The sequence below is a fragment of the Seriola aureovittata genome, chromosome 8, assembly GCF_021018895.1.
Source record: "Seriola aureovittata isolate HTS-2021-v1 ecotype China chromosome 8, ASM2101889v1, whole genome shotgun sequence".
Taxonomy (NCBI): Eukaryota; Metazoa; Chordata; class Actinopteri; order Carangiformes; family Carangidae; genus Seriola; species Seriola aureovittata.
The window spans coordinates 7,514,037-8,079,242 of NC_079371.1; the positions used below are offsets into that span (position 1 = coordinate 7,514,037).

The 565,206-nt window shown below is 39.9% G+C and overlaps 30 protein-coding genes, 2 long non-coding RNA genes and 2 other non-coding genes across 68 annotated transcripts; 17 read left to right on the forward strand and 17 right to left on the reverse strand.

The window, feature by feature from the left end:
• Positions 1 to 10,526: 10,526 nt before the first annotated feature.
• Positions 10,527 to 153,579, reverse strand: LOC130173537 (uncharacterized). Of its 5 annotated transcripts, none has more exons than XR_008828440.1 (8): positions 152,818 to 153,579; positions 151,678 to 151,763; positions 128,525 to 128,755; positions 102,635 to 102,858; positions 89,229 to 89,377; positions 88,726 to 88,880; positions 65,873 to 65,934; positions 10,527 to 11,092 (listed from the first exon to the last, which is right to left on the reverse strand). It is a non-coding gene; the product is annotated as an uncharacterized LOC130173537 (long non-coding RNA). The 5 variants fall into 5 exon arrangements; XR_008828443.1 differs by lacking the exon at positions 10,527 to 11,092 and adding an exon at positions 65,204 to 65,273; XR_008828442.1 differs by lacking the exon at positions 65,873 to 65,934 and having other exon boundaries at positions 152,818 to 153,577.
• Positions 120,876 to 170,016, forward strand: tnmd (tenomodulin). 2 transcript variants are annotated; one of them, XM_056382905.1, is made up of 7 exons: positions 120,876 to 121,126; positions 124,163 to 124,297; positions 148,378 to 148,518; positions 156,000 to 156,107; positions 162,276 to 162,435; positions 164,146 to 164,240; positions 168,353 to 170,016. In XM_056382905.1, the coding sequence occupies exons 1-7, from the start codon at positions 121,001 to 121,003 to the stop codon at positions 168,560 to 168,562; spliced, it is 975 nt and encodes a 324-aa protein (XP_056238880.1). In that variant the 5' UTR covers positions 120,876 to 121,000; the 3' UTR covers positions 168,563 to 170,016. The 2 variants fall into 2 exon arrangements, with proteins under 2 accessions (XP_056238880.1, XP_056238879.1); XM_056382904.1 differs by having other exon boundaries at positions 120,882 to 121,126; positions 162,273 to 162,435.
• A 3,310-nt stretch (positions 170,017 to 173,326) lies between these two features.
• On the reverse strand, positions 173,327 to 212,359 carry elf1 (E74-like ETS transcription factor 1). Of its 3 annotated transcripts, none has more exons than XM_056382842.1 (10): positions 211,587 to 212,359; positions 184,143 to 184,490; positions 183,641 to 183,697; positions 180,252 to 180,426; positions 179,413 to 179,517; positions 179,102 to 179,263; positions 178,890 to 178,973; positions 178,009 to 178,201; positions 177,435 to 177,794; positions 173,327 to 176,471 (listed from the first exon to the last, which is right to left on the reverse strand). In XM_056382842.1, exons 2-10 carry the CDS (start codon positions 184,212 to 184,214, stop codon positions 175,658 to 175,660), a joined length of 2,022 nt encoding a protein of 673 aa, XP_056238817.1. In that variant the 5' UTR covers positions 184,215 to 184,490; positions 211,587 to 212,359; the 3' UTR covers positions 173,327 to 175,657. The 3 variants fall into 3 exon arrangements, with proteins under 3 accessions (XP_056238817.1, XP_056238816.1, XP_056238818.1); XM_056382841.1 differs by lacking the exon at positions 211,587 to 212,359 and adding an exon at positions 201,260 to 201,607; XM_056382843.1 differs by lacking the exons at positions 183,641 to 183,697; positions 211,587 to 212,359 and adding an exon at positions 201,260 to 201,606.
• A 249-nt stretch (positions 212,360 to 212,608) lies between these two features.
• On the reverse strand, positions 212,609 to 212,680 carry trnae-uuc (transfer RNA glutamic acid (anticodon UUC)). The gene has a single exon. It is a non-coding gene; the product is annotated as a tRNA-Glu (tRNA).
• Positions 212,681 to 213,601: 921 nt separating this feature from the next.
• On the forward strand, positions 213,602 to 217,909 carry LOC130173583 (ubiquitin-conjugating enzyme E2 A). The gene is made up of 6 exons (XM_056382981.1): positions 213,602 to 213,785; positions 215,538 to 215,618; positions 215,839 to 215,864; positions 216,323 to 216,412; positions 216,551 to 216,639; positions 216,848 to 217,909. The coding sequence occupies exons 1-6, from the start codon at positions 213,742 to 213,744 to the stop codon at positions 216,974 to 216,976; spliced, it is 459 nt and encodes a 152-aa protein (XP_056238956.1). The 5' UTR covers positions 213,602 to 213,741; the 3' UTR covers positions 216,977 to 217,909.
• A 55-nt stretch (positions 217,910 to 217,964) lies between these two features.
• nkrf (NFKB repressing factor) lies at positions 217,965 to 223,157 on the reverse strand. The gene is made up of 3 exons (XM_056382980.1): positions 222,782 to 223,157; positions 222,275 to 222,399; positions 217,965 to 220,993 (listed from the first exon to the last, which is right to left on the reverse strand). The coding sequence occupies exons 2-3, from the start codon at positions 222,363 to 222,365 to the stop codon at positions 218,721 to 218,723; spliced, it is 2,364 nt and encodes a 787-aa protein (XP_056238955.1). The 5' UTR covers positions 222,366 to 222,399; positions 222,782 to 223,157; the 3' UTR covers positions 217,965 to 218,720.
• Positions 223,158 to 224,367: 1,210 nt separating this feature from the next.
• Positions 224,368 to 240,831, reverse strand: septin6 (septin 6). 7 transcript variants are annotated; one of them, XM_056382745.1, is made up of 11 exons: positions 240,682 to 240,830; positions 238,712 to 238,826; positions 236,393 to 236,588; positions 235,480 to 235,666; positions 233,809 to 233,970; positions 232,931 to 233,027; positions 231,160 to 231,328; positions 230,902 to 231,034; positions 230,592 to 230,782; positions 229,065 to 229,111; positions 224,368 to 225,609 (listed from the first exon to the last, which is right to left on the reverse strand). In XM_056382745.1, the coding sequence occupies exons 1-10, from the start codon at positions 240,709 to 240,711 to the stop codon at positions 229,108 to 229,110; spliced, it is 1,284 nt and encodes a 427-aa protein (XP_056238720.1). In that variant the 5' UTR covers positions 240,712 to 240,830; the 3' UTR covers positions 224,368 to 225,609; positions 229,065 to 229,107. The 7 variants fall into 7 exon arrangements, with proteins under 7 accessions (XP_056238720.1, XP_056238713.1, XP_056238714.1 ...); XM_056382743.1 differs by lacking the exon at positions 224,368 to 225,609 and adding an exon at positions 226,954 to 227,866; XM_056382741.1 differs by lacking the exon at positions 224,368 to 225,609 and adding an exon at positions 226,954 to 227,871.
• A 1,700-nt stretch (positions 240,832 to 242,531) lies between these two features.
• On the forward strand, positions 242,532 to 245,091 carry pttg1 (PTTG1 regulator of sister chromatid separation, securin). 4 transcript variants are annotated; one of them, XM_056383515.1, is made up of 6 exons: positions 242,532 to 242,672; positions 243,256 to 243,348; positions 243,457 to 243,596; positions 243,734 to 243,815; positions 244,194 to 244,373; positions 244,938 to 245,091. In XM_056383515.1, the coding sequence occupies exons 2-6, from the start codon at positions 243,261 to 243,263 to the stop codon at positions 245,018 to 245,020; spliced, it is 573 nt and encodes a 190-aa protein (XP_056239490.1). In that variant the 5' UTR covers positions 242,532 to 242,672; positions 243,256 to 243,260; the 3' UTR covers positions 245,021 to 245,091. The 4 variants fall into 4 exon arrangements, with proteins under 4 accessions (XP_056239490.1, XP_056239489.1, XP_056239492.1 ...); XM_056383514.1 differs by having other exon boundaries at positions 242,539 to 242,647; XM_056383517.1 differs by having other exon boundaries at positions 242,539 to 242,647; positions 244,194 to 244,355.
• Positions 245,092 to 245,188: 97 nt separating this feature from the next.
• sowahd (sosondowah ankyrin repeat domain family d) lies at positions 245,189 to 247,481 on the forward strand. Its single transcript, XM_056383513.1, has 2 exons — positions 245,189 to 245,476; positions 245,728 to 247,481. The coding sequence occupies exon 2, from the start codon at positions 245,850 to 245,852 to the stop codon at positions 246,864 to 246,866; it is 1,017 nt and encodes a 338-aa protein (XP_056239488.1). The 5' UTR covers positions 245,189 to 245,476; positions 245,728 to 245,849; the 3' UTR covers positions 246,867 to 247,481.
• Positions 247,482 to 247,729: 248 nt separating this feature from the next.
• On the reverse strand, positions 247,730 to 250,747 carry rpl39 (ribosomal protein L39). The gene is made up of 3 exons (XM_056383518.1): positions 250,628 to 250,747; positions 250,213 to 250,316; positions 247,730 to 247,914 (listed from the first exon to the last, which is right to left on the reverse strand). Exons 1-3 carry the CDS (start codon positions 250,628 to 250,630, stop codon positions 247,866 to 247,868), a joined length of 156 nt encoding a protein of 51 aa, XP_056239493.1. The 5' UTR covers positions 250,631 to 250,747; the 3' UTR covers positions 247,730 to 247,865.
• Positions 248,909 to 249,042, reverse strand: LOC130174148 (small nucleolar RNA SNORA69). Its single transcript, XR_008828549.1, has one exon. It is a non-coding gene; the product is annotated as a small nucleolar RNA SNORA69 (small nucleolar RNA).
• An 827-nt stretch (positions 250,748 to 251,574) lies between the features above and the next one.
• Positions 251,575 to 255,111, reverse strand: upf3b (UPF3B regulator of nonsense mediated mRNA decay). Its single transcript, XM_056382855.1, has 10 exons — positions 254,875 to 255,111; positions 254,501 to 254,607; positions 254,305 to 254,411; positions 254,105 to 254,203; positions 253,761 to 253,871; positions 253,616 to 253,659; positions 253,320 to 253,508; positions 253,067 to 253,224; positions 252,664 to 252,985; positions 251,575 to 252,572 (listed from the first exon to the last, which is right to left on the reverse strand). Exons 1-10 carry the CDS (start codon positions 254,983 to 254,985, stop codon positions 252,435 to 252,437), a joined length of 1,386 nt encoding a protein of 461 aa, XP_056238830.1. The 5' UTR covers positions 254,986 to 255,111; the 3' UTR covers positions 251,575 to 252,434.
• Positions 255,112 to 255,697: 586 nt separating this feature from the next.
• Positions 255,698 to 257,480, forward strand: ndufa1 (NADH:ubiquinone oxidoreductase subunit A1). Its single transcript, XM_056382857.1, has 3 exons — positions 255,698 to 255,946; positions 256,066 to 256,155; positions 257,387 to 257,480. Exons 1-3 carry the CDS (start codon positions 255,845 to 255,847, stop codon positions 257,405 to 257,407), a joined length of 213 nt encoding a protein of 70 aa, XP_056238832.1. The 5' UTR covers positions 255,698 to 255,844; the 3' UTR covers positions 257,408 to 257,480.
• Positions 257,481 to 257,861: 381 nt separating this feature from the next.
• Positions 257,862 to 261,889, reverse strand: nkap (NFKB activating protein). Its single transcript, XM_056382856.1, has 8 exons — positions 261,283 to 261,889; positions 260,795 to 260,875; positions 260,562 to 260,626; positions 260,376 to 260,471; positions 260,240 to 260,282; positions 259,957 to 260,157; positions 258,954 to 259,103; positions 257,862 to 258,653 (listed from the first exon to the last, which is right to left on the reverse strand). Exons 1-8 carry the CDS (start codon positions 261,729 to 261,731, stop codon positions 258,479 to 258,481), a joined length of 1,260 nt encoding a protein of 419 aa, XP_056238831.1. The 5' UTR covers positions 261,732 to 261,889; the 3' UTR covers positions 257,862 to 258,478.
• A 503-nt stretch (positions 261,890 to 262,392) lies between these two features.
• Positions 262,393 to 267,773, forward strand: zbtb33 (zinc finger and BTB domain containing 33). Of its 2 annotated transcripts, none has more exons than XM_056382031.1 (2): positions 262,393 to 262,411; positions 264,282 to 267,773. In XM_056382031.1, the coding sequence occupies exon 2, from the start codon at positions 264,284 to 264,286 to the stop codon at positions 266,198 to 266,200; it is 1,917 nt and encodes a 638-aa protein (XP_056238006.1). In that variant the 5' UTR covers positions 262,393 to 262,411; positions 264,282 to 264,283; the 3' UTR covers positions 266,201 to 267,773. The 2 variants fall into 2 exon arrangements, with proteins under 2 accessions (XP_056238006.1, XP_056238005.1); XM_056382030.1 differs by lacking the exon at positions 262,393 to 262,411 and adding an exon at positions 262,564 to 262,952.
• A 1,040-nt stretch (positions 267,774 to 268,813) lies between these two features.
• Positions 268,814 to 287,321, reverse strand: tmem255a (transmembrane protein 255A). 5 transcript variants are annotated; one of them, XM_056382036.1, is made up of 11 exons: positions 287,252 to 287,321; positions 283,380 to 283,478; positions 278,534 to 278,676; positions 277,823 to 277,885; positions 275,049 to 275,138; positions 273,415 to 273,480; positions 273,146 to 273,234; positions 272,882 to 272,954; positions 272,313 to 272,480; positions 271,939 to 272,085; positions 268,814 to 270,279 (listed from the first exon to the last, which is right to left on the reverse strand). In XM_056382036.1, exons 1-11 carry the CDS (start codon positions 287,271 to 287,273, stop codon positions 270,136 to 270,138), a joined length of 1,104 nt encoding a protein of 367 aa, XP_056238011.1. In that variant the 5' UTR covers positions 287,274 to 287,321; the 3' UTR covers positions 268,814 to 270,135. The 5 variants fall into 5 exon arrangements, with proteins under 5 accessions (XP_056238011.1, XP_056238012.1, XP_056238015.1 ...); XM_056382037.1 differs by having other exon boundaries at positions 272,313 to 272,475; positions 272,883 to 272,954; positions 287,252 to 287,318; XM_056382040.1 differs by lacking the exon at positions 287,252 to 287,321 and adding an exon at positions 280,880 to 280,964 and having other exon boundaries at positions 283,380 to 283,743.
• On the forward strand, positions 286,371 to 292,622 carry atp1b4 (ATPase Na+/K+ transporting subunit beta 4). Of its 2 annotated transcripts, XM_056382042.1 has the most exons (10): positions 286,371 to 286,447; positions 286,994 to 287,051; positions 287,269 to 287,337; positions 287,984 to 288,200; positions 289,778 to 289,906; positions 290,037 to 290,141; positions 290,478 to 290,677; positions 291,201 to 291,257; positions 291,369 to 291,461; positions 291,573 to 292,622. In XM_056382042.1, the coding sequence occupies exons 3-10, from the start codon at positions 287,272 to 287,274 to the stop codon at positions 291,732 to 291,734; spliced, it is 1,029 nt and encodes a 342-aa protein (XP_056238017.1). In that variant the 5' UTR covers positions 286,371 to 286,447; positions 286,994 to 287,051; positions 287,269 to 287,271; the 3' UTR covers positions 291,735 to 292,622. The 2 variants fall into 2 exon arrangements, with proteins under 2 accessions (XP_056238017.1, XP_056238016.1); XM_056382041.1 differs by lacking the exon at positions 286,371 to 286,447 and having other exon boundaries at positions 286,870 to 287,051.
• Positions 292,623 to 294,292: 1,670 nt separating this feature from the next.
• Positions 294,293 to 306,655, reverse strand: lamp2 (lysosomal-associated membrane protein 2). 3 transcript variants are annotated; one of them, XM_056382032.1, is made up of 9 exons: positions 306,486 to 306,654; positions 303,811 to 303,926; positions 303,013 to 303,223; positions 302,758 to 302,919; positions 302,426 to 302,661; positions 302,181 to 302,300; positions 301,159 to 301,213; positions 300,853 to 301,023; positions 294,293 to 295,650 (listed from the first exon to the last, which is right to left on the reverse strand). In XM_056382032.1, exons 1-9 carry the CDS (start codon positions 306,529 to 306,531, stop codon positions 295,508 to 295,510), a joined length of 1,260 nt encoding a protein of 419 aa, XP_056238007.1. In that variant the 5' UTR covers positions 306,532 to 306,654; the 3' UTR covers positions 294,293 to 295,507. The 3 variants fall into 3 exon arrangements, with proteins under 3 accessions (XP_056238007.1, XP_056238008.1, XP_056238010.1); XM_056382033.1 differs by lacking the exon at positions 294,293 to 295,650 and adding an exon at positions 295,786 to 296,895 and having other exon boundaries at positions 306,486 to 306,655; XM_056382035.1 differs by lacking the exon at positions 294,293 to 295,650 and adding an exon at positions 297,082 to 299,886 and having other exon boundaries at positions 306,486 to 306,655.
• Positions 306,656 to 306,884: 229 nt separating this feature from the next.
• cul4b (cullin 4B) lies at positions 306,885 to 318,512 on the reverse strand. The gene is made up of 20 exons (XM_056382029.1): positions 317,149 to 318,512; positions 315,817 to 315,932; positions 315,587 to 315,690; positions 315,376 to 315,445; positions 314,342 to 314,415; positions 314,090 to 314,252; positions 313,800 to 313,889; positions 312,059 to 312,141; positions 311,909 to 311,976; positions 311,611 to 311,729; positions 311,297 to 311,489; positions 311,094 to 311,198; positions 310,897 to 311,007; positions 310,705 to 310,790; positions 310,189 to 310,296; positions 309,966 to 310,079; positions 309,766 to 309,871; positions 309,462 to 309,634; positions 309,222 to 309,374; positions 306,885 to 308,125 (listed from the first exon to the last, which is right to left on the reverse strand). Exons 1-20 carry the CDS (start codon positions 317,636 to 317,638, stop codon positions 308,030 to 308,032), a joined length of 2,622 nt encoding a protein of 873 aa, XP_056238004.1. The 5' UTR covers positions 317,639 to 318,512; the 3' UTR covers positions 306,885 to 308,029.
• Positions 318,513 to 318,748: 236 nt separating this feature from the next.
• Positions 318,749 to 321,833, forward strand: mcts1 (MCTS1 re-initiation and release factor). The gene is made up of 6 exons (XM_056382046.1): positions 318,749 to 318,935; positions 320,016 to 320,168; positions 320,268 to 320,365; positions 320,448 to 320,581; positions 321,401 to 321,468; positions 321,567 to 321,833. Exons 1-6 carry the CDS (start codon positions 318,925 to 318,927, stop codon positions 321,646 to 321,648), a joined length of 546 nt encoding a protein of 181 aa, XP_056238021.1. The 5' UTR covers positions 318,749 to 318,924; the 3' UTR covers positions 321,649 to 321,833.
• A 1,082-nt stretch (positions 321,834 to 322,915) lies between these two features.
• Positions 322,916 to 326,858, reverse strand: c1galt1c1 (C1GALT1-specific chaperone 1). Of its 2 annotated transcripts, none has more exons than XM_056382043.1 (2): positions 326,692 to 326,858; positions 322,916 to 324,599 (listed from the first exon to the last, which is right to left on the reverse strand). In XM_056382043.1, exon 2 carries the CDS (start codon positions 324,583 to 324,585, stop codon positions 323,629 to 323,631), a length of 957 nt encoding a protein of 318 aa, XP_056238018.1. In that variant the 5' UTR covers positions 324,586 to 324,599; positions 326,692 to 326,858; the 3' UTR covers positions 322,916 to 323,628. The 2 variants fall into 2 exon arrangements, with proteins under 2 accessions (XP_056238018.1, XP_056238019.1); XM_056382044.1 differs by having other exon boundaries at positions 326,587 to 326,858.
• Positions 326,859 to 329,817: 2,959 nt separating this feature from the next.
• Positions 329,818 to 332,800, forward strand: urp1 (urotensin-related peptide 1). The gene is made up of 5 exons (XM_056382048.1): positions 329,818 to 330,011; positions 330,260 to 330,385; positions 330,499 to 330,539; positions 331,290 to 331,395; positions 332,319 to 332,800. Exons 1-5 carry the CDS (start codon positions 329,909 to 329,911, stop codon positions 332,348 to 332,350), a joined length of 408 nt encoding a protein of 135 aa, XP_056238023.1. The 5' UTR covers positions 329,818 to 329,908; the 3' UTR covers positions 332,351 to 332,800.
• Positions 332,801 to 332,831: 31 nt separating this feature from the next.
• clic2 (chloride intracellular channel 2) lies at positions 332,832 to 337,367 on the reverse strand. The gene is made up of 6 exons (XM_056382045.1): positions 337,095 to 337,367; positions 335,441 to 335,550; positions 334,723 to 334,848; positions 334,509 to 334,609; positions 333,979 to 334,160; positions 332,832 to 333,482 (listed from the first exon to the last, which is right to left on the reverse strand). The coding sequence occupies exons 1-6, from the start codon at positions 337,146 to 337,148 to the stop codon at positions 333,321 to 333,323; spliced, it is 735 nt and encodes a 244-aa protein (XP_056238020.1). The 5' UTR covers positions 337,149 to 337,367; the 3' UTR covers positions 332,832 to 333,320.
• Positions 337,368 to 341,211: 3,844 nt separating this feature from the next.
• Positions 341,212 to 346,615, forward strand: si:ch73-335m24.2 (protein eva-1 homolog C). 3 transcript variants are annotated; one of them, XM_056382107.1, is made up of 9 exons: positions 341,230 to 341,373; positions 341,517 to 341,570; positions 342,437 to 342,642; positions 342,777 to 342,900; positions 343,766 to 343,918; positions 344,164 to 344,307; positions 344,392 to 344,463; positions 344,551 to 344,631; positions 345,781 to 346,615. In XM_056382107.1, exons 3-9 carry the CDS (start codon positions 342,490 to 342,492, stop codon positions 346,164 to 346,166), a joined length of 1,113 nt encoding a protein of 370 aa, XP_056238082.1. In that variant the 5' UTR covers positions 341,230 to 341,373; positions 341,517 to 341,570; positions 342,437 to 342,489; the 3' UTR covers positions 346,167 to 346,615. The 3 variants fall into 3 exon arrangements, with proteins under 3 accessions (XP_056238080.1, XP_056238081.1, XP_056238082.1); XM_056382105.1 differs by lacking the exon at positions 341,517 to 341,570 and having other exon boundaries at positions 341,212 to 341,373; XM_056382106.1 differs by lacking the exons at positions 341,517 to 341,570; positions 344,551 to 344,631 and having other exon boundaries at positions 341,215 to 341,373.
• A 1,306-nt stretch (positions 346,616 to 347,921) lies between these two features.
• On the forward strand, positions 347,922 to 366,885 carry ocrl (OCRL inositol polyphosphate-5-phosphatase). 6 transcript variants are annotated; one of them, XM_056382837.1, is made up of 24 exons: positions 347,922 to 348,481; positions 349,056 to 349,135; positions 351,633 to 351,724; positions 352,075 to 352,113; positions 352,485 to 352,598; positions 353,956 to 354,153; positions 354,323 to 354,557; positions 354,965 to 355,105; positions 355,228 to 355,329; positions 355,431 to 355,545; positions 355,695 to 355,811; positions 356,047 to 356,228; positions 356,591 to 356,702; positions 357,206 to 357,315; positions 357,568 to 357,703; positions 357,867 to 357,977; positions 358,173 to 358,338; positions 358,912 to 359,147; positions 359,880 to 359,903; positions 362,066 to 362,185; positions 363,168 to 363,252; positions 363,588 to 363,715; positions 363,844 to 363,955; positions 364,624 to 366,885. In XM_056382837.1, exons 1-24 carry the CDS (start codon positions 348,428 to 348,430, stop codon positions 364,746 to 364,748), a joined length of 2,934 nt encoding a protein of 977 aa, XP_056238812.1. In that variant the 5' UTR covers positions 347,922 to 348,427; the 3' UTR covers positions 364,749 to 366,885. The 6 variants fall into 6 exon arrangements, with proteins under 6 accessions (XP_056238812.1, XP_056238810.1, XP_056238809.1 ...); XM_056382835.1 differs by having other exon boundaries at positions 347,923 to 348,481; positions 352,078 to 352,113; positions 354,932 to 355,105; XM_056382834.1 differs by having other exon boundaries at positions 347,924 to 348,481; positions 354,932 to 355,105.
• Positions 366,886 to 367,032: 147 nt separating this feature from the next.
• On the forward strand, positions 367,033 to 383,769 carry vimr2 (vimentin-related 2). The gene is made up of 10 exons (XM_056382840.1): positions 367,033 to 367,287; positions 368,020 to 368,164; positions 368,316 to 368,474; positions 368,675 to 368,794; positions 371,484 to 371,579; positions 373,817 to 373,948; positions 376,290 to 376,421; positions 379,110 to 379,220; positions 379,392 to 379,516; positions 382,732 to 383,769. Exons 1-10 carry the CDS (start codon positions 367,178 to 367,180, stop codon positions 382,772 to 382,774), a joined length of 1,173 nt encoding a protein of 390 aa, XP_056238815.1. The 5' UTR covers positions 367,033 to 367,177; the 3' UTR covers positions 382,775 to 383,769.
• Positions 383,770 to 391,879: 8,110 nt separating this feature from the next.
• LOC130173532 (uncharacterized) lies at positions 391,880 to 444,332 on the forward strand. The gene is made up of 3 exons (XR_008828439.1): positions 391,880 to 392,295; positions 395,344 to 395,424; positions 444,138 to 444,332. It is a non-coding gene; the product is annotated as an uncharacterized LOC130173532 (long non-coding RNA).
• On the reverse strand, positions 403,532 to 425,669 carry apln (apelin). Its single transcript, XM_056382893.1, has 3 exons — positions 425,073 to 425,669; positions 411,191 to 411,363; positions 403,532 to 408,017 (listed from the first exon to the last, which is right to left on the reverse strand). Exons 1-2 carry the CDS (start codon positions 425,137 to 425,139, stop codon positions 411,197 to 411,199), a joined length of 234 nt encoding a protein of 77 aa, XP_056238868.1. The 5' UTR covers positions 425,140 to 425,669; the 3' UTR covers positions 403,532 to 408,017; positions 411,191 to 411,196.
• Positions 444,333 to 475,560: 31,228 nt separating the features above from the next.
• On the forward strand, positions 475,561 to 488,262 carry xpnpep2 (X-prolyl aminopeptidase (aminopeptidase P) 2, membrane-bound). The gene is made up of 21 exons (XM_056382104.1): positions 475,561 to 475,713; positions 476,258 to 476,319; positions 476,877 to 476,987; positions 477,093 to 477,156; positions 477,815 to 477,919; positions 479,118 to 479,204; positions 479,372 to 479,515; positions 481,252 to 481,353; positions 482,406 to 482,487; positions 482,692 to 482,893; positions 483,888 to 483,977; positions 484,287 to 484,396; positions 484,538 to 484,615; positions 485,144 to 485,215; positions 485,329 to 485,389; positions 485,803 to 485,872; positions 486,050 to 486,154; positions 486,309 to 486,368; positions 486,500 to 486,576; positions 486,707 to 486,796; positions 487,737 to 488,262. Exons 1-21 carry the CDS (start codon positions 475,659 to 475,661, stop codon positions 487,935 to 487,937), a joined length of 2,028 nt encoding a protein of 675 aa, XP_056238079.1. The 5' UTR covers positions 475,561 to 475,658; the 3' UTR covers positions 487,938 to 488,262.
• A 1,844-nt stretch (positions 488,263 to 490,106) lies between these two features.
• sash3 (SAM and SH3 domain containing 3) lies at positions 490,107 to 498,533 on the forward strand. The gene is made up of 8 exons (XM_056381984.1): positions 490,107 to 490,278; positions 492,605 to 492,700; positions 493,995 to 494,129; positions 495,362 to 495,497; positions 495,707 to 495,864; positions 496,263 to 496,475; positions 496,607 to 496,751; positions 497,683 to 498,533. The coding sequence occupies exons 1-8, from the start codon at positions 490,222 to 490,224 to the stop codon at positions 497,958 to 497,960; spliced, it is 1,218 nt and encodes a 405-aa protein (XP_056237959.1). The 5' UTR covers positions 490,107 to 490,221; the 3' UTR covers positions 497,961 to 498,533.
• A 9,425-nt stretch (positions 498,534 to 507,958) lies between these two features.
• On the reverse strand, positions 507,959 to 533,500 carry zdhhc9 (zinc finger DHHC-type palmitoyltransferase 9). Of its 3 annotated transcripts, XM_056383161.1 has the most exons (10): positions 532,957 to 533,500; positions 532,615 to 532,836; positions 523,930 to 524,090; positions 519,400 to 519,558; positions 517,633 to 517,770; positions 517,129 to 517,177; positions 516,154 to 516,256; positions 512,694 to 512,797; positions 512,286 to 512,388; positions 507,959 to 511,292 (listed from the first exon to the last, which is right to left on the reverse strand). In XM_056383161.1, exons 2-10 carry the CDS (start codon positions 532,776 to 532,778, stop codon positions 511,107 to 511,109), a joined length of 1,167 nt encoding a protein of 388 aa, XP_056239136.1. In that variant the 5' UTR covers positions 532,779 to 532,836; positions 532,957 to 533,500; the 3' UTR covers positions 507,959 to 511,106. The 3 variants fall into 3 exon arrangements, with proteins under 3 accessions (XP_056239136.1, XP_056239135.1, XP_056239137.1); XM_056383160.1 differs by having other exon boundaries at positions 532,615 to 533,500; XM_056383162.1 differs by having other exon boundaries at positions 507,959 to 511,271; positions 532,615 to 533,499.
• A 5,350-nt stretch (positions 533,501 to 538,850) lies between these two features.
• On the forward strand, positions 538,851 to 543,796 carry trmt12 (tRNA methyltransferase 12 homolog). The gene is made up of 7 exons (XM_056383143.1): positions 538,851 to 539,037; positions 539,203 to 539,371; positions 539,476 to 539,674; positions 541,115 to 541,265; positions 541,390 to 541,499; positions 541,792 to 541,949; positions 542,829 to 543,796. Exons 1-7 carry the CDS (start codon positions 538,985 to 538,987, stop codon positions 543,204 to 543,206), a joined length of 1,218 nt encoding a protein of 405 aa, XP_056239118.1. The 5' UTR covers positions 538,851 to 538,984; the 3' UTR covers positions 543,207 to 543,796.
• A 1,504-nt stretch (positions 543,797 to 545,300) lies between these two features.
• sytl4 (synaptotagmin-like 4) lies at positions 545,301 to 558,590 on the forward strand. Its single transcript, XM_056383142.1, has 18 exons — positions 545,301 to 545,439; positions 545,534 to 545,597; positions 547,743 to 547,934; positions 549,444 to 549,659; positions 550,431 to 550,540; positions 550,742 to 550,853; positions 550,964 to 551,131; positions 551,816 to 551,930; positions 552,015 to 552,105; positions 552,202 to 552,296; positions 552,689 to 552,781; positions 553,253 to 553,431; positions 553,796 to 553,898; positions 554,399 to 554,560; positions 555,820 to 555,925; positions 556,019 to 556,127; positions 556,224 to 556,432; positions 557,604 to 558,590. Exons 3-18 carry the CDS (start codon positions 547,816 to 547,818, stop codon positions 557,750 to 557,752), a joined length of 2,136 nt encoding a protein of 711 aa, XP_056239117.1. The 5' UTR covers positions 545,301 to 545,439; positions 545,534 to 545,597; positions 547,743 to 547,815; the 3' UTR covers positions 557,753 to 558,590.
• A 2,718-nt stretch (positions 558,591 to 561,308) lies between these two features.
• Positions 561,309 to 564,595, reverse strand: atox1 (antioxidant 1 copper chaperone). Its single transcript, XM_056382982.1, has 4 exons — positions 564,436 to 564,595; positions 563,535 to 563,610; positions 562,285 to 562,438; positions 561,309 to 562,156 (listed from the first exon to the last, which is right to left on the reverse strand). Exons 1-3 carry the CDS (start codon positions 564,439 to 564,441, stop codon positions 562,314 to 562,316), a joined length of 207 nt encoding a protein of 68 aa, XP_056238957.1. The 5' UTR covers positions 564,442 to 564,595; the 3' UTR covers positions 561,309 to 562,156; positions 562,285 to 562,313.
• Positions 564,596 to 565,206: the final 611 nt, after the last annotated feature.

The following is a 565,206-nucleotide window of genomic DNA, read 5'->3' on the forward strand; positions in this document are numbered from 1 at the left end:
ACTCCACAGGGTACCTTTAAATTATGCAGTGTGCAACAATCTCACATGGACCATTTTTCCATTACCCACCTTATTAAGTCTAGTCAAACAGCAGAGACACTAGAAACAGCTTCCTCCAGCCTCTCCTGCAGCTACACTGTTAAACTTCCCCATCAATATGTGTTTATACCGCTGTCAGTGCTGCAACCTGGGTCCTCCTCTGCTGTGTCTCTCAGTGATCACGAAGGTGGAACAAGTCTACACTGTTTGTGGGTGAGCCATCATGGCCCCTAGCAGACCTCAGGATGTACATTCAACGCATACTCGTGTACTTTTTCTCTCCTCGGCTCTTGACTGATATCTGGGCTGCACAGGACTGCAAAAGCAGGATCATCTTAAGGTGGATAAAGAAGGACTTTCACTATCATAACCCTGTGGATTAACTGGTGCCTTCTCTATGCTGATATGAAAAAGCACTGCATTGCAGGCACAGCATGAGGGTACTGCAGGCAGAGTATGTAAGCCAAAGGTGCATTGTTTGGCATTGTATCAGTGTGAATAGGTGACTCATAGTTTCTTGTTAGTTGACTAGTATGACATTTTGACAGTTCTTAATTTAAAAAGAGCTACTGTATATAGCCTACACAGTTTATTTATGGTTTAAGTTGTTAATCAAAAACAGGTGACAATTTATGCTCTTTTTCCATTTATTTGTTGTGACGACAAGGCTCGCAAAGTGAGTACCGTAACTATTTCTGAATACTTTGGGAATGCTACTAAGTGGTAACAACAAGATGTGTTCTTTTGCTTCACATTCTCCCAACACGACAACAGACCCCATAAGCCTCTGAACCTGCAACTGTGAGATACAGACTGGTGACAAATTAAAGGAAAAACCAGCACAAAATGTGTCAGTAAGGTGTTGGGCCACCACGAGCCACCAGAACAGCTTCAGTGCTCCTTGTCATTGACTCTACAAATCTCTGGACTGTACTGGAGGGATGAACACCATTATTTCAAAAGATAGTCCCTCATCTGGTGTTTTAATGGTGGTGGTGAGTTGACATCTGGTGACTGTGAAAGTCACAGCATATGATTCACATCATTTTAATACTTAAAAAAAATCATTGACTCCACATGACCTATGGATGGAGGTCATTCTATTTCTCCACTAATTTTCCAGGTTTTTCTTTTAATTTGTCACCTGTCTGTATTTTACCCGCAGAGTTCCTGCAGAGTGTCTTGGTGAAGTTAGTCGCCACTGGGAGGCAGTGGGACATGTCTGCTAAAATACTACAGGAAAACAGGAAAGTGACTCATCATGCTCTTCCCTCTGCAGCTTTGAATAAAGTTCTCTGTAAAGGTGACCTGCTTAGGCAATGTTCCAGCTGGACCTCAGCAGGTTAAAGTGCACCTAATAACCTTTGGTGTGAATGACAAGTGGTAATACTTCACTGCACTGGCTGTACCACTGCCCACTGTGTGCAAAACTCATTGACAACTCTCTGCTTAAGTACTCCTATAACCTATAGTCTATTATATATCCTGTCAATGGCGGTACTGTGGCTTTTCCTCTCTACATGAGATAGTTGTGAAATATGGGCTGTCTATGTTATATAGCATCAGAGGCACCTTCCATGAGAGCACATTCATTGATTTGAATCCAGTGTTCTCATATGTTTCATTAACTTTTGCAAAAAAGTGATTGATTTCAGCAGTGTGTGTGGACATCTAGTTCAGCTGGAGGCAGTGGATAAATTGAATTTAGGTCTCAGGTTGATAGACTATTTGTTTACAGTATTTACACTAGCTGTGGATTATTACATGGGTTGCATGTGTGTATGTGTGCACAAACAGCTTTACACATGTCAGAGTCAATAGACATCAAGTCTGCACATGATGGGTCCTAAGAGCACTTTGTTTTTCTCACAGAGGGCTCCAGCCGTGGATTCACTTTCACCTGCCTTGACCAATTCCCATTCCTCATCCAGACTAATGCATATTAAACTGCCACATCGCCGGTGAGGAGCAGTGATTTCTGCCATTACATTGTAAACAAAAGCGCCTGTGAGTGTTATACATCAGCAAATCAGAGGATGATGGACAAATCATCTGTTTTAGAGACTAATCCCAGTGACCAGAGCAACACTAAAACCTTAATTCTGCATTTTTGAAACAAAAGGCAGCGAGGCCAGTGTCCAGCAAAAAGCGCCTGGCCCCACCTAACTGGAAGCTCACATCCCCTCAGTGTTAGATAAGGTTGTAATAAGATATAGTCAAAGCCTGGCAACTAATCTGATATTTCACCTCAGTGAGAGATAGGGAAGATATAAAAACGTATTAGGAGTGGGCACTAAGAGGATTAGAGTATGGAAACGGATGTGTGCCGGCGTTTTAATCCACTCATGCTTAACCCTTTCAAGCTGCCCAATCTGCTACACGCAAACAATGATTATTTAGTCCTGCTTTCGATGGAGCCTTTGGTCTTCTTTCATACTATTAACTCTCCACACACACACACACACACACACACACACACACACACACACACACACACACACACACACACACACACACACACACACACACACACACTGAACTGCATTCCCAAAAACACTGTCCCCCTACTATCACCTCCCCCCAACATCAACATTACACTCCACACGAACAACGGGACTAATATTCCCATACAATGTAGAAATGTGCACTAACATCTGTAAATCTGTTCATAACATGCAATAATATTTTTCATAAGGTGCAATAGCATTTGTACAATAGTAGCTGATATGCCACTTGTGTGAATGCCTGACCTGAACATTAAAACCAAGTCTTAACCACAGCCCTGGAAGTTGTAAGGACCAGTCAAAGTGTCCTCAAGGTTTCAAAGCAGAAATTGTCCACACAACCATAGAAAGACACACACACACACACACACACACACACACACACACACACACACACACACACACACACACACACACACACACACACACACACACACACACACACACACACACACACACACACACACACACACACTTCTCACCCTCACACATTTAATTTGGTTTTGTGAGAAAAAGGTGAGCAGCAGACTGACAGAGCTCAGGTTTGATTAAGATTCTCTGTCCTGTGACAACTCAGCTCGAGTCTGTGTCTCTGGTGAATTACTCTGGATTGAAGATTGACATTTGGCGGTTGGTTTAGCAGCTGCCTGTGTGTGTGTGCATTTGTGTGTGGGCTTCGTTTACATGTGTATTTGTTCATTTTCAATCTGTGTATGTTCAGGCAACCACTCGTGTAGTCGTGTGTGTTGTAATGTTTTACATACGTGCGCATGCACTTAAACAAGTCCCTGTCTCTGTGTACACCAAGCGCTTAGTGGCTTAGTGCAACCTAATCTCACATAGCCACACTTCGAGGACGTACGATTAAGTACAACCAGACTGTAGAGGGCAATTAATCTTTCTTCCGCATCCAGACAGGAGCTTTAATTTCGGGGTGAGCTGATCACAGCCAATGTGTGCCGTGTGAAAGGTGAAAACACACATACTTGACCTTTTGACATATGTTAACGCTGATATTAGTTTCAGGGGGGCAATAGCGTCGAGGAGCCTTCCAGGAGGGATTGCTGCAGTCAAAATGAAGCCATCACTCTGGGAGAGACAGCTGTTACGTGGGATATGAGCAGTCAAGCCCAAGAGAGCAGTCATGTTCTGTCATCCAGGTCTGCCCTGAAGGGTGGCGCTCAGCAGCCCACCGATCGTCGCTGTCTATCGGGACATGACCCTTGTGACTGCACAGCGAGCTCTGAGGAAGCGTGTGTATGTAACCTTACAGAAGGGCATGGCCATTAATAAATTTTAGTCTGTGGTGGGTGGTGAAGACAGGGAGAAATAACAGGTGTCAATCTTCATTACATGTGATCTGCCCGCTCTCCAAATTCCAAATTATTCCCCAATTAAGAAGAAAAATGAAGGCAAGGATGCTCCTCGGATTTGACATCCTAATTAATTACTTACATCACATGAAGAATTGACTCATACTTCATGTCACCTTGGAGCCCTCTCCTGTGTTTTGCATTGCAAAATTAGTGAAGGGAGCTCACTGTAAAAATAAAAGTTTTCAAAGTGCAGAGGGCTTTAAAATGTTTTGACAACTTATATATAATGTAATATAATGTAAGGATCCGATATAATTATAGTTATCTGCTTAATTATGTGTATGTATGCATGTGTATCCTAGCTGTAAAATTGTATTTGTCAAGCTATTTACAAAATGCATCAGTAAGTGACAGACAGCACACTGGTTCAGAATGTGCCTCAGAGTTGATTGTGAGGCATAAAACTTCAGCAGCCATGATGGCAGAACTCACTGAAGATATAATTGGCTATACTGTGAAATGGACTCGGGTTTTTATTATCAAATCAGTTGTGGTGAATTAAAGCAGTGTCTTTCATCCTGTCCTCTCATTTGTTATTTAGTTCCCTCTCGCCATCCCTCCAGCAATTCTATCCCAGATTGTAACGGGCAATTTCATTCTTACAATCAATTACAGGTTGATTGTGAATGGTTTACTGTGAGGGGAAAAATGTGAAAAAGATCGGAAATATGATTTTTACTTCCATGGGTAACTGTACCAATACAAAAAAAAAAAAGAAAAAAAAGATTTTATGACTGTCTCTTGCTGTCCTTGTCTTCCTCTCACTTTTATACACACACACACACACACACACACGCACACACACGCATACAAGTCACCGAAAATATAAAGTTCTTTACTGGCAGCACAACAGATTTTTGCATAAATTTAACTTTTCAGTGTAACTGGTGTCCTTGTGAATGGCATAGTGATAGTTTTTCAGCATTACAGATGGCTTGAGAAAAAAAACACCCTGAAAAAAAAAAAAAAAAAAAAAAACTTCCCTCATAATCATGTCTGCAACATGACAAGTGGAGAGGAACATTGAGCATCATTACAGGACTTGGCTCTCTCCACGTACAGTAGTACATCAGTCGAAGCGTCTCATGCGTGCTGAATGTATGTCATTCTAGCTTAGAGCCGACGCCCTCCTTTGGTGCAATTTTTACACTTGGCAGGGTGATTAACGCACGTGATGCACTAAATCTGGGTTGCCCAGAAAGCACCAGTACTAGATAGAGTGGGACTCAAAACTCTTTTCCTCTTTTGCCTTCTGGCTCCTCAGGCTCATACTGTATATCTGTGGGATTTTCTTTTCTTTTGATGATCACTACTAAGCAAATATTTGCTCCCTGAAAGAACAGCCATGTTGTGTTATTTGAATTTTGAAGACTTCCCATGTGTTTGCTTGTCTGTGCACTGTTGAGTGCTTTTCAGAGCCAGGAATGAGAGTTCGATATTTCGTTTTTCTCTGCTGTATTTGAAATATGAAATTTAAATGGTTGCACATAACCTTGCAGAATTATCTGCAGAACCTCGTGTTGAGTGAACACTCCGTGAGCTTCAGCACTTGTCAGTCTTCCTGTGTCCCTGACTCAACTGCTTAGCAAATTGTCAGACAAACCTACAAAGAGAATTATGGGCCCTGAGGGGTCTTGGGGAAATTGCACCACTGGCAGTTTTATCTGGGGGAGCTGCAGGGCCTAGACAATGCTCCACTTAAGTATGATGACAGACTAGAGGGGATGTACCCAGGCCCTTTCTATAAACTTCACAAAACCCTCACAGCTGAAAACTAAAACTCCTGGCATCCCCTGCTGAAGTTGTCGCTGTAGGGCAAAAGTCAACTACCATAAATTTAGCTTATCAGCCAACTTGAAAACAGAACGCGTATAATATTTCTGGATATGTTCCATTAGCAAAGTAAATTTAAATTTCGCCAATCTATAGTTTCATAGCAATATACAAACAGTCTTTCCATTCATTTGAATAGTGACACGTAACCTCACTCCACAGCCTTGATGAATACTGCACGTGGAAATCATCCATCACAAGTATGGGCTCTTTCTTGAAAACAAATCAAGCTAAAAACCCAGACAGTTGACTTACACGCTGACAGACTAGAGCCAGCAGGTCGGCACGCACTTGCCTTTGGTATGTTTACATGTAGTCTGCTGCAGGGGATCATAACAGAGTAAGATAGGCCTCTAAATGCATGCACAACACATTCAGAGGAGCGTATTCACTTTGAAGTGGTTATTAATACAGAGACAGAAAATTCCTGCAGGGATCAAGATGAGACACCAGAAAGACACAGTAGCACATCGCTGCTGCATCCAAGGAAGCTAATTTTTCTTCCTTTGCTAGGTTAACATGTTGGTTTGATGTTTTTGCTGCTTCTGTATAATTTGAATTAAACACTGCACATGATAGCAGGAGAGAGACCATATGTGAATGAGTTTTCACTGAGGTGTTTGTATATTGCACTGTTTATGAGGGTGTTTCTTACTTGTCATATTACCTGTCACATTTGTAATGAAGCTCTGGCTCCAGCTCCTCCTAAATACATTTCTCCCTTATTTATGAAACGTGCATTCACGGTGTTCTCTGTGCCGTGTATGCAGAAGTTTCTCATTAAACACAGTAATGAACAGAAGTATCAGCAGCGGGCAAGGTGTTTTATCAATACCACGGGCGGAGAAGTGAACCAGACTACACAGCCTCACTTCTGACACTCAACAGTGAGCTAAGTAAGTGAACATTGGACTTTTCCCTTATTTCAATACTCGGAGTGGGAGAGATAAACAGTGGAATGAGGCTGACTGTGTGTGGTGTTAGTGGAGCCTCTTGCTGCCTGCCCTGTCCATGGTGATGAATAATGAATGAGCAGGACAGAAGCAGTTACCATTTGGAGACAGTTTCCTGATGAATGATTACTGGCTCCATTGGGTCTGTATTTGCATAGGAGATGAAAATGTCGAGAGGAAGACACATGGCTGTTACAGTAGTAGAAGCTGTAATACTTTTGACTGCTGAGCAGGCAACTCTTCTAATGTTATAATCAACTAGCATGGCTGGTCATAAGAGACCACACATAAAACAGAATAACTGAAGATGGGTGAGGGGTGCATGAGGTGACATTTCAAATGAGATGTATTTATCTGTTATGCTATTAAATGGGTTGTCTGCTGCAGCAGAAATTCCGATTTATGTTTGTACCATTCTGTACAGCTGTTCCTTTAATAACCACATTCATTACTGAGCGACAGTTATTAACAGAGCGAAAGGAAAAAAAAAAAAAAAAAAAAAAAAAAAGCTCTGCAGCTGAGGTGAATGAAATTTCTCAGGAAACACACATAAAGTCCCACCAGAATAATGAGGTTAAAGATAATGATCACTTTTGCGGAAAATGAAACAGAAGCAGTTGATTCATTCCTTCGCAGACAGATAAAGCCTGACTGCCACTTATTTTACTGTGGCCATGCCACTGTGTAGCAGTATCTGCTAGTGCTGAAGTGAGGGAGATAAGGATTTCATGGTCATCGCGTCTCTTCACAAGGTGGTTATGGGTGCTGTAAGGTGTGGGGGTGGGGGGATATGAGTAAGGAGGTGGGGGGTTGTATGGCCTCTGTCTGGCCCTGCAGGGTGAGATGGAGTGTCCCTGTCAATGTCAGAACTCTGTTTACACCTCAGCGCAGCCACCTATGCCACCACTTCTTGCCTCGCCACGCAGAATCTTGCTCGGTTTGATCAGCTTTTTGAGTTGGCTTAATCTTGTCAGGCCTGACAATGAAGGCTGATCTCCTCTGTTCTTCTTAGCAGTGGAATCAGCCTACAGCTCACCCTATTCAAACAGGGACTGAGATTCCCTCAGAATCCGTAATCATTTCTACGAGGGATTTTTGGATGTATCAAACATTCTCAAGTAAAAGCACTGATCTGCATTCATCCCTACCATAAGCTGGCCTGGCTGAATACAAAACGGCCCTGCTAAATTCTGAAAGCCACCTTTTAAAAGTGCCTAAGATATGCATAAGGGGGTAGAATAAGAGAGAGAAGTCATCTTCTTTTCTCTCTCGTTGAAAAGAGATGAGGAGACAAGTGTCTTTTAGTGCTCTCAGGGTCGGTTGGAGCTAAGAAAAAGACAGAGAGGAAAGGAAAAGCACAAGAGAGTAAGAGAGAGCAGAGAGAGAAGAGGTGGAAGCTATCATTACCACAAGGCTACTTAAAAATCCTCCATTGAGGGCACTTAATAGCACCATTTGTAACAGAGGCTTCCTTTCACTACACACCACGTCTGAAAAGTAAGGAGACGCTTTACATGTGGGTGGATGTGTATAGAGAGGACAGAGTGGATGTTCTGCCGCCCAGATGTGTACCTTTTTTGACAGAAAAGAAAGTCAAATGCATGCCACATAGCAGGCCTTTGTGTTGGCAGGGAGCACTACCAGCCACCGCCTGACCCACTCTGCTGTTCATGTATTTAGCTGCTGATGTAAATTACAAGGACAAACTGCCAATCTGCTCGTTTTAAAACTCTCTCTGAATGAGAGTGCCAGCATTAAGTGACAAGGATCATTACTTGTAATGTCAGTTTTGAAAATGTGGTATATTATATTATATTATATTACACTATACTCACACAAGTTTTTAAAAAGTTAATGTGACATTAACTCTTGCTAAATTTCTCAAAAATCCCTCATGTGTTAATGAGCAGAGCCCAGCCCCTAAATCTTCAAATCTTCATCATCAAATCATTTTTGAAATATGCCAAACATTTGCAGGTTCCATCCTCAAAAATGTGAATATTTGCTGGTTTTCTTAGTCTTCTGTCATAGTAAACTGATTATCTTCTGGTTTTGGACTGTCAGTCGGAAATGACGAACAAATTAAACATGTCAATTTGGCCTCTGGATAATTGCAGTGGGCATTTTTCTCTATTTTCTGAAATTTAATAGGCAAAAACACAAATTGTTAATTGAGAAAATAAGTGGAAAACTAATGAATAATGAAAATAATTATTAGCTCAGGCCTTATTTCTGCGATTCCATTATATTTCATGATGCAAAATGTATTACATGGTTTTCAAATGAACTCACTGCATCTTAAAGCAGTGGCCCCAAAAATTTACAGCATCGATGTAAGCAAAGATTTTTTCAAAGTGCGGGCATGTAACTTAATTTGACAGTACATGGATTCACACTTAAACTGATTCATGAGTGGGGATTTGCCAACAGCTAGCAGTAACTCAGCAACAGCAACTAAAATATTTGCCAAGGCTGTTCTCTTAAAGACCATATCAAGTGAAAAATGGAGCACCTATAGCACGAATACAGTAGAGCTTGGGCCAAAAAATTCTGAAGAATTATGCTCAGTGTACATTGGTGCTGAAGCAGGTCCCATTTTATCTCCTGTCTTCCTTTAAACACATTGAGGGTTTGGTTTGGTCACGCATTCAGGAGCATGACATTTCTAATTGACATCTTAGATACTGCAGCTTGAGGTGCTTCACTTCCATTCCCAAGCAAACATGCACACAAAGGTATAGTCAGTTCAGCTTTAGCACAACTAAGTATGGGCACATTTCTACTGCACACTCAGTATGTTACAGCAATTATATTCTAATTATAAGCACGGATTCCTTTCCTCAACAGTGGAGAGAAACAAGTAGAAAGAAAGAGTGAAACCTCTTTCTCAACAGGTATAATTTAACAACATCAGTCCTGCCTGTCCTGGGTTACATTAACACTGCATGTGAAAGCTGATCTGCCTTTTTCGCCTCCTCTGTGACTCACTGTTTTACAAGAAGAATAACAGTGATGAAATAACACTGTGAACAGTTCAATCACGCTGAATCTGGCTTGTCTGATTCTGTACAACTCCCGTTCAGGTATATAATCCCCAATTCAGTACTGTACGTGTCTGATATGTTCTGATACAGCCTCCGTCTAAACAGTCATATTAAGTAACAGAACTGCTCATCTTTTTTAAACCAATGAGACTAAAAACTAAAAAAGGCATTGTGCCATTGCTGTATTTTGGGCCCAGCGACGAGATTCTGAGAATATACTTCATGGCAACAGTGTTACTTTTGTCTTAAAAAACTATTGCAATATTCGTTGACAACTGCGTCAACACTGACCTTTAAAAAACAAAACCTATGATAAAATGTATTGCAACTTTCATCAGCAAATAAATATCTCTACTTCAGAAAGTGATTTAGCTGCTTGAACAGTTGGCACTAATAAGCAGCAGCAACTTCCACTTGCACTTCGGTAACATTATGACTCCATTGGTAACTCTAGCTTCAATCTAACAGATTTACGGACAGATTTACGTTAGTGAGCTGCAGTAAACATAACATTACTAAGGACTGTGGACGCAACATAGGCAGTACTTTCACTAAGCTGTATCTCGTTTTTATATCAGCCAGAGTTTGGAACTATTTACTATGGTGAGAGAGTCTACTGAGTTACAGTCTGGTGTCAACATATAAATAGCATCTTTTCTGCAAACCTCACAATAGACGAGAACACCTGTACAGCGAGTGACTACACATCAGATATACTTCACGAGCTTGGAAGAAATAAGCATTTGCACAATGAAAACTGGACTAAAATATCTTTATTTATGTTGACTAAAACTAGACTAACAACACTGTAGCTACATGATTGAAATGTGACAAAAATCTATGACAAGAATTACATCAAACAGGTGCCATACTGATCAAAGCATGGTACCTTTCATAATAATCTTATTCATTGCGGATCTCATTTCATACATGTATGTAAATCTGCATGAATATCCCAGGTTGGCGTTGTTTTGCTCATGCAGTTCAGGAGTATGACCTCTAAGGCTGAAATCAGAACAAAGCTGAACAAAAATAACGCAGTCGGTCTTAACAACACCTACCAATGCAGGATGTGAGCAGTAAATCAGAATTCAGTGAGCAACGGATTCATTATGAGCATAGCTCTAGAAGCTGAAGAGGTGCATTAACCATGAAATAAATGACTTCCTCTCAAAGAGGTGGTGTTTCATTCAGCTTTGGAACAGTGTTAGACTTACCAAGGGATGACTCAGGGATCTGTGCTGTCACCTCTCTTGTTCATTCTCAGCTCCTCTAATTTGAAATCCACCTCTGGGCTTTGCCACCTCCAGGACTGTCTCTCATTCCTCTCTGCTGGGATACATCTGTGACGACAAGAAGAAGAAGACAGTAAGAGTGTGGAGGAGAGCTTTGTGGGGTGGTGGAGGTGAGCAATCTGCTGCTCATTGTGTAACGTTATTGATGGAGCAGTTAAGGTTTTTCAAGAACCTTGGGGTGCATATCAATAACAACCTGGACTGGGCCAAGGATCATAGGCTGTCATGAAGAGTCAGGTTGTGTGTTGTTTAACCTCCACTGTACAATATAGACATACAGTATGTCTGTGTGGTCTTTGCATTGAGATATTTCTGGACCCGCCCAGCATCCTAAATAATTACATCTATATCACACAATCCTGCACCTCACAATTTACATGTAAAGCCAGTGTTCGGTGCCAATGCAGGAAGTAGTTTGTTTTTCAATGTAGCAAGGCAAAAAGCAGGAGTGTGGAGGTCAAGGTGGTGGATCAAATCTGCAGGGGAACAGATGTCTCCTCCCTTCACAGACCTACAAAAAATGTTTGCCTGTTTATTTTTTCATGACCACAATCATTTCCTAACTTTAACTAAAAGTTTTAGTTTCCTAACCTGTAAAAAGTGAGTTTTAAAAATGTTGGTTGACGTAAAAGAAAGTCCAATAGTAATGTTCTAGTGAGGTTTGCAGGACACACTCCTGAAGTTTTCCATACTCATTACCTGAACTCAGATTTTAAATCAAAGGGAAATCTTTCAGAGAAGAAGAAGAAAGAAGAAGGAGGAAATAAATTATAGCAGCTACTTCACAGAAATCACAAAAAGAAATGAGATGTGAGAAAAAATACAACAAAAAGGCCAAATTATATATAATAACTGAAATGGACTATACATATATATATGAAACAAAATTAAATAAAATGAAATAAGAAATTCAGAAGAGAATAGACACTAAGGATACGGCTATAATATTAACTGTAATGTAGAAAACTGTACTGAATATATGTGCAATGACAGTACTAATGAATAGTCAGTTAAGTAGCGGAAAACATGAAAATAATACAAAAGAAGTCACTTAACAAATTAATGACTGTAAACTCACAAAACAGAGAATAAGACAAATGGTGGACGGTTGAGATTAATGGTGGAAATGGGAGATTAATACAGGAGTCTATTACATATAACATGTTTTCTGATTAATGTTATCTTTCATTTTTTTCTCCACCTTGTTGAAAGAGCAAACACAAAAGGAATCGGTCTGTCAGCAGGAAAATGAAAAAAATGAAATTACTCTGTGTATAATATCAGTGTATTAAATAAAATGTGAGCTATTATTATGCTCATGGCCTGGTTTCAGTATTAAAAATCATCGTGCATTCCCACTTGCCATTCAACACATTTTGTCAAAATGTGCTTTGCTGCACTTAGTGCTGTAGAACCGCTTATCTTCAGGCTAAAACTGTTTCACACAGGCAGCAGAGAAAAAGAGGCATATGCCACAGGTGATTACTGAAGCTAAGGGGCGCGTCAACTTCTCTCCCTCAACTTTGGCCATTGTTCTGAAGCAGGCAGTTGAGCGGGAGTCGGCTCCACAGGTTGAGCACAGGGGTTAGATGTCGGAAGCGCTGGGCTCTTCTGGCTTAGAGGCGTAGGTCTGCGCAAGCATGTAAAATTGGCTGTGAGTTCAAAGAGAATCAGTGAGAGCAGGGAGTTGAGTTGAAACCTGTTATTTCTCTCTCTCCTTCTCTCCCGCTCTGTTTGATTCCGACTCTCAAGCCTCTTCTAATGATGACTCTATCTGCCTCCCACTGGAAGGCATAGGAGCAGCGGCCTCAGGGTCTGCAGCATGAAGGTATCAGAATCGCAGCTCATGCTTTCCTCTATCTCTGCTTTTCATATCAGCCCTCATTTAGCCTTGAATATGCACAAGTAGAATAACTTAAGGATGTCCAAAAATTTGCTGTCTTATACTCACCCCTGATTATCATCAAGACAGTTTTTTTTTTTCTTCCTTCAAAGCTGTCAAATGGATACGGATATGAATGTCAGACATTTAGGGAATGGCTGATGGATTAAATCTAAGCGCAGCGATGAGCAGAATCTGTGAGCATACCTGTGATGGAAGTTTTTATAACAGGAATAAACTGACAAATGACAAACGCTTTGATCCACTGCATATTCTTTGATGACAGCACATGCATGATGACGTTTGCTATAGGGCATACGCCAACACTTAATCCTGCTTCTTCTTTATAGAAGGCAAGTTGGGTCAAAGATTTAATGGGTTTAGAAACACAACTTGATGCTATACTTGGTGCCATTAAAAATAGTTTATGACACAAAGGTGAGCCATGCTGGGAAGTAGTAATGCTTTTCATTCTAGAAAAACAGAAAGCAGTGCCATCTCCATGAGGCATAGTTTCATCTGCCACTTCTTTCCACCTGCCAGTAATTAGCTTCACCAGGACGGCGTAACATGCAGATCCCATCCCGCTCTGTGCAGGTGCTCCAAGCAACCGGAGCAAGTCACAAGTGGGGGTACAAAGATGAGAACCCTTGTTGTCTATGTTCCCAACCCAAAGTACTGCCAATTATGTTTGTCTCAACATACGAGAGCTAGCCAAAATTTTCCCCTCTGCATCAATCATGTGCTATAGAATCAGTGACAGCAATACAAGCAGAGTGACTATGTGGTCAATCAAAGAACATTTCATACTTTGTAGTATGAAACTCCAAAGAACATGTCTTTGCATAACGATCGTAGGAGACAGTGCACCAAAACAGCGGTGAATTATTCAATGAATGTGCAAAAGAAAAATTGATACCATCTGTGATTACAGAGGGTGGTAATCAAAACTAATTAACTCTTACTGTATTATTTAAACAGTTAACAAACACAAATCTAAAGCCATTAGATGATAGCAACGTTAAAACAGAACACGTGACGTGCCAGATCTGCTACGTTTATTCCAGGTATTCATTATAAATGGAGATAACTAATATATATATATATATTATATATATATATATATATATATATATATATTCACTGGCTCCAGCTTGTAAATGTTAAGATTTGTTGCTTTTCTTTGTCATACACGCTAGTAAAGTGAAGATCTTTGTAGTTCTGCAGTGTTGGTCGGACAAAACAAGACATCTGAAGACAAATGTTGAATCAACAGATTAATCAATAACAAATACAATTGGTAGATAAATCTTATAAAATAATGGTCCAACAAAGACATTTAGAGGGTGAACCATACTTTAAAAAGCAGTAACTCTGCAATATTCACCCAACTATATCGTCAACATAGCTCACCGTCATGATTTTTGAGCAGTGGTTAAAAATGTCAAACTGTATTTGACTTTGCCTTCCATGGCTCGCTCCCTCACATCCTCTTGTACAAACACTCAGCATCTGACAGCTGATTGATATGCACCAAGCAGCAGGCACACTCAACATTTCTCCAGGAATTTTCAACTTCACTCATTAAAATGTCTCTTAAAAAGTTGTATTACAGTTGCTAAACTCAGTTAATTGGCCTTTTTGTAAGTTCTGCCTTCTTGTGTGAAAAGTGCAGAAAAAAAAAAACATTTTCAGGAAGACATGGGAGTGTGTTTGTATTTGTGACCTTGCTCCATTCTTAGTCAAGGACTGATTTGCCTAAACTTTATTTGCAAAATGCTTGTGGGTCTGAATTTAATTCAAACCAAATTAAAGTCACAGCATGAAAACTCTCTAATAATTGCAAGGGTTCGTCTTTAACAAGTGAAGGTTTTAGAAAATACCTCATTCCATTCACCCTTGGTCTAAATTTCCATTTAACAGAGGGACCTGTAATACAGAAAGTAGGAGATGAAGAGGTGCTCTCAGTTACTGACAAGCACAACACTCAATTCAAAAAGCAAAACCAGAGATGCTCGAGTCCTTCCTTAAGCCTTTGTCGAATGACCTTGCCAGACTGACAGGCAGTATCAACAGCAGGTTCTTGGTTGTGATATCTTCGTGTTTACAAGAATTGCTTGTATTCCTTTTTTCACTGTGACCACAGCTTTTTTGGTCTAGCAAACAGTTCTTTCAAAGGCTGCACTAACATAATTCCCTCTTCGTTGCAGTGGAGGATAGTAACTATAAAGACTAACTTTGAAAAACACCCACTTGATTTGTTTAACTTGATAGCTGAAGCCTATAGTAAGCCTATAGGTGGCTTTGGCTGAACTTGGAATTAATTGTTGCACAGAACGAGAACGACAATCCCTATCTCTTCCACTGCAACTCTGTCTACTACAAATGACATATATACAACCAGAGGTTAAAGTGGGCCGGGACGATTTAATATTAATATCAACTGTTCCGGCACCGTTGATTAATAAGTAAGTAAACAGAGAGTGAGACAGTTGAGCAGATACACACAGGCAGAGAAGCCCCTCCCCATAGATCATCACAGAAGGCATTGGTCCTTTTAACTTCATTGTTGCAGAAGAAGTGATGCCCCACTTATCCAAGAACACATCAAAAGCTCAATGTTGTTAAATTCAGGAGGTTATTATAAAGATCAGCTCTATGGAGCAGAATCACTTGTTGACCAGCATGTAGAAATGTGCTTCTGGTGTGAACAGCCAGCCCCTCCTGCTTTTGTTGCCTAAACCTAAATAGGTGTTGCTACTAGCAACAGAAAATGAACAATGTGCAAATTACAGAATGCAGCTTCTTTGTTACAAAACCTTGTATTAGAAGTGTTTGTGACCACATCCTAAGCCTGGACAAACCTGATGATACCTGAAACCTACAAAGACCGGACCAACCACATGCGAGGTTGTTTACACCAACAATGCCAACAGATTTTTTAGTCTTTGAATGAGTTACTACACTGAATGACTGGTCAGTAACAACTGGCTTCTGCCAGTATTCAACCTCACAAATCCCATGAAAAGGCAAACATGGCATGTCCCCTTGCCATGTCAATCATAGACGGAAAGCAACAGCTTGCAGTTTCTGGTTAATCCGGTCGTGTGTAGGTCTTCGTTTGATGCTGTAGAGGCTTTCATTTTCTTACCACAGTTCAATCTGTTTTTCCTCTATTTCAGCTACTTGCCATTTTGCTTTTGTGTATTTACCTGTACATCTCTGCAACACATGAACATGAGTGACGTTAACAGTTGCCAATATCAGTTGCAAATATCAAGTATGTTTAAAAAAATATTTAGCATATGATTTTATCTTCTTATTGACACAGACTGGAACAGTCCTAGTTCAACTGTCTGATCTTTCTTTAGTCTACTACAAGATCATGAAGAAGATCATTTTAAGTTAAATTGAACAATGTTATTATTAGGTTTGAGGTTAAGCATATAAAAACTTGATAAGATACTACATTTAGCAAAATAACTAACTCATTAAACATTTTGCATCTAACTGTGGGAATGTGTTTGTTATAAGCTCACAGTTTCCCAATATTTTCTCTGTTGTTTCCATTTTCATGTCCCCAGATTCTCAGATTCTCAACAGTTACAGGTTGCACAGTTGTTGGGAACTTTTCATAGCTTTAGATTCAGACTTTACTCCCAGAGTTCAGTAAGTTTTATTGAGCGGGGCAGAGATATTAAACACCCTCCTGCCCCAGCTCACCTGGCTGAGGCAACCGTTTCCCCTCCTCAACTCTGTAACAAGCAAACTGACTGCAGGTGAGGCATGGGGTGAGGAAAAAACACTAATACCTGCAGGTGAAAATACTCAACTCTGTTGCTCACACTGGTTCAAGTGAGGATATTTTGACATTTATGTTGTGTTACTCTGGTCTCAAAACAGAGAAAGATTATCCCTGTCAGTATTTTATTTTCTATAACAATGTGGACATTTTCATTGTTTTTTTTTGTTTTTACATAAGCACAAAAATCGTGAATGAGGTGAGTGAATTTCTGCACCTTGCACTTGCATATAATTCAGAGATAACAATGTCACAATATTGCAATGGCTTATATTATGTAAATGCATAGACTGAACAATATCCCAGAGCAGAGTGGACAAATTAACTAGACAATCAAACACTAGGTTACAAAACTCACCTAGACATTTATAAAACAGCAATAGAAACAGATATATTTTGGTAGTGTGGAAAAACATGTACACTACAGGATGCACAGTCATTGGAAACACTGTCTTTTCTCTCTGTTATTAAGATATGTTTATCAGGTTTGTAGAGATGTACCTCTTTATTTGACAGGGGAATGTTGTCATGACTTCCATAGATGATTTATTTTTATTTCTGTTTATGTTACATGGAAAGTCAATGCTGTTTTCACTGCTTACCAAAAAGTAAGTCTACCCCAGAGACACAGGCAACTTTTTCAGTTCCCTTGCTCTAATCATTAGAGGCAAAGAACAAGGTAGAGAACACAGTATTTTACGCCTTAATAATACATTGCCACTATTAAGATCTTGTGCAGCACATGCATCAGCAGTTAATCCTCAGAGGCAATGATGATTATTCCACGGTTTCACACATGATGACGTGAAGACAAGTTATAGCTCTCTTATGTATAATAAATATATAGTTAATTATAGCGCGCTTAATACAACAGTGAATGAGAACAGTCTGACCTACATCAGTCCATCATAGAAGGCTGTAATCCAACTATTTATACATCACAATAACAGTGAAGACAATAACACATACTGCAAATCATGGATCTCTCTCTATACAGTGAATATTTCTACAGCAGCGCAATCCCTTTTGTATATGCTCCTATCCTTGTATATGCTGCTGTTTGATGGAGAAGGCTAACCACTAACATCGCTCGCTCGTACCAGCGCCTGGGGAGGCTGACTGTATTTCATGCTCCCACTACAAGGGCTTCCAGCAGTGTACCAAGCAGAGCATGTGTGGTTTATGAACAACATGTCGGCGTATTTGATTTCTTACCATACCGCGCTGGCCTCTCACTCCATATCACCTCACTGCCCTCTCCCACACTCACAAAAGAAGCCACTCTACCCAAGCTTTTCTAAGTCAACAGAGGTTACACGCTGAATTCATTACGGTTGCTTCTCAGACAGATCGAGCAATTACCATGTGAAGGTAACTCTCAGTGTTAACATACCGCAGTGTTACTATAGTATACATGTTGCACAAGAAAAAGGGGGTGGGTGTCGTGGCTGGCTGGGAGGCTGAGATGGCTGCCATACATGTCTTTCCTCTAAGGCAGGTGGTGAAAATGAGGCCTGGTGCTAGAGTGGGGAGATTGGATGTGTTGCTTTGAAGCAGAGCAGGATAGCTGTCAGAGTCAGTCATGGATGGGATGTTCCTATCCACAGCCTATTAGAGAGCTGTTTATCAATGCAGCTGCCAATCAGGCCAATTCTTGGTTTGCCCATTCTAATCTGGACTTCATAACTGCTACATATGGTGCGAGTTCTGTTCATTATGTGCGGCATGGCCTCCCCCATTCCACTCCAAATGCAATCCTTGTGAGGCTGCAGGTAAAATGTGAATGCCACAAGATTGCAATGGTCCTGTCTGTGCAGATGGTCACAGGTGTGTGTGTGTGTGTCGAAAAGGAGAAGGACGACAGAGTGGCACAAAAAAATAAATAGTAATAAATAGGGCTGGGCAAAATTATTTCAAATCAGTATCACAATTATTTCAAACTTTTACCTCGATTACGATGAATGAACTATTAATTTGGCGCTTATCGACCTTGCTCTTCTTTATTTCAGCACTTTTTTTCATATTCAGCAATGTGATTGTGCCCCAAGTGATTAGACAAATTGGTGCTGTTGCCTTCGGTCGTTGCCAGCTCTTTGCCCTGCTCTCTACTGACTGGATTCAAGGAAGTTTATATTCTAGCAACCACTACATCCTGAGCACAGCTGATATAGCATTACCTTTGCCAATGCCATCTGTTAGTCCACACCATAACAGCCTTTTTTTTCTTATACCATTAAAAGTGAAGTGTATTGTTTAAAAATTTAAGCAAGTATATAAGCCAATCAGCGAAACGGGATTATGTTGGGCGGCATCATTTGTGGCCACTGTGCCTCCTGTCAGTTGTTGGTATTGTTGTCGATATTGTTAAGATTTTGAGAATGTACAAAAGCCATACACAATTTCAGCAGCACAAAATTGTCTATAATTATAAATATGCATTAATTCAAGCTTTATTTATAATGTTAATGTTTGCCATGTTCTTTGCTAATATGATCATTATGATACTGCGATACTTTTTAAAAAAAAAAGCTCACTAGGGAACCCTATGACACCGGATACCTCTCTTGATCTTTTTACTGCTATCCGTGTGAATAGACAGGAACATGAGCTTTTCTTACATTATACAGTTAATATGAAAAGTGTGATAGGAACTTAATTCAAAATACATTTTACAGTAGGAAAACAAAAGGTGAGCACATCCGCCCTTCAACTGGCCATTGTTGGATCGCATCGCTGCTATTAGCATCAAGTTTAACTCAACAACTTTCTGCCGCCGACAAGTCGCTGAAACGGCTCTGCCCACTGTCTCTCGCTGTGCCCTCTGTTGCTCTTTGTCTTCCAGCACTCATTTAAACTGAACGGGTACCACTGTCTTTGTCTATTGTTTTTTCTCTGGGTGAAAGCACAAAGTGAGAAACACTTGATTTATAAATATGAAATGTTGTTTGACTCTTCTGTAAATCTCACTTTATTCAACAATAATGAATCACTGATATCATATACAGCGGGTGTGTGGATCACCCCACTGTAATTTGTGTTGTTGTTCCATATATGTTTCCTTCAAATGAAACTGTCACCACTATCACTTGCGTAGTTTCATCAGGGATTTCTTAAATTTCAACTTCTGTTGTTTCTCAGCACATTGCTGAGCGTAGACCTATAAATGTAATCTCAGTAGGAATTTGGACCAAGCTTGCAGTGGTTAATAATTCAACTCAGAGCTGGAGGCTTGCATTGAGGTGAACTATGCAGCAGTCTTGTTAAACATTCATGTTCTCAGCTGTGCCTCGCCCCTGGAAGGCATTTGACCGCTAGAGCGATAACTCAAAAGGTAAAGGCTTCTCATAGATATTAAAATCAATTTGATGTCTGATGTGTCAGATCTGCCACTGCTCAACCATTGGGCCACTATTGTTTCTTTCTCTCCCTGTTGCAAAGCCAGTGTCTATGTGTGCTTGCAGGCTACATGTATATTTACATTTGTTTGTGTTGCATATTGTTAACTATGTCCATGTGTCCTGTCAATTTTCTATAGAAGTATAAAAAAGGTTAAGAAACTGGGGGACATTTGCCAAATGACTACAAAGCCTTCACATAAAATATCAGAGCATAGAGAATAATAACAAGGCGTGACACCACTAGCTAGGCTAATACACCTCATGCTCAGCGTCATTAGTACATGATCTCAGCTGGTGGGGCTTTTTTCTGGCAGGTATTATTTAAAAAAGCAGCTGCCCTTCACTCATGTGTGAAGGAATGTGAATGAGAAATAGAGAAGTTTAGCTTTCATTGTAGGCAACAACAATGAAGAATCAGCAGGGTGGCAATACAGACACTGCTTGACTGAAATAAATTCAGGCTCTACAGTCACAAGTGACAGCTGCTACATATGATTTCAAGGTTTGTCAAATGTTTGTTTCTGTAGCACTGAACAAAAACAACAACAAAAATATTGAAGGCAATAATTGCTTTATGTTTTGCTTGGGAGGAATGCTACATAAGTTAAAGTACAGGTACATCAATATCAATAATGGATGTGGTTGAAGAGATTAAAGGCGCCATTTTTTTCTCGGACTATAAAAGATATAGTGCAGCATTGTTGAACTGTGTCTCCTTTACTGCAACCCAGAGCATGGTCATCAATCATGCTCACAGTACAACAACACAAATTAGTTCTTTTTGGGTGGCAGTGATTTATTAGAACGGCAGCTGGATATGCAAGACTAAATTGTTTTTCTGCACTTTCATAATTCATTTAATTCTCCAAACAACAATTTTCTGGCAGGTCAGTGTTGTGCTCAGGGTTTGAATTTTTCAAAATAGTAGCTGATGTAATTGTTTTTTGAACTCCCTGACTAAGGAACTGAGCCTGTGGCTACTAGTAACAACTGGTAGGTGATGCAGGCAATTTGGCACAGTCCTCCTCATATCTAGAGTACCTTTGCAGCCGTCTTGCAATATGTTTATTTCTAAACAAACAGCGCACAAACAGCTAATTGCATCCCAAAACCACAGCTATCTCTGCATACCAGCAGTTAGTGACCCAATTTTGATCTTTTGTCACATGAACATCAGATACATTCATAACACATACAGTGACTGCTCTGGATCAGATGCGTATAAATAATGTGTGAACAAGATAAAAAGCATTTTCCAAATGCAGGGTGTGTATTTGCCAAAAAATTGCTGTCACTTGTTAGAAAAAAATAAATAAATAAATAAAATGGAGATTTTCGACCACCTAGTGAAGCTGCAGGGCAACTTGGTCTCCTTGAAATTACATTTATGTAACACTAATTTGTTTTGCCAAATATCTTTTGGAGGAAGCATAATTGGTGTCCAGATTCTGTACAGCTTTTTTTGTTGGAGTGCAGGAAGGCCTGCCTAAGTCACACCTGTGGTTCGGTTTAGGAACCAAAAACTGTTTTTTCAGTATTTATATGTGTAACCATCAGCAGGCATACTGGACCTTCGTTGTCATAGTAACGACTAGAAGGGCATTCAGCGAACACAGATCTCTGCCAGGGCAAATATCCAAAAACCTACATACTCGTACATACATACACATGGTACAGGTTGTGGAGTGGTCATGGTAAAAAGAAACTGATGATGATTACTGGTTTCACACAGGAAATAGACAGCTGAACCATCCATCTACCCCAACCCCCCTCCTCCTAACGCAGACTTTGTTGCTCTGTAAACTGCGTCAACTAACTTCCTCCTTTGCTCCTGTCATAACTACGGGTAGCTATGGGTCGTAATGAACTACCTGCACAGATGACCCGTGGGATCACTTTTAAAGGACGACAGTCTCCTCAGGCGCTATGATGCCCCAACGTTCCCATTTGCTGTCCAGCTGGGGACTTTTGTTGCACCCTCTTCATTGATTTCTGTCATCATCTAATATAAGGCATTAAAATGGCAAAAACACTTGAATTATAATGAAATTAGTAATAAATTAATTATTAATAATATTTTTTTCCTCATTATGTTGATAAAAAGCATTACATTTCGGTCACAGTGTATTTGCTGTTGAAAATTAGGAATATATAAACATTATCATTTCTACATGACTGGGTTATGTGGGGAGGACAAAAGCATATTTTTTGATTGGTAATTTCAAATAACAAGGAGGAAGACAAGTAGTTAGTGTCTGGCCATGAGTTACAGAGCTCTGCCACTCTTCCAGATGACCCTCCAAATTAAGAATCCATCTACAAGTCCTTTAACCCAAACCCAGCTGACCCCCCAGCTTGAATTATTATTTCCATCTTGTTTGCAGCCACTACAGATGGCAATTTGGCTGTGCACATATGGAAAGCTTTTATCTGAAATGTATGCTTATGCATTCTGGTTTGAGTGTAAACACAGGAAACATGACTCACATTTAAAGGATAGCTCTGATGATATTCTATATTTTTCTTAATGGTTGCCAAATTCATCCCACCTACTTGTTTTGTTCATGTAGCCAAAGCCTCATATGGTTTCAGTGCACTGTGCCATAGACTTCCATGTTGTCCAAAAAGTATTAAAATTAGATTAATGAGCCACACTGTTGCGCTGGGTGACATGTTCCTTCATTACAATAAACATGTGCACTGTGGTTTATTTTGACTTGTTCCCAAAAACACCTTCTTGCTGCCATACATATTTGCAAGCACTAATTTCATGCCTGAAAATAGCCTCCAACAAAACCACTATGTACCCCTGTCTGTGTTTGCCAGAAAGTGCAGTGCTGATTTCAGAAATTACTGAACCTTTTTTTAAGTTATAGCTTGTATTCATAGAGATTTCTTTAGCAGGAACAAATGGGCTTGGAGGTGATTGCCACAGACAGGTGGGGGACGTCTGAAACTAACATATTGTTGTTTTTGGTCTTTTCATGACTTTTGGCAACAACAAAAAAAACAAACAAACAAAAAAAAACTACAACAGCCTTTCCAATAAAGAAAAAAAAAGTCAGATACTGTGTAGACATAAAATCCGAACACTGCATACATTCTGTACAAGCTGCTCCTTGTCCCTCTATTGCTAGACAGAGGAAGTCTGTCTAGCAATATTGACTTTCAGGGCCAGGTCTGTTTGGAGCGATTGTGGATGAATTCTAGTACATTATAGTAGACATGTAATGATCATTATCTGTATAATGGCTCATAGTTGGACACTCATTTTATTCACAATCCTTTTGAACAAGGTTTATAGAGGGAACAGACTATGATTGAATCCATAATGGAGGATATAAAATACTTCTATATAAAACTACAACTTTATCATCATCATCAGCGTCATCACCATCACCACTATAAATTTAAGCCCTGATCACAGACTTCTGTTTACCTCTTATAAAGTTGTCAATTTATAATCGTCACGATATAAAAATTCTATAAGGATGACATGAGTGAATGAAGCTATTGCAGCATCAGTGCCTTTAATATAAAATTTAAATATTCTTCACTCTCAAATCAGGAATATGCATTTGCCTCAAATGCATATTCCTGACTCCCCAGTTCAGAATAGATTTATAGCAAAAAGCCAAACATCAGGCTTAACAGCAGAATCAGCACATTCCATTAACATGTCCCCTGTTAATTCCCTAGAAACATCCCCATTAATGAACATCCATAATCTAAACTGCAAACACGGGAATATACTACATGTCTCAACATACTTGCATCTCTGACATGTTTGTGATAAAAGCTTTATTAATTATGGTATCACAGATGTTGGCCACCGACAGTAGAATTTTCCTGGTAACATTGGAAAACATGTATTTTCAGCGCTTTGAGGTGTGGGTGGGACCATTTGATGGAAATGCCAAGAGGAATGCATTTTAACACCAAGGCTGTCAAATCTAGATATGTAAACATATGAGACTTCACACACTGACAAGGGCACAAGGGGAGAGATCCATCACACAGATGACACCCCGGGATTGTCTTTAAGCTTTCCTGGTGTTGCACACATAAATTAACCTGAGCCAAACTTGGATCAGTCACTTGTGCTGTGGGCGGTGATTAGTGTTTGAACACAAACGTTTTGGAGGGGGGGATTATCCCTGTCAGCCTAGAGAAGACCCCAACCTTCACCTCCACAAGGTGAAAATCTTGACTTTAGGAAAAGGTTGAATCGAAATTCTGTTCATGTCTCACAATCAATAAATTAAAACCAGAGCTCTTAGAAATTTACTGTCCTGTTGTTAAATTAAATCACCCAACATTACGATCATATTCCAAGGTGAGCCCTGAGAACTAAAACGTTTATTGCCATTAACATTTATTAAAACCAATACGTCTATTCCTCTCTCTGAGAAGCCCCATTTTGCCAGTTAACATATTTTATTAAGTATTGATTACAGTTGAAATCATCAACTCAACTAATATTAATCAGCAACAATTTTAAAAATGAATTAATTAAATAAAAAGGAATAATTAAAAGCAAAAACATATCCCTCTTGTATTGTTGAGTTATTTCTGTGCTCAGGTTCTTATGTAGTTATCTACAATAAGTCTGTCTGTGCCACTTATGTCTACGCTGCTTCTTGTCTAATTTTCTATGCAAACCTGAAACAGAGCTTGTATTCTTTTATGGTACATATCAGTGTTAACTTGGTAAGCTTGACAGGGTTTTATGAGACTTGCTGTTGTGAAACTGAGGGACTATTGGGTTTACACATCCTCTGCATGGTGTAATTTTTGCCATTTGGTGAATGTGGGCAGTGTAAATTTAACGCCCTCCCTCGTTTCTTAGCTTTGCTTTAATAAAACAGAATATACGATGGAGGCTATCAACATACAGGGAGGTAATGATTTGCTTTCTTTCATTCAAGTAAAGGATTATCATTGACTATGAAAATGGTTAGTTTCTGTGGCAGATGGTGCAATAACACAAATTTATTCACCACTACAGCACACCATCATAACATCTCTCTCTCCCTCTCTTTATTCATTCATGTGCTCTCTCTCTCTCTCTCTCTCTCATCACCGTATCCTATCCTTTCCTTTCCTTCCCTCTTCTTTCCTGTGTTACAGTCATGTAGTTCTGTTTATCTTTCTTAATCTTCTGTATCTGTTCTTCGATCACCTTGCTCATTCACCCTTACCGTCAAACTGATGCAAGGCCAGGTAACTCATGAGGGAATTAACAGGTGAAATGTATGCTCTTTATCTCAAGCACCGCTGTGCTGCATAACGCCCTTCCCTGCACAAGCCCCGCCAATATCGTTCTCACACTGCGCAAACAAGAAGTTTATATAATTAACTTTCAAAGACATTGTTGAACCAACGCTACATTATAGAGGAGAAGGGGAACTAAGCGCCTTTCCCCTCTAACTCCAGGGGATTAAGGTAATGACACAGGAAGACAGGAGTAGACAGGTGGCCTGCAAGAAGTCTCCTCCTCTTTCGTACAGTAATGAAATTGAATTATAAACCTCTGCTAATCTCTTTCACAAAGGTTTGGAAGATATTCCTTCACCTGCAGGTGTGCCAGAGTCCTCTAATCAGCACAACTTATAAAGTCTGATTTACATTTCATGTTAGACTCCTCTTGCTTCCTGCAGCAAATACAGTGATGTATCTCTGAGCTTTGCCTTTGAAAGTGTATTATACATGTCCAAATTCAACTCTATAGGTTTTAAGACAGAACTCAATGCTTCTGGGAAGAAAAGGCTAAATCAATATTTAAAAATTGAATGCAGTTTTTCTTGCCCCTCCTAAAGCTCCATTTCTAAGTACATCATGATAGCTTGACATTGCATTGGCAGCATGATTATATACCTTAGCAACAGGTGTTGGGGCTACGCTTACACCTCATATATAGCCTCCCTTCTACATATTAATAACCATAACACTCACATACACAAAGCTGCATTTTGTACATTGCATAGTGTATACTTTCACCTCCATATGAATCTACAGGGGGTTGAGTGTCAAGCACCATGATTCTTTAAATTTAGTTCAAGGCCATGCCAGTCAATGAGGTGAGCTCCTAACTGTCAAAGCCTGTGAGAGAGAGGTGGAAAGAGACAGCAGAGCACACACAAGTCTGCAAATGGTGGCTGCAATATTCTGTATGGAGGAGCACCTCAGCATGTTTATACTCATTCAGTGAGACAGGTGTGGGCATCTTGAGCCTGCCTATGCCTATGTTTCTCCTTGGCTCTGTAAGCCAGCCCCATTCATCATCCTCCAACAGCCCTGCTCTAATTGGGCTGCATCCCCACCTGCTGTCACTCACCACCTCCTCCACATAGAGCCGGAAGAGATACAGATGTACCTGGTCCGGCACAGCCCTGTCGCAGCACACCAGCCTCGGCATTTGAATTGCATATGTGGGCAGCTGAGCCCCAGCAGCTACACTGAGCTGATCCCAGGTACTGCTCTCTCCCTTTCTCCCCATCGGTACCTGTCTGTCCCTCTATCCACAGTGGAGTAGAAGCCGGGTAATGATGTGGCCTATCAGTTTAACTATAGACAGTGCTACAACACTCCAGGGCTGCAGGCATCGTCGTGGGTACCTCTGTCCCCCCAATATAGCAGGGACATTAGACATTCCTCCTCCTTGGGTACCATGTCTCTTAAAGTTTTGCAAGGCCTAGTTTCATAATAGCTCTTGTCTTATTTGAGTGGAGCCTGCCACTTCAGATAAGAATTGCAGATACCCTTTAGCTGCCATGTAGAGCTAGAAGACATCTAATGAGCCTTTGAGATTTGCCTGCTAAACCTACCATAAAACGGCGTGCATGGAGACATGGCTTCAATTTGTCTAAAAGGAATTACAAGGTTTCAAGTTTCAGCATATAGACAAGACAGCAACCAAAAGTCTCATTTGCTCAATTTGATTTTATTAATAAATAAAGGATTACCTCTTTTGTTCAACGGAAGATTGGGTTAAGATTTGTAAGAGCTTGGCTTTGTCTAGTTGGGCTAACCAAGGGGAGATTTGCATTTGTTCATTCTGTTCCTTTTCTTCATTCTGCATTCTGTATACTTTAATTTGCAAATATCCTTGTCCATCCCCATTAGCTGCTGACAGCAGCAAGGAGGGGTGAATGTTATGCGAGTGCAGCACAGATAGTCCATTGAAAGTGACAGTGGCTGACACCAAAAGTTTGGGCATGCCCAATATCATTTCATGGTGTATTGTCCTGGTCTATGTCAAAATGACTTAGCTGATATATTCATATTCATAAAAAAGATAGACAAGCAAGAGAAAGAAGACTTTGACAAATGATTGTATGGCTTGTGTGTCCTGCTCAGGGCTTACACAAAGGCATGTGACAACAAAAAACTAAATGGGATGAGGCAATTCTCTCACTCTGAACTGGTTTTTATGACACTAATTTGTTTTCCCAAATACGTTGTGATGGGCAATGTAATTGCTGCCTAGATTATGTTCACAGGCCACGTTTTTGTAATGTAGGAGGATGCAACAAGTCATGCATGGTGTGGTTGGGTGTGTTACAAAAAAAAAAAAAAAAAAAAACATTGGGGAAAGATTTTAGTTTGAGTTAAATGTTAATATAATAAGCACGTCTTATGCCTCAAGTCGCTTTTGAATTTTTTAATATTTAAGATCAACTAAGAGACCACTATCTTTCCCTACCCTGTGCTGTAAGTGCCTAAACAAAACCACAGAAGTGTTAATCTTACTTCAGTGGCTATGAGCAGATAATACAGGAAAAACAAATGAACATTTACTGATTAATGTTAATATGATGTTGATAAAATTTATAATTCAGGGGGCATTACATTATTTGCCGTTGCAAATTAGTACTAAGCTATATTAACATGGTTTCTATGAAACAGTGTTGCATTGTCTGATACCAAATTCTTGTGCTCACTTGATATGATTTTTATCAAAACGAGTCCTCCACATGAAACAACAAAAAATGAGCATTTTCTTATCTGTGCCCTCTTGGCAGGACAACATTTGTCAGTGCCTTCTATAACCATAACAAATCACTGTTGGAAAAATATATGTGTCTTGGTGAACTTCAAACAGGTTTAGTTGATGTACTTACAGTCATAAACAAGATAGACAAGCATAAGGACAAGTGATGTGGCTTCTGTATCCTGATCAACAAATAATGGCTGTGAGTTTATATGATTATAATGAAGAGGACACCAAATAGATTTGACTTGAACCCTCTCTATGAGTTCAGCTTTTTAAATACATAAAAAACTAAATAAAAGAAACTGCAGTGAAGAAACACGAGTATCCTCCTACTTTTAACTGTAATACACACTTCCTGATGGGACCTTATGCTGCTGCCATATCCTGCTTCTTAACTTTTGAGACAGGAAAGTTTGAAATGTCAATTTTTATGTTTCAGACTACATACACATGAACACTTTTATGCTTCCTGGAGACAACATCATTATGGTTTAAGTGATCTAACCATAACGACGCATCAGCTGCACAGACAAAGCACAGGATGTTGACTTTGAATGTAAAAACATGGTGCAGTAATTTCAGCTTGCTTTGTACTGATGGAGAACGTTCTGCAGGCAGCAGGTACATGATAAATTATACAGTGATTTGAGAGTCTTGGGGTCTGTCCCCGTGCCCACATTTGTGGTATTTCCGCCTACTTGTGTGACGTGTTTCCATTAATTGCGGATAGTGCACAAGTACCTGTTAAGACTGCGAGTAAGTGGAAGATTTTCAGGACACACTTTGTTAATGAGGACAACCTGTTGCTCATGCAAATACATGGTCACACAACGATGTTCTTTCCCTCTTACATTTAAAACAAATAAAGTAAGTAATTACACACTACTAATTAACTAAAAAAAAAGCAACAGAAAAAGCACACAGAGGGCTAAAGGAGTGAAACAATAACGTGATTACATGGAGAGCTACTGTATACAGAAGTTGTACTGTGCAAATAAAAAGGGGCAAAAAGAAGATTATTTGACAGACTGGTTCCTTGTGATAAAAAAAAAACAAACAAACTTTAGAGTAAAGCTTATAAGACATATTTAACCACAACAGTAACTACATTTACATTTTCATTTGATATATGCTTATCAATAAAAATCTTTTATCAATGAAATTTGGAAAGATTTTTTACAATAAGTGACGACCATCTGTTGAGTACAAAACAGATGAATGTTTGGATGTGAATAAAAGAAATCTTTAAATGTTTGTGTCTTTCCAGAACGCAGAACCCAAAGTTCAAAATCAAAATGAATCAGAAAATTCTGAAGCAGGATAAACATTATTTCATTTTTTATCACATTTCTTCAGTTTTAGTAGACATTTGTTATCGCTATGCATTTTTACTCATAGTTGCTCATTCATAATCACCAAATTATCTCTATTTTTTCAGCCTTGCCAGTACAGTTTTTATTGCACTTCATAACTATGGGATATGGAATCCATTAATCGTAGGGTTGGTACTTTGATCCTTGGCTCCTCCTGTCTGAGCCCCAAACTGCCCCTAATTATATAGTACCATATACATATGGTTAATGTGTACATTCGGAAGAATGAATCTAATAACACAGCATATCATTGTATTCTCACTAAATCCAGCACATCATGAACTTAATTAGTGTTTTCATCTTCAAGTTGATTATTGTTGGTTGGCAAACCAGCTTATAGAAGCGTTACCACCAGCAGCTGCGCTGGCATCCAAGTTTTAAGATATACCTGTCTCAAAATATGGCTTCAAGAGTAACAGTGCACCAAGTGTGCCCTAAGTATAAATTGTATTCTGCCATTTCTCAGGGACTGAGCTACTTAAGTGGTGGCATAAACAGTGCATCACAAAGTGTTCACACCCCTTCAATTTTTTCACATTTTGTTATGTTGCAGTCTTATACTAAAACAAAAACATATATATATTTCTTCCCTCACCAATCTACACCCAATACCCTATAATGACAAAGTGAACACAAAAAAAAAAACTGAAATATCACATTGACATACAAATTCAGACCTTTTGCTACAGCACTTGAAATTTAGCTCAGGTGCCACCATTACGCTTGATCGTCTTTGAGACGTTTTCTACACGACCTGCGGTCAATTCAGCCAATTGGACATGGTGTGGAAAGGCACACACCTGTCTATATAAAGTGTCACAGCTGACAATGCATGCCACCAAGCCATGAGGAGGAAGAAACTGTCTGCAGAGCTCACAGACAGGATTGTGCTGAGGCACAGATTTGGGGGAAGGCTACAAAAACATCTCTGTTGCTAGAAGGTTCCCAAGAGCACAGTGGCTTCCATAAGTCTTAAATGGAGGACATCTGGAACAACCAGGTCTCTTCCTAGAGCTGGCCGGACAGTCAAAGTGAGCAGAGCTGAACTGACAACTGAGTGACCAAGAACCTGATGGTCACTCTGACTGAGCTCCAGAGATCCTGTTTGGAGATAGGAGAAACTTCCAGGACAATGACCCTCAGCACACAGCCAAGACCACGAAGGAGTGGCTTAGGGACAACTCTGTGAATGTCCTTGGCCCAGCCAGAGCCCTGACTTGAACCCGATCGAACATCTCTGGAGAGACCTGAAAATAGCTGTCCAAAGACAGTCTCCATCCAAGCTGACAGAGGACGAGAGGATGCGCAGAGAAGAGTGGCAGAAAAATCCTGCAATCCAGATGTGCAAAACTTGTCAGGTCATATCCAAGAAGACTTGAGGCTGTAATCACTTATACAGGGTCTGAATACTGTCAATGTGTTATTTCAGTTTCTACTTTTTAATAAATTTGCAAAAAAGTCTGTTTTCATTTTGTCATTACGGGGTATTGAGTCTAGATTGATGAGTAGTCTGAACACTTTTTGAATACACTGTACAGAAGTGCTGAGACCACAAGTGCAGGTAGTGGCACCTACTGGACCAGAACTCCTGCAGGTTCAGTCTTCCAGCTGACAGCATGAAGCCAGAATTAATGTTTGTACAATGATCAAACAATGCAAGAACACTTCCTTTGCACCAATTTACATCATTTCCGTGTAATTACAGCCTTCAATCAAAACTGCTTGTGTGTGTCTGGCAGAAGCAAAAGGAATGAAAGTATTTCTCCCTGGTGTTCTACATTTAGTTTTGTTGTTATTTTTTCTCTGCAGGTGCCCAAAGGTACAGTCAACATCGTACATTATAATTTATCACAATTACGTAACTTTGTGTGGGTGCATTATTATTACAGATGGTAAGTAATCAAGTCAAGCCTAGATTAACTTTATTATACCAGTGGGAAATTCATATGGTCAGTGGTGCAAACATTTATACATAAAGACAGTAAACTGTACACAAAATGGCAAACACTACGCTAAACAATACATCATCCAGAGATAATGCAGCCCCATCATCTGCTTCTAACCCTCCCCAAACACACAAACTGACACACAAAGGAAAGAAAAACAGCTGCACAAGTCTACCCCCACTTACAACACACACACACACACACACACACACACACACACACACACACACACACACACACACACACACACACAAAGCAGTAGTGCAAACGAAAACCATAATCATATGAATAAATTAATGTGTGACAATGAGATAGTAATACCAAATACCAACATCACACTGTGCAGATTTAGTGCCAGCTGTTTAACACATTAATAGGAACAAAGAATTACTGAAACCTTGCTGTTTTGGTTTTACATTGCATTATTCTGCACCTCTAACTCAGCTCTAATTCCTGAGGTAGAATATGAGAGGGTCACCAGAGAGGATGGATGAGACCAAAACACTTCCTGCTACCTTCAAACTCACTGGCTGCATTAAACCAACGCTTAAAAGCCAAAAATGGAACAGATGAGTATTTTGTTTTAGCATATCATTACACATCTGCTTTGATATTCCCTTTAAAAACTATGATTCAGCAATTTTTTTTAATGTAGTCAGTTTTGTCATTGCTGTAATTATGATGTCCCTCTGTGACTTTAGGTATAAATTATGTTACTGTGTCAGTTGCGAGTTATGCAATGCAAAAATGGGTAGGGGTCAGTCATCACTGGGAAATTGGACCCTAGAAGAAACTCTTCTGTTTGAAGTGCTGTTCACTCTGTGGGTGAGTGTTGCATGTGCGGAGATATGCTAATGAGGACATGCTTTGATTGGGCCACCCACGTCAGTGACTCCGGCTGACAAAGGTGCACAAGGCTGCATCCGCCAGCCTCATTAAAGCCCTGTCCAATTATAGAATAGTAATTGATCATCTGCTTTGTGTGTTTCTGCCCTCTCTCCTTGTCTCCAAAGTATGCTCGAGGTCAATTTAAAATGCATCAAAGCTGTTACATGGTTAAATCCCCACAGACAGTTGCTGGCCTCCCTTGGCTTTTTGTTAAGCTCATACAAGCACCTGCGTACTAAGTGTTGTCCCTGCTTTCCAGTTTATCACCGCCTCCTCTTGCATCGTTAACACGAATCGTAAAACTCCGGGGACTCGAGGGTGAAATATGAAGGGCTCCTATTTGACTGTTTGTAATGTAGAGTGGGTTACCCATTTCAATTCTGTTTCTGTAAATAAGGCTACAGTATAAATAGGTCTTGCTAGAAATGATAAATGTGACTGAATCTGTAAATTCTCTCAGATAAAAAATGTTGAAGCAAGTAATTATACTTGTTTTGTATGATATAGTGGTGCGATCATTGTATGTTTATGTGTTTATCTTACTGAAACACAGGGACCTGTAAGAGTGACTCTCTGTCAGTCAACCATGCTGAAATCATACTTTGAGCCAGTATTCCCTACCTCACCCAACCCTCTCCCGGTCTGTTGTTTCAAACTGGGAGAAATGATTTCTTGTTTTCCTTTTAGATGAGACAGGGTGCCATGGGATCCTGAACTCTCCAGTGCAATAAGGAATAAACATTGAAGTGAGCTTGTCACAGCTACCGACAACCATCAGGATGTCGAAACAGCACCGGCACAAACATGCCACTGCCTTCAGATCTCCATATTTAGATACGTGCGCTGTGAGTAAGCGCAGGAAGCAGCTGACTTTCAACAGACTCAAAGAGCCTGGGTTTCCATATTGACAGGGACTAAGTTCAACTGATTCTTGAATCAATCAGTGACAGAGGTCTAATTTATCTCTCAATTAGATCTCTCCTGCTGTATTTGCCTCAGTTTGCCATAATTTGTATGCCAACCGAGATGGCTCCACTGCTGCCCCATTATGAATAGAGACACTGCTTTTGTGGTCTCATTATTAAATAAGTAAGAGGATGAGGAGGCAGACAAACGTTTTTAAGCCTTGTCGGAGAAGACGCCATGGCCATTAGAGGCTGAGCATTAACAACAGCAAGAAACAACACAAACTAGAGGGGGGTGGGGGTTGAGCTGGACAAGGAAGAAGAAGCTGTAATTACGGTAATATTGCCACCTTGTTATTGTAGCCTGTATTGCATGAGATCTGGCTTTGAGAGTAGCTAATCGAACACACAGAGGCAAAGATACAGTCAGCTCATTTTGTTAATGCCTTACCCAGATTTCTGTTTTGTTTCTACAGTTTATTCTGCACTATTTATCAATATTATAATTTATTGCTGCATCAAAACAAAGGAATGACGAATGGGAGTTAAGAATCATCTCTGGACCTCGTAACAGCCTGGGTATCGTCAATGGCAGGACTGAATGCATTAAATGCAATATGAATTGTCCCTTTATTGATGCCATTCATTACAATGATGAAAGCTCTTGGTAATTATCAATTTTGTTTAAGCACATCTGAGAGCTTTGTGTGGCACACTAATGGACGCCACCGGTGAAGCCAGTCATTCAGATTTGTGTCAACGAGTCATTAAGCTGCCTTTGAGGGAAGTCAGCAATCTGATCCATCATGACAATAATGAGACGAAGATGAACTCATCAATTTCACTCTCCCAAGCACTGCACATAGCTTATAGATAACAGTCACAGTCTATTCCTCCATGACTCACTCTACTTGCCACTGTCTTTCACCCTCTTTGTAACATCTTCACCTCTCCACAAGACTTTTCTGTCTCCTCTTAACCATCTTTTCTGTCACCTCTTTTTGAAGTCCAACTTTGTCACCCAAGCCACTTTGTTACTATGGTCATGTCCATTTTTGTTTTCTTTTCCCCCCTCCCTTGCAGAACAAACAAATGGATACATTTCCAGCCAATGTGGCATCTCTCCTCTCTTACGGCAGCATGCAGACCTTGTTCATATTGCAAATTTGCACACATTCATTCATTATGCTTCAAACAACGCATAAAAAGAAATACAAGTAGAGAAACAAATGTGTGTGACAAATATATTTCTTTCTGTTTTTGGTGTTTTGTTGAGGCATTCCTTGATTTGAGGTTTGAAACTTAACCCTGTGCTTCTGCATAAGCATCGGAAAATGAGTGAAGGTATGAAACTACAGGAAAAACAGTGGTTTGAAAAAGTTAATTTGTTTTCCTGCGTTCATCTTTTCCTCAACAGATTTACTTCATTTAAAAATGATGTTAAGCTGCCTTAAATTGCTTTGTTTTGATATGAAATTTCTTCGTGCAGTTCTTCATTCTGCCTACTCCACACACTACCTGACCTCAAAGGCCACCTTAATATGAGGTTGTTCATTTAGCCTTTAAGAATTTTGTATCTACCTGTGACCTCAGGCAGCTCCTGCAGTTTCCATTTCCTCAATCTGCAGTTCATCATGAAGCTGGCTGATCATAACCAGCACTTAATGATTCATGAACACAGAAACTAATGGAGTACTTTACACGTTGTAATCGAATGAGGCCATTATGGTGAAACTAGCTGCTTACTGGGGACTTTGATCAAAGAGGGACTCGGGGTATGATCATGAAATGCATCAGATGTGGAGAGATGGCACAGACTGACATCAAGCTTTTGGACGTAGGTCCACATTAGCATGTCTTTGAAAGAGAGGGAGCTTGCTGGCACACAAGGTCATAAAACTGGTGAAGTCTTTCCAAAAGCAGACTCTTCAACTTGCCAATGGCTTTTCAAAAGCAAGAAAAAAGATTGTGAGAAGGTCCTGATCACAATAGTGAATATAATTAAAGAGGAGACAGCAAAAGAGGGACAGAACTGGGTTTCATAATGCCTTGGTAATCCTCTTCCTCACTATCATTTTTTCCAAGACAAATTCTTGCAAAAGATGGTCTTGGAATTCACAACGCATATGACAGCTGGCAATGAGCATTCTTTGAGCATCTGCTGCTGTGGTTGAGGTATGGTTATGTTTAGATGATTAAAACTGCTTAGTTAAGGGGATATGGTTTTCATGGAGAAAAGAAATGAACAAAAACCAACACTGACTGTTGGTCAAAGATTGCCCTTCAAGGCCCCGTCTCCAGTATCACGGTCAAACATGTTGTCTGCCCAAACGTCCACCCAAGTCTCCTCCCATTTTTGGCTTTTTTTGTGGCAGCAAAGCAACATCACTCAACCTCTGTCTTTGCATCACAACATAAAACAACTAACAACCAATTTCAACAATAAGAATGCATTTTATTTATAGATGCCTTTCAAAGAACTCGAGGATACCTTACAAGACACTGTTTAAAAACAAGCAACTGCCTAATGCATCAACATCATAAAATCAAACAAAGCGGTAATAAGTTGATAGAATTAATAGATGTAAAACCATACCATAACCAATAGAGATGAAAACCTGACGGAATATGCCAATTTGAAAAGGTGAATCTTGAGACGGGATTTAAATTAGGAAAGAGAGTTAATAATTCAAATTTCGAGTGGGAGAGCTTTCCAGAGGCGAGGGGCAGAAGCACTGAAGGCTCTAGATCCCATGGTAGTTGAGCGGGCAGATGGTGTGGTGAGTTGGACAGCAGAAGAGGGCCTAAGAGCGCAGGGGGGTAAGTAGTTATTAACACATTCAGAGAGACATAAAGATTATGAAGGGCCTTAAAGGTGAGAGGCAGAATGTTGAAGTCAATGCGGTATTTAACAGTTAAGTTGCTGGAGAACAGCTGCATTCTGGAACAACTGAAGTTTGTGTAGAGACTTGAGAGGAAGAACAGAATTAAGATGGTCAATACAGGATGTAATCAGGAGTGCTGTTAGGTGTAAGCGACGGATGAATGCGATTTAAATTGTGCAGATGGAAATATGCAGACTTAGTAACATCGTTAATGTGCTCTTTGAAAGATAATGTGCTGTACAAGATGACACCCAGACTCTCAACCTAAGGGAAGGGAGGAACTATAGAATTGGCAATAGCCAGAGAGAAAGTATCAGGTTTGGCCAAAGCAGATTTAGTACCAACAAGGAGAACCTCCGTTTTATCGCTAATGAGTTTGAGAAAGTTGGCATAAGAACCAGGGTTTTAATATCCAGAAAGCAATCAGAAAAAGGAAGTGGGCGGGAACATGAAAGAAGGCTTGTTGGATAAATAAAGCTGGGTGTCATCTGCAAAACAGTGAAACTAAATGCTGAATGTCTTGAAAATATAACCCAGGGGTAAAATGTACATAATAAATAGGAGGGGGCCCAAAAAAGAGCCCTGAGGAACACAGCTAACTGGAAAGGACTGGGATTTGAGATTTTTAAATTGAACAAATGACAACAATATGGCACTACACGTATCATTTCATTGAAATTGCTCAAATCTTTTTGGAAATAAGCTTATTTGCTTTCTTTCTAAGAATTGTAGATCAAATCCACTCTCACTCTGTCTGTACAATAAATATGAAGTTACAGCTAGCAGGTGGTAGGCTTAGCTTAGCGTACACACTGGAAACAGGGGTAAACAGCATTTTTTTTCTACCTTTGGACAGAGCCTGGCTAGCTTTTCCCCTGCTGGCTATAACTTCAGATGTAGCATACAGAGAACGGTACATGTTGAACCATTCATTTAAGAATTATCAACAAATGAACATTGCTGATGTGTTTTTTTTTCCATATGGGAAAATTGGAAAATTTATCATTCATCACAATGAAATTGTGAGAATGATAGAATGATTGAGAACAAATTCTACTTTGTTCTCAAATGTCACACCCACAACAAGTGTAGCGCTGCTGTAATGCCAGCTATCACTCTGGTGGATAAGCTGTCAGATCATGTTCAAATGAGAATCTAATTTTGATGAAATTATTTCAAATTTGCAGCAAAATCTTAAATGAAATGGCAGAGACACTGGTTATATGTGAGTATATATAGAGTAGTATACTGTATATAAAGTAAAGTCATATATTTTCAGTTACAGGTAATTTGCTCTCCACAGTTTACCTGACCCACATGTCTAAACTGTGGGAAGAAAACATGGGCAAACAATACAAACTTCACACAGAGCACTCCACAAATGTCACACACCTTTCATATATTTACTTTGCAAAGTCACACACCAGCAGTCATATCTGTAATCATGCTGCCACAGACACACACGAAAATTCATTCACCTCCCTCTCTCTGACTCTTTGTCTCTCTCCTTCTCCTGCTCTGCTACATCTCTTAGCTTTGCACCCACTTCTTGGGTGCCAGCACTTGTTGGAAGGAAAGAAGTGTTGACAATTGTCTTCTCCTGCCTTGTCACCAAACAACTTTGTCACACTTCACTGCCAGCTTAATTCTCAGACATCCCCGTCAAGAAATGACATTTAATTTTCACACCTCCTCTCTCTGCTATTCTTTCTTTCATGAATTTTATTTTGGGGCACACCCCCAGTGCATTGACTGTCTGGCAGTATCGATATCTCTGACAGTATGGGAGTCTTTAACTCACATGAACACTCCCGCTATCTTTGTCTTTCTTCCACTTGCAACATATTTTAACAAAGGTAAGTTATCTTTAAAATACAATGTCACTTCTACACTGCATACACCTACAGTATATCATTTATCCATCTATCTATACATGACTTCTTGCATCTCTTTCTCTTCTTTCTCTCTCAGTATAAATTATATTACAGCAAGTGACAATCACTCATTAATCCTTTTGTTTTATAGGTTTCGGAACACAAAAATGCCTTTTTACTTCTTTATGTTTTGTAGTTTCTTTTTTGCAATTTATTAGAGAGATAGATAGATAGATAGATAGATAGATAGATAGATAGATAGATAGATAGATAGATAGATAGATAGATAGATAGATAGATAGATAGATAGATAGATAGATAGATAGATTCACATGATTTAGAAGTGTGTCTTTGTGGCTATTTGCTGCATTTGAAGGAGCAAGGAATGAACACTTTCCCATCTCTTTCTTAGCCCAGTAAATTAAAATGCTGCTCCACTTCTTAGTTTTCATAAGATTAGAGAGACTGCATGTCCTAGTCTGCCGTTTTATCCTCCCCTTTACATGTAGGATGAGAGCTTAACTTCCTAAGGGTTTCCATTTTAGCCAGGATCAATAGCCAAGTGTTCATTGGCCAAAGTGACTGTGGTCCTCTGTGTTCAGGCTTCTGAGTGAGCCATGGTTTGACAGTGCAGCCCACAAGAGCAGAAAATAGAGCTTAGAAGAACTGTGCCGGTCTACCTCAACTCTATTTCCTCTCCACAAGTTTCAGGCAGTTATGACAGGTCCTTTTCATGGTTTAAGTAGGTGACTGGAGGGAGCTGATCCAAATGGCCAAAACAGCCCTTGGTTCATTATCAAGAGGCCTAGAATTTGAGATTATAGGTGATTACACTCATCCATCCCCTTTTCTGAAAAAAAAAAGAGAAATCTGTTTAATCTCCCTCTCTGGTGCAGCTTCGGAGGGCGCCCAGGGACGGCTGGCATCCATCACAGGCCTAAAAAAAGCACAGAACATACGGAACCAGGAGGAGCCCTGGCCCCGGCTTGCGGGGAAAAAGGCCAGTTGGCCAGCGAACAAGAGGTGCTGGGTCGGATCGGGCAGGGGGAGACGCCACTTGGCCGCAGATCACAGCGGTCAGTGGGGACATCGTTGGCCCGCCGGCTTGCGTGGGGAGCTCTCATGGAAAATGTTAGGGGGGGGAGCTGGGAGTTCAGTGTTGACCTTAGACTCTGAGCTGCACTCACAACACAGCAGCTTCCTCCTTCCATCCACTTCCTCACCACTTCTGACAGCCTTGAGTGACAGCTCTCAGAGTTTCATGTTTGCTGCACTCTCACTCCTACGCTTTCTGATGGATTGTCAATGCCAGCATGCTGATTTAGTGTGAGGGTCATTCACGGGAAAATTTGAAACATAGTAATTTTTTTCATTTAAATTATATTTTCCACACACTTTGTAATAAAACAGTTTACACCTTTCCTTTCAGAGGAGACCCTGTTAGAGAGGCTAACAGAGGGAATCCACCCACAACATGAGTGTTTCACTACGTTGTTTCTTGTTTAAAACCAGTCCTTTGAATCCATGTGTGGACTTATGGAATGGGAGCCTGCTGAGCAGATTCCATTTAAAGTTTGAATTGATGGATCATATTGATCACCTAGAGAGTCTTGTTCTCATTAAATGCTGCCGCTTAGGTCAAGTTCACACATAAACCCTCTCGTCAGAGTAATTCCATTTCAACAGGGCATTGAGCTATTCACAAGACATTTTGGGAACTGTGAAACACAAATAACAAGGTTTTAATTTTTTATCTTTGGCAATTTGGCATTTATTCCTTGCTTCCCTGTTTGCTGTTTCATAAATGTTTATGAAGGAAGAGAGATCACTAGCATATGAGCAAACACTAGAGAGTGGTTAAAAAATCATTACAAGCTGGGCAAGGCTCTGTGAATGAAGTTTTGATTTCTTTTGTCATTTAGAAGGAATAAATAAGGGTGAAACCAGTCAAAATTCTATAGTGTCTTCCTTGTCTCTGATGCGAATACATTTGGACTCATAGCTGCATGTGAATCCATTTTTAAAAATTATGCTTTTTTTCAGTTTTTTCTACCACAAAACCACTACCTTTATCTAAAACCTTTAAAATAAATCAAGAGGAAACAAAGTGGTTCCAAACCTTTTTGGCTTTTATCCCCTTTAAGTGAAGCAGTGAGTGTCCACTTCCACAGTTCTACCAAAGAGTCATTTTCCCCTGTGAACTTCTCAGGTTTCATCTACTGTAAATGTTTGTCAGAGGATGAGGATAAAGCTTTGTGCAGTTTTTCACAATAAAAAAATAATTAAAAAGTTAAGATTAAACTATTAACTATTAAACTTATATTACACACATACATACACAGTATATATATATATATATATATATAAATATATACTGTATATAGCTGGGCAGGTTGCTGCTGCTGAAAACAATGCTATGAGAGCAATCAGAGTGTACCATATAGGTAAAGATAGGTGTGATTGGAACTGCAGTTCCCCCTTTCACATATAAGTGGTCATGTGATCAGTTGTTACTATGAAAAATAATTATGGGTGCTTTAATAAAAAGTCTGAAAAAATGAATATATCTATATTTTTTTTACTACTTTCCTATCCCATTAATCACCTCACAACCCCTTTCATTTTTTGTGTGACCTCTTGGGTGGGTCCCAAACCATCATGTCACAAAGCCGATTAATGCAATACAATCACATAAAAACCAGGTACATGCTGCACAGTCAACTGCGTGGGTTGATTTTAAAACTTTCTCTGGTCGTTATTGAACTGCTCGGGCCATGACTTCTGCCCTGTGCAGTGATCAGCAATGTAAAGCATTTCTATTCAACATATATACTGGAATGCTGCAATCATGCTGCACTGGCATGTATTGGACAGAAAACCTGGCATTCATCGTTTTCGATAGGAAAGCAACAGTAAATCCATAAAGTACCACCTACTGTTCTGCAGACAGAACTTGACAACAAAAGCTGAATCCTCCCAGCCTTCACTGTCTACAGAAGAAAGGATAAACAAGAGTAGAAGGGGAAAAAAATCTGACAAAATGAATGCAGCCAGAGATGTTTGTGCAACAGCTCATCTTGTCCTGTCGTCCAATAAAGATAGAGCAGAGAATAGGCATGAGCTCACTTTATCCAAGTTTCTATTTCAGGTATTAAGGAAAAGATTTGCAAATGAATCTCAGCTAGGTAGAGCTTCTAATATCCAAATATTACCTAATCAATCTTTTAAAATGAAACAGAATTTTCAAGTAGATTTTTTGTTGTATCAATATGCGTATCAAACACCTTTTCACAGGAATCAGCGTCAAGATTATGTACACTGCTCTTTATCATGCTATAGATGACAATTATCTACGAGTTCAGTGGTGTTAGTAATGATATAATTAGGAGAATGACACTGTTTTGATAGTTTATACTGATTGGTAAAGATATCTGTGGCATACTTATGCACCAGTTACCAAGATACAAGAAGTCTGACCAAGACATGCTCTGCAGAATTACTAAAAGATAACAAAGGATGCTGATCTCGCTGATCTGCAGCACTGAAGACACTGATTAACATACCGCTTGTCCTCACTTAATTGTCTTGTTACTCTGGCACGACAGCAGATGATCAAGAAACAGAGGTGACCGACAAAAGTCCCTTTGTACCGCGCCATCTCAAAAACAACTTCTCTCCCCTAACTCCCTTCCCCACCTGTCAGCGTGACACAGAGTGAAAGTCAGGTAAGGACTCTTTCTGCGGGGCATCACAATCACAACACAGATGAGGGCCAGACCACACTGCTGGGAGGAGGAACAGCCCTCTGACCAAAAACGGTGCTCATGATTCATTCATTACATCGTTAACAGGTTTCCAGAGTGTCAACAGCTTGTCTTTGAAGTGATAATCTTAACATTGAGGGTGTCCTTGAATTTCTTCCCTCCATTAAAATGGTTAATGGGAGATGATTTCTATAACTCAGCAAGGAGGAGTTCCCTGAGCCTCCTGTTAGTTAAACCATGTCTAATAAATCTTTAGGGAAAAGACAGAAAATATGGGAAGCTCTTAGAATGCTTAGGGCATTTCTTTCTCAGTTTGCGTTTGATAGCATGTGTTCCTCTCACTATATGCACCAGCTTATGTTTTAATAGCTAATATAGCAAAATTCTACAGCGAGTAAACACGCTGAGTATGGTGTTTATGATTATGAAACAGTATACAGAGTAAATAGCAAGGAATTCAATTTAAAATACATAATTAGCTGATTTTTGGACATTTATTTCATAATTATTTATTAAAGTTATGAACAAATAACATCAAACATGTCTGTAACGAGTCATCGAGACATCCAGAGGAATAGCATCAAAAGAGGTTATGCTGACATATGTTTACATTCAAGTGACAAAGCCATCTTAGGAAATAATATAACATGGTTGTGAAACAAAAAGTCCACAGGAGGCCGGCACGGTTGGAAGAGTGAACAAAATGTTCAACGCAGAAAACCTCTTTCGCTTCCTGTTTTCTATCATCAGCCAAAGTTGTTTTTTTCCCTAAGACTACGATTATTCCAGAACATTAACCAATCGTCATCTTTTCCTTATGTTAAAGAAGCTGTTTCCGTGCTTAAACTTAACCAAACATAATCCAGCGTTTCATCAAAAATGTTTTTACTTTTGTAACAATTTTGGAAAGCACTGACAAATTATGTCACCTTACTAATCAATGACAGCATATTTTGTCTTGTCTTTGGGACTTCATAACAGACGAAAGGAGACCTCATGAGAAGATCAAAACTTATGACTAACCTGCAAGAACAGCACGAAAAGGCCACATTTAGTCACAAGAACAAATTAGCAAATCAAGGGAGGTATAACTGCACTAAAGGGAAAGGATGTCCCAAAATGTTTCCTGGTTAAGTAAATCGCTCTCTAATTTATGTGTTTCAGGACAGCAAAGGTGCAACAAAAACACCAAGAAAAAGCAGAAGAATCAGTGTAATTCTTCCAACTAAAGAATCACATCCAACCAACAAGCAGCCCTTTCCAGTCTGAGCAAAGAACCCACAAACATCACGATCAAATTATGCTCCCAGAGACACTGACATCGAGACTGGTTATCTAAGTCAATACTGCATGCCTTCTGCAATTACAATATAGCAGGTGAACAGTTCAGAAAGGTGTTGATTGAACTCAGTTCAGTTTTTGTTTGCAGTTTATCTGTCATTGCAGTGTTGTCTAGTATTGCACTGTACTGAGGTTTTTGTGTCATTCTGTTTATTCCTTTATGTTTAGGCTCATAGCCCATATTGTCAGAGCAGCACGTCTAAAGCAGAACTCAATTATAGCTGTCTTGTACAGTAACCGTTTTGGAGCATTTATTAGTAGATATAGAAATTAGATTCAAAGAATAAGACCATCAAAGAGCAGTCTTGAGACCAGACATGAGAACAAATCCAGAAAGGACTACAACACTGTTACTGTTCAGTGGACAGATAATCATGTTTAAACAAAGCAAAAAGAAAACGAGTCATGTTCCCAAATATTGTTGTTAATTTCAGAACAAAGCATGTTAGTAGAGTCAACAGAAGATGAATATAATGGGAACACCCAGCTTAAAATCTGTCACATCAAGGAAATCTTTTAATACCAGCGCAATTTATTTCAACTCTTCACCCTAAAACACTGATATAATTCAGTGTGTTACTCATTGTATGATTAAAACAGCCAAGAGCAGTGGTAACGATTCCCCGCAGTAAGCATAATCCAAGCTTATTTCAAGCTTATGTTCTAAGAGGGGACTTTAAACACAGGCATATGGTGATAGCTTTATATCATACTTAGTGATCCCAGTGGGGGTTCTAATCAATAAAGGACATGCTCTTCAGATGTACAAGTCTATGTTTTTTTGCATGAAATCCAAAAACGAAGCCTCTTTGCTCGAAGAAGAGTCAACTCTGCCGTCCACGCTTTGACATCCAGGGAACTGAGCAAATTAAGCAACTGTCATAGTGTGGCTTTTAATCATTTTGTTATGCAGTGATGAAACAATTTATAGCCTGGTTTGTGCTCAAATCAGATCGAAGAAAAACTGACTTGTATAAAATATATAGTGTAAAAAGCATTTTAAGTAATATGATAAAGGAGAAGACAGATAGTGATCTTTTATTGTACCCAGATTTCTTGGAGATATGCTCCCCATAGGACATGGTGTATGTTTAGTTTAGCTGGAGGTAGGGGTTGATTCAGAGAGGGAGATAAGCTCTGCTCTTCATAACTGGGCCATTTAGTCCCTCGTGACCCAGCCTCTCTGCCTTTGGCAAACACATCATTTTATTGTGACCCCAGCCGGCAGCCAAACAGTCAGCCTATAAGCCATCAGTAATGAAAAGCACTAATTCCAGCCTAGTGAACACAAGCGGAGAGGCCCAATTCATATTCATGTGCTGAGCTTCTTCCTTGCACTTCGTGTCAACCCATTCATCCATTCATTGGAGTCAGACCACCCCTAGCATATAGCATCCTCAATTTACTTGACAAGCAGAGTAGCCCCTCAAGGTTCAGCTCGACTAAAACAATTAAATGGCTGCAACTGTTGTAAAACAGGGGGTGGAATGATTAGGCTTTCTCTGTAGTGTAGCCTCAAAAAAAATAATTAATAAACATTTGAAAAATTAAGAAATCCTTTTTTAATCTTTAGATGATATCACCGTATGCTTGAGTAGTTCTTACATAGCAAACTTGTCATTCACATATAGTATGACATTTTGTAAAGGTTTGGTAAATTACTCTGCGTCTCATCCAACTGAGACACTCTCTCTTATGTTTTTAGCCCAAAGCTGGAGATTAAAAAATGAATCTACAATTCCCCTGTTTAACGATCACACATGTTTAAAGGTATTATGCACCCACAGGAGACTTTGCATGTAATAAAGTGTGTATTCTCAGCCGGGTGCATTTGCGGAGGCTAGACATGCCAGCAGGGCTTCAAAGCCCACGTCTGGGTGATTCCAACAGCTGTTTCTATGAGCCTGGGGAGAAAGCGTGTCAAGTAGGATGTCTTCTGCTGTCACAAGCTCCTCAAGGTGTTTATTAAAAAAATGTTAATGCCATCAACATAACACACGCATTGAGATTTGGCCCTTGTGACAACGATCTGGCAGTACCCAACTGTTTCCGCTTGTGGGATGGTCTGTAAGTGTGTGCCGGTTTTTCACACCCACACAGCAGGAGGTGTTAGTGGGCAACATACTTCACTGAGGTCCCTGAGGCCACATGGGATTTGCTTTAGATGTCTTAATATCTCTAGTGTAGGGAAATATTGATTAGGCATCCGAATTTAAAGGGAAAGCAAGTCGAATATTCACTTTGACACGAGTGCATATACGCATGCTGTCCACAAACACACACTCCCTCCCTTTTTTTCCTCTGTTTTTCTCCAAACCTCAGTATATAATGTTTTAATTATTCCAATATTCTATTGTTTGATTCATGCTGACTATATGTGCAAAGAAATCTGTTAATGATATCTCAGCCAACTGGAGTCACGGCCTGACACTGATTTAGCTATGTCAAGTGGAATGCCAAGTTTAAGGAGATTTAAGTAATTGATGAATTTCATCGACCTCTTTCAGCAACCAAGGAATTGCATCAACATCCATGGGCCTCTTCCAAAGCTTGTGGTAGCTTATACTGGAAAGAAATATAAAAGTTACATTTTCATTACAGAAAGGTAGCTCATCCAACAGAAACGCCTGGAGAGGAGGTAATATATCACATCATGATCAATATTTTTTATCATAAAGAATTCTTCAAAGAAATCTCACTTTCATGTCGAAGTTGCTGCAACCCATAGCTCCAAATTCTATGTTCTTGTCTAAATGCTTATTAATGTTAAAGTAAATTGAGGGATCTCAGAGCCAGAGATGTCTATCTTTAAAGTTCCCAGTCTGGTTTGCACAAGTAACATTGTGTTAGTTACTTTAAGTCGCAAATTACCTTTGAGCAAAGTGTGATGGTTATTTTGTGAGTTTTTCTCAACCTTCCCTCTGTGGTAGTTATCTGTAATCTTCAGTAAATCTTGTGCATGCTTCGCTGTATGCATTGGTTCCCTTTCATATGTTTGACTGCAGTGAACATAGTGTATTCACCTTTCATGATAGTGAGAGGAGTTTGAATCAGGCTGAGTTTCTCCTAATGACCACTGTCCGATGTGACCGTTGATGTGAAAAAGCAACATATTTACCTGTGAAGAGGTTTCAAGCATGACTATTTGTTCTTTCTCATGAATGTAATTCCTTCCATTAAGCAGACATCTCCTTAAATGCAAAATTATACTGTTTTGTTCACATTATGCCTTTATGCTACAACTGTTTACATTTTTATTAAATTCAGGTCTAATGGATGATGATGTCTCCTCATATTATCTAATATAATGGATGAGGCATTTGATATTTGCCCATCAAATGTCACATGGTTTAATTTTTCCTTGGCCAAACAGCTAATGTTTGGCCAATGCTGCAGAAATATGCAAAGTCTGTTTAATTATGGTGAAAATGTTAAAAACGTGCTCGACATTGTCCTAAATTTATCATCTTTCTTGTTATTAAAATGAATTTTAAAATAACCCAAATATGTTTACTCCCATTCTAATGGGTTTGCACAAGATTTGGATTCAGAATTAAATATTATGTTGATGAGCATGAGGCATTGCCACGAGCAAAGTCATATCATCTAAATTTAAGGGTTGGGTGACAAGGTACTTGACATGATCTTGTCCCCGTAGGCTCTGAAACAGCTTACCGGAGGGCAAGAAAACTGGCTTAACCAGGTACGAACAGACTAAATTAAACTATTTCTATCCGACTTGTATATTATTGTGGTGGAGGAAAACTACTTTCATTTTTATGAGCTGGCAGGATTTTGTTTTTGAGCAGCTGACAGACAGTTCCTATAAAGGCCCACGGTGGCAATTATGGATGTTTACAGTTTTGTTACAACCACTACACAATCTCTTGGCTCTAAATTAAATCAAATACATATACACGTACACGCATACATATACGGTATACACACACACACACACACATATATATATGAATGTAATCTTATGAATAAATGGACTTATAATTAGCTGATCTGAGAAGAATATATCATCCTCCCTAATGGCAAGGTTTGGGTTAATACAATACTATTGAGAGGAAGAACAAAAAGCACACCCACACAACACACACAGGCCATAGAGGCGCTCAGCACTGCAAACCCACAGCCGTCACCTGCTTTAACAGTGTCATTACTGTGACATGTGTAAATACGCAACATTACCACTAATGAGGACAGAGAATAGGCTACCGTGTTGTCAGTCTCATCATGGGTGCCCTGATCAGCTCAATACTGCATGGCATGTTCACAAAGGAGCAGACACTATGTCACAGGTAACACGGACGGTTCATTCAACACTGTCTGGCTATCAGCGGCGGGTTGAGAGCTATATTCATCAGCCTGGCGTTAATTAATGCCTGCATGATTGAATGTGAGCAGGGACGTGCGGGAGAGATAATGCACACCTACAGGTACAACGTTGGCTCCACTCAAAGATATGATGATTAATTCATTCTTGTCTTCCGCTATAGAAATTAAAATCAGACACGCTGTATTTTTTGTGTCAAACGCTTGGCGAACAAAACAGGAGTCATTCTGATAGTAATTAGAAGCCTGTAGGAGAATGGCATCGCATTTATGTGATGGAGACAGCTCCAATGTGCAACCTCGCCCACAGAGGACTGAAGATAGACAAACATACGTGTGTTGTCCCTGACTTGGAGCTCTTTGATTGTAACAGATTGGCAAGGAAGGGGGCTATTTGAAAGTGGGTCTCTGGAACACCAGCTTTGAGGTTAGGGTTAAATGGGATTGCTCCCTTTGAATCATTTTAGATGACCCACCGCAGCTGAGTCTGCAGGTTGTCCCGCTTGCTTTAAAGCGTATTATGCGCCTGAGATTGAGCAGAACTCAGGGCTTATCACACACACACACACACACACACGCACGCACACACTGCATCTCAGACACTAGCTGGATGGTAGGTGACAGTGTAGCCAACTCTCTAGGGGATGGAGGAAACTGCTTTAACCAAATGAAGTCCCTGGGAAGAGGAGGTTACTGGGAAACAAGTGTGACATTGTTATTTCAAGAATCAGCGTCAGTGACAAGGTTTTCTCCAATCTATTATATTCACAGACTTTGTGCAGTGTACAATTAGTAGTCTTCTATCTATCTATTTATCTGGAATCGACACATACTGTATATGAGTGCATTATTCTGATATGAACAGATACAAGCAGCATCTGAGTTTTTGCAGTACTATTTGTTTTTTCCCCCACTGACCTGTCACCCCATTGACACAGTTTGACATACAAGTCATAACTCAGTTAAATCGAGATACACAGACTTCACACATTCACAGTTTATTATCAGATCACCCTCTTTAAAGTGCAGCTGACCTTTTATCTTAGATTGGCTAAAACAGCATGACTTTGATGTAGATTTGCCAAAATGTAACAAATAGGCTAAAGGCTAAAAACGCAGAGAATAGATCATTTTAAGTTCAATAGTCAGACATTCAGCCAGGTTCTCTCCAATTGACTTTTCATCAGTTTTCACCAGATTTGTTGTGTTGTGCAAAATAAAGCCTGACTGATGCTGCACAGGTGTTCAGGTATTGAAGCCTGGCACCTTGGTGACTTGACAAGAGACAGAAATGGATGAGCTGTTAGCAGCCTTATCAAAAGTGCAAGCTAAATAGCCTAGAGAGCTTTCTAACTTTCAAACTAACTTTTTTTTTTTTTTAATTCTTTCTATTTCTCTTCTTTTTCTTTTTTTTATTCTTTCTATTGCATCCACAGTCTCATATTTTTAAATTATACAGTGTGGTCTTACAAGCTATTATGGCCCATTTTTTCAATATTTTTTTTCAGTAACACTTCAAACCAATTTCACATTTATCTGGGCACCCTCAGATTATATAGACATACTGTATATAGACACAGTATGTATGTACATACGTATGTATGTATGTATTATATGTATGTATGTATGTATCTGTCTGTCAATTGACAAATTCCCCAGTTTGTGTTTGAAATTGTTCAACAGTAACAGACACTGTGGTGTTAAACACAAGCACCAAACATCACCAGCACACCAGACACACACACACATGAGCCCTGTTTGTAGCTGTTTAGCGCCACATGAGCTCCATCTGTACTCAAAGCCTTCATAGGTGACATGTGGCCTGTCCATTATTGCTCTATTAAAAGCTGTGTGTGTGTGTCAATGGGTCTCACGCTGTTCCATAGCAAATATGCATCTTGTATTCTGGCAGAGAGATTAAGGATCAAGCACAGTGGCTTCTTTTAATGTCAGTCTCCCTTTGATACTGATTGAGATTAAATCTTTCACAAAGTAAGTGTAAGATGATACTGTATAAAAAAGGGTGATGCCCCTGACATTTGAAAGAACTTCTTTTAACTATAATGGTATTATAATTATTTATTAAGAAGTTTTGTTAAGTTTGCACTTACAGCACGTCTTGATTTATTCTTTTTACGCCTAGAAAACTTCCCTCACAATCTTTTTAAAAATTTACTTCAAGTTTTTTCTCTCCTCCACCCAACCCTGACCTTTGTTTTATACTCAAAAAACTCATCTGCCTACCTGCATTCACTTGTGGATTCAAAAAAAAAAAAAAAAAAATGCACATAGTCATACAGTCTGACACTTACTGACACACTCTTACATACACAGTCACATAGGCAAACAGACATGCAGCACCTTTATTTTCTCTCTCTGTTTCATCTTCCCCCTGGGTCGTCCGTCAGCCTATTTTTGCCCTAGCCTGTTGCTACCTGAGGGGCGGCAGAAAGGTGGTAATGGAGGGCTGACTGAGGCCTGTCACTTCATGCTCTTTCACCCTGGGGACTCTGAGTGGGAAAGTAATGGCCAAGCCTGCCAGATGTAGCAGTCACTTTTAATCAAGTGCACGGCTGTCACTCCGCCTGTATTGATCCCTGTGAAGTCCCCAGGCAGCCTGCAATCGGACCAGTTTCTACACCACAACAACTTTCCTCTCGCCTTTCAAACAGCACCCCATGTGGTGGCATCTTGGCCAAGTTAATCATAATCCAGCTCTGCCGTGAAAAACAGCAACCACAGAAAACAAGATCGGACAGGGTCGTTGCCCCTGCATTGTGTGTGTTACTCACACACCATCTCCCAGTGGATGTCGTGATTTCATGTGAGACAGATACGGTATTTGCATGTAATTCATGTGACTGTGCATCTTTGTGTCTGTGGCTCTACATTGGCGCATTCATGCATGAGTTTGGTTATCTAAAGGCAGCATGCCTATTAGTGTTATAGGCTTAACGCATTAAAGTGCGTGAGTAAATCCTTCAATCTTCACATTGTTTGGATGCGAGGTTTCCTTTAAATATGGCCAAGGTTAAGTGGCCACTGTGAGGCTATATTTGTCTTGTCTTCCCCTCACTCAACAATAACGCACGCTATGGTGAGAGTGGGTGAGAGTCAGGATTTGGCACCTGACTCTCTCCCTTTTTTCCAGAGATCTGTTGCAAGGCTCTGGTTTTATTGTTCATTTGCTGAGGCCACAGGGGCTGACTATTACTGGGTCATAACTCGGCAGGATGATGAGGGATGAATTCTAATGTGAATCCATCACCAATGGGGATAGGAGGGAGGTGGCGGGAATGAGAGATGGAGGACTCGTGGGGGAGATGGGAATAAAGTATGTCATGAGCACACACACAAGCATGCATTCATATGCAAACATAGAAACACACATATAAACACAGATGTATGCAGGTGCATGCACTGCCCTTTCTTAGAGTGTAATGGTCAAACTGCTCAAGTTTCTTTTTATAGCTTCATTCTGTCTGGATTGAACTGTGTCAACTTGTTTTTTTCTTTATTTCATTCAAACTATAACATAAAGAAAGTACAACTGATAGAAGAGGCATATAGTATGGAGGTCATTTTTCTTTCCTGTACAGCACTTTGCTGATTTTCACTCATCATCCAAACTCCATTCGTGTGTAAGGATCATGGCTGGCTGGAAAAGAGAGGAGAGCAGTTGCAGAATAATCTGCTACACCATCCAGACACATGGTTGACTCCATGTGGTAAACCTCACTGACAGATGCTTAGAGTTAGAGTAAAAGGAAAGGTGTTAGGCAATGACATGTGAAATAGAGGGCAGACTGTCGAGCCCCCTGCATTGCAGATGTACTCCACTGCACCACAGTGGACAGACAACACTGAAAAAGGCACTGTGAAGACACACTGTAATTTAGCAAAGGATGATTTTTGTGACCTTTCATATGGATTTGGGAATTTTTATCTTCAAGCTTGACACATGAAGCAACATGTAATCTTGAGATTGGAAAATGTACTACAGATGTAGAATAACACAAAGGACAAATAGGAATGTATAATTATGCTGCAGTCAAATGTGACAACTACAGCTATAAAGAACATCTCATACAGAATGTAAATTCACTGGCAGATGTTATGGCCTCAAAATGATGATTATTTTATTCTGCCCTTATACAGGTTTCTGCAACAATGAGTTACAGTTATCCCGAGCCTTGTATAGGGGCAGAATAATTTCAAGTTGTAGATTTTTAGTTCCGTTTAGATTAAATTTTAATGATCCCTGTGGGGAAACTGGATTGTTGTAGCTGAGGAGAATAAGATATAGCTAGTAATAATAATATAATAGACAGTATAATTCAACAAGTCCCCACCAGCTGAACCTACAGAATATAATGTAGTAAATGAATAAAAATCATAGATTGTCTGCATTGACAGGTTTACAGGTTGGAGTGGATTATAAAGTGGACATCACTATTTATTCTCATTACAGGAGAACAAATGCACAGAGGTACAGTATACCCAGTACAAATATGCATATGCTAATATACTATATAATTTAAGTCACTGTCATCACATTTGAGATAGAGTTATGAAGCAAGACAGATAAGACATCTTATTTTTCCATCTATAAAGTTTGTTCCCTGTTCTTTCAGCCATCAGATTTTTGCTCTCTCTTTATCAGAACATCTTGTTATGTAAAGCACATCACAGGAAATTTTCTGTCATCTGCACAGCTCCAGCATAATGCGTGCCATCACGGGTGACTTTGGGAGAATGCAGGAGGAGCGGGGTCTGTCTTTGGGATTTGCAACTGAAGTATCAACCCTTGCTTTCTTACAATACACTGTTGCAGAATCCCTCTCAATCCCCTTCATGGTGGAACAAAGATTTTGCAATGCAGCTCACATTAAGTCAGCAGGAAAAACCAACAAAAAGACATGACTCCTCCAGTGCCTTCTGTCTTTTCTGCAGGAAACAGACCGATGGCTCTATTAAAGAAGCGGCACCATACACCCTGGGTGAAATAGCTGTCAGATTTGTCACTTCCAAATGACATACCTATTAGAAGCTAATAAAACCCCTGAGCTAAGATGAGCTAGCCGGCACAAATCAAGGCTACAATACAGAAGCAGAAGGATGCGATCTTGAGGTGAAAGAGAGAAGGATATTTCTTTGCTTTTGCGTAAGCTTTTGTTTGTCTGCTCGGCCCCTGTCAAGTTAGACAATGCAGTTCCCTGAGAGTCTAATCGATGCTGCAAATGTCAAAGACTGCCTATGGTTGCATGAGGCCAAAACATGACTCTCAGTGGGGTGTTGTTATCTGCTGGACAAAGACTTCGACAGCTGATGCCCAGTCCTGGGGTACGGGCCAACATCTACAGAGGCTTTATCTTATACAGTCTTCTCATCCACTCAATGCCAATGATCCACCCTGATCTAAGAGATGCTGTTAAACAGGAAAATCTCTCTGTGCTAGCTGCTTCTCTATGTGAGATGCATGTATGATAAGAGGCAGGGGTTTTTCAACAATTGGCACGTATGTTAACATGTCATTTGGCAAGTATCAGATTTACAGTTTTAGAGATTGCAATTACTGCTCAGACAGAACTACTGTCATTTCACTGGTAATTATGTTTGCTTTGTGAAACCTTCATCATATTGATTTGTTTACATGTGCTGGAATGCATGCACACGCGCACACACACGCGCACGTGCGCACGCACGCACACACAAACGCACAGACACAAAGCCATTGTAATTCAGGGAGCATCTACAGTGGAGATTGCATTGTCGTGTCATTAAGACAGCCCCCCAAGGGTACTATTATTGTACAGATGCACAGTAAAATACTCACCCGTGCACACACACAGCACATGCAGCCGGGCTATCTTAATTGGCCTTACTCTCACTAGAGAGTTGTATTTTTAAGATGTATTGTGGATTGAAGACCAAAATTGAACTTCCAAACCTTCACTGTTGTGACGTAGTTTTTCGATATATCATGGCAGATTTTATCACTGCAATAAAAGTAGATTGGTCACAGTACTGTCCTTCCTAAAGCAAATAAAATTTCAGTAGTCTTGAAAATATAATGGGATGTTATAAATTTATTCAATCAATGCATTGATTAGCAATTATACAATGGCGGCAGACCTGAGGACCTGAGCATTAAATGTCTCATGTGCTAAAGAATGATGATATGAATAACTGACCGTGAAAATAGTGGATAAACCTACAATTGTCACCTGGTTTGATAGTGGTACAATGTTTTTAAAAATATATATTTTCAACATTTATCTCTGACCGTCATACAGTTTTTTTATTACATCTAATTTGGGATAATTTGAAATTATCTTCCCTTTTTCTTTGTCTCTGCTAACCCCGCTGTTGGCCTGAGGAGGCTGCAGGCCTGGACATGATACGTGTTAACTTCGTTTCATCTGTCAGTGACAAGTTCTACCTGGAGGGCATAGCACCCTCCTTGCAGGTACCAACCAGTAGGAGTCAGTAGTGCAGTAACAACAGTAACAACTCACAAATTCAGTCAGTTTTGTCTGTTGGAATGCATGACCAACTGTTTCTAGTTCATTTTCTGCTGCTTTGGCTAAGTCAAGTCATTTATATAATCAAAAATGGCAAGTCATAAAATTGCCTCAAAAGGTATACAACACCCTCTACCCTCAGTCCCTTGGTCAACCACTTCGAAAGACTACTACTCTACTACTCTTTGCCATGCTGCGGCTCATGGCAAAATAAACAGTGAGAGCAGTCAAGCCATACATAAAGATAAACTCATTAAAAAATGTCAATTACTATGTTGAAAAAGACAAAGCTCGAGCGCATTTAGTGTTGACAAGCCTGAGTTACCACTGGCTCTACTGAACTGAATTGGGGAACAAAAGAACTACGACATAAGAGCATAAAGAACCTTAGAGAAAAGATAAAATTACAAAAATCAGTCGAAACTCTCAAGTCCTGACTGTGCTTATATCTCCATCACAAATTAATGAAAGTTTGACTGACAGCATATTTTAACAAAACATTTCACATGGATTTTTACAGATAAAAAAATGCACTTCAGAGTAACAGCGTTTCTAAATAATAATAAAAGTTTTTTAGTTATGCTCATTTGTTTTGTTCAATTTTTTTTGACTCCATTAAGTTATAACAATTCACATTGCCTTAGAATGTTATTATTTACATCATTAATATTAGTCAACAGAACAATATGAATTTACTTATTACAAATAACATGGACTATATGATCATCCATGTGTTTGAATATAAAATATACTTCCAATTATTTTTCAAAAACCCTGCCTCAGGATTACCAAATACAAGAAACAACATCCATTCTCTTCTATCTATCCCAGACTTTCAGTGCCGAGGAGAGAAACAACCGGCCTGTTGCTATTCATCTCTTCCTGCACTGGAGGGACTCTAGGTGATAAATTCCACTCTTACCGAAGCCCATTGGCAAGACACCAAGCACATGTTGTCCCAGAACAAATGCTTTTAAAAGTGTATATTGCTCAGATTTTAGTGCTGTGTTCAGTTTCTGATACCTGCTTCAATCACTAGAGTGTCGCATTATCATCCGTCATTGCTTCCTCTGTACTTCAGGCTGGCTGATTACCCCATCATCCTGCCAGACTTTGCCCACAAAACTGAAACTTGTCCAAGATCATGACTTATCGAAGAGCCCAAAGATCCCAGATTGGCCCCTTTGAGAAAGAGTTGCCTCTTTTGGCCAAGAAATAATATAGCGCATAAGCTCCTGTCACACTTCACAATGCCTCGTTCTTATAGTTCGGTTTTCTACAAATTAAACAAATAAGATATAACATGTTAATCAGTGAACATTTCAGGTGCTGGTAAGTGGATTTCGTTACCTTTGGATAGACCAAGGTTAGATGTTTCCCTGTTTCCAGTCTTTATGCTAAACTAAGCTAACAGCTGTAACTTAATATTGAAGGGGCAAATATGAGAATAGCATCAATCTTTTCATCTAACTCTTGGAAAGACAGCCAATACTTTTATTTCCCAAAATGTTAAACAATTCCTCTTAATGTGGACAAATCCAGACCTGTAGCAGTACAAAAGCTTAATGGTAAAAAGTGGTGATTCCCATCAAAATGACATAATCTACTATCTGGATTATATGGCTTTCCCATGGATTAAAATATAAACAGCTGAAATCTAAGAGCTTATTTTATATTCATATATCACATTTATTCATATCGGCCATGTACATTTGTAACCATGACTTTAAGCAATAGCTATGATTTTAGTATGCTCAACCACCCATAAGCTTTTACACACGCGTGTCTAACTGGGGAAGTACTAAATCCACCCAACATCTGCCTGATGTCTTGGTGAGCAGACCATATTCTCCCTTGTCCATCCTGCATCAACCTCTCAGGAGACCCCTGGCCACCTGTGTCACCCCCCTCCACACACACACACACAACACACACACACACACACACACACACACAACACACACACACACAACACACACACACCACACACACACACACACACACACACACACACACACACACACACACACACACACACACACACACACACACACACACACACACACACACACACACACACACGAGCAGACACACACGATCTTCCTACCCCACCCTTCCACCACATGAATAATGCATAATCAGACAGTCGGCAGTGAGCTAATGAGTCAATTGCTTAGAGAGCCTGGAGAGACAGACACCCGTGCGCTGTGATGGTTATACCAAGCCGTCCCCTTGCTCAGGTTGTACTCGGCACCAGATGTCCATGGTGCGGGGTGATGAATTATGGGTCATGCCTCCTGCCCCTCTTCTGCAGTGTCACCACATTGGGAGGCAAGAGCATGTGGTTTGGCCCATGTGGTTATGTATATATCTATATATATATATATATATATATATATATATATATATATCTATATAGTGCGTGCGCCTGTCCGTCTTTGCTCAAGGATGGAGAACCATCTATATGCACATGCTATGGAAAGGTTGGGATCATTTAACTTTGACGCTTTCTCTCTGTTGAGGGCCCAGGAAATTTCCTCTGCAGCCACAGCTTATGTTCTGTGAGCATTGGCACCGCAGAACATCTGAGAAAAAAATACATGTGCTGGTGATATGATAAGGACTAAAACACAATCTGCCACTGAGCATGCAAAAAAGGAAGATACATGTATGAAACATGCTTATGATAGATGATCATTGTTTACACATGCGTGAGTGAACAAACACTGGACTGCGAATATGTCATCATCTCAATGCTGTGTTTTAGTGCAGTGCAGCTTTCTCTCATCTTCGAATCTATCTCTTCATTTTGCATAACTCATTGGCAGTTTTTCAGATGTTTGAGGGCACATGCTTGACCTTCTAATTCCTGGGCCTGTGATACTTCTTACTGCCAAACAGTGGCTCATTCTCTATTCAGCCACAATTTGAAAAGCAATCTCAACGATCTATGATCTCATGATGAGTATGCCAAAAAAACAAAATGCAAGATACTACCAGACATACAGTACAGTTAGGGGATTTAAAGTGTGACCAAAGCTTTCCAAGGCGATGCTATTGAAGTCCCAAGCTCTTATGACAATTACAGCCAATTCCCTCTCCAAGTCCGCTCAGCCACTTTAACAGTCTCTCAGAGCGAACTTCTTCCAATGTCAGAGTGAAACACTGTGTAAAGAGCAAGATTTCATTAATAATCCTTTCAAAGTGAAATGTCTGCCTTTGCAGTTTTAGTGTGATCCTACTGACAGTCAGGGCAGACTGCGAGGCCAAGTTGTAATTGGGGTGCTTGAGCCAGCATATAATGCTGCAAGAAACTGTTTAACATGTTTAAACTTAGGCAAGTACCGTTAGCATTCTCGGCAGAGATTTTATAGCCATACAATGCATGGTTCATTGACCAGCTACAGAAGGTTTCCATCATGATTCAGTTTATTCCTCACTGTGTTTTTTTGTGATTTTTGCTCACAATAGTTGTAGCTGTAAAACAACCAGAGACAGAGCTGGAATATAAATAGGGAAAGATCCTGAAATAGCTGTTTGAATATAAGTGTAGTATACGCTGGTCTATTAATTCACTGTATCATAAATGATGTTTTCCTGATTTGTTATTCTTTTGCCAACTCTACATTCTTCAGTAAGGATGAGCAATCATACTGTAAAAGCATCGGTGAATGGCACTGACGCGGCTTTGAGACTCACCACAAACAGTCTTTCTAATGGGTATACCATACTCTAACAATTAGTGGAGAATCTCCCCTGTAAATATTCTCTGCGCCAAACTGTCTGGCTCCTCCTGACAGATCTTTATTAGCTTTAGGTGCCAGGAAGATGTGCATATTGATTACCAACTGCTTCAGCTATCTCACTCCAAACATCTACATTCTTCTGATTCATAATTCAAAGCAGCCACTCATATTTAGATGAGTCCTGACAAACTGAATATTTTATGATAGATAGCACTACCAAAATAAACACGGCTGCCAAAATAATCAAGCACTGGACTTGGTTATCCATAAATAAAAAAGTAAAAAAAACTGCACACCATGATCTCTGTCTGTGTCCCATTACAATGCCGAAGTTGCACGAATCAATTTAGAAAATTGTAAGGGTTTTCTACATCCTACATAATGACTCACTATTTGACAAGACAGTCCTTAGTTTGTAGAGCTTAACTGTCACCCATGATTTCATTATGTATGCAACAGTCATTCAAAACTCACACAATCAACATGGCCTTTATCTGTCTATTTACTTTGATTTTTGTAAATGGAGTTCTTGATGCTCCACCACCCTTCACTCTGAGCCAAATCAATGGTAGTTAACATCATGTGATTCATAGCTCCACTGTAGAACTTTATCACAGAGGGCACTTAATTACTTGGAGCTTCATATTTGTACTCAAAGGACAAACCAGCACAAAGGATTTGTCAACTGACTCGCAGATAGTCGGTGAAAAGTATCGCTAATTAATTATCACTTATTTGCACTGCTGCTCCTGATAGAAGCAATCTCCAGATGCAGGTTTCCGAGTGATTCTTACAAATATGTATCAGGTCTGTTATCAGATATTCAGGATGGTATTACTAGGAACTGCATGTTAGAAAATTATCTAGTACATGATGACTGTATATGTAGTGCATAATGACTACCTTCCACTGCCATAGCAAACCACACTTGCTCATGAGTTGTAGTAGCTGGCAGAGTGATATGGTATGGTGGTGTGTGTGTTTGGATATCAGTTGGAAAAAACTTCACACTCACTGAGCGACGCCCATGTGATCCAAACAAAACTTGGAATGATTTGATCGAATCCATCTTACAGTAAAATGATACCCTGCCTGCATATTATGTTTCACATGGAAATACAAAGCGTTACAGAGTCTCTATTTCACTTGGCCTTTAAAGAAGCCACCGTACTGATCTCCATTCAGTTCAGGATCAGTGAATTGGGCTGAAATCATGCTTAGTACCAATAACAACGTACTTGTCATTGTACAAGCAGGTATCAAGTATCAAGCAAGAATAAAAGGATCAAAAACACATGTAAAGTCACCAAGTTAAAGAACGAGAGCGGTACAGACGGGAGGCCATCAACTCCTTCACATCAGATTCAATTTGGTTTCATCTTGACAAAGATGACCTACAAGCAGGTGAATTCACAGGGAATTTAAGTTCTTCAGTCTATTAATAAATCTTGTTGTATTTCAGCAGGTAAGAAAAATGTTTTAAGACTGGTAATATTCTATATTTATGTTATTCTCAAAAAATCCCATGTATGGACAAAAAAAAAAACTACAATATATTGGTTTATCTATTAATATTTTTCAACACTCATGTCTATGGCTCTCAGCCAAGCATATTTGTTCCTTCTGAAAATGTGAATCTTTAACGAGTCACAAATATATAGTTTCATTTTTAAAAACGGCTTATTAATTTCCTAAAACAGCTGGGCACATTACTCAAACATGAGTAAATAGCATATTTGTTGGAGAATATTTTCAGCTACAGATTTGGTAAACTGTTGAGTATTTACAGCAGCAGGACACTGTATGTGGGACTGGCTCAAAATAAACTACAGTTTCCATTGTCATGGTAATGTTTTAGCATGTCACCCAGTGTAAGAGTGTGGCTCAGTGATGTGTTTTTAATACTTTTCGGAGCTCTATGGAACAGAGGAACAAAAGAAAACTTCATTTCTGGTTTTGATATTTTCATGGGATTTGTTGTGAAAAAGAAAAATGTGTAATATCACCAGGCTTATCGTAAATTTTAGAATGTCAGTACAAAGATCAGTGAAAAGATCATACTATACTGTATCTGGCACTCTAATTCAATAGAAGCTGTCCTTCTGTGCTCTTGGGCCGTGTCACTTCTATGAATTTTACCTTTGCTCCAGTGCTGACAAGTGCTGAGGTGGGATTCAACAGTCATCTAACCACACAAAACTTTTTGGGTTACAAGAGCACCTGAAGGATGAATCGCTGCCTTATTTGGCTATGCGTCATTCACCTTTCCAAGCTGGTTGCTCTCCATCATTCCACGGCTCTTTTTTATTCAAAGCTAGTAATTCAAATCTAATATTTGCAGCCAAGTGAATATCTGGAACATATTTTTATGGCTTTCATGAAAGCTAACTCAGAGAATACATCTTTCAAGTATGAAGGGAATGTGAAGCAATTTCCTGATGTTTGTCTGATAATATGGTTCAAGTAAAAATGTTTTGTAAAGAAGCGCCGCAGATAAGAATGTCTTTTAACTGTGGCCAAATCATAAATGAAAGCTACAGAATAGTGTGCTATTAATTTTGAAAACTGGGACTGGTCGTGAAACAGCTGTCCTTTTAGTCGAAAAACAAATTATTATTATTATTACTATTATCATTTTTATAATAAATATTATTATCATTATTATTATTCTCCATGTGAACAATAGTAGATTCTGAGAAATGTCAACCAAACGATAGTTGGACTTGTAAAATTGAAATGCTAGCTGAGAGGCTGTGGTTGTATATGGCCCAGCAGTGATTTGAGCTAAATGCTAAATGCTAAATAAGGCTAGCATGTAGACATGCTCACAATGACTATGTCAACATGCTGATGTTTGGCTGGTACAATGTTTTCTATGTTCAGTGTTCACCATTTTAGTTTGATCTGTTAGCCTGCTAACATTTGCTAATCAGCACCACACACAAAGTACAGCTGACTCTGATGGGAATGTCATTACGTTTGTGGGCATTTGATCATAAACAAATGTCATGGTAATGCATCAAATATTTGGAGATTAATCACAACCTCAACCTACTGGTAGAACTAAAGACAAAGTCAGGGGATCACCAAAGTCATTAGGATACATCATCTGAGAACCATGAACATTTTGAGCTCATTTATCATGTACATGTAGAGATACTTTAGGAGATGGGTGAAAACAGTGTTCTGCTGGTGGAGCTGGAGAAACACAAAATTTAATGACAATCCATCCAGTAGTTGTTGAGCTATTTCAGTCTGGACCAAAGTGGTGGACCATCTGACAGAGCAACACTGCCAATCAATCAATAGAACCGCACCGCTAGTGTGGCTAGAAACACAAAGGAAGAATAGAGCTATTTGTGGTGACACCCTCTGTAACTCTGTCTCTCCTCTCTGCTCGTTCTGGCCCAGTGTTTTCCTAAATTGTTCCTAATGGCTTTTATAATATCTGTACAACACCGTGAAGACACCACAGCAATCCATACATATGCTTTGATGAACAAGCAACTGGGAAGTGAACTGTCATATTCTTTGCACAATGTGACAATTAAAGAGACATAAACTGGTACATAATGTGAATCTTCAGAGAAGATCAACAACTAAATGTAAATGTTTTGAATGAGATGTGCACACTAATACAAAGAAACTGGTGTATAAATGGATGATTGCAGTAACACTATAATGATGCACCGGAACCACAGATGTAGTAAAAAGTCAATTCAAATGTTAAGATGTAAAACTGTCCTTCAGTCAGTAAATGTGTCATTCACTTTCCTGAAGAGCTTTTTTCTTTTAGGATTCAGAGTCATCGGATGATTCTGGGTCAATACTTGCCTCTAGCGATAGAATTTTTGTCATATTTAATGACATGAAAAATTTTCTTTAACCAAAAAGGGGCTTAGTGTTCCAAACTGCCCACGACTTTTCTTTGATATGCCCACATGCTGTGGGATCCAGCTGAATCATTCATGATCAAATATGTATTTTATATAAATGCACATTTCAATTCTATTTGTCAACTCATCAGTTCATTTCATCAACCACAATCTATTCTCACATGTTCCATGATAAGCAATTGGTGCAGTGTTTAGTATTGCACTTCAAAGCAGTCGCCTCACAACAGTATCGCCAGTACTTTGATGTGACTCATCACATTCCCAAACAAACCACAATCCACTTCTTGCCTGAGTACAGTGAAGCAACCAAGAATAACATGGCAGAATTTAAGCCAGAGACAGAGAGACACCACGTACACAGGGAGAATAATATCGACAGCACAATTAAATATCAGCCATGTTTTAAATGATGTGATAACTGTTCAGTGACGTTATCCATTACTGCTTACAGCCAAAATCCAATGCATGAGACACTGTAACTGTGAAACTCACCCATTCACACACTGCTCAAATTCAGCTCAACATGAGCCCCCGATGGATCTAATTCTGCTTCAGTTTACATTGTCATTTCATTTTCACCAACTTTTTTTTTTTTTCTTATCCACCGTATGAACAAAGCTTGTCTTATTTCCATCCTGTCTCTAATAAACTGTGTAATTTTCTGTCAAACTACAAATACACCAATCTTTAAATCGGTGCCTCTTTTATACTGACATGTCACCATGCTAATCCATGTCAATTTAATCATATTTTGATCAAAAGAGTAATCTGTAAGATGTGTTTTTAAATCAGCCATAACACAAAGTACCTGATGTTTTTGTCACTTAATAGTTTATCACATTCTCAGTGCACTGCTTCAGCAAACTATTTTATGGGTGAAAAGAGGTTAACTTTTCCAACAGATCAAAAGGATTTCCTTTCACTTCTCAGTCCCCGTATGTTTGATCAAGTTGTCAGATGCCACAGCCATCATGTTTAGACGTTTAGTGATGACAGAGACAGCGGCTCTGTGAGGCAACCTGGTGACATTATTAGGAAACACTTTATTTTATGGGTCTCATTATATCTTTATAATTCTCTAGTGCTTTATCCTGAAAGAGAACTATGGTATTAGTTATCAGGAAATAGAGACAATGATCTGAGATAGAACACACAGTAGGCCCCACCTGTCTTATTTGAGTTCTTAACAAAGTCGCATGGCTGTGTAGGGTCTATAAACAGTTGCTGTTTTTCAGAGGCATTTCCTTGAAACAACTAAAATCTTAATGAATGGAAAAACTAATAGAGATTTATTTAAACCCAAATAAATAATAAATTATTGGAAACTTAATTCTTAATATTTGTTAAATTGTATGCTTGCCAGTCATTTAACTTTACACAGAAAGAGACATTTTACATATTTGCATGTCCAGCTGACATCCTGACTAAAAGACTCAACATTATGTTGAAATTAATGTGACTTTACTTATTGATTTAAGGTAGAGTGACAAGATATATTAGGAACATGCCTGAGAAATTACAATAACATAACAGTTTCTCTGACCATGTTATGCCAACTTGTATTTTTTCTTTAATACTGGCAAAGGAGGAACTGTCAGGTTTTAACATTCAAATCTGAAAACCAGCCTCCAAACATCTGCTCTCTGCTTGCTCTTCTGTTCATTATCACTGTCAGCACAGACCAGGTGCAAAATAACTCTTTACAGTAAAAATCTTTAACAATTTCATATGAATGCATTTCCTGTGTGCTACTCTATGATACTGACTGATATAACAGAGTTGCAGTCCAGGTTATGCAAAAGCTTTTGGTATACTTGCTTAAGTTGGGTATGTGTTTCCTGTCCATTGTGCCACAACACACATGTCCTGTGGTTTGTAGGGGGGTGATGCATATCTTTATGACCTTAAGTGATAACAGTAGTCTGTGTGGAAATGGAGATTTTCTTTAGTTAACATAAACCACAACACTTGCTAAACAGTCAACCACTGGTATTTATAGAAAGTCAAACTTTATCAACAGAAATTCAAGAAATAATCATCACCAGTCTAACACTGTTTAATTAGGACTATCTTGGGAAAGTGCTAAATAAATCAAAACAAACTGGCAATGCAATAAATAAGTTTGAAGGCAACCAAAAGGACAAGCTTTTTAATCTTGTATCACTTGTGTTCGAATAATTTAGTTTCTCACTTATTCTAAAGCAATTATTCGAAGACATGGAAATTATTCAAAAAAAATAGTAACAGTTTCAGTTATGGACCTTATACTTATACTTGGACCATATAATTACAAAACAAACAAAATACCCTGCTAATAAACTAAACTAATGTATGTAAAAAAACTAAACTAATGTAAATAAACTAATGTATTTGCAAGTATCACCAGTATTCAGCCGCACCCCACCCCACCCCACCCCACCCCACCCCCAACAAAGCTGATGTGAACTCATCATCATTAAAGATCAACGCACCTTATTGTTTCATCACAATAATCCAAAGTGTGACAGAGCAGTTTACCTGTCCTTTGCAAAATCTGTAAATCAAATGTTATTTGGTCCCTCCTGACCACCAGAAGCAGTGATTATTATCAGCAAGGTTAGAGGAAATCATGTCCCCAATAGGCTGATGTTGGCACATCAGATTCTGCCATGATATGGAGAGTACCAGCACGGATACTGGGGAACTGTCAACAGTTCACAGTCGAGCCTGAGTAGCCTCACCACATACACATACAGCACATAACAGCACATAACAGCTTGCCTGCTAAATCTGATCATAACTAACTCTTCTATGATGGCTATGGAGTCCACTGAACTGTTGACCTGTAAGTTTTATTCCAGATGGATATAATGTATCCGGTCCTTGTAGCTGATCATTGATATTTAAAGGCTCTGTCATCTTGAATGTTTTTAAATGCTTTCACAAGTCTCTTTTGGTCATTGCTGGCAGAGCGGCCTGCAGGTCCTCTGATGTGAGCACCACACCCATCACCAGAGCCCAGGACATGGAGACGTGGACATGGAATGACTCTGAACAAAGCATGGGTGCTGTTTCAGATCTGTGCTGCGCACCTCCTCCCCCTCACATTGTTGGTGAGCAAGGTCATATGCTGCCAACTCACTGGCCTGACTGGCATGGAAAGCAGACAGTCTTTTGGGGAGAAATGAGGAGTTCCTGCACATGCACATTTGGCTCATGAACAAGGTGTGGAGCTTATCCACATTCTTTGCTGAGGCTTTAGCAAGAAGAAAGGCCGTTTTGGCAGACGGCCCCTTTGACTAAGGCTTCCCCTAGGGTTCAAAAGGGAGCAGACAAAGCGCTTCTAGCACTCAAAACTTGGCTTCAGTACAAATCCCACAGTGGAACTCATAAGGCTTCTACCACCAAGTCCCCTTTAGAAAACAGATAAGAAGTCTGTGAGACCATACAGTTTGGTTTCACACTCCACCATGTGGGCCATGATGGTGGCCACATGTACCTTCGAGGTAGAGGCTGATCTATTACCATCCAGCAGAGAGTGCAGAAACTGCAATATGATTATCAAACTCTCAGGAGCAGGTCCAGCTATTTAGAGGCCAAAGGCACAGCCATAGAGAGCCTGGGTCTGGATGAAAGGTTGCCGTTTCTGTACGAGAGTAGTTTCTTCCTCATGGGGAGGTACAATAGTTCTGAGGGAAAGAGCACATGTAATAAAGGAAATCATCCCTGGCCAGCAACAATCTGTCACTTTGTCAGTCTCTGATGTAATCAGAAAGCACTATGGCCTCTCACAACCCATTGCTAGCATAAATCCATTTAGCTGGTTAGCTGGTTAGCAAGAAGTACAACTTCACCTCTGCTATATGTCACACTTGATCAGATTTCTAAAATCATACAGAGCAGCAGAAGGGTTGTAAATTATTCTGAGGTGCAAGTGAAATCTCTTTCACAACTCATCACATTTTCGCGACAAGTTGAAGAAATTGTGTGTCTCACATTTTGTTTTCAGCGTTTTCAAGATTTCCCTGACCAACAAAAGACACAAACCAGGTAACTCATATTCATAAGATGCACAAAGATGTCCTCAACCAAACAATCAGTTATGTCTTTGAGACCCTAATCAGCAGCAGCAAAACAAAGAACATCATACACAGTCTGCATATACAAACTTCAACTAACTCTACGCAACTTGATGTAATCAGATCATGTTCAAAGTAACTGCAGCAACAGTGGTTTTACTAAAGAAGATGGAAAGTTCAGTATGAAGGGAGCTTGAGAGCTTACATACCCTGGAGGGTATTGCTGCATGATGTCATCCTTGGTCACACATGATCCTTAGAAACTCTTGACCTGCATGAGGGCAGAGGATGGATAGTACCCAGCGTTAAGCACTGACTGTGGCACTTGGGAAAAAATTGATGTAAGAATGTAAGAATTAATGGATTATAGCACACATACATAAAATGAACTTGAATTTTGAATATCGATGCTCTCTTTGTGACAACCAACTAAATTAATAAAAAACTGCTTTCTTCAAACTCTGAGCTTGTCATCTATTAAAGATCAGTCAGATGAGCAAAGGTTCACACTTGAGACCGTAATACAATATTGAAGAAGTGTTTTTTCAGAGTGAGTCATGATTGAAGTCTCTTCTGACCAATTGTTGCTTTATTCACACCACTGGTAGCAAATGACTGGTTTGTATGTTGTGAATTGGTGTTATGGTATGTTGGAATTTAATATTATGTTGTCTGTTGTCTATGTGATGTAAACCCCCCTTAAAAATGTGAGCTAACTGAACTTAGTTTAAATAGTTACTTGTTTTAAGAGTTTTGAAAATGTGAAGCTGAGTTAACTAAACTTCAGAAAACAACAAACTCAAAATACTGAGTTTAATTGACTGTTTAGTCACACATACAGTCATTACAGACAGTTTTGCTTTGCTTTCCTTTTCCATTTTCTCAGTTTAAAGAGTCACTGACATGAAGAACTTACAGCTGCAGCTGTTGAAGCCATTTTGTACCAAAGTCAGTTTACAGACAACATACAAGGCTGCTCGCCTTTTCTTTGTTTATTTAGTTTGAGTGCACAGGTGGGGAGTGAACTCAATATTAACACTCATTGCAGTTTGCATTGCTTTAATTATTATAAAAACAAACAACCATGGCTTAATTTAACATTCATTAGAGACAAACAGCAAGTTTCCATCATGATTGGATTCTTCAAACTATAAAAAATAAGAGTATCTGGAGTTTTAACTCTCAAACAATGCATGCTGAAGAGTCTGTACTAGTCTTGTTTCTTTAAAAACTAACAGCAGTTCATTCATTCATTTCATTCCAATTCAAAAGACTTCAAAAACAACTCATGTTGTCAAGAGTGGTCTGAAAATAAAAACCTGATATTCTATGTTGAATTAACTTGAAATTAACAAAACTTCATTACATTAAGTTAAGAAGAAAAGATTCCAGTATCATGTCTCACATTGTAGGAAGAATAGCTTCAGTTTTGATTAAACTGATGGAGATCCTGATAAATGAAATGAAATGTTGATACAGCAAAACTGATGGTGAAAGATTACAGTGTATATTCTCAGGGACTGTTTTGTTGTTTAACATTTCTTTTACAGATATGCTCAATTTATTTCACCATAATCTTGTATTCTGGACTTGTACACATCTATACTTAATGAGAAGTTCACTCATCGGTGGTAATTTGTCCATTCAATATATATGTCAGGTGTGCAGAGGTTAGTGCTTTTCTGTGTTGCTATATCAAATGTTTAATGCACTACACTGGCAACAACATGAGCAGCAAGTCCTCCAAATAAAATGACAACAGATATTCTTTGTCCATGTTCTCTAAAACGACACAAACAAGCATTTTCCGTTCTGACGCCTCTATCAGCAGGATGACATCATTCATCTGTGGCTTTCAAAACCATTCCAAATCACTGTTGAAAAATAAGTACGTTTAACTTTAACACAGTAGCTATGAGGGATGGTACAAGAACACATACTTTGGTACTAAGTTGGTGGCAAAATTGTTTTTCTACAGTACTTAAAGTACAGGAGGTACCGTAGAGGAGATTCTTCTGGGACTGATGAGGGCAGTGTAATATCCCTACAAACACTAGTCTGATAACAAACTTGAAGAAGACGACATGCACAGTAAACAACCACAACATGTGGAATGGCACCAAAAGGTCCACCGCAACCTGTGTGTGCATGCACGGGTTTTAGCACACTGTGTGTGCAGCGGTCTCTGTTGTTTAATGTTTTTTGCTGTGGTGTTGAATTTGGTATCAAGAATCACAGAATTGTATTGGTTTTGGTACAAACTACCACATTTCTGGTATCACGATATCCCTAGCAGATATACTGTATATCTAAAACGGCAATTCTTAAAGTAATAAAATACTTATAATAAGGAACAGAACAGGGTATACAATATACATTACACTGGATATTAGAGCCGATTCTAATATGCAGGGATATGAATACTTTTACTAAGAAGCAATAATGCAGTAGAAATGCTCCGTCAAGTCAAGTTACACAGTTTTATATATATATATATCGGCCGATATATCAATACCGGAATTTTTTTTACTCCCTAATATTGGTATCAGTATCGGCCCCAAAAATTCAATATCGGTAGGGCTCTACTGGATATACATCAATTGACAGGTATAAAAAGCATTAAATGCGTGTTCAGGCATATGCAGCACACACAGATTGTAGCCAGGGATGTTAGTGCTGTAATGCAATGGAATAATATACCATTAAATAATAATGCTGAGCACTGTAATGGAAATGCTTGCAGGCTAAAGTGCCACAGTATAAAGGTTTGGGCAAACACTGAAGTAGTGTGGGAATGTGTAAAAACCCTTACAAATAATAAATCAAGTAGAATACACAGAAGCATTAGAACTTTGTCTTCACACTTTCTTCCCTGTTTTTAAAGGATAAGTCTTGTTCTCTTCAACTTCTGGCTTATTTTCATAGTTTTCACCGTCAAGACTGTTTTTATTTCACTGTGGAGCAGCACTCAGCTGCAGGGAGTGCTGCTCTCCAATACACACCTACAGGGTCAATGCAAACTCCCAACAGATAAATCCAAAAAGCTATTAAAACAAACCCTTTCAACACCATAAGATTCAAGGCTGATTTAACTGCAGTGAGAGTACAGCAGTGGCATAGCAGTGAATGAAACTGCTAGAGCGTCTCCAACACATCGGTACAGAGATTGTACAAATAATTTGTACTTCCCACACCTTCCTTAACCCCAGGTTGCTGTATTTGTTTTTGCAGAATACAGTCTGTTATACCCTGAAGATTCATATCCTTAAGTCTCAAGTCTTCTATTTATGTACTTCCACTTCATCACAACTGCACAGATGTGTTCAAATTTGTTGTTGTTGACGTTAATAAGCCATCTTTCTGCCAACTTTGACAGTGATTTGATGACGTATAATTACCAAGTTATTTTGAGTTTCATTATAGTGTACTGCACAACGCAAGTGTTGCCATTAACGTGCTGTATTTTTCTGTTTATTCCATCAGACGACTGCTCAGCTACCTGATGAAAGCTTTATTGTCACATAATCTAATTTACGGCAGAGGAACGTGATGTTCACATTATTTGTGTGCAACCTGCACCTGCGAGTGGTGTGCTTATTTGACCTCTTAACAGCACGGTAAACTGTGACTGCTTTCATTTCCTACCAGCAGAGAAAACACTCAAGAGACATCTTTGCGGCTATTAGACTATTGCTGTTACACAACAAAATTGAACAGTAATCACAGCTTGGATAATGACGATGATGATGAACCTGCCATAACCTTTAATCACACGCCTGCAGTGCTATGTGGCTTAATTTTGGCTAAATTACGTAGATGGGCTGAGACTAAGGTCTGGGCAATCTTTTCAATTATTTTTGAACAGTTTGAATTTTAGAACAATTTCAACAGCTAACATTTTACAGGTCTCTTTAATATACCACAAAAATATATACTCAATGCATAGACAGAGAACAATGAAATTTTTTTTTTTGTGTGTATTTAATGAACATAATTGTTTTATAAACACTTTTATTAAATATATGATTCAATACTGAACTAAATGGAAGATGTATTTCTTTGTATCAATTATCTAATCAATAACAATCAACCACAGATCAACTATGTAATAATAAGGCTGCCATAGTAAAGGCGTCTGCAACCTCACAGATACAGTATTTGTATCAACAAAGCTGTAAGCAGCTCAGTCACGAGTGGAATCAAAGGAATTAGTCCTTGGGCTTGTCACAAAATAGTCTACCCATAACTGTATGTACCCACCTTTGAAGACACTACAGACGTACACATACAGTTATATCACGTCTCTCACATATATACTTTTGTCTACAAGTATTTTGAAGTTAGAAGGTTCAACAGAGAACTATACCGCCTTATTTCTGGACAAAATTAGCTAACAAGAAGAAAAAAAATTGCAATGTATTACTATGTAAATTGCAAATTACAGTTCACTTGCAAATATGTACTGCTAACAAGAGAAAACATGCTGGATGATTTTTCCTCTGCTGCTTTACTGAGTCACACACCATGAAGCTGCATAAGTTTAAAAACTACTGCTGCTACTTGGTGAGAGGGGTCGTCACAAAATCTTAGTTCTTGTGCCTGACTCCTCCACTTCTCTTAACATTTGCCTCCAAGGACTAAATCCTTTTGGCTTGGTCTAATTTATTACTGCTCTAACTCTGTCCCAATACATCACTGAAATGAGAGTTTTATTTTTTATTTTTCCTGCATTTGAAAAAGGAGGCTGTGATGCGGCGTGGCAGAGCCCTTTATGAAACCAGCAGAGGTGACATGTTCTTCCTGGAGCAGAGAGGGAGATTTCTCAAGTTGGCTGTAAGCATTCGCCACATTATAACTCCATAATGTATGCTAAGCTGTGTCTTTATGAAGGCAGTATTAATGGGTGGGGTCGGTGTAACTGCCTTAAACAAGGGATTAGCCTGTCGCTGATGAGTCGGGGCTCTGTGATGGGATTATTTACATTGCTCTGGTGGCAGGGCGCAGGTGTCATTAGAAATACAAATCCCCTAATAAATTTCTGAAATGGGGGGAGTTTCTCAAGTAAGGGTTGGATTGCAGAGAGCGCTGCCTGGAACAATGATTGTGTCATCTACAGTCTCACAGAATTTGAAACGTTAATCTGGCTATATTATGAAGTTGAGAGTTAAAAAGTTTTGCTTCACTTTGTCACCAGAGTGTTTCTTGATTGGCTGAAAGAGTGAATTAACAATGTTCTAATCAGAGCAATAATAGCCTATGCTTCAGATGCTGTGAGTGGCTGAGGCACCTGAGTTACAAACACTTGCTGGGTAAATACAGTAATCCGATCAAAGGACCCCGAGTCCTTTTCCTGTTCTCATAATTCCCTGCTTTTAGCCAGGCGCTGGCTTAGCATCACCTCCCTTGGTAAATGCATATATTAACATTCCTTTAATCCTTAACAGAGGGGTGATGATAACACATGGACACTTGACAGAGAGCACTCATCCTTTTCTCAAGATTAAGTATCATCGCTTTAACTAATTGTTTCCTGTCCACCCAGTAGATATAATTTAGCAACCTTTATGAGATAAGCATAGCCTAATTATTGGTTGCATTATTAGCTCATATTACAGCACTTAATTCATCTGTTACCACCGCTCAAAGCTGAAGGCAGTGGTTGTTTCATTACTGTTTTAACATCAACATCACTCTTGAAACAGAAATAATTTATTTTAATTTTATAATTATTTATTTATTTATTTTTGCATATAATAAACACTGAACTGAGGTCTGAATTTCCTGCTTTGCTTCAAGTCAAACCAACTACTAGAAATAGACATACAGGTCCACAGTTGATTAATTGATGACTGATTCTTTTGTCAATCCACTAATCAACTCATCAAATAATCATTTCAGCTCTATACACATATAGCCTATCAAGGCTAAATATGTAAACCTGTCATTATTTACCTTTATAAACTATATTGTACTAATACCTAATCAAAGATCAGTTAATGCTTTTAATGATATGATTTTTTCACTAATTAAGTCTTAAGAATCATAACCCATTGATTTTTTTATATACATTTGTAAATATGTTTGACCAGCTTTAATGTGAGCTACTTACAACCGCCACAGGATTGCACAGAGAAGGCTTATGGGCAAGATTGTGACTTTGCCTAAAACGTAGTCTCACGGTGACATTAAGTGTTCTTAGTTTGCTCTTAAGAAAATCTCAGCTTAATAAACTGAGAGTAAATAAATTGGTTATGGCATGCAGAAAATCATCAAGGAAAGAAAAAGTTTATTTTTTAAAAAATGCAAAATTCAGTGAAAACAAAAATTCCAGCAGCAGCTTACGGCTCTTGTTGTCTTTCTGCTGCATTTCTTCACTGTTCTCAGTCCAAATGGGGCCCATAACTCAGAAAGACACAGTGGGAAAATAAATACACTTCGCAGGGGTGAATGGTACTTCATGTACTGTAGAAAATAGAGGGTGGGATATCAGGGTGTTTGGCAGGTAATTTAGCACTTTGTATACAGTGTCAAACTTCACTGGGAGAATAGCTCAGATGGTGTGTTGTGAGGGTTTTCCCCTTGCAGTTCATGTTTCATTAACTTCAACTCTGCAGCTTTGGGACATTTTTGTAATTTGCACCAGTTGATTTAAATCAAGCCATCACTGATCACAGCGACGAAATTTACCCATTACAGTCCTGGTGATCAGACTGTGCTGAAAATCCTGCACACTCAGCTCAAAGATCACTCAGAATTTCAGATTCATGTTCCAGAGTACAAATGTAATTTCTCCCTTTCGTAGTACGTATCATCGTTTATCCACAAAAGCTTGTATTAATCAAACGTCCACTGATGGGGAGTGAATGGGGAGTTTAATTAAGTTCTGCTGTGACAAGTGGGACAACCTGCTAATTAATCAAAACTGACAGAGGCTCGTATATAGTCCATGAAAATTATGGGTAGGCCTAATACAAGTTTACATGTATTGCTGAAGTCCCAATCAAAGTATTGTTTCCTGGTTAACTGTGATTAAATTTAACTGGTAAACATCCTGCAAGCTGCACACTGCAATTAAAATAAAATAAATATTCCTTGAAAAGTTCATTTGTAATACCTGAAAAGACATTTTTTATGGATCATATAATTGCAGAGATAATAGTAATATGATACATTTCATATCTTCAGTAATTATCACAGATTAGCTGAAGACTAATCAGCATTAAATTTCACATTAAAATTAAAATGGAAGTGGAATCATTTAGGTCCCAGAAATCAACAGTGCAATGTCATCACATAAAACAGAGTCAAATCAGTAAATGCACATATCACCTAAAAACAATAAAGGGGCCAGATCACAGGACAAGACAGAAATGGGACACACACACACACACACACACACACACACACACACACACACACACACACACACACACACACACACACACACACACACACACACACACACACACACACACACACACACATACCCATGAAGATCATTTTCACATCTCTGTAGTCATCAATTTGTCTATTACAGTAAGAGCAGCAGAAGAAAATTGTTTTGTGCAGTCAGACTATGAAAGAGACGGTTCCCTGTTATTTATGTGAATGAAATCAGACTTGCAAAAGATAAATACGAAAACTAGAAAATCTGCCATGCAGCAATCTGGTCAAAGGGACAAAGTGTGTATTCTGCAGCCACAATAAACAAGTTGCAATTTACAGCCTCCTTCAGTTCAGCAGCAACCCAAAAATGCTGTTTGTGGCAGTTTGTCATAATTGTGTTTTTCTAATCATGCATAGTAATTCTCTAGTGTTCACATTTTTTGGTTATTACCCTAAGCTTTTGATTTCTTTGTCTTCAGCCTCCACTTGTTATTTTGAGTAAAATATTCTTGCATGAATACATGATATAGTGGAATGTGCTTTTGCCTTGACTAAATGCAGTCCTCTAAAATAACATTTTTTTAGTACTTTGATTTTTTACAAACAAGTATTTAATTTGTTTTCTCTCCTGAGGAAAAATTAAGAGCGGAAGTTTCATCAAGTTCCATCATGGAGCACTTATCATGCAGACAAGTTATTTTTGTACTTGTATTTTTCATCAGTACAGTAATAAAATGTAATAAAATGTTGATTCAATATGATGGTAGCACAGTGATATAATTAAAGAAACACAGGGGAAACTATTTGTTTGAGATAAATAAACAAGGTCGTATAAAGAGTTAGTTGACACACATACAAGACAACCCTCCAAATAACCAACAGAGTAATGAACTGTAATCCTGAACTCTAAGCAGAGACATTATAGGAGAATGTAGCATGAGAATTTCTACGACTGTAAAGGCTGCTGAGTGACACGGAACGAGGGAGGGATGGGTCAAAATAGAGCACAAAGGGCCTTGTTAATGTGCAGCCAATGACAGTGCAGGGTGAAATTTTAATTCTCTAGGTCAGAGTGACAATATCACTCAAAAACAACTGACATCCCACAATGCATGGAGGCTCCCAGTGGTGGATTTAAACAACAATAATGCTGAATTAGTTTGAACTTCTGCTGGAAAACTGCTCATCACCATATTTCAAATTATATAATTACAGTAATTAAAAACTCCTCAACTGAATGGGACATAATTATTTTCACTGTTACATATAGCAGGACTACATCAAGTGTGGAAGTACTCAAGTACTGTACTGACAAAGCATTTTATCTTACCACTAAGAGTAATCCAAAGTCACGCTAAAAGTTTCTAACTAAAAGTTTTCTCCTAAGTCCTATTCACAAAGCTACTGAAACCAACTTTTAGTAAGAAAAAGCAAAAGCTCCTAAAACAAGAGTGAGACTCCATTGATATGGCTGATGTCAATTTTCATGAACGAGCTCGCTTGCAGGAGCCACAGCAATTGGTTGATCAAAGACAGGCGTGCGCTGCTTAAAACACATGCGCAACATCCTGCAGTAATAATAAAAAAAAAACACTGAGAAATAAACTAATACAAATTAAACTAACCGATTAAAGGCTGTTTACAAAAGTAGTGCATTCTCGAATATGCATCTGTATGATAAGGTTTGTGACGAACCGGGAGAATTAAATTTTACAATAAAAACTTCAGAAAAAAAAACAACATTCAATTCTATCACTAGAGAAATAAAAAAAAGTTCACCTGTCAGAGACTACATAACTAAACCTAACTGGCAGCCTATTAGCCAAAGTCTGTTGTACCTGTACCTGTTGTAATACTGTGGTCCCGGCTGTGGGTTGAGGTGTGAGAGGATATATCCACTGTCCCCACCGAGTGACATCCAGCTGGAATATGATCCTTTCAAACAGCTGCCTCAGGTCACCCTCTATTTAAGATCCATGACTTGTGTGTTTATTCTGGTCACTTTACAACAATGTCTAAAAATGTACAGGCAGCACTGAATACAACCTGTGTGTTTGTGGGTCTGATTTTGTTTTCCTGTTTGCAAATACCTCCTCCTCTTGTGGTGGTGCAATAATTTTTACGTGTGTCCCATCTCTGGCACGATGACACCGGGTAGACTGACCCTGAAGCTACTTTATTTCTCTGTAGTTGTTGAACATCTAAAAGAAATCGTATGAATTGCCCTATAATGTCGGGTCAGAGCACATTTATTGTTTGGTGAATAGATCGGCTTTTCTCTGTTGCCAAGCAGCGCAGCGTTGCCAAACACTTAATTTCCGCACTGATCGGGTTGTTTCGGTTGGTAGGAGACGATATTGCTTCCTTCACAAGCTCCACAACAATCATTATTCCCTTGAGATTGAGTCGGTATCTTTTAAGAAATTCAGCATCGTGTAATGTTTCCAAAACACTGCGATGTGGAATGACAGCGGCCCTTTTACGATTCTTTGTGATTTGGTCTTAGGAGTCCTCTTGACTACTTCTAACTTCTCCCAGATTTAGGTGCTACTTTTAGCGCTAAGTGGCTTTGTGAATTACTATTAGTCAGAAAAAGTCCTAGTTTCTCCTAAATCGGCAACTTAGGAGCTACTTTTAGCCTTAAGATGCTTTGTGAATACAGGCCCAGATCCCTTACTTAAATTAACAATACAACAATGTTAAAACAGTGCTGTAAAAATTCCTGCATTCAAAATCCTACTTCAGTAAATCTACAATAAACTGTTCAAAAAGGTAATCTGACGTGTTTTCAAATCTTTAATTTAATAGACCACAGATTGTTACAATTAATTAATGACAGCAACAGACAGGTGTTTTGTTTTGGAAAGGGGTTTGACCACAGTTTGAATGAGGCGTTCTACATTGAGGGTTACACGGTTCCCATCACTATCTGACATTTCTTGTGAAAACTAGGAATTTAACTCTGCTCTACTTCTTATGTAAGTTTACTGAATATATTTAGTATACATTCTATATAGATGCCTTTTGGCAAGTCATGAAACAACAGCCTGTACGTTACAGTTGGATATCTGCACAGTGTAGCTCTAAAAACTATCAATAGACTCACCCAGTGAAATGTCTGGTGCATAACGTATTATTACAGAGAAAAACCAAAATAGCTCCAGTAAGCAATATTTTTCATATATTATTCATATGTCTAACATTGCTGTGAAACTGCCATCAGATTAAGAATTCATACTTTTCTAGTCATCAGCTAATTTATCATAGTATAGTGTAAAAAAATACTATAAGTAATTCATCTGTTATCTATGAATAGACAGACAGACAGACAGACAGACGGATAGATAGATAGATAGATAGATAGATAGATAGATAGATAGATAGATAGATAGATAGATAGATAGATAGATAGATAGATAGATAGATAGATAGATAGATAGATAGATAGATAGATAGATAGAAAGAACTGTGTTCAGTGGACCTTTAACTCTGAGATTACTCAGTATGTGGCTGTACAAGATGACCATTTTCTGAGATGGAAGACAAGCACACTCAAAGTCTCATGAATTTGTCTATCCCCCCTCCTCTGCTCTTCACTCTTCCTTGATATTGTATCTGTGCAGGCAGTTGCCATAGAAACATTACTTTATTATCCAACTACCCCTTACTACCATTTGGGAAATACAGTATCTTTGTCTACTTACACTCTAATTATGTTTGTATGAATACTAAGCTGGCTCTTAAATAAGTACAAGGTGTCAGACAGCAATATCACAACTTCCCCAAAAAAAACAAACAAAAAAAAAGAAAGAGCCGCGTGATGTGCGTGTATTTAGTATATAGAAAGACGCTTGTGTCTTCGTCTCCTATTCCCTTAGGGGATTATCATTTTTATTTTACACTCTTGTACTTGTCTTATTTTTGTTATTTGATTGAGCTACTTTTTACCACCACACAAAAGAGGCTGGGTGGTGGTGAAGTGTTTCATCTGCTTGTTTTTTGAACGCTGTCACCACATCTCACCTGTATCAACACGGGAGCAAGTGTGAATAAACAATAATGGAAATACACTGGTAAAATTTCTTCATTTCTTCTTCCTCATAATATAACTTCCCAAATCAATAGTAATTAGAGCATACACAGGGGTTGTAATCTAAAGCACATCGTGGCCCCTAAGGACAAAACACACAGAGGCGTGAGCAACAACATTAACAGGAATGTATTTCGTTCCTAAACAAAACCACAGAAATGCGCAAAAACATGAAGGAAGGGAGTGATGGACCTAATTTGACCTAGCAGCAGGAAAAAAGTTTTCCTATCAATGTTCATTGGCAGGCAGTGAAAACAAACAAGACCAAGACTAAAAGAGAGAGCCAGAGCTACATGGACGTCCCAAGAGGGCAGCAGAAGGCAATACTTGTGAAAATTCTACTTCTGCTGCCATTTTCTGTCTCAGACTCTACTGCTTCCTGCAGTGCTCAACAACTGTTTCAACATCTACGTACCACCACGATGTGAATGCAATGATAACATTTCACAGAAGAATATTTCTCTAAGAGTATATCATCTCAGACTGTTATGCAAGGGAATATGAGGACGATCTATGTGCCACATTCCTGGCAGGTGTGTGCTGAAACCCAAATACTTTCATTGGAAATTGATGGCTCAGCGAGAGACAGGCTAGCTTTTGATCAAAGCGCAGCAACTGACATCTCAACATATGCTGGATGAATTATTAAAAATACAAGTGACCCCTTGTGAAGAAATAAATTGCTGCTCCTCCTGCATCCGCATATGCAATATGTCAGCTCTGGAGGCAAAGTGGAGGTTATTTTTTATTAGCTTAAATCAGAATGGCAGCCTGTCACTCCAAACGGATGTGCCATGGAAGGCTGCAGCTTGGCTATACATCTGTAAAGATATGCTACCATTCACTTACTGAGGGTAGGGAAGCTTCAGAGATAGTTAGTGTTGGATATAATGATCAAACACATTTATATTACTGATGGTACTCACAAAATTTTAAAACATTTAAACAGAGTCGATTAAATTAACTGATACATTTGCTTGTGAATCAAGTGATAAAAACAAGACGGATGAGAAAATAATTGGAATTATACATTTGCTCTTAGATTTTCACTTGTTTTAATAGAGACATAAACTGATCCCATTTGAGAGGATATGAACTGATAAAGCGAAAACAGACTTCGATAAACCTCTTACAACTCAAGACTGCATTTATCACTCAAGTGTGTGCTGACATTAACGAGCTGTCACGTGCAGTGGCAAATGTGTCAAGCATGAGTCACACCTCGTGACACTGATTTCTGATTTCATACCTGATGTCGACTGGTAACATGTTACTGGTATTGGCTGTCTAGTCATTTAGTTTTATTAACTACATTAAAGCAATATTTATCAGTAATAATATCTATTTGTTGCTTCATCACTTATTATACTGTACCTCAGTTAAGTACCACATCAAAAACCATCTTCAAAACATTTGTAAAGGAACATGCAGCCAAAAAAAACAAAAAAAAACAATTATCCTATGATCTGTAATAACTGGAGTTGGGCTGTCAGCTCCCTGATAGGTTGTAGTCGTGGCCTATATTTGATGTATGGGTCAGTCTAGATGTTAAACAAATGGTGATGATAAACATCATAATAATGAATACATCAAATTTTCAATTACACATTTATCAAATCAAAGTTTTTTATCAAATCAATCCTGACTTTTTAAGTCAAGTTAAGAAGTACAAGCAAATATATCTTTCAATATAGTTATACTCCATCACTGATGCCTCACTATCACATACGACAACTTCAAAACATTTGTACAGAAAATGATGGAATGTTTAGTCGAGGGGAACTTGCAAGAAGTTTAAGATTAGTGCTGAATGATAAATCATGTACGCCTCAGTCATAAAAAAACATATTAATCAAATCTTGCTTTTATCAAATCAAGTGAAGAAGATTGAATGAAAATTGTTTATCTTTTCAATATAGTTTTCTCCCATTTGTTTTTAAATTTAAGAGAAAATGTATCAATTGGATTACACTTTTATCAACTCTTGAAATACACCTCTCATTCATTTGGAGCATCATGTGACCTGAGCTGAACTACAGTGTAAATTTTGAATCTGTTGCATATTAAATCTGTGTGCCCTCTGTTCAATCCATTTTCTTAAATGAAAAACCAGACATTGAAAACAAAAAAAATACTTATCATTAAGTAAAGGCCTTTATTGTTAACCAACTTTGTATTGTCTGAAGTGTTAATCTTAAAAAACGTATCCTGCAGTCAAGTGAGCCGTGCTTTTAGGAAAAAGGGATGTTATTACACTAGTCCATGCACCTTGCAGAACTGTACACAATGAAAGTGTAAATGAGCAAATATTTTCCCATCATAATTATTTAGGAGCAGTGGGTAGTCAAAGCTTAACACCCAGGGACGAAGTCTACTTTTGTGGCCAGTGTCTTGGCAGGAGTATTCCTAATACCCAACATGCACGTCTTTTGGGGTGGGAGGACACAGTTTGAATGGAGCACACGAACTCCACGCACAATGCGCAAGCTCTCCTGGCATAGAGACGACAGTGAGCCACTGTGCCGCCCAAACCCTGTCTGTTTATTTATACCCTCGCCCTGTGAGTGTGACTTCATGTCGAGTGACACTCTGTGGTGAAGTTCGAGCAGGAGGCGGACTGCTTTGGAAAAGAGCCAGAGGTAGGGACAGAGACAGCAACAGAGAAGAGACAGAGAGAGAGAGAGTTGGCAATTTCACGGTGATCACTTAAATTTTCAGACAATCAGAGCTTTAATTCTGCAGATGAGGAGGTGTGTATGTGCTGCTGATTGCCATTCACACCTACAGTATCCTTCTACAGCTACATTTACAGTGAGAAGGTCCACTGGAGTAGTCAGAACACCTTGACAACAGCTGTTGTGGGAAGGGCGAGTGCCGCTGTTGATATTTTCTCTCTGTGAAAATACAGATTCAAAACCTTCCAGTTAAAATCCGCTTCAGCCCAATACTCAGGTGTGACACGATTCATGCTGCAGGTAGAAAATGCAGAAAAAGACCTGGAAGTGTTTTCTGCTTATTGGTTTTATCTGAGCATAATGCAGGTATAGCATGATTACTAATGTTTATCAAAACTAAAAACGGACACAGCACCTTTGCTATTTCTCTGACTTGCTCAGTAAATAAATGTCTGAAACCTGATGTCACATATTAATGCAATGCGACAACACAAGTAGGAGACCTCCAGCACAGGCACAGAAGTGTATGAGACTATAATTTATGCTAAGTGAAAAATTACCATATGTCTCCCATAAGAGCAATGGTGAATCCTGAGCTTGCTCACAGAGGGAATGGATTGGCCTTCTGTTGTTAATCAGCTGTTGTTTTAGAGGTTGTGTCAGATGGCATAGATTCTGGCTTCCTGCTGGATAAAATATGTGAGTGTGCATGTAAAGATGGCTTCATAATCCAAACCAAGTGAACCTAGCAAGTAGATCAAAGGAAGCAGCTGATTTAGGGGATAGAGGATCACCCACTCCCTGTCTCTCTAGCTGCTTTTGATAGGGGCGGAACTGCTAAAAGACGTCTGACAATACTTCAGAGAGAGCTGCCAGAAGCACACCTGTCTCCATAGAGTCAGGCAGACTCCTCTTAGGCTCAGACAGTAGGCTTACCGAGATATGGGTATAAGTGGGTGCAATTTGTAGCCTTGACTGCCATTAGTGTAGAATGCATCTGAAGCCTCCATCACAAATGATCCAGCTGGACACATCGAATCAGCTTCAGAGGTTGTGAAACCAGTGAGAGAATTGTTCACTTCTGTAGCTTCTCTCGGGGCCTCCGTGGGAGGGAAGGCGCTTCAACAAATAGACGTGCCATAAATTGTGAGGAGAAAAGGTCTGACAGATGAACAGATGGGTTCAGTATATTACTCTCTCTGCCCGTCCACCTTCGCCTGATGAAGAGAGGTGAGGAGCGGGAGAAGAGGTGGAGGGAAATGATCTGTGTCAGTGCATTAGACCAAATTGCTCCTTCACCTGAACATACAAATGAGGCCCAATGGCGTGAGCAATGTCAGAGCAATTAGAAATCGTGTGTTTAGAGGTTAGATCTCTTCCTGCCTCTAATCTCTCCTGAGTGCACAACCCCAGTGGAACAGACAAAGACAAAAGGCAATCTTTAGAGTAATTGATATTAGCAGCCTTATTGAACTAAAGGTCTGAAAACAAACAAATAACTTTACACAGTCCAGAATGCAAATAATTCTGGAGACTTTCGGGTGGAGTTTGACAGAGTGCAAATTGTAAATAGCAACTGTTTGTAATTTGGTTCTATCAGCATCTCACATTTGTGTTATTTTCCATTTTCAACAGAATTTAATAGAACTTAAATATTAAATCATGTAAGTAATTTTATTGTGCGTGCAATTTATTTATTTTAGATCAACGAGTAATTCCTTTTATGTACTGGGTCTTGGTCAAGCAACCATCCTTTGGCGTTTCTTAGGACAAATTATATCAAACCTATGCACTCACAAAGAACAATAACTGACCAAGCAGTCAAACATCCATAAACATCTGGCAGACAGGAGAAGAGAACAGATATCTTGAAGTCGCACTACGGTCAATCAATAAAAACAGGCCCAACGGCAGTGGTCGGAGAAGTAATCTGATAATTGACTTTATTAAAAGTACCAATACCACTCCACTCCAACAACAGGTCATAGTTGAAGGTGCGTTCACACATGTATCTTTGTATGCCTCATTTTCAAAAGTTATCACATGGATTTTTGATTTGCTAAACCGTTTGTTTGTCACAGCCAATCACAAATTGCAGTGAAGTCACCAAACAGGAAGTGAGGTCTTATCTCAGCAACATTTTTGTGTATGAAACGTCAACTTCACACATGGAACCCATCAGGTAGCTCAAGAAATCTGGTGTCCTTTGCCCTCTAAAGGACACTGCAGTAAGAAATTTAGCATTTTGCCTTATAACTGTTGACGCATTTGCGTTAAAATCCAAACACCATAGAAGGACCCAAGGTCGAGACATGGCAACTTTTCATGTCAACCTAACTGATGTGGTCACCACTTCTGTTTTTATGTAAAAGTGTTTTATCGCTATTCCTTGGACAAACTTTGTCCAATCTTCACCAAAATGTGCACTCAGACTAAGCCTCACAAAAATTATCACATGGATTTTTGATGTTCAAAAGCATTCAACCATAACAGCCAATCCAAACGGCAGCAAAGATGCCAGAGAAGTCATATCTCAGTCAATCTTCATTAAACTGACATGAAACTTGCTAGTTGGTTACAACCATGCCCTTGACATCATGACATCATGTCTTCATGGCAACTCTGGCCTGCTGGGCTGCTAGACCCCAACATTACTGTTTGTAGCTAAATTATTTGATTATTGATACATTACAACATAATCAGTATATTAATGTTGTAGCTATAGCAGCTGTACTGTTACTGTGGGGAGTTTCTTTACTAACAACACATACAGACTAGGGCTGAACGATTTGGGAAAATGATCTAATTGCGATTTTTTTTTTACCAATATGTCGATTGCGATTTCATATGCAATTCTTTTTTTAAGTTCCTTATCTTCTGTATTATTCAACAAACACAAGCAATAAATCATTCTATATTAGACCTAACACAATATCAGATAGATTAAACATAAACTGTTCTTTCCTTGTGCTGGCTGCAGTGTTTTCTGCAAGCCTTTGTGGTTAGAAAAATCGCGTTTTATCATATCGCGATATTATCGCAAATGCGATTAAGTGTTCAACCCTAATACAGACACAGGTCTGCAGACAGCGCACAACCCTGACAACAGCCAAGTTATTCGCAGAATTAATGTTAGTTACATCAGCTGATGTAACTGGGCTCTGGTGACATTTGTCAATTCAAGTGCCAAAAGCAACAGTCAGCTAAAAAAGCCGCTACCTTAATATTGCGCTGCTCTAGATTTGTAAGCATTGGAGCTTAATGAATCTGTGTATTTTGCCAGCCATGGTGTCAGAACTTGGAGTGACTTACATCATACATACAGTGAAATCAGAAGACTGGCCTTAAGGAGAGCGGCACTGTAACACTAGGAGGCGTAGGTAGACAAAATACAGCAGAGAGCAGTAAATAAATGGTTTTCATTTCATTGGGTGCATTTTAGCATTACCTATCCTTAAAATATGCCTAAATCAGTCCTGATACAGATCCTTAGGAACATTTTGGGTCATCTCAACCTGTTACATGCAGTATTCCACTTGATGAACACAGTTTAGTCCTTTACTTTTTCCTTGCTAAAAATCCATAGCCTTTTTCAGACCCTGCCTTCTTCCCGGCCACATAATGACGTACATTCATATCTGGGAGCTGCCATGCACAAAGATGACTTTCTGATATCAGCCATCGAGTCATTTCACTTGAGCACATAGTAGTTAACTGCCTTGCTCAAGGGCACCTCAACATTTGCTAGTGAGAAAGAGAGAGCAGTACTTGTTCATTCTACCCTTCGAGGTGTTGGGGGTGTCAGGGGTTTAAACCAATAACCTTCCAATCATGGACCCATTTCTTTATGCTTTAGGCTACTACTGGCACCAGAAATCTCAGTGCAATTATCAGGTCATGAAGATGTGTCTCACAGAATTTTGAAAAGAAGTGAAATATGCTTAATTTCTCTATTTGTCACATCATTCAAGGAGGCCATCAGGCGGTGAATTTAATCTGCCTCTCACAGAGAAGAGTTTTGCTGATACCTTTTGACAAGGGCAATGTCTTATCTGTAGCTGACGAAAAGGGTCATCATCTGTCTTAATGGATTGTAACAAACAGGGGGTGGTAAAAGGATGGTTTTATTTGGCAACAGGTTGAAAATGTTCTACCTGTTTGAAGTGACTAAATTGCCTCAGGGGGATATTAAGGTCAAACAGTGGGGAAACAGAATTTGCCTGTTGTTTGAATTTTATAATAGAAACGGTGTTTAAATTCTGTAATCGTGGACAAACCTTGAGTAAACTATAGCCATCTTATTGTTGTTTTCTTTATACAGATTTCACAAACACATTTCTTTACAAACTCAATTTGGTGTAGAGTAGTTCAAGGTAAATTTTCCAATCTTGTGAAAAATCATGTAAAGAAATGTAACATGAAATAAAATTCATGATTTCAATCACTTCAAAATGGGAACATGCAGTGTGTCCTAAACCCCCCCCCCCCCCCCCCCCCCCCCCCCATCTATTCAGTGAAGAAAATGTGTCTCTGAGTGATGTAGGGGTTTAAGTGAAAATAAAACAGTAAGTGTAAATGTCAAGTGTAAACAAAGGAAGGTAAATATATGAAGGTGTTCACAACAACATTGTCTGTCATAGCTCAGCAGTTGGTTATGACTGATTTATAGCTGAGTGATAAGGGGAATCAAGAGCAGCAGTGCAAAATCCCATATACAGCATGCTTTGTGTTTTTCCACTCTATCAGCAGCCATGTCAGTTCTCCTCGGCACTTATCAGGCCACCTTGACAGTGACAGAGACTTGTTCGTAGAACTTACCTTTGAATAGAGAGGAGGAGATTTTCATGGCATTTTATAATTTCTACAGTAAACTGTCATTTCCACTAATAAGGTCAACAGCTACGATAACGCTCAATATTAAGTAACAACACAATGACAAATGTGTACGCTGGCTACTACTAAAAGTAAAAAGTAGAGTGGCTCAGTGTTACAGCTAGAGCCCCTGTACTCAGTGTTGAATATTTAATTTTAATAATCTTCGCCTCTTGTATAATTATACCATTAGATCCTTCCAAACAGTGGGTACACATGTGATCTTCCCGTTGAGTCCTTCCAAGCCCTGAATTATTTCTCTCATTACCATCACAGATTGATAAAATCACAAGCTCTTCTTAATATTCAGTTTACTGCCGTATATATCTGTATGTCATTGGGTAATGTAATAAGAGTCCTTGGGAATCACTTAGCTGAGATGATAACTCAATTTCGTAACTTAATATTGTCTCTGTGCTCATGCACAACAGGGTGTTATAAAATGCCCTACTTTTTCGACATTAAAAGCACACACTCTCCACGAGCACATGTATAATGAGCACATTATTAAATTTGTTGGTTTAATGGCTGAACTACGCAATGACATGTAGAAATTTCCAATTCACATGTGGCAGGCATAATGATGATTGCTAATTTATATCTTGTAACTCCATCATTTAACAAAAGATTTCTAGCACCAAAGATCATTTATTGGCATTTATTTGTGGCTTTGTTGAGTTAAAATATATTAATTGTTCTAATTGCAGTGTATGTCAGTCAGCACTAATGAATAATGGTCTGTCTTTGTGAAATGAAACTCTGAGACTGTTTATTTCTTTGGGTGACATTTACCTAAATGCCACATATCTGCGCTGCTTCTTCTATGTGGTATGTAAATGTAATTTCTCTCAAATATCACTAAACAGGACACATTTTCAGTTATGAGGTTTTTCACTTGCCATTGTGAAATTGACCATAAGTAAGCATTGTGTTTATGGCAGATTAAACAACATTTATTACTGAATGTAAAACTACATCAGTGGTTCACTACTTTTCTGTGCTTGTGACCACTTGATACAAATCTACATCTACTTTTTTTTAATCTACTCAACACAATTTGCGTCCATGATTTGTGAACAGCTCAATCAGTAACACTTTAGTTAAAGGCCCCCTATTTAGCATTTACAAGCACATTTCATGAATGGCTTTTACACTTTACTGTATGATGTTGTGAGCAGATATAAGGGCCAGTTCAGTTGTTATTAATGTGCAGTATTTTTAATGTACAGTTATAATTACTGTGTTAATGTACAGTAAACATAACTTCTGTTTTAAATACATATTTCATATAATTACAACTGTGTTTTACTGTATTGTCTATCTTTATAAATTCGAGTCATAGTTGATGAAAAATACATGGATAGACAGTGATACCTGTTAACAACTGAATTACTGTGTGTTAAAAGCCAGTTATCAAATGTTAATATAATGTGTACAAATGCTAAAAAGGTGGGTTAAAGTAATATTTTACTTTTAAATAAAAGAATAAATCATAACTTTGTTTTTCATTATCTCCTGTCTCATAAGCGCACATAATGGTCCTGACCCCCAGGTTCAGTACCACTGAAACGAACCTATACTTAAGTCAAATATATTGAAAATGATCACGAAAAGGCACTAAAACAATATAAACTAAAAGACAGCAGTGTGTGACATTGTTTCAAGGACTGGTCACCTTTCATAAACACTGCTCAATATTTCTGATTTATTACTGATTTATTTTAACAAAATAGTCACACGAAAGGCTCAGCTGATGTGCTGTGCTTTACCACCCGATGGCCTAATAAATTTTTATTTTGCTACAACCCCTAGCCAGCCGAATAATGCGTGGTTAAATGAAGTAATCATTTTTACTGGAGACATCACTCACGGGAAGATAGCAGGTAGGTATATCACTTCCCACCATATGGTCATGGCTGTCAAGCGTGGGCCAATCAGAGAGCAACAATTTGCCACAGTGTTCCATGTTGTGATTAAATAGTTCCAAGGACGGCTCCGGCACACAGGAAGGCTCTTTGACCAGACTGATACTCATCTCCGGCTACAGATTGGAAGTGGTGGTGGCACAGCTATGTGGCTCTCTCTGTCTGGATTTGTTATGTTATTCTTTCCCATTTTCCCCCACAGGCTCACTTTGCAATAGACTGTTATTTTGGTCTCATGAATATAGAAAATTTCAACTTGACTCTCAACTCTGTTCAAATCATAAAAAGTACAGAAAGGAGAGAGGTATGAATATATTTCCAAGATGGTAAATCACAGAGAAGTGGGTTGTGAATAATAGAGTCCCAGAAAATATAGGTTATTATACAAGCAATATATATAGTCCTTTGATGTAATAAAATAGATTAAATCTGATAATGTTTTACATTCTTACATATCTTATATTTCTTACATGCTTTATGTATAATATATTAGTATTGTTGGTATTGCATGTTCTCAACACTGATTTTGTGATAACATGCAACACCATGCACAGAATAAACTGTATCTCATATTGTGTATATGCAAATATAACATTGGCAAAACCTCACATCGTCTGAAAACAAGAATTATTTCTTGTTTTTTCTCAGCTGTATCAGAGGAAGGGAAATAGCCCCTCCAGTGACAACACATTTCACAAGGCAAATTTGAATACATTGCTATTGAAAGAATAGAGATTAGTTGTAAAGGCAGTGACATTGAAAAAGCTCTTTTGAAAGAAAAATTCTTTTTCTGGATATTCACTCTTATAACCTTACATCCTGATGGTTTGAATAAAGAATACTGCTTGGTGGGCTTCCTGTCATTTCTGCCTTTTCATTAAAAAAATTAAAAAAAAAAAAAATATATATATATATATATATATATATACACACATACATAGGACTTGGATATAATACAGATTACAGATTATATATAATTCAAGTATCATATCCAAGTCCTTTTTATACACACAGATGCCAGTTTATTAGGTTTTATACTGGGGCTAACTGTTCTCTTAAATGGGCAGTTGAATTAGTTTCAGCTCATTGTTTAGCTGTGTGGGCCAGTTTAAATCGCACCATGCTCATCGTGTTGTTTTCAGCTGCCACAGCAGGCAGCTGTTTTCAGTGCTAAAGCTCTAAAAACACACTGCACACTACCTGCTGAGCACCAACCAGCAGAAAGACAAAGTTAGCGACTAGCTGTTGAACGTAGTGGAACATTTTGCAGCTAAAGAGCCATATATTTCCCTCAGGACTTGGTAGAGACCAAAAACATATTGAAAAGAGAATCAATATTGACATTGCATTTGACAGGTGGCTTGAAACACAACTCTAAAGGAATGATAATGTTGTTTTCCAACAAAGTCACTATAAACTAATATGAAGATTACTACTTGTTTCTGCTGCCCCCAAGTGTCCCGAAAATCACTTAGAAGCTTTAGGGTGATATGTAGCAAACAGATTTGTGTCCACACCACAGAGAAACAGTGCATATGTCATAGATACATTACTCACACTAATGATCATTTTTGCATTCAAAAATATACACAGCACTACAAAGCTTCTACTCTGATACAGGTACAGACCACAGGTACAGACACAGGCTACTGATGACACTGACTGACTTCATGTTTTCATCAGAGATTACCAGTGCATCAAATACATGATTTACACAGTTGCATCTATTACTAAGCAGGCACAAAGCAGCCTTCAAGGCCTCGTCATACAACACAGCTTCAAAAAATAAACAAGGATGAAAAAATTCTCACAAGCAACCAGCAGACCTGGCAAACAGGCTTATCCACAAATCGTAGACCATTATGGTGAAACTGGGGAAATTCAAACTTACTGTAAACCACATAGCAATGTGTCTAAGTCTCTGCATGCTACATAGCATAACAACTTAATAGACCGACAAACAATGCACAGTGCACAGTATAACCTTCAAAACATCAATACACAGCAATGACTTAGAGTAAATACACAACAGGTAGCCACATACAGACAGGTAATCATGAGGAAAGAAGCCATCTAGCAAGGACACCAAGACAGTCAGCAGGTGTTTAACTCACCGTGTTTGATGTTGAAGCTCTTTCTCTTTTCTTTCATGGAGGTGAAGTAGTCAATATCCGAGCCATAGTCCACTGGATCCCACTGCACTTGCTGTTTGTTGACAGAGCTCACCTCTTCTCTCCCTACCTGCGCTAGCTAACAACCAACACTGAAGCTATGCCAACAAAAACACAATGTTTATATTATTAACAACACTGAAAAAACAAGCTAACGCTCCCGGTTGTTTCACTCAAATGATGCTGCTAAGTTTCTTTGTGTTTGTTGAGGGTCCAGAGTATCACAGTCTTCACAATTTTACAATTTAAAACTTCACCTAGTTTTCCTGATAAAAATTTAAAAAACACGTCATCACTGGCCCACGACCGTTAGAGTGCGTCACCACATTTGAACGGCACAGCTCATTATAACTACGCTGTAGCAGCTGGGGAAGAGCTGGCCACAGCAACGAAATAATAAGTGTTTGTAATGTGATGAAGAGAATTATGACTTGATTTTTACTCACTTATTTACGTTTAGTTTTTCTGCTACTCCCGATAGGGGTCGCCATCCGTAGTTGATATGGGGAAGTTATGCCGGATGTACTTCCTGAGGCAACCGTGGGTTCATGGAGGCGGGAATCGAACCGCCAACCTGCTCCTGAGCACCATCCCTCTAAAAGTAAAAGTAGATATTAACATCCAAATATACTTAAAGTATTAAGAGTAAAAATAGTCATCATGCAGAATGGTCCATTTCAGAAAAATATGCTCTTTGAAAAAATGTGACAACTTTTTAGTATAGGCATACTTGAATACTTCAATACATGCTAATTTTTAATTAATTTGGTTAATAATTTGGATTAATGATTGGAATCTACAGAGTAATTACTAACTAAATCTGTTATATAAATTCAGTGGAGTAAAAAGTACAATATTTTCCATTGAGATGTAAGGAAGTAGAAGTAGAAAGTAGCCAGAAATGAAAAAGAAAATAAGTACCTCAAAATACTACTTAAGTACAGTACTTTCCCCACTGTACTTTCCCCAAATGCACAAGTTTATTTCCACCACTGGATACCTTGGATTCCCGACCCCACTATCCAAACCCCCACATCTATTCTATTCTATTTGTCTGAGATTTATTATAAACCACATCAGTTTTTCCTTGTTTTGAGTGTTAGATAATGATTGGTTGCTCTATGCAAATGTTTTCTTATTTGCAAGGTGCAAACATGCCCATTATTTTAAATGGATGCACTTGTATTTCTGTGTCATTTAAGTGGCATCAGCACGGCATAGTTATGACACTGATGAATGCTGGACTGCCACCAACATTTTGTCTTCTGCAAATAAAGAGCCTTCTCGTAACAGTGCAACCGCTCTCCTGTCATCAGTCTTTCTTTTTTTTTTTCTACCACCCGCAGTTAATAAACTTGTTCATGTATGCTTTCATGTTCTAACATTTCTCAAGTCCACAAGGAAATGTCAGAGTCATGAGGCACACCTACAGTACACTTGTCACTGGAGGAGGGTGCTGCAGGCACAATATTACTACTCAGAATATCTCTCTGCCTGAATACAACATTAATAGTTTGGAATAAGGTTTTCCTAAGAATTTTTGGAAAACGTGTGTATTAAAATTTTAACGTTTTCTGTTTTATAAGGCTGTACTATTGCCTTGAGAGACATCAAAAGTTTTCAACACATCAGCTTGGATTAGTTATTTTAGTGACTTAGTCGCCTGAGACAATTTAGTGTTTGGATTGTGATTTTATGCTCAAAGATTAACAACAAAGAAAATCAAACATACTGTTTATAGTAGCCTCATAGGTGCTTCATTTTGAAAGGCAGTCCAGGTACTTAATTTGAAATTATAAAAATGTAAATCATGTTCACGTTTCTGAGCAGCTGGTATCTTTATGTCACCATATAAATGATGTGAGGTCAGTCACAAGAACGATTTATGCACAGTAAATGATAATCGTTGAGTTAGTGGCAGCTTTACAGTATAAGAGAACATAAAATATGACAGAATGAAAAACACTGGCTGGTGTTATCATTCTGTAAAATCCAGAGATGAGATAAGTGATTTACTCAAGACTGTATCCACAATGTGTGCTTGTGTTCCCCCCAAAATTAATCTTCAGGATTTTGCAGATAAATGGGGAAACCGCCTCTGACACTAAATGAAATGATTTAAGCTTTCATTGGGGTAGTCAGTGTGAATTTAACCTCTGTAAAGGCCTTGCTTAATGTTTTAGACCAGATAAGTAGCATTAGCCAGAGACAGCTTAAGAGTTCAGACCCATGCATGTTATTGGAAATCAGTTTCAAGATGATAGGGGCTGAGAGGGAATATAGGGATACTGTATATCTTATCTGTGAACCTCGGGTGTTTAATGGGCTGCCTATAGGATTATCGCTAGCCTCAGCAGATGTTCATTTCCAAAACATATGTCAAGGCTTAAGCCGGGTGTAAACACTACCAGTGGACAGAGTTTATCAGTTTTGGAACAGGCTCCATATTTACAGCCCCTAAGCAGTTAAGCGGAATATGTCAGTTGCACAGGCCTCTCCAACAACTACCCCATCACCTTAGCAAGACTGGGCATGGGCTGGTGAAGGCATGCTTCATTAAAGAAACAAGCTTGGTTCATACTGTTGATTTCAAGCTAATTTAGCATGATTCAAGAAGGTGAACAAAATCTATATCATTAGGGTTTTCGCAGCCAAAATCCGATTTTTTGTGTGTGTGTGTGTGTGTGTGTGTGTGTGTGTGTGTGTGTGTGTACATGCCTGCTGGGCGTGAGCTACCAGACAGAGACTCCCATCTGGTTGCACTTCAGTGAAAGGCTAAAAATGCCTCACACAACTGCTTACAGAATTTCAGAGATTGCTAAAACTCTGTTTCCCATTTTTCCCCACAACGGCCACCTCAGTCTCATTAAAAAAGTCGTTGAGTCTGCTCCATGAAAACCTATTTTGTGATTCCATAAATAGCCCGCCTTTTTTTTTCACAAAGCACGGACATGCTGCTTCACAGAACAGCTAAATGTTATGAGGAACCTTTAGCAATCCTTCAGATAAATGGTCTGGTTTCTCCCCCAGAAACTGCTGGTACTTTGTAGCTCCCAGCTAAATAAACATGTCTCCACAATGTTTTAAGATTCTAACCAGATATAGAAATAATAGACTGCAATCATCAGATATACTGTAAGAGGTAAACAGCAGAAGAATTTCCAAGCTAATTCTGGATTGAAAAACATCAAAACTCATCCACGACAATGGATGCAGGGGAAACACGCAGTAATGTTTGTTATGCCTACAGCTCATGAAAACTCATCCAAGTTGGGTCTAATGGGTCTAATGAGACCTGAAGAGAATGAAGATGGTTTTCATAAATATGTTTTTTTTTGTACTAAATGTAGACAGTTGTATCTCTCCAGTGACAAGTTTAAGCAATAATTTTGCTAAGAACAAACTACAGTAACATCTGCTCTGATGTGAATGTTAGAGAAATATATTCAAGCAGGGTTTCAACTTTGCCATTTGCTTTAACCTGTTGCAGTTTTTGTAAATGTTGTTATTTGTATTATACCCCGCTAATACCAATACTTCCACTATCGCTGCCACTGTCAGACAGCAACATAATTGTATCATTTCACTTGCTTCCAACCCATGCTTCACACTAAGGCCATAACAAATACTCAGTTCTGACCAGTTCAAGGATGTTTATTGATAACTGCACGGATATGACATAATCACTTCATCAGTATTCTACATTAATACAATGACCATGGCCATTTACAAATACAGACACATATACATTAATTTTGGCCGTTAAAAGGTCACTGCTTCTATTCACGGTATTCACAAATAGATTACTGTGACTGCAGATGCTCTCATTGCAAGGTAAGCGCACTGTTTGACAAACTGAGCTGAAACTCCTCTCCTGATGAGCACATCTTGTGCTGTATGGAAGTTGTTTCCTTAGAGAAGTGTCTTCAAGCTTTATTTTGCATCATTCTAGGGTTCTTTTCTTCCAGTGACTCGTGTGTGTGTGTGTGTGTGTGTGTGTGTGTGTGTGTGTGAGACAGTGACACCATCACTCAGGTACTCAAGCTCAAAGTCAAATTGGGAGCTGGCTGTCTTAGTCAACAAGCCAGCAGTATCTGGAGGCTTTAAATTAAAAGAACTCACAGGATGATTAATTGAAGGCAGCAAAATATCTGCTGTTTTGGTTTACACCAAGGCTCTTACACAAAGATCCATCACCATCTATATTCTATATTTTTGTGCCATGATAAATGTTCCAAACCAAAAATAATTTGATCATACTAACAAGTATTGTCTGTGTGGCCAATGCCTGATATAGCTTATTCCTCTGTCCTCTGCAGCCAACATTGTTGTCAATAAACTATTAGAAACACATCAATGAGCCACTGTTGTACGGGGTGATGTTTTCCTTCATTACTATGAGCATGGGCACAGCAGTTTATTTTGACGCAATCCCAAATTCACAGTTCTGCTGCTGTAAATACCAGTACACCACTTCTGTATTTCTCCGTTACTGAAAAAAGACCCCAACAAATGCACTATTTATTCCTGTGTGAGAAACATTTACTGAGGTTTTTTTTTATGAACCTACAGTATATGTTAGTGAGAGGTAGGTATTTTTAAATTTTTAATTTTATATTTCTATTTAATTCAATATTCATTTATTTTCATTTTAATATAAGATATTGAGAGACAGACTAATGAATTGTTGGTTTTGGTCTATTCAGGGAACTTGTTCACAAAAACAAAAATATAGAATATCACTAACCTTCATTACCATAACCATTCATTTGAAATCAGCTTCTGTTCAGACATATTCAATATAATTTAAAAAGTTGACTCCTTGCCATATTTGGGGGCATTTTTTCATGTCTGAAATTGAATTCAAAAAACAATTTCCAGGTATGTCACAAAATTGACAGCTCGACTGTCAGACTGACAAATAACATGGACAGAAAAAAAATCTTAGAAGAGTGATTCAGATGCCCACTGGGAAGAATCAGCCAGGTCAGTTTCAATTCAGAGACTCTTGAGTAGGAAGTGGAAGGAACCTAAGTTGTCAAGGCCCATGTAAAGTGATCCCTGTGGGCATTGAGAAGATTAAAAACTCAATAATGCCAGTATGATCATGTAAGAGATCTTTTGTCCAATAGAGTAGATAGAATCAAAACACTGCTGCAAAGCACAGTGGATATCTTTCAGTCACTTGACTTCTTGATGCTCTTATCACAGAGCTTGATCTAGCAGTTTTTCCTGTTTCAATCTGTCTCCAAAGTGTATGGTTCTGTCAGTTTCTCACACATGATAAAATTATTTCTTAACACTTTTAAAGACTCTACTTCTCAGTGGATTTTTTTCTGTGAGGCCTATGGGCCTGTAGGCTTTCATTCCAGCTAATTGTTATCCCATCTGACTCTTTAATTAGCAACTGCTTTTCTGACAGAAGGAGTGCAGTGTTGGGTTTGAAAGAAAACCTGCATACATGTGGCATGGGGTGTAACTTTGGGCTGCACACTGACATATATCCTCAGTTTCTTATTTCTTGTCTCATTCCTCTCTCTTTTCTGTTTTTGATGATTGCCTCAAGGCAAGCTGGTATTGTCTTAGAGAAAACATGGCTGACTTTGGCCAGCACTTACTAATTTGAACTGGGCACTTTAGTGGGATGAATCCAACATGAAGTATTCATTTAGAGAATTCTACACGAGGCCATAGCGAACTGAAAGCTCAAAGTCAAGTTAGGAGCTGGCTCAATGATTCACTCATGCCAAATGCCAAGAAAATGATAGCATCAAATAGTCCTATCTCTTTTATGCATTAAGTTAATTTGGCTTTGGTTTTATGTTCAGGCATTGGGTAACGTCTCTACAGCTTCCTCCTCTCATCAGTAAAAAGAAATATCTTGTACTTGTACCCTTTAGCAGTAGGCTAAAGCACAATTACCCAGTCCTTTGTCTTTGTAGCATTAAAAATTTTATCCTTTGCAATTTGTTCTAAGAAAGCTATTTAAAAAATGTGAATGTTTATGGATATTAACTTACGAAAACGACTCCCTATCCCACCGCACCCCGAATGTGTCTACAGAGTATTTGTTTCTGTATGTATGCAGATGATACTGTTTAACCTCTGTAATTTTGCAGATTCATTACAGTGATATTACCGCTAATTAACTTCTTTGGTAAATTGTCTTGTAGAAGTAAGATATATTGGAGCAAGAATAAAGCCTTGTCTCACTGTTTTTCAGGTGTGATTTTTTTTGGGGAACCTGTATTTGCAAAATGAATCACATGAAATACTCAGGCAGCAACTTACAAACCCTTACGTTTAAAATGTTTCATTTGGTGGCCCATAATTCATTAAGACTGTCAAGGGTGGTTGCAGTAAAAGGATGACCATCCCTCTGTCTGATCAGTCGAGCTAAATATTTAAACTAAACCCAACTTTAAACAACCACAATCTGAGAATTTAATATAAGAAGCTGACCACATCTAAAGGGTTTGAGTCGAGGCGGCTGTAGCTGTTACTTAAATGTTAACATTTCCCAAACTGACAACAATGAGGAACCATAGTGACGGTGCCACCCCTGCCTGTTTGTCAGGACATATTCCTTAGTATAGGTTCTGCTGGTAGAGGCACCATCCTGTATGCTCCTTATCTCTGTGTCTCTTAATGGCCTGCATCAATTACTTTGCATGGAGACAGGATTTAAATATGACCCTGAGTAGAGAAATCACAATTCTGCCATAACCTCCTCTAAAGGTGTTAGATATAGGGTGATACAACACAAGATCTTGGGTAATGCTTGTATTACTGCTGTCAAACTGTCTGAAACAGCCGACACTTATTTTGACCTGTGCTGACATGGCTGACAGTGCTGTTGTGGCAGCAGTGATTCCTTCTTTCATCTATTATGGGAGTCCGCAGAGGTGGGAGATTTTTGGTCTGAGATAAGTTCAATAATGGGTGAAATTTATCATGACAACTTTCCAGTTTCTCCTATTGTGCATTTGCTAGGTCAAAGAGTTTGAAGTAATGCATATTGTTAAGTGTCTTTCACCTTGGGCTGTCTCTCAGCCAAAAGAGAGATAGTGATGAACTGACGAGAATCTTAGAACCAACCTGATGTGCAATAAATAAAACTCTACCTCGATTTGAAATCTGTAGCGTTTGTTTTTCAAGACTTTAATAGAAACTTGGGCAGCCTTTGGAACAAAATGCAGGACAAAATTTGACAAACAACTTAATTTAGCTATTTATACTCTATACAGATGTACATAAATTAAATGACTCTGTATGCACCCTCCTGCACCCCAAATGTGTCCACACTATATGTGTTTTATTGTGTATTAATGGGATGAATAGTGTCATGTCTGGCAAAATAAATTTCAAAAAGGACTAGAACGTTTCTTATCAGCTACAAGCTTGGCAAAGCAAGTAAGTGGTCAGGAAAAAGTAGTTCCTTGGCTACAACACAACCGCACAATGAAACTCGGCTTTATCATACATTACAGTTATGAAAGCATCATATTACGCTTAGCAGATTCAGAAGTCTAATCATTTCCACTCTGTCCTTGTCCTTCACAAATGAATAATGAGCATTAGCCTCTTTTCATTTCACAAATAAATCTACCACGGGTACATCCAAGTCATTAGAATGCATGGGGGAGACTGAAGAAGGCCAGCAAAAATATTCTAGCTTTTTGTTTGGGTCTATGCTTACTACTAATGAAAACAAAGTTTATTATTACTCTGATTAGGAGTTACAATGGGAAAACCAGGATCTGTGCCACATTTGAATACTATTTAGGATAATATTTATTTAGGGGTGAGGGGATTGTCAAAAGGATGTCTGACCAGCAAGGGAGTTCCTCCGTACCCCCTTAGAGAGAAGCTGCTGAAGCTGCAAATGGTGCATGAAAACCATAATTCTAGCTTGGTTAAAAGAGAAGCATTTATAGGTTCGTATGAATTTTTTTTTCAATGGTCTGTTCATCATTCTACAGGAGAGAGAGAGACAGAGAGAGAGAGAGAGAGAGAGAGAGAGAGAGAGAGAGATAACAACAAAGTCTAAAGTGTAGAATTTACTGATATACCTAAAAGCTAAGAAAAAATTCCAGTTGTGGGATGTCACAGACTAATGCTCATTAATGGTGGTCAGTTCAGTATCTGGCTGAACTGATGGTTTCTCTTTTAATGCTAATGATGTACTGCATCTGTATTAGTCTCAGTTACTTTTCCTCATACACTGGACTTTGTTCTTAAATTTCAATGCAATTTCCAGGTCTGACTTAAGTAAGAAAAAAAAAAAAAAAGCATATCTTCTTCATGGTGTTGCTGTTCAGTACCAGCCGCCATTCAGAGCCAATCAGCAAGTATAGCTGGATGATTACACAAATCCACAGAAGTGTGGAATTGGACAAATTGGAGTGTCCCCTCACCCGGCTCAGTGCTTCTTATAGTGTCAGGCTAAAATTGAACTTCTCCAAGGCTAATTATATAACAACTCAGAGTGGCTGCACCCAAGAGTTATGCAGAGAATTGAATGTTACAATGGACAAAGACACATAATGACAATCAATTCCAGAGCGAAGAAGTAACACGGAGTCGCTTTCAAATTCAAATCAAAGTGAGCTCTCGAGGATGCCTCGGCGGACGACATCCATATGAGCCCTTTTAACTATCTATTACAAAATTGCATTAGCGAATGAAAATCTTTCATCAAGATCTATTGTTTGTAAAATGTGACCCTACATTTTCAAATTAATGCCATATTGTCACAATTCTTTTGAAACAGAAAGCAGAGCGGTATACACCATAACTTTTAATACCGTATATGGTACGTTTCAGCAGTTTGGGAGCCTGTGATTACATAGTATTCTGTGGTTTGGGTTAAACAAAGGACTTTACGTGTAAAAATAAAAGAATCTGTGACTTGAGGAAACAAAGTACCGATTATCTGGCATGAGTGCACAGAGGTAACTGAGAAACAAGTGGAAAGGAAAATACAACCTTAGAGAATTATCATTGCCAAGTACTATGCAGCAACAAATAGCAATGTAGTGATTAAGGACAACATCAGCCATATGACAAATCTGAATAAAAAATAAGTGGATGTTGTGGAAGATGTTTGAGTTTTTTTAATCATGGTGTCTCTAATTCAATAACAGAGAGCTTTAAGATCAACAGCGAAACAACATGCATTTTGAAATATCATCCCTTTTTTTCCCTAAAATCTCTGATCTCTAAAATAAGTCAAATGCTTAGAATCAGGTAAAGTTTCATATTACTATTATACAGACCATCTAACGACACTTAGCATTATTACCCTTTATAGTATTTCCCTAGCAGCTCAGTTGCAAAGAAAAAAGTGAAAGAGAAAATTGTTAAGCAAAGCTTCCTTTGCAATAGTGTGTGTCGCCATTCTCAATCCTTTTGTGCTGTCGTACATTAAAACACATCAATGCTAGAGCAGAACCATGGAACACCTGCACATTTACAGAGAGCTTCAAATCCAGCTAATAACAATAATGGCGGTCAGTTAAAAGGTGCCCAGTTATTTGCATTATAATATCTATGAGTATAAAGGCATGTAGATACGGTTCACTCAGATCTGACTCTCACTTCTCCATTTATGTGTCAACTGTCCTGCAGTGCAACGGCCTGAGAATCTGTTTTTTCTGAATCCCTCTGTGAAAGGGTTAAATATGTGTTTGATGAGTAATTCTGATTTCAAAGAGAGAGTTTGTACATGGTCCCGTGTTCATGCAAAAAAAAACAAACACACACAAAAAAAAAACCCAACATATACTGCTGGCTTCAGAGCAATACCAATTTCATGTGCTGCAGTCAGAGAAATAGTGTTGTGTTTCTAGCCACAATAATGAGTATTAAACTTTCATGCTATTTCCAATTCAAATTTCTGGAAAAGATCGCTTGTATAACATATTTACATCATCTAAAATTTATATATTATGGTAATATGACTTTGACCTGTGGGTATTCCTCTTCAAAACTTCAGTTGTCAATTCACTTTTACCATCATCTGTGCCCTGATACATTCACCCTCTCAAAAGGAATGCAGTCATATCCAGTCATTGACTGGCATTTCTATAGAGTGATATTATATTTGCCTTCTCTGCTTGGCCAATATATTATTAAAGCACGTCTCCCAGAAGACCACTCCGGCCACAAGGTTTCTATGGTTACCACCATTGTACCAATACCTTTTATGAGTTCTGTGGACATCACCTCCTAATTACTTTCAGAGAACAAATCCTCATCTCAAATATATCCAGCTTTATTTCTAATCATTATAGGGGATGAAAAGGGTGTGAGCTGTCAAAGGTGGGCTGTAAGTATCACAAAACACAGTATGCCCTGTGGTTGTGCTCAAAAGTGAGATGAGGAGTGATGCAACTAGAAAGAAACTTCTCAGGATAACAAGTGTTGGGCTTTAAACTACCCTTCAGATAGTCAGTGTTACATGAAGGATCATAGCAATGATGCAGCACAGACAATGTGTGTCCTGGGTGACACTCTCATGAAGAGGAGGCTGAAGTCTGCTCCACTTCAGTTTATAGAGCTTCTCCCTCCTATAAAACTCAGCTGCACTTGGAAGAAAATATTTTCCTGTTCTAGTCACACCCGGCATGACCCAGAAAACCAGATGGACGGCCATGATTGATTTCACCTGCACCTGTTCCATATTCAAAGAGATTTTTACGCCTATAATTTCATACATATACAAACCACAACTTTTACTGAGAAATTTTGGGGTGTCCTGGTGATCTTCGGTATTTTTCATATTATATACATATATTATTCACATCCACAGCTAGAATATATTATTACTATTTACTCTTGTTGAGTATGCCCAGGTGTTTCAGGATGCTGTTTAGCATTTCTTTAAATTGAGACAATGTATTTGCGACCAGTTTTTAAAGATTTACATTGGAATCAATGGGCTTGTAGCTGAGAGACAAACTAACACACTGTTGGTTTTGGTCTTTTTGTTGACAGTGGAAGTAAATATAGACTGCTCCCAACCTAATTGTTTATGATGCAAACCATATCCTCTCAATGTCTTCTGTTTGACTCTGGCTGGGAACTATTGTTGCCCGTCATACCCCTCTCTTCTCCTCCCCATAATTCCTGTCTGCATATCTACTGTCACTATCCAATACAGGCAAAAAGCAAAATGAAAATAGTGTGAAATTGTCCTTATAGAACAAAAACATGAATATATGCAGTATAATAAGTATGGGAGAATAAAAGGAGGGCAAGCAAACAGTAATATTTTACAATACAGTGACTAAATTAACAATAAAAAACAAAATCCTGACAGCGTTTAATTAAAATCCAACCTAAAATCAGACAATGAGATCTTGTCAGAGCCTGGGGGCCTAAATGGATAAAAGGTAATTGACTCTCCCTCAGCTGTGTCAGGACCAAACTATACTGCTAGTAATTTCCCATGTAAGATGTTGCATCTCATATCCTTAGCAGCAGAGGTCACAACTCTCTACATTTTTATGTCAGCAAGGGAAGCTAACGGTTAACCTCCTCTGAGTATGAGTATCAAGTTTGCTGCCAACACAGGGCTACAAAGTTCTCCTGAAATCTGCTGACTGTGCTGAACTCTGTAATGACTATTTGGTAGGGCTTCCGAGTGTGAGGGTTGAATGCTGGCCATTGGAAGTAGTCTCTGACTGGGTCTCAACTGTGCACAGAAATTGCCTCATGGACCCACAGTCCGCACTGCCGTATTACTTGTGTCACCACACATACACAGAGCTGCCAATCTCACCATCAGAGCACATTTTCAATTAAGATTTTTATGACAGTGCAGCAGTTGTTCCTTGTGGTGCCTTCTTTTTTTCCTTTTTTCTTTTTTTATATACGTTTATTGAGAGTGAAGTCTAGTATGCACATCTCATTAGTGAATGTACAAATATAAGAATTATTGGTGTTCCTTGTGGTGTTAAACCATGAGTTTGTTTAGTCATCAATTCCTCCAGAATGTGAGAAAATCTACAATCAGCATCTTTTAATTAACAGACTCCAAATTGGTCTGAACTGCTGACATTTGCAGGTGTTCACACGTTTATTTACTGCAGGACTCATAAGTTAGCCACATAAAGTTTGGTTTCGGAGCTGAGATCAAGCTGAGATCCAGTGTGACGATGGAGTGATATATCCTGTCCCTCCTCTACCAGGTGTTGATGTACGCTGCAGCTGTCTCTGCAGCTGGGCCTTGGTGGTTGAAATAAAGGAAGACAACACTCTCTCTGCGTCCTCCAATGTTCTTATCAAACAGAAAATAAATCACAAACCATCGTAGTTATTTAGACTGTCCAAATGCATTTACAACACATAAAACACCTACTCAACACGGAGGGGGGGGGGGGGGGGGGGGGGGGGTGGCGGCATGACTGTTAACTGCAAGTATAGCATGTAGATTCAGAGACGATGTGGTTTCATAAATATAAGGAAGTGGTAGCTGGATTGTTCTTCTGAATTTCTGATTTATTTGAGGATGTGTTTTCTGTCAGGATTCAAGGCCGATGCTGATACACAGATACCAGACGCCCTCTCAGCTTCTACTATTTGCTGCATGTGTACAACCGAAAAAGCAGCTAATGCATTGGTGTGACAGCCGCATCATGTTACAACGAGACATGCTGACATTTTCAGCATAGTATATCTCAAAATATGTATATTTGTAACCATATACCACCGCATTACCATATTGGCACATCCCTTTCTCTGACATTACAGCAGTAAATACTGTCCATAAATACCTGCCACTACTAAGTTAGTGATGTGTCATGCATCACAAATGACAATCATTGTCACTTCAGATGAAGTACTTAAGCAGTAATGAGCTACAATCAGGATTTGATGCAATCAGTCAGCATTTTGAAGCATCATTTACTTTGATTTTTTTTTTTTTTTCCAAATGATGGCTATTTTTTTCTATTGCATAAGATAATGAACGCAGTAGAACTTTTCATGTTAATAAATTTTGTTTTTGACATATAGAACTTTTTCTTAAGGGGCGTCGTGTGGCGCAGTGGTCTAAGCAGGCGCCCCATGTGTAGAGGCTACAGTCCTCGCTGCAGTTGGCCCCGGTTCGAGTCCCGCATCGGACGGCCTTTACAGCATGTCATTCCCCCTCTCTCTGCCTCCTCATTTCCTGTCTCTCTCCACTATCCTGTCCAATAAAGGCGCAAAAGCCCAAAAACATATCTTTAAAAAAAAAAAAAGAACTTTTTCTTAAATCCAACAGCATTGCTCCATAAGTAATGTGTGTTATGTGTTTGTCCATCAGAGAACATCTAAAATAAGTAAAAGTCTAAAGTCAGTCAAGGAGCAAATCTGCCTGTTTATGTGTCATTTTATAAACTGAATGTCAGCCAGTGAAATATTTTTCTTTTATCAGTTTTGTAACAATTTGACTTAATATTTTTATGTTAGGTTGTTGTCTTAAAAAAAAAAAAACAATAATAGTAATTAAAAACACATGAAGTCACGGAAAATTACTTTTCAAAAGTTGTCCTTATTTACATTTTCCCTCCCAGTGGAGTGGTTGGTGGGGCTTGTGTGTGTGAAAGGAGGTGGGGAAGTGCGAACAAAAGTAATGAGAAATATTTGAAATTATTATTACGATGTGAGGGCTGCCCCCTTAGGGAATGATAAATAGTCTTTGTAGATGGATTCGACCTGCTACCTGGATTTTTAAGGAGCCCAGCCCATCTGCATGCGCAAGTGGACACTTATAACTGGCATATAATTATCGACCAAGGATATAGCAACCTTGCCTGGGAGTGTGTATGCTTGTATGATGCGAGACTTGTGAAAGTCAAACAGTTACTTATGAGTTGAAGGTGCATGCCAGCTGACATGAAAAATCTGGTTTGTTGGCCTCAGGGCAGCGAAGAATGTTGATGGGGGAAGCTGGAGGCTCGTGATTACTCCCTGAAGCATGCAGCGCTCTGCATGACGAGCTGCCTCCACATGACTCGGACATCCACAGTGACCTCTAGACAATGGTCATACGTTAGGACAGCCTTCGTGAAGCCGAGAGACGGAAATGTGCTGGTGAGAGAGGGAGGAGGGAGAAGTGTTATAACAAGTAGATCAGTCAGAAATGTGGACAGCTCTGTGCTCGATCCACCTCCATGCATCCAATCAATTACTGTAATTCATTCCAGCTGTACCCCAGAGAGTAAACATTGAGCAAGGAGTATAGCAGCTAATGATGGCACCTCTAGGAATATGAATATTTTTCCGCTGCTCAATACTTGTCTAAATCTTCATCATTATTTTGTTGGTCTGGGCATTAGCACATGACCTGAGAAAAATTTAAGTTTCTTCAGAAAAAAAAAGTAGGCTTGTAAGCTCAGTTTCAGTTTTCAGTTCAGTTTTTTTGCAAAATAAATCTCCAATCTGTTGAAATGTCAAATATTATCTGCATGCACTGTGTATTATTTTCCTCTCTTATCATGCATTTCTATTTTTTCAAACTAGCTCAGATTTCCTGCACAATCTAATAACAAACGTATCATTAAATTAAATGTCTCTTGGTTCACAAACGCCAAGAGATATATTTAAAAGTATCAGAAACACCCTCAAGACTCTTTGGTTTGTGTCTGTGTGGGTGTTTCATCATTGTAAGAACTTTTGTCTTCGGTATTGTCCAGCATGATGGCTTACTTGTGCTCACAGAGGAAATAACTCAAACGAAAAGGTGCAGGGATACAGGTAGGAAATTGGGTCTCAGGAGAGTATTTTAGATGTATTGTGGAAGGACCGGGAGTCATGAGATAAGTCAATTTCAATACAAAGTTTCTGACAAGGTAATGGATGGAAGTGAAGTTGCCGGCAGTTGGTAAGCCCATGAAGAAATCACCGGCTGCTTAAAATGGACAGAACAGCCTCACTGACTAAGCTTTACTTTTCCATAGGAGTCTATACGTGATTACATCTGTTTCACCAGGTATTCATTAAGTGTTTTTCTTCCTTTAATGGTCTGCTCTGTGCAAACAAATAATCCAACTACCAGCTGTTGAGTTTTGACGAGATAACAGTAAGAAAACAGAAAATGGGTTGTCCTTTAATTGGCGTCAGTTGTGATGTTTAGACTCCTTGGACATACCAAAATGTTACTATGTTTGCCTTAGAGAGTGAAAAAAATGTCTGAAAAAACTGTAAAAAAAAAAAAAAAGAGCTCCAATAAATAAAGCCAGTGTCGTGCTAATCATGGTTTAATTACATCACAAAGTAATTACACAGCAATTATAGCTCCTATTATTTCTGAATGAGCACATTTAAAAGAGAGAATACATATGAGTTGATTAAAATTATACATTAGGTGAGGAAATGTTATAAAGTAAATCGCTTTGTCCCTTTGCATGAAATATAGTTTAATCAGTTTAGTTCCATTTGATTAAATTCACAGATAAATTAGTAACGTGTTCCTTCTCCCATGTTCCCACTCTGTCTTTGTTCCCCTGTTGCACCGCTGTAAGAAATGAACTGTTTTTACAGGAGCTGTACTTCCTGTTATTACAGCACAAGCAGCACTTCAAGGTTTTTCAGATGCCTATGCACTATACATTATCATTCTGTGCATACAAACATAAACATCTTGGCCTGATATTGGCCTCTCAGTGAGCTCTGTGATGTTTATGGTTCTTATACAATCTGCTACAGCAACGGGGAGCCATCAGCTGGCTATCACGGAAGTCATGGCAACAACTACAATGAGGGAAAGCCGGAAGAAACAAATTAACAAAGCGCCACATACAGCATGAGAGACCTCGTTCAAAAACACAACGAACATCGGCATTAGTGTCGTCTTTTTTTCAGAATCTGCTTCATGGATGCAGAGTGCCGCAGCCTCAGGCCAGATCCTTCATTAAAAAGAGTGATGAGTGTCAGTTGGGAACTTGACCAGTTGAGGGGGAGGAGGAGGAGGGCAAGACTAACAATACACTTCCTGCCTCAAGGCAAAACGCTGTGGATTGGAGCTTAAACATATTCAACAAGATTTTACAGCAGAATTTTTGATTTGCTTATTACCAGAACCCTTTCTATGGTTATCTATGAAGAATACATGCTTATTTTAAACACAGTATTTAGCATTTATACACAGAATGTCTGCAAATATGTAAATAACAAATGTTTTCTTTATTGAATTAGCTGATTATTTCCTCAATTACTCATTTTGTGTAAAAACATCAGTTAGGGATAGAGTGATGTCTCTTAATTGCTTGTTTTGTTGGACTAACAGTCCAAAAGCCAAAGATGTTCAGGTTACAATCATATAAAACCGACAAAGCAGTAATTCCTCATATTAAAGAAGCTGGAACCAGTGACTGTTATGACTGGCATTTTGGCTTGAAAAATTAAATTGACTCAAACAAGTAGTAATCAAACTAGTTGCAAATGTTTTGTTAAAGGAGCTATTTGTAAGGTTTGCTATTGCTACATAGCCAGTGTTAGCATTAACAGCTACCAGTCTTACAAAGAGCATTGTCTATCATTGCATTTACAATACAAAAGGCTATACTACTTCTTCAGGGCAGACTCTTGGTGATTATAGGAATGAAGTTTGATGATGAACTCTCAACGTTTCTTCTAGACTGGTAAGTAAACAGCTGTTAATGCTAACGTTAGCTGTGTAGCAATAGCAAAACTTACAACTCATTTAATGGACAACTAATTTTAGCTCTACGAACTATAATTTAATCGTCAGCAGATATACTGATATTTTTAAGTATTTGTTAATGTATTAATAGATTTGTAAGAACTATAATTCTGCCTGTGAAACATCCATACTTGGTGTACGCACATAATATAACATCCAAAGCTCGGAAGAAATCTAGTTAAGTCGACTTTGTGTTAAGAATGTTTTTGTCCAACTAGTTTTTGTGAGGCCGAGAATGTCTGATTTTTAAAGCTTCATTACCTTTGAACACATTTATAAACTGTTTCGTGAATGGTCTGTACATGTGTGAAGGCTGAATAAATGTTTTAACACACTGCAAGGATTTTTTCATACATCTGATCGTTAAATGTACAGTTGAGCCTCTTCAAATGTTAATGCTCTGTTACTTTTTATCTCATGAAGTTAAAAAAAGGAAAATATGAAACAGTAATTGGCTTGTGCAAACGTTTGGGCACGCTACACAACACTCAGAACTTCACTCATTAGGACTTGTAAGGCAGGTCGTTGTGAATTGTCAGCTCGTGACATTTCCAGAGCTGATAAATTCTCTGACTCTTCGAACCTTGTGGTAACACTCAACAACTATGGGTTCCTCTGAGCAACTGCCCGAGATCTGAAAAGGAAGCTAATTGATACCTACAAAGAAGAGGAGGCAATGAAAAGATATCAAAGTGCTTCCAGATTGAAATTTCCACTGTCAGAAATGTCATTAAGAGATGGCCATTAAGGAGAACCGTGGAAGTAAAAACAAGATCTGGAAGACCAAGAAAACTTTCAGATCAAACTACACGTCTGATAAAAAAATAGACTGCAGTGGAGCTGCAAGGCGGTTTAGCTGACACAGGAGTGGCAGTGCACTGCTCCACTGTGCAGAAACAGGACCTACATGGAAGAGGCATCAGAGGGAAAACTTACCTGCAACCTCATCACAGTCAGTTTTTCAAGTCTGTAAAGCAACATCTGGATAAGCCAGAATCGTTTGGGCAACTGAACTCTCTAAAATCAGCAAAGGTTTGTTTGGAGAAAAAAAAAAACAGCATTAGATGAAAAGAGCACCTTACCAATTGATAATCATGGGGGTGGAACTATTACCTTGGGGTTGTGTGCACAGATAGAGGCAAGAATGGATTCCACTAAATATCAGCAACAGGATGATGCAAAACAGACTTCAAAAATCCACCAAAAACTACCTGAAAAAAAAACAACTTAAGCTCTCACAATCCCCCTGATCTGTATGTCAATTGAAATTCTGCTAAGAAATGCGTAAATAGTTATCAAATGTGGAGCATTGGGTTATTTGATGCTAGAAATTTGATACAATGAGACGAATATGCACAATGATGTTGGAGCCTACCTACTATTTTAGACCAGCTTTAAGTGTCTATGCAGCAGACAATGATCATTTCTAACTCCATGTTTCTATGATAAGGATATTTTTGATGATAGAAACCATCTTTTCTAGCTTGTGCTTACCTCTGGGTGTTGCATCAGTTAAAATGTTGGAGAAACCCTGAATTTCTTGGTGGCTGTTTCATCACTAAAGTCTTCCATTACTGCACTGCTGCCATTACAGACACTTCTGAACTTTATTACCCTCTTGTAATAGCTCTAGGAAGGTCATTTTTATCAAATATGCATAACCAGTATGCATTAAAAGTTCAGGTAACACTTGGATAGTCTTATACTGTCATTTGGTGACAAAAATCCATTGTTAAGACTTTGTAACTCTCTTAAGTTCTAGAGGCCGAATTACTTATGTTTGTTAGGGTTTTAGGTGAGTACTACTAAAACAAAGAAAAACACAGTGGATGACTACAAGAATCAGTCTTCTTTTACTCCCTTTACATGTGTCAACCCTAGCGTTCCTTAACCTTCAGTAGTAACTGAACATAAATACAGAAGAGAAGAAGAGCCGTAATTTCATTTTAAACTGTATGCCTAATTTAAATTGATGAGGTGAGTTATCACTCTTCTGCAAATTAAAATATAGTTGTGTGCAGTTCCTGGCTTCCTGTGATGAAAAGAAGAGAAAAATGACTGCATTAAAATTATTTAGAGCCCCTCTTTGAATTAGGGTTCTCAGAAAGTAAAGGTCCATTTGAAGAGTCCATGGCCTCCAAAATACCTTGTCTTTAGAAGCAAATCATGATTATTAATATGCAATGAATAGGTCATTTTTATCCCACTCTTCGTACGCACAAAGATAAATGAAGGTTTGCTGTCTATTTATCTTGAGTTGCTTCCAATTCATTTAGTAAGGTTTTATAAACGCTGCGGTCCACATCGAACTAATTCACATAACAACTTTGAAAAAAAATGTTTGAGTGTGACTCTACATTGACAGCTTTACAACTGCTATTACCTGTATACCGATGGCCAGACCTCTTTATCGGTTACAGTAAACAGATTATCAAACATCTTCATTTACATTAACTGATAATTCAAATAAAATATGACCGAATAAAAACATAGATTTACACTGTCAGGCCACACTGAGAGTCTACTGGCAGAGTTGAAGAGAGGGTGTGCCAATGAAATACCACCTGTAGTACTGGCATCTACGCAGCTGCGTGGAAGCAGCTTGAGGTGTAAGCTTTTTGCTGGACAAACCAGAGTTTCTGTTGAAGCTTTCAATCAATCAACGCAGGGAATCTTTCAACAGATGCTCTCACAAACCGTCACTGGGAAACCATAGTGTGCTGCCAAAAGCAGTGCCACGTTCGTACAGCAGAAAATCAGTACAAAAGTGCAGTTTTCGCCTTAATGAGCCCAAACCATAAAAAAGTAAAGTAATGTTAACACAACACAAAGATTTTAAAGCTCATTCCACACGGTATAATATAATATAAACATTAGGTTGCTATGAGTTGCTGGGTTGATCATCTTGGCTTTCACCCAAATAAGAACAACCATGATCAAAACTGCTGCATCAAAACTGGGCAAACTCTAATTTGAAACACTGACAAGTGGTGGTCAGTGGCAAAATATAACCAAGTATATTTAATCAAGTACTAATTTAAGGTACTCCATTGTATGTTTACCCCACTATAATTCAGAGGTAAATATGGTACTTTTTATACGTTTGATAGCTTTAGTTACAAACTACTTAACAGATTACTTTAAATAAGATATGAAACATATAATGATCTTAAAGAATAAGATGCATTGTTATAGATTGATCACCTGAAACTAAGAATTGCAACAGAGCCCGCCATGTTGCAGCACCTTGTTTCTACATTAGCCCAGAAGGGAAAAACCAAACGCACTCTAGAAAGGGCCTCTACATTACCTGAGCGCCACTAGGTTCTCACTTGAATAAGGATTGGTGAGGGGTATTCAGAAGGTTGTAATCTGCAACCTCGTTTAAGGTCTACCAAACACGTTGAATGCATCTCTTCCCTCATTTAACATTTACAGAAACAATTTTGGAAGAATCTAAAACCTGCATTATTTACATCCTTCATCATTACATATTTGCTTGTCTTCTTCTTCCTACTGTCCACGCTGATGACAGTGCTGCTGCTGTATTTACATGTTGAGGTGGCACCTGGGGGGCAGGGGAGAGGGGTGAATGTAACGTCGCTTTGCAGTTTGGTGGCGAACTGTCTCTGGGTACATCTGAGATTTTGTTTTCACAGATTTTGTGGGGGGGGGGTCAAGTGGACAGAACTGTTGAACCTCTTTCTTTCTTCCAAAATTGTGTATAATAGCCTACCAATCTTTGCTTTCTCTCTCTGTGCTGTTTTACTTCACCACCAGCAGAGGTGGTGGATAGATCAGGTCAAATAAGGTATTCTCTAAGGATAGTTGCTTGTTCCCCTCATGTGTTTACCCTTTTGTAAACTTTTTTGTCTGCAGAAGCAGAAAACACAGCTTCGTCAACAGAGCAAACACAGTTAATAAATCACTGTTCTGCCATGTCTCACTTACATCACTCTACCTCAAAAGACCAGGTTCAACATTCAATCCATTTATGGCTTATTTCTTACTGATTCTTCATTTGAATTGAACAGCCAATTTTAAAAGAAATTTAAGATACGGAAGAATTAAATTAATAAAAGGCTTTAGTCAACTGCTGTAATTACATGCTGTAATTCAGCCAATGTTCCCCTTAATATGTACTTACCGCTCAAGACAGAGAAGCCTTTCTGGAGATGGCGGGGGTTAGTTCTCGTAATAGTCCAGTTTTCAATACGAGCATTGCAGTTCCCTACAGCGAATCAGCAATAGTTGCTTAGGAACCACTTCCCTCTTCCCATGGAGCCCCTTCGCGGGAGCTCTCTGCACAGCCGCAATTTATTCTGCTCTCCTAAACCCTGGAGGGTTTAATGTTCTGTGTGCTGTTCACCTCATACTATTTTAACTTTTGTTTCTAGGAGATTATGAGCATCATTTAGCTAGTTGTTGTTTACTTTCATCACTGGAGATCCAGATGGGTCCTCTGTAGGGGATTAAGATTACAGGTAGCAATAGCTGCGAGTTATAATCCAATTAATGCATGTTGTAAGATGATGTGCGTGCACTCTCTGCATGTACCATCTCATGATGGAGCCTTTTGTTCAAAATGAATGATGACAGATTGGCATCATATTGCTCACATTCACTACATTGTCTGTGTTATCATGTTAGAACTCAGATAAATCACAGTTATGTCCAGTTGTGTCTGCATTGCCTGAATGCAAGACGTTAGATCACAGTTTGGCAGATGCTGCACGTGCTTGTCGTCACAGTCCACCAGGTGTAATGGTGATATCACAACAGAAGACGTTTTCACAGACCATTTCATCTTTGTTCACTTCAGTAGCTCAGTGCTCACTTTGACACATTGTGCCAGCTGTGTCAGACTGGTTTATGCTTCAAAAAGATCGTTCTGATCAAATCTCACACGTTAGAATTTAAGTGGATAAAAGCTACCACATGTCCAATGACTGCATGTGGCTTTTTAAAGTTAGTAAAATTCAGGAACCTGAATTGTTTATCATTCGATTCAAAAGCAAGATTCATTTTGATTCTAATTCGATACTTAATACATTTAGTTTTTGCTAAAATTGTACAGCCATCAAGTAATGACGCAAACATGTGACTCCCTATTGTTCCTCAATGTGTCACATAAAGAAATATGAGAATTGTGTATTAAACGTTATTAATCATGAACTGGGATATTATTTAACGCTAAAGAAATTGCTGAACGCTCCACTAAGTTTCTGTAGCTAGTCGCTAACTTTGCCTGAAGAGTCAGGTTATAATTATCTGTGGGGTTTTCACCATGAGAGACCCAGCATATCATATTGCACATAGTCATTTAATCCATTGTTATTATAAGATATTAATTATAAGTGCTTTAAGCAGATGCAGTGCTGTTAATATGGGGGAAATCCATTAAATTGTAATAGATGGTAATTGCTGTTGCTGTGCAGTGATCTCCTAAACTGTTTGGTCAAAGTACAAAACTAACGCAGTATTAGAAATGGACCAGATGTCAGGGTTACTGTGCTACATTTCATAAAAAAAACATTCAACAACTTTTGAAAAGAGTCATGAATAGTTCAGTTGATATAATTTCATATTGATTGTTGCTGAAGGGATTAATTTTGTTTCTTTATTTTACCAGATGGATGTAGTTGAATCAGCATAATTCATAATTAATGGATCCGTGCAATGAATGAATCATTACATCCCTATTGATAGTGATTAATTTTATTAATATTTAATGACTGATGAGAAAATGGTCTCGCAGCAATGAGTTGGAAAAGATCTGAAAACAAGTTATAGTTTAAAGGTTTCATCTTGTAAAACACAAGCCCATTAAACAAACAGGGTCACATTTAGAACTAGTTAGATTGATTACTCCTTTCTTTCCAATAACACATCAGGTGCAAACAATTAACTACTGATTTATTAATGGATGTATAATCAATATTTTTAGATTTAATGAGTTCAGGTAGTATTGTATTACATGGAACCAGATTCAGTAATTTTTTTTTTATCACCTAGGTGTTTGTAATTAGGCTGCCGTTTCTCACTAGTTTATCAAGCTGTTGTAAATTAGCGTGTTTGTTTCTACAGTGATTCATTTGATTTGTCATTTTGACTAAAGGAAATTGTAGAAATGAAAGATTAACTTTAATACTGTTTGTGACTTTGTAGCTCTTCCATTTAATTTTTGACTATTTACCAAAAGCTCTGTTGTTTGTGTTTGCTGAATACAACTGACAAAAATGCAAAAACAACATCAGTCAAAGGTTGTTTGTCATGTCAGTTTCAGCACGCAAAATATTCTCAATCTTCTCTTTTATATCAACAAATATCCACTGCATTTTATTTAGCATTCATTGTCAGTGACAGAAGATGAAATATTATGGTAACTAATTCAATGTTAATCTATTACAGGTATCCATAATCTCTAATAAATCATCAGGTAATTGATCATGATGCTACAACTGTCAGCAACACAAACTAGACAGATAAGGATGTACTAGACTGTATGCGCACGACCAGTCTACCGTGACAAGCAAAGTTTCCCGTACTGAGCAGAATTGTGCCCATAATAACTCCACAGAATAATAAGAGCATAATAAGTGAAGCATATCTTCTGACCTATATAGAGAATTTCCTTTCCCTCTGCACCAAACAAAGCTTCTGGGGCCTTGTGGCTAATCACTGCCCTTTACCTGTTCTCATTCATCTAGAGGAGTCAATTGGTCTGCTTCTGCAGGGTGCAGAGGTAATTACGATTTGGCTATGACTTGCGTGTGGCTCTATTGTCTGACTCTTTGGCACACACGCTGGGATATTGGGGACTTGAAGCTCAAAGCTCATTCAGGAGAGTTCCACTTTGACTACACTACTCAATGTTCCTCCAGAGAGCTCTGCTACTAACTAAACAAAGCTCAGCCAAGATGAGTCAAGATCATCATGGTGAAAAATACCTGCACCTATTTTTACCTTTCACTCAGACTGCTTTATTTGTTGAAATACCATTTTCAATGCATCCTAAGAAGCAGAGTATTTTCTCTTTCACTGCTTCTGTTCCATTTATGGGTGATTGAAAAAGTTGCAAAGCAAGAAGAACAATTTCACAATATTGCTGTCTAGATAATTTTCACAGATCTGCCTCTCTTCAAACTCAGAATTGTATTAATATTTAATCGCATTATAAATTGGATGAGGAATACAATTATGTAAGTAAATACACCTGTCCCATCAAGCAAGAAATTGAGAAAATCCCCCAGCAAGTAGCTTTACTTTCAAGGTAAGATTTGGGAAATGAATGAATAAACTTGGGGAAGATTTGCAGCGCCATAATCCACATTCCTATTCATCTGGTTCCTCAGTATGTCAAACGAACTCCTTAGAGATGGTGCATAGTTATCCCTCTGAGTCCTGTTAGAGGTTATAGTCCTCTCCTTTAACATCAGGTATGGATAGGTGGAACAATGATATGCACAATAAAATGCACAGAGATGAACATCTGAATTTATAGATATATATAAAATGTTTAAAATTTCAAATTTCAAAGTTTAGGAGAAAGTAATCCTTAAGAATTGAAACACATTGCACCTCTTCCTTAAAATAAATTGAGAGGGTGTTATGAATTGCACCTCAAAGTGACTATAATTTATATTATTATATTAAAAAAGGATCACATGGTGCTCGTAGTGACAAAATTATAATCCAACTGGGCTTGTAAATGAATTGTTTTGGTTTACCCTCACCACTCTCACTCTCAAAATAGATGCTAGTAATGTTGTTTTTTACACTTAGTATCTGGTTATTTATTCCACATGACTAATTAATGGACTGTTTACGAGGAAAAATACTCAGACAGTCCTCAGTCAGATGAAGGCAAAAACAACAACAACAAAAAATCACATGACATGTGAAGCGAATCAAGCGTGGTGCCCGGAGTAGATTTGTGTGACGTATTTTAATTCTGATGGACTCAAACTTAATAATTAACAATAAATACTGAAAGCTGAAGCTACATACTGTATATTCTGACAAGCATTAAGAGCATTTTGTTTGAGAGTGTTGCTATTTTGCTGGGTCTCACTGAGTGTTTTGCACTTAGGAATTTGAAGTAGTATATCAGCAGGATGTGTCAGGCGTTCGCTACAGTCTGCTGAAGAGCCAAGTGACTCCTGGGAAACGGAGCTGTGTAAACTTCCTGTACTGAGGTACACTTCCTTCCTACCATCACTGAAGCATGAGGAGGATACTGAAAAGATGACGGATGGAAGCTCTCAGATCTTTCATCTAGACCTAGTCAAGATCTGTGACTGCCTCCTCATGATGAGCCCATTCCTGCCCAGCTCGACTCCCCCCCCTGTAATGAAAGACTGTGGTGGTGTAGCTGCATCGAGGCAGCAGGCGGATAATCAAATCACACAGGATTATGTGTCACATTTGACCTGTATGGGCCCAGTTTCTGGACTCAAAAATGGGATTCAATCAGTTTTTTTTTGTCTGTCTGCCTGTGTGTTTGTGTGTGTGTGTGTGTGTGTGTGTGTGTGTGTGTGTGTGTGTGTGTGTGTGTGTGTGTGTGTGTGTGTGTGTGACAGAAGGAGTGAGAGAGACAAATAAATTCTCAGTCCTGCTCAATTTTGCCATTTTATTTTTTCTGTATTTCTATCTCTCTTCCACATATTCTTTCTGCATCTTTTTCTCTTTCTTTAGCTGTGACACTCTCCCTTCATGTGGGAAGGGACTGTTAATGAATGTGGATGTGCATGTGGGAAATGAGTGGGTTTGCACTACTGCTTTCTCTTTGAGTGACAGAAGCTCGACAAGGCTTTAGAGGCAAGCTTAAGAGTTAAAAAAAAAAAAAAAAAAAGCAAACAAGGAACAGCTTTTTTCCAGATGGTCACTGCAAAATAGAGCAATATATACTCGGCAAGTTTGGGGAGGCAGCGCCTGCCTAAAGTATTACAAGTCATTTTGAGCAGAACTGTTGTCTGATGGAAAACTGTTCTATTTATATAAAAAAACAAAACTCACAGGATCCAACTTGGTCTGTTGGATTTGTAATGGGCCCTGCTGTTGGTCACAGCGCTCAGTCTGTGTTTGCGAAAGTGACAACTACAAAAGAGGAAAATTCCTATCAAAGCTATCGGGCCTGAAGCATGAAGAGGATAGAGTAAATGTTTATTTTGCGATTCTTCCTGGTTTGCTATGGCTGCTCCCATCAACCTCTGCTCTAATCTGTGAGTATCTGGTATGCACTCCAAAGTAAATTGCTGTTTATTCTATTCTGTGGGTGTCAAAGCCCCCGCCTGGTGCTGAATGCTATCGGGGGAATGAGGGTCCCAGGATGCTCAACTCTGCTGCTGACACAACACTTTTCTTGAAAGACCTGTCGCCTGATTTACCCAAGCAAAATGTGACAGTAATTGTGAAGATTTATATCAATGGGAAAGAGCTGACGAGGTCCCACAGCTATCAGATCTGACAGACTTAATATGTGCTCAAATGTTGCCTGCCACACTAAAGGCTTGCAGGTTGACCAATTTTACCCGGAATGTTCCACCTCGGGTGGTATTGACCGAGCCGTCGTTTTTCACTACTGTTAATCGAGTGTGAAGTGGAACTTGTGGGTTGTGAAATTGTGCTTTTAATAAACTGGAATCAGTTCAAAACATTTTATCTCACTATTTAGCTTTTGCTTTGTATGCCATCTGACATGATATGGGAAAAAAAGACTGACAGGTGGTTTAAATAAATACACTAAACATAGGCGTGCTTTGAAACTGTATCCTTCACTCCCTGTCATAAGATATGTCAAGATAAAATTAAACATGCATTATGTGTTTTTCATGTCTTAATGCAGGTGAACAGGTGGCATGTTATAACAAAGATGCCATCAGCTATGCAGTGCAGAGTGTTAACAAAGCGTGGTCGGTAATGATGGCCATATGATGATAAACACACAATGTGTGACACAAAACACTGAGTACATGGAGTTCTCTGGATAACTCTGTACTGTGGATTACACAGTGGATAGAGTCTGTATAGCAGATAATGATGAGACCGAGATACTGTGTTAATGAAACATTATATAATGATTGGTCCCCTGATATGTGTCGTTCAACAGACTGACCACTTTCTTAATGAGGTCACTCTCAATCAGCTGATAAGCGGCACAAAATTATTAGCTGCTCATTAATTTTTTATGACTTAAATATCAGGTACTATTTTTGAGAAGGTTAAATTGGTCCTTCTTTCAACCATTCCTTTAACCTCTATTTAAAGAGTACAGAGTGGTCCACTGAGAGCAGTTTACCCTCTTTTGCCTTGGGCACCCATAAACACGACAATAAAACCAAAAGCAAAAATACAGCATTCAGATAAACATTAATCCTCGCAAATCGGCAAATGGGAGATAAGGATAAAATGGTGAAAGGGTATAAAAGGGCATCAACCCAGCATTAAGTAAAAATCTGAACACAGTAATATGGGATATGGCTTCTAGTTAACTTTAATGATCTGCAATTCTCTAAAAAATAAAAATAACAAAATCAGATCTGCCAAAATAAAACAAATCAGGTGCTCCAACTTCCTGCTGCAGTTTATTCCATCTGAACAAGGCAATCAGGAATCTTCTTATCTATTATATCTATTACTAATCAGGAATTCCCAGTCAACAGTGGCATAGAGTTAATCAGGAGTGACTCATTAAGTGATCAATATGTCAATTCGTAACTGTAACTTGTAATTATTGACTAGTCCTCATTTTAGAGTTATCTGGAAACTCTGATTACATTTCTCTTTACTTGTTCCTCAGAAACTATACTCTGTTTTGTGCACCTTATTGTAAATTATTACAATAAATTTCAAAGGTTATTCATCAGTGAAACCTAGTATTCATATTTATTGGTCTCTTTAGTCACTAGCTGAGAGAATTTTCCTGTTTTATTGAATGTTCACTCACAACAGGCATGGGTTTTCTTTGAACTTAGAAATGTTTGTTCCTTTAGTTTGATCCATGTGGGAGCGTGATGCATTTGAACTTCAGTGGCACCAAATAATTATACCTATACACCTACACCTAATAGACAATCTAAAGTTGCATGTTGTACTCCCAAGAATGAGACTATAATGGGAAAATAACACAAAACTAAAACGTTTCTCAAGGACTGATATTAGATAACCAGAAGTAACTATATGAAAAGTTCAGCATTAAGGAAAGAAACCATGGAGAACTCATACCAGTATCCTAAGAATTGCAACTAATGGTTTACGTCCAGTACCAGTGGAGGAAGTGGTTTGCCCTATATGTACTCAGGCAGAACGTAAAGGTTACTTTGTGGTCTAATTAATGCATTTATGGGGAGAACTGTTATCCAACCACAAGATCAAATGTGTATATAGGCAACCTGATCTGAATGGCAACACTGGGAGGTGGAAAAAGCCAGCTGTCATAGAGAGAGGGGAAACTACTCGGTTATTGCCGCAAATAGCTGAGTAACAAATGAAAAAAAAGAGAGCTAAAGACAGAAGCTCAACTCTTGGCTCCTCTCTCACCTCCACACAGTTAAAGACAATCACAGCGTGAAGTGTGTCTGCATGTCAGATCACTTCGGAAAGTTACAGAAACGTTTAGACACAGAATTCCCCTGATGTCGGAAAGGTTAGGGGATTCCGACAAGACGACTTAAGGCTGTGGAAGTCAGGATAGTGGGTGGGTGTGTAACGTGGGAGACCAAAATTTACATCCCTGACCTGATTGTTACTTGTACTATCCCTAGCCTGGACTGCAAAGAGTGAGAATTTAAAACTAATTTGACTATAATCCAGGGTTTTGCAGAACTGTCCACTATTGACCTTGTTTTTCTCAGAGTAGGGTTGGAAAAATAAACCCTGGCTGCTGCATTTTTAGCTCTTTCAATATGTGCCTGTTGGTAGTATTAACACCTGAGAAGGTAATTTAAAGATTTAAACAGCAGGCCATCATGATGTGTCATCCCCTCACTACATCCTTCATCTGACTCCTGCCCACGACCTTCATCATAATATGTCATCATCACAATCTTTCTCTCCCAATCTTCTTGCTGTCTGACTTCACTTACTTCCAGTTCTGATGAATCATGGCACAGAGCTCAGTGTGGTCTATAATACTGTCTTATTCTACAGAGGCTGGAAACAAACCTTGACTTGCAGACTGACAAGTTACTAAAAAATAAAAACTGTTTACAAGCCATGAGTCACTGAAAACTGATTAGATCAACCTACACAAACCAAGCAAAAATGAAAAAACTTTTGCAACACAGCTCTGACCAAAGGGAAAAGGGAACTGCAGGTGTGATCACACCTTCCCCGAGTCACAGTGACATTTTCAAAAACTATTAATGGCACCGTGTACTATATGTATGGGAGAAATAACTGGGAACCATCGGATGACATTATTAAGCCTGCCGAGAACTGAATAAAGTTCTGAGGCTGCCAATATCTGAAGAGCTTCAGTTTCCTCATTTGTTATTTAACCCCTCCCTTGTGGGCCCCTAAAACTGGTTCAGTACTAATTGCATTAAAAACAAGACTAGGTCAAAACCTAGTATACCACCGGACCGTGTCGTCGGTTATTTGCATTCTGCCTTGTGGCGGTGAGTTTCAGCCCTTTGTCTGTTTGCTTCTCTCCTAATCAGCAATCCAGAATTTGAGTATGGTCTGTCTCTCTATATAATAGAATATTTCAATCAATTTAGCTTTGTGGTTGCTCCTTGCACTGTCCACTTTAGCTGCCAAAAACACACTGGAGAGGTGATAGCCAGTCATATCCAATCAAGGTAACCGTCTCATCTTTCACCTCTCTCCAAGATCTTGTATCTTTGCACATTTCCAAAGCATATGTACGTGTCAATGCATTTAATGCATTTAGGAGAGCTTAGACAAAGTCTGCCTCTCAATGATGGTAAGCAATGAAGCCTGTGTAATATTTAAATTGTGTTTCTCTATCAGTATTACTGCTCAGAATAGTGTGTTTTCTATAACTGAGGGTCAAATATTTTCTTCCATCTGACTTTCTATCTGCCTCTGCTTTCACATGTGATCAGTAAAAAGAATGAAAGTTTCATAAACATGAGAAGTCTTTTTGGTATGGGTTGTTTAAGGATGTCTTCCATGAAAAACACATTTGGGGCCAAGATGTTTTTTGGTATGTAATGTCTTATTTGTAAATAGCAGAAAAAATGAGAATTTTTTGAAGAATATTTACTCTTCAAGTCCTCAAATGAATCCATTGTTCCTCCTTCATAGAGTTTGATAAGCTGGTTCAGACCCTTTTCCTGTTGGAGCCTAAACACTAAATCCAGGCATGGGGGAGGGAGGGGAGGGGGGTCTGGATTCTCCATATGGGAGCCAGAAGTGAAAAATGATTCTTAAGTTTGAAGCAGACTTTTATGTTATTCCATTTATGTTTTCAGAAAAATAAAGTTCATCATAAGAAGTTTTACCTTCTTATGATGAACAAAGGGGGCGGTCCTGTAGTGTCAGTAGACCACAGTTTCTCCATATCAATACATGTATTTGTAACATATGGATTTTGTCTTCATATATACTGAATTTGTGCTGCCCAATAGTATAGCCACATGTTTGGGCTTCTCATTCCCCCTTGTTCTTTGCCTCTCTGTAATTTATATCTAATATAATTACCATGCCAAATTCTGTTGGGAATTGAGTTTCCTAACAACTGTAATGGGTGATATATTCATTTTGAGCACATTTACCCTATGTAACCAGGAAACAGATAGGGTTCTTCCTGAATGTACATTATGATTGGTTTAAGCTTTTTAAAGAGAGGGATCAATTCTTCTTCTCAGGTATGTTTTCCCCTTTGGTGACCAAGGAACAGGAAAGCCACTAGCTGGAGCAGAGCCTGCCATAACACCAATGTGCACGGCTTCTGTTTTCAACAGGTTCACTTTAAAACCTGATGGGATGGTAGTATCTATGTCAAGTAGGACATTTGAGGTTTTAGCGATCAACTGGATGTTATGTTTTCACTTTCCCCGTGAAAGCTTTTATTGCAGACACAACTGCATTATCACACAGTTCGCTTTTCCCAGCCCTGGGATATGACCATGAGAGCACAGCGGTGGCAGGTGTAGCGGGCTTTCGTCATCTACCCTTGTGGCCATAGTTACAATAATAAAAATGCGGTTAAGGGTGTGGAACAGTCATGGTTCGGCTAGGTTCAGCACAAAAACTTCTTGATGAGGTTTAGTAAAAGATCATGGTTAGGGTTATTTCTTTAGGTTTGAGGATCTACGTCGTCATGGTTACATCAGTGAACGCACAGTTGAGGTTGTGGAAGGGTAATGGATAAAAGAAACAGCAATGAGCAGTTTGACACAGGAAACAGACAGCAGTCTCCTGTGATCCATCCACCCCAACCTCCTCCTAACGCAGACTCCGTTGACATGCATACTTCGTCACCCAACTTCCTCCTGTGCTCCTGTCATAGTTACTGTTTTAATTACGGCCACAAGAGGTTGCCTAACAATAAAACCTCACTATTTCTTTTCAAATGTTTTATTTATATATTTCTTTTTCCATTTTGTTCTGCATGCACTCCTGATACGAAATGTTTTCACAGCTTTTTGTGACTTTAAATGGTGGGGAGCACATTGTTCTTTTTAACGCTGTACGGTTTGTCAGGGTGTGTGAGGATTCAACTGATTCCAAATTAGGCAACTGCATGTTTAAGGGTTTTAAAATCTCAAGCTGTGCACATTCTCTGAGAATGGACTATTAAATGAAGTAGGAGACACCTTATGTGCAGCAGTTACATTTCTGAATTGAATCATATTTTTATAGATTCTGGAGTTTTCAGTGATGGAGAAGGCGTAGATGTCATTTTAAGAAATTGTAATGAGATAACTGTACTTTTTCGATGGGAAAACCATTTCACAGTTATTTCACGTAGAGAATTCATATATGTCTCCAAACATATATCATCAGGGATCATAAAAGTTATTGTCCATAGAGCACAGTCTTTGCTTCATTTCTTTTTTAGTTTTGATTGTGTAAATTCTCTTCATTTATAAGGTTAATTCTTTTGTTATGCTGCTATTCAGTCATTTCAGCTTTCATTTTCCTGTTTCCCGTTTGTTGTCAAGTGTGAAGCCTGAATGACTGAGGAACAAAAGCAGAAAGAAGGTACTTAAACTCTTTTGATACTTCAGAAAACAGGAGTGAAAAAAATCAGTATCTGCAGTATAATTTTTTTTTTTTTTCTTTTTTTCACCTGCAAACTTTGTGGCTCACGAACAGCAATCTTTTGAAAGTTGTGCACCACTACAGTATTTTTATCTCATCATAGTATGTAATTTATTCAACAGAGGGTTTGTCTTTCAGTCTGAATCCATTCGTGGCTTTCCACCTTTGAAATGGGAGCAGGCAGGCAGGAGAGACATCTGCTTTGCTTTTAATGGGTATCACAAATGTTTCAGTAATTCCACTCCATCTGAAACTTCCCTCCCCTTCAGCACACTCCCAAATTGCAGCAAAGGAATGACTCTTTGCCTTGCAGAGCGTTGGTATTTTCCCCAGCTAAGAGGTTCGGAAAGATTCCTCCTGAGTGCTTGCATCATGGAAGCTAGCAGTCAATCCAGCAGTCAACAGATTCTGTGGAAAGATGTGAGTGCATTTTTTTTTTGTTTTGTTTTTTTAATGCACTTGAACTAACTGCACAAATAATTAAAAATAAATTCCTCATTTTATTGTTTTTATAAATTCTATTACAAAACTAATTTTAGGTCACTGCAGTGTCAAGAAAGATGGCAGCACCTTTAAATTTTTACAGCTTAATAAATTAAGTGTAGGTGGCAGCAGTAGTGGTTTAAAGGTGAAAAAAATCCTGTGATATCTAAGTGCAAGTAAAATATGTCAGAAGTCTAGCTTTTTTTAAATCAAAAAGGAGTGCCGTTTGGTCTCTTGCTGACTGATCTGAGTTTTCTCAGAAAAGTAATTTTTCCATCTAATTCCTTTTGGCTTTTCACTTCAGCTTCCTCCCTTTATTTCCACTTTTATATTCAGTCTCACCTGAACCATTGTATTTGCTTTATATCTTTATATCCTTGCTTCTCACACACAAGCAGCATTCAAATATACACCAAGAGTTGCCTTATTTGAGCCTTTATTATTGAAGAGGGGGGCGAGTGGGATTTTTGGCTCTGAAATCCCTCTTCTTCTTTCTCTCATATTTCACTTGTTGCAGAAGTTCAGAAAAAAACAGAGCAATAGGGATAAATTCCTCCACAGCACTGTGTTATTATGTTTTTAGGTGTATATTAAAAACTAAGCTCTCTTACTGTCCATAATAGTAAAGCAACTTCTCCAGCAGATACTAATCATACACATACTGAGAGTCATGGACGGAGAATGAATATGATTAAGAAATCACCTGTGGCTTCTTATTTCGGGATATTTTCTGCAGGAATTCAAATACTTATAAGAGCGTGCCCAGGTGTAATAAACTACATCCTCTGCTTGTTGCTTATGCAGGCATACTTCTCTCTTTTTTTCTTTTTTTTTGTTGTTGTTGTTTTCTCGAGAAAGTGCTTCTTCTTTGCATGATAACAGCAGGGGGCTCCGGGCACTCTTCCTCACAAAGCTCAAGGCGAATTTCCAGGCTGATTCTGAACTCCTAAACCTTTAAACACTGGTTGGCAGCTGCTGCACACTCAGACTGCTCACTCTGTCTCCATCCATGCCTTTATTTCTGTCTGTCTCTCAATCCCACCTCCTTCCTCTGAGCATTCGATATTCAAAGCGCAGGCAGAGAGAGGTTTGTCCTCTAGTTAAGTTTCCACTGCTTATGCAACCTGCCACAGGAGAGCAGAGAATTTCAGCCACCGTTTTCTTTTTTTCCCTTTTTCTTTTCCCCCCTCCACTCTTAGAAATTTACAACGTAAGGAATTTCTGGCTCTGATTGTAGCTCTCTGTTTTTCATCATGCCTGAAGAATGTACAGTACTTTGATGTGCCTGCAGTTTGTGTGGCTACTGTCTCTAATATGTCAAATGAAGAATGACGAGAATGTAGATTTCATTAATGGCAAAGATGTGGTTACAATTTTCTAGGTGGCTATTTTGAACAATGTGTCTTCTGTTCATCCTCAATGTCATGCTGCTAATGTACCAAACAGACACTCAATCCATATTTAAAAAGGACACAGTGTAAACCAGTGTACAGTAACTATAATCCATTAATGCTAAACCATATTTCCATCAGTCAGTCATGCCACCCACATACTGCATTTTTTTTTAAATAAAAAGGATATCTTTCAAGACTATTTTGGTTTATTATTTTTACAGTATACAAGTCCAAAGGTCACAAATGTCACTGCCTTATACAAAGAAGTCGGCATGTAAAAGGTCTGTGAAGTCTAGTGAAGCTTAACTACTGTAACAACTTCTGCCACAATAGAGAACTAAAGCTGCTTTATCATTTTAAAAGACATGAAGATAAGCAACACCAATTTTGCTAAATGAAGTTGGTCCAGTTTTTTTTTTTTTTTTTACATATCTGCTTGTCTGTTGTCCTCTGAGACCTTCAGAAGTGGCCCAGTATGAATGAGAAGCTTTCATTTTCTCCCTGTTGGAGCCTTGGTGGAACAAAAGCCTGTCTTTATTAATTTGTGGCCTTAAGCTTGGGGAATTGACAACAGCAGGCAGAGTTTTAATTTGAGGAAAAGTTTAATAAATGTAACCTTTCTGTGCCACTTGTAACAGTCTGTTCTTCCCTGCGCTTGGTGTAAGGATGGTTTTATTTTTGTCAGTAGCCCCACTGGTGGATAAGTTTTGCAAAACGAAATGGCATCACTTTGTATAAAACGTCATTCTGATAAAGACAGAAAAGACGGAAATATACATTTAACGTGGAAATTATGAATTAAAGGAATACATTTACATTTTTTAAATATGCTTAAAGTGGTTATAATCAATATTTTTAAAATAATAATGTAAGTGATGCACCTTCCTGATAATTATGGCCTAAACCTGCAGCTCCCTTCAACTCCCCTCACTTTACCATTTTGGTTTCCTTTTTATTTTTGGCTATCGCTGTTTTGAGAAGAAAAATCTAATAAAAAAAAAAACTACTAATACCTCCTGAAACTACCCGCTCAGCACCAAACAGCAGACAGACACAGATAGAGAGCAGCTAGTAAACACAAACAAGCATTTAGCAGGTAAAGAGCCAGATATTTCCCTCAGGAGTTGGTATGAACCAAATACAGAGATAAAAGAGAGTAAATATTTAGAGAGTGTTCATCAGGTGGCCAGAAACACGACTCCAAATGAATAATAATGCTGCACCGTAACAGCTGAAAGTATGAAAAGGTTCGCCGTATCAGCTTACAGGGTAATGATTTGTCAATGTTGTGTTCACAACGTATTTCTGCTGCTACAGTGACTGTGGCTACAGCTACAGCCAGCAGTCAGTTAGCTTTGCTTAGCATTAAGACTGGAAACAGAGGGATACGGATCGTCTGGTTCTGTCTGAAGGTAACACCACCTGTAAAGCTCACGTGCTGGTAGGCGGATTTTGCGAATCATACATACTGGCATGTAAGTGGCATCATTTTAATTGTTGACAATGATATCGATGAGCATATTTAGCTAAAAATACTCTGTTAAGTGAGTTTTTATATCGAACCTCTGTTTTTTTGCAGGTTGAGATGGTAAAGGAGAAGAAGGCCAAGTACCACACCTACCAGCGAGTGGCGCTGGCTCTGGCCTTGGTCTTCCTTGTTTTGGCTCTCTGTGTTTTCAGCCTGAGGTATCTGTGGAGCCCCAGTCTGGGGAAGGTAAGACTAAATATCACTTCCCTGTTTATTATCACCTGTTTGTCAGTCAACACACATATTGCCACTGTCTGTGGAGGTGTGGTCTTGATGAGAGACAGATGAAAGACATGCTGGGTTTCCACATCAGCAAATCATACAGGTTACATCAAAGGAAAAAAAATACACAAATGAGGAAAATGGATGGCCACACAAAGAGCCAGAGGCAGTCTCTGCAGTCTGTATTGTGCTCTGCGAGATTAAAAGATGTGTGGGCCATGGAAGAGACAGCTGTGTTTTGCTCTGCTCGTGTTTTGGCTGTCAGATCTGTAATTTCATGAATTCTTGGACCAAACCACAAACCACTTTTTACTGTTTCAAATGTTGTCTTGTTGCATTTATCTACTCTCTGCTCACACTGTAAACATCTCCTCACAATGACGGATCCTGATGACTCAAAGCTGACCCTAATTGCTGTTGACCTGAGTGGCTGCAGCACAACTGAAACCTCTTGGCAATGTAATTGGGATAAACCCTTGTCCTGGCAATTCATCTTGTAAAATCCAATTCGATCACATTTGATGGAGAACATTTTCACTCTGCTCCTTTCCCTTGATTTTCCCAAGAGGCCAAAAAAGCTAATTTACCCAAGCTGGAGGGAAAAGTACATCAATAATTTCACATTCAGAAATTGGATGCTGTATACGTTCTGGGCACAGTTGCGAACGAGAGAATGATTAAAATGAAGTGATGGTTGAAAATTACCACATATATTTCAAACCTGAGTGCATAATTCTGCTTTGTCTGTACTGTAAATGCCACGAGGTGAACAAAGGGAAATGTACCGTGCAGGATGTTGCTTGCCGTTATACCAACATCTTTGTTATGGCTAATAAACATGAACTCAGACTAACCTCTGCTACTCATCTTCTTTCTGCTTCCATTAAGATACATATTTCAACTGCCAACAGTCACTTCTAAGCTCCCGTTAACCATGGTTCATCTGCACTTCCTATGTAGACAGTATTGTCCACATTCTCTCCTTTCAACATAGATATGAATCAGCTTTGAGCCATCTCCTTTGTCCTTGTTAAATATTTCATGCCGGAGGTAGAGCAGTCATTATTTCCACTTTAATAAGCTGTGATCATTCTCACGTGGCACAAAATGTGTTGATGGCAGAGGTTGCCCAGGCGATGAATATCAAACCTGCAGACCCTGAGTTCTGCTTTAATGGGGTCTTGAGGGGGAGGCTCATTCTCCGGCCTCCACATCAGTGAGTGAGATGGAGCCACTTCAAAGGAGTATCTCCTGTCAGTCAGACGGGAAGGAAGCTCCCACAGACAGAGTAGGACAGTAAAACTCAGGTATGTATCCTCAGCAAAACTCTCCAGGGACTTCTCTGAAGGTGGAGGAATGGGTTGATATAGTCGATGGAGGGATAGATGGAGGGATGGATTAATTCTCCTGCATTAATGTGGAAGCCAGCATCTTATTTGGTGAACGGGTGTTAGGTGCAATGCAGCAGGACACTTCTTGACTCACCAGCTAATCCTGAGCAGCGTCTGGCACCTACATGTATAGACTCTGGGCAGCAGAGCACAGCAACTGAAGCCAAGGGAAGGGTACATAATTTATTTTAGGAAACAGTTGTGTGGGGGGGTTGTTTTTTATTCGAGCACAAAGATTAGCATTTTGGTGACTACTCAAATTCAACTAAAGTGTAGCGCTTTGTGTCAGAGTCCTAAAACATTAGGAATTTATCAGTCTTGATACAATAGAGAGATACATACAGTTTGTAACCATGGTTCAATTATTTCTCTAACCCCAGGCAGCTCGGACACATGTTCAAATCAAGATTAACTGGAGAGCAAGTGCATGTGTGGTCTTATGTAACCATTGTGTGTCTTACAGGCCAGTGGTGGAAGGAGTACTGAGATCTTTTACTTAGCTAAAAGTAGTAGTGCCAAAGTGTAGAAATGCTATGTTATAAGTAAAAGTCATGCATTCAAAATGTTACAACAGTAAAAGTACAGAAGTACTAGCAACAAAATGTACAAAAGGTAGAAAGGCTCATTCTGCTCAGAACAGGCCACCTCAGAATAATGTATATTATATTAATGGATTGTAATTATTGATGCGTTAATATATACATCACTCAAATGTTGCAGCTGTAAAAAGTGAAATTGCTATATACATTACATACTGCTAAGTAGTTCATGGAACACCCCCTCCCCCCGATTAATAAAGTCTGATCCTAACCCACAATAATACATCATAATCATAATTTTTTACATTATATTTTTATTATTAATCTGAAACTGCAAAAGGATTCAGTAACTGAAGTTATAAGTTTCCTCTGAATTGTCGTGGAGTAGAAGTATAAAGTAGCAGTGACTAATCAAATCATTTATTTTTCAGGTTTAAAGAAGAGAGAAAAAGGGTTTGCAGCTTTAAAACCAATGGAAGTGTCACCTTGTTCTCGAAATTTTATATAACCATTTGAATTCTATTAAAGAGGTTGAAATTCTCTCACCACAATGGCAGAGTCCCACATGCTTTAAGAAAATTAGACTTTTAGGACTCAATAACAAGACAAAAATTACTTCGTAAGATGAAGATTTCTTAATCTACAAAGTAACCCCAGCAATCAGATAAATGTAGTAAAAAGTACAATATTTCTTTCTGAAATGAAGCAGATTAGAAGTACAGAGTAGTAGGGGGGAAAAAAGCACAAAACATATTAAAGTGGTAATCACTGAAAAGGTAAAGCTTTGAAAGTCTGCAGGAACAGATTCACGAGTGAAAAACAAGTTTGTAGATAAAATTCCTGACGTGGTCTCTTTCTCAGTTTGAAATCATACTGTTTCTTCCAGCTGCTTTGACAGATTCTGAGCACCTGAGACTATGAGAGGCGCAAACTGGCTGTTAGACTCAAATCCTTTCCACAGTTAAAGACAAATGAAAAAGGTGGTGGAGCACACTAGGAAGTAGTCTAACATTACTTAGAAGGCTGTGTTGAACAGTACGGCGCTTTACTTCCAGGTTTAATACAATTGATACTCTGCTCTCAGTTGGACTTTTCAAACCAAGTACACAAACCAAAACTGACATATCTGAGAACCCACAGCTTTGATGATAACAAACGTAGGAAGCCCCAATACTGCCTCCAATCTAATTACCAAAAACATTGATTACAACATTAGTTCTGCTCTTAAAACTCAGTTCTTGCATGCGCTCACAAATCCACTTCGTGCTTAAATTAGTCTTGTGCTTAGACAATAGTTTAACTTATGGACTGGCATTACAAACAATTACTAAAAGCTGTCAGTCAACAGTAAGACGAACACACACACTCACATTACAAACTAAGTTATATCACATATTACAGTGCTTTGACCTCAGCCTTCTAATTAGAGGTCAAAACCACAGAACGACTTCAGACACGAACACTTCACATCTACTCTGACCTCGTGCCCCCGGCTTTGTATAATAACCACAGAAAGGTAATTTGCTCTGTGCATTGTATTTCAATATGACATGATACCCGCTTGGGATCTTCTTTTAATTACCTGCAAACATATGTTGTTACAGAGGCCTGGGGAAAATACTTTGCCATCATTTTCACTGCTTGCGTGTGTGTGTGGGCGTGGTTGTGCTTATGCATGCATCAGTGTGCTTTGTGTGTTTCGGTGTGTAGATTAGGTGCCCCTGCATTCTCTTTTGGCTTACGGCAAATTTCTGTTTACTATGTGCTCATTATTGTTCTGGGCCACAAGTCTCACTAGGGGATTTTGCCTCCTTGTAAATTAATCCTCTGTTATTACCAGTTTACATCAGCAACTCCGTGAAAATGGAATCTGGCTGGTGAATCCAACAGAAAAGTGAGAATAATTTGCCTTGATGAAATTATTTCCAAAAATTATTTCAGAGAAAAAGCAAAGTCTGCAGTTTGCTGTGTGTAAATGTTTGAAGTGTACAGCATCCACAATCAAAATTTCCAGATCATTAGATTTGATATATTTGGGGCTATTTTTAATTCATGAGTCACTTTGAGCAAGATTATCTGCAGACCAGCAGCCAGGCACACAGTAATTGTGAACCTGTAAACACTGTGAACTGGTTTTTCCTGGGGTCCCTTGAATAGCTCACAGGTGCTGTTGGGCTGTGTGGCAAAACTGCCTGAGAAATACATGAATGTCATGCCTCAGGAAAGTGCTCCATTATTCAAGCTGAAATTGCATTGCTCACCTTGATGCCTTCCCTTCTCCAGTCCCAAGGTAGCTGCTGAGTTGTCGCTCCTGATGGCCTCTTAAAGGCCTCACTGTCAGGACCAGCTTCTTTAATGAACACTGCTGCGCCTGCTGCTTTTCCACTGGTCACAGGTGTATGGCTTTCAAGGCCTGGCCCCCTTTGTTTATTTATTGCTCGTAGGCTGTGTATACCCAACAGTCCCCTCCTTGTCGAGATGTCAACATGCAACTGGGGAGGGAAAAACAAGATTTGATCATATGATCTGATCTTCTTGTCGTGCAAGTGCTTTTTTTTTTTGTTTGTTTGTCTCCAGGAATAAAACAAGATGCTAACTTTTCCTCACACTGTTTGTTTACTCAGTCTCGTGTGGAGGAATTATTATTCTGGGGAGGCAACAGGGCTTATCTAAACAGCTGATCTGGCAGGACCTTTTCAGAGACCTGCCCCTCAGTCTATAATCTTTTCTGATTTTACACGTCAGGCTCATTCATTCATTCATTCATTAGCATGCCAGTGTCCACCGGTGTTCCTCCCAGGCTTTTAAAGTAGGCCACTATGGGCCCCCTAAGATGATGCATTATTCTTTCTACTCGGGGAACAGTCAGGAGGAGGGAGGGGATGCAGACTGGGAAAAACAAAAGAGAGTTGTTTTAGTGGAGTGCCTGAGGTAGGAAGGCTTCATGGTGGTTGTGGCACATTGCCTTCTTCTGAGACGGTGACTGCTACAGAGAGCGTGACAGCACTGCAAAGCCCACCGGGAGTTATTTATTGTTCCATAAAGCATTTCTGTGTGTCTGTGATTTTCTTTTTAGAAGCTCGAACACATGGGTGTAGGAAAAGATCTGCATCTTAATTGCCAGTACTTCATTTTGCCAATCCACCAGCAGCTCATGTGCAGCATGTTGTATGTACAGTGCAGTGTTTAAACAGACACAAATGCTTGCCTTTTTTCTTTCTTTTTTTTTCCTTGCAGACTCTGTTTCTCTCCCTCTCCGTCTCACCAGCGTGACTGCCAAGTAGACTCCTCTGCTCTGTTGTACAATTTAGAATGTGATTGAGCTTTCACATCCACTTTCACTCTCCCAGTAAGTCTGCAGCGCTTATAGCCTCGACACTGCATTCACAGCCACAATGCTGAAGCAGAGGAGTGAACAGCGAACTGGAAATGCTCAGTTCATCTGTCCTTTCTCAACACATTCAAGACTGCAGATCAAAAATTTTTGCCTTGTTGATCTATAGTCTGATGAATGATGAGTAAATCTCTGTTCTGAAAAATGCCTGTCAGTGTGCTCTGCTATATATCTGTCAGCAATTAAAAGGTTGCATTGACTTTTAGTGAGTTTGCACCATTAGTCACCTTGCTCAATATCTGAGAAGAAAAGCGGCATCCAAATCATACTTGCAGGTCTCTGTCTGGCGCTCAATCTAAACTTCAGGTTAAATAACTTCAGCCTTTTTTTAAAAGTGAGAAAATGAGAACTTGCGGCAGCTATAAAAGTTGGAATATTAGCTAATTTTAATGACATGCATCTAGACCTACCAGGCTTGTTAAGGCTTTTTTTTTAGATTGGTGAAATAAACATGAAAAATCAGCAAAAATAACACACTTTTAAAAGAAGGCTCTTTCATCCAGAGAAACGTCAAGTGCTTCCACAGGAAATGAGCAGAGTAAGCCAGACAGCTTTGTTTTTAGAGCTGTAATGAACCTCATTAATGATGAGATATTCATTCCAGATATCACCGATCCATAAGTGACGGAAACAAAAATGACATGCTGACATACTGGAAAATGCAGCTGGTGGGTTCTTCCACCGTGATTTAATTCAGTTTCATATGTGACGGATCAAAAAAAGGAAAAGGCTTTTATATTAAAGGTGCACTGTGGTTTGTTCTCGTAGACAGTTTGCAGTACACTGATATACTGTATGAATGCACAACACACCACCCACAACTGTGCATGAGTACATTTTCTGCGCATCATTTTGCCTGTACTAGTAGAACACAAGATACAAACAAAACAAGGACCCACTCATCAAAGCATCGCTGCATAGCGCCGCCAGTGGTCAAAGTCTTGCAAACACTATAGGCCTACAGTTGAATGGGCACGTGTGATGAGCTTTTTCACAGAAGACACTTTGGCCCTATTACGTGCTGCATTGCATTATAATAAATGCTGGAATGGAGTCTTCATTAATTTTATAGTAACACTGCGGTTTTCCTGCCATAAATCAAAATGTCCGCTGTGAAAAAGACCTATGCATCTGATTCATTTGGCAATGATTCAGACTTGTCATATTGATATTTAAGGTGTGTTGATTGATTCACGACATCAACTCATGCACTGAATAACATGAAAGTAAGCATTCCACTTTAAAAGCAGCTGCCGGTAGCCTTTGAGCTGAGACACCATGCAAAGTGCAATGATTTTCTTTTATTAAATAAATAATAAATCTGATACGCACTGGTATTTAACTTTTTTGAATAGACTAGCCCTTCACCCTGTGTTCACAGTCTTATTAGATGAATTTGCTGAATTTCTACTGAGCATTTGATTCAACAGACAAAACACAAAAAACATGTAATTTTACTTTGCAAAAAACCTTTGCTGAGAAATACTTTGTCAAAAGAAAATTTTATTATTCAAATACATTAATAAAATGTCAAAAGAAACACATTTTCTATTCCTAAATGTATGTTAATTGTACTTTTATGCTGTGATTCTTCATTTTAAAAATATAACCTGTAAAAAAACAATAATTATCCTATTGAAGTAGGATGAGGTTTGACTGCATAATGCTTGTACATTACAAGCATTGGTTTGAAAAATACAGTCAAGACCATAAGTAGTCAGAAGTAGACATTTATCATTCCTCAGGCTCTGAGCCTCAGCACATTCCCTTTGAAATAAAATAATGGATAATACATTAAAGTGCCAAGTCTCATCTTTAATTTGCGTAGCTTTGCTACTAGCTAGCTCCCACGCAGACAGAACTATGTGGGAGGTATAGTCCTTTAAACACATTAAGCCCAAAGTAACTGGATACTTGGCTACTAAATGTTTCTTGGGCAGCTGTGTGTCATTAGTTCATCCACAAAAAAAGCTCACGTGGCTCAGAGTTGTCATTTGGATTGAGCTGAAGTAAACATGCCACAGCCCAGCTGAGGGTGAGTGTGGCTGTTAAGGGAGGGGGCAAAAGCTCAACGCTGCAAAGTAAAGGGCTCCTGAGGATTTACAACCCAAGACAAACTGAGAGCATTATGCAAAATGGAATATGGCGCAATAATAGTTTCATCTCCATCCTGTCATATATATAATGTTACAATGTCGGAAGTTCATATTAAACACGGCCAAAGTGTCAATTAATAAGGTAAACATGTATTATAGTGATCCCTGAGACAGAAGCTCAGACTGCTCTGAATGCTTGGTTTCTAAATGTTCTTTCCACTTCTGTGACAAGCTGATGGATTTCTTTATACATGCACAGCTTGTTCTCTCAAAACATTCTACCTGAGTAGTGTTATAGGTATTTTATGTAGTCCAACATGCAATACAGTGCAGGTTTACTATACAGTACAACAGGGTGATATATATAGAAAATGTTGATATTATAATCAGAAGTAAATCCACTCCAGCACGAAAAAGATGAGTGTGAATGTCACACTGCAATTATTGAACCAAATAGGCTTGTGAATTGAGCCTGGACTGATAGTGCTGTAGCTGTGTTTTATATTACAGTGGGGCAGCAGCAGCAAGGCATCAAACATCAACATCTTTCCGATCAACAATGTGCAGCCTTAATGTTTGGTAGGATTTGATGTGCAAACTGACTTGCAGCTAATTGGTTTCCCACATACTTCGCACTTGTCCAAGTTTTATTCTCTAAAGTGAAGACACACTTTACCACGTCTATTTTTCACACTGGTGGCACCTTATTCACGCATGCTAGCTTGTTTTGCCTATGAAGTTAATTGTATTGAGTAAATTTTAGACTGTCCTTGATGCGGGGGCACACCGGGCGCTGGTCCGGGCAGATAACTATGTCAACCCTAGCAGTATTACTGTAACCTGTTCTTTTTGTAAATAAATGAGTACTTGGACAAATAGCACTAGACCATGAAAGTGAAGAAAAGAAAAACTTCAACACTAATCAGTCAAATCTAAAAAATAAAGAAGCGTATTTAGCTCTAAGGTTCACTGTCAGCATAGTTTCACTTTAGTGTCTTTTGTGTCCATAAACCAATTAGCATTTTTCTTTGGCATGAAGGAAAGTTATAAGAAACATGCATGAAAAGAAACAAGAGATGATCTTGAAAATGTTATTTCAATAAATTCAACTTTACCCCTTTTATTATGAGTTTCCATGACCTTACTAAAAATTCAGACTTTAGATATCAGCCAACATGAAATCTTTTCTGCCTCTAAAGCGAGCATAACACAAACAGTTAACAGTTAACTACTGCACTTTAGGGGTAATACTTCAAATACTAATGCATCATGCTAATTAGCAATATTGGTTAACCCTACTATACACTGTGTCCCTATGTTGTAGATTCAACTGGTCTGTGTCTTTTTGTTTGTATAGTGTTATGATGTGAGATGGTCCAGTTGCTCAAAGAGCCACTTAAAAAGTAAAATGTGTGATATTTTGAAGCATCTAATGCTCTGAAGTATTTGTGATTTTCTGTCGTTCTTGCTGGATGTGTAGTTATCCAGCACTCATCACCACAAGTATGATGGATGACAGCTGCTGTGCGTCTACTGTGTCTCATTTGCCCAGAAAATGTACTTCACTTTGTCAGCCGATGGTGATAAAGCTTGTCAAGATCGTTTTCCTGGTATTCGTGGTGGCAGCAGGACTGACCCACTGACCTGCATGAGCAGCTACAATATGGATAGATGAAATGGATTCAGACTCCTTAAAGTACAGTGTGTCCTCTGGGCTTTTGTCCCTCGCTGAGATAATGTGGGGCTCATTAGCCGTCTGGCAGGAACAAATAATAGCCTTGGTGAAATGTTGTAGGGTTTAATTAACAATAATGCTGTCATACACTACATGTTAATATCAAAAATAATTCCTGCTTAAAGACAGATTTTTACACATCAGTTTAGTTTGACAAAAACATCCTAACATGTTATTTTCATATCTTCAATAATCAAAAAATATCTGATTATATTTCTTATATTTGTTGCTGTAATAATTATAAGTTTCACATGTGTACAACACATGGTGCTGAGCTGCAGGTGGTAATTGCGATTCCAGGCATTTTTCGGAAACCTGCAGCAAACATTCGTTAATTAAAGGAAGAAAGTCCTGTCTGTCATTTAGACCTGTGCATGCAAGATGAATCCAAAGGTCACTGATGCTTTTATAATACTAGTAATCCTCTGTCCACTTCCCCAGTGTATATTCACCTGCTTTCATCTAATCTCACCTGAGGCTAAATTAACCATGTGATCCCCTATAATTTCGAAGAATGTAACAGTCCAGTGATTGACACTGTGACATACATCTACTCTCTGTTTACAGTATAACGGTGGTGCTTTAGTCAAGACATTCGTATAGCTTATGAAAGGCTTATTTTTCTGTCATCTTTAACTGTCTGTCAGTTCCTGTGCAGCAAAATATAAAAATTCCAATATGATCATCTTTACAGTTATTCAACCCTTTGGTTCATTTGTTCTTAATTTGTTTGGGGTGCTAATTAATTAAACATTTCCAATCATATTATTCAGACTTCATGTTCATGTTATAGTTCAGGATTTTTTTTTTTTTTCTCCTGTGATGGACAGAATTCAGGCTTTTTCATTGCAAGCTCCATTTGTGACCTCAGACCGCCGTATGTTACTCAGTGCTGTAGTCACACAGTGTACTGCATTCAAACCTTAACGGAAAAGTCAAACTTTTTTTTTTTCAACCCATTATCCAGTAGCGGTTTGCATCACCAAATAAATAAAGCTCTCTGTAATCAATAAGTTGTGAGTACTAATCATTGCAAAAACTGCTCAATTACACTCTAAGCAAATTGTTAGTGTCTTCATTTTCCAACATTTGACACAAACTGGACACAAAGAGCTTGTTAATGAGAGTGACAAGGGCCAAACAGTCAAGGAGCCACAGTTAATGTTTATACTTAGACCAAAGAAGCCTTCTCACTCCACGACACTGAGAAAGCCTGTTCCTTTACCTCATTTAGAGAAACAAAAGTCATACTGGCTGCTCCCTCTCTTAATTCTTTGGTCCCCACCAGTGGCTGACACACTGAAAATCATTCATTTGCTCTTTCAGAATGCTAAATTTGCATTTCTCTCATCAGTGGCTGACCATCATGGACCATGTAGATTTGTTAATGAATTGTGCTGCAAAACTCAGTCAAATTATGATGCTCCTGATTTTTTTTTTTTTTTTTTTTTTTAAATAGCATGAGACAATGTTAAGCTGTAAAAATCACAGACCCATACCACTGGGAGCATAATGTGTTGTGTTCCCCCAGTGTGTCTTCAAAGTATTTTTCAGTGTTATTAAAAAGAAGGGCAGACTGGCGCTGACATGCAACCCACACAGGGGCCATGGCAACAGACCAAGAGCTTCTCATCAGTACCCATAGTCCCAGTGTGATAGGCCAGAGTCTCTGCATAGGACTATCACTCCCTCTTTTATTGTGTCTTCAAGGCAGGAGCATGGTGTAAACAATGTTTGAACAATTATGAGCCTGTGTATCTCCCAGCAGCTCTGTTAGGAATTGTTCTAACAGTACACCTTGTTACAGCCATAGCCGGCTTGTACTATATGTTATAAGGCACAGATGAAGTTGTAGAAGTCGTTGTGGGCTTGGAGGGGGCTTGGAGGTGGAGGGGTATCAGCTGTATTGTGTTCATAAACTAAGAGGGGTGGTCGCACTCTTGTTGTAGCGATTCCAGCTTTGAAAATCCTGACAAAACCATGGATGTCTGCTGAAGCTGCTGTTATTGGTATTTGTAGCAGAAACTGTATCTTGGCATTTTTGCAGTAAGCTGAATGTACACTGGCTTTTAATGCTTTCCATGCACAATTTATGCATAAGTTGGCACACAGATAAATGCACTACACATACAACTGATAAATAGCAAGGTAACTATCTATTGTCATCAGTTGGTAAATTGCCAGTGGATTTAAATGCATCCCATCCCCAATATTGAGTGAACCCAAGCAAATGGAAAACATTTTTGCCCTTCTGAACTGCGAGAAGTTCAGTCTTCACTGACTTTTAACAAAATGTTACTGCTTTTTTTTTTTTTTTCCTTTAGTGGCTTAAAAACTTTCCGGTTGTTGTTAATGTCGTTCATCTGGCCAAATTATTGCCTTGTGTCTAAATGATCCAAATAGCAGCCTTACAGCTCTCACAAGCTGTTTCTTAAATGCCACTTAGCTGCTGGATCCCAGAGTGTGCTCCTCTTGATTTATTAGGAGATGGAATGGCTGAAAACCAGCAGAGCGACAAGGAGACATATCCACTACAGAGGTCACTCCCTTTGTGACTGTCTGCCTCATAGTTCAAAAGCTTCCAGTCACTGCTTGCAATCTTTTGTCTGCAGAAGTCTGTTTCAGATTCTGAGATATGCATCTGAATGCATCGGAGTCTCCAGGGGATACCTTTGATGAATATTTCATAAACCACAACGGCCCTTTTATTACAGGAGACCGGTCGTATTCAAATAACGTGTTCACCTCAACAATAAGCAACAGGATTCATTCAGCGCTCCTGACAAGGAGCAGATTGTTCCTCAGCTCGGCACAGTGGTTACTTGGCAGGAAAAGGCAAAAAGAAAAGATGCAACATGGAACAATGACAGACGGGAAAACGAAATGGCACAACACAGTCATAGCCAGGGCTTTTGTGTTGTTTAACTTCATTTAATTTTTTACTATGTTTGTTTCCACTGTGGAAACTACTTTGGTTTCATGTTGGCTTGTGGAATTTGGGTGATATTACATCATTTGTCATGTCCCGAAAAGGTGGTTTAACATCATCTTTAAAAGCCGTGTGAAGACCCTCTGTTCTCTCTTACAGTTGGCAGGTGAAGATAAAAAGTATACTCTTGGAAATTTTGGAAGCCCTTTTTTCTCCATGTTATTGAGGTGAAGAAAAAAGCCAGTATTTCCTCTTTCTTGTTTATCTGGGCCTTGGCGAAATTATTTAAAAAATGTTGAAAGCAGATCAAACACTGGTTAAATTTAAGTTTGCAGCATTTAATTTCCAGCCTGGGTGAGGTCAGTGTCACATTCCCTTGAGGACATAACTTTGTGTCTCGAAAAATTTCAGCCATATTTTTAGAGCACATGTGTGTTATAGATTTAAAAGGTAAAACTACAAGAAAGACAAAAGGGTAGGAAAATATTTACTTTTTAAGCAAAAAGTCGAGGGAAACATTGTATTCCCTGAGCTATTGTACAACTCCATTTTCACTTTGATTTTATATTGATATCAAAGAAACACACAACACATCGAAGAACAATATGTCCCAGTACCCGAGTTTGTTTCACAATAGAGTGTTGACCAAAACTAGTGAATAGCTCCCAAAGTTCCCCCTGCCCTCCTCCCTCCTGAACGCAGCTCTATTATGGGCACAGTAACACGTATCAAGGTGATTTATTGCCAGAAAGAGCTCAAGTTGTTTAAAATGACTGGTGTGATTAGTCATATATGCTTCAGAGCTGAAAAAATGGTGCACAGTGCTCCTGTAAATTAACAGCAGCTGCAGACTGTAGTCGACCACAGCAAGGTGGTCAAACGTGGTAAGCGGCAGAGTCGCTGGGGGACAAGAAGAGAAAGTGGGTCATTACACCCCTTTCAGGTATGAGTAGGTTGACAGTAGAGAGAGGTAGGCTACATTCAAGATTCAGAGGCTCTGCGATGAATTGATTTAAGCAATAAAAATAAAACAGGAGAAGTATGATAGTCTGAGGGTTCTGCCAAGATTCCACTTGAGTTACTGCACAAATATGTTCCATATAAGCCCTCAGATATCACCATGCTCCATTATTCCTGACAAAAAGGTGCTCCTGCAAGAACCTTTTTCTTTGGTTGCTGGGTTTTTTTTTGTTTTTTTAAAGCATTGTTTCCTCTTTCCTCCACTTTTTTAGCCCATAAAGAGCTCTCCAGAAAAAATTTTGACCAAGCAGTCCAGCCAGGGAACTATTTTCAATGGGTGTGTAGAATTTCTCTAAGGATCTTTCAAAGAATGGTTTGACATTTTGGGAAATATGCTTACTCGCTCTCTTTTTGACAGTTAAATGAGAATACTCATACCACTCTTATGTCTGTCCATTAACTACGACGCAGGAGCTAGGAGGCAATAAGCTTAGCTTAGCATAAAAACTGGAAGCGGGGGAAACCGCTAACCTGGCCCACTCCAAAGTGTACGATCATCTCTGTAACTTATGTAACAAAACCAACGAGCCAATATTCACAAGGTTAGACCAGGGTCTGAACATCTCCCTCTAGGTCTCTTTTTATGCATTCTTTACACAATCTCTTTTCATGTGAACAACCAAGTGCAATATTCTGACTATCTTCCAGGAGAGACTGTCTGAAAATGTGTGCAGTTATTCCTATTTTCTAGCAATATCACGTCTCCTCCGTCTCTATGACGACTGCTCATCACTCCGCCTTTGAGGATGGCTGTTTGGAACAACACATTTGTTTTCAGAAAACACCAAAGCCTTACATCCAGTAATATCTTTTGTAAGTTCAGTTTATCCAACATGTCAAGACTCTGGGAAAGTCACTGCTCTTGGCCAAAAAAAATTGCGACTCCCTGTAAGCAAACCTGTCTCCTAAAATGAACATTTCTATACAATTAAACTGTGACAGCAAATACGTATTTTACAAAACATAAATGGGACCGGGTTATGTTTTCTATTAACATAATGAAAATATGTCATCAATTTATGTATTTGAAACATAATTTGTAAAAGACAGGGTTTCTGTAAAACCACAAACTGTCATTTTTAGATTTTTGTTTCTATAGGAATTTCAAAAAAGGAGATACAACATGTTCATTTGTGAGTTTCCAGGCTTTAAGCTAATCTAAACTAACTGTTTAGCTCCACACTTAATGCAAAGACATGAGAATGGTACTCTGTGCAAGACACATTTCCCAAAATTCTGCACTATACCTTAAAATGTTTGGAGAAATGATGATCGACATTAAAGTGCTGCACTTATGTGAAAACACCTGTCTGATACCAATGTGACTGAGGGCAGAACCCATAGCACTTGAGCCGTTTTTACAATCACTATGCTCAGATAAACAATTATTTTTCAAGGAGGTTGTTGATAGACTTACAGTAACATGCTTTTCCAGTCTGCTGCACATTAAAAGGAAAGAAAATCATCAAAAGTATCATCAGTTTGGTGGTGTTACTGCACTTCAGGGGTGTTTTTTTGTGATGAAATGTCATAACTCACTTTTTGGTAAATGCACTTTCCTTTAACCTGTGGCGGCATTACACTCTGGTCTTTTGATACTTCTGTCAGCGGGGCATTTTCAAACCTTTTCTTCATCCACATGGGGATTTGTGTGATTATTGAACATCAGTGCTAAATGGTGAGACTAGAAAGAAGCTTTTGCTCTACGCTCCTGTGAGACTGACTCCTAAATCTGACCTTTATCACTGATGTTTTAGGTGGTTATACATGTTTCTGTGATTAAACTCCACTTGAGCTCTGCTGGAAATATCTGAGAGGGACAACACACTGTCAATGTGTTGGTGAGTTATTTTCTAGAATTAGAAAGATACACTATCAAACAACAAAATTGGCTCAGAAGGGAGGTACATTGCCGGTAGCTGTTTGTTTTAACCGTGTTAATGTGGTTTAGGAGGATGGCTGCATTATGATTTTGCAGCTTGACATGTTCTAGCATAGTCTTTGAAAGGCTAATGACCTCAGCATTTTCTTTAACTGGCCTTTGGCATTGGCAGCTGCAAAACATTTTAACATTAAATTGATGCTTTAAGTAATAGCTTGTGAATTCCCCAAAGCACTTTAACCCTGTGCCAACCTAGTTTTAGCTTTTCATTTAATGCTACATACAACACGTAGTTGGATTGTGATTTTTGAAAGGCTTCCAAAAGCATTAAGATACCACAAAAGATAGGAGTTCAAACTCAAGTGTGCCACATCAACATTAGCAGCACAATGAAAAATACGTTCACATTATTTTTTATGTCAGTGTAGTGAGCAGTACATATTCAAATGTCAGTAGATTTTCGTTTGAACATCCATTGGTGTTTGTTGAAGCTGTTGATAGAACATCTTGAGGATAAAAGAAGGCGAACGTGGGCATCGTTACTTAACTGCTTGCATCCAGCTATTTACCTCCACATATAACAAAACCACTGCTAATTACAGTGCAAAGTTTGACTTCCTTACAAATGTTTATATTTAGAGCCTGAGTTTGCGCCCTTTCATTACACACTGACTGGGCACACACATACAGCTCCCAGACAAAAGTCAAGACAACATGCTTTGGCCTTATATTTGGAGGGTGAAAATTCCACTGAATTTGCTTCCAAGAAAACTGGTGGTTGTTAATCTCCACATGTTGCATATCTGCACATATTTTAGTGACTAAATATAAAAATGGGCAAGGAATTACATTGACTAAATACTATTAAAATGTGGACAACTTCAAGGAAGGTAGTGCTTTCAGTGAACGAGGTTACTACTACCCCATAGACACATACACACCGGAGAGCCTCTCACAGCAGAGTTTGCAGGCTGAAATCATTTTCATTGTCAATCACCACCTATGTAAATGTACTCATCATCAAAGACACTGAAACAAGCAAAAAAAAAAAAAAAAAAAGGTAGATGTACCATCACCATAAAATGGCTAATGCACAGCCACATACTGTATTTCCACTAGTTGCAACATGTTGCACCGTGCTGTATTCTTCTTGCTGTCAGGCTGTCTTCAGTGAGATTGATGTCATGCACTGCCAGTGGGCTCATTTTACCATGTACCGACTAAGTTGATGATGCATTAGTGACTGACCAGTATTTTCTAAATTGAATTTTCCTAGCTGGCGCCTGTCCAGAACCAGCTGCCTGTATTCAGCAGGCATCACCAAACAGCAGACTGCATGTGTTTGGCAGCCGGAGACCATTCTTACTTCATTTATCTGAATTCTCCAGGCCTTGGGAGTTGACAGGCTTGGTAACCAGTGTCCACAAGCATAATCCCCATGGTCTCAAGGCACCACACAATCAGATCCCTCTCTCTCTCTCTCTCTCTCTCTCTCTCTCTCTCTCTCTCTCTCTCTCTCTCTCTCTCTCTCTCTCTCTCTCTCTCTCTCTCTCTCTCTCTCTCTCTCTCTCTCTCTCTCTCTCTCTCTCTCTCTCCGTTTCTCTCTATCTCTCCTTCTCAGATTTTATATAAAACCTGTTAAAGTCACCTTGCGAGCAAAAACACACACACAAATATGCATACAGTGCGTGACAGTGAATATAGAAAAATATGTATTCAGATGTGTGTGGACCATCTGCACCACTGTTTATGGGTGGGAAAGCTATACCTGCTACAATTATTCCTTTGCGGATCATCATTTTCAGATTAATATCTCCATAGGAACCTGCTCCGGCTCTTCTCTCAGTATAATGTGTTAAGTTTCACAAAAAAATACGAGAAAATTGCAGGTAATGAAAACAAACCTGGTAGGAGAATTCTTGGAAACAAAAGTGTGTGTGACTGTGTGAGAGATTGTGTGTGTGTGTGTCTTTAATTGTCATTATTCTAGGGAAAGATTAATTATTCTGGCAGAAACTGTGTTTGCTTCTATTTGTAAAAGGTTACACCTCTGCAGTGGCAATTTCCAAAGTGTCTAACAGAGATGTTCCATTTTTACTCCTGAGAAAATGAGAAACTCTAATAAAAACAACATTGCCAACCAGAGTGCAACCAGAGTACTTGGGAGACATTAGTAGTTCTCATGTGACTGCCCATGTGAAGAGACTTGAGCTCTTAAAAATAAGTCTGGTGCAGGAGTGCTGGAGGACAAGGAGCCAGCAGCAGAGACAAGGGACGGAGAGAGAGAGAGAGAGAGAGAGAGAGAGAGAGAGAGAGAGAGAGAGAGAGAGAGAGAAAGCTTCCTCTGCATCACTGGCAAGAAAGCTGAGTTGATCAACTGACTCTGCTTTTCCATGCCCAGCTGTTCTGATTTTAAGCTCTTCAATTAAAAAAAGAACTCCAAAGATTTCCTTTATACCTGGGAGACAAAACTCATTACAGAGGCATTTCTCTCATTTTTGGTTCTTTAATTCATTTATCAGACACTTGACACTTGTGTAAGAGGTAGATTTCACTGCAAAATATTGCCAAGTAAGATTACTATTATAGTAGTACTTAAGAGATGTAAAGACTGGACAGTAAGGATAAAAGCGGTATAAATGACAACAAAACAAACCTTAAATGTTTAGAGCAACAATGAGCAAAAACTGCTGACACACTACAATAGAGAGGACCTGGAGACCTCAAACTCTTAGTGAGTCAGCATCCAGACAGCCTGACTATCTGCAGTTTCATTGTCAGCGCATCTCAGGAATCTCCTTAAATTTAGACACTGAGAAATGTCAGCTTCTTCCAATCAAATATAGCTAAATATTCCATTCACTGGCTATTTAAAGCAGCTCTCAAGCAGGAAACCCCCACTGTTAACCACCTAAAGGGACAACAAGCCTGTAGTTCCTATAACAAATTATGGTCAGTTACTTATTAATTATCTACAGGGCAAATTCAGTGACTCTCAAATATATATATATATATATATATATATATATATATATGTGTGTGTTGCTTTTGTGTTGTTTTTGTCTATAATACATGCTTGCTGATATATTTGACATAAAACCTGCCATAATACATAGCTTGTTTTTGATAAGTTTGTCAAACACAATTTGAAGCAACAATTCAACATATGTTTTAAAACCAGCGAGGACCTTAAAAGGACTAAAACCCAAAGGACAGAGTGTTTGCCGGTGTGACTGTCTACACCGCTGCCCACCTCGATCTATCACAGAGCTCCTTATGGCTCCCAGGAGGTCCGGTGCACTGTGCAGCCCTTGCACCACCCCACCCACCCTCCCTCCCCCCCCACCCTCCCTCCCCCCCACCCTCCCTCCCCCCCACCCCCAACCCCCACCGCAATCACCACCCCGACGTGAGTGACAGGCATCCAGTTCCACCTGGCTGGAGCCTCCATCTCCTAACCCTCAAGGACAACTAAGAGGACATATTGTCATCAACTCATCTCTCTCATTCCCACGGCCACCTCCTCCATAGATGCACATATGCACACACACACACACACACCACACACACACACACACACACACACACACACACACAGACACACACACACACACACACACACACACACACACACACACACACACACACACACACACACACACTCTCTCTCTCCACACGAACACACACACACACACACAGCCAAGTGCGACCCACTCACCTGTAACAACATCTACGTGACCTTTGCTTAATGTCCTCGGGTGCCACACCAGAACCTACACACAAACAACCTGCAGGTCTGGCTGTGCCTGCCACTTCTCATTCACACTGCAAGTCTGTGTTTGAAACCATCTAGGTGGAGGTTGTTAAGAACCACTTCAGACAGAAACCTTGAACAGAGGAAATAAACAGGGCATTGTCTGTGAAGGCTTCCACACAGATCGCCTCACACTCCTGAGCTTGAATGTTTTCCTAGCTGTGGAGATCTGAATTCTTTATCTCACACTATACAACAGTCTGAGGCATCTTACGATGTGAGAAAAGACCAACTGTTCCAGAGGGATATTGGACATAGTGGAAGGCAGTTTTTCAAATAAATAACAAGGTCTGGTTCGCAGTTCTGTTTCTTTGGCAATCAATGTGCATTTCATGGTGTTAGGTTGTTTACTACGTAACCTTTAAGTGTTCAAATAAACTGTTAAAAATAACAATAACATAACATCCAGAAGACGTCATTGTTGTTACTGTTTTGCTTTCTTATAAACTAACTGCACTTCAACGCTGTTACAAGTTGTTAAGCCGGTGAGACAACAGGGAGTCAGTGCCGAACTTCAGATTAGTGACTGTTGCTTATGGCCGCATAGGAAACCTAACGTTCATGGGAAAATCCTGGAAATCATGAAATGTGATTTCAGAAAATGGCCAGGTTTATTTACAAAGACAGTTTCTACTGAAATAGTGGTTATCAGAAGAGAGGCAAAGAGAAGAGATGTTATACTTAATAAGGATTGTTTTTGTTTTTTTAAATAAAGTTGTTAAATGAAAACAAAGTTAGTCCATGCAATGTATAGTTTTAAGTGCATGTCTTTAGTTAAAGCATTACAAACTGGTATTTTAACATTAGCTATGGAAGATTTATGTGTGATAATTGTATGTAATTGTAACCAACCTGCAAGAGTCTGCAGTTGCTCTGTATGGAGTGTTTTAGCATATTTTAGCTCAGTGTTTTGGCTTTAGGGCGCACAACTTTACCGTTTTGGTTCATTGACATTGCTCTCATATTGCTGCTTTCAGCAACATTCGGCACCTTCTTTCAGCAAAGAGCTCTGGTAAACCTGCTGTACACTACTTGTTCAGCAGGCCAGGCAAGTTATATTATCACTAGCTGGTGAACACAGTGAAGCATTTAGCCACTAAAGAACCAGATATTTCCCTCAGGAGTTGATGGAGACCAATGACAAAGCTAAAAGGAGAGTAAATGTTGGACTTACATTCATGAGGTGGCCAGAAATATGACTCGTAATGGATGTCTAATGGTGCAACAATGTTTTCGCTGGTATTGTGAAAACCCTTAGAAAGAAAGGACTCCACACAACAGTGCATCAGTATCAGAAGAAGACTTCAAAGCTATAACAAAGGCGCTGGATCTCAACACCCCGCAGAGGCTGGTAAACAAAGAGTGGTGTGACGCTCAACTACACATGGGCATAGGGGAAATGAGGGTGATCGGCAAGCTCAATCCCACATCATTCACCATCTAAAGAGACGAAAACACACTTAAGTATACAAGGCTGGTCTTCAACAAGCATACAAAGAATCACAATGACCCACAGGAGAACAGTAATGTGAGCTCAAGGGGATTCATGTATGAACAGCCTGCCGATCCTCACGTTTCATCCACCTACCCTTGAACGCACCAGCCTTCCATCATCACCAAACAAGAAAATTGATCTGTGGTGTCGACAGTGTTTGGTAAGTAGGCCTAGTGCATATTCTTTTGGCTAAGATTAGGGCAACATAGACTTATTTAAAGATTGTATTGAACTAATTATATGACCTAAGCTACATCCTAAATTTAAACAGTGTGATTTGCTGTCTGTTACAGGTACACGTGAGAAACGAAAGGCATCAATCATCTTGCAACAAGTTGCTCCAACTATGCAACAAAGCAGGAACGCAGAGGAAATACACTAACCACTGCCTCTACAGCATCATGAGTCATAAAATATCTGATGCCGTTCTTGACACAAATGAAATTATGGCTACAAGTGCAAAACCTCTCCCCAGAGCTATTGGTGACCGAAACTCAGTGGCCAGAGAGAGCGGAGCAGTATCCTCGCCATGCCAAGCGACTGACCTCCGCCTAACAAAAAATGCAAGCATACAAGCAGTTTTCAAAGTCATCCTACTGATGCTGGACAGTGTGGTGGCACAAGAAATGGCAACAAACAATTCAAAATAATTTTTTAAAAGCAATACTTCACTCCAGTCTGTAATATATCATCAGACCGTCTTGAGCTATTGCTTAAATGTGTGTCTCTCTGACTGACTTAGTAAGTGGTTTAGAGATAAGATTTTTTATTAAACTACATGCCGGGTGTGATAATAAATAAAAATCCTGTCTACTGCAGCTGTAATATCACAGTGGTATAATTGTTTAAAGTTTCACATGTATTAAAAGTCTTTGTAGCCAAAGTAGTCACACAGTAGCCTTTCAGAGCCCTTGTAAGTGAGGGCAACATAAATTGGAACCTATCCTATGTGCTGGCCTTTTATCTGCCTGTTCTGTGTCATATGGGAAGCTAATTAACTTTCACAGCTTTAACTTTTTTGCAGCCAAGTGAAAGTTTCCATTAATCAATATTAAGAACTGGTACAAGATGCGTAAATTATGAGAAAAAAAAAAAAGTCCTCACAGTGCATATCTTTAAACAAATGTAGGATATAAATAATGAGAATCAGCAGAAAAGGAAAGATTATTGTCATTACAATGGGCCAAAATGCTGTGTTGTGCTCTAAAACCCTCCCTCTAATGCAGTATAAATCACACTGCAAGTTTCCACAATGTACTGAAACATCTATAAGTATCAAAAGAGGCTATACAGAGGCCATTCATTTCTATTTTCAGTATGCCAATTATGGTGCACAGCAGCAGCTTTGGATATTGAACCAGTTGAAGTCAAACTGTTGTAATACATTATTATCTATTTCAACCTGGTGCGGTGGGGAGATTCTCACTGCTGGATTTTCATCAAAAGTGATAGCCTGCTGAAAATGTAATTCACTATTTTAGTATAAATCAATAAGCCTCCAGAATCTATTCCCCCATTCCACCTTTATGTTAATATAAAAGATATGCCCAAATAGAACTTTAATTCACCACACAGACTTTCAGACTGTTTAATAGCCCCAATTTTATCCATAACTGCTCAATTGACACTTAAATTTCAAGCCCATCTTAATTTGGCTTCTCCTGACAATTCTAAGTTCTACTTCTCTTTGGAGCCATGGCCACTGTGACCCATGTTAATGGAGATTTATAGGCTAGTGCCATTCTAACAGTGATCTTCTATTAAGAATTATATCCCATTTGATCCTTATCACTCTGTTCTGCCACCACAAAAAAAAAAAGTCAATGCTATATGTGATGCAGTGTATTTAAATGTTCTGGATCCTGTATAGAAGAAAGCAGACACAAAACATGTTAATGCTAAACATGTTAATGAGTTTTAAGCGAAAGCTAATTTTGTGTTAGAGCGTTAGAGGACATTCAGATGTTTCTGATGAGGGATATAAATCCTGATGGACTCCCATCTGAGTGTATTCATTAATCATGCGTCTCATTGGCGAGGGTCTGATTTGGCACTGAGACAGATGAAGATGAACTCAGCAATATATTTCTCATCATAACACAACCCTCACATAAATATTAATAGCATATTTTCAGCTGGTGGGCATGAATCGTTTTTCAGACGGGGAATTTTAAGAGCTATCCATGCGTGTCCAAGAACAGTACATGAGCAAGCAGTTGTGATAAACAACACTGCTTTAAGGCAATAGTGAAGAGAGGGCTTTAACTGTACTGGAGACTCAGAAGGTCTTTATTTTATTTACTTCTTCAGGCAAACTTCTATCAATAAATTTTCTTATTTAACCTCACAGCGTCTCAACACATTATAACAAGTGATCGTGATCACTGATGTTAGTTTATGAATACGGCACTTTAAGCAACTCAGTCATTTTGGAATTAACTGTCATCTACAGCTTTGCTATGAGGAAAAGGCCTTTGACAGTTTAAAGCTCCTATAGTCAATATCTTATATGAACAATGGGTCAAATGGGTATGTGCAATGTTAAAGGGGCTGCTTTTAGTCCAACAAAGAATTATCACCCAATTCTGCAGTTTCCCTCAGCTCTACTAAGGGATTTTAACATCTTTCAGTTTATTGTTTTGGCTTTACTGTCTGCAGCTTTTCCTAATGTTTTGGATTCACTCTCACCAGGTGCAGCAGGAAGCTATATTCAGCTAAAAGAAGCTCTAAAAATCCACTGTACACCATCTGCCCAGCATTAAATGGCAAACAGACAAAGTTAGCAAATACCTGGTTAACATCGTGGAGCATTGAAAGAGCCAGATATTTCCCTCAGGCAGAGCTAGAAGGATAGTGAAAATTGGACCTACATTCATTTGGTGGCCAGAAGCATGATTCCAAATGCTAATGTTGCTCCGGGTCTGCTGGGTTTATTCATACACAACTGAATACTAACATGTTCACCATGAAATCAACTTGTACTGCCTGCAAGTAGTAGTAAAAAATCCTTAATTAATGCAGGTTTAACATTTTACAATTTTTTATATTATGTATGAAACAGGTATTTTCAACTCCTAAGTATAATTTTCTTTTCCTATCTTATGTAAGCCAGTTAATCGGACTGAAATTCAATTTTGATTCACTACATTATTCACTCTGACATCCTGTTAGCCGTTTGCTATTTATTTCATGTTTTCAGAAGCAAGAGGCATATCTGTCCACTCATCATCATTTTCAGTCAAGCTGTGGTGCAGGTTGCAAAGAACAATTAACTTTGTCCATCACAATGACTGAAAAAATATTTTGATTTGAGGGCTGTTATTTCATTAGTTGATTTACAACAACCTGTACAACTGTGTCATTCTCATTTACACTTTTGTGGCATTTTTCTGTCGTTATTTTTCATGGATGTAGCTGTTTTTTTGGCTCTGTCACAGGAAGATGATGTCTCGAGTCTTAATCCTGCATATAAACAATTGTTTTTCCAGCCAGGGAAACAGCTGTCAATGAGAACAACGCCAGACTTGTTTGAATAGCTGAAACAATCTGAAATGTGGGCAGCGATTTGGGGGGGGGGGGGTGATCTTGTGTTCAGCTCAGAGCTCTTAAATGTTGGCCTAACTGTAAATGTTTCTACAGATCTTTTAATATTCTTTGGTACAAAATGACAACGTGGCCAATTGACAGATATATCATTGTTGAATTGCTGCATTACCCACAGTGGTGAATGGTTGTTCGTGTCATTTCAGGTGTATGACCACCAGTACAAAGCCGTGTTGGATGGCGTAGAGACAGAAAGTATTTTGGAGATTGACCCAGGTCAGCGCATTGAGATCTTCAGAATGGGAAACGGGAGCGAGGAGGTACTCGAGGTACACGACTTCAAAAATGTAAGTAAAGGTTAAAGAAGGCTGTGTGAGCGACTCTTCTTTTGCAGGAAAACTGCTGCTGTAATTGTGTCTTCTGTTCAATTCAGGACGGATTATGATGTTCACCTCCAGCCCTTTTCAAAGAGGCGGTTGACCTGGGTGATAACATGGGATGGCATAGAAATAGCTCACCACTTTCTGGGACATTTTGTGTGTAATGTGTACACATTTTATGCTTTTATGCATTTCATTTAATGCCAGTCAGTCCCACATGTCATTAAATACTGTTTTAGTTAGGAGTTAGGGGTTGGGTTTGGGGTTAGACAATAGAGAAATGACATCCCGAGAAATGACATGCAGTGAAATGACATGCGAAAAGCAAAAAATGCTTAGTAATATCACACAAAATGATTTAAGAAATTGGTGTGTTACTCAAATGCTATTTGGTGAGACCAGGCTGAGCTGACAACATTTATCCTTTGTTGAAATCATATTTTCTTTTTCAGCAGTATTTTCTCCTGCTTTGTCTCTCTCGCTGAAAAAAGGTGTGACAAACCTTTGACACGTTTGGAAAACAAAATAATGGAAATTATTCTAAGTGAGGTGTACAGAGACTGGAAATACACTTTTAAAGAATATCGTGCATACACATCAGTAATTGATGCAAAATCAGCAACTGTACTTTGTGTGTTCTAAGTGCACACGCCTCGCCCCGGGAAGAGGGACTGCTAAAAGACTGCTAATTCTATACAGAAACTTCCTCACAGTAAAGAGACAAAACACCATTAAGAAGCCCATCTCTATTTGTTTCCTACACCCTTTTTCAACTGTAATTTTGTCTCCAGCAGAACTCATTAATATACCTTTCATTCCTAAATCCTGCTCGAGTGTGCAGGAGGTTATACATGCTGCACCTCAGAGAAGGGTGCGTTCTGCTTGACTGGGTAATGAATGCTCTTACTCTCACACCATTATTTACTGTGAAATGTTTGGTTGCAAGGCTGAATGTTACAGGATACACCTCATCCCAAACAAAACCCTGCATTGAGTTGTTATTGTTTTTGCTACAATGGACTTTGTGAATCTAAAATGACTATATGATGGAAAACCAGCACAGCGCCGGAAAACCTTAACCTCTGCAATCACTCTATTTCTCTCTCTCTCTCCCTCAACAAGTCCAGTATGTGCGCGTGTCCCACATACACCCCCCACCCCCACACACATGCACGTACGCACACACACAGCTATGCATAAACACAAGCGTCTGTTGCTCTTTCCACTTCCTGTTAGTAAAGCACCTCCCCTGAGGAGATTTGTTTGATTCAGTGTCCCACCGTGGTAGACTAAGAAACAACCAAGTGAGCAGAGTAATTCAATATTGTGATTAAAAAAAAAAAAGAGGAAGGAAACCCACACAAAACTTACAATAAGGTTATATTAAGTGGCGGCCTCTGCTCTGATGTTAGAATTGATTTAGTTTAATACAAAAAAAGGGAATGCTGCATGTCATTACAGGGACCAAAGCCACCTCAAAAACAATCTCCATCAAGCCTGAGGGCTGTGTGAGGAATGGAAAATGAGGGGATTATACCACCAGAACCGTGTACCAAAGGCAAAATCCACTCACTATTGTTCCAGGCCAATACTAGACTAATTTTAATGGGAGAGACAAGACACATACTGAGACACAACCATCAGAGCCATTTTTACATTAAAACACAGGAACATGGGAAAATTGTCCTTGTCCCGAGTTTTGGGTTAGGTAAAATGACAAACTGCGCTTGTGTTACTGCACAGGTTAGTTTTTATTTTTAAGCCACAAAACTACATTACAGTTAGGGATGATGCAACTAAAACTATGGCAATTAAGACATTTTGACACATGGTTAAATCAGTAAACCATTTGCTAAAATGCTTCTTTTTACTGTCACTCATTCCAAAAACATGGACAGTCTAACATGGATGGAAAAAAATATCTGTCTTTGGAGAAAAAGTACACATCAGTAGTAGAGTTACCTTTTTGAGGATCATGCCACAGTGTCTTTTTGACAGAACAACTATGGGGTGCCTACCTTAACAATTTCCTCCTCGACAAATAGTGTCTTCAAACTAAGTGAATCACCATGATCATGCCACTAAAGAAAAATAAAAGACTGGACACTGTGCTATTTGCATGTCACTTTCATCTTTCCACCTCTTTCAGTTATTTATTTATATATATTTATTTATGATATCTAATGCCAGTATTTAACAGTACGGCAGTATGTATTCTGGGTAATTTCCTCAAGCCAGGACAGCAGCATTGCTGACCTACTGACCTGCTTCACAGAGTGTGTGTTTAAGGGGTTCAACATGTCAATATGAGAACCATCTAGCACTGTGGTGTCCTGTAAGCCAATTTCACTGTGGGAGAGTCCTGAGTCCTTGTGAATATATCCAGATTGCGCAACTGCAAGCCTCTTATAATGAAGGATGCTTATATTTGATTTACAGATGTTGTTAATGGTTTGTGTAACCGTTCTGACCACACTTGGCGTTTCGTATTGACCACACTTAGTGGTTCTCAAGGTGTGGTTGAACCGTCGGTTATAAATTGAAATCATCTGTGAAATCAATTTAGTGTGTGGTCAACTTCACTTCATGTCATTGCAGTGACCAACACCTAGTTTTTGGTGTGCACTAACCAGACAACTCTTGGTCATTTTAATACTCTGCGGGACTATGGGAGGAAACCAGTGGACACAGAGCCAGAGCTTCTTGCTGTGAGGCTTACCACTGCATCAGTGTGCCAACCTGTGTAAACAGCAGTGTAGACAAAACAGGCTGAGAAACAGCCCCCCCAAGCTGTGGACAGTCCACTAAAACCATAACCTGCCCCCTCCAAAACAACTACCCTGACCTCAAGTGCAACATATATGTGGGATAATAACTGTCAATGTTTACAGCATTTTTATCTGACTATGATGATCTATTATATGATTATTTATTACATTTTAATACATATATCTTTTATATGCTGCTTTGTGGGTTGCTGTTGTTTTATTGTGTTTTCATATGCAATGAAAATCAAATATCTCTATACTTATCTAGCTGCAAGCCTCTCATCACAGGTACTACTGATTCATTTATGGTTAATACCACACTGCAGCAGTTGTCAGTCTTGTTGTTTGAGCTGCTTACCTTGGTATCTCACCTGAAGCTTGAGGTACCCAACATCCATAAATCGGCACAGATGCTGGAGGAATCAGCAGCTGAATGCAGTCAATCTGTAATAAGTAAAATTCACGTAAATGTAATGTTTTTTTCCACAGGCCTCGTTTCTCAATGGATTTAGTCACTCTCATAGATTCTCTTGTGTAGTAACCTCAACCTGACAGCTAAAACCTACAGTAGCTGGTATTTCCCATGTGACTTTGTAGTCATTTAATATCTCACAATCATATCAGCATATTAGTTGATCCTGTCTGATGTGGTAGGTAATTAATTAATTAATTAATTAATATCTAACGTTAATTTTGTCAGCTAGTTGTAGATTTAGTCTTAGTCCTGAGATCAAGCGTCCATGTCATATTTAGTTAACCTCTTCCTTTACATTTTTAGGCAGTTAAATCAATTAAGACAAAATCAAACAAGCATTTTAGTTTCGCTTGAGTCCAAAAAACACTAAACTTTTATGTCATCAGATTAGTTGACAAAATGTTGTGAACATTTTAGACAAGACCAAGACTGAATATTTCATTTAAACTTCAGCATTTTGCTGTCAAATGAGATTTTATACATAAGATTTTAGGCAAAGAGAAAATAACAGTGACAACAAGCCACAAAATGACAGGTTCTATGATCAAGAATGCAGCTTTGCAGACAGGGTGTCTGGTCTGATGTTATTAATTTAAGCAATAAATCCAGACATGAAAGAAGATAAAACAGTGAAGTCCAGAAGGATGCAACAACATTAGCAAATCCAACTCTTACAATGAGTCATTCATTGATATGATGTTCTGCTTGTATCCAGAAATGAGAAAACCCGTCACAGTTGAAAAGAGCTCTGTACAACAGCCCTGCAGTAAGTCTCTCTTGTCAGTTTTGTTTGGACTGTGTGATGGATTCAAATTAGGGTCAACTAAGTTGGGTGTGATTTAGCATGGATTAGCATGCTTAACAAAACTTAGCTAGCTGGTTTACTGGCTTTTCAGTATGGCTAAACCCCCATCTGCAAATAAAGTTAAAAAAAAATGCTCCGTTGTTGTGAGAAACTAACACATAACGTTACACCGCTGACTTTAATAGTAGTTTTCAAATTATTTAACATCTTAACATCACCTCAGTTTCTGTGTGGTGCCCCTTGAGGTGTTTCTTCAGGTCTTCTCTCCCGACAATAACTACAAGCTTCCTCAAGTATCTCCAACTCCTCCTCATTATATTTAAGGTGGGTGCATTTATCAACCATTTTTTTTTTTTTTTTTTTTTTTTTACAACCAAGCCAAACTGTTACCGCCTCGTATCTTTCCCGTTACCGTCTGATGTCTGAGCCGTTGAGTTTTAGTGCACAGCTAGCTAAGCTAGCTACTAGCGGTTCGGCGGTGCGTTCATGGTGCCGCTGCAGGTGCGTGTAAAACCACCGGAAGATGATTCCGGCGCACAGGAAGCAAAATGTGCAGCGCAGTCATCCATTTAAAGAAGGACATTTGGATTATTTCTATTTTTGGAAGAAAAACTGTGTAAACTATGTCATCTCCAAACAAAAATATTCAGATTTCTTTTTATGTGTAGTCACAATTCCCACAATCCCAGCAAAAAATGTTAAACTTTGGTTGAAAATGCAAATCGGGTTGATGTCAAAATCCAACATTGGCTAATTGACATTATCAAATTTAAGAGACGTTTAGCAGACGTTGGGTTTTGACTAGAATAATGGTATTTTATGTCAAGATGGCGTTAGCATGAGACATTTGGAAGACATTGGATTTTGGTTACTTACAACACAACATAATCAAACCAAATAACAATGTCAGCTGTCATCAGTGTTCTACATCAAATTGACTTTGGCACTGGACATTGTCCTGAATGAATGAATTCTGGTCACCTGATGTCACAACCTACATTCAACCAAATATCAACATCTAACGATGGTCATCAGCTGTGTGCCTGCAGGGCTGCTTCTTTGACAGTCACTAAAACCAAATGCTGTTTTGTAGGTTTATACTTTTTTATGTTTTATGTAGCCAGTGCTTTCTCCCTTTCAGATAGCCTTTAGCCATGAGGATGTGATGGTCAAAGGGGAATTAGAAAAAAAAACGAACCTTTCTTTCTTCTGTTCAACACTGTACTGCATCCTTTTTTTCGGAGTAAATTATACGGACACTACAAAAATCCCCTCCGGCGTTCATCCATCTAAAAATCTTTGGAGCTTTTTTGAAATCCATGACTGCAGGAAAACTACAGCTAACGTTGAGGATAGCCTACAGTAACATAAGATCCTGCTTGGATTTTGGGGTTTATTGTGATCACCTTCACTAACAGTAAATGTGTACAATCTTGAAAATATGAGATTTCTATATTTTAGTTTAATGCAGGTACAGTAGACCCAAGATTACAAACAGACACAACCATGATGATAATGAGTAATATATAACATTTATTGTATTTAATTTGAAAATATTCTGATTCTCATTTTTCTCAGCTGTTCAACATATTGTCATTTGAGCCACAAATATTGGGATTGTAGGTTTTGGATATTTCTAGAGTAACAAATGTCCCTTAAATGGAGCGACGCCTGCGAGCAAGTTCAGGCAGTCAACACAAGCTGCACTGCTGTACACATGACATGCCTCACTCTCCACAATCATCTACCAAACACAACATCTCAATTTGGCGGTCTATTTAAGCTTCAAAATTTTCCAATCTCCCCATTTGTCTGTCAATGCCCCACTGCCCTGCATCAGTATTGCTGGCTATTCTTTCAGCCCTATTCCACCACCTCAGCATCCACCCGCAGGCTCCGGCTGAGGGGGTGGGGGGTTGCGATATCTGCTCATCACTCCCCCAGTATCTGTACGTAAATATATCTGCAGGGAGCGAGGAGGTTGGAGCCAAGACACCAAACCAGTCTGAGTTGTCAGACTAAAATACAGAAAATAATGGCGATATCAAGGCATCGACCAAACTAATACATGCTTACATGACTTTAGTTCTTTATTCACAGGAGCTGAATGATGCATGCACTTTCATGTTCTTTATTCTCCTGAATAGACGCAGATGAGCATCTTGCACATGGATACGCCAAGTGGATATTTCAACATGGTCTGTTAAAATGACATCGCTTTTCCATTTGTTATCCCTGCGTTAATGTGTCTTTCTTCATTTTCTGGTTGACCAACCCCAGTAATCATTGTATCTCATCACAACATTGCCCTCTCCTCTTCTGCTACAGCTCACCAATACAGTAGACCCAAATTAAACTGAGACTCATCACAATCAAGCCCGGCATAAACATTATGCCTTTGTGCTTGAGACTATTATTGTCCCATCCTTTTTCTGCACAGATGAAATTACATGCGGTAGATTCTGACAGGCCTCACTTTGTATCATGTCTTGTGCGGCTGGTATCTGGTTTTCAGACTGACAGCACCACAGAAAATGTAGAAATAGCACCCACATGGTCAAGTTAACCGATTCAAAGGAGATGTCATAGCAATCACCGTGTTACTGTAATTAAATTTAGATTGAATCAAGTCCATTTTCATGGTACCACTCATACAATTTTCAGTTGATACAATTTTAAAGCAGCCGTGGCAGATGTAGATCCTGCCGTCTGTTCTAATACAGTGTGCTGAATGAGCAGCTCTACTCTGCAGAAAATAAATTGGATACAATCTGATCTACTGAAAGTCTTTCAGACTTATTCTGCCTGAATATCTTAGATTAACATAGAATGGCAGCAAGAGAGAATTAACAGATCTTTCTTGCCTTTTGAGGCTCCATGTGTCAGAGTGAATAGAGCTACAGTCCACATGGTGGAGGATCATCAGTGGAGCTGAAGAGTGACTCCACACTTGACTGCGCAGATTAAGAGACTGACAGGGACCTATGACATGCTAATTCAATGGGGGCACTCTCTGTAGAAAACACTTCATTCTCAACAATGTCACTTGGCTCTCCTGTGCGACATATCCTACTATGAAGTATTAAACAGCCACTATGGAACACCCCCGCCTTTTTACTTCCATTCAGCTTGAAAGCATGAGTTGTGTTGCAAGGGCCAAGCGCTGATCAACTTCATACCATGCCAAATGGAAAAAAAAGAAGATCAAAACACACCTCTTCTCACTCATTAGGTTTTAACTTCTCTGACTTTTTAAGAGCTTTGATTATGAGCAAAAAGCTGAGCGTTTTAAAACTATCGCCTCAGTGCTTATGGGATATCCACATCACAGAAAGCTAATGAATGATACATATATCTGAATTGCTGAGTATCCCTTCATTTTCTTTTTCTTTTTTCAAAGGGAATCACTGGGATCCGCTTTGCCAAACATCAGAGGTGCTACATCAGGACCCAAACTAGGAAACTACCCACGGTGGCAGAGGTGGAGGCTGAGGACACGGAGTTACTGGTATGCCTCTTCCCTCAGCTGTCTGTACCTCAGACTCTCTGTAGTCCTACAGAGGCTGTCATGCATATTGTAGGGAGATAACCAGAGTAGAGCAGTGTGAGCACCACACAAATCCTCTGCCTGTCCATCTTATCCTATCACCCCTACCCCTCTCACTGAAGAATAAACTGGGGTTTGTGGTGCCTGTGAAACCGTCAGAAAGCTGCCCACAAACCCACAGCCTCTTTGTGGCTCACATCAAATAGTGTTTGCTGTCAATCTTGAGCCAATATTAATTTTTAATCATCTCCTCCAAAGGCTCTACCCAAATAGCCTAAAGGGGGAAGGGTGCAAGAGAGCTCTGAGTGAGAGGTAAGCCATTAAAATGGTATTTTTTAAAAGATGTTTTCTTTGTAAAATTCACGAAGCTCCCTCTCCAAGTTTAGAGTGATTCATTTTACTTTCCTGAGTTCTTACAGTTGTATGTGAACTTCAGCAAAAGGAGCGGAAGAAATTCAATCAATCAAAAATTCCCAATTTTTCAGTGTCACAGTGCAATTCACTGAGTGAGTCGTATGTTCAAAGAGAAAATCCTTCTCAAATGTCTCTACTGCTAGCATGCTCTCATTTACATTTCACATTGTAGATGGGAAGAAGTAGCTGGCAAATATCTCCCCGCTCACTGTTTCATTTTAAAAACAGAATAAGCCAATTGTCAGTCCAAGCAAAACCCAGTCTCGGTTTCAACTTTAAGAACACAAGCTGTTACACCCAAAAACCAAACGCAGTTTTGCTTTTTTTTTTTTTCTCTCAGCTTCTTAATGTCTGATCCACGTTTACAGATACTAATTGCCCAGGCAGCACCATATGTCCATGCCATTTCTGTCTTCTTTTGTGCACTGTGAAGCCTAATTGGCTTTATTCACAGCTCCAGAGTGAATTGTCTACGTGACGTATACAAGGCTTATACCTTGGAGCTCATACCAGTAGTTACAGGAGCCCATTTATAATCGCCATTAATAAAATAGACCTCTATGCACCATGTTCTAGAAGATATTGATTCAAAGGGTGTTTTAAACTACGTTTTACATTAAGTTTCTCTGCTACCATCAGGACACCAAGTAACCTTGAGTCAACTGTCAGACTTGGTAACTCCTACAAGTTACATACTAACTTGTTATCTCAAGTACGTTTGGCGGAAAGCTTAATTGCTGTCTTGTCCACAGTCTGTGATGTTAAATGCAGTTTGGACTCAGAAGCAGAACTTGGAGACATGATGGTAAAAAGTGATTGTAGACTAAAAAAGGTGAAGATGTCAGGAGTTGAACCAAAACGGACGATGGAGCGGGGTAGGCAGGAAAATCCAAATCGAGAGGCCAGGGTGTGGTAGATGGAGCAGGGCAGGCGGGCAAACTGGGAATAACTGGACCGACAGACGGAAGACGAGCTGGGCGAGGCGGACAGGCAGAGAGGGCTTGATGCAGGGGACCTAAGGCAGAGTTCAGTTTCAGGTTCAGGTCACCACAAAGAAATCAGTCACAAGACTTGGAAAATTTGGCCATAGCGCCGTTACCACAGTGATGACTGGAGCAATCTGTTGAAGAGTGAAGAGCTGCAGGTGCTGATTACTGGATCCGCTTCAGGCGCGTGGGATGACTGAGAGCAGGAGGACGACCGGATCGGCACACCCAGAAGACACGCACACACACACACACACACACACACACACACACACAGGGAGATAGACAGCCTGGGAAGACACATGAAACACTAAGGAAGGTGGGAAAACAGATAATAACATAATAAAGGTTGATGGTACAAGGTGCTGGATTTTGATACTGAGGATCAGGATTCACATTGTGTGTGATTAGGTTTAGGCAACAAAGGCACTTTGGTAATAATGCCTTTGTTGCCACAAGTGGATTTTATACTGCAAAAAAAAAAAAATATATATATATATATATATATATATGTATATATATATATATATATGGTGTAAATAAATGTTTTGGAGATACATTTTGCTACTTGGGAGATATGCTCATTAAAAACATTCCCTCATTATTCTGATAAAAAATGTAGTTTGGATGGCATTACACTTTTTTAAAATAGTTATTTATTACTTATTAATATATTTATTTCCTTTCTTGGCGAGAGTCAGATGAGAAAAATCTGTTTACCAGCACCACTAAACCTTACTAATTAATATGGTATATTTCATTTGTTTACTCCATAGAAAAACCATATTTGAAAAAACAACACATTGTGGTCTTACGGTGGGTTACTGGGTTATTTTTGGCAGGGCACAGTAATTTGCCTTTCTACTTCACAGTGATGACCCCAAGACACCACAAAGCCACAATGTGAAACAGATTTTGTTCACAAATTTGTGATAATGTATGAGCGGACTAATGAGAGAGAAGATGATGTAGATATTCCTAGAGAGCACTGGAATATCTGCTTATATTGTTCCGGCTCCAGGAAGAATAACAAGCTTATAGGTGTGCACAGGACCACCATCTGTTGACAGACATGACACAGTGGGATTAATCTTCTCATCTAAATCTCTGCAAGAAAGCAAATACATGTATTTCACAAAATGTCGAACCAATTACTCAGTTCATGTTTTCAAAATACCATACAAATGCCACATATCTCCCTATACTCCCCTCTGCCAGGAAGTTTATTTTTGGCATTACTTATTTTTTTTACTCCCACTGTATACTGCTGCTGATATTGCTGCAGAGGATGTTTTCACCACAAAAACAGAGAAGACAAGAGAAATATAGTAAATATCAGGGAGGCCATATTTAGGTAATAAAAAGTGACCTTGGTCTGACCTCACCAAGGTCTCTCTTCACATTAGAGCATCCATCCTCTGTGAAAATCCACCCACGTGTGACCCTGGAGAAGATCAGCACAAGTTCATCCTGGGGTGGTGAAACACATGAAGCTCACAGGGGTTAAAGCCAAATGTTAATGGGTCCTAGCTTAACCCAGCTGCAGGCTTTTAGGAGCGAGGGCTCAGAGCAGCCGCGGCAGGCTTTAGAGGCGAGGTGAAAAACAATGGAAAAAACTGCGGAAAAACTGCAAGCGGCTGATAAGGAAATGCAGCCCCTGTGAGGGAGAACCAGGTGACGAACATGATTTGTTTGCCAGGATTTTTTCCTCCCTTTTCAATTTGCCTCCTCTATGAAATGTCTAAGGGAGTAATCCCAGAGCTTCATTCCAGTTCCCCCACTCTGACATGGAAATCGCCATCCGCCTCCCTCACACCCCTTAACATTGTCAATGGATGCTGCTTGCTCCATTAAACAGCCACTTAATATGGATGACCAAAGCTCACCCTGCAACCAAAAACCTCCCACTCAGACAACAACTGCAAACGGAAAAACTGTGCACTGAGGAACAACATCACAGCAGGGGATGTGTATACACCAAAGTCGTGCAAGAACACAGCATGGTTTGTTTTAGCTCATATTTGTCTGAATCAAGATATGAGCTAAGTCAGTGATAGGGTGACTATTCTGCAACATGAAATGAAAGTTTTCAGCTTCTCTGGTAGCTGATGTATTCAGTCATAAGGCCTGGTCACATCAGAAAGTAGCACAGTGAAAATCATCCACACGTCTTTGCAAAATATGTGGTTTCAAAAGCTTTGTATGGTAGTGAATACTTGCATGGCTAGTTTGTAAACTACTGCAACTGGTGAGATAACTGCTAACCTGCTACCCACACTAATGCTAATCAGTCACAACAGCTGTCTGGGATTCTTTCTGCTTTCTCTGTATTGAGCCATTTGATGAATGTGGACAATCAGACAATAGTCCTGTCTCATAAGTTTCCTTAAATGATTCCTCTGCTTGGGCAGAGCAGTTTATACTCTGAGAGGACAGTGCAACGCAACTAATAAGCTACGATAGCTTCCCCCATTTTAGCCTGTCTAGCTGTCTGTTCCCTCAAAGGTCAGCGCGATCAAGACAGTTTGCTATTTCTCGATGCAAATTTGCATATCAAAGTTGGGCTGACGAAATTTGCACAGATTTGTCCCCACTAGCAAATCCACTTATAATTCCATTGAGATGAATTGATTTCTGCCGTGAAGTTTCACTGTTGTAAACGTTGTTGTGACCAGGCCTTTAGTGCCCCTGAGCAAGTAACAGCACTCTCATCGAAAGTCACTTGAATATGGGTGTTAACTAAAATTTACTGCACCACATAATAACAAACTCCCACCCCACCTTCCCACCCCCCCGCCAGTGTTATGCGCACTTTGTGAAAGCTCTAGGGTATCATGAGAAAAAATCTTTGCTGATCTCTGGCAAACATAACACCACTCCCAGCAATGTGTCATGTAGACAGTGTTTCCCCCCCTTGGGACACAGTGGCGGGAGAGGGTAAATTCATTAACTACAACACAACTGGTGTATAATTAAGTGGTACACTGTAGGCGCAAAGCTACACACACCAGGAGCAGGCCACACAAAACAAATTACCATCATTCCCAAAGTCCAATACTTGATAAAAAAAAAAAAAAAGATGCTTGTAATATATCATAATGATATATCATTTGTCAATAGCTAAATGGAAAAGCCTTTCAAAAGAGTGTATAAACTGGAAGACTGTAATCATGTTGTCTTTGTGCTTGTCAACTGGCATTTAGAAATCCCCACCCCATGCTAAATTCCTGACCTTTACCACTTCCCCCCAGGCGCTCTCTCCTACAAGTTATTGGAGTCGTTTCTCAACTGTGAAGTCAAAGTCATGTTGTGAGCCCCGTGTCGTGACCTCCATTTACTTTCCAGAGAAGACTCACTTGGCTTCAGTGGTTAAGATGTCCAATTAGAGAGTGCTGTTTGTGTTCCTCAAGTTTGATTTTAATTTCTGCAACCACGGGAACGGTGAGCGTGCCAGCTCAATGTCAGAGTACCCCACCCGCTGCAGCACCACCACCCCACTACACCGGTCCTCCGAGTCATCATTAGTCAACTGGCCGGCTCTTAAAAGTGAGGGAAAGTGTGTCAAAAGCTAGGGCTAAACACCTGCCGCGCCCAAACACGAGCTTTGATGTGACAGAATGTGCTTAAGTCTTTTTTTTTTTTTTCTTCTTCTCTGCAGGTCACAACTGTGTCGCTCGATGACAAACAAGAAGCAGCACAGAAAGCGAAATTCTAATTCAAGCGAGAGTGACAGGGGTGAACGGGAGGGAGGGGGCGCAACCCAATATTAATGATTCTTGCTCCCACTATAGCCCCAGGAATCTACGTCAAGCTTAACTAATGTGCAATTAAGCTTTAGGCTGGGAGAAAATCACCTTGTAAAAACATTTGTCAAGTGAACTGTTTTTCTGTTCTGGGTTGCTAATTAACAAGGGAATGGGAAGAGGGGTTTGTTTGTGTGTGTATTTACATATACATGAAGAAAATAAATATCTGCACTGTTAGGGGAGAGCATTACCAAATCCCCTTCATATGTCTCTATTAGACAACACTGACATGTAGTCCCTATCATTAAGCAATAATAGTTTACTTTACAGCTCATGAACTACAGTATCAACAAATTAAGCTCACTGATAGTGCTGGCTGCCAAGTGAAGCATTGTGGTGGAGGGGGAGGGAAGAGTGGGGGGTGGGGGGTTGGGGGGGTGAAGGGGAGAGGAGGGAGGAGAATGCAAGGCTTTATTGTGTCTGTCACATTAAATGATATTGCAGCCACATTCAGAGTAATGAAGACCACTTCTAAAGTCATTTAAAAGTCAAATCATCACTGTCTGTGAATTTCAATGAAGTATAATAGAAAGAGCATGCCGGAGGCTTGAGAAGAGGGTGAGAGAGAGAAAGAAGAGGGAGTCAGGGCAGTGGGAGTCAGGAAGTTGCCGCCCTCTCACAGGAAGGTGATAGATAAAACGATGAGGCAGGAGCTGCTGCGTGGCTCAGGGGAGGAGAGTGCAAATGCAAGACTGTACTTTGTGTGGGGGCTGGGCATCTTAGCAAGCTCTGACATGCTATATTATATGTGTCTGTGTGTGTGTGTGTGTGTGTGTGTGTGTGTGTCTGTGTGTGTGTGTGTGTGTGTGTGTGTGTGTGTGTGTTTGTGTGTGTGTGTGTGTGTGTGTGTGTGTGTGTGTGTGTGTGTGTGTGTGTGTGTGTGTGTGTGTGTGTGTGTGTGTGTGTGTGGTGTTTTCTAGCAGGTGGATGAGACTGAGGCCATGGACATGAAGGTGGAGGACTCCCAAGTGTGGATTCCTGCGGAGGAGCCCATCGTTAATCCAGCCTTCCTCCTTGACTCCAAGATCTGGGAGATTTGCCAGGAGCTGCCCATCCACTGGATTCATCCCTCCCCCCTGAGTGGTGAGAGCAGGGGGCATCAATGCCTCTAAATGCAGACTATTAACTCTCTCACTGGAGGGCATCCCCCACTGGCCACATGCAGGTCCTTAGAGGTTGCATCATTTCCCAACCATATGAGCATCCAGCCCAGGCTGCCCTCTGCGTGTCTGGAAAGTTGAGAGACTGATGGTCAGTGGTGCAATAAGCATTACGATCATTTACGTGGGTAGAAGTATCAATATTTGTACTTTTATTACTAAGTGTAAAAATACTTCATTACAAATAAAAGTCATGCACATTTTACTTCAGTAAAAGCACTGAAATACTATCAATAAATTGTATTTAAAGTATAGTTAACTACGTGTTACTGCAAAACAGCCTCTTTCAGAATGTAAATTGCATTATTATCACCAGTTCATTAACATGTAAACTAGTTAAGGTGGAGTTGATTTTAACTACTTAACATAATGATTATATTTTGGTTTGCACTGCAAAACAATATCCACCACACTAAGTATAAATTAATTAGCTACTGAATCCTAAATGTATGTTTTTCTTAACCAGGACTCTATTTAAACTATTTCTTAAAGCAGCTTCAATCGATAATTTTTATAGTCATATTGTCTCACATAGCAATGTAAAAACCGGGTGAAAGAGGTCACTCATAGTGATGAACCTACAGAGAATTATCACCTGAATCTACAGCTCCCCTCAGCTTTATGGAGCTTTATAGTGAGTTTCAGCCCAATGTTTAGCTGTCGGGCCTGCAACTTTAATGCTTTGTTCACCCAATGGTTTCATAGCATCACTTTTGGCTGCACTAGGCAGCTGTTTTCAGCAAAAAAAAAAAAAATAACCCTGTAAAAACCCACTGTGCACTGCCTGCATAGCACCAAACAGCAGACAGACACAGTCAGCTGGTGAACATAGCGGAGCATTTAACAGCTGAAGAGCCAGACGTTTCCCTCAGGAGCTGGTAGAGACCAAAACAAGAGCTAAAACAAAGTGAAGATTAGACTCCCATTCACCAGGTGTTTAGACACATGATGGGTGATAATGTTGCTACACGGCTGCTGGATGTGTGAAGAAAAGACTGTTTGCTCATAAGTTATTCATATCAACTTAAAAGATGATGATAAGTGTTGGACTTTAGAACCAAGAACGACGTTGAGCTGTCCGTGTTTTTCATGTGCGTCAAGAAAAAAAATAACACTTTCAGGTTTAAATAATATAAAATGTCTTGCTAAGATGAAGATTTTTGCAGTGCGTGCAATATATGAAATGTTAATCTACTCCAGTCATCAGATAAATGTAGTGGAATAAAAAGTAAAATGTTTCTTTCTGACATGAAGTGGGGTAGAGGCATATCTCAGTTTCAGGTAAAGTAAGTTGTTAAAAATTGTACTTAAATATAATACTTGAGCAAATGTGCTTAGTTAGATTCAGTCATTCATTCTTTCTCAAAATGACTTGTAGGCTTTACTAATTAGGATCTGTGGAAATTGATTTGTGTGTAAGTATCACAACAGCAACAACTCCATTCTTTGACAGAGGCATGAAAAAGCTTGGACTGAATTCCAGCGTATTTCTCCTGAATGGTAGTAATTAGCATCAAGCCACTGGGAAAATAGAATGTACAAGCCAAAATTTAATCTAAGAGCTTTCTCATTTTACATCAAACAACAGAAAAACAGTCGTAAGTACATACACATCTCCTCTCTGTGTGTTCAGATGTGGAGGAGGGAAACGTTGACACACCTGACGCAGAGGTCACAGGTCAGCGATTCACCCGTGATGTCGAGGACCACGTCGCCGTCAACGACTATGTAAGTGGGACCCTCTGCACCACGTCACCCGGGACCACACCATGAGATACAGTAGAGCGACTTCAATCAGCCCCAGCTCTGCCACGACTCTTTCTGCATATAAATCGCTCACTAATTGATGTTAAAACTGACTCTGTGCACCAGAGGGCATAGCAATTGCTCTATATATCTATTTAAGTAAGGCCAGTTCATTGAAGACTCCCTTAATGTCTCTCCATTAATTGAGAGGAATATCCAGCCTTTCAAAGGCAGCAACTTGTGCCTCACAGCTCCAGTTAGTGCCTTTTTCACTTCCTTTTTTCTGAGGCAGTGGAAAGCACTGTACAAAGGCACACTCTCAAGGTCACTCATTGCTGCACAGATAAGTTACATTTATATATAATGCTATAATTATCAAAGCATATGAAATGAGTGGAAAGGCCTGGTGGCATATTTTGGTGTACTGCATGTAAACCACTCAATATTGTATGATTAATTATCCCTGACACTGAGGGAAAATCACATAAAGCAGTATATTACACGGGAGTTATGCACTCATACGCCATACAGAAAAGCAGCAGTTGCACACTAAAGATACCAGGAACATATACAGGTGCAAAGACATCCCACACACACGCACACACACACACACACGTTCAGCACTTACAGGTGAATAGCCACTAAAGCTAAATTCAAGGATAATGAGTCAGGCTCGGTCTGTTCCTCAGAGCTGTGACAAACGGTGGGAGACATGCAGAGAAATGAGACGTCCTATAATGTTGACATTTATCAGGCACGTCCCAGAAACACCTCCCGCTCAACTCTTCAATTTCCCCTCAGCTCCTCTGTCTTCTCCCTCATCGTCTGCGGCAGGAGATGCAGCGCAATGCAATTAAAACATACCAGGGGATGAAAAACTCGGCTCTCCTTTTGAAACGCTCTGCCTCTATCAGCTGAGTAATGCATACCACTGCAATCCATTCCAGCAGCACATCCAGGCTCTGTTTGTGGGTCCGGTGATAACAAAGGCTTTTGTGGCCAAGCAGAGGGCAGGCAGCAGCCTGTAATTGGGAGTCTGAACTCTTGCTCATGCCAGTAGGATGCCACATGTGTTAGCCAAAGCTTCTTTTTTTTTTTTTTTTTTTTGCTTCATCCAGAGCTCATGTAAATGTGCACGCAGACACAAATCATACACAGTCTGCTAATCACACTATTTCTCTGTCTGCCTACATCTTTTCATCTATCATACTCACACACACGTAGACACATTAAAAATATGCATTCACTTCATCTGCATTTCATAAGTCTGAATTTCAGTCGCACCTTTCCATACGGCGCACACATGTAAAGCAGAATACTCGCTGACAGAATAAATGCTGACAGATATATGAAACTGACCTTTGCCACAGCTGTCGTGTCAGAGGTGGCCCTGGAAATTTTAAACTGAATAACTACCATCTGACAAGGCTGAAGGGATGGTACCACTGTCCTTGACCCATACAGCATGGAAGGACTTCCAGAATGAATCGATCTCGCACACATACACATGTAAACGTGTTTGGTGTGTGCTTCTGCCTGCACACAAGTGTTTGTATTGTGTGTTAAACTTGGACCATCCTCACAAACCTCTGGGAGACATGTTCAGGGTCAGGCTAGGTGGCTGTTCATGCATAACAGAGGTGCAAAAAGCTGAAGGAATTCAAATCTATGAACGCACGAGCTGTTGGTGCCTCCAGAGGAATCTCTACACTGAAGCTAAAGCTCCTTATCACTTTGGTAAACCAGCAGAGTTTACTGAAATACATGACTATCTCCTTATTCAATTACATCCAATTTCATTGTCATTCCAGCTCACTGCAGAGCACAGTGAGATGAAAATCTGAGATCAGGACATGCAGCAAAGCATTTCATATGTTACACTGGCCTGTGTGTCTACATGGAAAACCCCTTTTCTGAATACAAAGCAGGGTATGAAACAGAAATGTTATCGCTACTGTTTGGATGCCAGAATGAATGTGATGAGCTCTGCTATGAGATTTAATAACACATCCAGGCATGAGCTCAAGCTCATGAAAAGCGGTGATCAGCGTGTGTGAAATAACACCAACAAGTGTGGAGATTAGAGGAGTCGTGCTTTGATTCGTTACATCTTATTGAATGACTGATGCAGTTTTCTACTTTGCAGACTCATTCATATCCAGCGCCTCATATTATGCACGGAGGTGTCTGCGCGTGGGCGACTGTGTGTTTGCATGTGTATACGTGAGCCTGAGTGTGTGATGAAATCAGATGCAGCACGGGGGTAATGGCTTTTACTCTTCATTAATGCTGCTTGTTTGCGAGTGACTGCCTCAGATTTCCCAAGGTGAACCATTCTTATCACTGTAGCATCCCACTAGAGACGGCAACTCAAAGCCAGAGTGATTAATATGTACCCTCCGTTTTAAAAGGATAGCTCTGATTAATTGTCTTTAAGGTACAATGCTGCCCATTGGCTATTTGTTTTGATAAACACGACGTCATTTGAATAAAATATTTCCTTCATTTTCCGAGCCGGAGCCCCAGATTTCGTAACATCCCAGTTTGGGCTGCGAGGAGCAGATAAGATTATCGTTGGTCCATTGACAGCTTTCGTGTTGTTTCCATAACAGATTGTTGCCCGGAAGCTGATGACCTGAAACTTGACTGAAACAATAAATCATTAGCAGCCTACCTGTGCTTGTCATAGTAATAAATCAAACCCCGGCTATCCTAGATATCATCTGTCCCACCCTTTCTATGTGTTATAAGTATGTCTCATGAGTGTGTAATTTTACTCAATTTATCATAACATCAAAGGCGTGGGTTACTTTTTTATAAGTCATGCTTGATGGATTAAAATAAAGTGTGTGTAAAACCACTGTAATTGACTGCACTGACTTATACAGTAGATGGAAGAAAACCCCTAATTCCCATACTAAATGTAGCAGGGGACCAGAGGGGCTCAGCCATGTGTTCCTGTGGGTCCTGTCCTTAAACAATTCCTTAAACAATTCCCGCACATTTTCTACTCCCAACAGTGGATGTGTTTTGTTCTGCACTGTTGCATGTAGCTCAGTTATTGTAAGCGCTTGCAGAGAATTATGCCAGTTTGTTCTGAATGTGAAGTCAGCGCAGGCCGTCGTCTCCTGGATCCGAGCAGTTTAACGAGACAGCGCAGGATTGTCTCCGAGGATTCATTTACTAAAAGAGATTGAAATGTGGTCAAATGCATACTGAGGGCAGTTGCTGCCTCAACTCGCACGGTGAGTTAAGTGGCACTTCTCCGAACCCCATTTGGAGTTGCTCTTGATCAAAGGCATGGCACTCAGCCCCCGTGAGTCTACGAGGGCATGAACCAGCCAGCACAATGGAAAAATCCAAGGGCCATTAATTCTACCCAATTTACCTTTCGTTTGGGTTTCATTTGGCCCCTCTATAAATTCAGAGGCAGCCAGCAAGAGCAAATGAAAGAATCCTTGTTAGGCGATCATTACTCTGCTAATTGCTTTAGGAATGTGCCATGCACTTAAAGTCAAGGTCAGGAGGAGGGCGCCAAGACGTGGGGAGCTGTAATTTGAATGCTCTATTGGAGGAGGGGCAGCCATTTTGGTGCAGAGTGTGGGCTTCGGTCGAGGGAGTTAAGAGGTCAGAGATGAAAGAAATAGTGTAATTATGCTGGTAACTACCAACGTTAGAGTTTCTTTGATTGAAGACAGCTCTGGAGGAGAGGCTATGAATGCTGGATTCAGAGATGGCACACTGTGCAGCCAGCAGTCGTGCTACCTCCAGTATAATAGAAAGGTCAAGGGTATTATATCATGTTTTATGCTCCTGGAGCTTAAATCAAGCTCGCTCATTCTCAACGCTATCTTGATCTCTTTGCCACACTCATCATGCAGGACACAACTTTGCATTTTCATCATCACTCCTGATCTTTTCACTCTTGTTTGGGTTTTACATATATTCTGCTGACCTACAGCCAAAGCAGGCTCATCAATTCACGCCTTCCGCTCCTCTTCCTCCTCCTCCTCGTCTCCTGCCCTTGCCTTGGGAGAACTGACATTTGTCATGTGTGCGATTGTAACCCCTGCCCACTCCTGTGTCCTCTGCAGAGAGACGTTGGAATCGAGCTGGATAACCGTCTGGATGACCGCGGCTACTGCTGCCAGCACTGTCGCCGTGGTTACCGCTTCTGCCGTCGCTACTTCGAGCCCCTGGGTGGCTTCAACCCGTGGCCATACTACTACCAAGGAGGCCGGGTCATCTGTCAGGTCGTCATGCCATGCAACTGGTGGATCGCCCGTATGCTGGGGAGGATCTGAGGACAGTGTGCATCTGTCTGGGATTCAAACTGTTGATGTCATTGTAGGTGCAAATTCTCCTTTTGATAAATATTCCAGACCCGGTGTGAGACCAAAGCAGCCAATTACACACATAATTATTATCCAATTTAGCCCATTGAGTATTAGCCATTCTAAACAGTCTAAATGGCATTTAAAGTGTTGAGATTGTTTCTTAAAAGTCACTAATCATTTACAACTGTCTAATTTTCTTTGCTTATCCACCTGATTGGTTTTCTTGCTTGACCCTGTTAAATTAATGCAATTTAGTTTGAAAGATGTCACCAGAAACTAATGTGCCCTAAGAAAAAAAAATACTTGAGTATTGTCTGTCCTTACTTTGTTGTGCTTCATTTATTCTACTTTATAGGTTCAAAGGAGTTGTTCTTCATGTACTGTAGTGTTTTGTTTTTCTTGCTTATATAAGTATCAGACAAACCTGTCCCTATAAGTGTCACAGTGACACAATATACAAACTTGCTTAAGTCACACAGCACTTCTTTGATGCTCACCCAAAACTAAAATAAACTACGACACCATGAGACATCAGATATAAAATATGATATTACACATACACACTAGAAGAAAGCTATATGCAACTTCAAGACTAAACCAGGAAAACAGGCAAAAAAAAACAAGACAAAGAAAAAAACAGATAATAATAGTAACTTGCTGAAGCTTGTATTATAAGAATTATTCTCAGTTTTTGGTATCATGTCAAACTAAGGAGGTACAGTATAATTAAAGATGCACAGACCTCAGCTGTCTTTTGTGATGCACTCACTGTTGTGTTATCCTCCATTGTGTTCACTGTTGTTGCAGTCCACAGAACGCTTTAAATAGTGCTCCAGTTCAAACAGACCCTCCTCTGCCGAGGCGATTTTAATCTGTAACACCACATCTCAATCTGTCGAGCTGAAACAACTCTCATCTGTAACTAACAGATAAGCAAGCGCGATAGGCATTTGTAATTGATGTTCTGTCATCAGAATAACAAGGTGCATAAATGCCCGAGAGTATTCGAGCTATGCGAGATATTCAAAAGTTAAACAGAGAGACAAAAATGGAGCGCTCCTGTCATACTTTGCTTTGAAGTCTTGTGTTTTCTTTCTCTTTCCTGATTTTTTTCCAATTAAAATTTCATTGTATGAATAATCTCAGTTGTCCTATCATACGAAACAATAACATTTCCTTGAGAGAAACTTAACGCCCTGGGGTGTTAGTATGAAATGTTTGAATCTGACTCACGCAATGAATAGACAGATCTTCTCTATTCTCCATTAGTCCCATTGCTCATTAGCAGAAACATTTAGTATCAAATTAAAAAGAGTCTTGACAAGAAAAAGATATATAGGCTTTCATTGTTTCCATTTAATAACCTGAGGCTGTCTTAAGTATCTAATGCATAATAAATCTTTGTTTACGGTGATATGAAAGTATCATGCCTGCTATGTAAATCTGGACGTTGACTCATGTTGGCTCAGTGTGATATTAATGTCAGTAATATCAGTAATATTTGGCAGCGAAATGGATTTTGTGAAAAAGAAGGGGAAACATATTACTGTATGTAAATGTTTTATGGATATGTTCATAAATGGAGTTCAGACTGCAACCATCTTATTTTTAAATCAATAATGTCAATGGCCTAAAGCAACATGTCAAGTAAAAAATAGTGGCATGAGTTAACAAATGCAATAATTGCAAACATACTTCAAATAAACTGACAAGTGTACTGCAAAGCCCCTGAGGCTGTTCTAAAAAGTTCATAAAATCAGAGTTTATATAATTCATTTCCCACTATTTTCCCGCTTATCGCATCAAATCATTGAGTGTTTATTAAAAAGAATGCATTCAGCGTGCTGCTGCTGTTGTTGTTGAGCCTCCGCACTCACAACGTCGGGAAATTGTGTAAAGTGTTATTTTTTCGTAAGATGCTGTTAGTTGTTAGTTGTCTATCTGGCGAAGTCTCTGCGGACTCTGAGGACTCTTGTGTAGTCGTGAGAGTAAATTGCCATGGAAGCCCTGAGAGTCGTTCTGAAAAGGGATGGCTCACCCTGACTGGAGAGGCTGATACAGATATTACAGCTGGCTCCCTGAGAGCTCCTCATGCCTGTTGGGACAGAAGTCCAATATTAACCATGAAAGTCAAACTTTAAAAGTAGAGGCGTCTCACAATTAAAAATCATCACGGAGGAGACCCAGAAAGACGCTGGATGGTGACACTGCAGCTGCACATGTGTCAGAGCAAAAACAGAAATTGATCACACTCCAGTTGTTGCATGGTAAAAAAAAAAAAGAGCATCCACGTCTTGGTATCCGGTACACAAATCTACAGGTCATTGAACGCATCTTCAGGAAACAAGTTGGGACCAATCTACAGGAAAAAAATCTACAGTTTTTGGCATACAGTATTCATGGGTTTCTTTTTAAATATTCAGCATCTTCTGATGTAAATAATGTGATGTTTAGCAAATTAGCTGATTTAAAGGATCTTTAGTGTTTGAATGTAAAGGCTGCTGCAAACATGTGGAGAGGATAGGAAAACAAGACCAAGTCGGGGGAATTTTTTTTTTTTTTCTTCTGAAAATGCAAAACCCTGAACTACTCAAAAATACAAGATCTCACATTATTGATGCATGGCTTTTTAAAACCCATACATCCACATAAGAAGAGATTCATTTGCATTCCTACCATGTATGAAGCGGTTCAATACTGTCTACATTAGATATGAAGCACATCTGAGTGTGTGACTGTGAGCCCCTCCCTTGTAGACAGAATGAAGGAATATATCATTTCAAATGAAGCCCTGCACAATCTTTCTCATGCATTTTACACTGTCTAGGAAACTCCCCCTCCAGCACTTGTTTGTTTATCACTGTTTTGACGATGAGAGGAAACAAGATCGACTGCTCTGCAAGATAAACAGAGATACAGAGCATCAACCAGGTTAGCGCAGTCCAAAGGATTTCGCCTACCTGGCCTGAGGAATGGCTGCTATCACTGCAGCTCACAAGTGAATTAATTCCATTTGTTACTTAACAAAAATACAAGGAAACTTCACTCCCAGCTGCTTATTTTCATTTCAAATAATCGCTATTTCATTTAGATCCATGAGTTGCTATTCTGGGGCAGAGGAGAGTGAAAACCAATGTATGAGGAGTGTCTGTATTTAGATTAGTGACCTGAAGAAATAGTTCTCTGCAACCCAGACTGAGGCTGAGGCTCAGCTGAGGACACGTGTATTACCAGTGCCATCTTGTGTGTAGAGAGGTGTACTGCTGCAATATCAAACCAGACGTTCTTTTGTCACCATTCCTGTTTTACATTATAAAACCACTCTACACCCTCTGTCCTTAAATGCATTTACTTTTGACTCTTTCAGAAAGCCAGCAAATTTTAAAGTGGTCTGTTTAAGTGTAACCTTGGCTGCAGGTTGTCAAGTTAACATCCAGCATAAAGCTGCAATGGCCATGAGACTGCAGTTATCAACTCCCTTTTCTCTGTAATGTTGCAGTCAGTCTGGTGACCTGATGGTTAAATAAGCTCTCCCTGTACTGTTCCTGCTACAGGCTGGAGGCACAATAATGTCAGCCGTCATCCTTCAACTGCTCCCACTGTGAGAGGCAGCATGGCACAGCAGTAAACACTCGCGCTGTGTCAGTGGCTGCAGGCGACACAGAAATAGTCCTGCTCTCCCAGGACCCGGCTCCTGCTCCATCTTCAGGGTCTCTGATTCACTAACCAAAGGAATAGCACAGTCGTAACAGCTGTTAGTAGCCTTTCATTATTTTAGTAATCCATAACAACCTGCGTTTACCATATGGCAGCCGATCGATGAACCGCTGAACAGAAAAGCTAAGGGTCTGTTTAGATGTAATGGAGGATTGTGTGTTGCTGAATGAGAGGCTTGTGCAATGATTTCAGACTCAATTCAAACCATTTTCCCATCTGCAAAAGGCTCAGGAAGATGTTTGCTGGAGTGAAGAAAGTTTGAGTGCTGGTTGTGGGTGCGCTTATGCCTGGTTTTTCTGTGTGCGTGCGTGCGTGCGTGCATGTGTATGAAACCTATGGCAAGTGTGTGGTACACAGCTGTGCAGTGTGTGGGTGTAGACAGAACTAGGCACAGTAGGCAAGCCCTGCTGCCAGACAGCTTCCTCAACACCACCACCCCACTCCTTGACCCTGAACACAGAAACACACACACAGTCAATCCAAGCCAACGCATCCCCCCCCCCCCAGCGCGCACACACACACACACACACACACACACACAACATAACATATGCTTTAACAGAACCAATCCAAGGGCAGCCTAACCCTTCCACTTGCCAACCGCTGCCTAAACATACGCACATACTCTGGTCTCCCAGCGAGCTGTGGCGAAAAACTCGGCCGTTGTCAGTCAGTTCTGGTGGATGTCACATGTTTTCATCCACCCACAGCAACTGGAGAAGCGCTGCTCTTAAGTACAGTCCAATCAGTCTCTGGCCTGATAGTGGCTTCATTCCAGTTTCCTACTTTTTCTCTCTCTTCAGATGCCATGTGGTCGAATGTCTCCCAGAGCCGCAACAGCTCAACAACACGACACAATGGTTTCATTATTGCAACAGTAGAAATTAATTGACTTAATTTCTTTCTATTTAAATTGACTTTAATTTTTCCAAAATGTCTTCTATGGCATTTTGTCTGTTATCCTCACACAATTTCAAAACCACTTTATCTGCAACAAAACAACAAATAAAGGTCTTCAGTGAAGATTTTGTTTTTAATTAGTACATTGACTTTTTCTTAAAAATCTATTCTATATTTAGCAATTTAGCATAAGGGAGGCCATTGACAACCCGAGACAAAAGAAGCAACAAAACATGAGCAGTGGACATACCTCAACATCTCACAGACAACAGTGATTTAAGGAAAAGGCAGGGCAGATATAAGAATGTATAAGAAAAAAATAAAAGCAGCAGATTCCCTCTCAAGGATTGACAGATTTCAATGCAAATGTAACCCAGTGTAATTATTGATTGTCAAAAAATAAGTATACATTCAGAGTGTCTTTGCAGAATCAGAGCCCTTTGGCTGATGTGGGGTTGTGAAGCAGCGTTTAACTCCTGTCCTTCGGTGCCAGTGCAGATGGAGGTCAGTGTGTATGAATGTCCTCACTCTGCAGCTTCAGTCCGGGTGGAAAATACAACCAATTTAGCTTTGATACCACTCAGGATCAATATGGCTTCATCCCCAGCAGGGCCGAGGGGGCCAATCGGATGGCCTGGCTGGCTGGCCTGGGGTGTCCTTAACAAAATGGGACAGCAAATAAAGAAGGCACAGACTCGACTGACCCGAGAGCAGGAGAGGAGGAGGAGAGAAGAAAGGAGACAAGAACACACGAGAGAGGAGAGGAGGTACGATGAAAGGGGAGGAAACGAGACGAGAGAGGAGAGAAGAGACAAGAGCCGAGGAGATGAAGGGAGAGGTGAGGAGAGGAAGAGAAAAGATGAAATGAGAAAAGAACAGCACTCGTATGTCTTTGTACCAAATAACTAGACACTTCAGATATGATTTCAAAGACATATTGATTGATACATCTGACACTTTATGAATTAAACAGAACATCATGTTTGTAAATGCGTAGCCTCGACTGCTCGACTGTTGAAAAGGGTAAAGAGGTATGTCCGCTGACAGGGGGAAACAAAAAGCACATTCAGAACATGTTTAAATCAGAAACACAACAGAGGCTATCTACAATAAGAGAATATAACAGTGAAATAATGATGATGCATTGAGCACTGGGGTCCAAAAATCAAGATAACAGCAAAGTTGATTATATGGAAAGCTATACAAATGATAAAAGTTGGTCTTACAAAAAAAAAAAAAAAAATATGCATCCTTGTATTAACGTTCATATTCTTTGTATTTTCCCTCATGTTTACACATGTAAATAGAAGACAAATGTGTCATTTTTATACAGAATTTAGAAATTCACAAAATAAATAAATTCGCTGCGGCCTTAAAATTGAATCTCAATTGTATATTATATGTATATATATATGTATATATATATTCATATATATTCCATTTCATATAAACAGGGTTTAAAAGGTTGGAGCCTCTGAAGAAGAGGCTGATAAAATCTATTTTATCCTGCGTACTCTCTCTTTCTCTCCATTTTTGCCTTTCATTCTTACTGTGCCTCCAGTCTGCAGCTCTATACAAATAGTTGATGTTGGACTGTCCTTGGTGGACAGAAAATGCCCATTTCCATAGTAACACAGTGTTTTAAGGCTAGGAGTAATAGAGAGCAAATGCATACCTTTTGTTTATATGAAAATAAATGAGTAATAAGTTCTTAAAAGTCTGACAGTCTGAAAAGCCATTTAGTCCGTTTTTCATCTTTTTCCCCCCGACGTTTCCAAGAAAGAGTCTTGAGCTGTTTGAACTTCCTGTAAGGCACTCTTCATTAAACTCTGAGGTGTGTGTTTTTTTTTCTCCACATTGGACACCATGACACAACATCCACCCATCATCCATGGGAACAAAAAACACCCACAGTCACTCTGCATGCTCTCAGAAGTCTGATTTCATTGCACCATTTGGCATTCAGTCCCCGGTTTTGGTCCGTTGCATTCTCCTCTTTAAACATACAAGTCCAGTGAGATGTAAAGTAAGAAAACTACTAACTGGCACATTTGGTAGACAGAATCCCTGGTTTATCCGATGGCTGTTCTCCTGGGGGGGGGGGGGGGGGGGTGTTTTGTGTGAATGTGAGCGATTTCCGTGTCTCTGTTTAAGTGTATCTGTATCTGTGTGTGTTGGGGTTCATGTCTACAGATTATAATCTCTAATCTGAAGTTTCTTAGAAAAAACTCAACACTAAACTTTGATTTTTAAAATTAGGCACATGGTCACAAAATATGTGAGTAAACAATAAATCCTGAGGCTGACCTGAGCAACCTTTAAGAGCATAACGCTGCAAGATCCCTCGCTTCTGATCAGATCACTGTGGTAAGAAAAGAAAACATCAAGTCTGTGGGCAAAATGGATATAATTGTTGTTTTTGGTTCAGCTTGTGCGCAAGAGAGTCTAGGCCTCTGCAGGCTCTGTCTTTATCTGGATAAAGTTTGCAGGCAGCTGGACAGACAGCGGCAGCTCCTGCAGGCCTTTGATTCCCTGCTCCGGCTGCAGGGACATCTCCCCACGCACTTCCAGTTCCTCCACAGGAGTCAGGCCCTCACCAGGGCTGCTACTCTGGGAGGAATGTCCATTAATTATAGTTTCACTTGCAGGCTCCTGGCCCTGACTTTGACTGGTATCAATAATCACAGTCCTATACTGCAGCTCTGCCTCCCCTACCTCCATCTCTTCCTTCTCAAACGTATGTGCCGTCAGTGATGGATCACCGTTCACCATCGACTGGAAGTAGCTGGGGTCCAGCATCTCCTCTTTGACCTGCAGCCCCGAGAGATCGCTGGATTTGAGCACGGTGGCAATTACGGTGCCGGGCTGCTGTGCCACCATGGTCTGGCCGCAGGTGGTGTTGATGGCGACCAGGCGGGGGAGACTGTTGAGGTTGGAAGCGGTGGAACTAATGACTCCTGGAGGGGAAGTGCAGGAGGAAGTGGTGGAGGAGGAGACAGTGGAGGAGCCCAGACTGGTGACCAGGAGCTGCTGCGGGAGGCCATCCTGCAGGCTATTGGCTCCACCTGCTAAAGAGGCCGTTTGGATGGTGAGCACATCTTTACCACCTGCTGTGGTGGAGGGCATGGTGTGGAGAATAACCTGGGGAGGGGGGGAGTGGTTGGAGTCCCCGTTGGCCAGAACAGTGGTGAGGGGAACAGACTGAAGAGAGCCGGAAGATGTCAGGACCATTGGAAGTGACGCAGGAGCAGTGATGGTCCTGAAAAGACAAAATGAACTAAATATGTGCTGGTGTTTCTTCGTCTTCTCTGACAGAGCTGTTGTAACTGAATATTCAGCTTGCATCTTTGCAAATATAGACAAGGATTATTTTTTAATGGAACCCTGTTGAGAGAGTTACCCGGTGCACAGTTATGATCCTAAACAGCAGAACTAATGCCCTTATTAATATTACAAATGGCATTGTCAGCTGCACCACAGAAATCATTATTCTCCTTGATTCCTAACTGCAGACAATGTTTAACTGCTCAGACAAAAAGCCAGATGACTGACAATACATTAATAATACAAGCAGTGGACAAAGCAAACAATGGAATCGAAAGCAAATCCGTACAACAACACAAACTGCAGCCTAAAAACATCTCCGACGGTTGGTGAAACAACAACGCTTTGTTATCAAAACATCCTGTGGGTTTGGAATAGAGCCTGTTGATACTGATACAGGTTCATACTGATGCACGAGCGTTAGAAAATTCAGATCACAATACATTGACTGACATGAATTTTTCTTTAGATAAAGACATAACAAACACAAATCTTTTGGGTAAGGATCCTTTACAGGAACAGTTTGATATTTTGCGAAATACAAAAGCTAATTTGCCTTCTTGCACTGAGTTAGATGAAGAGATTGATACCACTCTCGTGTCTGTCCGTTCTCCAATTAGCATGTTATATTTCATTTAATTTAATTAGTACAAAAACCGAAGTGTAAAAACAACATGTTGGGGTTTGATCAGGTGTAAACTCCTGGAACTATTTCTTGGCTGGGAACAGTAACTTCCTAGAGCCTTTTTGTCAATGACAGCAGAGCCAGACTAGCCGATTCCCCCTATTTACAATCTGTATGCTAAGCTAACTGAAATGAAAGCATTCTTCACTTAACTTACAGTCACTCTCAATATGATTTACAGCGTGGAAACAGTGGGTATTGTGTTCTTCTTACCTCATAGCTTGTGCTGGATCTTGGACACCTGACACTTGATTTGCGTGCAACACATGAACAGACTGAAGGAGATGCGCGGCGTGTCCACCATTAGCTTCCTGGTATAGACATTCATCATTAGGCTCCTTCTTCATCTGCTTCACTGAGACTTGGTGCTGACCATGAGCCCGTCCGTGCCCTTTGGAACCTCCACGGACCACAGACCTCCCATTGGTAGATCTCTGGTTACCGTAGCCGGCGTTGGCGTCTGAGCTCGTGTCTTCATCCTCAATCACAACCAGATCAGGTGGCATCTCCTTAAACTGGTACACCAGCCGCTGCCCCTCCACTTTAGCCAGGATGCCTCTTTGATAATAGTACCTAGAGGAAAAAGCAGATAAGGAGCTGTTTAACACGTTATAGACATGATCATCATTCAAATCTAACAGCCTCATAAAATCTTAAACCGTCACTCTGGTGTGTTATTATGAACATGTCTGTGGAATCATGTCTGCAGGGTTCAGAGCTAAATGGGAGCTAATGTGCGTGACAACGGCGCTTTGGAAAATGGTGCTCATCTGTATGTTCGTCTTACCTAAGAGCTCTTCCCATGGTCTCATAGTTCATGTCAGGCTTGTTCTTGTGTTTGCCCCACAGCTTTGAAACTGCTTTGGAGTCCACTAGCTTAAAGATGCCTTTCTCCCGCTGTGTCCACTTGATGTATTTGGGACAGGTGTTTTTATCCTGCAGTAAAGCCAGAAGGAATTCCCACAGGTAGATGGTGTTGCCTGCAAATTCAGGGAGGGGGGATAAATTAAGTCATGTTTTTTACATTCAAGCACAACGTACATCCATGGTGAGGCCTTAGAGCTGTGCTACAGACATCTATCTTTCCTTTTATTTTTTATAGCAATTTTCAGAGTTTTACTTAAAAATATTACATGGCAGCTACAGGGTTACAGGAGAAACGGCTTGTGTAACTGTTGTGTGTGTGTGCATGTGTGCCTTGGAAGGGAATTAATTATACCAAGCCTGGGAGTAGATTACTCTAATTTGCAAGATACTGTGGCCAGAAGTGGTTAAAAACAGCATCGCTCCGAGCAGTCACTTGAATCCCAGACACGGTGACAGGGTGATGTATATGTGTGCAGCTGAACCTGCCGTCTCCAGCCCCCTCCTCTTTGTGTCACACTGTATGGTGCAATGAGGGTTCACATCAAGCAGCACTAGTCTGCCTCTATCAGTGGAGCATCAGCGTGCCCTCCAGCCTACAATCACTTCTGTTTCCCTGTGAAACACAGCACTCTGAGAGTCCCTCATCCATTAACTCGGCCAGATTCAACCCGGCCGGACTGCAGGGGTTGAGGACTGCTGTTTGCACACTCCACAGGAGGAAACAGAGCGTACACAAGAGGGGGAGAGACCTTGATTTTTATTGGCTCATTACAGAGAAGCGGACTAGTTAGTGAGGCTTACCTTTGCCCTCTTTGGTCTTCTTCCTGAGTGGCAGGTTAGGGGTGGTGATAGGGGAGCAGGGACGCACCGCCCGCGGCTTCCGGACTATGATTCAAATTGAGGGGTAGCATGTTAAAAGGTCACAGTGAAATCATCCAATTACTTACAACACTGAAACTTTATCACAGGAGATCATTGCTGTGTTGTAACAGGGAGGAGGAGCACACTGTTACCTTTGCTTTTTTTCTGAGGTTTTAATGAAGTTTTTTGGGGAATCTCATCCATGGATGAAGTGTCCTCATCTAGGGACACGTCAAGGGCACTGTTGTCCATCCGGTCGGGCCTCAGTGGGGTATATGTCAGGTCTGACTCCAGCAGAGTGCCATAGGAGTGAACTGAACGTAAATAAGACAAATAGGAACACAGACAAACCATGAATACACCACGAAGATCGAGTCGAATGCTCCAGATATGATTAATGTGGGATCAAAACTGAAATATTTTTGCACTATTTCTGAAACCGTAACAATGCAAATGAACTTACTCATACGTTTCTCATCCAAAATGTTGTTTGGAGACTCCATGTTGAGAAGAGCTGCTGCAGCCTCGTTTGTCTCCATGCTGTCCTCTGCACCTGAGACCGTTGTTTCTGTGCAGCAGACAAAGACAAATTCATGAGGTCCCTGCAGGTTACTTTTTTCATATATTGTGGTATTTCAGTTTGTCTGTGTCTTTATCAGATACATCAGATATATCTGAAGGAATTAATAGAATTTTAAAGGTGGCATCAAGATCTATAAAAAATTAATGGTACAAAAAAAAAAAAAAAAAAAATAGGGAAATATTGTAAGTTTCCAAGAAAGAACGAAGTAATTTGATAGTAATTTTAGGAAAATATGAATGTCTTTCAAAGAAAAGTTCCATTTAAACACAAATACTTATTCATTCATTTATCATCGGAAAGGTTGTCCTTCATGTATGCTGAATTATCTGCTTGCATGTAGACAAATTTCACATTTTTGTATATTCAGGTAACCCACTGTTTACTCATTAAAGACTCTCTAGGTTATGCTAGTGATTAACTGTAATTAAATAATTGAAGAATGTTTTTGACTCCTGATAATTAGTATCAAATTGCATTGTTCTTTCCCTGAAACGTTTTGGAAATTGCGGAGCAGGGCCCCGGTTTCTGTGATCCATCTTAAGACTAAGATGATCCAGGTCCAGGTAAAGTATATATATATATATATATATATATATATGGTGAGATTCACATTTATTTCATTAACAATTAAAAAATAAATAGATTTAGCTGTGAATTTAGACGTAAACAGATTTTTTTTTAAGAAAGGTAGATAAGATAGCAAAGTAAGATATCTTTACCTGAGAGGTCCACCCCTCCCACCAAGATGGATGACTCCTCCACCACGTGGAGGGTGGTGTCCACCATGATGCCATTGGGCACTTCATCCGACTCCAGGCCTGAGTAGACCTGCAGCAGATCGGCTGCAGGCACCTGTTCAACAATCACCGCTGGGAATACTGATGGGTCGTCCAGCTAAATGGAAAGAGGACACACGGACACACACACACACACACACACACACACACACACACACACACACACACACACACACACAAAGATACACACATAGAGAAAGGTATGAGATGTCGCAACACCGGCGCTACAACTGGGAGGCAAGGGACAGATGGTCTTTGCGAATACATACGTGTAAATCCAATAAAAACACCATTAATTCCTCCACTACACATCATAAATGCAATATAAATACCACAGATGACATCAGATTAATGTTATAACCCGATCTGGTCTCTTATTTTTATTGCCTTGTAAAATATTGTAGATTCATACTCAATTTCAGCTAATATGGAGGCGCATAGCATGGAGGAAAGCTCATTTCTGTGGTGTTGCAGCAGCCCACAGGGACCCGCTGAAGAAGACAGGAACCAGATGTTTGATTTGGCCTACTTCTCCTGAGAAGTTAATCTTATGCTCAGAAATTATATAAGCCCAAATGAATGTTAATGGATCAATCATGAACTGCAGGCAAACGCCCCCTTCATCATGTCCTAAACGTGCTTTGGGAATTCCAACCTTGCCGTCTCATTTCAGGCACGGCACAGCCTGATGCAGAAAAGGAGCAGGGGGAGTTTGGTCCAAACCACGGAGGAACAACTAAGAGGCACAACAGACCAGAGAGCTCCTCAAACACACACGTGTCAAGAGTCCTCGCTGGGTGCTTGGTTCGTGTCAATGTGAGGGACATGGGGACTAACTCAGTCCTTTGAATAAGTGGGTCATACGGTTCCTCTAAAGCTCTCATTTTGAGTTTTTTCTGGTTCTGGTAGACTTAAGTGAGCTGTCGCTTTGTATAAAATACATTCAGCATCGGAGGCAGAGGCGGATCTGATGCAGAAATCATCAAATTTAATTACATTTTTAATCCATAATCATGATTTTAGTTTTAAATGAAAAGGTCACCTCGGGTTGCAGTTTGATTCAAAACCACTCAGGGTCAACTGACCACCAGGAGATGGCAGCAGACTACACTACACTACAAACTGTGCACAGATCATTTCTTTTACCATGTCGGTGCCAAGCAGCTAATGAAACTGCTTTGGCTAAACCAGAGTTTCTAAATGTGCATCAGAGTGATCAGAGAGCAACTTAAAATGCCACCAGGCACAGACCTATCTGAAAAAACAAGACAATTTGATTTACTGTTGTTTTTCATTGGAACTTGTCACAACACCCTCATGTACAAAACACTGAAAAGCAGAAAGAAAGAAAATGTTAACCAGCAACCAGTTTTTTCTCTTTAAATAGATGATTGTGTTATTCAGTATTTTATCTAAATTTAAACCAACCAGACAATGTAGATGAACAAAAGCACATTCTTACAGTGATGGTGTGATTAAAGGGGGAAATAGACAAGACAAAAAGGTGAAGTAAGAGAAACATGAATAAAGGCGTATCTGTCTCTTTGCACAAGTGTCCATTGTTGGTTTGGACCTCGAGGCATACCAGGTGTCTGGGCCTTGAGTCGTGGGGGTGAGAAGAGGGGGCAATAGAGCCAGATACACACCCATTTCAGCTACACTTTAACCAGCAGACTAACAGACTGGCTCGTTATTTGGACATTGTGTTAAACGGTTAGTCCTTCTAAGCAGCACCGGCAGTAATTAGCCAAAGCTGTTCATTAGTTGAACATATGCTCTGTACGTACTGTAGTGTAGGCGTCTGTGGGTATAGAGCGAGATTTGGAGGATCAGCAACAAACACCTTGTGTCATCTCGGCAGCGAAACCACGAGGCCTCCCGGGGCTAATAAAAACCCATGGTTTTGCTTTGACTACAGGCGCTATCAATGTCTCACTGATATACACTGAATGTTTCCCATTAATCGGAGTCTTTGGTAGACATATTATCAGATAGCTAGACGGGGAGGTTACCACATCTCCTCGCCTGAACTTAAATGATGTTTGCTGTCCTTGTGTGGCATTTTGACTGTTGGTCTGCTGAGCTCATGAAACATCGAAACGACACCTCCCCCCTCCCATGAAACGCTGAGTCCCACACAGTTTGCTGACAGAGCGAGAGACGTCTGGAGAGGCTGTCTCTACAGATCCTGTTTTTGCTGGGAACACCTTTAGACTATTCTTGTGTTGTCATGTAAACCAAGTTTTGATTTGACAATTTGAAAAGCGTTTTGCGATGCATTAAGAACTACGGAGGAGAGAAACTTGTTGTTTAAAAGGCGTCACATTGTGAAAATGCGGGGCTCTCAGGGAGGACCGTGAGACATGTAACACAGTCTGACAAATAATATTCAACATCATAAAGGTTTTAACAGCTTCTTCCTCTTTGTTGACTTGGATAGTGTTTCTAGTAGGGAAACAACAAGTGCGATAAGAATCAGGTCGATTTGCATTTTTGAGTTCCTCATTCTGCCTCTAAAAGCAACAGCATCTGTGCAGGTTGCCCCCCACCACCACCACCACCGCCACACCCTACTCTCTTCTGCTTTACCTGCTCAGCCACAATGGAGTCCAACTGTCTGTACACTTACAATACCCTCAGATTAGCAACAGTTGACAAAGTATTTCTGCCTGCAGCGTGAAGGATGCCATTATTTTATTTTTTTTACCTAAAAGCCAGATACGTTTGTTTATGTAGCTTGAAACTTTTATTTTTTATTTCAAATTAAGAGAACAAATTGCAGAGCTATCTGTAGTTGAATCAGAGATTGTGTACAAAATAACAAAGCTAAGTATCACCCTGCAGTCAATACATGATACACCCAAGGGAGCTACTTATTGACTTAAAAACCAATACAGCAAGGCTAATCATTAAAGAACCTACTCTATGATTTCACTCAGCTCCAACAGCTTTATTGTAGCCTAAATAAATCTTTACAACAGCCAGAAGAAACAAAATGGCCACTGCGGCACTACATTAGTACAGTGCATTACAGTGTGTTGTTCCTTTTTAGGGGTATTTTCAGGACTTGGTAAATAGGGGCATACTGCTTGCATAACAGGCTAAGTGGGTGCAGCAAGGAACAAAACCGTAGCCCTTGAACAATGCAAGACCTTTTCGTGGAATTATCCCATGCCTTTCAAGCAGCCTGGTAACTGGTCTGTCAGGTTAGGCCTGAACCGGTGCTATTCAGGGATCCAGTGACAACTCGTCACTCTAGATACACACATACAAACACCGGTACACATAAACACACATACATCCACACTTACAATCAAGCCTGCTCCACAGGATTCAGACACGGGTGTGGGGATGAGATAACTGCACACCTGACCAGGCAATGAAAAGACACATAGGCACAGGTTCACATCGTATCCACACACAGTAACCTTTCTGTCATAAACACATTCACGGCCAAGCCCCACCCTTTCCCTCCCACGCACCCCAGCCTCGCTGCAGGTTTTTCCTTTCCATGTCTGTGTTCCCAACAGCCCACACTCGTCCTCCCAGACCTCCTCTCTGCTCCATCCTCCCCTCCGCCTGCCTCGTTCCCCAGCATGTTCTCAGAGTTGAAGATCACAGGCCCTGAGTCACAGCTATTCCTGCCCCAGTGACCATGCTGTTTACACAAGTTTTGTTTGTCTTACATTTATCAACAAAATCACATACAGTACATCTGGTTAAAATGGCCCAAAGGTCTTTTGATCAAATAAAAAATATTGATTACAAGCCCCTCAAAAGTTTCAGTTGTGGCTTCTCCACTGTCATATATACCTGATTGATTTCGTCCATCCCATTGCTGGCGAATTCAAACACCAGCTCACTGGGCTGCACCGCAGTCGTCATGGCGGTGGAGTTCAGAGGGCAGGGAGCAGCCTGAAATATCTCGGCCGTGACTACTCCGGCTTCTGTCTCTGCACAGAGAGCGACTCAGCTTCGCCTCACAAAATGGCTTCCCTGTCGTCGTCGTCCTCCTCCTCCTGTTCTCGAACCCGCGGCGGTTAGTGCTCTGAGAGAGAGACCACGAACCGAGTTTCAGAGGAGTGCTGTGGCCCAGGTGGGAGCAGCCTCGTCCCTCTCTGACACGGAGGCTGGGTCCCGCTGCGCCTGGAGCATCTACACCTGGCAGAGAGAGAGAGAAAGAGAAAGAGAAAGAGAGAGAGAGAGAGAGAGAGAGAGAGAGAGAGATAGGGGCTAAGTTTATTTTCACTGAGAGACAAGAGAGGCAGGGGGAGCAGAGACAGTACGGAGTAAAGTAGTAAAGATGACAAGTGTTTCTGAGGCCTAAACTCATCATACAAATAATAATAGAGGCTTAAGGCAGCAAACACATATGACACTGACTAATTCCTGCCTCCCTGCTTGACAAGCCCTCTAATAAACTCAAAGCAAGATCAAGGAAAAAAAAACAGGTTTCCCTAATGCTCAGTGATGTGTTGTAATTGTTTTAGAAAGCTATTAGAAAGATTTTTATCTTATGTTTACTATAAATACCTATTCTAACTTAAATATCCGAGATGTGATGTCGTCCTCATCCGTCTGCTCATTTTAGGCTCTGAGGCCTAAAAACTGAAACTATGGACAGGGAAACAGATAGATCTTCTAAATAATCTAGGGCTGCATCACACTACTATTTTCATTATTGATTAATCTGTCAATGCGCTTCTTTGCCTGACAAACAATTGCAAAATCACTACTTACTATAATGTAAGACCAAGAAAAGCGGCAAAATGTCAAATCTGAGAAGCTGGAACCATCAGCTGTTTGGCATTATTTCTTGAAATGTAATTTAAATCAATTATTACAATAGTTGCCCGTTAATTTTCTGTCACTGATCAATTAATCAGTGTAGCCATAAACTAAGCACAACAACATATTGGCACGTAATCAGCAGGAGAGTACAGTTTATTCTGATTTAATCACTAACGCCTCTCATTTCAGAGCAGACTCCCCTCAGCGTACCACCCTAGATCATGAGGAGACGGGCTGATATTATGATCACATGAAGGGGTGGTGGGGCAGAGAGGGTGTGAACAAACCCTCCCTCTATACAGAACTACACACACACACACACACACACACACAGGTGAGAGATCACTCGTTTGATGACGCTGTGGAAGCCCCTCTGTGCTGACCCTCGGGGAGTCACTGTCATCACAGGCAGCGGGGGAGAGAAAACTGGAGGTCGTGTGCTTGTTAGTTTGTGTGTGTGGAGGTGTGTCCCAACAACCTGATACCCAAAGGCAGGTTTGGGGACTTAAGGATGGGAGGGGCTGATGTTGATCAAGAGACCCCAGGGCCAAACACACACACCCCCCACCCCCATCTTTCCCACAGACCAAAGAGCTGGCAGGAGTAGAGAATTTAGAGATGGTAATGTTTAGTACACCCCCTCCAGAACACACACACACACACACACACACACACACACACACACACACACACACACACACACACACACACACACACACACACACACACACACACACACACACACACACACACACACACACACACACACACACACACACACACACACACAATCCCTGTTTTTTCCAGTGCTGCAGGGTGGAGCTTATTTGCTTTGAAATGCCTGTGTGACTGACAAAGTTGCATACCAGGCCAAATTGTATTTAGAAGGCAGGGGGTAACAGGAGGAGAGGTAATAGAAAACGAACACATGGGCCAAACAAATGTTGCGATTTAGTTTATCTTTCTGCTAAGCATCCAGACAGAATATTAACATGCGGCCGGGGTCTGGAAAGCATCAGTTTGGGAGACAGAAAAGAGACTAGTGTTTCACTCCAGTCAGTCTCTCTTGCTGTCTCTGCTGGGCAGGGTCCATGTCCACTCCTGCCAGAGCTGGATGCTGCTGCCATCTGTCTGGAGTGCCCTGGTCCTCTTGGCATATGAGAGTGTGACAAGACATTACCAGTCTCTAGCAGAAAAGAGGGGATATACTGTATGGGGCTTCCAAATGGAGGAAGATGTATAAATCATGTAGCAAAGAAAAAAAAAAAAAACGTGGGTTGACATGTGTGTGCCTTATCCATTTATAATTCCCCATAGACCACACTCACATATTTGCAGCAGATGCCCTCGTGTGCCCTCTGTGAAGCTGGACCAACACACCCCATGTGGGATAAGGCAAATGTGCAGCGGTCTGTATCACATGGGATCACTCTGCAATTGCCCTGCCCAGCCTCACTGCCTCATCCCAGATCTGAGGAGATACTATCACTAAACCAACAGGCGCTCTCTGTAATTGAGCATCTTAGTTCCCCTTTTGAACTGTCACAGTTTGTGTTAGAGTTACAGACATTTATGGGGCTGATGGTGTGAACGTAACGCTTGCGGGCTTGACTGTGGGTAAACGATGAAAAAAAAACAGCAACATTTTAATTAACGGGTTATCAGATGACATGGAGCAGACTGTTATCAAATCTTAAAATCATCATGTTGAATCAAGATAGAAGTAAACAGTATGTCTTTCACTCTCCGTTTCCCGTGTCTTGTGTGTTGTCTGCTTCATACTCCAGTGTATCAGACTGTGTCAGTGTTTGCATGTGTGTATTTTGTATATCCCTCCTGTCAGTGCTTCATTGATCGGGATGGCCCAGTTGGCATGGTGCTAACAGCAGACAGGGATACAAGAGAGCCAGCCATTAGTCAGACACAGTCTGCACATTATCCCCAAGCACATGACAACAGCTGCCTTGTCCCAGCACAGGGGCAGGGTTGTAACTGCACTTACTACGTCATGAAGAGGAGAAGAGGAGGAGAACAGCGAAGGGAGGGATTTCACTGGGATGTTAGTCAATGCGTAATAGTCCAAAGAGCAAATAGACTGCCTGTGACTCGCTCTGGGTGGGGCCTTCTTTTGACAGACTTCAGTATTTTAGTGTGGTTACCAGGCGGGGCATCCTGCTGAGGTCTACAGCACGAACTGTGTAACTCTGGTGTCCAGTATTTAAATCCAACCAAACACATGTGCTGCATGTCATCCCCCTTTCTCTGCCTCCCCTTGTAATTCCTGCTAGTGCCTGCTGGTAAAAACTTAATGAAGGTAAAATGCCATTAAAAAAACCTGCTGAAACAATTAGATAATTACTTAATAGACATATCATTAAATAACTATTCTAATAACACATTAATCATTTGCTTTGTTTGTTTGTTGCTTGTTTTTTTTGGGGGCCCGTTGAGGGCAGAGGAACAAGCTGTACTTAAAGTTTATCACCTCGGTTGTTATGGTGAACAGTCTCCTTTTTACACATCCAGCAGACACTGAGCATCAGCATTTTGCTCCTAAATGCTCCACTATGTTCACGAGCTAGTTGTTAACTGTGTTTGTCATGTACTTGGTGGCGAGCAGGTAGTGTACAATCAGTTTTTAGAGGGAAAACAGTTTTTGGGTCGTAAAACCAAAACAATGAGCTGAAAGACGTTAAAACCTCAAACCATCCCGTGCGATGCGAGGATTTAAAGTTCCTTTTCTGACTCTTTATAATAAACTGAATCCATTTGACTTTTTTTTTTTTTTTTTTTTTACTTTTGATGAAAACAGTTGGTAGCTGACTCTTTGTGATAAGCATCTGTTCCTAATGTCTGACATTATGTACAGCGTCAACCACCAATTATTTTCATTATTGTTTAACATAATAATTTAAAGATTATCATTACTACAGTCAGCTGATAGTGCGCCTCCATCCTGGCCCCGTCGTCATGTGATCATGCTGATGTCTTTTTTAATCAATCTCCTCTCCTGCGGCAATTACGACTGTCTGTTATATATGGCAGCCTGTTGTGCAGCAGACTGAGGAGGAGTATGAAGCAAACATTGGCCTACTCCACCCCTACAGCATGGTGACTGCCAGTCGCAATAACAACCAATTAGAGTCAGGATTCATGAACAAATGGAGCATTCCCAGAAGGCCCTACTTCCCCCGCTTTAGTCTCTTCAGCTGAGCTCATTGTTGACCATGAAAGGAGGTAATTTAAGCCAATTGAATGACTATGCAATGACTCACCCTGCATGTGGTGAGTGCAAACATTGATGCAAGAAAAGGACCAGGGCAAACTTTACTTATCAGCCATTTTCAGCTCAGGTTACAAATATGCAGATTCCCGCAGGTGACATTATTGTTCAGCAGTGTACTGGGAGGCCTGTGATTCGACGGCACAGGACATATGGATGGCTGCTGTCACAGACAAGAGAGGCTGGTATTCTTGGTATTTGAAATGTTTTTTCCCCGACTAAAAAGGTAGAGACGGTGCAGATCTGACTGGTAAAAACTGAAATGGACATGAATCAAGAGTCTTCCCGGAAGGTTTCAAAACTGACAGAAGCCGTGATTTTGTTCTGAGACACATTTCAGTAGCAACAGGAAGAAATCTCAGCCTTACATGAGTCCTACAAAGGTTTAGTTTTCCCAGTTCAGCTGTGCAGAGAAACACCAATGTGCAAGATGGCAGAAAATGTGTGGGCTTACCACTGCCATGTTATTGAATGGTTGTCAGCACAGACATGCTGTTTTTGCAGGATCCTCCTGGTTCCTGTAAAGGAAATGACTCAGTGATATGAGGCTCAAGCTCATTCCTGAAGCCCTCCGATAGCCCGTGTAAGCATCACACCATCCTGGTCATCATTTCTGGACAGCAGTTCCCATTTTCAGCATGTTTTACCCAGATGTCCTTAAACTAAGCACCAGCATGTAACAATAGCATTTTTAGCATCATGGAAAATTTCTCAAACAACCATTTCAGCTGAGTAAAAACACGGCTTTGACCAGAGAAACAGAAAACAACATACTCTGTATATTCTGCATTTTGAGATAAGACAAAACATTGTAGGCAGTGTTGACTGAATTATTAGGAGTTGTATCAACACCAGACAAAACACGCACAGAGCTGTTTTTCACCACTGCTACAGCACTGTCAGCAGCACCAAAACTGTTTTGTATACAGCATTTTCTGGGCATCCTACATTTTACTCACCACCCAGCATTGCACAATACAGCATGTCTCACCATGTTTCAAACTGCAACTCAACTTTATTGAAGTGAATAAAGGACTGCTTTCAGTGCAATCCTGAGGCCACACCATGCGTGTGGCGATAAAATGGCAGAAACAGGCACAGAGGCAGGCACAGACGCTGCTTAACAGCGTGCAGCTGCAGAACACAAGGCATCAGAAACACAGACAAGAGGGCACTGCGTCCGAGCCAGCACCCACTGTGTCTGTCTTACACTAGGAGGCATTTGACTCTGCCGTGCCAGGGCCAAATGAAGACTGAAGAAGAAAGAGGAAAAAAAAAAAAACGTCACCTCGAGCATAGGCTTTCAGAAAGAGAATGGAATTTAATCTCATCTCCTGCAAACCTTGTACTTTTCCACTCAGGCTTCAGGCTGTGGGAGAAGGACCCGTGCCTTCCTGTGACAACAGTTGTTTGTGCCAACCAACACTCTATTAGGTACACCATTTGGCATTATCTTGAAGATTAGACAGTAGCTTTAGTAGGATAATATGGTCTTGAGATCTCGGATGAAAGTGCAGTAATGTCCCCAGAGTTACAAGTTCACAAATGTCCTCAGAGACCAGATTCCACTTCTTTTTTGGTCAGTTTTCACTCAAATATGGAAGAGAGACATATCTGAGATGTTACAGGCTGTTTTCTGCCCTATATGTATATATACTCAAACATGCCCTTCATCACAATGTACTGGACTTTCTTGTACAGGAGAAAGAGAAATAATGACAGCCAGAAATAGCGATGTGACATGTTTTAAAACTGGGTAGAAAAAACACCCACAAAATGACCTGTGAATCTTGCACTCATAGGCACAGCATCACTGAGCAGTGGCTTCTGCTGCTTCCTGTCTGTTAAACCACATTCAGAAGAAAATTTCTTCCTCTGTGTAAGAGCGGAAAGTTCTCAACTCCCCCTCCTTCCTTCTCAAACAACATGCTGTTACTCTCGTAGATGTGACTCTTGTGATAGAGACAGCGTTTCCTACATGAGTAGCATAGTGACTACAAATATCTCCACCGGTGACGTAAAAAGACAAAAACGATTGGCTTTCAATTGGACGGTTTTGAGACAATGACTGAGTCTTGTATATTAACATAGAATTGTACATTAACAGTGTTTCACTTGGTACACTCACCGGAAAACATGTTTCGCATGCAAAACTCTTTTCAGCACAGAGACCCATGATTATAATTAATTAGAAAAGCAAACTGATAAGGCCTTTCAGTACACTGTTAGATAGATTAAATCATAGACACCATTGTATTATCTTGGCTTCTGGCATCTTCAAGCCTGCTACACCGTTTAACGACAGTGATGGTGAAATTAGGAGGATCACAACATCACTCTCAAATCCCCACCTGCCACTTGCAGACATCTCTTCCCTACAATGCTGACACAAGGCCTGCAAACACAGACAGCATTACTAACCCGCCACCATCCCTCCACTCACACACACACATACACACTCACAAACATCCCTAGCTTGGCCCTAAATTCTCAGAATGCACAACAAAGTTCCTGTCACACAGTGTTCACTTATAGGTCAGATCGCAGAGAAAATTATATCAGTACACAAATGAGCTGTCTGAGCAACTAGAGCACCCCGCAAACTTTTTATGAGCCACTAAGAATAACTGCCCTGAAGCACATTCATTAACTATATAAAGAAATTTTATCTGCTGAATTAACTTCTGCTTCTAGTTAATATGAAGAAATCATAAGCCTGGAGATGGACCCATACAAATCCAAATCACAATAAATCCTTCAAAACTAAACAAGTGTCAAGTTGGCTCCATTATTGCCGCCTTACCCGACGCACAATGAATCCAAAATTGGGTTTTGTGTCAGAGAAGCATGTTTTAACTTAACAGATGCATTAAAACTGCTGCCAGCCGCCTATTTCTATTATGTGGCAACAGGCCACATGTCACAGATAGGAAGAACCATTGAAGTTGTGAAAACAGGACAGGAAATTGCAGCAAAGTTTTAGAAAAGACATTTGCAACCTCAAACATCACAGTTTGATCTGCTGTGTGCTGTTCTGATGGCGCAAAAGCCTGCATGATTTGATTAAAGCATCTGGACATTGTCAGTAAGATGAAGACTAACACTGGTCTGGCAAGGTGCATCAATGGTGATGGAAAATGTCATGTTTGTAAAGAACTCAAGGCAACAGAATCTCAAAACAACAGTGCTGTTGAGGTTAGTCTGAAGCCGGATCTAAGCTCTAACACCATCAATGTTTGACAGTGAAAGAAACAGTGAGAATCCCGCCACCTCAATGTTTTCTACTTTACTCATTGCCAATAAAAAAAGAAGACAGATTAAAAGTCAGATATGAGATTTGTTTGTTGGAGTTTGGCAAATCCAGGTATTTTCACAAAAGAAGTGATCAAAATGAAAGTGATTATAATTTTTTAGCCGGGCCTGTCTATCAAAGGTCAAAGCACTGACCCAGCTGCTGAAAAAAATGACAATGTTTTCTGCAAAATAAGATGTGCGAATGCATATCTTAACATAGAAAGACGCAACGCTACATCACACAATGCTATTTATCGGGTTTGTGGGTTTGTGTGTGTGTCAGAACTGTTACAGGTGATACATTTGAAGAACAGTACTAAATATTTTGAGCGTCCATTTTTACTTATAGATGTAATTTGTATATTTGGTCATATTAGAACCTGCTTTTGAATGGACACTTCTCATCATAAAACATGTGGTCAATCAGCAACAGTATCAGCTGCTGGCCCTCTTTATGGGTACTACTTATTTATCATACAGTACCAGCACCAGGACCATGTCCACTTTCCTCCTAAATGAACTAGCTTAAATTAACTAGGTTAAAAAGAATCTGAATCTGACAGGTAATAGTAGCTATTACTGCTCACTACATCCTCTCTGATGTCTCAGCTCAATTAGACCATTTCTTCAATTTCAAAATCACAGTAATTCTAAGTAAAAAACACAAAAGCTAAGAACAAAAAACATGCAAGTCTGTGCATGTGTGTCAGTTGCCTCAAACTGCCCTGCTGATTCCTTTATTGCAGACATATTTGAAATGCTTCATCCTGAGTCTGCTGTTGTCTCGGCTGCTGTGTGCGAGCAATTTAATGCATGACTAGACTGGAAAAGCTAAATTCTCTCCTTTTTATACAGTAACTGAGCGGCCTAAAGGCATTAGATATGTACAGAAGACAGTCTGTGAAAGACAAAATAAGAACAATTTATCTAAATCTAAACTAAAAACATAATAACCAAGGAGAAATTCAAGTCCTGAAGTGTTTCTAAAAACATCATTACTGCGCTGCACTTATTCACACGCCCATCTCTGATGTGTTTACATTCATACCAATACTAACATGTCACAGCACAGGTATATTGCCAGCAGCAAGAGAGGACATCATACCCAGAAAAATACCAGCAGCATACTCTCAACCAAGCTGAAATAAAAACAAGGTGAAGGACAGCATTCCTAATTCTTTCTTAAACTATAAACCAGCGTGACAATTTCACTGATGATAACAGCCATCACCTTATTTAACTTCACACAACTAATTTTCTTGAAGGGAGAAATACCACCTGGAGCTTATATTTGTATGAACCTTGCCAAGATACTTTCCACAGCAGCCTTGCACCATATTACTAGGTACATGTTCAGATAGAGCACTGGCATCTCAGGGCTCCAAGCCTGAGTCAAGGCTGGGAACAGGGGACCCGGCTGTTGCAGAGGAGACTGCATACCAAACAGGTCTGGACGCAAGCAGGCTGATGTGTCCACCCTTAGTCAGGTATGCAGCAATATGTAACAGACAACACGCCTTGAGAGGGAACGGAATCAAAGAGAGATGAAATAATCTAATTTTTCTCTGGCTTGTCATACAATATGGGATCAAGATTTTCTTAAAGGAATAGTTCAACATTTTGGGAAACGCTGCTCTGCTTTTTTCTGCAGTTAGATGAGAGGATCGATTTGATTCCACTCTCACGTACGAACGGCACATTTGCTGCAAGCAGCTGCCACCTTAGCATAATGACAGGAAATAGCTCTGTTCAAAGCTAACCAAAAACGCCTATCCCCCCCTCTAAGCATGGAACCTGTCGATCTTACACTTCAGTTTTGTATAAATTAAGCAAACGAAACAACAGAAAAAATGCTGCCTGTAGGCAGATATATGTAGGCAGAGCCAGGGTAGCTGTTCCCAGTCTTTATGCTGCACTAAGCGTCTCCTTGCTGTAACTTCATATTTACAGTACAGGCCCTAGAGTGGTATTGATCCTCTCATCTAACTTTTCTTGGCAAGATAGCTGGAAAAGAAAAGTTTATTTTCCAAAATGTCAAACTATTCCTTTAAATCCACTATCAAAAACCGTTTTCTGAAACAGAAGCAAAAAAGAGACAGAGAAATTGAAAATCTCTATACTTCTATTTGTTATGTATGCTAATATTCCCTCTGCTGGAAAGGTTAAAACACCATGAAACATGTTAATTTGCAGCTTTAGCAAAGCTGTTTTCAAGATTTCTGCAGATCAAGCTTCGGTTTAACAGCTAATAACAACTAAATCAGCTCTTCTCATCTGATCCCCTGTAAAGCCTCACAGACAGGACCACTCACACTGAGAAAGCTTAGCCCCTTCAAGAGAGCTTATCTGATTTCACACAATTGGATACTGGGTCAGTGTGGTATTAAGTATCACTGGCCAATGTCTCTATCTAATCTCGAAGCAAGTAAACGTGTGCCCCACTCCTGGATCTCAGGACAGAAGTGCTGAGTCATTGCGTTTCCTGATGTCAGGTGAATACTTCAAAATAAGGTGAAGGGGAAAAACTGTTGCTCGTTGACTAAGCTCCCACACCTAGAATACAACTCCTTAAGTCATGACAAATGTTTGAACTGCATGCTCTAGGTATTACAACATTACTCGTGCTTCAGTCACTCGATGTTGTCATCTTGACATGTTGTGCTGTAACTATGTCTCAACTGCACTAATAATGTAAAAAGTGGGATTACTGTACTAATACCAACATATTAAACTCAGTTCATGTATTTCAGCTGCTGCTAACATCAATCAAATGTTCATTTCACCTATTTGAAGAAGTGTTTGAGCTCCGTGCAGGAAGAAAAAGGACAGCCTGTCCCGCCTGGTCAATATTTGAGGAGGCTTTATGAAATACACTCGTTTATGATAGTCAGGCGACGAGGAAGGCGCAGCAGGAGTGCAGGAGATGAGGACAATAAACTACCTGGTTATATAACTAAATAATTACACGGTGTTATTGTTTAACCATTAGAGATCGGTAATAATTATATTTGGGAAGTAGAAGATGAGCATATAAGTTTAATTAAAATGGCGCTAAGTTTATCGCTCCTTCAGGAAGATACAGAAATCCATGACACAGTAACCTTTGCTTCAGCACTGCTTTGAATAAAGAGGCCTGACAATCAGCCTCCCGAGGGGCTGGCTTTATGTTGTTCTGACGAGAATCACAATGCAAAAACGCAAAGGTAAACAAGGAGTGGCTGTTGCTTAGGAACAAGCAGAGGGAGAGGGCTTGTAAAGTGGCTCTACGGTACAAGACAGAGAGAGCAGGTGGGCCTCATTCAGCTCAGCCAAGGCCCAGTCTGTTTGCGAGGACACATGTTGAAGACCAAGCCACGACAAGCATAAACAGACGACCTCTGACTGTGGAGCGAACTGTATGAAATCAAAGCAATTCATTGAATAAAAGTACACATGCTCACTATAGCACCGATGGTGGAATTCGGTAGTTAATCCACCCACTTTACCCCTTAGGGGAGTGTAACCTCAACTACCTACACATGGGCCAATTAAAAAGCTTATAGAGAAAGAGAAAGAAATGCATGTAGGCACATCCTGCTGATCCTACAATAACGTTGGATGAATACAAGTCACTGCAATGTACAATAATGACTTAATTTCATCTTTGACTATGCTGAGAATCACATTTTTAATCCTTTTAAATTAAAGTAAACATCTAGTTAAGACATGACAGGATTAAAGTAAGTAGCCATGTGTTTAACCAAATACATTACGCATCTTTGTACAAGCAAGGACTCACTGACAACCTGGAAAGTGTTGCTGCCAACAGCCCCAGAAACATGAGTTCAGATTTTAACAGTAGTGACATGATAGTACAATTAAGTTGAAGTGAACGAAGCAGCAAAAGTTTAACATTTGCTTTCTCACGAAGAGGTAGGTGAAAAGATTGCTATCACTGTCATGTCTTTGTGGTAGCTATCTAAAAACAGCCAGGAGACATTTAGCTTATCTTAGCGTAAAGACTAGTCTGCCTATTAGCACTTCAAAAGCTCATTCCACTCTTAATGCTAAGCTATGCTAACTGGCTGCTGGCTATAGCTTTATATTTAACAAATAGATATGAGTGCTTTCAATCTTCCCATCTAAATCTCTGCAAGAAAGCAAATAAACATATTTCCAAAAATGTAAAACTATTGCATCTGGTGACAGAAATTAAATTGTCACTGTCGAGTTACTTTCCCCCAAAATCAGTCAGTTCTGCATGTAGCTCTGTGCACTGATGTCAAAGGCTATAAATGAAAGCGAGAATTCAGAGCTAAAACTACAAGCAAGAGATAAAGTTAAAACAGGGGCAGGGCGAGCGTTAGTGGAGTATGTTGTGCTCTTCATATGTCAAACTTGTGGTTCACCAACTTGTGTATTCACCATACAAGCCACATTTCATGACAACTTTTCATGAAAAAGGGCCCCATCGTCCTTGTAAATGTGGCACTTTGAGGCTCAATTTAAGTATTTCACAAACACGCAGGAGAAGGTGATGAAAGGAAAAAAAGTGACATTTGAATGATATGAAAGCAAAGCATAAAAAGGAAAAGCAGGCAAGGTTTCAAAGCAAAAATAAATAATTGAAGAAATAAATAAACTTTCTGGCCTGCACAACCAAGACCTTTCCACTGAGACAGGAGTTCAGCAGATTATTTGAATGCTGGAGTCATTATGGGCATGGCCAGTTTTCCATATGACAGCCTGCTGCTGAAGCTTCCAGACACAGACACCACTGCAGCTGGGTGTCTGGGACCAAAGCCTCTGAAAACCATGTGGGAAATCAATTTCTCTCTGTGCCTGGGTCAGAATACCTCTTTGTACCAAGTGATACTGCACTAAAGCCAACACGATGTTTAAATTAGCATGAGGGAGTGTGAAGTAGTTGGCAGGAGACACCAGCTCAAACTTATTTCACTGAGGATGTCAGTTTTACGTTCACATCCATCTCACAATTGAGAGCTTATTTTGTGCATGATGGAACCCTCACGCAGGGTGGAACCCGTATAATTGGAAAGAAAAACACCGCTCTGTGAGTATGTTTTCAGGCCACTGCATTATATAGTGCTCACAGTTTATAGCTGTCAACTGGCAGTTAAGAAAGTCATACATGTATCATATTCCTGTATTTACACATTACACAGTCACAGATGACCGTGCTTCAAAAAGAGAGCACAGCTCAACAGAAGCAAGGAATGGAAATTCTTATGAGGCTCTGCATGCTGCTTTTATCTAGAGCGAAATACACTTGCACATCAAACCTGCCTCCACCCACACAAGCTCATTGAGCAGCTTTTATGACAGATAAACTTTTATCAACATACATTAATTATCAACATTTCCATGGTAAAGTTATTCGCTTGAGAAAATACTTCAGTATAATAATAAACTTTAAAGTTAGTTGCATGAACTGCAGCCACAGTCTCAAAACACTGTTTGGTCATTACAATAAATCATGATTTAAGTATCTTTCATGGTTTCTTGCTTGAGTTTTACAGTATCCACTAACAAGCAGAGTCATTTTTATTTAGAAATTTATGGGAAGCACTTTGCATCCACTTTTAATTGTAAATCCAGTATGATCAGTGGTGGAAGAAGGACTCAGATCCTTTATTTGAGTAGAAGCATTAGAGCCACAGTGTAAAAATACTTCACTACACGGAAACAGCCTTCATTCAAAATGTTTCTAAAGTACTCATTCGGCAGCAGAGTAACCCTTTTCAGTGCTGTTGTATTATATATTATGTTATTAGCTTATTATTACTGGAGCATTAACATTTTAATGTTGTAACTGGTCAACATGTAGCTAATTTTAACAACTCTCAAAAGTCATTACTGTTTATCGTTTTGTATGCAAAGCCCTAATCTGAAAAATATCTGTGCAGATGTCACATACTTGTGGTGCAGCCAATATTTATATATTTATAGATCCAATATTTCCCTCTGTAATGTAGTGGGGTAGATGTATAGAGCAGCATAAAGTGCAACAACCTTAGTAAAGTACCTCAAAATTGTACCTAGGTACAGCGGTTGGATAAATGTTTGGTTACTTTCCACCACTGAGCCTGATACACTGTGTTGAACATGTGATAAGTGAACCTATTTGCAGCCATGTTAACGACAGAATCTGCGCCCTGACCAGCATGGTACATTGCATAACCAGGAGTGTTATCAAAAGGTGTGACCTGATATTCCACATATCATCTCGCTCTCTCCCTCACACACACACACTTTCTTTCTCTCTCTCTCTCTCTCTCTCTCTCTCTGTGTATCTGAAAACATGACGCTCTTGGCTGTTATGACTCACATACACCGGCCCAACTCTGGAGTCTCAACCAGTACGGGCTGGGACTTCACAACTTTGACAGTTTCTGGTGGTTTTAAGGTTTGTTCATGTTATAAAATAGAATGTAAATATGCGGCAGAGTTTTTATCAAAATGAAAGATGTGAAATTTTTTGAGTTACATGGTGTAGAGTGCACTCAAAGTTTTGTCACTGCACTGTGCATTAAAATAAAAATCACTGACAAGACGTAAGCCATCCAGAGTTGGAACAGGGGGGTGGTTATATTGACTGAAAACCCCTGTATTACATCACATCCTTTTCAGTTCTCAGGAAATAAATCTGAAGAAAAAGAGTCAAGAAGAAAGAAGCATGATCACTGCTTTTCTGATACTAATCAAGAAACATTTTTCAGGGATAAAATGAAAGTTGTCTGGACAGAGAAAGACTTCACACTATGTTTTTTTGGACTCAGATATGATGATCACATCACTGATTCGACATGTACTCCAGAACAAGAGGCTGCCAGTCCCAGCACGCTCCGAGTATGAGACAGTTGCAACATACGGAGACAGTTGCTCAATCTATTTAACTTTATTTATCAAGGGAGGGTTTTCCTGAGTGTACCTGCAGCACATGGACACAGATACCCAAGTGGCTTTGACCTGCTGAGTAAAGCTATGTCTTGGAGCACCTGGAGATACAGTGCAGTGCGACGGTAGCCGTTAAGACGGAGGAGAGTGTTACACATTAACTTTCCCCACCCAGATTTTCCCAGCTGGTCACAGGAGCTCAGACTTCCCGTCACAAGCGTACTTCTCCAACCTTTAAGCCTCCATCCACTCCAGAAATAGAGAGTGCTATGGAAATTAAAATGGCAAAGAAGAAATGGAGAAACTGACATGGAAACATGATGCAAATCCATCCATCCATGAGTAATATAATACAGCCAAGAAAACCATCAAAACAGGACAGAAGCTCTAACTCTGCTTTCTCATATTAACATTTTCCAGCCAGGTGTATTAAAAGATAACGACCGTGGGCAAACAAGATGTTTATCTACTTATTCACTATGAGTCAATTGGTTTCCCGCATCCCTTTCAATAAATGGGACCATTAATCAGAAATGGTGAATGATCAAGCTGATATTTCATTTGTTCACAAAAATCTGCTTAAAGAGAAAGAAATAATTATTCCAACAAAATATCAGTTCTAACTGAAAATAAAACTATTTCCCCACTTGGTTTTCATATTAAGTCCAAGCATGGTGAGTTAAAGCTTGTTTATGCCACTGTCTGTCTATCAGTAAAATAGTAAGTCTGCACAAATGCACCATATTTGCATTGTTGCTGCCAACAGATATGTAGATATGTATAGAAAGAAAGAAATACTTTTGATCCTTTTTGTGATAATGAACAGTTTGTATCTGACCACGTGAAACTGAAGCTGCCTCCGCGTTTATTCCATTCCAGGCAAAAGTGTTTGTACCTGACCATACAAAGTTGACTCTGTAATATGAAAATGAATAAATCATCCATTTTTACATATCTCGGCGCGCTGGCGCTCTAGTAATAAACTCCACCTCGCCTCCTACTCCTTCTCATTGCAATGCCTCAGTCACCTTGCCCAAGCCTAATGATCTAATTACAGGTTAAGACTTGTTGACTTTGTATTGAAAGAGGAGCCAACCTGACACTACTGTCCAGCCCACCCCCCCCCCCTCTTCTCCACACCAGCCTCTATGTTCTCTGAATGAGACACACACAGGGCTTCAGTAAACAGAAGCTACTATATGAGTCCATCCTCTGAGGCATCAAGGCCTCATTTACAATCCAAATCAGGGTGGGCATAAAGCGCAATGAAAAAGTTTGGTCAAACCTAAACTCAACGCAACAGAGCCATTCACTCACTAAGTCATGTGCTGACGCTACAGCAGGTGTTAAATACAAATACAGAAAGACAATTAATTTGCTCTTCCAGTGCAAGGTCGATTGATCCACACCTAATAATAGTTCAGTAACTGATCAGGTTTACTGTAGAGATATCTATTTGCTATCTCTGAAATAATCTGTTCTCAGTTGCTTTCTCTTAGGCCCCAACTGAAAATTACGTCAGACATTACATCAACAAAATCAATTCTGAATGCCAAGCCGATGAAACAATCACAGGCTTAGGTATTTTGCATATAACTGCATAAAAAAGTCTGACCAAAATTGGATGAAAATGTGCAGCCTGCACTGGTTCAGGGCTTTTCTAGGATATCTAAAAAAGCTCTGTGGTGTATGCTGAGGCAGCATGGGTGTGAAATGTAAATGTTGCTTAAACTATCCTCCTGTTCATTCTGTGAAACAGTATGTGCACATGTCTTCTGTGGCCAACAAAGTTCAGGGTAGATTTCTGATGAAACAGGAAGCGTGCTTTTATCTCTGCTGCACTGAGCAACTTTTAGAAACACGTACTGAGCAGCATTGAGAAGAATCATTTAACCGGTTGATGGGGGGGAAAGTAGACGTTAGAGAAGGTCAGCTTACACAGGCATGAAAGAGGAAGCCAAATCCGGTGTTCAAACTTCCCAGTGAATTGAAATGAAGGCCTTCTGGGCCTCTACATTACAAGATTTCTAGTCTGAAAAGGAATCATGAATCAAAACTGACATGATGTCTATTTACTGATTACTACACCAAGAAAAATACATGTGGGCTTGGTCAAGGGGGTTGCAAAACACTGTTCCCGCCCTTGCTTTAACACACCATATAAGGCAATAATTCAATATTGCAATAAAAGAAAAGCAGACATCTCAGCAAAAAAACAAAATTCTGATTAAATTTTAAAATGAGAAACACAAGATCTCAAACCTATTACTTGATCTCACAAGGCATAAGCCATAAAAAGAATAAAAAAAAATATAAAACATTTTTCTATGTGCAACTTCACATAAAAACTCCTGTAATCATATTATTATGAATACTGGCTGATTTGTTGAACATCTGATACACAAGTAGGTTTGGGAGAAGTTAGCTAGGGGAAAAGACAAATACCTGCATATCAATTGAACTTGCATGACATGTTCAAACTCCCGTAAGAGAACCTCAGTATGTCAAAGAGTGCAAATGAAAATGCTTCGACTAAGTCAAAGGTGCGCATTATGTCGACCTAACTACGGAGCTGCCTGTCCACTTACAGATACAACTCCCAAATAAAAAGTACTAATAATATTGTAAAGTGTGAAGAGGAGGAAGAAAACTATTCATCACTAACCTCAAAGACACAGGATTCGGGTGACAAGGTCCATAATAGCAACCGAACAAGTGTCGATCTTCGTAACCAATGAAAATCAAGAGAAAAATAAACAACAAAAAGGCGAAACAAAGAATAATCCAAGGATAAGGCTGTCTGAAGGTGTGGACCACTGGCCAGCCGCACACGACTTTCTCACAGCGACAAAACAAAGCTGAAGAGGAGGGGGGAAAAAAAGACAATGCAATGGCTGCTGTTTGAAACAGAAAAAGGAGAAGTGTAGTGAAGCAACTTGTCCTCTCCCTATGAGTCACGCAGCACTGTCGCCATTGGTAAGGGAGCCCTGAGGCAGAGTGCTTTCACCTGGCCAATCAGCAATGAGCATTGGCCCTGAATGCAAACCCTTTCAGGTGAGTTCTACTCTACTCAGGGATTGGACGGGGCTGCAGCGGGGGAGGGGAGAACATAGAGATCCAACCAGAGGGCCACACCTTAAACAGCATGAAAGACGATGGACGGGTTTCTCCTGCAGAGGCAGAGGAGTGCTGGAAGTGTAAGTAAACAGTTGGACAGGTATGCACTCACTTTAGACTTTGCCCACACAATATGGGCCAGGCAAGGTGATTAAAGTCTGTGTGGCAGCTCAGAAGTAAAGTTCACATCTCTGTGTGCCCCATTAAAACATTTACAATGAATTGTGAGTCTATTAGCCGTGTCGGTGAGCCAGTTAAGCTGCTGACTTGTGGGGGAGTTGTTCTCCCTGCCTCAGAAAGCCCCATAAAACAACTTCCACCGGTGGGAGGCAGAAAGAAATGAAACTATGAAGTCAAAAGTGTTTAGGTATGAGCAAGTGCTTCACCACAGAAGCCCAAAAAATCTCTTTCTCCTCCTCCTCCTCCTCTTCCTCCTCCCCCTCCTCTTCCTCCTCCCCCTCCTCTTCATGATTCAGTGATCATGATCATGGGAAAGCTCCTGTTGAGAACAATCATCACATGCCAAGTTTAACTCAAGTATCCGAGCATTTATGTCTGAAATTTGACAATGAGGTGTTGAAAATGTGCACAGTTCAGCTCAGTAGGCGACACACATCATTTTTACCTTGTTAAGTTCACTGTAGGTAGATATAGATGAGACTTGATAAGAACTTTTATCAGAAATGATACTCAAGCAAACAGGAAGTGGTGGTCTGTGGTGAGTGTTGAGCTCTCTGTCTTCACACTCTTGTCTGTGCATCAATTTATACATGTTTTCCACTGAAAACCCACATACAGAAGCAAAAGTCAAATATTTAAATAAAATGTGTTTTAAAGGGGAATTGTTAGGGACAATTGTACAGGACTTGGAGACTGATAATTTAAAAAAATGACCCCATTAAACTCAATTGCAACTGCAGCAGGGTCTGTTTGTCACGGTTCCCCAAATCACCCTCTCAATCTCCACTGAGGGCTCTCATCATCACATTAATTCTTCCTGGCCTTGGTTCAGTACAGTTCAGTCGAAAGCAGCTGCTTGCTTCAGAGCAAATTGATAGCCTTGCTTTGAGGGAAAGTTACACCAAACAAGCTCCATTTATCACCGCCTTTGGAAATACTGTCCACAACCCCAAAGCTTTGGTGGAAACTGTCCACTTCTTGTGATATAAACTCTTAAGGCTAATGCACTGCAGTGCTACTAAATCCAGGACAACTATGTAAACATATGAAAACACACACATGCATGTGCACAAGCAAATTTAATTCCTATGTTACTCCACTTGTGTAAGCCTTACAGATCATTTGAATCTCTGAAGTATCTGAGGCCTAAAGGAGAGCTGCACAAATTTTAATATTCCCATCAACATTAGGGATGTGTTACATCAATTTAACAGATGAATGAATGAGAAGCAAAAGGCTTGTGCTGCCAAGATGTTGCTACAGTCACCGGGTGCTTTTTTTATCTTGGCCTTTAGTTTAGCCTATTTCCAGATCTTCTCGATCTTGAAATTGAAATTCCATTCACATTCTCACACAGATTATCTACTCCCAAACAAAAAAGCAATCAAAGGAAAGGAAATGTTTGTAGTACACTGAGGAAATGTTTGAAAGCTGCAGCTCTAAACTTTGACTGCATGCTTTTAAATTCCTGAAGCACAAATTCAGCATTATCTCTACAAAGTTGAAACAAAGAGAAAACTGCAATGAAATGGTGCCACGTTCCAGTGATCTATTAATTGCGGGTAATCAGCTGTGTACAAGAACTATTTAACAAAAACAAAGTCTTCAAAATGGCTGGCATCCAAACAGCTCTTGACTCTTTCAATGAATACAGATCACATTTATTCCACCATGTGCCAGTATCCTCAGAGTCAGCGAGAGCATTGTCTTTGTAGTTTTTTGATTAGAGGAGCTACAAGGACGGAGCTAGAGGAACTACAGCAACATGCGTAGGTAACACGTCCTGTTAGCGTCTCACTGAGCAGGACAGAGAATCTCTATCTGCAGTGTGCAGATAGAGATTCGCCAGCTGAATATTCATCCTAATCATACGGGTAAAATACATCCAAGTCAACACTGTGTATTACAGTATTTTAGTATCTCAGAATAAAGTCAATGTGTCAAACAAGCTTTTGCAACCATCTAAAAATACAGTATCTGTCTTCAGTCTAATGAGCTGGATACATTTCAATGGATGGCATGACTCCAAAAAAGGAATTTAATTTAATTCTGAAATGAATCTGTAAGAAATCTTATGACATTAGTTTGAGCTCTGGAAACTTGTGATGAGTGTTTGTCATTATTTCAGGCACTTCATAAACTTTTACTTATTATCCTTTGATTAAGTAAATGTCAGATAATTAATGGTGGAAAAAGATAGATTGCAATCCTATTAACTATCTACTGTTTAAGGTCTGAAACACACAATGCTGAACCTTTTCTGTCAAAAACAGTTATCTCTCGATTCAAATAAGAAGAAAAACCACAAAAAAATGGGGGAAGCCTCAGGTGGAGCAAGAGACGAGGGGTTCCTTTTCCAGGATCAAAAGACATGCAATAGACTCACCCAGATTTGCAAAAGAAATTACATCCACACGCATCCACGAACCAATAAAAGTGGAGATGTTTAAATTGCTGTTGCTTCAAGACATGTCAGGGGGATCAAATTAAATTCGTCCCGCAGTTCAAATACACAAAAGGCCTGTGTCACACAATGCATTGTGTTCTTGCTTTATTCCTACACTGGTGGTGTATTAACTAGAGCAAAAAAAAAAAAAAACGCCTTGATGTGTGATCAGTGCAGAGCCATGTGACCCAGCAGACTAACTAAAAGGACACACCTTTCCTTTGCAGGCTAAGAATAAAAAAAGGGTCACTGGTTACGTTCTTGTGCTAATTCTGCAGAACAGAAGCCAACAACAACAGATACAGGCCTCAAAGACCCCATTTTCTGTGGTATGCCCCCATTAAAGGGCAGAGCACAGCAACACTTTGCACTAACAAGCAGGTGTGGTTGAGCCTTGTGTCGGTGGATTCCCTCCAACCCGAAGGAAGGACACTAGATCAGCATGATGTGAATGTTATTGCTTGTCTATCCAAAAACCAATGTCATCTTGAGCTGCTCACATATTAACACTATTATAAATCAAGATATGCACAGGTATTCTTATTCATCTGACAATAGTTCAGTTATTCACATTACTACAGACATGATATTATCCAAGCCTGTATGCTTAGTTTAGTCAAATGTAGCCCTCAAATAAGACCTGTGCTCACCACTTTAAATAACTTTGCTTTCACTATGTTTCCCACTTCAAAGACACATTTTATCAAGACATGCCCTACAAATTTGTACTAGCAAACCACTCCACTAAGAAATGCAAGGCCTTCAAGTTCAAATTCAGTCAGTAAAGAATTATGCTGGAGGACTGAGGACTCATAAAGTCTGAGAAACACTTTAAAACAATCCTTGACAGGATGAGATATGGGAGCCTTTGGAGGACACACAGAATTATTTGAGTTGCTCAGAGGTCATCTGATGGCTGCTGTAGCTGCTCAACTACAGAGCGGGGAACTTTCAGCTGACGCCGTCAGATCAGACTCCAGTTAAGAGGACAGAAGTGCACCCCACAGGAGACACTGACTGAGGTAAATAAGAGGGCAGCAAGGCATTTTAATTAACAGGTGTCAGGAGTGGATTGATTGTGAAAGACTGAACGCAGCCACGGTGATATGCAAATATAACAGTTATTTTGTTTTAAGCACATGCCAGCTGGTAGAGATCGGACTTTCTTTTGCTAGAATTTAGTTTGTTGAATAAGCTGACAGCTCATAGCGCCATGAAAACATTATCATTCTCGGACAGTGACCATCCCTGAGCTGAGCCGGGATGTAATGTGATTCACTGTGCTGACTGTGTATGACTATAGATATAACAATCCGACAAAGAGCTGTGTAGGTGTACAGCTATACAGACAATGCTTTCGGGGTGCAACAGCTCAGCCCACTCTGTGTGAGTGATTCATTGGCACTTTTGAGCAGAGAATGATGCACAGACCACAGTCCTGTAGCAGACAGTGGTCATGTGGTGTTCAGTTTACCTGACTTAACTCAAACTTATATGTGACAAGAACCATGTGCAAGCAAATGACTTCCTGGAGAGATACTATAAACGAGGGATGTCATGCACTGTGACGACCCCTCCCACACTGCTTGTGGCTCCTTGTGCATTTTTTTCTTCTTCCTGTTTAGGAGGCTGTCAGAAGCTGTGTCCCAATTCAAGGACTGCACCCCACAGAGGTTGCATTTGAAGACCGATTGCATTACAGTGGCGCAACTAGGCTGTCCCATTTCCAGCCTTCTTTTCCTGGACACAAAAGGCTCCAACGGGTGGATCCTTCATTTTTAAATGTAAGAATTGGGTGTCAGTTCAGTTTAACAGCGATGAACAACTGTCAAAAAAACAAGGGCCTTACAACCTCAAGTTTCTGTCAAAAAAAAAAAAAAAAGTTAAGTGATGTCAAGGTTGCTAAAGCGACAGGAGCTGTGCTTTGTGACGTGTCGGTACGGGCGGGCACAGCTGGGGATGCAAAGCAGAAATCCTCCATACGCCAGACCGTCTCATTTTGGATCGGTCTTTGCGGTCTACGACAGTCTATGAAGGCCACGTCCTCCGAAGGATACGGCCCCCTGAATTGGGAAGCGGCTACAGCGGTAGAGTTGTATCAGGAGAATAGAGCCATGAAGGCTGGAGAAATCAGTTCTCTCTCTCGTCTCTCGAACATTTTCCTTGGGAGGCCGTTTAAAAAATTTGACAGAAATAAAACAAGAATTTTTACCTATATACGCCAAAGCTGGACAACTAAACAGTTTTACCTCTCCTCTCCATCATTAATTTAGTAACATAATGCTGCTTGAGGCTGTATCCTTTGAAAACATTTGAGACACGAGGCAGTAGAATTAAACTCCACAGAAAATGACCAAATCCACCTTTCATGCTCTGTGCCCCAGGTGAGCCTTTTTTTTTTTGGTGACAAAGATGCATTTTAGTGTCAAGTGTCAGGTGTATCATAGCGGTTATCACAACTCACGTGTCTATCACCAAAAACCAACAACTAACAAAATCCAACTTGTTATTTAAAAGACATGATATGAAAATTGTATCAATCTTGTCATCTAACCCTCAGCAAAAAAGCAAATTGCAAAGTGTTTTTCCCAAAATGTCAAACCATTCTTTTAGTTTATAATACAACATACAGTCATTTTTGATAAGTAGGGACTAGTTGGAGTAGTAGCAATAGGTGTACTGCTGCCCAAGCTCCATACAGACTGCAACTCATTAAATATTAAATACACAGAACAGGCCAACCATCCAGATCACCCACATCGCACCTCTGTGAGCTATTTTAGCTACCTGCAGTCAGATACCAGCAGGAAGGATCTCGTTACAACATCAAATCACTGACCACATTACTGTTGTTTCTCAGGCAGACGTCTTATAATGAACAATCACTGAGGTCTTGAAACGCCAATCTGTGTCACATCAGCTAATTCAGGGCCAAAAATGAGCATGTCTGCTCCAGTAATCGCCAACAGCCAGCAGTTTTTAACCCGAGAGCCCTAGTTTATTGGTAGCTCATTATTAATAAAATGCCATGAGGCCCTTAGAGCATATTGCTCTGTCACTCAGGGCCTAGATTATAATACCCATTGGCTCCATGCAGTTAAATAATTCAACAAGCCGGAGGGCTGCCTGTCATGTTGAAATTAACCCGTAAGAAAAAAAAAGACAAAATGTACTGATGGTAAAGACGGACAACTGCCTGTCAGCAGATGTGATCAGTTTTCCAGAGCTCACTGCAAATTCTGTCAACTGTGTCTTTGCTTAAATTAGTCACATTTGTTTAAAGTAAAATAAGGAAAGATCACTTTGCGTCTTCTGCCAAAGCTCACTGTTTGAATCCAAGCAACACTGGCTGAGCTGCTTCATGAAAGACACTCACTACTACCTCATTAGCTCTAAGAGACATAAAAAATGACAGGGTGACATATCATTATGCACCAAAGTTGCAGACAAAGCCAGTTTCTATTTTTGTGAGGAACTATTTTGTGTGGTCAAAGTACAGTAAGAGGAACATTACAAACCAAGCCACTCCTTAATATAATTACAGATACATCAGTGCTACAGCTTACTACACTATGTGCTTACATGGACCTCAGTGGGCACCATAAAAATGTCTAAGTAATGTGGTTAACTAATCTTCTGATGTCAACATGCTGCCAGAGTGAACACTAAATACTCTGATTCATCCTGGAGTACTTCTTCCTGCAGACAAATTCATATGCTGAGGATGACTGTGTGTGTGATGCAGGCCAAATATTATATCATGATATGAGGGATTTCATCTTTTTCATGTGTATGAAATAATGTGAGGTGTTATTTAAATCTTTCGTTTAAAGCAACAGCTTGATATTTTGGTTAAACGCTCACCTTTTAGCCTAGAGCTAGCTTAGCATGGCATAAAGGCTGGAAACGGGGGGGGGGGGGGGAGACACAGTTAGTTTGGCTCTGTCCAAATGGTAAAAAAAAAAAACAGTTTGTCAGTATCTATAAAGCTCATTTACATGTTACATGTTGTTTGATTAATCCAAACACAACACAAGTGTAAGCACAACAATTTGTGGATTTACAGGCAGAAATTGTTACCTTTGGACAGGCTAGCTGTTTCCCCCTGTTTCCAGTCTTTATGCTAAGCTAAGCTAATCGGCTGCTGACTGTAGCTTCATATTTAACGTACAGGGATGCGGCTGGAATCGATCTTCTTGTCTAACTCTCTACAAGAAATCAAATAAGCATTTCCAAAAAGGTTGAGCTATTCCTGTAGGTAAAACTGTGAAACTTCAATTTGAATATGGTCTATTCTTGCGTGATTATCAACACAAAGTCTTTATTATCGCCTCATTTTGTAATTTCATGATTCCTTAATAAATTAATCTTTGAAGACAGTGTTACGATGATGCATCAGACTAGCAATTTTTGTTTGTTTGCATAGTTCATATTACAGTTTACTGCCCACATCCTGAATGGACTGATTTCATAACTAACTAACTCAAGTCAAGTTGTTCTAATTTACATGCTAAACATAGTTTGACAGTTTTAACACTGGATCACATCATGACAACACACAGATTCATGGAGAACTAAGCCATAACGGCCCGTTCAAGTCACATGCTTGTGAGACAGGCAGCATGAGAGAAGAATGAGGTTACAGGTGGAATTTCCCTCATCTCGCCTTTCTCTCTGACGTCATGTCCAGTGGCAGCGGTTTACTGCCGCTGCTGCCTAGCAATCAAACATGTCTGACAAGGTGATACTCAGGTGTCGAAAGCCTGGGGTGGTGGACAAGCAGCGTACAATTAAGGAACTTTGCAAACAGCAGTTCCCCTGCAAGCCCTCAACAGAAAACAGGCCAACACTGGGTACTTTTCTACATGTAAAAAAGGGGAAGTTCAACAGTTCTATTTCTCTTTTCACAAGTCGGTTCCTGCATTTATGCAAGTCATTTCAGGTTTCAGCCATCTCATATGATTGTTTGTTTAGTCAAAGCATATGAACATTGCCATCTTGTGGTTATTTCTTCAGCACCAAATCATGTTAATTTACACCTAGGAAGAAAGGGCCTTGATGTAAAGATGTCATCACACTCTTTTTAAGCTTGCAGGAGTTAGTAAGCAGGTAAACTTTACTTGTAGGTGCACGTGTGGGCACTTAACATTAAAGCTCTGGGTAAAACAACATCATATTAGCTCTGATATCGCTGTTGCAGGGATGTAAACCACTGGATTCCCTTTCTCTTGCCAGGCCACTCTGAAAGCTTTTGTGAAACTGGAGTGCTGCTTTCTAAATAGGATAAAAGCTCAGTTCTTCTTTTTGTGTAGCCGAATCAATATTCAGCAGCCCATTAAGGCAGGCGGGTACATCTTGGACAAGAAGAAGAAGTGTCTAATGTCTGAGGAGCTCGTCATTACTAAAGGGATCACAGAACAGCTCTCCATTGTTGTTCGTGGTCATCATCACACTCCTCAGCTGCTCAGACTGGTGATAGTGACATCACTGTCACAGGATGAGAAGGCTACCGGGAACTGCTTTAGCCTCAACCACACTGTCTGCAGAGTGCACACACACACACACACACACACGCATGCACAATTGACCATATCACTCAAAGCCTGTGCAACATTAAAGCTATCAAAGCGGAGAGGAAAAGGGCAACAGAGAGGCTGAACGTGTGGGCAGAAGCATGGCAGGACGAGGTCTCTAAAGCAATGGCACATGCTTGAAACAAACAAGACGACTCCACACTGGAGTATATTTGGAAAGTCTTGTTCTGGATAATTGCCTTCAGTGGATTGAAGTTTCCAATTATCCACAAGCCTCTGACAGTGTTCCCACCATGGGAAGACTGAAGGGGAGGGGAGAGAGGGTGGGTGAAGGGTTGGTGGGTCCAGCTGGTCTGACAAGCTCAAAGCTCGTAACTCTCCCTTTCCCTCTGCGTCACGGCCGCCTCCTCTGAAGGGAGCTACTGCAGTCGACCAATGAGATTGTGTTTGTCTGTCCCATGATACAAGCATCTCAGACCAAAAAATGTAAACATCTGGCAAACATTTAGACTTGCCACAGAATTGGTTTGATCAACAATAAAAACACTATTCTGTCAAACATGACAAACATATATTTGTAAAAATTGAGAAAAGCAGTAAACATTCATTCATATTTATTCATCAGAGAGATCCCAATGAGGATTTGAGACTCGTTCCCAAAGCAGCTCTCTTCCATTTTAGTGGATATTCTCAGTCTGAGGCTGCTTCAGTGGAGTAGGTGGATACACTGTGGGGACGGATCATCTAAGTCTGCAACTTATTTTCTCACAGTTCACAGTTTCCTAGAGCCCAAGTTTATGTATTTAAATAGTAGCTTGTTTCATTCAACCAATGACCAAAAACCAAACGATAATCAATTTTGTGGTATTTTTGCTTACCAATGATTCCATTACATTATCAAAATTGTTGCAATACATTTTCTATGGATTGATTAATGGGTTAGTAGACCAATCATTTGAGTTTTGATACCAATTAACTCTAGTCTGAGGCAGAAGATGTACCAAAAAGAAATATATTGTTCTCAATGGTCAGTGATACAGTACATAGACATTTTGTAATCACAATCCTGGAGCCAGTGCCACAGCTAACATCCCTGACATGGGGTCAAAACCATATTTCTGAGAATGGATGACAAAACGAAAGCTCTTTGTTCATGTCAAACCATTAGAGCTATAATGAATCCTCTTAAACACAGCTACTTACAGAAAACTGCAATTACATTCCTCGTATAATTGTGTCTGCTATATGATCTGTTCAAATTGTCAAGCGCGCACACCCACACACACACACGCACACACACATCAGTGCAGTCACATGCCGGCTGACTGACACAAAGGGGAGTCACTATAATCTACTGAGTAGCAGGCAAAGCAAAGCCTGCGTGTATCCCAGCGGCTACGGCTAACATCATGAGTTGAGTCATGCCTCTTGAGTTGTAGCATGAGTACTAACCTTACTTTTAAGAACTAAGTGTGTCATTCTGGCAAAGTGCAATGAAAGGCCTCTAGTAGGATATTCAGTATGAATGTATGATCTGCTAAAAGTCATTATTTCAGATAAGAAGCTAAAAATGTGTTTTTATTTTTTTTACACCCTAAAAATAACCACAAAAGAAATGTTAGAAATGACAAGACATAAAGATACAAGTTAAGTTATAGTTACAAGAAAGTAACAAGTATTAAAAACATGCTTTTAAAAACCCTCAGTTGACTTACCCTGTGAACAGTTTTCATCGGCAGAACATATTTCCTGGGACTCAAAAACAGGCGATAAGTGGCTGTCCTCGTGAAACACGGCGATGTTAGAAAAACATTATTATCCTCGGTGCCAGTTGGAGACAAAACGGTGCTGTAGCTACATCATCATCATCATCATCATCGTCGCACAGTCGCCGGTCCGCTTCCCCCTCCCGCTGCTTTCGTGTGCTTCCTGACAACTAGGTTGCAGTTTTCTCCGACAGGGGCTGATGCGTGGGGAATTCCTAGCAGTCACATTTTCCTGGGAAATGATTGGCCCGGACCAAAGTTTGGCTGTAGCCTGGTGGTACTAAGCAAGACCAGAGGATTCAGGACAGGGTTTGGTGTTGAGCAATAAGCACGGAGGGACAATGGTGGACTAAAAGACGTTAGGAAAAAAAAGGTGTTTAGTGTCCGCGTCATATCCCATTGCTTAAAAAAGTACATAAGTGAGCAGTGTCATCTACCACCAGTTGCTGAATGGATTTTGCACAGTAAATTAAAAACTGTTAAACGATCTGGATATCTAAGCGACAGTGGGCGGCTGACGGTTAATATTTTAGTAAACCGTCACGCGGTAACAGGTGTGGCTTTACCGGCAAACAAACAGCTCAACACGAACTAGTCAAATGAAGTTGCGGACAAAGAGAAGAAAAAAAGAAAGTCCGTTGTGCAAAATCACGATGGAGTTTGTTGTACAACATGAGACTACGATTAGTAGGAGATTTTAATGGGAATAGGAATCTTACGGGAATGTCCAAGCCCTGGTGAGATGAGAGCAATTGAGGTTAACTCCTAGGAGGGCGGGGTCTGCAGTAGATTCCCTGGAAATTATGACTGCATGTTGGTGAAAGCTGTATCAAATAACCGACAGCTAAAACACTCAGCATTTTGGCGGTAATTATGTGCTACCAGATGCGATAATATGACATATGTTTAGTGTATTACTACATCAAAGACTAATTCTCGTTGATGTTTATAGTTTTGGACAAAAGAGGTAGTTCCCATACCGGGAGTCGAACCCGGGCCGCCTGGGTGAAAACCAGGAATCCTAACCGCTAGACCATATGGGAAGATGGTGACAAACGTAAAAATTCACATCATAAATTTTCAAATTTATATCCCTTCTGATGCCCTAATGTTTGACAGGAATAAAGAAAATGTTAAGACATTAATTTTATTTTACTGTTGTTGTTCTTCTTCTTGTGATATAAACTCTATTTTCAGCTTATTAAGTACAACGAGCTATAACTAATGCAGTCTAATGCAGTACTCTCATAACAAGAAAGCTTGTAAAACGTTAAATGTATGTGCTTTATTCAATATTTTATTTCATAATCTTGTTCACTGTGATACTGTCATTGTAATGTATTATTTCTGTCTCAACGCAGGGCTTTCTTGTTTATTGTTGCTATTATTTATTAATAAAATGAAAAGGTGGTAGTTTCAAGATAAATTTAAGGTGACCATGTCATAAGTGCTGTGGCATATTCATTTACTATAGGGTTCTAGGTACCATCTAGTGGTCTTTTAATGTTACTGTAAACTTGAAATCAGGATGTCAGCCATAAATATCTTGTATTACTAGCAATCACGGGTTTTACCAAAAGTAATTAACTAACTAAGGATTGGATTTATCGATAAATAGGCAAAGATAAAAATGTATTTAAGGATGAAGAAACGGATAAAACCTTGAAAAAACAAAAATATTTGACGTGTACAGAAAAACTAAATATGGGTGCTAAACACATGACGTAATTTTCGCTGGAATGATACAAGTGTAGAGACCGGGTCTTGTCAACTACATAAAACATATTCTAGCTTGGTTTACATCTACCTTAAATTGGTTTACAGAAGTAAACACATATACTTGACAAAACCACGCTCAGTGATACTGTTAGTTCGTGTTAATGTGGCTATACAGCTCACTGATTTAGAGTCACTTGACGTTAATGCCCTCCTTCTAGTGGAAGTGGTAGCGCCCTTAGACTAGCAAAGGCAGCCAAATATTTGACAAACTAGCAATCGTCAGCTAGCCAGCTAGGAGTTGAAATAATACGTCGTCAAAAACACATTTCCCTACACTTGAGCCGCTGAGGTTTATGCCAAGGATTTAGGTTTGCGTGTAAACAGGATGTCAACTCCAGCAAGACGACGTTTAATGAGAGATTTTAAACGGTAAGCGAAAGGAAAACAACAGAAGTGGCTGTGGCCAACCTTACCAACCTGAGGCTAGCTTGTTAGCGTTAGCCTAAACGGCAATATAAACTACAGCACAATCAAAAAAAATTCACACAGATATATAAACACTGGCGGATTACACTCGTGATTTTATCATCGCCGAGTTTGCCTACTGCTAATTTGGGTAGTATTAACTAGATAATGACTACTAAGCTATTGACAGGTATCGCTAATTGTTCACATTACTGGGCGCTGACACCAGCGTCAGCAAGGCAGCCTGTAATATTAACGAAACGTTGTGTAACTAATGCTCACTGCTGGCTTTATTTATGTTTATAACTGTTTATTATATCTAGCATAATCACTTCTGCCGGGGCATTCCACGAAACAGCTAATGGCTGTGTTCATGTATGATTTCTCTGGGATGTATGTGTAAGTGGCAATTGAAGATGTAGCTTAAGTCATTGGCCAGATGGCCTTTCACAGCCAGATGAAACGTTTCGGTAGATGTTAGCTTTCCAAATACACCCTGATCCAGGGAGCTCCTATCCCCGGACCTTGATAGATCACTGTCTAAGCCTGAGGATAAGCAGCCATCTGCCATGCAGTCACTCAAAACTTGCAGACACTCAGCAAAGTCAACTGTGGCACATGGTTTCTTATCCCTGATCCACACTGTGTTCGAGCTCACCAGTGCTGGTGGTCACAGAGTCCAAAACCTAATCCTGGGCGGCTCACTGTCAAACTCAACCATCACAGTATTTTTTTAGCAATGTGACTAATGGACAAAACTTTGCAAAACAATCATTAGGAATGTGGTTATAATGACCACGCAGATAAAGGCATCGTTCATTTTCACTAAATTAGACAATGCTAATTATTTTACCACTTTACAATATTGCTTCAGTATGATTGATCTGTGATTACAAAAACAAATAGTCCAGGTGGATATCCAAGATCTATCTATTTAATAACACGTGTACAGGACATTTGCATGTCTTGGAAAGTCTGAAAGAGTATTCAAAAAGGCATCAGAAAATATACAAAACTAGTCTTAAATTTCATTGATCTTAAATATTTTGCCCACCTAAAGTTTAAATATAGGTTTTTGTCTGTGATTTTAGCAAAACTTGATTTAAAAGCTTATTAATTGCTTATTACTTATGTGTTTTTTGACTGTTAATTGAGGTTGTGTTTAATGATTTAATTGATACATTTTTAAGAGTTAAATGTATATGTAGCTGGGAAGTACTGACCAAAAAGGTGATAATAAATGTCAGCAAAATAATAAACAAAAACTATTATAGTCCTTGTTATCCCACTGGTTTTTATTTACATCTTCATACCTTCACATGACTAAGAAAAAATGTATTAAATTACATTCTGTACGGTATGAAAAGGTCTTCAAGATAGGTTGTTGAATACTAGAGAAACCCTGCCATATTATGTTGATATACCACCCAGCTGTAAGTCCTAATAGAGTGTTTGTCATTCAAAAATATCTAATGTTAAATATGCAATATGCTTAGACATACAACTTAGGGTTTACATTCCTGTTTAATAATCAACAGGCTTTTGCTGTTTGCTAATGTGTACAAGCTTTACTCCCACTTTTTAATATTATTGATTACCTACTCTGTTGACCACATAACAGGGGAATGACACAGTGTGTCTAGTAGTGTAATGGGTTTAATTTCTGTACTTAATGCTCTGTTTGTGATACCACTGTGCTTTTACTGGATCTGTTAGACTGCAAGAGGATCCTCCAGCTGGAGTTAGTGGGGCCCCATCAGAAAATAATATCATGGTATGGAACGCTGTCATTTTTGGGTAAGTCAAGTGGATTTGTTAAACACTGACAGATGAGTGTAGATATTTTAATAAATAAGTGATTTGTATTTACAGTATGTAATTTGCAAAAGTATTCACTGCTTGTCTTTGGACAGTCTAGTTTATGTCAACAGGTTCTGAGAGTATTTTAAAGTATATGAAAAGTTCATATGAGCTTTTTGCTAGTTGATCTAAGACCTGTCTATTTCCTGTCTTTTAGACCGGAGGGAACACCTTTTGAGGATGGTAAGTCCTCTCTATAGCACTTTACATCCAAATATGTATCCTTCAGCAATATATGTCTTTCAAACCCTGCTATGACATTAATCCATCAAATATTAATGATGATTCAAAGCATTTGCTTTTGGAAGTTGCATTGTAGCAGTGGATCTGGTTGAATAGATTTTAGCTGGTGCTTTGTATCAGAATGAACATAAGATTTAAATTGTTTGTGTGATATTAGCTTAAGAACATTGTGGGTGTCCACCTTTGTGACTTGGATGAGGATCAGATCACATTTTATGACCAATTAATGCAGAAAACCAGGTCATTCCAAAGGGTTGACACACTCTTTCTTTCCACTGTAAACATCACCAAAACAACCAGATAGACAAACTGATACAGGCATTTTCTATTTGGCTTTATTACTGTAATGCAGTGTTATGTATTTCAATTCATACAATGCCATTACTTCTCCCTTTTAGGAACCTTCAAACTTACCATTGAATTCACAGAGGAATATCCAAATAAACCTCCAACAGTGCGATTTGTCTCTAAAATGTTTCATCCAAATGGTATGTACTTCATTGCCTGGGGTGGATAATTGCTCTAACAACATTAATTACAGCCATTTAAAATTATAAATGTGGATATGTACTTGTTTTCTGTATCACCTGTCTAAAAAAAGGTTTATATTCTGTATGCTCTTTCAGTGTATGCAGATGGCAGCATATGCTTAGATATACTTCAGAACCGTTGGAGTCCAACCTATGATGTGTCTTCAATCTTAACTTCAATACAGGTAATTTAATACTCCTTTATGCAGATAAACACGTCATGTTAATGCAAATTAAGAAAATTAAGAAGGGTCCATTTTGTAGTGACAAAGAAAAACATCCACAACCGAGTAATCTATACATGTGATGATTGTCCAGTTCTGAAATGTCTGTGTTATGTACTAAAACTATTAGAAACTGACCCCACTGACGTTCTCTGTTGTATATTTAAAGTCTTTACTGGATGAGCCAAACCCAAACAGTCCAGCTAATAGCCAAGCAGCCCAGCTGTACCAGGAAAACAAGCGGGAATACGAGAAGAGGGTTTCTGCTATTGTTGAACAGAGTTGGCGTGACTGTTGACCCCTGTTAAAGTTCAAGTATGAACAGTGTCCAGCCCAGAATCAAGAAACCACCGATCAAGAAAACAACTGATCTCACAGAAATAAAGATACACATCTTAAAATCCTTCTCAGTATATTTGTCCCATAATTGTTGCTAAGTTTGTATGCTGTTGTGTTGTGGCATTCACTCCTGCCGGATGCTATTGTTGGGCAATAGCGTATGTTTGTTAAAAGTTAATGTACCTTGTTATATCTGGGTTACTTGCTACATGCCCCAAGTCTTTCCTTTTTTTAAGGAAAAAAAAAAAAAAAAAGGCAATGGCCGGTCTCTCAGTTGTCACTTTTCTACCTGTTTTTTTAAACTGGCTGGATGATTTGGTGACAGTTAATTAGATGTGCTTGCTGCGTGGTTTGCTGTGTAGATACAACAGTTAATATTTACAACAACAACAAAAAAACAAAACAAAGTTGTTCATGGGTGTTTTCCTCCTGTTTCAGTGGGGTCACTCCTTTTGGTTTTATTTCTTTCTGCCTTTTGAAAGCCTTTGAGTGGGATTGAAAATAAACCTGGCATTGGCATCCATCCCTCTAACAAGTTGTCAACTCAACAGATGCCTTTCTCTCAACTGTACTTGTAAACCCATGCCTTGTATTTCAAAAATGTTCTAGATATTGGTGAACACGTACGTCCCTCTTCAACACTGAAACAAGACATTAAGTACCCTTTCTGGGCACTTAACTTTGTTTCATGCACAGAGTTTCATAATGCTGACATTTAAAGGCTGTGTGAGAACATTTTTATGCTATTTTACAATCTTACAAACCAGCTCTCATAATGAGCTGATTGTACTGTTTAAACAGGATGGTGTCTCTTTTCAGATTATAAAACTTTGCACTGGTAACCCATGTAACAAACTGTACATTTTCTTGTAAATAAAATAAATATACATCATTTGTTTTTGTTTCTTTTTTAAACTTGCAGTACAAAAATATCCATCTGAACCAAGTTCAGCCTGTTGATCAGTTTTAATTTATTCAGATTTTACAGCTGTGAAAACAAGCAGACAAGTTAACTGTACTCACACAAACCAACACATCTGACATTTAACAAAGATCACAGCTTACAGTTTCCATGTGAAGGTTTTTCACGTCATGGATGCAGCTTGTACTTGTAGAATGATCCCAGGTGTTGAAAGAGCAAACAACATTGCAGGTATTTCTGAATAGAGATGTATCACTACAGTGAGACTGGTATGAGCACCTAGCTACAGTTTGATAAAAATGCCTCTCTAATCCTTGTCTTTCATGAGTCAACTGTCTACAGTGTTCACTCACGAGCAGTGAAAAGCTGCATGTTCTGCCTGGTTCCTTAAATAGCCACGAAACAAAAAAATAATTTTGGTGACAAAAACATTGTTAAGTCATTTTTTCAATTCATGAAATAACTGGAGCATCATCTGGACATGATACCACAAAGCACTGAACACAAGCTTGTGCAAATGTGAAACAAATAGGATGTGGAATGGCAGGAGACAAAAAAAAGACATTAAATTATTTATCCTACAGCTCCTGCTAAAGTACATTTCATGGCAAAGGAATGCAGAAACCACAGGTGATACCTGAAAGATTCTCATTTGTTAATGTGTGTTGTAAATTTGTCACACACAAGTATAAACAGGAGTTACACTTGAATGTGATTTGCTCTGAAGTCCAAGCCAATGACATTTTTTTGCCTTTCTGTCCCATTTTGCTTTGCATGCAAATTAGTGAGAAGCCTGAGGTTTCACGAGCTCATATCGTCCCACCTGTCCTTCCTGCAACAGCTGACCGATGAGCTGGTCTTTGTGTACTTTGCGACTGACAACAAGGAACCGTTGTCGTCCTTGTCCGTATGACTTGCTTCGTAGACCGTATTTCTGAGATATCTGATGGATCTGTTTGCGTTCATCGTTGGTGAGGTCAGTGGAGAAGCGAAGGTCATCCTGACGGTCTGAACTGGCGTAGTTACGAATGATGTCCTCAATATCACGCTTGCTGAGCTGATTTCCAGGTTTGTCCGTGTCCATACCCAATCCTTCTCTAGAAAACTGCTCCTTTACTCTGATTGGTTCTGCAATGCCTTCACCGTCTCGGCCCAGACCGCCACCCTTCCAGCCCATCTTGCGGAGCAGCTGGTTTCCGATATTGTCTTCCTTTATCTCCTGTCTTGTGGCCTCCTCACCTGAGCGAGCCAGGATCTGGGACCGGGATATGGCATCGCTGTGACCCTCCTTTCTGAGGTTGGATTTGACCACAGCCTGCGTCTGTCTCAAGGTGGCCAGAGCCTCCATTGCTGCAATGTGCTTCACTATTTTCTTGGGCCCAATTCCTGCAGCCACATACTGTCCTTCTAAGTAAACTTCACACCTCCAGCGATGATCAGGCAGAACGGTGAACTTGTAATCCGCTGTCACTTTATTAAATTGTGCTGTGTCATTAATGATACAGATAGCATTGTCAGAGTTTTCCAGGATAACCAACTCGCTCAAATGCTTCTTTTTGCCACTCTGTTGCCCAAAGCGTCCACCAGAATCTGACTGGTTATTTCCTCTGGAGTATTGTGACTGTTGATATTGCTGCTGCTGCTGCTGCTGCTGTTGCTGCTGCTGTTGTCGTTGTGCCTGGTTCATGCGAAGTTTTCTCACCGCCTCTTCAGCCGCCGCATGCTTTGAGCTCTTTTTAGTGCCTGTTGACTGCGCCACCAACTCATCCTGCAGAAAGACGCTGCACAACCAAGCACTGTTGTTGGGGAGAAGGTCAAACTTGTAGTCTATCTTCATGCGATTAAAAGCCGCAGAGTTGTTGAGTATGCAGATGGCGTCATGAGCATTGTCCATAACCACAAACTCTGTCCAGTGCTTCCGTTTGTCAGGCTCATATTGGCCCTTAGAGCTGGGCGTCGGTTTATCCTCTGGGTTGCGGAGCGCAGGTAAAAAAGCCGGGGTTGGGCTGTGCATCTGGCACACAACTATGTCATTGACTATTGAGTGTCTGTATTTGCGCTGCACGACACGAACTTCGACTGGTTTCAGGAAGAGTTTTACAGCCTGCTCAGAGGCTCTGTCCCTTGCTCCATTTTTACTGCCAGAGTATCCGGTAGCAAGATACACACCCTGACATCTCAGTTCACAGGCATAACCATCTGTCGGTACTTTCCTGTTCTTCGGTAGGTCAGCTTGAGGAATATCCTTCAGGTTGACGTAAATATACTCAGGGTTGGTCTTGCAGGCCTGAATGCTGCGGCTCAACATGAAATTATAGTTTGGCGAGTCACTTCCAGTCATAAACATAGGGTCCCTAAAAGCAACAGCCAATGCAGATGCTACATTGGCAATCAGCCTTTGCTTATCATCTAATGTTGACTGAGATACTGGAAGAGGCTGCGATGTAGAGCTCGACTGAGTCGTGGTAGGACTGCTCCTGCCCGGGCTGTTGTAGACTCTGCTGAACGGCCTGCTTGATGATGGCCGGTCCTGATACCCGTACCCCAAACCCTGACGTCCTGAATCCCAGCCTCCTGATCTGCTCGCTCCCCCATATCCATTGTACCTATGAGGCTGAGAATAAGAGTCTGAACTTCGAGAGGTGTGGCCTTCATACTTGACTGTGTAGTCCTGCTGTGTTTTTGCCATGAAGTTTGAAGTGGAGCCACGTCCTCCATAACCTAAGCCACTAGTACTACCCGAAGAAAACTCTCTGTCTCTGTCCCGGTCTCTATCTCTATGAGAACCCCAAGAGTCAGAACTGTACGATGGCACTCTGTCAAAAGCGGGCCTCAGGGAGGAGGAGCCCTGTGCTCTGCTGGTGCTGCTGTAGGAGGAGTGTTCAGAGTCCCACTGTCTCACACCGTACGACTCGCTCCTCCTGCGCTCCTTATCGTTCTCCTTCTCGTCGGTGCCGGTTCCTCCACTGCTTCCACCACTGACAAAGTGAACAGGCTCAAACCGAGGTCTGGAACCAAATTTTGACACAGGCATTTTCCTCATGGGCTCGTCTTCTACAAGGAAATCACAAAGGTAAACCGTTAGAAAACCTGAAAGGATGTTTGATTTGACTTACGGCACTTAAAGATTAGTCACTTGACAACATGATAGAAGTTCAATGAAACTTGTTTCAGAGTGGGATTTCAGTAATTTCTTCAGACAGGATGTTATGGTAGAACTTAATGGCCTTGTTTCTTAAGTAGGCAGGCACATCAAAGACTGTAAAGTGGGCACTGATAGACTAAAGAGCACTTGCCTCCTCAGTCATCCCCAATTATAGAGGAAGCGAATGTACATTTATATCCCATCCTGTCAGGTGATACATATCTGAGCCTATGAAGGATAGTGATCTGGTGATAGTCTGTATTGTCTGTGAAGCCAAAGCTTAATATGTCATATTGCTGTGTGCTATAGACCTGCACTGTTGTTCAAAAGCTACTAGAGGCACAAAAACAAGCCACACGGGTTCCTTCATTATGATGAACATTAGCACTGTAGTTCAATTTAAGTCATTCCCACATAAAACCTTCTGATGCTGTAAATACTCATTAGAGCACCAAATCTGCAGCTAAAATTTCTCCTCTCTTGCAAAAAACAACAGTGCCCCATTATTCAAGGACATTATATAACATCAAAATCAAAGTTTGTATTTGTGGCCCATTTTTAGAGATTTACATCTTCAGTATGTATGAGAGCCACAGACAGGATGAAGGAATCGGGAGGTATGAAGAGACAAACAAACACTTGTGATTTTGTTTTTTCTTCTTGGGATTTCTTGACAATAACAAAAATATACAATATTGTCAACCTTACCTTTATTTATGGTCATTATTTATTTTATTTGATCATTTTAAAATGTTCTATTCCCTTTCATCATATTTGATCTGATTATTATTTTTTGAAACTTTTTAATTGGTTTTATTGTTACTTTTCATCATTTTCATTTCCAATGTGCATTAGTCTCAAATTGACTTACTATTTACATTTATCTGGGAATATTTCTGTCTTGTCTGTTGTAAGAGCTGCAAAATTCCAATCAACGGTGTTGACATGGCAATAAAGTAATATACATTTGAACTGTCTTGTCTTGTGATTTGCACTAAACCACAAAATGTGCTACACAAATTATACTGGAGAAAACTCTTGACTCAACCTCACAACTCATGTTACTGCTGCTGCTGCTTGTGAGCCTGGCAAACCTTCACGTTTCAGCAAATCAGATTCAGAAATGTGACATAAAATATTTCTGGGCATATTTGAATACAAAGATGTATAGAGAACAGATCAACACTCACTGCCATCAGAAGAAGTAGGTCTCTTTTTTGCTTCAGAACTAGGACTTGGGTCAAAGGAGGGCATTTCGACAGTGTCAGTCCCTTCTGCCATCACCAGCACCGTCCAAATCAAATCCAGGCCATACCTGTTATTGAGGCCAAAGATATAAATCAGGTATTAAGTGAATGGATGAAATATACAAGCACGAACATCCGGACATAATAAGTTCACACTCCTTACTGCCTACAGAGGCTAAAACATTTCATAGAAAACAAACACCCCCTGCCAGCAGCATGCTGTGACTGAAATACAAACTATGTATCTGGACTATGTGTATTACACTACTAGACATTTACTAAATATGATGTTAACAGCTGGGGAAACAGCTGCATTTTGTGCCAACACAAAGCCTGGACAGAGTGACGCAGTAGGCCGACGGGGTCCATCTCTCATAGGCAAACACGTTTATAAAGATAAACATTACAATTGTCAACATGTCTCCTTACTTAGCTGCGCCATATTCTTACCTTCGGGTGTAGCCTTTGGTCCAACTTATATCGCTGTCTTTTAGCTGAGCAAGAGACAGTGCATTTATTTTTATGAGTATTATTATTATTGTGCTAGCCCGGTGCCTGCTAGCATTAGCCAGCTAGCCTCTAGCTAACTTCAGCAGCCACAGCCGCTCATACAGTTTTCTATCAGACTCAGCTTCTTACACAAAATTTACATTCAGATTCGTGTCTTTTTAGGAGACTTTCCGAGGCCGCTAGTTCAAATCTCCTGAGTGATAGAGATGCTTATTCAGCTAGGAAGCAGGAAGCATCCATTTTCTGGTCCGGCTATAGTAAAGTCATGGCGGCTGCCACCGCACTGACCCAGAATGCTTTGCCGCCGGACAGTTCAGGCTGAGCGGGCTGCTGTCAGTGCACTTCACGCGTGTAATGTTCCCATGTGGTTTACAAACGAAACTGCTCATACAGCACACGTCTTACTGCAGCAATATGCAAAATATTGCCCTACGAGAGTCGAGCTACAGTACGTATCACCAGTGTCAATCAATCTGAAAGCAACCATCACAATAAGAGCAGTACAAAGTTATGATATTAAGTACTATTTACTGCAGCTAGTATGTATATCTGCGTATACTGATTCTGCATTAATTATTTTTTGCTCCATTTCCAAGAAGTGTTCAGATGCTTTACCTAAGTTCTGTGTAAAAATAGTTTTAGTCGTTAAGTGTAGAATGAGGATGCATTCAAATCATTTTTATTAATCAATCAACTTCAAACTGCAATAAACTGATTTTCTGATTTTTAAAGCACCAATTCTCCTGTACATTTGCAGTTTTGCAGGTAGGTTGTTCCAGGCATCTTGGAGAACTTGTTCTTCTCTCTCTGTGTCTTCTGATACTTGATCACAGACTGACTCCATGTTGTTGAGATCAGGGCCGTGTGTGGGCCAGACCATCTGTTGCAGGACTCCTCGTTTTTCTTGTCTCTGAAGATTGTTCTTTGTGACTTTGTGCTGTCATACATTTAAGTGTAAGCCACATTTTAATGTAGGTGGTCAAATACTTATACTGTTTGGTGGCTTAATCAATGTCAATGTAATCAATCAAAGTGATACTATACAGCATGATGTAGGTCAAGAGAAAATTAACACCCCCTAAAAAAAAAAGTCATACAACCATGTTATAATTCTCAAATAGTTTGGTGAAATCACATAATTAAAAATAAACTTAAAATGTAAATTCTAATTAATATCAGGGATTCAAACACATCATTCAAAAATGTTTCCTGTTTATTATAGTCAGCTTTCTCTCTTTTATGCCCCTAAGGTCGTATTTATTGTGCTATATGTGAATGCTCTAAATGAATTATGTGTGCTTTAATGATTTTTATGTGTTAACTAGTCTGAGGTGCCATTTTGGCCGGAAATAATGCATCTCGAGATTTCCTGTCTGTTCCTGATTTACTTTCATAGATTAAATAAATACTTCACAATACAGGAACTGCTGAACTGACTGAACATTAAAACTGTCAAAAAGAAGGTAATGAAGATTATGAGAAGGGTAAACCACCGGCTTTCTACACCGTGAACGAAAGACAAAGGCTTAACATGTTTGGATCACATTTTTTATTGAAAATGTACATCAATGGAATCAAACTAAAGTAAGATACTGAATAATTTGTAGTGTGGGCGAGTTTTTGACTACAAGAGGTGATGACTGATACTAGAAAAATGTATGGCATTTTCTGACACCAAAATGTTACTTCACACTCAGTCACGTCCAAAGATCAAAGGTAATAAACAACAAGTCTCCACTTCAATACACAAAATATATCCTTATAAATTATATAAATGCATGAGTATTTTTTTTAATACTCCTATCTGGGATTCAGTTCAACTCCACCTTATTCTAATATTTGGCAAAATGGGAGCTGAGATCATAGGACAGAGCAAATATACATTAATAATATGCACCATTTTGAAGAAAACAGAATTGAAGGTCAAATAGACTGCAAAACTGAGTTAATAGGGGATAAAAACAAGCAGGTCAAAGGTCACAGCAGCAATGAAATAAAAAGATGCATGCAAAATATAGAATAGGTCTGTGAATATTAAAGCACAGTGTGTAATAAAAGGCCATGACATGTGACCTCCATGGTATTCAACAGTGACATGTAAACATGGGCACCATAAAATTAAATGCTGTGTATAAATATTGCTTTGGCTTTTGCATGATTATGACTCTAATTTAATTCTGCTGTTTAATTTCGATATTCAGAAAACCTGAAAGCAGGAGATTTTAATATCTAACTGAGCTAGATTCAAGAAAGCAACAGGTCTACTCATTATACTTAAAACGCATTACACACAGTGCATTAAGTGCTTCTGTCCATGAGTTTTTGTTTAATCAACAAGCCTTGATGTTTTAGTATTAAGCTTTGTATTAAGAATCCTATTGAAAAGATGAGTGCATAGTGCAGATCATTGCAATTTTATTTCAAGTAGAGATCAAATAATGATGTCAACCTATGAGTCCTGGAAATGTGTAAACCCCCACTGATGACTTCTATGAACTACAAGAGTCGCTTTATATACATTAAGACATAATAGCAGATCTAAACTGTGCCCGGTTCCCAACCTGCCAAACTGGTTTAGAGCTTCATTAGGTGGTCAGAAATACCATGCGAGTCCACATAAGGCCATATTCAACAAAAAGGAGATGTGATGGGGGCGGGGGGGATATAAAAGGTTCATACAGCGAGAAAAACAGGAAGAGGTAAAGGGTGCTTAGTTCTTGCTGAAGTTGCAATCCCCTCTTCAGGTGGTCAAGACAGATTAAAAGAAGCTGAAGAGACAAAGAGAAAGAAAGCCAGCAGTTAGAGGAGTTGGCAAAGCAGAAACGCTCATAAAAACTTAAGGGCCAGAGTCAAAGATTTAGAAGTGCATCTGATATCAGAGAGAAAATGATCATAAATACAAAAACAAGTAGTAAAATCCCTATGGTTCTACAGTCAATCAAACAATACATCAAGCATTAATAATGAGAAGATATTGTGCCCACTGACGATGCTGTGTGAATTTTTATAAGAGTGAATAAATCTGGTAGGATATGCTTTGATTCTATGACTGTCTACTTATCCGTGGTTCATCTAAAAGTAAATGTGCCATTCAATTATTACAACACAAGAACAAGTGTGCATGTAAATCTCCATCACAACTGGAAAAGGATGTTAGTCACAGCACAAAACAATACACACATAAGCATAAGCAGAGGCAATAAAGCAAGAATTAGATTGCTCAAGGTGAGGTTAGAGCAGCAGTGAAACAATGAATACACATTAACCCATATTACTGAGCAGGTAATGATTAAGAAACCCTGGTGGATGGTGTCCACAAAGTCTCTGGTCACATTTGAGGTACTCAGTACCCACAATGGCCGGTCCCTTAGCAAAGCTTGAGGGTTGAGGACCTACTCAGTGCAGAGCCAGGGATTACTGCAAAGGAAAGTGAAACCACACAGACCAGTGAGCTGAGCATTAGGAGGGAACGGCTCTACTCTAGATGCATTTTGACCCTGATGTCATGTGGAAGCCGTGTTTTTGATGCAGATGGCTTCAATCCAAGATAACCTTCTCTTTCACAACACAATAAAAGCGACCTTGAACCTCGAAGTGGTTAAAAGGCAAGGAATAACTGAGGTGACAGATGCTCCGTGATTCCGAGCAAAAGGAAATAAACATACCTGAAGATTTTGAATTCATAGGATCGAGAGCAACAAAAAATTTTGACTTTGAGACGTTAACCAAAGCTGTGAAAAAAAGGGGGACATCATCAAAGTAAAGCTTATTGGTATCAACATTCATTCACTGTACAACCACTTTACCCATGAGGTTCACTAAACTTTCTTTTAACCTCCTAATTTACAACAATATGTGTCATACACAATGATTATGGCCACAGTTGTAACATTTGGTGTAAAATTGGCCTTTATTTTCTTTTGAAATATTTTTTTCTTTTTTTTTTTTTTTTTATGCGTAACACTGATACAACAACTCTGGTCCCTGCAGGACAATGGACATCATGATGAATGATTTTAAATGTGCCTTCATAATAAGTAAAATAAAAGGAAAGTTACAATTGCACTGACAACATTAATATATACTTAAAAAAAACATCACATTTGTGTGTAAAAAAAAAAAAAAGTGCAAATGTGAAAGCTAATACAAATATGCACATAACACATGACAATGAATGAGGTATGGGAGAAGTGGCAAAGAGATTAGGCTCACATCTACTCATGCGTCAGACTAAAGTAAAACAACATCAGCAAAGGGACATAAACACCAAATAGAAAACTAGATCTCCAATTCAGTCTTTACTTTAAGTCCAAAACCTGGCCGTGGTAATAACTAGTGGAAGCTTTAATGTTATAATTCATAAAACTTTTCACCAGTTCAACCAAGAATAAAATCTTAAGGATTATAACTTTAATCTAGCTCAATTATAAACTCATTACTAACTACTAACAAATGTCGATAATTGTTTGCAGTCTCAAGGTATACAGTTATTGCAGAGACTGCTGTTGCACTGAGTTAACATCAGCTTAATCCATCCTTGCATCAGTCTCAATTGTCTTAATTCTTTCTTCACTGTACTCTACGGCAGGTCTTTGACCACATGTTGGCTACACCTCTCAGGTCCCAGTGTCTGATGCATGTTCCTCTTTAGACTCAATACATTTTTGCTCATCACAACAGTAGTCATGTATGTTAATATTAAAAAAGCTCACTCCATCATGCAATGAATCACTGAATATAAAACAAATACGGAATGCATTTTTTTTTTGTCAATTTGTATAAAAAGACAAGCTGAATAATCGCTTGTACAAACCAAATAATACACAAGCATCATTCAGCAAAAACAAGTGATGTAAAACTAATAGCAATGCCCAGCGTCTTCCACAGAGCAAGGGAGAGGGGCACATGGAGGGTTGAATTATGGGGGTTGGGTGAGGGTGGGGAAGGGGTACAGTAAAAGGATGATGGGGTGGAAACTCATTCACAGCAGGATGGCCACAAGGGAGCACTTTTTCTACAGGGATCCTACGCTGGAAATGAGAGAGAAGGGCTGTTATTGCTTTCTTTGAGTTAAAACATCATCACGACACACACTATTTCACATGGGTGACATCACATCAACATTAGTGACAACAGATGGTATTTAGAGGACATCATGCTTTCAAGGCAGCTCAAAAGGTTCGAGTTTACAGAGGTGAGGGTGCAAGCACAATCATCTCCTTCTTTGAATCAGACTAATAAATGATTTTTTTTCTTGCTCCTGAGTCCCCGAGCTTTAAACAATGAGTCCGATTGTCTTCCTCATTGCTCAGTATCATCAAACAGCAGCTTGTTTTCATCTGTTGTAACAGTCTTGCGCTGCTTGAGGAGTTTACAGATTGCGAGACAGATGTCTTCCTTCACTTCTACCCTCCCCACTGGTCGGGCCTCAACAGCATCTCTCTCTGTGGATTTTGCTTTTGTATCCACTCAAGAGGGAGAGGTGGCTGAGGGGGGGGTCGTCATATGGCTGTGAGATCAACAAAACATGTCATGTCTATAAACAGAGATGGGCCCTGAGGCTGTTTGCTCCTCTGGTGTGACCTGTTAGTCCCAGTTCAGCCTTGAATGGCTCTTTGTGTGAGAGCAGGAACGGGTGGGGAAGGACCCGGGAGGGCCACAAAAAGGAGACTGTTGTGGATTTAGGGAGGCAGATGGGGAAGTACATCAAATGCTTGTGTGGGGATATAATAAAGTGGTTGATTTAGAAGCTGGCACAGGGATAGTAAACACTGCCAGCAAGAGGATATGATGGATGCGGATGTTACCAATGATACAATGTAGTATTGCAACACCGCACGCATTTCTCAGACCGTATTACATTTAAACATCTCTAATGGGAAAATCAACTGCATGTGAATTTAGATTTCGTTTTCACATTGTTGTTTAAAAAAATAATTAATCAAATATCAAAATCATTGCAGATTAATTTTCTTTTGATGGACTAATTGCTGCAACTCTAATTTTGAGAGCATCCATATACTGGATTAGATATTGAGGGTTGAAATGCTGCCTTTGGAGCTTTATTTCAGCATGTAAATTAATTATAATCATCTTATTCTAGCTAGCATTTAAAAATATTTCTTTATTCATTTATAGATTTCTGTCTAACCAATCAGTGATACCTCATTTATATTTTTCATAGCTGTTTTCGTGGTGGTGTAACTCAAGAAGGGAGTCTTACCAGGAAAGGTGCCTCATGCAGCATGCATCAAGTGTAGGAGGAGTTAACTGGAAAACATTATGGATGCAACATAGGTGACACATGCACTCACAAGACAGATTCACATCTACACAACAGGCAGTAATCAATAACTGTGTCTGCTGGGGACTGAAAAAAAACACTAACTGTAACCTGACACATGAACATCATTATTATTCAGTTAACATTTCAAGTGCAAGACCTCTGTGGTCTGTTTTAATCAGTGACCCACAGACAAAGTTAAAGTTGCACAGTTGCCACTTTTAGAAGAGAAATTTTCCAGGCAGAGCTCATACAGAGAAGAAGTTGGCTGTGAAGAGAATACATTAACAGGGAAGAAAAATAAAGCAACAAGAACCTTCTCAGTGCAAGTGTCTTCTTCCTTTTCTAACAGGCACGGAGTCACATCAGCTTCAACACAGAACCAGGAGTTCATTACCAACATGAAGGGACCAACAATGTCAGCAGCACATTGCAACCATACTTGAACACACCTGGCTGCAAACACTGCCTCCTGTACAGTCATGATTTCATTAAAACATATTAACATCAACTGTTAGAGGGAACAGGAGAATCAACGTCAGAAATACCAAGAAATGGAGAGATTAACAGACACATGAACACCAGGGTATTGGCCATTGAGACACTAACTGATGAAATTTCAATGACGCAACCGAAACAGTTACGAACTGTGATCTGGAAAAAAATTGACTTCATTTATCAGCTACTTTTCTAATGCAACTATGGAGTAATTAGTAACAAATTGCAATAAAGTTGTTTACACAAATCTTTTTTTAGTATCTAATTTCACGACCTGCTTTGCTTGAGCCATCAGCAACATTTAATTGCAGAGTGATGATTTCTGGTTGGAATTCATTCACCAAACTCTCCAACAGCTGGCTTTTTAACTATTTAGATGAGGACTGCATGTAATTATCTCCAGACTCCCCCTCTCTGCCCCTCTTAATTTTCCAAATTGGTAATGGATTTTAAGTTCTGGTCAGCTTGCCAAACTGTATTCTCTGTTATTATAGCCTAAACTAGAGCATTCATCTGCCTTTCGGATATAAAGGGCAGAGTGAGAGTCTGAGAGAATTTCTAGACTTAGCCAGGGGCTCTATCTGCTGTATTTAGAAATTATACAAGTCTCAGGTGGTTTATAAATGAGTGGTGACAGAGAAACAAGAGGTACTGATGATATTAATGGCACAGACCAAAATAAACCTCCCTCAGCAGCAGATGTGCACATTGTGGACTGAAAGCTCCAGGAGTTTACATATTTGTCAGGACACAGCTACACATTTTGCTGGCAAGGAATAAAGTATGATGTATAAAATATGAACCCCAACGGCTTGGAAACAATTTATATGTGTCTGTGTAGTAATGTAAGGCCTTGTTCCACCCAGGTTCATAGCATGCTGACTTTTCCGATTCTCATACAAGCAAAAGTGGTCTCCTGCATCTATGGTGTAAGGATAGAAACACAGGGGGAAAGAGAGCAATACTTACTTTTTCCTCTCTTTGTCCCTCTTGAGTGTGGTGGAGCCCCCTGCCTGTTGAGCTTGGTTCTGCAAGAGCTCTGCCGCAGTCTTTTTCTGTTTGAACGTGTTGAGCTCGTCGTCCAGGGACTTCTTCTTCTCCTCCAGTTTCTTTTTCTCGTCCTGGTGGAGCTTCTTCAGACGGTCAAACTTCTCATGCAGCTACATGACAGGGACAGAGGAAATGTAATTTTGTATTAATGAAGACGGGAACAGAGACCTCAAACAAAGATTAGTGCATGGTTTCACGATAGGGTAAGGTTCAAGTGAAATAATGATACCTCTTTTTCTGCTTCTTTAAGCTCCGCCTCCTTCTCTTTGACTCTTTGGACAAACATTTGCCTCATCTCTTCTTCTTTCTTCTGCAGCTCACCCATGAACTCGTTCCTCTTAGCTTCATACGTCTCCTGCAGACTAGCAGAGGAAAAGAAATAAAAATGAATAAGAAAAACACTACACTGAACTTTGCAACATGAACTAAGCAGACAAAAACTCAAACTGGGTAGAAAGCAAGAAGATAAAAGAAAATCCAAGTCAACCTGAAGGGCTTGCTGTCAGGGTCTGTGTCCTTAAAGCCCATCTCCTCCAGCTTGCAGCGCCGGTAGAGCTCATAATGGCGTGTGTGAGTCTGCTCTCGCAGGTCCTCCATGTTCACCCTGATCAGCATTTCTCGCAGTTTGACGAAGTCACAGTGATTCTCATTTTCCACTGTGATAAGACACATCATAGTGACACATGACACATTTTACATAACACATTAGATGGTATCTTGCTCATTATGGGTTAAATATACTGCAGAGCACAGCAGCAGAATCAGAAACACTTGGATCTATTAAGGTTCATATTGTGTAACAGCTAATAATCTAATTTAATGTAGAAGAATTCATAGGCCCATTCATACCAGCAGCACCAACACAAAACAGAGTAGTGCTCATTTCCTGTGGCTTCTCTATTGATTTTATTACTTGACCGAGTTGAGCACCACACTCCCACAGACTGTGTGACATCATGTGAGTACACATGTATGCACGCAGTCAGTCTGTGGTAAACAGACCCAATGTCAAATAAAGCCTACGCCTAGAAATATTATACAGTGCAGTCCGTAAGCATTAGGACAGTGATATGGTTTTCATTGTTTTGGCTGTAATGCAGCACAATGAATTTCAAATGAAACAATGACTGTGAGGTGAAAGTGCTAACTTAGCTTTAGGGTTGTTTGAAGGTGTTCATATACACACTGAGTAAACAGCTTAGAAATCACAGTTTCCCCTGTGCTGGTGCTACAGTTTCTACACTGATCATTTGAAGTGGATGCAAATACCATATTTAAGCGAAAACAAATGACAGTCACCACTTCAACCTCAGAGACAACAATACATTTTAAATCCAATTTCCTGGATTACAAAATTAGAGCTGAAACTGTTAATCAAGTAGTCAGTCAGCATAAAATTAACTATCTTGAGAGTTGATTAATCATTAAAGTCATCAAGCAAAAAAGCAAACCATACTGTGGTTCCAGTCTTTTTCTGTTTTATATCATTAAGAACTAAATATCTTTGGGTTCTGGACTTTTAAATGATGTCACCTTGAACTCTGGGATATTTTGATCAGCATTTTTATATTATTTTGTGACCTTTTATAGACTAATCAAGAAAGTAATCGGCAGATCAATCGCATATGAAAATAAAGTTGCAGCCCTATACACAACCAAACCCAATACTGTCAACATCATTGTGGACTGCATTGCATTTAAGCTCTGTGTGCTGGATAAGCCCTGTCCTGGCAAACCACCCAAACACCTACATACGTACACACACACACACACACACACACACACACACACACACACACACACACACGACAATAACACCATACATTTAAAAGCTGCGCAGTATGAGGCTGAAAATCAAATCAAATAGCTCAAAATCAGTTTAACCTGAGTTATATTCCCACACATTTCAGATCCTCTATGAGCCAACAGAAGTATTGACACTGCTGTCTACTGGCAATACATTACATACAGTCCATTATGGATTGATCAGGTAGGTCAATAAGAAATCAATTGAAACATCATCAGTGACATAAAATCACTAAATCTGCAAGAGCTTTAAGCAAGGATCTGCTGGTGCACTAACACACAGTGTAATGTCAGAGAGGGTGCTCCAGTTAAATGAGATTATATAACTGGTTATCAACTAGTTTGCAGCAGCTGATGTAGCTGAGGAGAAATATAAGGGGAGGGAGTAGCGGTAGCAGCTCTGACGAGAGGGAGCACACTCATTTCCTGCACAGGATGTGACCCGGGCTTACCCTGCACGGTCCCCCAGGGGTACTGCCGGGCCTTCACCATCTTGTTCCCAATCTTCACTTCCTCTGTGCTCCCCACCACAGCGAACGGCAAATGGCTCTGTGAGGCAGACGGAAAATCAATATCGTATACTGTCAAACCTGAAACACCTGAGTGGGTTCACCTAAAATTCTCTCTACGAGCCACCATCTATCCCTAACAAAACTGCACATGTACTCGCTGCAGCTCTACTAACATTTCATTAACTCAAAAAATACTAAGTATTACTACAACTATCTCATTTACACATCAGGACAAAGCCTACACACAGCTGATGATTAATTCCCAAGAAGTTGTAACGTCACTGAGAAGAATGTGTTATTGTATTTACATGAGCTGTTTTTTCACAGACACCAAGATACAGCTCTGAAAGGAAAACGTATGACAAGGTCAGACTGTACAACAAGAGCCGAGGGGCAACAGTCAGTTAGGGAGAGTTAAGGCATTTCCACAGATGAGACATCATGAACAGCTAAGTAAGCCTTGGTTCATCCGTCAGTGGATACAGGCCCTTTCCCACACTGCAGGCTTCCTGCAGAGTGAGCGGGCTGATTGTGCTGCTCTGAACACGCTCCTCCCCGTGTGGGGCAGCTTCCTGACAGCCTGCGCAGACACAGACGATGACTGTCCTGATTCTGCATCACATGTTGTTTATGCCGGTACCACATAACAGAATTTATGTTGAACTTAGAAACTACGAATAATGTGTGCAGATGTATTTCCTAAAGATTAAAAAGAGGATTCAGTCTTACCAACATGACATGACTTCATGCCACCACCATTACACCATATTCTGTGTAAATGCATGTAATGCAGATAGAGAACCAGTTGTGAGCCTTACGTTCATGGTGGAGTTGATCTCTGCCACAGACTCGTCATCAGTGGGGAACTGGTAGATCTGCACTCCATTGCTGACCAGCTCACTGGTGATTTTGATTTTGAACTTGGCCAGCTCGCTCTTGGAGATGGCATCTGACTTGGCAATGATTGGGATTATATTGACCTGCAAATTGAAAAATGATGATGATAAGGTGTAGACAGCGCTTTCAGATATGCAGCTAAATATAGAGTGGCTTCTAACTGTCTGTCAGTGGTAACTTTTTCTCACCTCCATTTCTGTAGTCCAAATTTGGAAAAGAGTTGGTGTATTTTTAAAAAGGTCCAAAAGGTGAAACACATTACAAATGAAATAATTCTGGTCTTTCAGGTTAAGTAACAGAATAAAATATACCTCTAATTATTTCTTTTACCACTTCCAATCACTGCTTGCCCATGACTGTAGCACTAATTTGAATAACCAGTGCCCTTTTCACCAGGATCTCTGTAAATCAGGCTTTTGTGTAATGCAGACAATTACACATTCTTAAGCACATGGATAAAAATAGTACAAGCAGCAAAGGGAGCACCAGACTCCCATCTCCTGCTCTATAGCACATAAAAGCTCTCCAAACATGGTGTTACGACTCAGGCTCAAATGATTTCAACAACATTTATGCTATCCATGTAATCTAAACAGAAAAAGAAACACACAGAGATAGGGAGGAGGGAAAATAACAGGCAGGGTCATTCTCATATATGCACTTACAACTGGCTGATGAAAAATGAGACTCCCACTCCCACACAACTATTTTGGCAGTGCCATGTCACCTACACAATCCCACATTATTTGCTCTCCAAATGTGGGCCCCTTTAATTGATAGCAAGGGATGCTGAGGGTCATGTGAACAAAAATATTTTACTGGATCTCCGAGTCTGGCGAGGATCTTGCTCAAAGACACTTCAGCAGAGTATTGTTTGAACGCCCCCCCTAGGTGAATGTGTAAACAGAGGAGGCTCTGCTCTGGATCACGCTGTTGTGAGCGCTTGCTGGAGGGCACAGCTGCTCTGGCAAACACTGAGCTGGCTCTTTGTACAAAAGCCAGGAGGTCCATGCAAATAAGCTACTGTGGAAAGGACCTCACAAAAACGAGGCAGCAGTCACTGAACTGACTACATTTCACAGCTGACCTACACCGATGCAGTAACAAGACCAGAGCCAATTTACATGCAGGCAGAAGCCCTGAAAAAGGTTTATGACCCATGACTAGAGTGGATAGATCAAATGCTGCAAACAGCAATGCAGTGCCAAGGGATTTACCTACTATATCTCTGACGTGCTACAGCAAGCTAATCCATGTTGACAGGCTTTGTAACTGTTATTTTATTATTTTATTTTAACGTCATTCTGCTGCAGAGCAAATGTCCTTCTCACTTAATGCTAAAATTAACAATTCAGGCACCATGGCTAATAAACTTGTAAATCTTATGCAACTGCAAATTAACTGTATAATGCTTTTACATCATTTTCAAACCCCAACACGAGCTGGGATTGATCTGGAACTGATTGATAACACCAAGAATTCATATCCCCAAGCTTCCACATCAAACAACAACAAATTCTGCTGCTAACTTAAAGATATAAACATGGCTTCTGGCTGATGATAATAGCTTGATAAAGTGAAGTGAATCTCACCTTGCTATCAAGTTTTTTCATTGTCACCAAGTCCAGGGATTTGAGCGAGTGTCCGGTGGGAGCGATGAAGTATAGGCATGCGTGGATGCGGGTGTCGTGGTAGCTGTGTAGCGTGCGCTTGATTTTCAGTTCCTCCTGTAGATATGCTTCAAATTGGGCATCAATAAACTCCACAATGGACTTGTAGCTGTCAGTAAAGGGAACACAGAAACATGGATAATTTTAAGCATTTCTTCACTCATATTCTGTGTATTAGAACATGTCCTGTTCTGCTACTAAACTATAGTGTTTTTAGAGTCATCTGAATCTGTGCAAAGCATTACAGTTACAGCATATCAGAAGTGCAGCTACACTGATTACATGAAGGCACAATGTGCCCTTTAATGGTTCCTCTTTATGTAGGAATCTGATACCTACTCGTATAGTGGAGTGTGAAACCTGGAAACAAGCGCAGCCTTCCCATTATAAAGAACTTACACATGATATTATTCTCTCCCTAAATTTGCCTCAGGAGCAGAGTTGGCAATTACATCTTGGAGGGCAAGCTTGGTAACAAAATCTAGCAGAACCAGTGCTGTGATATACCATTCAAACCAGGAAAGAAAGCCATCTACATCCGATTTATGCTTTTAAACTTGACTTGATACTATGAAATTACTTCAGATGGAGACCTGATTCCACATCCTAAGGGTATGTTTGCAGGATCAAGATTGAATGAAACGTGAGCTCTGGGAAGGATTAAAGCACTCACAAGATTCTCTGTATGTCAGGAACGCTGTGTGCACAGTCAACTTTGGATTTCTGACTACAAGTTGCAATAAAGCTCACAAGGACAAAATATAAAATAACCCAGAGAGCAGAGATCAGACCTTTCCCTCTCTCAGAGATGTGACAGTTGTCCAGACTTCTTTACCTGTCTTCTTTATTGATCTGGTCTCCGAAGCCCACGGTGTTAACAACAGTCAGTTTGAGGCGCACGTTACTCTCCTGCAGTTCATAGGTGTTGGACTTGAGTGTGACTCCCGGTTGGTTGTGCTGGGTGGGCTCCCCCTCAAACTTGGTGTTGAACAACGTGTCCATCAGAGTGGACTTCCCCAGACCCGTCTCACCTAGGTTACACAGAAAAAGTGTGTCTGTTACTGGGACACACTACAAATCTTGATCTTGTGCCCAGTCATTGGTTACTCTTTTTACTACATGATTAAAATCAGTGAGGTGGTTTCCTTCACACTTAGCGGGAAATGTAAAACATTTGAGCCTGCATACTTCTAAACAAGTTTGTCAGCTTACGGATAGTAAGATGCTTTTATTGAACATCTATTTAATAAAACAAATAAAACAGAAAGACTACAGTTGTGTTTAATAGAGCGAGCGTAGATTCAATATGACGTTCTAAAGATACAAACTACAAAATATATCATTTTCAAATGTTAGGATGCACAAAAATAACAGAAGTTAATGTATTCTGACATCAATTCGCTGTCAGACGACTCAGATTCAGCGCTGCCTCTGTAAGAAAAGCTATTTTTATTCATCATGGCCTGACCTACACTCTCAGCATGTTAAGCCATTTTTTGTAGGATATCTTGCAGTGTTTCCAATCTTTCCTTCAGAATTAAAAAGTATGTGTTGCAGCAAGTCTTATTTGCTGTTTCTAAGCTCAGTTTAAGTCACTGTGGCGATGTCTCTCATGCTGAAGGCAATTTGGTATCTTATATGGAGTAGCTCCAGGCCCATGTTGGAAATTACAATATAAACTAATGTCTAACATTTCCAAACAATTTTTATGAAATCACAAATAACAAAAAAAGTGTGTAAATGTAGATTTTTTGAGCCCAGTGGAACAATAAATATTAACATTTTTTATTCACTACATAATTTTAGACTACAACCAAATTATAAATCCAAAAGACCACATTTCTTTGCCTCAAGCAATGTGTGTACTACTTAAAAAAGACAACAAAAGCTGTTAGTCTCCTGCATCATCTTTTCTTCCATATTCTTTAATGGATTGTACTAATGCTTGTCTAGGTTGTTAAGAAAATCAGATTGTGGGCAACATAATAAGGTAGCTATGCAGCTAAGTTTTTTTAAATTATGAAAAAACACAAGTGTTAGCCTTTTCCACTTTTTACTGCAACACAAATAAAAATGGCCTCAGTTTATCCACAAAATAACAGAGATGTTTTAAGCTTGGAGGGGGATCAAAACCATGCCACTAAAAATGGCCGACAGGCATTTCCTACCATCAAAATCTTTAAAAATATAAACACAGATTGTGTTAATGTTACTAGTGCTCTAAATAACATGTCACAGAAATAAATAGCATACAAGGTCTTAAAGAAACAGAAATGGTGAACACTGTCTACTGCTCTCTAACCAGTAGTAAAAAGTAAAAACAAAATCAGCAAAGTTGATCTATAAACTATAAATCAAGAGTGCAGAAAGTGCTACAACAATTTGCTTTCTGCCAGTCTGTATATTCTAAAACAAATGAAAAAGAAATAAAACATTACCAAACAAAAGGCAGATGAAGTAGAACACTGGATATCAACCGGTTACACATTTCTAATTTACAGATATTAAGCTGACTCGTCTTTTCTTGTAAAACGGCCAGTGTAATCGGTAACACCATCTGTATAACGTAATGTGCTTAAACAGCATCAGAAGCTACAGCTTCCAAAATGACCATAACATTGAATCAATATCCCTCTAAAACAGCTTCCACACAAACCTAACATTACCTCCTTCAAAAAGTTATGGTTTATTGCAGGACTGTTGTATTACATTGCATTAGTTTTAACTGGGTGCACCTAATAAACTGGCGGCTCAGTGTATGTGAGTGAATAATTCTAGCACATAATGAAGCTGAAGTGACTCGTTTGTCAATATATAATCAAATGTACAGGCAAACATTCATCACTGACCAATAAATCTTGCAAGAGGCTTATATTCTGCATAGGATACTCAAATATACAGTATAAATAAGGTTGTTGCTAGTACTGCTGATGAATAATGTCATACTAAAATCAAATAACTGCCTGTAGACACTTCTGAATTTCCTATCTGAATGAGAACATCATACTCATCACAGTAACCAACATTGAGGAATCTAAGCAGCTCAAATATTGAGGAAACTGCTTTGCATCTTGTGATAAAGCCTGACTTTCATTAAGTCATCTTTTAGCCTGAGGAGGAAGAGGAAAAGCATTTTCTCGCATGATACACTCACCAACACAGAGGATGTTAAAGCAGAATCCGTGGTTGACAGACTTGTTGACCAGCTGGTCAGGCATGCTGTCAAAGCCGACATGGCCTGCCAGAGGGACAGCACGAGCCCCTTCACCCTAAAAACAAATTAAATCAACATGTAACATCAGGTAAATACTTAGCAATAACTTAACAGCTTAAGAATTGATATGCCTTGTTAAGAAACCATGCTCTCACACTTTAAAACATGTACAAGACACCCTTTAACACTCTGTAATTTCGATTTTCATCTTGGTGATTGTCGTTCTTTGAAAAAGTAACATTATATAACTGAATAACACACAAGCTAGACACAATTTCCACCGTATTTGACCATGTTAGACTGACTTCAGGTGCAACTGACTTCCTGTTTCCTGAGCTGCGACTTTCTTTCCACCGTCGAGACAGTTAGTCGAGACTAAAACCACAATGTACTTATAAGGAAAAGTGTCACTGTTGATATCAAGATAACTGTAAAAACAACAAAAAGCTTTGAGAGTAAATATATAATTTAAAATCTAGTAATGTGAAATTATAAAAATGACAAAATAAGAGCCATAGCTCTTAACATAGACAGCATTGTGTAGTCCTGTGGCGTCACTCTGATTTGAACCCTAAAACTATCCATTTTTGGCCAGTTGCACTTCCATTCACTCTACCATTATTGTGCAGTCCATCTCTGGACTAGAGTGACACTAAAAACCAGAGTGTAAAAGCACTGTTGCTACATGTGTGTGTGGGCGTGTGGCTGGCAGTGAACACCTCCATCTCTGTGAATCTCATTTCTGCAGCCTACGTCTACATTATGAGGTGCAGGAAAGCAAAGAATTTAGATTATATGGCATAAGCAAGAGCTCTCAACCAGCTAAACCTCAGCCAACCTGCCATTATGTGGCTTAACATAACACAGTGTTGCTTTCCACTGTGGTGAAGGATTGTAGATAAAAACGCTCCATTAGAGGGTCAGTTTAAAACAACTGGACACCCTGTTGGTGTTAAACAGTTGTGGATTATTTGGATAGTTGAAATTGGGTTTAAACAGCTGAAGGAGTATTTGGGGTAATGTTACTTGACAAACAGCCTATACTCTTCAGCTGCAAGTGCAACATTCCTGAAACCATTCCTGCTTTTCAAGACACTCACAGCCAAGTTACACACTGCGGGTTTTCATTCACAGAGCCGCAGAGGGACATCAAATTGCAAAAACCTTGCTATTTCCGAGCACTCTTTATGGGTATAGTGGCTTCCTCTCTTTGTTTTAACCCAAAACAAAAACCAAGCAAACTTTACACATGCTTTTCAAATTGTAGGTCTAAATGCCTATAAGCAGCTAGAGTCTGTTTTAGAAACATTTCCTATGTACACCAGACAACGCCCGACTCAAAGTTAACGGGACTTACATGAAACAACACAACGGAAATGAGCACCGTAGCTGTACTGAAATGGGGGCGTTCAGAATGAATGGCCTACCGATGGCAGTAATACGTTATCATTTTAACGTGAGATTGTACTACACAGTTTTAGAAAATTTCACCTCACAGAACAAAATTTCGTTTGAAAGGCAATTTTAGCTAACGATACCAGCATAGGAAATTTGCAGGCATTAGCTTATATAATTGAAAATATTAGATTGAAAATGTGTTAACAGAGAGCTACGACCGAGCAACCCTGGGCCTTACTTTAAAATTGGCTGTTTTAGAATATGTAGAAATGCATAATAGGGTTTGTAATAGCTACCAGTGATTATAACTGGTCTAATTTAGCTACGCTACACTGAATTTTGGATGGAATAAAGGCAGGAAAACGGTTGGCGACCAGCTAGTTCTCCACATTGCACTCACTGAAGGAACGCGATAAAATATATATTTTCAACATATGCTGAGATTAGCTAAGATATTTCATGAGATGTGTGATGACAGTGAGAACAGCATCCTGATAAAACGGGCTACTCACCGCTTGCCTTGCTATCTCAGTTGACGCCATGGCTGTGGCCGTTAGCTGGAGGACGAAATCTTTGCTGCTCTTTAGCAAAGGAAGCCTAGTGGGAATGTACCACTGTTCAACAGGCTATTTTACATATTATTAAGTATTATATTTTGATAACGTTCCTAATGCTGAATGTTGTTAAACAAAGACAAATGTAAATTAAAAATACGCCAGATTCACACCCGTCCATATTTTGAAATGATAATGTTTAATGAGCACTAGCCACTGAGCTCCCCCACAGGATGCCTGCATGGTCTCTTCCTGTGACAAAGGCAGTGAACCGCAGTCAATGAACTAATGATTATTTAGAAGCGAGTAGCTAAACCAAAAATTGTGCTTTGGACTAGTTGGATTTCTCTACATTCAATCAAAATTTAAGATTAATTTAATAGAAATAGTTACATTTGTTTTTGATTTAGTTGATGGCCTCGTTATGTTTATCATCCCTACATTGCATACAGCACTGATCCCATATTGTATTTGTATATATGTTACACAGTGGAGAACAATATTCATGTAAGATAAGACAGAACTTTGTTAATCCTAGAGTAAAGACATTTCTAAGTCAAATCGTAATACTATGTAAAATAAAATAAACAACACCCCTCCTATGAACTGTAACAACACCCAGACCAACTCAATCCTCCCCATGGGCAATACAGGCCTGCATCCACTACATGCACAGTAATGACTGTACACATTACTTCAACTCTCTGTGTCTTACAATCGAGTACACTGTTTGGAAGAAGCAACCCTCATTTGTTCACAGTAATGTCCGCAACAAACATCTTGTTCACATTTTTACACATTTTTACAGATGAGCATCTGCTAATGAGCCAAGTTGTTGCTGTTAATTTGTAGTGTCTGTGTATGGTAATTGTGCAGTTTTTGTTTTTTTTGCACCTATTTAGTGTTTTGTACTTGTCCTTAATGTTGTGCTATTGTCCATAAGGCATTTGTTTCCCTATATAGGTGTCATACATATGTGTGAAAATGAGCTGATGAATTGAGGAATTACAGTGAATTTACCTCTAATGTCAAGTTTTCTAATTACATTACTAATTATATTAAACCCCAAAATCTAAGCATGTTCACTTCAAAAACTGTATGGAATAGGATATATACCTAAGGGGAATTCCTTTAGCAGCGATAGAGTCAACAGATCATGTGTTTTATGACTGTAATCTATAAAACATTTTGGGTTGATGTTCATTACTGGTTGTTTTCTAGGGTACTTGAGCTGACAGATTTTACAAGGGAAGATGTCATTTTTATATCATCTTGTATAGGCAAGGACATGAACTAGTCCTAAACATTATTATCATACTTCCTAAATTACATTTGCATATATCAAGATTTGGGAAAACTAAATCACCCTTTCTTACCGTTCATAGAGAATTTTTGTCACTTCCTTACATCCTTAAACTTCATGGAGAAAAAAAAAATAGCGAAAGACTGCAAAATATCACCACTGACTTTGATCCATCTTAAAACCTCTGGTAAATTAAAATATTATATAGTCTCATGGTAACTCTTTTCTTAACTGGACTTTTATTTCGCTCTGTCTGGTGCCTTTAAACACTTGTTATTTTTACGTTGTCAATAAAGTTTTTTTAAAAAGAGTAGTAAGGTCTTTATTGATCGATGAGGAGGAATATGTTTTCAAATAGATATTATTTATCTAACTATGTTTTGGTTATATAAAGTGTCAACTATTGGAGATATTGATATATCATTGTATATTATTTATAATAAAATGGCAACACAGTTTGAGAAACGCCCATCGAAGTCATTTTATGTTACAGCGACCAATAGGACGACGGCAACGAATTTAAAAAGGAAACGCGGTGGCTGGTCAACGTCACAGCTTCATATGAAAACAACTCTCTGATCTCTCAACAAGCAGCAGCCAGCGTCGCTCAGCACAGCTACGGTAAACTTAACAGCGGTGTATCAAGGTTATTGTTGCATTTCTCAACACTTTTACTTCATACCAGTAAGTTTTACTAACCAGCGAATCTGCCACGCGACTAACGTTAACTAGCTAACTGATATTCGACTTGATTACGAAAATCAACGGTTGATTAACTTGACCGAATTAAACTGACTTTGAGCCAATCGAAGTTAACCTCAATAAAGTCTTAAATGGCAGCGGATTTGTTATGTTTACGGTTGGCTTTTTAAAACTAGTTAAAACGCCTCTTCTAAACTGCTTGTAACAGTATGGTGCTGGCTAGCCACAAATGTTACCCTATGTTTGCAAAAATCACACAGACTTTGTATCACGTTTCTTTAGTCGCTGCCATGTCAAAACATCTAACTGTGCTAAAGGCAGGACATGCAGCAAGACAGTAGCGTGAAGTTAAATGGAAAAACCTGGATAAAGACGAGACAACGAGCTTGTATCTCAGCAGATTGGAAGCTCATTACTAATGTTAGCCAGCAACAACTATTACCTGCCAGATTGGCCATTAGTGTCAGTGCTCTTTACTGTTACTTGCATGTTGGGGGTGAGATGCTAATATCAGCTTGTGTTCTCAGATACAATGGCCAACATAATCTTTGCAGAGCAGGAAAATGCACATCTCCACGCACCTACACTGAAGATGAGACAGCGACTTCAGTCTGCCCCAGGTATGAAAATACCAATGTTGTGCTCAGATTTTTTTTTTTTTTTTTCTTAAAGCAGTCATATTGGTCTGTGAATAGATATGCAATATCCTGTGTTCTTTGTCCCACCAGAGAAACTTTTGAAATCTCCTATGATTGCCAAAACCTTAAACACTCCTCTGCCATCTGGTCGTAAGGCTTTTGGTGCTGTCAACAAAAAAAACCTGACCCCGGCTCTCAATGCACAAGAGAAGAAACTACTAAAGTCACAGGTCGGAATAACCCATCATCTATTAATTTAATATTTATTATTGATTTTATTAATTAAAACTAATGGCAGGCTGTGAAGTAACCCATTTGCGCTATACCTCAAACTATAGATGCACTAACACTATATTTTGTTCCACAGGAAACCCAAGTCAATAATGCTGCTCAGACCAAAGCGGAGGAATATCCAGAAATTGAGAAGTTCATCCCTTATGACCCACTAGGTAAAGGTCACCTTCACTAGTAACAGTTTCACAGTTGAGCTCGTTTTCCTTTTTGATTCTACCAAAGGTCATATTTTACAGTAATACAAGTTCATAGATGAGCATTAGATGAAAAATGCTCAGAAATTACATAATGTGTAAATCCCACTGCAGCATCACATTGGCTTTGTCCATTAACGGTTTATTCCCTCAGGACTCAGCCCATTGATACTAATCTGTGGTGGCTGTACAAGAAAACTTGCACATGCCAAATGCAATTTGTTAATGATGACATGTATAAGCCTCATTCACCCTTGGTGTGGCTTTTTTTCCTCTCCTTTGACTCGTACTTTAAACCATTGGTTTTGCTAATGTGTTGTCGTCCCCCCCCCCCTGTAGAGTTTGTGAAGTACAGCATACCCGAAGACCTGGTTTGTGTCAGTGGCTTTGCGCTTCCTGGATTGGCCCGTTTCCCACAGGCTCCACATCTCTATGAGGAGGACCTGGAAAAGTTTGCTCCTCTCCCAGACTTGTCACCTGTAAAGATGCCAAAACGTTCAGGTATCAAAGTCCTATTAGGTGTGTGTGTGTGTGTGATTTATTGTGTGTATTTCATGTTACTCAACCCTTGTAAAGCAGAGTTATAGGTTGGTTCATCCATTTTACAATCATTTTGTCATGTTTTGGACATTGCTGCTGCAACTGTAGTACAAAGGAGTTGAATGGTGTTGCTTAACTGCATTAAAAAATAACCAGCAAATTTCCTCAATGATCCTGGTTACTGTGGATAATCCAGGTCCATGTTTAAGTTTTCACTTTGTCTCAAATTAATGGTCCCATGCATGTTTGTTAAACCAACAAAATTGCGTTTATTCTATCTTCAAACACTGTACCTCAAAACTGGGGACAATAGCAGAAACTATTATGTGGCGTAATAGTTAAAAACAGTGAAATGTTATCCTGCTATGAATGAAGGCCACATTTACAAATAAGAGCCACATTTGGAAAAACAATTTGCAGCACTCTTTAATATGTGACTACTGTCTGGCAACTGTGGTTTAAGTATTGGGCACAGGTTGGAAACTACAATTATCATTAACTAAAGTTATCATTAACCTACTGTATCATTAACTTCTCTTCCAGATTATTGCTCAGAGCTGGATGCCTTTCTTCAAACACTTGATGAGCTGACTATTGAGCTTCCCCCAGAATCCATTACTGACTGAATGTAAATGCATGTGTTTTTTTTGTTATGACTACATTTTTATTTTCACTGAAATAAAGTTGTTTTTATGTATCCCTGCTGTCTACTTTATTTGCATTGATCCAGTCTGAAGCTCAGCTTTTTAGTGACAGTCTGTAAAAGTAGCAAGGAAATGTTCAGTGCATTACTTCCTGCTTTTTTTGAAGTCCATCAGTGGTCACATGTGAGGGATTCTCGTCATTGGTTTTTCCAGAGATTAGAATGAACTTTGTCTCGGTTCCTCTTGTTAACGAAAGAAGAATTTCGCATTGAATCTGTGCCTCAATATTTGGGATAACTATTTAAAATAACGATTCTTATACTTATCAGTTTGCATATAATGCTAGCGGGGACTGAAACGCTGACTGGCTGATACAGTTCGGGTGTATGTGTGTGTGCTTTTATAAGCGAGTCGGTATGCGCCTTGGACAGAGAACAGGTGAGTAACATTGAACGGGCAGCCTGAAGTCTGAAACGGGCGACTCGGTGCAACAAATGTAAACTGTAAAAATGTTATGGGATTAAAAGGAATAAAATGAACGTATTTTATTGGCAAAATTAGGAACTTCCTCTATCTGCATTAAGACGCTTAAAATAGTGGTGCATTAATGAAATGTTTTAGACGTGTGTGTATGTATGTATATATATATATATATACTTTAAAAATAAACTTTATCTCCCATGGTGCAGGGAGTGAATCCAGCGGAGTGGAGGGAAACCGTCCCCAGGCTATAATTTGACACAATCTTCAGGGTGTTGTCTAAATAAAAGGAAGTAGCCTTGAACTCCTCGTGCACGGAGAGCCAAGCAGTATGTATGAGAGCAGATCGGATGATGCTGGATGTGACTCAACTGGATCCGAACCAGCTGTCAGCGATGCCGACGCCCACGGCAGCAGGACACTCACACAGCGCTCTGTTGTGGAGCGACTGTCGAGAAATGGCATGCAGGTCATGCCCAGTGCTTTCGAGCGTAGGTCGAGGCTGCAGAGGCAGCAAGAAGTCGCTGACGGCTCCACACCGGGAGGTCTGCAGAGAGAGGCTTCGGAGAGAGGGTCGCTCACACCCGCTATGCGTAAGAAATACCTCAAAGAGTTGCTTTTGAGCAACCCATCACACAGCGGGTTTAGCAGCGTACTGTCCTCACAAAGTCAGAGCGTGTCCTCCGAGCAGGACGCACGCTGGGCTTTGTATCCGATGGAGCACGCATGGATGCTGTCTGCGGTGGAGGGAAACTATGAGACCATCCTGGAGTTCATCTCTGAGGACCCCCATTTGTTAACCAGGAAGGATTTTATCAGCGGGTACTCAGTCCTGCACTGGTTGGCCAAGAGAGGACAGGACGAGACCCTGCTCAAACTTTTGCGTTACTCTGAGGGTGCGGGGATCCCTGTGAATGTGAACCTGCGGGGAAGCGGCGGCCTCACCCCGCTGCACGTCGCCAGTATGCAAGGACAGTACATGATCATCAAGCTGTTGGTCGGAGCTTTCGGTGCCAACGTCGATGCGATGGACTACAACGGGAAAAGAGCCTGGCAGTATCTGCGGGCAGACGCCCCGCCGGAGATGAAGGAGCTGCTTGGGGCCTGGGATGATGAGCACAGCTGCGGATGTGCGCAAAATGTCAACAGAAACGTCAACGTCAACAACAACAGCAGCAGCAGCAGCATCAGCAGCTCTGGCGCAATGAACTTGACCGCACATGATGAGGTCGATGCTGGACAGACAGATCAAGTGAACTTCTTTGACCGGACTAAGAGAGGCAGCTGGAGATTTGGGTCTTTAAGGAAGCTGCTGCCCTCGTTTTCATTTCTTGGAAACAAAAGCTGATATATTCAATAATCTGCATTATTCCCCAGCTTGTGGTTGCCAACCTGGGTCGAGGGGTCACAATCTCCTTACCAAGTCATTTACTTGCAGTTTGAGTCCTTAAAAGCGAATATTCCTTTTCTTCGTGTGTAAATGTTTCCTGTATTTTCGAAGATCAAGTTTTTCCTTCATTCCAGAGCAGCAACCTGTCTTTTTTTTTTTAATATATAAAGAGAGAAACTCATTTCTGCTAACCTTTTATTGGAAACAGAAATGGCTACTGTACTTGGAGATGTTTATTAATCATAGACTTGATAAAATGGAGATCAAGTAACAAATACTCGATACTGTCACCTCTAAAAATTGAACAATGTAAGAAGGAAAACTGAGCATAACTCATGTTCACACTGAAGCCATAACTGATGAGGGGTCACTAAGTAGACAACTATCTGCAGAGATCTCAAGCTAAAGTTTGGGAACCACTGCTTCTCCAGGATAATCCAGTTCGAATACTGCTTTCCAGAGAATCTAAAAATACTGTCATAACCCTGTAAATAAGAAACCTTTATTTTGCATTTAATAAAAAAAAACAAAACCCACTGAACCTAACTTTAATGAAATACCATATATTCTGAATTTATTTTATTTCATTTTGTGCTACTGCCCCAGTTCTGTCAAGTTTTAATATTAGTAGTTGCTGATGTGGCCATGTTTTTTCCAGTTTGAGCACTTTCAGTAAACAGTTTGTCTTGCTACTACAGTAGGCTTCTTGAATAGCAGAGCTGTCAGCATTACACCCTCCTTGGTTTGACTCAACAAAAAAAAAAAAAAAACCTGCCTGTAAATGGATAGTTCAGGGGGAAGAGACCAGACAACAGCTACAATTCAAGTTTGATCACAGATCTTTTATTATCAAACATGACGAGATAACATGGCTCCCTCCCTGCGGTCGGGCCCAGCAGCTGGAGGTCCTGGCAGATGTTGGGATGGAGGGACACTGGGATCCAAGGATCCTCATGTTTACAGGCCGAGCTTGGTCCTCCTCCAGTGTCTCCTCTTGGAGTTGTACCTGAAATGAAACAATGTAAAAGACAAAACTTGTCAAGAACATTTGGATTTTCACAAAGGCAAAAAACAAAAACTAAGCTAACTGACGACTAATTTTATACACCAAAAACGCCACTTCTGTCCAACACGAATAACCTCCTTCCCAGTAAGAAAAAAGTAAAAATAACTGCGCTGCCCGTTTTTTTTTAATGCAAGTTAATTTTATCATCTCAGCAATTCATTTTCCGGCCAGCAACTATTTATGGAGACACCAAAGGAAATGCTCAAATGCAATAAAGTTTTCACAAACATAACAGGGAAAATTTTAAATTCACCATTCACCTCAGTTTGAATCAATTTATTCTGACCTGGTGGCTAGTACAAACAAACAACTGTTAATCTGAGATGAAGGGTGAAAAATAAAGCTCGTCATATATTTGAAGTGATTAAACACAGTTCTGCATCATGAGCTGTATAAGACAACGAAGCAGACATAGCAACTTGTTGCAATCACCTCTGAAGTCTGTTGGTTGTGCAATTCTTGCCATTAAGCTTTATTTCATCAGTGAATACTAAACTAAAGGATACAATGCACCTGAATCATTACCCCCAAAATGTGAAGACTGAATAGTACAAAACTACCAAGCACATCCAGATAAGGAAATTACCTTGGGACCTTAAATTAAGGTCAGGTTCAGTTGAAACCATGCAAATTCTGTTGATGCTGCTCTAGTTTCAGAGGCCACAAACCAACCACATCTGATGCTGTGTAATAAGTATTTAGTCACTGCAAAGATTGATGATTCTTTAGTGAATGAAAAATGCTTAAAAATCTACTTGTAGATCCCTTTTGAAGAAACAGTTACAACTACAACTGACTGTCCACCGTCACTAAATCACTGCAGCAATTACGAGAATAGTTCCCGACCATAGTAATTACAGATACAAGCTGATACCAGGGAAATGCTTCAGGATGGCAATTAAGTGGGCAAATCAGATGTTTGAGCAAACAGTGCAATGTTCAGCTACAGAGCTTCCTCATCACCAACACAGTGAGGAGTAGTAAGAGCTCCACAGCAGAAAGATGCTCTCAGCAGGGTTAATGACAGCACTCTACTGCAATGAAGTGCTGCAATTGCAGACCTGCTTTACATGACATGGACTTCCTGTATTAGTCACTGAGTCATACATATTTGCACTTAATGATAATGTATAGACAATTTAGCAATACTGAAGTGCATTTAAAAAAAAAAACCCATTAAAACAGACACCAAACTCTCAGGTAGAAGATTTCACCTCCACACTCCCTACAGCTTTTTCAATGCATGTTAAAATCTTACTGCTGAAATTATTCATAAAGTGAGTGTTAATTGCAAGTAAATATAGCAGTGCAAGTTTAATAGGTCTACCAAGCTTAACTATTGCATGCAGTCTAACACAGCTGTGCAATAAAGCCTACTGTGATGGTGGTTAAACTGTGAATGTTCAATTTATGGCTATTTTGAAAGTCTGACTGCTGAATAATGCCTCCTCTAAAATTAACATTAAGTTTACCACACACACACCTCTTAACTGTTTCAAGAAAAACTGACTTAAATCCTTAATGAGGGTAGGGTTTACTGCAGTGCTGATTTACCAGAATGCATTAACGTAAGCTAAGTGTTCCTCAGAAACAATACAAGTGTAGTAGTGTGAGTGTAAGTGGATGAATATATTTAGAACTTATGCAGAAGTGACTTGTTTAATCAATGTAAAAAAAACAGGCAAAAAAAAGTTTAAAATTTTGCACAAGGTTTGTATTTTGCATACAGGAGTTAAATGATTAGTATTAAAGTAGGAAGGAAAACCAAAAGGGCCAATGCATTCTACAGTTACCACATTTTTTCAGTACTTCCCAGCAGGACACACCAATAACTCCTAATTAAGTTAGTGATTCATCAATAGCTTAACCAGTTAAATTTAGTAAGGCAACACAATTTTTCTCCAAACCAATACTTTTCCATAAGTGGACAAGCTTCCTGGCTACTGCAGATAGATGAGTGTTTGCTACAGGTCTGATGATTTTGACTAAAACAAAAAAAAAGGCAACAATCTTACTTTTAGTTTTTACGTCTGCAGATACAAAGACATTTATAACTAACTTTAAAGCTGAATTCTGCAGAGTCTGGAGTTGACCCATAGATGTTTGACTCAGTGAAAAGGCCACTGCTTACTTTCCATGCATAGCAGCTACTTTTCATCTGGCACACAGTACAGCAAATACAGAAGACAAAAAATACACACACACACACACACACACACACACACAGAGTAAACTTACCTGATCTTGTTGCCAGTTTTCATTCTGATCCACTGAGGAATCGGCCTGTTCTGTTTCTGCTTCTTAGCGAGGAAACGCTTGATCCTGAAAGTCTTGTGGGACGACTAAGAACAACAAAAAGCTCCATTAACACAATGTCATCACATTAACAACTTTTCAACCCAAAGCCACATCTTTACCTTTTCAAACTGACGTATTTACATCATTTGCAGAGAGAAACTGAACCTAACATGCGTAGCACGGCATAGAAGCTAACAGCTAACATCAAGTAACCGTTTTAACACGCTCATACGCCATCACTTCAGACAAACATACACACTTATAAGGCACCACTGAGATATTTATTAAACACTTGAAGTATCGGTGGTGGTTTACAGGGGTTTCTCACATGGATGTTTAAAGATTTTGTATTTACCATTTTGTCCACTGTCCTTTCCCCACTATGGCAGTGGTCGAAGAGAGAGAAGGAAGTGACGCGGGCGCTTTTATCCAATCAGCGCCCAGAGAACGGACTGTGCCGTCTGCAGACAGCGACACCTACTGGAGGCTTCTTTACATTCAGCTCAGCAGCTGAGGCGTCACCTGCTGCATGTCTCGCCTCAAGCTCCCGGATCCCTCATTTGTTAAAGAAATTAATCTGGTGAGAGTGATGGAAGAATAATTCAATGCTTTACTTAAGCTTAGTACTAATACCACGCGGTAATAATACTCCATTACAAGTAAAAGTCCTGCATTGAAAATGTTATTGAAGTCAAAGTACACACGGAAATATAGTCAGGAAAATGAGAAATATCCCGTGAGTGTTACTAGGGGTGCAATCGGCGGATGCGGTCATGCAGGCGATGGGTGCTGTATTTTATACACTGTGGCGATGATGAAGATGCATTGTAAATAGCCAACCTGTAGTGAGATAACTGGTGTCATTTGTTTTAGTATTGAGTTTATGTTGATCATTCAGTTCATTAGTGGATAAACAATGGATTCCGCATCTGTGTATTAGAACAGACTGTGATGTTGGGTGTGTAATGCTTTATTGTAATGTAATTTCCTAGGACGTTTCCTGGACATGTGTAACTATAAATCTGGAAAATAGACTGAATTACAACTTGCAGAAAATATAACAGAACACCTAACAATGAACATAAATAGTTTAGTTTGTTCATCTGAACAGGTAATTCCTTGGACTGAAGATTGAAGTCTAGTTTCAGCAGTTCGTCAGGCTTGCCTAAAGCCTCTGATTGGTGAAAGAGGTGAACAATGAAGTGCTGAAACGTTTTCAAATAAAATCTCTCCACCCTTGAGTTTTCTTGTATTTTAAACCTAGGCAACTCCCCACCAAAGAGTAAAAAAAGACACACAAGCTTAAGCAAAGACCTCTTTTATTTCCAGTCAAAAGTGGCTACTGTATGTTAGCATCACCAGCTATGATATGTTTTCATGCTGATATGTTTTCATGTTCAGTTTAGTGCATCACAGATGAATTTTTCAATGGAATTTCAGATTAGAAAAGGGGGAAGGCCACAGGTTGATCACTCTGATTGAAGTGTTCATGCAGGCATGGCTGTCACATGGCAGTCTAGTCAGAAATGGCTATTTCTCCTGTCTCCTCAGCATATATTGTTCCTGTGAGACTATTATAAGTTTATAGACCATGGAACGTTTTAATAACAGTTCTGCACATACACATACATAAGATGTCTATGTGTGCACTTCAAACTGAAAATGGCAATGATACAACAGAAATCTCTTTCAAGACGGTGTGGAAACAATATTGATGAGCTTGGCAAAGTTGACATGTTGAGTGATTGGGAAGTTTAAGACCTGCAAGGTTATTTTATACCTCCAGAATGTGATTTGGATTAACAAGTTAAAAGCTGATATTTGCAGTGTGAACAATTTCCACCAGAGAAACAATACTGAAATAAGGTCACTTTGAGTTCACATGGTCCAAGAAAGCTTTGGCTTCACCTAATGTTCCCTACAGCCAAACTCTTTCCAAAGGTTACTGTTACCTTTCCTAACAAACAAAACTAATAGAGGGTCACATTCAGGCACAAGGAGGCTCCACCCTCACACTCTGCCTCTGAGACTGGGAGAGCCAGATGTAGCCCTGCTTCAACTGCAGTGCACGTTGCCCTGAGGCACCACATCGCTGCTCTGAGCCTCACAGGCCTGTCTACCCTCTCCTCACCAAACTTAAAATGCCATAAGTAGAAATCTGCTCAGTCATCTCCTTTGTCAACCACTTTCTTGGTCTCAGTGTCTGGCTTCCTGTCAGCAGAGTTGGATTCAGCTCCTCCTCCTGTAGTACGATTGCGGCTTCTGGCCCCTGGCTGGTACAGCTGAATAGCAGGCCGATCCTGATGCACAGACAGACAACACTATTAGAAACACTAAAAAGGAAGAAATGATGGGAAATTACTTGATAATTTGAAAGACTAGAATAGTCACCTTATTTCGTAGCCGCTCTCTTTTGCCACCATCATCCTTCTTGTTGTCTTTGGCGAGCTTCTCCGGCCTCTCAAAGTGAATGGATTCTCCAACATTTTCACCCTTTTTCTTCTCCAAGGCACGGTCTTTTTCTTTTTTCACCTCATCCTCCCGCTTCCGGCACGAGTTTTCTCCATCGTGCTGTTCTCTCCTTCTCCGCCGCTCTTCGTCCTGACGCCTGATGCGCTCCTTCTCTTTCTGCCGCCGCTCCTTCTCTCGATCGCGCTCTCTGTCTCGATCTGTGTCACGCTCCCTGAACTCCTTTCGCCCGTCATCATCCGCTCTGTGTATAAAACACAAATGTTACAGTATTCTGCTCAAAGTGAGCAATGTGTTTTCAAATAAAATGACTGAAGCAACTAACTTCCTTCCCCGATCCTCCTTATTTTCAATGTTCTGGCGCCTCTTATGATCAGCACTTCCCATGGATCTGTCCTCTTTACTTGGCTTCTCTGGTTTCTTGCTCTTTTCCTTTGGCTTCTCAGGATCAGCACCTTCACCTCTGTCTGGCTTCTTCAAGAGCTACACAGTTGAACATAAAGAGATATCAGATCATAATGAAATATTGGAAATTAAACACAGTTGTAAACTGCTACACTCCACTGCAGCACACGCACCTTAATTTTTGGTTCTTCTTTAACTTGGTCCTTGTCTTTCTCCAGCGGTTTCTCAAGTCTCCTCATCTTCTCTGCCTCCTTGCGCTTCCTTCTCTCCTCCTCCCTCCACTTACGACGCTCCTCATCCCGCAGACGCTTCCGTTCAAGCTCCCTCCTCCTTCTTTCTTCTTTCTTTTCCTCCCTGATTCTCTGAATGGAAGTGTATCAGGACATGAGGTCACCCTTCATCATGCAATTTAACATAGCTAACATAACAAAAAAACATAATAGAACACCACACTGTTGTGCACATTTACCTGTTTATTCTTCAGGAAGTCCAGCAGAGGAGTAGTTTTTTTCCCTTGAAGAAAGAGAAAAGGTATGTTTAAATTATCCTTTGGACAGTGTGTCTATTTCAACATATATACAATGATGTCTCAGGTCTATTTTTAATTGACCTACCTACAAGTTCCTTTGATTTTGCCTCAATCTCTTCCAACAGGGTCTCAGGTGTTGATGTCAACTTTTCTTCATCTCCATTATAATATTCCAGGAACCGCTTGTAATCAGGATCTTAAAGAAAATGACATGCGAATACAGATACAAGATTATACACAAATAAATCAACCTGTTCTTCCTGACTTTTTTCCTCATTAAAAACTGGCAAATCTAACCATAAACATGCAGTACATGGAGCAAATGGTTGATGGTTATGCCACTAAAATATATATTCATTGAATCTAATTTCTTTATTACAATAAGGCAAAACATGCAAATTACTTTTAAATATCAGTAAATATCTTTACCTTCAGTAATTGTTCCACATTTTGCGTCCTTTTTCTTACTTCTTTTCTTGGCAGTCTTTTGAAAGGGTGCAAACTCTACAATGGCAGGATACTCCTGTCCTGTTGCAGACAAGTGATATGTGGACAAGGGTGAAGGCTCAATTCGTTACTGATAAAATCCTTAGGTTTGTTTATTTAACTCCAATTCATTATCTTCATACCTCTGTTGTCAATGAATACATATCCATCAAATCGATCTCTGAAGAGGACTATATCATCCTGATTTTTGAAATTGATGTAAGCCCTTGCGAAGAGGTGAGGGTAAAGGCTGAAAGGACAGAAGAATCATGTCATGGCAAACTATTAGAGGCGCTGGTAGTATGTTTTAAATGATGAAAAGTATTTGCAGCAACTCACCTGGTGTCGTTGGAGAAAAACTCCAGGTAGTCCAGCTCTGGGAGAGGTTGCAGCTGCTCCTCCAGCTCCTCCTTGGTCAGACTAGGTGGTAATCGCCTAATCACGATCTGGGGAAACATTATTCACAGTTGTAGTTATTAGCACAGATGTGAGAACAATCAGACTGAACAAAAGAGGGCAACAACTGGCTAATATTAACTTAAAGTTGGGTGAGAGTTAGTCTGGTTTTAACTGACTTTATCATTCACAAACTGCGTGTTAGATTTGAAAAGCACAGCCAGTCAAAAACTTGCCGTTACTTCATGAAATCATTATAAGTATTCATAACTGACTGGTTTATAGCAACCGAAGCTAACGTAGCTAGCAAGTTTCACCTTTGTCATGGCCTCTTTCTTTTCCTTGGACTTCTCCGTCTTTTCTCCATCTTCACATTTTATTTCCACTTTTTTCTCCTTCGGTCGAGTGTTTTCCTTGTCTTCCTTCATGGCTGAAACGCTACTTCGTCGCGCGGTTGAATTTCATCTCATCCCGCAGACTTGTTTACTTTTGTAGCAAGTTAGCCGGCTAGCAGCAAGCGAACTAACCGTAACTTCCTCTCTGACGGTTGGGACTGCAATTCAGTGTTCCCACCCGAGGGGAGCGCTGTAATTTAAAACGAACGTACACCATGAACTTCTAAATATGATTAAATGTATTTATTTTTTGTCAATATTATTATTTTTATTTTTTAATTTGACTGTAAGGCTATCTTTGGTTGTTTTTTTTCTATTGAAAAAAATTAAAAGGTCAGAAAAATAAAACTTCCTTTTTATTGACTGCCCTTCAAAATAAAAGGAAGTTGAACTTTTGAGTAGATTATTTTGTATTGGTGGAAAGTAACTATGTACATTTCCAAATACAGTACTTAAATTCAATTTTGAATTACTCATACCTTACTTGGGCATTTCTATTTAATAACACTTTATACTTCTACTCCACTACATCTCAGAGGGTTTTTTTGCACTGTTTACTCTTTATTAACGGATATACTTTTCAAATAACAATTTTACATTTTTATGCGTCCATATCTATCATTTTTCTTTCGTTCTTGTTTTGTTACTTGTTCTGAGTTGACTTACTGTGATGTGTTGATATGTCGTCTTTTGTCAGAGCCAGAGCTGACGCTTTTCTTTTGAAAACTCCGACAGGAAGTGTTTTTTTGTTCTCTGGTAGAGGAGTTCAGGTCATCCGGGCGGTCGACATTTTGTTAGCTTCTTAGCAAAATAAACTATCGAGGGTAGTCTCGGGGCAACTTGGTTGTCCTCAAAGTTGCTCTCAGTCGTCTGACAGTTGAACTCTGTAATCATGTGGTATGAAATTCTGCCTGGCTTCGCCATCATGACCGTGTGTATGATCATTCCTGGCGTCGCCACCGCACAGATCCACAAGTTCACCAACGGAGGAAAGGTGAGAAGGATGCTGCCTGCTAATGTGGCCCTGACCGTGCTAAAAAACGGAGTGTAAATGCTGCAAGTCTGTTTTTGTACGTTCAACTGCTTTATTAAAGACTCACGTGCTCTCTGTAGGAGAAGAGAATCGCTCGGGTTCCGTGGCACTGGTATCTGATGGAGAGAGATAGGCGAGTGTCGGGATCAGGACAGTACCATGAATCCAAGGTGAGAGTCCATGTGTCAAAACCTTTTGCAAAGATGTGCATATTTTCATATGTGTATTAAAAATACACATTTTCCCTCTACCCAGCTCTGTATCGACTGTCTCCCATTCATCTATGACATTAGTTGTTTTATTAAAAATAAACAACAACAGAACAGACGAACCACACAGATGTGCTCATTTTCTAAAGACACATGCACAGGTATTGGTACGTCAGCACAATAGATAAATTGACTGGCACTCGTGAGACTTGCTTTTAACAAATAATAACACCTCTTCTGCACAGCTGACGCATACTGATGACGGAAAATAAAGTAGTATGAATCCTATAGACCGCTTTATCAGAGTTAAACTTAATACTGTGTTGAACAGGGTCACTTGGTTCAGAAATTGTATAATTTCTCATAGAAGACCACTTCATTGTAAGAAAAGTTCTCTCTAAAAGTGTGAATGGCAACTAATGTTTTCATCAGGGTAATGTTAGCACACCACTCTTACTTGTGTAAAACAATCCACACAAAATCAAAAAAGTATAATGACTTATGATATTGCAATTAGCACCTACTCCTGAACAATGAGATTACAACCTGTCATTTTTAGTTAGATCACTGAAAATCGATGCTAAAATCCCAAACGGTACAGAAGGCAGACAAAAAGTAAACAAACATGGAGATTCTTGAATGGATTATTGTATTATGAAAGTATTGAAATGTCCTGTTACTGACATGTTTTTAACTATACAATCGCATGTAAACTGACAAGAAAACATGCTTAAACAAACTTAATTACCATACCACAGCATAACCTTGTAATCAAAGGCCCTGCACACCTATACAGGTGTTAAATATTTGACTGATGAGACCTCCACTCAGGTTGCAGGTGGACAGAGCTACACTAGAAATCACTTTGAAGTCACCAAGATTCATATTCTAGTGCAAATGTTTAGGTATAATTTGTTCCCCCTTCTCAGGCTCTAAAATACCAACAAGAGGAAATATAATATATAATAAGTGAAAATGGTGGACCAAAGGTGTGCAGGGCATAGAAAGTAGATGACATGATCCCTGTGATATATTCTCAGTCTAAGCATCACGATTTTCATACAGTAATCATTGAAACTATCACCATCAATCTAAAAAAGCAAAAACCTGGATGATGGTTCATTGGTTTATAAATTATTAGTAACATTTAAGACACTGTAGTTCTGATTAATCTTTTTTTCTTTCTCAACAGGGACTCGAGAACATCCACTGATGACCAGGAACATGAAGACCCTGATGAGAAAAAAGTTCTTTGTTGTACATTAAAGGATTATATTTAACATTCAGCTGTTCGTTTTTTCGGTCTTTTAAAGCGGTTGTTCCTGTTATCAATTAAACTGTTCCATACTGGAAATCTTTTGAGGCTTGGGTCATATGTTGAAGCTAAAAAACAACTGACAAGAGAGCGGGGTTCTAACTAAACTAATGCTTTACACCTGTTGTCGATTTTATACTTAACATCTGATAATCCAGTGTTGTACTGGAGGAATATATCAATGTCTGTTGTGAGACTCGACGTTGGTTATCATACATCCTAAATGTCTCTTCCTGGTCTTGAAAGCTGCAGTCAACTGTTGAAAGTCTAATCGTATTGTTCTGATTGAAATAAATAATTTATTATTGAAACTAATAATTGATAACTCTAAAAATGACAAATTAATCAATGATGAAAATAATAATTTTATTACAATCCTCTCGGTTACAAGAGCCAACCCTGTTGAAATACTGCCATGTCCAAAATATCACACTATTAACAGTTAAAAACAGGATCCTCCAAGGAGTTGAAAGAAATCGGAGAGGTCATTAAATGATTAACAGACTAGAAAAACAGAAAAAAACATGTCTGCTACACAAAAATATATCGATATTTTCAGACATTTCCCTCTTAGGACATCCAAAAATTAAGCTAAAATTAAACAAATTGACACTTTAAGAAGTTCGAAAGTTGGGAACGTTCATTTAAAAGAAAACCACAAGATGACTTCATAGTGAAAATTTATTTGCCATTCTCTTCGGGATGATATGCAAAAATTTACAAAAGAAAATTATAGTTGAACAGCTGAAATGAAAAACTAGTTCCAGTAGGTAAATAGGATGGAGACAAATAATACAACTAAATACTTCTCAGAGTCTCACTTCTACACATTTCTTTACAGTTAAGATCCTCCCTCCACACTGTACATTCCCCTTACGCCTCCTCCCAAAATAGACACCTGTAGTCACAGGACAAAGTAAAGGTGTCTGATAAAAGGTCATCTGAGAGCAAACTGTGGAAACGTGATGTTCACTTCTCCTCCTTGCCTTTGGTTTTCCTGTACACCATTTCCCTGAAGCTCGACAGGATCTTGCTCTCTCTCTTCCTCCTCTCCTCCTGGTTGAAAGACGCCAGAGCTCTCTTTTCATCTGCGCTGTAGATCTGGTTCTCCTTTCTCAGACGCACAGCCTCCATACGACGATGTCTGCAGGGTTACGTGTGGGAATTGGTCAGTATTACATGAAGAATAGATGGATGGTTCTTTGGTTTACATTCATTTTAACTGTGCCACAACTTCAAACGTACTATCTGAAGTTACTGGACCATTCAAAATAACTGCTTAAATATATTGAAGTTCTCAGATTTCTTCACTGAGATTTGAAATGAATAAACATATTTGTGAAGAGAGGCATCATGCTGATACTTGAAATACTGAATTGCTGCTGCACAAACCGTATCATGAGCAAGGTGACAGTTTTTAATCCGACCTCTAAGCTTCACGTACCTGCTGCCGCTCATCACATAACCAGACTTCTCAAAGTTTGCGATCTCGTCGCTGGTGAGACCGATCTCTCCTCTTCTCGGGATACGTTTTCCTGCTTTCACGTACTCTGCCATCGCAGCACCTTCACCTGGCAACAGCGCATGACCGAAACTAGAGGAAGAGAAAAATGCACTTGGTGAACAAGCTGAATGCTTTTACTTAATGAATCAGAAATGTCAAAAGTTAGTTAGTTAGTTAGTCAGGCTGCGGGATATTATATTTCCTATATGAAACAAATGTTTGAGAGTGTAGTCTCTGTGTGTATGAGATGTAAATACAGATTCTAAACTTAAACATATTGTTTGCTTTTTCTTGGCAGAGTGAAGATCGGTTCATACAGCTGCTTTTAATGTTAAGAAGCTGACCTCTAACAATTATTTGTATTATCAATAAATCTGCTGATTATTTGGTCTATAAAATGTCAGACAGCGATAAGCGCCCATCACAAGTTCCTAGAGCCCAAATTACATCTTCAAACTGTTTTGTCCGAAACCCAAAGACGTTCAGTTTACTATCACAGAAGGCCAGTTAATTTAGTGTCAATCCTCTAATTGATTAATCAACCAGTCTTTTCAGGAACAAAACACGTAAAAAAAACAAACAAACGTAACAAAAACGTATTTTGTTTTCCACTGTAACAAGTGAAGCTGAAACGAATAGTTGTTCGAAGGAAACTGGCCACAGTGTTTTGGACTATTTGTTGAACAGAACAAGACATCTGAAAACGTCAGCAGGAAAACTATTTTCTGGTCTTTTATAGACAAACCCATTAATTGCTTGATCGAGTAAATAATTGGAAGATTAATCAGAAATGAAAATAACTTACCTGTAGCCCAATATACAAATATAGAGGCTAGACCTACGTTTTTTGTGCTGTGCCTAACAGTGCTGTGTTTTTGTTGTGAACACTTTAATCACAACGGCGTAAACTGCAAGAAGAGGAGTGGATGTCAAACAGACTCACTCCAAAGGCCTGTCGTCCTGGGACATATGGGTGAGTGGAGCTTCAGGGCCAACCATGTGCTCGTCCATGCAGGTCTTCTCCACCCACATCACCCCATTGGGATCCTCCTCTTCCTCCTCCTCCTCCTCAGACTCCTCGCTGCTGGACTCACTGGACTCCTTACGACTCTTCTTCGCCTTCTTCTTCTTGGACTTCTTGGACCTGTTAGGAAACATGTGATGCTTGGTTAAATCACCTCCTCCCCCTCTGTTTGAGTGAAGCACGTAGTTGCATTCACACTTACTTTTTGCTCTTCTTTTTCTTTTTCTTCTTCTTTATTTCTTCTTCTGCAAGATAAAAATGTGACAGCTCAGCTTATAAATGTGATGAAACCGACTGTTTTGAGCTTTAATAAATGAATGTAACTATGACTGTCTCACCATCTGACTCTGACTCCAGCTCACTGTCCTCGGAGTGCTTTTTGTTCTTTTTCTTCTTGGATTTCTTCTTCTTCTTCTTTTTCTTCTTCTTCTCTTCTGTTAATGACAGACAGGATTCCTTGTAAATTCAATCGATACACCATGTCACTTCAATTTATTAATGTTCCCACACTTCACAGGCAGTACCTTCTGAGCTTGACTCTGAACTGCTGTTTTTCTCATCTTCTTCAACTGGTGTGAATTCATCAGAGCTGGTAGAAACAAAATAAGAAAAATGTGACGTACAGAGGGGTGATCATCCGCTGTGAGTACAGTACTGGAGAGAAAATTACACTTTTAAACCAGCAAGTCTCATACTCCTCCAAAAACAATATCATACACTGAATATGTTTCTTATGATGGAGAGATTCTTCACTTACTCTGGTTCTTTCACTCTTGGTGAATATCCCCACACTTCAGGACAACCCAACTCACCGATCCTCTCCCTCTCTTGAAGGCGCCTGTAACATACAGACAAACAGATGTAGTTATCTAGACAATATGGGGAAAAAACCTTTCAAGCAACATATCAATATCAATTCCTATATTCACTTAAAACCTAAATAATGTATCTTTTTATGGATCAGCAGTAGGGAAGTTCAGCAATTTAACATTAGCAATGTCAGACAATATCCATATTGATATTGTGATACTTATTTCAACCATACTGTCTAGTCCTAAATGGCAATTTAAGATCTAGTTTATTACACAATGTTTTAACATATCCCTTTAGGTTAGGGGTAAATCATCCCAGTGTTGTAATCACTGGGATTACAACTGCTATTGACTGTTTGAAATACATTATTTTTTACCTGGCAAGGTAAATTGACCCTTTAATAACTAATCAATAAAATAATATTTGGTTTACCTGGCGATAAAGGCTTCTTGTCTCTGTCTCTGAGCGTCGTCCCGCTGCTGTTCGTAGTAGTATTCATCTCTAAAGCTGCCGTGTTTTCCCGGAGCGTCCCGCTGCTCGGACCAGTGGTTGTGACTGCTGCTGTTGTTGTTGGAGGTGTTGTTGTGACGCTCCCTGGACCGGGACCGGGACCGAGACCGGGACCGACTGCGACGAGGGCTTCCTATACGAATCCGTCTGATGTTTCTCGCCTCTCGGAATCGACGCTCCCGCTCCTCGCGTTCCCGCTCCCTGTTCCGCGGCTTCGGGAGTTTGGGCCCAAAGCTGTCCGGGGACAGGCTCCGCTCGAGGCTGTCGCTGCGATTGCGGCTGCGGGAGCGGGAGCGAGTCCGGGGTCTCCGAGCCCGAGGACTCCGAGGCCCGCAGCCGCCGTCGGAGCTCGACCTATCCGACAGAGGCATACCGACCGACCGCTTTAGATTTAAACGCCACAAACAAAAGTTTAAAAACTGTTTTTAGAGGAAGGTATGTAGACAAATTCACAAACTGCGATCCTGTGTTTTCCCTTTTCCTATGTACGCAAGCAAAACAAGCGTCCGTCCCCTAATAGAAACCGGGTCTTCATAACCATGCAATACACATAGTTCCGCTTCTACTGTGTTATAAAATATTTTAGTTTATCAGTAATGAAATAAATATATACAAACAAAAATAGGTATAATTACACACTTAAAAGATTTCCTTATTATTTCGATTTTATTTAACCCTAAAGAAAATACCAATTACTTGTTTATATCATGACGTTACAAATGCAACCTTGTGTCAGATGAGCATAATAAATCTACTTTTTATGTTTCGTTTAACTTTATTCTTTAACTACCGACTTTCACTTGTAATTACATTGAATGTTAGCTGTGTATTTTACGTGCTTTAATGTGCTGTGAGCATATATTTTCTCAGATTTTTAAAAAATCTGTTCCTATGTCTATAAAATACTTTTGTAAACTTTTTTTTGCTTTGCTTGTTGAACTTTCTGTGGGACAGGTGGTGACTGTATTTACATGGGTGGTGTGAACCTTTTGGAGCATATTTGGTTCAGCACTTCATTCCTACAACCTGAAACCAGGAAAGCATAAAACAGGTCCGAGATGACACAACAAATGTTTTGAGAAAATGAAACTATGTGATGCAACTATCAGTAGAGAGGAAGATAGTTTCTGATTAACTTCATGCAGACTTCAGCGGCAACAATTTGCCTTCAACGGGACAGATTTGGAGAAGAAGGCGTGAACCTGAGCGGATAAACACAGGAAATCTATTATGTGATGTTTGAGATAGTAGGAGTCTCTACGCTTTTATTTTGAAGGTGAACCGGTAGTTATCTAAAAAGAACACAATTTTCTACTGAAATAATATTCGGACAGTTTTTCATTGTTGTCTTTTCTTCTAACGTGAAGCCAAATTGTTGTTTATTTTATCATTATATCATTACAATGCTGTATGGTTTGAATTTTGTGTGGGTTAAAGCCACACTACGGCGACTCCTTGTGGCTGATCGGTTAGCGGGGAGCAGCAGGGGGATCCTGTCTGCCGTTAGCCATTGTTTGTAGCCTGACAAGTTACTATCTGCAGGAGTTGGTGTCTGCTCTGCTTAGTCTTGGCTGAAAACATCAAGGTTGCAGGTAAACAGGATTCATTTTAAACCCACAAGCTCGGAAATAATTATGCATCCATTGTGGTGCTGTGTGTGTAGCTAACAGGATGCTAGGCCGCGCTGTGCCCTTTCATTAAAGAGGAAGAGTGAAGGAGCTAGCGTTACCTTTTGTTAGCTGGCTAACGACTGCGTTTAAACACACCAATAACAATAATAACAGGCTCCTCAAAGTAGATAACCCCCCCTAAAGGTAAACAAACGCACTTCTCCGCTTTTGCGACGTCACGCGTGTCTAACATTTGAGCTAGTTACTACAAGTTTGGCAAACTAACGTTTAGCTAATGTCAGCTAACGTAACGTTATTGTTTTTGTTTCCTGATTTACAAAACTATCATTCGTAACATTTGTTCACATTCGTGCCCTCGTCATTCCTGTTTGCTTCAACGTCTCATAAAACTTGGAATCATTTCTTTTAGTAATAATGAATTTGTAACTATCCCTAGACAACAGTTAGGTTAAGCTAACAAAACTGCCCTGTATTAAATCACGTCTTGATTAAACCTTTTTGAGGTGTTTCTATTATTTTGTCCACCCTAGGCTAAATGGTAGAAACAAATATCAGAATAATGCAATATAATGCAAGAGCACCACAAATTGCAGCTTCCATCTGCATCTGCATCAACAGCCAACATCTGTGAAGTTATTTCAGCACAAGCTAAATATCATAATCTATTGTTATCTGCACTTTTGGGTATTGATAATAAACTAACAGCTGACTGTATGTGGACCCATAAGTTATAGGAAATTGCAACATAAGAAAGTTCACAGTCAACTAGTTTGTCCAGCAGAGGACAATGGCATGTTTTTTTAAAACACAAATATCAACATTGGGCTGAGAAATCTAATTTAGATTATCAAACATATTTCTCAGCACCTCAGACTACAGCCTAAATAACTTTGAGCTTGAATCAAAAAACCTCTAAGAAAATTTCCATAAAACAAACAAGCAACCTTCATGCATGTAGGGCTTGCTGCAGTGTTAGACAGTCATAGTTTTAGCTAGTTAATCAATGGAAACTGAGTGTATATGTGCAAAAGAGAACTAGGACAGAGGTGTTTGAAATTAAACTTCCTTCAGCAAACTTCCCTGATTGTTATATTTTCGACAGCTGGTTGAGTTTTTAATGGCAAGACAGTTTAGAACTGGAAAAGCCAGATGTGGGAATGGCCAACACTGAATTTTAGCCAAGTCTTTAACTGAATGTTTTGTTGATCCACTAATGTAATTAACAGACTTTTGTTGTGCATTTATTAGTGTGATTCTGATTTGTTCTCTATGATTTTTTTCTCTCTACAGACATGCCAAGTCTAAAGCTGATTTCTGCGACCGACACACAGTATTCAGCAGCTGTGCTGAAGTCAATGAATGAGCAGAGAAATCATGGATTATTTTGTGATGTCACTATCATCATACAGGACAAAAAATTCAGAGCTCACAAAACAATCCTGTCTGCCTCGAGTACATATTTCCACCAGCTCTTCAGTGTAGCTGGACAAGTGATCGAGTTAAACTTCATCAGAGCAGAAATCTTTGAGGAGATTCTCAATTACATGTACAGCTCCAAGATTGTCCGTGTGCGCTCCGACATGCTTGAGGAGCTCATAAATGCTGGACAGATACTGGGAGTGAAGTTCATTGCAAACTTGGGGTCACCATTATCACAAGTTAAGGGTCTTCCTGGTTTGTCTAAAGAGGCTGAAAGCAAAAGTGACGCATCCACAGAGATGATGCCGATCATCACGGAGTCCTTCTCAATATCTGCAGAGGAATTCAATCAGACGAGCAGACCTGCAGATAATGACGAGGACTCGGACAGTGATGTTATGTTTGTCTCACAAACAGATGCTCAAACCAGAGCAGCCAATCAGAAAACCAACTCTGGTGAGATCATTGATGTGGATGTAACTGATTCAGAAAAAAATGTAGCATCAAAGCAAAATGAAGAATCAAATCATGCAGTTCCAAAACAAAAAGAAAAAGCCACAGCCACCGTGAAAACACAAACCGCAAAGACTCCCAGTATCAGTTGTCATAACCCCAGTTTGCCAGACAGCAGCCCTCTGCGCAGTCCAGACTCCAGCTCCAATAACTCGTCTTCCCCTGCCAGAGTTTCCTCAGGAAGTGCTCCCACAACACCAGCCAGGTCAAGCAGTTTCACCCCCGAACCTTCGAGTGCCTCTCAGTCCTCTGAAAACAGTGATATAATGGGAGTCCACAAGAAACAAGTCTCTACTTCATCTCAGCAGGGGAATTTCAAATTAAGGCTCTTGGATGTTTCTGAAAATCCAGCTAATCAGCCTAACATTCCCAAATCAGCAATAGCAGCAAAAAAGACAGTGACACTCAATACAGCCACAGAGATTGATTCCATTTCATCAGGCTGTAAAGTTTATGCCAATATTGGAGAAAATACTTATGACATTGTCCCAGTGAAGGAAGATCCAGGTGAGGGAGGCTCTAAAGCCAATAAAGGGAAGAGATCGTTAATGGCAACACCTTTGAAACCCTTTGATAAAACTTCCCCCCCACCGAAGGCTGGCCCAAACAAGAAGAGGACCAAAACTGAGCTTGAGGATCACTACGAGTTGATCATGGATGGGAAGACTTTTTACGTGTGCATCGTCTGCAAGCGCCCCTACGTGTGTCTGACGAGCCTCCGCCGTCACTTCAACACGCACTCGTGGGAAAAGAAGTACCCTTGTCGCTACTGTAACAAAGTCTTTGCCCTGGCCGAGTACAGAACTAAACACGAAATTCACCACACAGGAGAGAGGAGGTACCAGTGCTTGTTGTGCAATGACATGTTCATAAACTACCAGTTACTGTCCACCCATTGCAAACAAGTCCACAACCAGGATCCCAGCGGGAGGAAAGAGAAAGACGACGCAGACAACAACTTATACCGCCTGCTGCCGTGTAAAACGGTGCAGATGAAGCCGTACTCATGGGCGAATGAGGGGCCCGGGGTCCCTGTCATCTCTGAGGATGGCAGCTTGCATCACATAACCACCGATGGCGAAGACGTCTCCTCTTCCACCCAGAGCAGGATGTTGAACTGGGACGACATCTTCATTGAACCTGACGCACACCTGACGCCCGACGCCCAACCCCAACCCCAACCCCAACCCCAACCCCAACCCCAACCAAGGTCAACCATAAGCACTCCTCCACAAGGCGCCACAGAGTTTGACTTTGTTATACCAGAGACCTACTGAGCAACACTCGCTGCTCCATTACCTGTGCCTTTTAGGTGCCCCCGCCCTTTTTTCCTCTTTGGTTCCATGTCATCAATGTTCTTCTGTAAGTTTCAATAATGGTGTCAGTGTGAGGTCCCGTCACAGTCTTTCCATTTAACGAAAAGATTAGTGCTGTAATATTGTACTGAATGTGGTGATGAAGCAGACCCACAGTTAATCAATGGTGGACTCTGAATTGTGAGTCAGCTGAAGATTGCACCAAAACAGGAAAGAGATGCTTGAATTTGTCTGTCGTGCCAGCTTCAACTAAATTGAAAAGGAGATGAAGCAAATAGTTGCAGTTGATGGAAGTGTAATGTGACTACCTTTTATTACTCTGCTTTTGTATTAGCATTGAACTTTGGTATCATTGGAATAAATGATAATGAGATTAGCCACTAAACAGAGAGGTGGTTCACATGCAAATCAAAAACTGACCCAGAAAAATAGGAGGCCCTTAATGCAGAACTCAGTAGCTATAATAAAAAGGCAAAAAAGGTAATGAACGGTTAAATCTTCGCAGTAAGAGACAAGTTATAGCTGTCGGAGGCTCAGACCAATGTTGATGCCTAATGTCTTTTTGGTGTTCAGCTACAAATTCTGTATCAGCCAGGAAATCTCAGCTGAAGGATCTGAAGCACAAAGCACTGAAATGAAACATTTAAATAGTGCTCTGACTTGTTTCAGCAATGATTTTTAACATTTAGGTCATGTTTCCGAAATCAGTTTATGACGTTAAGCAGCCCACTGAGCCCCATTTAATAAAATAGAAACGGGGTTACCTACTTTGAATGTGAAACCTCAGTTGACGATTATGTAAGCAGGTGACCTTTTTTTCTGGTCAGGATACATTAACGCATTTCTGATTTGTATAAAATACATGATGTCTGCCACAATGGAGTAAAACAAGGTTGTTCAAATGCATCATCAGCTGATGCATCAATCATGACTCGGCCTTTAACAGACACAAGGGTTTGCTGGAAGGATCGTTCCTGGTCTCCATTTGAGACCTAATTCTGTACAAGAGAATATGATCTGAAATATATTTTTTTTATTATGTTATTGTTGGCGATCCCACATGTGGGTATTGTGGCAGGGATGATACAATGCTTATTTAATTTTTTCAGTGGTTGGTAAACAATTATGGTTTCCTTTTTGTCCATTAAACACCTTATGTTTTATTTTGATGCACCTTCACATTTTTGTTTATCATGATTTCCATGTTGTTGTTTTTTTTTATATGAAATGTTATTTTAATGCCAAAATCTGGTGGCTTCATACTGTAGGCTAGAGATTTTGCATACAAATGTGATGATAGGATTGACATAAACTGAGGATTATTTCAGTCCAAACAAATAGCACTTAGTGTTCGATCATGGAGAAGTTCTGTTTTGTAACATTTTTGTTTTTTCTTTCTTTTTTCCTTTGTGTCAGAAAGTAGTGATTGGTCAGTATGAGTAAAAAAGTAGTGCTAACGTGGGAATCAATTACACTTCTTGTCATTCAGTAAAATCATGCCGATTTTCTTTTTTAATAAACAGATTAACCTTGGTGTGTGATGTACAGTATATATTTGTTTTAACTTCACTCTTTTTTTAACTCAGATGTATTTATTAGGTTTATAGCATAGATGATGAAATAGATATTAAATACTCGGGTCTGTTGGTATTTACCAAAATGTCCCTTTTCTGTGAGTTAGCAATGAGGATTATGTGACGATCAATAAATTATTTTACTATTTTAACATAACTGTCTTGCAACATGAGCCTATAAACATCTGCTATTTTATTTACTGTGTTTTGTCATTGCAGTGTTGTACTACCTCAAAATTAGGGCCACAAAACACTGATTAGCAATCACTTTGTCTCCCACAATGAAAGTGTTTTTAGTTTGTTTTTGTGGTTAAAATTAAACCAGTATAAGTGACAGTCTTGTTATAAATCTTACCTTCATGAAGGTTATAATGTTCAGTTTTTGTTGATTGAACTTTCTGATCGTTTGAGGCTGCGAGTTGTGCTGCTGTTGGAACTGTATTGCGTAATACCAGAGGAGTTTTTTCTCAAAAACTGAACATTATAACCTTCCTGAAGGAAGGATTTATTGCAGGGCTGTATTACATCACATTAGTTTTAGCTAGAATTCTTTAATAAACCGACACCTGAGTTTTTATGAGTAAAATAAGTCAGAAGTGATGGAAAATCCTGTTTGTTCAAGAGTTGAATTCACTAATGAAACATAATTTCCTGTCCTGTACCTTAAATATAATGTTGATTCAACCATGACAATTCCTCTTGACATAATTTAGTTAAACAAGATAAAGAGTCTATGACCATGCTAGGAGCTCTCAGGCGCAGTGGAGCTTTAAGCTAAATGCTAAATAATGTGAAAGCGCTAACATGCTGATAGTTCAACATGATAAAACAAAAATGTCGATCTCATTTTGGCAGTAGAGGAAAAAGTCAACAGGATAACCGAAGTCATAAGTGGGTTTCATCCTCTGGGAACCATGAATGTCTGTGCACAACTTCATGGCAGCTCATCCAACAGCTGCTGAGATGTAGGAACGAAGGGGGGGGGGAGAAACACGCAATGTGAGTTACACAAAACAGTTTTTAATGGCAAGACAAAAAAGGAACTGACACTTTATCAGCCCCTGAGAATGTGTGGTTTAAATTATAAAAAGCAGTGATTAAAGCTGACAGAGACTGGTTTCATGGACATGGAGTAAGTTTACACTTCTGCCGACCGTTCTTCATGATCTCCCATCTCATGTCAGTGAATCCAGCACTGACTGTTCACACTCAATCTTCTCAAATGAGTGACAAGGACAACACATTTCAGCTCGTAGATGTGACATTAGTACTACTTACAAAGAGAGAGACATACATATGCTTACCTGCTTTGCAGCTTTTTAGTGGAAAATACAATAAATAGAGTTCAGAGTGTAATTATTAACTGTATTTCTTCAACAACTACTTTAGGTAGAATAGCTTATTTTTTCTTCATTAACACTGCTCTGCAAAGTTCATCACACATTGATCAGGATATTCTTTAACATAAAGTGAAGAGTTGATAAATAGATACCAAGATCTGTTTGCAAACCTTAGGCCTAACTGCTAAAAGAGCTTCTGTATATCATACTGCTGTACATACATTATGAGCATGTAATACCTCCGTTACTGCTAACTTTTCCTTAGATAATGTACACTGACACTTTCAATTGCTAAAGGAACGACGGCTTGGGCCTAAAACTCTAAAGTTTTTAATTTAATTCAAGCTGATCCAGAATCGGGAAAGCTTTCATCTAACTCTGCATTAATCTGACTTGAGGGTCGCAGCTGTACTAATCAGTCCAGGTCCTCACAGTGAGGATGTTATCATCAGTACCACTCGAAGCAGGAAGCATTTACACTAAAGAGAGGTGAATGTAAAGCATGAGCTGGAGGAGAGTTAGTTTTTTTTGTTGACCTTGCACAGAGTACATCCAGGTGACAGAGTGCTGCAGGGCAGGAAGTCCATTTGCATTAAGGCAGATAGATGTGTAAACAGTCCTGGCTTTGAACTGGTTGTATCTCTTGATGTGTATGTGCACGCACACACACACACACACACACACACACACACACACACACACACACGCACGCACGCACGCACACACGCACGCACGCACGCACACACACAGTGCAGGCCAGAGTGTGAGTGGCGCCCTGGGAGACAGACACTCGCTCCCTTGTGTTGGGCTGAACTCAAAGTCCGTGTACTCTGTGGACGTCCTCCTCCTCACCACCTTCCCTTCACTGCAGTTCTGAACGATTGTGAGGAAAAGCCCAGAGGCGTTGTGCATTCAAACCACTCATTCAGCATCTAACAACAAGCTAATAGCGCTTGAGGTGTTTTCTTTGCTCGAAGCCGTCTTACGGGCTGTACGGTGGGGGCTTCTCATCAGGATGGTTGTGAGGAGGGGAGTAGCGTGGAGGGACCATAGTGGGCCACAGGTGGCTCGCTCCAGACTGGGAGTCATCTGACAGGCCGGAGGAGTCAGGGAACATGAAGGAGCCCTGCAGGAAAGATGAGACGTTTGGTTTCAGAATAACAACTGAGTAAATCAATCAATCAGTTTATTTGTCTACAAAGGGAAACTGGATAAACACACTGCAAAACACAGGATCCTACTAACAAACCAAGTAATGTCTGTCTGTCTGCTTGACTTTAAACTTGGCGGGTGTGTTGCTGAGGACCTGAGGAGGTGCAGTGTTAGTGGTTGTCGAGAAAATTGAAATACAGACAGACAGAGATCCCTCCACCAGAATTTTATAGAAGTTTCTCCATCTCCACACGGGATCTCTGGATCTCAGAGTGACCATCAGGTTCTTGGTCACCTCTCTTACCAAGACCCTTCACCCTCGATTGCTCAGTTTGGCTGGGCGGCCAGCTCTAGGAAGAGTTGTTCCAGACGTCTTCCATGTAAGAATTATGGAGGTCACTGTGCTCTTGGGAACCTTCAATGTGACAGAGTTGTTTTTGTAGCCTTCCTCGGATCTGTGCCTTGACACAATCCTGTCTCCGAGCTCTGCGGTTCCTTCCTCCTCATGGCTTGGTTTGTGCTCTGATAAGCATTGCCAGCTGTGAGACCTTATATAAACAGGTGTGTGCTTCTCTGCATCATGTCCAATCAGCTGATTTTATCACAGGCGGACTCTAATCAAGGTGTAGAAACATCGCAAAGATGATCAAGAGAAATGGGAGGCAGCTGAGCTGAATTTCGACGGCTGTAGCAAAGTCTGAATATGTTTGTCAATGTGATATTTCAGTTTTTCCTTCTAAATAATTTGGAAAAAATTCTAAAATTCTGTTTTCAATTTGTCATAATGGGGTATGAAGTATGGACTGATAAGGGACGAAATGATTTTAAAATTCAGTATAAGGCTGCAACATAACAAAATGTGTTATTATTATTGCTGTATATCGCACTCACAGTTCATATCATAGCGCCACAGTATCATCACTTCATCTTTTAGTCCAAGTGAATTTCCTCAAAGCGGTCGAGAGATATCACATTCAGGAGGCCAAAAATATGTTTTGTGCGGTCACAGTGACCTCGTCCTGGAAAAGTATCCACCACATCCTCCGTTTGAGGAAGAAAAACAAGGAGAGGTGGGAGAGGGAGACTCCCAGCTCTCAGCGGCTCAGCAGCTTCCACCATTAACAGCTGTATGCCACATGGCTGCACGGTGGTCCTCCACAGAGATAAACAAACCCTTGCCCATACTTGGGCCACATGCTTGTGTTTCTTCTGGCCCAGTATAAGGGGCATCTGGCTCATACACAGCATGACTGTCAGATGCTACTTCCACATCTGCAATAAGAGCCGGATGATGTTGGGTATCTGGGCCAGTGGTTAGCACTGCGGCCTCACCGACAGACCTCAGGAAACCGGCTGGGTAAGAGCCCATTTCCCTGTTTGACAGTGCGAGAAGAATACTAACAGATAACAGAAGATGTAAGGACTGACCACTGACTCCTTTATTAAAACACTACACAAATTCCGGGTTAAAACTGACATTATAATCCTAATATTGCCTGATTAATTTCACATTTTTGGATGAAAGCCACCATCTGAGCTGGACGTCACTGATAAAACAAATGCCAACAATAAATGAATACTTGTTTTGATGCAGGACAAATTCTCAGTCTATGCACATCATGCAGCACTGTACCTGCAGGTCGTAGGCAGTGTATGGCGGCAGGCAGGGGGCAGTGTTGTAATAGGAGTTGAGAGAAGTGGTGGGTGGAGGAGGCTCCGAGGGGACGGGGGCTGTGATGGCCTCTGGTTCAGATGAACTCTCCGATGCAGGAGAGGGAGTCTGACAAAGAAGTATTATTTAGTATCTTGACACACAAACACTAGACAAAGAAAAACACACATAGAGCTGTGTGAATCACTTATACATCAGCCAATACTGACAAATGCATCGTTACAGTTCTTAAACATAAAATAGCATCGGGCTAATTTTCACACATTTGACAAAATTTAAGCCGAGCCATCCAGTGGTGTTTATTGGTGAATATAAGTATCATTCACTTGACGTACCATGTCCTTGAAGCCTCCCAGCACTGCAGCCGTTATGATGCCCAGGAAGAGGGCCACAATGTTGAGGATGGTAGCGGACCACAGCAGGTGATAGAGGTGCACCACGTCCTGGCAGCTCCTCACATCAGTGTATTCATGGTAGCCTCCAATCACCTCTACACGGCTAGCCCAGTGGGTGGGACAGAGAGGGAAACAGCCTACGGTCAAGCCACAAACGTCACTGACAGTTTTTTTTTTTTTTTAAATGCAGGTACATCAACCACCACAACAGGCTCTGAGCGTTTGGTTATGAAAGTGAAAAGGCAAAAGACAGGATTTGATATATGGTTGTAAAAGTTCAGATGGTTTCAGTCTAAGTCTGAGAGGAGAAGCTACTGAGAAGATGCTGCTACAGGCTGGGAAACACGGATGACAACATGGATGAATGTTTGGTCAGACTCAAACAGGACATGCAGAGGGAATGGCACCCTATGAACACATTGCTATTGTGGGTTACATTAAAAACACTTTTTAAAAAAATATAGAGTTGATCATGAATGGCTATTATGGGTCTAGAAAAAAGGGACCTACTTCCAAATCATGGATGATTTCCTAAACTTTTTCAAAACATCTTTATTCTGAAGTCCCATAAGAGGATGTTCTCTGAAACAAAGGTTAAAAGAAAAGAAACATTCTTGTTCTAATACGTTCAACACTGCAATGAAAGAAAAATCTCCCACAAAAATGGCAGAGCAGTACACATCAAAAATCCAAACGGTCAAAGCAACACAGCCAAAGCAAGTAGCCACTGATTCAGAAGCTTCGTCAGGTGCTCGAACACTCAGCATACTCACTTCCCGCAGTTGTAGAGGTCGCAGCAGTAACAGGTGTTGCTCTTCACGCGCAGGTTACAGGACGAGCGCGACATTGTCTGACACGGCACCTGAAGGTCAAAAATGAGTTTACAGTCCCTTCACTTTGGGTCCGCTGCCGGCTAAGCACCCGAACAACGTCCTGGCTAAAACTACTAATGAGTAAACAAAGAGTACAGGTCGGAGATATACGCTGAGGAGGAAACTTTCTTATTTCTGTGAACTTGAAGAGAAAAAAATGTGTTTCTTACATCACGGTCAGATGCTGTCTCACTGGAGTGATACTCACAACGGCCGGCATACAGAGGCCTGAGGTCCTGCAGTGCGATAGACATCAATTTTATGTATATTTCTGACATGTGAATTTTCTTTTTTTTCTCTATGCTTTCTATTTCTTTTGTGAAACCCTCACGAGAATGCAGAGGTCAGGTCATCCAAGTTTTATGGTTTATTGTCACATATAAAATCTTAAGACTTCCACTTCTTTCAAAAAATACAGTTTGGAAATATTCAACTACATTTCCTTGTTTCTACATGCTACACATTTTAATTTCACTCTGCACTGAGTTCAACTTCTTCACAATTTAACTACTTAATCACATTTTCCTGCTTTTCTAGAAACATGAAAGAAAGCTTGATTTTAATAAAACCCCTGTAAGTAAACGTTGCTACCTGTGGGTTATCTGCGAAGTAAAAGAGCTCCATCTTAACCTGTGAATGAGGAGCATTTGACTGGATACAGACACTTTGGACCAGTGTTTCTTAAACTACAGGTCCCAGCTCAGTGGGTGGGTACTCACATGAAATCTTTATATCAACAGAATTTAGTTGTTTTCATTTACTTTGCAGAGTTCAAAATGCTCCATTAATAAGTACCTATATTTTCTCCAAAGACATTTTAACGCTTGCAAAACAGTGCAAAGTTTTCTCTTATAGTTGGCACATTAGCAAACTCAGTCACTAACTTAAGTGTTTGTTGTTTATGATGTCACAGTGAAGTTGACCTTTGACCATTTGGATATAAAATGTCATCACTTCATCATTTTATTCTATTAGACATTTGAGTTAAATTGTGTCATAATTGGTGAGTTATGGCCAAAAACATGTTTTCTGAGATCACCTTAAACTTTGACCTTTAATCACCAAATTCTAATCAGTTCGTCCTTGAGTCAAAGTGAATGTTTGTACCATATTTGAAGAAATTCCCTCGAGGCGTTACTGAGATATAGCGTTCATGAGAATGGGAAACACAATGCCTCCAGCCATCAATCACTATAAATCTGAGTATCTGAATGACTGTTAATGTGAATATTAAGATGGTTAATTCTGTATTCATGAAGGTGGGTCATTTAATTTAAATTGTTGAGATGAGAAAGTTTAACAACGTGTCCTTTAAAACCCACAACCAACTTCTTTTCCTCTTTCTCTTTCATTCAACAGTCTGTCTCTGTGGAGTGCAAAAAACTGTTTGGGAGGAAAATTTCCATTTTCCATTTCACCGACACAACGGGCAAATAAAAAAACCTGCTAATGGTGCTGATCTCCCTTTTCACCCAGCCCTAACTTATTTTGGTATAATTGTTTTAAGAGTGCATTAGCGGTTATTTATTCTTTTATGTACTTTGCATCATGGAGAATAATCTCTACCACAAAATATGTCTGTCTCTGTGAGAAGGGTGTGGCGGCTGCTATAGGCTGCCATATGCAAGCATTGCCCTTGCAGATGGGAATACAGTTTACTATATTTGTAATGCGGACGGAGTATATTAAGCTATAATGGAAATAGCATTGATTAATAAGCTTGTAATAAATGGGAGCATAAGTGTTATCCTTATCCATAATTTATGAGTTTAGTTTAATAAGTAGAAGCTTCATTGATACTCACAATGTGCCTTGCAGCAAATACTCCATCAACAATAGCACAGCAGAAGGCAGCCACCACTCCGAAACTGATGAAGACAATAGATGCCACTAACTGTGAAAGAAAACAGAGGAGCATCAGCTTCATCACTCTTCATCATGATGTAATGATTTTATTATTGTAGGAGACTAGAAACTAAATGTAAACATGCACTATTTTATGAGTATTTTTTTATTGCTCCCTCACACCACTGTACTGGGTTACATCTGCAACACTAATGTGTATTATATGAATGGGACGAGGGTGGGGGGGGTTGTGGGCTGGGTTAAAGGACAACAGTGACAGAGCGCAGTGGTTGTCACCTACAGTGGCTTTCACCGCGGTCCGTGGCTGGCACGGTGCCCGGCTCTTTTATAGGCACTGCAACCCCTTAATTCTCCTCCTTTAACTCCTCAATGAGAATCAGCATGTATTCAGTTACACATCACCCCACCCAGTCTGCAGCTACCCCAGCTCACAGGGGTGAGGCAGTGCAACAGATTCATCACTGAGCTGCGGCTTTGCCAAGACCTCTGCGATCACGGTCCAGCTGGTAACATGAAAACAACTCGACCCCGGGGGTTCTCGGCAACACATGTTAAAGGTTTGACGGACATGCCAACTGTTAGTTGGGCTGGTTGATGGGGTCGTCCATCAACACAGTTTCTTCTGCCACACTAAGAACAGTTTTAGTTATTTCAACTGAAAGATTTCTGTATTTCTGTCGGCCGTCCTGTTACTGGTCTGAAGTGGAAACACTTGATAAATCAGCATTTATCAACAGTTGAATTCAAGTCTGTTGTGGGGGTGCTGTCTTGGATATTTGACGTTATAACAAAATTCTTAGGATTTGAAACCATGTTTTCAGGGGCTTTAAACGTCAAGATGTTCAAACATGACAGTGATAAACACTTAATGACCAGCAAAGTCATACGTCGCATGAAAAAAAAAACAATTTAGTGTGACGTTCAGCAGTAAAGACTTGATAAAAACAGCACCTACGAGTGTCAGAAATATGTCTTCATCAGTGCACACTTTGATTGCTGGTCATGAAAAGGTGGAAATGGAAGCTCTCCTTGCAGTTTGCTGCTGATTTTCTGCTGATAGGATTATCACTTGAATCACAATAACGTTTCATGTCAATTATGATTCAGCTACTTTCATCCACTTCCAAGTATAACAATGTGCAAATTCTTCTTCTCACTAAAAAACTGGGTTGCAACTAACAATCTTTGACAATATGAATGCATCTGCTGATTATTACCTCTGCCAAGGAGGTTATGTTTTCCCCAGTGTTTATTTGCCAGCAGGATTACACAAAATGTAGTGAACTGATTTCCACCAAACGTGGTGGAGGGATGGGGCATGAGCCAGGGAAGAGCCCATTAAATGTTGGTGCGGATGCATCTGCAGGGGCAGATCCAGGAATTTCTTTTCCCTTAACATTGCGAAATAGGACATTTGTTGGTCAGTTTCTCAGGAAATAATGTATGGATCTTGATGTAAAACAACTAATTTAAATATATTGATGTATATTATCATATATATGGATGTAAACTGTTTACATCCATGTCTGTGCAGACTTATATAATTGGTGAAGACTTTAATAAAAAGCTATTTAAGTGTATTTTATCATAACTAGCATATGAATTCTTGGGTTATGGCAAAATTGTATTGGTCAGAGTGACCTCACACTTTATGAGTCATAGTGATCTTTGACCTTTGACCACCAGATATCACATTCATGAATGGGTATGTGGACAAGCCAAAAACAAAAACCTCTGGCCACGGCTGTCGCTGGTGTCGAGGCATAAAAACATCCATCACATTTTCATAGAGATCATTTGGACCAACAGTCCAAGATCTAAATACAGTTGTCTGCAAAAGATTGGGAGTCCCTGGGTAAATTAATCCCTGGGCATAGAGTTTCAAAAGTACTACACAATGACATAATTACTCTAATATTTTTCTGCTTATGAGATCATGAAACAAACAGACGCTGAGCATTTGTATTTGAAGAAAGACTATTTACATCAACAAAATGTGGAATTTATAAAACCTGTACATATTCACATTTAAGTGGTTGGAAGCAGTTACTAATTGATTCTCCAAATGGTTGAAGGCTGAATTAGTTTTCTATTGATCAACTTATCATTTCAGCTCTCCTGAAAATGCAATGATACAAAAATCATGTGCCTCTATTACCCCAAACCACAAATAATAACAACACGTTCACATTTTATGGGAAACAACAAACCAGAGGTCGTCTGGTGTAACGTGCCATAACTCACTCACTCGTGTCACACATACACCAACTGCAACTCCAGGCATCCCAACTCTGCTGCATTATGGGAAAAGGTTTCACGATACAAACTCATACTTCATTTCAGCCCCGACAGTCCCTGCCCAGCACCTCCCACCTGCTCCTCTCATCTGCAGTTTCCTTCTCCACATTCCAGTGTGGACATCCGCCCTCTTCCACTTACACCCTATTTCTATTTCTGGCTGCATCTCCCCTCAAGCCCAGGATACTTGCTCTGATACACAACGTAAACCTCCTCAGGCTTAGCGGGACTCGCAGTCTGGGTCAGTTCTGCTGCTCACATTTTCACTTTAACAACATAATCAAGCTGGAGGATGTTGGAAGGTAATTGGGACTCATGCACAGTTTAATAACAGTGTTCTGTGACTGTAGAGACAAGGAGACACCGAGCACTGAAAGTGATCTCAATGCACAGCGGTAATATAAATCCTCTTACCATCTGCCTCTTGTTCTCTATCAAATGAGCACCGATAATTCCCAGAAAAGAGCCAAAGCCCAGCTGAGGAGAGAGAAAATAGCTGTTAGGGCATTTATCTAATTTGACTGTAAAGCTTTGATTTCATAGTGCAGTTAGATAAATCAAAGATTTAAGTGTTTCTCTCGTGCTCTGGGGAAGCATTCAGCATCTTTACAATATTATTAACTATTCACTTTTATAGGTGAGTAAAATACATTGAAGATTAATTTACTGTGATTTGAGTTTGTTTTCAGTTTCTCTCAATCTTATGCAGCATTTTAATATTATTTCTTTCTATAATAATATAATATAATAATCTGAACTATTAATCTGATGAATTTAAGGTTAAAGTTGTGAGAGGCATCTTTACATTAGATGCTTTCCCTGTAGCTCTTTACATGAGGCAGAATGTTAAAAGCCGAGTACTGTGAAGAAACAAATTTATGGACTGAGAGATGCTTTACCTCACTCAGCCTCTAATGACAGTGATGCTGAATAATGAATGTGGGGAAAATTCACCCCTCGGAGACCTTCAGTAATTATGTTCATCAGAGTCCAGGAGCGGGAAGAGCTCACTGGAAACACTCACACTTCACTCACACGTCACTTATAATGAAATCTGACAGGGAGCAGGCCTGCTGCTGCTGCTGCTGCTGCTGCTGCTAACTGTAGGTGTGAATGTGCACTCACAATGACTCCTGGGTAGTAGCCGCCCACTGTGATGTTCTGCGTCCTGGTAGTTGCTGCCAGGCCAAAGATGAGGATGAGCACAGATACGATGAGCAGCATCACCGTCACTATTATGGATTTCCTCTTCCTCCTCTTAAAGGAACCTACAAGAGAGCAGATTAGAGAACATTACGGCGAGTATCACGCGGCGACATGAGCGGTAAAGTGATGTAAGACTAGAAGATGAGCCTACAACTACAGTCCAGACCATAACTATTTAGAAAAATCGGGCTCTGCGCTTCTGCACGTTCAATATTAAATAAAATAATGGATATTAGATCAAAGTGCCAAGTCTGATCTTTAATTTGAGGAGCTCTGAATCAATATTGAAGGGACTGTGTGGAAGATAAAGACCTTTTAACACATAATGCCCGAACTGCGATGGTTCATTAGTAATTGGAGACTTGGCTTCTAAATGTGCAGCTGCGTGTCGTTTCAACATTCGTTCATACACATAAAGCGCCCAAACGAGTCTCAGAGTTGACTGAGAGTTGCCATTCAGATAAAAGTGGAGTTGTCTCTCAATATGAGCAGAGAAGATCTGATCATACAAGTGAAGAAGATAATATCAATACCTATATCAGAGGTACGTGGTTTGCCAGAATCAGGCCTGGGAGAGCGAGGAGCACAAGACTTGTGGATGAGCAGAAAATCATCGCCATGGTGATGAAAAATCCCTCTATGACAGCAGGTCAAAAATGGGTGTAGGCGCCAGCGGACATGTTTTTCTTTCAACGATCAAGAGAGGAAGTCATGACCAGCATGGCAGAGGATTCATCACAAAATGTAAAAACAGAGAGGCCGGTGCAGTTCACAAAAACACACAAAAACAAGTAGAGGAACAAAGATCTATGGGGAGATTAAACAAAAATCAACCACTATTAAAATGATGGAAAGAGATATGGCTGCCAATGGAGCTGGTACACTGGCATTTATTGATGATTTCACTGCTGACGGAGGCAACAGGATGAATGCAGAGGAATACAGGCGCATTCTGCTCAGATTCAGCCTCACGCATCAAAACTCATTGGAGTATCCTCAACATACGGCTAAAGCGACCAAAGAGCTGTTGAGGGTGAAGAGGTGGAATAACCTTGACTGGCCGAGTCAACCACCTGATCTCAGTCTGACTGAGATGCACTCCACCTGGTGAAGACCAGACTAAAGGCGGAGACCACTCAGCGAGCAAGAGCTGAAAGAGGTTGCAGTGAAGAAAAGGGAGAGCATCAGGGAGTCACATGCTGCAAAGGACTTCACACAAAATATCAAACATGGTGATTTTGTTTTGACTTCATGTGTATCTGACCTTCAAACATTGGATAGTATGTGCTAAAAAGGTTATACATCACATATAGTTCTTTCTATGTTGATTTAAAGCTAAGACTGTGTAACCGGCTGTACTGTGGGATCCACCACAGGCTGTGATGTAACATGGGAAGTAGTTAAAGACTAATGATGGGACTGGAGTCTCTCTGGCTCTGTCCCTTTGGCCATCAGTGGCTTTGTCTAAGAGTAAGGTATCAAAAGGGGAAATAACGTCCACGATCACAGCGCAGCTCAAAACAAAGAGTCACATTTCTTGAGTATTTCTTATGACTAGATTGTTCCAAAAATAACTTACAAATAACTTATCATGTTTCTCATGATGGAAAAAAATCCTGGCGTCTCGTTTCAGTAAACAAAATAAAACTAATTTTTATTTTCTTCTTAAATCACACATTGTTTGGTAACATGAGAAATCTCTAAAGGTCTATTTGAGTCTATAATTTGCTGCAATTTCCAATGAAAACGTTTGTTTTTGTTTAACCTGGAAGCATGTGATAGAAGCAGATTTAACAGTAAAAAAAATCATCTGTGAGCTTTGAGACACAGATCATATAATCACAATGCCCCTCATACCCAGTCAGCTTTCTGCTGTCATATCTACTATATCCCACCATGATCTCCATGACTGTGTGCTCCTATAATTAGTAGTATGTCATCAGTAATTCTAACAAGAAATTTAAAAATTAGTTTTACCTCATTAATGCGCAAATTTACTCAGCAAGGCGTATTATTATTGTTGAGTTATTGTGTTCACAAGTCAGTTTCATCCTAATTAGGCCAATTAAGTCATTAATTAGAGAAAGATATTTCATACCAACATGTTTGTCTTTGCTACATATCTGGTATCAACGTGAACTTGTTAGCTCAAGTGTTAAGGACTCACAGATATTTCTCGGGAATCAGTGTTCTCTCATTAATATGCAAATGTATGCAGCGATGCACACCGAAGTCTAATCAGCTGACTTCCTCCATCTGGTGTACCTGTGGTGTAAGCATGACGCTTCTGCTGTGTGTTGTTCTGTTCAGAAGAACAACAGGGAGCTTTGCAATTCAGAAGTCAGATAACCTAAAAATGTTAAAAAAAAAAAAAAAATACCATAAATTATTTAATAAGACAACCATGAACTAAAAATAAAATGTACCTTGAAGAGCCAAAGGTTTACCATGTAAGAGTCGAGTAGCCTCTGGGATTGTGCTTCTTTTAAACTGCTCAGATTTAAAACAGATCTGTCTGAATCTCCTCTCAGAGGTCATTCATCTCCTCAAAGAGAGGAGCTGCTGCATGAGAGTCATCTCTAACAATATTCAGGGCCTTCTGCTGACGTCAAACTTTAAAAATTGAAGAGAGAGGCTGGCGGGAGTGGCCAGTAATTTTAGATGCAGCGTTAACTACTTTCTCTGTTGTTCCAGCAGTAGTCACTCCACTAAACCAAACTGTGATAGAAAGTTTCACCTGCTTCTGATTGTGTGACAGAAAAGATCTGTTTAGTTCAGAGAGCTCATCACAGAATGACAGATCACCTCTATGTTCTGTTTTATCAATCTGTGGGATACGTGGAGCTGGAAGCCACAGACAGACAGACTTCATTGCTGCTGAATACTGATGCTCCAACCTGGAGATCAATAAGAAACTGTCAGATAACTCAGGAGCAAAGTACTTCAGTGTCTGTCACTACACTGAGAGGATAAAACATATGGTCTCCACAGTGTTCACACAATGAACAACAAAGCCTGTAAGATTAATCATCTAGAAACATATGTACAATCTTACAGAGCTGGGAGTTAAATTACAACAATAATAATGTGATGAGGCTACATTTCCTTTGGGGTTGGGTTAATTTTAATACTGAAATGCAGTTTTCTTTTCCTGATCTCAAATGCTAAATTACAGTTAAATGAAACATTGAATGGGGATGGTTTGCATCAGTGTAATGAATCATGAGTGCCTCTGTTTTCATATCACATTCTTGCAGTTTTAATCTCACAGACCACATCTTTACTAGATTAGGTCAAATATCATATGGAAATGCCAGTCATTTTCTATCTAATATATCATATGATCATCAGTAGAGGTTTTAAGTAAAACATTCTTAATTCATTGGATTTTATCGTTATCTCCCGGCTCTACCTCGTAGCAATTTTGCAGGAAACGGGATTTGTAACTCAGAATCATGCATGGCTAGATTGTTTATTATGTGACTTCCTTTGAAAACATTACTACTGTAGGAGTCGGAAGTATACAGTCAAGTATAGGGACTGTTATTTGACTACTGCTCACGTAGAAGTAAAATGTCATGTGTTTAACATTACTCACAGTATTACTCCATGTAACAGAGTTACATATGGCCAGGGTCACATAATCACTTAAGCATGATTACACCACTAACCACTCCCTCTCTAGTTCAATGATGCTCTGAAAACAGGGTTTCCGCAGGGTTCACTAAGTTCAATTCAATACGTTTTAAGACCTTTAAGAAATGTAATACCTATTTCACAGCCAAAGAATAAAATATATAAATAAAAACCAATACAGGTGATAAGGCCTTGCATTATTTAAGTGCCTGAATTTATCAGTACTTCCCAGCTGTATATAACAATAATTCCCATTAAATCTGACCTGGATCTGGATAAGCAGTAGAAAATCGATGAATAAAAGAATGGATGGATTACCAACTTGAAAAACAACAAATTTACATATGAATTTTACATAAATTCAGTGGTCTGTGGCATATATAATGAACTAGAAAACCTGTTTAAGTCATTTGTGAGTGCAATTTCAGACATTTGAATACCTCCTACAGCCTTTAATGTTGGAGAAAACTGAAATCAGTGCTTTTTTAAAAGCCTTTTCAATGCCTGAAGAGGTGACCACTTAGCTTTCTCAAACACTGCCTTACAACAAATAAGAGGTGTAGAGGTCTGGGGGCAAACTAACATGGATGATCCCACTATTTGTGCCACAATAGCAAAGCTGTAGACTATGATCTTCCAGAGATAGTTGAGTTCAACAATCTACTACTATCTAGTGAAAATCACCTGTTTTAGGTTACACTAATACGTACAAAAAATATTCTCCATCACATGAATGGACCGTTTTTATTCCTTTAATTTTTATGGTATCAGCCGAGCATCCTGCCAAAAATCTGTGTCAGCCAGTTACCAGAGCCAAACATCCAGGCTGCTGTGGTTACTCAACGTCGCCGCACCTGCAGTGACGCGCTGCGGCCTGGGCCAGAAAAAAAACACGGTCTGGTGATGCAACGAGTGTTTTGTCTGCTTTTGTGAGGAGGAAAGCGGCTGTTCGTGTTTCCAACCAACAAAAATAAGACACGTGAACGGCCAAAATATTAACCTTAGTGTGTATTAGCTATTCAAAGAAGCTTTCAGTGCTCGATAAACCCCCTGCAGTGTAGTAAAATGAGTATATTATTCAGTTGATAAAAGCTGCTGCAGACACGGCGTTGACCTTGCACACACCTACCCATGCTTGTTTCTGAGAGAGTCAGTCCGCTCGATTGAAGGCTCTGAGCTGGAGGCATGCTGGCTTCAGGATGTTTAACGTAGTCCAACGGACGATCCTCTTGCAAAAAAAAAAACAAAAAAAACAGTCACGACTAAATGTTACACGCTATATATTTGGAAGCTAAATGTTTACAATCAGGAGCTAATGCAGACGGTGCGTTCGTTTGCTGAGGCATTCTTTGACAGCAGCCCTCCGTCCCCGCTGAACCCCAGTCCGTCTCATTCACATCCCCGCGGCTGTTGACACGTTTCTCTGTGTCCGTCCTCACGATGTGTCGGTGTCGGACAGTTGGTCGCTGCTGCTGCTGCTGCTGACTGTTTGTGCGCATGTCACAAACACACTCAAAAACCCGTTACTTTACGTTACTCGTTCCAAAGCAGTGTGACGATACTGCGATACTCAGCTAATTATCAATTTTTCCCTGATGTACGTGAACGTTTCACCAATAGGTTCGTTACTTTCCGTTACAAACCTTGTAACGGTCGTTTTTGTTCACCTGCACCTACATTTACAGATCAGATGATGAACCGTCAATGTAGTTTTATTCACCCAATACTATCGTCTCTGTCGATAAAATTCAAAATACGTGTATAAATTCACCAAGAGACAAACCTTCCGCCATTTTTAGGATTATTGGCTAGTGTCGTAACTTTAACGGTTAACCTTCCAGGCTTACGTTACAAGATGAATGACTACAAGCTTCAAAAAGAAAAATGGGTTTGTGATTTTAAACAAATCCTGTAAATTTTCACTTTGTATTTATTTTATAGCAAATACAAGTAATGTTAGAAAAAATAAAATAAAAAACACGTCCCTGATATAGGAAAGTAACGGTAATCTGTAACGGGTCCCTGGTCACCAGAAAGCGGGGACGAAAGCTTTGAGTGACAGCATCACATGGAGTCGGTTAAATCAGTTTTGATCTGTTTAATGTGTTTTATCCTGCTGTCTGTGTTTGATACACAGATCTGGAGCTACTCATCCTGGTTTTACTCAGCTGCACTGATTGGGGAGAAAGTAAAAGTTGTGAGCATCGAGCGCCGCCAACCGTCAACAGTACAACGGTGCGTTCATGAGCTACCGGGCATTCAGGGAGCAGCATATGCATGATTCAACAAGATGACATATGCTGCCTTCAAGGACGATACGTCAGGTTTGAAATCCTAAATACGAGTTTTTATACAAAATTCTCCCTGTCCCAAAAAATAGGAACTCGTGCGTTTTTTTTTTGGTTGCTGATATTGTACTATATATGTTTGCAGCCTTCACTTCACTTTATAATTAACACGAAAAAATCCAAGGCAAAAATGAGGGTGAAAAAAAGTGTTAAAATAAGCATAAAATACATAAAAAGTTATTATTGCTATTAGTTTACAACACAGGTCATGGGTATATTATGTCTCTTACTTACCTTGTAATTTAATTGCACTTGCATAGTTTCTATTTTTATTTTCATATTTCAATGATTTTTTTTTCTCTCTCTATTTATCTGTACTTATTTATGTCCTGTGCTCCTGCAACACCCAAATTGCAACCAAGATGTATCTTAATCTCATTTAGCCACTAATATGTTGCCTAAATTATCATTTTTAATATTTTTTCTTTATATGTACAGTATGTGTGTGTATATATATGTTTTCTGTGAATTTTCCATCTTTTAAATAATTTCAACTTTTAAGTAGGGTACTTAAGTTATGCTTATAATAATAATAATTATATATATCTTATATTTAATTTATTATATGGTGTAATTCATTAAAAATACTGAATTTAGTTAACGCAATGAATAAATAAATACACAGAAAAAACATTCTGCAGACTTTCTGAGGGGTGGTTGCAATTACAGTGTAAAACATGGGCACACCGTGACCCATTCATCTGACAGAAACATTTACCCCCATAACTGACATCATGTGTCTTTAGTTTGTAAAAGTTCAATATTAAACTCTTGTGGAACTTGCAAATGTAAAGTCTGTTCAGAACTAATAGAGGCATCTCTGTGTTTTGTGTGGGCTGCAAGTAGGGCGCATCCTGTGCATCATATACATAGAATAATAATAATATTAATGATAATAATAAACTTTGTTTATAGAGTACTTTTCATACAACAGATGATGCTCAAAGTGCTTGACAATAATAGATCCCTTCTTCCCACATTGCTCCCAGGAAGGCTGCACAACTAACTGAGCAAAGCTGCAAACTGTCACAGGCCCCCAGAACTCCAGGCTTACTTTATCTGAACTCATTTGTGAAGGTTTCATTGAAAATATGTTTTGGGAATATGCAGCGTTGAAATATCCAGAGAGGTAAGGGCTATAAAGCATGTCTTGCTTTATAACTTGATCTTGAAAAGGGTCACTGTGTCAAAACATAGTTTGAAGACTGTCATTATAACTGTTCTGTGTTTACATGTTGCATAATCTCAAATCAATGTTTATTTGAATTACCAGACATCAAAACTGTAACCAAATTTCACATTCACAGAGAATAGGAGAAATTAGTAGGGGCCTTGCAGCTCATTTCGGCCCTGGGGACCCCCTACAGGTCATCCTGGCTATGGATCAAAAGGCCTGCCCTAAATGCTCATATACCCCACATGCAGGTACAAATACAGATATTTAACTCCAGCAAAGTTGTAAAAGTATTTGTAAATCATGATTCTGTAGGTGCATGAAATGAAAGCTTTCCACAGGAGGGGCTTTCCCTGCAAAATGTCCTGCTGAATCTCTGCTTCTCTCCAAAAGTCTTTGTATCATGAGAACAATCATTGGCCTTAACTGTAAAATACGCACATAAACACGCGCACACACAAACAACGTGCACGTTTTTTTGCCGCGCAAATCTCAAAGAACAGATTTTTTCCATGACGCAATTTCTCTTTTCATGTAAAAGAAGAAGAAGAAAAAAAAACACCCTCAGATGTTCCCCCTCTCACTTTTACATGGGGTAACAGAGCGTTACGTGCCCGGAGTGCAGATAGGAGCAGGATGAGGACTAGTTGAACTTCACCGGAGTAGAGCTCAGGGGTAAGTAGTTACTGTGGGGGTGCTGGCGTTGGCAGCAGGTTTAGTACGCATGCATGTGCAGGGACAATACCGAATGACTGATATTTAATTTATGATGCTTTTGTTTCGTGTTAAATGAATCGATCAATAATAATAAAGATAATAAAAGATAGAGAACCCCCCCCCCCCTGATTGTTCTTGTGTCTGTGTGCACGTACAGTATGCAGCCAGGCAATGATTGACAACAGAGTCTTGTGTTGGGATAAGCTATAAATATTGTATTCAGGCTTTGATTCAGTCTTAGCCCAGCTTAGCAGACAATGGCTGATGGTGTGCGTGTACAGAATGCACTGCTGTGGTCCAGGCCACTGCCAAAACGACTCTGGGACCAAAAAGAAAAAAAAGCACTCTGCATCCCACCCCCAGTTTTTCTCTGTCCACCGTTCATTCACTATGATGCGCGCTTAGTTGAAGGAGGTTCTCCAAACCCGGTTCCCTCTGCACGCCTAAAACTTTCTAATGAAATCCCCAAACACTTTTTGACAAATATTATTTTTTTTCCTCTAGGGGTCAAGAGGTTTTTCGACATATAAATCATCGTTTTTTACTGAAAAGAAAACTTCAGGTATGTCAGATTATTCATTGAAATTCTATTCGTTACAGCTACAAGAGTTATTTCTTGTGTCTGAGTCTAGTTTAAGTTACGTAGATAGCTTGGCATTGTTGTGAAAAGTATTGAGATTGTTGTCGAATTTGACAAGTGAGCAGATGTAAAGATGCGTTGCTCTAATTCAGTGGGGTATGTGTGATGGGTTTAACAAGTACCTTTTCTTTCTGTGAAGAACATGGAGCCCAGTTCCACAGAGGGAGGAGCTGAAGAGACGCTCCTTAAAAATAATCCATCCACTCCTGTAAGTGCTGACATTAAACAGAAAACATCACTTTCTAATTACTTTATTCATTGAAGCAGATTAAGACATCTTTTCCACTAGCACTGACTTTTTTTTTTTTTAACAGTAACATTATCATTAACACAATAATCAAGAGATTTAAATTGGCACAAAACTCAAAGCTCATAGTAGAATTTTAAACATTTAACAGCAGATTCTTTTAAAGGTCAAGTTTTAACAAATGAAGTGACTTTTCGGTGACACTCACAAGTGTCCTGTGGCTCCTCTGGGATCTGTGTGTCCTTGCCTGCGGATGCTGAGAGTCAGTGAGTAACATCTGGCTGTCAGAGTCACCCTCCAGCTCTGCTGTCTGCAGCTGCTGCTCCAAGCAGGAGGGTCCACTCAGAGGAGGTCAGCTCTCCCAACGAGTGCCAGAAAGGTCACCAGCGGGTTTATAATTTGCAGAAACAGGGGACAGGACCATCAGTGCGATGTTCATTAACATGCAGTGCACTCTCTGGCAGTTTATATTATCGGTCATACTCGGATCAGAAGGCATGCCATTTTTTTCCTGCAGTGATTTGAAAAGAAAATAGGCTGACTGCAGAACTTAGCAGTTGAGAATATGTGTGGTGAGGGCTTTTTCTCTTCTTCTTCTTTCCACCAGCCTCACAAAGTGATACTCAAACATGGACAAGAGCTGGAAGAAGAGCAGGAGGAGTTGGCCGAGCACCAGCCTCTAGAGCAGGAAGACCTGAACTTTGAGAGATGGAAGCGCAGGCCGATACCCAAGAGGACGCTCCACCAGAAAATAGACGACTTGAAGAAATACCTGTGGAATGCAGAGACCAACGAATTCATGGGTCGCTCTGGAAAGAGCTGGAGTGAGTTGATGAAAAAAAGAGGTTCTGTGTTGTTGGGGTATAGGGGGGGACGTTTGGATTAATGCAAAAGTACTTTATTTATTACTGCATGTGTCCTGTAATTACAGATGTAAAGTTGAGTGCATTACAGTTGAATCGTCTTAAACAGGCTTAAAAGCAGACATGGTGTTTGAATTTCTTTAAAAGAAGCACTCAGGGACAGTTTAAGAAGTGAGAAATGTCTTTCCAGTCCAGTGACTCTGCTCACTGTGCTGTGAGTGAGTGTGTGTGTGTGTGTGTGTGTGTGTGTGTGTGTGTGTCCATGCTCAATGTTTACATAGGTGCATGGACAATTCAGAGTGTCCTGACAAAAACAGACTGCCTGGGGACGTGTCCCCAGCGGGAGCGCACTGTTCCGGTCCTCGCATTGGCCAGGAATCACATTCCTCTACATCTTACCATGCTCTCCACAGCCTCTTTCCCAAAGCCTTAGCGACCTCATCGCTGAACTTAACATGCTTATGGCCCCTCAGTTGCAATGAAACACGTAGAGATGCTCATCTCTTCTTTTTCCATAGAGCTCGCTGCCAAATCGAGCCTTGGAACCCTTTTGGCAGAGGTGACGGACTGGACGAGTTTGTTGAGTCAATGATGATGGAGCAGCCTCTTGGTATTCCAGGGTAGCTGTTATGTGACGCTGTTGAGCCCCCTCCCTCAGTTCCACTGTACACAATGGCAACCATGATCCAACTGAGTGTAGAGAGAATATCCAAGGAAAGTGTGATACTTGCATAAGCTGCAACGCTGGATCCCAGGCAGAGCTAAGAGCACATTTCAGCTACATAACCAGTATGTGCACACTTGTGGAGGAGTGGGGGCCCATGTGTCTGCTGAAGAAAGGCTCTGAGTTGAAGTCTGTGCTGTGTGTCCTGTGAGACAAGTGTGTAAGAAGGGGCACAATACCAGAGTGGGGTGATTGGGGCTCCTTGGAGCTGGCCGGGCCTCTATGGCTGCAAAAGACCTTCACTACGATGGCAACCGGAGGTTCACTGTGTTCCTGAGTGAAAGGACAGCTGGGAGAATTCTCACTGGGCTGAAACAGAAAGGCCTTTGTGGCTCTGGGGACGCAAGGCTGGCTGCAGCAAGTCCCCTGTGAAATTGTCTGCACAGCAAAAGCCATTTAATTTAGGACACGTTTAGCTTGATTAGTTGCTAATGGACTGTTAATTGAAAATTACAGAGCAATTCTAGTTCTCAGGGTTTATTTATTGGGGTTTTCAAATAAGCTCAGTACAGTGGATTTTATACCAAGATTATTGAGTTACTTGCAGGGCCAGACATGAGGGGGGGGCTCTGCTTTTGTATCAGTAAACAAATCAGTGACTGTCCTGATCAAGGACAGTAGCTGGAGTCCAGACAGACCACACAGTCTGAGAAAAAAATGATTTTTTTTTATGGCTCATTGTTTTCCTCCACTCGGATCAGAGTCATAATCTATTGAGAGACGTGAAGTCTGTTATGTAAGCCACTTTTGCACAAACACTGCATCAGAAACATTCACCCTAATAACTCTTTTCTTTTTTTTACCCCTCTTTCAGGCCTCATCCTTCTCTTCTACGCTGCACTTTATATGTTTCTTGCAGCCATGTTTGGTGGCTGTATTTTTTGCCTCATGTGGTCTATTAGTCCCTACCATCCGACCTTCAATGATAGAGTGATGCCACCAGGTAAATATAACCCCAAACTCAAACCTCTCCTCCGTCACTTTCCTGTCGTCTCTCTCCTCGACCATCCTTCTGTCTGTTGCTTCTACTTGAGTCTCAGCACAGTTGACTGTCTCTGGGTCTCCACTGGCAGGTATGACGATGGCCCCACACCTAGAAGGCCACGACATCGCCTTTAACGCCTCTGATCGCAAATCCTGGAAGAAGTACGCCAGGTCTATGGATGAATATCTACGACGTGAGTCAGTAGTGATTGTGTGGGATCATGTTAAAGCTGGGAGGTCTGATGGGGTTGTTGAGTTTGTACGGGTGCGCAATGAGTTAATCCTCATCTTCATTACCTTTGTCCCCTTTTTCCATTTGGATCTTGCAGGGCATGCTGGGAAGGGAAGCCTCTTTGTGGGCAGAGTGCAGCCATTCAATGCCGTTTTTTTTTTCACACCCCGCTTTTGTCAAGCTTCCTTAATCAGAGGCCTGAGTCTGGCATGGCATTGCTGTTGCAAAGGTTTATTTATGCCCTCCTCTCTCATTCTCCCTCCCTCTCTGCCGCTCTCTCCCTGATCTTCATTTTCAGCATATAATGATGGCGCTCAGGAGAGGAAGAATATTCGCTGCACACAGGACAGATACTTCATGCAGGACGACTTGGAGGAGAGTGCAGAGCGGAAAGCGTGTCAGTTTAAGAGGTCCTGGTTGGGGGACTGTTCGGGGCTGCAGGACCCCCACTATGGCTATTCTCAGGGAAGGCCATGCATCCTCCTTCGAATGAACCGGGTAAGATGAGTGTCAGTCGCCAAAAGCAGTAAAACAGCGCACTTTAAAGAGTACCATGATGTATACCAGCGCGAATAACAAAAGAGGGAACATCAATCAGCAGGCACACAGTGTGTGACTGTACTGCTGAGGCTCACCGTTTTTTCAGTCAGTGACATCTTGTGGCCAATCCAGGGAGAGGGTGACGAGGTTATGAAGCCATTTTTGCACCGTTGTGTCTTTGTCTTTTGAATTTAGTTTAGTTAGAAATTCACTTTTACATGTGATTTTAAGTATTTATATATATATATATATATATATATATGTATATATATATATATAAAGAAAGAGGTGTTCATGTCCACCCATTGCAGAATTTTAAAAAATGAGACGTTTCAATTTACCAGGTCTTGTCTACCAGACGTCCACTGTCGTCCAGTTTGAAGACGCAACAAATACAAACACAGAAACGCAAAAGTCCTTTTTTTCTTTTCTTTTGCCTGCATGTTGACACTTGTCTCTTACTGCTCTTACTCTTCAATAGATTCTTGGTTACTTACCTGGCCATGGCAAACCAGTAAATGTGACTTGTGGAGTAAAGGTACAGAAACCATCAACACTTTTACTTTTACGTCAATAATATTCAACATGTCTGAATATGTCATAATCGTGTCATACAAACAAGCCTGAGTCTAACTTTTTCCTCTTTCAGAGAGGACCACCAGAGGCCTTGGGAGAAGTCCAGTTTTATCCTAAAAGCATTTTTGACCTGAAGTACTACCCATACTATGGGAAGCTCAGACATGTGAGCGAGAATTTCATCACTGTGGATAACCGCTGTGGCACATAGACACTTTTATTTAAGTCTGAAATAACGCCTGTCGGGTGTTAATCTTCTGTGTCTTTTCTGTCTCAGGTAAACTACTCTTCACCGGTGGTGGCTGTGCGTTTTGCAGGGGTGCAGTATGACACTCACATCCAAATTCAATGCAAACTGAATGGAAAGGGCATCGTTAACGATTCACCCACTGACCGCTACCTGGGCAGTGTGACCTTCTCCTTGGAGGTCGGTGCGTAAAGCGAAGATATCGCTGCCAGCAGGATGCTCCTGTGACAATGAGGCTGGAAAATGTACAAGGAAAAAAAAATTATGTTGAACCATTATTTTCCATGAAATATGTAATTTCCCTCTCCTCATCTTTCACTTAAAATATCCGTGTCTTCTGCTGTGAAACAAATTCCTCAAGAAGTAGATATTTACTCTTGTGTTTCTGTTGTATCTTTGTACCCTGAGCGTGTTACTGGCACCTGCACCCACAACAAACAGTGCTGAGCACAGGACGAGTGCGTAGAGTGAGTTACAATTGAATTCCTGATATTTTGTAATGATTAGCAAGATTAATCAAACTAAATTACACTCTGCCCAATAGTTAGCATTTCTGGCTATGCAAATCCAATTATAACTTAAAACATTAATAGGCGATTAGAAATATTGTTTTGTCAGGTTAGATTATGGTTTTGTGTGCACATTTTGTGTGACAAAGTGTACTAATTTGTTTTGCATTATATTTTTCAAACATGTATATTGTAAGAATTCAAAGAAGTATCATGCAAACACTGAAAGCAGGACTTGTACTGTACTTACACAGTAAAAAAGACATAATAAATGACTGCAAATACACTATTAGTATATTTTTGTTGAATAGAGCAGAATTTATGAACAAGTATCACAAGCCACTTCTTGCCTTCTTTTGTAAAAACATTTGCTTTTGAAAATGAAATACTACACAAGACTGATCAATAAAGGACATACTGTACTGTGAAATAGTTTGTGAAAGGTCTGTACCGTTTTAAGTATAACTATTTTGTGGTAGTATTAATCCTGCCTGAACAGTGCTACTAAACTTGGTATCAATGTTGTATTTATTCCTATTATAGTTCTTATAATAAATACAATGTTCTGGTATGTACTGTAAGTTTTCTTCCACATGGGGCTGATAGTCTTCATCAATTGTGTATTACATATTTTCTTAAAAAGCTTTCAACACATCTCAACTCTGTAATTCTCAGTCAAACACTGACTCTCACCAATCTTATGAGAACTTTTAACTGATGACGTTTCAGAAAGTTACACATTACTTCAGTTTTCTGTAAAACATGGTGAAATACAATGGATTTTCATATGCTCTAAATTTATCATTGGTGTTGACAGTAGTTTTTTATAGAGCACAACCCCTCTCAAATAAGTGTGTTTCTGTTTTATAACAGGTTATGTATTAGAGTCTAACAGACCTCGCCTAATAAAGAGAAAATGTATTTTGTAAATGCACAGTTGATATAACAAGAAATACTGCATGTTCTTATTTGGTGTGACAGACGACTGCAGCCGAGCTAGCGACTGTGCTAATTAGCAGTAAAGACAAACTACAGTTGAGGATGATGGGAATGTCATTAATGCAGGTATGTGATCATAAAACAAAAAAGTATTGATGGTCATGACGCTGAATAAAAATGAAAGGGATCACCAAAGTTAGAACAGTTCGTTCTGAGGGGGACATGAATGTCTGTCGTTAGGGTTCCTCCCCTGGGCACTTTGGATACCCGAGCACACTTTCATGTCGATCCATACCATAGATGTTGAGACATTTCATTTAGCCTTTTTCAGTGTTTCTGCACGGTTCACCAGATTAAATTTAAGACCCTTACAGACCTTTTTGACACCACACTGAATGTAATTTAACACCTGTTTCACAATCCTACTGGCCAAAGTATGAACTTATGATGGGAAACCAGCTGGGACAATAGGGACTACAATTATTTATTATTATATCACATTTTTTATATACTTCCCAGCAGTATATAATAATAATATTATTATATAACAATTCTAATGATATATTTGATTCAATTAATTAATGTGACCTCGAAAAAAATTATTCTTTCTCTTTTCAACAACTGAAGGAAAATTAATCAGAAACTACTTTAATAATTAATCTTTCAAGTCCTTTTTTTATGCAAATATTTCCCCTTGAAATGTAAATATTTGTTGTTTTTATGGTCATATACAATAGTAAATATATGCATGTAGATGGACTGATGGATGTACAAAACAAGAAATAATACAGGAGGCGAAAGATAATATTCAAGACTTTTGTGAATTAAAAATTAAATAAGAATTTTAATACCTTCTATGGCCTTTTTTTTTTTTTGGGGGGAAACAAAATTCAAAGGCTTTAAAGACTTTTAAAGAGCTGTAGATACCCTGATTTTACAAACACAGCAATGAACAAGTCAAAACAAGACAAAAACACAACAGCTAACCGTCTGTCTTCAAACTAGTGTCGGTAAATAGTCCGGTTAGTTCATTGACCCCCGTGACCTCCGGGTCAACTTGCATATCTGCCTTCGTTCCAGTAATAGCTGGAGTGGGAGTCAGACCTCTGTGCACCGTTACAGGTTATAAAAAGCACGTTGTCGACCAAAGTCGAATGGACAGTTTGAGCCGTCACAGCAGTTCACTCAGCAGAGGGAACGTTAAGTTTACAACCGTTAACCTTTGTGTTGAGTTCTGTCACAAGACGAACTCATGCTCTTCAACTCCACAGCGTCTGTTCAAAGAACGACAGTGATACAAAACAAGAACGAAACTTTATTTAATTTGTTCCCCGCTTGTGTTGAACAAGCTCATCATGTCACATTCTTCATCAGATGGAGACAAGCTTCAAGCAAGCAAGTCAGAGGTGCACAACAGAAAAGGCACGAAACTGCTGGGGGGGGGGGTGATCGAATGAAGAAAACTGAGGATCATATAAATGAAATGGTGTGACGTTTACTCGTCGTCTCCGTACTTGAACTGCTCATGCTGTTCATGTTCCTGCACCATCACATGGAGGGTGGTGCAGGGATCTCACTCTAACCCATGTTTAGTTGCTGAATCCAGAGCAAATGACGTTACATTCAATCAAACTTGATTCCTGGTGACTGATGTAGTTTTAAATTTAACCCAGGTCTGAGACTCACTACTCTATTGCCAAAATTTGCAATATGTTAAACTTTTAAAATGACATAAGATGATAAAGGAACAAAGCTATGATTAATTAAGCAAATACTCACATGTAAATCTTTTAGGAGAAGTGTGAAAATAAAAGTCTTAAATCTTCGAACGTGACAGAAACATAAAGACATAACCTCAAAAATTTCCAAAAAACCTGGTCCCAAAGTGTCTTGATAAGTTAGTGTCCCTTTCATCAAGCCTTAATTAAGTGACTATGTGCAACAGTTTCATTTAGTTTGTTAATACATGTTACGTGATGGTTAAAGAAATATGAAAACAGTGGCGTCTGGGATTCGGGTGACAACAGTGGATCTATTAGCTTGCTCATACATTCACGTCATCAATGTCATTCATTCTATACAAGAGAGTAATTTACACGTATACTATTATACAGCACGGAAAGCGAGAGGGAAAAGCCTCTCTCTCTGGAGGGGGGAGGGCTCTGAGGGGAGGAGGTGGACGGCTACTCACAGCCATAAAATTTAATTTTTTAAAACATGCAGTCTATAATCAAACGATGCAATATCGATCATAAATGTCTTGGTACTTGATTCAGTCATTGCCATCAAAGCAAAACAAAGGAAACCAGTGGGGTGGTTGCTGGGATAAATTTTAAACTGGGTACGAGAAATAAGCTGAAGGTTATTTTTAGGGAGACGCTGCCTCACGGGAAACAGAAAAAAGCTCAAATTTGAGATGCTTTTGATGCACTGACCGGCAGGAAAGTGGTCAGGAAGGTGCTTTTAAGAGATGTGAGGGTTGGAAAGGTGTGAGAGGCAGAAAGCAGCTGGGTTGGATTATACAGACTGGTAGCCAGTGCGACTCTTCCTCCGGCCAATCAGGTAAGAGATAAGCACAAGGATGATTAGGAAGCTGAGCGCCACACCCACTGCAATGGGCACCAAAAAGCTCAAATCAGAGTCCAGGAAGCATTCCTCAGCTGACAGACAGAAAGAGGAGACAGAGACAGCAGGTTAGTGGTTCAGTCAGCAGAAAACACGACTCAGGAGAAGGACACAGAGGGTTAGACAGAGAGGGAAAGCGGCAAGACAGCAGATCAGAAACCTACAAAAAGTGGAATCAACAATTTAATAAATGTCGATTAGAGGAAAGGGTTATTAAATATTCCAAAAGCACAGAAAGGAAATCACTCAAGTGGACATGACTTATTATTCTCTATGAGCAATAAAGGAACAGGCCAATATCTTGGGAAATACACAAAATCATTTTTAGCTGAGAGTAAAAAGAGAAGAGCTTCACTCTCTTCGTTCAATATGACACTACAACCATCGGCCAGTTAAGCTTATCTTAGCATAAAGACTGGTGACAGACAGGAAACAGCTGGCATGGCTCCGTCCAAAGGTAACAACATCTGCCTGCCAGCACTTCTGAAGCTCACTAACATGTTGCATCTCGTTTGTTTAAACCGTACAAAAATTCAAGTGTAAAAGTGCACAGAAACACAGGTAATTAAACACTGAGATCTGACAGATATACCATGATTTAATTAAATAAAGTTCTGCAGTAAGACGACCTGTATAGCAGCCATTAATAGTTTTATAGCAAACAACTGTAGCTAGTGTGTGTGTCTGTTCTCCAGGAAGCCCTGAGGACCAGCGCAAGGATCACATGATGCAAACCAGCACCAAAATGACAGTGTCTGTAAAACGGTGAATACATTTTTTTCGGAGCATCAAAAACAACAAATTATTCTCAATATCATCAGATTTTTATCCATTTGGTACGATAACAATTTTGAAAATCGATCTGAGTCGTTTCATTAATAAATAGTCCGAACCCAAAAGCTCAAACATTTAATTTTTACACAGCTGTTTTCATCTGGATTAAACAAAGAAGTGTATTTCCCAAAAGGTTGAACTCTTCCTTTACGAATACAGTCAGGCAGTCAACAGCACTGAACACTACATGGAAACATTAATACAACACATGTTGGTAACTTTTCACAATTAGTTAAAGGCAGCGAGGTAAACAGGCAGCGATTCACTGACTATCCTTTGTATAGGATAAAGATCTGAATTTAACTAGAAAGACTCGTAGCCGGTGGCCATGTTTCTCTTTCTCCCGATGAAATAGGCCAGAAGAACGATAAGAATGAGTACAAGCAGGGCAACTCCGACAGCTATGGGAACAAGGAAGCTCTCCCCATCGGCCTGGCAATCCTCAGCTAGACGAGAGTGAAGAGAGCAGAGAGGTGAATATTTTAGAAGAAGACTTCAAAACAAACAAAAAAAAAAAAAAGTGGTTAATGTGTAGACAGCAGGAAAAGAGAAGTAGCCTGCTAACCAAGAATTTAATGCACAAACAGCAACATAGAACCATTTTGAAAAAGGAATAAACATTTACTCAAGTGTCCAGGACAGTATTGCATTTTTATTTCCATAAATCTTAAAATACTAAAAAAAAAAAAAGCCCCACTTCAATCTGACACACAATTTGAAACCCAATTTATTCTACGTGAGAAAATGGAGATGAAGTCCGCAGTCATTTGTATCCACATATAACACACATTAACTGATCATTAAACAAGATGGTCTTGCAGCACAAATTCCCTTTGCTGAACAGGTGTGTGTGCAATGTTCTCAACTGGACACAGGGAATAAAATAATGAGCCTAATGACACCGCGTTACAGAAATGGCATCTTAACAGTGTTAGTGTGTTAATGAATGTACAAAACAGAAAGTTATCACTGAGAAAGGCACAACTGTCGCTATGAAGAACTGGAAAGAAGATTTATTGAGAACCAGGGATATTACATAACCACAAACATTTAAACTGGTGCTGCAAAACCATCTTTGTAATTAAGGCGACTGAGTTTGTACAAAGCTGAAATACACAAGACGGCAGCAGTCACAAGCAAAAGTCAAATCTCATGTTTGATTTAGAGCCATTATCCATACACACATACAATATCCTGGGAAAAGCTGATTTTATAAGCAACTTAAAAATGCACAAGTTTCTAGTCTTTTTCATCTTCAGTGGAGTTTGCTGTCTGCTTCGCTCCAGAGTCAAACAGTACGCAGCAACTCTACACAACTACTACCGTGTGTCACATTGGCTTTTTCTATTATTACAAAAATACACATGCTGGGGCTTGCCTACATCCCTGACACCGCTTCACTGAGACCTACACTGGTTCAGAGAGTTAAAAAGGCCCTGAAAAGCCATTTTCATCATCTTACGGTGAGTGACTGCGTCCTACATGGAAATACAATTTTCTGCCAAGAGTTTTGTCTATTTCACATGAGATTATTTCATTTATTTCATTGCACTAATCTGGATTTTCTAATTTACAGTTGTGGGTTTTGTTGGCTTAAGCACTCCCACACAGTGCTGAAGAGGCAGATCAGCTGAGATTGTAGAGGAATGGTTTCATATTTTTGGAACTGCTCTTATTTACTTTCTTCATAGGAGGATTGATACCACTCTCCTGTCAGTATACTGAACATGAAGCTACTCGTCAGCCTAGCTGTTTCCCCCATTTCTCTGATTCTTGCTTGATCGGTCACCAATATTTTCAGGGTCTTTAACGTTCCCTGATCCAGCTGCAGCCCTCAGAGCTCAGGCCAAGCCCAGGCCTATACACAGGTGAAATTATGTGACAACAGTCTCGACATAATGCAAAATATAAAGAGCGTCTTAGTGCATTTATATGTAAATATCCTCGTTTCAGAAACATCTGCACTGAAAGCGAACATCTACACAATGGTACTATCCCTTTACTAAACCTAATGCCAAAATATATTGTGGGTGGAAAAAAAAAAAAAAAATAGTTGACCTTTCTTGTCAGATTTATTCTCTGGTTGGAACATGTGCAAATGTAACAGACCTTTTAAAAGGCAGACATTTTGACATGGTTTAGCAGGAAAAGCACAGGTGTAATTAAGAACATTAACAATGGCTTCATTCCATGTAGTTCTGTCAGCTCCAGGGCCTTTACACAGCCAGCATTAAGGCCATTGCAGCTGCCAGGGCTTTTACTGCTTGATATATGTTCAAATGCCGTCTGTGAAAAGGGTCTATTAATGTTCAAGCATCGCAGCCTTTGATTTCACATTCTTAATATGATTGGAGCCACAAAATCAGGACAATAATTCCAATGTTTCTCCTGCTCTACAGGGGCAAACATGGGCTAAAGCATATTTCCTTTGACAACCCTCTAAATGGAGTAGACCTTCATCCTTTGTAATGAATTTCTTGGAGCAAAGCAAAGAGCTGATTTGCCATCTTCCTTTGATTTTTTTGTGAAGGGATTGCTGTTTAAATGCTGTGAAAAAATGATCATTCGTTTATATCTCAAAGTAAATAATTATGGGAATGAAAAGTCGGACCATAAAAAAGGAAGCAAAAAACTAAAATGTGCACAAAAATTAAATGATGACAAATGCAAACAAAAGGGGAATGTCTGCACGGCAAGTGCAGGATCCCACTGTAACAAACTTAAACTGTCACATATCTTATGCTAAAAATGTGTGAAAAATCCAGGGACTTTTGTAAATGTAGACGTCCTACAGTACCTGTATAACTCCAAGATCTCCATATGTTGCATTCTAAACCGCACTTTTCATATGACTGTGATTACTTGAAATAAAAAAAAAAGGGTTGTGTGGATCTTGCACTTGCTCAAAAAAAAAACAAAAAAAAAAACACAACAACAAAAAAAAAAAAACACACAACAAAAAATGAAAGACAAGACATCCAGAAAACAACAAAAAGGAACACAAACATTGGGGGTAGACAAGTTTGGTCCTTGAGAATTCTACCAAACCCTCGATCTTTACATGGATTTTTCTTATTCTTATTTCTTACTGTAGCATCATTAAAAGGTAACTGCAATTCAAAAATGTTCTGAGTGCATTTCATGTCTCATCATGACCAATGACGTCAATACCAACAGACAGTAAAATCTATTTTTCTGACAGTTTTCCCAGCAGATATTTTATTTTAGATTTTGATTTCAATAGATTTTAAAACCCAAGGACCAGGCTTGGGAGCCCCGTGATATTTCATGAATGATTTAAAGGGTCTGGTATCCAACATAAGTCTTTCTTCGACCAATCACGTAAGCGATCACTACAATGAGAATCAAGCCAGCCAGAGCAGCGCCAACAATGATTGGGATTAAGATGCTGGTGTCATCCAATGAACATTCATGGGCTGTAGATAAAAAGAGAGTCAGTCAACAGGTGGATCAGTGATTTTCTGATTAACAACAAGAGAGAGACAAGAGTGAAGCAGCAGAACAGCAGTTCACATTATCTTTAAAGACAGCTGAGCTTTCCGACTGCCCAAATACAACATTTAACCGTCTGTACTCTGAGGCTGTCACACAGCACTGTGCTCACTGAAGAGATTCTGTCGGACGAACTTTGGATGTTTCTGAACCGATCAGGAAAACAGACTTCCTTTTCATGAAGTTGATTCAATGTGCCACAGGCACAAAAAAACAAAAACCAGATGTCACTTGTTTTTCTGCTCTGCTTGATATGTATAAGTTGATCATCATTATTATTTATGCTATTGAATTGGACATAATGATTGTCACAAGTGTAAATCTTACACTTTTAACAAATAAAATAGATGTTTAGAATTTGAATAGACAAACAAATTTAAAGCATTAAGTTTTAAACATAAAAACAATCTTAAAATATTTTCTATCGGGAAAAGTAACTGCATTGCAAAGGACTATTTATTCCTATCTCGCACTGCATCGCCATTTCTATTCTCTTGTTCCGTCTTATGCTATTTTTTTTTCTTCTATTTTGTTTTACTTTAGCTTTCTGTGTCTTCTGTAAAGCACTTTGAAATGCCTTGTAGTTGAATAAACTTGCCTTATAATAACTACTAATAACTACAGTTATTATGAAAAAATGACCTTCAAACTAACATCCTGTCTGCACCAATCTTTAAAAATGACACCTAAGCCTTTTAGTGGCACAAACCCTAACAACACAATCCATTTTGTAGCTTCAAGCACAACAAAAATCATCAAGCTAATTTCATCCTGTAATGTCACGATTCAGAACAAAACCACTTTCCCGGACTCTTTAATATGAAACAGTTTGATCATGGCCTTGTCAACAGTGCAGGGTCTGTTTCAAGAGACGTTAAAGAATAACCTACCTGTACTGAAAACACCCTTTGCGACTCCAAAGGGCTGCACTCGTAGGTTGAAGGTGTAGAGGGTGAGCAAGCCGGTGATGGTGTAGTTCTGCTCCTTGTTACACATGTAGGAGCTGCCGAGAGCCGCCTCCCACAGACTCAGGTTGGTGTTCCCCTCAGAGAACTCCACACCTTCAAATAAAAACGCACAGATACGAAGAAAAACATAAACATTAGCTTTCTTCTGAGAGAGTGGTGCCTGGTCTTTGTGTCTTTGTGTGTGTGTGTGTGTGTGTGTGTGTGTAGAGATGTGATTCTTCAAATTACCAGAGCTCATCTTCGTGGTGAAGTTGAGAGCATGTAGACGGAATTTTGCTGTGTCCTGTTAAAAGAAAAATACAAGTTTAGAAGCAGAAGGATTTGATCATTTTGAACAAATGAAAACCTCGCCCTGGCAGCTATCTCAGCTACCAAAGGCAAAGCTAATCACAGCATCCAGACATCCAGGATGCAATCATTTCCTTTCAACCCCTAACCCTTTTTTTGGTGATGAGTGATACTGATATTTTACATTTATCCTTTTTGTTGCTTCCTGTCTAATTCTGTGAAGTTATATAATGTTAGTAATTATGCTGTGGTAAGTATTTATCCTTCTAATTCAGTGACTCCAAATCCAGGACACATGGAGAGATTGTTTTGCTCTGCAAATTTGAAAAAATTAGAACATATTTGTGTTTAGGAAGAAAATGAAGACACAGATCAGATTACAAAGTCGGTGTGAAGATGATCAACAAAAAAAGACAAGAGAGACTAACTTCAACCAGGCTTGAAAATACAATTGAAAGTTTCCACAAAACCTTCCCATCTAACAAATGGGTAGTTTAGCGGATCTGAAAGGGCAAGGTTGGGAATCACTGATTTAATTAACAAACAACTTTTTTTTTGTTATCACAATCCCTGTCGGCCATGTGTATCCCAACCCATCATCCTGTTTCATATGAAAATTTAAAGCAATTGTTCAAAATTTTGGATAAGACACCGCTTTCACATATGTATGTTAAACAGGTAGCTAGAGCCAGCAGCTGCTTCGCTTAGCTCAGGGGTAAACACTGACCTGTGTCTGTCAAAGTAATAAATGCACCTACCAACACCTCTAAAGCTCATTGATCAACATCTTATATCTCATTTGATTTGAGTTGTTGTTAATTGCTAAGCAGAGAGAGTTTGACTAGCTTTTTCATGATTCCAGTCTTAATGGTTAAGGAACCAGCTGACAACTGTTCCTTAAAAACTACATCTTAAACATATAAACACAAATGGATATTAACAACATATTGTCAAGGACTTACATTGGTGAAGGTGAACATGACGGTCATTGTGTTTGAGGTCAGCTGCAGCTCACTGCTGTTGACTCCGCATGTTCCAGAGACTTTGGTCACGTTGGGCTCGAGGTTCATCTCCTGATATTTCTGTGCCAGAGGGAAGAGAAGGGATTCAAATCAGCAGGGTCTGTGGAAGAACATCTGTACATCATCTGGAAAACATAAAGCTGTAAGAGGATTACAGCGTTATAATTCTGTGTTTATGAACATACCTCTCCTTGCTTGAAACCAATCCGCAGGCCAAAGTTGGCTAACAGACAGGCTGTGCTGTTACCAGACTTGATGCTGTAGTTCCCAGTGATGGGTGGGGGGAGGGTGGGGGTCGGGGTGGTGGTGGGAGGCGGGGCAGTGGAAGTAGAGTTTGTGACAGGAGCTGCAGTGGTTGTACTGGTGGCGTGAGTGGTGGGGGGAACAGGGGTCGTGGGTGTATCAGCTTTACAAGAGGTGACTACACAGGGAGAAAACAGACAGAAGAGATCATCCATATAAACCAGAAGAGAAATATTACAGCCAGGATGAGGTGTGTTGCTGCATGTACACTTACTCTTTTCACTCTTGCTGCCGTTACTGACAAAAGCTTGTATGAGCACGTTCCACAGTGTCATATTAACAAAATCAGCCCGTATCACGTCTTCACTCTTGCATGAGTAGCAGGTATCCACGCCCACATTTGTAATCTGAGGTTTCACGGTCACAGATACAGTTTCTAAAAGAGATTCAAACACACATCAGCATCAGTGCAATGCCCTTCATCCATGTGCATATTTTTTTTGTAGGCACTGTGAAGTGCAGAAGGTACCATTTGATAGAGAATCAGGGAACTGAGATGAGTCGCTGAGATTGAAGGAAACTGTGATGAAGTCTGCCTGGTACATTTTTCCACTCATGCTGAAGTTCATGCTGAAGGAGTGCCCGTCTCCGAAGTCAAGCTTCAGCAATGAGCTTATGTTGTCACATTTACTTGCACTTTTTGTGACATCATTGGGAAGTTCCATCTTGACTGTTTTATTCTGAAATGAGAGCAGAGTGTAAATTTATTCAACATGTATATATAAGTTTAATGTTTAATTGTTTAAGAGCAGACTCGACAGATTACAAGGAAAAAACCTTTTAGTGCCTGTAACAGACACATTGATGCTTAGCATAATTTTAATTTGTGAAAAAATACTTGCCTCCAAGCAAGTAACTTGTACTAAAGTATTTTAATTGTTCCCCTGTAGTGCTTGACAAAAATAATTATTCTTACAGAAAGTCAGAAAATTCTCAAAATTACAAATATTTCTGTGAGCTGCTTTCATCAGAACAACACAGGACATAACAATTGCAGGATATGCAACAGGAAAACTAACTGAAATGCTGAATAGCAAGAATCAATTTGCTTTGTCATGACACCCCTTATTTCCCCTTTCCATGTTGACATTTGTTTCCACAAGAGTTGTCTGACAGTCGCGCTTGTTGAGGTGGCCTGAGGAGAGCGAAGCTGCTTTGCTTTACCTCAATTTCAGAAGGATGCAGTGTAGGCTAATGTAAAGATACCCAAAACAGTTGGTTATAGAAGAACATCTGGTGGTCAGTGGGCCCAAGACCAGACACTCACCTCATTGCCCTTTGTTTCGTACGAGACTGAGAAGTTGACCATCAGATTAGCATAGAGGCATAACTTGTCCTTTGAGTCTGTGACATTCACCTCAACACCATGTGACACATGGAAGGCTGAAACACAAAGAAAAATTACATATTTTTTTTCTAAACCATATCATTATTACTAATAAAAGTTCATTTGGGATTTAATAAATAGAAAATCATGGACAGTTCATAAGAAGTCTGTCTGGTCCAATATGAGACTAATAACTCACATTTTTAGGTAAATGATCGGTAAAGCAGAATCACAATCCTCCAGCTGCCATTGTTTCATCTTCACAACAAATGTACCAAAATACTACTTGGAACAGTGAATTTCCCATTTTCCAAATGCTACAAATGTTGGCACAAGACCTTGATTTTAGGTAACTACTGTAAATAAGTGAACAGCAGCCAATTTCACTCTGTGAAATATCCCATACAACTACTTTAAGGCTGAAGATAGCCTAGTTTACCTGTCATACAAGTGCATTTATGAGCCATTTCCTATATATATATATAAGGACTGCATGACCTCAGGTTGACTGAAGTGGACAACTTAAACAGACAAACACTATACAATGTGACAGCAGAGAGGCCAAAGTCCATTCAGATTAAGAATATGGTTTTGACAGCATGGATTGTCGTCAACTCAGCAACTGTCTGCCACAACCCCAGGTAACATAAAACATATAACGCACATGAAATGAACTAAAACTCACGAGTGATGACCTAGCTATAAAAATACTGTATTCCTCAGGTCTCACGGAAAGTGATCACAGGTTCTGGTGCACTGCAACATTTTTTATTAACATTCTCAGTTAAAAAGAGATGTTGACATTTGCAACATTATACTTTAAAAAAAGAGTTTGTCAGTGATAAATGTATGTGTGTCCTGTTATATCTTGAAGATATAGTCCATTTTTTCAAGCATTGATAATATCGCAGTAGTAGTACTTGAGATAAAGGCCAGTTTCTCCATACAGTTTATTTTGTTGACAGCTGCAGTCCAGTTGTCCTTAGTTGGAGGGTTTGGCTGCAGCCATTTTGATGTGATGGCTTTCTTGATAGCAGCCAAGAGGATTTTAAAGAGATATTCATCCTGAGCCATTAATGTTCTGGGATTTTGCACAGGTATAATGTGACAAACTGTGACATACACAGTAGTGTAGTTTTTGGAGTTTTGTATCCAATTACACATTAGAGCTGAAACAACTATTTCTCCTGATCGACTTAGAAGTAAACTATTTTAGCATTTCATTCCCAGGCTGCATGGTAAAAACATTTGCAGTTGCAACATAGCTGAAATTCCCATGATTCGGTCACAGAATATGGTGTAATATTAAGTATGTTTCCATGCACATTAGTGTCCTGGTTTTGAGTATCCTGCATTGATCATATTTGGGATACATACACGCCACTATGTTCTGCAACAACAGAGAACATTAAGAATCGTACATAAGGTATTCAATGCCACAATAACCTGGTTGTTCATATGTGCAAAACTCTCGTCAGTACCAAGACCAGGATTCTCACATGCATGAGTACGCACTCTGTGTATTTGTCTGCTGAAGATGAACTCTCTCAGAAGAACTACCGCATTTCGAGCAAACTATAACATATATGAACAAAACTAGTTAACAACAGCGCAGCAAATAACTACATGTAACAGTAGCTTATATAAACAGAAGAATCTCCAGTTAATTCATCATTTAAAACGTTAATTTGGCAAGTGATATGGTTTATAGTGAGGGCTGTTTATAGTCATAATCTATTAATCTTTCTATGTACTTTTTGTGCATTTAAAGTCAGTTAGGTTGGCTAATTTGCTAAATCACATAACGCAAGCTCGAAGGTAATTCGTTCTAGCTGTACTGTCACGTGCTAACTTACTGTAAACCTAAGACGGCTGCCAATGCTATCTTGCTAATGCTAACTATTTCAGCCAGTTGACATAAGGCTTTTAATGATGTGAGAACGAGGTTTTAAACACGATGGGGTTTTAATCTTAAATAAAGTCTGTGTGGCTATCGTTAAACGACTCGAGGAGTTTAATATTTTATCATTAACTCGAACTTAAGCTTTCAAAACAAGTGCTACTCAATCGGTTACGCTAACAGCTAAGTTAGCTAACTGACCAACACAATATGAAATTACAGCAGTTTTAACATTCAAGCTAAATTGACAGTTATTTTTAATGTATAGTGTGGTTGTCATACGGTGGTATGAAAGGATAAATAGTAGTTAGATAGATGAATACGGCTTTTTGAGCTACACAAGACCGTTTGGCTGTGCCAGTTTTATCTTGTTGACGTAGGAAACAATTAGCAATCAAGCTAAGCTACATTAGCACAACATCACGACTGGACTGCTCCTCCTTTAACGAACAGCTGATGGTGCTTTTTAAGGCCTGTAAAGTAAATTCAGACACAACAGAGCTGCTTTATGCACATCAAAATTGAAGACCAGTGACTAAAAATAGATGCTCTTTAAATCTCTATTCAGCAGCATTTAGCCAGAGCCCAGCAGCACCAGGCCCGTAGAGTCCCATAAGTTTAATCGCGTCACTTCGCAGAAACGGACTGCCATTTTTTATTTTTTAAATCACTTTTCGCAGTTGATTCGTAGATTAATTAATGTGATGATACATACCGATCCCACAGGCAAGGAACAAGACAAATGCAGCATGTCGGGACATGGTCGCCAGGTAGTTTGGAGTGTCAGTTACCAGAGAGAAGGTGAAAAATGCCCGACAGGGACGCTCAGTTAGCGGTGTTTGAGCTGTAGCAGAGCCGCCGCCGACTGTACCAGGAAATGTAAGTCAGATGACAGGGACCAGTGTCAAAACCACGAAGAGGTGTGGACTACAGTCTATCTTTAATTCTCTCTCCCCCCTTTTACAGAGTTAATTATTGTACTGTGTGCAGTTTTAATGCTGGCAAGAATGTAAATGTTTAATGGTTTCAGTTTAAAAAAATGCTTACTAATGGGCGGTCTTCATTCGAAGACAATGATATGTTTTTTTAGAAAACAATGATTAATAAAAGAAAATCTGATTGAAACAGTTGTTTTTAATCTGAAGCAATAAATCTAACAGACTCATACAAACAAGGGCATGTCTAATCAATCATATTTTTCCCTCATGTTTTGAGGCGATCCACTCCCACTTATCAGCAAAGGCCTGCAAGCCCCACTGGGAGACTTTAAAAAATATAGTGTATGTATGTGGTATGACACCAGTGAAGATGGGGAAATGGGCTCTGATGGCGTTGTGCTTTTAGTATACTTTCTAAGGGTTAACAAAAAACAAAAAAGCAGTCGACTGTCAGATGGGATCATGTCACTTTTGTGAAGTATGTACAAACAAGTACAAATAAAGAACAAATGAGAAACTTAAATGCATATACTTGTACAACTGAACTGTTTTAGCAGCTTAAATACACCCTATAACAAAAGAAGTGCTCCTTTTTTGGCACAAACTGCTTTGAATGCCTTTTGTATTCATTATTCATGATCACAGCTTTGTCAAATGGCTGCATGGCCTTAAAAAATGTTAAACTCTGCCGCAGGATCACACATTTGACACAAATATAGTCCAATTGTCAATTTTCTAATATGTATGTTAGTCTGATAGTCCCACATTTGACACACCTGAAGAAACAAGAATCAGTTTAATTTTTTTGATCCTTTTTTTTTCTCCAAAGTGTGGTACATTTAGAGCATTGTTAGGTGTGTCAGCATTTGCTTGGGATACTGAGTGAACAAAAAGAAAAAAAGTGACTTGATAACAAAGAGCATATTGATTCAAACTATGGACAAAGAAGAATCTAAGTTTGAAAATAAATATTTTTCCTCTCCATTTAAAAAAAAAAAAAAAAAAGAAAGAAAAAAAAAAAAAGAGCAAACGGAACAACATCTGAGTGTCTTCTTTGTCTGTCCACGGTAGCCCAACTCTCTCAGAGGCATTGAGAAATATGGACAATATTCTCTTTTCAATGGGCATGCAGTCCACAGGATCACAAGACCCCTGACAAAAATCCTGTGGAGCAGTATCCATTCACTTGTCGGTCGCTAGGTTGAAGATGATAATGGTTAACATCCACTGGAGCAAAATATTTTAGAGACCGATCACTCAGAGCAGCTTTCAGCCTGACTGGACTATCTGCATCTCTTTTTCTCTGTCGTTTTTTCTTTCGTTAAGCCACATAGTTGTACTGGTTGGAGTTCTCCTTGTCACGTTCCATATAGTCCCTGTCAATAAGAGACTCTATCCTCTTCTTCAAGTCAGCAGGCTGGAAGAGAAGAGGAGGCAGAAGTATACACATGAGGTACAGGCCAACATTTTTGGTTAATTTTATTCTCTTGAGTTGTGACGCACACATCACAATGAAAAGCAGATTCATGTTAGCCATAGCACTTTCCATAAAGATCCCTTTTGTACAAGCTAGTTTTGATCTTAGCTGGCAAAAATGTCTTAAATCAACTCTTAATTTAACTCTAACAGTACTGTCAGATAATGGGACCTGTAGCTTATATGCAGGGGGGTTGCTTCTGTAAAATAACACCCATGACAGCCTGTACACTTGTAGATCAAAAAGAAGCCCTAAGAGAATTAAACTAAATTAAGTTTCAGATTACTTTAATTTATATATATATATATATATATATATATATAATAAAAAAACCTTTATAGATTTACTTTATAAACAATGGGTGCATTTGTCGGCTGAACAAGAAATAGCACTATAGAAATTTCAAAGATATACATTTAGAAACAGTGTCCCCAATTTGCCGCTTGTCCACCAGGGAGCACTGAAAAGTTCATTTTTTAACTGTAAAAAGTTTGTGGTCACAATTATTTAAAAAACACAAATTTAAGGGAGACTTATCAAAAGAATATGTCTATGTTACATGTAAAAAAAAAAAAGAACATTGGCAGATAAATCACTATAGGATATCAAATATTGATATTGGTCTCTAAAATCCAGTATTTGATCCTCAGATGTTTCTTAATTTCCAATAATTTGCATGATACAAAAGTTAATTTGGCAAATGGTGCAAATTCATAACTTTTGAAACTGAAACAGCTAGTTTTCAATTAACAATAACAAATAAGCCCTGTGACCCTGCACAGGACAAAGTGGATATAGAAAAAAAGTTGAGGTTGAAACTTGAGATTTAAAACACTGGCTTCACTTCCACATAAAATCAATGCAACATTTCTCATAAATTAGGCTCAAAGATTGTGGATTTTTCTTGTGGCCTGGGTGTTTAAGGAACAGACCATTTAATCTCTCTCTGCTCATTTGCTGTCATCCCTCTACTGTTGCTATATAATAAAAAGGCAAAAGGCAATCCGAGAAAAAGATTCAAGGGTGTACGTATCACCTTGACGGGGAACTTGAGCTGGTTGTACACCTCAGACATCAAGAGATTATGGCTCAGAGTCTTCCTCATCTTCATGATCCGCACAATGGCAGCATCAATCTGATACTGACGATCCTGAAAGACCCTTTCTGTGGTACTGGCTTGCTCCTCCACCTGAAGGAAAAGATGCAAGTTGAAATAATTTCCCAATATTCTGACAATATTGAAATTGGGGAAACTACTGTAAGGCAACAGCTGTACCGTTTCTTTCATCTGGATCTGGTTTATTTTGATCCTGAAGAGCTTGTGTTTGAAGTCATCATTGCAGGAAAACTTGTCCCCATCCTCCACATCTTTGCTTTTTGGGATTTTAGTAAGGACTCGTGCTTTTCCACAAGCAAGTGACTGCAGCGTCCGGCGCAGTTCACTGTCCTCTGTGAACCAGCAGACACAAATAGTGTTTTAGATCAGTGGTGCTGAATGACGAATACTTCAGCCCTTATTTCTTCATCAAAAATCAAAGTGCTATCAACCAAACTCTGATGTGATGTGTGATGACACAAACCTATTCCTGTTGCCAGTTTGATCTCCTCCAGGGTGAACTCTTCTCCTTCATTAAACATCAGTAGCACAAGTGTTTGAAAAAGTGACACCTGCAGCTCCTTCTTGCCCTTGAGGGAGAAAAATCAAAGAGAACACTTATCATTCGCTCATTCACTTAGTGAACAAAATACAACTGAGCATTATTAGAAATTAGTTACTCACCTCCTTAAATTCAGCTTTTAACACACAATGCCCTAGTGTTGATTGCCACTGCAGCTTCCTGCCACTGTGTTTGCCCAGGTAGAAGGTCTTGAAGATCTCTTGCAGTCGCACCATCTGGACAAAGATAACAGAGGCGTTACGAAGCACCACTCAGTACATTTATTGCATGGCAGGGTATAAAAACAGCATGCTCCGAAAATTTCAATATTTGCTCAGCACCAACCTCAGGAGGCAGGTGCACTTCCATCGGGACATAGGTTGGCCAGTAACCCATAGTGAGGATGTTGACAGTCAACTCAATGTTGCCAGGAATGTTTTGGCACTGCATATACTACAGGAACACAAATAAGTGAAGACTTATTAGACGCCAAAACACTGCAGTGGTTTATAATATCATATGAAAGGGTTATATCAAGTATGAAAAGTTAATAAGGGGTGAATAACTGTGACGATTGTCAGATAAACAGTAGAGTATGTGTGCTTGGAGGTACAGCTGAAACCACTGATTAATTGATTGTGTGGACACATTGAAAAATAATTACCAACAATTTACATAATCAATTAAATGTTAAAGTCACTCTTTCAGCAAAAATGCCAAACAACCCCTTATTCTTACTTCTTCATTGTGATAATCTATTTTTGCACAGTTCATCTGATAAGACAAGACGACAATTAAGCAATTAATCGAGAAAATAATTAGCAGATTATTCATCTCCATGTTGATATTCTTAGAGATTACCTGTTTGAATTGCACCATGATGTCTTTAGAAAGCTCCATATCCTTGAACATCCCCTCCAGTTTGCTGGTGAACGCTGCTCCACATTCTGAGGAAAAACCAAAAGTTCACCCGTCAATGTAGGTTCAGAGTCATGATTCCCACTTTGTTATTTATTTCACATTTCGTGCGTTTGTGTATATTGAAAAACTAACCATGTTTCAGCTTTGACAACATCGATTTTTCAGCATCAACAGAAGCGCTTTTTCCAACCAGCAACCTCTTGGCCAGATCCTTTTTGTAAAAGGCCTCAAAAACATCTTTTCCTACAGTGACAATACACGATTACATTAACAACATCCACAGAGGGGAAAAATAACTCAACTGAAACAAATGTGTCAGTAAATGTTACCATAGATGAATCTAAAGATAATCATGATCTTATCCAGCATCTTCTCCAGTTCTTCATCTGTTGCCTCTTTGTTTCCTGCCCTTAACTTTGAATCCACGTGTTTTGCTGTAAGCAGAAGCAGATTTATAGTGCATGTCATTTCTTGAAGATTATGATTATATTCTTATTTTAGTTAGAAACGGGGAAAAGGCTAAGATACTAACCAATAAGCTCTGCAGGTTTATTTGGCCGTTTGTTGATGAATGTTTCGAAAGCCTCTTTCATGGCATTGACAAACTTCTCGTTCTTCATGAAGCAGATGTCGATGATGTGATCCACCTTATCTTTGAAGTCCAGCAACTCCTGCACCATTGTTTTGTCTTTTTCTGGATTGATTACGATTGTGCTTCCAAAAGCCTAGATGTTCATTTTCAAGACATTGAAAAACAATGGAAAACGGTTATCAACGAATCCTGAGAGCTCCGCACCTTCACCCTTCATTATGTTCAGTCTTTCATCACTGTTAATGCTGTCATACCTTTATGTACTCTATCCAGTGTTGCAGGAGGACCTGAACACCACCTCGCACTCGACTGAAGAGCTGATAGAGAAGAGATAGATCTTGAATTCTGTTCTCATCCAGCAGGTGAGTCAGCCCTGGAAGATTGCAACAACAGAAAGTCAGAGGTCAGAACCAGCTGCTTTTTTATACTTTCAAGTCCCAGTATGTAGTCAGACAGACAGGGCTGAATATGTAACGTATCTTAGAAGACATTTATTTACTGCTGTAATGCCACACATGTATACATTTATAGAAAGTGTTTACTGTTGTGTACCTTTCTGCAGAGTTGCACTGAGATGTTCACCCAGCAACTGCTTCTCCACCGTAGCAATGAGTGGTTTTCTGAGAGGGAAAAATACTCAGGTTACAGATGAATCTCTGTCATTGTGAAATTGAAAACTGAATACTACAGTCTCACACTCACTGTGTGCTCTGGTCTAGATATGTGATGACTCTGTCAGCCTCCTCCTCCAAGCGCTTGTTGACATGATGGAGATATTCTGGTACCTACAAAAGCAGTGACATTTACACTGAGAATATACTTTTTTCCAATACATCTAATTAGGAGTTAACAACAATATAACAACAACAACAACAACAACAACATTTGTATAGCACTTTTCCAGAGAAGAGCTCAAAGTGCTTTCCAGAGCAGAGAAAAAGCATAAAAATGGATAAACGGAATCAAAAGCTCTCTAGAACAGTTGTAGAATAAACTGAACATTATAACTTTCAGGAAGGGGGATTTACTGCAGGACTGTTGTGTTAGACTGCAATAGTTTTCACTAGGTGCACCTAATAAGCTGGCAACTGAGTGTGAAGGACTGGACAGGAATCAGAGGGTCTGCAGCCTTAGCAACAACAACTGCATGGAAGACAATTATCACACTTTGAATCTAAGAATGTAACCATAGTGAATAATGTTCAAATATTATTTAAACCACCATCTATGATCAAATAAATTCTGTTGATACAGTCTCGAGTGAATATATCTGAAATTGAAAAAATGTTTTAAAAGATAGTTCTGGCTCATGCTGCTTCATTTCCTGAGATAAACTAATGTCAGGTTCAGGAGTTCAAGTGTTGTAGTTTTTACATATTAGCACTAAAACTTAATAAGCCGTTTATTTGCAAACCTAAATCTTGATTGTGCCAATAGTACAATTCATACATGTAGAGAAATCCCTTAATCCACAGTATCGCAAAAATAAATAACCATTTTGCTTTCACTGCAAATAAATGTTTTTACAGCTGCAGGGAAACATCAGAGTCTGAGCTGTCCAGTCTTGGATCAAAACCAGAGACATTAAAGATAAGAATGAAAATATTACTCAGTTCTGATGCATCAGCAAGTAAGCAAAGCCATAAGTTGCAAAGTGAATGTTTTTCTATAGTTATTTTTATCGAGTAAAAGGTTTTCCAACTGAGCCTTCAGTCAAAACACAATGTTTATTGTACCTGCATTGTATTTTGATCTACTGAAGCTTTCAGAAGTGGAAACATTTCTGTTATTCCCTCTTCTATGAAAGATTTCTATTTGTGGTTTTATTTGTGTGGCTGAGCTCTGTATTTTTCAAAATGAGCACAACATACTTTCTTTCCATTTCATTCTGAGGTACTTGGACTGAAGCCTGCTGTTACAATCCATGTTTTAGATGCCTTAATATTTGAGTGATGAAATTGTAGTGTAGCTGCACTGGAAATATTATAAGCAGGGCTGCAACTAATGGTTATTTTTATTGTAGATTAATATTATTATTATTTTCTTGATTCATATATTAATTGTTTTGTCTATAAATGTCAGAAAATATTGTAAAATTCCCATTATAATTACCCAGAGCCCAGAGTGAACCACTTAGACCAGACAACCAACTGAAGATATTCAGTTTATAATTATATATGACAAAGGAAGGCTTCACATCCTCAGGTTTAAGAGGCTGACACTAGAGAATAGTTGGAATTTCGATTGACGATTGATCGAATCAGAATAGTTGGTGATTCATTTTCTGCTGATCAACTGATCACGTAACTTACAAATTGTTTCAGCTCTAATCACCAGGTAGAACAAAATTGTCTATATTTGACCAGCTAGTCTCTGAAATGAGAAAAAAATTCCACCGACAAAAAACAAACTGTGCCCCGAGTATCAGGGGCAAATAAATCACCTCTCTCTCCTGCATCAGCCTCTGTCCCTCTGCAGCGTACAGGCGATTAGTTTCCTCCAAAAAGCGCTGCTCAAAGGAGTCTTGATAAATCTGGGGAAAGAACACGTTTCATTAAATCCATTTGTCAACAGGAAACTGACAGCTCATCACATCCCTGTGCAGCTGATAATCACCGACAACACAGCTGCCAAAACCACACTGTCCTTTGAAATCCATGTGATGTAGGCTTTCAAATGTACAAATTCATCACTTCATGTCTGGATCATTGTTAAGATAATAATCAAAGTTACCTGAAGGTCAGAGAGCATGCTCAGCAGGCTCCTCAGCAGACTGCGGTCTATCGCCTCTCCATTTCGCTCCCTCTCTATGAGCAGCAGAATCCCATCGATGGTTTTACTCTGGACCTTCAGATCACTGATGATGTAGAACCTGAACAGCTCCAGACCCATGTCCCTGCAGACCAGAGCAGCTTGTTCAACACCCACTTCAACAGAAATCAGCCTCATACTCTTGTACAACAGTTAACATCAGGGATCACTCACCAGATTGATGGCAGCATTGAATTTTGTAAAACATAGGTGCGGTCCAAAAACAAAAATATACTCCTAATCATGATCTGTGAAACAATGACAAACATTCAAAATGAGCAGAAAACACCACTGACATTCTTATTTAACTATTTTCTTTAACCAAGTTTAAGGGGCACTCGACCGATTTCACACGTCAACTTCAGTTTACACGTCAAAGGGAGAACTACTCAGCCTGGGACAATTGTTGTCTTCTGTGTCTCTGAAGGAGCTTTCTGAGAAAACAACCCTGATCTTGAAAATTCAGTTATTTAACAGAAAGCATGTGTTACAAATTGGGGGTGTGGAGCTGCTGATAGACCAAACTACAATCCCAAATTTCACACTGACATTAACATTTTTGTTTGGAGTTTTGGTGGTTTTTTTTGTGTCTTCAAGGGGAAGTTCTTGCATGTCAGTCCACGTCCTACATGTATTTCTCAACCTCTCGTTTCTTGATTATAACACACTGCTGGAGCTGCCCATGGCTACAGGTTGAAGAGGCGAGACACTTGACAATGTCTTTCTTTCTGTCCGTGATGGGGGTATCACTGTCTAACAGATACTGTTGCAATTATTCAACAGTTCAGGGTCCATCTTCTCTCCAGTCATTTCTACTCCCCATTAGTGTTATTGCATTGTGTGATGGGCAGTTTTTGCTGGGATATTCCCGAATGCATTGCACAACCTATCAGACTGGCTCGTCAACATCAAAGATGACAGATGCTACTGAGCTGCGTTATTGGAGGTGTAGGATCCAGCATGTTTGAACTGTACGAGGGACGAAAAGTCAGAATAACTCGGCTTCTGCTGCTATGAGTTTGATCTGTCTTTTATAACATGTCTCTCATAAATCCCCCAACTTTGTGGAAGTGAAATAATAAACCGTTGGAATACCCCTTTAAACATGAAAAGTAAATAACAAACAAACTGCATGGAAGGTAACGTTATGTTAAAAGACTTTCAAGGGATATGGCAACTATCACCTGACTTAAGGTTATACAACATACCATTTGTCTGCAGTGATCCTGCCAGCACTTGTCAATTTTCTTGAGGAAAAGCACACTGTCCAGGGCATCCGTGAGAACAACGTTAAGGCAAAAGTGTGAATTCATTCAAGAGATCTGCTTTAAACAGTTTAGCAGTTGGCTAAACTAAATTAAATACCCGTGAAGATTCAGTGACTGGAGCTAGGGATGACACAGAAACTGTAAAGGATATTCTCTGAACTGATCAATCTGCGCCTTGATGTGGTCTTCACACACGGCCCTCAGCTGTTTGTAAAGTTTGGCAGATATCTTATGGGAGCACAGGTTCTCAACAGCCTGAGGGGACAAAAAAGTGTAAACAAATTAGTGTTTCTATATCAGTGCAAGGTATGAACATGACTACACAGGAGCAGCTATCCAAAGTGAGCTTCCTCTGAGAAGTCAACAGGCCTGCAATCATACCTGGTAGAGCTCCTCTAGATTGTACTTGATTGAAGTGCTGTTCTGTATGGCCTCCACTGCTTCCTTGAGCTTCTGCCAGGTCTCCTGTGTGTAGTTCTCAGGCAACTTGGGCTTTTCTGCAAGAAAAAACAAGAACACAAAATGTTCTGACAACACTGTCAACTTCTGCAGGCATTGAATGTCTTACGGTGGACTTCTCTGGACCATCATGCTGTGTCACAAGTGTCAGCAGGGCTATTTAAAAACACCTGTGTGTGTTTCTATTTTAAGTACAGCTGGGTGATGTTGACAAAAAGTCAGATATGTGTATTAAGAATGGTACGAGTGTGTCTACCATGAGATGATTTAAATTCATCAATGAAATGCTGCCACACTGTTTATATATTGGCATCTATTCCTGAATGCATTAGAGCCAATCAATATGGCTTTCTTATTTATTTTTAAATAACAGTATTTTATCCGTATTGCCTACTCCTAATCTGTATGCTGTATTGTGTTATTAAGATGTAATGTCACCTGGATTTTTGGTTACTGTAAGATCATATATGACGATTAAAATGTAGTCTTTTGAAGACTGTGCTGGTCAGTTCAGATACAATTTTCAGAAATAATATTATTATGATGAACAAGTAAAGAGAATGAATGAATCACTGCCTCTATTTAACTACTTGGTAATCAATGACAATTTCCCAAAAATAACTCATCTGAATGTTTTGTGACAGCCTGTGATCGTTAGTTGTAGCCCGAGTGTAAATATGTTGTGACAGTTCAAATAGCTCAAAAATTATTGTCACATCATAGATGTGAAAATGATTGGTAAAAAAATATATGCAAGTTTGTCACTTTTGCCCCGATCATTTATGTTCTTTCTGATTTCTTATTTTCTCTGTTTTATATCACTGTAAACTGAATATCTTTGATTTTTGAACTGGCAGTCAGACAAACTATGACATTAGGTGACAGGCATTTTTCACTATTTCCTGTCATTTGAGTGATAAAATGATTAATACAGAAAATAATCTGATTAATTGATAATGAAAATAACTGATAGTTGCAGCTCTAGCCCTTAGTAATAGATGGAGGGATTTATGATTCATTCACTCATCGAAGTACTTGATATTTTGGCACTGAATTGTATTGCAGCCTTTAGGGCCAAGAAAAGACCATCACAAATACCCTATTTCGTCTTATATAACGGTTTTACAATGCAATGCCAATTAAGGACACCTTCACAGAGCCTGGGGACTTGTTAGAAGTTGAAATTAAGTTGCATATTGTTGCCACTGATAGTTTTGGAGCTTGAATCACATCATCCAACAATGCATCTGCTACCTTTGAAGTTCTTGATGACTAGTTTCTTGGCAGCACCAGGTTTACTGTTGGAGAAGGTGCCGGAGCCTGCGGTTTTCGTCAGTCCGTTTGCATGGTGTCCCACGCCACCGGGCAGGAACACGGCTTTGCTTTTGTTATTAGAGCACGAAGCGGCGGCGGCGGCGGCGGCGGCGGCAGCAGCAGCAGCAGCAGCCTCCTCAGCCATTTTCACATCCAGTCCAATGAAATCCACTGAATCCTCAAACCTCAACTTCTTCTGAATGTGCAGCGGAGTGGGAGAGCAGGAGGAGGAGGAAGAAGAGGAATTCAGGGTCTTGGGAGGCGAGGGGGAGATCGTGTCAGTAGTGTCTTCCCTCTCTGAGCCGTTTATTTTCCTCTTCTTCGGAGATGTGATGTTACCGCTGTCGTTTTTGACATCAGTAGCCGCTGGTCTAGCCTCCTGGGTTGGCGGTGGTGGGGGGTTAGGGGAAGATAAACCTGTTGGAAACATGAAAAAACGGGAATACTAATTCTTAACAGCCAGTCTTCGGATCCGAAACTTCCAGGCTTGCCGGAGAGGGGACGAGTTCAGTGTCCGGGAGCTTTAATCTACCTTAACGCGGAGAGGTTTTACACGAGTCCTTTATCTAGTATAAAACAGACAATAAATTGCAAACTACACAGCTCTACTTGAACCTAGCCTGGTCTCTTTCTTGTTATTGCTGGCAGAAGAAGAAAGATGGTTGGCTATTGCTTCCTCTTTTTGCCTCTCTTGTCTAACCGCGTTGTGCAGTCGTTCAGTTAGAGCCGTTAATTAAAGCGGTCGTTAAAGAAAATTATTTACAGAAGAAATGTAGCTACTGCAAAAAATATCCTCACGTGATAGTAAAACATCCGTAAGTACACACGGGAAAAAAATCGCTCATAAAAAGCTAGTTCGTGACCTCACCGGAAGTACTTTGTACAAAAGTACTTTTTGCACAAGCGTGTTTTTTTCATTCTTTTTTTAACCGACTACAGTGCTGTAACCGTCCTGGACACAAGATGGCGCCAGACTAACGCCATGTTTGATGATATTTTTTTCTGGTTATGAATTTGCCATACACGAATTAATGATGGAATTCCAGTTTTCAAAGTACTCAGATCGTATAGGCTACTTTAGTACTAATACTACAATATAAAAAGTATCCCATTACAATTTAGTCCTGCACTCGGTATGTACCAACACCACAAAATAAAAAGGTATCTGCTCCATTTCAACTAAAAATACCTTTATTTATTATATTTACATATTAACTCAAGCACTAGATTGTATTATGACCTCCTCAAATTCAAAATATATTATCCGTTCACCTCGTAGAATATTTCTCAACTTTTTATTTTTTATGTATCTTTTTATTTTTTTATTTTTTCTATTTTAATGCATCAATTTGATGTGTATGGAATATTTATTATTAGACTCATCATTGACTTGTTTAACTGTCTGTGAAAGACAAAAACTGAAATCTATGATGACTTTATTTTTTGTAAAGCTAAATATTTCAGGTACAGAGGTTACCTAGGTGACAGTCGAATTCAGCCTGACCTGCCGTGTAACGTCAAAAACTGTCGTGAAATGACACAACACTTACACTGCTGCTGGCCCTCCGCTGCAAAACAGGCGTGGAACTGCTCTAGCATTACTCCACAGATTATTTGTGTTTTGTAATTTGCTTGTGTTTACCATATCCGATCTGGTGCGTTAAGTGCGGACAAGTTCATCACTATTGAGGAACACGGTAACGGCGACCACCGAGGATGTTTAAAAAGTAAGTTGCTGAGTATTTCCATGTTGTAGCATTAGCTAACTGCAGCTAGGTGGCTAACGCTAACTGATTAGACATCCTCTTTTTGAGCTTGATGGTTTGTATTCAGTCAGTGAGACAAGTTGACATGAATTATATTTCATGAAATCCCCTGTTATTGTTTTACAATTGGCTTGAGCCAGATCAAAAACTGGACGTTTCTGAACATGACAATACCGCCATAAATCCAAAAATCATAATTAAGTCGTGTCATCTTGAGACAAGTGGAAACATACGGGCACATCTCTCCACCCGCTAAGAGTAATTTCACTTTGAAAATTAGAATCACATAGCTACTTGCATTCATAATCACTCATTTTAATATGTACTATTAAGGTTTCAAAACTGTCTCCTCTGTCAGTGTGTATTGAAAATAAAATTCAGAACTATATTACAGTGGCGGAAGTATTCAGATCCTTTACTTAAGTAAAAGCATCAGGACCACACTGAAAACACTTGAGTAAAAGACCTGAGTTCAAAATTCTACTTGTGTGAAAACACAGAAATATAACCAGCAAAATGTACTTAAAATGTTCAGTGTAAGTACTTATTTTGCAAAAAGTGTTACATTATAGAGCCCTCAAGGTTGTGAAGGTGATATTTTGTCGTCTGAAATAAGATTAAAAACAGTACTTCAGGACTTCAAGAGCAAGATGACTTACAATTTCATCATTTCATTGATGACCTCAGGTAAATCCCAGCAGAGCTTTGCACTACAACCTGAGCAGGTCTGATCAGCCACACACCAGTGTGAGTGTGCAGGGCCTTTAATCCATAGTAATGTACAAGTACTCAAGTAAATGTACTACTTTCAACAACTGCAATATTAAGACTCTGGAATTCAGTTGAAATAGGGACTGTCTGTATAAGATTTAAATAGATCCATAATTGTTTAAAGGATTTATGTATTCATGTATCTGTTACCTTGGGAACAGTAAATAGGCAAATTAACATTAATTAAAGGCCCATTCACTATCTTTTTCCAGATCGCTCAGCTGTATCTCACATCTCTCATGGCCTCATTTTGCATATTGTTTGTTTCAGATTTGATGAGAAGGAAAATGTTTCGAACTGTATCCAGCTGAAAACATCAGTGATCAAAGGCATCAAAAATCAGCTGCTGGAACAGTTTCCTGACATTGAGTCATGGCTCAATCACATAATGCCAAAAAAGGACCCTGTCAAAATAGTGAGATGGTATGATGTGTTATTTAATTTTTCTCATCAGTATCTCATACACAGTGTCATTTTGTGTAGTGGATGTTTTGCATTTCTTTGTTTTTGTTCTTCCTCCAGCCATGAACACATTGAAATCCTGACAGTGAATGGAGAGCTGCTTTTCTTCAGACAGAGAGAAGGACCATTCTACCCAACACTCAGACTGTTGCATAAATGTAAGCTCCACTAAGGCCAACTTGCTGACTGTTGTATTTGAATTGTCTCACACTGATAAGAAACTCCTTTCTCTTTTCATAGATCCTTTCATTCTCCCACACCAGCAAGTAGACAAAGGGGCCATTAAATTTGTCTTAAGTGGAGCCAACATCATGTGTCCTGGGCTGACGTCACCAGGGGCTAAACTCTACACAGCTAAAGCTGACACAGTAGTTGTATCCTTTTATACATGATGCTGGGCAACTACCCAGGGGCCCCAAAAGCCACAAGTTCACTCCATATCATTTCTATCTACATAATTTGATTAATCACAAATTTGTTAGAACTTTGCACCACTGAAGTACAGTTTTGTCTTGTTAGATGGACGCTGTATGAAAATCTAGTTTCAAGACCTTCATTGTTTTAGTTTAGATTGTGGTTGTTTGTTGTAAACTAAAGAGTACTGTAAGGCTACAACCAACACTAACACCATCAAATGATTTAGTGTTTTAGATGTCAGAAAATAGTGAAATATGTTGATCATTATTCCCTGAAGCCCAAGCTAATGTATTCATATTTGTTTGTATTGGCTTTTGTTTTCTATCCAACAGTCAAAAACCCAAAAATGATGTATGACAGAAAACTGACAAACTAGCAAATATTCATATTTGAAAAGCTGGTGCCAGTAAATATTTTGACACTTTTGCTATAAAAAAAAAAAAAAACTTGTCGTTTAATTATCTGTCAATCAATTAATCATTCCAGCTCTAGTAGTACTGATGTGTTTCTGGGTTCATTGGGAAGTTTCTGGGCCCAAATCTCATGTCCTGAGGCCGTCGAGATGGTTAATCCAGCCATGCACGTTGAGGCTGTTTGATTTTTGCACTCTAGTAAATGTGTAAGATTGTTCTCTGCCATAAGAGTTTCTTTCTTTTCTATTTTTACAATACTGAAACATATAATCTTCCAACATATTTAAGAAATATTCTGACATCGCCAGTAGCTACATTTAAATTCAAATTACCAACAAGTTTGTCCTTAACAAGAGGACGCAGGCCATTATGGCAGAGGGAAAACAACATGCACTTTGCGTTGGTGTTATGAAGATGTCTGCAGAAAGCATGTAAGCCTTGTGTACATTTTACAGAAGAAAACATTTCCTGTCTTTGCGTCTGTCATGAAGATGCATGATCTTAATCTGTATCTGTCTTTTGCAAATAGAGAAAAAGTCAACAAGGGAATTGGAATCGAGAATGTTCACTATCTGAATGATGGATTGTGGCACATGAAGACGTATAAATGATGACATCAACACCCGCAACACCCACTGCCCAACCCCCCCACCCCGCCCGGAAAGTGTGGAGCTCTTGACGGTGAGGCATGTGCTGCCAGTCAACCGTTTACACCTGCGGACTTAGCTGCGTAACTTGCTGAAGGCTTTGAATCAGTTGCCATTATGCACAAATAAAAGAAAGATCTCGCTTTAAACATGATTGTCATCTGGTATTTAATGCCCATGTTATTGTGTTGCCTGTGATTATAGAATTTAAATCAAATGATAAATGTGACAAGAAAGGCTAATTCATTACTTCAGGCTTATCTTGATTATCAAGTTTTCATGCATTGAGTTAGTATATTCACCTGTGTCTTCAACAAAACGAAGGGTGTGAGCGTGTTTACACACTGACTGACAGGGTGGCATATTTTCAACTGGTTATTCTGCTCCTCTCTTTACTGAGTACAACTCAACAGTCTGGTTTCTGTCAAGTTAAATTGGCATTCACTCAGTTGGCAGTTTATTAGGTAACTGTATAATAGTTTATAATCTTGCCTGACAACAGCAAAACGTTATTTTGCAGTATGTGTTAAGATATAAACAGTGGTGGAGGAAGTACTCAGATACTTAAGTAAAAGTAGAAATACCATAGTCTACAAATAGTCCATTACACATAAAAAGTATTCATGCAAGAACGCTCTTTCAGAGTGTAACATTTTTAATAATACGTATTATTGGATACTATAACTTAATGTAGTTTTTCAAAGTGTAGCCAATTTTAGGTACTATATACACTACTGATCAGTTTAACAGCAAAGCACTGCATCATATTTTTTAAATTGAGTGTTTTGCATGTAAAATCTTATTCTGAAAAGTACCTAGTAACTACAGCTACAGATTAATGTAGTGCAGTAAGAAGTCTCACTGAAACGTAGTGGAGTGAAAGTATGAGGTAACATTAAATTAAAATACTGAAGGTACCTCAGAATTGTATTTACGTACTGGATGTAACAAAAAAAAGGGTTTCCAGTGTAACTAGTAACCAAGGCAGAATAGAAAATAGGGGCCCAGTGTGTGTGTGTGTGTATATATATATATATATCTATATATATATATACACGGTATATATGAAGCGTTCAGCTTAGCAAAGCAGTCCTTTAATTATAAAAAAAAAAAAAAAAGTTACCCTTCAGCAAAAATCATTCACAGTAGGCTAAAGGTAAACCTCATTAACACCTGGAAGCTACTAGCGTTCTTTCATCCTCATTCCCACCCTGCAATAGTCAGTCAGTGATTCATTTTATTTACTTTTATTACCCAAGTGTTTTTTTTCTTTTTCTTTTTCTTTTTAAAAAGGCATCATATGGTGAGTCTGAAGCCAGGTGTTTTTAAAATATCAGTGGAACAATTACACCTCCGTCCTTTTTTTTTTTTATATGTGTGACAAGAAATATACGTTACTCACTCATTAATTAAGCAGTGAAGGCCAATTCGTAATATGTAGAGATAAACAAGCATTACATGACAAGAAATGCACTTAATTTAGAACTGGGTTAGAACATGTTTGATTCAATTCTCAGAGGAAAGAAAAAGTCATTCATAATGTGAAGAGGGCCGAGCAATTTGTTAAACAGTTAAATAATTTCAAAACAGTATCACTCAATAACTAATGCAGCTTTAAGACGACAAAAAGACAAACATTTAAGATACATAACAATATTACAATAACCAAAACTTCCAGGTAATCTTATGTCACAGGCTTGATATATTTCCCAGTCATATCTTCATTCAAAAGGACGGCACTCCCATCAGCTGTGTACCTACACCACAAAGAAATGTGGTGCTGATTGTGCCAAGTGCAAAAGTTACAAATATACATAAAAGTGTTGTTCCCACCCAGGATCAAGTTTTACAAACAGCATAAGAAAACCATCTCCCAATACCGAGTTTTGCCATCACAGACGCAAAATAATTAAAATGCAACATCCAGCTTGAAGGAATAAGTCTCTAGTCATTGTCTGATCCTTCAGGAGGGTAAAATGTTAACGAGTCATGAAAATCGTGCCCGTAAGGTCGGAGTCTGTAAACTCCAAACATCATGACCTGCATTTGATTTGGTGACATCCCGCTGAATGTGACAGCCAAGTCGGAGCAGCAGCCCTCCACCACATTGGTGGGGTTGTCCTTCATGCTGTCTGTTATCAGGCTGTCGACACTCTTGCTGTTGAACAGGCCCTTTCCGTGTGCATCTTCTCCGTTCTCTGCAAACACACCTGTATATTTGAGACACACGGCCAGCTGCTTGTCATCACTCAGCTTCCACAGGGCTCGTCCTCTCTCTGGACATTTGTCTTCGTCCTGAAACACGTGAACCAGCCTTTTCAGAGCTTCATAGCTTAGAACAATGCCACTATCATACGCCACATACTCAAGCTCCCCTGACTTCATAGCATTGCCCAGATAGAAGGGCTCACTGGGATCCTTTGCAAGCACCAGGTATTTGAGGTTCTCAATGATGGCAAAAGTAGTCGGTTGTGCCACAAAGAACCAGCGCAGGTCGCCGGCATTCTCATAAGCATGCTTCAGAGCTTTACGTAACCTTGCCCAGTCATCTTTTTCTTTCAGGTCTATGGCCTCGAGCGCCTTAGAGGACTCTGAGGTGTAAAACACAGCCTTGTCACAGTGTTTGCTCCAGGTGTCCATAGCTGTGGCCCAGTAAACAAGGATCTTTGGCTGTACCATGATGATGCAATAAACCCGGACTTGATTGCTCAACTCCTGCACCTGGCTGTCAGAGAGGCGATTCAACTCGTCTTTACTTGGGGCCTTGACGTGATGATGATGGTGTTGGTCCTCCGTCCTGGACTCTGTGCTGGGGCTGAAACTACCCAGGAGTGACAGCACCAAGCAGAAGAGGCCTCCCATGAGCATCCCCTTCATGAAAGAGCCTCCCTCAGACAACATTTTGGCAGCAGACACTGGAAAAATGGGAAGATACATTATTGCGGCTGTCAGGAAATTCAGTATTAACTTATTTAGAGCTGAAACAATTATTTGATTAATCTAAAATACTGGTGTTTTTGACAATCACTTAATCTTTTAAGTAATCTTTCAAGCAAAGAGGCCAAACGCTACCTAGTTTCAGCTTCTCATTGTGAAGGCTTGCTGCACTTCTATGTTTTATTTGTTTATAAGTTGGACTTTGGAGTATCATCAAACAAAATGACTTGAACTTGAAAACATAACTAACTGCCACGAAAGATTATTTTCTTCAATTATTCTGCTGATTGTTTTCTTGACTAATCTTTCAGTCTATAATATATCAAAAAATTGTCAAAAATGCTTGTTAGTTGATGCCCTTTTCCTATTTGTGGAAAAACACTACACGGCAAGGAACAAAAGGTGACTCAAAATTGAATCAGACTTTGTGTTTTATTTGGCTGGAGACAAATTTCTGTGCACTGAAAATTTATCCACTGCAACTATCAACTACTTTCACAAATAATCAATAAACTGGAATTAAAAGTATCAGAAAATTGTGAAAAATCCCCATCAAAGCCCAGGCTGACACCTTTATATTGTTTGTTTTGTTTGACCAACAGTCTAAAACCCAAAAATATTCAATATACAATCATTTTAAACAGAGAAAAACAGTAAATTCTCAGATGTGAGAAACAGTAGCCAACATGTTTTCTGCATTTTTTGCTTAAAGAATAGCTTTAATATTTAATAAATTGTCAGATTCATTGTCAATCAAATTATTGATTAATCACCTCAGCTCTGATCCTGATCCCAGAACCTTAAGTGACATGTTGAGATGGTTTGTTTTATTTGAGCCTCAGTCCAAAACCCAGATATCCAGTTTGCTATCATAGAAGACCTTTAAATATTCACATTTCAGAATCTGTAACTAGTGATTATTTGGCACTTTTGCTTAAAATGTGAAATAACTGAAATGATTAATCTATCATCGAAATAGTCGCAGAGTCAAATTCTGTCTGTCGACTTATTGATAAATCGACTTATTGTCTTAGCTTTAACGTAAATACTGCTTTTTGTAGTCTGCCAGATTAATACATTATTTTGTATACAGCATTGTGGTTCTGTGCTTCTTTAGATCTTTAGGTAATATTAAGCCATTAATAGTGGGTGGCACTTGTATTGTTCAACTCTATTCTCCTGAAACTTATTTCATTGCGAGTTAACCAGCTCAGAAAAGTCATTCATAAAATGTAAATCTGTTCGTCTTTTATACAAACATTGCACAAATATTGTGGGCTGGCCTTCTTATTTGATCTCATTACTACTGTGTCATGTGTTACTAAATGTCATTCAATATCAGCCAAGGAAAGTAACTAAGTACATTTACTCACGTTCTTATGTACAATTTTGATGTGCTTGTACTTTACTTTGTATTAGTATTAGTATTTCCATTTTCTGCTGTTGTATACTTCTTCTCTACATTTCAGAGGTAAATATCGTACTTTTTATTCCACTAGATTCCTTTGATAGCTTCCGTTACCAATTACTTTGCAGATTCAGATGAACACAAAATATAAAGTAAAAATAAAAATAGCCCAATAGCCATGTCAGAAAAATGTCAAAAATTTAAAAAAAAATTAAAATGATTAATCAATTATCAAAATAGTTACTGATCACTGTCGGTTCTATCGACTAATCAATAAATCAACTTGTAATAGCCTACTACTATTCTACTTGTATGAGTATTTCTACACTGTGGTGTCGGTACGTTACTTAAAGTAAGTGACAGATGTGATTTGCTGTTGGGCTTCGTGCAGAAAAATGCCCTGTGACAAGGTAACATTGACATTTCAGGTTGATCTGGTTTAATCCGTCTGTTTGAAGTGTTTTCGCATTTTTAATGTCGACGTTTAATTTCTGAAGGAATAACGCTGAGTTTATATAACTTCCTAAATACCAGCGATTGGGATTAAGTCGCGTTACCTGTGGCTAACCGTTAGCTTTCATCTTCTTATCGTTACGTTTCACGGCTAACTGTGGGGTCTTGTTAGCGACATAAATACAAGAAATAAAGAGTATTTACTCAACCTAGTTAGGTTAAAGCTGCCGCGTCAGGTGCTGCTCCTGCTCTGCTCGTCTTTCAGCTCCCACGTTTCCTGTTCGGTGAGGTGCTCAACGTCAGGCGAGACAATTATTAATCAACTAGGTGGGGGCATGATTCACAACACGACTACAACTTCTTCTGTTTCCTCGTATTTCTTCTTCTGCTCCTCCTCTTCTTCTTTGAGGTGTTAACGGCAGCTGGCAGCCTCGGTGTGGTGTTACTGCCCCCTCCTGGAGTAAACTCGCTCCTACAGGCCGGTTCGTCAGGGCCATAGACTGTAGGGGCATAAAGTTGGATAATGGAATAAACTGACGCTGAATTTAATTGCACGTCTTCATTTAATGGGACAATAACACACGCAAGGCGTTAACAGCGACCAATGGAGAAAGAGCTCACAAACGTCAACATACATTTGTACTTAGCACAAGAAGGACAACAAAATTAGACAATACCCCCTAAACTGCATTTTTCATTATACAACTTGAACAACTGCAGAAGAATTATATTTCATGCACGGACCCTTGCTTCTTTGTCTACACGTTACCTCAGGGGTGCGCTGATGTATCCAGGCTTCTTTCCTTCATCCTCATCTGACGACCATACATAATTTAATACAAATGTTATTTCAGTAAATATATTCATCTTTGCAAAGTTTGTTACAATCTAAGAGAGACAAGTCCCGGTGCTATTATACTCTATATCAGCATGTCATGGATTGCCTCTCGTCCAATCAAATGAATTCAGAAACTAACTGTTGTATATAATTGTATGTTCTTGCTGAACACTAAATAAATTGTAAGGATTTTTTAAGAATGTAAAATATTGGAGATGTAGGGTTCATCTGTATCACTGGTTGACTATTCCTTCTGTGAGGATTCCTGTGATCAATCAGCCATCTTCTGCCTTGTCAACCTCAACCTCTTAGAGTAATGGAGCTAGAAACAACCTCAGTGGGCCCTTTCCTCTTTAAATACCTCCTCTGTCACGCCCATACAAATAACTATTCAGTAAACATATCCATCTGTATTTAGATCATTATTAATCAGTCACAAATTGTTTAAGACACATATAAGACAGTCTGCACAATTTGAAATCATATTTCATCCCTCTTTTCTCAACCCACTATAATTAAGCTTTCACTATGAGGTTTTAAAACATGTTGTGCTCCCTAATGTGTGTTCTCTTTTGGAAAACAAGCGGTGACACAGCAGATGAACTCTTCCTGATTAAACACCACAGCTATTTTAAGAGCCTTCGCTTACAGAAATTGACCGTACTCTCTGTCCGACTGGATTTGAATAATTCACAAGGAAGTGAGGACACACAATTAAGTAATTTGCCCACATTTGTACGTATGCCATGCTCTATTATTTTCTCAAATCTTTCCTTAGATATTCACTATTGGGTATAAACAAATCAGTTCATTTAAAACTCAAGCTTTGTCATAGAGCAAAACAGTCAGTTTGAGTATCAAAACTGTGTGATCTCAGTTTTTGTTTTCAGGTCAACGACAGAGGAAGTCATAATGACTTTAAATACACATTCCCCTTGACCACGATAAACACATCAATATAAATCATGAATGGAATTTTAATTGTGATAGTTTGTTATTGTTTTGTCTTACTGCCCCTCTCTAAATGACTAATGTGTTTATGTGACTGGTATGTCAGTTTTAAGGTGACTGTTTGACCTCAAAGCCAAACTCTGCTGTGCCTCTGCCTCCTCTCGTTGACTGCACGGCGGCCAGATGAATCAAAAGTTGTTGTTTTCAACAGAGCTGTGGAGACAACCATATAAATCACCTGATGCCACGTACATTCATCTGAAGAGCATTTGTGACCTTTCATTTTGACAAAAAGCCCTTGGGCCTACAGCCTTGTTGAACAGGTAAAACTCCAGACTGCTTTTGATCTTTTATATTTTTTGGAATCATTTACTCTTGACTTTGTTCTTACATTTTAAACATTTAGAAGTTAAGTGATACGTTCGTTTTTAAATCTCACATTGTAATTTTCTGTCCTCTCTTGACGCAAAAGTACAATGTTTTGTGATCAAATTAGCTGTTTTTCAGGTAGAGGTGAATTTTGGATGTAGCACCTGCACATAATAGATGTGTGTTAAGAAAAAGCTTCCTTCCTCAGGCCGTCGGTACAATCTGACCTCCGTATATCCTCTGCCTTCTCTGCCACATTACTGAATCTTTTACACTGCCCTGCACACTGCACATTTGCATTTGTGACACTTATTAGATATTAGATGGTCCGCCATGATATTTGTTACATATCCATAGTGCCCAGATGATGTGTCCTAATGACTTTGGTGATCTTCTTACTTTTCCTCTAGCGCCACCATGAGGCTGAATTTGTGGTCACTGAAATATGGTGCATGCCCCCCTGCAGGATGACTTGCAATAACTTTGGCAAATGCTTAACTTCTCATCCAGCGCCATCATCGCATCAAAGAGCTAATTCGTCCAACACTTTGGTTTATGACCAAATATATGTAAATGTAATGAATGAATTCCCATCATTCCCAGCTAAGCTACGTTAGCATTTAGCTCAAAGCAACACAAGTGCAGCCTCACAGAGCCTCTAGCATGGCTGTAGTCTCTTAGTCTTGTATATTGAGAACAAATGGAACATCTGTACAAAGAAATGAAAGGTTCAAATTTTAACATTTTTTTTTTAATCTACATACCCTCTTCCCCCTTCACCCACCCCTCCAGCATCTTCCCCCTTATAACTGTTTGTACCTTTAGCTCAGGATTACCACAATGTGACCTGTTTGCTCTTTGGACAGTCATAATTAATGACCTCAGAGATGTTAATCGTTCAACTCAAAGTGACGCGGAAACCTACAGTGAGATACTTCCACCAGCTCTGTGATCGCAGACATGAGCAATGACACGAATTGGACATAAACCATCAGAGCTCCGCTGGACAGCCGGTGATTGCTGCTGCAGAGTAAACATTTGTTAGGCCTCTCTGTTCAAGCACAGATAGGCTCCGGCTGAATTGACAGGGTCCCCTAAATTGTGTCTATGACGCCTGATCCATCCCATCTGAACCATTAAGAAGGAGACTGGGTGTGATGATAATGTATTGATCAGGTTGTGATGGATGGCCACTGAGGGTATATAAGTGAAGTTCTCAGTCGGGCTGAGGTATAGTCCAGATCGGGTCATCTAAAGATAGAGGCACCATGCTTTCTGTAGCTCTGTTTTACCTTGTAGCTGTGATTTGTTCTGCAAGACGGACACATGCCCTACCTCTGTACCCTGATACCAACCTGGAGCCACAGCCGGGTAAGACTCTTTCTGAATAGTTTTCTCATTTTTTCTTATATATTCTTTTAATTTTACTGAAAATGTTGGTTTGCTTTAGGTGAATTATACCTTTTAAAACTGACCTCTTGTCATGGGCAACACTGGCAAATTCTTCTGATTTGCTGCATACCAGTGAGGCATGAGTTCAGCTGGGAGAGCAAACTCACTGCAGAGGTATTGACGTCCGAATGGCAGAATGATGAAAGGAAGTTGTTTTATTTCAATAGATTTCATTCAGAAATTAGTGTCAGAGGTCGAGGATGGGTCCAACACTGCCGAGGGGGAGCAGAGAGAGAATAATCTGTATCCTCTACTGATGCAGCGCAACGGAGGCCGAGACTCTTGGAACACAGGTAAAAATAATAACGAATAATAAATAGATATTCGCAGTCCAAAGACAAATGAGTCAAATATGATTTTCAAAATAATGATATTTCAACTTTTACTACTACTTTTTTTCCCACAGGGGCAAAAGGTTCAGCACAACAAGATAAGTTTGCGAACATGGTAAGGCTGATAATATGCATCTGTCCTCACCAGTGCAATATGTAATATAGCACTATATATAAAATATTATCGCACAGCAAATTAACTTAAGTAAAGTTAACTAAAGTGTTTCAAGGAAAAAAGGAAAGAAAAAAAGTAAAATCAAAAAATGAAATCATTAAAATATAAGAAATGATTGGGACAGGACAAAGAAGAAGGTAAATGTGAAGGATTGAATTGGAAGTTTATAAAACTGTTTTACTAGAGATTTAAAGGAAGTCACTGAGGTAGGAAGATGAATTTTTAACAAGAAGGCTGCTCCAGAATTTGAGGCTTTCGCACAATTGGCAAAATCTTTTAAACCCCTTCTTAAAACTTATCCTTAAAAAAAAAAACATTCTAAACTGAATAATATCATTTTATTGTTGATATTTTATCCGCTCTCCGTACTTTTAGTCGCCTGAAACTTTTCAGTTTTATTGTGCTGAATTGTTTTACGTGGATTTTCCTACGCAAAGCGTTTGTAACTGTTTTGAAAAATGTTTTATAAATAAAGTAGATATTAAATATTATTATAAATGCATCTCCTTTAGCTTTAAGCCTAGATCACAGGGACTGGTAATACAGGTTTGTTGCAGGTACACAGGTGCTTTAAAATTAATATCTGAAAATCAGTTCTAAAATCAACTGGGAGCCAATGCAGAGAGGCTAAAATTGAGACTATGTGATCACCATACATCTACATATATTTGTTGTTGTTGTTGTTTTCAGGTTGAGGACCTCAAAGAAACGGTTTTGAAGCTGGCAGCGGCCGACAAACTTCGCTCTCAGGGTTTCCTCAGATCAGAGCAGAACTTACCAAAAACAAACAAAAGAGGTGAGTGACTGATTCTTTTCTATCAAGCACAAACCACACCTGCTCCTTTTACGCTGTCACTGACGAGGGCTCAGGCATTTAGTCCTGACGTGAGATCACCTAACAATACCTGATGTGATACAGGATCTGGGCTGACGTTATTATAATGCAATGAACTAATCAAAAGGATGTTTAACTAAGGCTTGTTGTGCTTGTGCTATTTAAAGTAGGAAAGGTTATTTACACCTGAACAGGCAGAGACTGAACCAGAACATTCTACTCAAGTAGAATAAGTAAAGTATATAAATATATATATATATATATATATATATATATATATATGTATATATATATACATATATATATATATATTTATTTATTTTTTATTTTTTAAGAGAAATTGAAACCTAATGCTCACGGATGACAGGTGCAATTAAAAGTGTGTTTTAACCAATTTATTGAATGTTTATATTCTGATTATAAATGATGAACAATGGGAAGTAAAATGTTACTAAATATAAAATAGCAGAGGTACAATACCAGCACAGGATGATATGTTATAGGAGTAAAAAATAAATAATAATGTGATTAGTTTCAACAAAATCACAGATTTCCTTCAAAGGGCTTCACAATCTGCACAACATGCAGCATTTACTCTTAGACCCTTGATTTGGATAACGTTACAAAATAAACCCTTTAACAGGGAAAAGGGGAGAAAATTCATGAAGAGCAAGAGAGGAGAGATTATTCTGACAGACATGCAATAGATGCCGTGTACACAGTGTATATGGAATATACACAAGAACCAGAAGTAAAATTACAACATGGTTAAACAGATTAAAAAAAAAACATTAGGTAAATATTAAATGAATATATAAGTGCATAAAGAATGTAAGATATCCTCAGCTTTGTTCCTAATTCTTCACCCTCTGATTTCCTGAAAGCGTGTTTCTGGAAATACTGTGTGACCAACTAGAGCGCAGCAGCAGCAGCAGCAGCAGCAGCGGCAGCGGCGGCGGCGGCGGCAGCGGCGGCGGCAGCGGCGGCGGCGGCGGCAGTGGCGGCGGCAGCAGCGGCGGCAGCGGCAGCAGCGGCAGCGGCAGCGGCAGCAGCAGCACATCTGGTGTGATTCTTGCAGGGCCGGGGCGGAAACGCCTTCACTCTCCATCACCGTTTGTGTTTCCCACCAAACAGTATATTCATCGTCTAAACTGTATCAGCAGAAAATATATTTTTGGAGTTGTAAAATGATCTTTTTCTGTGGCTGAGAATAAAGTTGAATATCTGAAAAGTCATTTATGTGACCTGCTTTCGGTTTTGAATTTTAAGATAAATATTTATGGTTTGAGATGTAAAGAAGGACGATGAAAGTCAGGATTGTTTCTGCATTTTTTCCCACAAGGCAGCATTAAAGCACTAGTCAGCACACACCAAAACCAAGAAAAACAAAACCAAGATTATGATATTATTATTTTATTATTATTGTGACAGTGAGACAATTTAATATCATAATCATTATCAAACTGTATTTGTACAGGGTTAGATACAGAAGTGTATTTCATGTTTTACATTAAAATGAACTGTTTGTGAAGGTGCTGCTCAAACTAATAGAATCATATATATTCTAATGAGGGTGTGTTGATCATAAAAAACTTATATTTATATTTACACTATAAACAAAAATTCTGCTAAATTACATCAACAGTCAATTGCACATTTGGCCTTTTCAATGTGGCATAAAAATACCATTTATCTGTGATCGACTATCAATAAATAGTCAATACATACAACCAATAAAACATTTTGTTTTAGCATGTCCCCAAGTCTTACTACGACATCAGGTCAAGCTTTTTAAGGTGGACTAGTGTCTGATTCATTGCCACAGTTTTAGCGCCCTCTACAGATCATCATACATGGTTACACTTGGGAAAACCAGTTTAAAAAGTTTACTTCCTCTTGTTGACCACACTCAAGTAAGCCTTCTCAATTTCAATGTCTGCCGGACACGTCTGTTTGAACTCCTCTCTCTCGTAGGCGTTCTGAAGGTATCGCCACACACCTGTGAACTGGTCGGGAATGTCAAAGTCGCAGTACTTCTTGGCAGCAATCTGAAATAAATGGAAAGGAAGATCAAAATGAAGCGTTTTGAGAGCGTACCTGCAGGTACAGGAAGGTCAGAAAGTGACAGAAGTACTCAGATCATTTATCTAATTGAAAGTATCAATTCCATGATGTAAAAATACTCCATTACAAGTAAAAGTAAAATGCATATAAAATACATACTGTTCAGCATTATGTTTAATCTACAAAAGCATAAAGTAGTTGTTAGTGTTTTATAAAGAAAGCTGCCTTGCCTATTAACAACCCCAAACAATACTTTTTGTACGGAGTCAGGTTGGGAACCCCAGGTCTAATCTTTCTCTAGCTGTCGGATAAATGCAGTGGAGTACAAAGTAAAACATTTCCATCTGAAATGACAGTTTAAACAACTAACAACCAACAGTTTAAGATCCACTCTATAACCCAGCTGTACAAAAAAACCCAAACTACACTATACCAGAGAAATCCAACAAAATCAACAACACAACTGATGTGATGTCTCACCCTGATGACGTGCAGCTTGGGCAGCAGGTTGCAGTCAGCTAAGGTGAGGCGGTCGCTGTCCAGGAACTTCCTCTTGGAGACGCTGATGGTTTCCGTCGAGTTGTGGTCAATTTCCTCAGGGAGGGGGGAGTTCAGGTAATCATCCAGGCGTTTAAACTCCCGCAGCAGGTTTTTCTCATGGACTGGAGAGTCAGAAACACAGAGACACATTGAAACGTGTGGAAATTAAGTAAATTCACTCAAGTACTATGTTTAGGTATAAGTTTTACTTTACTTTACTACTTTTCATCCCACTACATTTATTTGACATGTATCTTTAGTTACTAGTTGGGTTAATAGGTTAATCTACAAAACGGTACAAGCTGTTTAACACCCCAGCCAAAGGAAGTGGCTCAGGAACTGGACTAATTTGATTATTATTTATTATTATTTATTATTATTTATTTCTAAATCATTTCAAATTTCAACAACTTTATATACTGTTTATATACTATGACATTATGAGCTGTTATATGTTTAATGAATCTTACAGGCGTTGTTTGGGCTGTTCTTTATGAAAGCAGAGAACTTTGCAAAAATGTCAGCACCCACGTCAAAGGACTCTTTGTTCAGCGGGCTGAGATGAGGATACCTGCAGGGAGGAGAAGAAAGGAGAAGCTTGGGGGTAAACATGTGCAATGAGAATAAGCCATCATCAAATTCATACTTCTTTAATATTTGTACAATGATTAAGCCCTACAGTACCTGGGAGGGGCCAGTGTTTGTTCAAGAAACTCCTCGATTTTGATGAAGTCTGTTTTCAGGGTGCCGTTGTAGAGGAGGAAAGGAGGGTTTGTCCCTGGGGCCAGGTCCTTCAGCTCTGCTGGTTTCCTGGAGAAGACACAGAAAAAGATGGACAGAGAAAAAGGGACAAGGAGGGAGGGGGTTTGACTTGGTTATACATGTCTTCATTCAGTGCTACGATCAGACTGTTATCAAGCATGCGAATCCAGAGAGCCTGTTGGTTATCGAGGCTGTCAGAATCGAATGGGGCACTCTGGATTAATGATTTCAACGTTAGCTGTTGGTTTAGTTATAAAAACACACAGCGCTGGGAGTGGTCGCTGATTTCAGAGGCCCGCTGTGTGTGCGCTCTGAATCATTCAATTATCAGCATCCTTTCAAAGTTTCCTGATCTTATTTGCTCACCGGTAATGACCCTGAGAAAGTCACACAATAAAAGGCTCAATTAAAGAAGGTGTTTGTCTGAAAGCCACATAGAGCTCTTTATATTTTTGAGTTTACAGGTTCCACCCTCTTACACCAATTGACAAGTGAGAAATGGGTTGGATTACTGAAAAAAACTTCTCAATTTCTCCCTCGTTCCCTTTCTTAATAGAGTCCTGTGTGAAAGTCCCCACGACCAGATGCTCAGGAAGTGTTTGTGTCACAGAAGAGGGGGGGGGGGGGGGGGGGGGCTTACTTCCTCATGTCAACAGTGGTCACTGTAAACTTCACTCCTTTCAGCCACAAAACCATGAAGAGCCTTTGGCAGAAGGGGCAGTTCCCCACATTCTCACCATCATGTCCAGCCTGAAAAGCAAAGAAAAAGTTTTGTTAGGACATTTATCTTTATGGTCAAAACGAGCCACAAATGTCCAGCAATCACAATATCTCTCCTCGTCTCCTCTGCTGATAAACAAGTGAGTGAGAGGCATGTCGGGGATATTTAAAGGCAGTTTCCTCCATGTAGAGGAAAAGCAGGCATTGTGTTGTTGCAGAAAACAACAGACGCCAACATTCACACTTCTCCTTCAGCCAACTCAAAACCATGTCAACACTGTCTGGTTACAGCCCCTCCTGCATTTTTACCAGACTCCAACTTTAAACCATATTGTTGTCAACATGTGGATGTTCAAGAAATAGTATGATATTTTGGGAAATGATTTACCTTCTTCGTGAGAGTTAGATGAGAAGATTGACACTGCTCTCGCTCTCACTCTATGTTTGTACAGTAAACATGAAGGTACAGTCAGCAGCTGGTTAGCTTAGCTTAGCATTAAGGGAAAATAGCTAGCCTGGCTCTGTTCAGAGATAACAAAATCTTCCTTCCAGCACTTTTAAAGCTCATTACATAACAAGTTATCTCTTGTTTGTTTGATCTGTACGAAAACCAAAACAACAACGAAACAATTTGTGCCGGAATGTTTCTTGGCTCGGAGCAGTGCCCGTATCCAACCAAGAAACAGTCCAGCACAACCAACCCCCATGAAACCACGACTTGTTGTTTTCACACTTTGGTTTTTGTACAGAATAAACAAATGTGTGTATAGGTGGATGTTGCTGTCTTCAGACACAGCCAGGCTAGCTGTTTCCCCTCGTTTCCAGTCATTATGCTAAGCTAAGCTAACAGGCTGCTGTAGCTTCCCCAAAATGTAAGTGATTGAATGTTGAATGTTGCCGTCACGAGGAGACACGATGTTCTGTCTGTGTATTTGTTTCTTAGATTCATTTGACCTCGTTTTATATGTTAGAAAAAAACACAGTGTCTGTACTGATACCCACAACTAAAACAAATTTGTGTTCAGAGCATGAAAAAAAAGAACACCTGGTGTATAGTTTAGTGTTTGGATAAAAGTGGTATGATATAGCTGACTGTATCTGAATGTGTGCGTAAGTTAAGTGGGTGTGCCAGCTTCATACTTGGGGCCAGTCACCCTGCATGCTCCTCACTCCCTCTGGGTGTACGATGATAAGGTGGACTGTCTGTCTGTGGCCAGAGGTCGCTGATAAAAACATGACGTGACCCTCAGCGAGAATACAAACACTTCAACATCTGTAGCACATGGTATCTGGGGATGGCGCCCATCAAAGTGGGAGTTGTCCTCTGATTGATGCTGCTCATACAGAAACTTATTGTAGATCTCTGCCCTTTTACAATACTGATAAGTGAGAAGCAAATCCTCGTGTGACTCCTTTGTTTGCCTATATATTTTTTCTCTTAGATAACAGTGATATCTAACAATGAGCAGCACATTCTTTTGACAGTGAATTCAGGTGTAATTGGCTTTTGCCTCACAGTTCACAGTGAACTTTCTCTTGCAAGTAATTAGTGAAAATGAACAGAAATGACTGACCTTAATGAACAACTCGATGCTTGGCTCCTTGTCAGAGTTCTGCCGGAGTGCCATCTTGTCCCAAAAAAGTTTTATTCACTTCTTTTTTTTTTTTTTTAATTCCTTGCTCCAGGCACAGCTTCTGCTTCTGTCAGCGCAGCCTTAAAATATCCACAGAGCGGAGGAGGAAACTGATAATAGTGCCCCTGAACTGCTCTGGTTTCAAGTGCCTTCGTGGTCGTGGATGTCAAGGGGAAAGTGTAACACCTCACAGCTACTAACAGGCTATCGCACTGAACATACTTTACCAGCCAGAGGAGAGGGAGGATCCAGAGAAATGGGCGGTGTACACACTCTTAAATACCCCAAGCCATGATCAATGAGACAAGAGCTCAAAATAGTAGGTCCCTCTAAAAAATTGCAATATACAGGAACTGATAAGAGGATGTAACTCAAAACACATAAATTCGGACAATTCATTTGGGCCAATTACATTCCATCCGTGTTAGATATGGAGGAAATAATAGAGGATGACTCTTCACAGAAAGGCTGTAGTTAAATACAAAACATCCCCTGTGTATCTAGGGACACTGGGAAACAGGAGCAACGACCTAATCTATTTTACTCACAGGAAAGTTGCTTTCAGTCTCACGTCTGTGTGACTTGATAAAGTACAATATATCTGCTACAGGAATGTTCAGAAATACCTGAACATACAAATTATTCACAGTCTTCAAAAGTGTGTTTTTACATTTGATAATGATTGATTATTTGTTTATTTTGCTGCTATTATGAAGTAAAAACAAAAAAAAGGGGTATTGTTACAGTGTGGTATTTTCTTCACCGTTGCTTAACCACAGCGAGTATTTCAATGTCATACCAGTTTCACTTTATGTCAAAGAGATTTATCCTGGTTACTTTTGCTCTTCTACCTTTATATAACCTTTATTTTAGAAACTTATACTAGCATTGTAAGTAAATTAAAATACGCACCAGTCTACATTTTTATTGACATAATGTTTGTATTTTTGTTTAATGCCATTCTTACCATATTTTTTAGTCTTTTGTAACTATTTATTTTTTATTATACATGCCTGTTTGTGTCTTTATTGTGTTTGCCTTCCCACTGAAGGAACACTGTTTCAATCCCCTGTATGCTGAGTACTTTAAATAGGAGGATGACAATAAGTTTTACCTTGACACTGACTTTGAAATGGGTAAAATTAGCTTCACCTTGACCAGCTACAACATTTAAACACTGCTTAAAGTTTCATGCATCAGTAGCAACAATCCAACAACAGAACACGTAGTAATATACTGTAACACAGAGATGGCTAATTCTGATTACTTTAACTTGTCATCCTGTAAATTTAACTGATAATATGTAAATGATTTCACTCAAGTATAACGTTGTGTTATTGCTACTTCAACTGAAGTAAAAGATCTGCATATTCCTCCCACTACAGAGCATAATGTATATTTTGCTTATTGTACGACATCTTCTACTTTACTGTAGCTACAGAGGTCGGTTGAGTCAAACTATTATTGGATATTTCAGGGTTTTTTTTGTGAGTAATGGGGTGGAGTAATGGTGGCGGGAATCCCCCCTTGAGTGTTAAGGGGCATTGAAGGGGCAGAGGTGGTAGTTTGTTTTGATTTCTAACCTGTTTTGCATGAGATACAGAACAAAGAAAGAAACTATTAAAGTCTTGTGCTTTCCAGTCAAAACCATTTGATCATTCCTTCTTTGGAATACAAACATTTTCAGAAGTGGTAATAATAATAAGCAACGGTGTGTAAAGCTGATTTGGTGAAATGAATTAATGTGACAGTTAACTTCCATCTCATGACTACGTCCTGGGCACTGAGGGCTCACTTCAGCATGGGTGCTTCTTGTAATATAGTATCATTTACAGTAAGTAGGGGAAGGGAAAATTTATGACAAAATCCCCAAACTGTGGTGTCGACTTCCCTAAAGAAATACGACCGACAGCTCTGGTAAGATTATGCAATGCATTACAAGGAATTTAGCAACAAATTACTCCAGAAGATACAAGGCTCTGAGCCACGTTCGTGCCTCATTTATCCTGAGAGGATTAGGGGAATTTATATCGCTGAGCGGGAGGATGAAAAACAAACCAATCACACTGAAATTCCAAAGAAAAACATTCAACCATGATAACAAATATACCAGAGGCAGAGAAAGCTGTAGAAAAAAAAAAACATCCTCCTCTCTCTGTTTAAATATTTATAAAATCAGGGAGGTTTTGAAACTATCCTCAGCAGAGAAAGCCAGAGCCGACAGCTTTCACTTCCTATGGGAGGTAAATGGAATTTTACTGGAGTACAAGTGGGAGTGTCACCTGCATGCACACCATTAAAACGTGGGCTTCGCCTTTTGAATGATCAGCCTCCATTATTACTTCCACTCCCCTGCTATTAGAGGGAGTGTTTCGTGGAGCTAGTGTGATAAATGACCGGGAAACTCATTTTGATTCACCACCATCAAGTGGCTGCAATCACTGATACTGTCCCGAGCTCAGCACTGTATTATGTGTCAGTGTTTGGTTGGTATGACAACAGCCATCACAAAGGTGTTGAGAAAGAGAGGATGTGTAAAAGGGAAATTAGGGTTAAAATCATAGCCTTTATAATCAACTGAAACCGAATGATTCTGGCAACACAGAGAGGATCTTTAGTAGGTGAGATTTCCTGAGTATTACTGGAAATAGCTGGCAGCTCTGGAAACACGTGTCACGACAATGATCTTTCGCTTCCTCTACTTCAGACAGAAAGATAGGAAAGCACAACGTCGTGGAGGAAGACACACATATCTCCACTGGCCACACACAGCGGCTGGAAGTGACCTCCTGGAAAAAAAGAGCTTTATCTCCATAAACAGGCAACCCTCGGTGTTGACCACTCCATGACAATGAGACTTGACTTTGCCATTACACAAACACGCACACACACACACACACACACACACACACACACACACACACACACACACACACACACACACACGTAAGGTCAAGATGTTGTCCTTCAAACTGGATAAAAACATGATGGTGAGCCACTGCTGCTCTGTAATGGATTCAGTTTCTATATAGAAAACACAACTCATGTTGGGGAAATTTGGGATTGCTTATTTGCTTTCTCTCTGAGAGTGAGATGAGAGGACTGATACCACTACCTTGCCCGTGAGGTAAGTACACAGCCGGAGCTGGGAGGTGATTCGCTGGTCGCAGGGGGGAAAACAGTTCGCCCGGCTACCTGGTGGCTTAAGGCTGACGTATACACTGTGACTCTTTTAGTCAAGAAATAGCTCCGACACATACACCAACCACGTCTCACACTACAAACAGGCCCTTATCCTCAGCAGACATTTTGACACTCTCGTAACACGAAAAAGCAAACGTGTTACTATTAACATTTACAATGCCTCCGTTCAATTCAAATGTCACAGTAAGTCATGACAGTGTGACAGTGAGCCAGCATAAACAACGCCCACACCCTGAAACTGAAGCAGCTAAATGGAATTCAGCCATCAGTAATTTTAATATTTACACCTACACCATTTTCCTACTGTGACATGAAGAATACCAAATGTCATTTTTACATTTCTCTTTGTGCCCAGATTAAAAAACACAAGACACAATGTGTTAATCTGGTTTAGCGATATTCACTTTATGTGTTGTGTGTTTTGGACTTTGGACAGAGCCAGGGTAGATTTTTCCCTTGTTTCCAGTCCTCATGCTAAGCCACAGGCTGCAACAACCAAATCAAAAAAGAGTCAAATCACAGGTTGCTGCAGCCTGTGTGGTTCAAGTACGAAGATGATTTATATCGTGAGTTTAATGCCTAGTGAAGATCTATCAAAAATATTGCTTTTTAAATAAACACTGTGCTTTTATATTCACAATTTCTCCTTTGATATTTAATGAAAGTTACAAATTAAATCCAGATACATGTCTGTCAGCATCTGAGGTCATACAACATCATCAGCCAAAGCAGCACTGGAGTTCAGCTGTCAGCTCTGTTCAGTTAACTGTGATTTTTTCTTTCATCGTTAAAGGGGGCTGGCTGTTTCTTGTAAACACAATGGCACCATTGACCTACTGACCGCTCTCTCCCAGTCAGTCAATTGCACAACAACTCATTACAACCAAACCCTGGGGTCTGTCATGCGGGATATGCACGATGACAGTACCATGGAGTTTCTGCCGGTCTTTCCGTCTTCTGCCTCTCCTTCTGGCTCTGAAGATGCACACCGCACATGCGGCTCCCGATTTCTCTAGTAAGTGCTTTGTTTTTGACATCAGGAAATGCTTCTGTTGGAGAAAGTAAAAATGCTGACCGGTTAATTTTCAGTTGTGTAGGAGGCTTCACAGAGACATTCAACACTCCCTAATTTATCTGCACATCCTGCTTTCCAAACAGCTGGTGCAGCTCATGCTGAGGGACCAGAATCAGGGTGAAGAGGCTGCGGAACAGGTCCTGAACTAAGATCGTCACAGAATAGGACATGATACTCCCACAGTGATAAATAAACTGCAGTTGACTTGGGTTTATATTGAGCTGTTTTGTTGTTTGGACTGTCTGACTGATAACATTATGTCGTCAACGATGATATATTCAGACAAAGCCAAAGGTAGCTTTTGTCTCAACCACTATCATGAGCATTGGAGGGTATCTCTCTATCTGACCCTGGCAGAGATCTCCATTTGTTTGTGTGGCTGCAGGCTCTGAGGAGCCTCATTGTGAGTGAGTGCCTGGTACTGCCTCACATTTGCTCCACGAGGTTTCAAACCGCCACTCACACACACACACACACACACACACACACACACACACACACACACACACACACACACACACACACACACAAGACACAGGGGGCTGAGCACAGGAAGCACACATGGGAGGGGAGGCTTAGTTCAGTGTCTATGTGTCATTGTCATGGATGTTTGTATGTGTGGTCATAGTCCAAATAACGTCTTGGACAGCTACAGCCAGTCACTGAGACAACACCCAGGCGACAGCCAGGACTCAGCTGCAAGGGCTAAATAAAGCAAGTCACACTGCTGACTTGCCAACTATGAACAATGAAGGACCTCAAAATTATGCATTACTTAGTACTGATAACTGGGTCTACCAGTCATTTCAACTTTACTACCATGGAGAGAAAAGCTATTAATAAATCAAATCTCAATCAAACAGGAGTTATAAGTGGGTGACACATTAAACCACTGTGTTTGAGATTAGAAACCAACTTTTGCTTTAATTAGCATCATACTGTGGACTATACCTGCTACTAAAACTAATTTAGTGAAATTAGCTTCATCTTATGTTCTCTTTAGTGTATCTTCACAGTATTCTGAAGAACCACACGGCTCATGCATGTGAAGGAGACATGCTCATCATCGAGTGTCCCTCCAGGACGTCTGTGGCAGTCCTGTCAGCTTTCTATGGACGGCGTGTTCCTAATCAGCACTTGTGCCCCTCTGCGAACACCAACACAACTGTGGAGGAGGACACGGCGTGCACTTCACCAATTGCCATCGAGGTATCCAAAGCCACAGTGAGACGCATGTGAACTCAGTCTGTGTTTTAGTAAAGCGCTCTGCCTTCTTAAAATGCTGTGATGAGTGACTCACGCTGCAGATGACGGTTAGTCAACATGATTTCTTGCCTCTGCAGAAAGTGCTGTCAGAGTGTCAAGATCGCCGTTCCTGTCACATCCCTGTCCTCAGTCCAGTGTTTGGGCAGGACCCCTGTCCACTCACCAGCAAGTACCTCCTAGTCTCCTACAAGTGCAGACCAGGTAGGCCACTGAGATGTTAAATACGTGGGCAGTGATATCACCAAAGCACTAATGATGAGCGTGCCAACCTATCAGCCGGTGGTTTCGTGGTTTTGTTTATGTTGCTTAATTGACAGTATTAATCAAACAAACTGTGTGTCTTACATGTTTAAATCTATTACTGAATGTCCTTGGATATAGTTTGACAATGTTTGACACTTACTAGTTTTGTACCAGGCTTTTAACCATGTCACAGAGTCTTCAACAGATTTTGCTCGGTTGTCATGGAGATATTCTGTATCTGTAGACATGTGAGCTCAGTAGCTGTTATGATTTCTTCCATCGCACTTCTCGTTCAAGATCATGTGATATCATTGAAAGCTATTGGGAAATCCTGTAAGAAGTCCTTGACTTAGTATTTTTCTTTAGACATCCACTAGTTTCTGACCATTTTAGTAAAATATAAAAAGCAAATAACAGATAGGCGAGATAAATCAATCACAGTTCAAGGGTAGGGTCCCAATTTTTAGTCTGTTTTAAAATAAGTACATTGAAATGTTGTGTTTGCCTGCTGTAATGATTCCTCCTTTTTATACTGGCCATTAAAAGAACATTTGGAAAAACAAAATCCGGAGTTACTGTTCTGTGAAAAAAAAAGTATGGCAAAGTTTAGCTGAATACAATACGAGGCCTCTGATATACACACATACCACCCAACAATAACAACTTTGATAGCAATACAAGTAGACATGATTTCCACTGTGCTGGAGCAGCAGAAACAAAATAAACAAATATAAGTAGAAAATGTTCCTGAAGTTGCACTGGTACTGTAAATCCATTTTTTATGTCCTCACTTGTAAACTCATCCGTGTCATCTGTGTTTCAGAGCACCACCGCACAAGACTCGTGTGTGAAAATGAGCGTCTGAGGCTGATGTGTAAAAATGAGACCGTCCTCGCCATCTACTCAGCCACGTTTGGACACCTTCTGCATGGCAGTCCTCACTGTCCTCACGAAGCTGGATCACAAAATGACATGGGTCTGAAACAGGGCGCTTAAGCATCATCGAGTGGCCAAATAGTGGAACAAATATCAATTGAATAAACATGGAGGAGAATAATAAATAATTTCTGTGGCCTGTTCATTTATTAGTATACATTAATTTGTTAAATTAATCATTCATAATGTTGCAATATTAGAGATTAGACATGAAATCAGATCATAATATTACAATATTACACTTATTTCTGCATTCTATTCATCATGCATCTCAATTTATTACAGAGTGTCTGTCACCTACGGCCCTGAGGAAGGTGTCCCGCAGGTGTCACGGCAGATCAAACTGCTCAGTCCTGGCCGATACTCAAACCTTTGGGGACCCCTGTTTCCCCGGCACCAGGAAACACCTGCGGGTGTCCTTCACGTGTGGTGAGTGACAAGGGGACGTTACTGCGTGTAACAGATGCGACATGGTTTGCTGCATTATGTAAAAGTCTCTCATTTCCTCTTCAGTTCCCCGGTATCTTCTGGAAGATGTGGGCAGAGGTTCAACCGATCCTTTCATGATTTCGGACTACACACATGGTGAGAGATAAGACTGAATGTTCACAAGTTTTATAGCAAGCAGCAGAGTTTGACTGGTGTCTGAGCCCAGACCCCTCTCACCTGCAGGTGGATGGTACACTGGCCCCACCTACAGGCCTCAAAATGTGCTCTTAACCAACTCTCTGGAGATCATTGAAAAAATTTTGGGTATGTGCACTGATGCCTGTGGACCTCCGGCTGGGGCTACATGTACAGTTCATTGTTGTAGATCATACTTTAAAGGCCCATACAGGTGTTCTTGCACATTATTTTGCACATAAATACTTTGTATTGCTGCTCACAGTTTTCTTTGGCATGCCACAGATTTTTAGGTGGATGAGTGCAATTGATCTTCTTATTGAATCCCTTTCCATTTATTACAATATAAAAACATTTGATTGCACATGACTGAAAGTTGCTTATGATATGTAAATGTTCATAGTGAACATTGAATCCTTTCATTATTGTAGCCTTGTGCATGCAGTTGAAAGCCTGATGTGATATTTACCGTATTTTTATTATATCTTAGGTAATTTTCCACTTCATAATATTGTACAGCTGTTCAGCACCAGGGTACAATGAGCCTGCATTAAAATTAGTTGAGCAATTCAAATATCTTTGAAAGCTGCGTAACTCTACTTCAAGAAAATATAACCTGCACCACAGGCTTTGCCCGATTTTTGTATAATGTTTGTTGAGAGAAGTGTCAGTGTGGGTTGTTTCAGAAAGCACAGCCTCTGTTTTTATGTGGCGGATGAACAAAACATTAAAGTTTAAGCTTGAGCTCCACCAGAACAGAACTTTACAGTTGAACTTAACCTGAAAAATACCATGCAAACAGATGGCAGATAACTGTGAGCAATGCAGGGGTTCACTGGTCCTCTGCGCCCAGTGGTATCTCACAATCCGTCAATGTGGAGACAGTATTAATGTGTGCTTCAATAACACATAAACAGTGTTTTCAACTCTATCACTCAGTACTAATAATGTAACACTTACACAATATATTAAAACAACTCAATGTTCCCTGTGAACACTTACCTATCTTCAGCTGAAGCTTTTGCAAGTTGATTTTCATAAAACACTGATAAGTGAACTCAGCAGCATGCAGACTCATCAATCCGAAACGCCAACTTACTACAAAGTACAGGATATGTGATTGTTGGCTAACACAAGGCAAAAACACCTGTATGGTATTTAAGTGGAAAGTTTGGAGCAGAAGACTGCACCTATAACAGGTGTGCTAATTTGCTGTGTGTAATACCAACATATTTTTGAGCTACTTAGACCCATAATCCTCTCTTGCCTCTCTTCCAGGTCTACCAGAGAAAGTGGCTTTGTATTTCGTCTCCGGCATCTGTGCTGGTCTGATTTTTCTGCTCTGCGTGTTTGGTCTGCGCTCCACACTAGTGAGAGATGTTAAAGATCTGGTTTCTGACTTGAACTATGAGCTGAAAGCATCTCGCAGACAGCGCAAGGAGCTCATGGAGGACCTCTACGATGATGAGATCTCAGACACGTCGTCCTTCTGTCGACTCACGCAGTCCTACCGCACAACTGACATCTTCAGTCCTTCCACGTTGACAGTAGAGATGGTTGATCGTGGAGTTGAGCAGACAAGGGATCTGCCCAATGGAGACATTTGGCCACACCGAGACTCCAGCCCTTATGCCATTCACAAGATTAAAACCTACAACAATTGACAGAAGTCATGTATTAGTGAAGCTACTTTTACAGCATGTTCTGCCATACAATTTAAGTTGCAAACTGACATTATTCTACTTAAATGAACATTTGTTTTACTTTTAAATGAACATAACTGTGCCTCCATATCTGTGTTCTGTCATTCATAAAATGTCATAAAAGATAATGAGTCAAATACATGAAGTCCTAACATACTAGGTGATTAATCATTATTGGGACTGACATCTTTACATTCATTTCAAATGTGATATTATTTTATAAAATAACACAGAGGTCTGAGCTCATATTTAGTAATGGTGTTGTACTGGACTGCACCCCCAACACACCTCACACAGTGTCACCAGGACTGAACTTTATGTGCTTTGTAAAGAGAGATGTTATGGCTGAGCTGTTGTATTGCATTGCAATAGATGCAGGTTTACCTAATAAAGTGGCCACTGAGTATACAGTTTATTGCAGTGTAAGTCCTATTAACCAATAAAGATTGTGTCAGTGGGGTGCGACTGCAGAAAACAATGCCTCTGTTTAATGTCTAGTAGTAAAACTCTGTGCACCACTCTGGATACAATCCATCTTGCTGGACAGTATCTGTCAGACAGGTGAATTCAAGGGTTATCCAGCAGTGTATGTTATAACCTAATGTTAAAACCACATTGTGGACTGTAGATCTAAGAGGAAATTGAAAAATCAACTTGTTGGGAAAACAAGCTCTGCAGAGCATATGAACTCATTTAGAGATGTGTAATTAAGAAGGGTTAACCACAGGTTGCAGAGGAGGATTTGTGACTGGGAGGCCACTTTGGAAGGATGTAACGCCTGGTCTGAACTAAAGTTAAAAATAGCTCCACCTTGAGTTGCTACAACAATAAAAAGCTGCTCACACATTGATGCGTCTGTACTAATAATGAAATTTAAAATAATATATTCGTCACAGGGCCAGTATTTGGCAAAATGAGCACTTTTACTTTTGGTATTTTAAATACATTTTTCTAATAATACTTTTGTTTTCAATTAAAAAGAATTTGAAATACAGGACTTTCACTTATAATGGAGTATTTATTACATTTTTGTATTGATACTTTTACTTAAGTGAAGAATCTGAATGTTTTGAGGCACTTATACTTTAATTGAGTATTTCTATTTTAGGACACTTTATACTTATATTCCACCGCATCTCAGATGGAAATATTGTAATTTTTACTCCACCATAATTATAGTGCAGCCAAAATTAGGTACTTTTTACATACAAAACATATTACGAGCTTATAAAATATGTTCTGTTGTTTTTATCGATTAGTCTACTCAACAGCAAATACAAGTACAGCTGAAATGATTAATTGACTGACCAAAAATGAATACTTCTATGAATTATTATTATTAATTTTTCTTAGAAATGACAAATATTTTATGATTCTAGGTTTTCAAATGTGGTAATTTGGAGGTTTGGTTGGACAAAACAAGCATTGTGACAGTGTCACTCTGGGTTCTGCGGGCATTTGTCACTCTTTACTTAAAATTAAGAAACCAAACAATCAGCTGATAAATGGAGAAAATAGTCAGGTGATGAATCCATAATGAAAATAATCATTATTTGCAGCCTTATATAAGTAGATAAATTCCACCATCAAACATATGTGTCTTAGATGAGCATGACACGCATTAGCTTGAAAGACATTGGTAATTATGAATTTACCACATGATGTTGCAGATGTTCTTTGACGGTGTTTATGGGACAGGACTGAGAAGCTGCAGCCGGTCTCTGGCCAACACTCCGAGGCAGAAGGTGGCGTTATCTTTCCTCATACCACCGTTAAAAATGAAGCCAATGAAACCGAACAGACGAATAACGCGGCAGGGTGAGGGAGGGAAGAAGTGGGCAGTCCACATACCAAACTGTCTCTGCTATCTACGGTGCTGAATCCGCCGCAAACTACCTAGCTATGTAGTCCGACCAACCTGTCTCCTGACACCGAGCTGAACTCAAGAGAAGCCGGATATTTGAAGCTTTCTGCCGGTATGGCGTACACTAACTGGGATATTTCGACTTGTGCCTGTTGAAGATTGTGACCCCATCCGACAGTACCAACAACAGCTGGCTAACAAGCTAACAAGCGTTAGCAACCAACTGCTAAACAGCTGTCACACCGGAAAGGCCGTCGCCGTCGCTGCACCGGGTGGGGATTTAACTTTCCCTGCCCATAACGTTTGGACCGAACCGACAGAAAGTCGCTATAGCCACTGATAAACTGCTATTTATTTTATGTCGGTAAGAATGGATACTTCTTTGGGAATATGCAAGGAGGAGTGCTTGGCAATATCCTTTTTGAATTAAGTTATTAGGAGTCTTTTCAGTTTGCTTTAGCCCTTTGGCTAACGTTAGCCCTCAGTTAACGTTAGCAACTCGGCTAACTTGAAATCATTTGATAACAAGATACGTGAAAGTTAGCTGTATTTTAGTATCTAACAATGAAGCTAATGTGACTTTAACAACCTGATTGTTATATAGTTACAGTTACTATTTGATTCAGCTCACTACTAACTACGCCACCATGACCACCAGTGTCTTCTAATTAAACCCACTTGTTATGAACAGTCACGTTAGCCATGATTTAGTTTTAATTTAGCTACAGTAGCTGCCACTGAACTGCTTTCTCTCTTATGTCACATTTGTCACATTAATTTGCCTCCTAATTTTCAATTAGCATGGCTTCTTCTAACAGATATCATCACTTCTGAGTCTCTTCTGACTAACCACACAGATACTAACTCAAAATGATAGTTAATAGCATCTGTATGCGGATAATTAAAATAAACACCTCAGTGCTTGTGATGTGTCCAAGCGCCTTTCTCATTCTCATTCACAATAATTCCTTGATTGTGCTGCTCACACTGTGAGAGGTCAGGAGCTGAGGTCTGGCCAGAAGGAGCCCAGACTACTGTCACTAATTGAGCGCAGTGGAGAGTTTATGTAAGTATCAGAGAACCTGGTGACTGAAAATTAATGTATTTCTGTCAGGCAGTGGGTAAATCCAGTGAGATGTAAATTTTTAAATTTTTTTTCATCTGAAGCATCAGCTTCCTTCAGGTTCTGCTTTATTCTGATGAAATCTAAGTTTTCGACAGCTCTGTGTGTGTTTTGAAGTTAGTTGCTGGCTGTGATAGATCTGAAGTGTCAGCGCAGGCCTCTTTATTTGGGGACTGTTTTATATTTTCAGTAGTCTTCAAATGACATGCACCAAATAGCTGTTCTGGTATTTACTAAGAACTGAAATATTGTGTTCAACATACAAATGAACTTGTGTCATGGTAGTTTCAATAGGGTGTGAACCATGATAAGGGAACACTGAATAATAGACAAGATGATTTAGATTGTACCTTTTGATTATTGTATTTTATGGCTGGTTGTCTAGTCTTATCTAATGAATAGATTTTATAGCAAGTGGCTTTAGATAAGCATTATATTGTTGGAGGCAGTTGTTGTGGCTAAATCAAATATGTAAGGTGTATTAGTAAAATACCAAAAACTGAAACATTTAGTCTTTTTCCAGATGAAAGGGCAAGAATACCTGGCCAAATGCAGCGCCTGTGCACATGAAACAAATGTTGCATCACAGAAATTTGCTGTGTCAGGTGTCCAGTTGCTGAACTGAAAGAAATTTGTTGCTGCAGGAATCATTGAATCTTCATTGACCTCCTCTTCAGAGTCAGTTATGGGATAGTCCTGACCATGGAGCTGTAGTGGTTTAGTTCGGTGTTACATCAACAGGATTTTAACCCAGGCCCTCCAGCTGATGGGGAGGGCTCTCTACACACATCACCCTACTGCCCAATCAGATTTGCTCTCAGCTGGGAGTCATCCGTCAGTCACATGCACAAAACCTGATGCTGTTTTCATGTCAGCTCTAGCATTTTTTCATTTTTGTGAACGAGGATGTTGTGGGTGACAGCAGTGGGTATGTTAAATCATCAGTTTTAGTTCTGTTTGTAACAGGTTGTGGCGTGCACTAAAGCGAGGGAGAAAGCAATTAGTCCCACCAGTAGCCAGCTCACTACCCATTATTCAGAATTCCTCCACTTAGTCCTGGACTGTAATGAGACTCACATGGGCACACAGGCTACGTGCTCAGCTAACTGTGTTAAAACCACACACACTAAACTCAGGAGCAATCCTGACAGGGAAAATAGTCAAGAGTCATGGAACTCAGGTGATATCAGGATTTCAGTTGGTGTGCCACGGATATTATAACATATCTATCATCTTATGAATATTATGTGATATAAGTTGACTGAATTGTGTGGCACAAGACACTTTTGTCTCAGGGTGAACAAAATGATAGAAGAAGCACATTATAATACAAGAGCCCTGTAGTAGATACCAGTGTGAATCTGACAGTGTTTTGTTTTTCCTGAAACTGCCTGAAGTGGTTTTTGAACTCATTTTGCATTTTTGAGCTTGTATATTAGTGTTGTTAATTAAAGATCAGTCAGTGTTGGTGAGGATGTACTTGTACCACCTGTCATCCTTGCCATTGCAGTTTTTCCTGTGTTGGCAGTCATAACAATTTATGATTTTTGAGCAGACTTTGCAGCTAAAGTTATAAACAATAGCCTCAAGAATAAACATCAAGTTGAAGCAACATACCTGAAAGTCTCAGTTAACATGGACACCAATTCTATTTCATTTATTTTATCCACCGTCTTGTGGAAGGGATATCCTCCGTCGTTTGTTGTCATGTAGCTTACAGCATCAGAAGGGCCCTTGCTGATTCTGCGTAACTGTGAGTCCCTCTGACACATTTAGTGCAGCGGAGCTGAATCATTTCCCTCTCAACAGTAATCAGACTTACCGTGCAGTGGACGGGAAATGTGGGCAGTGCCCAGTGTGCTGCTTTGACCCTGGCTGTTAGTCAGCCATTGTTAGAGCGAAATATGACCCTGCCTACATTAACTCACATCACTGATTTGAAGCTAGTTATATCGACTATTTAATGACCCAAAGCTGAGCTCCTCTCAGTTTGCTCCAGGTTCTTACAGTGGACCAAAATTTGACTGAAACAGAACGCCTGCTAGTTCATTTTGTGCCATTGTTTGCTTATTTAACGAAAATAACTGAACTGCTAATTCGACCAAAGGAGACTTTTGCATGTGGGCATGTGCAAGATTTCTGAAAATCTTAAATTCACATTTTAATCACTTGATAATTATGATCTAATCCTAATAGTACTTCCATATTGCATCTCAAATGTTCAGTTTTTCTAATATTTTCACATTGCATGCTGGATGCATGAAACACAGTTTTAATTGCAAGAGAATGGCTGTAATGAGAAAAAAAGAGAAATCACTGCTGCTTCTATGTCTGTCTTTGTGTTTTTAGATGTTTTTCTTAATAGTCTTAAATGATACTAAAACATCACAGAGCTGATGTTAAGTGTTGTTAAGTGAGAGTCTATGCTGTTCTCATCCAGATTGGGTGTTTTGGCCACCCCTGAAGCTGTTGTGTCTCGTCCAGTGGCTCAGCTGTCTATACCCATCAATGGTAATTTTGAAATTGTACGAGGTAAGTGACTTTTCTTTTTTTTTTTTACCTGTTTCGGGTATGCTTAGTATAATCAAATATCCATGATATTTGAAGTTGCCAACAGCTACAGACTATTCTCCATTTCTGTGTTTTGGACTGCACATTCTTTGAGCCCTATGTATAGTAGTGTTACTGTTGACTCAGTGTCATTGCACAATGGTTTAAAAGTGGAAGTCCAGGGGGTATTCCCTTTGCACTTGGAAGACAAAATTTTAAAAATCAGCACATGACAACTAGAGCCTGTGTATGACACCACTGTGGTTTACTACCACAACAGACCTTCACACTGCATAGGCACTTTTTAAGTTCTCGTTCCTCTTTCGTTTCAGAAGCTGAAGAAGCTTTTCTTATTGACTTCGCAGTAGATTGTAAGTATATTTTTCTTCTCTCCATATTAGATAATTCCTCTTTCGACTTGCGTTTTCAAAAAGATTACATTTTGGTCTTTCAAGTAAGCTGGAAAAAATAAAAATGTCCTGCATTGTATCAACAAGAGAGCTAAAACATGGCTATTGCAAGACGGCCCCTATTCAACCGTACTACATTTTTAGAGCATGCCCTCAGCTAAAAGTCTTTATTTGGTAGCAGACATGGGTCCTGAGTTACCAAGGCTCACTGAAAGAATGCTGAATTGGCTCATTGTTAAATCACTTTGCTTTGTATTTGAGACAGTCTGTATTTCTAATGTGCAAAGTCTGAATGTGCCCAAGATGTTTGTGTTTTCTGTACCCCTCTAAAGCCTTTGTTAGGATACGAATTAAAGGCGAAAAAGCCCCAGAGCTGCTGTTGGAACTGCAGGATGATGATCGGACTCAGACTTTCTTCGCTCAGGTGAAGAGTGCTCAGCAGCAAGGTAAGGCTCCACTGTCTTTCAACAGACCAAAGCAATTGGATGATTAATTATTTAATCACTCATCTAACATTTATTTACAGAGAGTAGATAACACCACTCGCTGATTCCCTGTGTATTCCTGCCACATTGGTGGAAGGATTAATTTTTCTGCCATTTTTTTTAAAATCAGGTCCATCTTTAAACATTCCAGCCCACCTCTGTGAATAGAGCCAGAAGGGAGTAAAGCTCGCGTCACTATGCTTTCACTATCCCATACTCATCAGTTGAATGAGCAAACTTGCGTAACAGTTTTTTCCCCACACCAAAATAAATTACTAGATGTGGCAGTGAGTCCAGTGTGCAATGACAACATCCCTGCAAAGTAGTGGGAATCTTGTGAGAGCATTTTGAATTAGTTGATGAAAAGAAACATGATATATTGGGCAAGGGTGGTGTTTGTTTTTTTGTATTATTTATTTATTTTTTTGTATGTGCTGCCTTTTTCTTTTTTTAATGGATATTTGATCTATTTATGTGTTCAATATATTCAAGATATTTGGATTTTGAGGTTAAAAGCAATTGCATAGGAAGATTTGCTTCTGTAGCATGCTGAAATAAAGGATTCATTAGTAGTAGTAGTAGCAGCAGTATCCAAAGACAGACATGTTGGTATGAAAAATCTTTGCTAATTAATGACCTAATTAGCTTAATTAGGAGAAAACTGACTTGTGAACCAGCTTGCTCCATACATTTGCATAGTAATGAGGTACAACAGATTTTTGATAACTTTATTTTCGTATTCCTGATGACAAACTACTAGAACATACTGTACATGCTCTTTTGTCATGGAGATCATAGCAGAACATCACTTGGCCATCCAAGTGCCTCTTGTTTATGTGTATGTAAACTGTGGCTAATAATAATATGTTTTGAATCTGGATCATTGAGGGGTACTGAGTTGTAATTACTTCTATACTGAGAACCTGTTCATCCAGTTTCACTGCAACTACTATAATTTGCTGATTCATTAGTTAATAGTAGTAACATCTTGTAGTAATAGTCGTCTTCAGTTGTATTACCAACCTCTGCTTCCTTAATGACAACATAGCTCTTGTGGGTGTTGGCTCATTTTTATCTGAGCTCATATTTACATTGAGAGAGGTCAGCTGGAACAGGATGTGAATTTACTTAAGTAAAGTCTAAGGTTTCATAATTCATATTAGCTTCATAGTGGCTTTGTTTGTTTTTCTTGAGCAAGCTGTAGCTGTTACACAATTTAAGATAATTCCTGGGATGATGTTCCTACTGTTTGAGTGAAGTTGATTTGAGCCTGGATCATTGTGTGCTTCCCTCTAACAATGTTGTTTAATCTTCTCAGTGGAATCCAAACTCACAAAATCCAAAGCGATGGAGCCCCTTGTTCCAACAACCCCGAGAGGTCCAGTCCCCATCCCACCGCAAAGAGCAAACAAGACTGTTAACTCTGTGGGCTCTGAGGGAGTTAACCCATCCAAATCTGCCAGTGCACTGCCTCCCAAACTCAACAATGTCACATCAACAAATCAGACTAACACAGGTAATATACAGATACTGTGTTTCCAGGAAAATCAATCAGTTAAGAAAAAAAGATGCATAAATGATAACAAAGCCCTCACCATAACAGTTTCAGTTATAATTTCTTCCAAATTAATTTCTGTTGCTGTTAGATTGAATCCTCTGTTTTTGAACTTTCTTTTTACTTGAAGATCCAGTTCAGTCGCTTGCCTCAGACTTTGGCTTTGAAGATAACTTCAACCACACTCTCAAAGTGGAGGAAAAGAAGAACCACCAGAATCGAATAGTTGCCTCTAGGGAGCCTCCTCCTGTTCCCCCTCTACCTCCTCGCAAAGCCTCCTACACTCCATCCACTCCTCTGCCTCCTACACCAGTCTCTAAAGAGAGGGCCAAAGACAACTCCTTAATCACCAACACCAAACCAGAGTAAGTTAACCTGTCAGGACAGCAGAAACACTGGAGTCTGATATTTCATTACAAAGTATATTTATATCAGTTTAAATGGTTTAGATTTCATACAGTGGCTTCAGAAAGTATTCAGACCCCATCAATCTTTATTCCATTGTAGATTTCATTTTAAATGGATACAATTTATTAAAAATCAAACACTGAAATCTTTCATTTACAAAAGTATCCAGACCCATTGCTGTGGCACTCCAGCTTGTGGTCAGGTTTATCCTGCTTTAATTTTCCTTGATGTGTCTAGAACTTGATCTGAAGCTGATCTGATCTGTATCCCAAATTGGAATAAGCCCAAAATGTTGCTGGTGTTAAATTATACCAAATTTCTTCCATTCCAGTCATTTTAAGTCAGGGTTTGACCGTGTGGACAGGCCACCATCTTGGTGTGAGAGCCCCACCACAAACAGCATGAGACAGGCCATGTTCTCCAGCCAGGCTGGACAAAGAGAATACCTCATCAAACACCGCCTGGGGAAGAAGGAAAACGAATATGTCGACATCCAGGACTTTAGGTGAGAGGAGCATATGTTTGATTTTGTATTTATGTGATTATGCAGGGGAACTTGTAATTCAAAAATACTGCAGATTGCTGCTTCTGCCACCACTAACCCTTCACTGTGTGTATTGTCTTTAGGTTTTTCACAGGAACGTGGAATGTGAACGGCCAGCCTCCGGACAGCACCCTTGCGCCGTGGCTCTGCTGTGACACAGAACCTCCTGATCTTTACGCTCTGGGGTCAGTAAGAATGAATTACACCACTTTTCTGACTATGAAGTTGTACAAAGTTGTCTTCTTTTCTTGCTTTAATATCACCATGACTTTGTTTATGACTTTAGTTTTCAAGAATTGGACCTGAGCACTGAAGCTTTCTTCTACATGGACTCGTCCAAGGAGCAGCTGTGGGTGGAAGCTGTGGAGAGAAGTTTGCATCCAAAAGCCAAGTACAAGAGGGTGGGTAGGAGAAATGCCTCCTTAGAATTAAATCAGTACTTTTTAGGACTGTTGGATCTTCGTGTTGATGAAAGCATGATTTGCATGTTAGTAGGACACATGGAATAGGCACTAACTTGTTTTGTTTTTTTTAATTTGTATTTCTACAGGTTCGGATCATACGACTAGTTGGGATGATGCTTGTTGTCTTTGTCAAAAAGAATCTCAAGAATCACATTAAAGAAGTGGCTGCAGAGCACGTGGGGACAGGAATCATGGGGAAAATGGTTTGTACACATGAAATTTAGACCAACTGCTTCAACTAATAAAATAATAAAATAATAAAAGGTTTTTTTTGCAGTATTTACTGTAAACTGCACTTGACGTCTGTTTGATTTATGTAATATTAAACATGTTTATTCCTGCATTAATTTGCCTAAATTAAAACAAGAGGCTGTTTAGATGTCAAACTGACATCCTGTGTTATTTTTCTTTTATTTAAATATCTTTTTTTCTTTGCAGGGGAACAAAGGAGGTGTGGCAGTGAGGTTTGTTTTCCACAACACTAGTTTCTGCATCGTAAACTCACATCTAGCAGCACATGTGGAAGACTTTGAGCGCCGCAACCAGGACTACAAAGACATATGTGCCCGCATGACCTTCCACTTACTGGAGCACCCCCCTCTCAGTATCGTCAAGCATGAGTGAGTTCCTCCGTCATTCACGTTCAGTGAGAACAGCTCTGGATGAATGTGCAAAGTCTGATTTCACACTCATTGGTTGTATTTGTATGGTCAGTCTGAGGTTATATTCACATCTGACTGTAACTGATTTGTTTTATTATTTTATTTTTTACATACAAAGATGATTTTTTTTCATAATTTCCAGTATTTTGCTAAAGTTCTTATTACTTAAAACACTAACTTAGTCAGTGTTACTGTCTTCACTAGCTTTACAAACATACAGACTACAGTTTTTCTTGACTTGATCTTACTGTTTGTGAGGATAATCATATTCACTATAAAGTTGTGCGTGTATTAATTCTCTGTCTCTTTTTGTGTTTCAGTGTTGTAATCTGGCTTGGGGATTTAAATTATCGTCTGTTCATGTACGATGCGTCTGAAGTCAAACAGCTCATTGCTCAGAACGAGCTAAAGAGGCTTCAGGAGGTTGATCAGGTGAGTCTGTGTTTTCTCTACATTTATTTGTTGTTCACTGACAAGCAACAGCTGAAAGAGGAAACAAGAATTTTGACTGTACTTTTAGCTAAATACAGATGTATTGGCCCTTATTACAGCTTGTGTGTCTATAATTGCCTACAGTTTTAAAAGTGTTGAATAATTTACCACATGAGTGAGTTTGACATAAAATAATTGAGTTTTGGACTTTTGTAAGGCTCTTAGGCTGTAACTCTAGTGTAGCTGCACAGTATAGGAAACTATGGTAAAATATGCTTGTTTGTATCAGTCATCTGCACTTGAGTTTGGAAATACTCTGGTGTGAAATGTTACCTAAGTATTGCAAACATCATTGTTACATGTGTTTAGGATTACTGTAATTTGTTATGATTACCTCATTAACTCAGTTTATTGTGACCGTAATTAAGGATTCAGTAATGAAGGATTTAGTTTTTAGTTTTCAGCAACTAATACTTGACAATGTTGCCACTTTTTATGTGTAGCTGAACATTCAGAGGCAGACAAAGAGAGCCTTCACAGACTTCATGGAGGGAGAGATTAACTTCACTCCTACGTACAAGTATGACCCCAAAACAGATCGATGGGACTCGAGGTAAAAACATATCCCTGTATTGTATCTGTTTTTTTAATGATTGAATACACAACTTACTCCAGGATTTGTACTGCTTTTGCCAACTTGTCCTCGCTTTTTCTTCTTTGGAATCCTGATTACATTTTGCGAGTAAGGAAGCCTTTTCTGGCCTTTTCCGGCTTTATCATTACACTAACAGAGTCAGCAGTACTACATGTGAGTCTGATGTCTGACCCATGACTTTGCCAATGAAAATGCAACTGTTTCCTGCAGTGGGAAGTGCCGTGTTCCGGCGTGGTGTGATAGAATTCTTTGGAGGGGCAACAATGTCAAGCAGCAAAAATACCGAAGTCACATGGAGCTGCAAACAAGTGATCACAAGCCCGTTAGCTCCCTTTTCAGTATAGGGGTAAGACTCTATATTGTCAAATAAAACACCTTAAACTGAAACTTTGGTTAAAACATGCAAGGTTACGATATTAATTGTGAGAATATGTAAGAGTTTGATATAATGAATACTTTTTTATTGATTTAAAATCAATAAATGTGTAACAAATGTGTTTGTGTAACAGGTGAAGGTTGTAAATGAGCAGCGACACAAAAAGGTGTTTGAGGAGATTGTTCGAGCGATGGACAGAATGGAGAATGATTTCCTTCCATCTGTATCTCTGAGCAGGAGGGAGGTAAGAATGAAGTCCTCACATACACATGGGCTGATCATAATAAACATCTGTATTATGTTTCCTCATCCTGATATAAAATCAGACACTAATTACTTTTAAAAAATCAAAAACCAAGTAGTCTATGGTAGTCTGTTTTGTAGGATGAAGTTACTGAGAGTCTGTTATTAATGTTTCTTCTTTTTCCTTGTCCTTCAGTTTACATTTGAGAATGTCAAATTCCGGCAGCTTCAGAAGCAGCGCTTCCTGATAACAAATGACGGGCAGGTCCCCTGTCATTTTGCCTTCATCCCCAAACTCAATGACTCACAATATTGCAAGCCTTGGCTGCGTGCCGAGCCTAGTGATGGATTCTTAGAGCCCAGTAAGTCCTTTTATCTTAATTAGTCCCTTGTGTTTTGGCTTGTTACCTCAAATTGTAGATATCTAATTATGTAATATCTTACTTATTGGAAATGCAAATGGGATATTATAAATTTAGTAGTGTCTTAAGGACATCTTTGTACTGTAGCATGTTTACCACTGAATATTGTGAAAAATCAAACTAGAGTGACTTTTCACAATATTCAAAAAAATTAGGTGTTTTCAAATTGTGGAATTCTCATTTGCAGTATTTTTTCAAATTAATTTACAATGCAAAGGAGTAACAAAGACTAACAGCTTGTCTGATTCCTCAGTGTGCTAATTCCCCTCACATTTGTAAAGTTTTTCTACCCTCATTTGTGAATGTATAACAAGACAACTAGTAGGGAAAAGTGGATGATTAGTGCTCCTGACAATAACAGATAAATAAGGCACAGTTCAAAATATGCATGTTTCCTTGCAAGATGATGTTCCTTTAGTTTGCAATAAAGAAACAGTGCAGAGGCAGCTCCTCTGACAATGTTCTCATTATGCTTCTCACAAAGTTTCTCTGTGAACTTTTCTTCCCGAACAGCTGAGACCCTGGAGATCTATCTGGAAGTTTATGTCAGTAAAGACTCAGTCACACTGCTGAACTCTGCAGAGGACGCCATCGAGGACATTCTGGTGCTCCATCTGGACCGTGGCAAAGACTACTTCATTACCATCTCTGGCAAATACCTGCCCAGCTGCTTTGGCACCTCGCTGGAGACTCTGTGCCGCATGAAGAAGCCCATCAGGGAGATCCCCATCACCAAACTCATTGACCTGGTGAGGGAAAGCTAATACAGTGGTCATGAAGCTAAAAATACAGTCAGAACAATTTAAAGTAGTAGGTTTAGTGAACAAAGGCATATTTTCCTCAGATTAGTTGAAACCCTGATTGTGACACCTAAGCTTTCCTATGCACAGAGGCGTTCAGCTCAGATTGTAATCTGATGGCTGTTCCTCACTCTGGCTTCACCACCTGAAACCTGGGCGGGGACACGTGAGGACTTGTTCATTCCCTTAGGGTAAACTCAGTCACAGAGAGCACCTATATTTGGAGAGCATAAAATGTCTGTATATTTCTGGCCATGAGGGGCCAAAGGAACGAGGAAGTGGCAAAAACATAGGAAGGGAGCTCCTAAAGAACAGGCAAAACTGACTCAGGTTAGACCCACTTTAGCCATTAGACTCCTCTGGTCTTAACATGATCACTTCTGTCTGCTTCTGTAGTGCTATTTTTGACTTAATCTGATTTTTCTTTGGAATATAGTGTTACTATCATTCAGCACTCCTTTATTTCTACTAAACTGTCCCATTTTCATTCTAGCCTGGTGTATTTGATCAAATGATTTATGCAAAAACAATCCATAATCTCTCTACTTTCTTGATTGTGTTTATACATAGCACTTCTATCTACTTTCTTCTTTCTTCTTTTGTTTCCCTTCATCGCCTCTCGTTGCCTTGATCATTCCTTTCCAACTCTTCACTGTGGTTGTGGGCTGACTTCTTGCTCAGGGAGAGGACAGCTACATGGAAAAGGTAAAATATTAACACTGATACTGATCAGGTCAGAACAGGGTCAATGTATCTGTAGACTTCTGAGGTCAGGTATTTGCTTTATGACACTTTATTGACGCCCTCAATTGTTCACATCAAAAAAAGAATCTGGTTCAGGTATTTTTAGAATCAGGCATATAACAACAAACAACTTTGACCTTAAAGATTCAAATACTACAGTACAAATTTTCCTTAAGTCATTGGACCATTAACTTGTTATTCTGTTGCCCAACAAGGTGAAATGAAAAATTTCTTTATTTGCTTTCTGAGAGTTAGATGAGAAGTTTGAAACCAATTTCATGTCTGTATGTTAAGTATGGAGTGAGAGCTGGGAGGTGATTCGGCTAACTTGGCATAAAGACTGAAAATCAGAGGGAAACAGCTAGACACGTCTAAAAGTCATACATATACTTACAACACCTCCAAGTGTGGTTCAGCCTAAAAACGGCCCTGTGGTAAAACAGTGAAAGGGGCTGTGTTGCTTCTGGCACCAGTGAGACAAGATATCCAATACAGGAAGTCTGAGTTACAGGAAGTTTGAGTAACAGATCCATGAATGTGAAGGCTTATCAGATACCAAAACCCTGCAGAGTGGGTTATAGTGCTCTGGCACAGGGTTTTATGACTCTGGAAAGTCATGTTGGTGGCAGTTATTTAATCTTTCGTCGTGAGTATCGTGACGCAAACAATACAACAGTGTTCACGTTACAAAGTAATCTAAATATTTGATTGCAGTGCCTTGCTGAATGATGTTACAGTGCAGTCTGTGTAAAGCTGAGCCATACTCAACTTTGATAGAATGTCTGTGGACAAACAGAAATACAAGCACAACAATTTGTGATTTTTCAGTGGAGGTATGTGCTTCAACTATTTCTTTGGTAAGTTTTAGAAGTGTTGGTAGGTGTATTTTTGACTGTAGAGAGAGCCAGGCTATTTTCCCCCTGCTTCAAGTCTTTACGCCAAGCTATGCTAACCACCTCCTGGGTTCAGCTCCATACATGAGGTACAGACACAAAAGTGGTATCAAACCTCTCGTCTAATACTCGCAAAGTCAGAAAGGATGTAAGCATATTACCTAAATGTTGAACTATTCTTTTAAGGTACAGTCCTGTTCAGCTACAATATTGCACACTGAAACTTTACTGCTGTTTACAACTGTTACAATGTAGTTGTACAAGCTAATATGAAAACTGAATCAGTGTATACTCACCCTACATTTCAGAAAGCTGACAAGGCTATCACAGACCAGACCAGACCAGTTTAGTTAATCTGTATGTGTGGATCAGTCAGCCATTAAATCTCCCCTCACCCACTTAGAACAGAGTGCACCAGTCCAGTGAAAGTTAGACACACACACACACACACACTAAATCTCATTTCACAGCAGGTCACCCTCATTGCACAGTTCCTTCATACACATGATTAAAGCTAATGAGAAGTATTAGATTCTGTTCAGCTAAGCTCAGACACTCATTTGAAGCCTGGCGACAAATCTCTTCTTCCATTTGATAACTTGTTACTGAAACAAAATAGCTGCATGAGTGAACACCGAGTCATTCAGAATATATATTTTTCCCCGTTCCTTTACAATGTAGCAGGTTAATAAATTTTATGTAACAGCTTTCTTGGATTTGAACCCCCCCCCCCCCTGGAAGTTTCTTCACACTGTAAATATCCTTAAGGATCACAGGAAAAGCTTTTGTGTGTTAAAACATTTTAAAGAATATCATATTAGTTCTGCATGTTCGCATCATCCCCCATTAAAGGCCTACTCCAGTCTCTGCTGCCTTAATGTGCAGCCTCAATAGCTGTGGTTATTTTTGGATGTCTCTCATGAGTCTCGGGGATCCATTTGCAGAGACAAAAAGAATGTGATATCCAGCTCTTAGTAAAATGGCTCTCCTTCAAGTTTCCAGACCCCTGACTGCTGCTCCTACTCCATCACTAATTGATCAGATGTGTAATGTGCAGTCATCCCACTAGTCACTGTTACACTTGATCAAAGCAGTATGACCCGCATAGTATGGGCAATAATGTCATGTATTCAGATCATTTTTCCGGTATTTTTATTACTGGAAATTACTGGATCTAATGTCTCTGCTACAATTTGTCAATGTAAAACATAGGGATTTTTCTCCTATCAGGAAAAGTCAAAGATGAACTTCCTGATGGTGGATGGTGCGAGTACTGAGGACAAACCTCTAAAGATCCCCAAGGAGGTGTGGATTCTGGTCAACCACCTCTTCACCAAGTCCTGTGATCAGGTGAGAAGCCGCCAACTAATAACACAGTTGTAAAAATGGTAAAACTGCTGAACTGTGAAGGAGAGGGATGTAGTTTTTGGCTGGAATGCAGTGATGTCATGAATTGAAAGTAGTTGTTCACAGCGGTTTTCAACTACGTCCTCAGTTTCACACATTGACCATACACAGCCCACTCATACACTAGGTTTTGACTTAGTCTTCTTTGAGTAATTGTTGTGATGTTAAGTTGACTTTTGTAACTTTTAAGCAAGTGTAGTACCTGTCTGAGCTTTCATGTTTTCTTCAGAGGAGTAATACATGTGAATACCGCCTATTGTGTAATATATTTTTATATTTTCTAGTATTTTTCACACAAGTACTTTTGAGTACATGCTATGATAATATTTTTAAAATGCCTTTTGGTGCTTTTAGAGTCCAAGAGGTTTAGTGGATAGATGCATTTATTGTTCATTCCACTAAATGACAATGGTCTAATTACTGTAATACTTAAAATCCCGCGTAGTCTAGTCTTATATCATAATACCAGCTTTATAATCCATGTACTTATATTGTGCAACATGTTGTATTATGCACCTTATGTTGTAACACTTGAGGTATGTTCAGGCACAAAAGTGAAGGGAGTTTTTGTTTTGTATCATTCATGCAAATTTGACCACTGGATCATTTGTGCAGCCTGTGGTGATTTGCCCCAAACTGCTGATGTACCGGTTTCCCTCCTGACTCTCATTTTACCTCTTGTCTCTGCATGTTCATGAAGAAGATCAATAAAGGCCTGGAATACAAGGCAATTTTTTTTCACCTGAGTTGATAACATTTTCACACTGCCCTGGGCAAATTTGCATTTAATGGCATTGTTCCATTAACTTTTCATGTAATTGCACCGCCTCTAAAACTCGCCTCACTTCGTGTCTGCACACATGTTAGATGGGTTCTTGTGAGAACTATTTTAAATGTTCCACATTTGTCTTTGTATGTCTCTCAGGAGGACCTGTTCCAGACACCAGGGTTACAGGAAGAGCTGCAGAGCATCATCGACTGTCTGGACACCAGCATCCCAGACACCATCCGTATCCTCGTTTATGAAGCCAGTCACTGGCCCACATTTCACCGAGACCCAGTCTGGCAATCACTGCAAATAAAATTACATCATACATTCATCATACTTACTCAGTTAACACATTGACCCTGTTGTGTCTTGGTCATTAGAGTGAGTTGGTATGACCATGTTGGTGATAACAGTAATAATAATAATGGTCAGGTGACACTGTGATGTCCAAATTGAGCGAACAGGGTTATTTTAGATGACTTTGTTAGGCTTTGAAGATGATCAAATGGAAAATTTGTGGTCCAAGGCACACGTCCAGCCCCATGTTTGCTTATTCTTCCCTAACTCATCACGTAGCTGGTTGTAACCACTCTGTAGCTGAGGCTCTGTTGATCTTCTTGGAGGCCTTGCCGGAGCCAGTGGTGTGTTATGAGCTCTACCAAAGGTGCCTAGACTGCGCTCATGACAGCCGCCTCTGCAAACAGGTACAGTGATCACTAGTTGTTTGTGTTTAGACTGCAAAATATGACGTATAGCAACTTTAGGAAATGTGTGAATTGTGTGAATGCATTTTTCTATATGACTAATCTGTCTGCACTTTGATGAATTACAGTTGATCTCCCAGTTGCCCCGGGCTCACCGCAACGTGTTTCGCTACTTAATGGCCTTTCTAAAGGAGCTTCTCAAGCACTCGCACAACAACAACCTAACAGCCAGCCTCATAGGTATGACATAGACAGCTCCTATCTTATGGTTACCATACTTTGCTTAGTAAACAGTTTAGTTAATTAGTTATCAAGTATGTTTAATATTTAAAATATTTAGCCTACAGCCTGACTGTACCAGATTTTTCTTTTAGACTATTCGGATGTGGATGCTGTATTGTTTAAAAATAATCATCATAATAATAATCGATAATAATAATAATAATAAAGGCAGCTTTTTGATACAGATTTCTTTTTTAGAGATGTGTGACCATTAAATTTACGTAGCATGACTTTTTACAGTTGAGAAGTTCTGAAATGATGTCCAGCCGCAACTGTCCTCTTCACCTTAAATACATTCACAGGCAAAAGATAATGGAATTTAATTAACCTGCCTTTAAAGGTCACCACTAAATAGTAGCAGCGTTGTGGAAGATACAGTTGGTATTTTAGAGCATTACTTAATCTTATGTTCTGGCAGTCGGGCATTTTACTCGGCATCTTTATGGTAGCCATCCCACTAAATATCCTACTAATGTGACATGAATGTTTACTGAATGTTGAACTGCTTATATCGACTCTACTGATCAGAGAGCATGTGCTATTGTTTTCAGGTGTTTAGCTTGATAGAAGACAAAGTTAAAAAGTCTTTTTATATTTAGTTAAGCATTTTTCTTCTTGTATTTTAGCTACCCTCTTTGCCAGCCTCCTTATCCGTCCACCTCCCAACCTGGTGGGCAGGCAGACATCGCACGAGCGGCAGAAAGCCATCGACTTCATTCTGGGTTTCCTCATGGCGGGAGACGAGGAGTAAGCGAGGTCAAGGGACCCTCATGGCATCAGTCGGGTTCGGAATTTAATTCCCAATCTGGCCCAATTTTGGCACAAGACCTGGACCTGTAGGACACTGTGTAACATGATCCACTTGGTATTTTGTCATCTTTTGGAGACCAATGCAACTGTTCTGCACCCTACCTGTCACAAATTCCCATGATAGAGGTACCCCAGACTTGAATTAGAACTGTGATGATTTTGCCAAGTGTCATATCTTCATTAATAGTATGACCACTCACTGGATTTGGGAGCACTTGGCAGAGGTTTGGACCGATGCCTACGCACTTTCTGATGACCTAAAGGACCTGTGCCTCGAGACTAGAGTTGTCCTCGTCCTCAGCTGACGCTCCTTATTGTAGGTGCTCATGCCAAAATCACCCCTGAACAGTGAGTGGTATGAATGTGAAAACACTATGTATCCGTAGATACTAAGAAAAAGACTCAGTTACACTAAAGAAAAGGAAACTCCTGATGTTTGATGAAGTAGACTGAATACAAGTATACTATTGAAATCATTAAATAGTTTGAAATGGGTTAATCGTTAAAAACTGTCACTAAGAATGTTTAAGCTTAAGATAAATCATGACAATCATTCATTTTGCAGCATTTTAGTTGAGGGGGACAACGTTAAGATATCTGAAAGAATTATTTCTTATGTTCATTGTACTTTAACTGTTATTTATATATTTTTTTTCTTTCAAGTTTGCACCACCTGAACAGTTTTTGTTTCTTATTACCGTACGGTTTATTTTCATTGCATTGTTTTAAAAACGTTTTCATTGGAAATATTCATCAGTTGTTTTTATCATCCTGTTATAGAAAACTCTTTGTCGTGAGTGTGTGCTGTGTTTTTGTGTAACTTCAGCCGTGAGCCTTACATCTCGTTTTGCTAGTTCCTCTTGAGTTACAAAACAAGTCTGTTAACACACTAACTTCCTGGTCAACCAGAATCGAGTGAAGAGTCACCCTCTGTGGTTCTCGATGTCTTAAATGGTGTAAATACTGCAGTGATCGTTACATGGGTATTTGACTGTTGGTATGGTGGTGCAAATCTGTGATGGTGTCTACAGTCTGTCATGTTTGTCATGAAAGTGGTAATGTTAATGTCTGTGTTTGTTTACATGTCTTTTTCCTCACTTCTGCCTCATCTGAAAGCTCATTATTCATCGTTTTACGCCTGTGTGATGCCAAGACACAGCCGTTGTGTTCCTTATAGTAAATCCAGATGAGTAATACTTATTTTAAGTGATGCAGCATTTTCTGGGTGCAAGATTTAGTGGCTCATTACTCTGCAGGATACAGCCTGTCTTTGTGCAACTTTCTCATTTGTGCCACAGAGGTTTTATTTTTTTCCCCTAGTCACTGTTGCAAAACCTGTCATGGTTATTGAAATAAGGAACTTCTGTGCTGTGTAGAATGAACAGTATTTCCTATTTAACAGTTTTTCCCAGTAGATGTCAGCATTAGCTTTCACAGTTGACAAGAATATTCACATTTATGAAAGTGATTTACTTTGCTCAGTATTTCCTGCAGTGTAGTAATGCCGGAAAACCCCATAGATTTTCTCCTCAGATGCTCCAGGAACTTCAAAATATTTTATCGTTGGACACGATGTGAGCATATGACATAATGTGACAACACTGACAATCATGGCACTAAAAAGGATAAGCCTGTTGGCCTGAGTTGCTCCTTTCTTGCATAGTTTATTCTGCCTTATTGCCATCGGAGCACTAGATTCTTCTGTTGGCCTTAACTGAAATGAGCTTTGCCAAAATGTGGCTTGGGCCTGAAGGAATAGTTCCTGGTGATTCAGATGTGGGAGAACCATTATACAATAGCATTTAGTTATTCACTTTTGTCTGTAGAAATATTACCCTCATCATGTCAAACAGAAAAATCAGTATAATCAATAACCTCTGATTTTAAGTGTTGTCTTATGCCACCGTACCAACTGATGTATTTGTGTGGATTCATTGTGCTTTTTGTCTTCAGTTTCTGTTCATAAAAATTAAGGTACATTTAAAGGTACGCAAGGAAACACTTGCTCCTGTTTTCAACTTTGCAGATTTTTTGGTACTTTTAATTTATTTAACAGAAATAAAACTATGTATAAAGTTCTTTTGTGTTTCTGTTCAACATAAATTTGTGGGAATCTTGTTTACCTCTTAATTTTAAGAACAACAACAACAACAACAACAACAACAACTGTACAATGGATTTCGGGGCTCGTTCCTCATGTGCATGTGAAATTGTTACTGGCTGATGTTCACACTATACTTAGTCTCCTCAGTGGCTGCTGAGAGATCTTTCACCTCAGTGCTACATTCTCATTCCCTGTGAATATAAAACTCCCACCATGGTCCCGCTGTCTCTGTTTGCCTGTAGCCCAGTTTGAAGCTGTCCGAAGTCATGGCCATGCTCAGAGTGTCTTCTTACCGCAAGCTGTTTGAGGATGATAGCCGGAGTCGAAATGGAGGCTTGGGTATGCAGTGTGCAGAGCAGTACCGGGCCTCTGTCAGGTCAGTCTGGGTTTCCGAGGGGCGACTTATTTTGATCTAGACTTAACAAATTTAAGATATTAAGATGTTAGTGACAAGTTCAAGTGTCGTTCCACTTATAGATATATAGATTTTAAGATGTGTTTGACCAGCAGCAAGTCAAGTTCGTGAATCTGGGACGGGTCGTGATTCTTAAGGTTTACGTGTACTTAAAGCTGTTTGCTCCTAAAGGGGTCACACTTTGCTTTAACCCAGACACTTTACAGCATACAATCATTTAATACTTTTTTTATAACATTATAATGTAGTTGTAAGCTGGTGGAAGTTTCTGTCTGTACCCATAAGTGGGGTATAAAAAGATAATTAATTACAATATAAAAACAGTTGTAATAATAATACGACATATTAATAAACTAAAATGATATTGTGTACTAAGAGGAACATTAGAAATCACTTAATAGATGTTTAAATAGTACTTATAAATCCTAAGTAGGAGTGGCTAAAGTAAAGTGTTAGCTATGAGCGACCGTTTGAGTGGTGATGACAAATGCCTTTTGTGCTCATGGAAAAAATATGTCATCAATGTGTTCACTTCCTGTCATGGGCAGGGCAGAAATACTTTTTGTTTTAGTTCATTTGTAATGAATGTATGACTCTACTCTGTGTGCATACTTGAAGCTGGGTCAAATAATCTCCTCTAGGGTCCTCCAAAATATTCAGTGCAGTCCTTGGTCCTTTGTGTCCTTCTCTCAGGGGTGCGGCTGCTGATGACTGTGACTGTGACAAGTTAGACTTCTCAGCTGCCAGGTCTCTCAACAAGGAGGGTCTGAGCCGGTTTGCCCAGGACCGCACCATCATCGCTGCCCTTAATGACCGCCTGGTCAGGCTTATTGAACTGGTGAGGACAAACGGTACTCCTGCTCCCAGTGACACATCAGCACTTTATTTCCCCTCTGCTGCGTCATGCCTTTGTTCTTGGTAAATGATGCAGTGAATCTATATATATTTATACATTTACCTGATCTTTTCCTGTTCTCTGTGTCCTGTAGGCCCACTGTTTTGAGAGAGACAATGAGTCTCTTGAATGTCAGATAGTGGAACTAGAGGAGAAGCTGAACAGTCAACAAGCCTCCTCCAGCATCACCTCCGCTGTGGCTCCACCTGACTACAGCCTGGATGCAGTGGTGGAAAGACTGCGCAAGGAGAGGGTAGGGTGCTGCTGCTGCTGCTGGGTGTGTCTGCTGCATGTTCCTCTGTGTGATGACATGCCTAAGTGAAGTTTTCCTAGACAGTCCATTGCACGTCTGGTCCTATCTCATACATTTTGCTTCAGTTTGTACAGTGACAGGCAGCCCTGATTTATAACCTTGTCAAGATCCATCACCGTCTTCACTGCGTCTCCCTGCAGGATGAGATTCTGTGTGACACTGAGGAGCTGCAGAAACAGCTTGAATGTCTGAAGAAAGGCTACGAGGCGGCTGCACAGCAGAGGATCTTCCTCCAGCAAGAACGACAAGATGTTGCTGAGGTAATAGTTGTCAACACAATACCAACCGTACCTGGCAGCTTCTTACAAGAAGACAACTCAAATGTTAGTGGAAGCCAGGGCTGGAAGAAAGCTGTGAGGAAGGTAGAAGCAAAGTAACAAAGAATGTTAACAACTTCCAGAGTTTTATACTTTTCGATGTATTGTAAAGTGAAAAACAAAGTGCGACAGGTTTCTCACTTTACAATAAGGATTAACCCTGCAGTTATAGATCATAGGAGGTCAATAGCACTGAACACTTTCTAGCTTTCATATTTACTCAAACAATCGAGTTATAATTCATCCTTGGTGATTGTGCTTTCGGTAATAATGGTGGTACAACAAAAAAACAGAGAAGAAATGAAACCCAGGGCCACGAAAAGAAGATTGCCAAGCAGTGGCTTCCGCTCCTTAAGCTTATGTATGTAAAAACTGAAACTCAGATGAGATATCATTGGCCTGTTGTAATTGTAATTAGAACAACAATGTTTTAGTGCAGGTTTGGTTCTTATATGATGAAGTTTAGATATAAAGTTCAAGATGGTGATGTTTAAGTTGAAAATAGACGTGATAGGCGTTATATAAAGTAATTATGATAACAGTGTTAATAAAGATAAATCAATTAGTCAATAAAAAATTAGGTTATTTGTAATAACTTATAACCAGAGGTATGCTTGCACTGTACGTTATCAGACCTTTGCTGTGATAATGTACTTTAAGCACTAGATGGCAGTGTTGTCAAACGTCTCCCTGCTCCTTCTCCCCTCGGCCTCTCAGTGAATCAGCTGAAACTCGGCACAGCTGCTCCTCTGTAGCGCTACCCAATGGGTGTTGATCACCAGCAGTCACACAGTCTGGGCTGGTGGCCCACTGCAACCTGAGCCGTCAACTTTTTCAAACCCCCTCCCCTCCCTCGCTCATGCCAGAGGCCATCTCCTCTCGGCTGGACCAGATGCGAGGGAGGCTTTAATTTCTCCCTTACAGATGTAATGCAGGCTGTAATTCGGTGCCGTAATGTTCCTGCTGGCTCAGTTCTCTGGTTCTGAATTGGAAGCAGCTGCAGAGTGACAACACTTGGTGGGGAATCAGTAGGGAGGTAGAGGAACAGCAGAGATGCGGAGGAGAGGAGCGAATACTACACAGCTCAACCCACAACTAGCTGCAGTTCTCTCAACATAATGGTCGACTGACAGTAATGAAACAAGGCACGTTTGGTTTATTTTGAAGCATACTACTGGCTATTGTGTTGCTTTCCTCCTGCCAATTCTTCTCCGTTTTCAGGGCCCACAAATATCCTCTCTTCATTGTCTCACTGTGATTTTCTTACATGGCCAGATGTTGGGGGTTGTGGTAAAACACGCAACAAGTGAACTGAGTTAAACACTTCACCGGAATTGAAATACAAATACAAAAGAGTGGATGAATGAAGAGGCAAGCTATTTTTACATGTATTAAGTGCAGGTCTTGAAGGTGAAAAAAATTGGTCACACACACACAAAAAAAACTTTTAGGCAGAAAAAAAAGGAGAAAAAATAAATGAAAAGCCTTTACTTAGTCAAGCATAATAGTTAAAATGTCGACCAGTTTTAACCTCACAAGGCAGAAAAACAGATGGACACTGGATTTTGAAAAGTTGATGAACCTTAAAGCTGCAGCCATCAATATTTTTGTTAAAAATGAATCAAATGACAAGGTATAGTGCGAAAGGAGTTTTTCATAGTGACGAACCCACAGAGAATTATCATCCAAATCTGCAGCTCCTTTCAGCTCTGTGATGCTTTAAAGCATTGTTCAACTCATCGATTTGGTTTCAACCTGCAGCTCTGACATTTTCCAATGTCACAACGTGGAGCATTTAGCATTTAGCATTTAGCAGCTAAAGAGTCAAATATATCCCTCAGGAGTTGGTGGAAACCAAAACAGAGCTAAAAGGAGAGTATTAAATATTGCACTTACGTTTGAGAGGTGGACAGAAACACGACACCAAATCAATACTAATCTCGCTCTCTGGGATGTTAAAAAATAGGCAACTGTAACAATTTGCTTGCCAAATTAACTTTATAAGGCGTAAACAGCTTGTTCTGTTGTCCCTAAGTAGCCAAAAACTAATACTGCTTTAAAGTTGTACAGAATGTGATTTACAACAAGTTTCTCTCCAGCTGCTGATTGATATTTGAACACAGACAGCAGCAGGGACTTTTGCCTGCTGCTGTCCATCAGGGACCCTGCCACCCTCCCAGCAAGGCTCCACAACTTCACCACCAAACCCTCCCTGTGTGTGTCCAAATGTAAATGCAGGCACCCACAGTAATTGCATCCAATGCCAATTTATCTGGTTCTTTAAAAAGAGTAGATGAGCAGAGAACCCCTGCCGGCGAATGGATTGGTGGACAGGGCTTTTGTGTCTACTTAGCCTCCGTCTCATCTTCCTCCTCCTCCTCCTCCTCCTCCTCCCCCTTCCTCTGCATTGCGGCGTCTTCTTGCTGTTCAGTGAAACAGGGTGAATGTGCTGGTGCTGATAGTTTTTAAAATGGGTGTTCAGGGTGGAAATAAAAGCCTTTTCCACTTTATTTCAACCTGTGGTGTGATTTACTTCCCAAACTGCTTAGTGCTCCTCTCAGACACCTCCACAAATTAAGTTGAACTTCTTTACTTTCAGCCCTGTTCTCTGTTAACTTGATTTTCTTCTCAGGAAGTGGATGCTGTGACAGCAGAGTGTTTGGCGCTGAGGGAGCAAGTGGCTATCTACGAGGAGCAGCTGGCCAACATGGAGGCCCAGCACAAGACGGTGAGAGGGAGAGAAGATATATAGCCGCAGTGTGATGAAACAGGGAACAGTTTATGGCCTTAAAATGACTCTAAATGTAGCACTTAGGTCAAACAGGAGTGTTGGAGAAATGCCCAGACCTGTGGTGACAAACACAACTGTGATGACCCCAGTCACCTTGCTGAAGAGTTGTAGTCGGACGTGTCAACAGGAACATATGGGGAGAGGATTAAAGCACAAAATATAGTAGTAAACCGTGCAACAAGTCAGAATTAAACCCTTTTTAATGTTTGTGTTCAGGTGGGTCCTTATCCCAGTCTCTTAGAGGAGTAGTAAGACATTTGTGGAAGAACTCTTATTTGCTTTCTGACAGAGTTAGATGTGAAGGTCAACACCGCTCTCATGTCTGTGTGCTAAATATGAAGCTACAGCCAGCAGACAGTTAGCTTAGCTTAGCATCAAGACTGGAAACAGGAGAAAAATAGCTAGCCTGGCTCTATCCAAAGGTAATAAAATGTGCGTACTTGCACAATTAGAGCTCACTGAATAACACATTATATCATGTTTGTTTAATTCATACAGGAACTGAGGGGGTTGTGTGCTGGACTATGTCTTGGCTGGAAGTTACTGCTTCCAGCCAAGAAGAAGTCCAACACAGAACCCACCATAAAGCCACAAATGTTTTTAAACTAGGGTTTTTATAAGGATAAAAACAAACAAGGTGTGACATGATCATAACTGAGTTTTAGTTTTGACAGAGCCAGGCCAGCTGTTTCCAGTCTTTATGCTATGCTAATATGGCTGTCTGCAGGAAACAGACAGAATGCTGAGTGAATTTTAGACATGGCGCGAATCCATATGCAGTCAATGAAAAGTTGCAAATTGACAAGAAAATGCGTCCATGCAAGATGAAAATGTTTCAGCTTCGCATGTATCCCAGGGTTTTATGAGGAGACTGGAGGGAAATGATAGGAAGAACCACAGTTTCTGGTTTTGAAGTTCGGTTGTGAACTGAACACCGAACACAGACACACTCCCACAGACATGGCTGGTGTATCTAGTTAGCTCATAGCTAACGTTTGTACAATTTGTACATTTGCTTTTTGGCTTGACTTATTACAAATAGCCCAGCGGTCAAATTCATGGGAATGACACAAGGCAAAAAATTTGCTTCACTTTATGTCCGAACAAGCATTTACATTACAGTACGGCAGTGGTATCAATACTCGCATCAAACTCTTGGCAAGAAAGCAAATGAGCGTGTTCCCAAAATGTGGAACTACTCCTTTAAAACAGGCACATGTTTGCAACTATATACAACAGAATCACAGCCTATATCGTATCCACACACCCTGCCCTCCCCTCCTCCTTCTACAGTGTTCTCCACATCACCAGGAGATGACAGACGCGCCCCAGTATCAGATCTAGAGGCTGTAGGCAGAGAGAGAGAGAGAGAGAGGCAGCTGACGCTGGAGCAGCTCCATCACTCTGTGTTTTTCTCTGCAAAGCCAGGCCGCCCGGCGTTTAACACACTCCCTCTGGGACACGCTCGATAACTCACAGTCCGGGAAATGCAGCTGAATACCAAATGAAAACAGAAGTTCCCTTTGTTTTATTAACTGTTGTTATTATCAGCACCTCCAGGTACCCCGTGTTCCCCTGACAAATCGGCAGCCATGTCGTTATTTAGGTGGAGGAAAAGGAGAAAAACGTCAGACTGCCACTGCAGCTCTGTAACAGTTCATTTTCTCTGTAATGGATGTGATGTTTTTGTTTAACTACATATTAGAAGCTGTAGACATACATGATGAAGTCTTCAGTGTATGTGTAAATACATGAAAATGTACCGTGTGTTTGCATTTGCAGTGGAACAAGGTTACAAGCCACTCAAGCGCTGTATTTTATATTTGAGGTACTTGTACTTGGGTGTTTCAATTTTATGCCACTTCTCTGCTCCACTACGTTTATGTGACAGCTTTAGTAACTGGTTACGTTACAATGTAAGATAAACTTAATTAAGATATATTTATAATTTAGTAAGTGTTCACATGTTTTGTATGTAAATCTGAAGTAATTACAGCTGTTAAGTAACTGGAGTAGAAATATACAATAGCATAAAATGGAAATACTCAAGTAAAGTCCAAGTACCTAAAATTGCACTCAGGTACAGTACTTGACTAAATGTCCTTTACCACTGAGTAAAACATAGGAATACTTCTTCACCACTGTGTATTTGGATGTGTGGCATGTGTGAGCAGGAAGTGGAGAGTCTGATGTATCCAGCTGACGCGACTACAGGAGCGGTGGCAGCTATTAGATTTAGCAGCCCTGACATCACCCCGGCCTTGGATGTAAAGGAGTACTACTGCCAGCTGGCTGAGAGCCTCCAGGTACGACACACTGTAGCAGAAAACACATAAACATGTCATGAATTGGAAGCCTTTGTGTGCTGAATGCTTTACAGCAGCATGCCTGTGTACGGTTTTAGAATCATAGTCCTATTTCTGGCTTACGATACGCTCACACGAGTGGACTCAGACAAAACCTCATACACTCCAGTAGTGGAAAGTAAGTATTTGCTTGAGTACAGTTTTAAGGTACTTGTACATTGAGTATTTCCATTTTGTGCTACTTTATACACCTACTCCGCTAGATTTCAGAGGCAAATATTTTATCTGTTAGCTGACAGCTATATATACTAGTTACTTTTCAGATGAAGGTTTTGAATTAAAAAAAATGTGATAAGATAATAAAATACATGTTAAAGATTAAACCAGCGGTCAGCTTGTCACGTTTCAAATGTCTGTATTCAGGTTTCCATCCAAATGTAGCTCAAATTTTGACTGAACTTCCACAAAGCAAAAGAAAAATGGGAATGTGCATTTACATCCACTAGTGTTGCAGATATTCAGAGTTGAGTGCAACAACATCAACAGCTGTTGGTATTAACTTTCCAGTCGGATGCCATTAAACTATTTCTGAGGAAAAGGGCACAATGAAATTACGTAATTAGAAGTGCTAGTCAAACCCCAGATGGTGGAAAACAATGCAGAAAACAAGGTGGAAATATGAGATTTATGTTTGTTTCATGTTTTAAAGTCACACAGATCTGATTTTTTTGTCTGCTGCTATTAAGTTGCTCCAGTAGATGTTTACGTCAAATGTGTATCAGGCTTAATTTGCTAACTCTGTTTATATTGCACTTGCAATTTTGTTGCAACATTTGGACTTTTATCTGACATTTCCACTCAGGTGTTTTAAACACAAATTAAAATTGTATGAAAGCCGGTGGATGAAAACGCACATGAGCTGTTAGTTGCACCAAATATGCTTCCATAACTTTTTAAATTATTCAATATTTCACAAAAAAATAAGATTAGAGAAAAATCAGAAAAATCAATACGATACAATTTGTGTAGCAGAACTTTTCTTTTTCTTCTTTTTTCTCCCATTAATCCTCCAACGAGCCCTTAGATTTATGTTGTGACTCTTTGGAAGGGACCTAACCCTTAGACTGAGAACCACTGGACTACACTTTCACATTTGCTCCGCCTCCACTAGTTAAAACAATAACATTTCACTTACACGTGGATGCATCAGTATTAAGAAACCAATAATGTAACATACTGTATGATAATATATCAGTCGCACGAGTACTTTAAGTTTATTTGTACCTAAAATAATCTGAGTACTTCTTCCACCACTGATACACACTATCCAGAGCTGCCATCTTCATCCTCCTACTGACCACTTGATCTCTCCTATTTTCACCACGTCACCCTCTCTCTCCCTCTGAAATGTCCCGGTCGGCTCCAGACGTAAATCTCATCTTTCACAAATCACACAACGATACTCCCACTTGTTTTCTTTCCCTCTTAACACAACACCAGGGAAGAACTTGAGAATCAGAGCTGCAGTTATGAACCTGAACAAAATACTTTTGTCTACCTGTGTGTGTGTGTGTGTGTGTGTGTGTGTGTGTGTGTGTGTGTGTGTGTGTGTGTGTGTGTGTGTGTGTGTGTGTGTGCGCGTTACAAGCGCAGAGGTGCTGCATTGGGGTCAGACTATAGCTCCGTCGGGTCACACCCCCTCTGGGGCGAGGATGTCTGTCCGGTCCAGAGGTCAGGGTTGTAATCAGACTGCTGGCCGCCTTCCCAGGCTCCTCTGCAGCAGTGGAGTGGACTGTGTGTGTGTGTGTGTGTGTGTGTGTCCGTCCCCTTCATTTGGAGTCATGGCAGCAGGGCGTATTTATATATTTGTGCGTCTGTCTAGATACATAGGTGTGTTTCTTGTTCCCCCTGAACCCAGTCTATTTACTCTCTCTCCCTCTGTCTCACTCCCACTCTGTCTCTTCTCTCGCCAGCTGGACACCGTCCTGTCTGTGCCTTGCCTCGATTATGAGACGCAATTGTCTTGATGCTAAAATGATTGCTATTGGGTTTGAACAGTAATGGTGATTGCTGGCTGACTCCCACACACCTGTGCACCCTCATGTTGCTCATTTCAGCTACACTTGTTCCATCTAATCAGGAATGTGGCGTACACAAGGAGAGGTTTAACCATCAGCCGGTATGAGAGGCTCTGATTGTTCTTTGCTCCCCTGCCGAAGTGCACTTCACTGCCCAAAAGAGAGCTCTATCCCCCATGGTCTTTTGCAGACTGAAAATGAAAGGTTTTTATACCTACCAACTTTTCATGAATGCACTGACTCCTCACCGTCTGTCTTTGCAGTACAAGTGTGGTGCAGCCTCCTCTGCTGTGGCTCTCAGCGGTAACGGAAAACAACTGGAAGTGGGGGAAGCTGTAGGGGCAGCAGACAAAGACTTACCAAAGACCAAGAACATCAGTGAGATGAAGGTGCAGGTGAGTGGACGTGGACGATGTTTTAATCACTGTTTAAAGGCTCAGTTCACGCAAATTACGCTTACATCACATTAAGGCAGATTTAGGTTTTGGTTTTATTTGCCAAGATATTGAGGTGATTTCTTTTTCACACACCTTCCATATCCCAACAATATGTCAGAAGAGAGAAGGAAGAAAAAGAAACCAGCCCTAAATGTCGTGCAAGTTGTGTGTACAAGCAGCTGGTTAGCTTAGCTTAACACAAAGACTGGAAACCAGTGAGAAGCAGCTAGCTAAGTTCTGTCAACCTACCAGCACCTTTACTTCTCACTAAATAACACATTATAAGTTGTTTGTTTAAGCCATCCAAAAAAAAAACATGATGTAAAAACAACAAGTTGTGGTTTAATTTATGTTAAGTTAGCTAGCTGCTAGTAGCTTTATATTTACTGAACAGACATGAGAGTGGATGATCTAATCCAGCTCTCTGCTAGATAAGCAAATAAAGCTAACAAGTCAAATAAGTCCATGTCAAATTATTGCTTGAAGACACACTGTAGTCCTTAAAAACCACTGACCTGTGAAGTTGTAAGTGTTATGAAGTTTATTCAGAGAAGTTAGGATGATGTGCCTTGAAAGAAATGTAATTTAATTGTTTAGATGTAATTTCTCAATGCTATGAGCACCACAAACAAAATTACTGTTGGAAGTATAAATCTAATCAAATGAAAACAAAATCGTCTGCATGGCTATTTACTGCTACTGCTAAGTGACCCCTTAAGCCTCACATTTATACGTCATTTAAATCCCTCAGTTGCTACCTACTGATTCAGATCTTCCCATAATACGTCTCCCACCTCTTTACTGACAAAGAAAAGAGGAGTCTTGCAGCCCACAACTGGCTCTGTGTCTGCCATCAGCTCTTAAATCAGACATAATGGTGCAAATGAATGGTTTCCCACAGTAGGCCAGGGGAGTGGAGAGCAGATGAGTGACAGCAGAGCAACAGTGTGGGAGATCCTGCTGACCAGAGTGTTTACTCTGTGGACACTTTCAGCAGGAGATGTGAAGGGCTCGACTTCAGCTCAGACAGGATTTATTGCCCTCCGTGTCCTCAGTTATTAAGTACAGTCTTTCAGAGCAGCTGCAGCATCATAAAAGTCTTAAAACTTCACACACACACACTGACTGGAGACTTCCTCTGCAAATGGAGGAGAGGAAATAAACCTTCATCGGATATTTCTCATCCAGCCAGGAGAAAAATGCCTTGAAAGCAACTGGGCTTTGAACAAAGGACACAGCAAAGTGAAGCACCAGGAAATTATGACTCAGGTAAAATCACAGAGTGACTCCAGTAAACAGAAACTACCTCCTCTTCACATTCGTCTCCTGAACATCCATCAGTGGTCAGACCGCAGCTGACACCTAACCACATCTGTAACAAACATGGTGGTTTGGTTCTCATTACTGTGGCTGCGGCTCTACCTCCAGCTCTTTAAATAAACAGTGAGCCTCTGTAGCAGAGCTCTCCCAACATCATCTACCTTTCTCTAACATGCAGCACACGAGCCCCAGCTCTGCTCAATCCAGCCTGACGGATGGACAGCACGGCTTGATCTGCTCTGTTTCCTCTCTCGCCTGTGATGGATGCCTCGGGTCTGGTTTCTCACTGAGACACAACATGGCCAAACAAACAGACTGCGGTGAAATCAGCCCTGACGCAAAAAATGTATATAATGGGGCAGGCACCGATGGGGTTTTATGCCACCACTCCCCTACACAAACACACACACATACACACATGGCCAAGCCTCACTTATCATGCCATTGAGAACGGAGGAGTGTGTGACTCGACCAGGTTAGGGAGTCGTCATCAGCCTGCGAGTGGTAACTGGCCGGCTCGCTGAATGACGAGCAGGACCGCCTGGATCCCCATCTGGCTGTGACAGCTAATTGTTGAATCTCTGTGATTCCTGTAATTACTCACGGCAGGACACCACAGCCTCGGACCCCGGGGAGGGAGGCTCCTCAGTTAGCTTGTGGTAGAAGTTAAGTAACCTGAGCTCAATATCTCTTGCTTTTGTCTATATAATATTGATAAAATCACTTTGTGATCATCACCTGATTTTGCAGTTCCACTTTCTTTGTTCGCCTCTTTTAGTTCATTGTTTTTGGTTTTACAGCCCAGAAATTCTGCTCTTATCATCCATGTTCCCAGCAAAATGAGTTAGGCAGCTGTTAGCGAATAACAGTGAGGAAAAAACCAAATATCTGGCAGCTAACTCTAACCCTAATATCTAGCTAAATGAAAAGTAAACATGGGAATTACAGTTGCCAGGTGGCCTGAAACATGACTGAAATGAACACTGCTCCGTGTCTGCTAATATGTTTGCTATCACCACAACAAGTTGAACCTCGTCAGATGTTGGGGTTTTCAATTATCAGCCGCTGCAGAAATCAGGTTTATGGACAAGTCTATTGTTAAACCGGAGTGCCCAGGTTCATGCACTCTTGAGCAGGAACCCTGAACGCCTGCCAACTCCAGGGCTGCTGCTCTGAATACGACCACGAAGGGATCGATTTTATAGTCTGGCATCTTTACATTATTACTAACAAGATAATTAAGCAGAGATGTTTTCTGTGAGTCAGTTTCAGGCAGTGGTGGGTATATTTTAAAAGAATTACCTCTCTTGTCATGTGTTTCTGTAGATTTCAGAGCTGGAAAAGGAGCTTGCAGAGCTCGAGAAGTGTAATGAGGAGCTGGAGGACGAGATTGAGATGAAGAAGGCTGCATACATGGACGAGATTGCTGAGTTGGAGGTATGAGAGTGGACTGATTAATGTAATCATAGGCTGTAATGGACCAGTGGTTTGGACTAATAATGTCATTTAATCTCATCTACTGTGTGTGTGTGTGTGTGTGTGTGTGTGTGTGTGTGTGTGTGTGTGTGTGTGTGTGTGTGTGTGTGTGTGTGTGTGTGTGTTATTCAGTGTACTATAGATGAAATGCAGCACCAGGAGGCCGACCTCGAAGCGCAGATGAAGGAGCAGTGTGAAGACTACAAGGAGCTGCTCAGTGAGAAGATGGCCAGAGACATGGAGATTGTTGCCTACAGGTTAGAGACTCTGACAGTCTTTCCTGTTTGACTGAAGCTGCTCTGAATTATAGATGTTCTGGTCTTCACAACTCAAAAAACTCAAAAACTACACACACAATCAGATACGCTTGCAAACATCAAAAGTGAAGTGCAATTCTGAGGTACTTTTGTACTTTTTACTGCTATACAGTATTTACAGTATCTGATGGCTGCAGTTACTAGTTACTTTTCTGATTAAGATTTTATAAGAGCTTATAAGATATGATGCAATGCTTAAATATTAAACTAACCAGTAGTGTATAAAATACCTAAAATTGGCTTCATATTGACAATTTACAGCATTTAATATTAGTATTCAATGATTTAATGTATTAATAATATTATAACACACTGAAAGATGTGTTTCTGCACAATGAGTACTTTTACTTTAGCTACTGTGGGTACTTTTTGCAGGAAATACTGTTTTTACTTTTACTGGAGAAACATTTTGAGTGCAGGATATTGTGCAGTATTGGAATATTTTTAGATGATAGTATTTCCACTTTAACTTAAATAAAGGGTCTGAGTAATTTGAGTTAAAAAAAAAACTGCAGAAATTAAAAAATTGGATTATTACATCTGACTATATTACCTAAAATATACTGCGCTGCTCTTTGTTGATGTAGGTTGGTGTGCAACATCATGTCTCTTAGATACTGTAAATTGTTTAACGATGGGAAGATATAATTGATTCTTAGCTCCCGGGACTTACTTTATGACCATAATTACATTTTAATTTAAAGACCTAATATGCAATAATAGACCATGATGTATTGGTCACTTCTCTTTTGCACATCTTGTAATAAAGAGCCGCCATAAATGCAGCCATTACAGTGATTACTCCATCATCATCTTAATTTAGCTGCAGGTTGTTTTTCTTAAATGAGACCCCTAAAATTTAAGCACACACCTTATGCTTTGTACAATACGATATAATAATACCAGAGACATGAGAAGACTTTGGGCAAATGAGGTCTAATTTGTAGTGAGGCTGTCGGTCAACAGGATGACCTGAACCAGCACTCTGGGGTGGGGATGCTCAACCTTGTCTGATGGACAACATGGAGGTTTTCATTCCAACAAAAACACTAAACTAACTGACTTCACTGATTAGTTTTTCTTCTCCTGTTAAAGGTGCTGTCATTTCTGATTGCAATTAAAACCTATAGACTCTGAGCCTTCCCTGACATACTGTATATTGTAGATTCCCATCTTTGCAGTAGGGGGTGAAATGAAAACAGACGTCCCCTACGGTGCTCGATAAAGTGCCAGACATTATTTAAACCTGTCGAGGAGAATGAGCTGTCAGGGGCGAAGCACGTAATGATCCTGGGATGATTTCATTAGATTGAAATCAGCTTGATGCTCTGTTTACGTTTTGACATTCTTTACATATGAGCTAATCTTAAAGCGCACAAGAAAACACAGGTGGAAATGTGCAAATGACGTGTTCACTGTCACCGTCCGTCCTCCATCATCAACAAGAAGTCTCTACAAAAGCATCACTGTGAATAATACGAGGAGTATTTCCGCAAGAGCCTGTGTATAAGCCCAGTATTGTCCAAGCATCTCATATAGTGTCACCTGGACATCCGCAGTGTCTGTAATGAGGTATTTCTGCAGACAAAGGGCTGACATCAGGGGTCAGAGGAAACAGCTTCTGAATCTGATGCAGTTTCCTGTATTTGACCTTGAAGATGTTTCATGCCATTCCCTCTGTTCACTGAGGTTGTTTAACCATCTGCCATCCTGGTATGTGGAGTGACGCACTTCAGCCGTCTCAGCCCGCTGCTGCGGACTTCCTCCTGCGGGCCTCCATCGCCCATCCGACTGCATGTGACCCCCCAGGGGGCCCTGCTGCAGGCCCGAGCTCAGACCCTCACAATGCCTCATTAGAATGGGCAAAGAGGACCTCACACTGTCAGCGCTGTGTGCTGGGCCTCTGCCAGCTCTTCTCCACGCCAGCCTGTTAATGTCAGCACCCCCCTCAGTTACACACATTTCCAAATTCGCCACAGTTTTAATTCCCTCTCGTTACCCAACAGACTGTCCCAAAGACATTTAAGGCGCAGGAAAGGCACACAGTCAGTGCCAACTTTTTTTCCTCCCTCTCTTCATTTACCGGGTGTTTTGTCATCCGTGATTAAAACCATGAATAAGAAATGAAAATGGTGGTTGTTTATTCTCTCCGTGCCGTGGCAAACTGTCTGCACAACAGACCCTAATGACCCCAGGCTGCCATTACCGGGTGGCTTATGGCCTGTGAAAGCATCTCAGAGCGGTTTGTGCAGATGCGCGCTGCTTTTGTTCACCGCTAATGTGAACCATATTACACTGTAATTCATTCAGTGGGGTCTGCATGACACAGCAACAAGTAGCTCAGCTGAAGACAAGATCCATTTTAGTTAAGTGTACATTTAGCAGTGGATGACTGTCGGGCCTGTTTTAAAGCTGTTATACTCAAACGTTTTTTAAAAAATGAGCTTTGTATGAACTTTCAGCTCATTATTTTTGTTTTTCTGGCCTCTCACCACCGGTTCACTCTCACTGCTCTCATTACTAGTGTTTCCAGATGCAGCAGGCAGATGTTTTCTGTGAAATTGCTTTAAAAACCTGCTGTGTTGGACTTCCGGATAGCATAACAGCAGCATAAAAAGAGAGCTCCCTGACACTGAGATGTAAAAGCCCTCTGCAATCAATAGTTTAACAAGGATGGGATGTTGTAAAATTTTATTTGAAAGGGCATTGATTATGACGAGAGGAAAACAAAAGAAACTGACTGAAAAAGTGGTGTTAATTGCCCAGGAAGACGGTTTGCAAACTAAGCTAGCGACAGAGCCGACTAAGCTAGTGGCAAACCTGGAAACAATTTTACAGCAGATGAGGGTAGAGACTGTGGAAGAGAATATTGATAACCAGTGAATTATTGGAGTTATTCCTGAAGCACAACGTGTTTCTTTGTCTTATATGGTAGTAGTTTTTTTTCATTTTTCCCAGTTTTACGGACCAACGGACCATTAACTTTGTTAATGAAGTGATTAATTGAGAGAATGATCTGCAGATTCATTGATACTGAAATAGCTAATTGCTGTTTGCAATAAACCTCAACAATGTTCTGTCTCTCAGGTAATCCTGGACCACAGCTACTACCTGCTCACCTGTACTTTGTGTGTTTATTTATTTCTGTGGTTCAGGAGTCTGGTGGAGGAAGAGGAGGAGAGGCTGTGCAACCTGTGAAATGAGGCTGAAGAGTCAGACTGGCCGGCCGGGGTTTGGCTGGATGCTCCCCTCCCACACATGGATTAGAAAAGCAGACAAAAGAAAAGCATGAAAACCAGACCCAAATCAGCACTAGGATGAAGCTTAAGGTACCAACGCAGCAATTTGAGCAGATGTAAACTTATCATGACAGATTAATGCTGTCTGGAGGCCTGAGCCGGGCCATTGATAACAGGTCACTGGCGGACGACCCCGAGACTCTCAAGAACGATGGAGCTGTCTAAAACTGGGAGGGAGGTGGGAGGATGAGGGCTCCGCAATGAGTGTGTATCCATTCAGTGTCTGGCAGTGATATTTCCTTAAGTGGGTTTTTATCTTCACCAGCTCACTGATATGTTTCATAAATGTTGTCCCCTCTTTGTCGAACAAGTCTCAACACACTAACACACACGCAGACACGCAGACACGCAGACACACACACACACACACACACACACACACACACACACACAGACACACACACAAGCTAACGTGTGCGGCTCCGTCAAGTCATTCTCCCTCTGATACCACCTCGTCCATCACCCAAACTTTGTCTGATTACCAGCTCTTAACCCTTGACCCCGTCACTGTTAACAAACATATTGATATCCTCTCCTCACTAACTAAAAGTGTCTCACCGTCCTTTTGCTTTTACAGTCGTGCGTTCATGTTGGTTTTACATAAAACTGTGTTTGCTTTTCAAATGGTTCATGAAGTTGTTTTTCTGCAGCTCTTACAAACCGAGCACCTGGATCTTTCTACAAGAAAAGCTTGTGTGATTCATTATTCCTTCTTTGAAAAGCAATGTCCCAATTTGCTGTCATTTGAGAAATAAGCTTTTGGTATTACAGTCCTTCGTAATGTTTTCCTTATTTTCTACGATCTGTCTGTGATAAATCATTTCTGCTTCCTGCCTCTGCACAAGTGTCAGAATGTGCTTCAGATTTAAATTAAATAAAACTAGTTGCATGAGAGATCACCTCATACTGTGCGATTTCTTTTCTCAGTTTCATGAGAACGGCTTGTGAATCCTAGAGCTTTAAGACTTTCCCCACGCTTTAAAACGATGCACAGAGCGGAGTGATTTATGTTCAGTGATCCTTCTTTCACTCATCTTCATGCTTAACTTGAGATTTGAACATTCCTAGCTATTTAATGATCTCAAAGGCTTGTTAGCTCTGCCGTAAAGATGAAAAATGCTGCTAATAACGGATCAGATAAGATTAGCCACACTCAGTGAACTTGTGGTGATGAGGAGTTAGCCTCTGTAATAATTGAGTTCAGTGTCTGGAGAAGGGGCTGGGGCTCGGTGGTCGCATGTGACTTGTTTAATTGTCCCGACATGAAACATGGCCGGCTCAGCAGGAAGCCGCTGTGTCTGTTTTCTCAGGACTGCGGAGCTCAATCAAGACCTCAGAGGAGAGGAGCTGGAGGACGTTGTTTTCCCTCAGCGCTTAACTCTGTATCTCTCAAATCAAAAGCCAACAGACCACATGGTGTTCCTGATCCCATGTGGCGGCACCGTCTTTACCTTGTGGCAAATATGATGAACATGAAATATCTTACGAAAATATCTTAACAAAAAAAAGAATAAGAGAAAGGAGAGTAAATGTCTTGCAATAAGAGTTGTGTTTTCCTGGTTAATTCTCTGTACTAGAATAAATAAAAAAACACCTAAATATAAAATAATATTCTCAAAAAATACAAAGCAGTGAAGTAAGTAATGTATTGGAAATCACACAATATCTATAGAAACATTCATTCTCCTAAATTAGACCAATATAACAGTGAACACCCACAGTACAACATAGCATGACAAAAAGCTCATGATAACCTAATTTAACACGGGATAAATAAACGGCCTATCAGGGTGTCAAGATCGAGACTCTCATAAAAGCAGAAACTTAGATGTTGAATGACTTGTGTTTGGCTTTGGAGCGTTGGTATTTCCAGCTTCTTTTATAACACAATTGAGTATTTCAAAGACTCTTGATATTTGCGAGTGTGGTGACCCCTGCGCTCCTCTGTGTTCCTTTGCCCCCATCACACGTCCTTGACAACTGAGAAAAATGCGCGTTAACCCCTCAAAGCTGGCCGGTGACATTGAGTGGCCCGGGGCAGGACTGTGGCACCTTCGCTCCTTGAAGCTGGACAATTTGATTTGAGGGCGGAGATTTTCAAAGCTGAGTCATGCATCAGTGGTCAGCCAGCGCTTTGGCTTTTCATCCCACTTTTTTTCTTTTCTTTTTTTTGCCTTGATGGTTTCTGTGGAAGAAAGGTGGCGTTGAGAAAGCTGCAAAAAAAACCAAAAAAACTGACCAACAGCAACAAACAAAGAAGTCACTGCTGGGATTAAGTGAGAGTTTGGTGCCTTTGGTGTGAGATTGATTGTTTCAGTATTCAGTTCACTGTTGCTGAAAGAAAACCATTTTTACACGACATATGCTGTGGACATAACATCCCATTAACTTCACATGGTGCAGGAATGTCCTTACATTAAGAGTGGCAGGGTCAGGCTGATAAATTATGACATCTGAGCTCATTGTATCATTCGACATATCTTCAATCTGAAGCAGTGGAATCTGATTAAGGCCTGAGGTAATGCTAACCCAGGTCAGCTTGCACGGCCCAGCTCACATAGTTATACCTAAAATACTCTTATCCCAGCAGGTTCACTCAGACAAATAAACACTGCCTTCAATGAGGACAAAAGTAATTTTTTAAAGTCTCTTCATGACAGCTTGCATGTAACGAACCAAGCTGGTGTTTAGAAAGCAAATAAATAAGAGAGGACGGGGTTGAATCAAGGAAGAAAATAAGAACAGTGAAAATATACAAAGGAGAAAGAGCTATTGAGAAAGTATTTCCTTAACAAGAGGGGAACAAATAATAAATTATGGGGCCCCTCTCCCTTGAGGCAGGACTGGCACGCCTGAGGGTAGCAGGAAGTGGGCATCCCTCTCTCTTTATAGGGGTCACGGACAGACTTCAACTGTGGGAGCATCACAGGAGACAGAGCCCGAGTCCTGAGAGAAAACTGCTTAACGAAATGTTTACACACACACACACACACACACACACACACACACACACACACACACAGTTTATATGCTTTGCAATGCTGAATGAAGATGGTGGTAGTGTGACCGTATAACCCCCAGGTCCCCCATCATGTCATCGCAGTAGTTTTCTGCCCTTCTCATATCTGTAGTCCCACTTGGTCTGTATAACTGAGAGTCTGCTGACAGCCATGACCCCACATTCACCCCGCGCTCCCCCTCACGTCAGTCCCAAAGCAGGTGGCAAGCACCACCAACACGAGACTCCTCATCTTGATCCGCCATCTATGTGAATTTGTGATACCTTTATTTCTTGGCAAACACTTCACTACCTTGTCTTGTGATCAGGAGATAAAGCAAGGCAGCTTTTTTTTAATTTCCCCAAACTCCACACAGTGTGTTAGTCACGGCCAAAGTTGATAAAAGTTTCCCTTTTGTCCCAAAGTGTTCAATTAATCAACTTCACAGGGTGTGCTGGATGGAAGCGGATAAAAGTCTGGGCTACAGGGAACAGGAGAAAAAAATAGCCAGCATTTGTATTCTGCTGCAGTGGCTTTCATACCCATTAAAGGATGTTAGCATTTTTTGAACATAGTGACTTTATTGTCAGCTTAGGGCTTACACAGATCCAACCATTTGCTGTATTGGATTTTTGGCAGAAGGCCTGCGTGGATCTTGGCCACCCTTGAATTTAGTTCTCATGTTAAGCTTCACCTTGTCAGAAATGGGCTGCTCCCTGCACTTACCAGACATATAGGAACATATGCTTTGGTTGTAATGTTTGTTATCAGTTAGACAAAAATCATATCGCACGGTTGCTGCAAGAGGTCTTCCCCACTGCTGTAGCACTTATACTGATGATTCCTCTGGAATTTCTCTGCTGATGGATGTTATACTTATATTATAAGATAGTAGACTTTAAGTGCATTTTCAGACCACCAGACTAGCCCTCAATTTGACATAATGTACTGCAATATACTTGTATGTAGATAAAATTTGGCCAAAACATTTATTTTATTTATCTGCATTAACAGAGGTTTTGGCCACTCGGGAGCAGCGGTACAGAGTGTAAACGCTGACATTATCAACTTGTTATGCTGAACATGTGTTTCTGTTCATCTGATGAATATAAAGTACGTCCAGTATTCACTCTCACGCCAACTCCTGAAGAGAATATCTGGAAGTATCTTCAGCTGCTAAACGCTAGTGCTAATGTGTCGCTAACTTTGTGGTGCTGGGTAGGTAGCGTAGTGTACAGCGGGTTTATCAGTGGGTTTTCACTGAAAACAGCTGTTCAAAGCAGTGAGACTGAACTAAAATAATAAAGTTGCGGTTCCACAAAACCAAAACAACAAACTGAAAGAGGCTGCAATGCTCCAAAGAGCTGAAGGGAACTGCAGATAATTATCTATTCATCACCACAAGCAACAGCTTTCACATAACACATAGACATTTGACCCCATTCTTCATATAGAAATATTGATAAGTGCAGCTTCATATCATTAAAAGCTCTCCTGTTTGGATTGAAAATGCTTTGTTTCTCTTGTGAAATTTCAGAGTTGATGAAAACATTATTTCTGTTACCATCCATTGATTCATTTCAGCCGACAACCAATTCCTCTTCCTGTGGCTCAGAGGACCTGGAGCCAGAGCACCAGTAGTCCAAACTATCATAATTTGTGCTGGGAATAAGAAATCACATGTGCCACAGTTTAAGTCTGCAGTCGTAGCCTGGAGCAATGGCTGGTTTAGAATTTGGAACAAACTACGAAATCATTTTCTTTTTGCACCAGTCATTCATCTTTTTCCCAGACACCCAGACATCTCAGGCCTGCTTCCTCTCAAACTGACATTACCTGCAGGTAAGCAACATTTTCCATTCTTGGATCACATGTAGGTTTTTTTTTTTTTTACCTTGTATTTCAACATACATTAAAATGTAATCTGCTTGTATGTTGACATGAGTTCCAGATTTCGAATTGAAACTTGTCTTATTTGACAAAAACCTTTCAGTGTCATGTAAAGGACAACAGCATATAGGCACAATTGAGATTACTTTATGATGTTAAGTTTGATTCTGCAACATTATTTGCAATGGGTGTGATACCTCAAATAAATACTCCTTATCTTTGTTGTATTCCAATTTAAAGTAGACTCTTTGCTCAGCTTGTCTCCTGAAACCTTTCTTCATAAGTGACCATTAAATGGATGGGTGAGTGTTCAGCCACCAGTGAGCCTCGGTAGAGCTACCACAGGGCTATATTGCCCTTGTGGCGTTTCACCTTAGAGGCTCACCAGAGAACCTGTCAGGCCTGCGATGTTTTACAGCTCAGTTTGCAGACAAAACACTTCACAACCAAATCCCCTCAGCAACATCTGCTGCCAATTTAGCTGTGGCATTCCTGCAGTCTGTGCTGTTTAATATTCACAGGGGTTAGGATCTGCCGGGACAGGGTTGGATGGGGATGGTGGGGAGGGGCAACCAGTTTCTACAATCCTTTGGTCCGTGGTCCAGACATGGTGAAAAATGAGGGGTTAACAAAGAGTGAACTGGAGCAGGAGCGGGTTAACTGGGCTAATTTGCAGGGATAATAATGGTGTTCATGCAAGGCCTTTTGGGAGTAGCGGTGTGGAACACAGACCTGACGGTGCAACCACACAGGAAGTTTACAACATGGCCCGGCAAATCAGAATGTATTTAATCATCAAACAAGCAGTGAGGAGCTGGCAGCAAGGCCAGGGCCAGCAGCCATCCTGACGATGAAGACAAATGTTTGGAGAGGGGACTAGACAGAGAGTGCCAGATCTGCACCTCAAAGATTTCATGGCGCTGAAACCCCTTGATTTTATTGGCACAACATTTACTTTGCCCACTAGCCTTGAGCGTGATATTAACATCATATGTGTTTTTAATTATCCTCATGTGAGTACCTGAAAATATGTTATTGTACTATGAAATAAACAATAAACCTGGATGCATTGCAACTTTGAGAGGAAATTACTTGTGAATGGTAGGACTAAAAAAAGGTTTTTTATTAGCAGTAATCAAAGTATACTGCATACATAACAGCACATGTGCTGCCTGACTTGGCTAAGGGAGAACAATAACCCAGTAAAATTGATAATTAGAGCCCTGGCCTCCTTAAAAATGACCACACAACATCCTCATGAATTTTTATGGATCTATCCCAGACACTGCTAACTTTAGAAACAAAGGAAATTCAAACCAGTTTCCTCCTTTTAGTCCCAAATTTATCTGTTTATATTTATTTCTGTGAGAAAATGTATTTTTGGTGTATATTATGTTTTAGGATATACAATACCTCGCAGAGAAGGAAACCTTAATATGCAAGAAATAATACATACTGAAGTTCAACTGTATTTGTTTCAGTGGGATGTAGTCCTCATTTGTGGGAATATTTACTTTTCATCATGTGCAGAAGCTATCAATATCTCCCTTGATGTTTTGGGGTGAAATGGCAATTTATGTGAAAATAAATTCTGTCTATATTTTGCAGCAAGTGACGTTGTTCTCAAATGACTGCGCCCACCCTGTTGAGAGGTTGGTATTTCAGTGGTGGACGCAACCGGGGCTGTCTAATAACCCTCTGAAAGGGTGAAGAGCATCGTGCGACACCTCTGCTGCTCCCTCACAAAAGGACACCCCTTGCCATGGCAACTGCATAAACATCTGTCTGCCTGTTCGAGGGAGCATCGTGAGGGAATATACAAGACTGCAGTTTTTATATATAAGAAGAGACTCAGTATACTCAGTGTATATGTCCATATGGCTCCTCAGTGGTGGAGCTACATGTTAGAACAATGATCTAATATTTATGCAGGCTTCAGTGTGTTTTGTGGACAGTGTTGCACATGTGTGACATGGACGTGTGAAATTTGATGGCAGGTGGTGGGAACCCATACATAATGTCCTGTTAAAGGATCGATACCAGTCTCATATTGGTATGGTTAATATCAAGCTGGAAACAGTGGGAAACAGCTAGCCTGGCTCTGTCCCTAAAATAACAAAAAACCGTCAGCCAGCACCTCCTGAACTCACCATTTAACACGTTTTATCTTGTTTGTTTCATCCGTCATCATCATAATTTATCATTATTAAGAACAAGTTTTGGGTTGTTAATCATGCAGAGATCCATCCAATGGACTGTTTGACTCGTAAACACTGGAGAAGTGCTGCAGAGAATCGTATTTGCAATAAAAAGACTCTTGTCATTGTTTGAATGCTTTATTAATTACTTACATTGCACACAACTAAATAACTTTTATTGATGGCTTATTTGAAAGTGGGAAACACTTTGACCAATTATTACTGAGTTTATTAAGATTTAATGAACTTAACATTTGTAAATACATAATTGATGTTTATTACTCTAATGCCTTACTAACAGTTATAATTACAGACCTGATGGTTCATTAAGGGAAAACTCTTGAGCCTTTATTAATGACTTAGGCAATAATGATTTGAGTGTTCATGACCAAACAGCATTGATATCACAACCTGCTAACCAAAAGGTTCTTCTTGTTAATGGTTCATAACTGATCTTCAGACTTATAGTAACTGATTTATTAAAGCCATTAGTCACAACTTAAACGATGACTTATTAGAAACTGCACCCCAAGCAGCCATTTCTCAATTCAAACTTCATACAACACTCATGATTCTGTCTTTCCTTCATCTTGTAGTTGTGTCAAAACACATTTCGGGGATCTGTTGATGCATGGCATCCAAGACTCATTCACGCCCTTTAACATGTTTTACATTCCCACCTCATGCCTCGCATTACACCGAGGAGCAATTGGCTTGATGCTGACAGAGTCCCTAAACATTCAGTGTATAAGGAAGAGTTTACTGAAATGACCTCAGGGTGACTGGTATGCATGCAGTGACCTCATTTAAAAATGTTTAAGCTAATTTATGACAACATGATTTATGGCCAAACAACATTAACTATGTAAGTTGTGCAACTGAAGTACCGGAGTTTCAAATGAGTACTTCTTGTCCTAAAAATATTTATGGTACACAAGAGCATTGTTTGTTGCACAGTAATGGGATACTGATTCACATAACTTAGTTCATATGAAAATTACCAAGAGAATTGACCTTTCAAAGACAATCCGAGTACTTAGTTTTTGCTGGGAAGTCTTTTTTAACTATTAATATATATTTTATGCTGAGTCCTGCAGACAAAGGCACAACAATCTGAAAAATACATTAACTATTTTTCTAACCCTAAACAGAAAATAATTTTGATTGTCTGTCAGCGCAAAAAACTTATACTAAAGTTATAAGTTACCATTAATAGGCTGAAAAACAAGTAATCCATATCCAAGAGCAGCCGATCTCTATCTCTACGCCTCAGTTGTGTCTGGCTTTTGCTTTCATATATTGTCTGGACTGTAAATGAAGCAAATCTAATGGGATAATAACCTGTCAAATATCCACGTAGAGCACAGAGCTGTTTTTCAGGAGTTGGTGAGTGTGTGAAAGAGCCAGAGGTTTGTTCGGGTGTCTCTTTTGTATCCTTTTGAGTTGTGTTGCTGGCACATGGTGAAAGGTCTATGGAGAGCTGCCAGCGGCTGAGGTCATTATAGTGTGAGTTTCTAGTAAACTGTGACCATGAAGTTACTTTCCCTGAAGCAGACACTGCAAACAAACATGCAGCCAGGACTCTGCTGTATGTGGTTTGGATTGGAGTCATTACTACAGTTTGAAAAGTTATTAGCAGCAGCTAAGAGAGATTGTCCTTTGAACCCAGAACCATAGATGTGGTTTCAAAACCCTGTCCCATGCTGAGTATCTTTGAGCACAAGTCTTCCTCCTGCAAATGGTCTTTTCTGTATGACTCATTTTTTTTCCTACTGACTATTATTAGCCCCCCCCCCACCACCACCTTCTAGCGCCACCATCAGGTCAAAATTTCAATTTCTTTGATACTTTAATTTAAAACAAAAACACCAGCAAAACTAATGACATCCCCATCAACCATCACTCATTCTAATTTTAGCCTCATTTTCTATCAAATTTGGTTCAGAAATGAAAGGGTTACTGTCCTAAAACCCATGAAAATAGAAAATAGTTATCCAATCAGATTTTTCAAAAAGGTGCGCTCACTGTCCCCACCCGATCCTCCCGCGGTAAGAACTCAACAGAACTTCGTATTTAGCATACTAATTAAACATACCCAAAGTCCCCCGGCCGGAAGTTGAAAAAATTGGAAGAAGTGAAGGAGAAGAAGTCGCTCGACTGTCTGCAAAGGAGTTCAGATGATGATATGCACAACTTGGGATACTTTCGTTAAAGCTTTTGATCAGCGGATACGGACTAAACATAGGAGGAATGGACAGACAATCGGACCGCTTCAAAGTTCAGGAGTTGTCCGGGTACTTTGCATGAACTATAAACTGGTCGCCAGTGAACAGGTGGGTTGTTTGACGGCTTGACCCCTCACTTGTATTTTTGGCTGTGTCTGTTTAAGCTTCATGTAGAAAATAGTAAAAACAACTAAATTTGTGGCCAAAATACTGAAACCCTTTGTCTGTTTGGGTAGTGGGACATGAAAGTCATGTCCTTCAGTTTCCTATTGTGGGATGATCCCGTGTGTTCGGGGGCGTTGGCAACCATAGCCTCAGCATTTCACTCAAGGCATCGTTGTTCCTGCAAGTAGAAGCCCACATAGCCACTCAAGGCTTATTTTATAATGAGGAAACCTTTATAATAAACAAAATCACAATGATCATACAGAACATCATCATTCGCAGACAACATAGCCTTTGTTATTTTCCCCTTCAGTATACAGTATAAGATTAGTCACAGAGCAGTTGGCTAAATTAGGGAAAGACTGTTCTTTGCTAAATACTGAAAAGATCAAAACTGACTTAAACCATGATATACAACATGTTTACTTTTTCAATATTTAACCAAAAACAGAATCTGTCTGTAACAAAAGTGTTTATGTTGCCTAAACCCTAACCTCGTGTGGGACCCTGGATTTGAACCCTAGTCTTTGGTGCCAAAGTCCTGCACCTCTTGAGTCTCTTCCTTACAACTTTTGTGCAGTTCAAGAACAGAGCATCTCCTCCACTTGAAACAAAAAAACAAACAAAACATTGCCAGGGAACATAATCCATACAGCAGTTACATTTCCTTGAAAAATTGGCAAAACAAATTAGTAGTATAATAAAAGTAATTTCGAGGGGACAGGGGTTTGCATGCTGTACTCTATGTATCGTTCAACTTATGAATCTCTCCTTGTTTTAAAATTTCAAAACTTAATGCTGCCAGCCTTACTTGAAATTAGCTGCTCTGCCACAGAACAATAATTCTCTGAATAAAACGACATGAATGTGACAATTAAGTTTGTGAGCTGACATGTGATTGAGGGATTATTTCCTTGAGGCGGCTTCCATCGCTTCCAGTGGCTGCCAGGTGACTGACAGAGAGAGAAGTGTAGAATAACACACATTCTGACACAAAAACAGTCATCTCATTCATAGTGGAATAATAATAAAAAAAAAAAGTTAATCTTTTCTCTGTGATGGATTACAGTGCTTGAGATATTTTGTCAGTGTCATGTCAGTGTTGTTTTTATGCTGCAGTATAATGAATAAAAGCAGATGTCTTCTCTTTAAGGTGTGCCGACATCAGTAGGAATAATGTAAAGAGACACACCAGTATTATCCATTAAGAGAAGCCTTGCTTCGGTAGATATTGCTCAGTGGAACATGACAGGAAATTCGGGAAGGAAACAGATGATGTCTAGCAGGGGTCTTGAGCTGGTTTTGAACCTGTGATGACAGGAACACATGGCGTTCACCTCCTGCCCGCCACACAGAGCCACACAGACCTATGATTTATCTTTAAACCAAAGTCGAGAATGTGCCACAGAATTTTCTCTCTCTATCTCCGCTAAGCCATGTGTTTGGTGCACACATACTTGGGGATTTTCAAAGTGCCTGGTCTGGTTTTATGGAGAGTCCCCTTGGACTGAGATTACTTTTAGAATTTTTCTGGCTGTTGTTAGTCTAACAGAGGTCATGTTTACATGAGTGAAGATGCTGTTGAAGGGATGGCCCCATGTGGGCCATCTCTGCTGGGCTACAAGGCAAGTCTGGGCCTTTTAATGGTCAAATGGATGTACATTTTTCTTTCATCACATTCTCTGAGGTCATTGAATGTAACTCCTCTGTGTTTAAGTTCAAAAATTACTGCTAAATTACCCAGTTGTGATATATAGCACGATATCTGGTGGAATGTGATTTTCTTCAGTGTTTGTGGGTTAGTTTACTCCTGCACATCTGAACTTTTTAGATGTGAGTCATCTCAAATCATCTCTAATCCGGTGTCAGCCTTATCAGCCCATGTGTACACTCACTGGATACTCAGTGCCTTCCCCCCACTGTGTTTTTCTGACAGGTGATTGGCTGGCTGCGGGTAGATCCACAGGGGTTTTTCGTCTAATGTTTACCTGTTGCAGGCAGATGTTCTCCAGGAAAAGTAGGAACACATTCTGTGCTCGTGTCAGTGCTCTGTGTACTCCCACAGACAATGATGTAGTGTAGCTGAACTACCTAAACTCATGTCATTGAGTGTAAACCGTGGGTTGGTTCAGTTTGGATTTTCAAAGTTGTTTAGTAGGGTAGATGAATTATATGCAGGAGTCCTGTACACTACAAGAAAGGTGTGGACACAGGATGACATGTTGTTTATAAACATGATTTGGAACATCACAACTCATGAGACCAAGTCTGTTTCCTTCTGGATCAGTTGGTGGGATGCTCACTAATAATGATCTATATTCAGCTCCTTGTATGATTAATAATCATTAAAAAATATAAAATCTTTTCGTTTGTCAGCTACTGTATGGTGATAAGGAAATTTCCCTGGATTTGTCATGAATGATCCATACGTTGCAAGTCAGTTCTGTGCGTGCCGCAGTCTGGATTTGAGTGTACAGTAGTTGATGTAAAGTAACAATAACTCTGGACTTCTTGTAGTGTGGTTTTTGGCACTTCTGGCCACCATTTTTGTTTGGATCAGGAAATAGATTCACAAGTTTGGAAACAAGTTAATAAGTGTTTTTTTTTTAAATCATGGACAGGATTTGTTTTCCTTATTCTCTCCAAGTGGTTGGAAGAGTCTGAGTGTTTTGGAATTTGGATCTCTTGTATCTCTTCTGAGATTTTCCAAGTCTTTCAGGAATTTGTCTTTAAGAAGAGTGCATGCCCAGCTCTGTGACCAAAACACATTGATAATACATGAGAGAGCCAAACAGGCGGCAGACTGTAACAACATCCACGACATGGCTATTGTCAATTGGCTTGAACCTTAAACTGAAGAGGACCGCCCACTGTGTTTTTTGGGGGGGGAAGTTGCATAAGACTAAAGTATAAAAATGACATGACATTGTTATATTACCTGCACTCAACCGCCAGTGCACCTCATATTAAAGCAATGTGTGCTCTTTTCAGCATGAACCTGCCGGGTTGATCATTTTCTCCACCCTCCGGCCTCCTGACTCATCTCCACTGTGTCTCCCTGTGGCATCCACGGTCAGTGTGCTTTGTATATTGCTGATGTCTGTGCTTACTAGTCTTACATGCAATGTTAGCCAGAGATGTCACCTACCCACACACACACACACACACACACACACACACACAAAGCTCCTGTGCTCATGTACATATACACAACTATATGTGCAGAAACAGAGAACACAGAAGCGAAGGAAAGAAAAGTCTTCAGGCTTTGTGTTTGATAAACAATTCAGTGAAGATAATTAGTTGATAAGACATCACTTTGATTTACTGTGGGGACTCGACTGTATCTGTTGCCTGCGAGCTGAGCCTCACTCACAAGCTTTGTATTACCATATGTTGAATTTTTAATCAATTATTATCCTGAAGGAGAAATGGGGAAAGTGCAGATTCGCTCCAGTGGGAATGTATGGGCAAGGACAATTCTGTGATATTTGCATACGGCTCATGCTTGCACTCTTATGTACAGTTCGAATGTGTGCTCCTATATGGCTTGAGCAGCTATCGAAAAAAACTGCTGTCCGCCGCTTCTTAAGTAATCTGTAGCTCTGACCGCGCAGACAGCCGGCCAGTTAAACGTGCTTGTGGCTGCTGCTGCTGCTTGATGTGTGTTGGGCTTCACACAGAGGTGTAGATGGGAGGACAAACTCATCAGGGGAAGAGATGCTAGGAAAGCTTGGCTGTGTCTAAGAGTGCTGTGTCTGTGTGCTTCTCAGCTGGCTGTGCGAGCAGATAAGAAAGGAGGCAGGAGGAGAGCTGCTGATTCTGGGTTTATACCCCCCCCCCCCCCCCCCCCCCCCCCCACTTCTCCCAGTCTGCCTTTCTCTATGCAGCTGCAGGTCTGGGAGCTGACCTGCATTAAGACATCAGAAACTGCCTGACGGGCTAATAGGAACGGTTTTCTAGAACATCTTCAAAAGCTTGTTAAACTGTGGCGTTTTGGCAGTGATTTAAGGAAATCTGCTATTATGGTTTAGATAGAGTTCACGTAATCTGTGCTGGCAGATGAGAAATGCCTGGACATCAACCAAATGCTTCCTTGATAATACTGATGTCTCTGTCTCCACACTAATGTATTTATTAGATGTGTAGAATGAAACCCACAAGCCAACATTTCTTTAGCCCCATTATTTTTCATGTAATATGTTAATTTTCAATGCACTCGAGACTGTCATTACTGGAGAGAGCAGCATTGTGTCAAGATTTCATCTCATTTCTAACACACTTTGTTCCTCTAAGACTTACACTTCTTTTTTATTGAAACTCGCCTAAAGGATCCCTCCTGTTTTACTGTAACCATTTTGGTTTTTATTGTTTTCTGTAAACCCTCTGATGCTGATGGGAAAATAGCTCTGGCTTGGAGTGGTCTCGCCAGTGGGCATCTGACAGTGATTTGCTGATCCTGTGCAATTGCATGATGGCTCTCATCCTCTAAGGCCACAGGGCCCTATAAGCCAGCCAATCACTGCCCCTCAGCACTCTAATGTTGGCAATTATAGGTCAGTGTGTGTCACGACATCATTGTCTTCCCTTTGAATGGCTCAGTCCCAGCTCCCACTGCAATCAGTTATGTTTTTCTCTTTGCTATTTAAACTGGAACTGAAATCCAGTAAGAACATGACCGCCATTGTCTGAATCATTGTTGTTTGGGGTGTTTGAGAATGCCAAGTTCCAGGCGGAGTTAACGCAGTAATGAAACTTTGCTTCTTTTCTACTTGATTAACTTGAGAATTTTTATGGGAAAGAGCTGAGAGATGCAAACCTGCAGCCTGTTGTACCAACTGAATGTAAGTTTGACCATAAATTGGAGTGTGAAGTTAACACTAACCGCTATGTTTTAACAACTTGGTTTCATAGTAAACTCACCACTTTGATCATTTACATCATCTATAGCCCTAAATTTAACTAAAGCAACATTAAAAAACATTGACACAGACTGTGATGTTTCATCTAATGCATCGCTTGGATGAGAGAGAGAATCATTTGTGCAATCACGTGCGCACTAACAAGGTGTTTTTGTCCGTTGCATCATCACCAAAACACCAAAGCAAATTCCTCTTAAGCTACTAGGCAATAAACCGGATTCTGATTCTGATCGTTATTAATCAAGTGTTTATTCACTGATCACTTACGCTGTAGTTTTGTTTGTTGTTTTTTTCCCCACTAATGCGTGGATCATGGTGTCATACATAAAGATGGTTGTAAGTTATAAAATCACATACAAATAATAAAAACACAAATAAAAAAAAACACAAATAAAAATTCTGCCAAAATCAACATCTAAACAGTTCCAGGTTTTTGTTACAAGAAACCTTGTGTGTCATTGTTTCCCATCTCCAGGAGATGCAGCTTGAAATCCCAGTATACAGCAGAAAAGCAAGCGTGCACATCAGTGTCATCATAAACGTAAAGAGACGTCGTCTGTCTCCGGCACTCTGCTCCCGGTGTAAGTCTCTCATCCTTCTGCCTTTACAGCAGATTATAAGGAATGACTGGCACCTTCTTTGGGAGGTTTACAGTTTAATAACTAACTTGTATGAAGCAGCTCGTCAGTACCCAGTTATAGCGCAGCTCCCACACAGTGAGCCTTATCTGAACATAAGTATAGCAACAGCCTCCTGTAGTGACATTCAATGCCTGTCATGTCTTCACAACTGCATTGTCTAATTTTGGCTTCTACATATTTATGTAAATATTAATTTAGTAGTATTGGTATTTTTATATACATTTTCACGTCTAAATAATATCTTTCTAAATATCGTCTGCAGGCTCAGACAAAAACATTCAACATCTCTCAGCAGTCTTGACTCCTTGGAGACAGATCTGGGAAATACCTCGGGGGTAGTGAAGTGACTCATGTAGCTGTCTGTCTTTGAGTGAGTGTTTATCTCTTTGAGTGTCCATGTGGCAAAGAAGTTTGGACCGTTAACGCCTCTGTGGTTGCTTGGCAGCCCACGAAGCAAAGTGACGCCTTCCTGACAGGGTCGGCTCAGCCCTCAGAGACACGGCCTCTTAACTGGCCTTAACAAGATAATAACGCGGCACGGCTCCCCTCATCAGAAGCAAATTGTTTCTTTAAATGCTTTTGGTTAGGGGCAAAGAGGAGTGAGCTTTACTGATGTGATCTTGAATGGAACTCATCAACAATCTCTGTAAAGTCCAGGATGTGCTATCAGATAATCAGTGCCCTGCACACAGCTGATAAACAAGTCGTTTTGGGTGACACCCATATGATCTGCTCACTCACTTCCTGGCTCTAAGCACGCTATGTGTACATGTGTATGTAGAGTGGTTAAAGATAGGGCTATCAAAGAAATCTTGAAGGACAACTGGACTCTTTCGATTTTCGTTTGAACCTGTTTACATCCTTATGTTGTTAAAAATATAACTTGTAGGAAGGCATGAGGAAGTGTTAATGTTGCAAGTGTCTGAACAATAGAAAACATTCCTGTCAAAAGTCAGTGGTCAATGAAGTTTTAGGTTCGTTTTTAATATGACAGCTCAACACAAAGGCTTTACAATGTCACATAAATTCCCTAAGGATTTTTTGTTTACCACCTCATATATGGCCGTAAAGATTTCACTAGTGTCCCCAGACCTCCACATGGACAACTCGCCTTCATGCTCGTGTAAGTACGATTCACAAAGAATGGTTGGGAGGCGGGTGCCAACATTTCTCTGTCTAATAGGAAAGGAAGTGTCCTCTTGGCCCCAAAAGAGGACACTTGAGGAAGGGCTTAAGGAAGCCTTACAGTTTATATCCTAAGTCCATCCGTCATCAATGGGTAGCATTCTAATGATGGGAAAGTTATGACCCTGATTATATTAGCCTATGGGCCGGTGCACTCGCTTTGTTCCTGGCCTGTGAGCTAAAGCAAATGTGGCTAAGCTGCACAGTGTATAGAATAATCCTGAAGGAAGTCTTGGCTCACCGACAAGAGACTCAAGTTCAGGGAAAGGTGCAAATGAACCAAACGCCATCGTCATGTTTCCATATTGTTGTTTTTAAAAGTGCAGCGGAAGTTCAAAATTACAGTAAATTCCAGACACATTTGAACAGTCGAGGGGAAACTCTTGGTAACTCATGCAGCTACTAGCTCCTTTCTCTATACGTCACCCCCATCCAGGTTCTGCATTTGTCTACCAGCTGCCCCCCCCCTCCTGTGTTTGCACTGGCTTTGTTTTTATGACCACTCCAGTGATCCATCGCCACTGCAGAGCTGCTGGTGTTAACACAGCTGAGGTGCATTACACAAACTGTTGTTCCTGCCTCTTACCTGGCTCCAGGCTCTGTTTGCAGTCAGGGGTTTTTGTTTATGTTCACTTCAGAAGCAGATGCAGACTTGTGCATGCACTTTCTCTCAGACGCGCATATACAGGATGTGAGCCACAGTACACTATTACTGCAATGACACTCACTCACATAAAATGTCCTGTCATTACAACCTGCCTGGACCCAGCTGTCCACCATGAAGTCAAATGCAGAATCAACGATCAACCAAAGGTGGTTTGTTAAAAAGAGAAACGCCACTCTGCTGTTTTGATTTTCAAAAAGTTGGCGAGGGTATTTATTTTTTATTTTTTTGCTGTTGAAAAAGCCAAAAGAGTGATGAGTCTGTTGGTCAGTAAATGATCTACAACTAGGCCCGTTATTTTCCGGCTCTGTACATAGCTTATTGACTGCTTACATAATAGATAACACTTGCACAAATAATAATAGTCTGAATCCCTCAGTTAAACTTTAGAGCTGAGCAGCAGTTTGTCCTGTGTGTCAGGCTGTGACATTAGCACAGCAGCTGAAGGAGACACTAGTGTCAGCAGGATCAGTGTAGGTGATATCTGACATCTTCAGCATTAATTGTCACGCATGATTTACCAGTTGTTTGTCATTATTATCACAACTAAGCAGTTACCACCAAGTATAATTCCACTTTTGAATGTACTGATTAGAATAATGAGAAACTGGTCTGTCCGGGTCGCCTACTGCTGCGTCTCCAGTTTGTGTTCCCATCTCTCTCTCTCTCTCTCTCTCCCCTCATTTCCTGTCATGTCCCTACTGTTGGCTAATCTAATAAAAGGTATAGACTGTGCCAAAAATAACTAAATACTAAAAAAGATTACGAGTGAAAAAGTTCTTTAAAAGATCACAGTAATGTTTTCAGTAAATGTGAACAATAGTAGATTGAAGTTCTTTAAACTCGACTTAAAATCCAAGCTGAAATGATTTGATTAATCAATTTGTTGATCAACAGAAAATAAACTTGATAATTAAATAAACTTTATCTTTCTAATTAACTGACATTTTTTAAGCAAAAATGGGGAAAAAAATTCATCATTGTGACGGTAAATTGAATATTTTGGTGAACATACCATGTTGTGATGGGATCACACGAGCTGCGACGCCCATCGACATGTTGATGTTCCGACTCATGAGCAAACACACCCATATCTGAGGTCGGCCTACATTTTGATCTCAACCACACACCTGCAGAGTTTCGTGACTGTACTTTGCACGGCTGTGACTGTATCGCGCTGACAAAATCTCTCCACAGAAGAGACAGACAGACATATAAACACCTGCCAGAGTCAAAGCCGCCTCGGTGGCTGGTTCCTGCTGCAGTAGGTGTCTCCAGGACCACATTTTACCATGATACACACACACACACACACACACACACACACACACACACACACACTCACACACACACACTCACAAGGTGAAAACAATACCAGCCACACTGCGTTAAAAAATGTTATCAAAACACCTGCTCGTTGCATGTGTGCTTAATTTGCAATCACAGTCCGCACATTGTGTATAATTAGAGTCCATGGAGACCAGGTGGTTGAGCGACAGCAGTGAGCTGGGTAACATCAATCAGCGTGGGTTTGTCAGCGGTTCTGTGGGCTTTGTTGGTGGTATTGTGGGAGAGCCAACTGCAGTAAAGGTTTTTATGATGTGGCAGAAGTTGATTCTGGGACTCTGTGCCAGGAGCAAACCAGATGTTAGTCCCTGCAGTCTGTTTCTGTTTCTGTGTGAACCTACATACATACGTACGCACGTATGTATGTATGTAGGTTCACAGGCATGTATGTAGTTCCAGGCACTGGAGGCGCAGAGCAGCAACATACTTCCAGTGTGTAAATCCCACTGCTTCTCTTCTTTCTCTGGCTGAAGACATTGTTCCAATAATTTCAAGAAGCTTGTGAGAGTTAGAAACTGTGTCTGATGCACATTATCAACAGTAACTCGCTCATCATCCTGAAAGTTTTATTTTTTCCCTCACAACAAACCCAATATACCCAACGTCTCCTTCACCCTCCCCCGCTCTGCCAGCAGTGCTCTGGTGGCCGGCAGGCAGTGACACACATTCCAGCAGTGACAGTGAACAGGGCTGGAGCCACTTTCGCAGATGGACCTTGAACTCTTTTAAAGGGACGTCTGGCCTTGCAGTTATGCCCCACCGGCAGCCCTTGCTGCCCGGCTACAAACTGTAACTCTATAGCCTCATTGTCACGCTCCATATCCTCTCAGTGACCCCGAGCCCAATTATACAGCTGACCCAGGCTTGATGATATAACCTTGGGTGTCTTTTGGGGGCTGCTGGGGCTCAGGGGTGCACCTCTTGTCTATCATGACATGTCAACTTGGCGCGTTAACCAGACACTTCCCTGAGTGGTCCCAGTGGGAGATTTGGAGGAAGAGTGGCTCCCATGCAAAGCCCAGGACATTTCAGCACATTGCCTCACTGAGGCTCTTTCAGATAAACAATGTAATGAGAAAGTAACATATGTGACGTCAAATGTACAATTTCTTGTGTAACTTCTTTAAAATGCTTCCTTGAATATTAAGCATTCACACCATATACTTTATTGGTAAACACAGGAATCTACACATATTTAATCGAAAAGGAATTAGAGATTCTTGGACAGTTTTATTTATTAAACATCCCCAAAAAATAAAGATTTGTTTTCTGATTATTCAGCAGTAATGACTGGAGGAGCCTCCATTGTATGTAGATGTGACATGTATGCACGCATCTCATCTATAGATGCATCCAGAGTCTGCATGCGTGCTCAGCAGCTGGGATGCATTAATATGTAGCATGCTTAGTATGCACTATAAGCTCTAGGAAGGCTACCTGTCACTGGTGGAGTGTTCCTTAATGGATGAGGAGTTTATTTACATTTCCAAAGGCATGCGCATATTGCAACGGATGAATTTCTCTACGAGACTCGACTGAAGGTAAAGGTTAATGGCCGTGGCATTCAGGTAAACATGTTGCTCTTTTCTGTCCATCTCGTTGAGTTTCAGGTCGGGTCCAGCGACAGCAACGTTAAAAACACAAACAACTGGGCTGACTTGAAGTAAAATAAGCACTTCTGTTGAGTAATGTGAAGGCTGATGTTTTGTGATTAGAGCATCCCATTTGAATTGAACAATCGTGAGTTGGCTTGTTGATGTTACTAGGCTGTGTCACTTCCTGCACTGAACAGAGAGGATGACAAATGTCTCTGCCAAGTGCAATTTCACTAAATGTCAACAGTACATTTCACTCCATTATCACATTTATACTGTTCATTATTTCACCCCTGTCTGTTGTTTTTAATAATGACTGCTGGAGCCTCAATATAAAGTACATTTACATTTAGTGGCTTTATGGTAATGTCTGAAATGCCACGACATCTATTTAAGTATTTCCATTAAATTTAATACCTATTGCCCAGAGCATGAATCCTAATGACTTGGGTGATCATCTGACTTGTCATCTAGCACACGCAGTAGGTCAAAACTGTCAGGTATCCAGCTGGATATCTCCACCTCTACAAGATTGGAAAGCACAAACCATTGTACAGATATTCATGGTTTCCAGAGGATGAATCCTAATGATGGCGGTGATCCCCTGACTTTTCCCGTTGCATTAGGTTGACATTTTGTGTTTTTGAGGGAGATGTCTCTAAAAGTGTTGGATGGACTGACATGAAGTTCGGTGCAGAAATCCATGTTTCCCTCAGGATGAATCCTGATAACTTCACCACCATCATCATGTCATGTCAGCATGTAAAAGCATGGTAAACACTATCTGCTTTTTCATTTGCCAAAAAAAAAAAACATGACACGGTGTTTTCTTAAAATAAGATTTTTAATATTACTTATTATCATAAAGATATATTTACACACTTTACAGAAATAGAAAATAAAAACACAAAGCTACGCATGAAAGGAAAAAATAAAATAAGTACTCCAAGAGCTAAAGCTTATCTTTTATAAATTAGAAACCAAAAGTTCAAATATGTACACAGTATTTCAACCATTTCTGATACACTTGTTTTATTTATTTATTTATGTCATTTATTTTTGCCCAGTTCAACATCAAAACAGAGACAGGGACTGTACATTTGGCCTGGTGAGTAATATGAGCACACACCATAAACAGAATATACGTTTCAGGAGTAATACATTGTCTTTCAAATGGTATCTGCTTGAGACCTAGTAACACTGTTGCGATGGTGTGTAAGCCTACAGACTGCATCTCTCCTCAGATTGCTCTGAATGTAGCTGATCTTGGACACAGTGGTTAGATAGATGGAGAACGACGTGTCGCAATCAAGGCAGGAGGGGCCTGTGCTATTCTGGGTATGGAAGTCTCATTTTGAGGCTCCAGGATAATGACAGATCATAGTCATTTCCCATGGGAGATAAAATCTAGTTATCCTTTGGATTGCCCAGCCGGTGGAAACGTGTGAATGCATTGGATTGAATATCAGCCACTTGATCCTGCAGACACCCACTCTGAAGGCCAACATGATACAGTTTGATGGGCTTAGAGATTCACAAGGTAAAATCATGGAATGTGTTGCGTGCCAACTCTGTTTCCATTTTCTCAATGAATGAAACGTTTGGTGCAGTGTCATTTTAGAGAAACTGTGTCTGGTAGAGAACTGAGTATAGAATGACGATAGGATGAAAAAAAAAAAGAAAAACTAAAAACCTTGTGTTTTTCTGTGAAGTTTTTGTGTCTATAGCTATTGGGAAACAGAGCTCAATGGCTAAGCTAATATTTTAAAACCTTCTGCTAGCTTATTCTCATCTCCATGAGTAACACATATCTACCTCCCGGCTCACCCCTACTCCTTACACACTCCCAGCCAAATGCATTTGGACAAAAAGAACTAAACACAATGGGGCAAGTTCTCAGCACAAACATTTTTCTACCAGGAAAACATGCTAACAAGTGCATAGGAACATTACTCAGGCCTTGTGATGGTCACAGAGAAGAGGAACTGGAGAGGAAACATTGAGAGGATAGGAATCGTTTCTCTTGTGTAAGCCTTGCTGGAAAAGACCATTAAGGAAAATGGTTTTGCTCCCCGAGCATAATGTATTGGTTTACCATTTCAGTTTGAGCCTGGACGTGCTTGTCCTTCCACACCACAAGGCCCATTAACCTGATGTGCAGGGGAGGGCTGTGGGCTATGATCTACAAGAAAAGAATGCCTGAAAGCTTTCACGTGTCCACGACATATTGTGCTGCAGACTACTTTTCTATTTTGTTACATCCACAAAAGATACAGCTTGTCACACTGTATTCAAAAAAGTAAGCTTTGGACAACCAGCTAGACAAGAATCAGACAAAAAAATTGTCACAATACACTGGAAAACCATTCCATATCAAGAGACTCTTGTTTTCAGGGTGTATTTTTCCAGCAGCATAATGGAATTGCAAAAGTGCAGCCTTGCGAACCCATACAGAGAAGTCTTGGAGCAAAGCCACGTCTATTTGTTGGGACTTGTTGACACTGGAGGCTTTGGATCAGTGGGATATTTGGCTTTTGGTTTTTGGATTCAACTGATAACCAGACCAAGATTAAAAAGGGTACTCGACATAAACATTGGTTTGCTCTGGTCTCTGAAAGGGCAGCATGGCTGGTGCAGATGGTGAGGATACATTCATGAAGAACAGTGCGGATACAGACGTTGCTCGGCTCCGTAACAAAAACTTCTGAGATGGGGGAAATATTGATTTGAACCCCTTGTCATGACCTAGTCGACTTCCAGCATCCCAACTCCTGCGGCTTTGAACTTCCATCCCCAGCTCATATCTTCCTACTATCTTCCCCAATAATACATGAGACATCCTGAGCAAAGCTGTCTCACTCCCGAGGAGCATTAATGAAATCTACATCTCTGTCTAAGCGGATATGAAAAAAAAAAATGGTGGAACTGAAATTATTACTCTTCACAGTGCCCTAGGATTTAATACATTTTTAATCAAGGTGAGCTTGGCTGGGTGGATTACCACTGTGATTTTAGATGCTCTCTTAATAAAAGCTTCTCATGCTGGGACTGAGAAGACTCTGCATTTTATTTTAATATTTGCATGAGACATGGCGAGAGGGAAAAGGTGTTGGAAATCTAGGTTAACCTGCCAGTTGCTTATTTGGTCAAAACCGACTGACGGCGTAAAGTGTTTGATGATTGAATCGCAGCGGATTGAAATCAGATTTTCACCTAAAATCTGAATGGGGGGAAAAAAAACCCAAAACAAACAATATAATTAGGAAGTCGCTCCGCACACCTAATACACAACCAACGATTGCAAGGTGGCTGCTCTACAGGTTACAATCCTAATATGTTACATGGTTACACACTGAATCAGCAGGGGTTTTGGGACTGGGAAGGGGGAAGGGTGTGGTTTCAGTCTAAGCCAATTTAACAATGAGCTCAGACTAAGTGGCCCCGGCCAGCCTTGGGGAGATCCATCTGAGAAAGATTAACTCTAGGATTTAATGAGCGTAATGATCAAAGCCACGACCACCTGTGCTGTGGAAGGGCAGACTAGAAAGGCAACTGTACCCAACATAGTGTAGGGAACGGATCATGACTAGAAAGGACTGAATCTGGATACATGGCTATATCGGTGAATACATACAGGGAGAGTAAAGATACAGTATACGAAAATATGCTCATATAAGCTTTAAATGTACTGTATGTTTGTGTTTTGTTAAATAAATGCACAAAATAGACTGCTCTAGTACAAGCCTCTATCACAGCACCCTGAGAAAAAAGAAATAAAACTACTTAAACACAGAAATAAACATAAACAGTAATATATTCCAGTATGATGGAAAGGCATAGCATTTTGTCAGTGAAAGATATCGGTCAAGGGGTCAAACCAGCCTTATGCTGAATATTAAAACAGCCAGAGCCCGAGTGTCAGGCTGATCACTGTGGCGTATTAACTGAGCTGTTGTTTGCTTTGAAACCGTTTCCTGTTTTTTTTTTTTTCTTTTTTCTTTTTTTTCTTTTTGGTCTAATTTAACTCGTCCTCCTCGCTAACATTATCTCACGTGGGATTTCTGTTTGCAGAAATTTAAAATGCATAATGTGTCAGTGTATCAAGACTTCAAACAAGAGGTAATGTGTTTCTCCCTAACCTTTCATTCCTTTGTTCCTGGCAGCATTGTGGAGAAGGTTATTATTTGGCACTTCATTAAAAGGCAAGGCGGCCTGTCGGTGGAGCAGACCGCCACTGCCAGTTAACAGTCGTGTAGAGCGGCTGCGCGGGGCAGCAGTGTGGTGCGAAGGCTGGGGATTGGGGACAGGATTGGGATTGGGATTTGGGGTCAAAGGACTCATCCAAGGTGGGGCATGTTACAGTAACCTTGAGCGTGTCAGTAAACCCCTCCCTAAGGTGTTAATGAGTTCAGAAACACCAGAATAGCTTTGGATTAAAGAATCTCCTAAACGAAGGAATTATTCTGTCACTTAAATAGATTGTTTTGACAATATGTGCTCTCTTTTCAGTCCAACTTTACTTTGCACGTGGACGTACTGTCATTAGGAGGTACAAAGCACCGTTAATGATGATAATTAAGTGATGGTTTATCATGGCGTTCAGATGTGACGCTCTTGCTCTTCCATTTTAAACACCAAAACCTTGGATCCCTTTACGCAGCGGACATCCAGAGTATCATAAGTGAACTTAATATTTGCTATTGTCAACTATTAAAACTGACACTGCCCTTCTGCATGTTCAGCGCCCTCTCCCGCAAGTAAAGCTGTTAAGTAGCTACACAGCAAAGAAATCAGCGGCTGCAGTAACCTTGAATCTGAGAGATGGGAATACCACATCATGGAGAAGTGACAGATGCTTTAAGACTCAGATTGTTTTGACCGGGCTCCCTCTCCACCACATGTCATGCAAAGTGTGTGAGACACTCAGGTAGATCGCTATGATTGGGCTCTATTAAGCAAATGATAGGAAAATTGAAAAAAAACAAAAACAAAAAAAAAAACACTTGGGAGAAGACAGAGATAGATAAGTAGTGAGGGAGTGAGAGAAAGAGAAAGAGAGAGACAGAGAAATAGAGTCTGATAGCTCGGGCTCAATACCCCCCACCCCCCTTCCCTGCCCCCAATTCCTCCTAGAGCTGAGGGTGAGCGGCTTGTCCTGATTTTTTTGTGGACAGAGTTGCTTGAAGAACCAGCAGGTGCTATGGACATCACTCTTCAGGCTGGGCAAGCGTAGGCCCTTCGTTGCAAGGCCCCCCAAGGCAAAGGAAGAGCATAGAAATCAGAACCTGGGGGAGGGCGCTCAAAGCAGTGCCTGCAAGACAGAGAAAAATAACAGAGAAGAGGCACCATCAGTGTGTGTTTATTTTCTTTGTATTCCTAAAAATCATTTCATGAGTCATGCAGACATTTCAATTTCCTCTCCAATAAGGCCCCCCCCCCCCCCCCCCCCGCAGGGAGTTTCTACTAGAGCTTTCTCTGTGTTTTACCTTTTGTTATCTTGCTCTTAAAAACTAGAAGAAAAGGTTCGGACATGTTCCAACCAGATTTCACGGTCTTTGATAGAAGAGTGCAGCAGGGAGTAAGAAAAACAATTGTATATCTCACTGTGGAACACAAGCCCAACCTTATACTGTGCTGGGGGCGCTGGATCGCTCCTTCACAATGAGGAAATCTTTTATCTTCCCTCGCCCTTTATCTTCTCCTGTCCTGTGATAATCTACCAAGATTTCAGGCGCTGTAAGCTTTGTTGCATGACAACAAGGTTCATTCAGTAATAAGAGCCTGCTCTTGTTTCAAGATGGCATATTTCCATGGTCATGTAAGGCCTCAAGGACTGATGTACGCTATATCTAATCTCTATTGAGTTGTATTGTTGTTTGTTGTCATCCTTTGTACTGTGTGGGTCCACAGTATGATGTCAGTGCCTTGAAGTCATAATGCATCACAGAGTGAGTGTATGGGAGGAGTTGCAGACCTGCTCTACTTTTTTTTTTTGATGGAAAACTCTTCAGAAGACTCATTCACCGAGCTTTCTCACACTCGGGTCTCAAAGGGTTTTTCGTAAATTGCTTGCGGCTTTAAATCTGTAATATCCTGTCGTCTTTTAGACTGTCACTGGCATGGCTTAGATCCAAGAGTTGTAATAGCACGTTTGGATCTGAGTCTACTCAGATGCTCAAAGAGGAATGACCCGGGTCGCCATCTTTCTTCTCAGTGGCGTTCACATCTGGATTGTGTAATGATGAAAAGTCAAACTTTGCCTCAGGTGTCTTAGAGAATAAAAGATGAGCTGCTTTTGACACTGAAATGGGGAGACGTCACTAAAAAGGATAGGGCTGGAGGACGGACACTGTCAAGTCGATCCTTGTTCTTAATCTTTATTTAAGAACACAGCTCAGTTAAATTAAGTTTAGGGCTGTAATGACATCTCCACATACACTCTGTCTGCCTGCAAGTCTCAGCAGCCCTCAGCTGGACGTCTCCATTGAACTCTAGCTTTGATCAAACAAAATGCATCTCCAGCTGCTTCAGGAGGTGTTTTTCTCATCATCAGCTCAAACTGAAGGAGGACGCAGGATGAACAGAGCTTTTCAAGCTAAAGTGTGTGAAGACTGGCTCGTTTTCTGGATTCATGCTTCTCGTGAAGGCTTAATTCCTCCGGTGAGACGGTGAACAAACTGGGACTGAATTGTGAAGAAGACTTGTAACTCCTTGGATCATTTAGTCTGTGACAGTTGGTAGCGTTATCTGTGAAATGCAGCTAATGGGCAGCCTGATTCCCACTCTGGTCAGGTTGGGCTAAATTGGCACGGCATGCAGAGAAATCCTTGAATGAGGTGAACTATGAACTTTGTAAGAATGAGAGGAGCTAGAGTGGGAAGCGAGCAAAAAAAAAAGAAAAGAAGGAAATCTTCAGCGTGTTGTGGTTTAAGTGGTGTTTGCAGAGACAGCTTTGTGACTCACTGAGCCGTTCACTTTTAAAGAGCTTCACAACTTCCTGAAGCTCCCGGTATTGTGTGGCCAGCTCTCTGGCACTGAACACAAACTCTGACCGCTGAGGATTCTCACATTTTATTGGCAGGCTGAGGAAAAGTTGGACGACCTGTGTTGTCCTTTAAGTGCACACTGACCTCACTTATTGTTTTCAACCTAGTTGTGAGACTCTAGAGTCTCGTATAGAAAGCAGGACTGAAAGAACTCTGACCTTGACCATAAATAAAAAAAAAAAAGAATAAATAATGATCCATAATTCGCCATAGATTGTAAAACTCATCTGGCAGTTTTAGAGAATAGAGCTTTCTACTTGTATGGCTTTGATCCCTTTTCCTGAAAACTGATTAACCATGCCTCGACACTCTCTGGCTGCAGCCGCCTCTCACTACGGCGTTAATTTATGGCGGACCTCTGCAGGTCAATGTTGTATGGTCAGCACCTCCTGCAGGGATATTGTGTTTTGTCAAGTTTCCCTGTCTCTCACAGCGTCTGGGAGAGACATGTGAATGGGTCCCGTGCTTCTTAATGCAGGAACATGATTGTACTGCTGTTGCTTTCTATTCACAGAGATGTGTAAACATTAGCAAGCGCAAAGAGAGTTTTAATCTGTATATACTGTAAATCTGATAATGTTGTTTAATTAACTCTATATGCTTTTGTTTCTCAATGAAGCTTGATATGTTTCTGTAGACATACAGAGAGTTTGTTTTGGTTGAGAAAAGAAAATCAAACTGCGAAAAAGGTGATAAGTAAAATATTATCTCTGATTTTGGATGAAAGAGTTTCCACACAAAACCTTGTTTTACTTGACAGCTAGTTAAACATTCCTGGGAGGAAAAGCATTACAGCCAGGAAACCCAACTCTCCAAAGTATTATTTTTGGAAAACGGGTTTTAATTGACTTAATCAGGTGGAGAGAAAAGATTTATGCTAGTTGAATTGATTCAAAGGTTAGGTTTCTAAGAATAACCGTCTCCCATATGAGGAAATAAATGACGTACCCTCAGAAACAGTCTCTCCTACTACAGAGGCATTCAAGCTGGTAGGCTAAAGTCCAATAAGCTGTTAAGACATGCACTTTTCTCAGTGCCAACAATAACATCCTTGTGTTGGAGCTGAGTCTGGCTGCGATGGTCATTAACAGTTTCAAGTGGTCCTGTAAGAGTTTGAGTTTCCCATTCGTCATCGAAAACATCCAAACTGATTCTGCCAATAAAGTATAGAGGACTCAACATCATATTCCTGGTAAAGATTCCTCATAGAAATGGTTTCCTCACTAGTCAGCAGTTATGATTTAATATATCGAGAAGTGCTTTTGCTCTTATTTTCTTGAGAAACGTAGCTCTTACTTGAAAGTTGGACAGGGGCAAACACAGCGCGGCAGGCACATGCTTATTCATGAGAATCCAATGTGGGCAGAAAGACTTTTACCGTGTGACACTGACCGTTTTATCACGAGCGTCTTGTCTCCCCTGACTGCTACAAACTCACCTTGCTCTAGAACGGCATGGGCCCCTTGTGGGAAAGACGGGGCCGTGGGCGTCTCCTCTTCCAGCCGGCTGGTCTGTGGGTCTGACCGCCCCTCGCAGGGCTTTGCTGGACCATTTTTCTCACTGTAGAGGCCTCTTCCAGCTCTCTGCCATGCTCCATGGAGGCCATGGGACCTGGAGGACACGCAAACACACAGAGGACGGACCAATTAGATTCGACTTCACAACCTCCTCTCACCAAAAGTATCACATTTGACTTGATTATGGAAAATGTGTAGCAAGACCCAAAGAGGGATCGCAGTGGTAATGGATGAGGAAACCAGAGACATGTATAGATAAGTGTGTGTGTGTGTGTGTGTGTGTGTGTGGGCCTGTTTAAGCCCACCCAGTGTTGTAGTTCATCAAGTCAGCGTTGTGGAACCAAAGCTCAGCAGATAGACATAGCCCAAAACCCTCGTGTCTCATGTCTCTCTCACTCTCCCTCAAGATTACAAACACCACACAGCACCAGACCTTGTGGAGGTGCATCCTGTCGCAGTGTTTGATCCAAGATTAGAGATGAGTTTAATAGCATAGTGTGTCTCTCAGAGAATGTGTGTGAAAGTCTTAGGTGTGTGTGTGTGTGTGTGTGAGAGAGAATGTGTGTGTTTGAGAGTGATCCCAGATGTTCTCAGTCATCTCTCAATAAGTGTGGCCTGATCCCCTTAAGCCCCTCTTTTCTAAATGGTTAGGTCCACCTCAAGTGTCTCTGTGACCTTTTAACATCACCTCCTCTCTGAAATCCAGGGATTTTTCTTTTTACATTTTGCAGCAGATCTTTAGTTGCAAAGGGGATTTTTAGTGCAAGTGATCTTTCACACTACACCCGGATTTTTAGTCCAATAAAATTTGAGTCACAGCAGAGCAGGTCTTTTTATTTGGACACATCGATGTGGTTAGATTTCTCAGCGATCACACGCTGTATGTATTTATAGAGCAGTTCGTTTTTTAATTCTAATAACCTTTGAATAATCTCATCAGAATGTAAGTTACTGAATTGGAGCTGTAAAGATGTAGTTGACTTGGAGCACTCACAAGAGACACATTGGAAAAACAAAAGTGAAGCAGCGGAGGCCGAGATATATCACGACTTTCAGCCCCTACATGGCTCAAACTCTGCAAACACTGGACCCTACATTCCTCATAATTTAATTCAATAGCGTCTGTCATTAGATCCTCCCTGTCTCCTAAATAACATCAATCTTTACATCTCTACTTTGTAGTGCAGACTTTAATGTAGTCTCAAGCTCAAACTGGAATAACCCTAAAGAAACCATCAGGGTTATTTTTTTCAAACTTTAGAAAGCTGCCTTTAGAGCCAGAACATATTGTGTGACAGATTTCACAAGTCAAGTAACTAAACTTTAACAATGCACTTTTCTCACTCTTCTAAATTAATGTCATCTTTCCTGATCTCTTCTGCGCTTCTCCGACCTCCTCGGAGCCAAACTACCTCCTTTTCTCAAAAGAAACTACAAATCCCCATTGAGTATTTCCCATCAAAAAGCTGATTGACATCACTCACACAGGGTCATGACATTCCTGTGTCCTCTCCTCAGAGACACTGGCACCATTTTCAGAATTCCCAAGAGAAAGACCTTCCTTAGGTTTACGGGGGGTGGGGGGGTGAGGACACAGCTTAAGATGAAATCGGCCGGTCGACTGCAGAGGTTTGGAAAAGCAGCGAGAAAATACTGAGGACAGCGGTTGAGCAGCTTACAAAAGCCGTGATAATGTTAAATTTCCTGGATCCTTAAGATTCTCTTCATCAGTCAGAGTATTTAGTTGTGCTGAGTGGTGATATTACAGGCTGTTATATGAACAAGGCACAGCTGTGACCCTGAGGACGTCGCCTGATTGAAGCATTCTCTACGAGAAAACTGTCTCTAAAACCTGCCTATGGCATTCAAAACACTCAGGCTCATCTAATAGCCGCGATCAGTTAGCTTGAATAGAGGGTGGCTTTCTTCAAGAGCAGAATTCAAGACGCCATTAGAGGGAAGGCATAGTCTTAATTAATGACCAGCTGTGGCATATTGAACGTCTTTAAAAGAACTTAAGAGGAAAATAGAGAAGGGTTTTTAGCTTTCAGGTTTAAACAATACTGAACTGCATGATTGAGCCAGACAGCTTGTTGAATGTTTTCAATGTATATCCCTGAAACGCCAGACATCTCAAGTTCCATTTCCACACTAATCTTCTTCTGCAAGCACATTACACACTATATTTGTGGGCGAACAGTGGGCTAATTCATTTGCAGCGGAGGGGTGGGGTTGGGGGGAGGGAGTCTCTGTTGCATATTTCCGCATCTAAAGCCCATCTTTGCCCCCAGGAGCACTAATCTGCGCATTATCCCGTTGTTATTGTTCCAGAGACGCAGCGAATGAGGGACGTTCACACATTCTGGAGGCTCATTCAGCTCATTTCTTTCAAATCCAGGGTGGTTGAATGTTAGCGCACTCAGTGTCTGAGTAGATTTTTGGGGCTAACAGAAGTATTATTTGCCCCTGATACACCCTCAGCAAGCCCAGGCTGTAGTCTTCGATATTTAAGGTGTCCGTGCTCGAAGCAAACGTTTTCCTCAGAAGACAGAAGCTGTTTTACTGACGTCATAGAAAGGAGTTATACTATAATTGTTCAAACGAGGGTAATGGTGCGTATTTCTGATCAGAATCTCTTCACAGATTTTCATAATGCTGCACTTTGTGGTGAGAATGGAAAAAAGCGCCAGAAGGAACTGTGTGAAAAATGACAAAAATCTTTAAATGTCTCAATGATACCTGCAGTAACTACAGTGCCACACTACGCCCAACTGCAGCTCAAGTTTGAGCAGCAGGCTAGTTTAACAGGTGCTGCAAACACACGCACGGAGTCGCGCTCAGTTGCTACGCGCACACACAGATACATACATGCACTGCAATTCAAGATGGTAAAGTAATTGTACCTCGGCTCACACAGCTCATCCGCCGTTCCTCTAAGGGTGGCTCAGGCTGTCATAACCCCTGGTCCATAATGAGACAATTTAGATGTCTCCTGCCATGGCAAGCTGTCAGCCACTGTTCGGCACCGGGGTTTGAAGGGAGAACATCTCGTGATTTTCCTGACAAATATCAACCCGTCCAATCTGGCTACAGGATAGAAAAGTGTAATGAAAGCTGCTAAAAATAACCCAGGCCCCAGTGATAACGCTGGTGGTATAGATTAACTCTTGCGGTCTGTAGAGAAAGCGTCGCGGTGTGACAGATATGACATACAGCAACAGCTAGTTTTGTATCTCTACCCATCTGTAGTGGAATACATGCGGACCGAACGTGGCAGCGTGTGTTACGGTGGATAAGACCTTTTGATTGTTTCCATGGCAGACCCATCATTGGATAATGCATGTTTCTTCTCCATAAACAAAGATATCTCGGATATCTTATTGCTCTGAAATTGGATCCAGTCTCTGTGGTATCCCATTTGATCTTTTCCCATGAGAGATTTCCATGTTTATGTTGAGCTGGTAAAACAGTAAAATGGCAGGATAACATATGTCTCATAGCACTAAGCGCCTTATCTCTACTTCTGATGACCTTGGAGCCCTGGTTTCGCCCTCTTTCCACCAAATCTCAACACTTCTGCCCCCACTTGGTAATTCCCTAATTAAAGTTTAATAAAGGGGGAATGTCAGGAATGCCTGGTTATCGCTGCTACTGCTGCTTGCATCACCACCCAAGCCTCCTTAAAAAAAGGAGCAGGGTGGAAGAGGAGAGGTAGAGGTGGTCAGGCAGGGAAGAGAGAGTAGTTGACAGCGTCAGAAACTGGCCAGTCTCCAGACTAATGATGAATAGCTGGTTGGCTGCTCCCTAATTCCCCGCCCTAGTTTCACCACTACCTCCTAAGGTGATATCTGTTATGTTGTCTTTTTCAAATGGCTGGCTCTCCGTCTTGTAATGGCCCAGTGGAAAGTGGAAAACTGACAGCTTATCCCTGTTGATTCTGCAACAGTCCATCAGTGGAGCCTGAAGAGATATACATCTTCCATTTGTCCATCCAGTCAGTTAGGAGAAATGACTGTCCTCTGGTTTAATGCCAAGTTCATCAGCTGCCCTCGTGGCTGGCAAGAGCAAACTGTATATCACAGTGCTGTGTGTCAATGCAGGAACACAGACAGCATGGCAAATGGGGCCTGAGCTGCTTATTAATAGCCGTAAAGCTGATTTGTGTGTATCGACTGCCAAAACGGCAACATAACAAATGTTTGCACTTGTAAATGTTGCAACAGCATAATGGTTTTTCTGCCACTAGGACATAAGAGATTAAACTATGGCGGCCTGTGAGACTAACTGTAGCAACAAGTACGCTGAGGGCTGTGTTCCTGCTTTAGAAACTGTTGTATTAAATGTAAACATGCACGATCAAGCGTGGCCTCCAAAATGTAATCCTTGCTGCGTTTAATTTTCTCTGTGTCACTGCAAATTGATTTGCTGTCCTCTTGAATCTTATCTGTTTGTTTACTTGTCCTGCTCATCACTCACAGTCACACTGATTATGAATCAGTTATGTGCCATCTCATTGATCTATTTTCACACTTGGCTGAGCTTCTCAAGAACATTACATTTCTCCTCCTCGTTTTTTTTTTTTTTTTTTTTTTTTACATTTCCTACATCACTTATCTGACACCTCTGTGCCATGAATCCCGCTCAGTGCCGTTTGTACAGATGTATCTTGGTGTGTAAACAAACATCGGGGTCGGTGCTGGAATAAGTCTTGTGCAAACATTCATGGTGCCCACAGAATGAATCCTGCGGACTTTAATGAACCTCTTTAGCACCATGATCAGGACAAAATTTAAATGTGCCTAATGCTTTGGTTTATGGGCAGATATCTGCTCGACTGATGACATCCCCATCAGCCTCACCTGTACTTGGCATCTAGTGTTAAATAGCAAATGCCTACACACTAAACTAAAATAGTGATTGGGGTAAACATTATACCTGCTGAACATTAGCATGCTAGCATCAAGTACAACTGATTCCCTTCCTGTTAACATTGTGATCGGACTAAATCATAGACCCATCTGAAGCTCTCTCCATCTTTTCACAATAACACATCATTTTAACATGCTATAATCACTATTAATACAATAACATTCCTTAACAAGATATTCGGATGTAATGACGGATTGGGTTTCTGTTGCATAAATAAACCAGTGACTACCATTACAGCATTTTCCAGACATGCACAGTAATATAAAGACAGCAGCATTATTTGTGTCTACTGTATATGGGAGGTGGATGTAGCTTATTAAATGTGTGTGTAATCCTTATGGGCAGCAGAACAATATTTGTGTTAGTGGGAGAGAGGAAAGAATAAATACCCTGGTGTGTGTAGCCATGGTTATTACCATGACGGTGGAGGAGCAGGCCTGCTGTCTCCGTTGTATGCCTCCCTCCTTCATTCACTAAAAGGAGAGGAGTAGCTTTAGCTAATGAGTCCCTCTATAGCATGCCATTACCACAGACATACTAACCCACACAGCCAGACAGAGACATGTCATGGGCAGAGATGCTTCCCACTGCATAAGCACATTAGGGGATCAGGATTATTTAGCCATGGATGGGATGTGTTAATTGTGCCAGATACAAGCCAAACATTCTTTTAACCTAGAATAAGTCCCAGCACTGCTGCAGCATCGTACTGGGGATTTGCTAGCTGCCTGATAGCCTCACACATTCATCCTGCACATATGGAACGATGCCTAACTAAGGCGGATGTCCCTTGTTCAGGTTTCACAATCCAACATTTAGCGTCGGAAATGCTGCTTATCGCAAGCCTACCAGTAAGTCTGGGCCTTGGCAGAAACTGGTACCAATTGCTTGCCGACTTTCAGACCATGTTACCATGGCAGCCACCATGAAAGGCGCTCAGTTTGGAGCAAAAAGAATGACATTGTCAGCTGAAAACGACCAGGTTCTCAATTTAAAAATTTCACTGAATCCACGATCAGCCCTCTGACTGTGTGCCTGCATGTTTTTAACGTCCCCTGTGGATCACTGCACTTGGCTTCTGAGTGTTCCTCTCAGGGGGTGGGGGGGTGTGTGTGTGTGTGTGTGTGTGTGTGGGGGGGGGGGGGGGGGGTTTGTTTTGGTTGTGAGCACTTTCTTTTGACTGTTTGATATTCAGCATTGTTGTACTGTGATAATGCTAGGCTTGTGGCCGAGCTGAAGGCTGGCTTTGTCTATACAAACTCCGCTGAGGAAACCAAAGTGCATGAAAAGTTGCTCCTATTACTGCAGCTTTTAAACTTAACCCCCTGTCCTCCCTGCTCAGAAATCAACCCCCCCACTGTCACTAAAGGTTCAGGACGAATTAAGAACAAACTGTCCGGCCCTCTAGTTTCTGGCTTTCTGCAGATGGCCCTTTGAGTTAGTCAGCCGCCTGTGAAGTGTGGCGCTATATATGCTCCTGAATTAGAGAGTGTATGAAATGATGAGGTGTGAGACTGCGTCCTCTGCTATGATCAGAGCGCTGCGAGTTCAAAGGGACGGCAGCAGCATTGAGCCAGCTAACGAAGCCGCTGACTCCCCTCACCACTTGACTGCCTGTTAGTTTATTCACAATGCCACTCCAGCTGAAGGGGTGAATTTGTGGCTATAAGGTTACTGCAGGTTGGAGCCTATTGAACATGAGAAGTCAGGGAAGCAAATGTAAAATAACTACAAGGGGAGATTTCTTTTCACAACTTCCTACTCCTGTAGGTGTATCAAAACGGCGGAGGGCAGGGGAAGGAGAGATGCTGCTGCTGCTGCTGTTTCCGTTAACAGCAGCGGGCTAACTCTATGCGCATGGCAGGTACAGTAGGTAGGTAAGGCTACCAACCATTGCCCTAATCTCCAGAGATTGCATGTCAAGGGCAAAGGGATCCTCCAACCATCCGTTTCCATGGGCACGCTAATCAGATGTGAAACACAGCCCCTCCCTCTCCGGTGTCACCCCCCCCCCCCACGCTGTGTGAACCTGCGTTCCTTCTCCCATTTGAGATGTGGGAGAAACAGAAAGAGGCAGAGAAACGTCACAGCGCAGGGTTCACTGCAGCTTTTAATGCCTGAGGGGACATCGCCTCTCCCCACAGCACATACAGTACTATTAAAGGAAAATAGCACCAACATTGCATCAGACTGTGTTATCTCTCATCCACACCAAAGAATACAAAACAATGGCTCTGACGCTCAGAGCCACTGTGGATACACAATAAATGACACTGTAGGACTGGGATAAAAATACCTCTAGTAATAATTGTTAAATAATAATAATAATAAGTGTTGCTGTTTGGATGGTCCACTAGTCTTGGTTTAACTTGCACCACCTTTAAATATGTCCAATGAATAGTGTCGCCTATAACATAGTTTTATTATTGACATACTGAGCGTAGGTTGTGCAGAAAAGAAGCCCTTTGGTTAAAGGCTATGCAGTGAAACTTGGTAAGCAATTTCGTCACACATATTAAGTGAAGGAATAAAAATCATAAAGACTTTTACTGACAGGCTCAGCTGTGCAGTGCTGCAGGTGAGCTGCAGATCAGTGTTTATTGGTCCTCGGCGGCGTCCTCTGTTTTCACCGGCTGTCAGGATAAACTGTTTGCCTGATGTGGATGCATGTTTATGAATTCCATATATTGTTTTGCTTTTTCTATTTTTCTTTACAAATATTTGTTTATACTCAGGGGCCCTGACGGCCGGGTAGCCCAAGTGAATGAGACAGAGCGAGGGGCCCTGTCCCGATGCAGGAAACAGTCTGAGGGGAGATCCACGCTATTAGTCAGTGGCAGATCATTAGATTGACCAATGTTTACGTATGTGTGAAATAGTCTCCCAGGGACAATAACGTTTGTGATCAAAGACAGAGCAGTTGTGTTGAATAATACATGATTTCTAAAATGAATGATTTCTGTGTTGTCACAGAGGGGACCCTGTTGTGTGGAAGATGGAAGAGATCTTACAATTTCCATTTTCAAGCATTTCATTTAAGGCAACAACATAAGGTGCATGACGGTTTGAAACCTCATGAGATGCACCACCACATCCTGTAATACGCTGAGAATAGAGGAGACGTGCACATCCTGTTGCCTGAGGCTTGGAGTTTAGACAGATCCCAATGGGGGCGTCACTAAATGAACCCCAAATCTACTAAGTCCCTCTCCACCATCCGCAGCCCCAATCCGCACTGTGATCTTCACAGCAATGAAATCCCTTGTCTGACTTAGAGCAGCCTAACAACAGCCAGCTGTGCAGCACTTTTAGCTACATATGAAATCTCACTGATCCATTATAGCGCCTATAGAGGTTTGACGTTAATGGCGACAATACCCTAAACCATATTTATTTGATTCTCCAAAGTATTTCACTTCTACATGCGTTTTTAGCTGCTGAAGTATGAATTTCTACCACAAATGACATTTCTAAAGCAATACACAGAAGCCATATTTTTCCATTCTGGGTTCCTACAAATTGAGAACGAAAGTAATTAAAGCACCTGCATTCCTAAAGACCGCAATATTTATTCTGCGGTCTGACAGCCCCTTAATAAAAATGTCCACTCAGATCTTGATCAGGAATCTGATCTGTTGGGACAACCGCTATAAATGTAACACTTAATGTTCAAAAAGAGAGTCATAAATCACTTTAATATTGGATACTGGTGGAAAACAGAGCAGTTTTTGAAAATATCTGGCTCTAATTAAGTTGTAAGGAGCGCCCCGGGCTTGAGGATAGGGTCTGGTGATCACATGAGGCCTCGCTAATACAGGACACCCCCCCCCCCACACACACACACACACACACACACACACACACACACACTACCCCTTGCCCAAACCTCCAGGTTGTGCCCTCAAAACTCAAAGTGGGGTCTGGGCCGCAGAATGGAGTCAGAATTTGATTTACAAGTAATTCAGCATATTTAGCAGAACTGGTTTCTTCCTTACAGCCAAGAAGAGTCATCATGTCATTATTCCACATATGATCTGTGTAAAGCCGAGCAAGATCACCAGCTGTGAGTTTGTAGATGTAGCTGTGACTTCCTTCACCATGGAAAGCTTACACAACCTCCCGTCTCCGAGATAGCCTCTCTTCCTGTCCACCCTTTTATTTTTCTGTCCCTTGGCCTGTCTTTTACTCCCCCTCACGCTTTTTCTTCCCTTCACTGCATTTACTCTCTAGGGAAGATCTAAGTGAGTAGATTTATTCATTCAAAGGGTTCTGAATTACATTACAGCAGCGCAGCAGTCACATATGCCAAAGTCTTCAACAGCTGAGCTCTCCGGGGAGTGTTAGCCCAAAGGTTAGCCTTATATCCCTACCAAATGAGTTATGATTTTTCACTAAATCTCTTCCTCAACTCCCACCCACTCCAGAGCAATTGTGAGTGCCATTCACCAAGCTCACATTGGGTGATATTATACAGATGTGAAGTGGTTTATCGCAGAAAATTCTCCTCGTTGAAACCTACAGCTACACTCAGTTGCATTTATGAACTGCAGGGCTGGGCAGTATAAAATCTAAGATAAGAGTTTTTTTTTATTTATCATTAACGATATATTTTGATCTACAACTTGCGAAGAGATAAAATAACCACAGGGGAACGTCCAACAGTCCAAACGCCTGATAAGTCAGAAGACTTAAAAATCATTTTATTTAATTTATCTGCCACACTAACCGTAATGCTGCAATTACACAATGTCGGCAGAAGGCGAATGAAAACCTCCTGTTCAAGATGGTTACACCCACAGTAAATCTTGCAGTCACTCCATTTATATAGCCGGAATTTGCTACTTTTGTGGTGTTATGTGTTCGCAGTGGTTCATCAAAAAGTAAAAACAGGTACAAACATACAGTGTATATCTACTTTTCTGGATAGCGCCAGCTTCAGACAGTTTGTCGACGCGTCTGTGGCTCCTTTCGCCATCGCTGTCAGAAATTCCCAATTTAATTCCTCCTTGGCTGCTCGTAGTTACAGTCTGAACAATATGGCGTGAATACGGCATAATGCATCCAGAAATATTAAATGCTTTGCAACCGCAGTATGAACAGTAAGGCAAAATCTCTGACACCTAATAAATTTATATCATCTCGTGTCATATATACTGTCAAACGCCCGCTCCTAAAACCGTGAGCGGATCATAATAACATAGTACCACTGCTACTATTTAAACCCACAGAGGATAAACAAGAAATAAATCAACAAGAGGATAACAAATCACTCTTTACCCACTTCCCAAACTCATAGACTGTTATGAGTGTGTGTGTGTTTATGTCTTTCTATGTTTGTTCAGAAGCATTGCTATGAGGACCATCTGGCTGATCCTCTTCAAAGGGCTGTTGGAGGGTTGAGACTTGGTTTTTGGGTTGTGTTTAGAGTTAGGTTTAGGTTAGGGTAATGGTAAGAGCTTGGGATGGGCCTTTAGATGTGATGGTTAACATTAGATGTGTCCTCACAACTATGTGTGTGTGTGTGTGTGTGTGTGTGTGTGTTTTCTGCAGCAGAAAAACTCCACTGATGCTGCAGGCTGCTGGCTGTATTTTCTCGTAATGCTGCATCACAAGGAAATCCAGGTTCTTCATGAGATGGATTTCATCTTACCCTGCGTGTGTGCGTTTTGTGTGTGTGTGTGTGTGTGTGTGTGTGTGTGTGTGAGTGACATAAACCCAGCTGGTGCTCACAAGCTCCTGTGCCTCAAAAAAAAAAAAAAAGGCTCTGTGATTCTCCATAATCCTCTAATAACCTTTCCACTGCTTCTCCTTTGACACAACTGTTTGCCTACTGTTATTATGTTATGCCTGGACATCTGGAAAAGTTTAGCTGCTTTTTGTTCTCTCCACGGCCACCGTAATCACGTCCACAGGCACAAACACCCTCTTTTATATTAGAAAACCTGAGATTATGATTTAAAGCTTCCTGGTTACCGTTGGTTTAGAGATCTTAGATGTTGTTTAACTGAATAATCAGACCTAGCTAAGCACACGTTTTATGCCTCTAGGTGTCTAAATGAGTGGCTGCACGTCCTGCAGCTCTCCTCTTTCTCGCTGTACTTTGCCTTGTAACACTTGGTTGAGCATCTGAGCCAGGCGGGCTACAGTGTGTATGCATGCTGGTGCCACAGAACAGCCAGCCCCAACAATACATCAAAGTTTAATATGGAATAATAGCATTGCTGACAGCTCTCATAAAATCACCTCCCTTCCCAAGCAGACGATTTCTCTGCCAGATAATGGCTCTGATCTGGGCCTCGTGCCCTGTTCGCACTCACAACTGCCTCACCTGTTCAACCCAGGCCGTACAATTACACTCTCTACGTATATGTGCGTGTGGGCAAGTGCGTGTCTGAGCCAGCTGCTATTGTTTTTATCCTGTCAGTCCCTGGGTGAGGATTGGCAGGGTGTTTCCGTGGCGGAGGAAAATGAAGCTTTGATATCTTCTACGGGGCTGTGACAGACATGAGAATGTTTTGAGAATAAGGAGTGTTTATATACCAGTCTTAAGAGTTACACAGGGAGGAAGAGTAATCGGCCTTGGGATGAATTATGGATACCACATGTCTAAAGCTGGAGCCCACTCCTGAGCCAGAGTGCTTTTCAAGGATGGGTAATTGAAGTGCACTGCTAAAGGATGCTAATATTACATAGAGAAGGCCACAGCAGCTCTTTTAGTGTACTGGATGAATATTCTAAGTAGCATTAGGTTGTTGAGGTGAATTGCCTGTTGCACTAGGAGTTCTTACTGATATGCATGTGCATCCATAAATACAATCAAGACACACTCTCATGTACACTTCCCCACCCTATATCAGCCGGATCCAGGTCTATATTCATTGCTTCCTGCAAGTGCACACACACACACACACACACACACACACACACACACACACACATGCTCTCTCTGTCTCACTCTCTCTGTGTATCTCTCTCCTCTTTCTCAGACACACATGTACACACACAGATGCCTGAGAGAGAGAAAGAGACAGAGGGAGAGAAAGAGAAAGAGAGAGAGAAAGCCCACTGAACTGGAAAAGCGTTTGTCTCAAGATGAAAGGCTTCACACCCACTGCCTACATGCAGAGCCTCTTCCGACACCTTCCCGCGACAGCGCATACTGTAGCAGAGGCTTGTGCTACGCAGGCACACTCCAGCTAGCATCCCTCCCCACACCCATCAACGCCGCAACACACTTGCATCCCTTCCTCTCTTTCACTCCCTTTCTCTCTCTTCCTCCCTGTCAATGGAGCTCTGGTACTACAGTAGCAGCCGGGGAACAGAGAGGCACATAAGCGGCATGACTTAAACAACGTTGAGAAGGATAAGCTCCCATGAAAGCCCGAGGCACAGCAGCCTTGTTTTCCCCGTCGCTGGTGTAGCACGGTGGGCTCTCAAGCATGGAACATGCTTAGCCACACGCAGGGCGTGAAAAACGACACTGACCATGATGCTAGATAATTGCTTCCCATTTACTCATGTGCTGAGAGCCTCAGACAAAAATAGCATGTCGCTGTAACAAATGTGCTGGGAAGCATGGGAACTGTGAGTGCTGTGGCCATGGATCAATACACAGAGTGGACAGCATCTTGCAAGCATAAAGTCTACACAGCATCTTAGAACCACAGTTCTACAGCACCTAGCAACATACAGCCTATACAGCATCTTACAGTATACATATCCCTAGGCCTATATATTCCAAGATGCAGTGTATAGAGCATCTTACTGTCATAGTCTATGCTACATATTGTATTCTCTATATCCTATCACATATAGTCTACACAGCATCTTCCACTTGCACAGTATTCAAGATAAACACAGCTTCTGTCTGTGTGTCTTCCAAGCCACTGTAGTTGGTGGGTAGGTGATAATCCCAAGAATGGTCCAGACATTTACACAGGCCTAACTGTTGTTTTTTCACATCACAATGTTACCTGCATCACATCTGCAGACTGCCCATCGGTCTCCAAACTAACCCCCCAGCCCGTATCTCAGAAGGCATTTATTCCCATGAGCCATCAGAGAGAACATGCCCTGCCCCTGTATAATTGTCCCAAATCACTGTTTTTGTTCCAAATATTAGACATTTTAGGTTCACACTGGAATTGATATCTAGTTCAACAATGGCTCCAGAGACGCAGCAGCACTTTACGGAAATTTACTGTGACAGGGCATCAAGACTGAGCCCCTCCAGAGACGATCCATGCACCTGGGATCTGTGTTCCCCTCATCGATACGTACAACAATTACAGTCCTCATTATCATCACCACAGGAGGCACGCATGCATATATAAGGCGCTGTGTTGCCCTGCTGCTCATTCATAGTCATGTAATAATCATATAGCACTTGGGTCAGATGGAATACATCAAGCCATAAATTAATCAGATTCACTCCACCTTACAGAACATGTGCCATGCATATCATACATTTCATAACAGCCACCACATTCACCTATACATCCAGCCAATCTATCACTCAGGAATAGCTCCACACATGAACGTCCATCAATAAAAACCTCTTCATATTTCATCTCCAAGTCTTACAAGCTTGCATCAAGGTGAGGCAGGGAGGAATATGATCAGTCTAAGCCAGAAACCACATTCAAGTTTAACATAAAAGCCATGGCAGTACAATAGCAGACAGTATAACCACTGCAGTGCAGTACTGTATACAGCCAGGTGCTGATATTCCTGCCTTTTAGAGCCCACACAAGGCTAACCATGCTGGGTAACTGATCAACTACAGCTGCCTGCTGGAGCCCAAGGCAAACAGAGAGAGAAATAGAAAAGCAAAGGGAGACGACCGGCGACGAGGCTGGCCGCTCCTGTACTCACCAGCACTGGCAGAACACAGCAGAGACACCAAGAGCACAATCACCAGCGTCAGGATCTTCACATTCATTTCTGCACTCCCCTCTGGCTCTCCGCTAGTCACTCGCTGATATACTGTAGTGGTGTGTGTGTGTGTGTGTGTGTAGATGGGAGGGAGAGAGAGAGAGAGAGAGAGAGAGGGGGAGAGAGAGAGGGAGAGCAGCTGAGCGAGCAAGAAATAGAGAGAGAGAGAGAGAGAGACTGTTTGCTCCCCTGTGTGTGTGTGTGTGTGTGTGTGAGAAGTGAGTGTGTCAATTTGTGGGAATGTGAGTGTGAGTGTGTATGTGGCGTGTGGTGGCTCCCTGACTGTGCCTGTGTATTTGTCTAAATGCGTATTTGTATATCAGTGTGTGACAGCGCCACTCCAAGACTGAAGGCACGTCTTTATCTGAGCTCTCCCACGGAGGTGTGTGTGTGTGTATGTGTGAGTGTGTGTGTGTCTCTTCTTTTCTTCTGTCAGAGAAACGACAACATGAGCCAAGTTCAGTGGAGCTGTGAATGTGCTGGAAGTCAGCTTGCAGGTCTGTCTGTCGGCGTGTGTGTCTGTGTGTGTGTGTATGAGTCCTGTTTGCCTTGGATAAGGAGACTAGTTGGTCATGTGGCTTATGTATCATTGACTCTGTGGGTCACGGAAAAGCCCCCCCATCCCGCCCCCTCTGCCCCACCATCACCCACCCTCTCCACCCCTTTTCCACAAACATGCAAGTGCACATGGCGGAGGAAAGAGAGCAAAGGGAGGGAGGAGAGGGGGAGCAGCGAGGTGAAGGGTGGGGGGTGCATGCAGGTTTATGATAATACCCAAACAGATGCTCTTGTTGAAAACTCTTTGAATTGCAAACAGGGCTGCTTGCCAGGAATCCAGGAATCAAAATACCAGCTTATGAGGGGAAGTAGATGAAAGAAGGGAAGGTGTGAGATGAGGTTCATGCTTTCCTGCTTTTGTATCTGCGCCAGCTGTATAGACCTTTCTTCCTCGCACTATTCTTTACCCACAGTGGCGCTGGCAGCCCTGTCTTGCTAAAGGTATGGCTTAAATCATTCGCACCGTTTGAAGTTAGTGTCCGTGACACTGGGAGTAACCGCAGGAAAAAACTTATCAGACTGCCTGATCCCATCGCTCGCACTGTTTGTTCCACGGCCCCTGAAGTCATTTGTTTTATTTTGTTACACAGATTATATTCTTTCCATGAACAAAAGCAACAAGAAAGCCACCACCCTACACGTCTATAATATAAATCCACTTGTGTTTTTTTCATTTGTTTATCAGACAATAAACAGGAAAGGTTGCATTTCTTGCTGTGAATTGTGAGAACTGTGAGCAGAAACTAGATGTACAACAACTTTTCTTATCGCGTTTAACCATAGAGCAACATCAAGGCGACAAGTTTCTACATTCCTTCTCTACAAGAAAGTAATTCGGGAAGGGCTATAAATTTTGTGTTTTACACTATGCATACAAAATATGTAAACCTCCACGCTCTTACGACATTTTAGACTCTGCAGATCTGGTCCGTCGATCCTCAAGAGAAGAGCCAATAAATGTGAAAATAAATGGATCACCACACTGAAAAGAAAAACATTCAGGTCCATGAAGGAAATATGCTAACATATCAATTTAATGGGGATAAATATAGGTATTTTGTGATATACTGTTTACAAGGCATCAGTTCACTTTTGGGCCCATAGATCCAAGTCCCCAAAGGGCTGCAGTGACACATGATGGATAGGCCGCCTTTGGTCAAAACCTCCGAAAACACACCCCCGCTACAGTCCTCCACACAACCCCTTTTCTATGTGTTGTCACTAAACAGTCACTTTAGTGGCGTGGACCTGAGTAGAGGGGCCCTGTGACCCTCGACTCTGCAGCCCCCGCTTCACACAGCCCGGCCATTGTCTCCTTAAGGCTCCAGGTCCCAGAGGGCAACATGTCTGTGCCACCCACTTGAGATCCAACAACAAGAGCACCTTCCATTTTTACATGCAGCACTTGAAGCCTCCACTTCATGTGAAGCAATCCTCTCACCTCAGGGGTGGCCGAGCCCCGGGGGGCTAAAGATGCTTATCCAAGCCTGTCCTTTTTTTAGCTGAAAGATAATTCGCCTTTGAAAGAATCCGTTCATGGCATTTTCTCAGAGGTGCTCAGTGATCACTGACAGAAAGCATGGGCAATCGTTTATAATGAGAGATAGTGGGGATTATAGCGCCATTACCAGCCCACTTAGTAGTTAGGAGTAGTTAGAAGTAATTCAAAATTCAATCTAATCCAACATTCAGGAATAATTTTAAAGCGATGTGGGATAAGTGCCTGCAGAGTTATTTCACATTAACAGTTAATGTGCATGAGCTGGCGATCAGAACTGAAACTGAGGCAAATATCCAGAATATGCTGACTCCAGGTGCAACCCACGATAATTTATGACTGTGGATTTGAGAGTCATTAAAACGTCCTATGGACATGGATAAGAATGTGTGAGACATTGTAAAGTTGGCAGTACGGCCTCAAACATTTGCACTCTGTTAGCTTTAATTGTCTTAGCTTGAAGCAAAGCCTGTAATGAAAATGTAACAGATGGTGTTTCCTCAGAGTGTGTCAGTGGACTGTGTGCCATGACGTGAGTGTAAGCCAGTGGAGGATTGCCTTTTTACATCCAGGGATGTGGAGCGAGACCTGGCAACATGACACGGGCGGCAACAGTCAGGAGGCAGCGTTACAGCCACATGTGCCTCAACACAGGAAACACTTGGCTGTTTACAGGAAGTGTTTGATGAAAGAATGCTGTTGATGTTTGAATTTGGTCACTGGTGACGACTTTTCCTGATTCCTGGGTTTTTAATAACAGGCCGACATTCCTAAGATAAGTGTCGTACAGATGAGGAAAAAAGAAATGTATCTTTGCATGTCCTTTGAGCTGCATTTCCATTTGTAATATTAGTCAAACTGTACTGCAGGAACTGTCAACAGGTGGCCTCTCAGCTGTGGCTAAATTAATCCCCTGATCTCAGAAAAGATTTGCTGCATTATTTACTGTATTCACAATTAATGTGTTTCCTGTTTATCATCCGCTTCTATATAAAGCTCCTGATTTCTGAAATGCTAATGAAGTGTGCGGATGTTTGTTTGTATTGTTGTTTTGATGATTGAATGAGCGGTGGCAGCCCACTCCTGTTGTTGTTATTGTTGTGGAAGAGTGAACTCCACACTTCTGCGCCCGCTTCCATTTCCCCAGCATCCATCAGATGCAGCGCACCTTTATTTATTGAAATGGAAAACAAATCAAATCTCCATCCTGATAAGAGTCACAATCAAAGTCTTGAGTAAATGCAGAATGTCAAAAGAGATCAGGTTGTTGTTGCTAATTAGCGTCTGTGGAGAGATCAGCAGTGGGAGAAGAGAGTGTCACATCTTTATTAAGACATTTTCTGGAAGAGATGAGAAAATCTGAGGAGTGTTTTGCTTGTCTGAAGCCTTTAACATATGTGATCCTCCCCTCAGGTGGCCTGTGCTTCATATCATGAAATGTCAAGAATCAGAGGCTTTGGTGGATTAATTTATCGGCCTGTAATCGTGACATTATCAGCAGCACTGCAAATTCAGCTGAGAAATGTTCTGGGCTTGCCAAAGCCCCCTGGAAGATAGGCCAGCAATTTTCTGTCAGTCTGTGATTCCCATTCCGTCGTATTGCCTCAGAGCCACACACATTTTCTGCAATTTCATACTTCCATGAATAGAGTTCCTAGTAATCATTAAAAGACTATTGAGAACTGCTTTTGCCCTGAAATGCAGCAGTTAACAATTATCTTAAACAGTTTCTGCAAAACACATATTTTTTGTGCAGATAACATGGTGAATCATTGGGTTTCTGACTTTTTTGGAAGAAATTATGACGAATAAAAGTCTGTTTCTCCCTAATTTGAGCACCGGCTGGGGTTTATCTCCTCTGATGTTGGACAGACTCTGAACTCAGGCATGAACTGAGAATAATCACAAACCCCTTGACATCAGAGTGCTGCTGGTCTAGAGAGGAAAGCATTTACACAATGGTAATCATCTAAATATAAATTCACCCCTTCTTGTCTCTACTTTGACATATTTATCCTCTGTAGTGTAATTTTAAATCCAAAATAACCACATAGAAATTATTACATTTTTCATCATGAGCTTCCAGATAATTTTTCCTACTGCTCTTGCTGTGCTGTTGGGTGAGTCTCAGACAGTTGTGTCTATAATCAGTCCAATATGGCTCATCAGTCTTTGAACACCAAGTTTGCCCGTAGATCAGAGAAAGATGCGTTGTGAGATGACAATTCAGTGTAACTGCCTACAGATGAAAAGGCAACTTTATTTCCAGGGAGTTCTTTTCACCAGCAGTTTTATTAATCATAATATCCCTGTCAGGTGACTTCCATTTTAGCAGATTTGCAGGCACAGAGGGCAGATTTTTATCCTGTGATGTTGCACCTGCAGGATATAAAAGCTATGCACACCACAGAGTAGGACTCCAAATCATGAAATGGTCTTGTATTTTACTGTACATTTGTCACTCTGGTTTGCAGCAAGGGCAGGATCAAACTCAAAGAGCGTGTACAAAACACGCTTCACACCCTCATAAGCCTGTCAAACTCAGATTCTCCATAGATATTGTAAGACAACAAATAAGGGATGTCTTTTGAATCCGTCTGCACTCTGCGCTGTCTAATCGGTAATAAAATCTAGAGGGTTTTTCTCCAGGTGGCAGGTGATCGCAGCTTCTGACATCACCCCCAGAGCTCTATGTTTCACTGCTAGCTTTGAATGCCTCTTCAATACTCAGAAACCGTCTTAAGTGAGACTCTCACTTTTAACTTTGCCGTACTCGTCGATGTGTATTGGTATGTGCAGCAGAGTGGGAAATCAGTGGCAGTACGCCAGCTTTTCACACGCTCCCATACACATAAAAATACCAATCTTCTGGTCCCTGAGTGCACTATTCTTCAGGAGTGTTTTTTTTCTCAGTGTGTAGAAGATGCGATGATCATCCACCCTTCCTTTACTGTAGCAGAGGATCAAACAGAGTCAAAACAAACTAAATGGAGGAGCTCTTGTATCCAAAGTGGGTAACTGCTCTCTTCCCCTCTCATATTGTTGTAATTATCAGAAGTTTAATCTGTCTGAATAGTGGCACGCAGTTTGGAAATGGCTGATTTGTTTCTTATGGATGCTGTTTTCTTTTTCTTTTCTTTTTTTTTTTAAATGCTGGGGACCGAGCATGCTGCAGCTTGGTCTTGCTGACTTGCAGCGAGACGGAGAAATGTGACTTGACAGATGAAAGATAAGGAAATGTTTTCTGGGGGAGAAGACAGACTCTGAAAACAGACATGAGGTGTCTTTGAAAGCTGACAAAGCCTGAATCTGTACTGTGAAGTGAAGGAGCTGTAGATCAACGTTTGCCAGGACCCAGCCCACTGAACCTTTCACTAAATTCACTTATTTCTTCCGCCTTGATACAAGTTGTGGGATGTTTTAAGGAGCAAAAGAAGTGCACCTTCAAAAAACAGTTCACTGTTGTTATTAAGACACTATTTTTCTGTAACAGAAGAACCTGAACTCTTAGAGCCCTTATGCTTCTCCCCATTGGTAATTCTACATGTGTACGTTGAAGCAATAACTCTAACACAAACAAATCTCACATTCAAACTACAATTTCCAACTAGAGAACATGATCTGACTATATGCTCTAAGCTTTGCATATTAATGGAGAGAAACTGATCTCCTTGAGATCACTGTAGCAATCTTCTATATTTTTGTTATTGCCAACAAATCCATTCAAAAGACCAAAGCCAGTGATAATTTAGTCCACATCTCAATACTTTTCTCTCCAACTTTCCCAGCTTGTCTGTGGCAATCAGCCAAGCCCACTGGTTCCTACTGACGATGTAAATCTTTAAAAATAGGTTGTGGATACATGCTTCCATTTTGTTTTCTTACAAAAGGCTAAAGGATTTCCTACAACTGGAAACTGCAATTTTAAACAAACATTATTCAAATGTGACTATTTCCAGTCATGGGTTTGGTGAAGGCTTTAATGAAGTGCAACGGTGTGGTGCACACGTGTTAATCCAAATCAGATTTTTCCTCTCAAATCATAGCCCCTGATCGATAACTAACGATGGAAGGGACAGACAGCTGGAGAGTCCACAATGGAGAAAGCCACCATCACCTTTTAGCTGTGCTGCACCATTTCCTTTTCTTCAACCCTCCTCTGTCGGAGTATAAAGTGCTTCACGCAACAGTAATGGTATGCAGACAGTTGAGACAGGAGTATAGGATACTTTCTGCTTTTGAATAAACTGTGTGAATTTATTGTGCTGTTAGCGACTGAGCCCGAAGAGCTTTTTCTCCCCTTTAATAATTCAATAAGGAGAGATCAGTTGGAAGTGTATGAATATTTAGTGAGGTAGCAACAAAGAAAAGTTTTGGTGACTAGTCTCTGACGGTGTAAAGCTTCTTCATTAAGCGTAGGGGACCCCCCCCCCCCCCCAGATGCTGCTGGTGGTGTAGAGCCAAGGTGGGTTGCACAATAGTAGGTCTGACAGAGTGACAGAATTACAATGATATTAAAAGAAGCAGCCAGGGACTGATCGGCGTGGAGAATGCAGGCAGAAAGACCATTGGTTAAGTATGGTGACATCAAAATTGTGAATATAGGGAATTTGAAAGCGTGGGAAAACGGAAGTGACAGAGAAAAATAGAACAGAAAGAAACGGCAGACACTCACCCATAGAGGTATAAAGGCGGAACATGATCTTTCTTATTGAACTTTTGCCAAATGTTCATTTGAATGAAATGATGTACTGTATAATGAGAACAAAATGTCAGGGGGAATAAACAGGCCGGCACAGAGAAAATATACAGAAGCATAGGAGAGTATGTGTGTTGGCAATTACATTTGCAGCTGCAAAAGCTGACCAGCTAGTCCTGTGAGTAATTACTACACCAAGCTTCTCACATACTGTATTTTGCAAAGTATGGATAAATTTCACTGTGCCACTTTCTGTTGTGGCCAGGCCTTTATTCTTCATGCTTTAAATGTAGTATTTGTAAGAATGTGAAGCAATTTACATGTATTAATCACTTTTTATTGCCAATGTGTGAATGGTTTGCAAACTTAAATAATGAGACCTTCCCAGACTTTTTCAGTAGCCCACCTCAGTGCTTCTCTTCTAATCCCCTACAGCCCCAACAGTGTGCAATGCTAGCTAACATTATCTTAGAAATGAAGTCTGTTAACATCAATAAACAACCTGCACCCAGCACAACGCCCTCTCCAACACAAGCTCCACGTAAGCTCAAAAAACAAAAAAAAAGTTTTCTCTTATGAAGCCCATCTGGCCAAATTGGAATATGACCAACGTTGAGTGAAAATCAAGGTCAACATCAGCTGAGAACAATATTATGCTCTATAAATCCTTTTCTAAAAAAACACATGACAAACTTTAGTCAAACTTTAGCCTCGCAAATCCAGACCTAACACTTAATTTGGAGAATCAAATATAGCCTCAAATATAGTTTGTTGTTAAAATACAATCACGTTCAGTTTTGCATAGTCGGACTTTACTGGCCCTATTTGTGTACCTGCCATTCGGGGTGCACATAAGACTGTGCTGCGTGCGTGTTCCAGTGGATAAGTCCAGGGTGTAGATGTTCTTTCCATGCACTCCTAATCCCATTCAAAACCCCACATGGTCTGGCAACAATGGAAGAGTAGACTGCTCCTTCTTCTTCTTCTGCTTATTAAATTGGCACTATCCAAACACCATATAGGGCTGAATTTCTTTCCCAGTCCGACCATCAAACCATTGTTTTGGCCAATGCCCACGATGCTCGCTCATGCCCATCTAATGCTGACTGCAGTTTACTTAACAGCCACTGGTGCCAATAATAACAAGGGTTCTCTAAATGTTACATGTAGAGTAGAACCTATAAGATACAGAATTAATCTTAATACCAAGCATATGATCAGAGAAGACAACTACAGCATGTCGGCAGGGGAATATCTAATTAATGCGCAACATGGCTTAATTATTGGTTTCATAAGTATCATAGTTTAATATGTGATTATGGATGGACATTACGCAGCTCAAGTGCCTCTTATTCCTACTATGATTTAATTTTTCCATACTTAACAACATACTGTAATGGTATACTGCTTCTTACAGCTGGAAGACTTTGAGTTGCCACAATAAATAAAGAGAGGAAAAAAACTTCAGCCAGGAACGACTCCTTCAGTTGGATGTGAGCAAGTAAAGAAAAGTGAGGGTTACTTAAAGAACAAAGCGGGGAAACTCTGGCAATGTTTTGAAGTCACTGTTCTTTTGTCTCTTATCAGTCTGTAAAATTTCTCTTTGATGTCTTGTCACCTTTTCCCATCATGAATTCTCTTTGCTCTTTCCGGGAAGAAAAATCTCCACAATCCTTCATTTGAAAACCTCCCTTTTTATTTTTCTGATATGTGCAATCAAAGTAAATTATTCATGGCCGCATAGACGATAAATTTTAAGCAGATCTGGTGACTATTTCCCCAGCTGCTATTGTTATGAACAAGAAGAGGAAAAGGGCAAGAAAAGGCAAGTTCATTAATGACACGTTATGTTTTATGGTGGACTTGGAGCTTAAAGTATCCTGAGCGTAATTTGTTTCTGTTTTATGTGAGCCACCCCGGTCTCCACCTGCTTCGGTCGGGGTAGATGAAGGGCATTTCTCGACATGAGCTTTGAGACCCATTAAACAGGCTTTTATATGTACCTCAATGAAATGCAGATGGAGAGCATCGACACTTGAATGAAAGCTCATATTCCTTAAATTCTCTCCTTTATTATTTGGTTTGCTTACTTGACAAATAGTTGAACACAATATTTACAGCTGGCATCGGAAATCAGATTGGAAGAGTAAAATAGTTATTGAGGCTTCTCTGCCAACAAAGTCTACTTCCCATTAAAAAAAAAAAAAAAAAAGATATATGGTTGTTTCTTTATGCAGTGACTATTTTAAAGAAGTTATGACTGTGAAAGTTTAAAAGAAAAAAAAGACAAGACAGACAAACAAAAAGGGAAATGGAGCCAGCGAAGGATATGCTGTCCTTTGTACTTTTGGCATGTTGGCAGCACTTGATGAATGGACGTCTCTGAAGGAACTGCGTCTCTTCACAGGGAACGCCTGACCTCTCTCAGTTACGTAGCAACTAGACGTTTGTGGTAGGAATTGTATTTCACATCATTTTTATCTATGAATGCACACAGCCATAAATCTAAAGCAGACGTGTGTTCCATTATGGAAGAGGGATAACATTTTTTTTAACTCTTTCTCTCTTAACTCGGCGTCTTATGTTTGGGGTCAATTGAACAGTTCCTGCTATTTGGTTTCACTCTCTGCCAGACATTGTTTTTCTGGCATTAGATCTGACACAGCCCAACAAATGGCTAGTGCCTCAGTATAAACTCTCCCCACCAACACACAAAACACATGTACACACACAGCCACTCTAGCATATCAACACTGGGAGGCTGGAGTCTTTCACACCAGAGCCAAGCCTTTTAGCGCTGTGATGTCGACACGTAGCTACATACAATTAACACATTTTCACTGTAACAAATCACTAAAACATTTGTTGATGCTTTATTTTGAGAAGAAGGGAAGACTTCTAAAAGTCTGAAAATGCCTCTAGATAAATTACACTTTTTTTTCAAAACACTGACTTTGGTTCAGCTGCTTCAGGGGACCTGAAAGTAATTATGAGAAAATGTTTTGTGGTTGTTACGCAGCACGTCAGCCTCCCCGCAGATTTGACTAGCTTTACATTTCCTGTGTTCACTTATTTTGCAGTACATTAATCAAAATTTTATGAGGTAAAGTTTGATAAGAAAAAGTACAAAAGGTATGAGGAATGAACTTTTTAAAAAGCACATTAAAGTTGTTTTGTCACATTTGGTGATTAGAGAGCTACAAAGAAATCAGCAGTCATATTAAAAGAAGTCTCCGTGGTTCTGAGATCGCCGTCCAGCTCTGTGATGTTGTACAGTTATGAGTGTGACACTGATGACCAGGCTGGTATTCATAGTGCTCTGCGGGCTGGTATGAATCTTTCTCTGCTGTATGTTGGCGTCTGTTTCTCCTGCTTCAGGTTTCAGATGTTAGAGACATTTAACATTCTCATCAAACCATTACGGCACACTGCGAACTCCGCAAATGAACCCATAGACACATACCGTACCTCCCCACCCTGCTCACAGTCTGCAGTCTGGATGGGCAGCCCAGACAAGTAGGAATTACATCCATATTGGGCTTTGGTGCATCCCACATTTTACATCCAGTTCAGTGCCAGTGCAGGAAGTAGTATACCCCATATGTAGCAAGTGGAAAGTAAAGCTGGATTTATAGTTCTGCATTAAAACTTACGCTGTAGCTGATGTGTGCTTCTTCAAAAACGTAACCACATGTTGGGGATGCTGAGTTGATGGAGATAAGTGGGAACAGCAATAACTGAGTCTCAACAGACAGCTAACAAAGTGATTACACTGCAAGCCTTCTGCTCACCTTGATCACAGCTGAATGTGGCACAGGTTTTGCATGCTGTTATCCTCCCTCCTGTTCACTCCGAACATTAAAAGAACCCTTACATAATGTGTTTAAAATGTAATAGATGCAGGATGCAAATAGAATGAAACAGATGCAAATCAAGTATATATCTTCCAGAGTTACAGAGGGAGTTAAAGAAGGAATTATTTTTACAGAAACTAAGAACATCCCAACCCTGATCTTTTGCTAACCTTAGCCATCCTGTAGCTGCCATGTGCAGATACTGTAGAGGGTTTCTGCAGAATCGCAAAATCTTGTCTGGCAGTAAGGTTTGGGTGGTAGTGATAAACGAACATGATATGATAACATTTTGTGAAATTAGCAATTCCACAACTTTTATACATCATTTTGTATACCACTTGTGTAATTGCTTAGGTTTTGGGTTAAATAAACAGAGGATGTTTGCTTGAGTTTTTGGAAAGGCCTTGTTTTGGGTTGAGATCCTTCACTCAGTCTCATGGTTATACTGTAGCTGGGAATTAAACCCAGAGTCACTGGAGTAGAAGACAAGTCACCCACTCACTACACAGTCACTTACAGTGCACCACATTATTTCTACCACCTGTGTACAAAGCGTTTTTTGTCAAACTTCACATAATCTGTTTGTGCTCATTCAAGAAAAGTCTTGCTTTTGAAGTATGTAGGACTGGTGCATGAAGTAAACAGTCAGATTTGTATATTTTCTGTCAACACTTCTCTTGTAAACAAGGAACAAACCAGCAAAAACAAACTGATACATGTTTGCCCTAATTCTGGAACTTACTTCTTTTGAACCACTGTTTGCGGCTGAGTGGTCCAGTATCTGCATGTCTGGATTTCAGCACCACCACTAAAGCTCTCTGACAGCTGAACAACCAGAGGAGGTGGCGAGGTGATTCAGTTAGCCTGGGAAACCGGGCCGACGATGCTCGGTGAGGTGACCAACGTGGCAGCACATTCCCCTTCTCTGATCGCCACTTCAACTGGTTTAAATGAGCTGAAGCATTTCACCCTGCTTGTCCTGATGTGTTTGTGATCAGACACCTCGCTGCTCGCTCATTATCTGGACACTGAGCCTGCTCTGCACCGTGGGAGGCTCTTCAGCTCAGATAAGGCTGGTATGCTCCATGTTTGGTGTCACTTTAAAGCATACAGTGCAATGAAAGTGATCATGCATTTGTTTGAAAACCTTGCTCTCCCTAATTTTGGTCATTTTCATGAAAATTCAACATTGTGCAGATACTAGTGACAGAGTTGTTTTGTGTTGTTTCTATTCAGTAAAGATTAATACTAAAGCTTCTGTAAAGAGAGTAAGGCATCATCTTCAGATTTCTGGAAAAACATCCCTATCATTCAAATGGGTGAAATAAGCTCTGTTTTGTGGTTTTGTGACGCATTTTCAACCCATACAAGGTCGTTCTCACAGTGTGCCTCTGTGGCTTGCTTGAATGATTTGTTTGCTCTACATGAAAGAATTGGGGCTGAGCTGGTTTCTGCAGATGTTTGTTCACCTTGGTACTGCTTCAGAAAAAGTCTGAGAGAGACTGCTCTCTCTGTGGTTGGCAGTTTGTAAATTAATTGATTTATTTGTCTTGGGAAGATTGCACGCATCACATATTTGGAGCAATCAAATCAGCAATTATGTGGCTTCAAATTTCATGTTAGCATCCAGCTGTGACAAACTCAGCTGTCCTCAGAGAAGTCTGGCTGGATTTGATGTCTGCTGTACGAGGCTGATTGCCTGGCATCATGACTAAAGATAATGCAAAACAACGATTTGTTGCCGACACGACAGTTGTTATTAAAATATGTGTGTGTTTTGTCACGTATTTCATGATAAAATTCACATCTTCCACCAGTTGATCCACGATAATGTCATTACTGAACATCTTTGGCAATTAAGCGTTAAATGTTTGACAATCTCTTCTCTTCTCTCTGCTCTCCAGCTGGAGGAAAAAAATATGCACTTTGGGGAAAACATTGAAGCATCAGTGAGGAGCAAGTCAAGAAAATAGCAGGAGATGTAATTTATTCTGTATTAGATTACATGTGGGAGTGGCGCTGTGTATTTTCTTAACTGTACAACATGGACAATTTTTCTCTAAATACATTCAGACAAGTGAAAGCTTGCTGAGAAATGAAATGATAAAAAACGCATCTTTTCTGGTGTCTATTTTTTACTGGGGGAAAAGACTCTGACTTTTATATACAAAATGTTAAACTTATGACTTGTTGAGTTTATGACCCATAGTGGCTCAATGGAGCAACAATCATACAGGTTTACATCAGGGTTTCAGTTACTGAACTCGTTAGCAAATTTAAAACACCTTCAAAACACCACCAAGGTTGACAGGAAAATTAAAAGTGAACTATTTTAAGAAGCAGATTGTGTTTTCGCTTTTGTGTAATCTTTAGCTTTTCCCCATCATTAGTGCATGTGATAGAATTTTAAGCTTCATGATTGGCTGTTTCTTGCCAAAATGCACCTTGGGAGTTGTAGTTAACTTCCCCGTCGAAAATTTGTAGTTACTCAAGCTTGCACCTAGATTTTCTTTTTTTTTTTTTTTTTAAATCAATGAACCAGATATTTTCTAACACAGTTGTTAATCTTTTGTACTGATGATTGGCGAGTTTCATGCAGAGCTTCAGCTTCGTGTCATGTAACACTGTCTATAGAAAAATGAACGGGACTTTTCTTATTGGAACCAGGGAAGAATATAAAAACACTCATGAAACTGTTGACAGGATTCTTCTAATGTGTTTATGTCTCAGTGTAAAGTCTATGGGACTCTTTGGGCGTACAGTATGAATGAGCAGTTTTCACTGGAATGAATGGGTTGCATACTGGAAACCTGTTTCCAGCTTTCATAATACATCTGTGAACATGATGCAGAGGAGAGAGCCAATGTTTCAAGAACATCTTACCTTGAAACGTGGAAACATATTACCATGCGGCGCGTCCAATTGCTCATTTTAATGGTAAATTAAACTGCCATTTACCTCAAAGACTTGCCTTTTCTATCAAATGTAACTGTGGGTAAATTATATCCCTCAGTTTCAAGCTGTTTAATGGATTGAAAGCTGGTTATGGTAATGTGCCAGGAGATGTAGCAAAGTGCCAGCAAACGGCAAAGAAGAATAATTTAAGAAACCAGTTTCAAAATATAATATATGTTTTATTCTTCTTAAGTTTGTATTTATGTCCTTTGCCTTTTCTTTTTGTGAAGCACATCTGCTTTTGAAAGGTGCTACACGGTATAAATAAAGTTGCTTATGTACTTTGATAAGGAATGAAACATTCAATAATATTTTTTTAGGTCAAGTGAAGGATACATACAAAGCGTTTTGGTGAAAAATACTACATATAAACATAACTGTTTGTTTACAACAAAACTCCACACGGTGCATTTAGATTTCATTCAACTGTGACTTTGTAAATCTTTAGAACTTGAAACTATTTATTGCTGTATTTATTATTAATTTACCAGTTTGTGCGACCTAAAGATACCCTGCATAGTTTTTATCCACTTGCTATGGAGCATTGTTTTGATAAGAGGGTCACACTTTTTTATTTTATTTTGTATCTCATGAAGATCACTGAGGCTCGCGTGCATGTTTCATGCTCTTCCAGTTTCACGCTCTAACACTGAGCACCAGTTACCAAGAGAGGCAGCAATGTGTCAAGAAAGGCAGGGGAGAGGAAGACTGTGTAAAAGTGAACAGGATGTAAATAATGTAGGTTTCAAAATACAAAAGGAAAGAAATGCATTGAGCACTTTCATCAGGCCTCAAGGATACACTGTGTTCTGATGAGAAAGGTTGCATATGAGAGTTATAATGCATTTCAGCATGAGCATAAAAAGACCTACCTAAAATTATCCAGGAAAAACAATTAGTATTGATCAAAGCTAAGCTGAGGTTTCCCTGTTGTCTAATTCAAAATCCTCTGCTGCTTTAATGCTCAAGCAGGTACGGCATCACATATAACAGCCCAAGGGCAAACAACGATGGGGGTGGGTGGACGAAACTTTGGTGTGGGCCATCTGTGTGCTATTTAGTCCAGTCCCAGCAGTCATGGCTGCTTAATTCAAAAACTGTCAGGGAGTGTCATTAGGTGCAGCCATTTAAAAGCCTCAGATTTCATTAGCCACAGGAAGGGCCACATTACCCTCAGGATTAATGTCAGGTTTCGCGGTTCAGTGCTACAGCAGTGGACTGCATTAATGTGACTGGGTTGACCCTCTTGTTTAAATACACCCCAACTCATTAAGCATTATGTAGACCAAGAGCAGCCCTTAAATAGCCCGTGAATTATGGACATTTTGTACAAGCAGGAATCTTTTTACACCTCAAAAATCTCAAAAATCGCCCACCACTTCCTGTGCAGGCTAAGATTCAATCACGGAGAACTAAAGCTCCAGCTGAAGGGAGTTACAGTATCTGCCGTTCCACAGCCAAATGTTTTGTTTATACTCTGTAAGGCAGCATTGCTCCCAGTGTTGCATCATCATGGCTGTTTCATAACAAGTTGTGCTCCACTGTGTCTTGATGATGTGCGGTGGGCGGTGTGTGTTGTAGAGGTGACGCCATGCTGAACATGCCAGGAACTCTCCTGTCAGGGAGCCGGAGTCATGAGCTCGCTATCTGGAGGAAGACACAGAGAGCTGAGTCACATCACAGGGAAATGTCCAGAAAACGATAACTCACTGAGGATGAGCCGAGTCATGTCTCTTCCTGTTTTAATTGGGCAACATGGGCCCTTCAGCAGCCAGTGACCACAAACTGGGAGTTGTGTTTCTTGGATGGTGAAAGTGTCTTAAATTTCAGCAGCTCAACTGCATTTTCTTGCAGGAGGTTTCAATATCATATATAACTTCCTTCGCTTAATAACGAGCATGAAACTGTCAGTACTGGTGAAGCAAACAAGGCTTAATCGAGCAACGTGCACTGCTTTCCGCAGCGTTGCTACATCATGTTGACATCTTTCCAAGGCTGGAGTCTGTGAATGTAATACATTCTGTCCTCCGGAGGGGCGGCGGGACTGTTTGTTGGGGGGTCACAGAGCCCCTGTGTTTCATCACTTACCTATTCATCACAATGTCACCCAAGTGCCTGCGTGTCAGGACTCTGCGTGTGCTTTACCAGGTGTGAGAGCGGTCTGAATTTTCAGGGCTCTTAATCAGGAAATGATCGCAACCAGCCATGATTCATGGTGTGGTCTGGTTGTCATACTATATATGTTGAGCTGCAGAAGCAGCATCTTATGGTTGAAATTTATACTCCTACTCCTGAGAGCTGTATCTGCACCAATGGGATCTGTTTCCTCTGCAGTGTGAAGGCCTGAGCTCACTTTCCAGAGTTTTGACAGATCTCAAGAGGCAGAACAATATAAATGTTTGAAAGGCAGTTTGGACTCAATTCCTTTTCATCTTTTTCCCTTCACACGAAACCTGCAGAGTGTTTTCTGTGTCAGCCAGAGGGGGTTAGGCCTGTGTGGAGCAGCTACGGTACTGCCATACCGCTGACTTGGCAGTGAATCCATTTTTTGCAATTAACACTTTGTTTATGCTCTCACTCTGGTGCCCAGTGGGCTCTGAAGTAAGCACATAATCCTTAAAGTGGTTGGGGGCATCACTGTTTAATGCCCTTTATTACTTAAGTGCAACTCAACATCTCTGTCGCAGAAATATATACAGTCGAAGTTAGACTCAAAATACACAGCAGACTTAACTTACTGTCAACCGTAGACTGTTACCGCTGAAACCAACAGGATATTGAGCTCATTTGTTTTGTCAGATTTAATGTAGTTTTGGTTCATAATATGGGGTTTTATTGTCCTCATCAACATCCGCATAGAAAACCAGAGATTTTATGCTCTGTGGAAAATGATCCCTCAAGAGTAACTTGCTGCCTCACTGAGTTTCTCAGACAATTGTTTTCAGGGTTTTTTCTCCAGGAGAGTCATTAGGTAGCAAGATACTAGTGTTACTCCCCTTGTGTTGACTGCTCCTCTTCATACTTTCATTGTCACTCACCATTGGTATATTTCATGACACGATTTCACATTTTGAACACTGCAAGCGCAAAGTAAAGATTTCAGAGATGTTTACGTTACTCGACAGTTGTTCAGCTTAAAGCGGCCGTGATTGGGGACCATAGGAAACTAGTAGGAAAGGGGTTGGGACACTGCAGACATACATACAGCCACACACACCCTGAGCCACACAGATGCAAAGAGAGAGAAAGAGTTACTAGGAAAAAGATCAGATTTTGACGGCGATATGAATTTTTCAGAATTTCATGCCAAATATGGGTCCAAAGTGAGGTTGGTTATCGATGTAGTTGAATCTCAGACTCGGTTTTTGATACAGATTGGATAATCTTTGCACTCATGACGTTTTGCCGGATACTGCGTCGAGCTGCTCTGATGAATTACTGTGAACTGGACGTACGATTTGATCAATCAATCACCTGCTGGAGCTGAATAACACAGATCGCGACCCACCTCTTCTCTAAATGAATATAGTAACTGGTGATGTTTTACATTAGCTCGCGATGTTCCTTCCAAACTTGCAGCCTTTTTGCTGAGCAGGTCATAGTTTACCCCATAATTATAGAATAGTTAGAAAACACCTATAATATAAATGATTTATGATTGTTACTCCTTTATTCTCTAACTTCACATCAAAAAAGTACACTGTAAATTGAGATGAATTAGACTGCATGTTGCGGTGCGTAATCTAAAGTGTTACCTATTTACTTGATGACAGTTTAAACAATCACCCTTCTCATTAAATATGTGGCCTTTTCCGTTTGATGTAATGCCAGCGCTAGTCTTCCCTGAAGGATAATAAGTCTAATATATTTCATTAAAATGTAATAACTGATGTTAGAGGAGAAGCTTTTTATTTCAGGCAAGGATGGGCACCCCCACTGTAAAACATCCAGGGAAACTCTTTCAGTGCATGCTCATTAGACATCCACCTCCTCCACTACTCGTACGATCCTACAGTTTCAAGTTTGAAACTCCATCCTGCTGACGTGAACATAATCAATACAAAGTTGTCTTCCTTCATTCAATCATAACTCCTTTGTTATTGCCAGAGCAGAGGGTGAAGTGGAATTAAATACAACAGCAGGAATAACGTGTTCTATTATTTGCTGTACTTTTTATGTAATAGACTGGGAAAAGACAATGTTGTGAACAGAAAAGACCTTGACCCACTTTTAAACAACAAAGCCGAGCTGTGGGAAATGAGTGAAGGATCATTTAAAATAGAGGTGAGATGACAGAAATACAACCAAAAGCCAACAATGCTAGTATTTTCTTTCTTGTATCTGAAGGCGTTGCCCACAATTCATGTGCTGTTCACTACAGTGGAAAAATCCTAATGATGACTACACTTAAGTATGAAGAGCTTATTGAGTTTTCCCCCTGGAAACCTCCCCAGTGCATCGTTTGGAGCTGTGCTGTAGGCAGTCACTGCAGAGACTCCAATTACTGACCAAGTCCCACTTGGCTGGCTTCTAACTGTGACCAGCAAATTAGAAAGAGAGAGAGAGAGCGGGAGAGAGAGAGAGAGAAAGGGGCAGAAAAAGCATTTAAAAGGCAAGACGAAAGTTTTTGGTTGCAGCGCGATACTGGCCTCCAGGAAGCCAAAAAAGACCAACGTCAAGCGGAGTTTAACAAGTGCATTGCCTGAGCAGAGAGAGGGAGAGATAGGCAGCTCTTTGTTCACGAGTTGGACACGCTCCAGAGGCATGCTTCATAGGATGTTCTTCGATAATCCAGCAGTGAGCGGCTGATTTATGACCTGCATTAATGTTCTGACTGAACTTCCTGAACAGAATCTTTTACCGCGACCAAGCCACACGGAGAGAGAGAAAAATAACATTTAACAAAAATGTGGCTTTTCGTCAGGATGTGGAGTAACACCTGCGGTATTGAAATCGAACTGAAATTAAAATTCATATTTGATAAGAAATCTGTACATATAACCTAGGTGATTTTACTTGTCTACTTAATTGTAATCACGAAAAGAAAAATTTGACAGGATTCAAACTTTATCTGTCTGCAGTGGCAGCGCCCCCTACAGTCAGTTTTTAACTGACAGTGTTTCAGTTTAGCTGCAAAGATTAGTCAGTTAATGAATTTGTCAATCTAAAGAAACTGGCAGCTATTCTGATTATCAATTAATTGTTTACGTGAAAATGCGAAACACAACGGTTAATTTAATAACTTTGGATTTAAGATATTGACACCACGTCTCCTGCACGACATTGTGATGGACAGTTTTCTCTGTTTTGTGAATCCATTAATTGACAATGAAAATAATTGTTAGTTGCCACGCTACTTAATTTCCAGCAGCCACACAGGCAGCAGACCAGTTGACCCTGCAGATCAGTAACTCTGTGTCATGACTCTCATGTGGTTACAGGTCTGTCTGTTGCTGTGAGGTTTGGCACGTCTGGACCCATGAAAGAGAGGCAGCTATGCCCCCTCCTCCCCCTCCAGTGTCCATGAGCTGCCCGTGACTCAGTAGGTGTTGAAACAACTTTAAAGTTACGTCATTAAAGTTACGTCACTCGCTTTTCCTCAAACTGTTGTGCCTTCCAAATAAATGAATGTAAAAATGTAATCCAGCTTCTTTCTGAGTGCCTGAACAGCATGATGGGTCATGGGCACAAACAAAATATGTGCTTGTTGAAAAAAGTCTTGTATCAGTGTTGGTAGGCAACAGGGCTCAACCTACAAGGAAAGCACCAAACCAATAGGTCACACTTGGCTGTCCAAAAATGTTTTATCCCATTTTCAGAAATCTAATAAATGTGCAGTATCCTTATATTTTTTGAATCTCCTTACACAAAAAGTGTGGAGAATTATAATTTCAATTTGATTTTCAGCCTATAGTGCTGCCTGCAGTGGTACTGTAATAACAGCAGCAGGTCACAGTAAGATTTCACTTTCATGGAGTACGTGCAGATCAGTGCATGATGTGATACCGGACCAACACTGAGGATTCTGTGAGATAACACTTCCCGTCTTTGAAATGCTTCATATGTCTGCAACATGTGGGAGTCACTGTGTTTGAGTGAGGCCTTAAACCACATCACAGTTGTGATGAAGAATAAAATGAAAAAATGATTCAGCCCCTGCAAACAAAACCAATTATCTCGGGGTTCACAGGCCAAGAGCAGCTGCCAGTTGTAAAAGAAAGCAGAGGACTGTCATCTTTTTTTCTTCTTTTTTTTTGTCACTGAGCACTTTCATGGGATCCCAGGCACTTTCATCCCATAACTTATTTCAGTTCTACTGTTTTGACATGATATTGTGTTTCCCAAGACAGGAGCTTGTACACTCGGGAGGGGAGATGGAAGAGTGGATGTGCCACATTTGACATTGAAGTAAGATTACTCTGTTTCCTCCAAGCAGACACACATTAAACAAGTGGGAGATCAGGGAAGCAGAAAGGCAGATGAGAGTGTGTGTGTGTGTGTGTGTGTGTGTGTGTGTGTGTGTGTGTGTGCGTGCGTGCTCTTCTACATGGGGCTTAAGAGGCAGAAAGGACAGCTGGTTCACTCATCACTACTTTGCTGTGTCTTGGGCTTTCAAAATCCCCAGGGACAGATTGTTTCTCCTGGAGAAGTCCTGTACACTGTATAATAACTGGTTAAAAATGGACAACAGGATTTTTATAATGTAGCTCAAGGTGCTTTCTATTTTTGTACCATAACAGTGTAATTAAAAACACAACATTAGCCTGAAGATATTAATCATGACTCTGTGGACTAATGCTGGGGATGGACATTTTATTGTGGCCTTTGGGATATTTTTACTTGTCTAATAAATCTGGTCAAAAACTCAACGTTGCTGCTGTGAAGCTTTCCATTCTCACCTGGCACACAGTATGTAGTTCACAATGAAAACGGCAGCACTCAAAAATTCTTTGCAATTTTTTAAACAATGGGCCTTTGATTTGACAGAGACAAAAGCAGCTGGCAGATTTCATCAGCTGTAGCTAGCTTCCCTAATTAAAATGCTGTTTCCAGCTGACTCGTAAAATGACAATCTTGTAAAAGGGTCTTAAATATGCACTCGTGGCTACATACATGATATCGAGCTAAAAGACTGAAGCTCAAGCTGCACGTTCCAAAAAAGTTTCTGCATTGCAGCATAGAACTAGTTGTGCTGTTTAGCTGCTTAGCTCGGATAGCTACGTCTTCTTTTTTCTAACACTTTGTTTTCCCGTTTAGCATTAGAAAAGAAAAGGCTATTAAGATTAGCACTAACTGAACATCATGCTGCGCAGCTGGCTGGGGCTGCTGGAGTGTAAACTTCCCCAAATCCAGTAAAGACCATGACAGAGACGCTAACGTTAGCTTAAACTCCAGCACTGCCTTCGACACAGTGAAGATCCAAAGCTTGACAAGTGTAGTTACAGTCGTTAATCGAGGGAGGGGATTAACAATGTTTAGTTACGATGTTCTACAATACAGAAGTTAGGAATTTTTATGATTTGCCACTTTGTATAAATAAGCATAACAGTCGCAGTCCATTGATTTAATAACATAATACATACTTACCATACCTGTGATTTTGTCCTGTGAATATTAACAATGGAAAAGGCTTATAACGTTGCATCACAATTTCAGCCTTTACCCCGGTCACTGGCGTACTGTAGTGTATCTGATCAGTTAGCAGGTGACGTTTCATGTAAGCAATACCAGCTCAAGAAAAGCAGCGAGTCAGAGCTATTCCTGGGGAGGATGACATACTTTCTCCTGTTCGGACTGGATTTCTTTGCTCGCTTATCTTCATTCTACATCCACACTTTGCACAGTGCAGGAGCCTAAGTTTCTTCACTCCCACATGATTTGGTGACACTTTGATGAATCTTTTGTCATCTTGCAGTATGTGTTCAGCTCTCCTTAAAAGGTTCAAACTGGTGTTTACCTTCTCTGTTGCAGAGAGGTCTACAAATCTCAAGTTTTTTTGCGTGCAAATGATAAGTTAGGTTAAAGGAGTAAAGTAAACTGAGGCTTGTAGCATGTGTGAGAATATACCATAGGCATTAAAAACATGTCTGATCTGAGGAGACACTGTTGGTGTAGCAGATGAGTTTGACTGACCTGTTGAGGTTATCACTCTGTCTGTTGTCACTGCACCTCTCCCAGTGATGAAAACATCCCATTGGCTCCTCACGCATGGCTAACTCAGACCCATCACAACAAGTCTGTCTCTCGGGGCCTGCTAGACAGCGTGTGTGTGTGTGTGTGTGTGTGTGTGTGTGTGTGTGTGTGTGTGTGTGTGTGTGTGTGTGTGTGTGTGTGTGTGTGTGAGATGGCGTGGCAGACGAGGGAGTGATGGACTAGAAGTGACATACGACCCCTGAAGCAGCCAAGGATTAATGGCCTCAATAGGAAAGCTCCTCTAGAAGGATGTGCACGGGTAATGAGGACTTCCACCAGCCACAGTGCATCCATCCATCTGCCCTTCCGGATCCACCCTCTCCTGCAGCTGGAGATTCCAGATGTGAAGCCACCTGTGGAAAAAAAAGGGGACACTGATTTCCTGCCACAGAGGCAGAGAAGATTCCTCCAAAACACACATTCTCGTCTCGACACTGCCCTGATGGTTCGTGTTCAGGGAACAACTTACTTGAGTCAAGGGCACCTTTGGTGGTCTGAGCAGCGATGGTTTTCAGGTGAGGGCGGCCTCCTCGGTGGCGTGACAGTTTGCATGCAAAACTGGGGAGGCGAGAGATATAAGACACTGCAGGGACTCCGGTCAAGGTCCAGAGGAAAATGAGCCATAGAGACTGTCACTGGGGTATTCTGACATTTTGCCCCATGAGCAAGTCTGAAAAGGTTCAAACACCAACTGAGAAGTGAAAGCGGCAGCTGTAAATATGAGTCACCTGCATGAGAAGACGTGTTATTCTACTTTTAACCTTCAGAGGTGTGAATACATACATACATACAAACCAGAGGAAACTACTTGTGAAGGCTTGGCATGTGACAAACTGAGTGTAATCAGAAATATTTCTATCTGGAGTATCATTCACTTGAACTTGGCTGAGTGAATTTTGTCCCAAAAGGGGATTGTTATTGTCTGATTTTGACTAAAAGGGAAGTGAATGAATTTTGGGAAATCCTTAATTTTAAAATGTGAGTCTCTGTGTACACTATTTTTTAGTCAGAGAACCTTTAAGCAATACTTATGAAAAACGGTCAGTTAAGCCAAATCACAAAAATAAAATCTTCCATTTACTCACAGTGGTATTTACTCATGCTGATAGTTTTAACCTCTGAGGCTTCTGACTCAAAAGCAATGAGCAGCGTTTTTGACCGTATGAACAACAGTTTGTCTGGACGATCATCACTTAAAGACCAACTCCTTTCTCTTTTCATTCTCCCCCCATTGTTGGCTCAATCAGCTCTGCTCCGTATCAGATACTGAGCTTGCATGTCAACAGATTCATCTCCATGACAACTGAGCAAATTCCATCCGATAATGAAGACCATGTGGTAGCGTCAAAAAGCCTAATACGGGCACCTTGAGTTGGTGTGCTGATTAATCCACAGAATTTACTGTAACCTGTTTTTATTGCTTATTTATTTAAGAAAATATATATATATAATAATTATAATAAAACATAATTGCTCAGATCTTTCAGCACAGATTTCTTGAAGAGAAGTCAGATGGAAGACACATGAGCATCATGCTGTCACACAGGTTTCAAACAAAGCGTGAGGTTGTTTAGAAGAGAAAACATCAGCTACAGTTTCCAGAGTTAAATGTTGATCGACCATGCGTCTGCTGTTTTGCGAACACACACAGTTTTCTTGTTTTATTTAATCAACATTTGTGCTTCCGTGGTGTGTTTGCTTTTGGTTTCCACATAAAATACTTTAGATAATCTGGCTAAACTGTTTCTTATTTATGTTGCCCGTCAGAGTTTGTTGTAGAAATGGCTCCATTTTAGCAGATCTCAGCAAATACTTGTTATCATAACAAATAAAAGTGATGTCCAGATTTCTGAGCAAAGGTGCGATAAACTGGAATAAGCCATACATTAACGTGTTAGCTCCTTGCTGCCAATAGACCTGACCTCCAGGACGACGCCTGTCACTTCTTGTCGTTCTTCAAGCTGGGTTGTGTTTTCCTGTTGCCTCAGCGCCTCAAACAGCAATCACACACAGGAGGTAGATGAGAGTGCTGCCACAGGACGTCACGAGGTGCCAGGAGGCAAAACACCCGCTGTCACTATCTCCAACTCTCAGAACCAGCATGAAACGCACAAGGTCAAATAGCCGGGGCGGCACTTCAGGTCCCAATCTATTAGATTTTTAGATGCTCTGCTTTTCACCGAGATCAAATCACTTCCTGCCAACCAGATTAGAAGTGCAGGCGGGGGGGCGAGGAGAGTGCTAGCAGGCTGATATTAAAAAGGACTCATGATGCTGACAAGACTTTGAACAGGAGCGAGCTACACATTCAGGAGAAGAAAATCTGACAGAGAAATTGTCCCTGTGACTTCAGTTAAAGTCTGTGTTTCCTTTTCGTGTCGTTTGATTGGTGTGTGCATTTCTTGGCATGTCTGAGTTTATTTTAAAACTCTACAGTCCTAAACTGACAGTCAGAGTTTGTAGTCACATTAGTGTTAGCGTTGCAAAGTCAAGGCAGCACAAGCATTACCTGCTCTGAATATAAGTACACTGAAAAATGAGCTCACCTTTGATTATAATTGGATATTTCCACAGTTTAGAGTGTAAGATCTTTATTTAGCACATATTAACATACTGTAACAATTATGAGGTGAGAGGTTTAGAGTTGGCCAGTTTGTCTTGGCCACATTTGTTTATAAATGATTTGATGTGATACTCATTCAATGTGAAAATAGGTTAATCAGACACTGGGTTAGTTGTGTAATATTAGAGGCACAGGGTGATGCTGCAGTGCAGAGACGCCTCGATTCATAAATCCTAAGTGCCTAAAATGTTAAATGGAGCATACAAGTTCCCTAATGAAGAGAAATGTAACCTCTTCATGTCCATTTCCTTAAAAAGCTGCATTTATTGATTTGTTTTTGTTTTTTTCTTTGGAGGAGAAACAAGCTGTAAACAAAGCACTGACATACTTTCACCTTATAAAGTTAATATGACAATTGTGTCAGTAAACAGTTGGCAGACATGGAGCAGCATGTGTGGAGCACCATTTGTGGCTGTGTTTCTGGCTAACAGATGAGTGTAAATCCAGTGTCACGTTTAGTTTCAGCTCTGTTGTGGTTTTGCTTGGTGCTGGCAGGTAATTCTCAGGCGGTTCCTCAGAGCTGCCTGCTGCTGCTGAAAATGACGAGAGCTACCACAACAGTAAACTTACCAAAACAATGAGCTGAAAGACGCTGAAATGCACAGCAGAGCTGAAAGCCAGGTGTTAATACTCTGTGGATTCATCACTACCAACGACTCCTTTCATATTACATATAATATAATGCAATATAATAAAGCCAACACATACTGTATATTAATCAATAATAGGTCATAATACAATGTGGTTGTATGTATATAAAAAAATACATTTTATTATAATATTTAAAAGCATCCCAGCCTTTGCTTCTGCTTTAGGAAACTTGACCCTGAACTGTAGCTTCATTATCGAATGTTAGCTTTGTGTAAGTGTAAGGAGGCTTATTTCCTCTTGAATCAGTATTAGAACATTATGTTCCCTTTGTAATCTTTTTCTAATCTAAAGTATTTCAGCATGTCCAGTTGGTCTTAATCCTACAACCAATTGATCCCTCTTAACTAGTTAATTGTCTAATTGTTTAAATGCAGACAGTGAATAAGGAGACCTCCGTCTTCCTCCACCAGCTCCTGAAGAGCTCACATGGGGACGCGCTCACTGGTCATCTGTCCCACTGTCCTAAACCCAAAACAAACTAAACAAAAGCCACCAATCAGAGTCGCAGGGCCACTTAAACAACCAGGAGCAAATGGACTGATTGTAAAACGGAAGCGTATGTTTGGCTAATAAGTCTCAGCTGTCCAGTCAGTTTCACTCATGTATATCTCCTAATCTGGTGATGGCTCTGTGAGGATAAGGCGGGGGGATTTCAGAGGCGATGCAAACAGACAGATAGCAAAGTGCGTGGCGAAGGCCTGGCCCAGGATGTCAGTGTTCAGGGTGGGTGACAGTGTTATTCCCTGCCATCTGTTTCCCAGGCGGCGGTCCAGCAGTGCTATGTTGAATGCACAGGCATCAGGGAGTAAGGAGCAGCCCACCATGCCACTCTATTGGCATTGCAGCATTTCATATTAACATGACGGTATGTGCCGGCCTCCCATGCCTGTTTGGAGGGGTGAAGCGGGTTCGGTTCAGGCTACACACGGATATATAAAAAAAGCCCTCTTGCACTCAGACTGCCCATCTGTCTGTCGTCTGTCTGTTTTTCATGTCTGTGGCGTTCTCTCAACTCAAAGAAAAAGGACTGGCACGGCCACAATTTGCTCCACATTGCTGAGCTATAGCGTTACAGAGAGAGAATGCAGAAAAGAGAGATTATTGAATTAGTGTAACTGCAACTGTTTGTTTTCTCTCTCTCGTCTTAAAGCTGCCGCTGTGTGTGAATTTCCCATGAAAAGCCACTTCAGCTCTCTTTTATGAGGAAGAGCATGTTGGTGAGCGGCGTCAGTGTTTGGTGACACTGCAAATGCCGTGAATGGCGTATCATTTTCTGTTTTGGTATGTTACCCAAACAGCAAAGGAATGTTATGAGAGCAGTGGGGTCTCATCACTCAACCTTTTATGAGAAGACCTCACAAAGGCCCAAATCACTCTTTCCCTCTGTCTCTGCTGTCACCCTCAGGAAAAGTGAGCACGCCGTAAATCACCTTGGCAGCTCTGTGTTTTGAAGCGGCAGACTGCCCGTAGCCAGTGTCATTTTATAGGTTGTTATTTTACTCAATGATGTAGAGGGGAGCGCTCTAAAATCATGTTGCTTTAAATGCTGATGTGTTTGCTTGAAGTGGTGAATCAAAGTCAGGGATGAATGGACACACATCTACAGAAACACGACCCAAAGTTCACGAGGGAACCTCAATCCAACCTTTGTCCAGAATCTGAACCTCGAGGAATTCAGTTAACTCTTTTAGTATGGAAAGCGGAGGCTTTATTGCATTCTTCGAGGATGTGAACCTGAACGTATACGTGTTAATTTGCATTAACATGCGCTTTATGTACAATGACTTACTTTGTGTGAGAGCTCATGGGAGAGGTTTAGAGAGAAAACTATAGCAGGTTTTGGTTTGGACCGCTCCTGCAGAGTCTGGGTCACGTCCTGGGTGTCAACGTGCAGTGATAAAGAAATTGAAATTGAGTAAAACTGGACTTTTACCTCTGGGGCCTTTTTATTGGTTTTCGCTATTTCTTTCACATGTGCATGATAAGATTTTCTGTTTGATTGTGTCCCAAAATATTTAGACACCAAGGTAACGTGTCATAAGTGCGTGCACACTTGCATGTATAAGTCTGTACAAATCCCAAAACAGGCTGTTCATAAGCTCCAGAGAGCGAGAGGTGGATTATTTCTCCCTCATGCCCTTTGTTTGAAGAAAAAGGTGTTGACTGACAGCTGAGTTCCTGGACCCTACTCAGCCAGGGTTCAATGCGGATGCCTGGCTAATGAGGTCGACTACAGGGATTATAATCAGGCGGGGAATATTAGTGTTCTCATGTGTCAGTCAAGACGGGGAAACCTCCCCGTGTTGCAGTGTCAAAACGAGCTGTTCAGCTTCCGATCGGTTCATATTTATCAAACAACAACACAGAGCCGCGTCACAGAATCCCCAGGGCGGCTTTAAAACGTCTCAAGCCTGTGACAGTTAATGGAGGAAGAAGTTATGGTGGGAAATCTCACCATGGGTCCAATTCCAAGGTCCTGGCGGACTCTGAGGGAACTCCAAAACGTACAAATTATCTCCTGTTGGCTTTTTGGCAGTAAAATGTGGTGGTTTTAACCTCGCAGTCTTTAACCTCACAATAATCATTCAGTGAAAGGTAGACTTCAAGCTGAGACTGAATCCCCGCTTTGCGCTGAAACGTATTAATGGGCATCACGTTTGACCTTCTCCAACCTCTGCGGCGCTCACCTCTCCCTCCCTGCTCAGGCCGTTCTTAAAGAGCAAAACAGAGAAAGAGATGAGAGATGGAAAGAAAAACATAAAAAAAAAAAAAAAAAAAGCCAGACTCAAAAGAGCGATGTGACATATGGAAGCCATCGCAGGCCTGAACTCCCATCTGTGTCGGCAGTCGTGGCCTGCTGGCACCCACCAGTCACTGCACAGGATGGGAATAATCCAGGAGAGAGGATCCATGGAATTGTGATAAGAGGAGTCAGAATCCCTGGAGGAAAAGATCTCAGCATTTGGGAGGAGGGAAGAGGGGAAGAGGGGGGATGGGCTGCGAGTGTAGGGTGTTATTGTGAGGTGCAAAAGCTCCCTGGCGTTCGCAGAAAACAGGTGCCCAACAGCTCAGTGGGGTTCAGCTGGGTTTTTTAGTAGGGCTCAGTTTCTCACGTTTCTGCCTGCAACAAATACCCTATACACGGCCCGGAACTGCAACACTATCGCTTCCTTGTTTTCACATCAGCCTCCAACAAACTGTAAATGTAAGTGGCGCATTCCTTCGCAATGAAATTTAAACAGTTTGTAGTCCGTAGCAAATGTGCGTTTCCTGCCATTGATGAGAAACACTTGATTTACTTCTGTTTGATTTCTGTTTAGATTGCAGAGGCAGTTTTCTGGCAACGTAACAAACTGGAATAAAGCTAAATGAAAGACATAATTGGAAGAGGAAATTGGTTCCTCGTCTTAATTTACATGTTTGCATTGTTGAATTCGCCTAAAGGAATGAATTACAAGTGTGTTATTGTAAGCCTCAAAGTTGGGCTGAGAGGTAATTTAGGAGTCTCCTGACCACATTCATTCAAGCTTCATATCCTGGTTCACTGCAGATCTAATCAGCAAGTTGAATGATATTTACCCCCTCCAGTCATGTTCTGTTCTGTTCTCGCTCTAAAAATGGCAACAAACAATCAGTCAAGGTAAGATAAAGTTAATGCATGGAAAGATTTTGGTAGCAGGTGATATTCAATTAAGCGTGTACAAATCCCAGGAATTGCCTTTTAGGTTTTATAAATCCGAACATCTTTTCCTTTGCCAGACCTCACTAACTGGCACAGTCCAAGTTTTTTTTGTCTGTGAAAAATTTATTGTAAAGCAGTAAATTTTTTATCACCCCATTTCAACGGACCCCTGGTGGTATCTGTGGAGCTGTATCAATCTGAGAGTGAATGCCCTTCAGCATTTTCATGGGCATGCACCTCGGCGTACACAAACACACTCCCACACTGAATTTACACAATTTACAAGACTCGAGGATCTACAAAGGCCGACATCTCGTGTACCATTGAAACATATATCTTTTAGAAAACAAATGAGCCCTATGCTTTCAAGCAGCAAAATAAATGCAACATCTGATCTTGTGTGACAGTATGGTCAGGTCTCTTGGGTCCTCCATCCTGCACAGCTCAGCACTGCCCCGAGGCCACGGAGGGCAGGACCTTTCAGATTTAACACCTCACAGACATGAACACCTGGGATTTATTAGTGATTGAGCTCATGTGGCTGGGTGCAGACAAAAAGTCTTGGCCTTTGTCTGGAACAGAACAGAAAAGTTGTAATTTTCTGTCTGCTTCCCTTTTTCCTTCTTCTTTACCTGCGTTTCATCTGCCTCCCTGCTGCTCGTCCATCCTCAGTATCCTTGTGGGGAGCGGGGGGGAGTCTTTTCAAGCTTGACTAATGTGGTTCAGATAGCGTGCAGGATGACGATGGGGGAGCACCTTGATCTGGGCCATACTTTGTTTGTTGTGGTGGCTTTACCTCAGTAGATCCCACTCTCCTTTTTTCGCTGCTCTGCTTCAGCGGTTCAGTCAAATGAAAGAACAGCTGCCTGACCTCTTTTCAGCCCTGTTGCCATGGTCTGGATCCTACGACAGAGCATCATGTCTAGGCCATCTCCAACAGGATGCAGGCCTTGTCGTCACTGCGGTCACCAACGCTTGCCTCATGTCCCGGCTGCTCGCTGTAATCAAGCGCTTCTCTTATCGTCAGGAAGTATTTCTGCAGGAGATTTTTTTTTTTCTGTTTGTTTGTTGTTTTTAAACTTATTTATTTCCTCCAGTGCAAACAATAAGTCAACATCCTGAGATGGGGAGGGGAGCGTGCCAGTGATGTGTGCAGCTGGAGGTGACACAGCATGCTGTGGTACAGTAATGGAGTCATCCATCAACAGGCCCCATTAAAACACCTTGACAAGCCAGCTGAGGCCACTCCAGTGGCCATGGTGACCAGTCGAAAGGTGGATGTTTGTTCTCAGCTGCAGAAATACTCAAAGACAACAACACTGAAATGGAACCGCTAATTTGTTTGCTAAATAAATGACTGTATTACCAGTCATTTATGGTTGCTGGGGAACAAAACACGAGGCTAAGCTTTGAGAGAGGGAAGGTGACCCTCTTTAAATATGTGTATGTTTTTAAAAAGTCGTCTGGAACAGTAACGTTCTTCTAGTGTCTAATGCAAAATCCAGCTGATGATTAAAACTGAACCTAGAACTTGTGTGTTTCATGATATAATAATCAGCTGAGGTAATAGCTGTTAATGATGTTAGTTGTTAGACAAAACACTGAAAATGTGTGAAAAAGCCGTTTTATTAAAGTAAAAGTCTGGGGTATAAAACAGCCCTTTGTTAATTTGTATATTAGAATAATAAAATAGAAAATAAACGACCCCTACAAATATATTCAACTAATTAAAATGACTCTCTGAAGGTTAGAAAAGTTTGTGGTCATGTTTAGGATTAGGAAAACATTGTGGTTAAAATATTGTTAAGATATAGTGAGTGAGTGTCAAAGTCTCAGTCGCAGACTCAACCAGCACCGTAACAATGGCGCAGTTCTTCTGTCTTCACCACTGAGACACAGTAATTTATCACACGGTCACAGAAGGTCACCAGTGAGAAAAATGTAAACATACTGTACATGTACGTTGTTGTAAGGGTTTGTTGATGCTGTAGTTTTTCTGCTCAGTAACAGTCTTCCTTCACATGTGCTGTTGCTGTATCACAGGCGATGTAGTAATCTTGATATGATGTGACAGTTAAGATGAGTGATTGATCCCTTAACCTTCATCATCAGTCAATAGTCATTACGTGAGTTTATGCAGTTCATCCAGCAGATACAGGACAACAGGGACATGCCATACGAGCACAAATCCAACCCTCATCCAGCGTTTAGCTTTGTTTTTGGCCTTTTTAGTTTGCAAAACGTTCAGCTCTTTCTACAGCAGCTACTTGTTTACTTCAGCACTGGGCAGGTCGTGTACAGTAAGACAGTCCGCCTGTGTGCTGGGAGCAGCTGCCATCGTTAGGGTGTGAGGGTCTAACAATAAACAGTGTCTCAGTCTCACACAGATAAACATTGAGAATCTGTACATGTATTTGCTCAGTTTAGACTAATTAATGTTGCTTTCATCTGATAAAAACACAGATAATTATTTAGTCTTTATTTGATTCCATCAGGTCTGTCCAATGATAGTGAAATAAGTACAAGACAGACAATAAAAGGAAGGTACAGCACAGCAGGTCAGCAGTCCTGTGTTTTATGAAGAGAAATAAAATCATAAATCAGATGATTACTTTACAAAAACCAACATGTTTCTGGCCAAAATTGCTTTTTTTTCTGTCCTTGTTGCAGTTTAAGAGCTTTGTTGTTTGTTCCCTGCACTTTAAGCCCTCTGAGAATTCACTCAAGCTCAGATAGAGTAATTATGTGCAATTTCAGCTCTCAAGCCCATCTCCAGCAATCACCATGGCGATATTTAAAATGTGGTTAGAGTCAGACAGCAGACACAGAAAGTGGTAATATGTTCCCTTTTCTGCTGACTGCTCTTTGTTTAACCAATTTATAAACAAATACAACCTTCTTCAAAGCCTTTCCACCGATTTAAATGAATTTTTGCTTCACCACAGAGACAAACTGACAAACAGTTACGACCGGATGGCTTCAAATTATTGTATTGTCTGCTTGGGGCAAACATTGAATCCCTAAAGCCCTGTAGTGGGGTGTTATTCCGGCAGCTTTCAGTTTTTATTTTTATTAGGGCCCGGCTGAAAAAGTCCCAGCGAGCCCCAAGTGTGTAAACTATCTTTGACCAGTGATCAGGATCCTATTCAGAGGACCGTATCTCCTCCATCTGCGGCTTGTCGACAGGCATCCTCCTGCATTCCAGTCCTTTTGTTTGCAGAGGTAGGGGAAGGACATTAATGCGTCTTCCATTGACTTAACATCCTTGGAAAGTCCGCCTTGGCCTCACACCTGCTGCCTATAAGCCGCTGGAATCTCTGGCCCATCACTGCTGAGGATGTGCTGCCTGGAAAATATGCGGGCTGCTCAAGGCCCTCAAGGTAGCTCAGCATGCGTCGAGGAAACGCTGAAGAATGTTAACCTGGACATCGCCTCCACATCCACCGGGACGGCCAAGAATGCAGCCATTGTTTAGTGAAAACAGACTCTTCATCACTGATATTGAGCACCTGTAGACTTAATATACTTTTGAGCTCCATTGTGTTGTTGTTGTGCTTGTTTTGACTGGAATGTAAGGGTTAGGGTCAAGAGGTTGTTGTGCGATGGCAGAGGTGTGATTGATTGTGGTTGTTTATTAACACAATGAAAAATTATGTGTTGGTGAAGGTTGCCAACACAAGCAGAGCAGTATCCTGAGACATACAGTATGAGATAAGCACATTCATAGGTTTGTTTTCAGCTCAGGGCGCAATTAATGTGAAAAGGTTTTGAACTTTACTTTCCCTAAACGTAAGTCAAACTTAGTCGGTTGTGTTTCGTTGGCCAGAAAACCATAAAATCTAAGCTAAAAGGTTCACCTACTAATGAGTCAGGGCTTGTAATTGGTCATATGAAAACACCTGAGCCTGTTCCTCAGCATGCAGTCTACGGGATGAGTTTCTCATTGCACTTCCATAAAGTTGTGGGATTTAAAAGAGAAATATTTTCTAATGGTCAAAACCAAAGCAGCAGAGGCCAAATATCCTTACTTTGAGCTTCTAGTATAAGTTAAAGCTCCAAAGCAGCTGGATCCTACAATTCCCATAATGCAACTGTGTCTTTCAAACTCCGAGATAACCGTCCTCCACACCCACAGAAGACATAACACACACACAGCTGTTCGTATTGTGATGGAGTAAACTGAACTGCCCCTTTTAAACTGAACCATCAACCGATGACACCAGGATTATGTGACGGTGTCATTTTCACTACTACAGTGCGTCTCATCATCCTCACTGTGGCTGTCATTATTCTCTCCTGTTTGGAGCAATGTGTCTAACAGTGCACTGTGATGGCTGCTGCATTTGATTGAGACATGATATAAAATCTCACACGTGGACAGACGTTCCAGAGGAAAGAAGAAAAGCCTGTTTGAGAAGCTGTTTGACTGACAACCGGTTCTGTCGCAGCTCTCGCGGAGCCGTACAGCTTTTTCCTTCGGCCCTGTCAGTATGTGTTTGAGCGTATGTGACGATGAAAGCCAGATGATACCAACTGTATTTGACTTTGATGGCACCTTTCCGAGGCCCCACATCACAGCTGGTGCTTTATCTGAGCTACAAAAGCTGCTGCCGCACATCTGATCATCACTGTTACTGATCTACTTTGTCTCAGTGGAACTAGCTTAGAAAAAGTCAAACAATAAAGAGATGCCGTTGAAGTAATATGAGGAAACAAATCTAGAGCTATCAGCTCTTAAATCTGCCGAAAGACTTATTTAATATGACAAATATTATGACAATATTTAAAGAGACTCACTTCCTGTTTAATATGTAGTGAAAACAATTGATTCTTAAAATCCTGAGATGCAGGCCGTCGCGCTAATTTATTAAGAATTCCAGTTGGGTCTGAATGTCTGTAACAGAACCACAAACACCTGGTTTTGTGGATCTGGAACTGGTTTACATTATGAGTCCAAGTAGACTCATAAGCTTCTCTTATGAACGCTCTGACAGCTCTGCAAAGCTCAGTACAAGGCTCACATCCCAAAACAATTCCCTCAGACAGACAGAAATATGAACATATGAAATACGACAGAAATGTGAACACAACAAACTGAATATAAGACAGACCTAGCTGACTTGTTGAGGTCGTGGATTATTCAAAATATAATGTTATCACTTTCTGTGAGAACGTGTCTTTCGTTCTCTTTTTAACTCCACTGTCTGGAACATGGCGAACATGCTGTCCCCGGGCAAAAAGCATGTTACACTCTGCAGGTCCTCACAGAATTGCTGAAAGGTTAGACATACAATCAGGGAATTTTCCATGATGGGTTGTAGCAGCTCAGCAGGGGTTCAGATCCCCCACTGTTACAGTGTGTCATGCCTTTCCCTTTCCTCCATGACCCCCAAACCCAGAAGGTACCACACTGCTGCGCTGCAGCGATGGCTGCAGGATCTCAGAGGGGCCTCTGGTAGATTTATGAGCACCATGCTTTTGTTTAGCCAAGTCGTCCTCCTCATTTTGGCTTCGCTGTAAGAGACTACAGGGTGAGATAATGAATCTGCAGACAGCACAGAGGTTATGGATCCACAGAGAGCTGCTCCTCGCTGGTCACCTGGTTTGACCATTTTGTGCAGTTACGGTTGTGGTTGTCATTTAGTTTTAGTTTAGAGAGAATTGCCTTGTTGGTAGATAAAGCTCAAATACTAAAATATACTGTAAATATGCTCAAAAGGCTTTTGAGACTGCAACCACAAACAAACTACATGATTTAGTACTTGGGTTGTGTTGTGGTAAATAGAGAACATCTGTCAGATTCAGCAGCACCTCCAGATTTATTTGTGTTCCTACACTCACTTTAGATATTACTACTTGTGCATCAGGAGTGTAAGTATCAGCTAATGCAAACTCCTGCATGTGTAGTCAGTTTCTTTATCCATTTCATCTCCATAAATTTGCTGTTGCACCTATTTAAAGGTTTTGTCAGTTTTTAGCCTCTCTAGCAGCATGACCTCAGAGATGACAATCAGAGGTTTCATTCAACTTCATTTTGATGGACAGGGTCATAAAAATCCAACGCCACATGTCATTTTAATTCTAATGTTTTAATGATAATGACACACAGCATTTATGATGCATATGAAGATGAACAGAGACACCGACCGCGCGGCCACTGTTCATGTCAACACCACACGAAGCAGATGAATGATGACGTTGTAGTAAACTGGTCTAAAGCTGGTCTAATAAAACAAGCTATAGAAATAGATGACCTCGTGCTCTGGGAAATTTTAACAGGCATTTTCTGAATATTTTATAGACAAAATCAGGAATTAGTGACACAAAAGTATATATTGCCAATTTGAAGTGTTGCTACATGCAGATATTCAGAATATAGAGAGGATGTGTTCAGTTCCATTGTTCAAGTCCAACACGCAAAGTCACTCATCATAAATGAATCATTAACACACTGAGTCTGCGAGGTTGCAACACAGTTACAGCCTGTACAACAATGGCTCAATCGACCTTTATACCTGCCTATTTTTCAATGTATATATTTACACAATGCATTCCCTGTCACTGTCTTTTATATATTCAGTGTTATGCTTGGCTTGCCACACTGTCAGGGGTTGACAGTGTTTGAAGGCTGAAATAACATTTGTTCACCGCGATAGAGCCTGGTAATGTGGGCTGGTTTAATCACTTTAAAATGTTAGATAAGGGTACAGTGAAAGGTATAACTCAGTATTAGCACAACTCAAATGCTCTATAAATAGTATTTGTCATCAGAGCTGGGAGAAGAAGGTGTTTGAGCGAACAGGCAGACTGGATGATATGTCGACTGAGGTCACCGTGTGCGTGCCGACTGCAGCGGCTCCATTTTTCCACCGGTCACTGCTGACACTCATAAATGTCCTGCACATGACAGGGTTGCAGCAGCGCGGTCTCATCGCCCAGGGGTTTGTTTTTATTCTCCTCCTCTTAAAATCTGTGCTTTCAGCCATTATACAGGGCTGAATTTCACATAAATTGTTTTGTTCTTGAGATAAGTTTAGCCAACTAAAAGTGTCCATTTTAATAGCGTACAGTTTATGTCATTCAGTATCATATTGTTGGATGGTGGAACGATTTGTGGCATTCACATTCATATTAAACACCAAACCCATGAATGTTTTGTTCTTTTTCTGTCTCCAGTTTATTCATAAAGTAAAAGGAGTGTTCTCTCTCCCTATATGACTCATCACGGATTTCATTCTTACTCTGAGGTGTCGTCTCCAAGTTTGTCTACCAAGTTTGCTCATTATCTTCTTGTTACATGGCTGTTTCCTTGGAGGATGATAATGAGATTTTTATTCTTTCTAACAAGCAAAAAATAAGACCTGGCAGTGTTTTTTTCTTCTCCTTTTCTTCCTTTGCTTTCCAAATATGTTGCATCTGCATCAAAAAAAAAAAAGCAGCTCATGGGCTTAAAGTTGCTACTGACAGCAGCCTCAGCTCTGTTTCACTGTTCAAGCTTCGCCCCCAACCAGAGCACGTAATGAGCCAACTTGACTGGCCAAGTTTGACGTGCAGTCCTCCCTTTGTAATGGGGTCAGAGCCCGCTATGGTGGAGCAGTTTACAAGTGTCAGAGGGGAAAAGGAATTTGTGGGGACGAGGTAAAACGCCCGTAACTGAGAGGTGGCTGCCTTTTACTGAAGGGTCAAGAGGTCAAGTTAGGCACCGCACTAATCCCCTCTCAAGCTTATTATGAGCTCCTGAATGTGAGGACACGAGCTGCGCAAAACTTTACTTTAAAGTTGAACCGAAGCTCTCCATACACTCTCATGGTTTCAACTGCCATATGTGGAAATTGAAGAACCCTGGTTATCCATCTAGTTAATCCAAGTTCTTTGTATTTAATGCTCTACATTAACGTATAAATACATTTAAACCTGCAATGACTTCTTTAGTTTAAGTAGCATCGCAGTGTTTGACAGACAGAAGATGATTTTAATGACTTTGTTGATCCTCTAATGTTCTTCTAGTTTTCACTTATTCACGGACACATCATCAACATCTTAATTAATGGTTTGGCACCAAATTTTGCGCAGACATTCATGGCAGACGTTCCCTGACCATGATTTATTGTACTGATTTTGATGTTCTCTTCTGACTTTTCCTCTGTCGCCACCCTGAGATGGATTGGCATGACATATGATGCAGATGTTCATGTCCCCCTCTGAATGATGTGTAAAATCTGTGATCCTCCAGCACTGTCATCAGCTCGAGTCCAATACTTTACAGCACAAATGACGTTCCCATCAGGCTCAGCTGTACTTTGTGTTTCGTGCCAATGTGCAAACGTTCGAATGCTAACACAATGAACCAAGACAGTGATCACGGTAAACATACCTGCTGAACGTCAGCATGTTAGCATCGTCATTGTGAGCATGTTAGCATTTAGCTCTGCTGAAGACGGCCTCACCTTGCCGCAAACATGGATGTAGCCCCTTTTAGTTTCACTCGTTCGGCCACTGTTGAAAATACAACAGTGACATATTGCCATCCTTTGATATGCTCAACTCGTCAGCAAACATTTTACACATGCAGTGGATATGAAGCAGCATTATCATCCATGTGAAGTCATTTTCTGGCCATGTGAGGAATGTGCAATATTCACTCTCCTTTTAGCTTTGTTTTAATCCGCCTATGAATATATTTAGCTGCTTAATGCTCCACTGTGTCCCCCAGCTAGGTGCTAACTTTGTCTGTCTGCCATTTGGTGCTGAACAGGTAGCTTACAAGAGGGTTTCAGGGTGTGTGCCTGCTGTGGCTGAACGATACTGTTGGAGCCGCGAGAGAGAAGCGAAGCAGGAAAGTTGTGGCAGAAAAACCAACACACTGAGCTGAAAGACACAGAAAAAAGCTTTGCATTGCTGAAGGGAACTTGAGTCTGGTGATAGTTCACGGGCTCATCACTTTGAACGATCCCTTCACATTACACATAGTCATTTGATCCATGGCTCCAATCCAATCTGCTGTTCCTAATTTACTTAAAACTTATCCGTGATTAGGGATTTGTGTAAAAGAAGAATATCCACTTCTAATCAAGCTGCAGGAACTGAGCCACGTAATGTCTGTGTTGACTGCAGGAGGACACGGGTTTGTGTATGATCACTTCATCATCCTCGGAAATAAGTGAACACAATAGCATTCCTCCACACACAGTAACATCCTACATAATTAAAATGGAACAAATTCCAATGTGCAATTAATGATACCAGTTATAGATATCGTTAAACAAACAAGCTGACACAATGACAGATTTACTGACTCAGACACACACAAGCACACACACATACACACACACACAGACACACACACACAGGATATCCGAAAGTAAGGAAACACTGTGTGTCAATAGGAAACAACACAGCATGAGCCGGAGTGTGTCCCGTGTCCCTTAAGGCACCGTCCACTTGAACCAGGTGCCTTCCTCTGTGTATTTTCCTGTTTACTGACTCGCCTGCCTGCTTGTTTGGGTGTTTTCTTTTTGGTCCCTTAAGTCAATATCTTCCTGTGGACCGTGTAGCTCTCGCTTGACTTCACCGCGCTTTTTCTGGCCACCGGATGTCATTGAAAAAGCTCAGAATATCAGCCAAGGGGAAGTCTGATGGAGTCCAGCGAGCGGTGCATTGTTTGGAAACCCTGCTGGTTTATGCTTTAGCTATTTCTGGAGCAACAGAGCTGCCTCCTGCACATCAACTGTATTCAACTGTAAGTAGTTATTTTCCGCCTACGCTTTCATTGCCAAATGAAACAATACCATTTCCAAGGACTTCCTTTAAGTATAAATTCATTTCCTCTCTGTGGAGTGACAACTTTTTCAACGACTCAGAGGCTGGGATGTTTTCCTGAAATAGTTAGATTCAAACTTCACAAATAAAGTTTTCATTTGCTGCGTATCAGAATTGATTGAGAAATGATTCGTTTTTGTGTTTCATTCGGACAAATAGATAATTATATCAGTGTAAGAACTGCCTTTTCTCCATGTTATTAGAGTGGCTCTGGGGACGACTTGTGGAGGGGATGAATGTGAATTAATGTACATAAATTCACATTTTCTTTTGCCAATATTCTCAAAATTAGGTTAAAATTTGTTCTTCGTTTGGATGGAAACCTGGGCTCGTTCAGACAGACTTTAGTGTGTGTGTGTGTGTGTGTGTGTGTGTGTGTGTGTGTGTGTGTGTGTGTGTGAAAAAAAGCAGCAAGCTCATTCAAAAGAAAAAAAAAAAACTGTACCTTGCTTAATTTTTGCCAAGTGTGCAACACAACCTGGTTCCCTTTGTAACAAGAAAGCCGTGTTTCCATCTTTTAGAAATAGAATAAAATAATTGCTGCCTTGGTAAAACTCTGCAGACAAACTAATAGATCTGAATCGTTTTTCTTGCCTCACCTACCTGAAGCAACACGCCCCCAACCTACGCAGCTCCTTGCTTTGTTTTAACAAAAGGCCGTTTTCGGTCTGAACGCCTGCTTATTCTTGTTCTGGTATGTCCAGCCCTTTCTCTTCAGCCTAACCCTCTGCTGTCAGATTTGGGATTACACTGAATCCTCCACAGACATCTCTGAGTCTGATTCCCGATGACTTTCTTAACCTCGAGCTGTGATATCGCTCTGATTTGCTCGTCTCACCCTCAGTATCGGGGTCACTGATCAGGCCTTAATAGTGTGACCTTTCCATTAACGCGTTATCAGACACACTATAGACCCCTGACGTGCCTACGTGTGCACACACACAAATACACATAGCTGTGTCTGTTTGCCTACACACCCCAAAGCTCTGCTGCTTTCATCCAGACCCAAGACAAACACTCTGATAATGAAGGATTAGTCTGACTTGTGCAGAATTGCTCTGCTGACTCTCAACGTATTACACACTCACTCCAGCCTTTATCAGACCTTTATCAATATAAACCTGCTGCACTAACACTCATCTGCTCACTCATACTCTCCACTGATATGTTCCCCCACTTGCCTGCAACAAGTCGGGTTATTCCCTCAGCGGTTTGGAATTCGACACTGTGAGAGACAAATGGAAGCGTAACAAGTCTCCTTGGACGAGTGTGCAAAGCCCCGCAGTATTGGAACGAGACTCCGTCACCTCACACCAAGCACACACCGTTATCACGCTGCATTGGGCCAAACATGCCACCACCTCACCAGCTGCAGTTGGATCAGCCAGAGTTTTTTGGCTTCACCAGAAGGACAGCGGCCTGTGCCCTTGAGAGAACCACTGAGTGAGCCACTACCTTGTGAAAACAAAGTGAAATCAAGTACAAGAAAAAACTACAGAGAGAGTTTAAACAGTTTGCCATTGCTTTTTGAGTGGCTCTGGTATTTGTACGCTGACCTCAGTCTGCGTCAAACCAAAGTCTCATTTCCCCAAATCAGTCTTTAAATGTGGTCGTGATTATTGTCAAACAAACAGGAAAGATATGGAGTCTTTAACCTCATCTATGAGATTTGCCACAAAACAAGCCGCGGTGTCGTTGGTCATATCCCCTTGACATTTCACCACTGGGGCTGAGCTGTTTGTGGGAAACATTTTTGGTGTTGCTCCATGTTTGTTTTGGTTTTTCAAGTTTGCCTCAGGCTTCACTGATTTGAGTTTATTTCACTTAATGCCAAGCTTTTTAGGTATTACTTCATTTCACAAAACCTCTTAAGGGATCATGGATTCCTTCACTGAATGCCTTCTGACATTTTACGCCACCGTGCTTCTTATCAGCAGTACAGTATTTACACAGTAGGTATTCATGAGAGCCTGTGGTCTGTGGAAAGTAGCAGATTGCATGTGATGGTCTTGTTAAGGAACATAACTCAACCGTGCCACAAAGTTCTGCAAATTGCCTTAACCATGCTATCTCATAACCTAAGAGTCGATTACATTATTGAAGACAGGCTTGAGGAATTGCAGCCTCCAGTCATTTGTTCCCCAGAGCCCCACACGCTGCCTTACTGTAAAATGCGATACCTCTTCATTAATCCTGATGATTGGAGCGCAGCCCAGTAGGATGTATGCAGTTTGAGAGCTCACTGCACGGATGAAGTTCGCGTGTGTGAGCGTACATGCTTGTACGCTCACATCTGTTGTGTTGTGAGTAAGTGTGCATGTGCATTAACATCTAAACACACGTGTGTCAGTGCGTGGTAAGTGAAGTATTGGCGCCTCAGGACTCAAACCCCTGCACCTCTGAGTGTATGTGTGTGTGATTTGAGCGCCAAAGGAGAAGTCTTGCATCCATCTCATCTGACAGCTCCCGACCTTCCACTAATCCCTGTATTTCTCACTATCTCACTCCCCATTACCTCACTCATACATACACATACACAGGGACAGCAGGCATGTGACCTGCCTCAGCATCAAAGCCAGCCAGCTCATTCATCTGCTGCTGAATCGACAGGCAGTCCCACTCAGGACTCCATCATCAGCTACTGCCCCAAAATCTGCTGTCATTCTATCTGCATTCCTGCTTTAAAGTTCGGAGTCCTCCAGTCCACGTTTTGGCACCTCCGCAAGTCTGATTTTGTTCCTGGTGTGGAATTTCATTCGTCCAATCACTGGAGAAATAAGAGACTCAACAATAATCACATTTTGCCACATTCTGTCGGGTAAAATTTCTACAGTACTATAAGCCACGCCGGCGCTGTAGATGTAGCAATGTTGGTCTGTCAGTCAGTCTGTCTGTCCGTCTGTCTGTCAGTACACCACCTCCATACATTCATGGTACCCAGAGGATACATCCAAATGATTCTTGTGATCCCCTGACTAATTACAATCCATAAGCAGTATATAAACATTTAATTAAATGATAATGTAGTTGTAAGAAGATATAAGCATATATTCATGTATTTGTCCAAAGCTATAAAATAGAAACTGAGGTATAAACAGATAATTAATGACACTATAGTAAAACACAGTTGTAATGATATCAAATACGTTTTCATAGGAGGAGTTAAAACTCGCACAACTGCATTATATAGTGTTAGAAACCTTTTATATTGTCATGCTAACATGGTAAGCTAAGATGAACATGATAAACATAAACATCAGCATTTCAGCATCGTCATTGTGAGCATGTTAGCATGCTGACGTTAGCATTTAAATGAAAAATATGCTGTGACTAAGTATCTCAGAGCCACTAGCATGACTACAGAATCTTAGTCTTTTTTTTTTCTTTCGTTAATGATGTTATTTGATCAGTGGTGCTTTTCATCCGGAAACGTATCCTGAAAGTGGTACATGTGCAATGAAAACGTCAGCACAACATTATACAGAAGTGATTTTTACGGAGGCTATAACTCTCCTGGTTGTTGCCACTGCAGAAAGGTGTTACTACTGTTCTGTATGTGAATCTCTGGCTGCAAACCTTTCTCTCCCAACAGCGTCTGATTTACCGCCTGTTATCTTCCGCTTCCTCTATCTCTCTGAACAATCTGGTTTCACTTGGGCTCCCAGCCCTGTTTAAGAGCACTTTGTCAACACAATGAGAGGAGGAGATATTCCTCCCAGCCAAAGCACCCAAAATTATGTATTGTGTCAGGAAGAAAAAAAGGGAAGACCTATTTTATATGGCTTGTGTTGAAAATTCCTAATTTCTTCAAGATGTTGAGATTCTTTATGGTGCAGATAAAAAGAAGTTACATTTTTCCAAACGCAGCATGTGTTTGTGATCACTGTTTTATCGCCAATGAAAACTGCTCCAAAAAAAAAGAAAGATGGCATGTGCTGTGTTTAACTTGCTGTAGAAACTGTTCTCTAAGAATGATAAATATCTGTCAAAACCGACTTTTAATGTTGAAAATATTTTCAACAAATTTGGGTTATGATATTTATGGTACAACTGTGGAGATATCGACCCAGAATACATCGTGTTTACACCCTCAGTGTAACAACTAAGGGATGTTTGAGAGTGACTTTGTTTTTGAAAATGTTTCTTTTCTTTGGCTTAACCCTGTGAATCAATCCGGTCAATCAACTTCAGGTGTGAGACTGGAGACTAGCTGGTGAATACAGTGGAGCATTTAGCAGCTAAATAGACGGATATTTCTGTTTCTGTTGCTGGAGACAAAAACACAGTTTACAAGAGTGAATATTGGACTTCTGTTCATCAAGTGGCTGCAAACACGACTTAAACCAGTTTTTTGTTCGATTTAGTTGTTTGTTTGTTTGTTTGTTTGTTTGTTCATCATTTTCTCCTGTATCATATTGTATTTGTCTGTTACTGGGCAACGAGTGTATGTGTCCACTTTTTATTAACTGTAATAGTATAAAAGTATAAAAAGTTTTACTTTGTACTTGTTTGTTCCGGCGTTTTTGAACAAATATGAACTTCTGGACGGAGCAGTGCAAGAATATTTGACTGTTATGTAGCTGTAGTCGAGGAGAAGTGGCGAGATTTGTAATCAGCTTCCCTGGACCTCTGCAGTGGCACAGCAAACAAAGGCAGCCCAACTGTTGGAAGTGAGTGACCCCAACATGGCCAGTTGTTGTTTACTTTATGCAGAGACTGATGGCTGCATGCAGGACTGCAGTGTGTATACGTGACTGAGGTCACAAAACCCTCGATTTGACTGTGTAACAGGACAGGGCTGCTACTAATTAACTTTTTTCCCCTTCCCTTCTTAGTTATGGCACTTCTTTCTCTCAGTTTGTTTCCAAAGTTTCCTCATTATCTTTCACTATATACGCCCTATTGTCCGCCTGTAGACCACATTAAAAGGAGTAGTGGGGCTCTGGAGGCTGGCGTCCATTGTCTGCAGCAGTTTAACTGATTTATACGCAGTTGATAACTCTAAAAATCCACAGCAACCATTATGGTCACTTTAAAAATATCATCCTCGCCTCAGAGATACAGAAGTATGTACATCACAGCCACAGTGCATCCCAACAGTCCCAGAGCAGCAGAGGGAACACCCGTGTTGTATTTCCTCAACTGTTTACTGCACTCTAATCTTTCATGTTGTTCAGACCATTCAAACACATTCATTAACTGTAATTGCTCTGGTTTACAGCGCTGTGTGCTGACTTAAAGCAAACAAGTCTCTGAATCCCTGAGTGCCAAAACCCAAAAAGATGATTGCTGTGCTGCAAGAGCTCACTGATGTGATTATTTCATGTTGATTTGATTATAATTCAGGTTGCCCTCTAACTCTTGTTCGGCACAGATGTGACGCTGGTTAACAGCCAGGTTTGGTGGTGGTTTTTCAGAAAAGCATCCATGTTTGGCCACGGTGCCCTGCCTTCCCCTCTGCCTGAGCTCCTCTGACTCACACACTGAACACTGTTGCCAGGGCTACCATTTATTAATATTGGTCCATAACTTTGAGTCTCATCATCAGGCTACAGCATGACCGATGGTTGACACAGGCACTAAATCATCCAACACCCACAAACACAGACACAGAAATGACTTTGTGTCCATTTGATGCAGATTCTGAATGAGTGCAGCTTTGATAAAGCAAGACTTTTTGAAGAACAGGGTGTTCACTGAGACTGGAGAGGGAACTGCATGTGGAATATGTTGAACACTAGCGACCCCTTGTGGACATGTGTACACGGGCTCAGTACAGTTTGTATCCTGTGACATTGATCCATAGCACATATTTATTTTAACCAGGTTCGGATCTTAGTGTGCACACTGGAAAAGTGACAGAAGTAAAGAAGTAAAACTTTAGAGTAAGGTACAAAACAGCCTGAGTGAGGGACGAATCAGGAGCAGCTGATAACTGATGAATTACCCACAAATAGTTTCTGAATAATTATCTGTCAAGGGTTACACAGCAGAGAATGATTCATTGTCTGTCATTATCATCTGTAATCTCTTTGCTTTTTCTAGTTTTTGCTTGAATTTATTCATTAATTTGAAGCATTTTAAGCTCTTGATCATGTGCATTATTGCAATCAGTTTTAAATGATATGTAAGTGTGTGTTTTCAGTATGTGTACATAAATATGTAATAATAATTATATTAATATTTATTTGTATAGAAAAACAAATCAAAACAGTATTGCAAAGTGCTTCACAGCACAAAGAACAACAAAAGATTAAAATAAACATAAAAATAAAATATATGTATGTATACAATCACTGTGTTTTAATTATTATGAATATTATTATTGTTTTTACTTTCATTATTATTTTGCCCTGTTTTTATAATCAATCAATTAATCGACCAAAATAATTGGAGAACAAAGACATAGCCCACTATATTAATGAATCAGTTATGTAATGATCACTTCACAAATGTCTGTCGACATGATGAGACAGCAGGGTTTTCAAAATAATATTCAGACCTCAATAGGCATTAATGTTTACAGACACATTGTGTCGATGAGAAACAAACAAAACAAACGTATTGAAGACCCTGAGTATTTTAAACCCACACAGGTGATTTCACTTATTTGTGGTGAACATAACTTTTCTCAGGGCTGTGGGTGTGTGTACACAATGTGCTTGACTGACAGCTCCCCCGCTCTCCTGTTCATTGTGTTGCAGCTGATAGGGCGAGACAAATTACACCTTTATTGTTCTCTTCTGTACAAGGAGTCACGTGATCTCGCATAATTTCCAGCAAAGCTCTGCCCACCTTCAACCTGAGCAGACGTCTGCTCAGCCACATATTTAAAACTCCTGTGGAGGCCTTTAAATCTTTGCTTTCTCTTCACAGAGACAAAGCAAAGTGGCCTTACAAAGATGCAGTTTAGTACACTGTTACTATACTGTTTACCACTAAACATCTTCTTTGTTTCTTAAGTCTGAGAAATGACATACATCTGTTGTGTTTAGTTTAAGAGTGATGAGATTTGTCTTTTGTTGTTGTCGTTATGAATTTTGCAGTCAGGTGAATAATCTTTCATGGAGGATTTGTCTGTTTAATGTAACCACTGCAGAATTCTCCAGATGTGTGGATTTGTACACAAACACAATTTGATATACACACACTGTGAATTTCTCTGTTGACTCAAGAAATATCAATGGAGCTCTTACATCCCCAACTGGTCACTTGGTGTTACTACAGGGTGATGCAGAAACTGTGTAAACACTTTTTACTGTTTCTCTTACTTCGTCTAAACTTCATCACTCCTGTCATCCATAGATCACGTTCAGTGCAGTAAGGATTGAAGGAGCGACAACATTACACTTGCCTCTCGCCGAGTTTAGATTCAAAGCCTACAGATGGATGTTGGTGGTGGGGATTGTGAAATGTTTATGATCAACAGAAGTGGTTGTGGTATTAACAAGCGTTTGCAGAAGTGGCAAAGCAGAATTGCACAGGAGCCTTTCAGCAGCAGCGTTTCAGATGTGAATGTTGCAGCAAGTGTTCACAATTAATACTAATGCAAATCCTGCAGACAGGTACATTAGCATGCAGCCAGAAGGTGATCTGCATGCAGCAAAACTACCACAATCAACAAAACTTATTTCAGTGCAGTGAAACAGTTAGTGAAACAGGACTTGCAGTGGCTGAGAACTCAACATACTGAAACCACAACCACAGCAAATGTTAAATGAAGGTGACAGCAAAGAAGAAGAAGACGCTCGCAGACTTCTCACACGTTTCCTTTGAGACACAGTTTTATAACCTCGGAGTTAAAGTTGCATAATCACTTTTAATGCTTGTCCATATACTTTTATTTGTTCTGTGTTGTTAAAGTATGATGCAAACCAAACAAACTTCATGTCCAATACAAGGTTTTATTGACAAATGTAGTTTCAATGCACAGTAACAGATGTTGGCCAAACATTAACAGCTGTATATCGTAGTTCTCTCTCCTCTCTGTAATGGAGGTTCATTTGCTCCAAGGTCAAAGCAGTGGAGAGGCTTTACTGAACCAAACAAAAGAGGCAAGGGGGAACACAGTCAGTGAAGTATTTCTTTTATATGTACCAGAACGTATTCATTAACTTAACTGTTTTAAGGCCACAGTTGCTATTACTGTTCACTGACCATAGACTGCATGTAACACAGGTATTGTAATCCAGTAACTGAGGCTTATTTTAGCGCTGTGTGTAAGAGGGTGGGAGAAGAGCCAAGTTCAAGTGCCAATAAATACCATAGATTCTCAAATACTGAACTTGATTTACCCCAACTGCAGAGAGAGCCAGGCTTTAATCTGAAACAGGCTTATATAAGTTACACGACTTTATTTGTACCTTATTTTATAAATGTATCTTATCATTCCTATTATTCTGATCTGCTACTGCTTTAATTTGCATGTAGATTGCTATTGGATTCATTTCATCAGCACACCATCAGTAATTTTAAAACTCTCTACTCTCTTTTCCACCTGTTTCCATTTTTCCATTTTTTTACACCTTCTTGACAGCCTCCCAGTGAGAAAACAGAACATGTTTCCTAAAAGGAAGGTCCGTATTCGTGGCAGTTCTTCCAGTAGGTGTTGACATATTTCACTCAAAACAACAACACAGCCTCTTTGTTTTTCCTTTTCACTTGGGCCTCTCAGGAGTCTTTATAGGAGGTGATGTGAACCCAAGGCAAACCTGTCATCCATGTTCATCCCACGTTCAACCTCTAAAAATCTACTGTACATTACCTGCTCAGCACCGAACACCAGGCAGACACAGTTAGAGAACACAGCAGCTAAAGATCCAGATATCTCACTCAGAGACCGTGTGGCAGGTGAACACAGTTCAATACAATGCACAGTTTGTTTCTGCTGACCTCAAGTGGCCAAAAAGAAATTAGCTATTTCAGGTTGAAGCGATTCATCTCAGGATGTTTCACTGAGATCACAATCTCTTCAGACCTGAGGACAATTACATAGACACTAGATTATAGCTAGACAAGTAAGACACACAAAACAATCATCAAGACACTCAGAAACACTATTTAACAATCGCACTTATTACGTGTAACCTCTTAACTTGGCCTTTTCTCCCTTCCTGATTAGAAACACAGAGTGTGGAGTTAGAGTTGTTTTACAAACCCCTGTCTGAACAGGGACTCAGCTACAAATTGATGATCTGATTTGCACTGCATAAATCACCGGGTTATATTTAGGCATGCACTCTAGTTAACAGCCTTGTTCAGTGACACATGTGTGGGTAAGCTTTGCACTGGGGTGTCATGTTCATCACCTGCTCCTTTCATCACGACTCTGCCTGGCACTCACTATTCACATAGCAGATGAAAGGGTGAAGAAACTTAACTGATACACTTTGGAGATATAAAATGCTTGCTAATTTTTTTCTTAGCAGCAGGGAATGTGACCAATATCTTATCAGATTATTAGCAGCAGCTGATTCTTGCAGTTGCACAGTCTAAAGTCAAGCTTGTTTCCGAAAGTAAAATACAACAAGATGAACCCAAAGGAAATCTGTCAGCCATTTACTTTTTCTCATGGAAGCATCTTTGAGCATTTCTCTCTAACTTTTTTCTGTAATCATGTGTTTTAAATGTTGATATAATCAATCATACTGCTGTCATTAACCTGCATTTATGTTGATTTTGTCAGATGTCCCGACCATGAAATAATCATTCGTTCAGCTGTGCTGTCTGTCCGGCTCTTTACCAGATGTTGGCTGTGATGTTTTGTTGTCTGCCAACTGAAAAGAGGGTGAAGAAGACGAGATTTAACCGTTTTCATGTTGTGCAGATGTTTCATCGTGGACAGATGTCTCTACAAAATGACCTGGAAACTTGGCTACTTTGGACGGGAAATTCTTTTCACACGGAAACAGCATTTAGATGGCTAGACATAGTCTCAGTCTGTCAATCCATCAGGGTTGCTACACATGAAAAGGGTTTAGAAATGATCCACAGTGTTACAAACGTATGTACAGGTGCTTTCAAATGTGACATGGAAGGAGGAAGCTGCAGCTTTCCTCTTGTTTTCCTCTGCTCCTCAGTCTGATTCCTCCTTTTCAAAGCATTTGCTGAAACAAATTGTGCAAATCTCTCCGAGGTCACTGTCAGCATCGATCAGGGTTGTGTCAAAATGTAAAATAGAGTAAACAGAGGGTCATAATTCACCTACGGCATCATTTTCCTCTCTCTTAAGATAGAGTACTTTGTATTTTATTAAGCGAGTTACGCTTTAATTTGGTTTAAAAAGCCTTGCAGATTTAAATCGTGCTTTTTTTTACTGCGTGGCTTCACACTGATTAAACTCATCTGATAGTTTGCAGAGTACATCCATATTCATTTACTGAACGTAAAAGTAAAATGTCCAACATACTATCTAGGTCACTTAATGTCTAAAAATACTGTTGTGAGCAGTAACGAAGCAGGTTCTACTTTGAGGTGACTCTAGAACTAGAATTCATGACAGATTCATTCTTCTTCTGCTGTTTTTTTTGTCGTTGTTGTAAAAATCCTGAACAGCAATACATGCAGGAAAAAATTATTAGTCATAGTAAATGATCTGGATCTGCCCCAAAATGTAACGGGTTCTTCCCTTGCCCTTCCTTTGCACCCCTCCTACAAGATCGGTGCAAATCGGTTGAGTACGTTTCGCACAATCCTGCAATAAAGATTGAAGAAGTCTCGAGTCCGAGTCTTTCGAGGACGAGTCTCAAGTAAAGTCTCAACTCACTGTGTGTGCGACTTAAGTGTGACTTGAGTCCAAGTTGCAAACTCGAGTCTCCATCTCTGATCTGGAGGTCTGCCAGGTTTTGAAGTTATGATCAAAGCCAGTGAATCCACAGAGGTGTTACCGAATAAAAATGTATTCACATCAGCCAATTGCGATTCCTGTAAATCACAAGCATAAATGCATAAATCTGGTGGAACGGATTAATAAACCTGCAACAACAACACTGCTCTCAGGCTCCATAGACGCTTTGCAGTTCCTGTGCACTGACTAATTGGCCGGGTGATCTTATGAATGCCCGCAGTCGCCCTCTTCGCACAGTGATAGGCCGGCCAGCTGCGTGGAGGTGAGCGAGAAGCCAGGCGTCATACTTCTCTCTCTAGCTCTCTTTTTTTTTTTTATTTGCTACATCTGTCACTTTTAATGAGAACAGCCGAGTGAGTGCAACGCTATGAATGTCTTCCAGGAGAGACTGTCTGAAATATGCCCCAGTTTTCAAACGATATTGCCTCCTCCTTGTCCGTGTCCTTCTTTTAGCTAAGTGCCATTCTACGTTTGGCTTGAATTCAAGGATTTAAAAATGCCCAAAGCACAAACGTTCTCCATGGAAATCTCTGCAGGATTACAAGGACTTGTTTATAATCTGTGGATCTCCAGACACACACTCGTGCATGCATTCAGGTGCAAACATCTGAAAATTCAACATCTGTCCACAGACAAACACTCTCCACTCACACACACTTACTCAAGCTCTGGAAATAAACAGCCTAGTCCTTGTTCTTCACTACAATGCAGCTTCTTCGCATGTACAACTGGGATCTCTCATCTTATCAGTATGAACCTTTTTTTTTTTGTTGCTGTTGTTGTTTTTTAAAATCAGAAACATGTGTTGCATAGATGTTTGTCCAATGGCCAAGCCTAAGATGTTGAGCAATTCACTCAAATGCTGGGAAAAATAGACAGTTGGGCTCACTTGCTGTATTTTGGGTCATGTTCTCAAGATCCTCCCTCAGAGCCACTGCACAGGATTCCTATCAGAGGGCCGCAGGGAAAGGAGATAGTCAGCAGTGGCTGAGCGGAGAGAGGGAGGGAGAGAGAGAGAGAGAGAGAGAGAGAGGACAGTCATGCACTTACAAGCGGACACCCACACACACTTTCTCAGATACGCTGCATACACATCAGAGCACCTGCTTTGTAACCGCTCTGTGTGTGGATCTGGTCGTGACGCCAAGATGCCTTCCCGCCGCTGGCTGCTGGCTCTGTCTCTGTCCCTGGCAGCACTGGCAGGTAAAAAAGTTCCTCTTTATCCTCCCTGATGTGTGTGTGAAGACTTTAATTCAGCTGCTGTGATGATCAATGTTTCTAATTGTTCATGATGAACAGAGAAGCTGCGAAGTGGTATAAAATGGTTGTTGTTGTTGTTTGTTTATTTATTTTTGCATTTTTTTGGTTACAGTGGACTGGGTACAGTCTGCTTTTGCAATTAAAATCAGTCTGATTTCATGCATTTATGTCACGCTGTCTCATAAAAGTACTTATAGCTTGCGAAGGGGGGCTCTTTCCGTGCCTGTTGGTTACCTCCTCGGGATTTCTCTGCATGAAATTTGTCGTAGAAAGAATTATCTGATCTGTCTTCCTCAGGTCATCCTGATGTGGACATGTTATATGGTCTGACTTACCAGAAGTTTTTGTCCTCATACATCCAGAGATTTGAGTCACACTGACTGTCACTGTGTCCAGCAGTTTTCACTGTTTCACTGAAAATGTGCTCATGTAGCTCAGCTCGGCCACAACTTTGTGTCACTTTACCACTGTGCGTTTGTGATTTCAGGAAACACTGTTGGTGCTGTTGCATATGAGCGAACTGAGAGGAACTGCTCTCTGTCCCCACCGGTAAGATGGAAGCATTAGGATTTTGTCAGTGATTGACAGGGTTATTATCCACTTTATTCATAAAATTACCAAAATTAAGTCATAAAACTGAAGTTAAAGTAGTCACACAGGACTTTCCTATTATGAAACATGTTGCATGAGTTTTATACAGTTACAGTTAAGGTTTGCTGCACGTGCACAACAGTTAATGATTACAGTGGGAGATACAGAAAGGGATGACTCAGCAGTCACACAGGTTTTAATTACATCTGAGGACTTGTCTCACTCTGTGTCTCTCTCCCTTGTGTATGTGTGTGTGTGGGCTTGTTTTACTGTATTCATGGGATCCAAAAACCGGGGCCCCACTATACTTGTGGGGTCCGACAGTTTTCCCAAAATACGGGACCCCACAATTTTAAAGGGCTGTTTAAGGGTTAAGACTTGGTTTTAGGGTTAGGCTGTCAGTTGTGATGGTTAAGGTTAAGATAAGGGGGGTAGTGAATACATTATGTCAATGATGGGTCCCTATGAATATAGTAAGACAAGTATATATGTGTGTCTGTGTGTGTGTGTTGCAGTACCTCCCAAGCACAGCGGTAAATACCACTCTCCAGCTGCAGGAGTTACGAGAGGGAATGCTTTCCCTGAATATCTTTGCCTACATTATCCCTGGCACTGACGCTCACCTGGTACATCTGCCGTCCGTCATAATGAATTCATCTGGGTTTAAACCTTGTGTGTGTGTGTGTGTGTGTGTTCATGCATGTGTGTAACCTACTCTGTTTCTCTGTCAGAGCGAGTATATCGCACCACGTGATGCCAGGATGGCCTTCATGACCGGCTTTACAGGCTCCGCAGGTACAATCCCTTTCTGCCTCCTCCTCCTCTTCCTCCTCTTCGTCCTCCTCCTCCCCCTCCCCAGTGACTCAACTCCCTACGTCTGGGTGCCGCGGTCGTGCAGCTCCTCTACTTTCATCCCACATCCTCAACATACAGCCTGCTCCTCGATCATTTGGTCTCATCGCTTTCACTCACTGCATCGTATCATCCTCTATATCATCTGCACTCACCCTTGCACAGTAATTTGACCGTAATGGCGAACAGAATTAATGATCGTGCATATTTCTGTACTCAGCTGTTGCTCGGATGAAAGGGGGTGAGAAAGACGAATGACAGTTTACACCAGACCTACATCAAACTCCATGAAGAAAAAAGTCACAATTCTTGCAAAATTCAGATTCGGGGACTTCTGCAGCTGTTGCTACTTAAGTGTATCTATTTCATGTGAGGGTACAACAGTGGAATGATAAAGCCCTGATTTACAACCACCACACATCACCACTTCGCTATCTCCTCATTGCTTCTCTCCAACCTTCCTGTTTCTCCCCACACGCACACATTTTTCAAGATTAGCTGGCCCATCACGAATTGTCCTAAGTCAACACTGACATTTTATAGCTGTTTGTAATTCACTGTCACTGCTGCCCCATCCATAACACAGCTGCTGTCTCCCCAGGCACTGCTGTAGTTACTCAGACCAAGGCCACTCTGTGGACAGACAGCCGCTACTGGGTTCAAGCTGAGAGACAGATGGACTGCAACTGGGAGCTGGAAAAAGATGGTGGGGAGTGCTCACATTGTGCCTGCTTGTTATGACAACATAGCACACATGGATTCCAATCAAATGTTTGTGGTTTTGATGAGCTGGTCTAAAAATATCCTGACACACGTTGCACATATTTTCTTACAGGATTCACGTGATTTAAAAAAAGCTTAGGAACAAATTACAGTCAGTGCATGTTTTGTCTTGCGGAGACAAAGAACGTGTGACGCTGATGGTCACACGTTAATCAGTAAACTCAACACATAGCAACGTTTGATGTAGTTAAAAAGGCAACTCACTTTTAGGACTGGTATTGACGCCTGTCACTTATCAAGGATTTGTACAGTGGCAAAGAAACCTCAAGGAAAACACATGTAAACTGACCAAACTGAAGAAAACATTCTTCTTCTTTATTTCTTTATAAACACTAACAACTGTTGTCTGTGAAGAATGAAGACATGTGTCTTCATCACCTACACAGCCACTGTAGTTGATTTAAATCCTGCCGCTGTAAATGCTCCGTAGAGATTGATCCGGATTAATCCGTAGCTGAAAATAGTCCCCAACAAATGTACTGACACCGGTCAGTGGGAATAAATGTGCTTGGGGCTGAGAGCCACCGACAGTGTTGGGGAAGTTACAGTTTTGAGAGACGCATTAAACATTGTTGAGAATATTGGCAGCTTCATGCTTCAAATTACAGCGTGTTGAACATCAACAGCTCAGACACAATCTCTACTTTTGCTACTTTATGTAATGCACCTGTACTATATAATGTGCCTTTACTTCTATAATAATATGATATATGTTTCTTGTTGTTTTTTATTGAAAACAGTTTCTCGCATTCATTCAAAGCATCTTGTAACAGACCAGATCTTCACTGTGTCATTATACACAGTATAACAAGTTGCTTAATGCCCCTTTAAACCTTCATATTATAATGAGTTTAGTCAAAAAAGTATTCATGTTTTCTGAAACACAACAACCTCATCAATAGCATCTATAATGTGCGACCAGTTTTACTGTAGTTTATTGACTAATTGTCTAAATCTTTCTGTCCATATTTTGTTACAAAGCAAATTCTGCAAATTTGGTTTAATACACGATGTATTAAATCAATGTATCACGATATTCACCGCAGGTAGCTAGCTGGATTCTGTCACTTTACTAGTCGATAATAACTTGACCACAGTCTGTCATGTGTGATGTTTCCCAGTGTCCATCAGCAGTGTAGCAGAGTGGCTCATCTCCGAGGTCCCACCGGGCGGCGAGATTGGCTTTGATCCCTTCCTCTTCTCCCTCCGTGAGTCTCTACTCTGCATCCCTCCTGTCAGTCCAGATTAGCATCAATAAACTGCTCCACCAAGTAGATGGAAAAATTATTGATGGAGCCTCTAGACGCCACGCAGACTGTTTACCCATGATTGATTCGGTTCAGTGTGTGTAATCGTCTGCAATTTCCTCCATTAGAAACACAGGAAAACTACCAGCTCAATCTAGAGTCCAGCAATCGCAGCCTCAAGTCCATCCCTGAAAACCTGGTGGACCAAGTGTGGAAGAACAGACCACCCATCCCACCTGACAGCCTCACCCGCCTGCCAGACAGAGTCATACGTGAGTCTCCCCGTGTGTGTGTGTGTGTGTGTGTGTGTGTGTGTGTGTGTGTTTACTGTACACACATACACTACACTGTAGACCGTGGTGCCCTTTATCTATTGTGCTGATAAATACCTGCAAACTGGACAGAGGGCAACAAGCGGCTCCACAAACACAGCCATAAACAGCCTGCTCGTGTTTTTATAGCTGGCTGATAGATCAAACACCAACTTAGAGAAAACAGAAGAGTCTCCAGATAAGGAAGTTGTCTGGACGCCCATGGGCCTTATTAGTCTTTATGGCCAGAGAATGGAACAAATGGAGAGCATCATAAATCTAATGGCGTGTGTGTGTGTGTGTGTGTGTGTGTGTGTGTCTCTATACATTTGACTACAATCAGGTAAAAAGCATTCCACATACAGGGTTTTAAGGAAGTCTTTTCTAAATGCTGTCTTGCTCTTACACTTGACTGACTCTCTGGGGAGAGTCCATCAAGTGATGAGCGATTTGCAGACGACAGAAAAGCCGTGTCTAAGTTACTGGAAAAGCACTGATGTGTGTCTGCACTTAGTAGGAGGCATCCCATTTACAGTACGCACTACCTTTCACATCCTTAAAGCTGCACTAATTTTCATGTGACAAATGAGTCAAAAAAAAAAACAACATGTGATGTGAACGCCGTCGCTACTAGCAACAAACCCGCTGAGAATTATCGCTCGACTAAACAGTTTCCATCAGTCCCATGAAGCATTTTGGTATCCTTTATCTCATTTGAGCAAAAACACTGATAAACCCACTGTAGCTACCGGCTCAGCAGCAAGTGGTGGACAGACAAAATTGGAGGCTAGTTTGTGAACGTAGAAAAATATTTGGTAGCTCATGGGCCAAATACATCCCTCAGAAGTTAGTGGAGAGCGTAACAGAGCTAAAAGTCAGAGTGAATGATTGTGTTGTTTTGTATCTGCTGGATGTGTTCATATTTTTAAAAGCAAACTCAAGACCTACCTTTTTAGTCATAGTTTTATTCATTTTATTATTTTATCTTCACTATTTTGTCTTAACACTAGATTTTAATATCTTACCTTTCATTTATGGTTTTACTCACTGCAATACATGTGCTCTGTTTTATTATTTTATTATTTTATCTTTATTACCATATCTTTATCTTTGCTTTCCAGTCTCATGTTTCATCTGTGCAAATTTATGAGATTCATGATAGCGTTTCCTCATATCATGTTATTGTTATATAATAGTAGTGTTTTTATCCCTTAGTGTGTGTGTGTGTGTGTGTGTGTGTGTGTGTGTGTGTGTGTGTGTGTGTGTGTGTGTGTGTGTGTGTGTGTATGTGTGTTTGTGTTTTCTTTTTATTGCTTCTGTTCTCTAGAGCACTTTGTGTTACATTGTACGTATGAAAAGTGTTGTACAAATAAAGTCTGATTGACTGCTTGATTGATTGATAGATAAATAGCATGGAGCAATAATGAGAAAATGGACAGGTAAAAGGACCCCCACCCCTCCTATCAGGGACCCTGTTCATTATTTCATCCACGGTCATTAGGAAACTCCTCGTTAAGAAGTTCACCATGAAAACTTTATGAAGTCATAATATGTCAGTGTTGTGTTTTCAGCTTTAATAATCAGTGAGCACAGGTTTAAGAATTATGGTGAAGATATATAATAAAAAACCAACACAAATGAGTATCCAGTGTTTATTGTCATGTGGATGCAAATTAAGGTAAAATGTGTTTTTGCAGAAAGGTCCTGGCAGGTGAAAGTGGACCAGATACGGAATCAGATGAGGGACAATCCATACCAACCCACAGCTCTTCTTCTGTCAGCGCTGGATGAAACAGCCTGTAAGTAACCCAAGCTTGTAGAACCTGCTGAAATTTACTCTATATGGAAATGTATTGCAGTTCATAGTAATGTCTGGTTGAACATTCACTTTTGTCAGATGAGATGAAATTAACTGAAATGTACAGAACTACGTTCCACTCACAATATTTACATGACTAAAAAATGCGAACATTATCACCCGTAATGAAAAGAAGAACCTGAATCTGCAACATGAAATCAATCAGACTAATAATAATGAGGAAATAAAATAAGGAGATGGATAATATTACAATAGGATACAGTTTAAAAAAAGAAAAAAAGTAGGCTACAATGCACAATATGTTCAAAAATGTCTGAAAAATAATCCCAGTTGTTTATTTTCTTTTTCATTCTCTTTTGTGGGCCATTTAGCTTCAGGGCTCTGCACTGCCTCTTAGCTCGCTTAAGCCTCAGGCCAGCTCTGAATATACAGTACGCTACAAAAAAACACACAACAAAACAAGGCACAAACACAACTGTTGCCTGAAGAGTTGAAGTCTGATGTGAAGGATTATAACAGATAATCTGAAATATAGCAAACAGACGAATGGGCAGTACTCATATAACACATAGGAGGAAGTATAAAGACTTAGCTATACAAACTTTGCACTTTTAAATAGGGTTGATTTGATTAAAGCTGGTTTAAGCAGGTAATGAAGCAGGATTTTAGCAGTGTATACTTGACCAACAGTGTATTATTCAGAAGTATTCTCCGTATGACACACAGGATGACTGCTGGGCTTCATACCTTTCCTGACTTCTGATTTCAGAATTAGTGAGTGTGTTTTCAATGACAGGAAACAGAAAAAGTCACGTACATCAGACACAAACATTAGATGCAAACAGAGTCTCTGGGTGTAAGTAATATTCTTTATTTATTTATTCAGGGAATATCAATTGAGAGCAAAGCTCTCATTCACAAAGGCGCCCTGCAAATACAAAACCAAAATCAACCATCAGATGATGTAAATGAATGTGCGAGCTGCTGCTGCTGACGACAATCAGGCATGCTGTGTGTCTATGTTTTTTTTAGGGCTGTTTAATCTGCGTGGCAATGACATCCCATACAATCCCTTCTTCTACTCCTACACACTGCTCACAATGGATCAGATCTGGTTAGTCCATTTTTCAGGGATTACATGCAAACACATCACATTCCTTTCAAATGTTTTTCCTCAAAACTCAACAGTGTATCTGCTTCTGTAACTCCCATCACACACACAAGACACAAACTTATTATCAGTGTTTCATATTATGTATATGCACATGCAGCATTTATAAACCACTTCTCGTACTTTCCTTTCTACTAAATCTACCAGGCTCTTTCTCCACACGGACAGAGTGACAGAGGAGTTGAAGGTGTACCTGAACGCCTCCTGTAACGGGTCCTTCTGTGTGCAGCTGAAAAGCTACGACAGTGTTTTAGCGGATTTAAAGAAGTATGTGGCCCAGCCAGGGGTCAAAGTGTGGATCGGCACAGAGTACACAAACTACGCACTTTATGAGATCATTACCCCAGAGGTATGCAGATATTCTATTTCATAATATACTCTACTGCATCATTTCATCCTCTTATGGTGTTATAAAGATGTTTTTTTATCTTAAATGAAATGCACTGCGTACATCAAGTGCAATATCTGTTCGTGTTTCTGTGCTGTGGCTGTATTTTATAATTAAGGCAGCTGTGGTGAGTCACTGCTTGTTGGCAGCTACTGAGATTAAAAATCTGCTGTGGACAAAATCCAAATCTTTAAAGTGAATAAACAATAAATCAAAGAACTGTGTGATGAGAAACGAAAAATACATTTTTACAAGTTCTGTGTTCCTGTTATAAATTGTTAATTTATCTCTTGTTACATGATAAATTCTCCTCCAGCAAAACGTACAAATATTTTTGATGACTCATCTTAAACACAGGGCCGGTTACATCAATGTATTCAGTCAAATGTGATTTAGCTGACCAGCTAAGCCCACCCATCGTATGAAAACACACTTGTTGGATAGGGAGCAGAGTGATACCATAATAAGGAGGTATGTGTTTGGCATTTAGCAGCTAACGAACCACATATTTCCCTCGGATGGGGAGATGGTGAAGCTCGAAACGGAGCTAAGAGAGAGGATTGAAATTCTGCAGGAAAAATAACGTTTCTCTGTATCTGCAGGATGTGAAATGTTTGCTGACACATTCACTGTAACAACTTAACGAGGTGATAATATGTCAATGTTGTGTTAACGGCTTGTTTATGTTTTATATATTAGTTGGTCACCAACCTGCATAATCAGTTTTTAGAATCGAAGCTTCCAGTAACTAAATATTAAGTGGTGTTTAGAAGTAAATGCACAGAAAGAAATAACGGTTATAAAATAGGGCTATTTCCAAAAGTACCATCCTATTTGCGGGGGGGGGGGGGGGGGGGGGGGGGTAAAAGAGAGGACAAGGCCTCTCCAGCAATACATAGTATTACAGTATATATAATTTTTGCATTAATTATTATTTTTTCTCTGCATCATGTAGGACAAACTAATGACAAGCTCCTACTCTCCTGTGTTGACGACTAAAGCCGTGAAAGATGAGACTGAGCAGCGTATCCTGAGGGATGCTCATGTATGTCACGTGCACACAGACACACTCAGGTTATACACAAGCCAACCACCATGTACATGCACACACCCACACAGTTACTGCATAATTACTTATCAAGAAACGGTTGTGGTTGTTAAATATGAATCTTTTAATCTTCGTCAACCAGATCTAACACTTTTATATGAGACCATTATTTTTACAGAAATTCATTAATCAGTCTTTACTGTCAAACCTGTGGGACATTAATGAATCATTTTCACTGATTGCTTGAACACGTCAGTAAACACACACCTTGATTTTCAGTCCGCGTGTCACTGTGGCTCTCTGCAGGTGAGGGATGCGGTCGCCGTCATCCAGCTGCTGATGTGGCTGGAGAAGGCTGTGCCCGAGGGGAAGGAGACTGAGCTGACTGCTGCAGATTACGTCAATAAGTGTCGCAGGTGAGCGCACGGGTAAATGGACAAGACGGAGGAGAACTGATATACAGTGCGAATGCTCAAGAAACTAGAAAATATATCACAACATATGAGCGTAACCGTCACAAAGCCAGAGTTTCACAGCTAATATAAACATCATTACAGCAAACAGCATGACAGCAGAGGCCCGAGCTTTGAAACGATCTCTGCAAGTGGACCCAATGCTGCTCTTGCTCATTACAGGTAAGATTAACTCGTATTCTCTCATTTTGAAAAAGACTCAATCAAAAAAGGTTAATCAAAGTTCAACACTGGTAATATATTTCTTGTCACGGTCTGGATCCATTAATTGATTAATTATATTAATAGGAACTATTGTTATAAAAGGCTGGGAAGTACTGACATGAATATGATACAAATGTCAATAAATTCATCTACTTTATAAATAGTTGTAGGCCTCACTGTTCCTACTGGTTTTCTGAGATTCTTTGATTGATATGGTCATGAAAAGGTGATTAAATATCGTTCTATGTGGCATTAAAAAGGTCTTAAATGTAATTTGATGAACCCTGTCTCTGACTGTGATCCCCCCTCACTCTCGCTACTCATTTCCTGTGTGCTCACCAAAGATGCCTCTAAAGACACTTGAAAGTGGTCGACAGTAATGTAAAAGCTAATAGGCTAAAAGTCAAACACTGTTCTTTGAGCGCTCTGCAACTACCGTCAGAGAGTTGTAGTGCTGCTGTTATTTCCTGTTTGTCTGTGTTGCAGCCCAACAGAAGAAACCAGCAGGAGGCTGACAGTTGATGAGATGTACCTAGTCGACTCTGGTGGCCAGTATCTGTGAGTAAAAAACACACTCTGCTCACACTCTCTTTCAGTTTCACTTCACATCACTTGCATTTCGAATGCATCATCCTGTCTCTCACTACTACTACCAATACTACTACTATTAGAGACGGGACCACTGACATCACTCGGACAGTTCACTGGGGAACCCCCACAGCAATGCAAAAGGTAAGACTTTCAATGTTATATTGAGAGCGTGAATGTTTTGAAGAGATATTCACATTTTATTTGTCAAAACACAAGAGATGGCTAATGTCTAGACTGCAGTCGTCAGTGGAGTTTTTCTGTATTACTCAACTTGGAGTTTTAATTTTATAAGATAAGATAAGATGACACTTTATTTATCCCCAACCTCATTACGTGTTACAGCAGCAAATCAAAATGAAATGAAATATCTACACAGAAATATAATATAATATAATATAATGTGCTTTTAAAGTGACAAAAGTTAGTTATGTATATAGATACATATAGGGTAGTATGTAGTATAATGGGATGGTATAACAACAAGGATAATAGTACACTGATACATAGGAATGATATAGAATATAAAGTCATTAACTATCTGTCTCGCTTCACAGGAGGCCTTCACTCGAGTGCTCATGGGAAACATTGAGATATCTCGAACCATATTTCCCTCAGGGACGAGAGGTGGGGATGACACACTCACGCATGTTTGAAATAAGACTCCACTCTGAAACCTTTCCCAGCTTCACCACTAGAGAGCGCTGTTTCTCCACTCGGCATCGTTGTTTCAGTTCACGTGTTCCTGTATCAGCAGCAGGGTGTTTGATTTGAGCTCTCTGTGTGGCTTCTGTTTATCAACAGGTGTAAACATGGAGATGCTCGGTCGCCGGGCATTGTGGGAGTTGGGCCTGAACTACGGCCACGGCACAGGTCATGGTGTTGGAAACTACTTTGGCGTTCATGAGTGTAGGGCTCCTTTTACTTTCTATATGTTCCATGTAAGAGTGCAAGTGTAGCGTGAATGTAGACAAATGAAAAGGTTTTTTTTAACTTTGTTTTCATTTAGTTTTCAGTGATGTAATCTGTATTTTAATAATATAATATTGTCATATTCTCGCAGGGCCAGTTGGCTTTCAGGGCAACAACATCCCTTTCAGAGCAGGCATGTTCACATCTATAGGTGAGACTTAAAGAAGAAAATTCACACCCACAAAAGACATCATGATCATTTTAAAGAGAATCAGCTTCACATATCTTCATGTCTCAAATATTAGAATGTAAAAAAACAAAATGATGATGGTTTTCTTTAAGAACCTGGATATTACAAGGAGAATGACTTCGGGATCCGGATTGAGGATGTTACTGTGACTGTACCCGTCCAGACAAAGGTATCTGCGGAGGGGTTGACCAAGCCAGAACATTTATGACAATATTTTTCCATTTCACGTGTGATATAAACAAAGCAAGATCATTACTTTGTGAATAACGTCTGCCTCCGTGTGATTTGCTTTCCTTCAGTATGGTCATAACTTTCTGACCTTTGAGACTGTGTCACTGGTTCCATATGATAAAAAGCTGATCGACACTTCTCTCCTCAGCTCAGAACAGGTAAGAAATAGTATCTTACTGCATAAATCCACTTCTTGTAAAGATTATTGCTTGTTTGCTGGAAATTCAATCATTTTTTTAAAAGGGAGGTACTTATATAGCATACTGAACAAGCTAATGCAACTCCACCAGTACTACAATCAGTTTCCTGTATTAATTTGTAAATACCTTTGGGTATAACAGAGAGTGACATCAACCGGGTCTTTCATTTCCCTGCATTAAGAGCACTGGTTTCCTCTTAAAATCCCCCTTTAACACTTCAGAGCTTCAGAGTTTCTCTGCAGCTCAGAGATCAAAACATGTTTGGATGAAAACAAAACCACGTGTGAATTTTAACTTCTGCATTTTGTTTCTTTTTACCTGAAGATAAAATGAGATATTTCTGTACCGTAGTTGTAAAGAAACGGTATCATTTTTAAGAAGAAAGGGGAACTCTGTCGTGTTTTCGGTGACTAGCAGAATTTCAGTTTTATCTTTTTTCCTCAACTTCAGTTAATTTATAGCGCACATCAGCCATCTATGCACACAACAGGTTTGAGGTTTTTTTTACTTTTGATAATTTACTTGATAATACTTACGGTATATCATTTTACTTAAATAGGAGTTTGAATGCAGAACTTTTACTTGTGATGCAGTATTAGTACTTTTATTTATGTAAAGAATAACATGATAATTTATTTTGTATTTTTTGAAGGGGCAAAATATACACAATACAAAAGTGAGCCAAGTATTGATCCCTGTGGAACAATGTATTTAACCTTAGAACAAGAAAATACAGGATTATTATATGCTTTTGTTTATTTTTGCATGTTGTCCATTGTTTACTCCTAATTTTGAACCTGTAGTTAAACAGAGATACTTGTTTTTTATTTGCCAGCAGTGAAAATCATTAGGCCAGTTTCTGACTTTCACTGAGAGTGGTCCTGTCTTCCCTCTCCAGCTTCAATGGCTGAATAAATACTACGAGACGATCCGCAGGCTGGTGGGTCCTGAGCTGGACAAACAGGAACTTCACGCGGAGAAGGACTGGATGCTCAAAAACACTGAGCCCTTCATGGCGTCTGGATCTTCTGCATCCATCTGTTCCTCCTCGCTGACCCTCATTGCGCTGGCCGTCGCTCTCCTCCACAATATTGTCTGAGCATCTCCATCTTTCTTGCATTCACTCCATCCACAGCAGAGTTGCACACTGATGTTACCCCTATGCAGTCTCTATTGAGCAGCTATACCAGGTTGAGAGATGCACTGCAATCGTTTTTAAATTTTTTTTTTTTTTTAAATTAAAGGATATATTTGTTTGATAATTTAACTATGTGAATAAATGTCTGATATTGTGGCGTTCAAAGTTTAAAAATTATCTTTTGTGTGATTTTTGATGTTTTAGCTTTTTGTTTTTTTAAACTGGACATTTGTATGACCAGCTGATATAATTTCTATTTTATTAAAGTAACACTCTTTGAAATACAGTGGTGTACTCGGGTCATCAATCTGATCACTTTTAGACTTAGAAGACTTCTAACTCGACTTTCTAACTGACTTTAACACACATGACTTTTACCTTTTGACTGATAGATAGATAGATAGATAGATAGATAGATAGATAGATAGATAGATAGATAGATAGATAGATAGATAGATAGATAGATAGATAGATAGATAGATAGATAGAACTTAGATATAACTTCCAATATAATTATTTAATGGATAATAATTTAACAAAAAATGGCAGATTTGCTACATTAATGCAAAAACTCTGTAGCATTTGCATGTTCTTGTCAAATGTGCGTCACCAAAATCACATGAAGGAACCTCTCACACACTGAAAGCTGAATAGCCTTTAGAAAAATTTTTATTCATACTGTGTCAGGTTTGAGGTAAAGGGGCCTCAAAGAGGAACAGCAAATGTGAGATCATAGTTCTCTGTGAACAAAAATCCCTTATACTTTTCTTATGTAGTTACTGTTTACATCATTACATGTTGTTGTCAAAGATATTTGTCATGTCCAGTAATCAGTGTCCTTCTCGCAGTGGTGGAAAGTAATTTCTACCAACTGTTAATCACTGGCATGATGGCAATTGCTTTTATCATGTGTGGCATTCTTGTGCCTAAGCACAACAATATAAACAAAATTGGGAGCCAGACCTGAATACAACGCTCCTCAGCAGTACTAATGGAAGAAGACTCCACAGAAGGATAAGTCTTGTACTTCAGTGCATTTTGAACTGCATTAGACTTTGACTCCTACAGGGATTTTTGCACTCTGTACTCCCCCATATTTCCATGACAGCTGTAGTAACTAGTTACTTTGCAGATACAGATTTGACAACCTCCAGCGGAATCAAAGTCAACCTTTTGTTTATCATTTTCATCCCTCTAAGATCTGCAGACAGATCAGACTGTTGTAAGCCAAGTGGCAGGAAACTAAAATAGGGCATCCTCTTATCATGTGGTTTGCTACAACCAAAATAACAAGCTTAACTTGACTTAAATTTTACTTCCCTCTCCTTTACTGACAGAGTGTACATTCAAAAGCACAAACGTTTCTGTGAGTCATTCGGGTTGTTTTTGTCTTAATTGTCTGTTGGATATTTTTGTGTGTCAGTAGGTGTCTGGCCTTACAACTCACTTGTGCGCAGAAACCATTTTTTCCATATGAAGATCTTGTGTTGGATGAGCTGGATTGACTGTTCACCAGTTTGTGATGTTGTTGTGGCTCTTGTTGCTGCAGCAGGCCTCTGGTGCAGCTGCTGAGCCGTTACTGAGTTTTCTAAATATGTCATCTCGAGAAGTCTTTCACTTCCACACTTCAGTTGCAATTACAAATATGTGTGCGTTTGAGAGCGATGGCTAAACAATTAAGTTCTGACTAAACAGAACATGATAGAGATCTTTGCCTCAGAATTTTGCTCATAGTCAAAACTGACGTCTGTAGTAGAAATGTTGTAATACAACTCTTCATTACAGCTGTGACACTGTCGTAACAGATGACATGCTTTTGAAATAGCTGCTCACATATTAAAGCAATACCTGTTTTCACTTTAATTTTTTTTTGATCAGCTAATCCATAGTAACTTCCAGAATTGAGCTGTGATGACATTTCATGAACTGTTTTATGTGTCAATTCAGTTTGAGCCACAGAGAGTTTGCAAGACGCAAAGGCTGAGAAATACATGTAACAAACCCATTAGCCTATGTGTAAACCTAAGCACCAAAAACAGGGTTTGCCTCTTCAGTTTCTGTGTGGCCACGTGACTTCCTCTCAGCTTGTGCACTTCGTTGAGCTAGAGCAGAGTGCAGCTCTGCCTTCCTCTGTTTTTTTTATCTGTGTCCGTAAGAGCACAGTGACAGAAACCGCCACTGATTAAGACCGGTGTAGGTTTTTCACAGCTGTTTGTCCAGAGAGATCTGAGGACCACGGTGGAAGATGTTGAGGCGAAGGCCTTCGAATGCCTCAGAGAAGGAGCAGGTGCAGAAGAAGAAGGTGAGCTGAGTTTTTATCACTTTGTTTAGGAAGGCAGGGTAAAGTTAAAGTTAATATATTCGAATTTGCTTTTATAAATGTAAATATGTAAACTGTGATTATGAAAGGGGTTTTTTGTCAAACTATTGAAAGACTTAACGTTTGCAGTTGAACATCATATTCGGCTGTCTTTGTGTGCACATATTTTCAACACAGGATGTCAGCTGAAATTAGTGCAAACCTTTGTGGTGAAGCTGAACAAACCCACACGCACAAATGTTCACACAACTTAAGGCTCAGTAAGATCTTTTTTGTCTAAAACAGGATTTTTCATGCGTCTAATTTAACAGCCTCAACTCTTTCTTTGTACTCTTTCTGTAAAGTTCCTCTATTCTGGTGGGGTGAATCATTGCTGCAGATGTAGTTTGAGTCAGAACAGACTTTGTGGCTTCTGCTGCCTGCGTCTCCAGCTGCCAACATGAGACCGAGCCTCCTACGCTTGACACCAGTGCCCTTATTTTCCATCCACGTCTTCCCTCCGTGGTTTAATTCACGCTTTGTCATTACACATCTCATTGGCTTTCTCAGCAATCATCTTCTAACATAATCATCATCGGTGACAATCAAGGCTGGAGAACATCATTGTTCCATGACATGATCAGCATTTATAGAGGATTGATTTATCTGAGAGCTTTGTGGGTTTTAAGGGAGGTGAACTGTGGCAGGATAAACAGACATTTACCAAAACTATTTACCAAACAGCTTCATAATAAAGGTCACTTGCTCCCTTCGCTGCACTGTTGTTTTAATTCTTCAGGTTAGACACGGGCACAGACCATCAGTCACTAGCGCTGCCTGGATGTTTGCAATGATTGGCTGCAGCAGTTGCTAAAGCTTTGCCTGTTTCCTGTGGTTAGAATCGAGAAGGATGAGCTGAGATAAGATCATGCACAGTGAGATGTAGTTATATGGAAAATTACACAAAGAATTTCCACCAGAGCTACAAGAAACTTAAAGATATGAAAATTATACAAAAAGTCTTATTTTTAGACATATGCATATGTCACGTTCAGGTTAGAGCTGAAAGGATTAGTCCATTAAATAATTATTTGATTGACAGAAATTAATCAGCAGCTATTTTCATATTCATAGTTAATTGTTTATTTCATCTCCCAGTTCAACCCACTCAGTTCTGAGATTTTTGTAAATTGAATATCTTCAGGTTTTGGACTGTTGTTTGGACCGAACAAGGGATAGATTTTAAGGCGTCATCTTGGTCATCTTCTAGTTTCTAACATTTTATTGACCAAACAAATACCAAATACCAAATACCAACCTCCCTCTCCACAACAGTCTGGCAGAACAGAGAAGCAGCTACAGCTGCAGCAAACGTCTCATCTCGCTGCGCTGCAGAACAGAGAGGTTCAGGAGATCTTTTGTTCACACTGCCATCGGGCTGTATAACACCTCAGCCAAAGGAAGTGGACTAATTTAATCATTATTGTTTATTTATTTTTAACTGTTATTATTCGGCCTGCTATTACCAATGATCTACTGAACACATGAATTTCCCCTTGGGGATCTTTCTATCTATCTATCTATCTTTCTATCAATCTATCTATCTATCTAATAGATTAATCAGGAAAACAATGGGCAGATTCATCAATAATGAAAAGAATCTTTAGTTGCAGCCTTGTACCAGACTTAGAATTCAGAATAGATAATTTTACAGTAAGTTAATACCCATCTATCCCATTTTCACATTCATGTGTCTTTATACTGACACAGCATTAACCTTAAGTGATGAGCTGGTGTTTACACTTTTTGGCTTTCCTGTAACCATGTATGCCATGTTTATCACAAGGACTCTCGTATGTCACCACACATCATTTCCCTTGTGATACTTGTTTAACTGCTCAACTCCATTTATAAAATGTTTCAGTTACAGCACCATCTGCAACATGCAGACACTTACTGACCTACATTCAATACTTAATCTTTGACAAGTTTGTGAGGAGCGACTCGGGCAGTTTCTCCTCCTTAGAAAATCCATTCTGCAGATTCATTCTGTTCACATGTTTAAATAGATAAGAACATGTTGTGTGTGCACGGCCCTGAGTTCAACTTTATCAATGTTGCATTCAAAACCACCAAACAACTGACTGATTTGTGTCTGACATTTTTCTGGTGATGCCTTTTTGTTTACTGCCTTTTTGACTGCTGTATGTAACATCAAAGTTTTCATGCAGGCCTTTTGCTGTTGTTAGTTATGGAGTCGTTTTTATTATAATCCTCTGAGCCTTGGTCACTATGATTTTAAATAAAGCAATCCCTTGTGTGTTTACAGCTCACCCTGCAGAGGTCCAGCAGCTTTAAGGATTTTATGAAGCACAAACCCACCTCTCCTGTTGCGTCAGAAAAGGAGTTCACATTGGAGGAGGGTGTAAGTTGGACTTGTTCCTCTCCAACAGACTCATACAAATACACAAAAACATCAGTTACAGTACATTGCTTTTTTTGAGAAGTAGAAGTAGATGTCTTCTAAACTCTTTGTGTTTTAAGTTCCTACATGACAGTTCCTTCAGATATTTTATAACATTGTTCCTCATTCGTCATGCCAGTTCGTACAGCCAAAAAGAAACCAGAGTGCACCCAGGTCAAACGCAAATTACTATCAGTTATCATAAGTGCACAGTGTGTGCTTCCTGATTCACTCTGGAGCATGCGTGTGCTAATGTTAACACTGAATTCACAGAAATTCAATAACTTCCCTGTAACATTCTACATACTGTGAGTGGAAGTTGGCCAGATAAATAAGTAAGAAGTACAGAAGAAGAGAGGAAGTTAGACCGAGAAGTATTGCACAGAGCCCAGATGAGAACAGCATGCAGACAGGATGTCCTCTAGTGTGAGCTAGTCAAGCAGAGAGCCTCTGCGTCATACAGACAGTTGCAGAAGTAAGTGAGGGTCCTCCCCCAGAGAATTTCAACATTTTTCATATAATGGTATATATTATTATTTCTAGATATTAACTCAGACATCAAAATCTGTGCTGAGAATTCAACTGTTACATCCATCTCTGTCTCAGCTGTGTGCCTGGTTACTGCATCTTACACCCTGCAGATAAACAGTATCTCTCTTCAAGGCAGTGCTATGCTAGAGTTATGAGGGAGAACATGATCTGAAGAGTCTACAAGTGCACAAAAAGCTTGAAGACATAAAGTTGAACAACATAATTTGAGATCAGATTACTGAAAAACAAAAACAGCTAGGATAAACTCTGCTACAGTGTAATCACCTCTACCTGACCAACTGCATCGTAAAAAAACTGAAAACATCATTAGCTGTGATTACAGACCCCACAGCCCCGTAATGAGAGCTTGGCTGCGGACAGGGTTACGTTAGGTAGCGCTATCAGAAACTGTGCGTTCAAGCACCTGGCCGCAAAACAGTGCAAATGTGATCATGTGTGTGTCCATGTGGTGAATGTCTGTCATGTGACTATGTGGGTAGCAGTTTGTGTGAATGCAAACCCCATTACCACAAAGTCTAGGTTTTCTAGTTCGTGAGAATTGAATTCTTGACAGCGGTGACACAGTTTATGTATGTCAGCTGCAATTTTGTAGTTGTGAAATACTCACACTTTACTTGCCTTTAAATAAGATTGCACAATATCTCCAAACACCTGTCTGCAAGTTGTTGTGAAATAGTTGATGATTTTTGTACTCTCATCTCAGGTGGCAGAGAATGTAACAGCAGAGGAAGCCGTGAAAAGTGGCAGCAAACTGGGCAAGAAATGGCGCAACGTCATCTCACGTACCATGACCCGCAAAACATCCAAGATGGTGCAGAAGGCTCTGGCTGAGGAGGGGGTAAAGACAGTTTACAAAAGCTCCACACTAGTGACAGTAACCTGATGAACATATGTATGAACATCACAGAATGTAAACAGTCACAGCTGATACAGTTACAAATTTGAAATAGTATTTAATATATATATTTGAACTATTGAGCATTGCTGCAAAAAAAATACACCTGACATCTATAGAGACACTTGTTCTCCTGAAACAGAGAGATGTTGTTGTTACTAAAAGATTGAACTTGTCTCCATCTAGTGGACAAATGTATGAACTGCAGGGTTCAGAGCAAAGGCAGTGAGACAATGGTTTGGATGACGGTGGTGGGAAGTAACTAAGCACATTTACTCAAGAAGATTAAGACAAAATATAGGCATTGTATTTACTTTTACTTATCTTCCATTTCATGACTTGATACTTCTACTCCACTACAGTTCCGCTACTATTGTGCTTTTTATTCTACTACATTTATCTGACAGCCACAGTTACCAGTTACTTTACTAAGCAGCAAAATGTTACTTACACATTAAGGCATCAGCAATCTCAAAACAAATAATAGTATAACACTAGGGCATTTTATTTGTATTGACTTAATTTTACTTTACTTTGATACTTAAATACAGTTTGTTGATAATACCACTTTGCTTTTACTCAAGCAGTATTTTCAAAACAGTACTTTTAGTTGTAATGAAGTATTCCTACTGAGTTGTGTTGCTACTTTGACTTAAATAAAGAACCTGAACATTTCTTCCACCACTGCTGATTCCTTAGATCAGACCTTTTACCAAAGCTGGGTACAATTCAGTTCAGTGCTCTAAAATAACAAATGATTTATCAATTATGAGGCTGCTGTAGTTTAAAGTGAACAGGGAGGCAAACCAGAGCTGATATATGAAGTTTGAAAACCTGCTCTCCTGATGTGTCCTTGAAGTTTCCATGGAGCCCCAAAACTGACTAAATGTAGTAAAAAAAAAATGTGTTGAAAATAAATATATCAATAAATTATATTGTTAGTTAGATAATGAAATGCATGTAAATACAAATACAGATCTCCATACTTTACAAAGGATTTATTTATTAGCTTTTTATTTCCTTTTTTCTTTCTTTTTTTTTGTTATTAGTTATATTTTTTATATTTTCTACTTCAGTTTTGGAGTTCCACATGAAATATGTATTAACTGTTGTTTTTGCCTGCTGTGATAAAAGTCGATCAGGTGAACTAAGAGATGAAACCTCTGTTTCTCCAGGGAGAGAGCGGTGAGGAGCTGTCTCCTGTCTCTGCCGATTGGCTTCCAGATCTGAGTGCAGGACAGAGGACATCCGTGTGCTCCACGGGGTCAGAGGACACCATGCCCAGCCCCATCAGCCGCCAGCTCTCAGGCAGTAAGTGTAAACCAGAGGTCCCTTCAGCATGGCTCTTATACTCATCACACACTGACACCCTCCCCCACCTGTCTATTCCCATGTAGATATTTAACACTGTGTTGAAAATGTGAGGACATAGAGGCCAAACAATTCAAAACATTTTAAACTGCAGTGGTGGGGGCAATTTCAGGATGAATCTGACCCTGCTTCTGATCTGTCCTCCTCAGGTAGTGACAGACAGAGCCTGGACAGTGGATACTGCCAGAGAGACAGCATGAGACTGGAGGAGAACGGCGTCCCTTACAACGGACCATTCTGTGGTCGCGCTGTGGTCCACACTGACTTCACTCCCAGCCCCTATGATGTGGAGTCACTGAAACTCCAGGTGAGTCTCGGGGGGGTTATTATTAATGAACAAAAAAAACATGACTAGTAGTAGTGACTGCTACTCCAGAGCAAATTATGAAATTAGAAAACTCTGTTAAAGAGTATTAAAATATTTAGTCATTCAGCCATTTGCTCATTTACATTTCACTTCTGAGTTTCTTTTTTATGCTTCTGTGCATGTGATAATCACAGTATCTTCAGTCTGTAAATGTAATTGGGGAGATGTTGGTTCAACAAGCAACGAATTAGCTCCAATGGGATAGAGCGGATTTTTTTTAGTCTCAGAGTTTCATTTAAACTGAAAATGAATAAAACACTTAACGACCTCCATTTGTTCGTACTTTCGTCTGTGTCTTGTGTCCTAATCCTGGTATTCATGCGTCATCTCTCCTACAGAAAGGAGACATTATCTACATCATTGAGAAGCCCCCTGTTGGGACCTGGACAGGAAAGCTCAACAACAAAGTCGGCTCCTTCAAGTTCATCTACGTCAACCTCTTGCCTGATGAGACCCCCCCGGCCAGGAGGAGACGCTGCAACAGCAAGACCCACCGAGCCAAATCCAAACCCAAAACCCTGGAGGAGGTGCTGGACAGTATCGGCCTGATGGTAGAATACCCTCTGATAATCCAGCATGTTGTTACACTGCAGCAAATAAGTGACAGAGCCTGCTACATGATTTTGTTTATGTTTCTCAGTGTCAGAGTCATTTGTGTATATGTTCTTGTTTCTTGTTTCAGGAGCTGGGCTCTCTGCTGTCCATGCAAGGTTTCCAAAGCCTAGAGGACTTTGCAGGACTGAAGGAGTCTCACCTCAACGAGCTGAACATCACCGATCCAGAGCAGCGCTCCAAGATCCTGAACGCCACCGAACTGCTCAGAGACTGTAGGTTCACACACTGTAAAACTGCAATACCCATAATCTTTCATAATGATATTGCAGGCTGGCAATAATACCTATATAATTCAGAATTTCAATCAAATCTTAAGAAAATATCTCAATAAAAGTGAGTTAGGTACTGCTGATCAAATTTCAGTCACTTTGTGTCTGTGTGAAAATGTGTCTTTGGGGCATATTTTATGCTGGCATCATATTTTTCTGCCTCAGCTACATAATTAACATTTTATGGCTCAGTTGCACAGCATTACACTCAGAGGTCACAGTTGTGCTCAGTCGCCTGTAAGACATCCAACTTTGTCCTGTTATCTCGACCGGTTTCTTCTCCAGACTTATCATTAATTTAATGATTTGCCTGTCTGCACTATGACTTTTTTATGCTTTATTATTCTATGACATCTTATGTCTTACTATACTATGAGTTTTTTTCACCTTACTACACTCTGACATCTTATGACTTACTATACACTATTATTAGTAGTAAATCTAGTATGTATCACTACATTAATTTCATTTTACTAATCAAAGAGGAAAATGTGCTTTGACTTATGAGAAACACCATTCCCCTATAACAATGCATCAAGCATGACAATGTGAAAACAATGTGAAAATGTGAAATTTGTAGCTCATAGTGATGAACAATTATCACCCAAATCTTTGAATTAATGATAACGTTGCTCTGTAAGTGCTGGATGTGTAAATAACAGTTTCTAACAAGTAGAAGTAGCTAGAAATAGCTACTTAAAAGGTGACATTGTCAAGTTCACAACTGCTGCCCCCAAGTGGCCAAACAAACCTGTTATTGCAGGTTTAAAGTTTCTGAAGCTAAACAAGATGAAAACGCCTCTATCTAGTCCAGGATTAATACAAAGTATTGAGATACTCTGTATTAAAGTATAATTGTCTTTGTCCCATGTAGCTGATGAGGAGTCAGAGCCAGAGGAGGAGGACAGATCTGGGGAGAACGCCAAGGAGCCGAGGGATTCAGGGTGTTTTGAGAGCTCGGAGAACCTGGAGAACGGACGTGAAGAGCCAAAGGCGAAGGAGAAGCTAAAAGATGAAGCATTGGAGGAGCAAACGACAAACGAAGAAGCAGAGAAACATGAGCAGGGTTCAGAAGAAAAGGAGAACCAGACAGAGCAGCTGGAGGCTGTTCAGGAGCAGCTGCAGGAGCTGACGGTGGACGAAGGATGTTGAGAAAGTGATGGAAAAATACTCAAACTTCTTTTATTCCTGGTTCTCAGGGACTCTTTGGACAGAGATTTAATTCATTAACAAACCTCGTCAGTGTAAGAGAGTGGACTGGTGATAGGAACAGATTGTAAGGCTGAAATACTGTATGAATATGGTCTCTGTTTTCCTCAGTTTGTGGTACTGTTAAGCAAACAGCACAATTTCTCTGTATCTGTCACTGCTGGCCGCCCTGTTTTGAATGACCATGTTTTTATATCGTATGAATTATCTTGTTTGTTGTTGTTGTTTTTTCCTCATGTATGGTCTCTGTTTTTTAATGTTACAAATTAAGCATTTAAACATTTTCCCTCTCTTCGTTATGTCGTCATCTAACGTTCTCACTCACATGCAAAATATGAATGTAAAATATTTTCTGATGTTTTCATGCCTGACTTTTAACTTGAAAGTTGTTACTGCTATCAGTTTGGGTTTTAATCATGTTTTAAGATACATTACACTGATTTCTGTGACATGTTATCATGAGAATTTTGTGAAGATGCTGTAAATAGAATTAAAATAAAAGAAAATTCAGTGATATATTGTCGATCATGTAAGATAATTATTACTGTGTCATTCAAGTTATTGAAAAAATATTTAGTGAACTAAATATTATTATCAATCTACATTATTACTTACTAACTAGCTGTTTCCACAGCTTTGAAGTACATCTCACAGTCTTGATCAGCAAATGGAGTTTGCACAGTTGTTGTCATCTGCCCTTTTCAATATGTGGGTGAAAGGTCTGGAAAAAGCTAGTAAGGGGAATGTGAGTTAAGATTATTTTGTCAAACTAATGTTTTTCAAGAGTAAAGGTAAAATTTCAGATTTCACATTATGTATGGTGCAGGATCATCAGGCCAAATCCTGTTCTTCGTTGGTTTGAGTTTTTTGTCACTTATGTTGGCTGCTTGAAAGCTCACACTAAACTCCCTCAGGGCTTTTATCTCGTCTTTAGAAGGTGGGATCTGTGCAACACTGGACAAAGATAAATAATGACGGTTTAGCACATGAATCTTGCTACAATCATGTGATGAACATGGACAGATTATGAGACATGAGATGAGGGGATCCTGGGTGCAAATGCCACTGACCAACTCTTCACCTCATACAACATGATGATGGTTCCTTTGTTTTCACATTTGTGAAAATTACACATTCGGTTTCTTAGACTCTGTGGTAACTGGGACAGCGCTTTCAGATTAATTTCTTCGCCTAACACACACTGACATTTTTATGCCTTACTTTAATGGGACTTTTTATGCCTTAAAATACTATGAGTTTCTTTTCCTTACTACACTCTGACATTTCATACCTTACTATACTATATCTTTATGACTTACTGTACTATGAATTTTTATACCTTACTATACTATATCTTTATGACTTACTGTACTATGAATTTTTATACCTTACTATACTATGACATTTAAAAACTTACTATACCAAGACATTTTTATGCCTTTATACCTTAATATACTACGACATTTTTATGCCTTACTATACTTTAAAGATTTTATGCCTTATTGTGCTATGAAATTTTATACCATACTATACAATCACTTTTTATGCCTTACTATACTATGACTTTTAAAACCTTACTATAATATGACATTTTTATGTCTTTCCATACTAAGACTTTTTATGCCTTACTATACTATGACCTTTTATACTATACTGTATTTATGACCTTTTTCTGCCATACTATTTTTTGCAGTTTCTTTGTATTTTATGCCTTACTATACTATCTCCTTTGATGCCTGACCATACTATGACGTTTTTATGACCTTTTATGCCTTAATATACTATGATGTATTTTTGACCTTTTTTTCCATACTATACTATGACGTTTTTTTGGCATTTTTATGCTTAATTATATTATTTCATCTCATGCCTTGCCATACTATGATGTTATTATGACATTTTATGCCTTAATATACTATGTTGTATTTTTGACGTTTTTTGCCATACTATACTATGACGTTTTTTGGTATTTTTCTACTATAGTATACGTTGACGTTTTTTAGCATTTTTGTGTCTCACTATACTATGTCGAGTTATGTTTTACTATACTATGACATCTTTAACGAGTGAATTACAAGTTACTGAATTATGGAAGCTTGTGGTATAATGGTTAGAAGAACTACCTCATATTCAGAAGGTTGGGCGTTCAATTCCCAGTAAGGTGCTAAACGGTCATATGACTTTTTTTCTTTAAATTTTAACACCATATTATACTATGCCTTAATATACTATGTTGTATTTTTGACCTTTTTTATCATATTATGCTATGATGTTTTTTGGGATTTTTATGCTTAATTATATTATTTCATCTCATGCCTTGCCATACTATGACGTTTTTATGACATTTTATGCCATACTATACTATGTTGTTTTTTGGCATTTTTCTTCCATTCATTTTTTTGCTGTTTCTTGGCTTTTTATGCCTTAATATACTTTCACATTCGATGCTTGACCATACTATGATGATTTTATAACCTTTTATGATTTAATATACTATGTTGTATTTTTAACATTTTATGCCATACTATACTATGACGTTTTTTTGGCATTTTTCTTCCATAAAACTTTTTTCCGTTTCTTGGCATTTTATGCCTTAATATACTTTCACGTTTGATGCCTGACCATACTATGATGTTTTTATAACCTTTTATAATTTAATATACTATGTTGTATTTTTAACATTTTTTGCCATACTATACTATGACGTTTTTTGGCATTTTTATGCTTAATTATATTATTTCATCTCATGCCTTACCATACTATGAGGTTATTATGACATTTTATGCCTTAATATACTATGTTGTTTATTTGGCATTTTTCTTCAATAAATTTTTTTCCATTTCTTGGCCTTTAATGCCTTAATACACTTTCACGTTTGATGCCTGACCATACTATGACGTTTTTATAACCTTTTATAATTTAATATACCATGTTGTATTTTTGACATTTCATGCCATACTATACTATGACGTTTTTTGGTATTTTTATGCATAATTATATTATTTCATCTCATGCCTTACCATACTATGAGGTTATTATGACATTTTATGCCTTAATATACGATGTTGTATTTTTGACATTTTATGCCATACTATACTATGTCGTTTTTTGGCATTTTTCTTCAATAAATTTTTTTCCGTTTTTTGGCATTTTATGCCTTAATATACTTTCACGTTTGATGCCTGACCATACTATGATGTTTTTATAACCTTTTATAATTTAATATACTATGTTGTATTTTTAACATTTTTTGCCATACTATACTATGACGTTTTTTGGCATTTTTATGCATAATTATATTATTTCATCTCATGCCTTACCATACTATGAGGTTATTATGACATTTTATGCCTTAATATACTATGTTGTTTATTTGGCATTTTTCTTCAATAAATTTTTTTCCGTTTTTTGGCATTTTTATGCTTGATCATATTATTTCATCTCATGCCTTGGCATACTTTGATGTTTTTATGACCTTTTATGCCTTGATATACTATGTTGTATTTTTGACATTTTATGCCTTCATATACTATGCCTTTTTTTGGCATTTTTCTGCCATACTATTTTTTGCCATTTATTTGTATTTTATGCCTTACTATACTATCTCCTTTGATGCCTGACCATACTATGACGTTTTTATGACCTTTTATGCCTTAATATACTATGATGTATTTTTGACCTTTTTTTCCATACTATACTATGACGTTTTTTTGGCATTTTTATGCTTAATTATATTATTTCATCTCATGCCTTGCCATACTATGATGTTATTATGACATTTTATGCCTTAATATACTATGTTTTATTTTTGACATTTTATCCCATACTATACTATGTCGTTTTTTGGTATTTTCCTTCCATAAAATGTTTTTCCGTTTCTTGGCCTTTTATGCCTTAATACACTTTCACGTTTGATGCCTGACCATACTATGACGTTTTTATAACCTTTTATAATTTAATATACCATGTTGTATTTTTGACATTTCATGCCATACTATACTATGACGTTTTTTGGTATTTTTATGCATAATTATATTATTTCATCTCATGCCTTACCATACTATGAGGTTATTATGACATTTTATGCCTTAATATACGATGTTGTATTTTTAACATTTTTTGCCATACTATACTATGTCGTTTTTTGGTATTTTTCTTCCATAAAATTTTTTTCCGTTTCTTGGCCTTTTATGCTTTAATATACTTTCACATTCGATGCTTGACCATACTATGATGATTTTATAACCTTTTATGATTTAATATACTATGTTGTTTATTTGGCATTTTTCTGCCATACTATTTTTTGCCATACTATACTATGACGTTTTTTTGGCATTTTTCTTCCATAAAACTTTTTTCCGTTTTTTGGCATTTTATGCCTTAATATACTTTCACGTTTGATGCCTGACCATACTATGATGTTTTTATAACCTTTTATAATTTAATATACTATGTTGTATTTTTAACATTTTTTGCCATACTATACTATGACGTTTTTTGGCATTTTTATGCATAATTATATTATTTCATCTCATGTTGTATTTTTGACGTTTTTTGCCATACTATACTATGACGTTTTTTTTTGACGTTTTTTGGTATTTTTATGCATAATTATATTATTTCATCTCATGCCTTACCATACTATGAGGTTATTATGACATTTTATGCCTTAATATACGATGTTGTATTTTTAACATTTTATGCCATACTATACTATGTCGTTTTTTGGCATTTTTCTTCAATAAATTTTTTTCCGTTTTTTGGCATTTTTATGCCTTAATATACTTTCACGTTTGATGCCTGACCATACTATGATGTTTTTATAACCTTTTATAATTTAATATACTATGTTGTATTTTTAACATTTTTTGCCATACTATACTATGACGTTTTTTTGGCATTTTTATGCATAATTATATTATTTCATCTCATGCCTTACCATACTATGAGGTTATTATGACATTTTATGCCTTAATATACGATGTTGTTTATTTGGCATTTTTCTTCAATAAATTTTTTTCCGTTTTTTGGCATTTTTATGCCTTAATATACTTTCACGTTTGATGCCTGACCATACTATGATGTTTTTATAACCTTTTATAATTTAATATACTATGTTGTATTTTTAACATTTTTTGCCATACTATACTATGACGTTTTTTTGGCATTTTTATGCATAGTTATATTATTTCATCTCATGCCTTACCATACTATGAGTTATTATGACATTTTATGCCTTAATATACGATGTTGTTTATTTGGCATTTTTCTTCAATAAATTTTTTTCCGTTTTTTGGCATTTTTATGCCTTAATATACTTTCACGTTTGATGCCTGACCATACTATGATGTTTTTATAACCTTTCATGATTTAATATACCATGTTGTATTTTTGACATTTCATGCCATACTATACTATGACGTTTTTTTGGCATTTTTATGCATAGTTATATTATTTCATCTCATGCCTTACCATACTATGAGTTATTATGACATTTTATGCCTTAATATACGATGTTGTTTATTTGGCATTTTTCTTCAATAAATTTTTTTCCGTTTTTTGGCATTTTTATGCCTTAATATACTTTCACGTTTGATGCCTGACCATACTATGATGTTTTTATAACCTTTCATGATTTAATATACCATGTTGTATTTTTGACATTTCATGCCATACTATACTATGACGTTTTTTGGCATTTTTATGCTTGATCATATTATTTCATCTCATGCCTTGCCATACTTTGATGTTTTTATGACCTTTTATGCCTTGATATACTATGTTGTATTTTTGACATTTTATGCCTTCATATACTATGCCTTTTTTTGGCATTTTTCTGCCATACTATTTTTTGCCATTTCTTTGTATTTTATGCCTTACTATACTATCTCCTTGGATGCCTGACCATACTATGACGTTTTTATGACCTTTTATGCCTTAATATACTATGATGTATTTTTGACCTTTTTTTCCATACTATACTATGACGTTTTTTTGGCATTTTTATGCTTAATTATATTATTTCATCTCATGCCTTGCCATACTATGAAGTTTTTATGACATTTTATCCCATACTATACTATGTCGTTTTTTGGTATTTTCCTTCCATAAAATGTTTTTCCGTTTCTTGGCCTTTTATGCCTTAATACACTTTCACGTTTGATGCCTGACCATACTATGACGTTTTTATAACCTTTTATAATTTAATATACCATGTTGTATTTTTGACATTTCATGCCATACTATACTATGACGTTTTTTGGTATTTTTATGCATAATTATATTATTTCATCTCATGCCTTACCATACTATGAGGTTATTATGACATTTTATGCCTTAATATACGATGTTGTATTTTTAACATTTTTTGCCATACTATACTATGTCGTTTTTTGGTATTTTTCTTCCATAAAACTTTTTTCCGTTTCTTGGCATTTTATGCCTTAATATACTTTCACATTCGATGCTTGACCATACTATGATGTTTTTATAACCTTTTATAATTTAATATACTATGTTGTATTTTTAACATTTTTTGCCATACTGTACTATGATGTTTTTTGGCATTTTTATGCATAATTATATTAATTCATCTCATGCCTTGCCATACTTTGACGTTTTTATGACATTTTATGCCTTAATATACGATGTTGTATTTTTAACTTTTTTTGCCATACTATACTATGTCGTTTTTTGGTATTTTTCTTCCATAAAACTTCTTTCCGTTTCTTGGCATTTTATGCCTTAATATACTTTCACATTCGATGCCTGACCATACTATGATGTTTTTATAACCTTTTATAATTTAATATACTATGTTGTATTTTTAACATTTTTTGCCATACTATACTATGACGTTTTTTGGTATTTTTATGCATAATTATATTATTTCATCTCATGCCTTACCATACTATGAGGTTATTATGACATTTTATGCCTTAATATACTATGTTGTATTTTTGACATTTTATGCCCTACTATACTATGTCGTTTTTTGGTATTTTTCTTTCATAAAATATTTTTCCGTTTCTTGGCCTTTTATGCCTTAATATACTTTCACATTCGATGCTTGACCATACTATGATGATTTTATAACCTTTTATGATTTAATATACTATGTTGTATTTTTAACATTTTATGCCATACTATACTATGACGTTTTTTTGGCATTTTTCTTCCATAAAACTTTTTTCCGTTTCTTGGCATTTTATGCCTTAATATACTTTCACGTTTGATGCCTGACCATACTATGATGTTTTTATAACCTTTTATAATTTAATATACTATGTTGTATTTTTAACATTTTTTGCCATACTATACTATGACGTTTTTTGGCATTTTTATGCATAATTATATTATTTCATCTCATGTTGTATTTTTGACGTTTTTTGCCATACTATACTATGACGTTTTTTTTTGACGTTTTTTGGTATTTTTATGCATAATTATATTATTTCATCTCATGCCTTACCATACTATGAGGTTATTATGACATTTTATGCCTTAATATACGATGTTGTATTTTTGACATTTTATGCCATACTATACTATGTCGTTTTTTGGCATTTTTCTTCAATAAATTTTTTTCCGTTTTTTGGCATTTTATGCCTTAATATACTTTCACGTTTGATGCCTGACCATACTATGATGTTTTTATAACCTTTTATAATTTAATATACTATGTTGTATTTTTAACATTTTTTGCCATACTATACTATGACGTTTTTTGGCATTTTTATGCATAGTTATATTATTTCATCTCATGCCTTACCATACTATGAGGTTATTATGACATTTTATGCCTTAATATACGATGTTGTTTATTTGGCATTTTTCTTCAATAAATTTTTTTCCGTTTTTTGGCATTTTATGCCTTAATATACTTTCACGTTTGATGCCTGACCATACTATGATGTTTTTATAACCTTTCATGATTTAATATACCATGTTGTATTTTTGACATTTCATGCCATACTATACTATGACGTTTTTTGGCATTTTTATGCTTGATCATATTATTTCATCTCATGCCTTGCCATACTTTGATGTTTTTATGACCTTTTATGCCTTGATATACTATGTTGTATTTTTGACATTTTATGCCTTCATATACTATGCCTTTTTTTGGCATTTTTCTGCCATACTATTTTTTGCCATTTCTTTGTATTTTATGCCTTACTATACTATCTCCTTGGATGCCTGACCATACTATGACGTTTTTATGACCTTTTATGCCTTAATATACTATGATGTATTTTTGACCTTTTTTTCCATACTATACTATGACGTTTTTTTGGCATTTTTATGCTTAATTATATTATTTCATCTCATGCCTTGCCATACTATGAAGTTTTTATGACATTTTATCCCATACTATACTATGTCGTTTTTTGGTATTTTCCTTCCATAAAATGTTTTTTTTTTTTCCGTTTCTTGGCCTTTTATGCCTTAATACACTTTCACGTTTGATGCCTGACCATACTATGACGTTTTTATAACCTTTTATAATTTAATATACCATGTTGTATTTTTGACATTTCATGCCATACTATACTATGACGTTTTTTGGTATTTTTATGCATAATTATATTATTTCATCTCATGCCTTACCATACTATGAGGTTATTATGACATTTTATGCCTTAATATACGATGTTGTATTTTTAACATTTTTTGCCATACTATACTATGTCGTTTTTTGGTATTTTTCTTCCATAAAATTTTTTTCCGTTTCTTGGCCTTTTATGCCTTAATATACTTTCACATTCGATGCCTGACCATACTATGATGTTTTTATAACCTTTTATAATTTAATATACTATGTTGTATTTTTAACATTTTTTGCCATACTATACTATGATGTTTTTTGGCATTTTTATGCATAATTATATTAATTCATCTCATGCCTTGCCATACTTTGACGTTTTTATGACATTTTATGCCTTAATATACGATGTTGTATTTTTGACATTTTTATGTCTTTCTATAGCATGACATCTTATGCTTATCAACTAAATCTCACAGTCTTCTTCAGCACATTTTTGCACAGTTGTTGTCACCTGCCTTATGAACTTTAATATGTGGTTGAAAGCTCTGGAAAAAGTTAGTAAGCGTAATTTGAGTTAAGCTTATTTTGTCAAACTAGTGTTTCTCAAGGTTAAGAATAATGTTTCATATTTCATAGTATGTTTGGTGCAGGATCATCAGGTCAAATCCTTTTCTTCAATCGGTTTTCCTGTCACATTGTTGCTTTACATTTGTGGCAATGATAGAATTACACAGTCGGTCTCATGGACCCTGCAGCCACACATTTCAGATGGACTTTTGACTGACCAATCTGAGTACTACTGGGCCTGTGCCATCAGTAGTTCAATAGCAGAGCCCTTTGTATTTTCTATGGGACAGAAGTAAATCACATCAAGAAACTGTGGTTAAGTAAGCAGCACTAAATATGCCTGCGAGATGTAAAACAGATCCAATAAGAGCAAAAGGCAAAAGTGGCACAGTAATCTAACAAAATATTCATGAAGAGGTGGCCAGCTGCAACACTGCTAGCATGGCTAAAAAGCTACAAAATGTTTGAGTAAAAGCCACCATGCATGAAAAGCAGTGATCCACCACATAATCAGTTGTAGAAGTGGATCACTGTTGGGTCAGGAACATCGTTTCTTCTAGCTGTTTATTCCGCCTTTATAAGACCATGTCTCCTATTTCAGTCTGCAAAAACCCTTCTCCCCATGTATAATGCCACTGCTTTGAAAGATGACCTCCAGAGGAAATTGAATTCACACTCCTGTTTGTAGTTATCCGGGGGCACAAATCTACCTGTATACAAACAGGTCCTCTGTTGAATATTTATTAATAGCGGATGAGCTGACAGACGAACTGTCTCCTCAGGACATCTTCTACAACCAACTCTTTTGGAAAAAGACGAAGACAAATAATAATAAGACAATATTGTTTATTTACCAGACACACTGATCATGTAAAAAGAAGTGAAGTAAATTGAATGAAATACATATAATCACAGTGTTGATACTAAACAAAGTGAACATAAATTAGAGCTCCATCAATGGTATAGTACTGTATCTGTATACATAATGCAATGTAATAGATTGATCAGAGCATTCAGATCTGATCCTGTCATGGCATTTAAACACAGGATATAACACACATACAACAGCTCAGCTCGGTCGCTCGACAGTCTGCAAAACCCTTAGAATCAAAAAATCAAAGTTCAACTGTCCCTTTTAAATCTGCTTTGAAACTGTTGAAACAGGAATTCATCACAAACGTCCCTTCTTTTATCGAATATCAGTCACATACATTCTTGCTTCTCGGTGACAGCGACGCAAATCGATCAGATAGAAACCGTCCTCAAATACCTTCCACGGAGAAAATCCACTGAAACTGGTCCTGGTTTAGTACTTCTCATTGAAAATTGAACATTTTTTGGAGATTCTTTCCAACAAACATTCAGTAGTTACACTTGTTTACTTCATGGAAAGACCTTACAGCATCTTCCACTAGACATGTGTCAGTTATGTCTTCTTTTCTCATCTGAGTAAAGAGGAAGTAAACAAGGATAAAAGGATTCATCTGAAGGTTTCAGCTTTTTAAATATGAGCATTTGCTGATGTTCTCATGATCAAGCAAATAATTCAGGGGGCTTTGAACTTTTTGTTTTCACTATTTTCTGACATTATATAGAGCAAACAATTAATCATATAATCAAGGAAACAATCCTCACATGAATCAATCATGAAACAAACTGTAACTTGAAGGCATAGATTCGTCTTTGAATGTTTAAAAGTGTCTAATATCAGTATTGAGCTTTAAACTGCTCTACAAAAATGATCATACAGATGCCAACAATCCCAGCATCCTAGAATTTATCTCCCAGCTTCTACTACACTTATTTTTAGGAGCTGATGTTTTTAGGAGATTAAGAGGGAATTGTGACCATTTTTAGTCTTAGAATAAATCATCTCAGGCAGATTTCAGAGTATGACACGATGCTGTTGACACACTAGAATTTCTACACAAGTATATTTCACAAACACTAACTCTGTCTTGCATATAACACAATCACGATGACAAACTCTCGCTATCTGCTAAAATCATTTAAATACTAAAAATTTGCTTCAGTTTCTCTCATTTTTCTTTTGAGTGGATGCCGTCCCCCTCGAGCGATCTCTGTGACCAAAAACCAAATAAATTCTCAAGCCTCATTAAAGGCTATGCTCCGTCTGAAATACACAGATGTGTGAAACGAAAGGACTGAGCGTGTCTCTGTTTTCTCTCTGCCTTAATGTTCCTGCCGAGGACGGCCTCAGTGGAAACGGCCCCAGCCTTGAGTTAAATACGATGAGTTAAATATGAGAAGGCAGAAGACGGCAGGAAGAGAGAGGACTCTGAGGAAGATCAGCTCTGATGTGATTTGCAGGAGGAGGTGCTCAAGCTCACAGGCAGAATAATTCATTAACACTGGCCGCACTTACACTTAAAAAAAAAAAAAAACTTCATAAACAAAACCTTGCTGATGTCACTCATCAGCTGAGAGGTTTTCACGACATCTATACCTGTGAAAACTATGTACAGTTCAACCATGGCTTTGCTTCTTTTCTTTTCCACAAAGTCTAAATCAGTGGTTCCAAACCTTTAAGATCTGTGAGCCCTAAAATCTGTGCAAATACTGAAATGTAAAAATAACAAGAATTCAAGGAAATAGTTCCAGTTGCAAAAACCACAAATTGTCGTTTTATGTCAGCATAAACAAACTAAATATAATGTGTTATTCAATAAGCTTTAAAGTTGCTGGCAGGCTAATGTTTCACCAGTGTTTTCAGTCTTAATGCTAAGCTAAGCTAACCATCTCCCACCTGTGACTTCATATAGAGTATCGCTTAAATGTCAAACTATTTCTTCATTTCGGGACCTCTCAGATTTTATCTCACGACCCTCTAGTTGGGAACCACTGGACTGATTTGTGTATTAAACATTGGCATTTCTCATTAAACACTGTATCAGGATGAAATTGAAGGGCTTCTCTGTTGGTTGACCTCAGTTGCATTTCATATTACAACTGTTGTGATAAGGCACTGTTACTACGAGTGTCTAGGATCATCAGAAGTCAGGCCTTTTCTCACTCACACTGAGACTGAGCGTCTCCCGGATGCAAGACTAACTGTGCGTAAAGTAGTTTCATCTATTTCAGAGCGCCAATGTCACAAAACATCCTTGATTATATAAAAATGGATGGGACAGGCGTTGGTCTGGATCAGATCACTTTAAAAATTAAAAAGATGCTTATAAGTAACAACAGTACTGAATGCAGCAATATCAGAATAAAAGGTAGAGTTTGACTTGCCTGGAAGGAGCCTGTAAGAATATCTCAGCTAAGGATTTGCATGTCCTCCCCCTGCCTGGACATCATGTGTACTCACAGACTTACAGGTGAAATGCTTTTATCCAAACAGCAAAAAAAAAAGAAAAAAAGAAGCTTGTCCAGCCTTCTCATGATTTGCATAGGGCATACACAACAAAAACTGACTGTATGTATGACATTTTATACATGTCCAGAAGTAATATTGTCTTTGCCAGACACTTTCAAGGAGTATATTTGAACTGGCATCTCACAATAAATGTCATTATGCAACTTTAAATAAAGAAAAGAAGTAGTACTGACAATCAGAGCAACCCACAGGTGAACTGTGGGGGAAGTCAAACGATTGAAGAGTGTTTTTTTTTTTTCTGCTGTTTTCCCAGCAGCTTCTCCCCCTGCGTGTCTTTTCCATGCAGTGTTAAGGAGTCAAGAGGAAGCTGCTGACTTTCCATTAAATCGCTCCCCCTCCTGTAGAAGTAAGTGTCAATCAAACATCTCTGCAGCTACTGGTGAGGAGGAGGGAAGAGGAGGAGCTGCAGCAGAGACTCTGCTCTTCTTGGTTGAATGTCGGGCAGGAGTTGGAGAGTAACTGAGTCACCCACACAGTAATCAGACATTGATTATTAATGTTCCAGTTCCTGACCAGGCAGGATGCTGGGGGGAAAGAGGGGAGTGGCTACGACTAGAGCCGCCCCCTCATACAGCTAATGGGTCTTGTCCTTGGCGATGGATGTCTCCACATCAGTCTCGGGTGAAGCCAGGGGCGGGCCCTTGGAATCAGAGGAGTGCTCCTCTTTAGGGGAGGCGGCGATGCTCGGCTTGGCCTCGTCAGGTGTGTGCTCATTGGGGATGAGTGGAGCTGTGGTTTTCTGCAGGCAGAGGACAGCATGCTGAAAAGATGCAGATACATGATATACATATTTACATATACATTATTATAGGTGAAGATAAGACCTTATTGATCCCTGTGGTGAAATTCACTGGCTACACAGCAGCAAATAAAGTGGTTAAAATTAGCCCCATCTTGACCAGCTGCAACGTTAAAGTAATGTACACATGGACAATCTAATAACATTTTAAGTCCATTTTGAAGCTAAAATTATAGTAAATTTTCAATGCAGGACTTTTACTTGTAACAGTGTTTCTCCACTGTGGTACTTCTACTTCCTCCATCACTCATGAGAAGCTGTGATCTCTTTATTGACTCTCAGTATGACACAGAATTCATTTCAAAATTCTGCGGCTGGTTTATTAATGTTTCGGCTCCCCAGTATGTCACTGAGCTGCTCACTGACTGTAGTGCAACTGGAGCCCTCAGGTCATGTGGAGTCATATTTTAACAGTACTCAGAATCAGATCCAGGTCTTCAGAGGGAGCTTTTTGTTCTCTGGAACAAACTATCAAGGGACCTGCGATCAGTCACTGCTGTTTCCACATTTAATAGAAAGCTTAAAACTTTGAGCTGCCATTGTGCAACCAGGCAGCCAGGTAATTGAAATATACTAAAATACATATGATTGCTGCAGTGCCATTTTAATATCAGTATGTTTTGCTGGCAGCACCAGGGAGTGAGACTCAATCAGGATCTTCATTGTCCAAAATGTGGAACATGTTCTTTGGCTTCGACACATTAAATAAGGATGTTGCTCTTAATGATTCAGAATAAAACAATTTCAGTTAGTTGAACAATTATAAATAGTTACACAATACCAACCACTGAACAGAGAGAGGCACAGAGCAGCTCCGAACCCACGTGTCACAAGATGGATTATCAGTGTCACTCTGATAAGAAAGGTGTTTTCCACACCTCCTTACTTCTCTCCAACGCCCTCTGTAATTGCTCTAGACTTTATGTTAAGGTTTATGTGTGTGTGTGTTCTCACCGTGGTTTGTGGCACTGGGTTGGTGCTGGAGGAGGAAGAGGGCGCAGCAGACGCTGCAGAAACAGGCGAGTCCTCCTGCATCACTCCTCTTCTGTCCAAGACGCTGAAAACGAGACAAGGCAATCAGTCACTAACTGCATCCTGCTCGTCATTCACCAGAACGAGGCGTAGGAGAGAAAGTCTAATCTATCACAGGGACCGATACAGAACTCATTGATAACAGTAGGAAGAAAGCCATAGACATAAAACTTCCTTTAGATAACATGACGATAAATAAAACAGAAGAAGATTCTGATTCAGAACAGGTGTTTAACACTAAATCAATTAACTGGCCCCGTGTGAGACTATGCAGCATGTTTCTCTCTCTGCTATGAACAGAGCTGTTTAGGTAAAGATTTCTGACATTACCTCGGGTACGTCGGCCCACACAGCACCTCACAGCAGTTTTTTAAGATGTTCTTGTGGCTGTAAGGGTTCTGGACTCTGTTCTTTCCAGACCAGGATCCTTTAATCTGGGCAAAACAAAATGTGGACAACATCCATCACTGGAGCACCAAACCTTCTCAAACAGTCAGCCAGCATCCCAAACACATCCTGACTACCTTACAACCTCGCTTCGTTCTGTCAGAAAGATTTTCCCTGTGCTTATACCTTATTCAAAAGCATAGCTCCATTTTTAGATGTTATTCCCACAGGCTTGGCTTTGACCTACTAAAAGGATCTTGTCAGGGATTTAATGATTCCTGGTTTAATGGGAACTCTATGTGCCGACGGGTTTGTGCAATCGCAGCAACTACAAATTAAAACCACTTATAATAACTCATTGAAAAAAAATCTTTCAAATTCATACAACAAATAAAGTGCTGTTTGTATACTCTCGGTCATATTCCACGTTTGGCAGCTAACAGGAAAGATTTTAACCCTAAACATTAGGTTTTCCACACTGACTGTATCGGCATGTTTCATATTAATATGTTCATATATTCAAACCCAAGACCCCAAGACTGTGGCTGCACAATTACATCAGATGGAAATATTCTTGATGGTTTATTTAATGTTCATTTTTAACCACCAATTATTTCATCATCATTTCTTAAGTGCGTGATTGATTTCGGTGCAACTATGACTAAAAATAAGAGGTTAGGCGATGTTTCTAGTTACCATGAAAGCATGTAGTTGGAAGGAAAGTTGACTGATTGATTGATTTAAGTGCATATATAATTGATATAATGACTCATATTTATTTTCACAGCATCAGCTGGTGCGGCCTGACCCTGCCGCAAAATGTATTTATTTTTTATTTTAGGTGCTGTAGATGTAGGTCGGTGCTGCATGCCTACGTGTGTGTGTGTGTGTGTGTGTGTGTGTGTGTGTGTGTGTGTGTGTGTGTGTGTGTGTGTGTGTGTGTGTGTGTGTGTGGGGCGGAGACACAGCTGACAGACCATGTGTCATCCTATGGGAGACCAGAGCAGCTACAACACTCAAGGTGCCTTCTCTTGTTCGCCCTTATTCCACCATTTCTCTCCTCCTCTTTTCTCTCTCTCCCTCTCTCCCTCTCTCTCTCTCTCTCTCTCTCTCTCTCTCTCCCTCTCTCTCTCTCTCTCTCTCTCTCTCAGCAGTGTTTCTGGCTGCGTGCCCAGCCCCTGCAGGTATCGATGCATCTATTATTAGGCCAATCACAGATATTGAAATGACCGGGCTGACAGCCATTGTTTCAACTCCTGGAGCAACATTATACCGTAGGTGCACATTGCAGAGCTTCATTACTGATTGCATGTAAAAGAAAAAAAAAATGAGGCCAGCCATCCCACAGGAAAGAAGAAGCAGAATTATAAATAAATCATTACAACAAAGTATGAGTGCACTCTCTTGCTTTCAGCCATCTAGAATCTCCCACCATCTTCAACACTGCTGCTGCTGCACTCTGCTTCTCGTCACAGCCTCTGCAGTCAGATCTGGGCTAACAAAGCCTGCAATAAAGTATATACACTGAAAATGCTAGTATACACAACAGAAATGGTTCCCCTCTGTGGATTCATCCACCTGCATCACCGCCACTCATCGTCTGCTTTACATCAGCCTGATGCGTGTGTCCGTGTATGGTGACTAAATAATGACTCAACGGTTATGCGCTTAAGCAATCAATACTTTTTTTCCCCCTCATTTAGCTTCAGAAGCTTCTTGTAAATGTGGCCGACAAGTGCTTCACAAACCAGCTGGTCTGTTTTGTTCTTATTTCAGCTCAATTCTATCATTGGTTTTATTAAGAATAGCAGCTATTGGTGCATATTTTTAGATGAGTGGACTGTGTTGGCCAGCTGGTGAGCAGAGAGGAGTCCAACTGCTGCTTTTAGCATTCAAAGCGTTTACCAGCCAGTTTGTCATATGGCTCTGCTCTGGTGTAATTGGCCACATTTCCCTTGTAAAGAAATGTTGTGAGATTTTTTTTAGCTGAACTGGATAAAAATAGGGTGAATTAATTTTTCAAATAAAGGGGGAAATATTATGGTTCATTCTGCTTCATGTGAAGTGTGATTTAAAAGAGAAGTGTAAACAAATGTGAAATGCTGCCCTGTCTTTGTTTTAGCTGTTATAAATAGACTTTCAAACTTTCACAGACTCCATTTCCATCTATTTGAGTTTACAACACTTCCTGTATTTGCCTTTCTTAAGTTACAATATAATAGCCTTGTTTAACAAGCTACAGTTTACCAACCCTCTGTCCTTCAGTGCTGAACGAGGTGGTTCTGTTGTCAAGGAAACAGCTCTGTGGTCTTAGAAATTGTAGTGTTTACACCACAGCGATGTATGTTTATCTTTCCAGCCTCATGAACTCAGGCTGCCTGAAGATTTATAGACACGTTCTTAAAACTATACCTTCTCCTCGTTATGTGCTGAACTCTTAAAATTGGATTTAGATCAATGTAATTATGTAATGCAACTTTTAAGCCTTTACCTGAATTCTTCAATATGTGAAGACTAGAAAAATATCTGCACTTAAGAGGATTTCCTTCATTTGTATATCTCTGTGGATGATCGCTGGGCTCGAAGTATATCTGTTTTGTTTTTTTTAAGTGCAATTAAGACTGAAACATTTCCCTCTTGAGTTCAGATTGGTTGGGTAGGTAAAAGTTATGCTGAAAACACTAGTATTACCAAAAGTGGCTGAATATTTGGGTCTGAGTTCTCCCTTATTTACACTCTGCACTGCATGTGTGCAAATAGCAGAGCTATCAGATATCAAAAAAGCTAAGTCCAAATGCAACCAAGAAGTGTTTCAGTGCTTCTAATCAGATGAAAGTGTGTCTCTTTATAGACAGCTGTTAGCTACCTAGCAACTCTATTAGTGCCCTAAATAAACTGATGAAGTGCAGAATCATTCTTTCTCTTACTAGCACCCACTCTTTTCATCTCAAAATTAGATAAAAACGTGGGTTATATCTCTTTCTGGATTTTATCCAGAAATGAGACATTTAAAATGAGAAGTGTAAATATGGCTGAGGTACACTCAACTCAACATCGACCAACCTCAACATACAGTTTAAAGTCCACTTGTAGTTTTCTTAACTAAGACTCCTCCCTAACCCAAACCAAGACAAATGCACAAGTGCAGTTTAACAGAGCATCATTTTTGAAATTTCCACCACAGGAATTAAGTGTCACAGAAAACTAAACAAAGAGTGAGTTAATCCTGTTCACAAGTCATGATTCACTTGCATTAAGACAGTATGAAACCTAAACAAACTAGCTGTCAAGTGCAGCACTGTGCCTCACAGGATGATTCAGACCCAGGACAGCAACCTGCAGAAGGGACAGCTCCATTAATCTGTAGTTATGTTTAAATGAACATGCAGGAAGATGCACTTACATCCTCGTTGGTGGTCTGGTTGAGAGAGATCAGGTAGGTGTGGAAGCCGGTCAGTCCCACCACTGACCACAGGGTGAAGAAACACACCAACACCTCCAGCACAGTGAACTCAAGTTAAGAGAACAACAACAGATGTTTTCTGCCTGACACATGGTCACTGATTAAACAGCGGACAGCAGGTGATGGCAAAAGGGAAGACAGTTATGCAACATGATTAAGGCCAGTGACGGTCAGTGCGACAACCACAGCCTATAATGAAGAGTACAGGGTCAAGTGCAGTGTGTGTCAATCCTTTGAACTGTGGTACAAAGAAAAGATGAGCTGGAATTTACTTAAACACATCTATTTAATCTATAAATACTTTAAATTGTTTGATAAACAGTTGGTCAGTTACTGCTACTACATCTGTTGTACTTTCTGTTTTTGCTATTTAAGCTAACATTCGCTTCGTAAGTCAATCAATAATGGAGCCTCCAGCTTTTTAATGTTTCAAGTTGATTTTTCTAAAAATCAAGTATCTTGTAAAACAACTGTTTGGCTGTTTAGCATTAGCAATTGTTCACATTTTCAGAGAGGGTGTTTATAACTTCCAGTGTTTCAAGAAATAAAGGTTTTAGGATGAAGACTAACCAATGTTTAAGGCGTATGAAATGCCATCTTTAGAACCATTAGTTGGGGGTAACTGAACTGCCACAAATTCAATAAAAAGAATTGCAGAGGTGCTAATGTTAGCATAAAGTCTAAAAGCATTCAGGACTGGCTTCCACACAGCGGTTAAATACTGAAAAAAAAAAAAAACTTCATCATGTTAAAAACCAAGCTCAGTGCTATAATTGGATGTCAGTGTTCAGGTGGGGGTTTAGTAAGAGATCAGTTGGTTTAGAAACATTAATGTTTTTAACTTTCTATTCTAGGAAATCTGGCAGATGTAGCACACACAGCACCTGGTTTTGCGGTCAGAGTTTAAAAGGATATGTTCCAGGTGTTTCTTTCAAAGTGCTCAAAAAGCCATTATCCACTGAACCTGTGAACAGAAAGACAGAAGTTAGAAAGAAAAATATAGATATACAGCTTCCGTCTTCACTTTATTCTTCCACAAAGGAACAGTTCTTACACATTTACACAGTGTTGAGATAACAAGCCCAGAGTTAATCATCCTGACTAGAAAAACTCCTGTTTCCACATGTCTCTGTCTAGTTGCCGTCTGCGTTTGGTAGAACAAGGAAACAGGAGGACGAGAATGAAACAGGAATCATGTCAAGCTGTCAGTTGCTGTTGCGTGTCACGTCACGCTTCAGGAAAAGCCTGAACTAGGTCATAGTTTCAGAGCATGTGCATGCATTTACATAAACACTGGAAGCTGCTGGTGAGCTTGTGTCACAGGTCATTCTTCCTGTTTCGCCACATTTTTTGCAGCATGAACAATTCTCCTACGTGATGCACCTGTCTGTTCCCTCTGATTGGATAACTGATACTTACGCATGACCACATGGACGATGTCAAAGGTGAAGATATAAATGGTGAGCAGGGAGAGGGACAGGGTGAACAGGTAGAAGTATCTGTAGTTCCTCTTGCCCACACAGTTTCCCACCCATGGACAGTGGTGATCAAAACGGTCTGTGGGAAGAAAGAAAAATAAAAAAGTCTCTGTATAAATATGTGAAATGTTCCTGCAACTTTATTAGAACACAGACATTTCTGGAAATCAAACGAGAGTTAAAAATACACCGATATCAGCTGCAGTCAAAAACAGCTTTGTGCATCAGCTTCTGTAAACCTGCAGTCTAAATATAATGATCACTTCCTCTTAGCCTCTCTTCTTCTATCATTTGGAGAAGAGCCACGTGACAGCGGGGCAGGGTCAAAGGAACGACAGAGGTAAACATCTTGCTTTACACTTTTCTCTGCAGCAGAGACACAGCTGCACGTCCTGGATGGAGTTTCACAACAATATACAGCAAATAGAGGCACAAACGTAGGACGAAGAGCGGCTTGTAGATATAAGGTCAAAATGAAAAGGAATGAAATAACAACCAAGGTTTCAGCTGTAAATATGTTTGAAAGTGTTTGAACCCATTTTGAGTTAACTGTATGGTAATTATAGCCTTCTCGTAACCATGTTAGCGGCACGGCTCAGCTAAGGATGCCGTTTCTGGTCCACCACTGTGGTTCTATTGGATAGATTGCCACAAAATTGCCAAAAAAAGACATTCATGATCCCCAGAGGATTAAGGCTATATGACTGGTGAGCCCCTGATTTTCCTCAGGATGATTTGTATTAACTTTGGTGATGCTTTAACAAATAGGAAATCGTCCTGCACACTGTTGCAACACTGTGCGCTTAACAGTGATGTCAACAAATTCAAATTACAGCTGAAAGTCAGCACTTTACTTGCCTGATATTTCATGGGTATTTGCCATTTTCTCTATTTCAATCCCTGAAGAAAAATCTGAGATGTGTGCAGTGATTCAAAGGCCTGGAACTTGGATTACCTGAATACTTTTTTGTTTTTTTCAGTAACACCCATAGTTACTGTTGGACTATCATTATTCACTGCAATAAACAATGTAAAGTTGAGAAGGAAAAGATATGACTGCAGTAAACGTGGGACTGAGGCATGCTGCTTGGACTGTGTGTGTGTGTGTGTGTGTGTGTGTGTGTGTGTGTGTGTGTGTGTGTGTGTGTGTGTGGGTGTTCCTACAGCAGGTGGACACAGATGAACTAGTGTTCACAATGACTGAGCATTTATTCCCTCTCTTAGCCTCCACTGTCTCTCATATCACATATGAGTCTACACGTCTTTCAAATGCATTTCCTCAATCATCAGCAGGCAAATGACTTGTTATTCTGCAGGGCTGAGAGATAAAACAGCTACACACGCACACATCACATCACAGCAACACACTCAGTTCAAACCGCCTTCAAAATTCAAAGCGCTTAAAATATTCCCTGGGAAGTTTTTGGTCCATTTGTTTCGGTTCTTTAAAACTTTTGCAGCCTGTCTGCTTAGTCCAACGTTTATTTATAAAGCTTTGATTTTTTAATAATAATTTCATCACTGTGACAAATGAATGCAAGAAGAAAATTAAGGTCAAGGCTTCAGTAATAATCGTCACATCTGCATGCTATTTTTCTCACACACAAAAACATAAGTCACCTTTCTATTTCTGAGAAACCAGTTTCAATGAAAAAAGCCTTTGCATCACCGATATAGAACTGACGGAAGATAAGAAGAGATTTCTCACCGACACAGTTGTCACAGATGCTGCAGTGAGATGCTCGAGGTGGTCGGAAGATCTTGCATGTGTAACAGTACTTGAGCTTGACGATCTGGTTATTGATCTGAACGTTGCGGATTCGAGGTGGCGGCCGCTGCCCCGCTGGGACGTTGCCATTTGCAGCCTCTGTGGAAACAAAAAGCACAACATTCGTAAACAGGTGTCGGCTTGGTCAAATAATTCTAAATATATGTTATCAAATCACAATCTAATACAACAACACCACAAGCTACATCCTCAGAAAACACAATTCAACACACCTCTAACACTGTCAAAAAATATGCATAATAAGCTTGGCAAAAGCTTCAGTTTCTTGCAGCGCCATTGCACTGGATTGTATTAGACTGCACAGCAGCTCACAGTATTATGTTCACCTGCTGTATATCTCCTAAACAGGCAGTGAGGAATGTGAGATTCAGTTGCAAGGAGAAGAAAAAAAATGAGACATAAATCTTGACAGCTAAACCTTGAGAACGTCAGCGGATGACAACACTGGCTCGATACAGTATTGATGGATGGTGGATTTATGTGTAATCACTGCTGAGCTGTTAATATTATATATCAGCAGGACTATAGTGCTCTGTGTCCTGCTCTATTTGTGCATCAGCTAACCTTGCAACCACTGGAATGACTGTATGTCACAGTCATATCTTTGCTGTGAGACAGTCTTACTCCTGCACAGCAGTCACCAGCCAAAGGAGATTCTCACACATTCTCTGCTCTTGGCAATTCAGATTTTTCTGATTATGTTGCACTGCAGGAGCTGAGAGGTTAGTGAGGCTGGCTAATGGCCAGAGGGGTGCTGGCTGGAATCTGTCAGGAGAATAACTGTTGGGGAGAAATCTACCATTAACATGCTGCACTGGGCAGATGTGAATGTGGAGTCGAGGGAAAGGAGCGAGCGTGCACATTTCACTTTCTGAGAATACATTCTGATTAAAAAAGAAAGAAAATGGTACTTGTGGAAATTAAACTCAATGTTTAGAGATGAGTAAAGGAAAGATTTAGCATTAACTAAATTGCATTCTTATCATTTGTACAGAGCTGTAAATGGCCATTCTTTGTGATGTAAAACTCAACGTAAATAAATTAATGAAACGAGAAGAACACAAGCTTCCAAAATAATCTAAAATACATCTACAGACATAAAGATTGTGACAGTTATTTAATCCAACAGCACAAAACACTTTGCATTATGAATCTAAAGAACGTAGGATTAGCGGCTTTCAGGATAAACCAGTGGAAAATAAATTAATGAGTCATCACTCACGGGGAATGATGCCACTCCCTCAGGTAGCAGAGCTCGCTCTGCCAGTGGCATTACATATTCCAAGAGGATGCTTCTCCGTGTATTTGCATTCCCCCTCGGGAATAGTCGCTAACAGGCTGAGGGACAGAGCACCGAGGCCGCAGTGGCTTCATCAACATATCTGCCTCAGCTTCAGGATGAGATCAAACACCCATACCTGCTTCCTCTGTCTAGTACGCCCATGCTCACGACAAGAAACAGCATTAAACCACACACACATTAAAAAATACACTGTATAACAGCGATAAATGTGGGATGGAAGTTGTTAAACTAAGTGCTTCATTCAATCTGCTGCAGTGCGTATTCCTCATATTTCACATGACACGATTTAGCATTTAAATGATGGATATGTTGCTATTTTGGGAGATGTGTTAGGTCGAATGTAAAAAAATGAAACTGAAAACTGAAGGTATGAGACTGAAAACAGGTCAGTGAAGGGTTTTGGGAAGCAACATGCTGAACAAGGTGAAGGCAAACATAGAACCAATGTCAATACCTGTTGTTGTTTTGTGTTTGCATGTGTAAACAGGACCTAAAAACTCCTGCGGTGAAGAGACTTGGAGAGGACGTACGGTGAGGTGGTTTAAAGGAATAGCTCAACATTTTCTAAACTATGCTTATTTGCTTTTTTACTGAGAAATAGACAAGATGCCTGATACCACTCTCACATCTGTCTGTCTCTGGAGCTCATTAGCTAACAGGTATTCAAAAACATGAATACATTAGTTTTACTAGTTGTTTAGTGTTAAACTGTAAGAGCAAGTCAAAATCCTGCATTTTGAATTTTGTTGGAGAGGGTTAAATTGCTTTATCCAATAAATAAAAATGATGAAACAGTTTATCGATTAATTGATCAACAAGCAAGTACTTAATGGGGTAATTTATCAAGGAAACACTCCTCTCCTTCTCTGCTGCTTCTCAAATGTTTGATTTCACTACTTTTTATTTAGAAAAACAGTAGAAAAAGTCCCTGGAAACAGATGAGTGATGATACGATGCAAAAACAACCAGAGAGGTCAAATAAAATGTGCAACATTTAATGTGCTAGATTTTTTTTTTTGCATCATGTGATTTTATGCATCCTGAGGACTGCCAAGCTTCAGACACATTGCAATCCAGAATATCTGCCAATACAATGTTGTGTTCTTCGTGCCATCAAATGCATGTATTTGCCCACACATTCAGCATGTTAAATTCCCTCACTCTTCTGCTTTGATGCCCCACACCCAGCTTTCTCCTCTGTACTTTCTGTAATTGTAAATAAATCATCTCTGGGTTTTTACCTGGGAATGTTTAATTGTCCGAAAATTCTGAATCATGCCCATCAAAAGCCTGAACATTTATCGATAACAAAAATAATGATTCAATCAATCAATTTTCAAAGAGATTTCCTCATTTAAACTACAGCACAGGGTCGTAACAGCCACAGCTACAGCTAGTTATACCATCCAGCTGTTGTCATCCAGCGAGCGGCAACCAATGAGTCACAGTCATGATGAGAGAAGAGCTAGCTGCCAGCTGACCCATTCTCAGACCAGAGGCATGGTCTCCACCCATGCCTCTTGTGTGGGGTGGGAGAGCGCGAGTGATGGGCTGAAGGACACCATGAATCTTTAACAGAAACTAAGAGTGAACACTGAGCAGCCTCACAGGCAGACAGACAGACAGAAAAACAGGGGAGGCCGAGGACACAGGGTGGGCTGGTGCAGAAATATCACAGAATGACTTATCATCCACACATGAAGAGGAAGCCCGGGGAGGGGACATGAAAAATACAAAAATGCACTGCTGATGAGGACGACAACACTCTTATTTCTGTTTGCAGAGGCTTTCCTGTCATCAGTATACAGCGTACGGTTTGTTTTGTATAACGAGACACACAGAGCCCATGTAATGAATGTGTGTTATATTGAGCTCTACACACCCATGAGCACACCCAACATAAAGCTAACGAACATGAATAAACCAACAGGACTGAGGCTGTCTGCTCACTGTTTAACCACTGAAGTATTAATGCTTCCAAAATACTTTCACTTCAGCTATTTCCACCTCATCTACTGTACACATGTGTGGATGTCATTTCATACGGACAAAGAAATGTATACAGCAACCCACATGGTGATGTCACAGCAAATGAGCCGTAATAACCATTTGTTCTGTTATTGACTTAACATTTGAATGGATGCAGATAAAGGATTTGTGTCTGGGCTGGTGGCATTATCAGCTCTGACTGTGAATAGTGGATATACACACTTCAAGGACTGGTGCGAGGCTGTCACACTAGACCACACGCTACTTCAAACCTGCATAAATCTGCACTGGATCTGAGCATCATCACTGAGAGGTGCTTGGAGCGGCTTTACTCTTTTCAACTTTTATCAGCAATAAATTGACTTGTGGGCAGAGTCGTCTATACAAACCTTTTACAAATGTTGCTAACAAGCATTCTTCTGCTGGATCTGTTTATACATTTTCATCATTTTATAAAATATTCTATTTAATGTAATGGTATAGCCATAAATGATGTCATTGTGGATTTGAACGTTTCCCTAAATTTACTTAAACCTGCAAAAACAGATTTATATTGCAAGAAGTTACGGAGCAACATTTCAGTTTATTGTGTTTCAGACCACCTGACAAATATAAGTCCAGCTCTGTTTTTGGTCTCCACATGTTTACCAGTTAGTTGCTGACTACCAATTAAAGCAGTAAAGTTTCGGTCTGGGCAGGTGAACAATGAGATGAAACTCACTAAAGCTTTGTAAAGACGAGGGGAGCTACTATGAAACTGTCAATGTTTTAACATTGTCATTTGACACGGTGTAATTATTAAAATACTGCTTATAGCAGCTTTAAGATGTGGCGTCACTAAAGGACTTAAACTATCACAAAACTGATTACTGTATGCGACCTTGTTAAACAGTGTGAAAAAATGAATGGAAAACTAGTTATGGGGATATTTAAAGGCCGTCAGAACCAGTTTTATTAATTTACTTCTCCCCTTGAATAATAACCTTCTTAATCTTACATTCGTGCAATTTTGGTTATTTCACATGAGAGATTTCTGTATTTGAGATTGTCTCTGTGCTTAGGGGAATACTGTGGAGACAAGAGTTTAAAAGTCCACTGGAAATAAAGATAAATCAATTCAAATAAAAAAGTTTCTGTGAACCACTCCTAGAACTCACCGATTTCCATCTCGATGAATGTGGCTTCCTCTGGGAGGGCCCGTGGCAGCACCCCTGGGTCACTGAAGCTGGTCCTCAGCAACATGGCCATGACGAAGAGGAAGAGCAGGGCAGCGAAAACTGGGATGGTGGGAGACAGATGCACAGCCAGGTATGGACATCTGTAGAAGAAAAAAGGATTTTGTAAAGCATGTAATGTAAAAGTAAGTTTGTAAAGTGGAAAGTCCAGTCGGTGAGTGGTTTAGGTTTATCTCAGGACAGTGAAGAAGGAACCCGGGTTTTCTTCATTTAGGGATAAGATGTGGAGCCACAGTTTTGACTGCAGTAACTCTGTCTGGTTTTATCAGTGTACAACAGAACTACAAATTAATATCATTTGGATTGTATCTTTCTTTGTGATTTCATTGGAGCTGCAACAGCCGATGAATCAATTTAGACAAAAAAAAAAAAAAAAAAAAAATCAAGCAATTACTTTAAAAACTTTAATAATGTTAATAATGTTTTCAGTTGATTTCTAAGAAAAAATGACTCCAACAGTCTCTGGTTCCACCTTCTCCCATGCCGTCTGTTTGTTTTTTATCACTGTAAGATGAATATGTTTGGACTTTGGACTGTTGGTTGATGTCCCCTTGAATCTGGGGGAAACGTGTCAAAGTTTTCTGACATTTTATAGACAAAACGATTAATAATTGGCAGACCAATTGATACAAAAAAATAATCGTTGATTTGAAATATTGTATATTTTTGCATCGCAACAACATGTGACATGTGTAACAGAAATGGGAGAGCCCTCTCCAAAAGAGCAGTGAGGACATGACACGACAACACTATACATATTCTGAGCTGGTGTCGTGAGTAGAAGGTCATGAACTGCGAGAGCCGCCCTTTCTCTGGACCACGCAGAAGTCATGGCCATGAATAAACAACACCATGCCACACTCCCCTCACCTTCTGGAAGAGTGGAGAAACATTAGCATAACTCCGTTTGCCAGGCCACTGAGATTAGAGCCAGCAGGGCTCCTCCAAAAAGGCCTGCTGCTCAATGCGATAACAGATGTGAGCTGCAGAGCAAAGTGCTGCGACAGAACAGAGCACAGCAGCAGAAGAGGCTTCGGCGTGCAGTTATTAATAGTTAAACTGCGTCTCCCATCTCTTTCCCATGTGGCCAGGATCGTATATTCATAATGCAACACTAATGTTGCGCTACAGGATAGCAAGGTATTGTGCCATATCCTGTACAAGACTAAGTTTTATACTGCATGTCATGCATAAAGCCGCCCACACAGGCGACACACACTCTGCTTCATTATGAAGAAGATGGACATTTGAGCCATTGATACTCTATAGACATAAATCAGTTATCAAAAGGCAAAATTATCAGGCTCGATCACATTTACACATTATTCTCTTTTTGCCGAAGAGATTTACACTGATTCAGTACAAACACAGATGAAATGATTCAAAGATTAATCAACTTGTGGAACAACAAAAAATAAATCTGAAACTATTTCAGTAATTGTTTAACTGCTAACTGTTTAACATGATTTTACACTGAGTTTCTTTAGCACAAAAACAAGTGATCTGAAAGTCATCTAGTAGATGTATTTGGCCTTGTCGTTTGGATGGCATTTCCTCCATTCTCACCACACACACAGCTGAAAGGAAGTTTAAAAATAAGGGGATGAGTAAACAATTACCAGTCAGCAAAATATGTCATAGAACAAAGTCCACCTGTTATCTCGCACCACAATATGCAGATGAATCAAGTACGTCAGCATACCTGTGCACTGACACCCACCCACCCACACAACACCTGCCGGACTGGTCTGAGCAGTTTCCCTGCAGTGCCTTTCTTCACACTAATGGAAACAAGGAGCAGAGATCAAATCAATAGAAACTTCCACTGGAGCAGGCCTGTGAAGTATGTTTGTCCCAGTCGTTAGTGCAGAGACAGCAGAGGGCAGCCAGTGGATTCAGACTGAGGAAAGGCAGTTTGTCGATGAGGTGTAATTCCCGTAATGATGACTGGTAGGTATTCGAGGCACACTCTATCATCACTTCCCATCAAGCCCACACGTCCTTCCTGGATGTGACCATTTCCTGTGCTGTTGAGGAGCAGGGTGGTGCTGGCACAGTGACGCCGTGTGTTCATCAGTCACCACAGAGGCAGCAGAAAAACGGGACTTAATCTGGCCCTGTGTCCATGAGGGGGAAATGTTTTCATCAGCGAGGCGATCAATCAGACCGCCAAACGACACTCACACGCCTCTAACACACTCCTCGTCTTCCCTCTTCAACTTTCTGCCTCTCTGTTTGTGCCTCATAACAAACTAGTTCCAGTGGTGGAAATTAACAAGTGCATTTACTCAATTAGTGAGATTCATGTGCTTTACTTGTGTTTTAACTTCGTACTACATCACACTTCTACTACACAACATTTCAGTCTATTCGTCCCATTTGACGGCTAAACTGTAGTTTTTTATTTCTTTTATTTTGAAGATCAAGATTTTAAAACCCATCGTAAAATCTGGCGCACTGTTTAATTAAACTGCCAAATATTCAGTTAAATGGGGCGAAACAGCTCCACCCTGGCCAGTTACAACATTAACATACTGCTTGAGCCTTAAAGGAATAATTCAACGTGTTGGAAAATATGCTGATATGCAAGTATGTTTTACATTATAGTAAAGTAATGCTACTTTTACTTAAACACAGGATGTTAAAACTTCTTCCATCATGACAAGTTGGACCTGGATCAACACACATACTGTATACTCAAGAATTTTGCTAATTGAAATATCTCACATGAGCCTTTCAGCATTTTAAAAAATGACTGAGTGGCTCTATTGCACATCTGAGGGATCGAATGTTTGCTGTAACCTTGTGTAGACAAAAGCTCACCACAAAAATATATTTTTATTATAATTCACCTCTGACTAAGTATGCAAATTGTTTCTGCCATATGCTACACTTGTTTACTTAATGGGCCCTTACGCAACTGTCATAAAATCATTAAAGAGTGGACGTTAGGCCCAGAGTTCCTGGAATACAGAAAGGAGATCGTGTATTGTTTCATAGATGGCCTCTGTTAGCTTAAAAAACCTGCAATCAGCTGTTGATAAAGGTCAACAATCACTATAACATATGAGATACAGTAGAGATAATCTACTGACTGCTTACTCTACATTTAAAGTGTGACGTTCACTTTGCTGTGTGTGTGTGTGTGTGTGTGTGTGTGTGTGTGTGTGTGTGTGGTGTGGGGTGGGGTGGGCATTAGATGCATTAGGGTGTGTCCACAGACTCGGATCCAGAGGATCTCCCCTATTAACTCAGGACAACACAAGCTCAAAGATGAGAAGCCTCTAAAGTCGGGACATAGCCGAGTTGAAACCACTTCAACTTCTCAGTAATAAAACCACTAAACCCAGGATTAATACGTCACCATGCCATTCCTTGGTGACTCATGACATTTTACCTTTGTTTAGTATTTCAAGCCCTTCCTTTATTAATACTTAACACTTGTAAGCTGTTGCAGACCTGCATGAATCATACTGAAAATGAATAATGTACTCGCTGTGCAGGCAGATCCACAGTGGGCCTCAGTAACAGCCGCCTGTCATACAAACATCTGTAGACTGTGACTCTGCCTGTTTCTAGGGCACAGCTGAAAAAAAAACCCAGAAGCTGACAAAGTGTGCTTGCCCTCTCTGCTTTTCCACACACAGACAGAAAGTCACTCCATTACCGAACTTGGTAAATATTCAGATTAGAGGGGGATTTCACTTTTGCCCCTTTTCATAGATGGGATCATTCTTCTTCAGTTTGTGCCTCTTATGTATCATAATACAGTCAAGTCACAGAGCCAAGTCCCCTTTTTTTTTGTAGAAAAATAAAATCCTGGCAAACGTTGAAAAATCCATTCAAACATTCACTGCTTATATGGAGGCAATGAAAAAGATTTTTTTACTTGTTTCTTGAGCTGTGATTGAATTTCTTCATCCAGGTAGCCTGAACTGACAAATGTTGTTGCTCTATTTATAAAATACAAACAAAATAGAGTCTTTGAGGAATCTGGAAAAACCTTCACAACAGCAGTACATTCTGTTAAATGACCTAAGATCAGCAGGCATTTTTCCTTTTCTAAAAATCAAATGCTTAGCTCTATGACTTGAATGTAATGGTGATACATGAAGGACATGAGGCAAGGCTATCTTAGACCTCTCGTTGGACTACAGATATCATGTCCTTCAAACCTCTGTGAAATGTGAGACTGAGTTTAAAAGAGGTTACACTAAAGCTTCAGTGAGCACAATCTGTTGTCCGGTTTAAATCAGTCTTCCTCGTTATGCAACATTTAAATACCACATAAGAGAGATGAAACATTAAAGCCGGGGTCATGGAGATTTTCCTAGAATTAAAGTTGGGATTACAGATGTTGCATCATAGAATATTCACTAAGTGATATAAGGACTAAAGGTAAACCGTATGATTTAATTTCACCAACATGAAAAACAATACTGGTGATTCAACAGCATGATTGAAGAGGCGTCTATCTCTATACATTTCTTCTGGGAGAGCATCAATGTCACACCAAACAGAAAACGACAAAGTGAGGAAACAAATAAAATTTCCCTCCCTGTGTGGCTCAGGATGTGGGCAGAAAAGAAAAGAAAAAAAAAACATCCTCCATCCTCCAAAGAAAAAGCAGCACTGTGGACCTGGCAGGGAAGCTTCCAGACAACAAAGCCTGTAGATCACTGTTACTGTAAATGGAGCATGTACTCTGAATAGGGCATAAATCATGTTATTGCTCATTTAGCCTGGGCCGGGTGCCGCTTTCTGATTGGCTCGCAGGGAGACAGGGTGGGGTTAGAGATGCTGAGGGAGGCTCAGGGGTCGGTTACAAGATCTCCTCTGACTGCAGCTGGTCTGCAGGCTCAGCCCTGTATTTCTACCGTTCCAGACCAACTGAAGGCCGCCATCGTATGTACGGAGACAGCACAGGAACACAGACAGAGAGGATCAGTCTGATTACATGCACATATGCCTCTCCAGCCTCGTAGCTCAGCGTCCTGGGTGGACAGACAGATGACACACTGTCCTTGTGTTCCAGTTTCTTGTTCCTTCATCCAAGCTCTATAGGTGGCTATTCACACGCACGTATGCATGCATGTACACACACACTGACATAAATGTACAAATGGGAACCAAACCACTGAACATTTAACTGTGAAGAAGCCTCTCGTGGATATATACATGTCAGGCAATTGACTACTAAAACCTTTGATACATCACCTATAAATCAGCAAATAATATCCAGTGTAATACGAGTGTAAAATCACATTTAGAAACAGGGCAAGGACATACAGTCTTAACACTCATTCCTCCTGTAAAGGAAAAAACAGGCTGGGCCTACCGCTTCAGTGACTAATTTGTTTAGTTTTTCCTAATGAGTCTTTCCATTTGTGTATTTGGTCGCTCGTTTCCGCAATTTAGCACAAATTAAAGAGAAGTTTCCCTGCGCAGGGAGCCGAAGGCTGGTGATAAAAGTGAGATGTCTGCTCGGCTGGTGTTGGATATGAGCCAGCCCACGCCAGGACACAGCCCTCTCTGTTCTCTGATCTACGCCACAGTGCAGCTCATAGCACAACCTCGAGCCCACATGTGAGGAATGAATCCTCCATAAAACAAGGAAACTAAACAATACAAACACAATGTCTGTGATAACAGAATTATGAACAACAGCTTAACGCACAAGAATTAGCCTACGCTTAAAATTAGATTATACTGATGCAGTGTCATGCATCTTTTGTGAGTGCAGTAGATTGTGGTATTGTTTTTATCAATATAGGCCTTTATATATATATATATATATATATATATATATTATAAATCATATTAACTACAGCTGCAACAATTAGTTAATTTATTGATTAGCTGATTGACACATTATTAATCTGCTACTATTTTGATGACTGATTGTTTCACTTCTTTAGTACAAGATGACAGGAACAATGTTCAACATTTTAGCTAAGTGCTAACAATTGCAAATTAGCATACAAAGTACAACTGAGCCTGAATTTGATTAGTTTTACAGGTGTTTGGTAAAAACCAAAGTATTGGACAGTTATAATTTGTGACCTGATGATGAAAAGTCAAGTCAAAGTGACATCTATTAATCCTGACTGGGGCATGAATTTGTAAAACCAAATTTCATAGCAATCCATCCAACAGTTGTGGAGACATTTAACTAAAAAGCCAACCTCCTGGTGGCACTAGAGAAAAGTCAGGGGATCACCAAAGTCAGTAGGTACAATATCTGTATTACATTTCATAGCAAGCCGTCAAATACTTGTTAGGATCTTTATTTCTGGATCTAAGTGGTGGAGTGATCGACCCTGCCGCCCAAAGAGCCACATTCCCTGTTTCTACTTCTCAAATGTGAGGATCTGCAGAAGGTCTTTGTCACACATGGTAAACTGAATATCTTTGGGTTTAATGACTGTTTCTCAGAAAAAAACAAGCTATTCAAATAGATCACCTTAGGATTTTGGAAATTAAAATGGGATTTCTTTTTTACCATTTTCTGACATTTTATACTCCATACTAAAAAAAAAAAGAATGACTCAAATATGAAAATAATTATGAGTTGCAGCCTTGACGCTGGCTGTGGATATTGTCATACCAAGAAAGACTGGACTTATTTCTCTAATGCTTCTCATATAGTTGCAAATGGGCAATTTGTGAATGTATTAAACCTCTGATCCGGTTTTCAGAAGTGCTATTACTCCATCAGAGGTTTAAATCAGATATGTATCAACATGCTGTGTAATGGCGAGTTTGAAATCACCCCCGTGTTGTCTGAGCCCAATCTCCACGTTAATATCCATCACCCCATGAGAGATAATTATGTTGCGCTGTAATATGAACATGGCATGCTAACAACCCTCCAGCCATTAGTCACCGCAATGCCTCCTCTGGGCTCTGGATGTTCAGTGTGAGCAGTATCGTCTGAGCTCTCAGCCGGACAACAGCTCCTTCTGTCCGGGCTCAAAGAAAAGCAGGAGGCCATTAAAGTGCAGAGCAGATAGAGATGGGAAGGGCCTGGCACCAGTGAAAGCAGCTACTTCTCCTTTCTGCTATGCTCCAAATCCATTTGGCCTGATAGCTGCATACACGCCCACAGTCAAGAGAGGTTACTGTGTTACAGTGCAAGATTTGTGCTAAATCATCGTGCCTGATTTGTCAGTTACAACTGGCATGAAAGGAGAAAAGAGGAGACAAACAGGACATAGACAGACGGTGGGCGCGATCTGAAACGGCGCTGCTTTATGATGATTATTCACAGCCATGTTCTTCATTTTAAAAACAATCCTCTATACAGCCGTCACTGACAGGATTTGGGTTCACGTGCTGCATCCGAGCCAGCCGGCAGTGTTTGCGGGGCTAATGAGTCCAGTGGGTTGTGCGAGTAGTGGACTGAGACAGAACTGCTGAGACGACAGAAATGGCAGCTTTCCTTTCTTAAACCAGAAACAAAGCTGGACAGCTAGGGTGATTAAATATTAAACGTCTCTGTACGAGGTCAATCTGGATTTTGAGCAACAAAACATGGAACCACAGTGTGTTTGTGAAATGATCACAACAGAAATTCTTGGCTGTTACAAATGAAGGCCATACAGGAGGGTATAGATGAGAAGAAGGAAACACTGATCGAAAAAATTATATGACCCTTAATTAGATTTTAGAAGCTTACAAACACACAATACTCCTTTAACATTATTGTATACATATTAGGAATATAATAGGTCAAATATAACACAACAGAAATGGGTGAGATATAAAAGATAAATGATGGATTGACAGAAAATTACTCAGCATTTATTTTGATGATCGATTAAACATTTCGGACATTTTTCGTACAGAAATAACAAATATTCTCTGGTTCAAGCTTCTCAAATGTGAGGATTTTACAAATTTATATCATATAATAGTAACCTGAATATTTTTGAGTTTTGGATAGTTGGTTGGATAACAAGCTATTTCAATACATTAGCCTTGATTCTGGGGAATAAAATATATCTGTGTTTCCCCACTTTCATTGGCAAGACGAATAATCGACAAGATAATCAGAAGAATGAAAATAATCAGTAGTTGCAGCCCTACACTTAAAAAACCATATGGACTGCAACAGTTATTTTCACTACTGTCTAATCCGATTTGTCAAGTCATTGTTTGCCTTATAAAATGTCAATAAAATGGTGAAAAATGCCCATCAAGACATCTCAGATCCTCAGGTGAAATCTTCAAACGTTTTCTTTCTTCTGCGCAACTAAATGTCCAAAAACCAAAGATATTTGTTTATGATAATGGAAGAAAACATTCACTTTTGAGAAGCTGGTACCAGAGAATTTCATATTCTTTCTTCAAAACTTACTTAAATTATTCTGATTAATTTTCTGCTGATCAACTTATTGATTAATCGACTAATCATTGCAGCTCTAAAGTTGGTTATTGCAGGATAAGGTTCCTCACTACAGCTACCGCCAGCTACTATAGAAATATTTGGGCACTGGGAGGAGCCACAGGCGCCCTGAAGTGACTTATCAACACTTTCTGGAGCAAATCATAATTTGATATAGTTTCATACGGCTCATTAGGAGTCAGAGAGAGGAAATGACTTACTCGAAAGCGAAGAAGAGAGCGCAGGTCCCGACGATGAGGAACAGGGTCAGGTAGAAGACTCCTTTCTGCCGGGCCATCATCACCCGCCCGTCGCAGCAGAAAGTGTTTTTACCCGGGAGCTTCTCCCATTTTCGCACCTTTCGTGTTATCATCACCGCCGACATGGTGTCCTGTTTTCAGATCAGTCCTCAGTCCTTGTTTGGGTTGATGTCAGGTGTTACACTGTAAAATGATTCAGACAATGAGCAGCTGGGGCTGAAGAGGATCTTCCCCTCTTATATTCTTGTAAATACGCTCAGTCAGTGTTGCACACAGTCCACTGGCGAAAAACAAACGACTTACTCAATATTATTTCAGATTTCTGCACAGGGCGAAGACTGTGAAGCATTTTCCTCTCGTTAAAGGCGTCGCAATCACATCATCAATGTTTTCCAATCCATTTTATTTCCATTTTCCCGTCTTTACTGCAGCATGTCATTCCCACAGAGAGGCTCCCACGCTGCTCCAGCAAACAATCTCAATCCCTTCGCCGTCCTCTCAGAATTAGAAATTATTAGAAATTCATCCAAATGCTTGCGGCAGATGTTCCCCAGCAGTAGCTAGAAAATCCAGCCGTGGCTGTTGCACTGGGGGAGTGGACCTTGACCGGTTGACATTCATATCATCTCGATAAATGATTTAAAAAAAAAAAAAAAAAGATCGTACAGGCGAGCTGCTCCGCGCTCACAGAAATTAAACTATGACCATGCTGCTGGACATGGACATTAAGCCTTCATGTAAAAATAAGAAATGATCGCGGCGTGTGTGGACGCAAGCGTAAAGCTGTTGGATGTGCTTTTTTTCCCGCAGGATGCCAGCTCTCGGTTTTAGTCAATGGCAGCAGGAAACACGCCTAGATTGAAATGTCTAATCTTAAAGGGGCAGGACAGGTAAAAGAAAAAGGAACAAAGGACACAGAGAAAGGTCCTATTCAGATCACATTAATATGCTAAGTTGCTCGCCTGTCGTATTACCCAAGGGAGGAGACTGTGAGGAAGAGTATTAATGAAGTTAATTGATAATAGACACCAGATGCATTAATCCCCCAAGTGTTGCTTATAGGCTCCAGAGAGCAGAGGAGAAAACTGCAGAGGTCCTCATAGAAAATCATCTGTGTAAAGATAAAATATGTTGACTTTAATGTTTTTTTTTTTTTTTTTTGCATAGTACTTTATTTGTGTTTCATGCCAATTATAGTTTATCTTTATGTTTTATTGTTTGTCCTTGCATATCCACATCCAGTAATCTATTACATCTGTGCTCTGTTTTGGGCATCAGCTATGTCTTTGTAAGTAAAAAATACATGTTCATACAACAAATTGAAGGGAAAAGCTGAATAAATGAGTGGAAAAAACATAACGAATGCAAATGCTTCCTGCATGGCGCAATGAAGCAGTTAACATCCAATCGTGCTCTGTGACATGTATAAAAGTGTTGAGCAGGCCCAGATGATTTTGGTTGTGTATCTGGATAGCAAGAGGACAAGAGTTAAGTGATTTTGGTTAGGGGACAGGTGGCTGCTCAACTGGCCGGTGTTTCAGTAACAGTGTCTAAAGTGACATCTACATTTAGATCTATGGGAAAGACAGATCAGGAAATTAGTTTCAGACATTGTGGTCAACAGCCCACATTTGATGACTGTGATGCTCGTGCATTAGTGTGATATGTAAGTGAAAACAGACAAGCAATTCTTCCTTAGGTAACTACAAGTGTCAATGCAGGACCTGATCAGACTGTGTCAGCAAGAACAATCCATCGACAATTACATAGAGAGGGATATTAAAATTGGGTTGGGGCATCATTACAAAGAGAAAGATGAATGAGAGCTCAGTGTTACAAAAACCATAAACACTTGACATCCTTCACCATATTCTCCACAAGCGGGTGCATGTACACCAAGAGGACAGAAGAGGCCTGAATGTTTTACCTCCTTCAGTGAGGCGATCCGGGGGCTCTGTTATGCTGTGGGGGCCATTTTGCTGGCATGGTTTGGGTCCACTTGTCCTTTTAGAAGGAAGGGTCACTGCGAATCATTAGAAAGGTGTTATCAGTGATCACCTTTATCCTATGACGGAACACTTTATGAGTGGTCTCTCCCAGGACGACATAGGGCATGAGGGGTCACTGAATGGTTTGATGAGTATGAAAATGATGTGAATCACATGCTGTGACCTTCACAGTCCCCAGATCTCAACACAGTTGAACACCTATGGGAGATTTTGGACCGACATGATAGACAGTGCTCTTCCACCACCATCGAAACACCAGAAGAATGGTGTTCATCCCTCTAATAGATCTCAGAGACATGTAGAATTAATGCCAAGACACAATGACAGAATAAAACCAAAACTAATAAATTTTTGTTTAATTTGAACACATTTTTATGTCAGTTACTTTTGTTGTTTGATGCTGATCGCTGGAAGAAGCGAAATATGAGCAGTTAAAGAGGAAATCTTCCCAGATGTGAACATACTTTACAGTATTCACAAATGGAAGCCTATAATTCATTTTAAAAAAATAACTATAATAATTATGGCAAAAAATGTGCAACTCTCATACAGTATATATTCAGCTCAGATCATTAGGCAATTGCTTTCAAGTTATTAGTGATCATTAAATTAGGATTTGTTGCATTTTTAACAATCCCAGGTCATGAAAGTGTTCGGTTGACTTATGCCTAAAATTGAACAGCCCTTTACTAGAAATGTAGGTTGTTTCAATTGGAGTTTGAACTAACCCTAACCCTAGCTGCTAAAAGTGGTCAGGGAAGTTAATAAATATTTCTAAGTTGAGTTAATTATTTGACGTTGAAGTCAGTTATAATTATTGACCTTGTATTGGCAATGTCTCTTCTTTAAGATTAAATCGCTTGTGTTGTTGTGTCTCATACAGAAGACCCAAGTCCATCTTTTAGAAACACTGCAGTCAATGAACTTGTATGTATCTCAGACTTAACCTTCTTGTTTTGTTGTGATTGTAAAGTCTGCAGGAGCTTAATTGAAAGTCTGTGTGATTACATGTCCGCGGATTGTAATAATAATGTCATTTACACTGGCTAGTGTCTTTTTAAGTACTGGCATAAAAGGTTTTACTATGATGGTTCAATATTGGCTCAGCTCAGACATACAGCCATTATAGCTTCCATGTTGCTACATAGAGGAGCGAAGATGGCATTTTATCAGACGCACAGGGGAGGGATGGACCATAAACGAGTGAGCCAAACATCCTTCACTCTCAGTCTGCCCTGAAGTTATAAACCCAGTGTAGAAAAAGGCTTGTAGGGCCTCATCAGACAGGAGCCCTGCTGTTTTATATCTACTCCAGAGCAGGACATTATTAATACATGACCTGTCAGATGTTGTTTTGACTAACCTGCCAACTCAGGTTCAAATATACTCATGACTGCAGACAGTTAAAAGTCTGAATTCAAATTCTGGTGCCACTTTTCATCGAACAAGGAGAGATCTGGGAGGAAGAGGTAGATTGATCTTTATTTATCATTTGACACAGTGTTGTACAACAAGATGAGACTCCATCATGAGAAACTGTTTTATTTTTGTGACATCTTATCTATTCAGTCATTTACTGAATATAATTTTTGTTTTGGTGAGTATAAAGGGAACGACAACTAGCACTTCTCCATGTACAACGTTATATTAAATATCCTGTCAGAGACGCAATGGGTAAATAAAGAGAAATATTAACATAACAAAGTGTCAGTGTTGAGACATTAGACTCAGTGTCATATATTAGAAAAGATGTTTATCCAGAAAGAATAAATAAATCATCATGCAAACATATGCCATCATTCAAACTTTTATAATTTCACAAATTATCCCCAGTTTATATGTGACAAACATTTAGGTTTGTGTTTATATGCAGGGAATTAACACAAAAACATCAACACCCGACCAGAATATTTCCCGCCTTATATCCACCATGTTAGTCCCATTATAATTAGTTCCTGATGTTGCTGTTCTGGTCATGCTTGCATGTTTTACGCCACTCACATAATCTTAATGTCCACTACCACCTCAGCAGCAAACAGCAGAAACACACTGTCCGAGAGCAGTTGGTGAACATAGTGGAGCATTAATAACAGCAGTGTATAACAGTGCAGAGCTCCCCTCTGCTCGGTTTCTTCCCCTCCACTTCCTGCTCCACCGTCTGTTACAGGTGTTTGTTTGTTCCCCACCATGGTTGTATTAATTCAACTTAACGTATTTTATAATAGCCCTACATCCATGTTCCCCACATCCATGGTTCCACAGTTTGCTTTTCTAATGCCGTTATTCATCTGACTCAGCTGAGACTGGGCTAAGCCATGAACTGCAACAGGAAGTGAAGGTAAAGGTCCAGCAGCAGCTGTGTACGAAGTTCAAAATACTAATAAATAATCATAACATTCATAAACATACAGGTCATTCATTTGAAAGCTATTTTAAATAAATAAAAAGCTTAAATGTCACATGTTATTCCTGTGCCCAAGGACGGTTAAGTCTGTATTATCTGTCTTAAAGCTAGAAATCAGAGAATCTCCAAATCCTCCATAGACAACACAAGGAGCACTGACTTGTTCTGTGCCAACAGTTGTGTAATCCGTTTAAATATCGATTAAATGTCATAAGTGTTGAAAAATGTTGAATGCACTTTTAATTGAACCCCCCAGATTAAGAGCTAATGAATGCTAATGATGAACTAATACAGTAGAAAAACTGACTCTGGACGTCTAGACTTGCAAATGTCATATTCTAAAAAAGCCAATGGCTTGTTTTCATCAGTCAGACTACTGAAGTTATATAGCTGAAATTACTTTGAGCCACTGCGAGAAATGCGTTTCCTCGCTAATCCCATAATCTACAGTAGCTGTGTAGTAGTGCACCTCCTAAAAGGTCTCATCCAGATTTTAAATTGGACATAAGGTTTTAGATATAAAACACTCATTTTGTGTGAGAAATTAGACAAACATTTCAAGGCCTCAATTCATTCTTATAGAGCAAACTGGGATGACGTTGCACATTTTAAGTTTCAAATATTCACCAATCTGTTCTGGGGCACAAGAATAAGAAATGTCAATTCATAACCCCCCCACCCCCACCCCCCGAAAAAAAACCCGAACCCTGAGCCCGGTTCTGTTGGAGGTTTCTCCCTGTGAAAAGAGAGTTTTTCCTTCCCCCTGTCGCCAAGTGCTCAGTCTTTGTGGAATCTGTTGGGTTTCTCTCTATAATAAAGTAAGGTCTCGACCTTACCATGTAAAGTGCAGTGAGATAATGAATATTATGATTTGGCGCTATACAAATAAAATTGAATATAAAGGGTTGGATTCTCCTTTAAATGCACAATCCATGAATATAATATAGAGCTCAATCCTCAAAGCATCTGTTGCAGAAAAATTAATAGCTACATACATGAATCGCAAAACTCTAATAATTCCAGTGTTCATTGAAATTTTTATTCCCGATCAGTTGTGGGCTAACAGTTAAAAAGTTGGATTCTGCTTTGTGATTGGATTGTCATTGTCCAATAAGATTCAGGGATAAAAACATGGTCAAAATGTATACAGCAATGACACACACACTGTGTGGGAACTTTGAGCACTGAGTTTTATATGCAGTTGCCTGCTCTGTATCAGTACACACATGAACAAAAACACTTCATCCTTCAGTCTCTTTGTGCAACTTCACCACTCATTTGTTCAGATTTTAATCACACTATTTGTGTTTTGATCAAATACGAATTTCTTTGCCACAAGCACAATTGTTTCTCATGCAAATTTATTTTACAGGTTTACAAAGGTTGAGCTAAAATTACCAACTTCAGAATTATCTGTGAACATCACTTTAAAAGCTTAAATCATCATTAGGACTCTAACTTGAGCCTATATGGGGATGGGGTGTAGTCATGCGCATGACTTACCATTTCTTGCTGGTTGTGGGGGGACAAACAGTGTGAGGCGCTGTTCTGGCCAGAGGTGATTCTGGCATCCGTGTCTCTGTTGAACACATTAACAATCTGTGCGTGAATGTGTAATCAGTAAATATAAAACCATATATATACATATATATATATTTAAAATCAAATATCTATATATTTGTGGCGGTAATGCGCCTTAACGCTGGTTGCCACCCGCCAGTAAACGAAAGGAAGAAGAAGAAGAAGAAGAAGAAGAAGAAGAAGAAGAAGAAGAAGAAGAAGAAGTCCCTCCTTCAAAACAATCCGACTGGAAACATGTTGTGTGTTGTTGTGGAGCAGCTACCGGTTACCTGCAACTAATTTAGCACTCCTGAACCGCCAAAACATAAACACAGTGGATTTTTTTGTTTGTTTGTAAATGGACGGTGTACCTTGCCTTCGTGTGTCTCAGTGTCACGCGCAGCAGTTCAGGTAATCAGCCGTCCCTTGGGTGCATAGCTCTTAGGCTAAGTTAGCCGCTAGCCGTCAACTTGGGAACCGAGAGCAGTGTGCGCACAGAGAGATCTTTTGATTAACATGTTTATAGCGTCTGTCTGAAGTAATTGTGACATTACATTTAAAATCCATATTTCACAGGAGATGTCTGCAGCTCAGCGGAGCTCTTGACTTGACTTTGTGTCTGCTGAAAAACTCAGATGGGACAGTCCTCTTGCCCATTTTACCATCCTGTCTGTCACAACTTGATCTGCACTCTCTCAGAAGCAGGGTGGCTTCAGGCAGTGCTTGTGAAATAGTTTGGAGTCAGGTAATTAAAGCAAAGTGAAATATTATTAGCAACAGACACTGCTACACTGCACCTTTTAAAGTCTTCTTATGTGTCTTATGTTGTCTGTGCTGTTTCCACCTCAGTCTACTCTGCAGTCAAAGAGAGAGAGGGGAAAGACAGGTGGGGGTAAACTTGAGAAAATCCTCCAGGAGCTGACGGAGTCTCACGGGGAAAGATGGACGCAGGAGATGAAGAGGGACCTCCCTCGCAGCTTCCAGAGGCATGGAGACTTAGTCCTGCTGGGAGGTGGCTCTTTCTCCCTGCCACTATGGAAGAAAATGGGTACTGTCCTCAAGCACTCTATTGACACCTGCACACCTGCTTATTCATGCAATTACTCATTCAGCCAATAATGTGGCAGCAGTGTATAAAATCATGCAGATACAGGTCTGGAGCTTCAGTTAATGTTCTGACATCAAACATCAGAATGGAGAATAAATGTGATCTCTGTAGTTACTCATTCATTCACTGCTCCCTAGTCATTATCAAGGGAGGACTATACAGTGAGCTCATCGGTGATATGAAAAACACTTTCAGACACTACTGGGTTAATTGTCACTGCACAGTTTTTCATTCTTTCAGTGAGAGCACAATGGGTGATGGTATATATTGCTTGGTTAGTGACTATCGGTTGTACACTAGTTTTCATGACGCATTGTGGGATACAATGCGTCATGAAAAGTTTACAGAATGGAGAACTGCCTACATAGTGGACCATATACAGAGTAGCGAGTTATTTTGGACACAGCCAGTGACTTTGATCGTGGCATGATTGTTGCAAGACGGGCTGGTTTGAGTATCTGTGAAATAGCTGATCTCCTGTGATTTTCACACACAACAGTCTTTAGAGTTTACTGAGAATGGTGTCAAAAAAAAAATGGTCAGACTTGTAGGAGCTCACAGAAAGGCTAAGGTAACTCAGATAACCACTCTTCACAACTCCAATGAGCAGAAAAGCAAACACAGGATGCACAACACGTCAGGTCTTAAGGCGGATGAGCTACAACAGCAGACGACCATGTCTGTTTCTAGTCCCGTCAGCCAAGTACAGGAATCTGAGGCTGAAGTGGACACAGGCTCACCAACACTTGACAGTTGAAGACTGGAGAAATGTGGCCTGGTCTGATGAATCTGGATTTCTATTGAGGCAGCAGAATTTGGCATCAACAGCATGAATCCATGGACCCAATCTGCCTTGTGTCAGCAGTCCAGGCTGCTGGTGCTGTAATGGTGTGGGGAATGTTTTCTTGGCACGCTTTGGGCCTCTTAATACCAGTCGGTCATAGTTTGAATGCCACAGCCTATCTGAGTATTGACTATGTGCATAGTTCAATAATGCACCATGTTACAGCAAAAGTTGCCACCAACTGCTTTCATGAACATGACAATGGGTTCAGTGAACTGCAGTGGCCTCCCCAGCCACCAGATGTGATCCACTAGAACACCTTTTGAATGTGGTAGAACAGGAGATTGGCAGCAAGAATGTACAGCTGTCAAGTCTAAAGAAATTATGTGATGCAGTCAGGTCAACATGGAGCAGAATCTCAAAGGAGTGTTTCCAATATCTTGTGGAATCAATGCCACAAAGAACTGAGACTGTGTTTGAGAGCAAATGGAGGCCCTACCCAGTATGAGTATGCTGTTCCTACTAAAGTGCTTGGTCAGTGTTGGTGTACAAACTAATTAATTAGGACATTTATTGATTGTTTTATACTTGTTTAGATCAACAGCTATGGAGCGCAGTGGCGAAAGGATTGGCAGCAAAGCGTTTGGCAAAGATGAGTCGAATATCCAAGGATGGATTTAGATCTCCTGTGGTGACGATGCTGTTAGGAGAGCACAGCTGGGTCAAACATGTGGACAATGGTATTAGGTTAGTCTCAGTAATAATCAGTCTTTTTCTTTTCTTTTTGAATATGTCTTGGGCACATTCTTACTAAATTTGACATGACAAAACCTGTCTGAAACTTATCATGTCTTCTTCACCTGTGTTTCAGGTATGAGTTTGATGTTACCAAATGTATGTTCTCAGCTGGAAACATAACAGAGAAGCTCCGGGTAGCTGGATTTGACTGCAGAGGGGAGACTGTGGTGGATTTATATGCAGGTAGTAAAACTGTGTCATGTATTATGAGGTTTTTTTTTTTTAAACAGATGATACTATGTATATAAATTCTTTGTACTTGAACATCTTATTAGTTGGATCAGTTAAACCACACATATACAGTATCATACAATCCAATGCAGTGATGAATTCTGCCTTTCAAAGGTGAAAAACACCAGCTCATGTCCAGGTTTAGGTTTCATCCCTGTCCATCGTGTTGCTTTTATTGTGACTGGTAATTAAACATAATTTGAATTATGACATGAATGATGGTAACTGTCCCAACTTGTGTCAGGTATCGGATACTTCACTCTCCCATATCTGGTCCATGCGGGGGCCAGTCATGTTCACGCCTGCGAGTGGAACCCCGATGCTGTTGAAGCTTTACAGAAAAATCTTGAGGCAAATGGAGTGTCTGACCGCTGCACGATTCACCATGGAGACAACCGACAAGTAACCTTTTTCTTCCTCTGCTACATGTATTGTTTACACGCAAAAACATTAACTCTCTCCCTCAGGAACTGATTATTTCACTACATGGTTGAAAGTGTTGACTTCTGCACTCTAGTGGCTGAGATTGGTACCAGAGAGGAATTTGGACTCCCATCTCCACTGATCAATTACAGAAATCATTGGATTTTTTGTGATATGATAATGAAATCCCTGAATGAATGAAGTTACAAATGTTTAGTTTTAACAGGAACTGCAGAAAAGAGAAAGATATATTGTTACAAGACAATAATAACAAGATATTTTGACAAATAACTGATCAACATTTTGGTGGTTATTACAACAATAAATGTGATAGTGACTGACTTGATGTCAAAATCTAATGGTACTTATGCAGAATAAGAATGGCAATTCAACTTTAAATGATGTTTTTTTTGTCTGGGTGCAACAGAAAGTTGTACACTAGATGTATCCCAAGTGTAGTTTGGTTCTTTTGTTCTTGTTTTTGTTTTGTTGTTGTTGTTTTTTTCTTTGTAAATTCCAGTATAATTGCAAGCCCATATCTGGCATCACACCAATAGTGTTAAATTTGTATAGGAGGTTTTACATATATTACACATTACAAAATCAGAAGCACCTTGTTAATGTGTACAATCTCGTTTTGTCAAAGTATAAAATTTCTCTTTTTTAAAATCCCATTGTTCATCCTTTAATCTGTATCTTTCAGAATATCTTTATAGGTGAAATCATTAGGAATTGTGGCTTTTGTCAGGAGTCATAGTCAGTTTATTCTATGTTAAATGCATGTGCAACAATCTAATGCATCGTAAAAAAGAAATTGGTTAACAGTATTGATGACCTTTTTTATTTTATTTTTTCCAGCTCCAGCTGTGTGACATTGCTGACCGGGTGAATCTGGGTCTCATACCGAGCTCTGAGGACGGCTGGCCTGTTGCCTGTCGCCTGCTGAAGAGAACAACTGGTGGCATTTTGCACATTCACCAGAACGTTACCTCTCCATTAGCGAACACTGCAGCCATTCCATCTATCAATGACGCCACCCAGAGGGTTTCTGGGAAGAAAGCTGACAGAGAGGTGTGGCAGGCCTGGGCTGATGACACAGCAAACCGCATCACTTGTCTTTTAAGGGACATCACTGGTGCATTGTGGAAAACAAACATCCAGCACATAGAGCATGTTAAGTCATATGCACCTCGTGTTCACCATGTTGTGCTGGACTTGGACTGTAGACCGTCCTGAGCTGAAGAGATGAACACAGATACAGAGTGGACACAGCGGCTCTGAACAGTTTAATGTACTAAAGTAGATTTTTTTTTCCAGAGAGGAAAAAAGCCAAACACAACACCAGCTGATTTCTATGATTATGATTATTTCATTTGTCAGTTAGTGAAATCAGCTGCTGCTGTATTTTTATAAACCTTTATTTGTCCAGGGAAATTGAGCGCGAATGCTATTTTATTTTAGAAACGCCCTGACTCACACGTGCAATTTTAATCAAATGTGGAAGCGGCCCAGCCATACCTGAACCACGGCGTTATCTGTTAGCCACTCGACAACGCTACGGGAGCGGGGGGGGGGGCACTTCACTGTTGTCATATACTCATTGAATTTCACTCTGGTGTTTGATCCTCAGACCTCTTGTGGTTGGCTGAAATGAAAAGGACACCAGGAAATTACTCACATCCACTGCTCCTGACTCGCTTCACTGTGCCGCTTAATTACAGGGACATGCAAACTTATTAAACTTCAATATTCTGTTAAACATCAGGATTCATATAGTTGGCATGGTTGTAAATGTTAACCTCTACAATAAATAACATACATATACAGTAGTACTCTGGTTTATCAATATATCTTCAGGAGGCTACAGCTCATTTTGTGCAGATGTTTTCATACAGAGGGGGTCACTGAATGGTTTCATGAGTATGGAGATTATGTGAATCATGTGATCATATGATATGGCCTTTGCAATCATCAGATCTAAGTTGAACAGCTATGGCAGATTTTGGACCCAAATAAGGGAATATCCTCTGGTTGAGTGGTGTTCATCCCTCCAGTAGTAATCTATGCCAAAGAGCACTGAAGCTACTAAGACAGCTTGTGGTGGATCAACATGTTACGAAGAGAGTTAAAGCTTTTTTTACTTTGTCACCCATCTGTATCTACATGGAGGAGCCAGGAGGTGAAAGCATAAAATGGGTCTTTGCACTACTTAACAAAAATCCATATTAAATATATTAAACAGACATGATTGGATCTTTTCTTAGGGAGTCATGGCCCCTATGAGTTTCTTCCTAAGTATAGTATCAATCATATAAAATACAAAATCAGAAGGAATATGCAGGTCCACCTCTCTCTATTCCTAGCCAAGGCTGAGACCTCAGTCTATACGGCTGATGGCACACTGGGTTTTTAGATACCAGAGACTTGTTCAAAATGGAAATTAAAACGGACACAGTGAGACTTTAAATCTAATTTTATAGGCCTAGTGATCATTTGCTTAACAATGTGTTGTTTTGCCATCACTTTGCATACGCCCTCACAACAAATAATTGCATAGTGAATAATAGGAAACTATAGACAAAGGCACACCATCTACAGATGTGGAAGGAGTGCTCCGATCCTTTCACTAGGATGTGGTAAAACCAAAAGTAGTTATACCACAATGTAAAAATACTCAGTTTCAAGGATAGTCCTGCATTAGAAATTTAGCTTGAGTACATTAGCAGCAAAATGTACATGGAGTATACACAGTAATGTACTGATTTTGCAGAATGGTAGAACTTTGCATGTCCTGAAAGATTATATTTAGTGTGCACAGGTTTTAAGATCTCAACAGTATTTTTTTCAGGACTCTCCTTTGGTTTTGTTGCAGGACAACTTACAACTTATCATTCTTATTGGTGACCTCATGTAAAGCCCACCTCACCCGAGCTTTCAGCCATACACCATTGTGAGTGTGCAGGGCCTTAAATCTGAATTATTGTATCAGAGTGTAGTAAAAAGTACAATATTTCCCTCTGAGTATAAAGTAGCATAAATACTAAAAGTATGCTTAAGTTAAGTACAAGTACCTAAACTTTAATTCAGCAAATTTATTTACTTTCCATTGACCACTGTAGCACCATTTTTTTCTAATTAGCAATAAATGGCTGGCTGCATTTGCTTTTATGTCGCATTTCTCGCGTTTACCGTCTGACAACTTTTTTTTTTCTTCAGAAGACAGAAAAAAAAGTAAAAGCCCTGTTTCAAAGGGACAGATTTTCCACATTCGGCCCTTCTGTGGTAAACAGAGCAGAGGAAATGCACCTGTCATGGAAAATGTGGAGAGGCGCTCCTGCCTGTCTGCTGCAAACTTTCCCTATCTTCCGGTACTTGGGACTTCTGTAGCACAAAGTCAACTGTTCTGGAGACGGGAGGCAAGAAGACGAAGACGTGGGAAGGAAAGGCAGTGTTATCGCTGCTGAGGAGAGTGAGTAAACGTGTCTGTAGATAGACGGCAATACAATTATGTTATATGCGCTTTTCTGCCACTATTCACGCTTTTCTGTTGTGTTTTCTGCCAGGAAAATCTCGCTGCCGTGGTGACGCCAGCCGTGAAGCGGGGCTGCACTCGACTTTTATCAACAGGTGGGTGTAATTTTCTTTAATTAGCTTGAGCAGTAATAAAACCACTGAATCATCTTACCAAATATTTAGACTTTACAGTCGGGTAAACGCAAACTGGTTTCTAGAGACTTCGTGAAGTGGATGTGGAATAACGTTAGCATTAATTTACTTTTCTGCTGGTAACGTTGACGTTCGACAGCTTCAGCCGTTAGCAGCTTATTATGGAGTTCATTAATGAGTCATCTGAATTTCTTGTCATGGTTTGAGATCTGCCGTCATGTTTGTTAAATTCATGCTGTTAATCTGTTGTAAAATATAGTAACAGTCGAATATAAGCAAACTGAAGACATCGTTAAGTGGATGTAAGTGGAGTAACGTCCGTATTTTAGTTTTAACGTTCGACCCGCAGCCGTTAGCAACTCATCCCGGACCTTTTTTAATTCTTAAAGCCTGAATTTCAACATCGCGGACTGATGATTTGTAAAGGCTATAACAATTATGATTTGATATCTTTCCTTGTGTAGTCTCATGTTTGTTAACATCATATTCACTTGGGTAACCTTCTGTAGTCTCATCTGTCAACACTGTATCAGTGACAAAACTTTATAGAGCCTATCAAGTAGACACAAGCTGAGAAAACCAGTGGAAAGTGCAGATGTGGAGCTTTCCCACTCTCATTTATGTCTACAGTCCATTTGAAAGACTGCAAATAGGCTTTTACGTAGTTTTATTTCAATGTCATTTGTCTTGTATTTTGAATTCCTAACAGCTTAATACTCAGACATTGAAAAAATGATTCAGACTTACAGCTGAGTTTATGCTGATAAAAAAGCTGCAGCAAGTTTAAAAGGAGTTACACAAAGATAGAAATGAATGCATAGATAATCAGCAAAGATTAACTAAAATGAACCTGGACCCCAGAGGATTAATGTCATTTGCACTTTACACAAGCCTACACGCTTGCCTGCACTATGCTACTCACTCTTTAATGTCTTGTGTTTGGTGTTTGTAAAGGATTGTTCAAGTTAGTGCAGTATCTCTCAGTCAACTGGTACAGACGCATGCGCCATTTGCTTGAAAGTTACCAAGACAAGTTGCCTAGCAGGTATTATTAAATTCCTGCTAGGCAGACATTTAAACAATGAGGAAAAAAGGTCTCGGGTTATGCCTGTGGTTTTGAATTGCAGATTTCGCTCTGATGAACTACTTAACATGCACGTTAACCTCTAAGTTAAATCCCCTCTGAGTCAGTTCAAATAATAAATGAAGCATAAAGTTTCAGAAGGGAACATGACAGATGATAAGTTGGATTTTTGGCTTAAACAAATGGTTACGCTACAGAACTCCACCCATTTCTCTGTATCCTTAGAGGGTGGGAACCCTCCATGATAGCCAAGCTCATGTTGTTTTTGCCCGTCCCACTCAAAACAACCTTTCACCCTGGCAGAGGCTTTCTGTGGGATCTTTAAAACCTCTGGCATCCTGGTTCCTTGTAGTCATTTATCATTTTTGGAAGGCTGCGTTCAGCTAGAAGCTTGTTCCAAAGTTTTAGACTGATTCTTGTCCCCTTGTGAAACAGAAATCATGTCTTAATGAACAGTGTCTGCTGGCTTTATCTAGATTTCAGTGGGTGATCATTTTAACTGTTCTTTTAATCTTTTGCCAAAAAGGGCTTTGAATACAGGAGAAGGAACAAAGTTACTGTATATTGTCTGCAATGAGATTTAGACTGTCTAATGAGGCATTCTGTTCTTTGTTTGCCTGCTTTCTCATTAATGAGCCAGCTCCAGCAGGGCAGAGTTATACAATACACAGTGGTCTCACTCCATGGAGGCCAACAGGAAGAGAGAAATGTCACTCAATCGTCCACCAGTCATTTGATTAGAACCACACAGCTCTCTCTACCTGCTATATCTTCATCACTGCAGGACATCAAGTCACCAAGTTCCTCTTTTTTATTGTAGAGCTCTGCCTATGTTGCCTTGCGTGGGATCATAGGAAAACATGCTCTCTAGTAGTAAAAGTAAAGAGTGCTGCTCACCTGCTCGCTGTCAGCTTTTTAAGTACATTTTGTCAGTATGTAATCAACTTTTTTTTTTTTACAGTAACACACTAGAGGGTTTATTACCTTTTCACTCAATTCCTGATGTTCTGTTTTGTCTTCAGGGGAGCTTCTTGATGCTAGAGTGATTGGACTGAGCCAGTAAACCTGTGCTAAGGGGCTTTGGTTGGAGGAACAATGCCCCAGGCTGCTGACATGATCAACCTGGGCTTCCTGTCTGACTCTGAGCGGGAGCTGATCCTGGAGGTGCTGCGACGCGACGAGGACCTGAGGCAGGCTGAGGAGCACCGTGTGCGGTGAGAGGAAAGCATTTCCTGTTAATTGTGCTAAATGGTTAACTTACTTGCTTTACTTCTCTCTATGTATGGGTTATAAAAATACCAAAATATGGAAGGTATTACAAATGCAGTCAATTCAAGCGATTACTATTTAAGTCTAACTTAATCATTTCAAGTGTAGCCTAATTCACAAGGTATTTTTAATGTTTTTTTGATATTTATTATTGTTAGAATCTGACTAGTGAATAGGCTGATATCTCACAATATTAGCTCAATACAGACAAATATTGGCACATACACTGGCTTTAAAGAAGTTTTGTTTTGTTTGTTTTTTTTTATCTCAAATATTGATATCTGTATCAGCAGTCCAAATCCAGTAAGGCTATTATTATTATGTCGTAGGTAGTTAATATTTGTTAGTGTCAATATAAGGTTAGAAGGAATTTGTTGCTGGCAAGGTTGGGTTTAACCTCAAATCATTACTAGTACTGACCAAATTGTGTCTGTAGAATCAAGTATCAAAAACAAATGTACACATGTAGTGGACAACAAATATATCTTATCTTAATATAGACATTTTTGTGGTGCAGTGCTCAATATCTTGGTTTAGGGTTGGGCTATAATTCAGAATTATTGTTTATGCATGGTAATGATATGATGTGTTTGTTTTGTAAGAATGTGACAAAATTAGTTATTGCAGTTTTATTTGTAATTTGTGAAGAGTTTGTCTGATATAAAGTTTAACAGTGAAATATAGTTAACTGCTACATTAGTTTGATTATTTTACGTGCCTCAGCCTCAGTTCCTTGTGGCATTGATTCCACAAGATGTTGGAAACACTCCTTTGAGATTCTGCTCCATGTTGACATGACTGCAACACATAATTCCTGCAGATTTATCGATTTATCAGCTGCACACTCTTGCTGCCAATCTCCCATTCTACCACATCAGAAAGATGTTGTATTGGATTCAGATCTGGTGACGGGAGGCCACTGAAGTTAACTAAACTCACTATCATGTTCATGAAACCAGCTGAAGACGACTTTTGCTTGGTAACATGGTGCATTATCGAGCTGGAAGTAGCCATTAGAAGATGAATAAACTGTGGCCATGAAGGGATGTTCATGGTCGGCAATAATACTCAGATAGGCTGTGGCATTCCAACCATGGTCGATCAGTATTAAGGGGCCCAAAGTGTGCCAAGAAAACATCATCCACACCATTACACTTACCACCACCAGCCTGGACTGTTGACACAAGGCAGGTTGGGTCCATCGATTCATGCTGTTGACACCAGCTGTTTGTAGAACTGCCGCTCACTGGATGTAAACTCAAGAGACTGTTATGTGTGAAAATCTCAGGAGATCAGCTGTTTCAGAAATACTCAAACAAATCTATCATATAACACTTGCACATGATTAAAAAAGATGAGATGTACTGTGTTTCTGTGTCTATTACAATGTTTGAACGTTTCTAGCTCCTGTAGATGGCTTGCCAATTCTTGCTTCACCTACGTTTTTGTTTCAGGAAGTTGAAAACAGAGTTGCTTGATGTGAAGAGGAAAGGGGCCAAACGTGGCAGTGGAAGATACAGTGAGCATAGTTGTGGCAGATGCCTGGAGCCTCTGAGCCGACTGACTGTTTTCTCCAGCCAGTGCAAGATGTGTAATCACCATGTGTGCCGCAACTGCCGAACACTCTTCCCAAATGGATCCTGGTTATGCAGCGTGTGTGCCAAAGAATCGTAAGATATCCTGTTTTTCTTACTGTCCCTTAAAGGTTCCTTGCCCCCCCCCCCCTTTTTTTTTTTTTTTTTTTTTACCTCTACTAGTGCCATGAAGCTGTTTTTCTATGAATAAATCCCTGTTTTGTTTATCTTGTGCACACGTGATGGTTGGTTTGACTGTGGTTTCACTTTGTTCCAAACATGGATGTGAACAATGTGGGATTTAATTTACTTAATTACTTAATTGTTAGAGCTCAAGGCAACACACAACGTATTTTGCTGGGTAACACTAAATGTAAACATAACTTTGAAATCAGTAATAATCAGTATTTTGAGCCCAATCAACAAGTTGGTTCAACTTTATAATGACTTTGGAGGATTTAGGTTGTGATGCGGTTGAATTGTATTGATATACTGACAGATGTTTCTAGTATTTTGCCCACCCCATTTATATCAGTGAGGGGAGGCTAAATAACCTTTTCATAATACCTCTTTGTATAATGTAATGGGCAAGGAGAAAGTCAAATTTTTTGGAACTGATAACAATCCAACATATAGTATATTTGTTTCCTTATTCCTTGTAGCATCGACACAAATAGACACATGAAAACTGTTATTTTGAGCAGTATCACATGATAATAACAGTAATGTACACCATGTTGCAAAATGCTGAGGAGCTCACAGCACACAGCTCACAGCATGTTGGGTAACCATTAACTAATATGGTATTTAACTGCCGATGAGGGTAAATTCTTTACACCTTTAAAAAGCGTTTGTTCTGGATTCCAGGGATCTAAAGAAAAGGACAGGTGACTGGTTCTACGATCAAAGGGTCAACCGTTTCTCCACAACGCCTGGACATGACCTAGTCAGGGTCTCCCTGAAAAAGAGACCGCAGTGTGAGTACAGGAAGAGGAAGTGGGTATCAGCTGTTCAACTAGGAATGTAAACAGCCCTCAGCCAGACCCAAATGAAATCCCCACAGTCAAAAGAATTTTGTTTCACTTCAACAATGGAAGGAGAGAAATGTTAGAAAATGCAAAAGCATGATTGCAGGTTGTTTAACTGGTATGGGAGTGTGATATTGTTCTGTGTTATAGTGAAGAAGCGTGAAACAGCAGGAGAAATGCTGTTGAGAGGTACTGAAATAAAGCCAGATCCTCCCGCTCCTGTGCCTCGGCCCAGGCAGAAAAATCAGACGGACAACAAAAGGTCTGATCTCATTCTTCACATCATTTTTGTCAGTTTTAGAAATGTTAACACATAGATTTCCGAAACACAGATTAAAAATGTCTCAACATTTTTCACCTTTTCTGTGTCAGTCATTTAAGCAAGATTTCAGGATCACTTGCTTCAAGGGAATCATTTGAATCAAAGGAGGACATTTGGTCAAAGCCAGCCCACAGTGACACAGAGTCCGCAGAAAATGCCAGTATAAGTAGCAATAAAACGGAGACTGAGTCTGGTCGTGTGACCCCTGAGCAACCAAGGTAAACTCACTTACATTTATTCCAAAATGTACAAATGCTACACACATAACTTCAAGCAACATTTGAGGCATATAGTGCAGTGTTTATCACTCCTCCCTCACAGTGTACGACCTTCTAGTCTGAGGCCAATACAGCCAGGACTCGGTCAGATCATAAATGCAGAAAGTTGTACCTGTAATTCTAAACTCCATAGTTTACACTAAGATACAACAGAGGTGGTGGCGACATAATTTAAAAATCAAAAATCTGTAGAAGTAAAAAAAAGTTTTCCATAAAATTTTCCAAATTTTAAACTATTGCTTAGGTCTGTCATTAATACACTCGTTGTAACATTAGCAACCTGAGGGTGGGGGTGTATTTTCTTGCACCTCATACTTTTTGATTGTACTGTTAAAATAGAGAAAAATAATAACTCAACTTCATTAAATGTAGATGAGTGGTGCCTCCTAACAAGAAAACTAATAATGAACAGCACAGCACTTCATTTAGGTTAGTAATTCATGTCCACATAAGTCATTAAATTGAAGTGCTGTCCTGTTCATGACTTTTGTTGTTAAAGTTCTCATATTACATAAAAATACACTGAGATATCCAAATGCAAATTTCAGGCAAACCTGCCTTTGTAAAGTAAAAAGTTGTATGTTTTAGCAGCTGTAATTATTTAAAATTTATTTTGTCAACCAGGAAAGAGACCCGCTCAGTTCAGTCCAGCCCATCAGGGTCCAGTGCTTCCAGTCTCACCATCCCAGTCAAAGCAGATATTGTCAGCGTTGACAGCACCAACCCAGAAGCTGACAATGTAAGATGCGTTTAAGTGGACATGGTCTCAAATTATTTTAACTTTTTCAACTCTGACTATGTCTCACCTTTTCTGTCACCACAGGCCCCAGAAGTAAAACCAGTCAGTCCAGCCCCAGAGTTGGACGTTGATAGAATCTTCAAGAAGAGTGTCAGACGCACACCAAAGCCTCCTGGTTAGCATCTTATATTACCATGTACAATGCTGTTGTTTTTATTCCATAATCAAATGAAAAACTTATACGTGTTTAATTGCTGATCTTTATGCTTAGAGTATGTATCGACGATGGACCTGCGTGATGGACTTGACAAACCAGAGGCCTCACTGAGCAACAGGAGTCATTCTGTACCAGGATTAGATGTACAGGTAAGTAGTTCACTGAAAAAACCCAACTTTTGATTTTGATTTTGATTTGTGGTTAATTTCCTGCGTTTTAGAAACACTAAAACCTGGCCTTCACATTTATTGTTTCAGATATTTTAACATTGTCCTACTACTTAACTCACTTAGATTTGGCTAGCTATGGATACTGATGTCAAAGATGCATCCTCAGTTGGCTTATTAAAATACTTGGTGTACAAAAGTACATTTTTCCTGTATTCCAAATTAGATACATTTCTGTTAACTTACTTTATGTGTTGTTGTTTTAACTTTCTAAATAACATGAACCTTTTGTGAAAACAAGGCAAATGTAACTGTCCTAAAATGCCACCATGTGTGTATGATCATCCTTCTAAATGTTTTTTATGGTACCACAGGAAGATGACGAGGAGGAAGAAGATATTGACAGCTTGGTTAGCTTTCATAAAAGGTCAATGGTATCGAGCTCCTCCAGCCTGCATAGCTCAAAGGTAAAGTATTGACATTTCTCACAGCTCGCATTAGTCCTCTAAATGCTCTTTGAAAAACAGCTCATTATGTCTCTCAGAACGGAACTGATGTTAGATAATCTGAATGAGCATCTATAACCTCAGGATATCCTCCCTCAAGTTAGGAAGTGTGAAATTGATGTGTAAAGGCTACCAAAAATGTTTCTATAGTTACCAAAGCCTTAAGGTAAAACAAAGCTGAGGCCAACAAGACTTTGATGCTGTCACTCTGGATTCGGACATTGACAGAAACATCCTGATCTCTGCTAATATCTTTGTTTGTCCCTGGCTCACTTTTTAACCATCCAGCATGATATTTATTGCAATTTCTAACTTTTTTAAACTTTGATCTGCAGCATAAAGCATTTAGAACATGTATGTCTTAGTATTATCTACATGTCAGTATTTGGTATTAATGAAACTACAACCTCAGTTGTATATGTGTTTCTACAGAGCACACTGGGCAGTATGATGAGTATTTACAGTGAAGCAGGAGACTTTGACAGTGTGGAGGTGAGTGGAGACCTCGTCTTCTCAATGAGCTACGACGAACCCACCCAGAGCCTCCAGGTCTTCATCAAGGAGTGCCACGGGCTGGCCTACGGCAATGCCTCACGGCAGCTTTCCAACCCGTAAGTATTACCAACTTTCACTTTGTCCAAGCATAGCTGTAATGTGAAGTTCAAACAGACAAAACACATCATTTGAAGAGCAGTTTACTTCAAACTTAAAACATTGGGCATCGAATAGCACAGCTGCGCCAAATTGTGGCTCTCAGCCCTCAGTGATGCTAACACAGCTTTGATCAGTGTAGATAAGAGGTTGCTGTGTTTACAAAGTCACAATAATCACATTCCAAAAGTGATGACCTCAGCTACACAGGAAATTGAATGTCAACACATATTATTTCACAGCATTTATTCAGGAAATACAGAATAAAACAGTCATGTCCAAGAGAAAGACTGATTGACATACTTTTCTCTTTTTGTGTTTCAGTTATGTCAAATGTTACCTACTCCCTGACAAATCTCGCCAGAGCAAAAGGAAGACCACGACGAAGAGAAACACCATAAACCCCGTCTACAAAGAAACACTGAAGGTGATGGTTTATGACTGGCTCCTCTCAACTTGTAATGCAACTGTTGACCTTATCCTGTTGACTTAATGACACTCCCTGATTAGTGACCTTGTGCCAAGCCTGCTGCAAATAGTGACCACACCTACAGGGACCTTAAGATTGATATTGACATTGCTGATTAGAATACCTTTTGTCAAATATTGATTTTGGTCCTGGCTTTCAGTGTAGAATCAGCTTAAATACAGTAGCAAACAAAACTGCTGAAAAGAACATCATCTAGGTGAATCCATTTGTAACAAATTATTGCTCTGTCATTTTGGATTGCTCTTTAAAGGTTTGGAAGAAGGTAATTATTCAGAAGATTTTGTGCAACTTCCAATAAACTCTGAAATCACCTTCTTCTTTAATCTATAGCCCTTGATTTATTTAAAACTCCCAGAGCATGAGAGCATTACAAGACCTGTCCATCACTGTATCAGCAATGACACAATCAATCAAGTCTCCTCATCTTCCACTTCCAGTACTCTGTCAGCCGCTCCCAGCTGTTCACCCGCTCCATGTTGATATCAGTCTGGCATCATGGTCGCCTCAGCCGCAACGCCTTCCTGGGAGAGGTGGAGATTGCTCTGGACTGCCGAGACCTTGACTCACCATACGAGGAACGTGTGGCTCTCATGGCAAAGGTAGATCAGAGAAACTGAATTTGTTTTTCTTTACCATACTATGATGGACTGGTGCCCAGTGGAGTTGTGCGTTGTGTGTATCTTTTGAGGTCTGACAAACATGTTAAATACATTTCCTTCCTTTTATAAAACATTTACAAAGCTGATTTTTCTTAAAAGTTCATAACTTGCATTGTTTACATTCATGTTTCTTATTATGTTTATTAGGTGAGTAATGCAGTGTTGACAAAATAATGTTAACACCTTACAGAAAAGGACGTAAAGGTGTCCTGTGGAGTTTTCTTGTTGAGTTTCTGTTTCCATTCAGTGTTTCTCACGCTTTGTAAGAGCTCTAACAGACATGATCAATGCATTTAGTCCTCATAAAACATTTTCAGAGCCAATTTTTCTTAGAAGGTTTGAAATCTGCATTGTTTACGATCCACATATAAAGTATTGACCCATAGTGCTACTAGAGATCAACAACTCCATAAGTTGCCTTTAAACCAAAAGTGCTCCAAAAAAGGCCAAATCATCTGTGCCAAAACTGCACACAGACTAGGTGTAACCCAAAGAGGATGTCTAAAAACCCATGGTAAACTGGGTCAACAATGAGGAACAGCAGCCATCAGCGGAGACTAACCCACAGAGGTATTTCAGAAATGCAAGATATAGTAGATATCAACAAACAAACAAACTGTCATGCAAACTATCAAACTGCAATGTTACAGTCTTTGTGTACCGATCAGATGATGGCGAAACTTCATGTTTAATATCAGCAAGTAGCCTCAAGGTCTAAGCAAATCAGAACAAGGTGAAGCTGTGGATCATCTGTGAGGATGAGAGTCTGACCAACATGTATCTTGTTTCTCACTTATATTTTGTTATTAGTGTATATGTTGGCAAAATAGACTGCATTGCATGAAAACACTAAGATTGTGTTTGCAGTACTTGAAAAGTGAGTTTTCATTATATGTTGTCACCTTATAAGTCTCTTAACTATTTAAAACGCTGATTAGTTGTGAATGTCCTGCCATACTGATAACTATAACTATAACGTCATTCAAAGGAAATCTTAGTAAATATAGTTGTAGGTAGGTTGTATAATATTAACAGATATTGTTTTTACAATCATAAACTGACCTCTGTATCAGGCCCAGTCATCCAGCACTAGTCAGGATTTAGTGTAGAGCCCTGCGTGTTAGGACGAATAATATGTTTACTATAGTCGGTGTTTGAGATTCTTGTGTACCTAAATGTCATGTACTTCTACTAAACAGGCAGCCTCTACTGTGCCAGCTTCAGCTTTTGCTCAGTACAAAGGAGAGTTGGTGATCTCCTTAAAGTTTGTCACACCTAAAAAGCCAACAACTGAGAAAATCAAAGGTAAGTCAACAATAAGAAAACTGCATTTAGCTCTGGTTGTGTTTGATACACTTCGCCTCAAATTTGTGAGAGTGTCTGCCTTCTCCTTGTCAGGCAAAAAACTGGTGACTGAAGAAGGAGGAGAACTGCATGTCCTAATTAAAGAGGCAAAGAATTTGATGGCAATGAAAACAGGAGGCACGTCAGATAGCTTTGTAAAAGGGTTAGTGATAATCTGTCTGCTCTAAAAACCACACTCACTGTGTTTTCATACAAGCATTTCTCTATTTAAACTAACTTGGAGTTTGTTGTTTTGCAGATACTTGTTCCCAACTAAGGCAAAGACCTCAAAGAGGAAGACTCCAGTTGTGAAGAAGAACCTGAACCCCCACTATGACCACACATTTGTGTTCAAGGAAGTGGCTCTGGAGCAGCTGAGGGCGATGTGTCTGGAGCTGACTGTGTGGGACAGGGAGGCCATGCTGAGCAATGAATTCCTGGGAGGAGTCCGTCTCAGCTCTGGAAAAGGTGAAAAACTGACAAAGTTCAATAAATCCAGATATTTTCCTTTTTTCACCTTCCCTTCAGTTACAGCTTTTTGTCCCTTTTGTTATTTCTTTGTGTTCTACTCAGACAGTTGCTATTCTATGAGATCTTCTTATACCTATTGCCCTAGAAGATTAACTGTGAGTGTTATATTGTAAATAGAATAATCCACATTTCATAAATAGCAACAAAGATGTTGGCAAGAGCAGCGGTTTTCTTTTGAACTATTTTCTCCCATTTTGTTTTTCAAGGGGATTGGCTTAATGATGGTCTCTTTGTCTGTTTCACTTTAGTTAGTCAGCACTTAATTTGTTTGTTGTTTTGGCCTTGGTTCACACTGAACTCTGTTGCTTTAGTTTGATGTCACAGTTGCAACTTTTTGCAGTAGAAAATAATTTTACTAGGTTCAAAGTTTTTCAGTTGTCGATTATATAGTCAGGTGTCCATATGAACAGGTTTCGCTTGGTGTTCACACTGGCCATTAAAATATCCTTGTCTAAAGCGCTTTCAGTGAAGGTGATGGGAACAAAATTTGGCCCTTCATGTAAAAATTTAAATACAACTCTATCTGAAGCTAATATGAGGTTTAAACAGTCTGAGTTTGTCAAATGAAATGGGTATCTTCCAAAGTCACAGCCTTTTTAGTACAAAATTCCCACAAAACAGTAAAATGCAAAGAAGGAATTTTGGAAGAACTTTGGAAGATATTCACTTCACTTGACTAACTCAGAAGTCATTTGAGTTACCTAGCTATTGTCTTAAAACAGACTTGAAAAACTGTGAACCTGTCCTTCAATTGCAATTCAGTGTTCAGATCATTGTTTTGGGACCAGGGAGGAATTTACTTTTTAACTTTTGTGTTGCTCTCCTAACTCTCTAACTTTGGAATGAGGGTGAATTTAATTTATCTTCATGAAAAGAGAAAGTAACACCATAGCTTTCCTGTTCTAGTTTAAATTGTTTTATTAATAGCAGCTTAATAGCCTTTATGAGAAAGTCATGCTCAATTTTATTTTACTGCTGAAGTACCCACAAGGCTTCCATGCCTTTTTCCCCAGTGTGACAATTAAGAGTGTTCGAGGAATTTGCCATCATTAATGATAACAGACTCTGCACTAATTTTGCATTCACTGTGTAATCTTCACCCCTGCAGGCACTGTTAAAATAGCCAAGGAGGAAGTGGAAATGGACTCAGTTGGAGAGGAAGTCAGTCTGTGGGAGAAGATGATGCAGTATCCTGACTCATGGGCAGAGGGCACTCTTCCACTGCGTTCCACTATGGGGAAGGCTAAAGGCAAATGAGGACAGCTGCACAGGCCTGGACCTTTCAAAGAAAAGAGACTGAAATGGGGAGCAGCTGTGGCCTCAGAGACAAACATGAGATTGTGTATTCATTTTATTTTGAAAGCTTTTCAGACCAGAAGCTTTTGTACTGGAGTGAGCAGACTCAAAGCTGATCAGCTGTAAGCAGGCTCGCAGTCTGCTGGCCTGCTGGCTTGTCTTCCTTTTTTCCAACCCAGTCTAGATGAACCACCGCCCACTTCCGTATGGGGTTAGGGTCGAGGCTTTCGTCTTACGGAAGTGGGCAGTGTTCCATCCAGATGATGGACGCAGCCTCCTGAATGTTAAACATCTGCTCGCACCTGCCTCCCTCCCTCCGACACCCCTGACTGCAGACTGTTACTGCTGAAAATGTGCCAAAGCACGCAACACTAAACTTTTTATTTTAAAAGCACTGACACAGTCTTCTCATGTTTTTAAAATTCAGGCTGTATATATTATTTTGATTAAAAATCATCCACTTAGAACAGAAACTGTCACAAATGTGTTGCCCTTTTTCTTTATAGTTGTGTATAGAATTGAACTGATAAAAGAGGAAACAATTCATTATAAACTGGCATACAGAATTTCTGGTGTTGCATCCAACAAATTGTGCTTAGTTTAATCTACATTGTATTTTACAATAAAGCTATCATGTAAAATTATATTTATACAAGTTGAAAAATAATCTTTATTTGAAATTATTGGTCTATTTTCAGATATAAATGTAGATTTGTAACTTTTAACTCCTCATTGGAGTGTGATCAGAGTCATGTATATTTCAGAGTTCTGTTCACCCAATAAACATTGATTGAACTGATGACAAGCTTGATTGCTTCAGCTCTATATTACACTTAAATACCAGTTGGATTCTTTAAATTATCTGTCCATTCAAGTGCCCCTCAGTAGTCTTTTGTAGCGATGGTTGTTAATTATAATTTTAGGTCCTTTAGTTCTCACTAAATATGAGGTTACTAACAGAATTTCTTTGGAAAATCTATTTATTCACTGATAGTTTCTCTCGAAACCTTGTTTGCTATGTTTTTTGTATCTCTGGTGGCCTGCATGCCCCTCAGCCAAAGACTTGATATAGACAAAATAGGTCTATCAATTCAGTGTATAATGATCCCATTTGAAAACGAGGAACTGCTTTCTTGTGCTCTTCCCTCATGTTTCTCTGGACTTGGCCTCTAGCTATTTGTGCTTCCCCATCTTGTGATAGTAATACTGATGAATTTATCACTGTGGATTTAGCAGCAAATAATTCCAGGGTAGCAGTAACTGGATTTTGACAGAACATCAATAGTAAACATCTGGCTTTAATTCCCATGAGAATCAATGAGTCTGTTTTTATTGGGAGTCTCTTGATAATTAAATAGTGAGGGGGGGAAAAAAAACCCTTACTCTTAATGTGAATGGGAGTTAGGCTTTTTTAAGTTTTTCAACTAAATTAACTTATTTTCCCCCCAGAAAGAAACATGAAATGCTGAATAACTAAATGATGAAGTATTACCTCAAACCCTCAGTGACCTCATGATTGGGGTTTCATGTCACAGGTCGAGTCCACAGTCTGCTTTCTGGTGGAAGCAAGACAAAGCAGGTATTGAAGTAGCTGTTGTTTGTTAAACTCCATTAGAAACTGCCATTTGAAGTGAATTGATTTTGAGAGGGAAGGCTGCCACCTTGTGGTAAAACATGAAACTGCCCCTTCATTTTGATCAAGGCTCTTTTGCTTATACAAACATCACAGCTACAAAATAAGTCTTTTGTGATTAAGTAGTATTCAAATATCAGTCAGTTATTGTTATTATTAATGTATGTTCCACACTCTTAAAAATTTGCTCCACTTCCTGCTTTAAAGGATTTGTGCATTCAGTCTCTGCTTCTAAAGTGAAACACAAACCAGTTCTAGTTATTGTAACTCACTCAGAGTGTTTGATCTATCTGTATCTTAACCTAAAATTAAAGCCTCATTTTAAATGTGTGCAATTTCATCTATATTTTACTATCTTTAATGCATGAAATAAGTTTTATTCACTGAACTTAGTCAACAGATAATATTTTTTCCTACAAAGGCAGAATCTTCTCTCGGTTCATGTGAGAACAATTTAGCTTTTAATGATGAGAACTGAAGTCAGACCATTACTATTCTGCAAACTTATTCAGCTTATTCATCTTCCGTATCAAAATTTCGGCGCGTAATTAGTCCCGGAGGTTTTAAAAAACCCAGACAATATGTCAATACGTGCGGCTCGATCGGGAACGGGGTGCTACGACTTTTCTGAGTGATTCCAGTAACCATGGCGACGTAAACGGCGATAAAAGGCGAAAAAATTCCCATAGAGAATGAATGAATGAAACTCACCCCTCTTTGGGGCTCTGCTGCTGCGTCATACTGTGACGTAGAAAAATGGCAATGGTTAAACGGGTCACAAGACTTGAGACTCTTCTTGGTTAAATCGGTATTTTGACAACTTTTGCGTCATTTTTAGTCAGTTTCAGATTTTATATAATGGGTGTGTATTGCACTGAATGTTCAGAGCTGGAGTGGATGACATCACGTGCACCCTAACTGCCATCCCTGAAAATTTTCCTAAAAGAAAATCAGACAAACTCTTTTAAATCCCACAATTCCCAACCTTCATTGACAATCTTTATATCAAAAATGTAGAGATTTTTGTCCTGTATCGCCCTGTTCTGGTCTCATTCTGATATATTTTACGGGTTCTGAGGAAACCCCCACTAAGTGCATAGAGGACTGTGCAAAGGGCTTTTAGATATATTTTATCTTATATAAATTTTAGCTCAGTCTGAAAAAAAAGAATCAAATGTAATATGTATTAGGTTTTTGAAATGTGGGTCCTGCAGACCCCTATACCTCTCATCATTCTTTGCAAATGACAGAAACATGCTCAGGACTGGAAAGCTGTTGGTCTTTAGTGATCTTTAGTCCTCCACCGCTCACATAGACCTCAAAATGTTTCAAGGCCCAAATAAGAGCCCAATGCCACGAGTACCAGTCTGCAAGAGGACAGTTCCAGCTCCCAAATTACTGGCATCTACCTGTAACTGAAAGGGGTTATCACCTCGGGGAGCTGCCAAGACAAGAGCAGATTAAACCAGAATTTTTAACATTTTCAAAAGCGCACTGACACTTATGGGACCATTCAAACGTGATTTTGTAACTCAACAGGGTATAAGAGGTGCAACTACAGTGGAAAAATTCAAAAAAAATCCTCAGTAGTACCCTACCATGCCCAGAAAATGCACCATTTGTTTTTCAGGGGTTGGAGGTGGAAACTGATGTAGTGTCATTTGATATTTCCATATCTTGCATACAGTCCTACCTGTGATGCAGATGTTCCACCTCCTCCAGAGCAAAGACTAGATGAACTTCATCTCTGATTCCTACACAGAAATTCTCAACAAAAATCAGCACTTTTTGCCTTTATGAAACACTGTTTTTAAACTGTTAGTATTAGTATTCCTCTCGATAAAGAGATCTACGCAAAGGAATAAAACAGTGAACTGTGACAAACTGAGTCAGAACTGATTTAATTGTATTTCCCATTTACACTCAACATATATAAAGACAGATAATTACAAAAAACCCAGGAGAAGATGGTGGTCTTTTTTCTTAAAGTAACACAAAAGAGTGAACTAAAATCTCAATTAACATGATTTATTTGACTAATGGTGTTAGTCGATCATAGTAGTGTAAACCGTGATTAAGCAAAGAGGAAGCAGTTTTACAAATTAAAGTCCAGCAGATGTTCGAGAAGGGAAGAGACTGATTTCCCCCCTTGGTGCAGATCTACAAACATCTTATGCAACAATACTGAGTGTTTCGACAAAGAGTAAACAATTTGTGGCATGTTTTACAATCCAGGGAATGTACTTCAAATGTGTCAGAGGACATGTGTTAGTGCCTTGTTTTTGCTGTTTTAAGGTGAACTCTTATACAAACAGGAAAGAAAGTTACAAACATAATTTTTATACTATACAGGCCAGGAAGCAGGAAGGCTGTGATTTCAGCCAGAGGTATGTTGGAAGAATACTTCTAGTAATTATTCAGGCCAGGCCGCTGTGTTGGAGGAAAAACAACAAAGAAACTGAAGGATGTCAAATATAGTGCTGGACAAGCACTAGCATCATCAAGATGGGTTTTGTTGTCATTGCTCAAACACATACGGCAGTTCTGATCTTGTAAATCACAACACTGAAAGACGATCTGCATCCAAGGGTTTTTTTGTGCGTTTAAGCTGAGAGAGAGAGTTGGCACCATGTGTGTGTGTATGGGGAAGGGGGGTACATCAGACTCTTCCTGGCAGGCGAAGAACTTGAATCCAGTATAAATGTTCACTTTGCGCCAGCAGCAATCATTTCCTACAGAAAACACACAAATAAAGGTGGAAAAAAACAAGGGTACAGAAGGTTATGGCGTCATAAACATAAAACTGGGAAAGTAAACATAAATCTTTGAGTTGGGCTGGCAGGAAAAAATTGACTTTAACCTGTTCTACATGAGCAGAAGCAGACTCCTTCATTTAGTGCCGTTGTACTTGACCTCCTTCCCACATTTCTTCAGTGTGTCCATAAGAACCTGAACATCTTTGTCAGACTCGATCCAAACCAGTTTCTTAGGCAGGTCGATTTCAAACTTCACGTCTGAGAGCAGAAAAAACAAAGAGGCATTTTGTTTAACTCCAGGAAGCAGCAGTATCATAGATACCTTGCAGTGCCTTGCATGACTGCATTTGCAATGAATTGAATTGTATGAAGAAAAGATTCAAAACACTTTGTTATTTTTATTTCTTGCTCCAGTACTCCAGTATCTTTTCACCAATTTACCACCCTTAAAGATGTGGTTGATCAAAACAGGTTTGTTGTTGTAATGTCACAGTCCAGACTGTGGGACTCATATGAGCTAGAAACTTCACGTCACTTTGGCATTTGACATTTTAATGACTAAGCCAAATAAAATTTTAAAACTGTATCAGGTGACTCACTGGCTGACTCAACATTCAGAGCCAAGAAGTCATGAGGTTGATGTGATGCAAAGTGCCTTTAGAAATTTGTAACTGCACTTTCTGAATTCTCTTATTGAATTCTCTGTGAGAAGACAGTGGAGAGAGCTGTGGGCTCTTTTTAAGATGATGCCATTTATTAATTTAACATTTCATATCATTTAACAAAGACAGTGTTCATGTTACCGAGAAAATAATTTCAAAAATTGGTTTTAGGTGGGTGATACACACTAATGTATTCGGTGTTCTGCTGTTGGTTCCTCAACCACAAGTTTCAGTAGGAGGGCTGCAGACAATTCACTTCACTATATACAATACAAATCTGTATGTATTTCAGCTTTACAATACAAAGCAATGGGTGCAGAAAATAGAGTTAAATCACTGGTAATTTGAGTTTTTAAGGTGAACTCCAAAGCACATTAATAGCTGATAAGTTGGGCAAATATTCAATTTAGCAATCTTACTTTATTGCTTATGTTGTGAGCTAATGTTGTGCCATTGAGGTCTGAAGGGGACAGGCACCATAGTGTAAGTTGATGCTATGACTGGCTGCCATTTAAAAGAAGTCATAACCTTCAAATTGATATATCCATATTATCCTAACCCTTACCCTAAATTACACAGACAACATGTTTGCCCTGTATTGATCTTTGCTGGCATGCAGAGAGAACTGAAATAAGTTGCAAAACCGTTGAGTCTTTAAGATCATATAGTCTGAAGGGGAAGAAGAGCCTCACCTCCCAGTTTGTTGAGGACTCTGGTAACAGCTCCTGAGCATCCCTCACACGTCATCGCCACCTCAAACTCGTGCTTCTGTTAGAGACAGATTCAATAATTTGCTCTTAAATCACTGTGTGTTTCATCATATTTGTCATGAAATTCATTGCATTGACACCTCAGTTGCAGCACAGACATAATCACTAACTGGCAATCACATTCTGTGAGATCAGATTAGCCGCAATTAATGTGAGAAACAATGTAGGTCTGCAGCTAACTACTATCATAAACGATTAATCTGCTTTTTTTGCTTAATTGATTAGCCTGAAACAAGAATAAAGTATCAAAAATTTCATTGTAGTTGGAGGTGACGTCATCAAATGTCTCGTTTTGTTCTACCAACGTTTAAAAAAAAAAAAATCAGTTTACAATGATTTATAATCGTCTCTTCTGAGGGGCTGAAATCTGCAGATATTTTGATTTTCTTCACTATTTTTTACTTGAAAACTTAAAAAACTGAAAAGACAAATCTTTTATCACAATAGCTGCCAATCATTTTTCTGACAATCTACTTGTGTAATCTTTTGGTTCTAAAACAAATCATATGTCATATGATTTTACTGTAGCCTAATGTTAAAAGAACACTGCGTCACCAGATAACTAAACTTGTGCATTGTGAGTTATCAATGTTAACTTAATATGCTGTTGGGATCACGCTGTAGTTCAATGAAGTCTGTAAACAGTCTATTTAGGCTTCTAGAGAACCATGGTTATCAATAGAAGTTATCGGTAACTTATAAACGAGCTAAATACGGTAAGTTTGACAGCTAGCTTGTAGGCTACTTAGCATTATGGAGCGGAATGCTATCTTAATTAAAGCTAAACTACACAACAAATAAAATATGGGTCGTAAAAACTCACAGTCATGTTCGAAGTGATGTGTCGCAAACTGCTGCCAGACCAGCTGTGGACTTTCGACTTTGAATGTCTAGCAAATGAAGTAACTACTGTGAAAACCTCCAGAGATGTCCAGTACCTGTTTAGCCGGTTAGCGTCAAGCTAACTTTCATCAGCAACAGGATTTCCGGTGTGACAAATTAAGAGAAATACGTTGACATACTCCTATTTTTATGTTGCAAAAACATTTTAAAAAGTATATATTTATATATAAAGATTTTAACGCACAAAAGACACAAAATAAACCTAACCCTAAACAAAAAGATCTTTGAAAATATGCATAATTTGCTATTCGGTTTTGTTTGAAGAAACATTTAATTTATTATGTAAAGAAATCTGTCATTATAAATTGTTATGAAAACGGAGGTGTCGGTTTTATTGACTTCATCTTCTTCTGTTTATTATTCCTTGGGGTGTTGGTTCACCTCAGTCCTGTGTGAATATGTTTTGTTGTCTACTTTCTAAATAAAGTTTCAGGGAAAAAAAACAATTCTTCACTTCCTCTTTTATTTTGTCTTACTTGACGCATAGCAAACGATCACCCCGGTGAATTGCCTGGATGTTTTACTTTATTGTTTCGCTTGCTGCTGATTGTCTAAAACCTCAACTGTCTTTTCACTTAGTTGTGTAAAAATATATATAAGCGGAAGAGAGGGTAAATGAAAACCAAACTGCATAGAGAACTTTAAACGTAGCCTCAATGTTGTCTCGCTGTCCCGGTTCTTAAACCAAGCG

Excerpts from the sequence above, each read along its gene's own strand:
- tnmd (XM_056382904.1), top strand. The coding sequence starts at position 121,001 with ATGACTCTTTGCCTTGCAGAGCGTTGGTATTTTCCCCAGCTAAGAGGT. Across the intron at positions 148,519-155,999 it reads AGGTACACGACTTCAAAAAT|GGAATCACTGGGATCCGCTT; the intron begins GTAAGTAAAGGT and ends CTTTTTTCAAAG. Across the intron at positions 162,436-164,145 it reads TCATCCCTCCCCCCTGAGTG|ATGTGGAGGAGGGAAACGTT; the intron begins GTGAGAGCAGGG and ends CTGTGTGTTCAG.
- elf1 (XM_056382842.1), bottom strand. The coding sequence starts at position 184,214 with ATGACGACTGCGGTGCAGCCCAGTGAGCTGGTGTTTGAATTCGCCAGC. Across the intron at positions 179,264-179,412 it reads TTTGGATGAGAAACGTATGA|TTCACTCCTATGGCACTCTG; the intron begins GTAAGTTCATTT and ends ATTTACGTTCAG. Across the intron at positions 176,472-177,434 it reads GATCCAGCACAAGCTATGAG|GACCATCACTGCTCCTGCGT; the intron begins GTAAGAAGAACA and ends TTGTCTTTTCAG.
- LOC130173583 (XM_056382981.1), top strand. The coding sequence starts at position 213,742 with ATGTCAACTCCAGCAAGACGACGTTTAATGAGAGATTTTAAACG. Across the intron at positions 213,786-215,537 it reads TTAATGAGAGATTTTAAACG|ACTGCAAGAGGATCCTCCAG; the intron begins GTAAGCGAAAGG and ends TGGATCTGTTAG. Across the intron at positions 216,640-216,847 it reads CAATCTTAACTTCAATACAG|TCTTTACTGGATGAGCCAAA; the intron begins GTAATTTAATAC and ends GTATATTTAAAG.
- nkrf (XM_056382980.1), bottom strand. The coding sequence starts at position 222,365 with ATGGCAGAAGGGACTGACACTGTCGAAATGCCCTCCTTTGACCCAAGT. Across the intron at positions 220,994-222,274 it reads ACCTACTTCTTCTGATGGCA|AAGACGAGCCCATGAGGAAA; the intron begins GTGAGTGTTGAT and ends ATTTCCTTGTAG.
- septin6 (XM_056382738.1), bottom strand. The coding sequence starts at position 240,711 with ATGGCGTCAACTGAGATAGCAAGGCAAGCG. Across the intron at positions 233,028-233,808 it reads AGATCAACTCCACCATGAAC|AGCCATTTGCCGTTCGCTGT; the intron begins GTAAGGCTCACA and ends TCTGCCTCACAG. Across the intron at positions 231,035-231,159 it reads CCTGACAGCAAGCCCTTCAG|TCTGCAGGAGACGTATGAAG; the intron begins GTTGACTTGGAT and ends TTCCTCTGCTAG.
- pttg1 (XM_056383515.1), top strand. The coding sequence starts at position 243,261 with ATGGCCAACATAATCTTTGCAGAGCAGGAAAATGCACATCTCCACGCA. Across the intron at positions 243,597-243,733 it reads AGAAACTACTAAAGTCACAG|GAAACCCAAGTCAATAATGC; the intron begins GTCGGAATAACC and ends TTTGTTCCACAG. Across the intron at positions 244,374-244,937 it reads AGGTATCAAAGTCCTATTAG|ATTATTGCTCAGAGCTGGAT; the intron begins GTGTGTGTGTGT and ends CTTCTCTTCCAG.
- sowahd (XM_056383513.1), top strand. The coding sequence starts at position 245,850 with ATGTATGAGAGCAGATCGGATGATGCTGGATGTGACTCAACTGGATCC.
- rpl39 (XM_056383518.1), bottom strand. Across the intron at positions 247,915-250,212 it reads AAAACTGGCAACAAGATCAG|GTACAACTCCAAGAGGAGAC; the intron begins GTAAGTTTACTC and ends GTTTCATTTCAG.
- upf3b (XM_056382855.1), bottom strand. The coding sequence starts at position 254,985 with ATGAAGGAAGACAAGGAAAACACTCGACCGAAGGAGAAAAAAGTGGAA. Across the intron at positions 253,509-253,615 it reads ACTTCCTGAAGAATAAACAG|AGAATCAGGGAGGAAAAGAA; the intron begins GTAAATGTGCAC and ends ACTTCCATTCAG. Across the intron at positions 252,573-252,663 it reads GAGAGCGGCTACGAAATAAG|GATCGGCCTGCTATTCAGCT; the intron begins GTGACTATTCTA and ends TCTGTGCATCAG.
- ndufa1 (XM_056382857.1), top strand. The coding sequence starts at position 255,845 with ATGTGGTATGAAATTCTGCCTGGCTTCGCCATCATGACCGTGTGTATG. Across the intron at positions 255,947-256,065 it reads AGTTCACCAACGGAGGAAAG|GAGAAGAGAATCGCTCGGGT; the intron begins GTGAGAAGGATG and ends TGCTCTCTGTAG. Across the intron at positions 256,156-257,386 it reads GACAGTACCATGAATCCAAG|GGACTCGAGAACATCCACTG; the intron begins GTGAGAGTCCAT and ends CTTTCTCAACAG.
- nkap (XM_056382856.1), bottom strand. The coding sequence starts at position 261,731 with ATGCCTCTGTCGGATAGGTCGAGCTCCGACGGCGGCTGCGGGCCTCGG. Across the intron at positions 260,283-260,375 it reads GCTGGAGTCAGAGTCAGATG|AAGAAGAAATAAAGAAGAAG; the intron begins GTGAGACAGTCA and ends TTTATCTTGCAG. Across the intron at positions 258,654-258,953 it reads TATGTGATGAGCGGCAGCAG|ACATCGTCGTATGGAGGCTG; the intron begins GTACGTGAAGCT and ends GTAACCCTGCAG.
- zbtb33 (XM_056382031.1), top strand. The coding sequence starts at position 264,284 with ATGCCAAGTCTAAAGCTGATTTCTGCGACCGACACACAGTATTCAGCA.
- atp1b4 (XM_056382042.1), top strand. The coding sequence starts at position 287,272 with ATGGAGCCCAGTTCCACAGAGGGAGGAGCTGAAGAGACGCTCCTTAAA. Across the intron at positions 290,142-290,477 it reads TATGGATGAATATCTACGAC|CATATAATGATGGCGCTCAG; the intron begins GTGAGTCAGTAG and ends CTTCATTTTCAG. Across the intron at positions 291,258-291,368 it reads ATGTGACTTGTGGAGTAAAG|AGAGGACCACCAGAGGCCTT; the intron begins GTACAGAAACCA and ends TTCCTCTTTCAG.
- tmem255a (XM_056382036.1), bottom strand. The coding sequence starts at position 287,273 with ATGTTCTTCACAGAAAGAAAAG. Across the intron at positions 273,481-275,048 it reads TATTTGCTGCAAGGCACATT|GACCTCAGGCCTCTGTATGC; the intron begins GTGAGTATCAAT and ends ATCGCACTGCAG. Across the intron at positions 272,481-272,881 it reads AATCATCCATGATTTGGAAG|GCTAGCCGTGTAGAGGTGAT; the intron begins TAGGTCCCTTTT and ends CCCACCCACTGG.
- lamp2 (XM_056382032.1), bottom strand. The coding sequence starts at position 306,531 with ATGTCCCGACATGCTGCATTTGTCTTGTTCCTTGCCTGTGGGATCG. Across the intron at positions 303,224-303,810 it reads ACGAAACAAAGGGCAATGAG|AATAAAACAGTCAAGATGGA; the intron begins GTGAGTGTCTGG and ends CTCTCATTTCAG. Across the intron at positions 295,651-300,852 it reads AAAGGGTGTTTTCAGTACAG|CTGAGGAATGCTTCCTGGAC; the intron begins GTAGGTTATTCT and ends TCTGTCTGTCAG.
- cul4b (XM_056382029.1), bottom strand. The coding sequence starts at position 317,638 with ATGTTTCCAACAGGTTTATCTTCCCCTAACCCCCCACCACCGCCAACC. Across the intron at positions 311,490-311,610 it reads ACTGGATAGAGTACATAAAG|GCTTTTGGAAGCACAATCGT; the intron begins GTATGACAGCAT and ends ATGAACATCTAG. Across the intron at positions 308,126-309,221 it reads AGCTCAAGTTCCCCGTCAAG|CCTGCTGACTTGAAGAAGAG; the intron begins GTGATACGTACA and ends CTTCTCTTCCAG.
- mcts1 (XM_056382046.1), top strand. Across the intron at positions 320,169-320,267 it reads CCTGTCAAAATAGTGAGATG|CCATGAACACATTGAAATCC; the intron begins GTATGATGTGTT and ends TTCTTCCTCCAG. Across the intron at positions 320,582-321,400 it reads CTAAAGCTGACACAGTAGTT|GCCATTATGGCAGAGGGAAA; the intron begins GTATCCTTTTAT and ends AAGAGGACGCAG.
- c1galt1c1 (XM_056382043.1), bottom strand. The coding sequence starts at position 324,585 with ATGTTGTCTGAGGGAGGCTCTTTCATGAAGGGGATGCTCATGGGAGGC.
- urp1 (XM_056382048.1), top strand. The coding sequence starts at position 329,909 with ATGCTTTCTGTAGCTCTGTTTTACCTTGTAGCTGTGATTTGTTCTGCA. Across the intron at positions 330,540-331,289 it reads AAGATAAGTTTGCGAACATG|GTTGAGGACCTCAAAGAAAC; the intron begins GTAAGGCTGATA and ends TGTTGTTTTCAG. Across the intron at positions 331,396-332,318 it reads ACCAAAAACAAACAAAAGAG|CGTGTTTCTGGAAATACTGT; the intron begins GTGAGTGACTGA and ends ATTTCCTGAAAG.
- clic2 (XM_056382045.1), bottom strand. The coding sequence starts at position 337,148 with ATGGCACTCCGGCAGAACTCTGACAAGGAGCCAAGCATCGAGTTGTTC. Across the intron at positions 335,551-337,094 it reads GCATCGAGTTGTTCATTAAG|GCTGGACATGATGGTGAGAA; the intron begins GTCAGTCATTTC and ends TTTGCTTTTCAG. Across the intron at positions 334,161-334,508 it reads GAACAGCCCAAACAACGCCT|TCCATGAGAAAAACCTGCTG; the intron begins GTAAGATTCATT and ends CTGACTCTCCAG.
- si:ch73-335m24.2 (XM_056382105.1), top strand. The coding sequence starts at position 341,277 with ATGACAGTACCATGGAGTTTCTGCCGGTCTTTCCGTCTTCTGCCTCTC. Across the intron at positions 341,374-342,436 it reads TGCGGCTCCCGATTTCTCTA|TGTATCTTCACAGTATTCTG; the intron begins GTAAGTGCTTTG and ends TGTTCTCTTTAG. Across the intron at positions 344,464-344,550 it reads GATTTCGGACTACACACATG|GTGGATGGTACACTGGCCCC; the intron begins GTGAGAGATAAG and ends TCTCACCTGCAG.
- ocrl (XM_056382834.1), top strand. The coding sequence starts at position 348,428 with ATGTCGGTAAGAATGGATACTTCTTTGGGAATATGCAAGGAGGAGTGC. Across the intron at positions 352,114-352,484 it reads TATTGACTTCGCAGTAGATT|CCTTTGTTAGGATACGAATT; the intron begins GTAAGTATATTT and ends ACCCCTCTAAAG. Across the intron at positions 354,558-354,931 it reads ATCACCAACACCAAACCAGA|TCATTTTAAGTCAGGGTTTG; the intron begins GTAAGTTAACCT and ends CTTCCATTCCAG.
- vimr2 (XM_056382840.1), top strand. The coding sequence starts at position 367,178 with ATGGCCATGCTCAGAGTGTCTTCTTACCGCAAGCTGTTTGAGGATGAT. Across the intron at positions 368,475-368,674 it reads AAAGACTGCGCAAGGAGAGG|GATGAGATTCTGTGTGACAC; the intron begins GTAGGGTGCTGC and ends GTCTCCCTGCAG. Across the intron at positions 373,949-376,289 it reads AGCTGGCTGAGAGCCTCCAG|TACAAGTGTGGTGCAGCCTC; the intron begins GTACGACACACT and ends CTGTCTTTGCAG.
- apln (XM_056382893.1), bottom strand. The coding sequence starts at position 425,139 with ATGAATGTGAAGATCCTGACGCTGGTGATTGTGCTCTTGGTGTCTCTG. Across the intron at positions 411,364-425,072 it reads GCTGTGTTCTGCCAGTGCTG|GTCCCATGGCCTCCATGGAG; the intron begins GTGAGTACAGGA and ends CGTGTCCTCCAG.
- xpnpep2 (XM_056382104.1), top strand. The coding sequence starts at position 475,659 with ATGCCTTCCCGCCGCTGGCTGCTGGCTCTGTCTCTGTCCCTGGCAGCA. Across the intron at positions 476,320-476,876 it reads ACTGCTCTCTGTCCCCACCG|TACCTCCCAAGCACAGCGGT; the intron begins GTAAGATGGAAG and ends TGTGTGTTGCAG. Across the intron at positions 477,157-477,814 it reads CGGCTTTACAGGCTCCGCAG|GCACTGCTGTAGTTACTCAG; the intron begins GTACAATCCCTT and ends CTGTCTCCCCAG.
- sash3 (XM_056381984.1), top strand. The coding sequence starts at position 490,222 with ATGTTGAGGCGAAGGCCTTCGAATGCCTCAGAGAAGGAGCAGGTGCAG. Across the intron at positions 494,130-495,361 it reads AGGCTCTGGCTGAGGAGGGG|GGAGAGAGCGGTGAGGAGCT; the intron begins GTAAAGACAGTT and ends CTGTTTCTCCAG. Across the intron at positions 496,752-497,682 it reads CACCGAACTGCTCAGAGACT|CTGATGAGGAGTCAGAGCCA; the intron begins GTAGGTTCACAC and ends TGTCCCATGTAG.
- zdhhc9 (XM_056383161.1), bottom strand. The coding sequence starts at position 532,778 with ATGTCGGCGGTGATGATAACACGAAAGGTGCGAAAATGGGAGAAGCTC. Across the intron at positions 517,771-519,399 it reads CATCTGTGACAACTGTGTCG|ACCGTTTTGATCACCACTGT; the intron begins GTGAGAAATCTC and ends TTCTTCCCACAG. Across the intron at positions 512,798-516,153 it reads ACCAGACCACCAACGAGGAT|ATTAAAGGATCCTGGTCTGG; the intron begins GTAAGTGCATCT and ends TGTTTTGCCCAG.
- trmt12 (XM_056383143.1), top strand. The coding sequence starts at position 538,985 with ATGGACGGTGTACCTTGCCTTCGTGTGTCTCAGTGTCACGCGCAGCAG. Across the intron at positions 539,675-541,114 it reads GCCACTATGGAAGAAAATGG|ATCAACAGCTATGGAGCGCA; the intron begins GTACTGTCCTCA and ends ATACTTGTTTAG. Across the intron at positions 541,500-541,791 it reads TGTGGTGGATTTATATGCAG|GTATCGGATACTTCACTCTC; the intron begins GTAGTAAAACTG and ends AACTTGTGTCAG.
- sytl4 (XM_056383142.1), top strand. The coding sequence starts at position 547,816 with ATGCCCCAGGCTGCTGACATGATCAACCTGGGCTTCCTGTCTGACTCT. Across the intron at positions 552,782-553,252 it reads CCAGCCTGCATAGCTCAAAG|AGCACACTGGGCAGTATGAT; the intron begins GTAAAGTATTGA and ends GTGTTTCTACAG. Across the intron at positions 553,432-553,795 it reads TCACGGCAGCTTTCCAACCC|TTATGTCAAATGTTACCTAC; the intron begins GTAAGTATTACC and ends TTTGTGTTTCAG.
- atox1 (XM_056382982.1), bottom strand. Across the intron at positions 562,439-563,534 it reads AGTCCTCAACAAACTGGGAG|ACGTGAAGTTTGAAATCGAC; the intron begins GTGAGGCTCTTC and ends TTCTGCTCTCAG.